Source organism: Eretmochelys imbricata, chromosome 11, assembly GCF_965152235.1.
Source record: "Eretmochelys imbricata isolate rEreImb1 chromosome 11, rEreImb1.hap1, whole genome shotgun sequence".
In the NCBI taxonomy this organism is placed as follows: domain Eukaryota; kingdom Metazoa; phylum Chordata; order Testudines; family Cheloniidae; genus Eretmochelys; species Eretmochelys imbricata.
In genome coordinates, this window is record NC_135582.1 from 81,343,629 (window position 1) to 81,839,483 (window position 495,855).

The following is a 495,855-nucleotide window of genomic DNA, read 5'->3' on the forward strand; positions in this document are numbered from 1 at the left end:
GTTCTAAAATGTTGATATGAAGTATCACCTCCTGAGGGGTCTATTTGGCTTGAGCTGTGAGGTTTTGGAAGGGTGCACCCCAGCCTATCAGGGAGGCATCTATAGTGATAGTCCCTGTGGGAGGAGGCTGCAAGAACAAAACTCCTATGCATACCTTTGTGGATCCGTCCATCAGTTTAGAGAATCGAGGACACTCCAAGATATGGACAACCACTTGGATAGACTGTGCTTGAGTGTATAGATGGTTCTCAGCCAGACTTGAAGATGCTGTCTTGCTGCGTGTCACAAAGTTACCAGCTGCCATATGGCCCAGAAGTTGCAGGCAGGCCCTTGCTGTGGTTTGCAGCCTCTGTTGTATTATTGAGATGAGGCTGGACATAGCAGCAAATCTCTCCTGGGGCAACTGTGCTCTGGCGGTGGAGGAGCCCAGAGTGGCCCTGATGAAATCTGTTAATTGAATGGGTGTGAGGACACTTTTCTGCACTGAGGCAGAGGCCCAGTGAGTGGAACAGAGAGAAGGTCGTGCTAGTTGCTGTCTGTATATTAAGGAATTAGGGACCTTTCAGGAACCATTCATCCAGGGAGGGAAAGGTGATTATTCCCATTTGGTTAACATGAGGTGGTGGGGTTCAAACAGGTTATGAGATGCCAGGTCACTATGTGTATTTGACTTTTCTGGGGTATTAAAGTTTCTTCTAACAAACAGTCTCAGGCAGTCTTCCACTTCCCCAGTGGCTGGCAGGGGAACCAGGGTCCACCCTCTAAGCTGGGTTCCAGCTCAGGGACCCTCTAGTTAGCAGCTGTCTGTTCCCTCACTGCCTTTCCCTAAGCCCCTTCCTTACCTTCTGGCACTCCACTCCCCCACAATCTCTGGATTTGCCAGCTGCACAACTCCTTTCCCCCAGGGAGTAACTGGAAGCTACTTGCCTCTGTAGTCCCAAACACACCTCTCTTCTCCCAGGAGTGACTGCCGCCTATGTCCCAGCAGCCATCTTTGCATTATAAATTCAGCCGAGCTGGTTCCTCTTCAGCTGGGCTCCCTCATTCAGTCAGGGGGTCACTTAAGCCACCTGATTCCTCTCAGCTGTGGCCTGTCTTGTTAATTTGCCCCCTTCTTAGCCTACATTAAACCCTTCAGGTAATGTGGGGTGAACACCCCATCACAGGCTCTTTATTTCAAGTTCTGTTCATCACGCCACTTTATATAAGCAATAACCCATAGTAATAGGAAGAGAGCCTGAGACATAAGCCCTTGTATGAAATCCTGCTCACAGAATCTGGCAAGAGCAGGGCTGATATTGCAGAAATACATATTCCTAAGAAGTGCTAGTCACAGAGTACTCACGCAAACACATCCCAATATCAAGTGGTACCAGAACATCGAGATATCAAGGATGGTACAAAAATATTCCCCAAAGATAACAGGAACACACTGACCCCTCCTAAAAGAGAAGGTCAGCATGACAATACGTAATAGAGATGTTTTGATTGAACCAACATGTACAAGATGATAACTAGCCACATCAGGGAGCAGTAACTATGCTAAAGGGGCAGTACTAACTTGTTTGTAGTGGGGAATAAAGATGTCTCTCAGAGGGAGTATCTTCATCTGGCCAAGGGAGGAATGGAAAGTCCCGCCGTTCAGTGGTCCATTGTTATGGGCATGCATGTATTACTGGTCTGTAGAGTCTGCAGGAGACTAGTACCATGCTTTGCCAACAATAAACCTGGCTGGGTGCCTTCGTCCCTTAATGGATCTTGTGGTCATTGAATGGTTCGCTTGAGGTCTGCCATGCCAGCTCTCTGCGCAGGGTTGGGACGGCACACAGAACGAACACACACACAGAGCCAAACATCTAACCACACTGTATACTTTCCTGGGTGTGCGGGATGGAGGTGACCCAATAAATTCTGGTTCTTGCCACAGAGTTGAGCGTATCCAATCTCCATCTTCACACTGACATCAGGCCACAGGAGTCCATGCTATCTCCATTGCTAAATAAAGAGGGAATTTTTTTCAAGACGATTTCCCATACACTGGATCCGTCTGCAGTACTTTTATATGAAGACAGACTTGGTTTGGAATGCGAAAGACATTTTTCTGTCACCATGAGCAGCCAAAAATTCTCAAATCCAAGAGGTTTGAGGATCTGTCATACAGACTCAGTATGAACAGATCTTTAATATTTTCCTTAGCCGTACCGCTCAAAATTGTCATCTACTGGAATTCTCTCTCATTTCCCTTTTCCTCGTTGGTGACTTAGGAAATGAATGAATCTCTGATGTCTGTCATAGTTCAGAGTTCTGTAGTAAAAAGTTTGGGACAGGACTATGGAACCTTTAATAATATATATATTGCTACAGTCATATGTAGTATGCAACTGTACGCCTCTAGTGTGTGATCTCACCACAACTCATCCACTACAAGGTTGGGTCAGGACACTGCTTGCATGGAAGGCCTGTAAGGAAAGCACCAAAAGAAGTGGTGGTACTGATTAAGTAGGTGACACACTTCCCTTGAAACAAAATACTTCAGACCCCGCAAGACGATGAATTCTTTCCCACAAGACTCTCACCACAGGTTTCAGTGCATTTTGGTCTTAAAAGATTCTGGCCTCTACCCATCCTCCTCCCATTTCCCAGCTTACGCACCATAGGGAGAGGCTTTGTAGCTCATCCAGTGTTCCTAGCCTCCCTCCAAATCCAGTTTTCCTCTCAGAATGGAAACCTTTCTTCCCTCCTACTGACAGCAGCAGCCAGACTTCTCGCTCAAGCTCTGGCCTAACGAGTTGGGGGAGTGTCTCAGGAACTTGCTCCTTTGCCTGCTCAAGAGCAGGGAGTGCCAGCCTGGGACCCGACTGGCAGTGACTGGTTTTCTTCCTCCTCCTGCAGCACTCAAGTAGACAGGGAGAGCTACTCTGATGGCTGCTGCCCACTGCAGTGATTGTGTCTTGAACATGGTGGTGGTGGACACACAATTAAAATCTAAGCAAGTCCTGTTTTAAGTAGTTTTAAAGAAATTCACAACGGAAGTTTTAAAAACCTCACTACTGAGAGAAGTATTTAGCAAACCCTAAATGTGGACACAAAACTGCTTTATAGTGACTTTCTATATAGACAATAGAAAACTTTTTTTTTGGGTGTTAAGACATGACAACTTTTAACATCTGGCAAATCAAATTTCCAATAGTCATTTTCAAATGTTTAATGTGCTTTTTTAAATCTTACTTTACAAGGCAACTTATCTCACTGTCACCAATATATCAATACAAAAATCTTACAATGTTTTATTTGCTAAAAAACTACAACATTAAAATTGGGGTTAAGTAGTTCTTTCCTCTTGCCTGCTGTTTTACTACAAGGATGTCCATTAGTCCATTGCTAAGACTGCTGCATTTAATTCAAACAATAAGTTACACAATTCTGTACATAATTACAACAGAGTCAAATTAAAGTTCCAAGGTATGTATCTGTATAGTATACCACAGTCAAACACCATGAAGGAAAAGAGAACTACTGTATGTGACAGCCTTTTTTGGGAAGATTTTCTAGTTTACTAACCAAGAAGAGTCATTTAGTGTCCTTATGTTGGGGAACTGACATCCAGATTTCTTAGGCACTGATCCAGGCATCTTGCCTTTTAGAAAAACCTGTCTGTTTCACCAAACTCATGCATTATTTAAAAAAATCACATAGCCATTATTAGCGATACAAAAATAATTATTTGCTAAAGTCATGCCTCTCTTCAGACATTGGAAGCAGCTGAATGATTTTACATTCTCTTTCAGAATTAGGTTCACTATAATATTAGATCTGGCAGAAATGTCAAGAGTTTTATTTACTGGACTCAACCACAACTGGATATTTTAGTTTGAACAAAAAAAGTTTGTCAATGCACAACTAAAAGATGAAATTTTACACCATGGCAGACCCAGTTATCTTTATCAGATGTGTTCCATGGTGAGAAATCATTATCTCATAACTTTTAGTTCAGTTCAGTATTTTAGTTCAGATACTTGGTGAATAATGTATCGGAAGATCATGCTTTCAGGCATTTACACTAATGATTCTGATTCTTTTGGCATTGGAATGAAAATAATTGTTCAAAAGCTGGCATTATGCAGGGCAATAATTAATAGCTTAGCACTACGAAAACAAGCACATTTACTGTTTAACTAATATGAAATTATGAAAACAAGAAAGCAAGCAAGCCTCCTGTATATAAAGTAGTTTAAAACCAGATACTAATTTATCTTTCTACAATAGAGTGTTTAATGCTACAGAATCCAGTATGGCACTATGAGTAACCTTGTTAAAGAAGCAGTATTCAGTTTTGCTTGGTACTAGAAGGCTGAACAATAGTATAGTTTTAAACACACAATCCAGGATTGGAGTGAGTTGGTGTGCTCTGAATGTGCTGAGTCATTGGTTAAAAATAAAAAATGGCTCTGCATTTTTAACCTCAAATATGTACAAAAACCATGCAATACAGTAGAGGACAAGATGGAGATAAGAAAAATTGTGAAAGTTATGTGCCAATGTAGTTACCAGACATCAAACCAGAACGGGGAGGAAAACCTGGAGGATGACTAGCCACAACTTTCCTCACTGTTCCCAAGAGTTGTCTTCAGCTGGTGTTTTCTCCCCACCCGTTTTTATGTTGCATTATGCAGTGCATTAAGATACTGACATTCATAAGTATTGTAAAAAAAAAAATAAAAAATATTGTTCCTTGACAGTTTAACAAATTTCCTTCAAGAATTCCAGTAATTCTCTGTCCTAATAGAGGAGTTGTAATGGATTTGTGAAAGCCAGTGCGGTGTGAGAGAAGTTCCATGAAGACTGGCACCTCGTTTTTCACTAAGGTCTTCAAAAACTTAAAAAACTCAGCAAACTGATTTAGATCCTATTCAGAATGCCTCTAGATTTTGGTGCTTCAGCATCAGTGTGGTTTTGTATTTTCACATGTTGTAAGCGACATAAATAGGATCCAGTTGGTCAGCTAAAAATCCATCTCTCAAGTGCATTCGCTGCTTTTCACCACGAGAATTGATGGGAATAACTCCCGGGTCCACAATGACTACAACACCAACTATGAGATAATGTTCTTCCAGAACCACATTTGTTACCAGTGCCACCAAATCCAGTGCTTCCTGCTCTGAGCCTTCTAATTCCACAACCACCACCAGCAAGTTGGTCCATGTAAACACAGCACTGTTGGTATAAAACAAGCATTAATTGTGTGTGTGTGGGGAAATAAACTAGTATGAATAAGCACCAAAGAAAAAAGTTCTCCTAGACAGAGGCTAACTGGGAAAAAAAACCAACACCCAACCCTGCGAAAATACTTGAGATAAACAATACAATCAATGTAAACAAACTCTGTTGATATGAAACTAAGTACATAAGAGACAGATGTGGAAGTTATAGTTGAACAAAATCTGACTCTGCCACTTCTTGATTATGTTTTATTATTGTCCAAACAACAACATGTTAAATATCAAAGTATCTTTTTTCTCCTATAAACATTAACGTGTATCTAAGATAACACATGACCATGAATTTAAAGACTGCACCGTAATGCGTAAGTACATGGGGACAGAGTTAAGACTGAATGTTCAGCTTTAACTTTCTTGTTTCTTGATTTCAAAGTATTTACAGTCATTTATTTACTTTGCATTTAATATATACAGGTTGTCCAAGGAACAAAAAGGAAACTCTCTTTTATAACGACTAGCAACACTAACATCCGATGAAGTGAGCTGTAGCTCACGAAAGCTTATGCTCAAATAAATTTGTTAGTCTCTAAGGTGCCACAAGTCCTCCTTTTCTTTTTGCGAATACAGACTAACACGGCTGCTACTCTGAAACCGCCTTTTCTTTTTGCGAATACAGACTAACACAGCTGCTACTCTGAAACACTAACAGGGTAACTGGCCCCTTAAATGAAACCAGGCCCAGCCTTCTGTTGCAGCCCAGGTGTGCCCTCACGTGGTATAATGAGTGGGGTGGAGATGCCCCCTCAACATGGGAGATGGCCCAAAGGCAAAGAAGGGAGGGTGGGGGGGTCAGAGTCCTGAGAGGGAGAATCCAGAATCAGAGAGAGAAGAGCTGAAGGTGTCTAGAACAGTAGCGAGAGAGCTCAGAGGCAGAGCACAGCTCGGCGAGCGCTTCAGCGGGAGGTGCTGTCCCTGAAGGCGGGAGCGGTGAGAGTTCCCCAGTGAATGGAGCCAGAGCAGGCTGGTGAAAGCTGAAGGCAGCGAGTCACCTATAAACTTCCCCAGGCCAGAGAACCACAGCTAGAGAGGGCTGAAGGCTGAGAGCAGCAGCAGGAGATGCCTGCTGGCTCCCTGAGTCAGATGGCCACAGAAGGCTGGGGAGTGATGGAGTCGTGACCCCACTGACGTCTTTAGGCAAGAGCTGGAGCCCTGCCTGGCAAGAAACAGGACAGAGACGCACCCCAGCTGGAGGAACTGGGGTGTGGTGAGAGAGATCAGAGCAGTACTTGGTGATGGACTGTTGGGATGAATGTATTGTTTGGACTGTGCTAGAGGGATTCTGGTTTATGGTAGTGGGACTTTTGCAATAAATTAACCCCATGGAAGGTCAATTTATATACTACAGAAGCTGTACTAAGTTTTTCTGAGGAATCAAGAAGGGAAACAGACAAGGGACTGCTTGCAGGGCTGCCCTGAGGCCACTGGGGGTGCCTGGGAGATAGCCACCAATCCACAAACACCATCAGTCAATTCTACACTTTTAGAGTGAAAGGGATCTATCAGCAATTGGCAAATACACCTATTAGCATTGTACGCTCAGTCGTGCAAGAAATCTCTAGGGTATTCTATGTACCTCTAATCCAGCCCTCCAGCTCCATATTTTCTTCCTTCAAACTGAGTTTTTAAAGTACATATTGTGTGATATGTATCTAATGACTTAGATTGTTTCTAAATGGCTTAAATCCACTGTAAGGCTATGTCTACACTATGTGCTTGGGGTATGATTCCCAACTTGTGTAGACATACCCGCGCTTGCTCTCACTGAGCTAGCAAGTTGAAAATAATTGTGTAGCTGCGGAAACCTGAGCTAGCCACTCTGAGGTCCCCAGGGGTTCAGACGGGCTACCTGTGCCAGCCCTCTCACTGCTGCCCCACCTGCTACCCCACCTCACTGACTGCTACTTTTAGCATGCTAGCTCAGCATTAGCTCGCATGCATGTGAGCTGGGAATCACACCCCTAGCTCCAAGGGTAGACATAGCCTAAGGGCGTAAAGAATGATTTATGTTGCTTATGGCTGGGCTTTTCAAAGGAGCCTTAAGGGAATAAAGCCCACAAATCTCACCAAATTCAATGGGCGTTGGGTGCCAAAGTCTCTTCGGTTCCTTTGAAAATCCCAGCCTTTAGCCTAAAGTTTTAAAACTGCCAAACATATTTCACACCACACAACTGGGGGAAACAAGAAGAGAGCTGGTGGCTCCAGAGTTGGAACATACAGATCGAGAGGCTGCAGTTGGGCAAAGCTTGACTGTTTCCTTTTTAACCAGTTTTGAGTGGTATTCACAATCGAAGCTCCTGATCCATGCACACCGCATCAATCTACGCATGCTCTTCGGATTTAACATGGGAAGTCCATTGCACACGTTCATAATGCCAGCTACAAATGCCCTAACTCACTCAAGTGGTTCTTTCCAAATCATGAGGAGGACTCTCTCAATGATGGCTTTGGTTTTCCAAGCTCCAGCCATTTTTGCTGGAGTCATGATCAAGAAAGCAGGTAGAATATTTTAAGTGGCAGAACTGTAGTTCCTACCTTCACCTCCATTTTCCTGCAAATCAAATATATGAAGGCATTTTCCTCAAACTTTCAATCACAAATATCACCTTTGAACAGAAATCAAACATGGGAAATATCAGTTTCCAAAGACAACTATTTGGGAAAGCTAAGAGAACGGGGGTTTTCATAACAGGGTTCTTGCAGCTAATTATAGAGTTCCCCACCATCCTGACCTCTGTGACGTGTGCCATTTTATTTTATGGCATACTATGGAGTAAGAGTACATTAAAAGAGGTTGAATTAAAAAAATGTGTAAAATCAAATAATTTTGCAGGCTTAATACATTGGTAAAAATACAGAAGTATCTGATAAGCCCACAAAGTATACACCAAAACTAAGTGAGCTGTAGCTCACGAAAGCTCATGCTCAAATAAATTGGTTAGTCTCTAAGGTGCCGCAAGTACTCCTTTTCTTTTTGATAATTTTCAAATCAAGTTGTGATACAAGCAATTCTCAAAGTTTCTACTTGGATGCAACTTTAAAAAAAGTTCTTTTCTTAACTAAGCATATGAAATTTATGCTCGTTATGCAGAAGGCGCAAAACATATAGCGTAGCTCAAAGATAAATGTAGCACAAATTGCTTAGACTGCCTTTCCACTAGCTACAATATATGTTAGTTATGGAGGACCAGCCCACAGAGAAGGCCAGTTAAAGTTTGCTATTCCACTAATTAGAAAAACAGGCAACGTTAACTGAGGGTTGGATGTTGGGGCCATGGAGAATTACTGTAGGGTTAGAGGAACAACAAAAGGGAAATCAGTGAGGGAACCTGCTCACCATTTTAGATGTTTATACACAAATGCAAGGAGAATGGGGAATAAATAGGAAGAACTGAAAGTATTAGTACATAAACTAAATTATGACTTAACTGGTATGACAGAGACTTGGTTGGAGAAGTCTCAAGATACAAAATATATTGGAAGTACAGAATAGGTTATACTGGTGGGGGAGTGGCACTATATATGAAAAAGCATAGAGTCAAATGAAGTAAAAATGTTAAATGAACCAAACTGAACCACAGAATCGCTATGGCTAGTAATTCCATGCTTGAATAAGAAGAATATAGCAGTAGAGGTATACTACTGACCATCTGACAGGATGGTGACAGGGACTGTAAAATGCTCAGGGAGATTAGAGAGGCGATAAAAATAAAAAACTCAATAATGGGGGATTTCAGCTATCCCTCAATTGACTGGGTACATGTCATTTCAGGATGGGATGCAGAGATAAAGTTTCTTGACACCTTAAACGACTGCTTCTTGGAGCAGCTAGTCCTGGAACCCACAAGGGGAGAGGCAATTCTTGATTTAGTCCTAAGTGGAGCACAGGATCTGGTCCAAGAGGTGAATATAGCTGACCCGCTTGGTAATAGTGACCATAACATAATGAAATTTAACATCCCTACGCGGGGGAAAACACCAAAGCAGCCCAACATGGTAGCATTTAATTTCAGAAAAGGGAACTATACAAAAATGGGGAAGTTGGTTAAAGTAAAAGGTACAGCACCAAGCTGTAGGGCAGGGGTGCCCACATGGTGCCCGTGGGTGCAATGGCACCCGCTGGGGCAGTTGTGTGTGCCTGCAGGACACCGCGCTGCCGAAATGCTGCCGCTGAGCGTGGCTACCTGAGAACCACCCGCCAAAATGCCGCCGAGAAGCATTGCCATTTCTCAGCAGCGAGGCTTCTTTCCGCTGCCACTTCTCGGCGGTATTTCGGCGGTGGGGTGCTTGGCACATGCCATAGTCTGTTGGCAATAGGAATGTGCTATTCCCACAGAAAGGTTGGGGACCACTGCTGTAGGGAAATCCCTGCAAACTGTAGGGAAACTTTTCAAAGACACAACAATAGAGGCTCAATTTAAATGTATGCCCCAAATTAAAACATAGTAAGAGGACCAAAAAAGTGCCACCATGGCTAAACAACAAAGTAAAAGAAACAGTGAGAGGCAAAAAGGCATCCTTTAAACAGCGGAGTTAAATCTTAGTGAGGAAAATAGAAAGGAGCATAAACTCTGGCAAATGAAGTGTAAAAATAACGAGGAAGGCCAAAAAAGAATTTGAAGAACAACTAGCCAAAGATTCAAAAAGTAATAAAAAGAAATTGCTAAGTACATCAGAAGCAGGAAGCCTGCTAAACAACCAGGGGGGCCACTGGACAACCAAGATGCTAAAGGAGCACTCAAGGATGATAATAAGGCCATTGTGGAGAAACTAAATGAATTCTTTGCATCAGTCTTCATGGCTGAGGATATGAGGGAGATTCCCAAACCTGAGCCATTCTTTTTAGGTAACAAATCTGAGGAACTGCCCAGACTGAGGTGTCATTAGAAGAAGTTTTGGACCAAATTGATAAACTAAACAGTAATAAGTCACCAGGACCAGATGGGATTCACCCAAGAGTTCTGAAGGAACTTAAATGTGAAATTGCAGGACTAACAACTGTGGTATGTAACCTATCATTTAAATCTGCTTCTGTACCAAATGACTGGAGGATAGCTAATGTGACACCAATTTTTAAAAAAGGCGCCAGAGGCGATCCCGCCAAATACAGGAGCCTAACTTCAGTACCAGGCAAACTGGTTGAAACTATAGTAAAGAACAGAATTATCAGACACCTAGATGAGAATGATTTGTTGGGAAAGAGTCAACATGATTTCCTGTAAAGGGAACTCGTGCCTCACCAGTCTACTAGAATTCTTTGAGGTGGGTCAGCAAGCATGTGGACAAGGGTGATCCAGGGGATGTAGTGTACTTAGATTTTCAGAAAGCCTTTGACAAGGTCCCTCACCAAAGGCTCTTAAGTAATGTAAGCTGTCATGGGATAAGAGGGAAGATCCTCTCCTGGATCAGTAACTGGTTAAAAGATAAGAAACAGAGGGTAGGAATAAATGGTCAGTTTTCTGACTGAAGAGAGGCAAATAGTGGGGTCCCCAGGGGTCTGTACTGGGACCAGTGGTGTTCAACATATTCATAAATGATCTGGAAAAAGGGGTAAACAGTGAGGTGGCAAAATTTGCAAATGATACAAAACTGCTCAAGATAGTTAAGTCCCAAGCAGACTGCAAAGAGCTACAAAGGGATCTCACAAAACTGGTTGACTGGGCAACAAAATGGCAGATGAAATTCAATGTTGATAAAGGCAAAGTGATGCACATTGGAAAACATAATCCTAACTATACATATAAAATGATGGAGTCTAAATTAGCTGTTACCACTCAAGAAAGATCTTGGAGTCATTGTGGATAGTTCTCTGAAAACAGCAGCAGCAGTCAAAAAAGCTAACAATGCTGGAATCAATAGGAAAGAGACAGTAAGACAGAAAATATCATATTGCCTGTATATAAATCCATGGCAAACCCACATTTTGAATACTGCGTGCAGTTCTGCTCGCCCCCATCTCAAAAAAATATACTGGAATTGGAAAAGGTACAGAAAAGGTCAACAAAAATGATCAGGGGTATGGAACAGCTTCGGTATGAGGAGAGATTAATAAGACGGGGACTTTTCAGCTTGAAAAAGAGACGAAGGGGGGAATATGATTGAGGTCTATAAAATCATGACCGGTGTGGAGAAAGTAAATAAGGAAGTGTTATTTACTCCTTCTCATAACACAGGAACTAGGGGTCACCAAATGAAATTAATAGGCAGCAGGTTTCAAACAAACAAAAGGAAGTATTTCTTCACACAATGCACAGTTAACCTGTGGAACTCTTTGCCAGAGAATGTTGTGAAGGCCAAGATTATAATAGGGTTCAAAAATGAACTGGATAAGTTAATGGAGGATAGGTCCATCAATGGTTGTTAGCCCCAAGATAGACAGGAATGCAAAACCATGCTCTGAAGTGTCCCTAGGGAATGGATCACTTGATGATTGCCTGTTCTGTTCATTCCTTCTGAACCAGCTGGCATTGGCCACTATTGGAAGACAGGATACTGGGCTAATGGACCATTGGTCTGACCGAGTATGGCCATTCTTATGACTAAAATATTGGTATAGAGGGGAATAGGTTATTCAGGAGGGACAGGCACAGTAAAATGGGTGGAGATACCATATTATACATCAAGAATATATACACTTGTTCTGAGGACCAGAAAGATGTGAGAGTCAGACCAGTTGAAAGTCCCTGGTGAAGATAAAAGGGGAGAAAAAGAGGCGATGTCATGGCAGGGATCTATTAAAGACCACCAAATCAGGAGCTGGATGAGGCATTTCTAGATCAAACAACAGAAATACCCAAAACATAAGACGTGGTAGTAATGGGGGAATTTGCTACACAGAGATCTGTTGGAAAAGTAATGTGGCAAAACACAAAATGTCCAGTAAGTTCTTGGAAGGTATTGGGGACAACTTCTTGCTCCAGAAAGTGGAGGAAAAAACCAGGATGACAGCCATTTTAGGCAAGATTCTGATAAACAGGGAGCAATTGGTAGCGAATCTGAAGGTGGAAAGCAATATGGGTGAAAGTGATCATGAAAGGATAGAGTTCGTGATTCTAAGGAAGAAGTGAGAGCAGCAGAATAAGGACAAGGGGCTTGAAAAAAGCAGGCGTTAACAAACAAGAGAACTGGGAGGTGAGGTCCCATGGGAAGAAAATCTAAGTTAAAAAAGGAGTTCAGGAGAGCTGGCAGTTTCACAAGGAGACCATATTAAAAGGTACAACTGTAAACTATCCCGATGCGAAGGAAAAACAGGAAGAATAGTAACAGCCAATATGGGTATGTCGACACAGCAATCTAGATTCCCACGGCTGGCCCATGCCAGTCAACTTGGGCTTGTAGAGTTTGGGTTGCAGGGCTGTTTTATTGCTGTGTAGACGTCTGAGTTCAGACTGGAGCCAGGTTCTAGGACCCTGTGAGGTGGGAGGGGCCCAGAACTCGGGTCTCCAGCCCAAGCCTGGAAGTCTACACAACAATGATACAGCCCCACAACCAGAGTTGGCTGGCACGAGCCAGCCGTGGGTTTTTCTTTGCTGCGTAGACGTATCCTGTGGCTCCACCAGGAGCTCTTTAGTGACCTGAAAGTCAAAATGGAATCCTACAAAAAGTGGAAACTTGGACAAATTGCTAAAGACAAGTACAAAAGAATAGCATAAACGCGTAGGGACAAAATCGAAAAGGGTAAGGCATGAAATGAGTTACACCCAGCAAGGGACAGACAAGGCAATAAGAAGAGGTTCTTTAAATACATTAGGAGCAAAGAAAAGATAAAGGAAAGTATAGATCCTCTACTTAGCAGGGAAGGCGAGCTAATAACTGACGACATTAAGAAAGCTGAGGTGTTTAATGCCTATTTTGCTTCAGTTTTCACTGAAAATGTTAATGGTGACCAGATACTTAACACAATTAATATTAACAAGGGGAAAGGAACACAAGCCAAAATAGGGAAAGAACAGATTAAAGAATTGTCATAAATATAAAGAGAAGGGTAACCACCTTTCTGTATACAGTGCTGTAAAATCCCTCCTGGCCAGAGGCACAACATCCTCTTACCTGTGAAGGGTTAAGAAGCTCAGCTAACCTGGCTGGCACCTGACCCAAAGGACCAATACGGGGACAAGATACTTTCAAATCTTGGGGGAAGGAAGCTCTTGTTTTGTGCTCTTTGTTCACATTCGTTCATTCTCTCTTGGGACTGAGAGACGCCAGACAGAAATCCATCTTCTCCAACCCATCCTAATCCAAGTCTCCAATATTGCAACCAGTAGAGGTAAGCCAGACAAGGCGGATTAGTTTCTCTTTTGTTTTATGTGAATTTTCTCTGGGTTAAGAGGGAGGTTTATTCCTGTTTTCTGTAACTTTAAGGTTTTGCCCAGAGGGGGATCCTCTGTGTTTTGAATCTGAATACCCTGTAAAGTATTTTCCATCGTGATTTTACAGAGGTGATTTTTATCTTTCTTTTTTTTAAATAAAATCTTTCTTTTAAGAACCTGGCTGATTTTTCCATTGTTCCAAGATCCAGGGGTTTGGGTCTTTGATGACTTTGTAACAAATTGGTTAGGATATTATTCTCAAGCCTCCCCAGGAAAGGGGGTGTGTAGGGCTTGGGGGAAGACGTCTCCAAGTGGTCTCTTTCCCTGTTCTTTGTTTAAAACGCTTGCTGGTGGCAGCATACTGGTCAAGGACAAGGCAAAGTTTGTACCTTGGTGAAGTTTTTAACCTAAGCTGGTAAGAATAAGGCTTATGGAGTCTTTCATGCAGGTCCCCACATCTGTACCCTAGAGTTCAGAGTGGGGAAGGAACCCTGACAAGAATATTAGATAAGTGAGATGTATTCAAGGCTGAAGCAATCTCAGAACCGTTAATAATTATCTTTGAGACCTCCTAGAGGTCCTAGAACACTGGAGAAGGGCTAACACCGTACTTGTCTTTAAAAGGGGGAACAGAGAGAACAGAGAGAACCCAAGGAATTACAGATCAGTCAGCCTAACTTCAAAATCTGGAAAGTTACTGGAACACATTAGTAAGCAATCAATTTGTATGTCCTGGAGGATAATGGGATTATCAGGGATAGCCAGCATGGATTTGTCAAAAACAAATCATGTCAAACCAATCTAATTTCCCCGGATTATGGACCTAGTGGACGGGGGAAGCAGTAGATGTGATACGTCTTGATTTTAGTAAGGCTTTTTGACACAATCCCACATGACATTCTCACCAGCAAACTAGGGAAATGTGGTCTAGATGAAATTATCATTGAGTGGATACACAACTGGTTGAAAGACTGTACTCAGTCAGTAGTTATCAAGGGTTCGCTGTCAAACTGGGAGGGTGTCTTTATTGGGGTCCCACAGGGATCAGTTCTAGGTCTGGTACTATTCAATATTTTCATGAATGACTTGGACAACAGGAGTGGAGAGTATGCTTATAAAATCTGCAGATTACACCAAGATGAGAGGCATTGCACGCACTTTGGAGGACAGGACTAGAATTCTAAATGACCATGACAAATCGGAGAATTGGCCAGAAATCAACAAAATGAAATCCAGGAAAAACAGGTGGAAAACACTTCACTTAAGAAGGAAAAATCAAATGCACATCTACAAAATGGGAAGTACCTGGCTAGGTGGTAGTACTACTGAAAAGGATCTGGTAGTTATAGTGGATCACAAATTGAACAGGACTCAGAAATGTGATACAGATACGAAAAAGGCTAATACTATTCTGGGGAGTGTTAACAGGAGTGTTATATGACATATGTCATATGACAAGAGGTATTTATCCTGCTCTACTCAGCAGTGGTGAGACCTCAGGTGGAGTAGTGTGTCCAATTCTGGGTGCCACATTAAGGAATGATGTGGAGAGTCCAGAAGAGAGCAACAAAAATGATAAAAGCCTTAGAGGAAAGGTTAAAAAAGGCATGGTTAGTCTTGAGAAAAGATGGGGGGAGGGCACAGACCTGATAACAGTCTTCAAATATGTTAAGGCCTGTTATAAAGAGGACAGTGATCCACTGTTTCATCCATGTCCACTGAAGGTAGTACAAGAAATAATGGGCTTAATCTGCAGCAAGGGAGATTTAGGTTAGATATTATGGAAAACTTTCTAACCATAAGGGTAATTAAAGCATTGGAGGGTTTTAAAAACAGGTTGGAGTAACACCTGTCAGGGATGGTTGAGGTTTACTTGGTCCTGCCCCAGTGCAGGGGGCTGGACTTGATGACTTCTCGGGGTCCCTTCCAGCCCTGGGGTTCTACGATTCTAACTGCTCTGCGCAGGCCTACATTTTTTGTTTTCACTCCCAGCTAATTGATCTAACAAGCAATTTATTCTCTTTTTATTTCTGTCAGACAAAAGTATAAGCAAATAAGGTGGGTGAGAGGGCTCCTGGCAAGTTGCCTGCAGAGCATTCTCAGTTGCAAAACCTGGGCTTTGATGCTTTAAAAAAAGAAAAGGACACAGAAAAATTTCTTAACTGAAAATGCATATAGCTCTGAACCTCTTACCATTCGGCAATACTTTTGTGCGCTCTGATCACAGAGGTCTCAATATCAATGGGATGATACCTCATTCCTCTCAGCTCCAGTGTTTCATCCAAGGAGCCTACCACATACAGGGCATCATGCCTCTCTGGAAACAGTGAAGACATTCAGGATATCAGTGAATGTGAAGAACAGATAGTCTCAAATTCACATGCACGTACATTAATCAGCTGGCCTAACATTTTCATGGCCCATTTCCTATGAGGAGAAGCAGCATGTAATAGATAGTCCTCCCAAATGGCAGAGCATCCTGAGTTTAGGAGCCAGCTCAGTGCTCCTCTTAGTGACTCAAGGTGAGATCTGCTGAACTGTATAGAGTTACCCACTGATAAAAGGTGTGACCTGGCAGACCAGGTCAGATCAGTGTATTCAGGTCAATTCACTTGGGTATAGATCAAAGTGTTAAATGTATAAGTGTGTATTCAGATGTTTAACCTTCATAAAAACTAGTGGAATGTTACTTGTAATCTTTTTACTTAGCTGTTCTTGTCAGAATGTAATAGCAAACAGTTACATGGCAAATACCCTTGTAACTAAATTACCCATCAAAGAAATATTGTGAAATGCTAATGAAAGACTTTAAGGACTTTAACACAAAATGCTAATTTCAAAGCAAGTGACATTTCTTACCCATCCTCAACAAAGGGAAAACCCAGATGGGTAGAGACACGGTCAGCTTGCTTTCTGTGTGACGATACTATAAATATAGATTCAAAGAAAGATCCTTAATCTCCGAACTATCTTGGACAGGGAAGTGTACCAGATGCAAAGTGGAGATCTCTAGAGTTATTCTGGGTACCTCGAAATAAGTTTTGGTAGACTAGCAATTTATTACATCTCTACCACCATTTTGAGTTACAAACTATGACTCACCTGTTAATATATTTTACCTGCTTTAATCTTTCAGTAACTCATTTCCTTTTCTTAGCTAATAAACCTTCAGTTAGTTTACTATAGAATTGGCTGCCAGCATTGTCTTTGGTGTAAGGTCTGGAATACCAATTGATCAAGGGTGAATGACTGGTCTCTTAGGACTGGGAAAAACCTAATGTGTTGTGATTTTTGTCTGGGTGGCAAGATAGACTGGAGAGGCTAAGGGGACTGTCTGTGACTCCATAGTAAGACTGGTACAGTGATCCAGGAGTTCACATTTGTTATTGGCTTGGTGAAATCTAATTCTAGAACATACCCCTAGTTTAGGATGTCTGCCCTTGTTTACTGACAGTCTGCCCCGAGACAGGCCCTCATGGTTGTGAGCTACTCCAGACAACTGACAACAGGTACCAGATGTTGAATGAGACTTATCAGATTAACACTATTTTCTAAATTGGACCAGCTACAGTGGGGTTAGTGTAGTAGGCTTTCACCTCTGGAGAACGGGGAAAATGTTCCCACTTGTGCACGTTCCAGAAGCACCAGATAATTTGGTATAAGTAGAAATCTCAGGATGAGGACTGGAATGTGAGTTATCCGCAGGTGAAGAATGCGGTGCCTGGCAGAGCTGACTGGAGTAGCACATGTGATACCCTTCGGATATGCCAGTGCTATTAGTCTCCCAATTTCAATCCAAGATAAAAAGGAAGATGGTCACATTGTTAAAATAGTACAGTGGGCAGATGCATTACCTATTTTGCCTCATTATTCAGAATCATTACATTCAATGAACATGTGCCCATTAAGGGCCCGAATTCCTGGGAAACTGAGTATTTATTATTTCTCACTGAAGCATCTTGCAGGATAGGGGCCTTAATTTTCCACAGACTATTGCAATTTCTCTGACTTTCTCTGCCCTGTGCTGACTGGCTGTTGCTTCACTCTCCTCCTCCCCCTCGGCTTCACTCCCATGGGTGGTGGGTGAATCACGGGCCTGGGGAGGCTAGCCCCCGCCCTGGCCTGCCCCTTCTGCCTGAGGCCCTGCCCCCTCGCCCTCCTTCCCCTGCCGAAGACCAGAGGGCCCCCCCCCAGCCCCGGGCTGCCCAAGCACCTCCAGCCCTGGACAACATGCGACCCCCCACCAATTCTGGAGCGCTGGGTGGCGCATGGCCCCCCCTCCATCCCCAGAGTGCCAGGCTGGCGGCCCCACCACCGGGGGCCCCCCAGCGCTGGGCGGCCCCAGACACCCCAAATCCTGGCTGCTGGTCAGCCACCCTAGCTTCAGCAGGCTTCCCAGAAGAGGAGCCACCTGCTTGTGCTGCCGAGTAGTGGACAGCGAGCAGGAGGGGCCTTCTGGCAGCACATGAGTGGAGCTACGCGGGGCTCTTGGGGGAGGCAGAGCCATCACCTGCCTATGCTATGGGCCGCCCATATTCACTCCACATTGTCCCTGTCTCCCCTGCGCTGTCCCAAGTCATCCAGTCTGTTCCCTTTTCTTTCTACTTAGCCGATCCCCTCCTCAGTAAACCCACCGGGGCGGGGGAGGGGGGGACCCTGTGGAACTAACATGACCCTTGCTGTCATCGCATCGTTCTCTCTACTGGTGTGTTCTACCCCTTCCCTCACCCTATGTCTGTCTTGTCGAGGTTAGCCAACACACTCATCATTTTCTTCTACTTGCCCATCTGTCTGTACCCATCTTATACTGTGTCTCGGTCTTATACTTCGATTGTAAGCTTCATGGGGCAGTGTTTGTACAGCGCCTAGCACAATGGGGCCTGGTCCATGCTCCTAGGTGCTACAGTAATACAAATAAATAATACAGACTTACTCTTTGCTTGCTCAGCTACATAAGGAGTTACAAACAAATGCCCATGTATGTTAGGTGACACTACCAAGACCTGGTTTCCTATCTCACCTCCACTGGCATCAGTAAGTTCTGTCCTGCGCAGGAAGCCCAGGTACCCAGTCCGTGCCCATACTGTCTGTGTGTCTCCAAAACTCAGCCGAGCGCTGAAGTGGTCAGCGTGCAGTGCCTCTTCTCCATAGACTGTGTAATAACCAGTAGCATTGTGTGGACTGCTCACCCAAATCTAGGACATAAAACGTAACAGGAGGGACCCATGGCATTATATACAGACACTTATTTTCCATATTTAGACAGAAGAATTTCCTGATGCAATAGAAATCTGTCACACTGATAATCTTGGTGCCCAAGAACTGCCAAGAATGATCTTTTAAAGAGAACAAACTTCCAGTGCACATAAAATTAAAAGTAGTAGAAATACAGCATCTTCATTGCATGCAACTAAAAATGCATTTCAGAGGCCAGCAGAGCTCACTTAAATGGATCTCTTTCAGTTTGGTGCATGGAAAAGGATGTCTTTTAACAGGCCTCTTCCATCAAAAAGGGCTTCCGGTTTAAGTAGGCCCCACTGTATGTAATAGCACAAAATGCTTTGTTTGTTTGTAAAATAGGGATCTGTATAAAATCAGGAAATTAACCACTAATAAGCCAATACTCTGCACTGATGGGGGCAGGCAATGCTAAAGAAATGGTGGGACATTTATTTTACCACCCATGGCTGCTAATTAGATACGGGTCAGTAAGCAAGCAAGGATTACCTCAGAGTTCAGAATGGAGGAAAAGACAGGGCATGCAGAAAGTTGCTTAGGCATGTTGACATTTTCCTTGGTTTTGTTACAAAGTTTCAGCTATCCTGGTTTACTAATCTCTGTCTGACAAAGTGATGTTATCAACATTTACCTCTCCCAAATGTGAATCTCCGAGAGGTCCCTTAGTTTCAGTGTGTGCTATAATAACCTTTACGCCAGGCAGAATCTGCAACAGGAAACAAATATCGTAACGTTAAAGTCATGTTCATTTTTTAAACTCACCTCTCTCGGTGAACTCAGTCGTTCGATACTTTGACTAGAGATTAATTCTAGGCTCTCTCACTCCTCTTGTTCTCTATAAAGCGTGACTGCAAAAGTGTATGAGGTTTCTTTAACCCTAGATAAGTGAACTAGAGTCTGTGCTATGCCTCTGACATTACTGGGGCAGAGGCTAAGGTGGCTATAAGCCAGCACTGTACTATCCTGATTCTGGGCTGCTCCAGGAGCAGATGCAGCCCCGGGACAGGGAGGCTAAGTAAAGGCAGGATCTCCAGAGGGGTATGGAGGGTAAAGGGGCTGGGGTGAGAATCTCACATGGTGGCTTCAAATTAAAAATCCATTCAATCCCCATCCCATGCTTTTAAACTTTAAATCCATCGAACTGATTTATTTAAACTTGGTTTGTTTCTTAGATCTCATGAAATGTACAAATCAAGCAAAGTTTGAACAAAAGCAATTCAGTGATTTGGGCTATTTGGTCATATTACCGATCAGAACATACGCAAACATTTCTAATATGCAGTTAATCCATTACACTGAAAAGGACGTCTGGGTAGATCATACCCACCCACATGGTCAAACCAAGAGTCCTTTCCAGATTGGTAGAAACCAATTATTATTTTGTCACATGCAGAAAACAACAGATGAGCCAATTATACTCCAACTTCCAGAAAAAAATTACCTCAGGACTGAGATTAAGCGCTGAATATTTTAGCCAAAAATAACGTTTGCTGGAACATGTAAGGGGGAAAAGAAGAGAGGAAGGGTTTACAACAGAAGCTGGAACACAAGTGTAGCTATACTGTGCCCAAGTTAAACTCCTGAAGCTTGCCTTTTAACTTGGCTAAAACAATTTATTTTTAATTTCTGGGGGCTCTATTTCTATGGCATGAAGTTCACCTCTCAACTTAGAAAAACATATTTAACTCCCTAAGCAATTTTCGAGATAGCTATATCCAAGCAAAGAAGCTGAACACTGAGAAAACAGTTCATGAGTCAGCTTTACAACAAAAGCCATCCACTTACCTTTCCAGACTCCATCAACGGCAAACTGTGTGGAGAACCCCGCTCCACCAAACGTACCCTGGAAAGGTAAATGGAAAATGCTTTTGCTCAGTAAAGATTTATTTGTGGTCTCACAGCGACATTTTAAAAATGGGCAAGTGGATTTACATTTATTCTCTACTAAATAATTTTGTTTTCCTTTCCTTGACCTATATTTTCTGTCAATGCCTATGCTCGGTTGCCCATGACGGTGCTCACTGGCTGTGGTAGCTGGCAGTTAATGAACCTCAGCCATCTTTGGGAACTCAGTGGTGACCACAATGCCTCCATATTGTCCTGGCCTTCTAGGAGTGCCCCAAAATACCAAAAACTCATTTCAAAAGCAATGCTAGAAATGCAACTGCATTCGCAACTGTTTCAACTAGATTCCAAAGTGCCAAGGGCACCAAATGCCAAGCCACAATGTGTCTCTTTCAGTCAGATCCCATTGATGTCATTTTGCTCAAATGAGGACACTGGCACCTACTGACTACAACCATTCCAGCCTCACCTAACTCAACAAAGAAGCAGCTCTCAGCTTCTTGTATGAGTGGTGGGCTCCACAGATCTGGCCAGCTGAAAATTTCATCTACAGTTGAAACATCACCTTTGTTGAAACTCTCATGACCAAATTCAGGGATGATGTAAAATGATAGTGCAAGTTAAATGTCAAGAAGAATTTAGCAACCAAACGGGCAAACCAGGATGGAAGTAAATGCCATTGTAGCATAACCTGCACTGAGCTGGTGTGCAAGTACATGCCAAGAGGCCAACAGCTGGGTGTAGCAGGAAAAACAACAAACAGAAGGGCATAAAGAAAACAGCCCCCCGCCTGCCCCCAACTCCAGGGGCCAAATTCAATCCTGAGGCAAACAGACACCACTCCCATTGCCTAATATCAGACTCATCTCTCTATTCCAGGGGCTGAATTTGGTCTCAGACTGATCTCTCTTTGCGAGTCTACATCTGGCTCTATGATAGTATGACAGTGTGTGCCCTAGAAATGAACTAGACAAGGGGAGATTAAGTTATTGCAATTTAAGATCCTTTGCTCAAATGCTGAGCTGGTTGAAGTTAGGACCACAAATACTGTTACATAATATTTTGACTGGTTTCAGAGTAACAGCCGTGTTAGTCTGTATTCGCAAAAAGAAAAGGAGTACTTGTGGCACCTTAGAGACTAACCAATTTATCTGAGCATGAGCTTTCGTGTAGCTCACGAAAGCTCATGCTCAAATAAATTGGTTAGTCTCTAAGGTGCCACAAGTACTCCTTTTCTTTTTGCGAATATTTTGACTGTGATCCAAACACTAAGATTTGTTTTAGTATGCAGAAATTAGAGATGATGCAAGAGGGCATAAGAAGTGGTGGGAGGGGCAGGCTGGGACACTTCCTGGGTGGAGGGGCTGTGACAGGTGGAGGGATCAGGAGCTGACAAGCACCTTTCAGTATAAAGCACAATGTGGTGAGGATGAACAGACTTGCCTGCAGTGTTTCAGGGGTTACTGCTATGTATTATCACGTGTACCTGTCGTGTCGAAGTGCTCTCATGTCTACGTAGACTGTTGTTGGATCTGGTCCTGCAGTTCCCTAAGAAGAAAGGGGGGGAGGAGGGGACGGACAATTTTAACATAAACCAAAAAATCTTGTTTCTGTTTTTCAAATCACCCTCTGTCTTTCACTGACACACAGTGTTGTCTCTGTTATACTGTGAGTACAGTAAAGAGCTCTTCCTACCGCCAAGTCCCACCATGCAGCTTTGGTTTTTCGTACAACTGACAAGTAAACACAGAAGCAGCTCACGTATGCATGGAAACTTTTCAAGGCACCAAATTTTATTGTGGTACTAATGCACTCCTCTAAAACAAGATCACATACTATGCAGGCATAACCCTGTTCCCGATACTCCACTTCTATATCCAATGATATGATCCTACAAAGAACAAAACTCTTTGGTAATCAATATGTACAACCCGTCAGGCTATAACATCTTTTCTTTGTAAACTTTCAGGAGCTGAGTGCTCGGGGAGAGAGGTTATTCTTTGCTGGAGTTAGAAAGTGCCACCTTGTGAGCAATTCTGATAAGTGGTTTCTAGACCTAACAGTGAACCTGAGTCTCAGTGGATGACCCACACAAGGCACCATTTAATTCCAATAGTGCTTAAACTTGGAGCAGTTTATAAGTTTATGCTCCAACAAACTGAAAATTAGACAACTCCCCAGCTGTATCCCTCCCCTTCACCCCACACAGGGAAACACAGCGTGGCATTAGGGGTCTGTTTACACTGCAGCTGGGAGGTGAGATTTCCAACCTGGGTAGACACACTTACGCTAGCTCTGCTGTGGACATGGTCGTACAGCTGGTGGGCATGGACTCAGGCAGCCAGCCCAAGCCACGGCCCATGTCACAATGTCCACGCTGCTATTTTTGGCATGCTTGCTCAAGCAGAGCTGGCATGAGTCTGTCTACCCTGGCTGGGAATCAGACCTCCCAGCTGCAGTGTAGACCCACCCTAGTACGGACCAGGATCCATAAGAAGACAACAGTTTGTAATCCGCTCAAGATTCCAGGGCTGGAACGCTAACCAGCAGTTTCCTTAGAATAATGTGCCTTAGTGCTCTGTAACAACGTTGATAAAAAATCTTGTGTGTTGTTTTCTGTAAGTACAATGCTGCTCTGTAGCCGGGTTAAGAATGTGAGCTCCATCTCTGGGAATGAACCATTAAACACTTCCTCTAAACACCTGTGCTCTATACAGTGACCTCTGCTTGCTTAACAAACAGGAATTCTTGTACTTCAGCTAGAAGTGACCTCTGTGAGCAAAATACAATTTCTTTAAAATGAAAAACTCATTTGACTAGTTTCAAGTGAACTCCCTTAACCGGGCACATGTACAGCGTGTGCAGTGAGAAAGGAGGACTTTAGGGCGTGACAAGCACACACATGCATCACTGTACCTGTTCAGCCAGCTTGCGCAGCCTGTTTGGCTGACAGAGGGACCACAAACAGAAGTGACAGAGGCCAGCGAAGTGTGAGAAACAGAGAAAAGAAAAAACACAAACAAAGAGGCACAGGAGACATGAGATACACACAATAGAACGGGAACAAAATGTCATTGTATCTTAGAACAAAAAAAAAGGAATTTCCATTTCAGATTTTTTGAAAGGACTGACATGGATTTTCTTTAAATCATTAACTGGGAAACATGCACAAATCTCACAAAGCACTGAACCTGCATGCTTACTGCTATACCTTATTTAAAAGTACTTAATGTTATTTATGGCTTCAAAAGGAACCTTTAAATCAGTCTGTTAAGATAGGAAGATGTTATGTATTATTTCCATACTAAACTGTACCAAATATACTTGGCTTGGATAGCATTGATATGCACTTAAATAGAACACTGCAGAATGAAAATGTTTTGGGTTGTGGGGTTTTGGGGGGTGGGGGGAGGAACAACTTAAAAAAATCTTTTCAATACAGGTGGGCAGTGGTCAGGAAGCGCATGTTGGGTGAACTTTTCACTGTCCATACTGCACTTCTAGAAAGGTTTCTTAGAAGAGTTTAGAAATAGGAATTGTTTACATTTGTGGAGTCCTACAGGTGCTTAGGGGTTAGTCCATGTCCATAAAATAGACACTTCCATTGAAAAAAACATGGATCAGACAATCTTTTGTCTCCCACTACTTATGAATTCAGCAAGCAGATCTCTTCGTACAGGCTCTCTAAAGGATGGCTCTGTGAGGGGTACGGATTTCCAGAGGCTCTTCCCTCCCCTATTTTGCTTGCGAATATCTGCTGTGCCTTCACTTTCAGTTGTAGGGGAAAATCTCAATGGGCCCAGATTAACCTTTCCCATTCTTACTTTGTCATTACAGATGTTGCCCAAGACTTTAAAAAAAAAGGTGTCTAAAGTTGGGCTCCTAAATCCTTATTTAGGCACTTAAAACCCTTTTACGCAATCACATTTCTACGCACTCCACTCTTGATTTTATGTATCTCTCGAGTCTTACTCTGGCATTTTCAAACAGACACAACACACGTTTGTGTCTATATGTGTGGATAACTTATCTATTTGCTCTCCCATGTAATAAGTTCATTAAATTACTTTATTTACACCTATTTTACCTTTGTATTTAGGTCTTTTAATTAATCTCCCTTCATATGTGCAAAAAAAGACACTGTAGCTCTTTTAAAGTGCAATTATACCGGGCACAGCATATTGAAAAGGTTTGAGGTTCTCAGTCGTAGAATAAGTGATATCATGCATGGCCCATTCTGAAGCTGAAGTCTGCTAAGAGGAAATGCTACTGGCACACAATCCAAGATCTGGAGTCTTGTCAGTTAACTTGGAGGGATTTAACACAAGAACTTCAAATGCTGCAATATTACTAGGTGCTCTCCTTATGTGGTACTGCTGTTACTATATTGATAAATCATTTCTTCTGCGGGTTGTCACCTGTCTAGCTCCTATCCGAGAAAACGTATTTATACAGGATGCAAAGTGTAGAACACCAACTTGCACTTCTGAATTCATTGGGGTTATAACATCTATTTGCAAGGATGAATTACAAGAGACTCTGCACATAAGGTTAGAGATGCAATATGGAGAGAAGGAGAAAAGAGGAGTTTGAAAAGCTGTCAGCTATAAAAATCAACAGACTACAAATATGCGTCAAACCATTTTTTAAAAAACCTTTCCCTTCTGAACGAGTTAAAGAAAGGTATTCTTTTAGGGTTAAGATTCATACAATTTTTGCTAAGGATTATTTCTCTCTTCTTGTGGGAGCATCTAGAGTAATAACATGCAAAGATGCCCAAAAGGATACAACACAGCCTGTAGCTGACATTTTAGGAAGGTGTAGTAAGAACCTGTACCGAAACTCTTCCAATGCACATTCACTGGCTGATTGCAAAGAATTTACAACTTCAGGCCTCAAACCTGAAAACAGTTATACACGTGCTTAACATTATGCATGTGATTAGTCCCACTGACTTCAGTGGGAATTCCCACGTACGTAAAGTTAAGCATGGGCATACATCTTTGGAGGAAGGGGGCTTAACACCTGACAGATTCATTGAAACTTTCCTTTATCGAAACAGAATTAATGTAGTCAGTCTTCATATAGGGGTATCTGCCACTTTACTAGACTATAACACTTCATAGCCACATGATGCTCTGTAAGAACATGTACTGCCCTTTTTGGGAAGAGGGAGCACCATATCTCTGTGGTTGAACAGAACTAGATTTAAGTTCAGTTCAGTTAGCCAAAAAAAAGGGTAGCTGTGACTGAAGTACCAAACCACCAAAACAAGACACACTCAATGCAATCCTCCCGACTCTAGGAATGCTGGGCTGTGCATTTTAAAGGCCTATCCACTGTGTCTCTGATTATCCTTTTTCCTGGGAAAAGTCTGTTGTCTTTGAATGTGCCACACTAATACTTTGCCCTGAAAAACATACCGTAAGCCAGATGGCATGCAAAGAAAATTGTAGAGCTTGTCAACATGACAGTCTCTTTAACATGGAATTTCTTATCTGAAGAACTCTCCAATTTGCTCCTTATATACATAAGCCAGTATCAAAATGCAAAGTTTAAATCATACTCCCACAGAGCTAGAATGATATTGCTTGGAATATTTATGATGCACAGCCATAGCAACATACATATTTATCTTAGTACCGTTCGTTCATAGCGGACAATGTCATAATACACCTTTTTGCACTGATTAAAAGCTAACTCAGTTGGCCATCCACCACTGCAGAAGGGCAAGACTGACATATACTCAAAATCCCCCATTCCAGCCATGCAAAAAAAAAAAAAAAAAGAAAAAACCTTCAGAATTTATTTCAGTGATTTAGTAGGAGGAAGGCACACAGGGAGTGTGTGGTTTAGAACAAACCACTGATAAAATTCAATAGAAAAAATATATTCTAAATATATATATAGAAAAAATATATATTTATATATATATATAAATATATATAAAAAAATACAACACAGTTGTATTTAATTTTTCTAATCAAGTTCTCTGATATGCATCAGCTGAAGGGAAGGAATATAATCCAATCTCACCTGCAAGCAAATCGCTACGTTGACCCTGCAGCCAAATGTGGTGCTCACTGAACGTGCAGAGAGGCCCAGGTCTTTGAATAATTTAGAGAAGGACTGTGTTAGTGCAATCCTTGGTCTCTCTTCTGCCACCACCATACATGTTCGTACACAGGACAGGTTAACTCCCTTCATCTGTTGGAGAGGGTGTTTGAAAGAAGACAGGGAGAAAACACAATACCTCATGACACAGAAATTAGCAATTTCAGGAGACTCCTACTTCTGCAGTTGGATTAAGGGATAGACTGACTTTAGAAATGTCAGGAAAGACTGTGTATACTGGAGGAGGGACCTCGGAAATGTAGTACATACTATTAATATATACTTATGCTTAAAAGTATAATATCTAATCAATAACCTTTCCCCTTTCGTTGTGATCCCTTTAAAAACTAAGACTACCAGGCAAAGGGAAGTCTACTACTTGTCAGCCAGGTTAATAGTAATGATTTTTTTGGCATTAGCAGTAAGAATGAACGAAGATAGTAACTTCTGAAGATAGCAACTATAATAGGTACCCACTTCTGGGTCTTTGCTTCTGCATGTTTCCAGCTTAGGAAAAGTCCCCAACTACAATTCTGAGTAGTAAAATCACTGCTTCAGTGTGAGCTCTTCTGCCACTGAAATAGACCCGAGTTCCTTTTCAATCAAATTATGGGTCTCAGAACAGAAATCTTCCCCTCAAACACAGAAGGGAAAAAGGATGCTGTAGATGAACATAGAACTACAGTATAATTACCACCTTTAGAGAAAAAGATTGAGAGATAGCTTATTTATTCTTCCCTTAAAAGTACAAAATAATGGATTTTTTATTGTATACTAAAAACCTCCAGAAAGATCTTGCCAAGCAAAAAATATGCAACGATAAATGGTTACCCAGTGCATTAAGATGAGTTCTGCTAACAAGTAACCATCAGAAATGCAGTGGGTGATTTATTTGGGATACTGCTCAAATTGATGTGTTGGTGTAAACTGCAACAAAAATTTGGATTGATTTTCAGGGGCTTGTGTGTCCACCCAAACGGATGCTTTTGTACATTTAGCTTAAGGAAAAGAACTTTTAGGAGTGTGATGATTGACTAAGGTGAAATTCTGACAGCACCTTGGAATTTGGGAGGTATAACATGCCTGTAGGGCTCTGCTGCCTGATTTGTCATATGCTAGCTCACTGTTACCCACTTCCATATTTGAAAATTGAGATCCCTGAGCTCAGGTTGCTCAAAAAGAGGCTTTGTCAGCTGAGGGTGAGTACAGTGTTACTCCATGGCACAGGTGCCTCAGAAGTGGGAACAGGATGGGAGTTTTTAAAAAACAATAAGCCCTTAATGAACCAGCTCACTCCAAGCTGCACAAGCTGCCATCCTTTCTATATGCTCACTGGATGCTGAAACTGCTGCCCAATGAATCTAAAGGGAAGAGATCTGCAAACCAGACAAAATATAAAATGTTATCAGTCTGTGTGGGATATACACAGACCTTCACAAAAGTGGTATCGCACCAAAAACCCATGTTATTTGTAACTGATGGGAAGTTGCAGGTTTCAACTGGTAAGCTTTTGTTCTTGCCAATTGACAAAATTTAGAGCTATGTTCTGGGTCAGAGTACAATTTATTATGTCCATTCTGGTCTTTGTGTCTGTGTGGCAACAGCTAATGGACAACTTAATGGCTCAGAACTTTTGGTGTGGAGAATTCTGACATAGGAAAAGAAGGGACTGACAAATGGGTGGCAGGATTCTGTTTTATTTTTGGCTTTCATTTTTCAGAAAGAATGAGTTCACTGAACCTGCGGAGTATTTTCCTCAAAATTTCAAAAATACAAATACCTTGTTACTTGAGATCAAGCATGGAAACACCAAATCCAAAATGTGATTTTTTTTTTCTGAAATTTGTGAGCAAGTGACAACTTCCTGCAATTTCAACTATAGCATTTGCCAAGAAGCAAAGCATAATCAAGGGCTTTCAGAGATTCCGTGAAGGAGCTCATTTTTCAGCTGATGACCTACAACAAACTAAAAGCATTAGCGAGAGATACTTGTATATTAGTATACGCAGAAACGATGTCCACTTACCCGAAGAACATCTGTCTGTGTTCCCAGGCCTTTGGTGCACATCTCCATGACCGAGTAAGAACAGAAGGTGACCCGCACTTTGTACTGACTGACAGCAGACAACCACAAAGACACATTGCTCTCCAGTTCAAGAGGAGGGACCAAAATAGACTGATGTCCTGAGTATACACTATCCGCCACCCAAAAGAGAGAGAAACACACCGATAAAGTACACTTCAACTATGCTGAACAGGCATCATGCCAAAAGTGAGGAGGCATGGAAAGACCGAGATAAAGCAGACCAATAGCAGAGCTAAGTACCCAGAGCGCCTGCTTAAAACTCAGTCAGCCCTCCATACAAAGCAAGCATCCAGGCATCCCACTGGGGTTTGCAGAGTGACAGCTTGGGTCAGAGCTAAGGGAAGTCCGCCCTCCAATATAATGAAGTTTGATTTTAATTTATAAAAGCCAAATAAAGTGATTCAAAGTGTAAAGAGGGATTAAATTTCAGGGAGCGTATACGCACCCTCAGTAAATCATACCAAAGGGCTGAGGACAAGTAGACTCTCACCTTGTGCACTTCGTCTGCTCCTAGACCCCTCAAACTCATGATCCCATATTGTCCCTCACCCATTTTCAAATGGAGCCCTCCACTACCTTCCCAGGCCTCCCATAGAACCTCCAAGTTAAAGCCATCCAAAGAGTCACCCCACAGCTGGGTGGTCAGCCTCAGCCACAATGCTCTGCTGTGGTCCACATCCCACCTCCTCCTCAGCCAGAGATCTGCTGTGGGCTCCACCTCACTAGTCTCTGTTGCAGGCATAAACCACCTCCCACACTGCTTTCTGAGCAGAGGAAGAGGAGAGATGTAGCAGTTGGCGGAGGCCGTTCTCCCAGAGGAGCCAGTGGGCAGTGCATGAAGCAGGAATACGGGGCAGGAGGGGACTCAACCCAGCCTCTCCACCTGTGAGAATAAGCCACCCACCCCTTAGAGGTCTCAAAGTCTCGGAAATGAGTCTATTCCCAGGTTACATCCATCGGGGAACTGGCCACTTTCCTCACTGTTAATACCAGTGTAAGACAAAAACAGAATCCAGCATGCTAAATTTGCCTTCAGTGGAAGGTTTTATATATACACACAAGCTACATGAGAAAAATTAAAGTGTTATACACAAGATAATTTTTCTGATTGTAGGACAAAAGGTAGGCGATAAAGAAATACTCCAAACTTCACTGAAAAAAGAAAGGTAGCCAGTAAACACTGCCTGCTAAATGTATTTCAGAATGAGACAACAATAAGGAGGAGTCCTTTTGAGGAGAACTTGAACTTATTTTCATGATGCTGAAAAACTAATGAGGGAAGCAATGCCAGTTTAAACATTTCACTAGACAGCATATGTTAAAAAAATAAAACTTGCAATTAACAAAAAAATTCTCTATTGATGATTTAACAAATAATTACAGCACATGATGGATCCAGAATGTGAGACAACAGAGAGGTTGAAGAACTCATCAAGATTTTACGACCAGCCTTATTTCTACCCATCATGCATGTACATTTAACCCCACTCTTACTAGATACCCTCTGATTTTCCCTTGACAGAAAAGTCAAATATCTCTATCTTTCTATCTCTTATCTTCTATCTTATTTGTTATAAAATACGAATGCTGGCCTATTACAAAAAGGGTTTTGTCACTAGCTACCCACAGAAGATTTTAGTACTACTGTTCCCACAGTAGTTACTATTCCTCATAAATTCAACTGCCTTTCACATATTTGTTAGATAAATGTATAATGTTGTTAGAGAATCAGTCTTCCAGAAAATGCACTAAGTGGTTCCTAATAGGTCAACTGGATCTTTGGTTGACTGTAGATCCATTCACCTTTCAATGTCAATGAAAGTTTTATTGTGTTCTCCCCAGCAGGTGCCCTGGATCTCTCAGCTTCTAATGAACAGAGTCTATGTTCATATCAAAGATTTTAATTTAGAATCTGGTTAACAGTTACCAGATAGGAATGGAAAGCAAGAGAGAGTTTGAATTAGTTCCAACTTTATTTTTTTAATATAGTTTGTTAATTTTGAAATGACAGATGTATGTCTGTGTGATGCTACATTGGTAAATACGGTCTTAAATCAATTAGTGTCAAGGGAATAAAGGAACAACCCTTTCAGTGGCACACTGAAAAACAGGCTCAGAAGAGTATTGTTCAGAGTGTTCCAGCTTCCCAAGTGTGCATTCAGTGGGTGACCATGTTCCCTGCCAGGCTCGCCCCTTCAAAAACTTTTGGCTTGTCAATGGCCAGTACTACAAAGAGGTCTGGGTTTTTTAAATAGCCCTTCTGTATTCTGTTTCTGGATCAATTCTGTACTCCAAATAGATTAAAAAAACAATAATGCTGCATTCAGAGAGAGCAATCTAGCTTTGCATGCAGTCCGGCAGGGCTTATGTAACGTGAGAAAGCACCTCCGATATGCAAGTCCCCTTTCTTTAAAAAACGCACACCAGTAAAGAACACAGACTGTCTGATTTTATTTAACTGTATTTTGAAACAATGCTTTTTTCCCGCCCTTGCTGAAACCATAAGATGTTCTCAAGATTTAAATTAAATTTATTCTCCTTCCCCCACTATTTCCGCACCATCTAAAATGCAGGGTACCTGACTTATTGCAATGGTCTCGATTTTCGATCTTTGTTTAATTAAACCTCTTGTATTCCATTTATGTATTGATTCATTAACCATCTAAAAAGTGAAAGCATTCCACAGCAGAGGGCGGATCACACCCAACCAAAAACAAAGTAATTAGCTTAACTCAATTTAAAATGAATTAGGTAATGAGACATGAACAATTGTACAACAGTACTGGATGTGTTGAATTTTAGTGATTTTACTATCTGAGCCAAACACTTCCCCTTGCATTTTAGGAAATGTTAAATTGCTTGCTTCTAATTACATTGTTATTTATTACTGTATAATGCCAATCTGGTGTTGGGTGCTTTATGTACATGTATCAAGTTAGGGCCCCTGCCTCCAAGAGACTTTTGGAAAGGTTTATTTGATCTAGATCAGCTGTTTTCAACCCAAAGGCCCCATGCAGCACAATTAGCACACAGCTGCAGCCCAGCTGTGTGCTAAAGGCCGCTGGGCCACAAGGGGTCTGGGTTCCCGGCTGCCTGGCACAGCGGGGTCAGGGCGGCCAGCCAGCCCTGCAGAGGATCCAGGGGCTTCCCCATGAGGGCCGGGCTGCCCTGCTGCATGGCCAGGTCCAGGGTCCCTGCCACCCGGCCGCCTGCCCAGGGCCCCACTCCTGGTCCCACTCTGTGGAGGGGTCTCTGAACGGGAGGTGCTGGGCATAGGGGTCTGTGGGGAGGGGCAATGTGGGTCTCAACCTGAGGCCCAGGTAACACATTGTGGGTTGCATACGATAAACAGGTTGAGGACCACTGATCTAGATGAAACCAATACTGAAATCCTCTCTCTCTTGTACTTGAAATCCAAGTAACCCGTATTTACAAACAACAACATTTCTTCTCTCCTACAAAACAAATGATTTTGGGTCTCAGAAAGTTGCCAGATAACCAGACGTAAAAAGTACCATAATAGTGACTGCAAACAGAGCAGGCAGACAGAAAACAGAAAAGCAAGGAAGCCCCAGGTAAGTATAAGGTTTAAATACGGTACCTGCAGAGGCACCATAGTGCAAACCCGAGGCCACAATAAGGGTCAAGGCAGATGGCAATCTGTCGTGAAGGGTAGAATTCACACTGTAGCTTTACAGAGCGACATAAGGCACTTGTAGCTGCATGTGACATCTGGGGAAGGAAAACAGGCTCATGAAAGGCTCATGGACTTTAGGAAATTTTTACATGTTTCAACACACTTGGGAATACTGGGGGCAGAGGCCATGATGCTGGCCAGGATTTTGCAGTCACTGTGAAAAAGGGAAGCCATGTTCAGCATCATGTAACCCCTTCAGGAAAGGTGCGCGTGTCAGTAATGTACATCTTCAGATATCCAGGGCGTCCTGCAGCAAGCCCAGGGAAGACCAGAGTTGACATTCCTGAAAAGTCTAAAGTACAAAACAGAGAACATTTTTTAACCCCCCGGCCCCATAAGCCCTCTGTATGGGAACAGGAACAGAAAGGTACAAGCCCTGTGTTTCCTAAGATATTTTGAAGGTCATCTTTAAGTGATTTGCCTGTAGTTGAACAGCATTTCTGTGGTGGTTGAGAACAGGATTCTTTACTCCCAGTCATGCCCCTTAACTTCAGGACCATCCCTTCTCTGACCATGTCGATGCAAGTTACGTCGGCATAGAGCCATTGCAGTCAGTACATCACTTGTTCGCGTGCGCACCTGGCTCCTTGTGTTGGCGGTGTACGTGCTCAGCAGGACTGCTTGTTTCGATGTGCAGTGCAGAGCACCATGGGTAGATTAGCACCCTATCACAGGGTACCATCTCTGCAATGGAAAATTTATCTATACACTTACCTGAGGTTCCCTCTCTTGTGTTGGGCTCGTCTGTGCTCAACTGGCTGGACTAAAAAAAACAGGTCCTGGCTCACTATGCAGCTGGAGCCCCAATTGCCTGTCCCCCCATCTTCTTCCTCCTTGTCCACCTCTTCCTCCTTGCTGTTCATGGCAGGGACCTGTGACTTGGGCTTTTGGAGGTATCCACTGTGGTGTGTATGGGTGGGAGGTCTCCACTGAGTATGGCATGCGCCTCTTTGTAGAAATGTCAGGTCTGCGGCTCAGCACCGATTCTTGGCCTCCTTGGACTTTTGGTGTGCTTGCTGCAGCTCCTTAGCTTTCATGCACAGTCTCTTCTCCCCACTGGTCCAGGAGATCCAGTATCTCCTGTCTCCAGACAGGAGTGTGGTGCCAGCAAGGTCAGCTGGGCAGTTGCACTTAAAAGAGAGCTGCTCAGTGTGCTCACCAAGTCAGGCAATCAGGAAAAGGAATTTCAAAAATTCACAAGAATTTGGGGCTTTAAATGGTGGGTGGTGGCAATGGGGGGCTTCTGGTCTATGTGACCCCAGGCAGTGGAGTTCATAATGGTGACCAGAGTGGGGCACTGTGGGACAGCTGCTAGAGGATTATTAGGGTTGACTTGGTAACAAGTGTCCATGCTTGTGCTGTGTTGACCTCAGTACATCAACCATGGCTCAATATTGCTCAGGGAAGTGGTGTCTCTATGTTGGTGTAAAAGAGCTCTTACATGAGTGCGAGACAAAGTTAAGTGTGGACACATGCACGACTAGACTGACGCAAGACAGTTGACAACAACATAACTTTGCAATGTAGACCAGGCCTTCTCCTCTTCTCTTAAGTCTCACCAATTCCCCAGCTATAACCATCATTAACTGAATATTTCTAAAAAGAGTCATAGATATTAAGGTCAGAAGGGACCATTATGGATCATCTAGTCTGACCTCCTGCACCACGCAGGCCACAGAATCTCACCCACCCACTCCTGCAATAAACCTCTCACCTATGTCTGAGCTATTGAAGTCCTCAAATTGTGGTTTAAAAACTTCAAGGAGCAGAGAATCCTCCAGCAAGTGACCTGTGCCCCATGCTACAGGCGAAAAAGGCGAAAAACCTCTAGGGCCTCTTCCAATCTGCCCTGGAAGAAAATTCCTTCCCAAGCCCAAATATGGCGATCAGCTGAACCCTGAGCATATTGGCAAGATTCACCAGCCAGATAACCAGGAAAGAATTCTCTGTAGTAACTCAGATCCCACCCCATCTAACATCCCATCACAGGCCATTGGGCCTATTTACCATGAATAACGATCAATTAATTGCCAAAATCATGTTAACCCATCATACTATCTCCTCCATAAACTTATCGAGTTTATCTTAAAGCCAGATAGGTCTTTTGCTCCCACTGCTTCCCTTGGAAGGCTATTCCAAAATTCACTCCTCTGATGGTTAGAAACCTTCATCTAATTTCAAGTCTAAACTTCCCGATGACCAGTTTATATCCATTTGTTCTTGTGTCCACATTGGTTCTGACCTTAAATAATTCCTCTCCCTCTCCAGTATTTATCCCTCTGATATATTATCTCCCCTCAACCTTCTTTTGGTTAGGCTAAAGAAGCCAAGCTCTTTGAGTCTCCTTTCATAAGACAGGTTTTCCATTCCTCAGATCATCCGAGTAGCCCTTCTCTGTACCTGTTCCAGTTTGAATTCATCCTTCTTAAACATGGGAGACCAGAACTGCACGCAGTATTCCAGGTGAGGTCTCACCAGTGCCTTGCATAACGGTACTAAAACCTCCTTATCTCTACTGGAAATACCTCGCCTGATGCATCCCAAGACCGCATTAGCTTTCTTCACGGCCATATCACATTGGCGGCTCATAATCATCCTATGATCAACCAATACTCCAAGGTCCTTCTCCTCCGCCGTTACTTCTAATTGATGCGTCCCCAGCTTAAAACTAAAATTCTTGTTATTACTCCCTAAATGCATGACCTTACACTTCTCACTATTAAATTTCATCCTATTACTATTACTCCAGTTTACAAGGTCATCCAAATCTTCCTGTATGATATCCCGGTCTCTCGCTAAATTGGCAATACCTCCCAGCTTTGTATCATCCGCAAACTTTATTAGCACAATCCCACTTTTTGTGCCGAGGTCAGTAATAAAAAGATTAAATAAGATTGGTCCCAAAACTGATCCCTGAAGAACTCCACTGGTAACCTCCCTCCAGCCTGACAGTTCACCTTTCAGTAGGACCCACTGTAGTCTCCCTGTTGACCCGTATCCACCTTTCAATTTTCATATTGATCCCCATCTTCTCCAATTTAGCTAATAATTCCCCATGTGGCACAGTATCAAACGCCTTACTGAAATCTAGGTAAATTAGATCCACTGTGTTTCTTTTGTCTAAAAAATCTGTTACTTTCTCAAAGAAGGAGATCAGGTTGGTTTGGCATGATCTACCTTTTGTAAAACCATGTTGTATTTTGTCCCATTTACCATTGACCTCAATGTCCTTAACTACTTTCTCCTTCAAAATTTTTTCCAAGACCTTGCATACTACAGATGTCAAACTGACAGGCCTGTAGTTACCCGGATCACTTTTTTTCCCTTTTGTAAAAATAGGAACTATGTTAGCAATTCTCCAATCATATGGTACAACCCCTGAGTTTACAGATTCATTAAAAATTCTTGCTCATGGGCTTGCAATTTCATGTGCCAATTCCTTTAATATTCTTGGATGAAGATTATCTGGGCCCCCTGATTTAGTCCCATTAAGCTGTTTGAGTTTCGCTTTTACCTCAGATATGGTAATATCTACCTCCATATCCTCATTCCCATTTGTCATGCTACCATTATCCCATAGATACTCATTAGCCTTATTAAAGACTGAGGCAAAGTATTTGCTTAGATATTAGGCCATGCTTAGATTATCCTTAGCCTCCACTCCATCCTCAGTGTTTAGCGGTCCTTTGTTTTCTTCTTATTTATATGGCTATAGAACCTTTTACTATTGGTTTTAATTCCCTTTGCAAGGTCCAACTCTACTTGACTTTTAACCTGTCTCACTTTATCCCTACATGGTCTGACCTCCATAAGGTAGCTTTCCTTGCTGATTCCTCCCTTCTTCCACTCCCTGTATGCTTTCTGCTTTTTCTTAATCACCTCTCTGAGATGCTTGCTCATCCTGCTTGGTCTACAACTCCTGCCTATGATTTTTTTCCCCTTTCTTGGGATGCAGGCTTCCGATAGCTTCTGCAGCTTTGACTTGAAGTAATCCCAGGCCTCCTCTGCCTTTAGATCCACAAGTTCTTCAGTCCAATCCACTTCCCTAACTAATTTCCTTAATTTTTGAAAGTCAGCTCTTTTTCAAAAACCCTAGTTGCAGATTTACTTTTGTTTATCCTTCTGTTCAGTTTGAACTGAATTAGCTCATGATCACTTGAACCAAGATTGTCCCCGACAACCATTTCTTCTATGAGTTCCTCGCTACTCACCAAATCCAAATCTAAAATGGCATCCCCTCTTGTCAGTTCAGCAACTACTTGATGAAGGAATCCATCAGCTATCACATCTAGGAACATCTGAGCCCTATTATTATTACTAGCACTCGTCCTCCAGTCTATATCTGGGAAGTTAAAGTCTCCCATGATCATGCAGTGTCCATTAGTATTTACTTCATTAAAAACAGTAAAGAGGTCTCGATCCATATCCAGATTGGATCCTGGTGGTCTATAGCACACCCCAAGCACTATCCCAGGGGAGAATCTAGTAGTTTTCTTCCCCAATGTAATTTCTGCCCAGACGGACTCTATCTTATCCATTCCATCGCTTCTTATTTCTTTACATTCTACCTCATCCTTGATATACAGTGCTACTCCACCACCTTTACCTTTATTTCGGTCTTTCCTAAACAGCACATACCCTTCAATACCCGTAGTCCAGTTATAACGACTATTCCACCTTGTTTCTGTTATCCCTAGAATATCTGGTTTCACTTCCTGCACCAGTAGCTCAAGTTCCTCCATTTTGTTACCTAGGCTCCTCGCATTGGCGTACAAACATCTTAATTTTTGTTGTTTGGCCTCGCTCGCGTTCTGTACCCAATTGGGCACGGTCATTCTACAGCCAGTATGACCTATCAGATTAGTATCCACACTGCCCTTCCTCCTACCCACGGCTGTATCCTTTCTTACTTTGTTTTCTTCCCTCTCAATGCTAAAATCCGGTGTGGAGATTACCTGGACATCTCCCAACCATCTCCCCCAAATTCCTAGTTTAAAGCTCTCAATCAGTTGTGCCAGCCTCCATCCTAGAAGTCTATTTCCTTTCCTACTCAAATGAAGTCCATCCCAAGAGAACTGTCCTCTGTCCAGGAATGCCTCCCAGTGGCCATACATCCCAAAGCCCTCCTTATAGCACCACTGCCTAAGCCATCTGTTGACAGTCATAATCTTGTCACACCTTTGTTGCCCTTCTCTAGGAACAGGCAGAATCCCACTAAAGATCACCTGAGCCTCAATTTCCTTAAGTGTCTTCCCCAGCCTAGCATAATCTCCCTTGATACGTTCCAGCGAGAATCTACCGGTATCATCTGTTCCCACATGAAGGATAATTCGGGGATTCTTTCCTGCTCTCTTTAGGATCCTTTTCAACCTCAGGTCTACATCCCGTATCCTAGTACCTGGAAGACAGCACACCCTTCTATTCTCTGGTTCAGCTCTGGTCACAGGCCTGTCTATTCCTCTCAGTAAAGAGTCCCCGATCACGTAGACCTGCCTTTTCCTGGTGACGGTGCTATTCTCCAGTCTATCCCCTGTTCCCTCTGCCTGCAAGTTCTTTCCATTCCTGTTCTCCCTTGTAATCCTCTTCAACCCATCCTGTATCTTCCTGGGGCTCATATTTGCTGTAGAACAGGAGTACTTGTGGCACCTTAGAGACTAAAATTTATTTCTAGACAGCTGTGTCTGACATTTCTACATCAGAAATCTTGATTGCAATGTGAGATTTGAAATATGCTTACATTAAAACATCTCTCTCACCATTTTTAGGCTTCTTCCCAGGTTGAGTTGAATGGAATAAAGAATATGAAAAGATTTCAGGGAAGAAACCAGTTAAGACAATCATCTCAATTCAATTAATATACCTTTACTCCTGCTAATATGCCAGTTGTAGACACACTGAAGTCCAAATAGGCCAACATATCCGGGGATGGAGGTCTAAAAATATTAGCCACCTTCTTTTTAGGTATATCATCTATTTAAAATACACAAAAGCAATACAATTACACATTATTATTTTGGAAAAGGTAGAGCAGGATAATAAAACCTTTAAAACACTGGAATATTAGGTTATTCATGGTTTATGGATTGACATGAAGCCACAATACAAGAGACTCAACACCAATCCAGCTAGCCAGCTGTGCTAACAAGATAAGTAATTTACGGGTCTCGAGGCTAACTGACATCCTTGCAAAGACAGCCAGTTATGCTAACAGCCTTAAATTATATTGGAAAAGCCATGATGTATCTTTTTAGTTATCCACGCTTCCTTGCATATCCAAATTAAAATCTTATTATATTAGCAGCAAGTAGTTAGACATCTGGTACCTGTATCCAAAATGGTGGGCCATGTTTTAATATCTACAGCTGTGGCAGCTTCCTTGGACTTCAGCAGTTTCATTATTCCTTGTGTTGTAAGGATACATGCAGACTTACTGACCTGTACAAAGTACAACATTCAAAAAGTTAAAACTGATGAATGGATGCTCTTGTGCTTTAATAGCCACTCAAGTCAGTCCAACCTGAAGGAGTTGATTATAAAAAAAAGTTATAAATGAAGAAAAAGAAAATGGTGATAATGGAAAACAAGTTTTAAACCAGTTTAATGAAACATGTATTGACTCTGGGTCAGAGGGTCACAGCACAAAATTTTTCAGAAATTCAGCTTATTTTATATTTACTGTACCATGATGCATGGGCAATTTTTTACTTATTAGATCAACAGTTTTAAACAAAACAAAAACAATACACAAAGGAATCTCTCATACCTCTACAATCATCTTGACAGTGGGCAGAGTAGTAGCAAGATTTTGTGGATGAGGGGGTCGAACTGTTATAGGTGTGCAGCCGGCATATAAACAGCCATAGAAAGTTGCTATTAGGTCTACTCCTGTTAAGGACAAGAACTAGTTTTAATTTCACAAATCATCATAATCTCTCATACCAATTCCAAAAAATATCCTCACTACATTTTAAGAATTAAAAGACTATACAAGATATTTGTCATAAAAGGTTCATCTAAACCAGTGCCCTGCCTCTGGAAGTAGCCCGTCCTCAGGGTTTTGAGTTTTTTGCATTTAAATATAGTACATTTGTAGTAATTATTTAAGCTCTTCAGATGAGAAGATCTGTTGAAATACATTTCGACAAATGTCCAGTTTTGCGTGCCACCTTTTAAGAAAAATTTGGACAAACTGGAGAGAATCCAGCAGAGAACAAAAATAATCAAAGGTTTAGAAAACCTGATCTGTGAGGAAAGGTTAAAGAACTGGACATGTTTAGTCTTGAGAAAAGAAGATTGAGGGGGGACCTAATAACAATCTTCAAACATGTTAAGGGCTGTTCCAAAGAGCATCATGATAATTGGTCTCCATATCCACTGGAGATAGTACAAGAAGAAATCAGCTCGATCTGCAGAAAGGAAGATTTAGGTTCATTATTAGGAAAAACTTTCTACCCATGAGGGCAGATAAGTACCGGGACAGGCGACCAAGGGAGGATGTGGAACCCCTGTCACTGGAGGTTTTTAAGAACAGGTTGGACAAACACCTGTCAGGGATGGTCTAGGTACATTTGGTGGACTAGCTGACCTGTTGAGATCCCTTCAAGTCGTACATTTCTCCAATTCTCTAATTAATACATTCCATGAAGTTTGAGACAGCGTGGTAGGTTATAAAGTGAACAATCCGATCTTTCAGAATAATATATATTTGTCTTTCATAAGTTAACATTATGCAGTCTCTAAACTACCCTATTTGCAGATATACACACTCCTGTTCTACATTTACAAACATGCATGAGTGACACAGAGACCAAACATGGACTCATCCTAGAGATGGTCACTTCCTGCTAGGACACAGGTGCATTTGTGGCTCAGCACTGCCCTCTACTGTATCTATTCTGTGAATGCACACACCGTTTCACTCTTTGGACCGAGAATCCGGTACCTTTCATGTGATCTAAATTCATTCCCTACTCACTTCCCAATGGCCTGGTATTGCACAACTGTCCAGATACATTCCATCTGACCTTCATAGATTTGATAAATTTATCCTGCCAACTGGAGAATCGGCTTAGCAGAAAAAGCAGTGAAGCGAAGAAGCCTTCCTCTTAACAATTACATGCTGGTCACTCTGAGATGAATTACCAAATTAAATGGCTGTGGGATGGTTCAAGCATAGAAATGCTTACATTCCTTTCCCCACAATTGATTACTTTACAGTATCTGCCATCTCTATTCCCTTACCTGGAGGATAAACTAAAGCGACATGGTCTCCGACATTCAGTCGTCCCTTCTCCATCAATGCAGCTGCCACCCTCTCTGCTTTCTTGTGCAGCTGTACACATGATGCCGTGCTAGCTACTGTGCCCTATAGAATACAAATGTGACTTAGGAAAACTTGGCAGGAAATATATTTTGACACTGAGTAAAATAAATAGCCTTAGATCTAACATTTCATTACAATTATGGTTTGAGCACTGTACTGGATAGAATTAAAGACTTATTGAAACAACATTAGGATGGCAGAATTCAGTTAGTTTTTACAATTTTGACAGCTAATACAGGTATTTTAAAGTTTTTTATTTTTATCAATTTTAATTTTCACAGTTGTGCAAAATTATGGGTTAAAAGCATTTTCCCCCCAATTTATATAGATTTAATTTTATCGGGGAGTCAGCTAAGGGTGGGGCGGCAATTATTTATTGACAATAGACATCGATTTGAAAAGCTTTATAACCATTGAAACACAAATTGTCAACCACATCTCAAAATATTAAGCCTTAAATCAAACTTTAATAAGTTCTCAAGCAACATTTTTCTGACTTTGCCAACATGTAAATGTCACTGATGATCAATGGAAATGTGTTTTAATCAGTTTACATGTGCACAGTGAAATCTGCGTTTATGGACGTTTACCAGTAAAAATTGAACCCTGCCAAGCCTAACTATATTCAAACACTTTAGCAGCTCGGAAACTGGGCCAATTGCACCAAAAACTCTTAAAACGCACACAGAACTAGTTGTGCTGTAGTCCACGTATTTACAAGTCACCAGTGTTATACATATCAGATAATGAAGATACTCTGGTACATGTTCTAAATTTGCCTTTCCACACAAATTTTATAGCTTAAACCCATCTTTGTTATTTGAAACCAAGATGATGAAAATGGAGCATACTTTTCTGATTCTGCCAGTAAAATGATTCATTATAGCAGAAAACAAAAGAACTTAAGGCATTATTTCACCTTCAGTGTCTTGTTCAAACAAGTCTGTACAGCGGGCAATACAGAAAATCCTCTATAGTCCTTACAATGTTAATTTACTCTCCTTTCCCTCCACCTACTTCTTGTTCCATTCCCTGCCTCACAACCAATTACCTTATCTAGACACTATTTAAAGGCTTGTCACCTTTACAGTTAGACTTTCCCCCACTACTTTAACTGTCTTAGTCAAAATTTATTTTATTCTTAATTCAGTGCTTACCTCTTACATTTCCGATACCTATATTTGCACTTCCTAATTTAATGCCCTTTGCTTTAAATTTCTCTTCATTAATGATATTGTTCTGTACTGCACAGTAGACAGTAATACCAGGCCCGCACAGGGAGCACCAGTAAACATTCCTAGCTAGCAAAGCAAGTAACCAGGAGTCCGGAGGAGCTCTGCTACTGAACACGGCAGTTGACTTTCAGGTCAGTGAAGAAAAAAAAAATTCATTTCTGGGGGTAACAATTCAGTGTGGAGGTTTCCTGGACTGCAGTAGGATAGTCTGCAGCCTTGGGGAACATTTTAGAGAAGTGGTTGTCGAAGCCCTGCAGTCCCAACAGTGAGGAAATTTGATTTTGGATTAGGACACAGGACAGAATATGCTGATACAGCATTCATCAGCTCGCCCACAAGGCCCCCCTACCCCACCAACATTTAAGCCTCTCAAAGACTGACTTTTGCCCTGCTGCCTAGGTTAACCTAGATAACTTGTACAAACATGCTTCTTTGCCGCTCCTCTTCTGCGAGGTTTCTTTGTCTGCTCCTAGGCAGTGAGCTCTTCAGGCCCAAGCACTCCCACAATCACATCGAACACCAGATCGGAAATGTCTGGTGAGAGGTATGGTGTGGGGCTGCCAGGACAGATTAACATTGCTTGGCCCAAGCTGAAGCGACCACAATGACTCAGGTCTTGTCCTCTTTCACGTTCCTGACCGGTGGGTAGTGAGAGAGTCACTGGAAAAGCACACAGCAGAACTCTGAACGGTAACTGAATTTCCGTCCCTCCCTGCTCTGGAGGTGAAGGTCATTTCAGAGAGCTTGCTGCTACAAACACTACCACAAAGACAGCGTCCCTCCCCACCAACCGGCTCTTCAGAAACCATTTGTGCTGGTCATGTGTCCTGCACCTTAGCTTGCCTGCACACACGTTTTATTTGCCAGCAAGGTGGAGGGTCACAAGGTAGTTGGTGAGTCAGACACCTCAGACCTACTGCTTCCCAAGAGTGTGTTTGCAAGCAGGCAACCCTGCTGACGGAGGCAGAGCACAGCTAGCTTGCTGTCTGTCACAGCAGCAACAGGCAGTCCTTAACCAAAGGGGACTTTTAGGATATGTCTACACTGCAATTAAAAACCCGTGACTGGCCTGTGCCAGCTGAGGTGGGCTCAGGGACTTGGGCTAAGGGCCTGTTTAATTGTGGTGTAGACATTCGGGCTTGTGCTGGAGCCCAGAGCCCTGTGAGGTGGGAGGGTCCCAGAGCTCAGGCCTGAATGTCTACGCTGCAATTAAACAGTCCCTTAGCCCGAGCCAGCTGGCACAGGCCAGCCATGGGTTTCTAACCACAGTGTAGACATATCCTGAGGGCCCATCTGATGACCCAGAGCTCTAGAACATTGTACATGGACACGTTCCATTGACTGTCAGCACCATCCCCAAAAGAGGTAGAACCCACTGGCACAAGTGGAAGGATCAGAGGTGCCCCTGAACCCAAGAAAGCAGGAACAGAGACCTCCAATGTGTGCCCTGGATCCATGACAATCTTTCTTTTTTCCTCCTCTGTCACAGCTCTGGCAAGATCTGCCTTCTCTTACCCTTCTACTCGAAGGGCGATGAGAGTGAAACCACAAATGCCAGGCATGGTGTAGACTTCAAATCTGAGGGAAGCTGGACACGCAGCGGCTGCAGCTCTCTGAAACTAGCCAGGATGTAGACTAGGGTTCTAGGGAGGGATCGGAGAGCGAGCACAGCGTGAAGAAGCTAAAATGCGGACTGTACGCATTCATTAGTGCGTGCTGGGAACCAGAGGAGTCCGCCCACCATCAGTAACACGTGGAGCATTTTAGGCTGTAACATGCACCTGCCACGTCCCATTTTCCTTCTTCAAACCCAGATAATTTTATTCATTACTTGATATGAAAACAAGCCTCAGGGCATCTCACCTTGGAATTCAGCAACAGAAAGAGAGGGTGATCTGGGGTTGTCTGGGCTCGCCACTGAAGAACATCTGCTAAGTACAGGAACTGAAACAGAAAGACGACAGGACAGAAAACATTCAGACTCCCTTGACACATACCATGATCAGCTTCAGTAGGGTACTAAAACAACTGCTACCCTGGGATACATGCAGAAAGACTCGGTGCTACCTTTCTTGCCTGGTCATTATCCTCCAGCTGGGTAACGTCTCTCCCTGAGGCTTGTGCAATTCTCTTTCCAGCAACAAGATTGCCCACTATCATAGAAGCAGGACCAACATCTGGGTTAACAAATTGAGCAAAATGAGAAGATAACTCCATTTAACAAAGCCAATCATAATTAAATAACTAATAATTAAGCATGCATATTACCATAAATAACAAATGCAATGTAATGTTAAAAAATAAAAAAGGAAACTGAAAGGATGAAACCAAACATCAGATCTGACAGAACAAACGTAACCTGGTAACACAGACTTTAACATGTTCAGTTACTGAGACAGCAACAGTTAGAGACAAACACGAAGGCTGACCTACATACTCCGCTTTAGTTACCTGGCTGTTTTTGTCGAGGTTTAGGCAAGTTGGTAACACAGGTATGAGGACACATCAAGACATTGCAAGGGTGCAGAGCACCCTCTAGAAAGCGCTGTTTTGTTTCTGAAATATGAATTCCTCCGAGTGGAGCCTTTGGCAAGGTGTTGGCAGGAACCAAAGCAAGACAATACACACCCACTTGGTGAATGCTGTCAATTGCCTTGAGGGGGGAAAAAAGAATTAATTATGTACAGTGACATGGCACTTAGCTGGAACAAGAATTCTAAAGTAATTTATAACATCACAAATTTTACTTGCACCATCCTTTGCAAATAAAGTGTCCAATTCTGCACTCACTGAATTCACAGAAGTTGTCCCATGACTTCAATGGGAGCAGGAGCAGATCCATATTTCTGCTCGCGCAGTCAAGCCCAAGGTGATGCCACTTGCACACCACTGATTAGGGAAGTTACTGAAACGTGGGTGATAAGTGCAGAAAGGTTGTGAAGGCCAAAACTGTATCACAGTGTACTTAGCATGTATGGTGCAACCACAGAAACACAGTAGAACGTAAACCACAAAAAGATATAGAGGGGAAATATTTAGCTGCTTAACCCTCGCTATCTGCTCCAGCCTGAGAACCACGCAGAACAGAAATGGGTCACACTTGTGTTTCTATGAATGACATCCTTACCATTACCAAGCAATTGGTAATAGAAGACTTAAAATCCTATGAATTTATGTAAAGACCATTATCTCTTTATTCCTACACAGCTCTCCCCTCGGCTTAAGAGTCATCCCCCTTTATATTGTTCTTCTCAGCCCTCCCCTCCTTCACACTTCATTTTCTGATTCCTTGGCCATTCCTGCTCTTTCAGTTATTGCACCTTGCCACCTCCTTAGAAGTGACTGGCTACTTCAGAAATACCTGAATACTAGTGGACAAAGTGACCTAAAGTAGCTGTTCAATTTAGGGGCATACAGGAGACATGGAGCACTCCCAAATCACACAAGCTACTAACAAACATTCTAAAATAGACATTTGCTTTTGATATTTTGTAGATGTTCAACATTAAGTTCTTTCAGAATCAAACAGACCAAAGGACACTGGCAAAAATAAAGATTAATGAATTACAAATTGAAGTATCTTCTGAAGGATTTGAAAATTCCAATCAAAATGAACTGCAGAAATAATTTCTCAAGAATAAACTGATTTTGGTCTTGAAAAAAATTCCATTAGCTAACACCCCAGAAACACATTCAGAAGTGAGCTTATCAGAGGTTTTTTAGGCCAGTTTGAAGGTAAGGTTGTTTATACAGAAAATAGAAGCTCTGATATTCTCATTTGATACATTAGCCTTATTCACCTGAAAAGAGAGAAAGGACAGATCTGACTACCTGTAGAACCCTGCTCATCCACTGAAAACTATCCTCCTCTGATGCATCAGGGCGCTGCTCTGCCACAAGCACTATTCGATCATCATGCAAAACGGTCACAGAAAACACTGCTATCCTAGAACACAAAGGACAGAAGAATGATAGGACTAGAAAAGATGCTACGTATAATGAACCCAGCAGGGTTTATTACAATATGGATGGCTGTAACTCCTGTGGAACAGTTTTCACAGACACAAACATTATTTATGCCAGACCACCACAAAATCATTCACAACTTGAGGACAAGAAGCAGTTTATTTTAATGTTCTTTTCTCAGACTTGAGAGAATTTTCACTTCACCACTATGGTACATGTGCTATTACAAGCAGGGTTCAACACATACAGGAGCTGTGCAAACTTTCACTATCTAACTTTGTCGTGCACATTGAAGATCTAACCTACATCTAACTACTGAATCTCTCTCTGAAAGAGGTGGACAACTATACCAGATCAAAGGGTGGCATGTCTAGCTGTATATCTAGACTGATAACTAGACACCTGCTTCCTTTGTGGGCCAAACTGGCTTTGAACCCAGGTCTCCAAGGGGGAAAAGGCTAGCAATACCTCAACAAGCTGGGAGCCAATTTTTGAAAATGATGCCTTAATTGATGGAAGTGACACACTGATGAGGAAACGATACACTTTTGCTGTAGGTTCAACAAGTAACTCAACAGCAGTTCCTCATGCCACAGCTGTAATCAGTGTGGACACCTGAGCTGAATGCCCCTCTACGTAAGAACGGTAAGTTGGGCACTATAGTATTACTTTTGAGGGTCCTTCAGAGGCCCCAAACAGCCAGCTTGTTCTTCTCAGAGCATGTTGCCAGGTGCATCTATTAGCATGAGCAGCTGTGGGACGGAGATGTCTGGAGGGGTTAGCTCTGTTACGGGGAAGGGAACTTGTGTTCTAGGTTTGGTAGGGGTCTCAGTTCTGCTGGCTCTTGGGGGGAAGCTGCTACTTAATTTTATTTGTCTTGTGTTAGGGTGCCTAGAGCTCTGGATAGGCATCCACATTTATTTTTTTAGAAATCAAAATTAAATACATACACAGATGATGCAAAACTGAACAAAGAGGTATTGTAAAGTTTTAATTAGAAACTTAAACACAGAGAGAAGAGGTCAGTAAGACTAATGATTTCACCAGGTCAAGGCAATTTTAAACAATTTAGAATCTAGTTTACATAAATTAGGTTTCATGCTGTATGCTGCACGGGAAGCCACACTTTCATATTCATACTCACATGGTGGCGTCTTGCCCCCAAAGCACATGTCTAGAAGTTCAATTCAGAAATCTCCCACACCTTGAAAGCATTGTGAAATGCTGGATGAGCAGAGGATAAATACACAAGAATACAATGTTAGGGAATAAGTTCCTCTCAAAATATTCACCTTCCTCTGTAGACAAACTTCATTGGTTCCACTGCCAGTGCGGTGGCTACTACATCATCAGCATTGTGTTTGCGAATGTTCACCACCATCAGGCCATCCAGCTTTCCCACCACAAAAACCAAACTGTCCTGAAAAGACGACAGGCTTAGAAATAGAAAAGCCACACAAAACGCAAACCCAAGACTCCCGGCAATACAAGAGCATCAACCCTATGGATGAGAGAGTGAATTATATAGACTTATATGAGGAAAACAGACTCTGTGGATAGAGAATCCTGTTGAATGCAGCTGTGCTCACACAGAAGGAGGCGGCTAGCTGCCAAAGCCGGCTACTTGACCCAAGATGTGCTCTTGCTCCATCAAATGAGTTCAGGGACATGATCCTGTCATTTGGCGTTGAAATCAGGAGCACTAGGAACCCATGATCCAACAGCTGGAGAAGATATCTGGAGGATACTTCCCCTTGGGAGAGCAATACTAACTTGACATTCCAGCCTTAGTTTCATCTGATCTGCAGATTGTCACACAAGATTATATTTCAGTATTCCTGTTCTGTTTTCCTAGATCCTCCTATCTACTTCCTATTGGGTATTCTATTAATTCAATAGTGGATTCACTTGGGCATTTGGAACAGTTTTGTCCATTCATACTTACAGGTCCAATAAAGCCAAGCAATCCTGTTCTCGTGAAGGGTTGATCTGAAACAGGCACCCCTGCTGCTGTCACTGGAATGGTCTGATAGAATACAGAAGATAAAGTATTCAGATACACACCACAGGCAATTCACTTTTTAGCGAGTACTGTGAAGCTAAAACGCATTCACCTTCTGTTTCAGTGAAAATCTTTTATGATTAAACACAGAATGCACTAGAGAGAGCGAGAGAGAATTTACTGTCCTCCTGGCTGACGTGGCTGTAACTCGCGCTGTGAGGTAGGCAAGTACAATCCTATTACAGGGGGAGAACAGGCACAACAGGAGCTGAGTGACTTACCCAAGGTCACATAGCAAGTCCATGACAGAGCTGGAACATAACCCAAAATTGAAAACCAGAGCTTGTGTTTTAACCAGGTAAGGTCCACGAACAACTCCTCTTGTGTTGCCTCTGCTGGTTTCCTTACCGTTTCTGAGGACTACCCCACCTGGCCTGCCTGCCTCCTCACTGCTACATGACTGGACAGCCTGACATTGGAAACCCTCAGCAAGAACTCCCTCCAGAAACATAACCTGGTTCAGGTACGAGGAAGATGGCCAGGACTCCTTGTATAGAAGAGTCCCGACGCATCATTTTTGAAACAGAAAACCCTCCCTGATCCCATGATAGCACTGGTGTCTGCAACAGCAGCGTCTGAGTGCCTCCCAAAAGTAAAACAGGACAACAATGGTCACTTCCTTCCTTCCTTGCTGGCAAGCATGCGTAAGGTACTACTTTTTGGTTGTGCTTTCTGGGGAATGGGCCTGTATGTGTGAAAACATGAGATTCAGACACTGCTGCAGTAAAGCTTGGGCAAAACTACGGGTTTTGCATCTGCCACCAAATGCAGCGAGGCTGCCTGTTCTTATTTCATCCTCTCTTCAAACTGCCTCCAAGCCTGAAGGAACATCGTCTCACGTGTTATACAACTGCAGATTATTCAGAGTTCTAAGGATTACAGCAAGTAATCAAAATCTACTTTTAGATCAAAAACATGCGTATGGTTTTCAATACACTAGGAAAATTGTTACTTAAGCAATGTGGCAATAGCTGAATAATATTAGTATGCATGTAGGGGATTATGACGTGGTATCAGATCTATGCGAATCATCACCTGACTTTATGCAATATCATTTTTGAAATGTCTTAATGTAACTTTCCAAGCTAACACTGTGCTGGCCCAGAGGGGAGATGATCCTACACGGATTACGTACAGGATGTGAATATTAGCATGATACTAGCATCCTGAATATAAAAAAAGATGATTGACTGCTAACGCTATTTCATAATTTGGTTAAAGCAAAAACAAGTTGCAGGTGTGATGTGTTATTCGAGTGGATGAAGAGAGGTGTATTTTGCCCTGGTTTTTATTGAATTAATTAAAACAGATGCTGTTGCAATCAACATGAGCATATCTGCTGTGACACAGGTCCAGAAAGGGTTACACAGCTAGCCCACTAACTGACTCAGATTCAACCTTTAGAGACATATTAGTAGACAATGTTTGTGTTTTTTGTGTGTTTACATATATATTGTTAGAGGTTGACAATGTAACCAAACGGTTCCTGTCTATCGCTGTATTCTGTTAATTCAGAGATCAAAAGGGTTTGTTAATATTTAAATGAACTGTGAATGCAGTGATATCACTGTCTTCATTTCTCTCTGAAGTACATAGTAAACTCCTTATAAATGGTGGGAGATAAGCGATTGCCTTATGTTAATCCGTGAAGCTAATTACCAGTGTTGCTTCGGAAATAGGAGGTTACTTCAAAGACACTATTCTTCACTGAAGGAACACCTGCTATCAAGAGGCTGACAATAGCCTGCCAGGGATCTATAAAAACTCTTGGGCCCTGATCTTTCATCTCAGATCTGCTTAAGCTTCATCGGGGAAGTCTGAGTTGCAAGACTGAGGTTTCCAGTTCCATTCTGGATTGCCCCGATATTGGACACTGGACTATAACCCAATGAACTGATTCTGGAAAAGATTCTTTGTAACTCTAAAGCTCACCATCTCTACTATCAGACTGACCTAAGAACTCTCTTTGTATCTGTATGTATAATGATCCTTTAACCAATATGCTTGCTCTCCTCTTTTTAAATAAATTTTAGTTTAGTTAATAAGAATGGACTGTAAGTGTAATTAATTAATTAAGCACTCTCAGCATTTCCCCCTCTCCCAGGACCCCAGTCACACCTGCAAAAAGAAACTGATAGACAGAATTATGTATCTCCTCACTAACTGAAATAATAAAAGAATCTTTTTAATCAAAGGTTATCAAGGGCATAAAAATTATAGAAAGACACAAACCTCAAACACATTCTTGGTGATTCCAAGCAGACCATAGTATGCTGTCCCAGTTGCACCAGAATTCACACATATTTCACCAACCTCATCAGTTTTACATAGATAAGGAGTTCCATCCACCTTCACAACACACACATTAGCTAAAGAGATAGAGCAAGAATGCAATGGTATTATCATCTATGTATATTTTGGTAAACTGGTAGACACAGAAATTGTCTAAACCACAAACATTACATATAAAAAAAATGTCAAAAAGGAGGGTTTTGTTATAGAAATTTAAAAAGCATTTCGATAATCTGAGTAACGCTATCTCTGATTTATGTATTCTCTAGATATGAAAACTACAAACTTTCAAATTTCTGATCCCCCCTCCCCATTATGTTCTAGGCCTTACTACATAATACCACAACCTCTTAGCATTTGCTTTTGAATATGAAGGCCAAAATATAACCCAGGGCAGCTGGTTAGGTAAATGAGGATTTATGTAGTATTAAAGATGACAAATTTCGATAATACCAATTACAAATTAATAATTGCTTTTGATTTACTGTTGCACATAGCATATTCGGAGACATTAAATCCTTAAATTAAATATGCGACACACGCAAGTTAGAAATGGAAACAAAAGCTATTAGGCCACTTTTATTCCTGCTGCCAGTTTAGGATTGGTTCAAATGAATTTTTCTAGTACTTTGTCCAGTCTTCTTTTCAAACATGCCAAGTTTCCAACAGCCGTTGAGATGCTCTTTCATAATCTAACAGAACTCCTTTGCTATGTTGCCTAAAATTTCCTTTTCTTCACCAACTCATTACTTCAGATTACATCACCTGGTACCACCATAAATAAGCTTTCCTTCAGAGTTTGTTGATATTTTCCATTCCTTAGATAAACTATCTATGTTTAGCTGTTTTAATACTTCCTCATAAATCATTCCCTCTACTGCCTTATTCTTGTTGCTCTTCTATGAAGTCTCTTCAATTTTCTACACCATTCTCGTACTGAGGGCCACAGAACGCAAGGCGAATTTCCAGTCTGGTCTCACTAAAGTTGTCTACAGAGATTATCTTCTCCCTGCTCTGGAGCACTCGTGTTCGCAAATCAGAGATCATACTGGCCTTTTTCACAGCAATCAGTGGCTCTCTTGCTCTGAGGCCACCCATGGGTCTCTCAAGATACAGCACTCCATACAGGCGTCTATGCCTGTGCCAGCTTGCTGGGAGTATTCTGCATTTCCCAATCCCTGGGAGAGCCAGTATTTGACCGCGTCTGAGATGGGGCAGTACAAGATAACTTGCCAACTGCATGGGGGTGGTGATGATGATGATGGAGCTAGCCAGCTCAGATGCAGGAGAACGAAGACCAGGATGGGATGGCCTAGGTGGGTCAGTAGAGCAGCTGGAACCCTACCCTTACCCCACCCTGTGTTATCCAAACTAGGGCCAGCATGTAGGCAGGGTTGCCATCTCTTCAAGTGGGCTAACGAGCTCTCTGTTGAAAAAGGGAGCAAAACCACAGAGTATTTCATAGAATCATAGAATATCAGGGTTAGAAGGGACCTCAGGAGGTCATCTAGTCCAACCCCCTGCTCAAAGCAGGACCAATCCCCAATTAAATCATCCCAACCAGGGCTTTGTTAAGCCTGACCTTAAAAACTTCTAAGGAAGGAGATTCTACCACCTCCCTAGGTAACGCATTCCAGTGTTTCACCACCCTCCTAGTGAAAAAGTTTTTCCTAATATCCAACCTAAACCTCCCCCACTGCAACTTGAGACCATTACTCCTTGTCCTGTCCTCTTCTACCGCTGAGAATAGTCTAGAACCATCCTTTCTATATCCTTCTGCCGGCTTGTTGGTTTCCAAAGCTGGATGTCCGTAACCAGAAGTGATATTGGGGTAAGTAAATTGAAATTGCTTTTTTTTTTTTTTTTTTTTTTTTAACTCCATGTGCTTGCACCTGTTACTGCTACAGAGCCTCCTTTTCCCTGTCCCCACATGCCCTCTGCGGTTCACCCGCCCCCTGCAGCGGGAATTAGTGACTGAGGACCCTTCCTCCACAGGACTAGCACCCCTGCAAGGGACTTCTGTTCTTCCCTCCCTCCCGCCTCCCAAGTTCCTGGCAGGAAGCACTGTTAGTGTTGGCTGCTGCAGGCTCCAGGAGGAAGTGTCATTCCTTGCAGGGCCCTTTCTCCCTTGGGCATCCCTCCAGTCCCCAGGCTGAGCTGAGCTCAGCCCCCTCAACAGCACAGGCTTGCTGTGCTCTTTTCTCCACTTGCACAGGCTCCAGTTCTCCATTGCTCTGGGATCTCTGTAATCAGTGTGTGAAAGGTGCTTCAAGCTGCATCTGTCTGAGCCAGTGTGTGGCCCTGACGGGAGTGTTAACCAGGCTCAGGCCAGGAGCTGACCAGCAGCACCCATCTGGGTGTGTGGATTCTTTTCTGGGCTTCTGAAAATTTGAAATGAGAAGCCAATCCCTTAATCCAAGTCCCCATCCTGCCCCATTACATCTCGCTCAGAGCGCCCTGTGAAATCCTTGGAGCTTCTGACAGTGTTTCTTAGGGACACACGGGTTCTGGACCCTCTTGGCCCCAGCGCAGGCTGCTGTGTAGATGGGAAGCGACGTGGAAAGAGCCAGGACAAACGATGGGTATGTCCATGCAGCAAGAGCTGTGAATGGTCTAGCACAGGTAACAGCAGCAGTGAAGACAGCACAGCATGGGCTAGCGAGCCAGGTACGGACCCACGGTCTGCACTGTGCTCGCCCTCCCTGTGCTGACACCCACACAGCGCTGCCTTCATTAATCACACTAGCTGCATTCAAGCTAGCTCGGGCAGGCAAGCCTGTGCACAGCTTCTCTTACCATCTGCCACAATTTTCCAAGTCAGTCTTTGAACTGAAGCCTTGAGGGGCTTATAGGCAGCACTTGCTTCTACCACTGTCCAGTAAGTGCTGAGAGAGGTCACTGAATAGAAACAGGAATATTCCCTCCCTCACTGAATTTGTATAACTCAGCCCCCAAGCCTGGCCTGGTGCAGACAGAGACTAAAATCTTTGGTGGCAGCTAAGGAAATGTCAGCCTTCAGAGGACATTTCTGTCCTTGCCAGCCTGTGTCTGAACTAGGAGACCCTTAATTCACCCTAATGAAACTGAGCGTGTGAAAGACGAATGTGTCAGTTACCCACTGGTCTCCATCCTAATTTTAAATTGTCCACCAGAATGATCATCATTATCAATAAAGTGGAACTTTGGATCTGTTTACATGATAGCATCTGGCAACCCCAATAAGGTAACACTGCAACCAAAGCTTTGACACAGGACAAAAAGTTTAAACTGCTCTAGTGAGAGCTCACCAGTTGCTAGGCAGGATGTACACCTCTCTTCCTAGCCCTGCGGGCGTGGACTAGAAATTGGAACTTAAGTTACACAGACGTACGAACCATTAGCTTCAGGCTCAGCTACGCATAAACCCATTTTCAGATTCATAATCCTGATGAGTTCCAAATATAAGGCTGTTAAGCAGGCATGCCAACGGAGAATTAGTCCTTTCCTGTGGCCGCAAAAAAGGTTCTTCAATTAATTCAAAAGCTATCTACAGTGCTTTCCTTAACGGCGATGCAGGTGAGAATTAGATACACAGTGCAATGACCTACGGTCACACACAGGTGCCACAGTCATCAGCTAACCTGCATGCGTGACGTGAGTAGTAGCCTTGATTACCTTCCAATAACCTTGTCTCTCTCTGTGGAGCGAGACAACAATGCTACTGGCAGTAACATTAAGGCTCACATACAGTCACCACAACCTCTACCAAAAAGCAAGACCAAACACAAATGAGCAGGTCTGATTCTAACCAGCAGAAGACAGTGATACTCACAAATTAGTACAATACAGTAGCCAGCATAGGTCATTTGAGGACAAAATGACACTGACAGATGGCAAGATGGGACAATTAAATATGTGGATATCAAATTCAATTAACTTCAAAAAGCTCATAAAACCAACCTCCCCTAAAGCTCTAATATAGGATAATCACTATCAGAGAACAATCCAATAACCTTTTGCATTTGTTTGTTCAATACACTAAGCACCTGAAAAGTAAACTCTTTGCACAGACAAATAAGATACATTATTTTCTGATGCAGCTATTCAAATGCTATTAAATAGCTGTATGCTGAAATAGGTCTCGTCCTTCTATGACATTGTCTATACTTGAGTCAATGGGAATGGAATATAGGAGTTGCTCAAATAAATTAATGTCCAATACCACAGTCTGACAAGACAGAATAATGCATCAATAATAGGCCCAGATCCCTTCTAAATTAGGACATTTTACCATTAAGACTGAACAGAGTAATTTCTCATGTTGGAGTGATAAGACAAAATTAGTTTTTGACTGGAACTTGGCTGAGACTTCATATATATCCATTCAACCCAGCCCAATGATTCTTAAACATCCAGACTTGCTATCAATGATCTGGATGATGGGATGGATTGCACCTTCAGCAAGTTCGTGGATGACACTAAGCTGGGGGGAGAGGTAGATATGCTGGAGGGTAGGGATAGGGTCCAGAGTGATCTAGACAAATTGGAGGATTGGGCCAAAAGAAATCTGATGAGGTTCAACAAGGACAAGTGCAGAGTCCTGCATTTAGGATGGAAGAATCCCATGCACTGCTACAGGCTGGGGACCAACTGGCTAAGCAGCAGTTCTGCAGAAAAGGACCTGGGGATTACAGTGGATGGGAAGCTGGATCAGAGTCAACAGTGTGCCCTTGTTGCCAAGAATGCTAATGGCATATTGGGCTGCATTAGTAGGAGCATTGCCAGCAGACTGAGGGAAGTGATTATTCCCCTCTATTTGGCACTGGTGAGGCCACATCTGGAGTACTGTGTTCAGTTTTGGGGCCCCCACTCCAGAAAAGATGTGGGCAAATTGGAGAGAGTGCAGTGGAGGGCAAGGAAAATGATTAGGGGGCTGGGGCACATGACTTACGAGGAGAGGCTGAGGGAACTGGGCTTATTTGGTCTGCAGAAGAGAAGAGTGAGGGGGGATTTGACAGCAGCTTTCAACTACCTGAAGAGTGAGGGGGGTTCCAAAGAGGATGGAGCTCAGCTGTTCTCAGTGGTGGCAGATGACAGAACAAGGAGCAATGGTCTCAAGTTGCAGTGGGGGAGGTCTAGGCTGGATATTAGAAAAAACTATTTCACTAGGAGGGTGGTGAAACACTGGAATGGGTTCCCTAGGGAGGCGGTGGAATCTCCATCCTTAAAGGTTTTTAAGGCCTGGCTTGACAAAGCCCTGGCTGGGATGATTTAGTTGGGGTTGGTCCTGCTTTGAGCAGGGTGTTGGACTAGATGACCTCCTGAGGTCTCTTCCAACCCTAATTTTCTAAGATTCTGCTATGATTCTATTTGACATATGGAATAAATGGGACAGTCAGTTTAGCTCTTGTCTGATGTGAAATTTGTTATGGATATTGGATGCCACACAGAACTCTGAAGGAAAGGACAGAGTTCCCCTTCTCTTCATACAATTCGGTATTTTCATTAATGACTTGGGTAACGGGAGTGGAGAGTATGCTTATAAAATCTGCAGATAACACCAAGCTAGAAGGGGTTGCTAGCCCTCTGGAGGACAGGATTAGAATTCAGAACACCCTTGACAAACTGGACAATTGGTCTGAAATCCAACAAGATGAAATCCAATAAGGATAAGTGCAAAGGAAAGGAAAAAGCAAATGGACAAGTACAAAATGGGGAGTAACTGGCCAGGTGCTCGTACTGCTGAACAGGATCTGGGGGGTACAGTGGATCATAAATTGAATGAGTCAATATGATGCAGTTGCAAAAAAGGCCAATATAATTCTGGGGTGTGTTAAACGGAGTGTCGTACGTAAGATAAAAGGTAATTGTCCTGCTTTCTTTGGCACTAGTGAGGCCTCAGGTGGAATACTGTGCCCCGTTCGGGCTGCCAAACTTTAACAGAGATGTGGACCAATGGGAGAGAGTCCAGAGGAGAACAACAAAAACAATCAAAGGGTTAGAAATCCCGACCTACGAGAAGAAGTTAAAAGCGAGGCATGTTCAGTCTTGAGAAGAGACGACTGAGGAGGGGATGATGAGCCTCTTCCAGTACATTGAGGCCTGTTATACAGAGGACGGGGATCAGTTTTCCATACCCACTGACAGCAGGACAAGAAGTCACCAGCTTAATCTGCACCAAGGGAGATCTAGGTTAGATACTAGGAAAAAACTTTCTAACGATAAGGTTAGTTAATATCTGGAAGAGGCTTCCAAGGAAGGTTCTGGAATCCCCATCACTGGAAATGTATAAGATTACACAAACACCTGCCAGCGATGGTCTAGGTTCACTTGGTCCTGTTGCAGTGTAGAGGGTGGACTCGGTGACTCTGGAGGTCCCTTCCAGCCTCATGTTTTCATGATGCTAGAGCCTGGATCTATTTTCTTCCTCTTCTGAAGCAGATTTTTCCTTTGGATTCTGCAGATAGTCACACCTGCATGCTATATTTAACTAGATCAGGCAAGGCAGAACTCAGTACTGTGAGGAACTCAAAGACCATATCGCTCAAATACCCTCTTATTTTCCCTTTTATGCAGGAATATTGTCGAAGACAGAAAGTATCAGTGACTTGCTCAAAGAGCTCATTTTTAAAGAAAATTGAAAAAAAACTATACTACTTTCTGAGAATCAAACGTCTCAGTTCTCAAAAGGACTGAGAGCTTAGGAGAAGTTTAAAACAACCTGTTCAATGGTTTACCTGCCAACAAGATAAGAGAGATTTACCCATTCAGGAAACTGGACTGCAGAGCTTGAATTGTCTCAGCAAATTCCACTCTTAGACTACATGTTCCTGTCATGACAAGCAGTCAGGGCACTCTAGTCTTCCAAATGATTTGAAGCAAAGTACAGAGCTATTTTCCCCAGACACTGAAGGTTTGTTGGACATGATGAATGTCCATGACTGAGGTTTTTAAACAGTCCATTCATTAATCTAGTCAAACTTTTGCTTAAGCCACAAATAATTTTAGCTACTTGCAAATATGCTTTAAAACAACTGCCAAAAGAAGGACCATACGAGAGGAACAGTAATATCATCATCAATTGGCAGAAGAAAGAACTGGTGGGATAAGACAAAACAGCAGCTAGAATACACAGCATATCTTAATTTTCCCCTTTATTATATTTTTGTTATGCCATTCAACAATTAAGTAGCTCCACTTAAGAAATACACAGTAGTTTGTTACACCTTAATTCTACCAATAATGTGGTCCAGTGGAAGAATGAATCAAAAGCAACACCTCCTCTCATTCCAAACTAAAAATCAGATTAAAATAGTTCCCTCATATACTCAGATTTTTAATATTTGATACTTTCAGACTGCTCTTAAAAAATACTTTCAAGAATTAAAGCACACACGCTAAGGCAGCAGGCCGTACAGCTGTAAGGCCACTTTCATCCAGGACAGAGTGCTACTTATTTGATCAAACCAAAATACACCACAACATCATCAGAAATTCAGTGGACTTCTATTAAATATACATGAAGTATACTCATCCTACCTCCAGGCATAACCTGACCAACATCCTGTACAGTGAGTACTGACAATTTTTCTTCTGTATCCACTCTAATCACGCTGTAACTCAAACAATTCATAGACAACACTGCTTTCCCAGGGGGTGGCCCACCCAAATCTGGAGGTCTGAAAAACAAAGTAAAATATCAAAACAGCAATGACACTGGGAATACCCCAATGGCAACACATTCAACAAAGAAGCTCTGTGCAGTTCTGTCAGGGATGAAAGTGCATGGCAAGTTTAACCATGGAAGCCATATCAGTAAGGAGACCAACTAAAGCTGGGCTCTAACTGATATTATTTACAGTACTTCATCTACCACAGACCAAAAACCTTTTAGTAGCATGGTCTAGTGGATACAGCACTTGACCGGGACTCAGGAGACCTGGGCTCGGTTCCTGATTCTGCTGGGTGACCTTGGGCAAGTTGCTTCATCCCCGTGCCTCAGTTTCCCCATCTGTAAAACGGGGATAATTATATTGTTCTCTCTTTGTAAAGTGCAATGAGATCTACAGATGAAACGAGCTATGTAGGATCCATGTGGTGGTGGTGGTAGTAACATTTTAATATGGAAGGAAGCCCTCTGATCTTCTCTCTCTACTTATCTAAGTGTTTGCACCCTGTAATGTGTGTTCCTATTTAAATGCTGGTGTAATTCTTTAGCATGGGTCCTGTCATCGTGGAGAGATGAGGATGTAGAACCATTAGTTCTCTAACCAAATGGGCAATCTCCCACCACTGTAAAGATAAACTAAAACCAGTCTTGACTTTTGGAGGAATGCATTCAGTTGTGTGTATACTCTGAGCACAGCTCACTGGAGACTGCCAATTGCATTTTGAGACAAATTGTGAGGTTCTGAAATCTGTTCTTATTCCATATTGGAACAAACCCAAAACCTTTTGAACGTATTTGCAAAATGGAACAGTATTGAAACATCTGTTTTCCAGATCAAGAAAGTTAAGTTTTCAATTCAGGGGTTTCCCTCACTCACTGGAGACTGAACCCTTAACCTCAGAAACCTTCCCAATTAAAACTTAATTGAAATAGATACTTTTCAAGAAAACAGTGTATTTTGACAACAAATTACTCAAAAACGTTCCTATCTGTGACCCTGCTGAATAATCACATCAATTTTCACTTACTACAAAATAGTTATTTTCCCTTCCCTAAGAGTGCTCCTCAGAGCCCTTTGGATTCCCAGTGGTATTTTTTAGATGGTTAAAACTTTTTTTTTAAAATTACTCACTTATGTTAAACAAATGTTAACATTTTAGAGAGAGGAAGCCGTTTAGCTAAAGACTCAATACCCTCATTCCTTCAGTTAATGTTATTACAGAGCTCACACTCAACATCCTTGAGATCTCCTACAAAACCAGGGAAGATCAGACTGGATACGACTGACATTTCTGAAGCAGATGCAAAAACAAAAAAAACCTCAGTCAGATCATCTGTATTCATCGTAAAGTAGGGGAAAAGGGCACAAGGCCAGTTTCAAAGGTGATCTTTAAAATGAGACACTGAGCAAGCCTCAGATGAGCCTCTAATTTTTGTCTTTTGGGTAACCGGAAGTTGTACTCTGATTGTCCGTTTGGCCTGCGCATGTACCCTATGGTTCCTTGTGCTGTGTTACCTGCCTGTTCACACGTGGGCGGAATAGTGGCAGGTGTCTGCCACTCTGGCGTAGCTTGATCTAGTCGTGTCTCGTTAATGGGCAACAGCACCCTGGCGGGTGTTGCTGACTGCAGGATATCCAACAGTTTGTGTTGTGAGTCCTGGACTCCTTCATGTGGAATCCGAAGAGCGTCAGCTACCCTCTTTATGAGGTCTCTAAATTGCTGAAAATCACCAGCCATGGAAGATGGAAGAGAGCTTCAGCCAGAAATGAGGATGAAATAGGTGCTTGAGAGCTGGCCTCCTTATCCTCCCTGGCCTCCTGCTCCTCAAACACCTCTGCCTGTGGGGGCGCTGCGGGAACGAGAGGGCCGGACAACTCTAGCCTCCAGATAATATGGTATCGGTGGTCTGGCAAATTGTTGTCGATAGGCAGCCCAGGGGTCCCAGTATGGCCATGGGGGGGAATACTGGAGAGAGGGTGGCATGTAGGGTTGATTCCACCACTCTTGATAATGATTCTGATTTTCCCTGATTTCAGAGAGTGGGTTCCTGAAAGGATATGTTGGAGAAACCAAAATAGAAATAAAGGAGACCAACTGGAAGTCTCTTTCATCCACCTCCATCTCATCCAAAGGATACTCCTGGGGGAACTGTGTGCCACTGCGCATGCGCAGAATTTATGTCCCCTGCAGATTTCTTTGCTTCACTGCAGAAAAATGACTTTCTGACAGGGAAGCAAAGAGAAGCTGCAAGAGCAGTTACGCATCACTCAACTAGCTGCATCCAGACCCCCACAGCACCAAGCCCCACTCCCCCAGTCCCCTTGCTGAGACCCCCACACCCAGACCCCTCCGCTGAGCCCCAACCACTTTCACCTGGAATCTCCTGAAGAGTCCCATTGCCCTGCACCTGGAAACGCACCCCCAAATGAGCCTCTGTGCATCCAGATCCCCCCACACCTAGACTCTCCACTGAGTTGCCTGCACTCAGATTGTCCCACACAGAATCCTCTCACCCCACACCTGGATCACCCCACACTGATCCCCTCCCCTTTCTGCCTGGTTGAGCCTGCCTGCCATACACCTGGTGCAGAGGGGCAGGGCCCCAGGGTGTTTCTGGGGTAGGCCCAGGCCTTGTGCTGTGTCAGGGTCTGGTGCAGCTTCACCGCTGAGTCCGTGTCCCCAGGGTAGGGGGTGGGAACACTGGGGAGGCTGCAGGGTGATCTCCCACCTTCATGTAGCAAGTGGTATGTGCTCCCCACTGCCATGCTGGAGCCTCTGCATTTATTTATTGACCAATAAAACTTTCAGAATTTTGCAGAATTTAAAAATATTGTGCACAGAATTTTTAATTTTTTGGAGCAGAATGCCCTCAGAAATAAAAGGAGGAGCACCTGGAGAAAATGGTAAAGTACTGTGGTACCGGATAGTGGTAGTCCAGAGATTGGGGCCTCAATAGAGAGAGACGCTCTGTACCCATGAGGAGCAGGGACCCTCAGTCATCCGTTATAGAGAAATCCTTAGCATATCTGAACTCCTGTGGTACTGAATAGGGGACTGGTACTGATGCAGTAGGCAATGCCACAGTCACCAAAGCCAACAGCCACTGCTGGTCGGTGTACTGAAATAGACACTGATGGTGTCTGGAGCCATTGCTTGCTTGGTGCCAAGGACACCGCATGCATGGGTACCGACGGGTGCGCTGAACTCGACGGTGCCAGTCCCAAGTGTCTATACTTGACCTCTTTGCTGCTAGAAGGTACTGAGATCCTACCAGACCCACGTCTCTCGTTCATGCTCCGGGATTTTATGGCCCTGCTGGTACCAGAGGAGGAGTCCTTTGATTCAATGGTACCGAAACGAGAGGTCAAGGCTTTGGAGACTGTAGATCTTGCCACATCCTTGTCTTTTTTGAAGATGGCATCTTAAGGTGAGAGTCCATGTTCCTCTTTTGGGAATCCTTCCCTGAGGTGTCCAAAGTTTTCCCTTTCTTAGGGGAAGCCTGCGCTGATGGAACCATGGATCTGCCCCGAGACAGACGTACTGGGGGGAGTCTCCTGACCGGACTCAGAAGTTGGTCTATGATTAGCAGTCTGAGTTTAATCTCTGTTTACCTTTCCCCGGGACTTGAGGGCTAGGCAAAAGTTGCACTTCTGGGAGATGTGGAACTCCCCCAAGCAATGGACACAGTCAGAGCAGCCATCGTTTACAGGGATAGCCTCTTGGCAGGAGAGGCAACATCTGAAACCTGACAAGCCAAGCATGCCCTGCCAGGAAAAAATAAGTCTCCCCAAGGGGAAAAGAGAGGAATCAAACAATCCCCTCACTACTTATCTAACTATAACTAACTACAGAAACTATTTAAACCACTGTCAAAATACCCAAGAAGCTGAGGCATGCTCAGGCGGACACGCCAGCGTTCCATCTCAAACTGAGGCAGTTGAGAAGGAACTGAGAGCTGTTTGCACCACAGCCCCATAAGGCCTCGGTATCTGGCACTAGGAGGCACAGGACACATATGGGGGTCGAACAGACACTGCTAACTGAAAAATCTCTGAGCAAGGGCATGAGCACTTGAAGTGGAGCTCCCATGGGGACACTACTTGAAGAGCATACATTTTGCCTAGGTTAGAAATGTATTTAGTTAAATTCTCACTAAATATAATACCTGCGAATAGCAACAGTTAATGCCTCTGAAGAACTGGCACAGGGACAGATAACTTCTGGTCTCAAACCTCTGGACTGAAATACGTTGAGGAATGCATCACAGGAAGATATTGACCCTAAATACAATAAATCACAAAAAGGGAAAAGCATGCATGATTTTTGCAAGGAGAGATAATGCTGAAAAAAATCCATTTTACCCTAAAGAATTTCCATATTTATTTTTACCTGTGATTTAGCTGTAGAATATGCAAATGTCCTCACACCACGTCATCAAGTCATACTTTTGACAGATTATTCTTTAAAGAACAGCATACCCCATTAGTGTTTAAGCAACAGAGCTGCACAAAATTCTAACATAGTCAGGCCCACATATTCACAGGTAGTCAGTCATTGCTGCACTCAGCAGTGCAACGCCTAACTGATTTAAGAGTCTACTTCCCATTTTCAAAAGGGCTTTAGGCACTTAGGACCCTAAAACCTATCGACTGTTGATGGAATTTTGGCCCCTAAGTGCCTAAAGCCCTTTTGAAAATGAGATTTAGACTCCTAAATCAGTTAGGTGTTGCATTGCTCAATTCCTTTAAAATATGGTCCTTAACGATTACTAATTCACAAAGCGAAATCAGTGGAGAAACTCTCCCTGCAAAGGCAAAGTTAAAAATCATGGAATTCTGCAAAGGATCTTGTAAAGGTATAAATGATCAGTCATTAAAATCCTGAAAATTGTCTCATATAAAGTTTCCTGCAAGTATCATGGGACCAGGATGCATACACATCTTCTAAAAATCATTACATGATTTTGAAAAGCTCCATTTGTGTTCAGAACTCTATGTCAGACCCATGTGAAAAAATGACACGTGGGCCCCAAGCTTTATTATTTTAAATTCCATTTTATTGTAGCAGGGAAAATTTTCCAGCCAGCACACTTCAGAGTTAATTTCTAAGACGGTTCAAGTCATTCTGTATTGCTCCTGGGCCTTATACTACCATCATGCTTCAATCACTGAGAAATGCACTACCAAGTCGTGTGTGATTGTTTGAGTATTAATGGATGGTGGTAACAGTATTGTAGGTAGTTCTGTGGGTACAATGGTCAACATTTTATTACAGAGTAAATGGCCTAATGCCCTAAGCATCAGGTCTCAAATATCTAAACTCTTTGGAACTACTCATTTAATCCTCACAAGATCAGTTCAGCCTTTCCTCCTTCCACAGTAAATAAATGGACTTCCATACAGCATGTCATTTCTGTGAGTTCTTTCAGCGATTGCATTCCTGGAGGCTCTTTGTAGCTGTTCGAGATCTCTTGGAACTCTTTATGAGAGCAGACTTTTGCCCTAATATCCTTGGTCAAGAACTGTCCCACCCTACTCTGTTTTGCTGTCGATCAGCTGTTCTCCTGGCTGCTGAGCTCCGTCACTAAGGTTTGCTCACTGTCAGTGTGACAGGCACTATAAATAACTTGCAATATGCTTCCATACACCCAGGGTTGAAAGACACTGTAGAAATGTAAAATATTATCCCCACGCTTACATGGATTAGCTCCATCTGCCACTATTAGCATTCGTAAAGAGCTGAGGTTGACATCTCTTTGATCCCGCTGAGCCAAAAGCGACCAGTGCATATCACGTGATTTTACTACTGCTACACGGGCTGAAAGTAAAAAAAAAAAATTAAAACCAAAGTAATGATTTTACATAGGCCACGTATGTGGCGAACACACTGGGCATATCACATGTCCTGTCAGGAGGGAGCTAAGCCTTGCCCATCATGCATCCAGAAATACTTCTATTAAAAAGTATTTGCTGTGTAACTAAACTGTGAAAAAGTGAAGTTGGTTGAACTGCCAACAGCACTTCCTGATCAGACCATCTTTTGAGGAGCCAGTTATTGAGGTAGGGAAAACCTGTTATTCCTAGACAATGGAGGTAGGCAGCTGCAAACACCAGGATGTTTGAGAAAAACCCATGGGACAGAAGAAAGCCAAAGCCTACTGTACTGGGAGAGATCGTGCTCAAGTGGAAAAATGAAGAATTTTTTTGAAAGAGGGATGAATTGTTACGTGGAAGTATGCATCTTTGAGGTTGAGAGTCACCAACCAGTCCCCAGACTCCACGGAGGAAATTATAGCTGCTAGGGACTCTGTTCTGAATTTCAGATGTCTGACTTACTTGTTCAATTGTCTGAGATCTAGTTTTGGCCTCCAACCTTTGTTTTTCTTGGGTAGCAGAAAACTCCTTGAATAGTGTTGAAGTGGAACTGGTTCTATGGCCCCTAGACTTAGGAGCAAGGTGATCTCCTGTCTCAGCAACTGATTGTGAGAGGGGTCTCTAAAGAGGGATGGGAAAGGGGAGACCAACTGGAGGTAAACTGGATTGTATAACCAGAAGTAATGGCCTCCATTGTCTGATGTTATAGGCTGCCACACATGTTGGTATAGAGGGAGAGTGTCCAAACTGAGAAAAGGGATGGAATGGTGCAGTCAAGAAATCCTGACTATTCAGTGGTTCAGACTCTTGACCAAACGTCAAAAGTGGCATTTGGAAGATGTTGATGGTAGGAATGAAGCAGCTGAGGTAATGATTTCCTTTTTAGAAAAGCTCAGCCTCTCAGCTGGTGGTTCAGATGGTCTATGAAAGGTAAAAAATTGAGCAGGACGGTATCTTTGTACTGACTGAGACCTCTGAGTTTCGTTTTATTTGCAGGTATGTATATCCCCAAGGATCTAAGTGTAGCCCTAGAGTCCTTTAGAGTATTGACAGGTTTCAGAGTAGCAGCTGTGTTAGTCTGTATTTGCAAAAAGAAAAGGAGTACTTGTGGCACCTTAGAGGCTAACAAATTTATTTGAGCATAAGCTTCTGTGAGCTACAGCTCACTTTAAAATCTCCCCACTGTATGCATCCGATATATACACAGAGAACATGAAACAATGGGTATATGAAAAATTCAGATGGTAACACCCATTGTTTCATGTTCTCTGTGTATATAAATCTCCCCACTGTATTTTCCATTGAATGCATCCAATGGAGTGAGCTGTAGCTCACGAAAGCTTATGCTCAAATACATTTGTTAGTCTCCAAGATGCCACAAGTCCTCCTTTTCTTTTTAGGGTATTGAGTAAATCATCTGTGGAGTCCACAAAGAGCTCGTGGCCATTCAATTGTACCTCCCACGGGAAACTAGACAACTGACACCAAGAAGCTCATCTTGTCACTACTGTGGTGTCGGCCACATCAAGTGAAGCCTGCAAAGACATCTTTGCCAAGAGCTGAACCCCCTTTCTTCTGGCACTAAACTAATCTTGGTGTTCCAGTGGTAAATGGTCAATACAAGCACTGAACTTCTCATAATTCAGGTGATCATATTTTGACATCAGCACCTGGTGATTTGCAATCCTGAACTGTAATGTTGCCGAAGAGCTTTTATGACTAAAATGCTACAGGACCTGGCCTACGCTGCTGTTTATGTCCATGTAACTTATGTTGCTCAGGGTTGTGAAAAAAATCACTCCGCTGAGTGACAGCTTTCATCGACCTAACGCGATACCTACACTGTGCTATGTGCTTCTCTTCATGTGTCAGTATAATAATGCCTGCATCTGTAATTTTCACTCCATGCATCTGAAGAAGTGTGTTTTTTACCCACGAAAGCTTATGCCCAAATAAATCTGTTAGTCTTTAAGGTGCCACCGGAATCCTTGTTGTTTCAGTACCTCCAGGCTGTCTTAATTGTAGAAGTTGAATAGTCACTATCATTCCGAGTACTACTGAGCTGAAGAAATATGCTCTTTCTCATGGCATGGATACCTTCTCTCCCTCCCACACACAGCATCCCGAGAGGGAAGAGGCAAAAGGGTGGGCTTGTTCTTCATTCCTCAGTGCATCTGCATCAGCAGAAATACATCAGCACTGAAGAAAAACGTAATAGCAGTATCAGTGAAGTCTGAGGCTCGGAAGGCTCAAACATCAGTTGGACGCAGTGACAAAAAAATCAGCTGTGATAAGATAGCAGTGGCATCTAATCGTACACTAACAGGTTTTTCTCGCCTCTTTGAAGTTTTAGGTTTTTCTCTAATTTTGCTTAGCTGGCCCATTTCAGCAGTAACACACTTCACAATGTCTTTGTTTTGGCTCATTAGGGGATGGATGGATCAAGTCAAAGTACTTTCAGATTACCTTTGTATGAGCAGACTTTCTGTATCCAGGAAAGCGGATTAACCTTCATTAATGCATAGGGGATACTGACAACGTGCATTCTGTTCATTACGCTCTGTAAGTTAAACGTTCAAATGTCTCAAAGGGTAAATGAACTACACGGATACATTTAAAATATCACAGCTGCAGCACATGTTCAGTGCCATCTAACACCACGCAAGCAGGATAAATGCATATATCCAAACAAACAACATTTCCTATGTGCCTAAATCTATTTATCACTATATATCAGCAAGTGTCATTTGAAGCCTTGATGTAGTTTGTTCATTCATTCGGATATCAAAATACCAGAGAAACCCTATCCTCCAACATACTCTTCTTAAAATCTTGTCCTCCCTTGCTTTCTATGACTGTCCTCTTCTTGTTCTCCTCCTACCTCTCTAATCGATCCTTCAGTGTGTCCTTTGAAGGATCTTCCTCAATGCCCCCACTCCAGATTTCACAGGGCTCTGTCCTAGGTCCTCTTCTCTAAAACTTTTTTCCTCTGGCAATCCCATCTGCAAACAGAAATTCAACTACCATCTCTATATGGACAGTTCACACATCTACCTCTCTACTCCAGATCTGTCTCCTGTCCAAACAAAAATTCAGCCGGTCTGACATCTCTTTGTGAATTTCTAGCCATCAGCTCAACCACAACATGGCTAAAACGCAGCTCTTTAATCTTCCTCCCCAAGGCCCTCCCCACTATTTCCTTTCTCGATCGATGTGGACAATACCATTATTCTACCTGTCACTCAGGCCCGTAACCTGTGAGCCATCTGTGACCCACACGTCTCTCTAGGTCCTCACATCCAAGCTGGGACTGTCATGCAGATTATTTCTGCATAACATCTTTAAGATCCATCCACACAGCTAAACCTTGTGTCCAAGATCTCATCATCTTGCATCTTGGTTACTACAACCATCCTTCTCTGTCCTTGACAAATGCAATCTCGCCTCACTCACATCCATTCAGAATGCTGCTGAGACGATTGTTTCCCTAGCTTATCGCTTTGACCACGTCTTCTCTTTCTTTGCATCTCTTCACTGGCTGCCGCTTCTCTATCATGCCAAACAAACTTCTTGTCTTCACTTTCAAGGCCCTTCACAACCAATCTCCACCCTATCATCTCACTCCGTATCAACAAGTCAGCTCCCATTTCTGAATGGCCCAGAATGCCAGCCTCCACTGCTTGTTTGTTACATGTTCAAACAGGCACCATCATGCTTTCTCCCATGCTGCCCCTCACACTTAAGGAAGCTCCTTGTAACCATCCACAAAACTAGTCCTACTCTCCACCTTCAAAATACTTCTCAAAACCCTCCTTTGCTGTGAGGCCTGCAAAAAAATTGACAGCAGCTAAGCTGTTGGTGTACAGAGACCATGGACTGTCCCGCTCCCCAGTGCTGTCTCCTTGCACTCGTCTGTCTGTGTCTATCCACCTGCTGTCTCTTGCCTGACATTTAGATTGTAAGTGCTTTGGGACAGGAAAGGTCTTTTTCTCCTGTTTTTTGTACAGCACCTAGCACAACGGGGCCCTGGTCCATGACTGGGCGCCGAGACACTATGATAATACAAATAATACAATTCTTCATTATTGAATGTATTCAAACACTCACTGTTAAAACTCCGTGCCACAGACCAGCTTCCCTTTTGAAATCCAGCACATTTGTTAACGTTTCAGCTGAAAGTGGATGAACACTTTGGTTACATTTGCTGACCACCACAGTGGCCAAACCTTTAGAACATTTGAGAAGCATGGTGTATCTCCCAAAGGAGCTGTGAAATTTGTAAGACTTTCAGAAAAGGAATAAGCCAAAGTCACATTACCATGCTCCTATTATGTGTACACAGTCTGCTAAAGTCTACAGCATCTTAAGTTACTTGTTACAATTGTCCTTGTATCATCATTTGTTACAGATGACACAAGCAGTGATGCCTATAGTTAAGGTTGCCTGGCCCCTGACACTTTCAATTATAACACCCTATTTTCGATTGCTTACAACTTTGCTAATCTTTAATAGTTTGAGCTGAAATTTTTCCATGCTGGGTTTTTATCTCAGGCTGAATACAGGTGTGTCTCTTAAGTTTCAGCTAAAAAAGTTTGTGTGTTTCAAAGAATGTGATTAGAGAAAAATGTTGTTTTGTCCATGTTAGTTTTCTTTCTTTCTTTCTTTCTTTCTTTCTTTCTTCATTTTGACATTTGTCTCACTGAGAAACTCTAGCACCCTTCATGTTTCGGAGCAGGGACTTGGAATTAGGATTGCCGTGCTGTCAGAGATGGATGGCTTAGTGTCCTGAGAAAGTTCACCCAAATTTGGCTAAGTTACAAGTGAAAATCAGTTTGCACGTGCTCAACGGAGGTTTAAGAGAAGCTGGCAGAATTATTTTTGGAAAACACCATCCACAATGATCATGCTCCAACCCCACATAGCTCCAGTGTATTGACTGGACTGAGCATGCTGAACCATGGAATCTTCCTCCTGGGTGCCAGGCCTAGAACAGAAAGCAAGGAGACTGTCTCTCTTATCCTCTCACTGCCCCCACTGCTGGGTTGGTCCCTGGACAGTGTGGAGAAGGAGAAAGCAGCCTGACTTGCTTGACTGCAGAGGAGTGAGGAGAGGATGACAGGGGCAAGCCGGGGCAGGCTTGGGGGTATACAATTTTGCTGCAATTGGGCCAGAATGCTCAGCACCTTGGAAGATTGAGCCAAAATGACATTGAAACTGAAGGGAATCCAAATAAAGGTGACAAAGATGATAGAAGGATTAGGAGGTAAAATTTATGAACAGATTAAGTGGTTTTAACAAGTTTAGTCTAGAGAAAAGAGAGCATGAAGTCAAAAGTGCAGGTTGGGGATTGGGACTCTGCTGTTAATAGTCTCCAACTGGTAACAGATATGTACTGGTAATTAAGAGTCATTCTTGGTATTTTTTTTAAAAAGGCTGTTATTGAAGATTCTGTGAATTCCTTTTTAACAGGAAAAAAAGTGACAGGAGATTGAACATGCATTGTTTTAAACCTTAATTTAATTCATTCAAGGCAAACATTCTTCTGAAAATTAAAAAGCATTATGTTGACACTAGATTGCTATTTGGATAAACATATAATTAAAAATATTGAATACTAAACTTGTGAGAACAGCTTCAATACAGTTGCCTACCCCTTACTAAAGGGCATAGTTTACTGGTGTATTTTAAAATGTGGATTTTTTTTTTTTTTTTTTTTTTGCAATTCTGAGCAGTGACTGCTATATATTTACTTTCAAATTGATAAAGCTATCAGCTGCTATTTACGTACACTTCACATATTTTGTCTTAAAAGTACAAAAGGGTAAAGCAAGCACACTTTCAGGGGGAGGGAAGCTGATTGCCAATAATACTGGCTACATTTAATAAATTTATACAAGTCTTACACGAAAACAAACTTTTTTTTTTTTTTTTTTTACAAGTTGATGCGGAAGCACATGTATTCATAATTTTGCTTAAAGACTGATCAAAAATTGGAAACTGCTGGCAAAACTCTACCCTGTGAATATGACCAGTTAGCCCCCCCTGTATTGGCTGTTCTCCTGGGGTGTGATTTTCTGCACATGCAGTTACTCCAACAGCACATGCCCATTGGGAGCGTACTGCTGTCGGCTGCACGGGAACAAACAGGCCACATATTAATAATACAATAAAGATATTGATCCTTCCACTGTTGTGAAGCCTTCAGCCTGATCAGCAAAAGTTGTTGCTGATTAACCCTTTCAGAGTTGCAAGATTTACTTGGATTGTCCAAGAAATCAAATATTAGTTCTATTTATTTCAACTTGTGTTTTAACTAGTATGTTGCTAACACGTACACGTATGGTCACAGAAGACTTTTTTTCTCAACAGTGTGGAATTAGGTGGTATGAGATGGACACATACAATCAACTGAGCAGGTTAACAAGGGTCTCAGATTAGAACTACTTAATACATGCTGTGGATGAAGTTACAAGTGGCTCCTTATTTTTCTTCATATTTCATGTCAATTACAAGCAAGTAAACAGCACTTTCCTTCAACAATGAAAAATGTCACTAAGACTGGAGATAGGGCACTAAAAATGCTTTCCCAACATAAGATACAGTATGTTTTGCTTAATGTAAATATCAATATGTATTATTTTTGAAGAACCTCTACGGAACTTACCTTCTGAGTAACCGCATGACTGGGTCAATGCGTGACAGTGGGCCAGCATGGACGCATGAGATATAGTGATGCCCATTGCGCTGCCCTCTTTACTTGTCTTATACTGAAAAGAGAAAATTTACGTTTAATAATTGAAGTTAGCCAACTAACGACGATTAATTTGAGGGGCATCTTTGTGTGTGTACGGTATGTTAAACTGTACATACTTAGAGGAGCAGCCGTGTTAGTCTGTATTCGCAAAAAGAAAAGGAGGACTTGTGGCACCTTAGAGACTAACCAATTTATTTGAGCATAAGCTTTCGTGAGCTACAGCTCACTTCATCGGATGCAGTAGCTCACGAAAGCTCATGCTCAAATAAATTGGTTAGTCTCTAAGGTGCCACAAGCCTCCTTTTCTTTTTGTACATATTTTGATTGTTTCCCTGTCCCTTACCATTTGTAAATTACTTGTCCCAGTGACCCCCAAAATGGAACACCATCAATACATGATTATCACCACCCTGCCACTTTGCTGACATTGTATCCCTTTCCCCTCCCTTTGTTCATTACTTGTCTATGTACATTGTAAAATCTTTGGGGCAGTCAACTCTTTGCCTCTGACTACGTATTTGTACAGTGCCCAGCACAACAGGTGCTACTGTAACACAAATAAATACCGAGAGTGCATCTGACACTATCCTTGAGTACGTCACAGGATTCTTGGAAGGAAGATGGTTAAGTTTTCTATAATGCAAAGTTTACACTTCCAACCTGGTATGGGAATTTAAAAGTGAAAATGTGGTAACTCAGAATGAAAGGCTGGGTGAAAGCCTCAAAAGCAAAGATGAGCGTAACTGGGTGGGGAGGGCTGCTGCTATAAAAACAAAAGCAAAAAGATTCTAAGCTAGGTGACTGAGTAAGAGGAGAGCACAACATTACAGTGACAGTCTGATGCTCCTAATTATATGGAAACAAGGTGTGGGGGAAAGGTACTGCACTTAGTTTTAGGGGAGAAATAATATTTATGTATAATCTATAGCACCATAACTTTTCATGACACCTTACAGAGATTGAGAGACATGGTCCATGCACTGAAAACTTACCATGTAAATGTGAGACACACAACGAGGATATAGATACAGGGTAAAAATTTCAAATGGTCTAGGTGACTTAGGAGCCTACATCTCATTGCAAGAATAAAAGTCACTTAGGCACTTCTGAAAATTTTACCCAAAGGAACAAGCCACAGGATTACAAATAAAATGATACATCCGATCACATGGCGAGATAATCATTTACACACTGACTGTTTTCAGTAAGGACAGAGGGAGAGCAAGAGAATGGATACATTCAGTACAGGAGTGGAAATCAATGATGGAACCCATGTGTCAGATACAGAGTGATACTTTCTAGCATCACTTAAGGTCAGATATAAAGGAAAGGAAAAAGACATTGACGGTCAGATGTTGGGATCATAACTAGCTGGTGAAAGATTCAGAGACTGGGACAATTTCTTGCTGTACACTGAAAAATTAAGTAATTTACAATCTCTCAGGACTACAAAGAGAACAATAAAGTGCTCTGTGGAACAGGTGACCGTAGCGTAAGTACTTGCTAAGCATGCTGCATTTGTTTACCTCAATATAAGCGATATCAGCACTGGCATCCCGTACTTGTGGATGCCAGTCCTTGGCTGGTTTTGCGAGATGCTTTCCATCAATCACAAACCAAACAAGACGAGGCCAACCTTAAATTAAAAACAAGACGAAAATTATTAAAACACTTCCAAAGAAATATTTTGTTTTTCAATATTCTGGGACAGCAACAACTAGCTAAGCAAAAGCACCAGAATCATGCTGCTGGGGGAAATGTGGAATGAAAATCATTAACAGCTTGATCAAAGCACTCTTTTGACAAGAGGCAGACAGTTTTCAGATTTCTCTTCCTTCTTCCTTCAGATGTACAGTTAGAAATGTGTAACCACAATCAAACTAGTAATTGTACAGTAGCATTCAATATCTATGTTCTTTGCTCTGCAGAAAAACAATGGATAACAAAAAATGTACCTTTGAATGTAACTACCTCCCCAGTTTGAGCTTTCGGAAGGCCTTTTTGACAAACGTCCGTTGTCAAAGCTAACGTTACTCCACAACTGCCCAAGAGAAATCCAATCTGTTGGCTGCCAGCATCCTGTAGAAAAACCATGATGTTATTGTAAATATGCAAATAGTAAAGCTTAGAGTTTTCTGCAATTCTGCCATGCTTAGAAGACGTTAAGAAGTTACATGTGAATAATCATGTGTTTCCAGACACCGCATTTCTTAGCCTTCACACATGTACAGTTGCTTTAAATGTCTCCCTGTTTTCTGGTGCCCATTACTGCAGTATGAGAGTGCCTATCCAAATCCTTGATCTCCTGTGACTCCTATTCATTTGTGAGTAACTCAGAGATGTGTAATTCAACACAACAGAGATGTTCCTTTCTTATTTTTAAATAAACGTAAGTTCCTAAATCCAGGAAAAAAGACAGTTACCTTTTCTGTAACTGGTGTTCTTCGAGATGTGTTGCTCATGTCTATTCCACAACAGATGTGCGTGCTCGCCATATGCACGGGTGCCGGAAGTCTTCCCCCTAGCAGTACCCGAAATGGGGGAGCGCCCCCTGTGACCCCTGGAGCGGTGCCTCCATGGTGCGGTATCAGGGGAGCTGCGTGCTCCCCCCACCCTCAGTTCCTTCTTGCCAGACAACTCCGACAGAGGGGAAGGAGGGTGGGGTGTGCAAATGGACATGAGCAACACATCTTGAAGAACACCAGTTACGGAAAAAGGTAACTGTCTTTTCTTCTTAGAGTGGTTGCTCATGTGTATTCCACAATAGGTGATTCCAAGCTATATCTGTTGGAGGTGGGAGGAGTTCACAGATCCCTGGGACAGAGTACAGCCCTGCCGAACCCGGCGTCATCCCTGGTTTGGGAGACAATCGCGTAGTGCGAGGTAAATGTGTGAACCAACGACCAAGTGGCGGCCCTACAAATAACCTGGATAGGGACCTGGGCTACAAAGGCAGCCGATGAGGCCCGGGCCTGAGTCGAGTGTGCCTTTACAATGGGTGGCGGGGAATGCCCGCCAGATCATAACAGGTGCGAATGCACGAGGTGATCCAATGGGAGAGGCGCTGGGTGGAAATCGACTGATCCTGCATGTGTTCAGCTGAGGCAATGAACAGTTGAGAGGACTTCCTGAACAGCTTAGTCCATTCCAGGTAGAATGCCAGCACCCTACGCATGTCGAGCGAGTGGAGGCGGCGTTCCTCACTGGACGCATGCGGCTTGGGGCAGAGGACAGGCAGGAAAATGTCCTGGCCCAAGTGACAGGCAGAGACCACCTTAGGTAGGAATGCGGGGTGTGGGCGGAGCTGAACCTTATCCTTATGAAAAACCGTGTATGAGAGTTCGGAGGTCAGGGCCCTGAACTCTGAGACCTGCTTCGCCGACGTGATAGCAACCAGGAAGGCAACCTTCCATGAGAGGTGAGATTAGGAGCATGTGGCCAGAGGTTCAAACGGGGGCCCCGAGAGACGGGATAACACCAAGTTCAGGTCCCACGGCGGGACAGGGGGCCTAGCACGTGGAAAAAAGACAGTCCAATCCCTTAAGGAATTGTCTAGTCATAGCATGTGAGAACACCGTGTGTCCCTGCACCGGCGGATGGAAGGCCGATATGGCCGCCAGGTGCACCCTGACCAACAAGGGCGCCAGGCCCTGGGCTCTAACGTGAAGGAGGTAGTTCAGGATAAGCTGGATCGGGGCGGCCACCGGGGAAACACCCTGCTCTGCTCGGCGGCCCATCTGGAGAACCAGGACCACTTCACCACGTAGGCGCAGCCTGTGGAGGGCCGCCTACTTTCCAGAAGAGCTAGACCCCCTCCAAACACATCTGCTCCTCCCCGCCTAGCCATTGAGCAGCCACACCGTGAGGTGGCGAGCCGCTAGGTTGGGATGGAGGCGGCGGCCCCGGTCCTGGGAGAGCAGGTCCGGGTGGAGCGGCAATGGCTGCGGCAGAGCCACTGCCAGGCCATGAGGGTCCCGTACCAATGCTGCGGGGCCATGCCGGGGCAATCAGGAGAACCCGGGCCTTGTCCATTGTTACTTTCTCCAGGACCCTGCTGATGAGAGGGAACGCACAGAGAAACTGGTCCGACCAGGACAGAAGGAAGGCATCGGAGATACCGCCCTTTCCCAGACCCCCCCGGAGCAGAACCTGTCCCAGGCCTGGGAGAACTCCGCGGCCAGCTAAAGCTGGAGGGGCCTCATTCGGAGCCTGGCGGACCACATACGTGCATGCCGATATGTGACCCAGGAGCTGGAGGCTCGCTCTGGCTGTTGTCACAGGGAACTTTGTGACCGTGTCGATGAGGCCTTTTAGGGTCTCGAATCTGTCTGGCGGGAGGAAAGCCGTGGCCGATGAGGCGTTTAGGAGTGCCCCGATAAACTATGTGCTGGACCAGGACTAACGTGGGCTTGGTGTCGTTTACTAACAGGCCCAAGGCAGCACATGTGGACAATAGAAGCGTCACATGATCCTGCACCTGCGACCAGGAGCTGCCCTTGACCAGCCAATCATCCAGGTAGGGAAAGATCTGGACCCCCCAGCACCTGAGGTAGGCTACCACCACCAACATACATTTTGTGAACACCCTTGGGGCAGTGGATAGGCCAAAAGGGAGGACCATAAATTGGTAGTGATTCTGTCCCCCAGGAAATGGAGGAAGCGTCTGTACCCCTCAAATATGTGGATGTGGAAATATGCATCCTGCAGATCCAGGGCAGCGTACCAATCCCCTGGATCCAGGGAGGGGATGATGGAGGCCAGGGAGACCATGCGAAACTTGAGTTTGACCATAAACTGGTTCAGATCCCGCAAGTCCAGGATGGGCCTGAGTCCCCCTTCGGCGTTCAGAATAAGGAAATAGCGGGAGTAGAACCCCTTGCCTCTGAACTCCCCGGGGACCATTTCCACTGCTCCCAGGTCTAGGAGCCGCCCCACCTCCTACTCTAGGAGGGCTTCGTGCAAAGGATCCCCCAGAAGGAATGGGGGTGGAGGATGGTTGGGTGGGGGCGAAACAAATTGCAGCGTCTAGCCCCGGGAGACTGTGTTGAGGATCCAGCAGTCTGAGGTTAGTTGCAACCACTCCGGGAGGAAAGCACACAACCAATTGCAGAAGGAAGCTTTATTGAGGGGGGATTCCCTTCGTGAACTGTCAGGGTGCACCCAGGCGTCCCATCAAAGCTGCCTTTTCCCTGCCTGCTTGCCCTTGGAGGACCCAGGCTGCGGGGCAGGCCGTGACTGCCGCTGAGCGCGCCTCTTATAGTCTCCCGACTTTTTATTGGCAGCCTCGTACTTAGGCTGGGCATCCGGAGCAGGGACCTGCTGCGGCTTAAACTTAGTTTTGGCTGGAGCTGGAACATAAAGACTCAGGGTCTGCAGGGTCGTGCGGGAGTCCTTCATGCCATGCAGCTGTGTATCCGTTTGTTCCGTAAACAGAGCCTTGCCATCAAACGGGAGATCCTGCATGGCCGATTGCACCTCGCCGGACAGCAGGAGCCACGACGCCCTTCTCATGGACACCGCTGAGGCCATGGATCGAGCTGCCATGTCCGCCGCATCTGACGCCGTCTGCTGGGACAGCCTGGCAGCAGCTGCACCCTTCTCCACCAGCGCCTTGAACTCTTTCTTATCACGCTCCTGGTGGGAGTCCTCGAATTTGAGCAGCGAACCCCACAAGTTGAATTCGTATCTGCCCAGGAGAGCCTGGTGGTTTGCCACCCACAACTGGAAACTCAAGGATGAACAAATCTTTCTGCTAAAAGAGTCCAGCCTCCTTCATAAAATAACAGAATCATAGAATATCAGGGTTGGAAGGGACCTCAGGAGGTCATCTAGGCCAACCCCCTGCTCAAAGCAGGACCAATCCCCAATTAAACCATCCCAGCCAGGGCTTTGTCAAGCCTGACCTTAAAAACTTCTAAGGAAGGAGATTCCACCACTTCCCTAGGTAACGCATTCCAGTGTTTCACCACCCTCCTAGTGAAAAAGTTTTTCCTAATATCCAACCTAAACCACCCCCACTGCAACTTGAGACCATTACTCCTTGTTCTGTCATATGCTACCACTGAGAACAGTCTAGAGCCATCCTCTTTAGAACCCCCTTTCAGGTAGTTGAAAGCAGCTATCAAATCCCCCCTCATTCTTCTCTTCCGCAGACTAAACATCCCCAGTTCCCTCAGCCTCTCCTCATAACTCATGTGTTCCAGTCCCCTAATCATTTTTCTTGCCCTCCGCTGGACTCTTTCCAATTTTTCCACATCCTTCTTGCAGTGTGGGGCCCAAAACTGGACACAGTACTCCAGATGAGGTCTCACCAATGTCGAATAGAGGGGAACGATCATGTCCCTCGGTCTCCTGGCAATGCCCCTACTTATACATCCCAAAATGCCATTGGCCTTCTTGGCTACAAGGGCACACTGTTGACTCATATCCAGCTTCTCGTCCACTGCCACCCCTAGGTCCTTTTCTGCAGAACTGCTGCCTAGCCATTCGGTCCCTAGTCTGTAGCGGTGCATTGGATTTTTCCGTCCTAAGTGCAGGACTCTGCACTTGTCCTTGTTGAACCTCGTCAGATTTCTTTTGGCCCAATCCTCCAATTTGTTTAGTCCTTGAGTCTTTATTTTTCGGAGTGAGGACTGGTTGGCCCTGCCGCTCCCTGTGATTGACCGACTCAACCACCATGGAGTTGTGCGTCGGGTGGGTGTATAAGTACTCGTGCCCCTTGGTGGGTACAAAGTACTTGTGTTCCGCCTTCTTTGAGATGGGGGCCAGGGAAGCCGGCGTTTGCCACAGGGTATTTGAAATCCTTGCTACCCCCTCATGGAGGGGCAAAGCCACCCTGCCCAGTGCCGAAGATGACAGTACATTGAACAGGGAGTCCGAGGGCTCCTCCAGCTCCTCTGCCTGGAGCTGAAGGCTCAATGCCACCCGTTTTAAAAAAGTTCTTGATGGGCCCTAAAGTCCTCCTGCGGGATGGAGGGGGTTGGGGCTGCTATCGCCTCATCCGGCGAGGAAGCTGGTACAGTACTCTGGGTATCTGCTGGCACCGGAGGGTCCACCACCTAGTCGGTCTCCAGGCACGGTGCCAAGGACGTATGTTCCACCGACCCTCTCGTTGGGGGCCTGGAGAGAGAGGCCGACGGCGCCTCTGAGGCTCTGGCTACCGATCGGGCCCCCACCGGGGGCTGCGTCAGAGGCCACGGTGCCCACTGGTACCGTGCTGCCACTGGGCCTGATGCCACTGCACCTGCTGTGGCAGCAACGGCCCCGGCTGTTTGGCCTGGCCCATGGAAGGCTGACTATGAGCGGAGACCAGGCTGATGAACGACCTGCCGCTGCCATGGGACCGGGAGGACCAGTACCGCCTGTAGCTGCTGCTCCGACGGGTGGACCCATGGCGGCATGGTGCTGGTGATCTACGCGCTGGGCTGCAGAGACAGTGCCTCGGCGGGAACCGGGAGTGGGATTCCGAGCGGGAATGGCGACGACGTCCATGCTGCGACTGGCTGCGGTAACCCCTGCGAGACGAGGACCTCTGGTGACGTCTGCTTCGGTCCCATTGGTAATTGCTCCGTGGCATGGAGCGGTTCTGGGAGTCCCGGTCGGACAGTACCCAACCAGACAGTCTGGTGGGAGTCGAGGACAAGCCACGTGGACTGAGTCCTGAATGGTCGCTGGGTGGAGAACGGCGTCAGGAACGTTCTTGCGACCGAGACCAATACTGAGCCAGGGGCAACTGTGGAGAACCCAGCAGTGGCTTGCCTCTGGAGTGGGGGCCGATACCGGCGGCGCTCCTGCTTACGGCATGGTCATAACATCTCTGGCCACCTGCAGGGCCTCTGGGATGGACGGCATCCGGACAGGCCTGGTCCTACGTGGTGGGCTACTCCGCTCAACGTGAGTTGGAGGCCTAGAGGGGATCGAGGACTGCCCGACATCGGTCTAGTCTCTGCCCTTGGTTTACCTCGGTGCTGCTGCGAAGGTGGTACTTTCTTAGCCTTCTTATGCCCCACAGATGGGGAGCGGTGCCGACTAGTCGAAGGCACCGGGAGGTCTCTGTGCACCGATGCTGTGGTGCCTGGTGCCGACTCAGAGCGGCGCGCCGGAGCTGGGGTCAGCGCCGACTCCATGAGAATGGCCCACTCTCTTAGTCCGAGGTTTAAACAACTTGCAAATTTTGTAACGATCACTGATATGGGTCTCACCCAAACAGCATAGACAGTCTGCGTGTGGACCACTTAGATCTCCTACAAGTGTTGCACGCCTTAAAAGCCGGGTCGCGGGGCATGCCCTGGCCCGGGTACTCTAATTAAATGAACTAACTGTAACAGCGAACTAACGATAGGTACTAGCACTGAACGAACGAAAAGTTCTGGGGACGAGCTACAGCAGAGCTGGAGCAGCACAGCTCCGATGCACCTTCACTGGTGGTAAGAAGGAACTGAGGGTGGGGGAAGCACGCAGCTCCCCTTATACCGCTCCATGGAGGCGCCACTCCAGGGGTCGCTGGGGTGCTCCCCCTACGGGTACTGCTAGGGGAAAAACTTCCGGCACCAGTGCACGTGGCGAGCACGCACACCTATTGTGGAATACACATGAGCAATCACTCGAAGACCCACCTTAGTCTGCCTATATGTATCAACTGCTGTTCTATATTGCTACCAAGCTGAAAACGTAGCCTCTATAAACGCTAGAAATGCCTTTCTCCAAACAGCCTGTTTTCATCCACAGTACTTAGAGTTATGACAAGTAACATTTTAACATGTTATAGTTACAAAGTACAGAGCTTTTAACATATTGCTGATGACATTCAACAATGGCTCAAAACAACCTCTAGTCACAAAGGAGAGGGCATTTCTGTAGGACAAGCGAAGCACAGAAATGCATACTTATGGAATGGATAGACAGGCAGTATCATGGAGCTATGAAGAAGACTAAATACATTTACAGAACTAGGCCAATGCTACGCTACAGTGTTAAACATGACATACAAGTTTTTCCAGGATCATGTCAACATTTATAGGAAAGGGTCTATTTTTCATAGTCCTGAGCTGACATTCATCTATGCAAGTAATATTTTTGATATTAACTGACCCCGTCTACCTTACAGCTCAGGTTAGGAAATCTGCTTCATGAAACCCTCAGGGTAAAACTGAGTCACAGACCAAAAATCTAAAACGTTAAAGTTGATCTAATACAAAAAATGTTAATACGACAGAAACGTGCTGCAAACTTTTATACTGAAAGTTAAAAAAGTTAAAAAAAGGAATAAGGTGTCAACACAGATAGTTTAGACCTAGATTTATTTTAATTGAGGGAATTATTAGCAGGAATGGGAACTAAATTGAAAATCCAAGAGTTTCTACTGTATGATAAAGCATTTAATCAAAATAGTAAAATCTTCCACAACAGGTAAAAATTTTAAAAATAACTTAATTTTTTAAAAACTCATAGACTTTAAGGCCAGAGTGGACCATCGTGACCATCTAGTCTGACCTGCACATCGCAGGTGACAGAGCCTCACCTACCCACTCCTGTAACAGACCCCGAACCTCTGGCTGAGTTACTAAAGTCCTCAAATCATGGTTTAAAGACTTCAAGTTTCAGAGAATCCATCATTTACACTAGTATAAACCTGCAAATGACCCCATGCTGCAGAGGACGGTGAAACCCCCCCCCCCCCCAGGGTCTCTGCCAATCTGACCCAGGGGAAAATTCCTTCCTGACCCCAACTGTGGCCATCAGGTAGACCCTGAGCATGTGGGCCAGACTCCTGGGAAAGAATTCTGTCGTAACTCAGAACCCTCCCCATCCAATGTCCCATCACTGGCCGCTGGAGACATTTGCTGCCAGCAGTCACAGATCGGCCACATGGCATTGCAGGCCGTCCCATCAGACCTTCCCGCCCAACAACTTATCAAGCTCAGTCTTGAATCTAGTTAGGTTTAAATACATATATTTAGAGATTTAGTTAACAGTGTTGACTAACACTGCCATAATAACATTCAACATTAAAAGAACTTTGAAAAATTCATGAACATCTCTACAAGCATATATATACTAAAGGGGCAGTTCAATTATTTATATCGCAGGTTTTCCCAGTTTAGGTATTAAACTCCGCTCCACAAACATACTAGCATTCATTAAAATCTAACATTTAGAGAGAAGTACAACCATCAGTTCAGCTCATGCACTGTGCTGCTTTCTTCTGCAGACAGACACTTCAGTTCTACTGCTGTTTGGATTTATAACATCCCTCTACTCTTGAAGCCATAAAAAACTATCCATCCACATCCCCTTAACCACAAAAAAACTCACTTATTATTCTGCCTAGTTGTGGCACATTGTACCTCAAAGCAACACTGTGGAACCGCCATATTCTCTTGTAAAACTGATTATTTTCACTACCTAATGTGGCTGACACACTCAGTTACCTTTCTTGTTAGTGGTACTTCTATTGGCACAGGAACCAGGTCTGCTAGGAGGCACCCATAAAATGCCACCATAAACATCACAGGATCACTGTTAGGAAATACGAGAGCCACCTATAACAAGATTGAGCAAAGCCGGTAAAAGTCTTTTAGAGAGTCTTTTTGAAAATACATTTCCCACATATTGTTCAGGATCATAACAAGAACTGGAGACATTTAAACAATGGTAATCACCATAGCGCACACACGCACATTCATCATTGTTTAGGAAGGTATACAAGCTTCATATTCACTGGATGAAGCAAACTGATCTCCCTGCTTGTGAATACATTATATAATCAATACAATCTTCTTGAATCAAAGGATTCCACAGAGCAGTTCACTTTTATGTAGTTCATTTCCACAAACCCCTTATAAAGAAGGTCCCTTCAATCAGATTTTTTTCCAGAAATGCTAAATATAATATTGCATTTAGCAATAATTACACTGACGTTACAAAGCTTTTTTGAGACAAAGCCATTTCTGACTGTCCAACTCATCCATAATTTTGTTCAGTCTTTACTGTCTTACCAATGATACAGCAATTTGTACACAGCACATGCAAGAGACTGTACTGACATTGGCCTTTTGCTTACTGTGATTCATTATGAATTTTATGCTTGCTGAAGGAAAAAAAATATACAAAAAAGGAATGAAGAAAGCTGCTTATTTTAGGGAAAAAAATGCACTACCTTACATTTATTAGCCAATTAAACGTGATAGTGATGTTTCAAATAATGAAAATGACCTCATCAGGTACATTGATTTTGCATTGCTAGTATCAAGGCCAGTAGCTTCAGGACTTGACATTTTGTCTGCGCTAAGAATTCACACTCCAGGTACAATAGGGTCAAGTATAAAGTCTACTGTTAAAAGGCTTGAGCAACTGAGAATAATTGTACGTTACGGGCCTGAACATCAGCACATACTGTCCCTGATTAGTCCTTCCGAAGAGCTGTCTAATAGAAATCACCACACCAGCTCCATGTCTGAATTACCAAGCTACCTCAAAAAGAACAGGAGGACATGTGGCACCTTAGAGACTAACCAATTTATTTGAGCATAAGCTTTCGTGAGCTACAGCTCACTTCATCGGATGCATGTAGTGGAAAATACAGTGGGGAGATTTTATATACACAGAGACCATGAAACAATGGATATTACCATACACACTGTAACAAGAGTGATCAGGTAAGGTGAGCTATTACCAGCAGGAGAGCGGGGTGGGGGGGGAAGGGAACCTTTTGTAGTGATAATTAAGGTGGGCCATTTCCAGCAGTTGACAAGAACGTGTGAGGATCGGGGGTGTGTGGGGGGGGGTGGGGATTAAACATGGGGAAATAGTTTTACTTTGTGTAATGACCCATCCACTCCCAGTCTTTATTCAAGCCTAATTTAATGGTGTCCAGTTTGCAAATTAATTCCAATTCAGCAGTATCTCGTTGGAGTCTGTTTTTGAAGTTTTTTTGCTGAAGCACTGCCACTTTTAGGTCCAAAGGCCTCAGTACAAACGAAGCATAAATTCTGAAATAAGCATTTTAATACGATCTAATCACTTCATTTAACATCATACCTACCACAAGGATTCCAAAGGTAGGACTCAAAAACCCTGTTGCAATAAACACCATTTCAATAGTGTTGTTCAGTGTACAGCTGTGTGTATGTGGTGTCCAAGAATTCTGGGGCAAGGAACAGAATGGCAAACAAACCTCCTCTCACTCTCATTCAGGATTCTCCAGAAGACCTGCTTTTGTTCCATGAGGCTCAGACAGGAGGCAAAGCCAGTGAGAAATACCAGCACGGTGGGAATGTGGAGAGTTGGCCTGACCAAGCAGCTCCCCATCCCCGTCGTCCATGACACAAAGGGGAGCTGACCTGGAGCACTAAGCTCCCTGTGTGGTTCCCCAGCCGCTCAAATGGAAGCAACAGCTCCATCATCTATGGGAAGCACAGACCAGTGGGTAGCAAGCTGTAGGTGGGAGGGCAGAGGGAAAGAGCGGGACTAGCAAGGTCCTTCAACTTCTAAGCCTTGTGTGACCACCCCACCTGCCCACCTCCAGCCATGCCACCCTACCATGTGGTAACACCAGCTCCGTGCTATCTGTTTAGATTGCAAGCTCTTTGTTACAGGGACCTGTCTTATTATTTGAAAGTACAGCACCCAGCAAACTTTTGGACATCATATAAATAAAATAATACAGGCAAAATTCCCAATAGAACTTTAGTTCCAAAACGCACAGCTCCTTTCAAATCTAGTTTTAAACATTATTCCAGTCTTACTCCAACGCAACGCCAGTAGTTACCTACCCTGTGTCCAGGTTTGAGCAGTGGTTCATTCTTACTGGTTAGTTTGTTAAGAAGTGTATATGCTAACTTCAAGCTCCGGCTCCAGAGTTTGCCTAGAATTAGAGCACAGATATAAGAATAAAAAAGCAACAGGCTACACTTTAAACACTGACTAGTGATCTTGGGTCCCCAACTGGGAACACCATGAAGGGGGCTGATTTTTAGAAAGCAAATGCCAAGCACCTTCTGAAAATTAGGTGCTTTTAAGGTGTCTCAAAGCTCTTAAATTATCCACAATAGAGTTACTGCCTGTCTTATTGTGCGAACACCATTATGTATGAAAAACTACTGAGTAACTAATTCACTGGGTCTATGGCTTCCATCACTTCTACTTAAGAGAACTGCCTTTCAGCAAATTGTAATTTAACAACTAAATTAGCCCAAGAACTTTTGCCTGGAGTATTAAAATATCTGGCAGCATCTTGTCAACTTTCCTCTCCGCTGACGATGCATACAAAGGGCAATTTCTCAAAATGACCCTTTGATGGTAACCTATTAAATGAATCATAGAAACATAGGACTGGAAGAGACCTTGAGAGGTCATCTAGTCCAGTCTTCTGTACTGAGGTAGGACTAAGTATTATCTAACCATCCCTGACAGGTGTTTGTCTAACCTGCTCTTCAAAACCACCACCAACAGCGATTCCACAACTTCCCCAGGTAAACTGTTCTAGTGCTGACCTACCCTGACAGTTAGAAAGTTTTTTCTAATGTCTAACTAAATCTCCCTTGCTGCAATTTAAGCCCATTGCTTCTTGTCCTGTCCTCCTGGGTTAAGGAGAACAACATCTCACCCTCCTCTTTGTAACAGCCTTTTATGTACTTGAAGACTTGTGTCCCCCCTCAGTCTTCTCTTCTCCAGACTAAACAAACTCAGTTTTTTTCAATCTTCCCTCATAGGTCATGTTTTCTAGACCTTTAATCATTTTTGTTGTTCTCCTCTGGACTTTCTCCAATTTGTCCACATCCTTCCTGAAGTACGGTGCCCAGAACTGGACATAATACGCCAGCTGAGGCTTCATCAGCGCAGAGCAGAGCGGGAGAATCACTTCTCGTGTCTTGCTTACAAGACTCCTGCTAATACAGCTCAAAAGGACGTTTGCTTTTTTTGCTATGGTGTTACATTGTTTACCCATATTTAGTCTGTGATCCACTATAAGCCCAGATCCTTTTCTGAAATACTCCATCCTAGGCAGTCATTTCTCATTTTGTATTTGTGCAGTTGATTATTTCTGCCTAAGTGGGGTACTTTGCATTTGTCCTCACTGAATTTCATCCTATTTAATTCAGACCACCTTTCCAGTCTGTCAAGATCATTTTGAATTCTAATCCTGTCCTCCAAAGCACTTACAAACCTCCCAGCTTGGTATCGTCTGCAAACTTTATAAGTTATAACTCTCTCTGCCATTATCCAAATCATTTATGAAGACCCCACTCAATATACCCTTCCAGCTTCATTGTGAATCATTGATAACTACTCTCTGGATATTGTTTTCCAGCCAGTTGTGCACCTGTTTCATTTAGGCTAAATTTTTCTCTAAGTTAGCACGGTCTTCTCTACATAGTTTATTGGTTTTACCAAGTTCTGCTTTTACTCTCTTCAAGCTTAAAACCAGGTAAAATAAAGTCAGCATTAGGTCAGTTAAAATGCATCTTTTTAAAGTACTTTATTACAGTGGCTCCCGAGCTGTGTTCTCTGGAACAATTGCTGGTCATTTGCAAAGAGGTGGCTGGTGGCAAGGTGCTGGCTCTTCTCATTTCCAGCTGATAATCCGCATTTAAAGAAGCTTTGTTGGTCACCTTCTCCCACATTTACTACCACAAATTTGTAGGGGCAAATGTTGCAATGGCTTATGTGCAAAAGGAACATTAGGAAAGTTTTTAAAATGTACGACTGGTACTCTAAAAAGGAATAATTAAATATTCCTGATTTTAGAGTAATTAGAACATTCCCATCATACACAGTATTTGAATTCAGCTACCAGAATTAAAAGTCTGTTTTTAAAATGACATTTCACTGAATATTTTGACAGATATAGATAGATTTGCATTATTAATAAAAGCATATTCAGGACTACAATACTTTTATACTAGTATATAACAGAAACATACATCAAATGATAAATTATCTTACGAACAACACTTTCATTTAGCCCACTCTCTAATTAAGAATGGTACTAGGTCTTTGCTCCACTATTATTTCAACATTAAACATACAAAAGTACATAAAGAAACTGGCTGTCCTGAATGCCATGATATCATACTTCATACTTAGCTAAAAAACAAGATCATCAAGAAAAAGAGCTGAAAAATAATCTCAGTTAGACAAACTCAAAATACGACTGGTTACCTTTTTAGGATTGCCTATTTTTAAAAAGGACTCCTAATTTATTACTATGACTTCAACTACTCTGCTTAAACTAGAACTAATTTCTAAGATAGTTAATTATCAGACATTATTTATATCAGTTCTAATTTTTTATTTATGGCTATCAAAAGAAAGCATCTGAATACAGTTCAGACCAATTGGCCATCTTGCTAAAGCCCCACCACTCCATCTACTCATATTAATTTATTCAATTACCTATCAAATAATGTTGCATAATTGCCTAGTCAAGTTTCTTGGATGTTTCATAGGAAATTTTAATAGAATGCATAAAGGCAAAGATAATTGCAAGTAACATGCTGCTGAGCTGCCACTGAGGAGTAACCAAATTATCTCCTAAAAAGCACCTGACTGCTGGAATACGTCCTGTTCACTGATGCAGCAAAGTTTCCTATCTGACGATTATCCTTCCATTAGCATATTCTGAATTCTAGAACTTCTGTTCTAAGTAATCATGTGAACAAGCTCCAGAAGTATCTACTTTTCAAATTTGATGAGTGCACTTTGTTCTAGTCATCTGTCCCTTTCTGCTCTGCATACAAGAAAACCTCACGAAGGAGGGTTGCCTTTAGTCTCCTCTTCTAGTGAGAAGAAAAGGAGGACTTGTGGCACCTTAAAGACTAACCAATTTATTTGAGCATAAGCTTTCGTGAGCTACAGCTCACTTCATCGGATGCATACTGTGGAAAGTGTAGAAGATCTTTTTATACACACAAAGCATGAAAAAATACCTCCCTCTACCCCACTCTAGATAAGCTATTACCAGCAGGAGAGTGGGGTGGGGGGAGGTATTTTTTCATGCTTTGTGTGTATAAAAAGATCTTCTACACTTTCCACAGTATGCATCCAATGAAGTGAGCTGTAGCTCACAAAAGCTTACGCTCAAATAAATTGGTTAGCCTCTAAGGTGCCACAAGTACTCCCTTTCTTTTTGCGAATACAGACTAACACGGCTGTTACTCTGAAACCTGTCTTCTAGTGAGCAAGTCCAATGAATTACTATGCTTATTGCTGATGAAAAAGCCATTTCTTGGAGAATCAGTGCAGATCCCTACTGTACATTCCCCCTCCAAACTACATTTTTCATCTTCTCTAAGATAAAGTCAACATTCAGTGGTCCAGGATACCACAATCCACACCTACATAGGAGTCTCAAAAGTGACAGAAAAATGTACTATATTCAGCAAGTCTCTTTTATACCGAGTGAAGCAAATGGCTCATTCCCAAATAACCAGCTCTTCCTCTTTCAATTTTTTCCCCATTTTTATTAAAGGTACCAAAGTCAATACTTGCCATAGGTAAGAGTATAGATGGCTTTCCCGGTTGTATCCAATGCAGTTAGACATGGGGTTTTTGGCTGGGTGGTCCCCCAGCGCTGCAGAGCAGCCAGGAGTGATGGGGGCCAGTTGGTAACCACACCTAAGGGTTCGCCTTTAAGTACAGTCATCTGACCTCCCTCTGGCTTTGGCTGATTTGGGTCAGGCTGTTGTACTAAACGAAGAACAACATTAAAATTACAAAATTTTATGCTTGAAATGCATGTGTCATACTTAACATCTCTGGAGTCCATTAACCAGTTCCAACTCTCCGTTCCTCACAGCTGTAGTGGCTTATTTCATTTTTAAGATGATGCTGTTTAAGGATCTGTGGGCTTTCTCCTTGTCAGAAAGTGTTTACCTTGGCTGGCATTTTTTAAATTCCAAATCTTCTATTTCACAAAAGACTTGGACAGATGACTAGTGAATTTGAATCCCAAGATCACTCTACAGCTCTGCTGTGGGAAAAAGACACTTCTGCTAACATGTCTTCTGCTTGTTTACATAGAGGCAAGATAGGCAGCAACTGGGGACAGGTTAGTAGAAAGGTAGCATTCCCAATTATTAGAGCAGTGGTTCTCAACTCTGGTCTACTGCTTGTTCAGCGAAAGCCCCTGGCGCACCAGGCCGGTTTGTTTATCTGATGCGTCCACAGGTTTGGCCAATCGTGGCTCCCACTGGCTGCGGTTCGCAGCTCCAGGCCAGTGGGGGCTGCGGGAAGGGCGCCCAGCACATCCCTCGGCCCGTGCTGCTTTCTGCAGCCCTCATTGGCCTGGAGCAGCGAACCGTGGCCAGTGGGAGACGCGATCGGCCGAACCTGCGGAAACGGCAGGTAAACAAACCGGCCTGGCCCGCCAGGGGCTTTCCCTGAACAAGCGGTGGACCAAAGCTGAGAACACTGGATTAGAGGGATGTTCATTTTTGGGCACTAAGTTCCCACATGATTGATGCTAAAGGTTTGAGAGAACCGGGGGACAGGTAGGATTGTAGAATATATTTAGACAGAGCACGTATCAGCGTATCAAAAGCCAAACCAGTACATTGATTCTGTGTGTTAGGACAAGTCTACACTACCATGCTACATCGGCACAGCTGCACCGATGCAACTGTGCTGCTGTAGCGCATCTGGGGAACACGCGCTATGCCAACGGGAGAGCACTGTGCCGTCGGCATAATTAGTCCACCTCTGTGAAAGGTGGAAGCTATGTCAGTGGGAGAGCGTCTCTCGCCTTTCATAGCGTGGTATGGACAGTGCTTTAAGTCGATGTAACTTATGTCACACAGGGGGGTGTCATTTTCACACCCCTGAGCGATGCAAGTTACACTGACTTAAGCAGTCGTGTAGACCAGCCCTTAGATATGAACTACAATACAAAAAGAGATCACGATTAGGCTTAGGATTAGAGAACATCTGACATTCCTAATATTTTAAGGTAAAAAAACCTCCCATCATCATACTATACTACTCATAGTATATTACTCATTATTAATAGTATTATATTATTTACTCATCATATTATATTACTATAATTTTGCTCTTATTGAAGATTTAAATAAAATCATCTTTTGAAAAGGTCAGCCTCAAAGATGAATGTTTCATAAATTTTTGAACACGTGCAAAAAAAAGTTAGAAAAAACTATTTTGCAAATATAATTATAGTGGTTGCAACTGGTGGGACTGCTATTAACATAAGAATATTAAACATGCAATATTAAATATGAAATCTGCAAAAAAGAAAACAATGTTTATTTAGTGACATCTAGCAGTATTAATAGCAAAAGTTAAAATAATTAAAAGAGCTGTGATATTCTACACTAGTGTTGGCACAAGGTCTGACAATCTGAAATACTGGACATACCGTAACTTGTTTTGTACTTGGAAAAGACAAGATAAACAATACGCTGCCAAAGAACACCAACTCTGCCACGATGTAAGCCAAGAGCATGGGGAAAAATGTTTTATAGTACTATTTAAAGAAGCAGAAATCCCTCCTCTCACATAGCTTGTGGGGACAATCAGAAAACTGTGGAGATATTAGTTAACAGCTCTTACACAGCTGTTACCTTCGAGTAGTTCTTCAAAATCATCAACAAAGAACTCTTTCAGTGGTGGGCGCTTTGGTCTTTTCAAGGTGTTTAGAAGTTGTTGGATTTTTGAGGAAACTCTGCTATTCACTGGAACACCTGTCAAATTCATATAAAGAATGAGCAGAACAGAGACTTACATATACTGTCCTCCCTAAACAAAATCTGTCATCTTTCTGATAAGATCGGCCCATATACTGAGGAGCACATTTACACTGTGAAAGTGAAAAAGTGGGTGAAAAAGGCAGTTGTCTGGAAAACAACCCCATCAATAGCTTTAAACAAATATTAAGGTTGCTTTAAAGCAATGCTATTTACTAGCTGTTTGCCCGCTCTATGTGCCTTCTCACCATCTAATCTAGCTGCAAACAATGCTGACTTTACAAAGTTAGATAATAAACCTGAGTAATGGTGTAGGATTAACCAACAGGATGCTCAGTTTGTTTTATATAGGATGAAGGGTTTTTGCTACATCAATATTTATTCAACGTCAAAATGTGTAAAAAAAATAAGATACTGTAAAGGAGATAGTATTTTTTTTTTAATTGAGTGAGGTTTAGAGGGTTTCACAGAGCCAGAAAAACACTACTACAATACACAACTGGACAGAAGAGAGCTGACTTATTTTTAGCTTTTGCTTATCTCAGTTTGGGGATTTCCAAGTTTGAGATTCAATATACAATTATGTTTTTGAAACTAAAAATGCTATATGATTTTTTTTTTTTTTAAAACACACAAAACATATAGGTTTACTATAAAGATGGACACAGGCCAGTCTGGTTGCCCAGTGGTAACATTCCCCACTGCAAAATGGGAAACCTGGGATAGATTTCCAGGCTCTCATTCACTAGGCTATTACAGTGACTTAGAGCACTTCAGTGGCAGCATACTTGGCCACTAAGGGAGAACGAATGATGCACATCGCTAAGAGTAGCCACCCTCTGACTGATTAGTACATAGCATTAACTTCTTCAAAACCCTCTGCTGGAAGGATGATGGCAAAGAAATGAAACAGTACGCTAAAGGATTAAACTGGTTCAGTAAACAATGTGCCATGCTTGCCACTATCTGCCCTGAAAAAAACACAACATATAACTTGACGACTAATACACCTTGTACTGAGAAAGCAAAGGATCAGGTGTCAAGAAAAACCATATGGAGAGGGAATGTGCATCTCTGAACCACTTCCTGGCCACAAGGCACACAGCAGCTTTGAACCAAGTTACTGACTTTCTCTGTCACAGTGCTGTTGAAGCTCATGAATGGGAAAAGAAAGGGGACTGAGCTTCCAGAGGCAGAGCTTCCAAAATACAAGACGGGGTAGAACAGTGTGTCAAAAGGCATGATTTACAAAACATCATTCCAGTCAACTTCACTTCATGTTTGAATCTTTTACTCTATAAGAACAGTTGCAATCCTCTCTCTGATCCCTAAGCTTCAGTCCCTGCCATATACACACTGAACTACTCAAGTCTGAATCTGAATGACAACATACTTCTAGAAAAGAGATTATCCAAATATTACTGATGAGAGTCTAACTGGAAAGCTATAACCATGGCTAGTACTGAACAAACAGCAATATAATAGCCTATGGTACACTGCATAGGCAAGTCAGGTACCATGGCAAATGTTATATACACTGTCTATTCAGTGATGCAGAAAAATGGCCAGGTGTTGGAGAGTGGAATCATTTTGACATATTCACCATCTGCAGTTTCTAGTATGCTGCTGTTGTAGCCCCTAGGAATTCCTCGTACTGACGCTACTTGTGGTCGCTCATGATGCAAGTGTTCCACAAGACCCGTTGTTACGTCAGGAGGAGCGGAGTGGTTATCTGTGAGGATATAAGAAACAGACACAGAAGGCACATCAGACATCTTAGTTATTAAGATACAAAGTTGCCTCTCACTGTCCACTTATACTTTTCCAGCTTTTTCTCTGCAGAACCCCCATCCCAAGCCAGATAGTAAGAAAGAAAACGGCTAAAATATTGCAACAGACATCTTTGGGATTGGTCAGAGCAAGTTTTGGTGGGCAGCCAAGTCCCTTTCCCGAAGCCAATCTGATCACTTTGGAGTGAAACTAGAGGGGACCCATTGTGGGTGAATAGAAGGAAGGAGTGAAAGGCAGGCAGCCTCTGGTCCAGCTGGCAGAAGGGGGATGCTCCCAGAATCCAAACTAGGAAAGGAAGAGACTGAATTAGGCACTTCAGGGAGCCTCCCAGCAGGAAGAGTAGGGAGTCAGTAAGAAAAGGTCCCTGATGGGAGCCTCAGCCCATGGATTGCAGCAAGTGCTGATTTTAGATCTCCAAGAGAAAGACGTTTGTGGGAAGACCCAGAACGCTGAGGACCAAACAGGAGACAAATGCAGCACAGTTAAGCCCAAAAGATGTTGAGGTCCTCATTTAAGGATGGCCTTTCATAACCAGGTGTGTGGTTCCTTTGCAGGAGTGCGTGGCCCCTCTGTGGTAAGCTCCAGGCTGGATCAGAAAGGGGTAACCGTGCCTTGTTCATTGTGTTATGCCCTCATTATTTACTCGTAAGGGTTACTGCCTGTCTTTTACACTCTCTCTGTTAGACTGAGTGAAATTCCTTGTTTACTGTGAGAGTTTCATTCTTCACAGGACACTCTGAATGTTAAGAGGCCCATGTGGCTCTAATAGATGGACAGTCTTCAGCACTCGACTCCAGAGATTACAGCATGGTTGTCACAGCTACAAACACTTAGGTCTGGGCTACACTGGGGGGTGGGGAGGGAGGGGGCGGTTTCGAACTAAGATACGCAACTTCTCAGCTACGCTATTTGCGTAGCTGAAGTCCAAGCATCTTAGTTCGACTTACCTGGGTGTCCTCACAGCAGCGAGTAGACCACGGTGGCTCCCCCGTCGATTCCGCTTACTCCTCTTGCCGAGGTGGAGTACCGGCGTCGATTTGGGGATCGATTTATTGCATCTAGACGAGATGCGATCAATCGATCCCCGATAGATTGATCACTACCTGCCGATCCGGCAGGTAGTGAAGACGTACCCTTAATATTTCTGGGTACCAATGCTCACAGAGAAGCAGGCTCGAGTCTGTGAGAGACAAGAGCGAGTTGCAATCTGGTGGGATAAATTCAGTTTAAGATGCGGCTGGCATGAGATGACGGAAGACACGTTGTGCACCATTTACACACATTTTATATTTTAATTTTACATGGAGGAAGCAGCAGTGCCCCGGGCTGAAGCCACTGAAACAGCTTCTAAGGTTAATGGCTGGGATGCATCTGCAAAGCTGAAGTTTAGAGATGGGTTCCTACGTGGAGAGACTCCTCATGTGTATGGAGGGCTAAGTTGAGAAGTGAAGCAACAGTAATCGCCTGAAAACTGCTCTCCAACAACCAGCATGTGATGACTGAGATCACACCATCTTCTTCAACCTAGGTAGAGTCCACCCACCTAGGCCTGTGGCAATGACCGTCAGTTACAGTTTTCCCTTAAGAGGGTCCAACCACCCAGGATCAATATGTGACCCATATTAGGGAAAGAGTTCAGAACGCAGCTACAACTGAAAAACCCACCGTCTTGAAGAAGCAATCAGGCAGGCATCAGAGCTTGAACTGGAGACCCTAGATATCCAGAGTCCCAAGGAGGAGCTGCGTGAACAGAGCAGAGAGATTGAACTACCTTTGTGAGGCAGGAATACCCTGCCCTAGTACTGAAGGAGGTGATCTATGTCAATGAGAGCTGTGTAGTGACCTAGTGCAGCTCAAGGAGACTGAAATCCAAAGGAGGATTTCAACACATTACAGAATTCTGCACTGGCAAGGCATGGCTGCATCAGAGAAGTTGTCAAGGATGGAAACTGGAGCTTTAGGCGGCTGGATAGAGGACAGTTGGGACTTTTGGGAGCTGGGGAGATGTGGGAGGCACTGGGGGATAAGCAAGTTAGTGAGCTATTTCTGCAAAAGTGACCAGCAATGAAACAGTTGATATCGACAATTACATTAATCGTTAGGTTCCAGAGGAAACGATCCATTGAAACGAATGGGATAGCTTAAATTTTGTAGAGCTATTATTTCCGTTTGCCTGAAGACTCAGGACAACAATACTGCATTCGGTTCACTGATCTTCACGCCACAAGAGCCAGATACCCTTTTCTTCCATTAAAGTTTAGACTCCAGAGCACAATTCTGGGGCACACTCAGGATCACAGAACACTTTGGGCTTTGATCATAACTTGGCAGTTTGCATCCATCAGACGTGCCCACTAAAATGGCCAAGACAGAGACCACCATCACTGTTTAAAAATTAACAACGTATTGTAATCTAGTTCTCACAAATGGAAGTAAACAAACAACAGTGAAAAGTGGAGTCACAGAGCAAATGAAGCATAAACATCTGAAGTGCAAACTTTTCTACACCATCGCACCAATAGGACTCAATTCAGTTCTGGAGGAATCACCCAGGGGACAAAGGTAGTTCTGTTCTCATGCCTATTCAAATCCTTGATATATGTTGAGAATACCTCCAAGGGGGCCACTTGTGAGCACTTGTGAGTTTCTTGTAAGCAGACGCTTGTTCGCAGCAACAGCTTGTAAGAGCAATCGCCGCTTACGGGAACATTTCCCTTGGGAACACTTTCTCTGCTGTGAATTGTCAACACTCCTCATAATAGCAACAGCTGCTTAGGAGCAACAGAGCGAAAGAGCACCAATATGTTGCTACTAATGAGCGTCTACTGTATTATGTAAGTTGTCTACCAGGTACTTACAGGGGTTGGTCCTGCTTTGAGCAGAGGGTTGGACTAGGTACCTCCTGAGGTCCCTTCCAGCCCTGATATTCTATGATTGTACTGAACTGAGATCACAAACTCCTTTCACAGGGACAAAACCCCAAAATGTCAAAAAGTAATATTTAGTTAGTCACTCTCTCAGAACAGCCTAAATTGGAAGGGATAACAACATGTGGTAACTGAATATGAAATCTGACTTTTCAAACCATTTAAAAGGGTTTTATGATAACATATTGAGTATTTGGCATACACCCAAAATGTCATTGGTATGTCCTATTGAGCCCAGTTTTGATTACTTTATTAAAAACGGAAACATTCTTCGCTTTAATAAAGCACGAAAACAAACACTGACTTAATGTAGCACACAAGGGAATGCAGCACAGACGAGAAAACTGAAGTCAAATGTACATATGAGCCGCTGACTGCAACATTAATCCACAAAACTCATATTCTGCTAAATTTACAGGGTCCAGCCTCAAGTGACAATATCTTGCACAGCTCACGATCCCTGAATGTTCCTCCCAAAATGATCACTCAAAATCACATCTGCTATGTGGCTTTGTCAATAAAAGGTCAGAAGAATACCACCACCTTTATTTATACAGGTCATGAGCTGGGAAAGGGAATTGGGAGCCAGTAACAAGATAATCTGAGGGAAAGAATCTTGGGGTATATGAGGACTCTAAAATTGGGAACTAAAGTGGGAAGCTAGTTTAGACCTACAGATTTGTATTAGATTTTCATTGTTTTGTCTTCAGGTACCCAGTCAGTCGAACAGGCCTTTTAAATAACTAAAAAGCTACTGAAATTGAACCAGAACCACCAGAAAAATAAAATAGTTAAAAACAAAAAACAAAACAAGAATTCAGTTGGAATGGCAAGTGGGTCCTCATATAAAATCTGGATCCAGATCTACTTCTTTCTTGGGTTCACTCTTCAACCCAACTCTTCTCAACTCAGCATTGCAAGGCTTGTCTACACAGAGTAGCAACACACACAACAGGGGTGCAATTGCTGAAGTACACTGAGATGCTGAGTATTAAGTGGTCCTTTAATTATTTCAACTGTGCTGATCACATATCCTGACCTCACAGCTCACGCTTTTCAGTCCTCCTTTCAAATCCAGTGCCCTCCCTTGTACCTTTCACTATGTTGTTAGTCTGAATTTAGTGTACAATTGAGAACATTAAATATTCTGAGCGGTCTTCTCTGGAAAATTACTATTCAAGCTGACTTGAATGTCTCACTATTGTTGTACCTACCTTCAGAATACTTTATAAAAGCACCTTGGAATATAAAATGTGTGAGTATTGTTGAAGTCACCCATATAGTTTTGTTCTACTCTACTTATCCTTGTGAACATACTCGTATTTACTTTAACAATCGCTCCACAAAATATACAAACAATTATTCCAATCCTTCCAAGTTTAGATTGCTAGTATCCTTCTCAGAGTGATTAAGTACTGAGAGCCCCATAACTCCATTGTGTGAAACAGAGAATACACTCAAAGATCCAATTGGACTTTTCTATTCTACTTACACTCACTGGAGTCCAAAGACCACACGTCTTTCTAAAGACAGTCTGAGGTTGAGCAGCACTAACGGCTGACACAAACCACAGTTCCAGTTCCTTTTGCAAGCCTTCAAACAGGCAACCAGGATCTGGCAATGTGCAATGCCACCCCCAGTTCCCCATATTTATAGAGCTGTAGGGAGTAGGGGATGCTCCGGGGACATGAAATAAAACATCCCTGGTGGGAAGAGAAAGATGGGCCCAAACTTATGGCTGATGGTTGGTTTATGTATAAGGAATTGTTCAGACCGATTACTAATGGACATACATTCATATAATTAAAAACACCCTCAGAAGACAGCACTAGCAAAGGAGAGCGTACTATACTCAGCCACAGAGCTGAACCCTCCTCGTCAGCTAGTCAGGGTTAAAGAACAGTGAGTAGAGAGAGAGAGAGAGAGAATATGAACACTTCAGCCTCTCGGAGCTTTCTAAAACACTAGCATTTCAACACGGAAACAAATCCTCTTGTAAAAAGTTAAGACCAGATTTCTTTCCTATTAATTCCCAAAGTGGAGAACAGATCCCTATATAAACAGAGGAGGAAGCTGGAGATATGAAGAAGGGACACACTCCCCTCCCCAAGAGAAGCTTCCTGAGAGGGAGAGAAACTTCCATCTCTCTATCTGGGCTTCCATTCATTCCCTGCTGCATGAATGAGCTGGAGAAAATGGCCCATCTGGGGGGAAAGGGACTTGAAGAGTAGCAGGACAACTCCAGTTCCTACCAGCAACTGCCTGTGGAGAGTCCAAGGGAGCCTGCTGCTGCAGAGAACTGGGGCACTCGTGGTCATAAGAGAAGGTGAAGGTGCCCCGTTGGAGTCTGGGTATGAATTCATGGACTGGCAGCTTCTTTTATCATTCTTAATTCTGACGACAGGCTGTAGAAAAACAAAAGCGGGTGCTTCAAGCTCAGCCTGAGGCAGAAAGCAACTGGAAAGCAGGCCCGCAAGGAGCTCGGATGGGGAGGAGCTGGGGACGAATCCTTTCCGGCTGAATGGCTGCTTCCTTCCTGATGGAAAGAAGACAGGAACACTCCCCCCGATGTATCAGAACCAGTGGAAATCATACCATAGGAAACCAGATTTAGCAGGCTGGCTGGGTTTGAAGTGTCGTAAATGAACTACTACATTGCTGTAATTTTCCACACAGATACTGAAGCGATTCAGTCTAGAGGATACACCGAGCAGACAGCAGAAAGCATAGATCATTGTGCAAAGTCTGAGGATGGTAGCTGGAATGGTGGAATTAATGAATATATTCATCAAATATTCAGTTAACAGTCTTTTCAGTTAAGTGTGTTTCAATTAGTGTTGGAGAAAGGTCTGTATGTTCATTTTGTAAGTCTACTGAAGTGCTTCAATATATTTCAGCAGGACCTCTGAAATATTTGCAAAGCAAATGTCTGTATATAATACATGCAGGCAACAGACCCATATAAACAAAGAAGTGAGATAAGTAAAGTGACCAAGTCCCAAAGTCTTAAGACAGAACTCTCATTGTCTTCAATGACCACGTCACCTGTGTACACATGAGGTAATAACTTCAAGATATAGAGCAGAGGTTAATTAAAAATAACTCCTCATTTTACGCTGTATTTTTAAAACTTCTTCAAACAATTTGGTAAATGTATCGAAAATGTACTGTTCCCCACTCCCCAAAGGATCTTTTAGTATTATATAACCACTAGATCATTATTAAACACACACACATGCACAGACACAGCATCAACCTTCCACCAGTCTAGATGAAATAATCCCTTACACTTTAATTCTAGAAAGAAAAGGAGTGGGCTTTTCTCTGTACCACTGAGCTGCAGAAGACCACTATTCTGTAAGAACTCTCTAGGATGCGTCCAGCACCCTGGTAACCCTGAGTTCTAGCCCTGCAGTGTTAGAGAGAATGAGGCAGGACTATTTTTTGAACGTGGGTTACAAAAACATTTTGTTCAACAAATATTTCTGTGCTTTTCACGTCCGTTCCAATATTAAGTGTCATTCAGGACAAGTTGCATAACTTTCCTCTAGACAATAACTCTATACCCAGATGCATCATGTACACGCTGTTAATCCAAACGTTTAAAAACATGTGGGTCAGCACCTAATATAAATGTAAATCTTGTATAGCATTCCAACAGACCTCTTGTTCATGGAGGTTTTCCAACTAAATTACCTTTGAATCCCAGATCCTGAAGTTACTTGGGCTAGACAAGTGGATGTCAGAAGACATGTCCTGAACATTTGATACCTCCTTTTGAAATGGTGTTTCTTATGAACTAGAAAAGGTAACTTTGATTCGATTTACCAGGACACTAACGTTTTAGCAAGGGAATGCTTGTTTGCAATTTGTAAGTATCTATTTCTGTTTATAGTGGAAAACAATACACAACACGTACCTGGCCCGTGGATCATACTTTAGTTAGGAATACTGCTTAGAAAAGTATGGCACTCATGAGAATACCTGACTTTCGTGTTTAACCACACTTATATTTTTCAGGTTTGCTTGACCAGCTCTTTACTCTTTTTAGCGACAAACAGGCGGCTCTTTTACTGACCTAGCTGAGCGTGCGCCATAAGGTCTGCAAGCACAGTGGCAGCAGCGGCGGCAGCACTGGAAGCAGCAGCAGGTTTCCCTCCGGGATGGGATGAGGTGGAGGATGCAGAGGATGAGGTGGAGGAACCCTGGATAACCCGGTTAAGCCAGGGCTCTACGCTGGAATGGCTCTGGAACGGAGTGGAGGTGATCCGCCCTTGCCGACGTAACGAGCCCTCATCTTCTGAGGCAGACGATGTGTCTGTGATTAAAATAATGATGACAGGCATGTAATGTAGGAATGACCCAATAAAGGGGAACATGAAGTCTTTCCATGTTCTCCATTTGTCGTTTCTCATGCACTAAACATGAGACACATGTACTAAGCATATGGCACATTCACATGCACAAATTCTGTTCCACTGCCACCCTTTCACAGGGTGCTTAACTTCTATGCAGGATCAATGGAAAACAATGTCTGACAGCAAAACATTGCATTTTAACTGCTTTATTTGGAATGACAAAAATATAATCTGCTAAATAAACCACTTTTGCCTAAACTATTGAATATATACAGTAACAATGTGGAATAAGGACATATACCCTTCGCGCACACTTAGTGCTCTCTATTTTTGTGTAGTCTGAGTAGAACTACCCCCACAGTTAAGAATTAAAAATTCAGCATTGTTTTCCATTTGAACCCCTGCATAGCTTGATTCCTTTTTCTAGATTCATAAAACAATTACAGCAAAAAGCACACCCAGAGGCCAGCTCATTTACTGCTAGTAAATCTGTGCTGCTCAATGAAATATTTATTTTACATTTGTTTAGTTTCATCACAACTATAAAAAATTAGGAACCCAATCAAAAAAAGTATGTGTATTACATCTAATCGAGTGCACTACATGGATGAAACTTATTAAGGCCTTTTGTTATAGTGGAGCCAGCCACGCATTGCTACAGCTAAGGTTTGATAACTCCTATTTTAACTGCCTGCTTAAAGTTATTTAGAACTTTCTGAAACTTTCATCTTCTGGACTAATATTCCATGTTAGAAATCACCACCTTTGGGCAGAAGACAAACAGCTCAAGGAAGTAAGGTTTGCTTGGTTTTGAGTGACAAAGCAGAGGGAAATTAATTTTGTTGCATTATGGAAAAATTCTTTTTTTTTTTTTTTAAACAATAGTTCTCCAGCCAGAATAGCTGAGGTCTGAATCTGAAATTGGGCATGGAAGTAGCCATTGCTGAAGAGGGTTGCATGGCCTTTTCCTGAGAAAAACTGGTTCTTGCCCGGACAGAGGTAAGAACATCTGAATCTCAGTGTTCACAGCATTTATTTTATTTTTGCTACGCTCATTAAATGAAAAACTAAGGGAATGACACAGCGCACATGTTATCAACTAACGAGTGTCACAGCAAACTGGTTAGTAATCAATAATCTAAATACATTCACACTGAAAGAGATAACTGAGTCTGAGGGAAAAGCTTCTAAAGACTGTAAGGTGAACAGAAGGGCCCTTGCCAGGTTTTTTAAGGTGTGAAATTGTGGAGGAAAGGTTCCAACCAGCCTTGGAAGGCGTGAAGGGGCTGAGACAAGGATTGAGGACTCTGAATGACTCTCAGGACCATTCACATTCCCTCAGTCTCCATCAAACCCCACTGGGCTGACAGGTTTCTCCTGGCCATAACCTGACAGACATTTTAGAGCTCAGCAGCTGGGGAAGGTGTCTTGCTGGGGAGTTCTTAAACTACACAAGAACAGCCATTGTCCTTTGGTGAAGCCTAGGATCTCTGCCAGGCCAGACATTTCCCAGCAGCAGAGATCCTGAGAGTCACAAGAGAAGGGTCCTTTCGGAGAAACAGCAACAGTGCAGGGGAGAAGTGGTGTTCAGATGGTCTAGGAGCCAAATAGCTTCAGATTATGGCATTTACACTGCTCTGTACAATTTGCATTACCAGCAAAATTTTGGAGGCTGAAGCTCCTCCTCTGGATATTTTTCTTCCAGACTTTCTCAAATGATGCTACATGGGCAGGAGACAGAGTTAACGTGGAATACATGCAATCTTAACTTTAGTATTTCCTAACCTTTGTATGCTTAACGGTTCAAATGTAATGTACTATGAACAGTTTTGATATGGAATTGCATGAAGAATCCCAGATTACATATAGCAACAAACATGAATATTGCCAGATAACTCCAGGGAATAATGTATGAAGTATCAAGAATTTAACACTCAGTAATTTGAGAATGACTGGTTTTAAACAGTGCAAAGATATGAGAATTGGAGATCACCCTTGTAAAGAGAGAATCATCCAGTGGCTTCAACTGGGCTGAGTGAAGCTAAACTTGCAGATCTAATATCATCTGACCATTTCACCTCAAATTATGGATTTATGCCAAACAGGACATATTTTGAGTAAAAATACATTTATCTGTAACAATAGTTCTTTGAAGAGATACAGCTGTCAGAGATCAGCAGGCTTGGGTTTGTACCCTGTGGTTAAACCTCCTGGGAACTCCCATAGTTTAAAAGTTCTTGGCTGCTGTCTCTAGCAGGGGCCATTGCAGCTGCCTTTCTAATGAAGCCAAAGCATAAACCCTTAATGCCTGAACTTGCACTTCCTCTGAGGCTAAAGGTGAAAACTGAATATGCAAAAAAAGTAACCAAAGAGGGTTACCAACCCCTCAAGTATGAAGGACATTGGGTGGTGATCAATCTCCAGAGAACCATAGTGACAGATGAGTAGGTTTCTTGTCACCAAATACATATGCTCTGATAACTTTCCTTACTTGGTTCTTGAAGAGCTGTGCAGAGAATGCTATGTCTGCCCTACAAATCTCCCTAATGAAATCTGATCACAGGTTAGCTGCAAGAGCCAACATCCTTTGGACCAAATGTATGTCAGCATGATATCTGAAGTCACAATTCAATAATATTTATGCAGGAAAAAAAAACATTCAGATGGACACAAGAACATGTTAACAGGATGAGACTAATTGATTAAAAGGGAATTTAAAAATCTCTGAAAGGATTTTATCCTTGAACTTCAGTTTAAATCACTAAGATATGCAGCTTCCTCACCCTGTAAACTGAAGTTACGGCCACCAGGAAGTGACATCTTGTATGAGAAACTTCAGTTCCCAAGTATTAAGAAAACTTCTCCAACGTAGTCAAAACCACACAGACAGATTAAAATGTTTACACACATTAAGTCCCACACAGGTCATGATACCAGGAAATTGAAAATGATGTACCTTGAACATTATTGCAAAAAGCAAAAGTAGCTGGTAAAGGTGCTATTTGGAAAGAAGTCTGTTATCCTGATTTATGAACAGCGGTGTTCATGAGGAGTATGAAAAATGGTCCACGTGGGACTTTTTTCGATAGGCCACAAATATTTTCCACTTGCACTGTACACCCATCTGCTAGACTATTTCCAGGCAGTTAGGTGAACCTCAGAGACCAACATCCTTCAACTTTAACCCATTAGCAATCATGCGGATTGGGAAATGTATCCAGGCTTAGATGCAGGAAAGTGCCATGATTCCATATACTTGGATGTGGCAAGCTTCTCAGTGCAATGGGACTGGCTATCAGCATTTTTACAAGGTCAAAAACGCTATTTCCTTGGCCAACAGAGGATCAATACCTTTTTTCTGACCTTAGTCAAGTATTTACTGCCAGAGGATATTCAGACATGAAATTTCCCTTCCTAACTGATTGGGAAGACATTGTTCAAAGGAAGCTTTTTGGTGATGCACACAGAACACCAGTAATTTTGCATTCATAGAAGGGGCGATAAAATTATTTTCTACTTGACCAGCCCCTGATCCAGGATACAGTAATGATCAACTTAGCCTGTTTGTAATCATGTTATCCTTTCCTGACTTGGAAGGGACAACTAGTAATGTCTTTAAGGGAAATGTTCATACAGAAGAAATAAGTGAATCAACTCTTCCATATTTGTTTATATAAAATGTGGTAGCATAACTGCCTGTTTGGATCAAAGACACCATTTGGGTTACCACATATGTCACGCTCTGGACAGCATTTAAGACCACCCTTGCCTGCAGAGTTTGATGTAGATTTTGTTCTCGGAGATATCACATACCCTAGAAAGTGCGAAGCTATGCCATGTGAGCTCCCCATCCCAGGCAGGAAGCATTCATAGTTACTTGGACTGGAGTAATTTGGGAGACTTTCCCAGTTACAGGTTGTCCCTGAACTGCCACTCAAACATGTACTGTAGTCATTCAGATGCTATGCAGGAAATGTGTGGCTTGCAAACCTTGAGACTTCAGGGCCCATAGTGGTTGCCTCATATGCAGGAGTGCTAGGAGTAACACAAACACCCCTGTGGCCATGCTGCTCAATGTTTTCAGCAGGTCTGTGTTGAAACCTTCTGACTGGCAAACCTTAAATTCCATGTCTCATCCTAGGGTACAGTCTTTTTACATGAGCCCCATCTAGCATGGGTCGTATAACCTTCAATTGTCTGAGGAACAAGCTTAGACTTTGGGTCTAAATCCTAGTGACTCCAGCACTGGTAGAGACTGATTCTTGTCCTACCAAAATGACATCCTTCTTGATGGGCCAGTCCTCCAAATAAGGGGAAACATTTGCTCTTATTCTGTGTAGAAACATTACTAAGTATTTTATGAATTCATGCAGCACCATTGCAAAAAAGGACTTAAAATGGTTCGGGAGCTCTCTCCTTAATTACATGGAACTCAGCTAGGTGATGTACCCTCTTGTGTTTGTAGACCACAGCAAGTCCCAAATTTCATAAGCAGTCACTCTCACCTAGGAAAAACATGATTGTTCCTAGAGATACCAGCTGACCATTTCTTTCACTAGATATAAGTTGGGGCCTTCTACTTCCTTATAAGGACCCTGCTGGGTGCACTTGGCACCAGCTATAGCAGTGACAGGCATGTCAGAATATACATACCTCCCTTCTTTAGCAGGCGGCAGATACTTTAAGAGAATGTATATCCTGCAGTTTCTTTCTGATACTGATGTCAAGAGCATTCTCGAGCAGGGAACTTTGGAGAAGCTTATCTAATCTGAATTCTGTAGCCACGTTTCATAAACAGAACTCAATGTGCCTGAGGTAATCAGGGTCACAAGGGGGAAAAGGGCTAGTTTCCCCTCCCTCAGGGTAGTCCTCTTGAGTAGATACAAGATGACTGGCCGCTTGTTTTAAATTCTATCAAAACACCAGATTTTTTGCTTCCTAGAAGCAGGGTTCAGAACACAGATTGCTGTTGGAAGAGAGCCAGAGAACTAGGAGCATCCCAAATCTAGTAGAAGTAATAACTAGCTTCTTTGCGGGTGCTTTCCCTTGTCAACTCTATGAGGGAGGAGGACTGGATGGTTGCCTAAGTAAATAAACTGTGTTTGAGAAACACACTTCCCATTTTTCTCCAAAAGGTTTCCACCATCATACAAGCCGCAGCTGTATCTCTACATAAAAGCTCAATGTTCACAACAACGCGTGTCTATATGCTTCGATTCTGGAACGAGCTACTTGTGCTGCCAATCAAAGGTAGTTCAGATCTGATATCACGATGTTTCCAAACACCTCTAGGAACCACTTAAAATGTATTTCAGGGAAGAAAATTCACAAAGATGTGGACCTTTCCCATTCCAAATCGGTACGCACACTGAAACAGACATTACAGGCTGGCAAACCCTCCTTCTGAAAAAGGTGGAACTGTGTACTGTCAGGCTTCCTAATGGTGACAACAGCCTGTGACACAAGACTTGTGTTAGGAAGGAGAACCAGCACCTCTTGTAACCAAGTATTTCCTTTTCATGCATCTATCAAACATCAGCTCAGGACTGAGTGGGTGAAAAACATTCCTTTATTTGCAGGGGGAACGATCAGCAGATACTTCAAATGAGGTGTCCTGGAATGCTTCCAGAGAAAACAATGACCAACTTCATTTTCTCAAATAGAGGGAAATTCCATTTTGGTTTTGGCTTTTATAAGAAAGGAGGCGGCTGTGGAATCTAACCATTTTTAACTCCTCTGCCTCAGAAACTGGAGCACTTATGATGGCAAGTAGTTTTCCACCAAGCCTGAGGCCAACACTCCTGTACGCTCTCCTATTCACAGTACGCTTCATCCCAGACAGACCCAAACTGCTGCACTGTCACAGGAAGTTGTAAGACTGATGTTGCTGAAAGAGGCATTGACCATGATTACTCCAAGACACCACAGCTGATGCTTCAAATCACCTTTCCTGGACACCGGATTCCCTAAGCACGGTGGATGTTTCAAGGGCTCTGAATAGAAGCTTCAGGCTGTCTACTTGGATGTGAGCTTCCCCATGAGGAAGCTCTGCAGTCTTCACCTGTAGCTGGGTGCTGAACTCTGGTTCACTTGAGGCTTTTAACAGTGAGGCAATCCAGGCCAACTTGAAATCTAACTTGTGAAAGTCATTGCGGATGTCCAAGACAGACTTCAGACAGAAACCACATCCCAGCAACCACAGTCCATGTCCCAAAGTAAACTTGTCATTGGTTATATTTTTCTGAAATTAATAGATTATAACATAACAGTGTCATCAAACAAAAATACTTGCAAAGTTTTTAAAGGTGATGAGCTTCTCTATATCTGAAAGTCAAAAAGGGTAAGGGGGAAGAGAAACAGAAGCTACAGACCATGAACTCAGACTGCCACAAATATCCCTTCAAAGTACATTTTTATTAAAAAAGGTAGGCAAAGAATCCATAAAAATGCATTACACAAAGGACATGTAAATAGCAAAGTTTTCTTCAAAGGCCGAGGGATTGAGAGAAAAAGGTGTGGCCCAGCAAACAGCTGAGGCACGACAGCCCAGGCCGTACTTCCGCAGCTGGTGTTAAGAAATGGAACTGAGCTGAAGGCATCAGAGCTCACTGTGGCTCTAATCTAGGGCAGCACACAAAAGGACTGTGACAGAATCAGTTGTTCAAAACGTAAGAGTCGGTGAGAAATTCACTTATATTTGCATACAAGACACTGACCCCAAAGTAGTTACATGCTGTCCTACCAAGCTATCTGGAGAATGAGGTTTTTCTTATCCTTAAGATGATCTGCGAGGAGAAGGCAAAAGGCACCTAATATTTTTGTCTTTCCTCTCTTTAGAATCATAGAATCATAGAATATCAGGGTTGGAAGGGACCCCTGAAGGTCATCTAGTCCAACCCCCTGCTCGAAGCAGGACCAATTCCCAGTTAAATCATCCAAATACTTTAAAAGTAATAGAAGTAACAGGGTGGGGTTTTTGTGGCTTTTTTTTTTTTTATAAATATACTCTGGGCTAAACAGTCTCAAATTCACAACAAGAGATGAGCTCCACGCATGAACCATAAGTGATTTAAACAAACTAGGAGGGTATTTTACAAACAAGGAGCTTTTTCAATAATTTAACTTTTTAAAGCATTTCCCAGCAGCCATTTTAAAGAAAGGCATCTCACGCAACATTTAATAAAGAATCTATAAAGCTCTGACATATTTTTGCCACAATGTTATCTTTCAGAATGAGACTTTACAAATGAAGATAAACAATTTTTTTGTGCTTAAGGGCTACTATCCACCCTAAAGCTCTTCCAAAATTTTAAGAAAAGAGACAGAAAATCTTGTGGAAGAAAAATTCTGACAGTGACCAAATCCAACCTAAATTTTAGCATCAGGACTAACGTTCACATAGCATGCAAGAAGCTTACTACAACAATGGGAGACTTCAAAGTCAGTAGAACAAAACACAGCATTCACTTATTACATTTGCAATGTTAAGTTTACCTGACAATGTTTATGTATGCTGACTTATTAGATACCTGGAGGTGTATATGTTTCTACTGAAGAGTGTACAAGAACAGAGCGTCTTTTTGAAGGCATGGGCATTTTCCTCTCTTTGTATTTAGCCAAAGCTGCTTGTACTGCTTCAGTGTGGACATCTAGATAGTGACAAACAACAACAAAAATAGTTATGAAATGAAGTACAGCTACCTTTTCCTTCCAAAACATTACACACACCACAGATTTAACCTTCTTTACAAATGACTGGTGCTGCACCATGGTTCAGAACACTAATTACTTAGTCTGACAACGCATGCTCAGGCCCCTTGTTCTAGAATCCATTTATCTCACCGGCACTTAGTTACGAAATAGAAGCAACCTATTTCCGGTCTCACCAGCAGCAGTTTAGCAGCCGTGATATTTGCATTTCCTCATCTACCCGAGCAAACTCAGTGACACATCCATACTGCAAAGTCTCCCCAAGTATGCTCTGATCCCCCTCAAATACACACTTACCAGTGTTCTCTCTAATTTTTCCCACCCATGTGCGGAATGAATTTTGTTATGCGCACCAATATGGAGGTGAGGTGTGACACATCACCTTCATATTGGTGCACATAACAAAATTAATGTGGTGGGAGGTGGGGCTGAGGGGGTCAGAGTGTGGGAGGGGGCTCAGAGGTGGGGCAGAGAGTTGGGGTGCGGGGGGGGATGAGGGCTCTGGGGTGGGGTCCAGGGTGCGAGAGGGGGCTCAGGGCTGAAGCAGAGGGTTGGGGTGTAGGGGGGGATGAGTGCTCTGGCTTGGGTGTGGACTGGGGATGAGAAGTTTGGGGTGCGGGAGAGGGCTTAGGGCTAGGGCTGAGGGTTGGGTGCAGTGGGTGAGGGCTCCGTCTAGGGGTGAAGGCTCTGGGGTGGGGCCGGGGATGAGGGGTTCAGAGTACGAGAGGAGGCTTAGGGATGGGGCAGATGGTTGTGGGGGGGGGGGGATGAGGGCTCTTACTTGGGGTGTGGGCTTTGGGGTGGGGCTGAGGTACGGGGGGTGGGCTCTGGGGCGGGGCCAGGGATGAGAGGCTGCCCTAGGGCTGTGATGGGAGAGAGCACCAGCCCCCAGCCCTCTCTCACCACAGCAGCTTGGGACGGAGGAGAGGTGCCTTTCCCCAGCTACGGCAGCTCCAGCTGGGCCGGAACGAGGGAGGGGCTTCTCTCCCTCAGCCGTGGAAAGTCCGCAGCAGGTCTGCACTGGGGGAAGAGGCATCCCTCCCTGCCGTAGCCCTGAGCCCCTGTGCAGGGCTTAATAGGCAGCTGCGTGGCCACGCGGCTGCACAGCTTGAAGGTAACTTAGATTCTTACAGCCAATTCTTATTAACTAAACTAAAATTTATTTAAAAAGTAAAGAGTATTGATTAAAACAATCAGTATACATACAGATATGAGTACAATTATTAAGATTAAGATTCATAGTGGAGATAGTGAGCTTTGTAGTTGCAAAGAGTTCTTTCAGAATTAGCTCATAGGTTATAGGCCAATGTTTGTATTCAGGGAGATCCAGTCAAGACTGGAGAGCTCTATCTTGGGCTTGAGCCTCCCCTGCATGAAGCATCAAGCAGATCTGAGAGAAAAAGGATCAGGACACAAGCCCTTCTTTATACAGTTTCACACCTTCTTGTGACAGGTTGGAGTCCCTCGGTAAACAATAGGCAATTATGGAGACTTATTTCCTAAGCATCACCAGTAATTAGTTACCCAAATTAACACAAGGCAATTTATCCATTAGGCAGTTTTATCTCAAACTTCAGAGACATATAGACAATGACATTATTGTACCCAAGATTCATCTAAATGTTAATATTTCCTTTTGATCTCCGAATCAAAAGTGATAGTGACAGACAGGAACTGCCTGTTTACATGGCTAACATCTTAACAAGATATGAGTGCTCACATACAATTAGTATCACCTCTGATTCCCAACAATATAGGTTTGCATTTCAAAGTTCTAGCCTATCTACCATGGAATGGTCCTAATTATCATTTACATACCTTTCTAACATCTCTCTAATGGTTGACTCTAGGTTATTTAGCCTACAAGCTGCTTAACCCTTTCTGGCCCTGCTTCACATTTTGTATAAAATTTGTTGGAATTATGTAATAGTGGTAGCAACAATGGTTTGCATGGTAATATTTTAATTAGGTAACGTCACACCAGCACTTCCCATATTGGCTGGGGAAGGGGAGAGTGAAGCAGGCTGCCTCAGAAAATGTATAACTTAAGATTTTATACCTTTAATACCACATGGCAAGACTGTAGGGTGACAGTGCAATTGCTTCCATTTCCCTGAATGGGACTCAGCCCCCGAAGTCTGGGAAACCTGCCATCCTGTAATAGTTGTGTCATCTGTGACTTCTTCACCTTCTCCCCCTTACTGTTATTTTTAAATTTTAGGTAAACTGGACCTGATGAAAATAAGGACGTGACAGGACTGCCAAAGCCAGGGTCACACTGCAGATTGAGTTTATACAAGCTTTCTTCATAAGACTTTGCCTGTGCACTTCAATCCTGGCGTGCAACCCGCCAGGTATCCCAAGCCTGGAGAGAAAGAAAATCATGCCAGACTGTGTGATTGTTTGGGGAAGTGGGTAGATGTCCAGAGAGTAGGTAGGTCAAATGCATGTTTTCATTTATGACCTAAGTAGGATTCAAACTCATGTGAAAGACTAGTATGCTACATATAAACAGAATATTTTGGTGAATATTTAGCATGCTGAATCTCATTTCCTGTCCATCAGCTCCTGAATACTGAAATCTTAGCTTAAAATAATGTTCTATTTAAAGAAAAACAAAGCTGCATGCTGTCATTACAGCATTCTCTTCTGGGTTTAAGAGTGATTTGCAAATATCTAATGAAACAGTTAACAGTAGGGTTATGTGTTGCAAATATAAAATGCAAGAGGTAGAAGGGCCACCAAGCTCATAAGTGATTAACTTTTAATAAATGTGGCTTCCCCAAAGCATATTCAAAACTGTTCAAGAAATCAAGTTCAGTTGTGTTTGGAAATTAAAAGCCCAAAGTCTTCTTTAAAACAAAATCATTTAATGGGGGTTGAGGAGGAGAGAAGGAATAAAAGCACACCACCTTATTTTCGTTTAATAAGAGCCAAATATGGTTTTGCATCCAACTTTTACTAAGCACTAAAATTCATTTAAAGCATAATTAATGCAGACAGATTTATTAGGCTTGGTCTACACTACAAACTGGTGTAGAGAGTGCTCTGGCGATGGGAGGGCTTCTCCCATCAACACAGCTACTGGCTCTGGGGGAGGTGGAGTACCTACGCTGACGGAAGAAGCGATAACAAGATATTGATGTGCATCCTAGACTCTCAAAATGTCCAGGTATCTTGTGCCGCGAGGCTGTTCATGTGGGCTTACCAATCTAAAAGGGATGCGGCCTTAATAAAGGGAGAAAGGTGGTGCCCACACACATCTCATGAGGATTTGTCCACCATAGCAGAGAAGATACTACATTGGCCAGAACAGTCACCACGAGGTTCACAGAATGGCAGTTTGGAGAGTATACCAATTGCAGTCATGTTTGAAGGCAATGAAGGTCGAGTCCTGTGAATGAGGTGACCTAGGTGCATGAGGCCATATGACCTAAGAGACAAACATGACTTCAAAGTTGCCCGGATGAAGTCCATAGATTATGTGGGGGTGAGAACACATTTTTTGGTGTTTACTCTGATTCCCAGTCAGGAGAGGAGGAGCATAGCATCATAGAAGTTGACATGTAGGCTTTCTGGTGGGACTTGGTGGCAAGGAATCAGTTTTCGAGGTAGGGGAAGACAATGAGACCACAACATCTGACGTAATGTGCTACTGCTGAGAATGTCTTGGTAAAGTCTCTGGGGGCAGTTGTTATTTCAAAGGGGAGTATTCTGTCCTGAAAATGGTTGGAGCCCACCCTGAATCTGAGGAAGTGTCTGTGAGCGGGTTGAATAAAGTAGGTGTCCTTCATATCAAGAGCTGTAAACCACATGCCCTTTTCTAAAGATGGAATTATAGCTGCCAACGTGACTACAAAATCTGAGTTTGCGAATGAAGCGGTTGAGATCGAGGATTGGTCTCCATGTTCTGTTGCTCCTCATTGCAATAAGGAATTCATCTCTTGATTAAGAATACTCGGAATGACCCCCGAAGAGGGGGTGGTGTGCGGAATTGGAGGAGATAAGGATGTAAACTATCGTATAGCCAGAGTGGATGACACTTAGCATGTATTTGTCTGTTGTTATTGCACTCCAAGTGCTGAAAAAGTGCTAGGTGACCCCCAAACGGCACATGGGGGTTGGGAAGTGTTGGGCTTAGTATTCCAGGGCTCTCGAGCTCCCATCAAAAATGCTGAGCGTGGAGCTGATATTGAGGTGCTGAGTCAGCTGCAGAGAGACTTGTAGCGAAGAGGGACTTTTGAACCCTGTCTCTTACGTGGTGGTTCTTAGGGTCTCTGATGGAAAAAGTGCTGAGCCACAAGTCTAGATCTGAACAATGGGAAGTGAAATTTCCTTTAAGGGGCAGATGTATGTCTCCCCAGTAAGTGGAGGGTAGCCCTGGAGTCCTTCAGGGTATGGAGGTACTCGACCGTCTTTTGGTTGGAAGAGGTGTGATTCATCAAAGGGAAGGTCCATAATTTTCTGGACCTCCCTAGGGAACCCTGACTCACAGAGCCATGACTTCTTGCACATCACTACTGCAGTAGCCATAGCTCTAGAGGAGGTGGTAGCAGCATTGACTTCAGATTGGAGAATAATAATCTTGGCCTTCATCTATCAGAACTTGGAAATGAGCTCTGGACTGCTGCGGAAGGCTGTCCGTAAACTCTGCAAACTTGGCGTAGTTCAGGAAATCGTATTTAGCCACTGGCAACTGGTAAATGGCTATCCTGAACTGGAGGCTGGATGACGAGAAGACCTTTGTCCTCAGAAGATCCAGGATTTACCTTCCTTATCAGCAGTAGAAGACTTGGGATGTTGCTGTCTATCCCCTTCAGAAATAGTGTGGACCACCAGTGAGTTGGCAGCGAGCTGAGAAGACAAAAATCTCGCTCCTTTGGCCAGCACTTAACACTTCTCTGTCCTTTCAGGGATAGGAGTGCGGATGGCAGAGATGTGATAGCTGGCTCCAGTATGGCTTCACTAATGGGGAGAGCTATTTTGTTGCGTCCGGGTGCGTGGAGGATGTCAAAGAGTTTGTGCTGGGAGTCCTGGATCTCCTTGAGAGGAATCTGAAGCTCTCCAGTAATTGAGCAAAGGTGGTTCTGGAACTGCCTGAAATCACTGGGGATAGAGGGGGAAAGGAGTAAGAGTCACCACCTCATCCGGAGAAGAAGATAGCAGTCTTACCGGTTCCGGTAGAACTGACTCCAAGTTAGATGAGCTGGAGGTTTGTCCCAAACCAGTGTGGTCTTTTGTGGGGGTGGAGAACACGTAGGGAAGAAAGTGTGCATCAGGTGGTTCAAAATCTCCCAGTGAAGAGAAGGATGATCCTGGTTCCAGTGGCGGTTCTGTCGGTGCCGTGGGAGGGGGAGATGTATTCTGTGCAGTTGATTCCCCCAGAGATATTATCATCTTCCTGGCGACAGAGGGGCTCAATGGAGAAGGAGATTCTGGATCTGGGAGAGTGAAAATGTCTGTGGGGCAGCAACAGATTCAGATTTCTCTGGTCTGAGAGGAGCTCTACTTGTTCGAGCCACTGCAGCAGACAAGGAGAGCGGTGTCCAAAATTGAGGGTGATCAGACTTCATGGGTGCTGCTGGATCCCAGGGTGTGGGAGGTGCCAAGGCTAATGGTACCGACAGAACATGGACCAGTATCAATGCAGCCCAATGCTTATGAGCTTTCTTGTCATGTCTCTGGGGCTTTGTATGTCCTAAGGCAGAGGTGGGCAAATTGAGCTCCCAGCCAGGGAGGCTAGCCCCGGCCCCTCCTCCGCTGTTTCCCTGGCAGTGCAGCTTGCGCCTGCCCACCTCCCAGGCTTTCCAACAAGCCTGCCCGGCTGCTCTGAGCGGCCTGGTAAGGGGGCGGGGGTGGATAAGGGGCAGGACATCCTGGTGGGCAGGCAGCGGGCGGTTGGATGGGGCGGAGGTTCGGGGGGCGGTTAGGAGACGGGGGGGGGTCCCGGGGGGCAGTTGGGGACAAGGAGCAGGGGGGGTTGAAGGTTCTGAGGGGGGCAGGAAGTGGGAGGGGGAGATGGGGGGCAGGGGCCAGGCTGTTTGTGGAGGCACAGGCTTCCCTACCTGGCCCTCCATACCGTTTCGCAACCCCAATGTGGCCCTCAGGCCAAAAAAGTTTGCCCACCCCTGTCCTAAGGCCTCATGGGGCGAGCTGATTGGCTTGCTTACAGCCAAATCTGACTTCTTTGAAGTCGATTTAGACGAAGACTTAGTTTCATGCTTAAAAGAGTGCTTCCTGACAGGACCCCACAGAGAGGTAAGTGGGGGCAGATTCTCCCGCACCAGAGCTGGATTTAGCAGCAAGGATCCTTGCTGAATCAGGCCAAGGTACGGGGGAGGGGGTCCCCTGGCCTGGGACTGACTGAGACCTATGGCCTGCTCCATGAGGTATTTGTGGAGATGAAGTTCCCACCTTTTCTGGTTACGGCTAGGGAACGATCGGCACATACCGCACGTCGCTGTGATGTGGGCGGCTCCAAGGCAGTACAGGCAGCACTGGAGGTCATCACTGACTGAGAAGAATCACGGGCAGGAAGCAGAGTTGGAAGCCCGGAGTTCTGGGCACAGTCCAGTACCTGAATGGGGTACGAGGCAGGGCCCCACCATGAGACTAATCTAAACACTAATAGCTCTATAAAACACTGAACTATTAAAACTATTTACAAACTAGATAATTATTTTGAGGGATGAAGCCAAAGTGTGGACATGGAAGATTGTGACCTCGACAATGCAGCAGTGAGAAGGAACTGGAAAAGCAGTTGGTCTGCCTTGCCCTTTATTCCCTTGGACAGAGGCATAAAATAAGCTGGGGCACATACGCAGATCAACAGACACTTTTCAAAATTTTCCAGTTTCAGATGCCTGGTGCGCATGCGTAATCCCCAGTGGACTATAATAGGCCTATCACTCAAAGAAGAGTGTGTGTTAACTACTTATGCTAAACAATCTGTTCCACCTTGTATTTAGCTGTGACTCTGAGTACTTTTCCCATGCCTGAAGAGCTCTGTATGTCTCGACAGCTTGTCTTTCTCCAACACAGTTGGTTCAATACAAGATATTACTTCACACACCTTCTCTCTCTAAATTAAAATGTTATATTGTTGTGATACTAAAGCAGCATTCAATAGGAATTAGCAAAACAAATAAATAAAGGTTTCACTTTCCAGACAAGTCCTCCCAGAATAAGATGGTAAATGGATAATATTTATTGTTCACGTTAAACTAAACAGCACAGTGAATAACTGCACAGATTAAGACAGCTTTTCCCAATTGGTAGAGTGTGCCCCATATAGGGATATGGAAGTCTAGCTGGTAAGTAAGGGCATGTAAGTATGCATATGTGGAAGATATAAATTAAGATGGGTAGGACTTTAAACACCACCTGAAAAGATTTGGGTTCGGAGCTGGGGGGCACATTTAATTTCATTTTCCTGAGAGAGACTCAGCTTTCAAATGTTTGGGAAATACTAGATTAAGAGGTGAAAAGTAAAAGGAGGACAGTCAGTATTAACTCATTCTATTCATAAATGCCACAATCACAACCACAATCTTCTACTGCCTTCTCAACTCCTTAACGCAGTGATACTCAGGGCCTGTCTACACTGCGAAGTTGTCGACAAAACTTTTTTCTTTCATGGGGACTTAAAAAAGCTCCCCCGCGAAAGACAAAAGTTTTGCTGCCACAAGTGGCAGCGTGAACGGGGCTTTATCAGCAGCACCGCTCTCCTGCCGACAAACCTAACGCCGCTCGCGGGTCTGGAAGTATTTTGTCGGCAAAAGTGCAGACAAAGTACCAAAAAAGAGCCTTTACACATGCTGACTTTTAGCGATAAGGCTGTGTCAACGCAGCCTTCTCACTAAAAGCTGCGTGGTGTAGACAAGCCCTCAGACCTCAGTGGTTCAGAAGCTAAATTAGCGATCAACATTACCCAAAAGAGCCACAGGAGCGTGACCTCATTGTTTCATTAGTATATCTTTCTCCCAGAAAAATGACTGACCAAGTATTCTACAGTAGGTTAATAACAGAAAAAGCATCCTGATTGCTTAATAACTGAGTTTGGTTAATAATCAAATCACACAGGGTTCTAGTGTCGTCATGTACTGCAAAGCACCACAGGAGACACATTAAAGAGCCACTTGCAGCTCCCGAGCCTCAGCCTGAATATCACTCCCTGAGCCTCCCTCCTATATCCACATAAGATTTATTTCTTACGTGAAATATCTTTATTTTCAAAATTAAGAGGTCTCGCCCCCACAAAACAACTGGGCAGGGCCATAATTTACTTGGCTGATAGAAAGAGTAAGTAATTGGTTTCTCTTCCCTTGACACACCTTATTTCTTTCCCACATGTTGCCACAAGAAAAATTTTCCCATATTATCTAATGAAAATGAAATCAAGTTCACTTCTGATCACCAAAAAAATAAAAGGTCTAGAATGATGATGATTCTATGAATAATGTTGGAGAAACAGTGTTCTAGGATAGCAAATTTGGCTCCTGCCCTTAAAGATGCAAGCGTCCAGGAAACCATTCCCACTCAAAGTTTTCAAGTCTGACTACCCAGATAAAATGAAAATGTCTATTCATCAAACCATTGCCAAACACTTTAAACAAAATGAAAATAATTTAACCTACAATGGTGGTTAAGGAACATCTAGTTAGTCTGCTTTGTAAACTTCAGTTGATTGATATTTTTCATTTGGTTTATCTGACAGAGCCAGAAGAGTACCCAGAAATCACCTACTACAGGACAGGCCCAACAAAGATAATAACAGAACGCCACTAGCCATCACCTTCAGCCCCCAACTAAAACCTCTCCAACGCATCATCAAGGATCTACAACCTATCCTGAAGGACGACTCATCACTCTCACAGATCTTGGGAGACAGGCCAGTCCTTGCTTACAGACAGCCCCCCATCAACCTGAAGCAAATACTCACCAGCAACCACACAACAGAACCACTAACCCAGGAACCTATCCTTGCAACAAAGCCCGTTGCCAACTGTGTCCACATATCTATTCAGGGGACACCATCATAGGGCCTAATCACTTCAGCCACACGATCAGAGGTTCGTTCACCTGCACATCTACCAATGTGATATATGCCATCCTGTGCCAGCAATGCCCCTCTGCCATGTACATTGGCCAAACTGGACAGTCTCTACGTAAAAGAATAAATGGACACAAATCAGATGTCAAGAATTATAACATTCCAAAACCAGTCAGAGAACACTTCAATCTCTCTGGTCACTTGATTACAGACCTAAAAGTGGTAATTCTTCAACAAAAAAAACTTCAGAAACAGACTCCAATGAGAGACTGCTGAATTGGAATTAATTTGCAAACTGGATACAATTAACTTAGGCTTGAATAGAGACTGGGAGTGGATGGGTCATTACACAAAGTAAAACTATTTCCCCATGTTTATTCCCCCCCTCACCCCCCACTGTTCCTCAGACGTTCTTGTCAACTGCTGGAAATGGCCCACCTTGATTATCACTACAAAAGGTTAGCGCCCCCCCGCTCTCCTGCTGGTAATAGCTCACCTTAAGTGATCACTCTCCTTACAGTGTGTATGGTAACACCCATTGTTTCATGTTCTCTATGTATATAAATCTCCCCATTGTATTTTCCACTGAATGCATCCGATGAAGCGAGTTGTAGCTCACGAAAGCTTATGCTCAAATAAATTGGTTAGTCTCTAAGGTGCCACAAGTCCTCCTGTTCTTTTTGCGAAGACAGACTAACCCGGCTGCTGCTCTGAGACTTGGTTTCAACAGGTACTGTCCCGAGAAGTAGGAATAGTCCGTGTCCAACAGATAAAGAGGACAGTAATGGCAATGCTTACTAAGCTGAGGGCCAAGCCTACTAACCAAAGAGGGAAAAAACCTGTGCAAAGCCTTTTCCATTTTAAAGAAAACTGTTGTTGTATACGGTATTTAACTGAAACATACTGTCAATCAATTTTCTATTTACTGCTTTAAAAGTAATTTAAAACTAAGATGTGTGATATTTTCTTTCCTTTTATGCCCTCAGCCCATTTCCCCCCTTATTTCCTATAAATATATTGTGTATCTTTTTATACATTTTCAGTGCATTCTCTTTTCCTTCTACTTCTGCACCTAATACTAAGGACCCATATTAGGATCAGTGCTATTTAATATATTCATTAATTTTCTGGAGAAGGGGAAGAAACAGTGAAGTGGCAAAATCTGTGGAGGACAAAATTATTTAGGTTAGTCAGAATGAGAGAAGGCTCAGGAACTATAGGAAGACTTGCCTAAGGCTAGCAATTGGCAGATGGATTCAATTGTATATAAGTGCAAGGTAACGACCATAAGGAGGAACAATTTTAACTCATGACTCCAGAAAGAGATCCCTGACCTGCAATACTGTGCTCCATTCAATCATCTCATCCTAAAAAAGATACCGCATATATAGAAAGGGTACAAAGAAGGGCAAGAAAAAACATGTAGAGGCATATAAAGACTTTGGTACCAGGAGAGATTAGAAAGATCAGGACTATAAATTAGAAAGGAAACAAAGGAGAGGGGATATGACAGAAGTATGGAGAGCAGACCAGTACCCAGAAGGTCAGTTTGAAACTCCTATTTACCCTTCTTATTATACTAGCACAGGGGGACATCCAGAGTAATATAAAATGCAACAACATTTTAAAGTGATAAAAATACCTTTTAATTTTTAAACACAACTTAAACTATGTGGAACTAATTGGCTTAGACACTACTGAAGCTAAGAACTTAGCAGCAATTAAACAAGGATAATATGTATGTATGAACATCAACAGTTACAGTTGTTAGATTGAAATGGAAGAGAGACTGTCACATTTCAGGACACAGGCCAACTACTAAGTGGCTGTGGTCAGAAACAAACTTCCCTTTTGCACAGGTTATTTCACAATTATCTATCATGTGGTTCCTTATTCTTTCCTCTGAAGCACCTGGTGCTGGAGTCAGAATATTGGATTGCTGGTCAGATCCAATATGGAAAGTCCAATGTTCAATTAACATGCCATTTGGTTCAATGCAGGAATCTATGGCTGCTCTGGTACTATGCAAGCACAATGGAAACAATTTTCTCTAAGTCTTTCCTACAGGAGAGAAATTTTCCAAAACTTTTCTCCCACTGCTAATACCAGTTTAGTTCTACTACTGTTAGGGGCATCAGGAGCCCAAATGTTGTAGAATCTGTCGCTGGCATTTAACACTACTTTGATTAGACATGCTCCCCACAAGGTTCTGTGATGCAGCATCACAAAGGTCTCTCATATAAGTTACATCTTTTAGCTAACGTAAAGAGTGCACTTTGAAAAAAAAACCTCATCTTATTATGTTGGTTGTTATTCAGGCTGAAACATTTTGGGGAAGGATAATTAAATCAACAACCACTAAACTAAAATTCTTTACTGTATTTCAAACAAAACTAAAAGCAAGCCCATAGACCAGCACTTCTTGTCTGAGTGGGAAATAGAACAAGCCTGGATAACATTTTCTCAGTTAATATTAAAACTCAGGGGAAATGAAGACAAAATACACTCACATTTGTCCTTTTATCTCTTTTGGTCATAAAAATAAACTAAAGATGGAGGGAGCTGCTTGCTTCACAGGTCTGAGCTTGCAAGCTCTCTGGATTTATTCTAAAAAATCATGGCCTCTGAAAGATGTCATGTCTATATGATCTTGGCTGGGCACATGGCTAAACAGTACCATAAGCTGAATATAAATCAAGACATGCCCTTTAACAATGAATCTGGTATCATCTTAGCATACTAGGGTCTTCTGAAACACCACACAGGGACAAAAGAATCCAGTTACATAAATTCCAACTGAGAATTTTTCCTCTCTAACACCACATTTTAAGCTTTGAAACACAGGAATTACTCCCTGCTGGTATTTTAAGGATAAGTTTTAGTTGGTATAGCAGAAAGTGAAAACAACCTAATCATGGTAATCGCCATACTAGATGAGACCAGTGGATTCATCTAGTACATTATCGTGTCTCTGACAGCGATCGGTAACTGTCACAAAAGATAAAAACCAAGTTACAAGCACCATTCATTCAGCAGTCACATCAAAACAGGACTGACTTTTTCTTGACTGTTCAAAATCTGGTCACTCCGAAAACTTGAAATTCAAAAAGAAAGGATTTGCTAGGTTTAGAAATTGTGATAAACATCAGCAGAATGTTTAACGGAATTAAATTAAAAGTCAATTTTGAACACTGCTCTAGAAATACTAACTGAAGTTTTTGGAACAAAGAAGAGGAACAGCAGTGGCAGCTAGTATGACTGTTCTCTGAAAGAGTGTTCACTTACTGATATATATGTATAAAGAAAAGGAGTACTTGTGGCACCTTAGAGACTAACCAATTTATTTGAGCATAAGCTTTCGTGAGCTACAGCTCACTTCACTGCATCCGATGAAGTGAGCTGTAGCTCACGAAAGCTTATGCTCAAATAAATTGGTTAGTCTCTAAGGTGCCACAAGTACACCTTTTCTTTTCACGAATACTGACTAACACGGCTGTTACTCTGAAATCTGATATATATGTATGCAAGCTGAAATTCTTCTCAAGACTACCCCAATAACCATTAACAGTGGGAATACAGTAGAACCTCAGAGTTATGCACACCAGAGTTATGAACTGACCAGTCAACCACACATCTCATTCGGAACCGAAAGTACACAATCGGGGGGGGGGAAGGGGTAAATACAGTACAGTACTGTGTTAAACGTAAACTACTAAAAAAAATAAAGGGAAAGATTTAAAACAAGATTTGACAAGGTAAGGAAACTCTGTGCTTGTTTCATTTAAATTAAGATGGTTAAAACCTGCATTTGTCTTCTGCATAGTAAAGTTTCAAAAGTGCATTAAGTCAACGTTGAATTATAAACTTTTGAAAGAACAACTTTAACGTTTTGTTCAGTTACAAACCACCTCCATTCCCGAGGGGTTTGGAACTCTGAGGTTCTACTGTCAATGTTTCTATGCTAAACCCTTCCACACAATACAGAATCTTTTTATTGTACTACCAACACCTTTAGACACAAAAGGCCCTCTCATAGTTGCTGCCCTAGTTTGTCCTTTTCTCCACATTAACCAATGACAGGCTTCCTCTACAGTGTATTTTTAGACACACATAAAACACTTGGTTTGCGGATAGTAAAATTATATTGCAAATAAGTCTGATACACAAAAGAGATGGAATTTAAAGCAAATGACTAAATTATATATTAAAGTTAAGGTTAAGTATCCCATTTAATTAATTCTCATTGATATTTATTATTATGCTCATCCCCAAACTTCAGAAAATCTATTCTTTGGATAGCACATATCTTTCCTAAAAGCCCTTGCACATGCTACCCAAAACACACAAAAGATCCCACCAACCCTTGGATTATTCAAAAAACAAACCATGGAGATGTAATGCCTTGATTTTAAGAGCAGGGTTTTCTCAATGGGAATGCCAGCAGTAAAAATGTGAATCCATAAGTAGGGGTGCCAAGCAGTTAAAAGCAAGGCGACCCAAGGATTAGTAGGATATTACTTCAAAAATTTAGATTATGCAGCCATTTGCTCCTTCCTCCCCAGTCCTGGGACATGTAGTTACCCTCAACAGCACACCGAAATAGCATTCTAGTTAGAACCTCGTGGACAGACTTACCAGATGACTGCTTCCAAAAAGCACCTACCTTTCTCAGTATTGTGAGAAGGAATTTCACATCAAAACACAATGTATTTTAGCCACCTGAGCAGTAACAATGGAAGCAGGATATGAGGAGGATATGGATATTTTCATAGAAATTTCCAAAAACAGGTTTCTTTGTTGCACTGAAGCATGTTTAAAAGTTCATGTAGAATATCCATTGTGATGCTTCCCTTTCTTGTGTGTATTTGCTTCAAGTCAGGAAACGTTTGAAAGAGAACTTTGGTAAATATGGTAATTCTATAACCCTTATGTGAAAAAAAAAAATCACAGCCCTGGAAAAATTAGCACCAATGATAGGAAGCAGGACCGGCTGACGAGAGGAAATTGTTAAGCATGGTTTAAGTCCATAACAAGGAAAACATCAGAATGTGTTTATGATTTTCTTTCTTCCCCAATCATTTTCTCCACTTTGGAGTTGGCCAAGCATTGCCTGTGTGTACATACAGCACAGCTGCTTGGACACATTTCCTCATATCTTGCCTTCTTCCAATATGGAATGCACTTCACTTGGCCCCTTAAGCATAATATCTGTACCTCTTTATGGGTGTAACGATACTGTTGGGGCACCCATTTTGTTTTAGCTGCATAGATTTTCCTTACCAGATCGGAAGCGCTCATCTCTGGAGTTGGTAGACCGTGATTTTTGCTGTTTAGATACAGCAGCTGTAGCCTGTGAAGAGCCTGGGATTCTGTTCTCTGCTTGCAGGGATGGATCTACACCTGAAATACAATTCCACCTCATGTAAACAATTCACATCTACTAACAGACAGTATCTGGCCAGTGACGTATGAATGCTTGTATCTCCCACTACAAAGAGACCTACTTTTTTTTTTTTTTTTTTTTTTTTTTAGAAAAAGTAAACTATACCATCCAAGAGCCAGGTTTAAAAACTATTACCACAGGTTACAATGAAAAAGGATATTTAATTAAATTCCAATAGCTGAAGTATTTTTACAAAGTCTGATGCTGACTCACAAACGTTAATTCATGCAACCTATCTGTAAAGCAGAACTGAAATATAACTCAGTCAATATTAAAAAAAAATCTAATTTTCTTACCTGCAGCTTCAGTTTCTATGACTCAAATCCATCAATCTGAACTGATTATTATTTTACCCAAAACTATCCAACATTTCTAAACAACTGAAAATACAACTACTTCGATCAACAGCATAGTGTAAAGAGTGCTTATCAAAAGTAGTGCCTTCATGCTAGTCCAAAGACAAGTTCATGGAAAGATGGGACAGGCAGATCTAAATCCCAGAAATGATTTCTCCTAATAAATTATTCTGCGTCACAGATCGTCCAAATGGGCTGAAAGAACTTATTGTAAAATGTCAAGAAAAAAGCTGAGACACGTGTGTGTGTGTGAGAGGGAATATCTTTTATTGGATCAACTTGTGTTGGTGAGAAAGACAAGCTTTTGAGTTACACAGAGCTCTTCTTCAGATCCGGTAAAGGTACTCCCAGCATCACAGCAAAATTCAAGGTGGAGCAGATTGTTCAGCATAAGTACTTAGTACATATTGTAAGGGACCATTCAAGGTAGCGTGGCCCATTAACACCTCTGCAGTTATAGGACAAAAAGGAGGATTAATGGGTTACAGACTGTTATAATAAGCTGTAAATCCAGTTCAGGCTATGATTTTCAGTATCTAGCAGAGTCATGAATTTAAGCTCACAGGGTCATCTTATGAAAAAGTGGTGTGCAGATTTCCTCTGAGGATAAAGGACTGAGAGGTCAGATATAGAGTGATTGCTTTGTGAGATGCATTCAACCACAGGTGACAGGATGGTTTTGTCTGAACATTTTCCTGTGTGAATTCATTTGAGCACACGATTGTCTGATTTCACCCACAAAGCTGTTGCTGGAGCATTTAGTGCACTGGATGAGGTACACCACATGTTATAGGCATGTATAGGATACACGGATCTTGAAAGGTGAGGTGGTGGGGGGGGGGAGGGGAGAGTGGATGTTGATCATTGTAGCATTGGAGATATGTCTGCAGGATTTGCATCTGTTGGTCTGGCAGGGTCTGGTGCTACTTTGAGTTGGTGTGTTCTGGTCTGTGGGGATCCTGCTTCTGATGATGAGCTGGAGATGCTGGGGGACTGTTTCAAGACCAGAGGAGGGGGGTCAGGAAAGATTTTTTTCAGGATGGGCTATGGGTTGTATTTGTTTGACAATACCCCATATGGGTTCCAGTGTGGGGTGACAGGTGACAAGTAGGGGTGCGTGGTCAGAAGGGTTTTTATTTCTGTATTGAAGCAGGTTCTCTTAGGGTATTTGGATGGTACATTCCATGTACGATCTACTTCTCTGGTGTAGTGTCCTTGTTTGGTGAAGGCGGTTTTAAGTGTGTTAAGATGTATATCATGGACTTTCTTCTCAGAGCATATTCTGTGGTATTTGAGTGCCTGGCTGTAGATAAACAGACTGCTTGGTATGTTTGGACTGGTTACTGGATCTAAGAAGGTAGATGTGGGGATCCATGAGTTTCTTGTATATGGTGATCTATAGGGTTCCACTGTTGAAGCTCATTGTGGTGTCCAAGAAGTTGATGGTACTGTTGGAGCGTTCCAGAGAGTGTTTGATGGATGGCTGGTGGTTGTTTGAAGTTGTGGTGGAAATCTATGAAGGCGCTTAAGGCGTCTGTCCTGAGGATGAAAATATCCTTGATATATAATCTCAGGGATATCACTGGTTTCCTGGTGCATTTGTCGAGAAATTCTTCTTCAAGGTGGCCCATGAAGAGGTTGGCATATTGGGAAGCCATCCTAGTACACAAAGTGTTTGCTGGTGAATGTAAAATAGCTACGAGTGAGGAAGAAATGGATGAGTTTGGCGACATGTTTGGGTTGGATATTCGAGAGTTGTCCATTGACTTGTAAATATTTGAGGCAGACAGCTATGCTGTCATTGTGAGGGATGTTGGTGTATAGGGAAGAGACATCCATAGTGGCAAAGATGGTGTTCTGAGGCAGCTTGTTAATGTTGCGGAGTTTGTACAGGAAGTCAGTTGTGTCCTGGAGGAAGCTGGCCCTTTGTGTGGTAAGCAGTTTAGGATGGATTTTATGAATCCCAATATTCCTTCAGTAAGGGTGCCATGGCCAGATATGATGCGTCTGTTTGGATTCCCTTGTTTGTATATCTTAGGAAGTATACAGAAGGTCCCTGGGATGAGTTCATGGGGGATGAGTTTGTAGAGTTTCTCTTCATTTGTTTGGGGAAGGATTTGATGATATCATTAAATTCCTGGGTAAACTATGGCGTGGGGTCTTCTGTGAGTTCTATATTTTAGCTGGTGTCAGAGAGTTGTTCGTTGGCCTCGTTAACTTAATCATCACAGTTGAGGACTACAATGGGGCCCCTTTGCTGGTTTGATCACTATCTGGTGGTTAGATTTCAGGGACTATAGGGCTGTCCTCTCAGCAGTGGGGAGATTATGGTGAATGTGATGTTTGTTAAGGATTTTACGATCAACTTTTTTCCCTGAAGCAATCAGTGTAATGATCAAGAGTGTTTCATCCGCTCTGTGGCATCCAGTCAGATGATTCTTTTTTGTTATGATGGTCAGTGGGGATGTGGTGTCTACCTTGAACGGTCCCTTACAATATGCACTAACTACTTATGCTGAACAATATGTTTCACCTTGCATTTTGCGGTGTCGCTGTGAGTACCTTTCCCAGTCTGAAGACGAGCTCTGTGTGGCTTGAAAGCTTATCTCTCTCAACAGAAGTTGGGACAATAAAAGATATTACCTCACCCACATTGTATCTCCAATATCCTGGGACACACACAGCTGCAACTAACACTGCGAACAAGAGAAAAGGTGTGAATTGCCCAGCACTAAGATACATACTTCATCCTAAAATCAACTAGGTAGGGATCAAATCTATCCTATTATCTGAAAATCATTTACTTAACAGGAAATAGATCTCTGCCACAAAAGTAATTTAAGACTTAGTCAGTCTTAATTCTACAGTAAGTCAACCCTGCACCACAGTAAACTGAAAGAACAATCTGATATTTCCTTATTTTCAAAATAAAAACAGAAAAGTGTTCCTTCCTCTCCCAAGCAATTCCACAAATAAGGCAGCCAGATTATGCAAGGATGACAGCAGGCAGGGATGAAGAATGTAAGTGTGTGTAATCAGAGTCAATGTAAAAGAGCAGTACCGAGAAGATTCATATTTTATAAGATCCCTGTAACATCTCCAAGGGAAACTCAGTGGAGACCAACAATCCCTACTTGCTGACAAATAAAAGGACAAAATGGTCAACCAAATCAGAGACCCAAACTTCAACAACAACTAGTAAACCCCTCTCCCAGAAGACGAGTTCTTGCACTTTTAACTACTACTAAAATCTACAGGGAAACTCCCAACTTTGAACTGAATGCTTTCACTTAATGCTTTTATCCTCTCATCTACTACAGAAGCTTTGTCAAAAGCTATAAAACCAAAATCTAAAAAAAATATCATTAATTCAAGTCCTCAGTTTCTTCACGGAAAGCAACGGGATGCCAGAACAAAATATAAATGAACAAAACAACGATCCATTTAGTTTGCTCTGTCTCTGATAATGAAGAACAGTAAATTCTTCAAAAGAAAGCATAACCACCATAACCTGTGCAATGCTACATCATGAGAGCAATTTTCTCCCTACCACCACCAGGTGACCAGTTTATACTTTGAAGTAGTATTTTATCCTTACTTGTATAACTGCGGATACATTTTTAATGTTTACTAGGCTATTTGCCTTAATATCACATGGTGTGATATTTCCTCTGACCCACGTAAAAATGTGCTGCCAGAACAAATTCTTGTTCTTGTATCAAAGCAACTCTGAGCACTCATTTGTCCTACCCTGTATGTCATTATTTTACATAGAGTATCTCTTATCTATGTCTCCCGTACTCTTTTCTTTTCCAACCTAGTCCTAGTCTCTTTAGAACTAAAGATAAACTCTCTCAAAATCCAGATGTTGGAGGAAAGAAGCTTTTGATACACTCATGCTTGGACTCATAAGAAAGCAGGTAACAACTCCTACTGAGGAAATATTAATATACTTACAGAAAAGCACAAAAGGAGAGAAAAATATTTGTGATATTTTTATCTTACACAAGGACACAAGAGATCTTCCAGCATTTATGCAAGTGGTCTTCTCCAGGAAGGTTTTTTGAAGACTTTTGAATATCTGGCCTTCACATCTACACTGACAGTGAGTTTTCAGAGTTTTATGTAAGTATGCCAGCTGTTCTGCCTCAGCTTACCAAAGTGAATTTAAGTTCATTTTCTTGAAACGTAATATTCTTAGTGTCTTACTATCCAAAACTGACATACTTCTCATCCTCTTGACCAAACCACCTGCTCTACATCAACTTCTTTCCTTATGTATGCCTCTGTTAAGAGCATAGCATAAATCATATCTTGTACCCTACAATTTCTGGTTTTGTATTTGCTGTCTAATAGCTAATAATTTGTTTTGCTCAGAAAGGATGACGTGCTTGAGTTAGGAAAAAAACAAAAATATGAAAGGCAAGACCTACTATAATACTAGTCATCTTGGTTAGAAAATAAGAGATGAACTGCAAATCCAAAAGAAATGGTTTTGTCCTTTACTGATTTTCTACCTTATATGTGGAACTGGTAGGCCTACCACTGGTCATTCTAACTCCCTGTTTTCAGTTACTTACAATTTTGCCAAATGTTAACCATTTGGTCTGAAATTCTTAATGGGTGTCTCAGCCTCAGGCTGATACTTTATTTTTTTGGAAAGTTTCAGCAAAATAAGTCAGGCATTTCTGTGAATGAAATTAGCAAAACAACTTATTTTCCCTTAAGGTTAATAAACCTTCCAAATGTTTCTTTGAAAAGTCCTTGAGCCTCCATGCTTTGGAGCAGGAACTTGAAGGTTAGTGGGGAGACAGTGGTAGGGTCAGAGAGATGCTTTCTGTTATGGTCATGAAAAATCCACCAAAATCTGGCAAAGTTACAAGTCTCTGAAAACTGCCGTTTGCAGGTGCTCAGTAAAACTTCTCAGAGGCTTGCTGCTAAAATTTTAGAACATTCCATCTGCACTGACCATGATCCAGTCCCACTGACCTCAGAATCATAGAATATCAGGGTTGGAAGGGACCTCAGGAGGTCATCTAGTCCAACCCCCTGCTCAAAGCAGGACCAATCTCCAGCGAAATCATCCCAGCCAGGGCTTTGTCAAGCCTGACCTTAAAAACCTCAAAGGAAGGCGATTCCACCACCTCCCTAGGGGTAACACATTCCAGTGTTTCATCACCCTCCTAGTGAAAAAGTTTTTCCTAATATCCAACCTAAACCTCCCCCACTGCAACTTGAGACCATTACTCCTTGTTCTGTCATCTGCTACCACTGAGAACAGTCTAGATCTATCCTCTTTGGAACCCCCCTTTCAGGTAGTTGAAGGCAGCTATCAAATCCCCCCTCATTCTTCTCTTCTGCAGACTAAATCCCAGTTCCCTCAGCCTCTCCTCATAACTCATGTGTTCCAGTCCCCTAATAATTTTTGTTGCCCTCTGCTGGACGTTTTCCAGTTTTTCCACATCCTTCTTGTAGTGTAGGGCCCAGAACTGGACACAGTACTCCAGATGAGGCCTCACCAATGTCGAATAGAGGGGAACGATCACGTCCCTCGATCTGCTGGCAATGCCCCTACATATACATCCCAAAATGCCATTGGCCTTCTTGGCAACAAGGGCACACTGTTGACTCATATCCAGCTTCTCGTCCACTGTAACCCCTAGGTCCTTTTCTGCAGAACTGCTTCCGAGCCATTCGGTCCCTAATCTGCAGCGATGCATGGGATTCTTCCGTCCTAAGTGCAGGACTCTGCACTTGTCCTTGTTGAACCTCATCAGATTTCTTTTGGCCCAATCCTCCAATTTGAATGGCTACAGACTCCAATGGACCTTACCGGGCAACTTAATAGTACAACTGAGCAAATAATTGATTTTTCAGTTCAATAGACAAACTGAAAAATCCATTTAAAAAATTTGTTTGTAACCAAAATTACATTTGTTTGATTTTTCCTCACCAAAATGAAGAATCAAACATGTCAATTCAATATGTCATTTCTTTTTTGCTGAATTTGCTAGTCGTTTGTCTCCCAAAAAATCACTTCAGCAAATTTTCTATTCACCAAAAAAAATTTCACCCAGCTCTACTTGATAGAACATTAAATATCAAATTAGACTATTTATTATTATTGCTATGTAATATTTCTAATATGGTAACTCAGAGGCACTGATCAAGATCATTTCTCCATTCTCCTTAGTGCTGTTCCAGCATAAAGGTAGACGTGGTCTTTATTCTGAAAAGATTACAAACTGAGAACTATATAACCCAAATTAAAACAATCTACATAATTAGAGGATGAATTGTTTTTCACTTTCAGAATTTGAAACCCAGTACATCTCATTGCAGGTAGGCTAAACCAGGCATTTTCTCTCTACTTTCATTAGAAGAAATGTGACCACCAATCCTCCCTGAGTAGGAGATTAATTCATGACCAGTGAAATCTGATCATTACATTGACCTATATAAAATAAAATCACAGGAAATAAGATAGGTAGTTAGGGGGCTTATTCCTTCACCCACTTACTTCCCTGGTCCTTCTCGCATGAACAGAGCAACAATACCCAAAGTCCAAAGGTGCAAACAATTCGATGTTTATTGGGGTGAACTTCCAGCAAGCATGTTTCCAGTTTCCTTCCTTAGTGTCCCCCTTCCCAGCTCTGACACCACAGAGCCTTACACCTGTGTCCCTGTTCACATTCCTGCCCTCAGCAAAACATGATTCCAATTTCCTTACTCCCATTCCCTGTTCCCATCTCCCCCATGCACACACTCACCCCCTCACTTCCTGATTGACTGCACACTATATAGTAAAACTTGAGTTCTGCTTAGCTATACCTTAACCAATCATTTTCCTGAAATGTAACTAACCAATCCTAACATATTGTAACATGATTATGTAACCAGTTATATCCCACCACCTCAATTAGTTTACACCCAGCAAAATTAATTATGCAGCAGACAGGAACAATCACAGAACCAGACAGAGATTATACAGACAAACAATAACAAAGTGGGAACTATAATGACAAAACAATACAGAAGTGAGGATTTCACATCCCAGCTATTGATAAGTGAGTTCTTGCCAGACAGGATGCTATCAAACTAAGTTTCCTTTTACATTTTCTAGGCACTTCCCTTTCTCTGGAGATGATAGGCACCATCAGGACAGGATTGTATTCCTAACAGCCCAGCCCTTATTTCAGTGTGACTAGTTTGGAATGTAAGGATGTGACCGGTGGCTTCCCAGTTTATGGCTGCCTCTGCTGCTTAGCCAAAGATCGTAGCCTAAGCACAGGGCCTCAGACTGTCACAATAAGAGAAGGACCTTACACCGGCAGACAGTGATTTTGATTCTTTCTTTTATATCTCTATAACTAGCCAAGTGATAAGAATACACCTAAATTCTTCGAGTACAGGCCTTTATCAACAGGCCTGAATATCTATATCCTAACATAGCTCAATTAAATTCATAAATTTATTCCTAACCATTGGAGGAAGAAAATATTTAAATCTTGGTCCCATTCAATTGTAATCCTATCCTTTGTAGGATGAGACTTCTCAACTAATTAGATTTATTCACCTATTGGGCTTGGAAGGTGACTTTCCACTCTCTTTAGCTTTGGGATATATCTAAAAGGCTAGAGAGGTAGTGATGATAGATCAAGAGTGTTGAAGATGTATCTCAGATACTAATACTTTGATTGTTTTATTTAAAGTTGATTTAGCTTCTATCTGTGAACAGCTCTGTACAGCATCTGGTTTTCAGTGTGGTTCCCCAGTGTGTTTTTAAACCAAAATGTCCAGCTAGCTTAACTGAGGGACAAGCAAGTAAAGTGATTTGCTCAGCACAACAGTAAATTAACCGTTCAGCCAGGTTTACAGAGCAGGGTTCTTCTGGCACACGGTCTTTTGAAGTAGCTGGTAGACATTATTGTCATCTATTGTGTTCTGAGACATTTTCAGCAGAAGAAAAGATCTCATTGGCAAATTAAATAAATGTTAGTGCCATAACTCAAAAGCAATACCGATTATATTTAATTCTAAACCAAAGCAAAAATGCAATGCAGCATAATAAACGGCCTTGTTTTTTGTAGATTTAATGTTGGCATCTTTAACTCACAGTTCAATACCTTACTCTTTGTGTACACTTTTCTTGAAGGGTGGTAGTAATGATCTTGTGGTTAAGGCATTGACTTTTGATTCAGGAAACCTGGGTTCAATTCTCACCTGTGCCACAGACTTCCTGTGTGATCTTGGGAAAATCTTTACCTTACAGGGATCTTATGATGTTAAATGCATTAATGTATATTTAATTACACTGCAACAACCTTAGCTCTGACCCACAAATTAACTTTTGAGTCATCTGTCTTCATAGTATCATTAGAATAGCATGGCGCATGTTGTCTGGTAAATTTCCATGCAGATTTGCAAGGTTGAGGAAAGCATGTTTCTGATATAAGGTATCTTAATGTTGGTATCCATGCTCATCTGAATTAATGAGTTAGCTTTTCTGGAGAAATTGGTTTTACTTTCATGAACCTAGCCTTACATTTTCTTCAGCTCACAAAGAGTTCACCTTTCTGTCAGTCTTTCGTCAAAAATCTGTTGCACGCATTGTGGTGAGGATTTGAGCTCTTTATCCTTCATGCTTGTACCATGATAGGCTTCCTGAATCCTTCACTCTGTTTTTTTTGTCTGGATTTCTTGTGCTCTGCAATTCTGTTTCCTTTCTGCTCTGCCCAATGGTAGAATGGCTTGAGGTGTTAGGGTGCACTGGCCCTTTGGCTACATTGTAAAGTTCCCCTTCCGAAGACAAACAAGAGTCCAAACAAAAGACAAAAATGATTTCTGTCACAGCCTCAAAGGTCTTTCGGGCCCAGAATCATCTTTTCTCTCATGGCCTTGGGCTGGACCACTGTCCACGGTTTGGGGCTCAGGAGCCTTCGTGGTTTACACAAATATTCGCTACACAGAAGTGGAATGTTGGGAATCAAGATCCCTGGGTTCTGTTCCTAGCAGGGAGTGGAGTCTAGTGATTATAGACAGCATAGCCAAGCACACAGATTTGGTGCATTCATTCTTAAAGGCAGCACGATTGTGGGTGAGGTGTGAGTCTGCCACATCAGAGATGGCATCTTACTGCATACTCTGTCTGAAGTGACATTGTGCAACATCTGTTACTCAGTCTGTAAAATGGAGAGAATACTTGCCTCCCTCCCAAGTTCAGAGTTATAAAGCCTTGCTTGATATTAAGAACTGTGAAGTACACAGAATCATTAATACCAGTAAGTGGACATGCTGAGATTTAAACTTATGGTGCCCTCCTGCTCAGTACTTCTTTTCACAGGCCAAAGAGATAGCTGTGGGTAGTGGCTTCCACTGATGTATTCTGTCTGGAGCCCAAGATCTTTGAGGTATAGATGGAACACCTCAAGCAACCTAGTGACAGAGGATGTGGAAAAAGCTAATGTACTCAATGCTTTTTTTGCTTCTGTCTTCACGAACAAGGTCAGCTCCCAGACTACTGCACTGGGCAGCACAGCATGGGGAGGAGGTGACCAGCTCTCTGTGGAGAAAGAAGTGGTTCGGGACTATTTAGAAAAGCTGGACGAGCACAAGTCCATGGGGCCGGATGTGTTGCATCCGAGAGTGCTAAAGGAGTTGGCAAATGTGATTGCAGAGCCATTTGCCACTATCTTTGAAAACTCATGGCGATCCGGGGAAGTCCCGGACGACTGGAAAAAGGCTAATGTAGTGCCCATCTTTAAAAAAGGGAAGAAGGAGGATCCTGGGAACTACAGGCCAGTCAGCCTCACCTCAGTCCCTGGAAAAATCATGGAGCAGGTCCTCAAGGAATCAGTTCTGAAGCACTTAGACGAGAGGAAAGTGATCAGGAACAGTCAGCATGGATTCACCAAGGGAAAGTCATGCCTGACTAATCTAATTGTCTTCTATGACGAGATAACTGGCTCTGTGGATGAGGGGAAAGCAGTGGACATGTTGTTCCTTGACTTTAGCAAAGCTTTTGACACTGTCTCCCACAGTATTCTTGCCAGCAAGTTAAAGAAATATGTGCTGGATGAATGGACTATAAGGTGGATAGAAAGTTGGCTAGATTGTCGGGATCAACGGGCAGTGATCGATGGCTCCATGTCTAGCTTGCAGCCGGTATCAAGTGGAGTGCCCCAAGGGTTGGTCCACGGGCCGGTTTTGTTCAATATCTTCATAAATGATCTGGAGGATGGTGTGGATTGCACCCTCAGCAAGTTTGCAGATGACACTAAACTGGGAGAAGTGGTAGATACGCTGGAGGGTAGGGATAGGATATAGAGGGCCCTAGACATAAAATATAAAATAAAATTGCCTGTTTGGGTTTTTTCAGGGGGAGGAGACATTTTAAGATTTCTTTAAACACAAGGAAGCAAAGTAAGAGGCAAAAAGCCATTTCCCCCTTCACATGTCACCTTTAAGTCTTCCTGCAGCTGTCAACCTAGCTCTAAATTAAAATAGGAGCAAAACAGAAAAAATAAAGGAGAGGGGTTCAATGTACTGCAGAGGGAAGGAGAAAGAAAGCCGATGATAAAACAATGATAGCCCAGTTTTGTAATTTACTGTGGCACCCCACAACTTTTGTTATGAAAATTGTGGGGGCAACCTAAATTTAGAGAACTACCAATATTTACCTTTGAGTGACCTATTTTACTATATTAAAGCCATTTTATTCACACCAATTTTCTATATAATTGCCATTTATTTATTCCAAAACCTGTACACACCCACAGAACACACACACCCCCCTTAGGCAAACTGTCTCATGCTCTCTACTCCTTTAAAGTGATTTTTAGATATGAACAGTCACAACAGAACTGTAAGCAAGAAACGTGCACTTTTGTTTGTTGCAAAATGAGACAGTAATGTTAAGTTTTTACATTAGAAATATCCGGTCTTGATGTCCCTGACTTGTTGCAGGAACTTTGTGAGAGCTGGAGAACTAATGGATACAGGACCTATTCTCAAAGGACTGAAACCTGGGTGTGTCAGTTCCAGGACTAGCTGCACGTCTGCCCACCTTTTGGTCTCTCCTGCACACACCTAGCAAAGATGATAGGCCTCTGGGCCTTACCTGTCTCAGGATTGAACGTCATGATTATTCCACTCAGACTGGGACCCAGGTACACTACCACATGCTTATCACCGGTTCTCTCTCTCAGGGAAGCTAGATTTAAAAATAACGCCCCCTTCAATGTGGGTGTCTGGGCCCAATATAATTGCTATACTATTGCTCATTCATTTATTTGTCTCAGGCACCACGCGTGAAATCTTCTTTCTGGGAAAGTTTCAACACTCCCTTGCCTTCAACTGAGGGGCACAAGACTGATCTACCACAGCAGCATCAAGAGATAGAGAACTGTGGGAAAATGAATGAGTAAAACACAGCCTCTAAAATTCATTAAGAATTTGTTATCCATGCTTGAATTTACCAGACACTAGCCAGAGACCTAACCCTATTACCTTGTCTCTGGGTAAACCTGGGTACCTTATTTTATCTGTACACACAAATTCAACTACCCTTACCAGGTTGACAGCTCACAAATTTACCTCCCTATTCCAGACCTGTCTCCTGTGAAAACAAAAATCTCAGGCCCAGTCTCTGCCATCTCCTCATGAATGTTGACCCGTCAGCTCAAACTCACCATGGCTAACACAGAGCTCCTAATCCCATCCACCCAAACGCTTGCTGCTACCTTCTTTTCTTGATCGCTGTCAGCAACGCCATAATTGTGTCTGTCACTCAGGCCCGTAACCTAGGTATCATCTTCAACTTGGACCCCTCACTAGGTCCTCATATCCAGGCTGTGTAAATCTTGTCAATTTTTTTTTGCATAGCATCCCTAAATTCCAGCATTTCTTACTCATCCACAGCTAAAACGCCCATCCGCAGCATCCTTCTCTCTGGCCTTGACAAATGCAATCATGTCCTGCTCATATCTGTTCAGAATGCTGCTACAAAAATCATTTTCCTGGCCCACTGCTTTGACCATACCGCCCACCCATTTTCAAAGCCCTTCCTGGTCAAACACCCAATCATCTTTCATTCACTAATGAACGCTCACCTGGTTCAGCCCCTGATTCCAGTCTCCATTGCCCACTTGTTATGTTTTAAACAAGCACCTTTGTGCTTTCTCCCATGCTGTCCCTCACATTATGGAGGCATTCATTCCCTGTGAAAATCTACAAAGCTAACTTCATTATCCGCCTTCAAGTTCTGCCTCAGAACTCTCATTTGCCATGATCCCGACAAAACCATACAACAGTTAGGCTGCTGGTGTGCAGATGCTACTGCCTAACATGCTGATCAGTGCAGCCTCTATTTCCTCGTGCTCCCTATCTGTCTGTATCCCTCTTTTGTCTCTTATCTTACATTTAGACTGTAATCTCCTTGGAGCATAGGCCTTCTTTTTGCACTGTTTGTGTACAGCCCCCGGAACAACGAGGTCCTGGTCCATGGCTAGCGCTGCTAGATGCTGCAGTAATACAAATAAATAATAACAAACAACAGATGCAGTTACAGAAGGTGAGAAGGGCCCCAATTAGCAAGATTTAAGGGCAACACACTGGTGAACAGCCCAACTCCCCACCTTCTCCAGCTGTTAGAATTCCTGAATGCCATTCCTGGATCCTGGCTTCGACCCTACATGTTTGTATCAGCCTCTAGTTTGTAGTTATCTGATACGTGCCAAATCTTCCATCCCCCCTCTGACTGCTAAGAGGGAGAACTCTCACTTCCCCACGGCAACATGGCTGGTGCAAGTGTGTGTGGCAGGAGGAGAGAACAGCGGCTAGAAGGGCAGGAGGGGTCTCCATTGCATTGTCCCAGCCTGCAGCTGCACGGCGTGCGTCTGGTTTCAGCGAACTACCCCTCCCTGACTACTGCTCTGAGGAAGGTGGCAACCAAATACTCTAACCCTTCCCTCACCTCCTGCCTGTTAACAGGTGGGTAGATTAAGGTCTATGCTACTCTACCACCCCGCCCCTTGTTTTTTAGTCAGTCTCTTGGGATTGCCATGAGTATGGGTTTCCCGGCTGCCCACAGTGTTCTGAAAGGAAGCAGGGGAGCGCTGGAGCTGCCTGCCTGGCACAGACTCTGGAAGACAGCAGGGCACATTTGGAGCATTATTTTCACAACCATAAGACCCAGGATTTCCAAGATCAAGGTTAAGTTATCAGAAGATTTTGACCTCACTCATCAATAAAGCGTTCACAGTCACCACCAGTGAGCGCATTTTTCAGTTCTTGTAGAGTCAAATACCACTACAGAAACGGTTTTCCTTAAACCTTTCAACTATGAAAAGGTCATTGGGTTTGGAAAAGGCCTCACCAAAGCCATATAGCCATGTACACAAACCACCTGACCAATTCTACCACCAAGTAATTCAGGTTTAGAACTGTCTCTACTCAACGAACACAATCTGACAAAAAAGGTGTGCTATACTCTTTCATTGTTAGGGTTCTTTTCCCTCAAATTTTAGTGGGATATGTATCTCTGGAAAGAAATCAACATATTTATATTTCCTCCCCTCCACCCGAGTCCCAGCAAAAAAGACTTGCATTGAATTGGATGGGAATTGGCCTGGGCCCTCAGCAAATCTTTACTGATAACTGGCCGCCTGGATACCAATAAGGAACAAATTTAAAATATCTGATGACTTTTTTTCTGAAGATAATGAGTTATCAGAATGCACTTTGAGAGATTTCAGAGTAACAGCCGTGTTAGTCTGTATTCGCAAAAAGAAAAGGAGTACTTGTGGCACCTTAGAGACTAACCAATTTATTTGAGCATGAGCTTTCGTGAGCTACAGCTCACGAAAGCTCATGCTCAAATAAATTGGTTAGTCTCTAAGGTGCCACAAGTACTCCTTTTCTTTTCACTTTGAGAGAGATATTCTCTGTAACCTACAACGAACAAAAATGCAAGACTATATTATTCTGTCAAATAAATACCACTGTAGCCTATGCTGCTAACAAGATATTACAATTTAATTTCCTTTTAAAAGGGAACAGAAATTAAAAACACTAAATACCGGCACTTAGAACTACAACATCTTTTGAACAAGTTGTTAAGTTCTATCCTGTGCACAAGACAAGTTGCAATGTGCTATAGGTCTATTCTATCTTCAACTTTTCCCATTACTTTCCTCTACTTATATTATTTCCACATTATCTGTATAACTCTTCAAAGCACTAGAAGAGTTATTTTAAACCTCAGTCCCACACAAGTCAAGTCTTATAAACCTAGTAAATTAAAACTGTTGTGTGAACTACTGTTTTCTTAAGTCAGTTAATTCTGATTAATGCAAGGTACTTCTTCAGAGGACATTGAAAAGGTAGATAAAACCAATTCTATTTAACCCTGGACAGCAGTAGCATCACAGAACCTGCAATTACATGTCAACTAGAATGAAGAAGTCTTCTGGGGGAAAATCTGTTGAGTCAGAACATAATACACATTACTGACATTAAAGAAAGGCTGAGAATGAAATTGTTTGTTTCTAAACACAGGATTATACATATTCAGCAATCAGATTTTGAGTCCTTCTAAGAATGGAGAGACTCAGTCTCAGCACTAAATAGACTCTGTCCATCAAACGGTAAAATCTTCAATGGCTGGCTGCCATTCTCTCAGGAAACTGAAGCCAACGTCCACGATGAATGTCTTTACAATACATGAAGCCATAGAATGGATCCCAGAATCCACTGCATCCAATACAGCCTAAAGGGAGGTTTTAGCAATCAACTGTCCTTCATCAGAGACCAATTTAAGCCCCAACTCTAAATTCAGTAGGTAATCTATCTATTCTATTGGAGATAATGATATTTGGATACATGGCTTGGTAATTAGCTATTCTGACTTTAATTGGATTTGATTTTTCATTGGCAGCAGAAACAACCAGTGAAGATGGAGCTGGATGAGAACAGAAATATTCAAAGCCTCTGGGCAGTACATGATATGTATGATCAGGACCTCCTGCTGAAGTAGCTGAAAGTAAGGCAGGAATATTCCAAAAATTTTATGCTGAATCCAGTATTCCCTCATTTATAGGCAAATTCAACTCTGCCTTGACACGTGGATTGTAAAATATCAGACAGCTTATATGCTTTTTCCTGAATCATCTCCAGCTGAACTTCCAATGTTTTTGCCACATGCTTCAAGAATTTACCGTTTTACTAAAGCCTGAAGCAAAATATGCATTAAACAGCTCAACCTTCTTGGTGTCGTCCATTATTAGTAGGGCTACGATACTGTCACAGAGGTCATGGAAATTGTGAATTTGAATAAAGCCTGTGAAACTAAGTGCCATTTTAGCCTGATGTATGTGGTCACAGCCCCACTCAGGTTTGATCCTTCCACCCTTCCATCTCCATCTGAGTGGCACTGTGACCACATGCACCAGGTAGCAATGCCCAGAATGGGAAGCAAAGCCCAGCTCAGTGGGACAGAAAGTACTGCTGCGGGATGTTCTTGCCCTCTGATATCTCCCCCAATCTTGGACCTCATCTTACAGCACTCCCTGGCCTTTCCATGATTTATCGACCCCTCCCTCCTCCCAATGAAATTTATGATAAATTTCCATACCAAAATAGCAGCCTTGATAATTAGCGCTCCTTCCTCACTAAATAGAGAGCCTACACTTTCCTTCATCTTTTTCTTGTGTCTAATGGATTTATAGAACCTCTTCTTGTTGCCTTTCATGTCCCTTGCTAGGTGCAACTCATTTTGTACCTTAGCCTTTCTGATCTTGTCCCTACATGCTTCTGCTTTTCTTTTGTACTCCTTTACAATTCAGCCATGTTTTCTCTTTTTGTAGGACCACTGTTTGATTTTCAGGTCATTGAAGAGCTCCTGGTGGAGCCACAGGATATGTCTACACAGCCATGTTGGCCTCTTACTACTTTTCCTATCTTTTCTTCACATTGGGAGTTTGTTGTTGTGCCTTTAATACTGTTTCTTTGAGAAACTGCCAGCTTAGATTTTCCCTTAGATTTTCTTTTTATGGGACCTTACACCTATCAGCAATCTGAATTTCTTAAAGTAAGCTTTTTACAAGTCCATCACCCTTATTCTGCTGCTCTCACTTCTTCATTTTCCTTCGAATCATGAACTCTAGCCTTTCATGATCACTTTCACCCAAAACAGCCTTCAACTTTCAGATGCGCAACCAATTCCTCCCTCTAAGTCAGAACCAAGTCTAAAATGGCGCCCCCTTAGTTACTTCCTGTTGGGACTCCCTCAGAGACCTTTTCCATTCAGCTCATCCAGAACATCTTGTCCAGTTTTGGGAGAACACTTCATCCAGTTTTCTGGGATCCCAAACAGTCACTGTTGACTCCAGATTTCATTATTCAGCTTCCTTTATTTAGCCTGCAGCAAAGCTGGGCTGAGTTGATGAGACTCAACCCGGGTGGTGAGAGGGGTGGTGGTGGTGGTGGTGGTGGTGGGGGAATAGGGTATCCAAAGTTACACAATAAACCTCTTCCTTTACATACATTTACACACTACATTGCATCACACTTTTGGATTGCCTTGGTTACTTTGCAGGAACCAATCCCGGAGCAGCATGCTCTATCCCTGCACTGTCCATGCTCCTTTATCTCATCTCTACTTTCCTAAATTATCTTGTCCATTGCTAGTGAATCTTCCTCTCTTATTTTAGCTGGCTCACACATTCTGTCCTAGTAGCCTACAGACCTATTTACTTATTTTATTTGGCACAAATGTTCTGTTTTCAACCTAATGATCTGTTTACCTGCCTAATTATATCCCCCAAGAAGTGAGGCCTCCCTCCATGTGTTAATTACTCATATCAGGCCAGGCCTCAGCTACATTCCAGTTAAGATAAGAGGAAGAACATTATATATGAAGGGAGAAAAGAATGCCTGGTCTGATAAAACCTGGTTACAGCAGGGGAGGTCAGGTGGTAACAATGCCACCACTATGCTTGGGTCCCCAGAAACCTTTACAGTCATTCTGAAGGAAAACGGGCCCTTTTCCCAAAGGAAAGGATTGTAAATCAATTGTAAATGATTGCTATAGGCAACGAATCTAATTAGAATCATTTAACTATGAACAGTTTTGTCAAAATCACTAAAAGGAAATAAGTGGTTTCCAATTGAACTTGGCTGCCTCTGAACGTACAAGTAGGGAATGTAATCTGGGTACAGTATAATTAGAGCAACACAAGGTGTGTTGAGCAAAATATTTCAGAGAAATGCAAGTATATTTGTGTAATTATGCAAGGTTTTAAGTACCTAAACAAACACTCTTGGCTTATAAAACCCTATTTTGCATGTCTAAAATGAACTGGCTTTTAAAAGACTCCATTAAAAATCCATCTGACTCTTTCATTCAAAGTTGCAAAAACTGAGAAATATTTTTTGAGCAGCTCCAATGTTTCCTGGAAGTCTTTTCTAAATTCCTCCCCACCCGCCCAAGCCAAACACAAGTAGCTGGTATTATCTGGCTTTGATACCTCAATGGTTTAATGAAGTTCAACATCTTTTAAAATAAGAACAGGAGGACATTGTTGAGGTTGTGGCAGGGATAGCCAGAATCAAGACAATAGGAGGAGACTGGATCCTTTTACAAATGAAACGACAGAGGAAAATGCAGCAGGAGGAGAATGAAAAATTAAAGATACAGTGCACCTATGGACAGGTTTCAGAGTAGCAGCCGTGTTAGTCTGTAGCCGCAAAAAGAAAATGAGTACTTGTGGCATGTTCGAGACTAACAAATTTATTTGAGCATAAGCTTTCGTGAGCTACAGCTCACTTCATCGGATGTATGCAGTGGAAAATACAGTGGGGAAATTTTATATACACAGAGAACATGAAACAATGGGTGTTACCATACACACCGTAACAAGAGTGATCAGGTAAGGTGAACTATTACCAGCAGGAGAGAAAAAAACTTTTTGTAGTGATAATCAAGGCGGGCCATTTCCAGCAGTTGACAAGAACGTGTGAGGAACAGTGGGGGGGGGGGGTGATAACGTAATGACACATCCACTCCCAGTCTTTATTCAATCCTAATTTAATGGTGTCCAGTTTGGAAATTAATTCCAATTCACCAGTCTCTCATTGAGTCTGGTTTTGAAGTTTTTTTTGTTGAAAAATTGCCACTTTTAGGTCTGTAATCGAGTGACCAAAGAGATTGAAGTGTTCTCCAACTGGTTTTTGAATGTTATAATTCTTGACGTCTGATTTGTGTCCCTTCATACTTTTATGTAGAGACTGTCCGGTTTGGCCAATGTACATGGCACAGGGGCATTGCTGGCGCATATCACATTGGTAGATGTGCAAGTGAAGGAGTCTCTGATAGTGTGGCTGATGTTATTAGGCCCTATGATGGTGTCCCCTAAAAAGATATGTGGGCACAGTTGGCAACAGGCTTTGTTGCAAGGATAGGTTCCTGGGTTAGTGGTTCTGTTGTGTGGTTGCTGGTGAGTATTTGCTTCAGGTTGAGGGGGGCTGTCTGTAAGCAAGGACTGGCCTGTCTCCCAAGATCTGTGAGAGTGATGGGTCATCCTTCAGGATAGGTTGTAGATCCTTGATGATTCGTTGGAAAGGTTTTAGTTGGGGGGTGAAGGTGATGGTTAGTGGCGTTCTGTTATTATCTTTGTTGGGCCTGTCCTGTAGTAGGTGACTTTGGGTACTCTTCTGGCTCTATCAATCTGTTTCTTCACTTCAGCAGGTGGGTATTGTAGTTGTAAGAACGCTTGATAGAGATCTTGTAGGTGTTTGTCTCTGTCTGAGGGGTTGGAGCAAATACGGTTGTATCGTAGAGCTTGGCTGTAGACAATGGATCATGTGGTGTGGTCTGGATGAAAGCTGGAGGCATGTAGGTAAGTATAGGGGTCAGCAGGTTTCCGGTATAGGGTGGTGTTTATGTGACCATCGCTTATTAGCACTGTAGTGTCCAGGAAGTGGATCTCTTGTGTGGACTGGTCCATGCTGAAGTTGATGGTGGGATGGAAATTGTTGAAATCATGGTGGAATTCCTCAAGGGCTTTTTTTCCATGGGTCCAGATAATGAAGGTGTCATCAATGTAGCTCAAGTAGAGTAGGGGCGTTAGGGGACGAGAGCTGAGGAAGCGTTGTTCTAAGTCATCCATAAAAACGTTGGCATACTGTGGGGCCATGAGGGTACCCATAGCAGCGCCGCTGATTTGAAGGTATATATTGTCCCCAAATGTGAAGTAGGTATGGGTGAGGACAAAGTCACAAAGTTCAGCCACCAGGTTTGCCGTGACATTATTGGAGATACTGTTCCTGACGGCTTGTAGTCCATCTTTGTGTGGAATGTTGGTGTAGAGAGCTTCTACATCCAGAGTGGCTAAGATGGTGTTCTCTGGAATATCACCAATAGATTGTAGTTTCCTCAGGAAGTCAGTGGTGTCTCGAAGATAGCTGGGAGTGCTGGTAGCGTAGGGCCTGAGAAGGGAGTCTACATAGCCAGACAATCCTGCTGTCAGGGTGCCAATGCCTGAGACGATGGGGCGTCCAGGATTTCCAGGTTTATGGATCTTGGGTAGCAGATAGAATACCCCTGGTCAGGGTTCCAGGGGTGTGTCTGTGCGGATTTGTTCTTGTGCTTTTTTCAGGGAGTTTCTTGAGCAAATGCTGTAGTTTCTTTTGGTAACCCTCAGTGGGATCAGAGGGTAATGGCTTGTAGAAAGTGGTGTTGGAGAGCTGCCAAGCAGCCTCTTGTTCATATTCCGACCTATTCATGATGATGACAGCACCTCCTTTGTCAGCCTTTTTGATTATGATGTCAGAGTTGTTTCTGAGGCTGTGGATGGCATTGTGTTCAGCACGGCTGAGGTTATGGGGCAAGCAGCATCAATGTATACCTTCAAATCAGCGGCACTGCTATCAGTACCCACATGGCCCCACAGTATGCCAACATTTTTATGGCTGACTTAGAACAACGCTTCCTCAGCTCTCGCCCCCTAATGCTCCTATTCTACTTGCCTCTCCTTCTGCCCCTCCACCCCCACGAACATGATACAGTTCTGTGGTGACCTAGAATCCTATTTTCGATGTCTCCGACTCAGGAAATATTTCCAACACATCTCTGAACAGCAGACTAACCCACAGAGACCTTCCTACCAACACTACAAAAAGAAGGATTCTGGGTGGACTCCTCCTGAAGGTCAAAACAACAACTGGACTCCTACATAGAGTGCTTCTGCCAATGTGCAAGGGCTGAAATTGTGGAAAAGCAGCATCACTTGCCCCATAACCTCAGCCATGCAGAACACTAAGCAATTTTATAAAAGGTTGAAATGCCCTAGTTTGGAAAGAAATCCAGCTAATGGTTTAGGATTAAATCTCTTAACAAATATTGTTTAAGAATGTTTAGTTTATTAAGGTGCCTAGTGTTATTGAATTTGACCCATCTGCAGTCACTAGGGTTTGGTCAAAAATGGCTAAAAACTACTGAAAGCACTTTATAGACAAAACATGTAAACTTTTAAAATGCATACGCCTGCCAAGGGGGAGAACAGCAATGGAATTAGAGGGAGCTTGACATGGGAGCTGAGCTGTTAGGAACTGGTAGGTTGCTCTGAAACCAAGTTGACAGGGCCACCGAGGGGACACGACCACACATTTCAACAGAAGCTAACAGCAGAAGTACTGCATCCATTACATGAGCACGCGCTTCAACCAGAATTAGCAGGTGGAGTATATTTTGAAAGTCAACAAAGCATTTATCAATAAAGAATATTTAACTATTTTACATGTATAATAGTTAATTTCCTATCATGAAAGATACAAATCAAAACCAAGGACACGTGTAGTATATGGGAAATACTTGCTATATAAAATCAGTTATTGTGACGCAGGTGGGCTGTGGACTTTTTATAGCATGCTGGGAGAGAGAGGGGGGAGAGACCCAAAGAAAATGGTTGAGGCCCCAGGCAGTTGCCCTGCTTGCTACCCCCTAACACCAGCCAACGTTGAGAGCCAAGAGGGATGGGCTTGCTGTTATGAGCAGACGAACTGCCAGAGATGAAACAAAGGACATGAGAGAGAGCCCACATCAAACTCTAGAGATGCCGCCAGAGTGACTGGGACAAGGGCACGAAGCGACCCCGGGAACCCACTTCGGGTACTGGGATCTGAACTGTGTGTCAGGGTACCTTGTTTCAAAAGACCCTGGGTCGGAACCCCGTGGAGTAGGGCGGGCCCAGGTTCCCCTCCCCACTCTCGCAGTAGGCGACACAACTGATAGCACTGCGTGGTGAAATGGCCCCTTTGCACTCTCACGAGCAGGCATTACACCCCCAGCCTGGGGCATGCAGGCAACCCTCAACAGAGAGAGACTTACTCAGGAGCAACAGCAGCAACTAACAAGAAGACATAAAAGTGTGCAAATTGAAGTAGGCTAACACCTACCTAGTGTATACTATGCTTTTTCAGTCTTTTCAGCATATAAATTAAGTCCCAGCCTGGTCCTTCTTCGGTACCAGTGAGGGGGAACGGTGCCGGACGGATCCTGGTGCCAGCAGTGTGCTGCATGTTGATGCCCAAGTACTGGGCGTGGAGTCCGGGTGCGAGGGCTCTGATGCCGGGTGCTGAGCAGCCTCCATATGGAGGGCCCTTAATCGAACGTCCTGCTCTTTCTGAGTTCGGGGACGAGCGTTTTGCAGATCCACCATGTGTCTTTTCTGTGGGACTCCCCCAGGCACTTCAAACAACTCCGGTGCGGGTCACTGATGGGCACTGGCCGGCTGCACTCAGAGCATGGCTGGAAGCCTGGGGAGCAGGGCATGCCCGACTCCAGGGCAAAGTCCCAACTGGGACTAACTAGTAAAGTACTACAACAACACTTAACAGCTAACTAGTTACTCGACTGAATAACAAAGGAAAATGATCTAAACAGTGAAGAACCGTTAATGCTCTTGCTAAGCAAGACCAGGCACTCCAACCAACCGTCATGGGCGGTAAGAAGGAACTCAGAGGGTGTAGGGCTGGCAGCGCCTGATATACTGCCACATGAGCGCGGCACTCCAGAGGGCACCAGAGCCGGCCCTACGGATACCGCTAAGGCAAAAATCTCCAACAACTGTGCACATGGGCGCGCACACACTGAGAACTGAACTGACATGAGCAAGTACTCGAAGGAGGAGGAAGCTCACTGACGGCACGTCGACACGGATGGTGGGATGTAGAGTACAGACATGGCATGCCTAGATAGCATGGGTATAAGCGGTAGTGCAGGCAGAAAGGTCCGGTTTAGGCAAGAAGAGCAGAATGCCCTACACCCCTGACTGAATACCCCTAGGGCACACACCCTGCCTGGGCTTGATACATGCACGCAGTGCCTCCCACATCTGCACGAATAGGTTTACCGTGTAGCATCCCACTGCCTCCCTATGGAGTAACGCAACTTAGACAAGATCACCTAGAATTCCTGACTCCAACCTACAATTTCTGGAGGAGCTAGAACACATCTTTCTGGGACAAACAGACACAAAGACACACACACACACTGCTGTCCATGCCAGGCTGCAGCCTTATTCTTTCTGCTCATCCTGGGACCCAGTAGTGCTGCTTCTTTATTCAACCATTCCAGGCAGAGGCCTCTACTTCAGTACCTCCTCCTCCATAACCTATTCTGTAGCCTGTCTGTATCAACCCCTGGTCAAGGACAACAGTAACAACCAGTTGGGAGACATACTAACCTACAACTAGGAAGTGGAGGGAGATGCACGTAAACCTCTGAAGAAAGATTGAGACTTGTCCTTTAACAGCCTTGCAGATTTAAACATAACCACTTTTAAAAGCACCAAAATGAGGACATTCAAAAATAAGCTCTCCACAGCAATTTTAATGTGCTTTCAGTTATGTAACATTTTGCATCCCTATATATTCTGTTAATTTGCCTTATGATGCAGATACAGTACATGGCCACTGACAGCTGCTGCGGAAACTTAAAATGCCCTCACTTTGGTATATTTCAGTTCTTAATCATAAAGTTTAACATTTAACAGTTTTCTGGACTGAATTTTTTCCCTATGAATCTGATTTATTACACAAGTTAGTATCCTTTCAAATACACACAGAGAACATGAAAATACGTCAGTATGCAGTGTTCCAGATATAAGTGTAGAATGGGACATTAGGAGCTCTTTAGCATGGTAAAGAATAAAAAAATCACAAGGCACACACAAAATACATGATTTTCAAGGACGTAACTGTTTCTAAAACAAAATTTTGTTTTATTTCATTGAAGACCGTACTTTTTGAGTACTCGTATGGCTAGTATGAAGTTTTTAAAACAAATGTGAATTAGAGCAAAAAAGTTTTCAAAATATTATATTGTGCATTTTAAATAAACATAACAAATGGCCAAACTGAACTTTTCAAGTAGTTATAAAGGCTTTTGAAAACAGAAGCTTCAACTAAAAGCATCTCATCAGACATAAATATAATGTAGCTTTAATAGTACTAGGAGTCAGATTAAATCTAAAATATATGGGGCTTAAACACAAGTACTCATGCAATTGCTTTTAACTCAAAGACTATACCATCAATTTTTATGTTAGAACAACAACTTCAAAACAATTTTTGATAACAGATTTCTGCATCAAAGCAGTCCCCAATATTATTTGTAGAAGTGGTAGTATGTGTCAGTTATCAGCAGACACTGTAGTTTGTCTGAGTGGCAAATGTAATGTTAGTTACAAGTAGCTTTATTACGAAGTCTGTATATATAAAAAAGCCCTGTAGCTTGATAATGACAAAACATGGTATCCATTAATTTAATAATTAATTAAATTATTTGTCAGAAAAGACTCTAAAGAAAATGCAAAATACAATAGGAAAGGTATACAACTACAAGGAAACTGGAAAATTTTGTATTACATTTTTGAATGGTAGCTTCGTAGCTTTTTTTTTTTGTTAATTGAAATTATCCCGTTATCTTACTCTTTTAAAGCAGTCATGAGGATACCTAGATTAAGTTATTTATCAAGGCAAAAACAATATAACTAAAAGCTAAATGCTCCTGAACAAAATTCTCAAGAACAAACATTAAACACCTTGATATAAAAATCTCTCAGGTACACGTCTCACTCTGGATGCGAACTGCTGATGTACAGTGTTAAGACGTACATAAGAACGGCAATAGTGGGTCAGACCACAGGTCCATCTAGCTACATATCCTGTCTTCTGACAGCGGCCAATCCCAGGTGCCCCAGAGGGAATGAACAGAATAGGTAATCATCAAGAGATCCATCCCATCGCCCACTACCAGCTTCTGGCAATCAGAGGCTAGGAGCACCATCCCTGCCTATCCTGGCTAATAGCCATTGATGAACCTATCCTCCATCAATTTATTAGTTATTTTTTGAACACTGTTATAGTCTTGGCCTTCACAACATCCTCTGGCAAGAAGTTCCACAGGCTGACTGCGTTGTGTGAAGAAATACTTCCTTGTGTTTGTTTTAAACCTGCTGCCTATTAATTTCATTTGGTGGCCCTTAGTTCTTCTGTTATGACAAGGAGTAAACAACACTTCCTTATTTACTTTCTCCACATCAGTCATGATTTTATAGACCTCTATCATATCCCCCCTTAGTCATCTCTTTTCATGTCGCAGTTTTATTAATCTCTCCTCATACAGAAGCCGTTCCATACCCCTAATAATTTTTGTTGCCATTTTATGAACCTTTTCCAAGTCCAATACATCTTTCTTGAGATGGGGTGACCACATCTGCACGCAGTATTCAAGATGTGGAAGTAGCATGGATTTATATAGAGGCAATATGATATTTTCTGTCTTATTATCTATCCTTTTCTTAATGATTCCCAACATCTGTTGCTTTTTTGACTGCCACTGCACACTGAGTGGATGTTTTCAGGGAACTATCCACAATGATTCCAAGATCTCTCTCTTGAGTGGTAACAGCTAATTTAGACCCCATCATTTTATATGTATAGTTGGGATGTTTTCCAATGTGCATCACTTTGCATTTATCAACATTGAATTCCATCTTCCAGTTTGTTGCCCAGACACCCAGTTCTGAGAGACCCTTTTGTAGCTCTTTGCAGTCTGCTTGGGACTTAACTATCTTGAGCAGTTTTGTATCATCTGCAAACTTTGCCACCTCGCTGTTCACCCCTTTTTCCAGATCATTTATGAATATGTTGAATAGTTCTTGGCCCAGTACACACCTCTGGGTGACACCACTATTTACCTCTCTCCATTCTGAAAACTGACTGTTTATTCCTACCCTCTGTTTCCTATCTTTTAACCAGTTACCAATCCATGAGAGCACCTTCCCTCTTATCCCATGACTGCTTACTTTACTTATAGCCTTTGGTGAGGGACCTTGTCAAAGGCTTTCTGAAACTCTAAATACACTATATCCAGCGGATCCCCCTTGTGCACATGCTAGTTAACCTTCTCAAAGAATTCTAGTAGATTGGCGAGGTATGATTTCCCTTTACAAAAACCACGTTGACTATTCCCCAACAAATTATGTTCATTTATGTGTCTTACAATTTTGTTCTTTACTATAGTTTCAACCAGTTTGCCTGGTACTGAAGTCAGGCTTACCAGCCTTTAATTGCCAGGGTCACCTCTGGAGCCCCTCTAAAAAAATGGTGTCACGTTAGCTATCCTCCAGTCATTTGGTACAGAAGCAGATTTAAATGATAGGTTACAGAAGACAGTTAGTAGTCCTGCAATTTCACACTTGAGTTCCTTCAGAACTCTTGGGTGAATACCATCTGCTCCTGGTGACTTATTACTGTTTAGTTTATCAATTTGTACCAAAACCTCATCTAATGACACCTCAATCTGGGACAATTCTTCAGATCTGTCACCTAAAAAGAATGGCTCAGATTTGGGCATCTCCTTCACATCCTCAACCGTAAAGACCGATGCAAAGAGTTAATTTAGTTTCTCCGCAATGGCCTTATCATCCTTACGTGCTCCTTCAGCATCTCGATCATCCAGTGGCCCACTGGCTGTTTAGCAGGCTTCCAGCTTCTGATGTACTTAATTTTTTTGCTGATACTTTGAGTCTTTGGCTAACTGTACTTCAAATTCTTTTTTGGCCTTCCTAATTATATTTTTATACTTCACATGCCAGAGTTTATGCTCCTTTCTATTCGACTCATTAGGATTTAACTTCCATGTTTTAAAGGATGCCTTTTTGCATCTCACTGCTTCTTTTACTTAGTTGTTTAGCCCGGGTGGCTCTTTTTTGGTTCTCTATGTTTTTTAATTTGGGGGTATACATTTAAGTTGAGCCTCTATTATGGTGTCTTTAAAAAGTTTCCATGTGGCTTGCAGGGATTTCACTTTTGGCGCTGTACCCTTTAATTTCTATTTAACTAACCTCCTCATTTTTGTGTAGTTCCCCTTTCTGAAATTAAATGCTACAGTGTTGAGCCACCACAGGGATGTTTAAATTTAATTATATTATGGTCACTATTACCAAGCTGTCCAGCTATATTCACCTCTTGGACCTGATCCCGTGCTCCACTTAGGACTAAATCAAGAATTGCCTCTCCTCTTGTGGGCTTCAGGACTAGCTGCTCCAAGAAGCAGTCGTTTAAGGTGACAAGAAATTTTATCTCTGCATTCCATCCTGAGATGACATGTACCCAGTCAATAGGGGGATAGTTGAAATCCCCCATTATTATTGAGTGTTTTATTTTAATAGGTTCTCTAATGTCCCTGAGAATTTCCCAGTCACTATCACCATCCTGGTCAGGTGGTCTGTAATATATCCCTACTGCTATATTCTAATTATTCAAGCATGGAATTATTATCCAGAGAGACTATGATACAGTTTTGTTCATTTAAGATTTTTACTTCATTTGATTCTATGCCTTCTTTCACATATAGTGCCATTCCCCCACCAGCACGACCTGTTCTGTTCTTCCGATATATTTTGTATTACTGTGACCCATTGATTATCCTCATTCCATCAAGTTCCTGTGATGCCTATACCACCAATATCCTCATTTAATACGGGGCACTCTACTTCACCATCTTATTATTTAGACTTCTAGCACTGGTATTTATGCACTTTAAAAACTTGTCACTTTATAGCTATTTGCCATTACATGATGTAATTGAAGGGGATTTATTTTTCTTTTGACGATTTCTCATCAGATTCTACCCGTATTTTATCATCTTCCATCCTCTCCTCCTTATTAGGACATAGGGAATCTCCATTTATAGATCCTCCCTAAGGAACCACATGCTCCTCCGTACCTGTCAGCTTTCCACCAGCTCTTAGTTTAAAAACTGCTCAACAACTTTTTAATTTTACGCACCAGCAATCTGGTTCCATTTTGGGTTAGGTGGAGCCCGTCCTTCCTGTATAGGCTCCCCCTTTCCCCAAAGTATCCCCAGTTCCTAATACATCTAAACCCCTCCTCCCTACACCATCGTCTCATCCATGCTTTGAGACCCTGCAGTTCCACCTGTCTAACTGGCCCTGTGTGTGGAACTGGGAGCATTTCAGAAAATGCGACCATGGAGGTCCTGGACTTCAATCTCTTACCTAGCAGCCTAAATTTGGCCTCTAGGACCTCTGTCCTATCCTTCCCTGTGTCACTGGTACCTACATGTACCACGACCACCGGCTCCTCCCCAGCACTACACATAAGTCTATCTAGATGTCTTGAGATATCCGCAACCTTCACACCAGGCAGGCAAGTCACCATGCAGTTCTCCTGGTCCAGGCAGGCAAGGCACCATGCAGTTCTCCCAGTCACAACTGATAATATTTCATTGTAGAACTCTGCATAGTTATACTTTGTCTGCTGTAGATAGCTAGCTAGAATATAGAGGTTTAATTTTTGAACCTTCTTGCTAACATTCAGGTCTGATGCCTACCACAATGTGTCCATTCAGATATTCCAATGGGGGCTGAAATTCTATTTACTACAAAGAAACCCTGAGTTTTCTGTAAAGTTAGTAATGTCACTAACTCAGGGCAATGGTCCTTCTGCTCATTAAGGATTTAGTGGATATACAGATCACTTTTTACAATCATTTAGTACAAAAGGCTTCCCTGATACTTTCAGATAGTTTAAATCTCTTACCTTGAATTAGTGGTATATAACGTGCAAGTAGCTTTGCCCTTTTCTTTTCATATCCTTTTTGAGTGATGTCTCCTAAAGCAACAAAGAAAAGAGTAAGTCTTCTCAGTGTGTTTTAATACACCTATCCTTTATCAGAATGTCATCTTCTTAGGATTTTTTTTTAAATAAAGGAATTACACTTGTGTCTAGCCATTGGGCAGGATATAGGAACAATGCATGGCCTTATATACCATATGTGCTGTAATACCTGGACACAACAGCATGAAACCAAAAAAGAATAAAAAGCTGTTACAAGACTTGGAAGCTTCTATAGATTAAAGTTAGACCCATAATGAGTGCGTGTGTGTTTGATTAGTACCTGTGCTAGGGTTAACTTTGCAGAGGGTATTTGTTGTCTACCAGAGCACGACAGTTCTACAGCAGCACAAAAGATCTGTAGCGTTAAAGGAAACCAGAAGAGACAATGTGCTTTGAATCAGACCATTCTGTGATGCCAGAAATGTTTATTGCATCAAGGCTTAACAGAAGAAGCTTCAGCAAAATGGATGTGCAGTACTTCTTCCTAAGTGTTTAAGATCTTACTACCTTCTCTGTTTTTTTCTAATGTTTACTCTTTCAATACTGCATCAAATTACATCAGTTTTCAGCACTAATCTTGATTCTGCTATAAACTAGATAGTTGACACACAAATCATTGCGTTTTCAGCCATATTTCCATACATTGTCTCTCTGCGAACCATGACATTTCCTTTTGCATAATGCATCCCAGCCTACAAGAGAAATGTAGAACAATTCTATTTCTCTAGAAATATTTATGGACTGTTAAGAGAACTTTGGGGGGCTAAGATTTGCACAACTTCTGAAAAACAGAAGGAAAAAGCTTCATATAAAGCTTTCAGCAAAGTTATCATAAATTACTTCTATCAGATAGCTTAAATCTGCTCTTAGTGCCTGTCCTGAGCATGAGCCAATGTGGAACAATAATTTTTAAACCAAAATTTCTCTTCAGAACAGTCCCTGCTTCTTGAAGGTGGACTATCTCCCCTTTCATATTTTTCCACTACATGTTGGGGATGAGGGGGAGAACTCTGCAGTTCCACACATAGTACTAACAAAGCAAACCGCATGGTACTATACTAGAGAAATATGCAGCTACAACAAAAAGTATGAACTGAAGCTGGGACAGAATGTCAAAAGCATTTTCTCATAACTTTTGCCATGAAATACATTTCAGACACATTATTATTTGTTTCTACTAGTAACCACAGTATGAGAGATACTATGTAAACACAAAGAAAGCCTAGGTCCTACCAAAAAGCTTACACTCTTCCAAAAAAAGAAAAAGGTACATGAACTTGGATATGGCCCTATCAAATTCATGGGCATGAAAAATGTATCATGGAGCATGAAATTTGGTCTGCCTTGTGAAATCTGGCTATCATTGGGGGATGGGGGAGAGGGTTTTGCGGTATTACCATCCTTACTTCTGTGCTGCCTTCAGAGCTGGGCTCCTGCTTTCCAGTCACCCAGCTCTGAAGGCAGTGTCACCACCAGCAGCACCCCAGAAGCAAGGGTGGCAAGACTGTGATCACCCTATAACCACATCGAGCCCCTTTTGGGTTGGGACCCCCACAGTTACAACATCATCAAATTTCACATTTAAATATCTGAAAACATGAAATTTAAGATTTTCAAAATCCTATGTCCATGAAATTTACCAAAATGGACCATGAATTTGGTAGAGTCCTAGACATGGATTAGGTTACACCAAACAGAACCAACTGCTTTCTAAAAGTTGAGGTATTTTCTGTCTCCATCCCGTCGTCAGAGGGAACCAAAAAATTAAAGCCTGGAAAACAGAGAGAGAATTTAAAAAGTTTCAGCAATAACCAACTTTGCTGATAACTGATGTGTAGCATTCACCCAGAAAAGTGGCACCTATAATGCCCATTGGATGGGCACTAAGCATGCAGTCACTCCACTGATGTATACAACACGGCTCTGAATGTGTATGGATATAAACACATGCCTGTCAGATATTAAAAAGAATAAAACCTGGTCCTTAAAACTTGTCCATTTCTCTCAGAATACTGGAGGATAACCTTTTCAGTGTTCTCAACTGTACCAACATAACATGTTTTAAACACAGGCATTCCTCAACTCCCCAGGTCCTACCTGCATCAATATTCACTGATGATATACAAGTGAAATTACTCCAACACCATTATCAGTTACAAGGAAAACAGACCTATAAAGATGCGTACATGACACACTAGCACACAAACCGGTTACAGTAGCCGGCAGGTACTGTTCTAAATAAATCCTAAAAATATGAAAATTACTGAGAACTGTTGAAACTAAATATTGAACATACATGGACATAACTTCAAATTTTTAGTAAAGAACTATAAATATTGTTTAAAGTACACTTTCTACACAGGAAAAACAATATTTTGGATTGTATTTTCCCTGAAATATAAACTGAGAAGTACGGTAGGAAAATCAAAATTATAAATATTCACAAAACAAGAATTTCAAAAATACATCTGGTGAACCATGTACCAGGGAAACCTGAGCAAAACGACAAAGGCACCTTTATTACAGAAATCATTTATACAAAAGGAAAGGGAGCTTACCAAACCAACAGGATACAATGCTTTCAGTTTTTTACAAGGCTACCATCAAGGAAAACATATTTTGTCTTAAAAATAAAAACTATTGAACAGGACAGAAGCAATCTCCTCCTCCCAGCAAACACCATAAAAATCACTGAGTGCTACATGTAATTCAAGATAAATCTACCATACCTTAAATTGGGGGAGATCAACATTTTCATAGCTCTGTACCACAGACCACATAATCCTTATGTCAACTTTCTTTGCAAGACAATTACCTTATCAAATATCAGCCAACAGACAAGGTCTTCACAGCAGAAGCCGACCCGAGCATATTGTTAAGGGGAAAAGCCTTATTTAGAGTCAGAATATTGTATAAACTCTCTTTTGACATAAAATACAAACTCAATAATCCTACTGAATAAAAAGAAATTATGAATTAGAGCGCTTTCTTCAATCAGGTTAGGAAAAGTCTAAAGTCAAAAGCTTCTCTATAGATCTTCAGGGCCCCAAGTGAAAGTCAGACACTGCACAGCAGAGATTTCTTTGTTCCTTTCTCAAAAGCTCAGGGGTGGATTCCCTACTCTACAATTGCACCCCACCCCCACCACATACAGAGTGCCACAGTGGGATTAACCCAGTTCACGTTGGTTCCTTTGTAATTCCCATCCCCTTCCTAAAGAAAAGGGCCCTGAGTTCAGTCCCAGAGGCACATCTGGTGTTGCAGGGTCACAGCTGCTGTCATTTAGCCTCACTTTCTCCCCAGTTATTAGACAAGACAAAAGCCGCCTGATGTTCCTCAGTCCCAGGGAACCAGCTGGGAACATCTCTGTGTAAAGTTAGAAATTGGCTTGGATGGTTTGAGCTGTCAATCTGCCACTCAGAATATATACATATTTTAAAATGTGCCAAAATGGTTAGAGCGAGATGAATTAATCTAGTCTGAAAAAGAAAAGGACTGGAGTTTTCTTGATCTAAACTTATCAGAAAAATTTAACACACAAGTACACAAAGGTAAATTCTAAAATGCTGTATTACCCTCTAAACTACCTGTGGAACGCGTTATGATTTATCACAAGGTAATTTAGTCACTGTCAGTTTAACTGATTTTAAATGGTTTATGTCTCTGAAAAATGTAGCAATGGGAGCTGCACAAGAAACAGATGGGCCCTTAGCTCTGAGTAACTCTGAATAGTGGTGAGCAGACTCCCTCAACGCATGTGAAAGTTTGTGAAACCTTATTGAAATCGCTTTCAAATACCATCCCACTGCCTGAAGTCACAACTATTTGCTAACTAAAAATAAATTTTGATTTGAATATTGACTCTTAAAACTTGAAAAATAAACTTTGTATCCATTTTAAAATGACAATAAAAATAAAATAACTACACGAAGGAGACAAGAAACCTCAACTTCAATCCTCCATCCCTACTTGTGTCACACTTAAGAAGATAACAAGGGATTTGTGTAGCACAGGGTACATGTTGATGTCACCTGGAAAAGGATCATTAAGCACACCAACTGGTTTGACTTCCAACAGGCATTTTTGGGCACATAATATTATTTCTAGAATTCTGTTAATTAAGTATACTGAGAGCATCAATTACCTTTCAAAATTGTATAAGAACAGGGGTAAAAGTAAGTTAGAGGACTTACCGGTATGCCGGAGTCCTGAGCAGGGGGCGTGGCCTTAACCAGGAGAGGCGGGGCCTTAAATCCCCAGGCCCTTTAAATCTTGATTTCAAGGGCCAGGGCTCCAGCTACAGTAGTGGCAGCTGGGAGCCCGGGGCCCTTTAAATCACCCCGAGCTACCAGCTGCAGAAGCAGCTGGGAACCCCGGGGCTCGGGGGTGATTTAAAGGGCCCAGGGCTCCAGCTGCCGCTACCGCAGCGGAGCCCCGGGCCCTTTAAATCACTGAGGAGCCCTGGGGGCTCCCGGCTGCCACCACTACCCCAGGGCTCTGGCAGAGCTTTAAAGGGCCTGGGGCTCCGCTGTGGTAGCGGCTGCCCGAGCCCCGAACCCTTTAAATCCCTGCCTGAGCCCCGCTGCCCGAGCCCTGGGGTAGCGGCGGCTGGGCTCAGTCATCGATTTAAAGGGCCCTGGGCTCCAGCCGCCACTATCTCCCCGGTCCTTTAAATCCACTCTGGAGCCCCACCACCGCTACCCCAAGGCTTCGGGAGCAGGGCTCCAGCGGGGATTTAAAGGCCAGGGGCAGCAGAGGCGGCTGGAGCTCCGGGGCCCTTTAAATCCCTGCCACAGCCCCCCCACCCTACCCCAAGGCTCGGGCAACAGGGCTCAGGCGGGGATTTAAAGGGCCAGAGCGGTAGCGCTGGCTGGAGCTCTGGGACCCTTTAAATCCCCACCGCCACTATCCTAGGGCTTCATCAGCAGGGCTCAGGCGGGGATTTAAAGGGCCCCAGGGCAGTAGCGGGGGCTGGAGCTCCAGGGCCCTTTAAATCCCCGCTGCAGCCCCGCCGCCACCACCCCAGGGCTTTAAATTGCGGTCTGGGAAAGCCGGTCTCAGTACGGTGCACCGGCTCATACCGGTACGCCGTACCGGGGCGCACCGGTTTACTTTCACCTCTGTATGAGAACAAATTTAGCATAGCACTATCAAGAAAATATTATGGGGAAATAGTGACAAATTCTGAGAGTGGTCTGCATATTAAGAAAGCACACACATATCCACATTTTTATGCACAAGTTCATCAAGTGCATGTGAAAGGCTCAGCCCAAACAAGCAGCTACTGGATAGTAACAGGACTGGTCTACACAGTGTGGCAAAGCACACTAAAAGGGTGTGATTTCTAAAGCACACTAATAAGTTCCGAACTAACTCGTCCACATAGAACCTGCCGGTGTGCACTAGAAGTACATGAAAGCACACTAGAGAACGGTTAGTGCTCACTAGCAGGGTCTACATAGACCAACTAGTGCACTATGCATTACTCTGCTTTAGAAACTACATGCTGTTCTGCTGTGTACACAAGCCCCTACATCTCTTAAAGAACAGGTACTAGACGCGAGACTAAATTTGACTACAGCATGACAATTTAGAAGTACAACTGACAGTCCTACAGATAAGCAACTTCATATCACTTAATACCCAGAAAATTAAAATGGAAAAAAATTACTGTGTTCAGTTACACAACAGTATTAGTTATCTAGTAATTGCAGTGCCTCTTCATAGCAATGATCGTGTCCTTTACAAAGCAAGGATGGGATTTTCAAATACACTTGAAGTTGGCCTAACTCTGCTCTGACTTGAATCAATGAGAGTTTCACCATTAGCTTGAGAGAAAATCTAAACCAACACAGAGCACTTTGGAAGATCCCATCCTGAACAGAGATTTAAATACCACAGATCCGCAAAGCACTCTATTAATGTGGGTATCACCACCATTTTACAGATCAGGAAGCTGAGGAACATACAGGCCCACTGTGACCTAAAGTGTGTGACACAGCAAGGAACAGAAAACAGGGCTCCTGACCCTCAGTCCCATTCTCTATCTATTGTAGTACAGTGCTGTGTACATGCACTACTCCTCACCCAAAAACTGGGTATTTCTATTAAGAGTCCAGAGATTTTCTGCACTTCAATAAATTCTTAGATTCTGAAATATCTTAATCGTTTGCCTCTACAGCAAGAGTCTGCACCCCGAAAGCGCAAGCCAGGTTAAGTATCTAGATCACAAAAGCAACATGGCAAGCATCCAGGCTCAGTTAGGCCAATTAATGAATTGTTGTTCTAGTGATTCAGTAAATCCCTAGCTTATTCCACAGAGAAAAGGAAAAGCTCGTCCTACAGATCCTGGTCAATCCTATTAGCACTCTCTATGGAGAGTGTGCAAGCTGATTGACTGACAACCACTCTAAATAAATACGCAGGTGCACCAGTCTAATTCTAGCTACTGCTGCTACAATTTAATTATTTGAAAAATTGGTCATATTTGAGATGCAAGTTTTCTGTCTGTGACTTAAACCCAAACAAACTCATCTAGTGCTACATTAGAGTGAGAGAGAGTAACTAAGAACTGTTTTCATCGGCTATTACAAGACTCTGGCTTTTTCATTTACTGCAGATATGAGCTACAGAATAAAACCAAGTCCTTGCAATATATTTGAACTATTTAAAACAAATTTAAAAAGATGGATAAATAAAGATGCATTTTTAAGCCATTTCAGCTATTGCGAGTTTACAATAAACATTAGGCATGTTTAAAAAATATGTTTCATACAAAACCTTCATAGAGTCTTCACAGAGAGGCTTTAATTTGGTAATAAACACAGTGTAATTAAAGCAGATAATGCTTTCATATGATGCCATTGTGGTCAATCATGAATGTTAGCTTTTTCTCTGCTAGTTAATAAAGGAAAAGATGTGCATGTAGGGAAAAAATCACCTGGTCGGGGATGCACTGTACTTCCCACAAAAAGAAACAGGAGAAGTAGAATGAGCACATTAGCAAGGATTGAGCAGATCAATAATGGCATGCTTTAAGACTGTGTCTGACCTAAATGTATATTTTGTGTCTTATGTAGTACTGATAAAAATACCTAGATGCAGTACCACAATGAAGACCCCTGAAAAGCTTATTTTATATACCTTGAAATACCATATTCATAATTGTGTCTTACTCAAGGACTAAGTACTACCAAAATATGCAATATTTAATCCTTATGACTCTAACTTGATTACTGTGTCAGAAAGGCAATATGAAGAGTGAAATAATTATCCATTAACCCAGTATTGTGTCAAACTAGTATTCAAATGTATGTCTAATTATTTACTACTTTTGCTGTAGTGCCTAGGAGCCGCAGTCATGAACCAGGACCCCATTATGCTAGACACTGTACAAACTCTTAACAAAATGGAAGTCTATGCCCAAAAGAGCCTGCAGTCTAAGTACAACACAAAAGACAACATGTGGCTATACCCAGATGGGAGAAAACTAAGAAGCTTACTCTATGGCACTCAGCTGTAGTAACGTTAATGAACTTAGGCTCCCACTGTCCTGGGAGGAAAGGTACTATTCCTATTTTCCATGTGGGGAAACAGAAGAGAAAGTAAGTGACTTGCTCATTGCCACACAGTATAGCAGAACTCGGAATAAAATTCAGATCTGAGTTTATGTTCAAAGCCTTAATCATGAGACCATCCTTGCTCTGACTGGATCAATGTGCATTTAAAAACTGATAAGAGGTGCATGAAAAAATCTTTTTATTTAGGGCAATTTAAGGAGCTGATCCATAAGACCACTTACCCCCCTCTTTAAATTTGCTCTCAAGACTCAAGGTATTAGCCAGCTAATAACAGAGAAAGGGATATTTGGGGATAAAAATTAAAAATGATCATTAAATTACAATCACATTGTAATTCCTCTCCTGCACCTTTTGAATGCTGCTTGTTTTAGATTATAATCTCTTTGGAGCAGGGATCAAATCTTTCTTGTGGATTGCATCAAGCTATCTGGGTGCTATTTGAATACAAATCAAAACGATTACTGGGCTATAAAAATAACGGTAACATTTGAAGGAATTAAAGGCTAAATTCACAGTGGCCTCCAGCTGTGTGGGATCCCGATGAGGAAGCCCCAAAAGTTAATTGCCAGTTATTCAAATGGATTAAAATGAAGAAAAAATACTGAACTTTTGAAAACTAGGGTTTTTTGCTATTTTTATTCCCCTCCCCCTCCAAGCTAGAGGCATCTTAAAGAGGTCAATCTATTGTCTCTCAAATTAAGTACAGTCAACTAGTTTAATAAGATATAACTTCAAGAATTTTACAGATTCTACTGTTTGATACACAGGTTTCAGGAGACTTCAAATTGTGGGGAGACGTTATTTATATTGTGGTAGCACCTACAGGCTCCAATCAAAGAACAGGTCCCCACTGGTGCTCTAGCTCCTGCCACACACAGCTCCTAGTCCAGGATTATCGGAAGATCCCTGGCCAAATATTATTTGCAATAGCAGGCAAGCTACACGTACACACTGAGCTGGCACAATACTGCATTTTCACAGATCTATCATTACATATAATGTTCTGCAAATTGCTAGTCTGCTTCCTTGTTACAAATAACAAATCTTTGTTCTAGGTTTGACTAGTTACATGACATTGCTTTGCCAAGGCCTCACATAACACATCATGAGAAGCGTTAGCACAAGCGTTTGGGGTTCTTTTGAACCAGAAGGAGTTCAAGTTGATCTTGAATACAAATTCCCTTAATTGTAGATGTATAAAACATTGCCTAAAGCAGTGACACACAAACTTTTCCAGTCCCACCCCCCTTATCATTAACAGAATCTGTCCTAGGGTTGCCAACTGTCTAATTACACAAACCCAAACACCCTTGCCCTGCCCCTGCCCCTGCCCCTTCTCCAAGGCCCCAATCACTCCATTCCCCCTCCCTCTATCACTCATCCCCCCTCCCCCCCGTCCCGTCCCCCCCCAGCTCTCACTTTCACCAGGCTGGGGCCGAGGGATTCAGAGTTTGGGAGGAGGCTCCGGGATGAACCTGGGGCTGGGGTTTGGGGTGCAGACTCTGGGAGGGACTCTGGGGGCAGGAGGGGGCTGTAGGCTGGGATGTGAGAGGTGGTGCGGGGTGCAAGCTCTGGGAGAGAGTTTGGGTGCAGGAGGCGGCTCTGGGAGGGAGTCTGGGGTACGGGCTCTGGGAGGGAGTTTGGGTGCAGGAGTGGGCGCAGGGCTGGGGCAGGGGATTGGGGTGCAGGAGGGGGTGAGGGCTTTGGGCTCTAGCTGGGCAGCACCTACCTCAGGTGGCTTTTGGTCAGCAATGCAGAGGGACTAAGTCAGGCTCCCAGCCTGCCCTGGCTCTGCACTGCTCCCAGAAACATCTGGCGCATCCCTGTGGCCCTTGGTGAGTGGGGTGTCTCTGTGCACTACCTCTGCCTGCAGGCACCACCCTCTGCCTGCAGTTCCCGGCCAATGGGAGCTGCGGAGTCTGCGCTCGGGGCAGGGACAGCTCAGAGACCCCCTGACCTCCCCCAAGGGCCGCAGGGATGTGCCAGGCGCTTCCGGGAGCAGCACAGGGCCAGGGCAGGCAGGGAGCCTTACTTAGCCCCACTGCGCGGCCAGATTTTTAGAGGCCTAAAATCTCCCAGTTTGGCTTCCAGAGCCTCTGGGAAATAAGGCCCGATTCTGGGAGACTCTCGGCAAAACTGGGAGGGTTGGCACCCCATGCCTCCCCGCCATTACTGCACAACCAAGGCTTCCTCAGCAGTTGAGCTTGAGCGGAAGGCAGAGCTGGGGATGGGGGCAGAGTGGAGCTGGGGGTGGAGCTAGGCCTGGAGGTGGAATGGGACTGTGGGCAGAGCTGGGCCTGGGGGCTAAAAGGGTCTGGAAGCATGATACTTCCTTCCTCCCTCCCTCCTAGGGGGGCTGGGCCGGGCTCCACTGCAAGCCCCCCAAACGTTCCTCTGTGCTCCCTGTGGGGGCATTCCTCAGAGTTTGGGGACCTCTGGCCTATAGTGAATTTGTTTAATCTTCTTTAACAATAAAACCTTACTCTAGAAGTAGTCATGAGTATATGGTACACCTTGGGCTAACCAGTCTTGGTATTAACTGACAATCTCCTGCTTGGATCTATGGTAAATACTTTTGTTTTGTTTTCATTTGTGTGTCATTTCTCTAGGAATAGGAGCTTGCTACACACTATTTTATAATCCATCCAAAATATTTGGTAGGTTTTCTCTACATCTCAGATTAACAGGGACTACTGTGAGCTGCACTATAAATTTCATTTTTATGATATCTATAGTACATTTAACATATTTGACCAAATTAAATTACAATTGACAAAATACATAAGTTGATTTTTATGCATTACCCATGTTATGTCTTTGTTCATTGCTCATCTACACGAGAGACTACCTGATTTTGCTCCTATCTACATCTTTGGTTTCACTTACACCTACTCCTCGTCCATCCTCCAGAATTCTCTCAAACCTTTCTACTTTATTTCCTTGCCATTCCATTCACCATATGCTTCTTACCCCTCGAACAAGTGCTGGGCTTCCTCCCGCTAACTCCAACTCTCTCAAAACTCACTTCTTCCTAATTAATCCTTGCCAGCATTTCCTCTAAGAAGCTCATAGATCAGTGACTGTCATGAAGGGAAGCTGCCTCTTGTGTGCAGCTGACTGGGGAGAGAAGACATGGTCCAGGGATCTTGCTTCCTATGGCTACACCTGCTGCTGCCAGTTTGTACAGAGGGTTTCCTCATTCCCTCTCCCTTCTATTTCTCTCTCTCTCACTCACAGGGAAAGACAGTGGTGCCAAGGAGGAAATAATGAATCAGTGGCTTGCAATTAATGAGCGAGAATGATCAGGTGAATGAGGGGACATACAGCAAGAGAAGAAGGGGAGAGGAGCTGGAGGCAAGTTTTAAGAATGAGCTTGGGGCAGTGATTCATTGCACACAAAGAAAACTCAGGCTGTAAGCATGTCTCTTGTTATGTACATAAACTACTCCTGGGGGAATTCTAGACCACTACGCACGCGCAGAATTTATGTCCCCCACAGATTTCTTTGCTTCCCCACAGAAAAATGACTTTTTCTGACAGGGAAGCTGCCAGAGCAGTCACACCACTCCCTAGCAGTGCAGGTACATCGTTTCAGGCACCTGGAGCAGCCAGCAGAGAGGTAAATCACCGCAGGGCTGGGGGAACCCCAGCCAGTGGCTCCTACCCCGAGCTGGGATTAGCCACTAGTCCTGGCTGGGCTGGAGGCAGGAGAGGACAGGACTTCCTCTTCCCCTGTAGGGAGTGTCTGGGGCTGTCTCAGACCCATCATCAGAAACCTTCCCCAGCTGCAGGAAGCTCAGCATCCTCCCCTGCTTCCTGCCCTCATCACTCCTTAGCTGTGGGGAGAGGGGTAGCTATAGAGGGAGCTGCACTCCCATCCACCCAGCCCCCAGGCATCCAGACCTCCCATACCCGGACACCCCTCACCTGGTAAATCCAGAACCCCCCTAGCCCTCCATACCCGAACCCCACCCCACTGAACCTCAACCCCTGCCTCTGGACCCCCATCCCTGCATCCAGACCACCACTCACTGAGCTCCCTATAGTCAAACCCCCGCTCTGATGCCCCACCCTCTGCACCACCCTGAGCCCCCATGCCACAGACCTCCAACTAGCTGCTCCCAGACTCATACCACCATGCCCCACTTCCCCAGCATCCAGACTCCCCAGCTGACACCCCCAAATCTAGACCCCTCAGTTCAGCCCCAACCACCTTCATCTGGAAGCCCCAGCAGAGCCCCATTGTCCCTGCACCTGGAACCCCATCAATGAGCCTCTGTGCATCCAGATCCCCCCTACACCTAGAGCCCCTACTGAGCTGCCTGCACCTAGATTGTCCCACATAAAATCCTCACCACATACCTGGATCCCTCCACACATGGTTCCTGCCTGGATGAGCCTTTCTGCCTCACACCTGGTGTGCCTGGCGCAGAGGGGCAGCGGCTCCAGCGTGTTTCTGGGGCAGGTCCAGGCCTTGTGCTGTGTCAGGGCTGGGTGCAGTCTTATCGCTGAGTCTGTCCTGGAGGTGAGGGGGCTGAAGGGTGATCTCCCAACTTCATTCAGCCAGTGGCCTTTGCTCCCAAGTGCCATGCTGAAGCCTCTGCATTTATATATTGACAAATACAACCTGCAGAATTTTAAAATATTGTGCACAGAATTTTTAAATTTTTTGGCACAGAAAGCCCTTAGGAGTAGCAAGCACCACAGACTCACAGCATGATAGAAATTATTGTGAAAGGGCTGGGAAAGAATGAAGAAAACAGAACGAGGAAGACATAAAGCCTGTCACACAGCTGGACCCACAGGGCTTGGAGTCCTATTATATCAACTGATGCAGCCTGAGAAACCCACCAACAGAGCTGGTTCACAGGTAGCCACATAAATCTCCAGGAACCCAGGTGACTTCCTCACTAACTGCTCAGAGAAAAATCTGCTGGATGCACAAGCAGATACTTATGTTTCACTGCAGAAAGGGAACTAACAAATTGCTCCGAAACAAACTTCTGCACTTCGAGATTGTGGCCCCTATTCAAGAAAACTCTTAAGCACATGCTTAAATACATCCCTATTCAGAATAGCTTTTAAGTCCCACGATTCATCAGCATTTAGGCACTTGATTAAATGCTGTCCTGAATAAAGATACCCTCCTGAATCAGGGCCTTGGTGATGTGCAGGAACTTGGGTCCAGGAGGAGTGAATGGTTATGCTAGAGAGCCAAGTAGTTCCTTACCACATATTCAGATGTTTTTCACTACAAGACATGAGCATATGCCATATACATTTGTACCAGGTACATACTACAAAATAATTAAATTGATCTGCTCATGCATGCTTCACATTCTGAAAGGTGCTAGCCAAATAATCCCCTACAGACACACATCTTACCAACCTGTCACCTCTGCTCATGGATTGTTTTTTCACAGCACCCTCCCTCATAAATTGTGCATTTTCTCTTTCGTTCTCAGCATGTCTGCCTCACAACAGAAGGAGCGGTTCCTCACTGTAGCTGTGGTTCTTTGAGGTGTGATGCAGACATGTATTCCACTTAGGTGTGCGCGTGCCCAGCACAGCAGAGTCAGGGAAATTTGCCTACCAGTACCCACAGAGGGGTGGCACTCGTGCCTCATGGCTGTAGCTCCTCTTCTGGATATGTGAGGTGGCACTGCCCCGACCCTCCCTCGGAGTCTCTGCACCATACACAAGACACGAGACTCCGATGCAGTGGGGACGGAGGCTGGTTCATGGAATACACATCTGCATCACATCACGTCTGCATCACATTCCAGCCTGTGGGAGGAGGACACTGGGGCATGGTGCTGCACTATCCTGTGTACCAGCATCAACTCCTTGTCGCTCCACACTTTCCTTGGGGGAGGCAGAAGAGTCACCCCAAGATGTGGAAGGGTTTCAATTTGTCTAATGCAACCTTTTCCTCGGTACAGCTGACAGGGAATGGCTCCTCCGTTTCTTTGGAGAGATGCCTGCTCTGGAATATGAAGCAGCAGTACTCAGAGTCTGGGGGCCATCTCTGACCCGATGAGGATCTCGGTACCAAAGCAGGCCACTGATCTGTTTGAGCAGGTGCTGCTTCAGGTGAAGGTATTTGAGTCCATTTCTTAAATGATCTGCAGATCACTCAATGCTCTTTGACATGGGTCTCGCTGAGACTGAGCAAGCACGGTGTGTGGGGATCACTATTGTGGATTGCTCCCCCATACGAAGGGCAATGTTTAAACAACGTACTACAACTAATAAGAACTAACACTAAGGGTACTACTAGCTATATACAACAAGAGAAGAAAAACTGGTTGAGACCTCAAAGAGCTCCAAATCCAGCCACAGGCAGTAAGAACAAACTGAGGAGGAGCTGGGGATGTGGAGCCTCATGTAGCCAAGGGAGGGGCTAAGGCCAGGAGGAGCGAGCACCGCCCCCTTTGCAGATACTGCTAGGCAAATTTCTCTGGCGCCAGCGTGCTGGGCCGCGCACACACTTAAGTAGACTACAAGGTTGCATCTACTTGAAGAATCAGGCAACTCCAGCATGCCCCAGGCAAGCCTTTTTCAGGCCTTACATTTTGTTTTGTTTTTTATATAAATTCAGGCACTATTTAGCCTTATTCTAATCCCTGCATAGAATGGTGGCTTTCCAGCTAACTTCAAAATCATGTCAGTTTAACATTCATTTTTAGTTACCAAGCAATTTGCTATTTTGCCAGTCACTGATATTAAGTTTGTTTCTTCAGAAGGATAGTTTCCTTTTTAAACTTCACAGGTATGTCATATATAAAAACAAAGCTCCTCCCCATTATGTATTCTTAGGAAGAATATTAATAGTTAAAATGTCTCATGATTACAGGTACAGGAACAAAGCTTTCTGTTACTCAAATATGCTGCTATGCTTTTTCCTCATTGACCTTGAAAAGGTGTCCATTGTTTGTGAGGCGTCACACGAAAGTTTAGTTTACTATGTTTATTGTTTTAAATTTTAAATATTAAAAATGTTACTATAAGCCTGTTTCATGCTGAGTGTTATGCTACTAAATTTTCCATGCTAAGGCAGTGATTGACAGTGGAGTCCTTCTATAATATGAGATTTAGTAAACTTGAGATACTGGACTGCATCTTTATGACTACACTAAATCTTTATTTAAACCCAAGGATGATAACATGTTAGAGAGACTACGTCATATGAGCTCACACTAAAAGGCTTAAGGAATAAAGCAAACAGATGCATCTACAATTTCTCGTTCACAATCAAAGGCTGCAGTACGACTGCAAACCACCCTCTGCAGAAGAGCACTTAGCTAGCAACACAGCAGCAGTGCCAGCAGGCAGAGCAAGGCTGCAGCTGCTTCATAGCACCTAGGCTTATAGCTCTTCACTGTTTGCACAGAAATCCAACAGCGGTATCAGAGAAAGTCACTGCATAGAAGTAAGCTTCCTAACTAGAACACCACAAATTAAGAAGAAGCAGTTTTAATATTGCTGCATTCACTAAACCTACTTGTTCATGTTGCTAACCTTAGCGCTCTGACTGTCAAATTTATAATGTATACTACAAAACTCAGATTACCTAACAAACTAAGAATGCTCTAATTGAGGAAGAAACATGCAATCATATACATTTACCTATCATTTATGTTTACTAGTAAAGACCTTAAATATCCACAGAAATTACTATTTTGAATCTAGTGTTCCTTTTTTCCAGTTCTACAACAAACAATTTTAAAAACTGTGTCAGTTTAGAATTTCAACCCTGAGAAATTCTACAGACTAGATGGGACTATATTGCAACTCAGAGTTATCCAAAGGATATTTTAATTTCACCCCCATCTGTTGAAACATACTCTGCCTTTAGATAATGTGGAACATCCTTTCATCTTTTAATTACAATTCACATATATTATATTGATTCTGGTATCTCAATGGAGAATAGTTTGCAATGCCAGAAAACAGATGGTCATAGTAGATTTTTTATTAAATTATTAGGTCAAGAAGCAACTGTTTGTGAATGACTAATATTCTTAAAAATATATTCAGTCTTACAAAAAAGAGCAAAAATTAGTTAATCTAGAAGACTGTTCTAGAGCCCATTTTTTCCAGCGTGTGGCCTTTGTCAACATTAAATTTCAAAATTCACAGAGGATTCTTGCATTTAAATTTCAAAGATAACTCTACAGATATATACAACTAAATCTTTATATTTGTTAAAATAGAGTAGATTCCGACAGAGCAGATATTACAGCCAAATATTCAGATTAATATAAAGCAAACTTAATCTTGGAGGTTTTTTCCCCACTTACATGAGGAGCAGCAAGAAGACTGAAAATTCTAGTAAAAAGAACAGGAGTACTTGTGGCACCTTAGAGACTAACAAATTTATTAAAGCATATACAAACTAGATACCATTAACTTGGGTTTGAACAGAGACTGGGAGTGGCTGGGTCATTACACATATTGAATCTATTTCCCTAAATTAAGTACCCTCACACCTTCTTGTCAACTGTCTAAATGGGCCAGCTTGATTATCACTATAAAAGTTTTTTTCTCCTGCTGATAATAGCTCATCTTAACTAATTAGACTCTTACAGTTTGTATGGAAATTTCCAACGTGTGTGCGTGTGCGTGTTTCTTCTTACTATATGTTCCATTCTATGCATCCCATGAAGGGGGCTGCAGCCCACGAAAGCTTATGCTAATAAATTTGTCTAAGGTGCCACAAGTGCTCCTATTCTTTTTTGCAGACACAGACTAACATGGCTGCTACTCTGAAAATTCTAATGTAAATCAGACTATGGATTAGATCAAATATGCTTGAGAGAAGGTAGCTATCTGAGCATGCATAATTCACTCGGCTTTTTTTGTTTTGGGAACTCAAGATTAAAGGAATCAATTTTCACATGAATGGCTACCAAACATGTCTGCTCTAGATTCAATGCCCATCCGAAGACCCAAGAAACGAGGTGGAGAGAGTGTGGATGGGGCTGTCTTCTGATCTTGCCCCTGTCCTGTGTCAAGAGACCTGGGAAGAAAATGGATACTGATGGGTGGCAGGGCTGAAAGCTGGAGAAAACTGGGAGAACAAAAACTGTCCTTAAAGAAAGAGACTTTGGGGGGAAAATTGGACACTGTACTACCTCCCCCACTGTCTCCTGGGACCATAAGGACCTTTTTCATCTTAATCTTGAAAGATGTACTGACCAGACCGGGCCAGAGAGAGAACCAGAGGATATCACCACCTCTAGTGGTATCAGCTGAATCCCAAACACTACCTCAGATGTAAGACTGACTCCTCCCTTCAACCTCTGTGTTCTTTTTCTTCCCCATCTTATATTTCTTCTTTCCTTTCTCATTTCTTTTTCCTTCTGTACAAAGACAGTCTGGCTTAGCTGGCCAAGACTATTTTTCAACACTGCCGTAAGCCTGTGATAAAAAAAGGCAACGAAAACCAAAGTCCTAAATTGCCCAATGGTGGTAGAAGTTTGCCAGGTCTCAGAGTGGCTGATAAGATCATGTGCTGTGCCTTGTTTCTCCAGCAGTGAGGTTGCAACTGAGTCAGTACAAGAGACAAAAGCTGCATTTTCTATCTTTGTTGTTCTTTTTGCCCCTGTGTGTGAGTTTGCCTTGTTGTCTTGTCTTCTAGGAAATGGGATTGAACTTTAGCAGCAGCAGCAAAAATGACAGCTCCAGCCCATCTCAGCTAACTTCTTCCCCCCCCACCCCCAAAAAGAACAGTTATTACCTATCTTTAATACCATCTAAAAGACGGTCAAACTAGGGGTTTATTCCTTCTAAAAAACCTCTCTCCAGCTAAAGAGAAAGGGAACAAAGGAGGTTATTAAAATGAAAGCCTTACTTAATACTTTATATTTCAAATGCTTTAACTGTTTTACCTTCTTCTCTGAACCTTTAATAAAAGGTTAAAATGATGTTTAATGGTGCGTTTGCCATGGTATTAAGCAGGCCGAGGTCTCTATGTAACAAACCCTGAGCCTTATTTAAAGTTGGACAGTGACAGGGTCTCATTAAACCCCTTTGATTCTTTGGGCCCATATATTCATTCTTTATTGCTACAACAGTGCTATCAGTACCATCGATACAGAAATGCAGTGATTTGCAGACGGAATAGGGGATGAACTACTTCTCACAATGCCAGAAGCTCCCTTGTAAGAGCCAAGTCCCATAGGAGAGGAGATTCTTGATCCAGAAAGATGATATCCTCCTTGGTAGAGTAGCAGTCTTCTCCCTATGTATCTTTGGAGCTGGAATTGAAAGGCCCTTAAGAACCTGGTGTCTCCCTACGCGAGCGCATTGGTACTGATGGCACATGGGATTATATATCGTCTTTTGCTGCTACTGGTGGTGGTTCCAGTCTTGGTTCATGTTTCTCCTTGCTTGGTACTGATGGCCCTGCTCCTGTTGCCAATGTCGAGACACTCATTTTTTCAGAGCCCGCAGGTCAGTCCATGACTCTGGATTCTAGCGCCTCCAGAAACCAGGGGAAAGGAGTCATCCAACTGAGAAGATGTGGGGGAAGCAGCTCTCCTCTTAGAATTGGATCTGGAGAGGGATTTCTAACCTTGTAACGAGTCACGGAAGAGGAGTCTTTGGCTCTACCTCTGGTCACTCCTGTATCAGAAATGGTAGGGCTAGCCTCTACCCAATGTACTGGTCTACCTGGCTTGCATCAGACTGAGGCATCATAGCATTCTCCTATGAGATGTTTCCTCAGTCTCAATGCCCACGCTTGCCAGGTTCTGCTGGGAAACAAGTGGCAGATACGGCACTTGATAGGGATACATGCTTCTCCAAGGCAGTATAGGCAGCTCTGATGTTTATTGCTGACCGGGAAAGACCATGGGCAGGAGACAGTTCCTGAATCAATGCTCTGTTTCCTGACCATGAGGTGGGGTGGTTGGGGGTGGATATCACTGAATTTTAACTAAACTAACAATACTCTATTGGTATAATATTGACAGATTTGAAGTTAGAGGATCAGCTACAAGGACAGTGGTCCATCTAAGAAAATGTGGCAGCAGAAAGGAACTTAGAGGTAGCTGATCTTCACTGTCCCTTATACCCTTGGTCTGGAGCATGAGAAGAGGAAGACCACAGATATGGACCAATGGATACTGCTAACAAAAATCTTCCGGTCTCAAGTATCTGGAGCACATGCATACCAGAGTGGAATACACATAGGACCAGCACTCAAAGAACTGGCCAGGATGACAATCACCTTAAGTCTGTAACATTTAATTTAATCAGCTGACACTGCTGTTCATTCAGCGAAGCTGTCATGTATGAACAGTACCACAAGTCTATATTTGCTGTGAGGCACTCTGGATTAACAAAGGATTTACATTCTAACAAAGCAACGCTAATTTAAATATCAATGAAATCACATGGTCTTTTGGTAAAGCAGGGTAGCTAATAGACAGCATTTTAACTATTTCTCCTGCATCAGGACAGACTAACAAAATCCACACAGGTGGCAAAGGCAAGTTTGCCTAGCACATGTAAAGGAAGAGCCTATATGAGCATACAGACTTGCCACAAAAACTCTGATTTTATATTAAATGGAATTTATGTTGAGAAGCTGAAAAGCAGCTTTTCCTTTTAGAAAGAAAATTAAGAATAAGCCACAACCTTTGACACAGTTAAGCAACAATGGCTGATTCCCTAATTTTTTTGATCTGATGAAAGGATAAGACAAGCTGTAGTGAGCTGGTGAAATTTATTTTCAGAATGTTAAGAGGATGTGCAAGAGGTAGAAAAGACAGCTCGAAAGCTCGTCTCTCACCAACAGAGGTTGGTCCAATAAAAGATATTACCTCACCCAGCTTGCTTCCTAATTAGGCCATTAGCTATTTTTATGAACCAGTTTAGGACTGTCCTGGATGATGTCGCTATATTGTACTCCACAATTACTTCAGAGGGGAAGACTGGGTAACCTCAGAGGTGGGCCCAATGTTTTTCCTATTTTAATATTTTGGGAAACTATTGCATACAGTTGTAACAGTGGATAGTTTCAGAAAATGGTCCTCTGGAGTGGGACTTTCCAGAGTGACCTCAGGCTGAAGCCTTCCCTCTTTAATAGGACTGGACCATGCTGACTGTATCAAGGATGCACAGACCATCTGATTGGCCCCAAAGTTATTAAGGTACTGCCATAAGGTGGAAGACCTGGAGTTCTGTCAGACTACCAAGACATCTAAAGAAATCACTCCTCCTATTTAAGCCACCTAAGGAAAGACATGGTAAAGACCACAACCACTGGCGACGTCAGCCTGACCAGTCTCCTCCTGCCCAAAGACTCCAGCAGCAACAAGCACGACACTGCATCACCCGATTCCTGTAACCACACTTACAGATCTGCAAACCACCACTGCAAACACTATGGAAGCAGAAGTGTCGGAACCTTTCTATGCTAATTAACTTATTGTTCTGCTTTCTTTATCTTCATTTTTATCCCTAGGGAGATGTCCCTTTTATTTTACCATAAAGTGTGAATGTGTATGCCTATGTGCAAGCAACTGTAAAGTCCACATTGGGAAGGTGTCACAGAATAAATCCCATAATATTCTGTTTTAGTGTCATTAAAGTGTGTAAAAGGGTCAGACTGAAGCTGCTATTGCTTAGGGAGAGAGATGCTAAATTTGCTAAATTTTCTTTGCTAAAACTTCTTCTTATTGGAATATCTTGTGTCCTGAGGAGAAGGGAGGGTGAAAAGGAAATATTAGGAACCACAACAGTGAGCTTTAAGGAGAACTCTGAATAGGCATTAAGTTTGTAACCTAAAAATAAACCATAATTTAGTTTCCATATTGATATTTTTATGCCGCTAAATGTTGAAGGACTGCCATGGGCTTTACTTAATAATAAAGCTAAATGTAGAAGCTAACAGCTATCTCCTTTAATCACCTGGTTTAAGATTTAATCAATCATCTTTTTGTATTACCTGCTATAGGAATCATTAAAAAAGGGATAGAGAATAAGACGGAGAATATCTTATTGCCCTTACATAAATCCATGGTATGTCCACATCTTGAATACTGCATACAAATGTGGTTCCCCCAGCTCAAAAAAGATATACTGGCATTAGAAAAGGTTCAGAAAAGGGAAACCAAAATGATTAGGGGTTTGGAACAGGTCCCATATGAGGACAGATTAAAGAGGCTAGGACTTTTCAGCTTGGAAAAGAGGAGACTAAAGGGGGATATGATAGAGGTATCTAAAATCTTGAGTGGTGTGGAGAAAGTGAATAAGGAAAAGTTATTTACTTGTTCCCATAATAAGGACTAGGGGCCACCAAATGAAATTAATGGGTAGCAGGTTTAAAACAAATAAAAGGAAGTTCTTCTTCACTCATCGCACAGTCAACCTGTGGAACTCCTTGCCTGAGCAGGTTGTGAAGGCTAGGACTATAACAGGGTTTAAAAGAGAACTGGATAAATTCATGGAGGTTAATTAGTTAAGTCATGGAGGTTAATTCATGGAGTTAATGGCTATTAGCCAGGATGGGTAAGGAATGGTGTCGCTAGCCTCTGTTTGTCAGAGAGTGGAGATGGATGATCAGGAACAGCCAGCATGGATTCACCAAGGGAAGGTCATGCCTGACTAATCTAATCGCCTTTTATGATGAGATTACTGGTTCTGTGGATGAAGGGAAAGCAGTGGATGTATTGTTTCTTGACTTTAGCAAAGCTTTTGACACGGTCTCCCACAGTATTCTTGTCAGCAAGTTAAGGAAGTATGGGCTGGATGAATGCACTACAAGGTGGGTAGAAAGCTGGCTAGGTTGTTGGGCTCAACGGGTAGTGATCAATGGCTCCATATCTAGTTGGCAGCCGGTATCAAGTGGAGTGCCCCAAGGGTCGGTCCTGGGGCCGGTTTTTTTCAATATCTTCATAAATGATCTGGAGGATGGTGTGGATTGCACTCTCAGCAAATTTGCGGACGATACTAAACTGGGAGGAGTGGTAGATACGCTGGAGGGGAGGGATAGGATACAGAAGGACCTAGACAAATTGGAGGATTGGGCCAAAAGAAATCTGATGAGGTTCAATAAGGATAAGTGCAGAGTCCTGCACTTAGGATGGAAGAATCCAATGCACCGCTACAGACTAGGGACCGAATGGCTCGGCAGCAGTTCTGCGGAAAAGGACCTAGGGGTGACAGTGGACGAGAAGCTGGATATGAGTCAGCAGTGTGCCCTTGTTGCCAAGAAGGCCAATGGCATTTTGGGATGTATAAGTAGGGGCATAGCGAGCAGATCGAGGAACATGATCGTTCCCCTCTATTTGACATTGGTGAGGCCTCATCTGGAGTACTGTGTCCAGTTTTGGGCCCCACACTACAAGAAGGATGTGGATAAATTGGAGAGAGTCCAGCGAAGGGCAACAAAAATGATTAGGGGTCTAGAACACATGACTTATGAGGAGAGGCTGAGGGAGCTGGGATTGTTTAGCCTGCAGAAGAGAAGAATGAGGGGGGATTTGATAGCTGCTTTCAACTACCTGAAAGGGGGTTCCAAAGAGGATGGCTCTAGACTGTTCTCAATGGTAGCAGATGACAGAACGAGGAGTAATGGTCTCAAGTTGCAGTGGGGGAGGTTTAGATTGGATATTAGGAAAAACTTTTTCACTAAGAGGGTGGTGAAACACTGGAATGCGTTACCTAGGGAGGTGGTAGAATCTCCTTCCTTAGAGGTTTTTAAGGTCAGGCTTGACAAAGCCCTGGCTGGGATGATTTAACTGGGAATTGGTCCTGCTTCGAGCAGGGGGTTGGACTAGATGACCTTCAGGGGTCCCTTCCAACCCTGATATTCTATGATTCTATGATGGCAGGAGAGAGATCACTTGATCGTTACCTGTTAGGTTCACTCCCTCTGGGGCACCTGGCATTGGCCACTGTCGGTAGACAGGATACTGGGCTGGACGGACCTTTGGTCTGACCCAGTATGGCCATTCTTAAGTTCTTATTAATTTGGTGATTTGATCAGTCGATTTAATGCAATATCAGTGTTAATCCATTGATTTGATTCTGTTTTAATTTTGACCATGATTTGATAACTGTACTGTTTAATTTCTTGTTAGTTCCATACACACGTATGGTAGTTTAGCCATAGCAACTATGTTTCTTGGATATGATAAATAATAAAACCCACACAAAGTATACAGAGCCAGTTATTCTTGCCACTTAGTGACATGGCCTAGAACTTTGAGAACTTAGGTAAAATGCCTGAGTCTACGTACACACATGCTTTATACTGCAGTATTTGAGTTTGTTTTGCCCAAAGAAAGGGTGGAACGCAGTGGAGAGAGGACATGGATTTTAGATGGAATATATGTACAGAGTACAGGGCTGGGCAACTCAACTAGAAGGGCCCAGAAACATACAGAATAGGGTGTGGCAGTTGCTAGACATGCTTAGTAGCTGTTTCAGAAGCTGTATAGGAATTTTTCTTTATAGGCAATCCACCTGGCAGGCTACCGCCTTAGCCAGCCTCTGACAGCTGAACCAATCAGAACACAAGGTGTTCTGAAGACATGTCAGCTACTAACCCAAGGCTGGAGAGACTCCCAGAATTTTTTGCTTGCTGATAGGGTTCTGAATCATTTGAAAGGACTGGGATAATGCCATTTCCCAAGCTGTAAAAAGAGTCGAAGGTGACACTATATATTAGAACCACATTATAATGACTCAAAAATAATCTCAGAGAATCAGGGAAGAATGCGTTTTGATGAGTGTACTAAAGTATAGACAATATTATGCTGAAACCTTACATTTAAATATATATATAAAAGAAAAAGCTGTGAAGTCTGTATGAGGAACACCAATAGATTTACTAAATTTTTTGTATAAAAAAAGTTAACCTTTCCATAACTGTTGTTCAAAATGACCATTGCATGGTTCGGGTGTGCACTCTCCGGGCACAGATGTCAGGTTTTTTTTCCCTTAGCAGTAACTATCAGGGTGGCAGGACCTCCCCACGTTGTCACTGCATGCTGGTATAAGAAAGCAGAGCCATCCCTGACCCTCCTCAGTTCCTTCATACCTGTCAGATGTCGACAGAGGAGAAGCCAGGTGGGACATGGATTGGACATCTGGAAGAACAGCAGTTACAGAAAGCTAGGTTATCCGTTTTCATGTCAATTCCACTGCAGGTGACTCACAAACACCCATGGAGGTGGGTTCGGAGTCAATCGTAACAGTGAACGTAAGACAACTCATCCGAAACTGGCACAGTCTTAGTTGGGGATCGGATCCCCTTTGAGCAGGGGGTTGGACTAGCTGACCTCCTGAGGTCCCTTCCAGCCCTGATATTCTATGATTCTGGACTGATGTGAAATGGTGTAATAAGTGGAGTGCACAGATGACCAAGTCACTGCTTTACAAATGTCTACAGCTGACACTTGTGCCAGGAAAGCTGCAGAAGCTGCCTGCACGCTAGTAGAATGTGCCAACACTCTAGCTGGTGGGACTGTATTAGCCAGCTAGTAGCATAAGACAAAGCACAGAGAGATCCAGGAAGAGAGTCTCTGAGTGGGTCCTTAATTCTGCCTCTGCAGCTGCTACAAACAGATGTGTAGAGGATCTGAAAGATTATGTATGCTACAGACAGAAAGCTAATGACCTTTTCACATCCCATGAGTGAAGCTCTTCCTCATCTCTCTGTGTATGTAGGATTTGTGGAAAAACTTGGGCAAATAGATTCCTGGTTAACATGAAAATTAGTGTTTTTCCACTGTATTTTCCGCTGAATGCATCGAATGAAGTGAGCTGTAGCTCACGAAAGCTTATGCTCAAATAAATTGGTTAGTCTCTAAGGTGTCACAAGTCCTCCTTTTCTTTTTTCCGAATACAGACTAACACGGCTGCTACTCTGAAACATGAAAATTAGAGTTCCTATGTGTTGTAAGAAGTTTGGCATGAGGACACAGATAAAGTTAAAGGTTATGTAACTGCCATTAGAAATGCCACCTTCATGCAGAGGTGAAGGAGGAAGCAAGTCACAAGGGGTTCAAAGGGGAGTCCCATCAATTTTGCTAGGACTAAGTTCAGATAGGGTCTTGTACTTAAGGATACAATCTGGCCAAACCCTGTAGGAACTGGGTGATGATGGGGTTAGAGAAAAGGGATCTATTATCCAACCAGACACAAAAGGCCAAAATGGCTGCCAGATGCATGCTTATAGAGCTAATAGCCAACTCTGTTTCAGAGCTAGAAGATAGTCCAGTACTACGTCCGAGGTAGCCACTCCAGAGATACACCCTTCCTAAGAGACCAAATGGAGATGCGCTTCCACTTAGGCAAGTAAGTGTTCCTCATTGAGGGTTTTCTGCTATTCAGAAGCATGTTTTGGAAATGCTTTGAGCAGGATTTTTCAAAGGGTGTCACCCACAAAACATCCACATGCTGTTAGATGGAGAGCTGGGAGGCTGGGATGGAGTAAGCGCTCGTAGTCCCGGGAGATGATGTCTGGATCCAACAGGAGGGACAGAGGAGGCTCAACCAACAAGGTCAGTAGGGTCAAGTACCAGTGTTGCTGAAGCAATGGCGGTGCTATAAACATGAGGTGAGTATAGTCTTGTTTTATTTTGAATTGGACTCTGGGCAGTAAAGGAATTGGAGGGAAAGCATACAGGAGGGAATTTTTCCAGGATAGGAGAAAAATCTATCAGTGAGCCTGGGCTGAGCCCTCCCCAGGAAGAGAACTGATGCGATTTTCTGTTGGTTCTTATTGCAAACAGATCCACTTGTTGTGTTCAGCATCATGCCAGCTAAGTCATGGTTAACCCGATACTGAACACAACTTGTCCTCGTAACTTCCTCGGAGCTTCTTCCATTCTCTCCATGAATCAGCTTTGCACGGCAGTATCTTCAGGAACCATATACAATAAGTGGTAATCTACCACTGGATTAAAAACTGCAAATATCACTCATCGACCTATGATATGGAAGTTAATTGCTAGTGTCTGCCCAGGATAGGGCTTCACATTGTGATTTACTGCATTTAACTTCGTAATCCCGAGCATTCCTTGCCATGGCAACCAAGTATGTTGAATTGTGGAAGCACTGACAACTGTGCCTGCTGCCTAAAACTTTCTCCCTGCCTCAGTCTAGCTTTGCACACACCCTACTAGTGACAGGTTCTTGCCCAGTCACCAGCAGGCAGAGTCTGAGATCCTGAAAATCCTATCTGCCCATGTGTCCGAAGCAAGTCTAAATAATGAATGGGATAAATGGCACCCCAACTGTCTGAATCTTAATTTCCCATTTGCAACACTAAATTGTACTCAGCATTGCATCCTCTTCTCCCTTTTCCCAGAGTGTTACCCTTTGAGCAAAAAGAGGAGCTGAAGGTTGCAGAAAGCTGAGGAGCAGTCCAAGCAGCAGAACTCAGCAAACCAGTCAATAGAGGTAAGTGCAAAAAGAAAAGGAGTACTTGTGGCACCTTAGAGACTAACCAATTTATTTGAGCATAAGCTTTCGTGAGCTACAGCTCACTTCATCGGATGCATACTGTGGAAAGTGTAGAAGATCTTTTTATATACACACAAAGCATGAAAAAATACCTCCTCCCACCCCACTCTCCTGCTGGTAATATCTTATCTAAAGTGATCACTCTCCTTACAATGTGTATGATAATCAAGTTGGGCCATTTCCAGCACAAATCCAGGGTTTAACACGAACGTCGGGGGGGGGGGGGGGGGGAATAGGAAAAAATAAGGGGAAATAGGTTACCTTGCATAATGACTTAGCCACTCCCAGTCTCTATTCAAGCCTAAGTTAATTGTATCCAATTTGCAAATGAATTTCAATTCAACAGTTTCTCGCTGGAGTCTGGATTTGAAGTTTTTTTGTTTTAATATTGCGACCTTTAGGTCTGAGATCGAGTGACCAGAGAGATTGAAGTGTTCTCCGACTGGTTTATGAATGTTATAATTCTTGACATCTGATTTGTGTCCATTTATTCTTTTACGTAGAGACTGTCCAGTTTGACCAATGTACATGGCAGAGGGGCATTGCTGGCACATGATGGCATATATCACACACACTCACAAATCTTGGGAGACAGGCCAGTCCTTGCCTACAGACAGCCCCGCAACCTGAAGCAAATACTCACCAGCAACCACACACCACACAACAGAACCACTAACCCAGGAACCTATCCTTGCAACACAGCCCGTTGCCAACTGTGCCCACATATCTATTCAGGGGACACCATCACAGGGCCTAATCACATTCAACACCCTATGCCCAAATAAATTTGTTAGTCTCTAAGGAGCCACAAGGACTCCTCGTTGTTTTCACCTTGAATGGTCCCTTGAAATGTGTGTTAACTACTTTAGGTTAAACAATGTGTTCCACATTGTATTTAACTGTGACTCTGAGTACATTTCCCAGACCTGAATAAGAGCTCTGTGTAAACTGGGAAGCTTATCTTTTTCACCAGCAGGTGATAGAAGATAATAAAAGATATCTCTCCCAACTTGTCTCTCTAGTGCATAAAACTAATTATTCTTTTATTTTTGAGAACTTCATTTAATTGTGTTTTGCATTTTTCTGAGTTAAAGTATCTCAGTTAACTTGATTTTGTAATTGGGCATATATATCTAAGGCCAAGCCTACTCGAGACCATAACATTTTATTTTTTTGTTATTGTTACCGTTCTAACAAATTAATGCTCTAGGATATTTGACCATTTTTGACATTATTTAGTAACATTTGACCAATCAAGTGACCAATTATTTTTGGACCAGTCAAATGCATAAAAAACTATTCCAGTCCCATGGTATAGGACTCCTGTGTATCTGGAGCAGGTGACTTTATGCTTTTCAGTCAACTTTCTGCAGCACCTCTTTCTGAAACCTCAGTCTCAGAGTGTTTCATTTTTCTTACCAGAAAAGAGTAGGTCCAGAGTAAATCCCACTCTCACATCCTCTGTAGTGAAGACTTATTCATAGAAATAATTTAGTGTCTCAGTAACTCCTTATCCTCATTTATTCCCTTTGCTCCTTGGTAATCCAGCAGATCCCACCAATTCTATTGCAGAATTCTTGCTCTGATATACTTAAATTTGTCTTTAACACCCTTAGTTAAATGCTCATCAAATCCCATCTTATCCCCTGTAAATTCTCTTCTTGCATACTGCCTGCTGCTTTTTATGTTTTCACTAGGCTTGGATTCTCAATTCCTGTCAGATCTGTTTGGCCTGAATAACCTTGAACTTGCCATTCAACCACACTGGTTAACTTCTTGCCTTCCTGCTTCCTATTTTGTTTAGGGATAGGCATTCCTTCGGAGACTATTACTGCATCCTTAAGCAGCATTCACACCAAATCTAAAAACTTTAATTCAAGGATATAATTTGCCTATTGCTCCCATTTCTTTTCTCCCTAAATTTATCTACTTATTTGTTCTTGGATTGTGAGTTCTTCAGTGCAGGAATCAAGCTGGTTTGAGTGACTGAAAGATTCCTACCACACAATGGACACAACTGTCAAATAATAAATTGCTATGATTATCATCTCCTCTAGGAGTTTGGGAGTAGCAGCCGTGTTAGTCTGTATTCACAAAAACAAAAGGAGTACTTGTGGCACCTCAGAAACTAACAAATTTATTTGAGCATAAGCTTTCGTGAGCTGAGCTGAGCTGTAGCTCACGAAAGCTTATGCTCAAATAAATTTGTTAGTCTCTAAGGTGCCACAAATACTCCTTTTCTTTTTTCTAGGAGTTTGATAGACTTTTGCCCTATGCCTATGACGACAGTCAGCCAGGTTACGTACCTTTTACTTTTGTCTGTCCCCAGAAAGCAGTTCATTTTCCTTGGCTCTGAGAATGGGCTATGATATCCCAAATATCATCCAATACCAAAGTACCTTAAATATACTGTTGATTAAATGAGAAAAACTAAAAAGTAAACTACTCCAGAGCGTTTGTATGTTATCTAGCTAACTGGATACTTATAGATTTAAGTCAATATATTAATTTACATCTATGAGCTTAAGTATTTGTGTTTCTGATTCTTTCCTTCTGATTTGTTAGCATTGCAGAATCTCTCAGGACCAAATGAGTTATAGCATGCTCACTTACATGTCAGTTCCCCCTTCTGACTGCAGCTTTATACACCTGAGAATTTTCCAACTGTTTGGTATGATCTTTATATTGCCATAGAAATGCAATCATGTGCTGTATGCACCAAACACTTGTGTTGGTCCAGTATCTTGGGAAGAGAGAATCTCCTCTTTTACTGAAAGCCCCCATTCTACTCTAGATCTGTTATTTTACCTTTTTCCATTTCCTCAATTTCAAGAGCTCTTTTCATTGTGTGTGTGTCAAACTTTTCTTTGCATATACCTTGGGCTGGATAAAAATATTGCGGATGTTAATAACCACATATTCCTTTGGATTGTTGGCTGCATTGGCCTTCTGTATTAGAAAGGACGCCAAGTTCCTTCTCAGCTTCCCTCAAGTGTAAAGGGAGTACAGTTTTTCATAATTCCCCTTTTCAATTGTTAGAGTGCATATCAAATATTTCTTTGACTATATCCAATCTGTCATAACTGTCAAAGATCTGAATTAAAAAAATATTTCTCTAAGAACTGACGTGAATGACAATTTCATTATCTCACGTATTTCTATTTAAAATTGCTGAAATTATTGGATTCGTGGTTAAAACTATAACTTACTGAATGATCTAGACAGTAATTTAAAAGTTGCATATCAGACAGAATAGGAAACTGCCACAAGTTTTGAATCTTTAAAACAGTTTCAGAAATCTTTAAAAGATTTTTCAGTTGCCAAGAACATTCTTGTGTATGCTCTCCAAGTGACCACTTTCAATTATTTTAATCTTCCTATTGTAAACTTTATGAATAGGAACTTTATGAAGAATTCATCTCTTAACCATCAACATGATTAGTAGAGGATTGGATGAGCCAACGCAACTGGGGAAAATACAAATTTATTGCAATTCCCCTCATTGGCTGTGATAGGTCTAACTCTTTATAAATCAGAGCACTAGCTTACAGATTTTACTTAAGGTCCCAGTATTACCACCTTTGCCTGCTGTAACCAGGAATAAAATTCACCATACAGGTAAGCATACGTTTAAATTCTCTTACAGGAGCTTAAGAGATAGTTTATCAGACTTAGATGTTGATGAGAAGACAAAGAAATTCACCAGAAACATTTTTAAATACAATGGTGTACATCAGTTTTCTCTAATATTCTCACTCTTGTAATACATGTTCACTAGAACGAGATTCATTCTATGCACAGATTTCATAGGTGAAGTGCTCAAAATATGCTCCTGATCTCTTAACAGGATGTAAGTGCGGAAGACAGATTTCAATATTTAGTACAATGCACAACTATTCAACTTCTATTCATGGAACAGGTTAGATATCTCAAAGTGAGTAGTGTTTAAAATTCAAAAGCAAAAACTGCCAAATACTTAAGATTCTGTTGTGAAATAGCTGAGCGAATAGCAAAAACCATACCTTCATCTTGTTCAGTCTTACTGCTGAAGCATACTTTTTCTCCTCATGATTTACAGAGTGTCATCATCTGTTCAACTCGACAAAGCAAAAGAGGAAAAGGAGGCGAAAAGGGATTGCTTTATGTACTCATAACTATAGACAAGTTTAATGTAAATTTAGTGTCTAATATACAGCAAAGTAGCATTTTTTCCCCTAATGTAATTCTTTGAGACAGGATTTCCATGCATTTCACTTCCTAGGCCCCCAATTAATACACTAACTGCTACAGCAGAATCTCTTTCCTAGTGGAAAAACAGATACGTACAGGAAATGAAACGAGGACATATCACTAAGGAAGCACACATGGAAACAGTTTGAGCCTGTAGGGACAAAATCAAGAAAGCCAAGACAAAGAATGAGTTACGGTTGGCAACAAATGGTAGACACAACAAGAAGGGATTCTACAAATATGTCAGACAAAAAAAGAAGGATTGGGGATGGTGTGGGTCTGCTGCTCAATGGAAAAGGTGAGTGGTAATGGAAGATAAGAAGGCAGAGAGGCTCAATGCCTAGTTTGCTTCAGTCTTCTCACAAAAAACAACATGTGACCCGACAACTAGCAAAGTTACCATACACAATAAAGGGGAAGGGATACATATCAGCATAAGTAAAGAACACGTCAGAGATCTAACTAATTTTAACAAATTCAAGTCAGTGGGGCTGGATGCTATTCACCCCAGGGAAATGAAGGAATTAGCTGAAGAAATCTTGGAGCCATGGACAAAAATATTTGCCAGCTCATACATGACAGAAGAGGTCCCAGAAGACCGGAGAAGGGCTAATGTGGGGCCCATCTTTAAAACGCGGGAAAAGGAGGAGCCGGGGAACTATAGATCATTCAGCTTAACCTCGATACCTGGGAAGCTACTAGAGCAATGGATAAAATACACAATTTGCAAATAATTGGAGGATGGAGGGGTGATCACAAGCAGCCAGCATGGATTTACTAAGAACAAATCATGCCAAACCAGCTCAATTTCCTTCTTTGACAGGATTACTGGTTAGGTGGACAGGGGCAATGAGGTGGACATAATATACCTGGACTCCAGCAAAGCTTTTGACAGAGTCCCACATGACTGATATGTAAGCTGGATTCAGAGTAACAGCCGTGTTAGTCTGTATTTGCAAAAAGAAAAGGAGTACTTGTTGCACCTTAGAGACTAACCAATTTATTTGAGCATAAGCTTTTGTGAGCTACAGCTCACTTCATCGGATGCATACTGTGGAAAGTGTAGAAGATCTTTTTATACACACAAAGCATGAAAAAAAGTGAGCTGTAGCTCACGAAAGCTTATGCTCAAATAAATTGGTTAGTCTCTAAGGTGCCACAAGTTCTCCTTTTCTTTTTGCGAATACAGACTAACACGGCTGTTACTCTGAAACCTGTCATTATGCAAGGCACTGCATTTAGCCGTATGGAGTGGAAATCTATCAATTGCATGAAAAAACTTGTACAGATACAGACAGACATCATCTTCCTTTCCAAATGCAAACATATGGACATCGTACCAAAAGGACTGAATGTAAAAAATCCATTACAATCTACATATCACACAGACTATGCTGACAGCTTGTGCCACACGCTCTCAAAGAAACTGTGGAACCACCTGATCAACATCCTCTACAGCAAACAGGGAAAGCTCTCAAAAATGGATACTCTCATAAAAAAAACAACCTTTCACACAAACTTCCTCGTGGCTGGACTTTACTAAAACTAGACAAGCCATTTACAACACACACTTTGCTTCCCTACAAAAGAAAAAGGACACTAAACTTTCTAAACTACTACATGCCACAAGGGGCCACAGCAATGGTTCCCTCAACCCACCCAGCAATATTGTTAACCTATCCAACTATACCCTTAGCTCAGCAGAAGCAGCTGTCCTATCTCGGGGCCTCTCCTTCTGCCCTTCCACCCCCACGAACATGATACAGTTCTGTGGTGACCTAGAATCCTATTTTCGACACCTCCGACTCAAGGAATATTTCCAACATACTTCTGAACAACATACTAATCCACAGAGACCTCCCTACCAACATTACAAAAAGAAGGATTCTAGGTGGACTCCTCCTGAAGGTCGAGACAACAGACTGGACTTCTACATAGAGTGCTTCCGCCGACTTGCCCCATAACCTCAGCCCCATAACCTCAGCCGTGCGGAACACAATGCCATCCACAGCCTCAGAAACAACTCTGACATCATAATCAAAAAGGCTGACAAAGGAGGTGCTGTCATCATCATTAATAGGTTGGAATATGAACAAGAGGCTGCTCGGCAGCTCTCCAACACCACTTTCTACAAGCCATTACCCTCTGATCCCACTGAGAGTTACCAAAAGAAACTACAGCATTTGCTCAAGAAACTCCCTGAAAAAGCACAAGATCAAATCCGCACAGACACACCCCTGGAACCCTGACCTGGGATATTCTGTCTACTACCCAAGATCAATAAACCTGGAAATCCTGGGCACCCTTTCATCTCAGGCATTGGCACCCTGACAGCAGGATGGTCTGGCTATGTAGACTCCCTCCTCAGGCCCTACGCTACCAGCACTCCCAGCTACCTTCGAGACACCACTGACTTCCTGAGGAAACTACAATCCATCGGTGATCTTCCTGATAACACCATCCTGGCCACTATGGATGTAGAAGCCCTCTACACCAACATTCCACACAAAGATGGACTACAAGCCGTCAAGAACACTATCCCCGATAATGTCACGGCTAACCTGGTGGCTGAACTTTGTGACTTTGTCCCCAAATGTAAAATAGTTATGGGTAAGGACAATGTATACCTTCAAATCAGCAGCACTACCCGCATGGCCCCACAGTATGCCAACATTTTTATGGCTGACTTAGAACAACGCTTTGTCAGCTCTTGTCCCCTAACGCCCCTACTCTACTTGCGCTATATTGATGACATCTTCATCATCTGGACCCATGGAAAAGAAGCCCTGGAGGAATTCCACCATCATTTCAACAATTTCCATCCCACCATCAACCTCAGCCTGGTCCAGTCCACACAAGAGATCCACTTCCTGGACACTACAGTGCTAATAAACGATGGTCACATAAACACCACCCTATACCGGAAACCTACTGACCGCTATTCCTACCTACATGCCTCCAGCTTTCACCCTGACTACACCACACGATCCATTGTCTACAGCCAAGCTCTGCGATACAACCGCATTGGCTCCAACCCCTCAGACAGAGACAAACACCCACAAGATCTCTATCAAGCATTCTTACAACTACAGTACCCACCTGCGGAAGTGAAGAAACAGATTGATAGAGCCAGAAGAGTTCCCAGAAGTCACCTACTACAGGACACGCCTAACAAAGAAAATAACAGAACGCCACTAGCCGTCACCTTCAGCCCCCAACTAAAACCCCTCCAATGAATTATTAAGGATCTACAACATATCCTGAAGGATGACCCAACACTCTCACAAATCTTGGGAGACAGGCCAGTCCTTGCCTACAGACAGCCCCGCAACCTGAAGCAAATACTCACCAACAACCACATACCACACAACAGAACCACTAACCCAGGAACCTATCCTTGCAACAAAGCCCGTTGCCAACTGTGCCCACATATCTATTCAGGGGACACCATCACAGGGCCTAATCACATCAGCCACACTATCAGAGGCTCGTTCACCTGCACATCTACCAATGTGATATATGCCATCATGTGCCAGCAATGCCCCTCTGCCATGTACATTGGTCAAACTGGACAGTCTCTATGTAAAAGAATAAATGGACACAAATCAGATGTCAAGAATTATAACATTCATAAACCAGTCGGAGAACACTTCAATCTCTCTGGTCACGCGATTACAGACATGAAAGTTGCGATATTACAACAAAAAAACTTCAAATCCAGACTCCAGCGAGAGACTGTTGAATTGGAATTCATTTGCAAATTGGATACAATTAACTTAGGCTTGAATAGAGACTGGGAGCGGCTAAGTCATTATGCAAGGTAACCTATTTCCCTTTGTTTCCCCCCCACACACCCCCCCTCGACGTTCTTGTTAAACCCTGGATTTGTGCTGGAAATGGCCCAACTTGATTATCATACACATTGTAAGGAGAGTGATCACTTTAGAAAAGCTATTACCAGCAGGAGAGTGGGATGGGGGGAGGTATTTTTTCATGCTTTGTGTGTATAAAAAGATCTTCTACACTTTCCACAGTATGCATCCGATGAAGTGAGCTATAGCTCATGAAAGCTTATGCTCAAATAAATTGGTTAGTCTCTAAGGTGCCACAAGTCCTCCTTTTCTTTTTAAGTAAGCTGGAGAAATGTGGGCTCAGCTGAACTACCATTAAGTGGATACATAATTGATTAAACAACCACAAACAATGAGTAACTATCAATGGAATGATGTCAGATTGGAAGTCAGTCTCAACTGGGGTTTCACTGGAATCTGTTCTTGGTCCAATGTTATTTAACATGTTTACTTATTACCTAGATGTATGTAGAGAAAGCATACTGATCAAATTTGCAAAGCTGGGTGGTGGTTTGCCGATACTTTGGAGGACAGATCTAAAATTCAAAGGGATCTTGATAAACTGGAGAACTAAGACAAATATGAGGTGCTACACTTAGGGAAGAAAAATGAAATGTACAAACACAGAATGGGGGAGAACTGGCTTGGCAGCAGCACTGCTGACAAGGATATGGGAGTTGTGGTGGATCACACCAGTGTGATGCTGTTACAAAAAAAAAAAGCAAATGCAATTTTAGGCTGCATTTTAGGCATAGCATGCAAGTCACAGGAGGTGATAGTACAACTTTATTCAATGCTGGTTAGGCCTCAGCTAGAGTACTGTGTCCAGTTTTGATCATCAATGCATAGGAAGGATGTAGAGAAGCTGGAAAGAATCCAGAGACAAGCAACAAGTTGATCAAAGGGATGGAATGCAAGCCATCTGAGCAAAGGCTGAAGGAACTGTGTATGTTTAGTTTGGGAAAGAGGAGATTTAGCAGGGATATGATAGTGGTTTTCAAATACTTGAAAGGCTGCCATAAAAAAGATGGAGAAAAGCTCTTCTCTCTTGCCACGGAGGGCAGGACAAGAGGCAATGGGTTCAAATTAAACAAAGCAGATTTAGATTAAATCTCAGGAAAAGCTTCTTAACTGTAAGAACAGAAGGACAATGGAACAGACTGCATAGGTAGGTTATGGAAGCTCCTTCAATGGAGGTATGCAAAAGGAGGCTGGATCGCCATCTGTCTTGACAGGGAGTTAGTCTAGATTACCCTTGCAGTCCCTTCTAATCCTACAGTTCTATGATTCTGCAATCTCCTTTCTACAGCTAATCGTGCAACAAGCAAAGACCAGTCAAGATTAAGGATGACAAATAATGAGAAGTGTTGTTTCATGTGAATTCCTCAGAATAAGATACTGCTGGTTAAGGCTAACTACCTGTTTTAGTGTGATGACAGGCTATGTCTACACTACACAGCTTTTAGCAACATGGCTCTGTCATTACAGCTATGCTAAAAGCCATGCAGTGTAGCCGCTGTTTGTCAGCTCTCCTGCCAACGAAAAACTTCTACCCCCAATGAGCGGCGTTTGTGTTGTCGGCAGGAGAGCACTCCTGCCAACAACATGCTGTTCACATTGGCACTTGTCGCGGCAAAACTTGTGTCTTTCAGGGGGCTGGGAGTTATCACCTCAGAAAGACAAAAGTTTTGTCTTTCAATTGCCAGTGTAGACATAGAATCATAGAATATCAGGGTTGGAAGGGACCTCAGGAGGTCATCTAGTCCAACCCCCTGCTCAAAAGCAGGACCCATCCCCAATTAAATCCTTAGTTTCTCAATGTGTATTACCAAAAATCCAGATTTAGGAATGTTTCAGTGACTAAATCACAAGATGTGGTAGCCATACTCTGAACCAGCCCAGTTTTAGGATGCTTATCAAAATAATGTTTTAGTTTCAAAAATGAATATAATTAAGGTGCTTGCAACAAGAGATCCATTCTTGAGTACCTGTTTCTTCTGGCTTTTTCGTAAGTATCCATACTTCTGAGCCATTCAACTACCTGCTCACTGGAAGTCATACCTACTTGCTGTTGCAGTATTAATGACCAAACACTACCTATACCTCAGGGATTTTTGGTTTGGGTTTTATTTTCCCATTTTTCCTCAGAAAATGGGTAAAAAACTTAACAGAAATCAGCACAGAAACTGAGTGTATTACTTTAAAGTACCTACAGTAATTTACTTCCCTACAGTAGCTATCCTCTAAAGATAATTTTATTTTCCATGAAGAGGTAAAACCGCATACATTCTTGGCAATCAAAACCTTTAAAAATTAAACTAATGACAGCAGATTTAAAAGTAGCACTATTTCTACTGTTAGTAACAGAAACATTAAGTGTTCTGAAAACATTATCTGAGGTTGTCAGAGTTGGGCTACGTTTAACATGGAAATTCATTCTGCAACACCAAATGACCAAACAGATTCAGGACAATGTAGGGTCTGTGCATGTCTGAAGGAAAAAATCTATGTGGCTACTCTGGGTGGCTCCTAGATTTGAACCAATGTGATGGGAACTGTATTGTCACTGACATGCCCCTGAAACAATAACCAGTAGTCACAGCACTATTTAGACACAATTCTTCTGGACACAGCCTGTCTTATAATATTCACTTCAAGTGAAACAAGCTAGATGAATGCTGAAGGTGTTAGACTAATAATGATATAAACCAAAAGACGTTTATTTTTAAAGATATGAACAAAGACCTAGCAGGGATAGATGTACTAGAGTGGGAAATACATTAATCAAATGGGATTTCACACATCCAAACAGAATTTCCAGTGAGTTCTTAACAGATCCTCAATAAAATGGAGTAAGATCTATCAATTACTATTCTGATAGAAGTGACTTCTACCAGAAATAAAAAACTTTCCACTGACAACTTGTGCCATGGTTATTCAGTTGTTCAAAAAAGGAGGTATCAAATGAGAAAAGAGAGAATATGACTTACAAATAGAAGGGATTTTCTCCCCATTTAGATGTCTTAACTATAACAAGCTCATTGTATGAATAAACTGTTAATTTAAATATTCCCCTGAAGTGTTTGAAGACCAAAACCAAAGCATCATACTACTGCATTAGAATCAGAAAATAAACCTGACTTATGATCTGTTTTTCTTGCTGAACAGTGAAAATGAGTGCTATCTGTCCCTCCTGAATAATCCTATGGGATTTTGTAGGGAAAGATGATTTAACTTTAGAGGGAGGAGCAGAGATAATTTTTCTTGCTGGTTGAATGACCCAAGGAGTCTCCCCTATGCCTATAGTACCAAGTCCCAGACTCTTTAACCAGTAAAAACAAAAGGAGTACTTGTGGCACAAGTGGTCAACAATTTCCATCCCACCATCAACCTCAGCCTGGACCAGTCCACACAAGAGATCCACTTCCTGGACATTACGGTGCCAATAAGTGATGGTCACATAAACACCACCCTATACCAGAAACCTACTGACCACTATTCCTACCTACATGCCTCCAGCTTTCACCCAGATCACGCCACACGATCCATGGTCTATAGCCAACTCTACGATACAACCGCATTTGCTCCAACCCCTCAGACAGAAACAAACACCTACAAGAACTCTATCAAGCGTTCTTACAGCTACAATACTCACCTGCTGAAGTGACAAAACAGATTGACAGAGCCAGAAGAGTACCCAGAAGTCACCTACTACAGGACAAGCCCAACAAAGAAAATAACAGAACGCCACTAGCCATCACCTTCAGCCCCCAATTAAAACCCCTCCAACGCATCATCAAGGATCCACAACCTATCCTAAAGGACGACCCATCACGCTCACAGATCTTGGGAGACAGGCCAGTCCTTGCTTACAGACAGCCCCCCAACCTGAAGCAAATACTCACCAGCAACCACACACCACACAACAGAACCACTAACCCAGGAACCTATCCTTGCAACAAAGCCCGTTGCCAACTGTGTCCAGATATCTATTCAGGGGACACCATCATTGGGCCTAATCACATCAGCCATGCTATCAGAGGCTTGTTCACCTGCACATCTACCAATGTGATATATGCCATCATGTGCCAGCAATGTCCCTCTGCCATGTACATTGGTCAAACTGGACAGTCTCTATGCAAAAGAATAAATGGACACAAATCAGATAAAGAATTATAACATTCAAAAACCAGTCAGAGAACACTTCTATCTCTTTGGTCACTTCATTACAGACCTAAAAGTTGCAATTCTTCAACAAAAAAACTTCAAAAACAGACTTCAACGAGAGACTGCTGAATTGGAATTAATTTGCAAACTGGATACAATTAACTTAGGCTTAAATAGAGACTGGGAGTGGATGGGTCATTGCACAAAGTAAAACTATTTCCCCATGTTTATTCCTCCTCCCCACCCCCCACTGTTCCTCAGACGTTCTTGTCAACTGCTGGAAATGGCCCACCTTGATTATCACTACAAAAGGTTCCCCCACGCCCCCTGCTCTCCTGCTGGTAATAGCTCACCTTAAGTGATCACTCTCCTTACAGTGTGTATGGTAACACCCATTGTTTCATGTTCTCTATGTATATAAATCTCCCCACTGTATTTTCCACTGAATGCATCCAATGAAGTGAGCTGTAGCTCACAAAAGCTTATGCTCAAATAAATTGGTTAGTCTCTAAGGTGCCAAAAGTACTCCTTTTCTTTTTGCGAATACAGACTAACATGGCTGCTACTCTGAAATCTAACCAGTAAGTGTCCCTAAACCACCAACAGCTAGAGGCTGGGACTGGATGACCGAGCATGGATCACTTGATAAATTACCCTATTCTGTTCACTCCATCTGAAGCATCTGGCACTGGCCACCTTTGGGCTAGATGGACCATTGGGCTCAGCCAGTATGGCTGTTCTTATGAACCAGACTGAGGTGAGTCGGGTAGGGAATACCTCTCTTCTCTGCTCTGAAGGGGAGGAAGAAAATGAGCTCTTCTCTAATGGCAGGGCCAACCCAGCACGAGTCACTGTTTGAAGTAGAAATTCTCCTGTTGTCGGCACTGAAGATGTGCTCAGTAGCATACGGTGTTGGTAGTCAGTACCATACAAGATACTCACAATGGTAGACAGTGGTGATTCAGGCTGTACAGTCACTGTAATATCCTTTATCCTGTGAGATAAAGGCAAGGGTGGATGGGCACTTAGGACACAGATATGGCCCCAATGGATACTCCTGGTCAAAAGAATCCAATCTCATGAGTGCTCCAGAAATGGAAGACATGTGGACGATCACTCGAAGAATTGTGCTTGATAAGATGGCTATCTTTAAAAATGGAAAGGTACCCATATTTGTAATAGAAATAGAAAGGGAAAAAGAACAAATCTTAGTGTGGTTAAGTTGGTATCCACTATTAGGTGATTCAGATGATCCACATAAAACCTTAAAGATGACTTCTAGTTACTCTGATAAAGCTTTCAGTAAAGTCATCCCAGTCAGGTAGGCTGTGGGGAGGGCGGGGGGAGGGGAGAAATTAGCCATTCCAAGTATGACTATTTAACTTCCAACAAACCTTTGTAGTTTCATTTGATTACAGAAATAATCAGGGATTGAAAATATCTCAGTCACCAACTGCAAGAAGAAAAGTTTCCTTTATGAATAAATTAGTGTGGTGATTAAATTCTAAAGAGGTCAAAGGCTAAGTATTATGGCTACAAAAATAAACTTCCAAATGTGAATTACTCGAATACTGTCTTTAAGAGTCAGTATTCGCAGACAATCTCAGTATCTCTTTTCTTCTTTTCCAAGCAGCAGCAGAGTGAAATTAAGAGACTTCAATGATTGTCTCCTGATGTTCAGAACACTGTAGCGATTGTGATTAAAGGTCAATTTCATAGATTCACAGATTCCAAGGCCAGAAGGGACCATTGTGATCATCTAGTTCTGACCTCCTGCATAACACAGGCCAGAGAACTTCCCCAAAATAGTTCCTAGAGCAGAGCTTTTAGAAAAACATCCAGTCTTGATTTTAAAATTTTCAGTTATGGAGAATCCACCATCAACCTTGGTAAACTGTTACAATGGTTAATTACTCTCAGTGTTAAAAATGTATGACTTATTTCCAGCATAAATTTGTCTAACTTCAACTCCAGCCATTGGATTGAGTTGTACTTTTCTCTACTAGACTGAATAGCCCATTGTTAAATATTTGTTCCCCATGTAGGTACTTACAGACTGTGATCAAGTCCCTCCCCCCTTAACCTCCTCTCTGCATTAAACTAAACAGACTGAGCTGCTTGAGTCTATTATTATGCAGGTTTTCTAGTCCTTTAAATCATTCTCTTCTCTGAACACTCCCCAATTTATCAACATCCTCCTTGAATTGTGGACATCAAACAGGACACAGTAATCCAGCAGTGGTCACACCAGTCCAAGGACAGAGGTAAAACTTTCCTCTGTACTCCTCCTAGAGATTCCTGTTTATACATACAGGGATTGCATTATTCCTCTTGGCCTCAGGAGCTCATATTCAGCTGATTATCCACCACCCCCAAAATCTTTTTCCGAGTCCCTGCTTCCCAGAATAGAGTCCCCCCATCCTTTAAATCTGGCCTACATTCTTTGTTCCTCGATGCATATATTTACATTTAGCCATATTAAAACACAGTGTTTGCTTGGGCTCAGTTTACCAAGTGATCCAGATCACTCAATCTGTGACCTGTTCTCTTCATTATTTACCACTTACCCAATTTGTGTGTCATCTGCAAACTTTATCAATGATGATTTTATGTTTTCTTCCAGGTCACTGATAAAAAATTTAAATAGAGTAAAGCCACGTACAGATCCCTACAGGACTCTACTAGAAGCACATGTACTCAATGACGATTCTCTATTTACAATTACATTGAGGCCTGTCCACCAGCCACCTTCATTAATGTGTGCAATATTACATTTTATATTATTCTAGTTCTTTTGTTTTTAATTCAAGTGTTGTGTGGTACCAAGTCAAACACCTTCCAGAAAGTCTATTAAATTACCACCACTACCTTATCAATCGAGCCTGTAATCTAAAATAAATTTTTATATACACACACACACCCACGCAGAGGATCTATTTTCCATAAACCTATGCTGATTGACATTTACTATATTGCCTTCCTTTAAATCTTTATTAATTGAGTCCTCTATCAACTGCTTCATTATCTTGCCTGGGATTGAAATCATGCTGCTGCTACCCATCGGGAAAGCTGACAGCAGCAGCAGCAGAGGCAGCTAACAGTTATTCGCAGGTGAAGACCTACAGTCTTAAGGGTGAAGTATAGGCAGAATATAGTCTAGTCCAGGGGTGGGCAAACTATGGCTCAGGGACCGCATCCGGCCCTTCAGACGTTTTAATCCGGCCCTCGAGCTTCCAGCAGGGAGCAGGGTCCAAGGCTTGCCCTGCTCCGGTGCTCCAGCCAGGAGCAGGGTTGGGGGCTTGCCCTGCTCTATACATGCCGTAGCTCCACACAGCTCCTGGAAGCAGCGGCATGTTCCTGCTCCAGTTCCTACATGTAGGGGCAGCCAGGGGACTCCGCATGCTCCCACTGGCCTGAAACCATGTAGAAGATGGAGAGGGGACATGCCGCTGCTTCTGGGAGCTGCTTGAGGTAAGCGCCACCTGAAGCCTGCACTCCTGAGCCCCCTCCCACTCCCAACGGCCTGCCCCAGCCCATATCCCCCTACTGCCCTCCAAACCCCTCGGTCCCAGCCTGGAGCACCTTCCTGCACCCCCAACTCCTCATCCCCACCCCAGAGCCCGCACACCCAGTCAGAGCCCCCCCCCAATCCCCTGCCCCAGCCCCTTCCAGCACCCTGAACTCCTCATTTCTGGCCCCACCCCAACCCCCAGTTTCGTGAGCATTCATGGCCCCCCATACAATTTCCATATTCAGATGTGGCCCTTAGGCCAAAAAGTTTGCCCACCCCTGGCCTAGTCAGAGGCTGATATTAAAAAGATCGAGATCTTAACTTGGTCCAGAGATAGCACTCACAGGAACTCTCCTCCTTTCCAGTGATGTCTCAATGATAGTTCATCCCTACAACAGCTTTATCAGCTACTAGATTTAGTCCTCTGGTCAAAAGTCTTTCCGGTAATTTTTTTCAAACCCTTAACAGTATTTATTTTAAAGGTAAATTAATTTCAATATGTTACATAACGTGCAGTTCTCTGAACAGTGTTTCAAGTTAAAATAATCTTCTCCAAGGATAAGGTTCTACCCATTTGAAAATGTGACTCTAGATAGCAAGGTGTGTGTCAAAGTTTATAGGAAAAGACTCCCATTATCCAAAAAGGATGTATGTTTAATTAAAGTACAAATACAAATCTCAAAGCTAAATGCTCTAATTTGAAACATTTAGTATGTAAAATTGATGCTATGTAAAACCGTACACTATTTTACTTTTTTGCTCAGAGAAGCAGAAATGCAGTTGCCAACTCAGCTTTGGAGACCTTGAAAAACAAAATTATATCCTGTTTTTATTGTATGGTAACCATATTAAATATTTTAACTATGGATTTGTGCCAAACATTGCAATTTTGTTTGCATCAAGGTCACATCAAAGTATATGAAGCTTAGAAGAGTTCTTAAAGTCCTCCCACAGACTCTATAGTAAAACCACAGAAATAATCATTAACTGGGCTAATAAGTGAGGCAAGATGCAGTGAAGAAGGATGATTAGTGAGTTTGCAGCCCAACTGCACTGGTGGGTATTGGGCCATTACACCAAAAGCATGTCTAAACAGCAGCTGGGAGGGTGCTTCCCAGTGCAAGTAGACAGATACATGTTAGTCCTGCTTGAGATAATGTACTAAAATAGCAGCATGGCCACAGTAGCAAAGGCAGCAGCTCAGCCTAGCCGCCCAAGTACAATCCCGCCTGACCCTCTGGGTACACACTGTGGCACCTAGCATGAACCACTGCCCAGTCTCATGGCCACATTGCTATTTTGAGTGCACTAGCTCAGAGCTACCATGTTTGTCTACCTGCGCTGGGAAGCGCCCTTCTAGCTGATGTGTAGACATACCCAAATAGACTTGCACTTTGCTTTCACTGGGAGGAAGTATAATGGTTTAGTCAATAGATAATGTACTAAAATAGGTTTCAGCAGCTACAAACTCTTTTCCAGTGGTTTTTAAATGGACCACATCTCACCAGAGTGTCTTATTCACAATATCTCTTTATCTCCTCTCCCATTCTCAACCACGTCAATTGCTTAGATGGAAAGTAAGCTGTCTTAATTAAATTTAGCAACTCAAAATGAGAACAGTGATATTTAGCTCTCCATAGATCAACAACGAAAGCTCTGCAGACCACAGTTTGAGAACAGGTTTCAGAGTAACAGCCGTGTTAGTCTGTATTCGCAAAAAGAAAAGGAGTACTTGTGGCACCTTAGAGACTAACCAATTTATTTGAGCATCTGATGAAGTGAGCTGTGGCTCACGAAAGCTCATGCTCAAATAAACTGGTTAGTCTCTAAGGTGCCACAAGTACTCCTTTTCAGTTTGAGAACAGTTCTTGTATTTTGATCTCAGTCAAAACCCTTCTACTGAAACCTCAACAGAAATGCTCATTACCCCAGGGGAAGGGGAGGATTCAGTAGCATGTAAAGTCTGGAAAGTAGAAAGTCCATTAATGTATCTGCTGTTTTTAATTTTTGCATGTTTGTCTCTTAAACATGCACCTATACAAAAACCATCAAACCTGAAGTCCCTCAATTAGTGCAGTTAAACTTTCATGCAAAAGTTTTTTTTTTTTATTAAAAACAGATTCAAGAAGGTCAGTTAGCATATTAGTAAGCTACACGTGCCTACAAAAATATATTTAGACACCATGGAGCTAGATGCCTTAGAAAAAGAAGACGACATATAGACCTTGCAGTGTGAAAGCCCAGCATACACTTCACTGACACACACAGACCACTGCAGACTACCCAACAGGATGAGACAAGAGTTGTGGTTTTTTAAACTTACATAAAATTTGCATAAAGTGCATTATGATAATCATATACACAAGAAAAATAAAATTCAAAAACCAGTGCAGATTTTAAAATAGCCTTCTCTTACCACCATGGCATCTCACCTCTCAGCACAGGTTCACTGAACTAAAACAGGAAAATTCATCCATGCCTTTCCTGAAAATTTCTTGGAGTAATGAGAGCCACAGCTCCAGGACACCAGGTATTTTACTCTATGCAGCCTTGGAGGCCTACCAAACATGTCAGAGGCTGGGGAGGTGGGGCACTCCCTCTCAGAAACTGCCAACTGAGACACTTCCATAGCACAGGGAATTTTGCGGCTGAGGTGCTGCCACTGGTTCCTGGGAGCTCTCCTGCTCACGAAAACAGGCTGCAGGAAACCCTGTCCTTGCCTAAGCATTTGGGTGGCCTGGGTCTCCACAGAACAGGCACAGATCTACATCAAGGTACTTCATCAGTAGGGGAGGTGCAGGAGACAGTGTCTGGCTATCCCTCTCTTAGCTTTCCCTGCCATGCTGCGTTCCGCATGGGTGACCAGGGAGCACGGAGAATCCCAGTAACAATGGGGAGAATGGATCCTGACAGCCTGAAGACTTTAAGGCTGTCAAGGTTCCTTCCCCACTCTGAACTCTAGCGTACAGATGTGGGGACCTGCATGAAAACCTCCTAAGCTTACTTTTACCAACTTAGGTTAAAACTTCCCCAAGGTACAAACTATTTTACCTTTTGCCCTTGGACTTTATCACTGCCACCACCAAACGTCTAACAGATATATAACTGGGGAAGAGCCCATCTGGAAAAGTGTTTCCCCCCAAACTCCTCCCAAACCCTACACCCCCTTTCCTAGGGAAGGTTTGATAAAAATCCTCACCAATTTGCATAGGTGACCACAGACCCAAACCCTTGGATCTTGAAAGGAAAGGAAAGAAAAGAAAAAAGAAAAGAAAAGAAAAGAAAAAAAGAAAAGAAAAAAAAAGGATCACCTCTGTAAAATCAGGATGGTAAATACCTTACAGGGTAATTAGATTCAAAACATAGAGAATCCCTCTGGGCAAAACCTTAAGTTACAAAAAGACACAAAAACAGGAATCTACGTTCCATTCAGCACAGCTTATTTTCTCAGCCATTTAAAGAAAACAGAATCTAACGCATATCTAGCTAGATTACTTACTAAGTTCTAAGACTCCATTCCTGTTCTGTTCCCGGCAAAAGCATCACACAGACAGAGAGGCTTTGCTTCTCCTTCCCCCCAGCTTTTGAAAGTATCTCGTCTTCTCATTGGTCAGTTCGGACAGGTGCCAGCGAGGTTATCCTAGCTTCTTAACCCTTTACAGATGAAAGGCTTTTTCCTCTGGCCAGGAGGGATTTTAAAGGTGGGCCCACCTTGATTATCATACACATTGCAAGGAGAGTGATCACTTTACATAAGCTGTTACTAGCAGGAGAGCGGGGTGGGGGGAGAGAAAACCTTTTGTAGTGATAATCACCCATTTTTTCATGATTTGTGTGTGTAAAAACAAACATCTTCTGTACTTTCCACAGTATGCATCCAATGAAGTGAGCTGGAGCTCACGAAAGCTTATGCTCAAATAAATTGGTTCGTCTCTAAGGTGCCACAAGTACTCCTTTTCTTTTTGCGAATACAGACTAACACGGCTGTTACTCTGAAATATAACTAACAGAATGTATGGGACAAAGTTAATGTTCCAGTGAGGTACTGGGGATATGAAGTATGAAACTGCCTTAAGGAATCTAATAAATGAGGGATGAACCCCTACTGGGTACCTGTCTAAGACTGTCCCTGAGGGCACTAGAATCATAGAACATCAGGGTTGGAAGGGACCTCAGGAGGTCATCTAATCCAACCCCGGCTCAAAGCACAACCGATCCCTGACTACATCATCCCAGCCAGGGCTTTGTCAAGCCTGACCTTAAAAACTTCTAAGGAAGGAGATTCCACCACCTCCCTAGGTAACCCATTCCAGTGTTTCTCCACCCTCCTAGTGAAAAAGTTTTTCCTAATATCCAACCCAAATCTCCCCCACTGCAACTTGAGACCATTATTCCTTTGCTACCACTGAGAACAGTCTAGAGCCATCCTCTTTGGAACCCCCTTTCAGGTAGTTGAACGCAGCTATCAAATCCCCCCTCATTCTTCTCTTCTGCAGACTAAACATCCCCAGTTCCCTCAGCCTCTCCTCATAAGTCATGTGTTCCAGTCCCCTAATCATTTTTGTTGCCCTCCGTTGGATGTTTTCCAATTTTTCCACATCCTTCTTGTAGTGTGGGACCCAAAACTGGACACAGTACTCCAGATGAGGCCTCACCAATGTCGAATAGAGGGGAATGATCACGTCCCTCGATCTGCTGGCAATGCACCTACATATACATCCCAAAATGCTACTGGCCTTCTTGGCAACAAGGGCACACTGTTGACTCATATCCAACTTCTCGTCCACTGTAACCCCTAGGTCCTTTTCTGCAGAACTGCTGCCGAGCCATTCGGTCCCTAGTCTGTAGCGGTGCATTGGAGTCTCTCGTCCTAAGTGCAGGACTCTGCACTTGTCCTTGTTGAACCTCATCAGATTTCTTTTGGCCCAATCCTCCAATTTGTCTAGGGACCTCTGTATCCTATCCCTACCCTCCAGTGTATCTACCTCTCCTCCCAGTTTAGTGTCATCTGCAAACTTGCTGAGGGTGCAATCCACACCATCCTCCAGATCATTTATGAAGATATTGAACAAAACCGGCCCCAGGACCGACCCTTGGGGCACTCCACTTGATTCCGGCTGCCAACTAGACATGGAGCCATTGATCACTACCCGTTGAGCCCTACAATCCAGCCAACTTTCTATACACCTTATAGTCCATTCATCCAGCCCATACTTGTTTAATTTGCTGGCAAGAATACTGTGGGAGACCGTGTCAAAAGCTTTGCTAAAGTCAAGGAACAACATGTCCACTGCTTTCCCTTCATCCACAGAGCCAGTTATCTCGTCATAGAAGACAATTAGATTAGTCAGGCATGACTTTCCCTTGGTGAATCCATGCTGACTGTTCCTGATCACTTTCCTCTCGTCTAAGTGCTCCAGAATTGATTCCTTGAGGACCTGCTCCATGATTTTTCCAGGGACTGAGGTGAGGCTGACTGGCCTGTAGTTCCCAGGATCCTCCTTCTTCCCTTTTTTTAAAGATGGGCACTACATTAGCCTTTTTCCGGTCATCTGGGATCTCCCCCGATCTCTATGAGTTTTCAAAGATAATGGACAATGGCTCTGCAATCACATCTGCCAACTCCTTTAGCACTCTCAGATGCAACGCATCCGGCCCCATGGACTTGTGCTCATCCAGCTTTTCTAAATAGTCCCGAACCACTTCTTTGTCCACAGAGGGTTGGTCACCTCCTCCCCGTGCTGTGCTGCCCAGTGCAGTAGTCTGGGAGCTGACCTTGTTCGTGAAGACAGAGGCAAAAAAAGCACTGAGTACATCAGCTTTTTCCACATCCTCTGTCACTAGGTTGCCTCCCTCATTCAGTAAGGGGCCCACACTTTCCTTGGCTTTCTTCTTGTTGCTAACATACTTGAAGAAACCCTTCTTGCTACTCTTAACATCACTTGCTAGCTGCAACTCCAGGTGTGATTTGGCCTTCCTGATTTCACTCCTGCAAGCCCGAGCAATATTTTTATACTCATCCCTGGTCATTTGTCCAATCTTCCACTTCTTGTAAGCTTCTTTTTCGTATTTAAGAGCAGCAAGGATTTCACTGTTAAGCCAAGCAGGTCGCCTGCTATGTTTACTATTCTTTCTACACATTGGGATGCTTTGTCCCTGTAACCTCAGTAAGGATTCTTTAAAATATAGCCAGCTCTCCTGGACTCCTTTACCCCTCATGTTATTCTCCCATGGGATCTTGCCCATCAGTTCCCTGAGGGAGTCAAAGTCTGCTTTTCTGAAGTCCAGGGTCTGTATTCTGCTGCTCTCCTTTCTTCCTTGTGTTAGGATCCTGAACTTGACCATCTCATGGTCACTGCCTCCCAGGTTTCCATCCACTTTTGCTTCCCCTACTAATTCTTCCCGGTTTGTGAGCAGCAGGTCAAGAAGAGCTCGGCCCCTAGTTGGTTCCTCCGGCACTTGCACCAGAAAATTGTCCTCTACATTTTCCAAAAACTTCCTGGATTGCCTGTGCACCGTTGTATTGCTCTCCCAGCAGATATGAGGGTGATTGAAGTCTCCCATGAGAACCAGGGTGTGCGATCTAGTAACTTCTGCGAGTTGCCGGAAGAAAGCCTACACCTGAAGGATGCTGGCTCGCAGAACTTGTTTTTTTCTAGTGGAAACTTGTTTGGCTCTGCATAAGTACGAGAATATTGAATATTGACTCCCAGCCTTCATTGCATGTTGTCCTCTTATCTGTGTTTTAAAGTAGTACCCACTGGTGGTGGTAAGGTGTCTTAAGTGTGGTGAGATCACATGGTCTGGCCCCACTCCTGCAGGCTGCAGAAGGGCTGCACTAGGCAAGAGCTGTGATGGTCTGGGGCACCGTGTACCAAAAGAGCTCATACCAGAGGGCTGCAACAGATAAACTGCCATGAGTGCTCATGCACCCGTTTCTTCTAGCAATCACCTTCATGCAGCCAACATAGGCCAACATACACAGGAAAAGTGGCCCAGAAGGCAGGAACCAATCCTTGGGAGGAGGAAAGAGGGGGGGAGGGGAGGGGCATAAAAATCTCCTCTCTTTTTTGAGTCACAGCCAGCAAAAGACATACCCAGAGCCTGCACTGCCTACAGTCATTACTTTTAAGCTTAAACCATAACTACTCTCAGCTTAAGTTAGAATGGAACAGTAACTAAGCCGATATTAAAAAATATATGCTTCCTCTATGCATATGTTGCCTACAGTATCTGTTTCCAGGAAAGGGGATAGCTGCCAGAACCAGGGCAGGGAGTATATACACTGAGCAAGTACTCCAGCTGTTTCTCTCTACAGGAAAAAACAGAACTGGTTACCATCTGGAAAATAATTCCACTACCTTTAAATAGAACAGAATACAGATTCTGTCCACAGTGTTACTCTGTAAATGGTGCGTGTGAACTGAAGACTCTATGGCAGATTTTAGATTAGCAAGAAAAACTTGCTCGGAGAATATAGTGTTCTTTTTATTTAAAGTGCTATTACTATTGAAAATTTCAAAAACCAGCAAATTAGTAATTTAATTGCCATTATAAATTTTCTTTATAGCACAAAAACATCTGGGGTTTGGGTTGGTTTTCTGTGGGGGGAGCAGCTTAGAGATGAATGAATAAAAATCTCTTTATAATTTATTGTACTAGCAGAGCCTAGAATTATTAATTAGAATATTGAGAACTCATTTTATGTCATGAATGAACACAATTTTCACAGCAGCTCAATATTGCCGGATGAGTCATCAATCCATATAGCAGTACAGTTCAATCACCACAAACAGGGAAACATCAGATACCAAAACACAATCTCTCTTTATTCTGTACTTACAAAGCATTACTTGTTTCAACACAGCAAGAGTTAATCTTGCTATGACATAGCCAGAGCCGCCACTGTTGTATTAATCATTATTTATGGCTCAGTGAATAGCCAAGAAAGGAGATCTCATGGATATGGGCAAGTAAAGAATGGGTAGGCTTCACAGAATACTTCAATTATGTTTTTTTAAGACATGTGTCACATGCAGTGACTCTGGTAATTAGAACATAGCTATTCATTTTCCTACTTCAATGAGAAGTGTTCAACCCACTAGCGTAACTTTTCTTTGTAGTAAACGAAATAGTACAATCAAGGATGACATACGGTTAAAAAGCTGTATATACAGCAGTGTATACCATACACTGAACTATATAACTACTATGAAAGTTTGCCTCCTTTGAAATCCAGGTAACTTTACAAAGTTATAATTGGTATACATTTTAATTCAAAAGAATACTAAACAGTAAATACCCAAAAAAGCACAGAGCAAGGCCAAGTCAGCCTGATTTCTTGAAGAACTTCTCAAACCACAGCAACACAAGAACATGGATGCACTAGATGGCTGACACACCAGGGAAGGTAGCTCAATATGTGAGCAAAAGTCAAATAAATACAGTGTGTGTATGTATACTCCTCATAGGAAGTGACAGAAAAAGGGGTGAAGCAACAAAAAAAGTCAGTCATCACTAGAGCTGGTAGACATCAGAAAGACTGGCTGAGAGAGATGCTGTAATAATCTGGCCTACAGCTTTACCCTAATTGTTGGCCTAACTACGAAAAGTCAGTGAAAGTTCATAAAATGTCATAATAACCTATAACAAATGTTGATAGGAAAAGGTGCAAAAGGGAGACAGACTGAACTAATTCCAACAAAAAGGCTAACTGATACAACTCAATGACTGCATTAAAATTATGCCTGGTAAACAAGAGAAGTGTGGGACAAGAAATCAATGAACCAGAATTGGTGTGTCTGAAATTATGTCTAATAGGGGAACAAAATGAGACAATGAGCAATTCTACCCATTAGTCCCTTCACCTGAGGTCCTTAAAAGAAAAGGCTTTGGGGGGGGAAACTGGACATAGATGCTGGCTGGCTGAAAGAGAGGGAAGTAGCCAACTTTGCCATTCTAGCCGCCACCTGCTCTGTTTTCTGAGACCCTGGGATCTATTGTAATACCTTCTTCATCCTAATCTTGAGAGATTCCATGACCAGACAGCAGGTCAGAGAGAGGGACCCAGATGACATTGTCACCTCGCTGCCTCTGGCTAAATCCCAAACGCTATTTGGGACATGAGACTATATCATACACAACCCTCCCCTCCACGTGTATTCTCCCTCACCCCCCTTCTTTTTATTCTCTTTTTGCTTTCTGTTTATGAAGTCTGGCTTAGCCAGACAAGCCCCTATTATTTTGCAGCACTGCTCTAAGCCTGTGATCGGAAACACATATAAAAGCAATGCACAAAGTGGCCCAATACTGGTACAAGTTGGCCAGGTCTTGAAATGGCTAATAAGACCATGTGCCGTGACCATGTTTCTCCAGCAGTAAGGCTGCACGTGTAACTTAACAGGGAAAGCAGCTACGTTTTCTAACTTGGCTATCTTTCCCCCCTTGTGCGCGCGCATTTTTGTTTGCAGGAAATGGGATTGGGCATTAGCAACAGCAGCAGCTTTAGCCCATCTGAACTAACTTCTGCTTTTTTGCAAAAAGGACCTATGTTATAATTTGCAATACCATCTAACAGACTGTCAAATAGGAGATTTTCCTTCTAAAAACTTTATGCAGCTATTGGAAATGGGAACAAGGGATATTGTTAAAATGAAAGCCTTACTTAATACTTTATATTTTAAATGTTTTTATTGTTTTTGTATTTTTAATATAAAGGTTAAAAGGACTTTTTATGGTGTTTGGCATAGTACTAAGCAGGCTGAGGTCTCTGCATACCAAATCCCACACGTCGTTTAAAACTGTTTAATGTTGGACAGGGTCATGTTAACACCTTTGACTCTTTCAGTCTACCTGTTCCACCTAAATTAGGAGAACAGGGACTCAAAAAGAGATGTTTCTCAGCTGATTAGCAACAGTCAGTATGGAAAGGGATAATTATTTGTATTGTAATAGTGCCTGGAGGGCCAACTAACCAGAGAAACCCATTGTGCTTGGCTCTGAACAAATACACAGTTTGAGTATCCTTGCCCCAAAGAGCTTATAGTTCAAACTGACACGTTACAACAAGTGGGTATAACAGCGAGGGAGTGCAGGTAGGAGGGCAATGACAGGAACAAATAGCCACGCAGAATAACTATGCACTCAATTTGCATACTTCAAATTGCTTATATTTTAAATAAAAGAAAGATATATGGGGTTAGTAACCCCTTCTGGCCACTCACTTGTCAGGAAGAGTTCTCAAAATCCAATTCCCCTTCGGGACACCTGAGAGTGCAGAATGATCTGCATTATAGCATGACTTTTACCATTCTCTACGGTCGTGTTTCAGATTCTCATCTCCTTATTCCCCACAAGAAACACTCATTTTTATTAGCATAGCTATTTGCTGCATTTTAAAATACATAGAGTCAGCTCCAAATAAATGTAAATGGCATAAGTGGCCGGAACCAATAGAAATCTAGACCTTGACTGGCACTTGGTTATTTTAATATCAACAACATGTAGATGGAAAATTTTACTAGACACTTACAAGCCAGAGGACTACGTGTCCTAGCCACAGGCCAATACAAAACATGAGGGATGCCTAATGACCATGTGCAATACTCTGGGGAGAGAAAACTCAGCCCCAGTGAGTGGGAAGGTGCTGGGATTCCTACCAGGATTCTGACCTCATAGTTAAGGGTTCAATTTTTTCCAGTCATACTCTGGCTAGTAGATGTGATAAATGTGCCATCTACTAATTTTTTTTCTCTTTGCTGAGAGGGAGAGAGCTTCAGTTTTTTTTAGGAGCATTCTCCGCTTCTCACTGCTCGGCTTGTGGCAGGACGACAGAATTTGACTCCTTTTAATATATTTATTCAGGTTCTTTTACTGCTTGTATGATCATAGCATCTGAGTACGTTCAAGAAGTTCATTAAGCAACGTGTCTAGAATTTGACATGTACGGGTCTCCCCTCCTTTTTCTTTCCTGGGAAAAATAATGTGAATTTTTTAAATTTCATGTCTGCTTTGCTACGTATTTCTATCATTGAAGGCAAGGTCAGAGAAGCGTGCCCTGCACTTGGAACAGGAAGTGGTGAGGTTTGAGGCAGTTCTTAGATCCTGTGGATGTTCATTTTACTGCCTTGGACAGGCCCTGAGAAAGCTGTCTCCTGCACAAACTAGCTTCAGCCTTGCACTGAACAGCTCTTTTTATGAAAGTTACTTTCACAACCATAAGCATTAGATTATTATTATTATTATTATTAACAAAAGCTTAGGCTCTAATGAAATTCATGATACTTAATCCCTTCATTTAGGAGGGAAAGATTCCTATTTGCTACTGGTGAGCGGACTTTCAAGACCCTGATAATACAATTCAGAATTAATAGCCTATGCAAAGAACACATAATTAAGTTAGAGAAGTACCCTCCTCTATTAAAATATATGAATAGAAAGTTACAGCTTTTGACTCTCAGCTTAAACAATGATTACTGAAGTTTCTAAGGTTGGTGCCACATTGCAACATATACAAATATTTTAAAAATGCTACTGAAAAGCTATTATATTTAGCCAGTCACCTAAGATTTTGTTTTTATAGATTTGAAAGGTACATTAACATATATAAGTTTATAAAATATTTTTACTGTTTAAAAAACTTCTGGAAGCCTGAAACCAACATCTGTTTCCTTAACAGTTCCCTCCTTCCATCATGTGATCATACTAGTTAATTGTAGTTTTACTTGTGACAGATCATAGACCACTATTAAGGAATATCATTTTATATTTGCTCTAAGAGGAAGAGAGTACAGTAAACGGATTTAGCAAACTCCAGACTTCAAGAGAATATCCATGTAAATATCAGATATTATCTAAAATGGTCTGCTGCTAATTACATTTCACTAATAAAGCCCTCCCCAGCCTCCTCTTGCTTTTCCTTCAAGGACTAGAACAGCATTTCTCAAACTGGGGTCCCCGACCAAAAGGGGGTCACAAGGCAATTATTGGGGGGGGTCCCCCGCAAGATTAGGGATACCATACATCTGGATTTTCCCAAACATGACCTTCTTTTGTCCCTGTGATCTCCATCCAGGCTGATTTTTCAAATACGAACAAACATCCGTGATTTGGTATTGCCACTTTTCCTTCTGCGCTGCCTTCAGAACTGGGCGGCCAGAGAGGAGCGGCTGCGGGCCGGGCGCCCGCCTCTGGAGGCGGCATCGCCACCAGCAGCAGGACAGAAGTCAGGGTGGCCTGGCATGGTACTGCCATTTAGTGCTCCCATGAGTATGTACAGTAACTTACTATCATTTTGAAGGGGGTGTGTGGGGGGGTGTTTATCGGAGCCTGAAATATTTTCAAAGGGGGGGAGGGGGCAGCAAAAAACATTTGAGAACCCCTCGTCTAGAAAGTCTAAATATTACTCTCTCCCACCTCAGACCTTAACACATGCTTAAACAAACACCTCTTTAAAATGGGAAGTAGAATAAAGATATGAGCATGTGCTGTGATCTGTCTTAAGGCACAGAGAGGTTACTCACCCTGTGTAGTAACTGCAGTTCGAAATGTGTCTCTATGGATGCTCCACTTCAGGTGTGCTTACACCCCATGCGTCTTTGATCAGAGATTTTTGGTAGTAGTGCCCATTCGGCCCTCACATGTACCCTACAGCTCCTCAAACCGCACAACAAGTTTATACATGGCTTCATGGGCAAACCCCCTCCGTTCCTTCTCCACTGCAAAGTCCCAGAGAGGAATCCCAAAGCCGCAAGGAAGGAGGGTGGGTAGTGGAGCACGCATAGGGACACAACTCAAACAATTCCAACTACTGCACAATGGGAGTTACCTCTCCCCAACAGCATTCGGCCCATTTGCTGATATAAAATTTCCACTTGGAATATGCAAGCAGCTTTTTCAAGCCCTTGTCTATAGCAAAGCCCAGTGACCCTTTTTTGTGTGTGCGTATATCCAGCTAATTAGTGCTCAGCTGCACCCTAATTTCCTTATGTCTTGCTAATGATCCAAGGTATCTTTTTGATAACCCAGAGCATTTTTGAGAGAACTTTACCACCTCACTCACTTCTATAAGCAGCCGTGAAATTGACAAAGGTCACATCTGTTTCACACTGCCACAGTTCAGCAGGGAAAGCTCTGAAGAACAGCAGCAGCAGAGGCAGGCCATGGAGATATTCACTCAGGACTTAAAAACGGAGATGGGGGAGTGATCCCCCATCTTCACCCCTTCTAGAACGCTGAGAAGGGCAAGGTCAACAGCCTGCTCTTAAGAGCCAAGAGGCTCTTGGGCGGAAAGAGAAAAGTGAAAAGAATTATTCTTCTCTAAGAGCAAGAGGGAGCTTAAAATTCATCAGAAACCTACTAACCAAAGGCTCATAAGACACAAAAAAGATCTCTGAATAGGATCCAGGAACAGAATCCTGGCAGGAATCCCAGCACCCCCCTCTCCCAGCAGCTGCGAGGAAAGAGCTGGCTTCTCAACTGCCATCACCCCCACATCCATCCTCAACCTTTTGTAATTAGTCTTTTATTAGCTTTAGCCCTGTAGCTAGCAGGCGTTTCAGTGGGTGACTGGGTGGTTGTGGGGGACGAATTAAAAAAGACTAGCGAGTAAGTCAGAAATCAGAAGTGCAGTAGCAATTCTGGAGAGAAAGTGGTAGGGTGTGAAGGGGAGGGACAACAAAACAAAACAGACATTGAAAACAACATCCAGAAAATACAGCACCAGAATGTATCATAGGAAAAAAAGGAAAGGCCAGGGGCAAGGCCAGAAAACAAGAGAAGTAGCAAGACAGACCTCCCACACAGTATCTGGCTGGTCAATGATGTTTGGCTATGGTTGATTCAATAAATATTAGTGGTATGTGACTAACTATACCAGGTAAAATCATATTTTGCAAATATATTTGACAAATAACCTACGTCATTTTAAGAAAATATATTGAAATTTTTTTTCAGCTATTTGGTTGGCCCTACCAGTGAGCTACCTTAAAAAAATATTAAATAGAAAATGGACTGACCTTACAATTAAATCCAGTAAATTTACAGTGTACAACTACCTTATTCCGTTAAACTACAGTTGACTTGACTTTGAGCAGGTATAGCATTCAGGTACTTTTAGCTATGGCTATTAGGTTTAGATTAAATCTGACAAGTCCTCTCTCAGACTTTAAGATCAGAAGGAACCATTGTGATCATCTCATTTGACCTCCTGCACACCGCAGGCCACAGAACCTCACCCACCCACTCCTATAACAGACCCATAGTTACAGAGAATCCACCATTTATACTAGTTTAAGTCTGGCAAGTGACCCGTGCCCCATGCTGCAGAGGAAAGCGAAAATACCCTGGGTCTCTGCCAATCTGACCTGGGTGGAAATTCCTTCCTGACCCCAAATATGGCCATCAGTTAGACCCTGAGCATGTGGGCAAGATCCACCAGGAAGATACCTGGAAAATAATCCTTTGAACCTAACTCAGCGCACTCCCCATCTAGTGTTGGGGGACTTTTGGTTGGGGACTTTTGGTATTGGCAGTCACCAATGGACCACATGCCATTGCAGGCAGTCCCATCAGACCATCCCCTCCATAACCTTATCAAGCTCAGTCTTGAAGGCAGTTAGGTTTTTTTGCCCCCTACTGCTCCCCTTGGAAGGCACACATTCAGAAGTGATTCTTGTCACAAAGGCCTCATTTCAAAGCAAAGCACCTAAGCATGTGCTTACATCCCTCTAAAGTCAATGGAACTCAAGCATGTGCTTAAGTGCTTTACTAAATTGGGCCCAAACTAGAATAAATTGTTTGTGTGCAATTCCTTGCTTTCAAAAGAACAGGACCAAAACAGCACACAGACCCTTGCAAACTGTCTTTTTAAAAAAGGAATGGCCACTTTTCAGTAAATTCTCTACGCAAATAGATTCCCAGTTTTAGAGACAAAAAAAGTGTGTTAAAACAGCATTGCACTTGTACTTTCTATTTCTGCTTTAATTTTTCAGTAGTAAAATCCACTCCATGGAGGAAACATAAGTTACATACTTGTCTGAAGGGACTTAGATATAATGTTATATTTCAAGTCAAAGCAGTTAGAAATAAAGCAATGCATTGATAGGGGGAAAACAAGGGTATTCTTCTTACAATATGAAGCTGTGAATATTAGTTTTGGATTTCTGTTCTAACTTCCAACATCACGTTAAGGTTTTTTTATAGATGTATGAAATGTAGGAAAAATCCTAGCTTGTTTAGAAAGAGACAAGGTAGGTGAGGTAATATTTTTTATTGGACCAACTTCTGACAGTGGAAGGTACAAGCTTTTGAGCTACACAGAACTCTTCAACTTTGGGGAAGGAAGCAGAGTATGAGCTAAAGACAAGTTGCAAAGAGTTTAGTTTAGGAAATAATTCATTTATTTCAGACTACCAATTCAGGAAATTTAAATGTGGATTTTGGCATGAACTATGGAAACTTCTCAACTCTGTAACTAGAACAATTCCATTTTTTGAATAATTTTTCCTTTTTCCATTCATTGAACAATATGAGCTCCCATCTTGTGACCAAACACTTGAATTCCCAAATCTGTTCAGTATAGTGAATAAAGCATCTGCATATACCTTAATAGTGGACCCTCTGAAGGTTATTTCTTCATGTTTTCACAGCATTTTCAATCTCTAAATTATCTATCATACCCTCTGCACAGCAGATCTTAAATGGTCCAACAGATAACTTTAACAGGACTGCCTGGAAATAGTGACCATAATATAACATTTAACATTCCTGTGGTGGGAAGAACACCTCAACAGCCCAACACTGTGGCATTTAATTTCAGAAAGGGGAACTATGCCAAAATGAGGTTAGTTAAACCGAAATTGAAAGGTACAGCGACTCGAGTGAAATCCCTGCCAGCTGCATGCACATTTTTCAAAGACACAATAACAGAGGCTCAACTTAAACGTATACCCCAAATTAAAAAAAACACTAAAAGAACTAAAAAAGAGCCACCATGGCTTAACAACCATGTAAAAGAAGCAGTGAGGTAAATAGAAAGGAGCATAAACATTGCCAAATTAAATGTAAAAATGTAATAAGCGAAAAAGGAGTTTGAAGAACAGCTAGCCAAAAACTCAAAAAGGTAATAAAATATTTTTTAAGTATATCAGAAGCAGGAAGCCTGCTAAACAACCAGTGGGGCCCCTGGACAATCGAGATACAAAAGGAGCACTTAAAGATGATAAAGACATTGCAAAGAAACTAAATGAATTCTTTGCTTCAGTCTTCAGGGCTGAGGATGTTAGGGAGATTCCCAAACCTGAGCAGTCTTTTGTAGGTGACAAATCTAAGGAATAGTCACAGACTGAAGTGACATTACAGGTGGTTTTGGAATTAAGAAACTTAACAGTAACAAGTCAGCGGGACCAAATGGCATTCACCCAAGAGTTCTCAAAGAACTCAAATGTGAAACTGCGGAACTATTAACTATGGTTTGTAACCTGTCCTTTAAATCAGCTACTGTACCCAATGACTGGAAGACAGTTAATGTAAAGCCAATATTTAAGAAGGGCTCTAGCGGTGATCCTGGCAATTACAGACTGGTAAGTCTAATGTCAGTACTGGGCATAGTAGTTGAAACAATAGTAAAAGAATAAAATTGTCAGACACATAGAACATAAACCGTTGCGCAAAAGTCAACATGGTTTCTGTAAAGGGAGATCATGTCTTACTAATCTATTAGAGTTCTTTGAGGGGGTCAAACAAACATGTGGACAAGGGGAATCCAGTGGACATAGTGTACTCAGATTTTCAGAAAGCCTTTCACAAGGTCCCTCACCAAAGACTCTCACGTAAATTAAGTTGTCATGGGATAAGAGGGAAGATCCTTTCATGGATTGAGAACTGGTTAAAAGACAGGGAACAAAGGGTAGGAATAAATGGTAAATTTTCAGAATGGAGAGGGGTAAACTAGTGGTGTTCCCCAAGGGTCAGTCCTAGGACCAATCCTATTCAACCTATTCATAAATGATCTGGAGAAAGGGGTAAACAGCAAGGTGGCAAAGTTTGCAGAGGATACTAAACTGCTCAAGATAGTTAAGACCAAAGCAGACTGAAGAACTTCAAAAAGATCTCACAAAACTAAGTGATTGGGCAACAAAATGGCAAATGAAATTTAATGTGGATAAACGTAAAGTACTGCACAGTGGAAGAAATAACCCCAAGTATACATACAATATGATGGGGGCTAATTTAGCTACAACTAATCAGGAGAAAGATCTTGGAGTCATCGTGGATCGTTCTCTGAAGACGTCCACGCAGTGTGCAGTGGCAGTCAAAAAAGCAAACGGGACGTTAGGAATCATTAAAAAAGGGATAGAGAATAAGACGGAGAATATCTTATTGCCCTTATATAAATCCATGGTACGCCCACATCTTGAATACTATGTACAGATGTGGTTCCCCCAGCTCAAAAAAGATATACTGGCATTAGAAAAGGCTCAGAAAAGGAAAACTAAAATGATGAGGGGTTTGGTACAGGTCCCATATGAGGAGAGATTAAAGAGGCTAGGACTTTTCAGCTTGGAAAAGGGGAGACTAAGGGGGAATATGATAGAGGTATATAAAATCTTGAGTGGTGTGGAGAAAGTGAATAAGGAAAAGTTATTTATTTGTTCCCATAATATAAGAACTAGGGGCCACCAAATGAAATTAATGGGTAGCAGGTTTAAAACAAATAAAAGGAAGTTCTTCTTCACACAGCACACAGTCAACCTGTGCAACTCCTTGCCTGAGGAGGTTGTGAAGGCTAGGACTATAACAGGGTTTAAAAGAGAACTGGATAAATTCATGGAGGTTAGGTCCATTAATGGCTATTAGCCAGGATGGGCAAGGAATGGTGTCGCTAGCCTCGGTTTGTCAGAGAGTGGAGATGGATGGCAGGAGAGAGATCACTTGATCATTACCTGTTAGGTTCACTCCCTCTGGGGCACCTGGCATTGGCCACTGTCGGTAGACAGGATACTGGGCTGGATGGACCTTTGGTCTGAGCCAGTATGGCCATTCTTATGTTCTTAAATCACTGATATCTGATTAATTTAAACCACTGTTTAAAGAGATTTCTAGTTCATGAGGCTGTGAAGATCTCATTTGGGAGGTAAATCCAGCATAACCAATGCACCCCATCGACCACACACAGTTTGCCAAGCAGCAGTAGTAGTGAACCTGACAAGATTCTACTCAGATTCAGAAGTCTATGAAAAGGAGTGAAACTGTCAAGAATCATGTTAATTACATTTGGCACCTGCTTAGGGAATAAGAGAGGCAGATATTTATGTTATTCATAAAGGATCCCCCTAAGTAGTGGAGACTGGGCAGAGTACTGATCACATCTTGTTTCACCATCCTTAACCCCCCTGTGGCAGCCAGGAGGAAGGGAGAAGGGTGGGGAAAGTGTATATTTATCTACCTTTGGCCATTAAGATTTCAGGCAATTTTTCAAGTCGTGTATAGGAGCTCAGTGTATTCTAATATAATCAACCTGTCACATGGGAACGTGCAGTATCCACATTTACTTCTCGTAATAATGTTCCTCAATTTGTACAATAGTCCCTGCAGATAAAACAAAACTTCAAACTCGGCAGTATTCAAAATCCCAGCATTAAAATGTTTTATCATTTGAAACCTTTGATGAAATGGATACAACCCTCAAACATTTACCACAGTTCTGTAAAAGCATTAAGAAAGACGAAATCACATCTATTAAGTGACCCGTCTTCCTACATTATGAGAGTTATGGAATACAAACTGCATAATTATATAACCAAGCATATGTGCAAGCTTATAAGTACTTGGCCCTCAAATATTTTGCTGGCAATTTAAAAGCTATTGAAGTTAGCTGAAAACACCAATTTATACTTGCCAGTAAATTTATTTACATCTACTGGCTGAAGCTGTGTTCCATTATATGAGAGCCAGTTTTTGCTGTGATCCAACAGGGCCTTATTCAGTCATCACTTGAGATTGTGCTTTAACTTCTACCCTAATTATTGAACTGGAATCATAAGGGAACAGGTAGGGCTTAGCTTACTTGTGGATTTTGCCCTCCCACTATATGTTTCAATTACCATGTTATCTACTTATGCTTAAAGTGGAGGGGAGAGAAAGAGGGATGTCAGGAATGCACTTCATTGTAAGGGAATTAACAGAAAAATGCATAGCTATCATTTCTGAAGGCCAAATATGCAAGAAAAAATGAACCAGCAGAAAGATCAGTTTCAGAGGGTAGACCCAACCTGTCACAGTGATGAAAGGATCAAACTTCTCAGCAGTTCCAGGGTCTGTGCTCAAGAAAGGATCTTTAGTTCCAACCAACCATCCAGGAACTACACAACTAGATGTGAAGTCCACATCGTTAGTTAATTTGATTCATATTTAGCCTTTAAATTTGTCCCTGACCACAGAGGTTCCTGCTTCCTCACAAGATGAATCTGTCATCTGAATTTCCCATAAATCAGTTATGTCAGTACTGGACTTTTGTCCCATTTCAACGTAATTGGCTGACCATCAGCTCACCTCTCAACCTTAAAGTATCATTGTACCCTGAAAAATGACTCTGAGACTGGGCTGAATTCCATGTTTACGAAGTCTCAACAATTTCCAGATAACACTTTTAAAAGTTCCAGAGGGGAAGCTGTGTTAGTCTGTATCAGCCAAAACAACGAGCAGTCCTTGTGGCACCTTAGAGACTAACAAATTTATTTGGGCATAAGTTTTCATGGGCTATAACCCACTTCATCAGATGCATGGCATGGAAAATACAGTAGGCAGGTATAAATACACAGCACATGAAAAGGTGGGAGTTGCCTTACCGAGTGGGGGGTCAGTGCTAACGAGGCCAATTCAATTAGGGTGGATGTGGCCCATTTCCAATAGTTGACAAGAAGGTGAGTATCAGAAGGAAAATTATTTTTTGTAGTAAGTCAGCCACTCCCAGTCTTTATTCAGGCTTAATTTGATGGTGTCAAGTTTGCAAATTAATTTCAGTTCTGCAGTTTCTTGCTGAAGTCTGTTTCTGAAATTTTTTTGTTGAAGAATGGCCACTTTTAAGTCTGTTATTGAGTGTCCAGGAAGATTGAAGTGCTTGCCTACTGGTTTTTGAATGTTACAATTCTTGACGTCTGATTCGTGTCCATTTATTCTTTTGCGTAGAGACTGTCCAGTTTGGCCAATGTGCATGGCAGAGGGGCATTGCTGGCACATGGCATATATCACATTGGTGGATGTGCAGGTGAATAAGCCCCCGATGGTCTGGCTGATGTGGTTAGGTCCTATGATGGTGTCCCTTGAATAGATATGCAGACAGAGTTGGCAACGTGGTTTGTTGCAAGGATTAGTTCCTGGGTAGTGTTTCTGTTGTGTGATGTGTAGTTGCTGGTGAGTATTTGCTTCAGATTGGTGGGCCGTCTGTAAGCAAGGACTGGCCTGTCTCCCAAGATCTGTGAGAGTGATGGGTCATCCTTCAGGATAGGTTGTAGATCCTTGATGATGTGCTGGAGTGGTTTTAGTTGTGGGCTGTAGGTGACGGCTAGTGGAGTTCTGTTACGATCTTTGTTGGGTCTGCCCCGTAGTAGGTGACTTCTGGGTACCCTTCTGGCTCTGTCAATCTGTTTCTTCACTTCACCAGGTGGGTATTGTAGTTTTAAGAACACTTGATAGGGATCCTGTAAGTCTTTGTCTCTGTCTGAGGGACTGGAGCAAATGCTGTTGTATCTTAGAGCTTGGCTGTAGACAATGGATCATGTGATGCGGTCTGGATAAAAGCTGGACGCATGTAGGTAAGTATTGTGGTCAGTAGGTTTCCGGTATAGGGTGGTGTTTGTGTGACCCCTCAGTGGTTAAAAGGTGACCTATAAACATTTTAAAAAATAGGTTTGTACTCTTTTTTGCTTCTTGATGATTTCTCATTTCTTTGGAAAAATTCAGGGTATTTTTTTACTCTTAGAAATATCAGGAACATCAACTCTTATCTTCCCTCATATTGCTGGAGGACCTCCAGGAAGTCCTTGAGCAAATGAGAGATCTAACACTTCTTAATTAAAGAGGTGGACGATGATAGTATGTGGAGAAGTTAATTACTTAACAGATGTAAAATCCCCAAATTTCACCACCATGCAGTCCCTAGAGTCTTCCAGGCTAGACAGGACCTGAATTTCTAAATGAAATACATTTTCATATATGTTTCAGACTCCTATGTGGAAGCAAAAAAGGACACAATCCTAGTTTTCTCCTTTGCAAGTCACTATTGAAGTTCAAACATGGTTACTTACCATGGCAAGACTGAAAAGTACTGGAGGTGGGGGGAGGTTCATGGGGAGTGAGAGCCAAAAACAGGTTCCTGATGGTTGCAAAGATGCTAGGAAAATTAATAAGTTAAATTTTCCTATTTCCTTTTTTTTGAATGGGAAGTCCACAGACCTATTAGAGTGGGCCTTATGCCCTGCTTGTACTTCTGTGGAGGCACAAACCAAACCAGGCAATCAAGACAGGTGGGGAGGAGCTACGCCCACAAAGACACAGCCAGTTTAAGATGCTTTCAAAACTGCTTATTAGAGCTAATTTTTTAAAAATCTTAAATGCTCAGGTGATTGTTTCGTACTGCAGAGCAACTTTAAATTTCACCCCAACTACTGGAAGAAACAGACGAAAATCGAGAACTGACAGTTTACGCAGCCTTCATAATTATATCTTTGGGAAAGCAGGTTGGATGCACACTTTCCCGCTAGAAGAAAGAAAATTTTCAGTTAAGAATTTTTACTATTCTTTGCAGGGAAAGTCTACAGATTCATTACAATAGGCTGTCCATTACCAGTATATCACCAGGGAGGGAAACAAAGGATGAATGAGAGACAGATGTGTGGTGTTTTTTTTTTTTTTTTTTTTTAAAGAGACAAGATCTAAGAAATAGAATGTCTGAATGAGAAGACAACCTTGAATCTGCTTGCTGTCATTTGTGAGCAGAAAATGTTTACCACTTGAATCTGAGAGTCTAAGGTTCTAGGCCTGTATTAAAATTTCACTGTTAAGAACGCGACAAAAAGTATGTTTTGTCTTAGTTGGATCTGTCCATGTTAATGTCTTAGCACCGTGTTTACCTATAGACTGTGAAGTCAAAGATGCCCTGTTTGTAAAATACTTTCTCAAGGCAAGGTATCAGCACATCTGAATAATTTATTTTAACAGATACCTCTTAAGTATCCTGTAGCTAGATTGATTACTCTGGGTTTGGATATGAAATTTGGTCTTTGAGAAGCAGACCTTTCTTGTAGGCCGAAGTGAATTCTTTTTGTCACCTGAACTGGATACAAGAACCAGTACCTCCTTGGCCAATTTGGGCTACCCACCTAACTTCTGCCATCCTCATCCCACCCCACCCCCAGTTCCCTCTAAGCTGCGTGGCCGTGCACCTGCCTATTAAGCCCCGTGCAGGGGCTCAGGACTGCAGTGGGAGAGGTGCCCCTTGCCGCCGGCCCCAGCGTGGAGTTGGTGCACATAACAAAATTCATTCCACACATGGACATAAACTTAGAGGGAACACTTCCCTCCTCCTTTTTTTTGTAATTGTCTTGGCAGAGTATGAGCAGAAAAAGACAATCCTGATTTTGGTCACAAGAGAAAGGATCCACTTTGGGTTGTTTTGTTTTCTTGTTGCTCTGAGCAGCTCTCAGCCTGCCTTGATTAATAGGTCTGGTTTCTGCCTCCAAGGAACTGCAAAAGCAGAGGAAAGATCCATTGTAACAGATTTGTAGATTTTCCCTGCAAAGAACTGCTGTTTGAAAAAAAGAAAGTGTGTTTAGCTCTCAGCCCTGGAATAAATCCTCTCTCTCCTTATAGTTACATCCACTTTCTTTATTCTATGCCAGTTTTTTAAAAAGAAAAAATGTCCTTCCAAAACTGGCTTCAATTTAAAGTTACCTTCCTTTGAGCTACATGAAGCAGAGAAGTATCATAGCCCAATTCACTACACAAATCCATAATCCCAGTGATTTATTAAAATTATTAAATATTTGTTCAAACTGAACTAAATCTAGGTAACTAAACAGATCCAAATCCCTGTACAGTAACTCCTCACTTAAAGTCGTCCCGGTTAACTTTGTTACGTAGCTGATCAGTTAGGGAACATGCTCATTTAAAGTTGCGCAATGCTCCCTTATAACGTTGTTTGGCAGCCACCTGCTTTGTCCACTGCTTGCAGGAGGAGCAGCCTGTTGGAGCTGGTGGGGGCTTGGAACCAGGGTGGGCCGGCAGCCCCCGCATCAGCTCTCCTAAGTTCCCTGTGCGGCAGCTGCCCAGCAGGCTACCAATTGCTGGGCAGTTCAGCTGTCCCTCCCCGCACTGCCATGTGCTGCTCCTGCCCTCGAGCTGCTCCAGGGAGCCTCCTGCTTGCTGGGCGGGGGAGGAGTAAGAGAGGTGCTAATGTCAGGGTGTCCCCTTTTCCCCCCGCTCCTGTACCTCACCTCCACAGACACGACAGGCTCAGGGAGCCTGCGGGTAGCAGCTGCTGACTCAACTTGCTGATCTACTTAAAAAGACAGTGTACTTAGCGTGGGGTCAGCATACTTAAAGGGGCAGTGCGCGTCTCCCTCACGCATGGTGTGTGTCTCTCTCTCTCTGCCATGCTGTCTCCCCTCCATCCATTCATGCTGCCTTGTAGAGTGTGAGGCTAGATTAACGTGTTAACCCTTGAGGGCTCAGCCGAGTGCTAGTTCATCATTTAGCAGCAAGGTATCTTTTGTATGGTGAAAAAAATTTCCCTGGAACCTAACCCCCCCATTTACATTAATTCTTATGAGGAAACTGGATTCACTTAACGCCGTTTCCCTTAAAGTAGCATTTTTCAGGAACGTAACTACTGCGTTAAGCGAGGAATTACTGTACATAATTTTCTACTTTTCTTCTTGCAGCTTTTTCCTTTACTCCAGTTAGCATGCCCCACACCTACTTTTAAATAAGATTTTTGATATTTTCCAATTCTCTAAGAAAAATATTTCCTAAAACAACAGTCTGAAATCCAGTTTTTCATCTTTGTCTTTGGACCATTATAAGGTTTCTTTCCCCAGAGTGTCAATTTTAACTTGGTAAAAAAGTAATGGCTTCTGCCCCTTCTCTCCAATTCTTAATCAACTGTATTTTAATCTCCAGTGGCAGCAAGTATGGTTAATATTGCATCTATAAGCTGATGGTATCTGTGATGGAACTGCTTAAAAAAGTAAAAATAAAAAAGTCATATACTGCAATTTATTTCCGTATCTATTTTAATGCAAGCATCTCAAAGCCGTTTAAACATAAAGCCTCAACATCACCGAGACTATCATCTATATTACAGATGGATAAATTGACACAGAGATTAAGTGTCTTGCCCATGATCTCACAGCACCACAACTTAGTGCAGAATCAAGCAGTCCTTGACAAAAGCACCTGTTCTCACCATATAACACTGTTTTTTGTATTTCCTTAGCACCTTAGATTATTAAAAAGGCAAGTTTTTAAAATCTAGTTTACCTTTCACCACTTAGGGTCTCTTTTTACATTTTGAATACCTTAGTCAAACTGACCTAGTTCTTTAAGTTAGATTCACCTCGTTTTTACACACTATTGCAGCAATGTGGTTGTGGCATTTGAGTTACAGTCACTGCAGGGGAAGCTTAAAAACAAAAACTATAAAAAACTAAGTGTTTTCATGAAAACAGTATTACATTTCATAACACTTTCTAAGCTAACCTACTCTTGCAGATTTAAACTGCTCTGCCATTCTATTAAAAAAAGAAAAGGAGTACTTGTGGCACCTTAGAGACTAAGCAATTTATTTGAGCATAAGCTTTCGTGAGCTACATAAATAAATCTAAGGTGTCACAAGTACTCCTTTTCTTTTTGCGAATACAGACTAACACGGCTGTTACTCTGAAATCTGTCTCCTATTAAAGGAACACACCCAGATGCAGGATCCTGAGATTACAAGCTTCTGTTTTACCTCTCTGTCTGCAAGTATACTGCCCTCAACACCGTAGTATCTGCAAACCTAAACATGTAGTCTAGTTTCCTCCCTCCTTCCCCTGAGATAGCTGGTGGGTTTTTTGTTTTGTTTTGTTTTTAAGGCATCTCAACACAGAGGATCTCAAAACATAGCATAGCAAGATCCGCTAACTGTAAACTGAAGGTAGATAAATTCAAGCTAGAAATAATTTGCAAATTTTTAACTATGGCACTGAACTTACCTAGCAATGTGATAGATTCTCAGTCATTTGAAGTCTTCAAATCATGATTGCTGTGTTTCTAAAAGATATGGTCTTGCTCAATCAGAAGCTATGGGCTTGATGCAAGAATCACTGTGTGAAAATCTATTATTTCTGGGGGGAATTGTGCACCACTGTGTGTGCACGGAATTCATGTTCCCTGCAGATTTATTTGCTTCCCCGCAGAAAAATAACTTTCTAACAGGGAAGAAAAGAGAAGTCACACACTACTCCCTAGCAGCGCAGGTACATTGTTTCAGGGACCCAGAGCAGCCGTCAGAGAGGTAAATCACTGAGGACACCCCAGCCAGTGGCTCCTACCCTGAGCTGGGATCAGCTGCTAGTCCCAGCTGAGCTGGAGGCAAGTAAGGACAGGACTTCCTCTTCCCCTGCAAGGAGTGGCTGGGGCTGTGTCAGACCCACTCCCAGAAACCTCCCCCAGCTGCAGGAAGCTCAGCATCCTTCCCTGCTTCCTGCCCCCATTGCTCCTCAGCTGTGAGGGGAAGGGGTATTTGTATGGGGAGCTGCTCCCCCATCCACTCAACCCCCGTGCATCCAGACCTCCCATACTCAGACACCTTTGCCAATCCTCACCCGGTAAATCCAAAACCCCCCTAGCCCTCCAGATCCTAACCTCACCCCACTGAACCTCAACCCCTAAATCTGGAGCTGCCCTGCACCCAGACCCCCTATCTCTGGACCCCCACCCCTGCACCCCCACTGAGGTCCCTGTACTCAAACCCCCAACCTGATGCCTCACCCTCTACACCATTGAGTTCCCACATCCAGACCATGACACTGACCCCCAACTAGCTGCACCCAGACCTTCACCCCACCATGCCCCACTCCCCCAGCATCCAGACCCTGCTGCTGAGATCCTCCCCCACCCAGATCCCTCTGCTGAGCCCCAACCACCTTCACCTGGAAGCCCCTGCAGAGTCCCATTGCCCCTGCACATGGAACCCTCCCCCCCCCCCCCCGCAGCGAGCCTGTGTGCATCCAGATCCCCCCACACCTAGACCCCTCACTGAGCTGCCTGCCCCCAGACTGTCCCACACAGAATGCTGTCACCCCACACCTGGATCCCCTCACACTGAGACTCTCCACATTTGGATCCTGCCTGGTTGAGCCAGCCTGCCCCACACCTGGTGCAGAAGGGCAGGGCCCCAGGGTGTTTCTGGGACAGGCCCAGGCCTTGTACTGTGTCACAGCTGGGTGCAGCCTCACCGCTGAGTCCTTGTCCTGGGGGTGGAGGATGGGGAGACTGCAGGATGATCTCCAATCTTTGTGTAGCCAGTGGCCTGTGCTCCCCACTGCCAGGCTGGAGCCTCTAGATTTACTTATTGACAAATAAAACTTGCAGAATTTTAATTTTTTTGTGCACGATTTTTAATTTTTTGGCGCAGAATGCCCTCGGGAGTAGTCTATGCAGGTCAGACTAAACAATCATAATGGTCCCTTCTGATCTTAAAATCTATGAACAGGCATTGCAATTATTTACCTACTGGGCAGAACGCTTCTACTGACATGGTCTCAATAGTATATCAGACCTTACCCTTGCTAGGCAAGAACTATAGTTAATTATAACCATAATTCACTACCAGCAGCTCCAGCAACCCTTTTTACACTAGTATTTCCTTAGGGGCTATTACTGGTATATAGTTCCAGGCCAGTGGTGATTTATGGCTTCGATTCTTGCTAGTATAGATAAACTCAAAAATCACAAACTGGTGTAGACTGCAATCTTGCATTGAGCAGCGAGGAGGTTGCTTATGCTAAGTTGCCAATTCTTAGGAGTCTGCATTCGGTGTTTTCTTAAACTGCTCATTATGCCAAGAGATGATAGTTTTTCCACAGCTTTGCCCTTTCTAAAAATGGCCATTTCCCATTTTTACTAAATGAGACTGAAGCCAAAGACTTCACAATGAATATGGCCATTTCCTTACATCCTTTGAAGTAACAAGTGAGACTGCCCCTAACAAAGATGGCTTGTACTTCCAATTGCTTACAATACAAGTGAAATCACACTGCCCTCAACTAAAACAGACACCCCCTTCTTTATCACACGCTGCAGAGAAAAAAAGAGAATTAAGGGGAGAACTGAACACGGAGATGCAGGGAAAAAGATTGGTAGATTGGAAATGTGGGGAAATGAAGAGAGGGAGCCAGGGGTCGGGGATAGGAAGAAGTGCAGCAATGGAGATTAAGACCTTGCCACACAAGTTCGTTCCTGAGGCACAAGAGAATTCTCCTCAATAGGAATACAGCTCGTCTGGTGTAGGAGACAGAACATTCTTGGGGGCCGTCAAACAGTGCAGAATGAAATCCCTGAGGAACTAAGGCACATCACAAACCTCATCAGCTTCCACTCCAACTGCAAGGTACATTTCTCTGCCTTCGCCTTCTCTAATAGAAATACATAGCAACATGTACATTTCAGAAAAACCTCTGCCAAAACACAACTTTTCTGCACACACTTCTCCCCTGAGGAGAGGATGAGAGAACAAACAAATCATCACTAAACAACTGGAAGGCACTCAGATACTACAGTGAGGAGCACAGTAAAAACCCATATAGAAAATATAATAGATGGACAGCACATTGTGAGGTGAGAGCTAGGAGAAAGACAGAACAGTGGCAAGAGAGGGAGTTAGAATGGCAGTTTCCCCATCCTAGAGATTAGGAGAGGCTAAATGAAATCCCAGTCTGATCAGCCAGCAGGCAGGGCGATGACTTCATTCTGTGTGCATGTTAAGACTGAATTTTCAAATGATCACAACTAAGGTTGGGGATTCCTCCTAAAAACTCAGGAAATAAACCAAGTTTATATTTTTCATTTCTAGGGCTGGCAATACCAATTGCACCCCTCCATAGTCTCTTCCAGACCCTTTATGAACCTGTTGTACTCAGAACACAATTTTGCATAAGATGAGAGGTTTTTTTAATTGAAACAAAGTTCATTGCAGTAAGGCTTCCAAGTCCAATACTTGATATAAAGTAGAGAACGACTTGCCTTCATTTAAAAAAAATTCAATGTCGTTGAGAGGAAGGCTGGCATTCCAGGCTGAAAGGTTAACCACATGACTGGTAATTAGGAGATCTGGATTCAGTTCCCAGGTCTGCCTGAAACAAGTCACTTAGCAACTGGAGATAAGGCACAGAGAAAGGCTATCATCTACTTCTCAAGTGTAGTAACTGATCAAAGAACTACATCATGTATCCTCTCAGGGTCTCCTACGTGACAAAAGTGGTATTTCTGTACATGGAGTTAGCCAGCACGACTTGATATACCCCATTAAAAGCGGTGTAGATGTAATTTAAAACGAATCATGTTAGTTGGTTGTGTGGTAACCTATGGAGACACCACGGCTATAAGATGATCAGTTAACTGTACAGTAGCTAAATTGTAAGGATGTTATGAAATGTTAGGGCCAGAGGCCCAAACCCTGGTTCAAGTACCCAGGCCGAGCAGCTGGGGGAGAAAGCACACCCGTGCATTACGCCACTCCAGTCTCATGCCCGGAGTAGCCTTCATGCCCACTTATGCCCTCATTAAGTGGAGGGGATTGGCAAGAGGATTAATGTAGAGACAGATCCATTGTTCATAAAATCTTGCTGCACAGTAGTGACTAGGAGCATCCCTGGAGCTCAGAGATGCAGCAATCTCAGCATGCAAGAAATGCACAAATCTCTGTCCCATGCCATTCACATGAACCACATAGGTTGTGTTACAAGGATCTTCCACAGCTGTGGAAGAGGAGACAAGGTTTTCCTGAAGAACATGTTAACTGCCTACAAATAAATGTAAGGTGTAATATGACGATTTTTAGTTTTACACCTCAAAACTGCAGTATGTTTTGAATTTCCTGTAGAAATTACTATCTCTCTTCTGCTCACCCTCCACCCACTGAGCACTGGGGATTACTAAATTAAACCTTCCAGCTAGCAGCCTACTCAATTTTTCAAGGGTTTCCTTTTTTTCCTGCATCTCTATAATTATTATACAGCGGAATATTTCATTGAATAGTTTTACTCAATAGCTCACATGGCTAGAATGACAGGAGAATTGTATTGCGCTCAACGACTGCCAGTGAAACCAATTTCCACAATGCAGAACTATTACAATACCAATATAACCCAATTCTTTGAAGATTTCAAAGATGCAAAATACATTATGAAAACAGTACTGCAAATTAATATGCCTGTCAAAGCAAAAAACTTTGTGCAAATATTAAATCGGAGTGTAATTTTTATTATTCTCATAGTGCAAAGCATCATAAACTCACATCACAACAAACAGTAAACACAACAGGGCCAGCAATCTTCCTCCACATTTTACGATCTTCATGCTGCTTTGAGAAGCATGCCATGACACATCCTGTCCAGCCAGCACATTTGCTGCCGGTGCCACCCACTCCTGGCACTTGCTTTGGCAATCTTTCTCCACTCATCTGACCCACATGTCCCACAAATTCAAGCTCTCTCATCTGATCATCTTAATGATATCATGCATCACTCTGGTTATGCTGTAAATTCAGCTGATTACCTCTTCATTGGGCGTGTGAGGTATCACTAACTCAGCAATCACCTGAAATCACCTATTTCAATTCAAAAGGAAGAAAGCCTCTTTCCTTAACTTGCATGTCTCTCACATGCACATAGCAAGATGCTGAAGATAAGAGACTGCAGCAATTTCGTTTTACACTTCACAGTAATATGAATAATAAAACGGCCACACTGGGTTAAACCAAGGGTCCATCTAGCCCAGTGCCCTGTCTTCCCACAGTGTCCAATGCCAGGTCTTCAGAAGAAATGAACAGAACAGGCAATCACTGAGTGATCCATCTCACCATCCACTCCCAACTTCTGGCAATCAGAAGCTAGGGACGCTCAGAGCATCCCTGACCATCCTGGCTAACAGCCATTGATGGACCTATCCTCCATGAACTTATCTAGCTCTTTTTTGAACCCTGTTATAATCTTGGCCTTCACAACATCCCCTGGTAACAAGTTCCACTGATTGACTGGGCATTGTGGGAAGAAGTATTTCCTTGTTTGTTTTAAACCTGCTGTGCTGCCTATTAATTTCATTGGGTGACCCCTGGTTCTTCTGATTTAACTGGGAATTGGTCCTGCTTCGAGCAGGGGGTTGGACTAGATGACCTTCAGGGGTCCCTTCCAACCCTGATATTCTATGATTCTGTTATGTGAAGGGGTAAATTATACTTCCTTATTCGCTTGCTCCACATCAGTCACTATTTATAAACCTCTATATCAGATCCCCTCTTAGTTGTCTCTTTTCCAAGCTCAACAATCCCACTCTTTTTAATCTCTCCTCATACTGTAAATCAATGCAATGTTTCTGTATCGCATTTATTGTATATCAATGCAGTCTTCATCCGTCATTTTAATAAGTGCATCTTTCTCCCGTCATATGGGAATATTGCTCTCGCAGTTTCATCCATCTTCCTTTGTAACTGGTGTGCATAATATAGCTGTAGTACATGTCAGTATGTAGCTATGTCAGTCAGGGGCAGGACAAGGTATAGTCTGGACCAGTATGGCTGGGGCTTTTGCTGGAACTAGTATGGTTGCCTTTACACCAGCAAAATTGTGCTTTTGCTGAGATAGCTTACTTCAGATAGTAGTGCTGGAACAGAGTTTTACCAGCATGTGTGCTGTGTGCACACTAGGAGTGTTTTGCAGGCGTAGCAGACTGGGAAAGCCTGCCAAGTGCAGACCTATTCCTTAGGGCAACTGGCATACTCTATACCAGTGGCTCTCAACCTTTCCAGACTACTGTACCCCTGTGACGGGTTGGACCCCCAGTACGGGATACCACCTGATGTGCTGGGGTTTCACGGAGCCTGCCTGCTCCACTAGCCTGGGCTCCCTCTCTCTGTTTTGCTGAATTAGGTTCTCCGGCTTCTGGTTGCGCGCACACACACACACACAGATGCCCCAGCTGTAAAATCACACAGTCTGCAAACAGCTCTCTCTGAGAAGACTCAGCCCAGCACTCAAGTGCAGCTCCCCCCTGGAAAGTACACCCAAAATAATATTGTCCTGTACTGTAGAGAAATTTATACAATGTAAGCTCATAAATTCACCCCCTCCCCCTCAATGTGGAGGAAGAATGCGCAACTTCATGCACCCCCCAGTTATACACTGCACAAACTGGGTTCTATAACCAACAAAAACAAATGTATTCACTACAAAAGGCAGATTAAGTGATTATAAGGGATAGCAAACAGAACAAAACAGATTACCGAGCAAATAAAACAAAACATGCATACTAAGCTTAAGATCTTAAAGAAACTGGTTACAAGCAGTAATTTCTCACCCTGTTGTTTTTCGGCAAGTTGCAGAAATTCTTGAAGGTTAGCTACCCCCACTTGTGGCTTAAATCTTCAGGTATCTTATTCACAGACCAGATCCCTTTCCAGCCTGTGTTCAAATCAGTACTCCTACACCTTTCCCTTTGTCCCATAGGTGTTTCCAGCAGTCATCCTGGGTGTGGAATTCAGTGAAGAGTGAACCAAGATCAACTTACTCCCCAGCCTTAAATAAGATTTACATAAGGTGGGAATCTTTTGTTCCCAGGACACTTCCAGTGGAAAAATACCAGCTCAACATGGGAACCAAGGTTAGATAGTCAAGTTAGGTGACATGACTACTTAACCTTGTAGTATCAATGCAGCAACCCAGGAAGCTTCTCAGGAAGAAGAGAATTAGTATCTTCCAAGTCTTCTTATTCTTCCTAAAGGCCCATGGGCTGGTGGGCGTTTCCCAAGTGTACACACAGTTGTAATTGTTACACAGTCCATATTTCTAACTTGAGATAAAAAAATGATACATGCATACAAATAGGATAATTATATTCAGCAAATCATACCCTTTCCAGTGATCTGTTACAAGGCCCATCTTGCATAAAACATATCTTAGTTATGCCATATTCATATCTTAAGCATTTTCTATAAAAAATATGGAGCGTCATGTTACAACCCTTTTCAGGAGTCTTGTGTACCCCCAAGTGAAACCTCACTTTAAAAATCTACTTGCTCAAACAATCAGACAAAAATACAAAAGTGTCTCAGCACACTATTACTGAAAAATAGCTTACATTCTCATTTTTACCATATAATACAATAAATGGATTGGAATACAAATATTGTACTTACATTTCTGAGTAGTATATAAAGCAGTATAAACAAGTCATTGTCTGTATAAAATTTGAGTTTGTACTGACTTCACTAGTGCTTTTTATGTAGCCTGTTGTAAAACCAGGCAAATATCTAGATGAGTTAATGTACCCCAGTCGTGGGCAACTTGCGGGCCTTCAGGGTAATCCACTGGTGGGCCGCGAGACAGTTTGTTTACATTGACCTTCCGCAGGCACGGCCACCTGCAGCTGCCGGTGGCCGTGATTCGCCACAGGTTGCCCACCACTGATGTACCCCCTAGACGACCTCAGGTTGCCCACCATATGTACCCCTGGTTGAGAACCACTGCTCTGTACTAGTATAAGCACTTTTGTATCAACATAACTACACACACACTAATTTAACTACACCAGCAAAACCCTTCAAGTGTAAACAAGACCAAACAGCACTTTCCTACAAAAGATGCCTCTGCAGAGGAATGGAAACCTACTTTGCAGAGTTTGATAAATGCATATTGGCATCACGATGTTTTTCTTCAAATTTTTTCCAGTGAGGCCAAGACACTTTCTGCCATGATACACGTAGGAACCTGATGTAGGTAGGACACCTCAATTCCTTCATGGAATGGTTTCCCAGAAGCCTAGTATGCCAGGCAATATAGGATTTTAACATCACATCTGCAAAAGCTTTGAAGCCCGTAAAGCCCTGACATTTTGGATAGAACAAGGTACAAGAAGTGTGCATACATTCCACATGCATGAAGTATTTATTTCTCTCTACAGAAGTCCAGTTTGCCACAATCTTTTCAAAAAATGCTCAGAATCTTGGCAAAATGATAGAACTCTCTCCTGAGAAGCGTGAAAAGATGGGTTTACTGTGAACAGAAAGATTTCCAGAGTTCTAAGGGCAATCTTGCCCTCATATGAAGTGTAGTGATAGTCCTTGTATGGAAAGAGGTGATAACCCCAAAACCTATTTTTCAGAGATAATGTCTAGTAGAAAAGCAGGACTTGATGGACAAATGGAAATGGAGAGGTAGATATCCGGGATGCCACTAGATTTGTTACTGCTCTTTACAGGTCACTTGGTTGTAGAACCCTGTCCAAAAGTTGATGGAAACACTCTAATATTGCCAAGATCACCAGAACTTTTGTATTCTTCCAACTGTTGCTCGCACATGAGAAGTGAAAACTTGAACAGGTAAATGAACAGAACTGTCTGTCAGAAATCTATCTGGATACCAAAAGTGTATTGAAGAGTCTAATAGGAACTCTTCTTTCCTCTCTTCAGTGCTAGGCAATCACTTGTCAATGGCCCACATCAGGAAGAAAAGGGCCTTGTTTCAGGAGATCTAGTGTTGTCTACAGGTGCACCGTATCTACTACATCCCACAAAATGTGTCTTCTGGGTCACTGGGCATTCAGCACAAGAAAAAATGGTTACTTACCATAGAGTAACTGTGGTTTGAGGTGTGTTGGTTTCCACTCCTGCTGAGTAAAAGTGGATGTGGATTTATCTGTACTGACTTCAAGACCTCATGAGGTGAAAAGTTTTAGGATTGTTTGTTCTGAGTTGGTCATCTATCATGGTGATCGCCCTCCAATTAGCCAGTCATCTAGACAGTGATGTACCTGGATTCTTTGTCTCCTCAGAAGAACTGCCACTACTACTGGACATTCAGTGAAAACCCCTGAAGCTGTGGAGAGGCCAAAGGGCAGGACTCTGTACTGGTAGCATGATATTCCTACCAGAATTCTCAGGTATTTTCTGCGAGCTAGATTTATGGAAATGTGAAAATAGGCTTCTTGCAGAGAGCTATGAACCAGTTCATAGGATCTAATTAAGGGTTTAACAGAAGCTAGGCTCACCATTCTGAACTGTCGATGAGGGTGTTGAGATGACGAAGACAGAGGATGGGTCTCAACAACCTTTCTTCTTTGGGATTAAGCAGTGGGAATAAAAAGCCCCTGCGCCCCTGAAGTTCAAGGGCACCTTGTTCCCCAGTTGTAAAAGGGAGTCAATCTCCTGCTTTCACTGTCTCTTAGGAGAATGGACGAGGGAGGGGTTTGGAAGGGACTGAAACTGGATGAGATACCCTTTACTTACAATCTCAAGGAACTGCTCTCTACTACAAGCCACAGATTGTGGGGGCAGCCAAGGACATTGCCGTGCATTGCCTCCAGTGAATCTTTCCTTCTCTCTCAATCAACGACCATAAGTGAGGCAAGGGGCCTGAAATATGCCTGTTGTCTCGACTGCTTTTCTTTCTGGAGTTGGAACAAAGCCCCAAAGAGGAACAAAGTTGCCCTGGAATCTTTCAGGGCAAAGAATGCCTCGACACTGCTAGCTCATGAAAGCTTGTGCTCAAATAAACTGGTTAGTCTCTAAGCCCTGGTCTACACTAAGACTTTAGGTCGAATTTAGCAGCGTTAAATCGATGTAAACCTGCATCCGTCCACATGATGAAGCCTTTTATTTCGACTTAAAGGGCTCTTAAAATCAATTTCCTTACTCCACCCCTGACAAGTGGATTAGCGCTTAAATCGGCCTTGCCGGGTCGGATTTGGGGTACTGTGGACACAATTCGACGGTATTGGCCTCCGGGAGCTATCTCAGAGTGCTCCATTGTGACCGCTCTGGACAGCACTCTCAACTCAGATGCACTGGCCAGGTAGACAGGAAAAGAACTGCGAACTTTTGAATCTCATTTCCTGTTTGGCCAGCGTGGCAAGCTGCAGGTGACCATGCAGAGCTCATCAGCAGAGGTGACCACGATGGAGTCCCAGAATCGCAAAAGAGCTCCAGCACGGACTGAACGGGAGGTACGGGATCTGATCGCTGTATGGGGAGAGGAATCCGTGCTATCAGAACTCCGTTCCAGTTTTCGAAACGCCAAAACCTTTGTCAAAATCTCCCAGGGCATGAAGGACAGAGGCTATAACAGGGACCCGAAGCAATGCCGCGTGAAACTTAAGGAGCTGAGGCAAGCCTACCAGAAAACCAGAGAGGCGAACGGCCGCTCTGGGTCAGAGCCCAAACATGCCGCTTCTATGATGAGCTGCATGCCATTTTAGGGGGTTCAGCCACCACAACCTCAGCCGTGTTGTTTGACTCCTTCAATGGAGATGGAGGCAACACGGAAGCAGGTTTTGGGGATGAAGAAGATGATGATGAGGTTGTAGATAGCTCACAGCAAGCAAGCGGAGAAACCGCTTTTCCCGACAGCCAGGAACTGTTTCTCACCCTGGACCTGGAGCCAGTACCCCCCCAAACCCACCCAAGGCTGCCTCCTGGACCCGGCAGGCGGAGGAGGGACCTCCGGTGAGTGTACCTTTTAAAATACTATACATGGTTTAAAATCAAGCATGTGGAAGGATTAATTTGCCCTGGCATTCGCGGCTCTCCTGGATGTACTCCCAAAGCCTTTGAAAAAGGGTTCTGGGGAGGGCAGCCTTATTGCGTCCTTCATGGTAGGACACTTTACCACTCCAGGCCAGTAACACGTACTCGGGAATCATTGTACAACAAAGCATTGCAGTGTATGTTTGCTGGCGTTCAAACAACATCCGTTCTTTATCTCTCTGTGTTATCCTCAGGAGAGTGATATCATTCATGGTCACCTGGTTGAAATAGGGTGCTTTTCTTCAGCGGACACTCAGAGGAGCCCGTTCCTGCTGGGCTGTTTGCCTGCGGCTGAACAGAAATGTTCCCCGCTGTTAGCCACCTGGAGGAGGGAGGGTTGAGGGGGTAGCCACGCGGTGGGAGGAGGCAAAATGCGACCTTGTAACGAAAGCACATGTGCTGTGTATGTAATGTTAACAGCAAGGTTTACCCTGAAAGAGTGTAGCCACTGTTTTATAAAATGTGTCTTTTTAAATACCGCTGTCCCTTTTTTTTCTCCACCAGCTGAATGTGTTTCAATGATCACAGGATCTTCTCCTTCCCAGAGGCTAGTGAAGATTAGAAAGAAAAAAAACACACTCGTGATGAAATGTTCTCTGAGCTCATGCTGTCCTCCCACACTGACAGAGCACAGACGAATGCGTGGAGGCAAATAATGTCAGAGCGCAGGAAAGCACAAAATGACTGGGAGGAGAGGTGGCGGGCTGAAGACAGAGCTGAAGCTCAAATGTGGCAGCAGTGTGATGAGAGGAGGCAGGATTCAATGCTGAGGCTGCTGGAGGACCAAACCAATATGGCTCCAGTGTATGGTTGAGCTGCAGCAAAGGCAGCTGGAGCACAGACTGCCGCTACAGCCCCTGTGTAACCAACCGCCCTCCTCCCCAAGTTCCATAGCCTCCACACCCAGACGCCCAAGAACGCGGTGGGGGGGCCACCGGCCAACCAGCCACTCCACCACAGAGGATTGCCCCAAAAAAAGAAGGCTGGCATTCAAGAAATTTTAAAGTTGTAAACTTTTAAAGTGCTGTGTGGCATTTTCCTTCCCTCCTCCACCACCCCTCCTGGGCTACTTCAGTAGTCATCCCCCTATTTGTGTAATGAATAGAATCATAGAATATCAGGGTTGGAAGGGACCCCAGAAGGTCATCTAGTCCAACCCCCTGCTCGAAGCAGGACCAATTCCCAGTTAAATCATCCCAGCCAGGGCTTTGTCAAGCCTGACCTTAAAAACCTCTAAGGAAGGAGATTCTACCACCTCCCTAGGTAACGCATTCCAGTGTTTCACCACCCTCATAGTGAAAAAGTTTTTCCTAATATCCAATCTAAACCTCCCCCACTGCAACTTGAGACCATTACTCCTCGTTCTGTCATCTGCTACCATTGAGAACAGTCTAGAGCCATCCTCTTTGGAACCCCCTTTCAGGTAGTTGAAAGCAGCTATCAAAACCCCCCTCATTCTTCTCTTCTGCAGACTAAACAATCCCAGCTCCCTCAGCCTCTCCTCATAGTCATGTGTTCTAGACCCCTAACCATTTTTGTTGCCCTTCGCTGGACTCTCTCCAATTTATCCACATCCTTCTTGTAGTGTGGGGCCCAAAACTGGACACAGTACTCCAGATGAGGCCTCATCAATGTCGAATAGAGGGGAACGATCACGTCCCTCGATCTGCTCGCTATGCCCCTACTTATACATCCCAAAATGCCATTGGCCTTCTTGGCAACAAGGGCACACTGCTGACTCATATGCAGCTTCTCGTCCACTGTCACCCCTAGGTCCTTTTCCGCAGAACTGCTGCCTAGCCATTCGGCCCCTAGTCTGTAGCGGTGCATTGGATTCTTCCGTCCTAAGTGCAGGAACCTGCACTTATCCTTATTGAACCTCATCAGATTTCTTTTGGCCCAATCCTCCAATTTGTCTAGGTCCTTCTGTATCCTATCCCTCCCCTCCAGCGTATCTACCACTCCTCCCAGTTTAGTATCCTCCGCAAATTTGCTGAGATTGCAATCTACACCATCCTCCAGATCATTTATGAAGATATTGAAAAAAACCGGCCCCAGGACCGACCCTTGGGGTACTCCACTTGATACCGGCTGCCAACTAGACGTGAAGCCATTGATCACTACCCGTTGAGCCCGACAATCTAGCCAGCTTTCTACCCACCTTATAGTGCATTCATCCAGCCCATACTTCCTTAACTTGCTGACAAGAATGCATGAATGTCAACCAACAATGACTTTATTGCCTCTGCAAGCGGTGATCGAAGGGAGGAGGGGAGGGTGGTTAGCTTACAGGGAAGTAGAGTGAACCAAGGGGCAGGGGGTTTCATCAAGGAGAAACAAACAGAACTTTCACACCGTAGCCTGGCCAGTCATGAAACTGGTTTTCAAAGCTTCACTGATGCGTACCGCGCCCTCCTGTGCTCTTCTAACCGCCCTGGTGTCTGGCTGTGCGTAACCAGCAGCCAGGCAATTTGCCTCAACCTCCCACCCCGCCATAAATGTCTCCCCCTTACTCTCACAGATATTGTGGAGCACACAGCAAGCAGTAATAACAGCGGGAATATTGGTTTCGCTGAGGTCTAAGCCAGTCAGTAAACTGCGCCAGCGCGCCTTTAAACATCCAAATGCATATTCTACCACCATTCTGCACTTGCTCAGCCTGTAGTTGAACAGCTCCTGACTACTGTCCAGGCTGCCTGTGTACGGCTTCATGAGCCATGGCATTAAGGGGTAGGCTGGGTCCCCAAGGATACATATAGGCATTTCAACATCCCCAACAGTTATTTTCTGGTCTGGGAATAAAGTCCCTTCCTGCAGCTTTTGAAACAGACCAGAGTTCCTGAAGATGTGAGCGTCATGTACCTTTCCCGGCCATCCCACGTTGATGTTGGTGAAACGTCCCTTGTGATCCACCAGAGCTTGCAGCACTATTGCAGTTTATGTACTCGTCAGCTTGATGCTTCGGTGCCAAGATAGGGATATGGGTTAAGTCTATGGCCCCACCACAGTTAGGGAATCCCATTACAGCAAAGCCATCCGCTATGACCTGCACATTTCCCAGGGTCACTACCCTTGATATCAGCAGATCTTTGATTGCGTGGGCTACTTGCATCACAGCAGCCCCCATAGTAGATTTGCCCACTCCAAATTGATTCCCAACTGACCGGTAGCTGTCTGGCGTTGCAAGCTTCCACAGGGCTATCGCCACTCGCTTCTCAACTGTGAGGGCTGCTCTCATCTTGGTATTCATGCGCTTCAGGGCAGGGGAAAGCAAGTCACAAAGTTCCATGAAAGTGCCCTTACGCATGCGAAAGTTTCACAGCCACTGGGAATCGTCCCAGACCTGCAACACTATGCGGTCCCACCAGTCTGTGCTTGTTTCCTGAGCCAAGAATCGGCATTCCACAGCATGAACCTGCCCCATTAGCACCATGATGCATGCATTGGCAGGGCCCATGCTTTCAGAGAAATCTGTGTCCATGTCCTGATCACTCACGTGACCGCGCTGACGTCACCTCCTCACCCGGTATCGCTCTGCCAGGTTCTGGTGCTGCATATACTGCTGGATAATGTGTGTGGTGTTTGATGTGCTCCTAATTGCCAAAGTGAGCTGAGCGACCTCCATGCTTGCCTTGGTATGGCGTCCGCACAGAAAAAAGGCGCGGAATGATTGTCTGCTGTTGCTCTGACGCAGGGAGGGGCGACTGACGACATGGCTTACAGGGTTGGCTTCAGGGAGCTAAAATCAACGAAGGGGGTGTCTTTACATCAAGGAGTATTTCAGGCAGGACTTCACGGAGGGTTCCAATAAGAAATGGTGCACCTAAGCTATTGTTCTTATTGGAACAAGGAAGTTAGTCTGGCCTCTGATTGATACATGGCTAGATTTACCTCGCTGCACCTTCTCTGTGAGTGACTGCAGTGTGACCTAGAGGAATGAGTCCCCTAGACGGGGGAGGGGCGGGGAAGCAAATGAGTACAAAACGAATCTGGTCTATTTCTTGTTTTGATACACTCCATCTATCTTTTACATCTTTGGCTGGCAGCAGACGGTGCAGAAGGACTGCATGCCATCCACATCTCAGGGCTGCTACTGCTACAATACAACTGCTAGCCATCCTCATCTCTCTTGCCTGCCTGGCAGAAGACGGTACAATACGACTGCTAGCAATCCATATTGCCTGCCTGCTCACCATAAGATGGTTCAATAGGACTGACTGCAGGACTAAAGAGAATGACTTGATCAAGTGACTCCAAATTTAGTCCCTGCGCCCATGTCTGGCCAGGAGCACCTCGGACATGACGATGACGGCTACCAGTCCTATTGCACCGTCTGCTGCCACAAGGCAATGGGTTGCTGCTACTGTGTAGCAATGCAGTACCACGTCTGCCAGCACCCAGGAGACATAGGGTGACGGTTACCTGAGCGGGCTCCACGCTTGCCGTGGTATGGCGTCTGCACAGGTAACTCAGGAAAAAAGGCGCGTAACAATTGTCTGCCCTTGCTTGCACGGAGGGAGGGAGGGAACGGGGGCCTGACGATATGTACCCGGAACCACCCGCGACAATGTTTTAGCCCCATCAGGCATTGGGATCTCAACCCAGAATTCCAATGGGCAGCAGAGACTGCGGAAACTGTGGGGTAGCTACCCACAGTGCAACGCTCCGGAAGTCGACTCTAGCCTCGGTCCTGTGGAAGCGCTCCGCCGAGTGAATGCACTTAATGCACTCAGAGCATTTTCTGTGGGGGGACACACGCTCGAATATATAAAACCAATTTCTAAAAACCCAACTTCTATAAATTCGACCTAATTTCGTAGTGTAGACATACCCTGAGGTGCCACAAGTGATCCTTTTCTTTGTACAGCTAAAGAGGCCACTGCCCTCAAATGGAAGGTCCTTAATTGTTACCTGTCTGGACATCCTTCGGGAAAGCTGAGGACTGGAGCCATGATGACCGCCGCACTGTCACTGCAAAGGCCACTCTGTGGCATGGAGTCAGACGCTTCCAGCACAGCCTGCAGAGATGTTCTAAGCTGTCAGTTGACCCTCAGCCATGATTAGCCACAAAATTAGACAGTTTGTACCAGTTCAAGAAATCAAATTTAGAGAATGGCAGTTGGTACTTTGCTACCCTTATTTTCAGATTCATGCATGAATAGATCTTTCAGCCAAAAAAATGCAATTTTCTGGGATGCTTTTCCCTGGTTGTGATTTCAGGGGACCTTGCTTCTTTGTCCTCTGCTGTTCTGCTTGCACAACCGGAGAGGCAGGTGCAGGATGTCAATAAAAATATCCAACCCGCTCTGAAGGGACTTCCTCACTTCTGTCCATTCTCCTGGAGGTGGCAGAGACAGAAGCAGGTGGATTTGGAAGGTTCAGCAGACTGTCACTTATCAGCATGGCTAATCTCCCTGGAGTTGCAGAATGAAGTATACCCCGAAGTATCTGTTTCTCTTGTATTCAAGGGGAATATACAAGGTTTCTGCTATGCATTTTTATTAAGTCTTGGAAAACCTTGAATTCATCTGCAGAAGATACTACAGCCACACCCAGATGTTCCTGCTCTGGAAAATACTGCTCCTCTCCAATCTCCTTCTCTTGCCTCTGCAGCAGCTGTGGATGGAGTTGAGTTGTCTGGGAAGGCTGAATGTCTCCTATGCCCTGACACAGTGCAACATGCTGGCTTCCTGGAGGAGGGCTGAACAGCCCAAGGGGTCTAGTATGGCCTGGGCTGATATGGATACTGCAGCAAAGGACACATGGAGGGACACCAGGTGCGGTGATCTCTATGAACGTCTTTGCCTCTTCCTCGCTTCCCTCACCAATTCTTCTCTGAAGTCTCTCCCTGACTGTCAATGACCTACCTACCCAGAGTAGAGATGGAGGACAAGTAGGAGATTTTTCCCTGCTGTTTTCAGGGGAAGAGAAGGAAAAGAATCATACCTCCTTTGAGAGAGGGGCAGTGCTACCAGGAGTACTATGCCTGTGAACTGGTGAGGTTCGTATGCAGGACACTCTTCTGGCCAGGCAAGTAGGTCAGCACGGACGACTCAGATATCAAGGAGACAGTCAGTACCATGGTGATGGATACCGCCACCATAAAAGGATGTAGTCAGTGCAGAAGTGCTGGGCATCAAGGTACTCTGTGTCACGGTCAGTACAGCGGTTCCTAGGCTTAGGCAGTACAGCCTGAGCTGCCTCAGACATCAGCACAGAGACACTGGAATGAATCCTCTCTGTCTTATCCTTCGCTCACCAAGCCCAAGTGTTATGGTGACTCATGCCTCGTGCTAGATGCCAGGAAAGATTACTTGGAACGGGGATCGTCTCTGGAGCAGCTCTCCTTCCTGCCTCTGAGACACACCAACACTGACCCAGTAGCAGATGAATGAGGCCTCAGAGGAAGCAGCTCAAGTGCTTAGAGTGGAGTTGTAGCTCACTGGGGCACTGATGGAGATGGACTGACCCAAAGATTGAGGCTTTGCCAAAGATCTGCCAGAGTCTGAGGAGACGTGCATCAACTTCTCTGGCAGGAAAACTTTCAGCCTCACCTCCCTTGCTCACTGGGTGCACTTAGAGAAAGAATGGCACATGGAACTACATTCCAGAAGGCAGCCCCCCAAGACATATGAGGCACCTAAAGTGTCCATGGTTGATTGGCACAGCTGGGTCACATGGTGACTTAGTTTAATTTTCAATTAGCCTAGAGACATACATACACACCCACACCGGGAGTATTAGTATCATGGTAGAAGTTAACTATGAAACACATTTCATTTTATTTAGATGTCAACAGGCAAAAGAAAAACTAAAACCAAAACTACACACTACTATACCAATCTAATAAATTAAACTGCACACTGCACAAGAGCAACAGACACTGCCAGGGGTCTGGTCTTGTAGTCGTGAGTGGTAAAAAGGAAATGAGTAGCGCTTGGGCCCTCTCTACCTTTATGCCCTTGGGGGTGAGAAAAAGGGTACCTAGAGCATAAGCACGGCCCCAACAGAAGACAGCGAGACAAGGCTCTTCGGGTTATCGTCCACACATATTCCCCTCTTGGTGAACATGTATCCCATGCACTCGAGACTGTTCTTTCCTGGCTAGCCATGCGCCAAGATGGGAATCTGTGTGGATGATCACTCAGAAGACCCATGGCTCGCTCTTCCTCTTCTTCAGTGAATCCTTTACTTTGAATTACTTGAATTAGGAGTCTTTCTTTCTCTACCCAGGATATAATTTCTATAGCTTTTATGGGGAGCTTTGAACTTCTCATTACTCCCTGGATTTTGTTCAGACATACGACTGGTGGTGCTGTCAGAGTCAGTCAAAAATGGTGGATTCTGAAATTCTGGAAAATGGTAAAGTGTTAGTGGCACATTTCAGAGGTTGAAGTTTTCCTTTTCCTCAATAAGCAACCATAACCACTATGGAGAGGTAAGCAAAGGTGAAAGGGTGTCTGAAGCCTTACACCTACTCAAAGATTCAGTCAAAGGATTTGAACAAAGGTGTCCACTCCCAAAAGACCTGACACAAAAGCCTGCTGTCAGGTAAACACAAAACAGAAACCTAACCATAAAGGGAGAACTACTTGAATTGATAGGGCTGTAGGTGACAATACTTAACTACTGTCTTATTTGTATTTTAAAAAGTTGTGTAAATTTTGCTTAATTTCTGAAAATGTTAAATTAAAAAACTACTGTATTAATTCCTCTCCAACAGAAGCACATATTTTTGTAAAACAAAAAGCCAAACATGATTAACTAGCATGCAATCTTGAAAATACTTACCGTAAATCTTGTCTGTGTCTGACAGTACTATGATTTCCCCCTACTCTTTCCTTAATGCGCACTCCTTATTTCAACATTTAGTTGCAAATTTTTACTCTTTCAGAAAAGCCATGTTTCTCTGTGTGTCTCATTGACCCACATGTGGGTGCATTTTATTTTAAACTAACAGGAATTGAGGGGACTACATGGTGAAGTGCCTAGCCACTCATCTGTGGAAAGCTGAATGAGGTATAACATGTAGAGACGTGTTTAACAGTCTCATCCGGTCCCGGTGGGTATTTGGCAACCCCGCAATCACCACCGCACAATTGGCAGTTTCTGTTTGAGGTGCCCAGGACTTGAACAACAGGGATGTGGCTGTTCTAGTTTCAGGCTCTTTGGCAGCTTGCACAACACACTCGCCTCTCAAGTTTTAATAGTCTTTCACATTCACTAGTATTACAATTTACTAACAAACGTGTTTTAAAACTATACTTGAGGAATTGGTAAGCAATAACTTTATTTACACGGTTTAGGTGACGTCACAGCCAGGATAATCTAGTGGAAAAATCAGAAGTAAACTTCATAACCCAGAGAGTCTTGGAGGATTATTAAATTAATCTTACATCTTGCAAGAGGAACCTCTTACAGCCCAAAAGTTTTGTAGTGAGTGTTTTGTATTTTAAAGCAGACTAATATACACAAGGCAACAGTTAACAAGAGATACTACTGCTTTGCTAGTAGTCTCACTACAATAAATTCTTGCTAGATTACCAATAAAATACAAACCAAATTAAACTATGCATTCAAGAGTTAAATTTCACTGTGAACTCTTGTTATAGTAGAAGTTTATTCACTTGGTTTTTTATCTATATTTATAAATTTATACTGGTTTCAATATATCAAATGCCAATTATAAACAGATAAAAATGAATACGAAGACTTCAGAAATAATTGCTACATTACAGAAATAAACACTACTTGCAAACATATTAATATGCATTGAGATGGCTGTTACTCAAATTTATCTTGTCTAAGTAATAAAAACCTATTAATAAGTGGGCACTGTCCATAAGAACTCTCAGTATTTGATTGAAATTGGAATTATGGAGAAATAGGAACCATCTGATCAAAGGTGGATGGAAAGAGCCTCCATCATAAAGTGAAGGTAAAGACCGGGAACATCCGAAGGTGGAACAGGGCTACCGGCCTACCAATACACTGTTCTCTAACACAGCTGTGTGTAAAAAGATTCTGTATCTTTCACTTAACATGTACCCAGGTTCCAAGGGACCTTCTGAGTGATGTGCTACACGGCAGAATATGCAAAACAAACCATGTAAGGAGGGAAACTGAGTAGCATTTAATAAAGCAAACATATAAAGGTATTATTTATCTCAAGGCTCATTCTATAACCTGTTTGATAGAAGTCACTGGGTAATAAAGGATTTCATCTCTTATAATTAAGGCTACGATTAAGTCACGGAGATCATGGAATCCGTGACTTCCACTGACCTTTGAGACATTTTTGCCCCGCAGCTCTCAGCCCCCACTCGGGGGGGGGGGGGGGGAAGAGACACGGACGACGACGGACAGGGGACCCTACAGCTGCCCAGCTGTGGCAGGCAGTAGGGGCTGGCAGACCCCCCTGCAGCTGCCCAGCCACAGCCGATGGCTGGGGGACTCTGCAGCTACCAGCAGCCTGGGGGTGAAAGGATGCACTGCAGCAGTGGGGGACCAGGGAGTGCCAACAGCAGTGGGTGCTGAACCCAGTTGCCCCTTTTGTCAGGGATATTTTTAGTGAAAATCAGGGACAGGTCACAGGCTTCCGTGAATTTTTGTTTATTGCCTGTGACCTGTCCATGACTTTTACTAATAATATCCGTGACAGAAACGTAGCCTTACTTATAATCTATGGAAATTCACTTGTTCTGAGGAGAACTTTCACATCTCAGGTAAACTCTTTGCCAGGAAGAAAGGGAGGCTGAAGTAGACAAACTGACCAATAATATAATACACAAAAGTCTAATTAGAATCTTCTCTGAGAAGATAACTACCAACTACATCTTTGATTATCATACACATTGTAAGGAGAGTGATCACTTTACATAAGCTATTACCAGCAGGAGAGTGGGGTGGGGGGGAGAGAAAACCTTTTGTAGTGATAAACACCCATTTTTTCATGATTTGTGTGTATAAAAACAAACATCTTCTGTATTTTCCACAGTATGCATCCGATGAAGTGAGCTGTAGCTCACGAAAGCTTATGCTCAAATAAATTGGTTAGTCTCTAAGGTGCCACAAGTACTCCTTTTCTTTTTCCGAATACAGACTAACATGGCTGTTACTCTGAAATACATCTTTACGGATAATCATGTAAGAACACATGGGAAAAGAGGGAAATATATTTGCCTACTTTAATGAAATTGTGACTCAAGTTATCACCTAATTTCAAACTATGAATTGCTACAAAATTGAACTGATGGAAAAAAAATAATTTCCATGTACCAAATCTGTCATTTCCAAGAAAATCATGCAGTCAGAAAGAACAGAACAAATGTCATCTGTCTACTCATTTCAACATCCACATCAGGAATGCCATAATTCTGCTAGAGAAGTCCCCAAACCCAGACCTTTTTCTGCAAAATGCAGAGATATAACTCTTACTTGCATGCTGATAACATGGCCATATCCCCCACACACAGTGGTCGCCCAAGGAACTAACATCTACTAGGAACAAACTACAGTATCCTAATGTAACACATCACAGAAAAAATAAAAATTCAAACAACCACAGATTTTTAGAAAGAGAAATTGAGCTCACCTGAAATCACACATTGACTGTAAGAAGTTTGTCAGCTCTAACAACTGTCAAAGACAACAACCCACAACCTGTTCCAACAGGGTGCATCCATATAGAAACCAAAGGTGTTTCTCTCTGCCACTGAATGTTGTCACCCCAACAATCAATTGAAACATCTGGTTGCCCAGGAAGATTAATTTTTTTGATTGAGGAAACAATGTTTTTCTCTATGTATTTCTCCAGTGTAGGCAATGCCTGAGAGCAGCAAAAAATAACCCACTTCCAGACCTCTCGTATCAAGAAAGGAGTGAAGCTGCTCCAAGTAGTGGAAAAGGGCTGCCTGCCACTTCCCAGAAGACATCTCTAGATGATGGTCTGGGAATTCCAACACTGCTTTTGTTGGGGTAAGGTTTTGAGGGCCTCAAAGCTTTTCTTTCCCATCCAAGTAGGAGGGTTGTTGCTAGAAGACAATTATCAGTGTGGCCAGAGGGTTTCTATGGGGAAGTATCTGTAATGAAAAGTTATAGCAGAGAATGATCCCAGGGAAACCAGGAAAATAGAAAAGGCCCTGGGAAGGGTGGAACCCAGAGTCCTCTAGTCGTTTTTACGTTTTTGTTTTTTGTATGTGTGAAAGAAAATAAGAGATTACTGTATAGAGCTGGAGCTTTTAAATATACAGTAGCAGTAATTAAAAAAAATCATTAAATACATATCTTCAGATGTATAATGTACTATTCCTTTAGTGTATGCACAGAGTTTCAGAGCATACACTGTGTTAGCATATTGGTACACTTGGTCATAAAACCACTGTTTGTATTAAAAACCCAACAAGAAACAAAGTTTCATCAACCTCCATTAGTTTTTTAAAATATTTTTTAAACATTCTACATAATCCCAACAGATTCAGCACCTCCGGCAGAGGGCTTTAAAAGTGAATTTCAGAGCAAAAACAAAAAATTGTTTAGTAATCTTTAGTGCTGTTTTACAGTACATAAAAATAGCCTTGAACTTTAAAAAAATGTAACTATCAAGATTATCAAGGCCTCCTTTCCCCCTTTTTGCTGAATGACTGACAAAATCTTTGGAGGACGTGAATAATGACATCCAAGGCCCAAACCCTAGCTGCATCTCCTTTTCCCTGGTCATAACTGAGGCTGAAAGATGTCCAGTTTTACAGTCTAAAATCCACACTCCCACTCCCCTCAGTTGGTGAAAAAGGGAACTGCAGAACAACTTACACTATTCCTGTCCTCAGAATGGCTTGACAAGGTTCTCCAGAATAGAGAGGAAGTGTAGATCTGATAATCCTGATATTTGTAACACAAGTGGAGACAAGGGTTTAAATACAAAAATCTTGACACATCACAAAGAAACAACTTAGTGAAATTTTTGCTTTGCAGTTCACCTACCATTATTCCACAGAAAGGGGAAGTTAAGTGTCAGTCTTAAAATGTTATTAGAATCTTATAAGTAGGACCCTACCAAATTCACAGTCCACTATACTCAATTTCATGGGCATAGGATTTGAAAATTGGTAAATTTCACATTTTCAGATGTTTAAATCTGAAATTCCAGGGTGCTGTAACCGTGGGGGTCCTGACCCAAAAGGGGATTGTAGGACAGGGGGGTGTTGCAAACCTGTTGTAGGGAGGTCGTGGAATTGTCACCCTCACTTCTGGACTCTGAAGGAAGCAACCGCAGAGCTTCCTACAGACGCAGGAGGTTCCTGGAGGTGAGTTTTATTTAACTTTTGCATATAAGATGTAATTTGTCTATTTAGAGTGGCCTTTTAATGGACAAACATTTAATAGTGATGTTATTAGTCTCCTTTCGTTTCTCTCCACACCTTTAAAGTTATCAGCATTTCCACAGCACCCACTGTAGTAATATCTTGTTGAAAAACAGGGGAAAATCTGATTTGTTAAGCCATCTTCATATGAAATTGATTAAATAAATGTTATAGCCAATCAAGAGGAAATACATAAATATATGAACTTTTTTGGGAAAAAAATGTGTAATTTCATACCACCATAAATTAGTGAAAAATAGCATTATGTATAATTCCTATTTGTGACTTTTTAAATGTTAAGTGGTAAGTAATATAAGAGGACTCAATTTCAACAGTCACTGTCCTATTTTTGTTAGGTATTTCAGAACAGAAGCCAACACAGCTCCACTTTGTAATACTAATTTAGTAAGTGCAGCTACAAAATCAAGCATTCCAGCTTAGTAGGTTATGTAAGCAAAATTAAATAATTTGATTACAAATGTGTTACCTCATTTTGTATAACCGTGCCCTGTACTTCCATCTCTAATCACTGTTCTCATGCTGTCAGTACAATGATCACAATTCAAATAATACTGAAACATCTACAAAGTGCAGGCTTTTCTATTTTAAAAAATAAACCAAATATTCCATATTCAACCAACCACTGAGTGTCTTTTTCTTATGAAATCAATTTTAGAATTAATTTTTACAAGTGTCAATTATGATGTACGTAAACCAGACGAGGCTGTAGGAGTTAACTGCATATGCATTCAAGAAACTACTGACAACTATTATGAAGGTTTAAAGGATTCGGTTTTTATCAGTAAATGTTGATTTCACCATAAACACACACAAATAAAGAAACTGTTCCATTGATGATAATTGAAATGACCAGATAAGGAAAAAGAAAAATGCTGCTTGAGAACTTAAGAGTTTGATTTAAGGATACTTTCTTTGTATGTTGTGATATGTGAAGTTGACAATTTGTGGTTTAAACGTTATGGAGCTTTAACTTTTTGAATCTCCACGTCTACTGTCATTAAATTATCGTCTGACGCCCTCTCTAATTTCCCACAACTGTGAAAATTTAAATTGATAAAAATTAAAACAATGCTTAAAACTCATAACTTTGGGCAACTTAATATTTAAAATCAATAAACATTTTAAAATGCTTAGAAAGAAACACCACATTGTCCATCGAAATGATAAAATAAAAATTGAATTTTGCCAAGCCTAGCTATTCTTAATAAATGAAAAGCAGATGTTAACTTAGTGTTACATTAAACTGCTTAGGTTCAGCATCTTTCCAACGATGAAAGTACTGCAAAAAGAGTAAAAGAGTATTTTCAGACCATATTCATACAGTAGAACCTCAAAGATACGAACACCAGAGTTACAGACTGACCAGTCAACCGGGCACCACGGGGACCTGGAAGTAACCAACCAGGCAGCAGCAGAGATTTTTTTTTAAAAGCAACTACTGTAATGTGCCTGTCTTGCATCTTAAAGGTAGGTACATCTGGGCTGCCCGTCCCCACCCCATCCCCAGGGCAACCACTTACAGCAAGATGCTGGGACTACCAGCCCCAGGCAGCCAGAGCCAGCAGAGCAGGGGTCTGCGCAGCTTTCACCCCCCATTCCCCCTCCCCGCACCGGGAGGGAGACAAGCTGTTTACACACACACACCCCTACCTTCCAGGAGAGGAACAAGCTTACAAACCGGGGCTGAGTAGGGAGCCCAGCAGCTGCTGAATCCAGGCCTGGAGTATCAGCTGCTGGATCTGATTTACTTGGGGATTAACCTGCTTTGAGCAGGGGATTGGACTAGATGACCTCCCGAGGTACCTTCCAACCCTAATATTCTATGATTTGGAGCCTGAATTATGCTTTGCTCAGAGTTACGAACATTTCAGAGTTACGAACAACCTCCATTCCCGAGGTGTCTAACTCTGAGGTTCTACTGTACCTGCTATACTGGAATACGTTGTACAAAAAATTGTGGCTAACTGACAATTCTCAGTTAAATGCACTTACACAACATGTAATGTTTATGACTGTACTGCTGTCATATTGCCCCACAGCATACAACAGATCTCCAAATCATCAACATTCAACAGGATAGTGAAGGTGACATCTACGCTCAGTAAAAGCAGGAGTTGATAACCAGACATTTTCCACAAACACCAATCACAATGAAAGTCTTCACAACTACAGAGGTGTAAAACAAGAAAATTGTATCAATTTTAGACAAGTTAAAATCAATGTTTCGCCATAGCTGAGTTTGAAGGAGAAATAAGTTAAGAGATTGCTGATAGCAATTATTTGTACTACAGTAGCACAGAGGTTCTCAAACTGTGCTCTGCGGACCACTCCATTGAGGTGGGTCATGGATAATTCCCTCTAAGGTGTGCACCTTGGCAGCCACACAAAAGAATGAAGGGCCACCCATCTCGTGCAGGGCTGCAGCAGACAGAGAAAGAGGCAACTTTCCCCAGCTCCAGGGTGCGGCTGCCAGGGAGAGACAGCCATCCTCCCCAGCCCCAGCTCAGGGGCTGCCGCAGCAGGGGAGAGAGGGCACATCCATCACATTAGAAAGGTAAGACTACTGATATTAAAATATGAGTTGTGTGCTTTTATTTGTAGAACAAAAATACATTTATTATTATTAAGGTTTTTTTATATAGCGCTTTTTATCCAAAGCGCTTTACAATAGTTAGCTAATGGTACAAACAACATTTGGAAAGATCATTAAGCGGTCCACTGAGATCGTCAGCAATTTTCAAGTGGTCCGCAAAAAAAAGGTTTGAGAACCACTGCAGTAGCACATAGATACCCCAATTGGTATCAGAGCCCAATTGTACTAGATGCTATAGAAATACATAATACAGACCCTTCCTGCCCTTACGAGCTTTCAATCTAAACAGACAAAATAAAGGCTGTAAGAAAGGAAGTATTATACCCATTTTACAGATGGTGAAACGAGGCACAGAAAGATCAAATGACTTGCCTAAGGTCACACAGGAAATCTGTGGCAGAGCCAAAAACTGAACCCAGGGCTCCGAAGTCCTAGGCTGACTCCAGATTGAAGTTCTGCCACCAACGTAGCTACTCCAATACCCAGTGTAGCTTATCCATCACCTTGCAATCATGCTTACCCCAGTGCACCATGTCTATACTATAGGTTGGCCCCTGTGCAACTATACCAATTCTATACTATTCCACCAGTGGATCAAAAACCCTACTGTAGACATGGCTTCGAGCAGAGGGGTGACTCATATCACAAAGAAGATAACAAAAACACATACAAAATTAAAAGAATTACAATTTTACCAAACGTTCTAATGGCAATTTAAAAGAATGCACAATGCATTCAGTTCAAGTTGAGAGGTTACACTACTTCCTCTTGTAAAAACAGCAAGGCTCTCTGCTTCACTTTGAAACCTATACTTTTAACACTTCTTAGCTGAACAGGTGTGGAGACAAAAAACCTTTTAAAGCTATAAACACTCCAGAAAAACTGGAACGCCTTCTTGGCCCAAGACACCAGGATCCCTACTTCTACTCAGTCTTCCAACTTATTATAGTTATAAAAAAAACCTTCCAAAGATAAACTGATGCAGTGTTCTCTTCCCAAGTCTCCAGCAAGCAGATCACCCCAGAACCTCTGCTGTTGCTCATAACTACATCAAGGCTTAGCAGAAGGAAAATGATCATTTCAGCTGATACTGCTCGGAAACCCAGCTGTGCAACTCACAGGGGCTGGTGCTGCTCTGGAAAACTGCAGCTAGAACCAGAGGCAGCACCTGAGGCAATTCATGGTGAAGGACCCGAGAGAGGGGGTAGGGCAGAACAGAACCCCTCCTTCTCATATACTCACACCCTGCTAACTGCCGGGCAACTAAGAGCCACCACCGCCCCCCACACACACTGCACAGCAGTCAGGAGGTGGAGCATTTTTCAGCAAGCAGCTTTGATAGGAAGAGCAGGGCAGACACATCACTCCCTCCCTGGAGGCTCTCGGGTACAGTGGGAGAGAGAAGAGGGTCTTTCCCCCTTCCCGCACCAAGAGCCGAGTGAGGGGGGGAAGCGGCTTCAAATCTATGAGACGCCTATTAGCTAAAGCCTGGTCCAGAAGCCGACGCTGGAGCCCCTGAGCAGAATCCCAGCACCTTCCCACTGCCCAGGATCCCAGGCGGTATTCTAGCCAAGAAACTAGGGAAAAACACAAACGCTAGCGCCCGCTGAGAGGGCCGCTGGGGAGGCAGAGGGGCGTGGGGGGCTCGCCGGGGGCGAAGCGGGAGCGGCGTTTCCGCGCGATGCGCACCGCCTGGGACCCGGCTCTCCCACTGCACGGCGCGGCTGAGCGAGAGTCACTAGCCTCAGGCCACCCAGAGCTGACGGAGAGTCACTTTCCCGTTTCAAGTCAAAAGAACCGGACGTAAGAAAACGGGGTAAAATGTCCGACAACGGGCCGGCGCTGCTAAGCGCGAGGCAGAACCGGACCCAGCGCCGGGCGGGCGCGAGGCGAGCACCCGCCTGCGGAGCCCTTCGCGAAGCGTCGCCGTGTAGACGGCAGAAACCGCCCAAAAGCGGGGTCGGGAAGGGACCGAGGCGGATCTCCTCCTACGCGGGCGGGGAAAGGGGGCCGGGCCGGGCGGGGGGGCGCACAGGAGTCACGAAGGCAGGAACGGGTCCGGCGAGCGCTGCGGGCTCTCCCGGGCTCTCCTCAGCACCCGGGCCCCGCGCGAGGCCTGGGGCGGCGGCGGCCCCCGCACCGCGGGGAGCGGGAGGCGCCGCGCTGCTGCGGGCCGGGGCGGGGATCGCGCGGCAGCTCTGCGGGCCCGAGCGCAGCCGCCCAAAGGAGCCGGGGCCCCCCCCGGGCCGCCGCCGCCTCACCCCCCGGGAGCCGCAGCGGGCGCCGCTCAGACCAGGACCCCCCCCCCCCCGCCCGGGCCGCAGGAGCGGGGCTCGCACTACCCCCCCCCCCCCAGACCTCCGCCGCCGCCGCCTCTCACCTTCCGACAGCTCCAGCTCCAGCTCGGCCAGGCTCTCGCGCACCTCGGGCGGCAGCGGCACCGCCTCCAGGGAGCAGCCCCCGCGCTCCGCGGCCATGTCCGGCTGGCGCGAGCCCCCGCCCGCCGCCGCCTCAGGGCAGCCCCCGGCCCAGACAGGCGCCGCGCCGGCCACTCCCCGCCCCGCGCCGCGCGGCCGCTGCCGCAGCCACCGACGCGTGCACTGCGCAGGGGGCGGGGCCGCGAGCCGGGGGCGGGGCTCCCGGAAGGAAAGGGGCGGGGCTCGGGCACTGATCCGGGCGGGGCGGGCGGACTACATCTCCCAGGCTGCCCCGCGCCTGGACCGCGGCTACGCCAGCGGCAGGGAGCGGAGAGGGTGCCGGGAAGTGTAGTCTCCCGGCGCGGGGCCGGAAGCGGTCGACCCGCAGTGAGCCCCGCCCCGGGGTGGCGCTGGGGGCGCGGCCTCCCCGCCGGAGCAGCCCGCGCACGCCCGGGGTAGGAGGGCTGAGGGCCGGGCCGCCCGACGGGCAGGCCCGGGCCGCCCCGCTTGCAGCGCAGCCCCACGCTTCGGGGGCCGCATGCAGACGGTGACCGGGCTACTGTAACCCATCGTGAGGAGGGAGCCTAAGGGTCAGCTAGTTTAACCCCCTGCGCCTCAACCAGGGGTCTCACCCAGGGGTGCCTGGAGCCCGCGGGGTGCGCGGAGATCTTCCAGGGGACGCGTCAGCTCATCTAGAGATGTGCCCAGGGTTACAAGAGGCTACGTGAAAACCAGGAGCAAAAGCAGTTCAGACTCAAAATTTCATACACTGACTTGTTTACGCCGCTCTATATACCACCCACTGAAATGCAAGGGCAATATATATATGGTAAAATGAGACAGTAAGCAGTTTTTCAGTAACAGTATGCTGTGACACTTTTGTATTTTTGTGTCTGATTTTGTAAGCAAGTAGTTTGTAAGTGAAGTGAAACTTGGGGGTATGCAAGGCAAATCGGACTCCTGAAAGCGGTATAGTAGTCTGGAACGATTGAGAACCAGTGGTCTAAACCTTCCAAGGCAGATGGCAATCCAGCCTCCTTTTGAAAGCCTCCAGTGAAGGAGCTTCCCTGATGATCTCCCTAGGCAGTCTGTTCCATAGTCCTACTGTTCAGTTAGGAAGTTCTTCCTGAGATTTAATCTAAATCTGTTTTGCTTAATTTGAACCCATTGCCTCTTGTCCTGCCCTCTGTGGCAAGAGAACTTTTCTCTATCTTCTTTTTGGCAGACTTTCAAGTATTTGAAGACTGCTATCATGTCCCGTCCCCCCCCCTTAATCTTCTCTTTTCTAAACTAAACATACCCAGTTCCTTCAGCCTTTGCTCATATGGCTTGTATTGCATCCCTTTGATCATCTTTGTTGCTTGCCTCTTCTGGATCCTTTCCAGTTTCTCTACATCCTTCCTATGCATTGGTGACCAAAACTGGAAACAGTACTCCAGTGGAAGCCTAACCACCACCGCGTAGAGGGGTTACTATCACCTCCAGTGACTTGCATGCTATGCCTCTGTTAACACAACCTAAAACTGCATTTGCTTTTTTTGTGGACACTGCTGACACCACAACTCCCAGATCCTTCTCAGCAGTACTACTGCCAAGCCAGTTATCCCCCATTCTGTATTTGTGCATGTGGTTTTTCTTCATTTTATCATCTACAGCCCACTTCTCCAATTTATCAAGATCCTTCTGACTCTTAGCTCTATGCTCCAAAGTGTTTGTAAACACCCATCCGCCCTGCTCCTGCAGCTTTGTGTCATCTGCGAATTTCATCTCTATATAACATTAATAAAGATGTTAAACGCCAGACCCAGAACAGATCCCTGTGGAGCCCCACTTGAGCTCTCCCTCCAATCTGACATAATTCCATTAATAATTATTCATTTTTTGCAGTTTAACCAATTATGTATCCACTTAATAATGGTAGTTCCGGCAAGCCAGCATTTCTCCAGTTTAATCATCAGAATGTCATGTAGGACTGTCTCAAAAGCCTTGCTAAAGCCCAGGTATATTATGTCCACCGCATTCCCCTGCATTTGATATCATACCTCCATCCTTTCCCACAGCAAGGATAGGCGGGAAAGAAGCTTCTAAACTAACTCACTCAAACAGCCAATCTCTATTCCATGTGGAACTCAGAAGATGATGGCTTCACATAGTGTTGGTGGTTGGTGAGAGGATCAGGACAGGAGTTACTTTCAATGTTTGAAAACCCAACATGTCAATCCAAAATTTTCAGAATATAATCACAAGATTTATACATGAGTGCTTCTTACTGATGCATATGTAACTGTTTAGTCGATATTAATGACCTTACTTGCACATGAAAATCTTGAGCAGCTTTACAGTAAGAGCAGCAATTAGATACACAGTGTAGGAACCAAAACCAATACATAGTAAGAATTCGCTAATAAAATGTCATTTTAATAACTTTTTACAAGGAATCCGGCTATACACTTTAGAAAAATAAACATAAAAAAGACACTTTGTGGCTTCCAATACAATGCTGCAGGCACACTTAAGCTGTTAAGGTTAACAGTTATTCCACATAAGTATGTAAAACATTGTAAGTGAATAGAGACTTCCTCTAAAAGTGTAAATGTACTAAAATTTAATAAACCGATTACATAAAAATCTGATGCAAAAACGTTGCATAGACTCAAACCCCTTTATTCAACTGCACATAAGTGTTGGATTTCCTAGTACTCGGATACACGAGAATACAAAAGCATCCACTTCAGAAGCAAGTAGCAACCTGGGGTTTTCGGTCACAGGTCTGAGAAATGCTCTGATCACTTTATGTTTCTCTGGTGAGGTGGTCCTGGAGTGTTTCCTAAATTTAAATAAAACAACCAATGAATACTGGCAACATACTAGTATTTACATTACCAATTGTCACAGTACAGTTGTGCATTACTTTCTGTGGTGATGTTTGCTTACCACTATGAATTTCATGTTGGCTTTGTTGAAAGAGGTGATTCTCTTCCACAATCCACTTAGGAACAATACATACAAGGGACTAAATGGCCTACTAACCTGGAGACCTGGATTCAAGACTAGGTTCCTTTCACAAGCAGCAATGAGCTTGACTGTCTGGTCCTAATCTGATACCTTTTATCAGCAACGAAGTGTGATCTCTCTGGGCTGAAGTGTACATGTTAAAGTTTACTGGAAACTAGAAACCATTTTATTCACAACACTGAGAGATTTTGCTGTGACCTTTTCAAACTATTTCCCACATAAAACTAAAAGTGTGATTAATAATTAAAGCAGCATTTCTGAGCCTTCTTCCAATGATAGCCACTTTTCTGAAAAATGTCACTGATTTTGCCAAGGTTCGGTAGTAAACTGTTAAACAAAATATTTGATTCTGTGAGGTGCTATCAAGTTTCTATCACAACATATGGGGTAGGGATAGCTCAGTGGTTTGAGCATTGGCCTGCTAAACCCAGGGTTGTGAGTTCAATCCTTGAGGGGGCCATTTAGGGATCTGGGGCAAAAACTGGGGATTGGTCCTGCTTTGAGCAGGGGGTTGGACTAGATGACCTCCTCAGGTCCCTTCCAACCCTGATATTCTATGATTCTATGATATCTGGATTACCTATTCTGCTACCAGGAGTTTCAATAATTATGAAAACCACAGTTTTTCAAATTCATGGCAACAAGCTCTGGTTGAAATCCTGGCCCGACTGAAGTCAATGTCAAACTCCCATTGACTTCAATGAGGCCAGGATTTCACCCTCAATATATAAAATACATCACCTTCAAGTATAATAGTTTTTTTCATCTTAATCAGCCTCCTGAAAGTGCTTTGCAAAACTCGGAATTAGAAGCTGATATTAAAATGACCACGTCACTAAAGATAGGAACCATTATATACAGTTAATATCAAACACAGAGTGACATTATTTAGCTTCTAATAACTGGTGAATTACATGATAGCAAGTCCTGGGTTTTCCAATTCAAAATAACTTTTTGTTTAGAAATTTAAGCTATTTAGACTGGGGTTAAAAAGAAAAATGGTTGAAATAGAAAACTGAACCAAAAAGAAGTTTCCGTTCATGAATATTTTCAGGATTGACTTTTTGTCCTGAATCTAGATGGAAAAAATTTTAGAATTCTTAAGCACATTCGACTATTCCATTCCCTACCCAACTATCTGTATAGCTTTTTAGAGAGCTAGTGGGAATGAAGCAACTTCAATTTAAACCCTCCTCTTACATGCTTAATGTCTGACAGTATAAGATGACAGAAAAGAAGAAATTTTATCTTTGAACAGCTCCAGTTAAGAAATCATTTGTCGAAGTGTCATGCTTTGAATCTTTTAAGATACAATCCGTGAAAGCAGCAAAACTTCACTTCAAAGATGCACATTTTAATCTCCCCTCCCACCATGACAAATGCAAAGTTGTTTCTTTTTAAAATGTTCTTCACATTTTGTGACTATTAAGGACAATATGTAGCAGGCTTTTGAAAAAAGAAGACGAGACTTTAGAAAAGTCTGAGGGATGATGATGTTCATTTTACCTATTTGTGCACCTCCTAATCTCTGCTGGATAACCTCTAAGCGATGGATGTATTCAGTTAATGACCGTTCGGGGTCTTGAGTAGACACTAGTGACTTCTCCGAAGCTGAACTTGTGGATGGATGTAATCTTAAAAAGAAAAAAAAAGAAAAATTAAGCTTCTTCCTTTGTAAAGCTCACAATATACACGCAGAGAAGATGAGTGAAGCGGTATCTTTTACTGATCAACTTCTGTTGGAGAAAGTGACAAGTTTTCAAACTACACAGAGCTCTTCTTCAGGTGCTAAAGAAGAACTCTGTGTAGCTTGAAAGCTTGTCTGTTTCATCAACAGAAGTTGGTCCAATGAGATATTACCTCACCCACTCTCTCTCTCTAATAGCCTGGCACCAACATGGCTACACCGCACTGCAATATACACACAGCTAAGGCCAGCCTAAATGTCCTCATGTAGTTAATAATTCAGTGCAAGGGAAACTGAAATTTAAAAAACTGTTGCTGTACCTCTCAGCCCCATTCTGTGTAACAATGTGATCAATGAGGATGCGTGGTGTAATATTTGGAATGGAGTGTGAAAGAAAGTAATATCCTTGTTAAGGGCTGGAAACCTAGGAGTCTCAACCCTGCTGATATCTAAGGCCTTGTCTACACTACCAGGGTAAGCTGACCTAAGTTACACTACTCCAGCTACGTGAATAACTTAGATCGACCTACCGCAGAGTCTTCACTGCGCTGCGTTAACGGGAAACACTCTCCCGTGGACTTACCTTACTCTTCTGGGGGAGCTGAAGTACCAGAGTCCACTGGAGAGCGCTCTGCCGTTGATTTAGCGGGTCTTCACTAGACCCACTAAATTGACACCCACTGCATCAATTGACACCCAACTGCATCCATCCAGCAGCATGGATCTCCCTGGTAGTGAAAAGCCCTAAGAGGTAGCCGCCTAGTGGAAGCAGTTGGCAGGAAATGGCTGTAGAAGGCAGCTCAGGTGCTAAATCTTTTTCTCTGAGAAGTGGTGGGGAGAGCAGAGTTGGAGTGCTGCAAATTCTGTGATGTGCCTCTTAGGGGTACAGCGCAGAATCTCTCCCTTGGTATCTAAGATCCCCTTTGGGACACTGGGATTTGGCCACTGCTCCCTAATATTGAAAAAAACTGCTAAGTTGGAGGTGAGCACGCCCTCCCCCCCTTGCACTTCCCCATATACACACACCTGAAACCTGCAGGTGTTTGTTACTAATGAAGCATCATAACATTGTGGCATAGCCATCTCAACTAACACATGCCTTTCACACAAGATTATTGAACTTGCTTCTGTGACGACATGCTAATAAACTTCAATTTGTGAGACACAAATAATGAAAAATTGCCTCTGTAGGGAGGGATCATGAACACAAACATTAGAAGTACTTTGTTTTGTCAAAATAACATCATTAGATTTCATTAAGCAAAATATCTCATACCAAGAAATCAAGCACATACTGTGTTTAAAACCATTCAAAACAAATTGGAAATACAACTATGTTCAGCATCATGAGACAAATGTAATACATTTAATAAATGTAAAGAATCAAATTTCCATTCTTGTTCACCTAATCTCCCAACAATAGGTTATATTCTTATGAAAGATTACTATCTGGCAGAACAAATACAATACATTATGTTATACACTAGGTACCTGTTATGTAACCAGTAAGAGGATTTCGGTGAGTGGCTCACAAATCTAGCAGAACTGGTTCTGTGGCACGATCCAATATCTCGGGTAGGAGGGGAGTTTACATTAACACTTGGGAACTGCTGCTGTCTTAAAACTTCTGTTCTAGCACCAGAAACTGTATTAAACAAGTAATAGTCAACCATGAAATTATGCACAAAGAGCCACAATATGTAACAAAACTAGTGAATGATAGCAAAACAACTTTTATTTTGGTTTTAAAGTCAAAGGCTGAGTCCGTATTTTGAACAATTGTTTTTGACAGTATTTGAAAAGGCCAACATTTTAACGTTTGTAGTAATATAACCACTCCACACATACAACTCTCTGACAAATCATGCACACGCACAGTGTTGAAAGCTACCTTGTGTCTTCTACAGTCATTTTTCATGACTATTTTATTATAACACCAGAGGCACTTTCATTCCCTGTTCCTATTTTCAAGCCTTTAATCCCAAATATTTCTTTCAATCAATTCTAAAATCTCATGCTTGTTCTCCTCTGTATCTATCGTATGGATATAATGCTATAGATAGCGAGCAACACAGACATCCACACTTTTTTTTTTTTTTTTGATGAGGGAGAGGAGACAGGAGTCCAAGAAATTTCAGTCAGTCAGTCGGATCCATTTGACCATGAAAAACAAATCACAAAAATTGGCTTTTAAGGAAACTGCCGAGATGTTGTTTTGCATTGAGGTAACAAAATTAGTCATGTTTATTTTTTTTAAAAGATTAAAATTTGGGAGGTACCTAGACCTTAATGAGAAATACAAAGCTTGAAAGATATTTGTTGAGGTATAAAAGTGATATAAGTTAAAAATAGTATAAAGAATGAAAAGTAATGTCCCACGTACATCGGGAACTGGAAAATGCACTATATATTTTTTGTTGGTTAAATCTGTATTTAGTTCAATATGCAGTCTAATTTTTTATTAAAAACAATGAATTAATGAAAAATGGCATCTGAGATATTATATACACAAGTCCATGTATTAAAATCTGTGGTTCTCATAACACATCTATAAGATTAGGCATGGGAACATAATTGCCAGAATGGATCTGATCTCTAATAGTGGTCAGTAACAGCTGTTTTAGAGGAAAGTTCAAGAAATCCCACAGAAAGCAGTTATGGAATCACCTACCAGCAGGGAAAGACCTTTCCCAATCTCTATTAACTAGCTCATGTCATTCAAAAACTTTTGTTTTTTATTTTTAATATTTACAGTAACAACTGTTATCTGTGTGCACGTCCAGTCTCTGCCTTACTGATATCTTGCGGCAATGAGTTCCACCCACAGGGTGACTGTGCATGGTATGAAAGATAATTTCCTTTGTTCAGCTTTAAATGCCTTTCATTCTCACTGCCTGTGCCCTTACACAAGGAGAAACAATTAGCTGCTGGAATGATAAATCCTGAATTCCCCAACTATGGTGAGTGGGATCTCAACCGTTAAGTTGGGGGAACTGATGTTGTAATGGCTTTTTGTGATAAAATATCAAACCATTTCACTACTAAAGTCTGTTAGTTACTACTTAAGAAAGACACGTACTATTGCAAAGAAATGTTAATAAACCACAATTATTTGTTCAAAAGAAATCCTCACCTGGGTTATGTCCGATACTGTGAGAAATGTTTTCTCCCTGTGCCCCTTTTCTGTTTACTTTATGCCATTTTTTCACCAAAAACTTTAACCTTGCAAACAATGTAAAGTTTGTATACGGATTAAAAACAGCAGAAAAACAAAAATTCACTTAGTTGAAATATTAAACAAACATATTAAACAATATAAATAACAACCCCAGAAAGGAACTGGGAGCACAAAGATATCCAATTTAAGTCTCCTGGGCATAGGTTTATCAAATAGTTTACTGTGCTAACTGCCCTTCGGATATTTATTAAACGGCTGATGGAGTCAGACAAGAAAATTCAGAATTTATAAACTGGTTTTAAAGCAGAGCTTCTCCCTACATTGCACCAAGTTGAGAGAAACATGTCATCCCTTGACTTTAGCAAAGCTTTTGATAGTCTCCCACAGTGTTCTTGCCACCAAGTTAAAGACGTGCGGGCTGGATGAATGGACTATAAAGTAGATAGAAAGCTGGCTAGATCATCGGGCTCAACAGATAGTGATCAATGGCTCCATGTCTAGCTGGCAGCCAGTATCAAGCAGAGTGCCCCAAGGGTCGGTCCTCGGGCCGGTTTTGTTCAATATCTTCATTAATGATCTGGAGGATGGCGTGGGCTGCACCCTCAGCAAGTTTGCAGATGACACTAAACTGGGAGGAGTGGTAGATATGCTGGAGGGTAGGGATAGGATACAGAGGGACCTAGACAAATTGGAGGATTGGGCCAAAAGAAATCTGATGAGGTTCAACAAGGACAAGTGCAGAGTCCTGCAGTTAGGACGGAAGAATCCCATGCCCTGCTACAGACTAGGGACCGAGTGGCTAGGCAGCAGTTCTGCAGAAAAGGACCTAGGGGTTACAGGGGACGAGAAGCTGGATATGAGTCAACAGCGTGCCTTGTTGCCAAAAAGGCTAACAACATTTTGGGCTGTATAAGTAGGAGCATTGCCAGCAGACTGAGGGACATGATCATTCCCTTCTATTTCCCCTCTTTGAGGCCTCATCCAGAGTACTGTGTCCAGTTTTGGGCCCCACACTACAAGAAAAATGTGGAAAAATTGGAAAGAGTCCAGCGGAGGGCAACAAAAATGATTAGGGGGCTGGAGCACATGATTTATGAGAAAAGGCTGAGGGAACTGAGATTATTTAGTCTGCAGAAGAGAAGAACGAGGGGGGATTTCATGTTGCAGTGGGGGAGGTTTAGGTTGGATATTAGGAAAAACTTTTCCACTAGGAAGGTGGTGAAGCACTGGAATGGGTTACCGAGGGAGGTGGTGGAATCTCCTTCCTTAGAGGTTTTTAAGGTCAGACTTGACAAAGCCCTGGTTGGGATGATTTAGTTGGGGATTGGTCCTGCTTTGAGCAGGTGGTTGGACTAGATGACCTCCTGAGGTCTCTTCCAACCCTGATATTCTACGATTCTATGAAACGACAGTTATCCCAATTAAAAAAAACTCTATTAAGTTTCACCCCCTCTGCCAGCTGTAACAGAATGCAGTGAACACAAACAAGAAAGGTGTAATACTAAGGAACAGGATGAGAACCTATCTTAACATATTCCCTATGAAGACATAAGATGCCATTAGGAGACTTTCACGCAAAGGTTTTCAAGATTCTATACCGGGGCAGGAGGAGACAAAAGGAACAAAAGCATAAACAAGCTTCTTATAGTGAAATCTTAATTTACTTTTTCATTTTAATGTATTTGACATTTTCTCCCTTCCTCCTTTGTGTGTGTGTGTCTGTCTAAAATGTTTAAAAAAGTCACGTTTGGTGACATACAATATGCAAAGGCAAGTCCCTGGTAACAGAAACCCAGTCCCAAAAGACTGTTCATGTGGCAGTAAGAAAAGGAACAAATAGGGTAATGCAATTATAACACCCTAAAAACACCATCCAATCCCCTCAACAGTTCCTGCTTTCCCTTTGTTTTGTCTCTGAGCAAAGCAGATCCTTCCCTTTCTCCCTCCCTGCTCAGCGTGGGCAGAAGGTTTGTGGCACCTTTCCTCCGTACCCCTTATGAATGCATGATGTTGGAGGATGCCCTCCACTATACTGCAGCCTTTGGGGGCTGTAGGGAGCCCTGGGGCAGCTCCTCATGCTCCACAGGATTGGTCACTGGCTTCCTGCTCCTGCATGTCATCCTGCTGCTGTTGCCATGAAAGCTTCCCTCTCAGGTATAACAAAGTACATCAGCAATTATTAACCTCAACCAATCACACTTTTACCAAGTGAGGGAAAAAGACTCAGGAGGAACCACCTGTTACATTTAGAACAAAATTATTGTTAAATTTAAAAAGTTATATTTCAATGACCTCCAACCAATAGGGAGCTGGGTTTTTCATTTTGAAATTATCTGCTTATTACAGATTGATCCTTTGTGGATAAATCAATGTGACAAGCTTCGTGACGGATGAAAAGAAGACTTGTTGGCAGAACTCAGACGAATGTACTCATCGCTGATGAAGCACGAATGAGGTCAGATGGAAGGATTAATACTTCAGGCCAATGACTGGTGATACAATAGTCTCCTATGGGTTAGGATACACCCAGTAAGCCCAGACAGAGGGGACATTGCCTGAATGGGTCATTCCTTCACAGGTGCTACATGTGAATACAGATACCAGATACTATGGGGTTGGGTGCAGTATAAAAATAGACAGATGCAGCTTTCAGGAAACAATATTTTAAGGTATTCTAATAAGGCACATATGAAACACATTGGCCTTGAACATGCCATATTGGTTAAACACACAATTATTGTCTAAGTAACACTTTGAAATAACTGTTGAACAAATCTTTCACTCCAGAGTAAGGGAATTACAGCTAAGCAGTTCTACAAATGAAAAATCTGGGGAATGTATTGTGGATGCTGTAACATTTACAAGGAAAACATAGGAAAATTATTTTATGAGTTTGTTTTTACCTTGATACTGCAATGACCACTCTCACTGCAGATCTGAACTTGGTAAAAGGACGGGAACGTGATTCAGAGACCTGCAGGTCTGCAGGCGAAGGATAGACTCCCATACGAGCTATCAGCGACAGCGTTGCTTGTTCACAATCCTGGAATCCACCCAGAAGCAGAAGAAGGTATTTCTTCTGATAAACGAGAGCCTTTCTAAAACTCTCTGCTCGCAGATACTTCCTGTATAATTTCTGCAACTGAAAAAAACCCAAGTCATTGAAATTTAATTAAGGACACCTGTACACTCATCGTATAGCCAGATCTGTTTACTCCCACAAGTTCTCCCACAACTTGTTTTCCGTGGCTTGACAAAAGCTAGCTAAAGCGATTTTACTTTGGAAAATTGTGCAGAAGGCCATATAATAAGAACTGCTTCTAAAACTTTTAAGAAATTGTATAATGTTTTTGAAAATGAAACTTCCAATTAAAATTTGCATTACTGAAGCTCCTGCTAATATGGACCATTTACTGAAAATTAACAGTGTTTGTGATACTGGCAGCATGGAAGTCTTACATGAAGGTCTGTAAGGCTGCTATACCTCTATCTGTCTATGAGGCCTTGTCTACACCAAGGAATTTTTGCAGGGTTACTTGACCTGTCAAGTAAGGTTCTAAGAACAGCTGCCAGAAGACATCTGCATTAGTGCTTCCAACATTGCTGATATGAGGGCAGCTACAACAGCAGCTATTTGCTAGCATGGACAAGGCCTCATGTAACTAACTTTACAGGCATTTGATTTTGGACAATCCAATTGTCTTAATATTTGTGAGCTTCTGAACACTGTATTCACACCCGACACTGGGAAAATGGTTTCACTGTTTATCTTCTAGAACGGGATTTGTGTTAACTAGTTAATGTGAATGAGCATGCATGTTGGATTCAATGTTAATCTAACTTGATCACAATAAAATTGTCACAAAGGGGTTAATAGATGCTTCTGAAGTTCAAAGGAAAGTATGCACTGAATACATAATATTCACGGATGGTTGGTAAGTTCTTGTGACAGACAAGAGGCTTGTGTCTCCCTCAGACAGCTTTTAGACCACAGAGAAGCCTGAGAGTTACAGAGGAATTTGTATCTTAAATGACTTGGCAAAAAGAGTAACTTTTCTTATTGAAGACATATGCGGAAGAGTATTTTTGAACGGCCTTGTGAACAACATGTTATCTAACTATCACTAACCATCTTTTGAAAGGTGACTGCAAAGCTTTTCCTAAAAATTGAAAACTTGTAAGATTCCAAAAGTGTAAACTATAAATGCAGTTTATATAGCAGCAAAATAATTCTATATTTAATGAAAATTACCTAATATCCTGACAAACATGAGATGCAGAGATCTTGGCTTTTGTTACAGCAAGTACGATCATATTTATCATGAACAAAGAGAATTCAAATCGAATTCGGAATAGGATGATTTTTCTTTTTTAACCTTCTTTATGGGTATCCACTTAAAACTGCAGCCTGGGTTTCCCCAGAAGTCAAGGGTCTCGATGCGGTAACTGTCTCAAATTGCGTTAAAATAAATGGAGTCCATTGCTAACAATGGGTATATACTTCATCTACTCTCTGACTCCTACTCAAGAGGTTCTGTCTTTTTTAATTAAATATATGCTTCGATTCAAATTTAAGATTAGATCTATGCAGAGGATAACTATGTTCATGAAGTAAAGTAAAACCTACCTGTTTAATTTTTCTAGAATACGATTTAAACGGATACCACCAATTTGAAATCTAGTGAATTTCAAAAAACATATTAAGTAGTTTAAATATTACCCCAGCCAATTTCTATTGTTTAACAATGTTTTTAAAGATTTTTCTTCCCATGTTACATGTGAAAGAGCCAAACAACAGGGGAAACTGACTGGCTCTAAAGAGAAAACAGTGGACTAACTTTAAACACTGTGCTATGGAAGGCACAAAATACAAAAATGGGAAAAAACTAGGGTTTTTTTCCCCTCTCTAATCTTTGGTTACAGTTACTTTAGACAGAGCAAACAAGCATAACAGCCTCTTCCCTGAAAATCCACCTGGAATGCATGAAGTAACAAATTTAGTTAAAACTAGGGCTGTCAAGCGATTAAAAAATTAATCACAATCACTCACGCTATTAAACAATAACAGAATACCATTTATTTAAATATTTTTGGATGTTTTCTACATTTTCAAATATATTGATTTCAATTACAACACAGAATATGAAGTGTAAAGTGCTCACTTTATATTTATCTTTGATTACAAATACTTGCACTGTAAAAAACAAAATAAATAGTATTTTTCAATTTACCTAATACAAGTACTGTAGTGCAATCTCTTTATCATGCAAGTTGAAAAACTGGTTACCTACCTCTCGTAACTGTTGTTCTTCGAGATGTTTTGCTCATGTCCATTCCAAATCCCACCCGCCTCCCCTCTGTCGGAGTCTTCTGGCAAGAAGGGACTGAGCAGGCGGCGGGTCGGCAGTGTCCTATATACACCGCCACTATATGCGGGCGCCATTCCAGGGTGCTTCACAGTCTACCCAACGTGAACCGCTAGGGGAAAATCCTTTCGACAATCATGCGTACACACTTATTGGAATGGACATGAGCAACGCATCTCGAAGAACAACAGTTACGAGAGGTAGGTAACAGTTTTTCTTCTTCGAGTGCTTGCTCATGTCCATTCCAATATGTGACTCCCAAGCAGTTTCTTTGGAGGAGGGGTCGGAGTTCAGCTGATTGTAGGACTGCCCTGCCGAATGCTGTGTCATCGCTTGTTTGGTGGGTGATGCCATACTGTGACATGAAGGTGTGGATGGAAGACCATGTTGCCGTCTTGCATATGTCTCGAACAGGGACGTGTGCAAGGAAAGCTGCTGATGAAGCCTAAGCTTTCGTGGAGTGCGCTGTCAATGGCAGGGGCGGAACGTTGGCCAGGTCATAGCATGTTCTAATGCAGGATGTGATCCACGACAAAATGCGCTGGGATGAGATGGGAAGCCTTCTCATCCTTTCGGCGACTGCAATAAGGAGCTGTGGAGACTTACAAAATGGTTTTGTGCATTCAGTGTAGAAGGCTAGGGCACAACTGATGTCCAGGGAATGGAGCATCCACTCTCTGTCAGTGGCATGAGGCTTAGGGAAGAAGACCGGTAAAAATATGTGCTGATTCACATGAAACTGGGAGATCATCTTGGGTAGAAACGCAGGGTGAGGACGCAGCTGAACCTTGTCTTTGTAAAAGACAGAATGGGAGGCTTGGAGGTAAGCTCTTTGAGCTAAGACACCTTTCTGGCTGATGTTATAGGCACCAGAAAGGCAATCTTCCAAGAGAGGCAGGAGAGAGGGCAGGTGGCCTTGGGCTCAAATGGAGGGCCCATGAGCCTGGACAAGACTAGTTGAAGTCCCACTAGGGAACGGGCTGCCGCACATGGGGGTAAAGCCTGTCCAAGCCCTTGAGGAATCGGCCCACCATGGGGTTTCCAAAGACTGATCTACTGTTGCCCCTGGTGCGAGACTGAGGTGGCAGACAGGTGCACTTTTATAGATGATATTGCCAGCCTTTGTTGTTTCAGGTCCAGTAAGTAGTCCAAAACAAGGGGAATTGGTGCTTGCTGCGGTGGGATATCCTTCTGCAGGGACCAAATAGAAAACCGCTTCCACTTTGCCAGATATGTGGCTCGGGTGGAAGGTTTCCTACCTCCCAGGAGAACTTCTCTCACTGAGTCCGAACACTGGAGGTCCAACGGGTTCAACCATGGAGTTTCCACGCCGTGAGGTGGAGGGACTCCAGGTTGGGGTGCTGGAACTTGCAGTAGTCCTGAGTGATAAGGTCTGGGCATAAGGGAAGGGTTACTGGTCTGTCGACCAATACGCTTAACAACGTATTGAACCTGCGCTGGCGGGGCCACGCCGGCACTATGAGGATCAACGAAGCTCTGCCCTGGCGGACCTTGAGAAGGACTCTGTGTATGAGAGGGCAGGGCAGGAATGCATAGAGCACGTGACTCATACATGTGAGGTGAAAAGCGTCCGCGATGGAGACCGCTTGCTGATTAGCAACGCGAAGCTGGAGCCCCCTGGTCGAGCTGACTTTACGGCCAAAAAGGTCCAGCTTCTTAGCGTCCCGTGACTTTGGAACGGGACCTGGTTGACTCTGCCACTCTTTGTGGTTCGCCGCATCCACCACTAATGTTCCAGGCTGAGAGTGGGTAAAAAGGTGGTCTGCCATAGCACCTTTGTGGTGTTTTGTATGGTCTTGTAAGGGGCAAGGCTAACCTAGAGGTACCCTCCTGGGCAAGAATGTCCACCATTGGGTTTGAGTCTTCTGACACCTCCTCAGCCTGGAGGGGTTAGTTTTGCGCCACCCTCCTAAGAAGGTCCTGGTGCGCCCTATTGTCCATCACAGGGAGTGTGGTGGCGGAGGTGCCAGCCACTGCCTCATCCGGTGAAGAGGATGATGAGGCCCGTGGGACCGGGTCCTCCTGATCCTCAGGCTCTCTGGAGGCTGGCTCTGGTAGGTCTGCCCTATTTGGGGCAGACTGTGACACTGGTACCACATGGGGTGCTGGTTCAAGAGTTGCACCCGTTTGCGAAGACCCACTCAGTCTTACTGCCTTTGGAATGATGGCCAAAGCATGAAGGGACATACGAATGTTTAGCACATCTGGCATGTAAATACCTCACAACGCCAGCTACAAAAGTGCCATGTGAACACCTGTTCTCACTTTCAGATGACATTGTAAATAAGAAGCAGGCAGCATTATCTCCCATAAATGTAAACAAATTTGTTTGTCTTAGCGATTGGCTGAACAAGAAGTAGGACTGAGTGGACTTGTAGGCTCTGAAGTTTGCCACTGTTTTGATTTTGAGTGCAGTTATGTAATAAAAAAAATTCTTCATTTGTAAGTTACACTTTCACGATAAAGAGATTGCACTATAGTACTTGTATGAGGTGAACTGAAAAATACTATTTGTTTATCATTTTAACAGTGCAAATATTTGTAATAAAAAACAACATAAAGTGAGCACTGTACACTTTGTATTCTGTGTTGTAATAGAAATCAATATATTTGAAAATATAGAAAATCATATAAAATATTTAATACACTTCAATTGATATTCTATTGTTTAACAGTGCGATTAATCATGATTAATTTTTTGAGTTAACCGTGTGAATTAAGTGTGATTAATTGACAGCCCTAGTTAAAACTATACACATACTTCAATTAAACCTTTGATATTAGCTATCTGAACAGGGCTCAGACAACATAAATCTCAATTCCACACATCAAGTATTAAAATGATGCCAAAGTATCACAGTCTTTCACCAAACAATTTTATTCAACATTAATCTCCTGCATATCTCAGTTTACAGAAAGGACTAAAACAGTTACAAAAATGATCATCCTTGTACACGAGACTACCTCAAGAGGAGCTAGCTGCATCCCTACCTGAGGGAAGGATCACTAGCCTGCAGCCAAGGCAGTCACCAAGGAACAAGCACCATCTCCCTGGCCAGAAGAGACTGAGGAAGAGGCCTAGGAGCAGCTGGCTTAAGACAGAACCGGATGAAAAAAGGTTCCGACCCTGCCATACCTTACAGCTGCCCTGGTACCGCAACAGGATGCCACCCAGAGTCCATGAGGGGTCACTACTAGAGACAAGCCACCACTGCAACTTGGATTATAGGGGTCACTCCCCAAACTGACGGGACAACAGTAGGAAGTAGCCCAGGACAGTGGATGTAGACTCCCCACTGGTACGTCCCTTACTCAGGGGTTGACTTCCAAAGAATCCTGAGCTGAGACCTGATGGAGTGGGAGGGCCTGGCTCCTCCTAGCTCCCCTGCAGCCTTAAAGACTGAGGCACCTTGACCAAGCTGGGGGCTGGAAAGCAAGCGTTCCAGCCACTAGGCCACCCAGCCCTCCAAGCCCTCTGTCACAATTATTTAAAGAAACATTTCTGTAAAGTACTCCAGAACAAAATATAGGAAATGATGATGCACTGGCTGGGGGAATGGAACACTCGCTAAAAAATTTAACAAGTCTAATCCTGAAAAATCTGTGTGTTCAATGGAATACACACATTTAAGCATGGCAGATTTATGCACAAAAATGCCACAGTTGCATGAACTAAACCAGGATGTGCAAACATATTTGGCCAGTTATGACCCTATATAGCCACATTTGCCCCAAAATACCTAATTTAAACAAGAAGTCATGGGATTTGTATAAATAAATTAGATACTTGCAAACATGCTTGTATATTCAAGGTATGTCCACACCTTAAATACAGTGAGCAGTTCTGGTCTCCCCCATCTCAAAAAAGATATATCAGAATTGGAAAAAAATACAGAGAAGAGCAACAAAAATGATTAGGGGTATGGAATAAATTCCACATGCAGACAGATCAAAAAGACTGGGACCGTTCAGCTTAGAAAAGAGACGACTAACGGCAGTTATGAGAGAGGTCTATAAAATCATGAATAGTGTGGAGACTGTGAATAAGGAAGTGTTATTTACCCCTTCCCATAACACAAGAATCAGGGGTCACCCTATGAAATTAACAGGCAGCAGGTTTACCCCAAACAAAAGGGAATACTTCTTCACGCAGTGCACAGTCTACTTGTGGAAATCATTGTCAGTGTGAAGGATTTAGCTGTGAAGCCTAAAAGTACAACTGGGTTAAAAAAGAATTAGATAAGTTCATGGAGGATAGGTCTATCAATGGCTATTAGCCAAGATGGTCAGGGACGCAACCCCATGCTCTGTGTCTCCCTAAACCTCTGACTATCAGAAGCTGGGACTGAAGATAATTGCCCTGTTCTGTTCATTCCCTCTGAAGCACTTGGCACTGGCCACTGTCGGAAGACAGATACTGGCCTAGATGGACCTCTGGCCTGACCCTGCATAGCCGTTTTTATGTTGTTATCTTACAAAGTCAGGCTCAAGATGTTTTTTCCTGAAAAAATTACACTGTGCATCCAATTCAACCATACGTAAGAAATATCATTCCATCTTGTAAAAGTGTCACATGTTAATTCTGAGACATGCATAATAGTAAAAATAAGTGTCTCATCACATTTTGAGGAGAATCTTAAAGCAGTTTCCAAACATTATTTCACAACAAATCTGTACCATAGGTATATGAAAATATGGGTAAACTACAGTACAAATTCTCTGTGGTCGTGGGTGTAGCAACCTGACTGCTCTCCAGAGTGCATTTCTGATCATATTTTGCAACATCCATCTCACCTTTGGGTTGGAAGTTTCCATAATTGGCTTGTTTTCAATTTCAACAGTAGCTTTAGCCAGCTCAGATTCTGCCTGTTTCAAAGCATTCTGCAAAATAGTTTTTTCTCGCTGCCAGGAAGCCCTTTCTGATCCCTGGACAGAGTAAGCATCATCTGTAGAGCGAATCTAAAAAGTGAAATTCAAAGAAAGAATATAAAATAACCATCAAGGTTCACTACTTCCAAAGGAATGTAAAAGTTATATCTTTTAAGTCAAATTCAATAGTAAATTGACTTTAAGGAAAAACTAGAATGCCAGAATAATTATACTGGAAATTTCCAGCAGCAACAAGATGTTATCCAGATAGGATGGGAATTTCAAGTAGAACTTCAGTCCATGTTAACAAGTAAAGAAAATTAGACAGTCCTTGCCTAAAAATCTTAGTCTTATTAGTTGATATGGCTCCCATTCACCTTAATACCAGAGAGACTCCAAAATGTTTAAAAATAGAAATACTAATCTCAGTCTTCCTTCCCACCCTATATGTAGCAGAAAGAGCTTGATTTGCTTATATTTTTTGTATGCTATGTACATGCATAGAAATTACTCATGAATTTGAAAAAGTGGGTTCTGCACTTAATTCTGAGAGCAGTTATTCTCATCTCATATGGTCACTCTCATCTCTTGTGGGAATGAGTTCCCTGCTCCAGGTCCAGCTCCAGTGAAAGATCAGTCCCTTGTGCTCACAAGCGTCATTCTATTGGTTAACCCTTCCAGGGTTGGAATGGAAGTGTAACTATCACAATAGGGTATGGCAACAAAGGGTGGGGAAATCTCTCAGGTAACTAGGTCAAATCCTTTGGAGTCTATGTTCAACAAGAAAGCATGGCATAGAATAGGGTATCAAGGTGACATGCTGACAGTGATCTATGTTACTTGGCAGATGAGCTGCTGTTTGTGCAGATTTAAGCTTTATCAGTATGCATAGCATTATTTCTCAATAATCAATTAATATACCATCACACTTCGAACAATGAAGGGCACCGCATATCTGATGAACAGAAAACCCCAATACGTACTGGACCATGCAGGTCTAGTATATTGGTATTTTATTAGCATCAGGCCAGCAAGTAGTTGCCTTCAGTCTCCTGCCATGTATACAGCTATGCGACAGCAAAGAGAAAAATATAAATCAAATAAAAATGAATATATACCTGTCTGTTACCAATTCCCCTATGATGCTGCTGCTGAAGATTCTTCTCAAGTTGACAAATTGCTGCTCTTAATTCTAATTTCTCCTCTGTCAGTGTTGTTACAGACTTTGTAAGTTCTCCATTTTCTTTCAGCAACAAGTCTACCAGAGAAACTGAACCTTGCAGTGGTTTCTTTTTAAAAAAATTGGGGAAAAACAAATTTGAGTTCTACTAACATTTATAGCTTCACCAAGCAATAAAACAGACTGCAGTAATTTTCATTTTTAAACTTTACAGTAGAAGGAGGCAAAGCATAAATTGCTGCTCTCCTCTATAAAAAACACAGTTGAGAAACCACTAAACCAGCCATTTTATAGAGCTGGTAGAAACCATCCAAAGATCAACTTTTTGACAATTTGACAGGAGAAAACTGGAAAAAAGATCAACAAAATTTGTGTGAATTTTTGAAAGGTTCCGACCAGTTACAGAGATTGTCAGATGTATTTATTGTGAAAAGTGTCAATGAAATTTAAAAAAAAATAGTAAAAATGTTTTAAAAAATTCACATTTTTCCACTAGCTCTACTATTCAAGCACTTAAAATAAAAATATGACTATAAAACAAAACGCAGCAAAACTGAAGTATTAAAATTAATTAGAAAAAGCTTATAAATGATACCTTTGTTCTCTTACAATGTTATTTTTTAAAAACAGTACTACATTGTTGTCTAGCAATCATTGAGTCAGAGTTTCAGGCCAGAAGGGCCCACCAGATCTAGTCTTACCTCTTACATAGCATAGGCCATCACCCGCACACTATACCCAACAATCAAAATGGGCCAAAGCTGCCATATACACAATAAACAATTTTATACTGACTTTTAAAATTATATACTGCATTGTGGTGTACCTGGAATTTTGCATATTCAAATAACTATGTAGATCCGTTTATTTAAAATGTACACTATTGCAACTTCCTTATTTCTTTGAAAAACAAGCCACAAGAAAATTAGAGGCAAAGAACTTCATTATAACACTACTATGGTCATTCGTGTACATGAGGTACACAAAAAAAACTTTTTTGGGGGATGCAGTGAGGGGGGAGATCAATGCAACATGGATCTCTAAGGGAGAATTGTGCCCCTAGGCAAACTAAACTCTTTGGGCCAGATCATCAACTGGTGTAAGTCATTGTAGATCATTTTGGAGCCAGTTATTATTTACTCTAAGGTCACTTTAGCATGACCTGGCGGAATAAAGGAGGCTTAAAACGGGAATAAATTATATTTATACCTATTGTAAGGCTGCTTTAAACAGAGAGAGGCATAAAGATGTCTTCATATGAGAATCAAGCCTACTGACTACAATGGAGTTTTGCTGATATACAGCAGCTGAAGATATGGCTTGGTTTACACAACAAAGATATATTGGTATAGCTATGGCATTATGAAGTGTAGTAACAGGATTACTATAGAAGACACAGGAGGTAACTGTTCTGCTTGACTTCACACTGGTTAAGTCTCACCTCGAGTAGCGTGTCCAGTTTTGAGCACCACACCAAGAAAGATGCGGACAAACTGGAGAGAGTCCCAAGAAGAGCAACATGAATGATAAAAGGCTTAGAAAACATGACTTAGGACAAGGGTTCTCAACCTTTTCCTTTCTGAGGCCCCCCTGACAATGCTACAAAAACTCCAAGGCCTAACTGTGCCACAACGACGGTTTTTCTGCATATCCCAGAGATTAAAAGCTGTATTAAATGGATTGTTATACAGTTACACACACACACACAAAATATATAAAAAAGACAATTTAGGCACAAAAATAAACTGAATATTATTTTTATTTACTCAGTGTGAAACTTCTTGTCGCTGATCAACAATTCTGTCAAGATGTGGGCATATCTTTGACAAGCACACGCACATCTCATGGTCAATGTTCATCTTGGTTCGGTGCTTTGTTTTCATTGATGTCATGGCTGAAAATCCAACTTCGCATATGTAGGTGGTACTAAAGAGGATCAAAATTTTCAGTGCTGCAGAAGCAGCAGTGATATACTCATCGGAACACTCACACCAAAATTTCTCCAGCGGCATTTCTTTGAACTTGGTTCTGAGGGAGCTGTCTGATGAAATGTCAATGAACTCGTCTAACAATTTTGATGGAACATCGGATGGAAGCTTAGCTTCAATGTTCTCACTGAAAGGGTTTGTAGTCCACGTCTGTAGCACCTTGTTGCTGTTGTGAGTTTGGGAAAATAAGCATTACATTTGTTAAGCAGACCAGACAGATGTGCTGCTAGCTGAGGTTTAATTACGTCAAAGTCCATGTTTTGTTCCTGAATGAAAGAATGTAAGAGCTCAAACAGATCACTAGTGCCCCCACAGACACGAACTTTCCAGAGTTGTAGTTTTCTTTTGAATGCCTCAATTCTTTCATGCTGGGCAATAAAATTAGTGTTCCCACATTGCATAGCTTTATTCAGCTTATTCATTTCACTGAACATGTCTGCGAGATAACCCAGTTTTGCCAGCCACACATCATCTTTCAGCACTTTGGCAAATTCAGTTTTCTTATCAACTAAGAAAGTACATAACTCTTCCTTGAGATTAAATATACAGGCAAGCATTCTGCCTCGAGATAGCTATCTCACCTCTGTATGCATGAGCAAGGAAAGGTACTCTGCACCCACTTCCTCACAAAGTGCAGGAAAACACCTGGAGTTTGTTGCTCTGGATTTAATAAAATTAACAAGCATTCTTCTGAAGACCTGGTTCAATATCTTTTCCAGCAAGCGCTTCTCGGTGTAAAAAGCAGTGTGTCCAAATAGCACGAGGTGCAACGACTTTTACTTTGCACAACACCAGAATGCTTTGCAGTCATTGCTGTGGCTCCATCAGTGCAGACCCTAGTGCAATTAGTCCAGCTGATTTCTGCTGAAATCATAAAATCATCTAACAGTTTGAAAATGTCGTCTTTGTTGTTGTCTTGAGCTCTTTGAGGAACAAAAAGTCTTCCTTTATTTCTTTATTCCACACATACCAAACACAGGCAAGTAAATGGGACATTTTTGAAATGTCTGTGGATTCATTTAGTTGTATAGCAAAATCATTTTGTCACACAGCCAATCAATACATTGAGAAATTAAGTCTTTTGACATAAAAATGATCTGTCGTCTGACAGAGTCATTAGACGTTGGTATTTTTGTCAGTATCTTGGCCTTCTCCTCTCCAAACACTTCCTTTGTTACTTCAATAACACTTGGCATCAAAATCTCAGCAATCATAAGTGATTTTTTTGGTTTTGCAATTTTCTGCACCACTATGTAGGATGACCTTAAAAGCTTTTTATCTGCAGTAGTTGTGGATTTCATTACTGCTTTAGTACCAAGCAGTTCCTTGGCCTTTCACTCAAAAAATGAACAGTGCTTATCCTTATAGAGTTCATGTTTTGTAATTAAATATCTCTGTAATTTGGAGGGTTTCAAACATTCAATGGACAATACTTGTGCACAAATTACACACTGCGGTTGAGGTATACCTCCATTTCTGGAACAAATAAAACCAAAATTCAAATAGCTGTCTTCAGACTTCCTAAATTTTGTGAGGTTAATAGCGGCTTTATGTTTCTTATTCACATCACCTCCTTGATGTTCTTCAGGCACTATGGTGGTTGAACTTGTTGAAGGAAGTTCCGCACCACTGTCCTGTGGATTTAGTTGTTTTGAAGCTGATGGTCGAATTAAAAATTTATCCATTTATCTGATATTATTTACACTTACAATTTTTTTTTCCTGTGCTGTGGAACTTGTCCTGCTCCTGTTGAACTAGTTCCTTTACAACCAGTAAAGGGAGCTAGTTAACTTGCAATGCTCGCGTCAAACTCACTGGGCCAAGGGCAGAAACCAAGGAGTAAGCCCTTGCATGCAAAGTCTCTGTGGGCAGAGCCAGAGCTGGGCCAGAAGGCCTTAAGGCTCACCGGGCAGGCTGGGTGATCCCCACCTCAGGGGCTGACCCAGAAGTCTGAGCCCCGACCTTCCATGCAGGAAGCTGGGGCTTGAGCTTCAGCCCACTGGGGAGCAGGGCTTCAGCCCTGGCTAGCTTCAGCATGGTCACTGGGTCTCAGATTCAGCCCTGGCTCCCAGCTTTTGCCCTGTGGGGGCATGCAGGCTCTGGGTTTCAGCCACAGCTCCCAGCTTCAGCCCACGGCACCGTGGCTTCAGCCCCACGGCAGCACTGGGGCTCAGAGCTTCAGCCCGCAGCTCCCGGCCGCTGCCCCTCCCCTTCCCCCTCTCCCTCCACAGCTCCAGGGCTTGAGGCTTCAGCCCCATGCCGGCACCGGGACTGAGGGATTTAGTACGGGGCTTAGGGTTGCAATCCCGCAGCTCCCAGCTGCTGCAAGCCCCGCCGCAGGCTTCAGGGATCCAGGCTTCAGCCGTGGGACCCCACGGACCACTGACCTATGAGGAACTGTTAAAAAACATGACATATTTAGTCTTGAGAAAAGAACAATGAGGGGAGACCTGATGATAGTCTTCAAATGTGTTGAGGGCTTTTATAAAGAGAATGGTGATCAACTGTTCTTCATGTCCACTGAAGATAAGACAAGTAGTAATGTGCTTAATCTCCTGCTGATATAAGGAAACTATCCTTATAGTTAGAAAGATTTAAGTATTAGAATAGCTTCCAAAGAAGGTTGTGGAATCCACATCACTGGATGTTTTTAAGAAGAGGTTGGACCTACATCTGTCAGGGATGGCCTAGGCACACTTGGTCCTGCCACAGTGCAGGGGGCTGGACAAGCTGGCCTCTAGAAGTCCCTTCCAGTCCTCCATTTTTATGATTCTATGACTGTCTCATGGACCACTCTCCTTCCATTCACAATCACACATTCCACCTATCTTCCAATTATCATCAACAACATCCCTTTGACAACTACAGCAATTACTCACTTGAAAAGTAGAAAAAGGAAAGTACTTTGGATTTTTTGTTTCTTTTAATGCGATTAAGCAGTTGGAAACAATGAGAATTGGCATTAGGTGACCAGCTCTTCATGGAGAAACAGCAAGTTTTCTTCTCAGACTGTGCTCTGTAGCACCAGTCTAATTATAAAAACCGCACTCAGAGATTTTGAGTCAGAGGGATAGGTTCTCAAAAGTCATCTTCAAATATTTCTCACGAGGTTTTTCTAGGAGCATGTTATTGAAAGACTGGTAAAGGCAGGCTACAGCCACAAAGCCAAGATTAGGCTTTTTAGTTTAAAGCAGTTAAGAAAGGCTGGGCAGGTTGGGTTTAGGGGATCTCTTTTTCCATTTACATGGAACTGGATTGAAATACGACTTAGGGAAAGGACCTTAATGACAGGACAATGTTTTTGGAAGATTTTAAAGCTATATTTAGTTTGAGACATATTTTTGTACCCAGTAAATTCTTCTGCACTAGGTAATTTGGGTCTTGGACTATTCCTAGACTGCCTACAATATCCAAAATATGATGGATGCTTCAATTAAAATCTCCCTCCTGTGACTTCAAGCCACACCTGTGCTTTTCGAAAACTACTGAAAAGTTTGCTAAAAGGTAAATCTGTTTCTGGATGCCTACACAACAGGAAGCAACATGTGCCACAGGGGAAAAAAACCTGCCTGACTAGAGAAGCAGCCTTTGCAATAGCAATGACAGTAAGAATCTAAGATGAACACACATCAACACAACAAAGGTAAGATAAGAAGTCAGGAGTGGGCACGGGGGCCAAATCCAGCCCTTCAGCTGTTTTAATCTGGCCCTCAAGCTCCCGATAGGGATCAGGGTCCAAGGTTTGCCCCGCTCCTGTGCTCCAGCCGGGGAGTGGGGTTGAGGGCTTGCCCCACTCCATACATGCCGTGGCTCCGCATGGCTCCTGGAAACAGCAGCATGTCCCCCCTCCAGCTCCTATGCGTATGGGCAACCAAGGGGGTTTTGCACGCTGCCCCCGCCCCAAGTGCTGCCCCCACAGTTCCCATTGGCCAGGAATTGTGGCCAATGGGAGCTGAAGGGGCGGCACCTGCGGACAGGGTAGCATGCAGAGGTGCCTGGCCACGCCTCCACATAGGAGCTGGAAGGGGGACATGCCACTGCTTCCAGGAACTGCTTGAGGTAAGAACCAGCCGGAGACTGAACCCCTGACCCCCTCCCGCATCCCGACCCCCTGCCCCAGCCCTGATCCCCCTCCTGCCCTCCAAACCCATCATCCTCAGCCCCACCCCAGAGCTCGCACTCCCAGCCAGAGCCCTCCCCCACCCCGCACCCCAACCCTCTGTCCCAGCCCAGAGCCCCCTCCTGATCCCTGAACTCCCCATTTCTGACCCCAGCCAGAGCCCTCACCCTAACCCCCAATTTCGTGAGCATTCATGGCCCGCCATACAATTTCCATACCCAGATGTGGCCCTTAGGCCAAAAAGTTTGCCCACCCCTGTAATAAGTACTAAACTGTTTCCCCTCCCTGCTCCAATCCCCAAGGGAAGGGAGGAGCTAGTTTCCTTTGGAAGTTGTACAAAGTTGCAGTTTACATGTAAAATTGCAACCAAAAGCAGAAATAGAAGTATATTAGAATAAAACATATATATGTTGTCTCCCTTACCAGAGGGTTAGAAGAAGTCAATAACTCCGATTTCAGCTCCTTTAAAGTATGCAGTAAAGATGCTATAGCTTCATCATTTGATGCAGACCAATCATTAACTGTTCTGTTAAATACAAATTATAATGTTTTCAGTAAGTGGCTTTGTTTGCTGTTATTTTAGATAAGACTATAACATTAATTATAACTTTTTTACTAGAGTGAGCTTTTTACTTCTGGAACTTTAGAGGCATAATTTAATTGTGGTGGGCTGAGAGCAGCAAGGTTTCTTAACTTCTAGGGTGGAAATTCAAAATAGTGCCAGATATGGTTTTAGCCCACAGGCCTATAGTTTGAAACTCAAGTCTCTATTGTGCAAACTCAGAGAAGTGAGAAATCCTATTAAGAAATATAAGAATTGACATACTGGATCAGACCAGTGATGCAGATAGTCCAGCAGCCTGTCTCCAACTGTGGCCAGTGCAAGCTACTTCAAAGAACAATAGCTTAAAATAATTTAAATATTCTTACTACTCACTTGTCTACAGTTTTATATATGAACTCATTTAGGTGGACAGCAGCAAAAAGCAATTGTTGCCTTATCTTCTCTAGTTGCTGCTGCTGCAGGTGCAATGCTTCAGTCTCGGTTGCTAAGGACAAGTTAGCATTATAATCATTTTTTACAGGACATGAAGAAAGCTCTTGCTGACTTTTATGAGAGGCAAGATTTCGTTCTTGTTCCTCTAATTCTGCTAGTGTCTGCTGGAGCTCCTTGATTCTGTGTTCATCCCTCTGATGTTGCAACTCCAATTCATGCTATTGGAATAAGAATAAGTCGTCATCGATAATTTACATGTACAGACTGCCAGTAAACACCACACTCAGAGATATTACTAAGTAACAACCACAGCTCTCCCTAAGATGTGTACCCTTGCTGATAGAACTATGTAGAACAAGCCTTTGAGACCAAAGAACCAGAGAATACCGCAAGGAGGAGGGTACTTGTCTAATTGTTTTCACTTAAAAAAAAAAAGTTAAAATTAAAATATTAATTTCTGCTTCAGCCCCCTGAGCATACAAATTAGAGTGAGAATTCTTCTGCCACAGACAGAAGAGAGAGAGACTTGTCCACAGACAATTCTGGCATCAGAACAGTCCCCTCAACACTGCCTGGCCCTCAAAGCTCCTGCTCATCTACCTCTGAACCAGCAGCTTCCATTCTCTGCCTCTGATGGTCGCTGTCCTTCCCAAAGACAGGGAGGTTCTGCATAAAATGTGCAACAGGGCTCTCTCAGGCAGAAGCTGGGATATTTTGCCCCTCCTGCCCTCGGCTCACTTCTCCATACACAAGGGCTGAACCTCAGAGCCCTTTCCCATTCAAAAACTGCTCAGGAGCAAGATCAGGCCCTTGTTCATTGCAACTGCATTCCAGGCAATGCACATGACCTACTATGAGAACCAGTGCACTGTGCTACATTCAGGTATGCTCCCTCCGCACTCTATCATAGCAAACAAAGCCTCAGGAGCAGCTGCTGCACAAGGATCCTGCTCAAGGGGTCATTTTTCCCGTAACCCCCTTATAGCCACTCCATGTCCCTTCATCTCCTTTCTCTGACAAGGACAAAGAAGAAAAATCTTACTGTGGTAAACACTCCTGAAAACAGCCCTGTCAAGAGCAGGCACAGCCTGTACTTACACTCCTCTACCCCTAAGAGATTTTCCAGAAGGAGGCAGGGTCACAAAGACAAGTCCCACAACAGCGTTTCACTTCAACAGAGGAACTCCCCAGCCACAAAAACAAAACAAAACAAAAAAATCAGTACACACACACACACACTCCCTTGCTTTCCTAGTCCTGCTGGAGACAGCAATCACAGCCTAGAAACCAAGGAGAGAAATGTCTATCTGAAGAGAGAAGAGGACTCTGAGGATGGAACGGATAATGATGAACCTGAGCAAGTCACTCTTGCACTTCAGCACAGAGGACTTCTACTTTTTAAATTGACACTCTCCAAGACTCTGGATTGATCAGCAGAGGAGAAATGTGGCCAACATTAGATGCCTTTTCCACTCCAAGGATGAAGGTCCCATCCCCACGCTCCCCCATGTGACCAGGTTTGCTCAACATCATCAAGGAACCCTGTGGCCAAATGGATAACATACTACCCAAACACAAGGCAATTCACAAACAGCATAGGTTGCCCAAATATGTCTTGAGAAATGGGGAACTGTCCCTAAGGTGGGCTTTTAAGTGACTTCCAAAGTAAGAGACTTCTATGTACCATACACAGGGCTGCGTGGAGAATGGAATTTCCATTTCACTGGGAATTCTGAGGTTTCGAAATTTGTTTTCATTCCAATTTGAAACAAAACCCAAACATTTCAAAATTCTTCACAAAAGAAAATTCATCCCAGAAATTCATTTCAGATCAAAATATTTCATTTCAACAAAATCAAAACATTTCACTGTGATTTCAACTCTTATTTTATACTACAATATATATGAATATACAAAACAAAAATTCAAAACAAATTTGCTTCAAAAGGAAAAATCAGAATGAAATGTTTGACAAGGTCCAAATAGGATACTGTTGGAACTTTTCTCCTTTTTTGTGAAACAAACTGTTGATCTTTAACACAATTTCACAAAGCATTTTGATTTCAACAGAACTGCATTTTCTGATGGAAAATGGCTCCCTCAAAGGTTTTCCAACCAGTTCCACAAATGAAATACTTGACAAGCTCTAGTAAATAATATAGTCTACATACTGTGATCTACTATATGGTATAGCAAAATTATCTGGCTATTTCAATATAATGGCAGATTTGAAATTGAAAATCTCACCAGTCTCTCTCTGTCTTTCTGCCATTCCTTCCGTTTCTCAAATTCTTCCTTTTCTTCTTGTCGTCTCTCTTTTTCCCTTTCTTCCTTCTTGCTTTTCTCCTGTTCTTTCATTGACCTGAAAAGTGTCTGCAATTGTTCCCAATCAACTTTCAGTTTTTCCTCTCTTTCCCTCTGTATCTCCAAGGAGCGGATTACCTCCTGTTTTTGACTCTGAAGAGACTCCAATGTAGCTCGTAACTTGGTACTGACTTCTCTTTCCTTTTGTGTTTCTTCACAACACATTTGTACCTCAGCTTCTAGCTGTCTCTTAGATTGAATGGCTTGCTGGTGTGTCTTCTCAATTATAGCAGCTAGCTCCATAGCACGGGATCGCTCTTCATCCAACTGAGCCTGCAGTTCTTGCACAAAGGTTTGTTCCAGCAATGATTCTTTATGCTTACAAGAAGAATCTTCTTTATGCTTACAAGAAGAATCTTCATTTACTCTCATACTCAGTTGTTCTGTCAAAACACGTTCATGGTTCAAGGCATTCAAAAGTTCCAAGGAGTGATTCTTCTCCACCTCCAAATTTCTCTGTAGCTCTGTCAGTTTGTTTCGTTCTTGGGACAGTAAAGCCTCACATCGAGAGTGTTCAATTTGAAGTTCCTTACGGAGATTATTATTTGCTGATTTTTCATGCTCTAAAGCCACTGACATTTGATTATTCTGAATACATTGCAATTCCAAGGCAGCCTGCAATTCCTATTCAAGAGAGGTACACATATTAACATTATAACACAAATGCTTATTTGCAGGCTACGCCGACTCTCTAATGTAATATTTATACATTGCATTTAAAACAAATTAAGAAGCAATTAGAATAATTTACTATTAAACAATTAAAATCTAGACAAAGGACATTTTCCAATGCTTAATGACGTGCTAGGAATTCAGGCTAGATTGAGGAGCATCACACCTGGTGATTAATTCCAGAAACACACTTTTTCCTCTTCAGACTAAAGAGTTATAAAATGAGAGCACAGACATTTACAAATATTTTAATGGGTGACAGTTCCTACAGTAGCCAATCAGATTGCCTAAATGACATTGGCAGTGGATATAGGCTGGGTTGCTCTTCATTGTGGAAGATTTAAAAAAAACAAGAACACCCCAGATGAGGTTCTGCTCCTAGGGCAGGAGAGTCCTTGGACTTTACAGCTTCTGTTGGTTAAGAAAGCTAGCACTCCGAAAATAGTAAATATACGTGAATCCTTTCTTGTAAGTCAACCTCTTAGTCAGTGCATCTCTCATAGCCATTCCTGCAGAAGAGTGAGGAAGTTTAGGTCAGGGTAGTTTTGTTCTTCTTTTGTCTTGGCCAATATGGCCTCTTCTTTTCTCTGCTTCAACATGTTTTTTATAAGATCCTTGTGGAGGCTTTGGGGTGACAACCCCACATCTATCCCCATGGCAGAAAAAGAAACCCACCCCCCCACCCCCCGAAAACAATGTAAATAAAGAGACAGATCCAAAAGGAAACTCAGACAAGACGGAATTAAAAACATATGAGCTATCTATATAAGGTGACTTACTGAGAAAAACGGGTGAGTATTGTTTTTGAGAGGTGATTCCTGTGTTTTTCTAATTTGGCTCAGGCCTACCAGAAGCAAACACTTATTTACACAAATATAGATGACAATTATTTCTAAGAGAAAAGGAAGAATATTCTGCAGCAGCAATTAACAAGCAACAACTCCTGTTAACTTGGGGGGAAGTAGGAGGAACTAATTACAGACAAGTGCTGACTTTTATAGCTCAACAAGTTGTGTCTAGCTATACCAAGACAGTACCATTATAGACTAGATGCTCTAATGTCAACCTGAAACAAATGGGAGCAGAATGCCTCTGTTCTAGCTTTGACAATTCTTTCAGTCACTTACTGGGGGCAAAGAAGGAGAAGTGGTGAACTGTTATTTACATGTGAATACTTTGTTTTTAAGACATGAAGGTTCTTATAACCAGAGTTCTTTGAGCGGCTCTACATATTCCCATCTATAAGGATCGCGCTGCCTAGTGACATCTAACAGTAGACCCTTTTCCAAGCAGTGCCTGTTGGAGCACATGTATGCCCCCTCCTATCTCTCTTCTCAGTATTTTTGACTGTTCCATGGGTGAGGTTATATAAGGGGACACTTTTCCCTCTACTTCCTCAGTTCCTTCCACCGCTAACCCAGACAGACCATAATAGCACTCTGAGAAAGAGGGGAAGGTGGGTAGGAAGTATAAATATGCAGTGTCATCTTGAAGAATCCTGGTTACAAGACAATAACGTCCATTTCTTCTTTGGGTGGCTCTACATATTTCCACTTGTAGGTAGTTTGACAAGCAGTGCTGAAAACCCGGGAGGAGGAACAGAGTCCTAATTAAATCACCACCACTCTGCCAAATTTTGTATTCAGTCTAGAAGCTACATTCAGAGCATAATGTTTAGTGAATGTGTACACTGTCTTCCAGGTAGCAGCCTTGAAAATTTCCCTAATAGGAACATGTTTAAGATAAGCAAAAGATGCTGCTACTGCTCTAGAAGAATGAGACTGGACCACAGAAGGCACAGGAATTTCTGCTAATTTGTAACACTGACCTATGCACTGTTTAACCCATCTGGAAATAGTCTGAGCAGGAACACTATGACCCATACGATTCTTAGTATAAGAAAACAAACAAACTAAATGATTTCCTAAAACTATTAGTTCTATCTCAGTAATATGCAAGAATCCTTCTAGCATCTGCAGTATTTAACATAGGCTCGGCCTACACTGCAATTAGACACTGGCGGCTGGCCCTGCCAGCTGACTCAGGCACACAGGGCTCAGGCTGCAGGGTTCTTTAATTACAGTGTAGACTTCGGGGCTTAGGCTCTGCAGCCTGAGCTCTTAGACCCTGGACCTGCCCACCTCGCAGGGTCCTAGAGCCCAGAAGTCTACATTGCTATTAAACAGCCCTGCAGCCCAAGCTCTGTTAGCCTGAGTGAGCTGGCATGGACCCACCATGGGTTTTTAATTGCAGTGTAAAAATACCTGCTGACTCCCACTTATTAGCATGAGGTTTCTGGGGAAAACCTGGTAAATTAGTAGTCTGATTGATAGGAAACTCAGACACTATTTTTGGTAAAAAAAAAAAAACAGGGATTAGGTCTAAGAGCCACCTTACCTTTATGTAAATTCAAGTTAGCCCACAGGGTGTGCAATTCTCTCACCCTTCTGTCTGACGTTATATCAATAATGAATACCACTTTAGTAGATACATAAAATAAACATTTTGCCAGGGGCTGAAAGGGTGACCTCAGGCACACACAAAACCAGATTTAGATCCCAAGGTGGGACTGGATTCCTTAAAGGATATTAGATGTAAACCTTTATAAACCTTTTAACAGAATCATGTACAAACAGCAATGTACTGTACCATTTACTAAAACACAGTAAGCTGAAATAGCTGCTAAGGGAACTTTTAAAGAAGAATTAGATGGCCCTTCATATTTTAAGTATATTAAATATTCCAAAATACAGAATGTGGAAGCTGAAATTGTTCCAAGCAACAATTCCAGTCCTTTTAAAATAGTAACACTTTTAAAAGGAGACAGTTTTGTAATATTAAGCAATACATTCTGTATCAACAAGGAACGAGACTAATCCAAGTCTGATAGCTCAGTCTGTCAAGGTGAATGCACTGTGGTTCTGGATGAAGGATGTTGCCTTGTTGCTGTGACAAGAGACCTGCAGACAGAGGAAGACTCATGTAAAGCCTGTATGACAGCTGAAGCAGGTTTGTTTGCCACCATTCTCTTGGCCAAGCTGGGGAAATCAATATAATTTTTGCCATGTCCTGACAAATCATCTTCACTGCTTCTTCAATTAATGCAAAGGGGGATGGGGGAAGCATATACAGAAGGCCCTATCCCCAGTGTAGAAAGAAGGCATCCAAGATGGACTGACTGCTCTTGACTGACCCAACACAAGAGGATATCTTGTGCTACTTGATCCTTCATGAAAAAAGAAAAGGAGTACTTGTGGCACCTTAGAGACTAACCAATTTATTTGAGCATGAGCTTTCGTGAGCTACAGCTCACTTCATCGGATGCATACCGTGGATCTACATGCTACTACATACTACAAGGGGCCACAGCAATGGTTCCCTCAACCCACCTAGCAATATTGTTAACCTATCCAACTATACTCTCAGCCCAGCAGAAGCAGCTGTTCTATCTCGGGGCCTCTCCTTCTGCCCCTCCACCCCCACGAACATGATACAGTTCTGTGGTGACCTAGAATCCTATTTTCGACGTCTCCGACCAGTTTCCACGGTATGCAGTTTCCACGGTATGCATCCGATGAAGTGAGCTGTAGCTCACGAAAGCTCATGCTCAAATAAATTGGTTAGTCTCTAAGGTGCCACAAGTACTCCTTTTCTTTTTGCGAATACAGACTAACACGGCTGTTACTCTGAAACCTGTCTTGATCCTTCATGGATCCTTCATCGGATGAAGTGAGCTGTAGCTCACGAAAGCTTATGCTCAAATAAATTTGTCAGTCTCTAAGATGCCACAAGTCCTCCTTTTCCTTTTGCGGATACCGACTAACACGGCTGCTACTCTGAAACCTATGGTTTTAGTGTTGATACTCTCCTAGATTGCAATGTCTTAATGACTATGCAAGGCAGACTGAGACCTTCTAGTACCTCCCTTTCAATAACCAGACTGTTAGTTGAAACTGACGCCATCTGGGGTTTGGATGAAGAAAAGGACCTTGCAGGAGGATGTCCAGTCTCCATGGAAGCTGGAGTGGGGGGCTCCAATGTCAGCTCTATCAGGTCAGAGACCTTGGTTCTTGTCAGCCAATGAGGACTTATCAGTATTACCGTTGCCCGTTCTTGTTTTATTTTCAGGACCACCTTCCCCAGTAGTGGAAATGGTGGAAATTCATAAAGTATGTCCTGCAGCCAACTGTACGATTAGGCATCTATCCCCATGGATGTGGGCTTTGCCTCACTTATGAAGTATTTCAGTCTCTTTTTGTTCATATGATTTACAAACAGGTCGGCTGAAGGGTGGCTGAATGTGTGAACAATAAGGTCAAAAACCTCCTGATTCAGGCACCGCTTGAAGTTGCTGACCTTGCATCTGTTGAGTCATTTTGCCTTTTGGTTCAGGTCACCTTTGATGTGAATTGCTCTGAATGAAAGGAGGAACTGTTCCACTGACTTCTGCAATACACGTGGAAGCAACGGAAATGAAGGATTCCTTGCACCCCCTTAGACTGTAGTTGTATTGTCTGATTGAACCATGATGTGTTTCTCCCTCAGGGTGGGCCGGAACCTCTGCAGAGCTAGTTTGACTTCTCTCAGCTCTAGGATGTTTATGCTATGACCCTTTCCTCCTTGCTCCTGACACTCTGGGCTGTTTGGGTGAAGTGAGCTCCTGAACCCTCCGCGCTGGCATTGGTTGGGAGGACTAAAGGTTCTGGAAGGCAGATGGGCATGCCTTTGCGGACATTATTGTGGGCTGACCACCACTGTAAGAAGTTGAACACCTGTGTTCCAGGGAATGGCCCCACACCTTTAGTATGAAGGCTTCAAGACTTCTGATGTGTGATTGTGCCCATGCAGTGATCCCTATGCAAGACACCAGGAGTCCTACCAGTTGGAGACATACAGCTATGGTAGGCCTTCTGCGGCCCAGGAGCAAGAAAATAAATTCCTGGATGGAACCAGAGAACTCTTCTTGACACTGATGATGAAGCTGCTTGCCTGGAGGAGATTCAACAACTGAGATGCCACCCAGAGCACTGCTGACTGCAATGGACCTCTGATCAGAATGTAGCCCAGGAACTGGTACAGATGAGTTCTCTGCAACCTGAGTCTTGCTATTACCACCAGCAGCATCTTTGTGAAAACCCTGGAGGCCAAAGACAGGCCAAACAGGAGTGTTTGGTACTCATAATGTTTCCTGCTGTGGGCGAACCTCTGTCTGTGGTAACATGGTCTCATGGGGATATAGAGATATGCATCTGCTAGATCAACTGAAGTGAAGAAGCCCACCCAGGACAGAAATGACACCTTAGAGGCCAGAGTCTCCATATGAAACTTTTGTTTTCTTCATCCACTTGTTGAGCCTTTTGAATCAAGAATGGCTCTGATAATTCTCATGTGCTTCTGTACCATGAAGAAAATGGAGCAGAACCTGGAGAACCTTTCTTCTGATGGAACACTGACATTCTGTACCTCAAAGCAGCACCCTGGAACCCCCATATTCATCACTATGATATCAATATGATATGTTCTGTACGAAGTATACCTTGTGAGGTATCATTTTAGAAGTCTTGATCTGTTGAACAATAATATCCTGTTGGATTGTATGTGCTGTCATTGTATGTGAAGTTATAAGTATTGCTAGATGTGTTACTGAAATATATTGTGAGGTTGGGAATGCCCACGGGCAGCCTTTCAGTTGCAACAAAGGAGAGCCCAGACAGCATTAATGGCCCATCAAGACAACAATCCACTACTCTAGAGGCTCCTTTGAGAAGGCACATACATAATGGAGACTGCTTGACCAATGAGGATAGACTGCCCCCCATATCACAGCAAGGATGTTTCTAGCAGCTGAAAGAAAAGATAAAAAGAGAACCAGTGACATCATCACTTGGCCTCTCCCCCCCCGGCCCCCAACCCCATCTCAACATCTGGAAGAAAGAGACTTTGAACTGGGGAAGAGTGGTCCCAGGCTGGAAGGTGGTCCAGTCTGTGTACTGAGAAACTGTAACCTGCTTGTACCATCTTTTAGGATGAGATACTGCTTGATTCAAATCTTGCTTAGTCTGTTTAAGTTAGAATTAGACTGCAAAAATGTGTTTGCTTTTTAGGTAATCAACTTTGATCTCTATGCCTCCTACGTATGAATCACTTAAAATCTATCTTTCTGCAGTTAATAAATTTTGTTTTATATTTTACCTAAAAACATTGTGGTTTTGAGTTGAAGTGCTTGTGAAATCTCAGCTCAGGTTACAAAGGATAGTGTATATCCATTCCACACTGAGGAAGTGGCCAACTTATTAATGAGTTTATACTGTCCAAGGGAATCTTGAGCAGTGTAAGACAGTACATCTCTGGGTGCAAGGCTGGGGTGCTGGGGGAAATGGCTGGAGCCTCTATTGTTGGTTCCTGAGTGGCTGGGAAATCATTCATGTAACTCAGCTGCCTGTGGATGGCTGTGTAAGTGCAGTGCCTGCCAGAGGTTTTTATCTTGACACGAGCAATACAGTGCGAGGGACAACCCAGGCTGCTGGGTTTGGAGGGCTCAGCAGTCCCACAGTCCAGGTTGCACCCCGGGGACCTCGTCACAAACACACACTCTAACTGCCATATCCAGGAGTTTCATTGTGAATCAGATTGTGTTTTATGGGGCCACTGGAACTGGGTGACTAGATGAAGAACAGATGAGGTGGAGCCTGCAGCTCAAAGGAGTATCCGTGGCTGACTATTTCCCTGACTCACTTGTGTGTGGTCGATGAAAATCATTTATCTAGGAAATGGGAATTCCTGCCCCATAGCTTCAGGTTTGGGCAGAGGCCTATGCAGTCTTAGTCAAAGTGCATTTTGGGTGGGCCTGAGGTCACTGAACTTTCACCACAAACCACAATTCCACTGTTGTCCATTGGGAAATCTGTTATCCCTTGGCTGGTACCTCTAGGAGGATGAGGAGCGTCTCTGTCAAAGAACAGTCTATTATTCTCTCCTCAGGGACCTTACTAGGGAGGAGAGAGACTGTCTGGATTTTGCTGCATTGTCAGCCAGCACCTTATTCAACTTTTCTCCAAAAAGGAGGGAGCCTGTAAACTTAACATAGACCGGCTTAGAGTAGGGGAGGAGTCAGAAGATATCTCCTAGATTTTGTGTGCTTTTTCCTCTTCTGTTTAGCCCTTTAGATTAAGCTTTTTAGTGTGCTCTGGGAGCACAGAAGTTCTGCTGCAGCTTTGGTGTAGTATCTTGCAGCTAGCTTTCCTTAGCTTTCCTTTCCTTGCAGCTAGCTTTCCTTGAATGGAACCCATTCAAGAGGTCTATGTCAGAATCCTCGCTCGCTGGGTCCCATTCCCACTGGGAGAAGGAAAAGAGGAACTCATTATCAGAACCCTCCTGATTAGCTTAGGGAGGGAAGGGGGCTGATTTGAAGCCCTACTACTTTCCTCAGGGCACTGAGGACCCACTTTAAGACTTGGGGAGCCCAAGGGGACCTTTGTTCTGCCACGGTCCCCTGGCACTTTACCCTGAGTCAAGTAGTCAGGGTTTTCTTCAGTCTGCACTGGAGTTCCTGGTCCATTTTCCCCCCATTGGAGTCCTGGCTGTTTTGGTGTGTATGGGATCCCATCTGCCTGTCCAATTCATAGCCCCGGGACCAAATGGAGTTAGGGCTGGAAGGCTGGGCACAGGCTGGATACAATGTATCATCTGTCAAGTCTGGGAAGGCTGCAAAAAAGATGTGTGGCACACAGGTAATTACAAAGGCTGATCAGGCTAAGGGCATGACAACAACAGAGAGTTTATAGCGGTGCTTTAAGTTCTCGAATGTTGCTGCTCTAAGCAGACAGGAGAGAGGTCTCCCGTTGGCTTAACTACTTCAGCCTCCACGAGTGGAAGTAGTTATGACGGTGAAGGAGCTCTCACACCAGCACTTATATCGTGTGTAGTGGGCCTAATTCACACCCCCGAGCAACAGAAGTTATGCTGACACAGGCTTGTAGTGTAGCCATAACCCTAAGATGGGGGAGTTACCAAAAGTTGCATTCTGCTGCCATTTGTTCCAGACTGACAGAGTTTCTAGCTTATAGAGTAACTCTTGTTCAACCCAGAACATAGTCAACATCTGTAACAAGGCTAAGAAAATAGTGTTGGTTGGTTGGTTTCGTTCAACAAGCTCTTCAACAAGTTTCCAGGCAGAGGTAGCAAGTGACAGCCTGGCTGAATTTTCCTCCATCTATTCATACAAATAATCATTGTACATGGACTGATTCATAACCCACTTGATATAATAAAAATCACAGATTATTTTAAATTTAACTTAGAAGAAAGAGAACAAAAACAAAAAGCAGTTCAGCTGACCTGTGAAATATGTATTCTATTAGAAACTTTCCAATTACCTGATTCTCAGCCAACATCTGACAATGCTTTCTACTCACAATCCTAAATGATCATGCAGCATGTGTCTACAGTACACAGCATGCTTGTTAAAGAACTTGGGGAGCAGTTACAAATTGTGAAATGAAACTTTATGGCAGGATCAAGTGGAAGTAGAAAACTGTCTTAAATACAAGTCTCCCTTAAAACAGCAAAAAAGGCACAGGAAGTTGCTTGTTTTTTGTAAAAGAGGGAACATGGACATGGGTGCAATTAAAAATGACATTTTAAAACTTTCAGTTTTGAGCAAGTCCTCCACAATCACTGGGATTGAACAAACAAGATACGAAAAGGGTTATCAGAGATTAAAAAACAGGAAAAAACTCTGTTTGGGGAAAGAAGTGCAACAGATATTTTGTTATACAAGTCAGTCTACTTATGAGATTAGCTCTGAGAATCTCATTAACATACAGCATGTTACCTCTAATGCTTTTGTCTTTTCATCCTCTCTTAGCTTATGCTGAAGGTGTTGTTCTTCAAACATATTTCGTAACTCTTTTTCTTTCGAATGTTCATTCTGTATGTCTTGGAGTGCAACTGTCAGATCTTTTTCTTTACTTTCCAGTTCAGAACTGCAACATTCAGCAAAGTTACAAATGACACTTATCTCAGTTTAGAATGGATCATCCTTTTTGTTTTTAAATATTATTGTTTTGGAAAGAAATCTTTTCTTCAGTATTTTTAACCTTTCTTTCCATTGAAGCAGGAGCAATTAAGTCACTTTGCAACTCCTCTCACAAAACAAGTGGGATAAATTTTATAATTTTGTTAGTTGGCCTACTGTCTCTTCTACCTTTTTAATTTTTGCTCTTTAGCTGTGCCTTTAAAGTTGACCCCCTTCCTACTTTAACTTCTGAAAAGGGAGCAGTCAGCTATCCTCAGCAGAACTAGAAATCATAGCAGCTGTTGATGAATAGGATAAGCTATCTTTCCTTGTGGCAGAGCAACCCCGGTGCTATATGGGAGGAAAAACTCCACCAGTGTACACCAGAACTACAGGGGAGAGAGAAAACAGGCCCAAGCCTGATGACCAGGCCAGTAACTTAGCCAAGGAAAGTTACCTAGCTCTACCAGACAAACTAGAGCCAGTGGGGAAGGAACGAGTAAGACCTAAAGTAGTATCAGAGGCAAAATAGAAGGTCAGGGCTTCGAAGAAATTCTAGTCTCACCAAGATACAATGCCTCTGCCCATTATGTATCAGCAGCTGCAACTCCCACCCTTGTCCGTCAAATTTTCAAATTTGTATCACTGAGCAAAAAACAACAACAAATTAGGAGCCAGTAAATATTCAAAGTAAATTATTTCATTAAACTCTACTTCAGTATAGATTGGCAGAGGTTACCATTTCTTCATTTCCCTTGCACATCAGAGGGTTCCAATCCATTTCTGGATTTAACCAACACAAGTTCACTACAGATTGTTAATGTAGCTCTCAAAAAGTACTCCTTACCGAAGCTGGTTCATTTCCCTCTGAAGCTTTTGCAGGGATTTTTGTAGACTTTCATTCTCTTCTTTGCTTTCATAAAGCTCTGATTTCAAGTCCGATACTGCAGATCGCTCCTGCTTCAGGAGTTCAAGCATCTCAGAGGCCCTCTCCTGTTCCTCACTTAGAGAGTTCTGCAAGTCACTAGCTATGATTTTTTCCTGCTGAAGATTATATTCTAATAATTCAACTGGGAAAACAAACAAAGTCCATTTGTATTATAATATATTTAACAACTCTGTTCCCAATTATATGGGTTTAAAAGTATAGACAAATATGTGGACCATGGCTACTACTGCTCTTCCCGATCCTCTGCTTATAAATAACTCAACTTTTCAAACATAGTTTAAATAAAAAACATTTTAAAGGATTATACAACTCCTGTTTTACTGTTAGTCTCTCATTCAGTTTTCCCATTCTCTTTGGCTTTGAGTGGTTCATCAGAGAACTGGCTCCTCTTTGGCTTTTAACTATTTTGATAAAACAATAATTGCAACCAGCCACTTAGTAACATCTTTCATTTACCAATTTTCATAGATACACACACCAATATGGATACTTTTCTGAAAACCCTAGTTGTTGCTTGCTATTCTTAAGTTTTCTACCTTCATACATTCCTTGACATTCAAGTCGCCCCCAACTTCATCTTTGCATAAGATAAACCAAAGACAATTCACCTCTATTTTTATTTTAAACTTTTCAAATATAGCCTTTTCTGAACCACAGGTATTTTGACAATCTGCCCTCCCATCCCCACAAGAAACCCTAATGAATTCAAAAAATGATATCTGACGTCAGAATTCATTTCTCAGAATGTTTACTGCACTTTCCCCCTCTCCCCTCCCTAATTTTTTTTGTCTGTTTGTGTGTGAATGAGAGTGGAAGAGCAGATGAAAAGTGTTTCCTAGGTGCTACCCTTCCTCCGAAGTTGGTGTTCTTGTTTACTCCCATGATCCTCTGCATTAGTAAGAGTTTCCTGTAGCTGCTGCAGCTTCTCCTGGTTTTGAAGATGTGTCATTCGTAGCTGAGCTCGAAGGTCCTGTATTTCCGAAAGTAAGCTGTTCCTATCAGAAGACAGAAGGTGCTCTAAAACTATCCGCTGCTGTTCTTCCTGAAAACAGACCAAGCCCATTGCAGACATCAGGTGGGTGGGAGGGAAATAAAAAGACTGCAACTTGTAAGTAATATTAAATTCCCAAGCATAGTCCAATTCTTCCCACAATATAAATCCTTGCGATCCCACAGGTCATGCTCTCCTATATAATAGGTTAAACTTTATGGAAAAAATGAAGAAAAGTAATTTAAGATGATCAAACTCATACCCCATTTTATTAACTCTCAAATACTGAATTAAGTAAAAGAATGCACTTTTTTGGTTTCCCTAATAGGGTGTTAGTTATTGCAAACTCTCTGGCCTGATGCTAACCTATTAGCGTGAAGTTAACCAAAATCACATCAGGACTAATTCAGCTATGAATTTTGCCAAAGAAACATTTGTGTAGCTAGGAGTAGATGTTGTCTGCTTTCATGTGAAGCACCTCCTTCCCTGATCACAATCTCCTGAAGACCAACTGATTGGCTGATAAACACTACAATCAGTAGATCTCATAATGAAAAGTAGAGAAAAATGGCAGCCAAAACAAAGCCTGTATAAAAACCCATTGCTCGTAACTTGTTTAGATTGCAGTACTAGATTTAAGAGCATAAGAGATGAGACTGGAAAGCGAGGGAAGCATTCGTGCACTGTGCCCACAACCATGGCCTCCAAATCCAGGGAAAGAAAGTGTCTGATCTGTAAGTGTTAATACTCCAAGGCAGTCTTACTTGTCGTTTCACAATATGCTCCAGTTTTTCCACTAATGAACCTTCATCCCCAGAACCGGGATTGCAAAGGTGTGACTGCAAGTTAATTTGAAACATGTTCCGCTCCTTCTCTAGCACACCCTGAACTGCCTGGAGAAGTTCTCCTCTCCAGTCCAAACAAGTATCTGAAGATTCCTACAGGAACAGAGTACATTTATTAGCATCCATACAAAAAAACAGGCAACTTATTTTAAAGGAGGTACAACACACTTTATCCTGGATACCTTGTCTCCTCTATCTTCCACTTTGCTAAGGTAATCCTTCAATGATTGTATTGCATCCAGCAAGGTTAGTCCTTCTTTTTGCCATCCCTCAGCTGCTGCAGACTGCTGAATGCTTTTTTGATCACTAAGAGGAAAGGGATGTTCTGACAAAGCCAGTATTCTGTGGCTGTCCTCGTACACCATCTTCAGCACAGACTGAAAAGGGACAAAACATTTTGTATAAACTGATGTTATAGTACCAACAGAACCTAAAATGCTAAAAGATCCAGAAAACATTTTGGAATTCATGTTTCTGCAAATTAAGTTTAAACGTGATCTTATATTCAGAGTAAAAAGAAAAGGAGTACTTGTGGCACCTTAGAGACTAACCAATTTATTTGAGCATGAGCTTTCGTGAGCCACAGCTCACTTCATCAGATCAGTCTCTAAGGTGCCACAAGTACTCCTTTTCTTTTTGCGAATACAGACTAACACGGCTGTTACTCTGAAACCTATATTCAGAGTGTTTTCTAGCAGAAGGAGCTGTCTGCACTATAAACTTTAAACAAAAACACACAGATGAAACAGAAAAAATAAATATAAATAAAAATATAATATAGATTGTAAGTTAAGAAGAGGAGGTTACTCACCTGTAACTGGAGGTTCTTTGAGATGTGTGGTCCCTGTGTATATTCCACACTTGGGGGCGTATGAACACCATACACCAATGCCCATTAAGCAACATGTGCATTGTGTCCCCTTGTGCTCCCAGCCAAGAGTATTATACATTGTGTGGGTCAACGCCTCTCCAATCTCTCTCTTACTGTCCTAGAATGTAGTCCGAAGCAGAGGGTAGTGAAATACGGATAGGGGCCACACATCTTGAAGACTCTGCACTTACACAAGTAAGGAACCTTCTTGTCGTCTTCTTTGAGCGATGGTCCCAATGTGTATTCTACATGTGGGTGACTCGCGAGCAGTGATCAGAGCAGAGGTGGGTGCAAGGATGCCAACAGAAGGGCAGTCTTCAGAACAGCCTGGCCAACTGCTGTGCCTGTAGCTGCCACTTGTGCAATGACATTGTGCATTGTGAAGATGCGGATGGAGTGCCAGGTGGCTGCACGACAGATGTCTTGCCGAGACACATCAGCTAGTGAGGCTGATATGGCGGCTTGTGCTCACATAAAGTGAGTGGTAACTCTATCAAGTGGGGGTATGGCAGATTGGTTGTAGCATTCTCGGATGCACACAAACTCATTTGGAGAATGAACTTCTGCCAATCTGTACAGAAGTAGAGTTTAATGAAATAATTTACTTTGAATGTTTACTGGCTGCTAATTTGTTGTTGTTGTCAGTTCAGACTTGGTCCCTAGGGCAGCTAACACAAGCAACAGCCAACTTTCCAACAATTTTCAGGCAGCATAGTGTCTACACCTAACATGAATGTCCCTCCTACCCACTAGCAACTGTACTCTTAGTTATTAGTACAGCTTCCACCGATATCGTAGAATACAATTAATGGCCTAGACTAGTGCATTTTGCTGCAAGGCATGCCATGTGCCTACGTGACTTAGATGAAAAATATTCACAAACTTGGTGAATATTTCAAAAACAACAAAGGAAATTTCTGGCAATAAACCAAAATTTATTAAATCTGTTCTCATATAATTAACCCCTATTGTTACTAGATGACATCTGGGGTCCAGTGAAATGAGTCATGAAACTAGATGTGATGGTCTCAACTTAATTTAACACATTACACAAAAACAGCATCCCCAAAACATTTACAGCCTTAACAAGCCAAACATTGGTAATTGTTTCCGGTGTAATTATCAGGCTGAAACATCTTTCTCAACACGAATTCCGTGCCTCCAAACTATTATATGATGTACAGATGTTTCCTTGTCTCATTCCAGGGAAGGTCATTTAAAATTTAAAATAAATACTTTTATAGATTATTTTAATTAGAAATATCCTACCCTGGATATAGAGATATGGGTAGTTGCAACTCACTTTTGGAACATTAATATAAGCAATTTAGAAGTATAAATATTTAAAACAATTAATACATGCATCTAAATCTCTAGCTCCTCCAGTGGGTCCCATACCACTACCACTGAAGAACCAACAGAAGCTCCTGCAGCTGAGAGTCTCTCTTCTGAATAAAAGAACAGGTCCAAGGAGGTACATACCCATAACCATAAATGGCAAGCTATCCTTGCCTATTCCCTTCAGAGTCCCCAGCTGAGGTTGATCAATCTTTGATCTGCTAGGAGAGGGGAGGATGGAATAGACTGATAGATCCCGCACTACCTATATGAGAGTATTTAGGCACCAAAACTTAAATCCAGTGAGTTAACTTCATGAGAGCCTGAGCGCAATAGTGTGCTCCATATAATGGACTCCCTCTGTTTGAGAAAGGGAAATGTTTCTTAACTGGTGATTTTCTTTCTTCACATTCTTCTACGTCAGTTCACATTTTGTTTATAGTTCCTCACATCCAACAGATGGAGGCAGAAAGAATGGTTATTTCCTTTGTACAGTAACTGAAGTTTGAAATGTGTAGTCCCTATGTGCATTCCACTTGAGGTGCAATGTACTCCATGGGCCTGAGACTGAAAGATTTTTCATTAGCAGTGTTAGATGTGCCCTTTTCCTCCTTGGCCTCCCAGCCAAAGGTGTAAGGAGCAGGGCAGAATGGACCAAGTGCCCCTCCAATTCTTCATCTATCACGAATAATCTTAGGATAAGGATCTGAAGCAGAGGGAAAGGAGGGTAGCTAGCGGAATACAGATAGGGATCACAATCTTAAGGAACTCCATTTACTGTAAAAGGTAAGTAACCATTCTTCCTTTGGGTGATGGTCCCCATGCGTTTTCCACTTGAGGTGACTCACAAGAAGTATTCATCAAGGAGGAGGGTGCAAGAAACTGACTGAAGGACTGATCTGCCAAAGGAGGCATCTGCTGTTGAAGCCTGCACCAGGGCGTAACACCTCACAAAGGAACACATGTAGCCTCCTTTTGTTGCTCTACAGACCACTAGTAGAGGGATGTCTCGCAGTATCCACAAAAAGAACAGGAGGACTTGTGGCACCTTAGAGACTAACACATTTATTTGAGCATAAGCTTTCGTGAGCTACAGCTCACTTCATCGGATGCATTCAGTGGAAAATATAAAATCTCCCCACTGTATTTTCCACTGAATGCATCCGATGAAGTGAGCTGTAGCTCACGAAAGCTCATGCTCAAATAAATGTGTTAGTCTCTAAGGTGCCACAAGTCCTCCTGTTCTTTTTGCGAATACAGACTAACACAGCTGTTACTCTGAAACTAGTTCAGATGGAATTCTGACATCTCCTTCAGAATGAACTTAGGATATAGCCACGTATGGAGGGGGGTCTACCATGAGAGCTCCTAGCTCTCCTACACTCTTCGCCGAGGAACTGCTTAACCCCCATCTCTCAACCAATGGGATGCTTCCCCTCTCTCTGCAGGCACTGGAGACTGTTGAGTACTATTGCTAGTGCCCTGGCACCAGACCCTGTCCTCAAGTTCCATCCATCATTTTTAATGCCTCCAACAGTGAAAATGGTCTTCAATTAGCACATCTCCTGCTGCAGATTTCTGCCTGTATTTCCGCCATTTTTTAGAGTAACAGGCAGACTTTGCTACCGCAAGCCTGCCTCTGGCCTTGGGAGTAACTGGATCTGTGAGGTGTTTTCACTCCCTGGGCCCCCAGTACAACACTTTGCTATGGGGCTTCCCCATCAGGATAGCAAAGCAGCCAAGAAAACATCACACTAAATCTAAGGAGACGTTTATTCTGTGAACCAGCTTTTTCTGGAGTCTGAGAACAAATGATGCCCCACTGCTACCAGCTGGCACATGTACCACCAGGATGTGAGACTCAAAATCAGACTAGCATGTTGGGGCATCACCCCACTTCAATGAATGCAGCTGTGACTCCACCATGGAAAGGCAAGACAAAGAGCAGTAAACCTCGTCCTAGAGAGAGCCAGGGGAAGGAGAGAGATGGGAAGGGAAAGGAGGATGACCTTACTGCAGCCAGTCAAGAGGTAAATGATTAGTGAACATATACGGGGTAATGAATTAAGCAGTTGACTTATAGCTAACAGCTTTATAGAATTTATATTTCCTAGTGTTTTGGTTTAAGGTGAAAGACCACAACCAGTTCCTAGTATACTGGCTTTCCTACTACATATTACCTTCAATTGTGGTGAAATAGTTTCTTTTTCTTTCACTGGGTCCATTGCATCTTGAAATATTCCACAGTACTGCAGATAAGCCATGAAACTAGCATCCAGGTGTTCAGTTGGTTCTAGCTCCTGATTAAGTTTAGCTGCCAAATCTGAACTGGTATCTGAAAACAAACACGAAATAGTATTACAGATTGAACAAATCTGTTGTAGTGCAACCATAAAAGCAGTGGACACAAAATAATAGATTCCATAGTCAAAAGTCAGAGATGCTGTTGTAGCGTTCAATAGACAAGATATGCCTTGAATGATTAATAACTACAGATTCCTTCTGGCTCTCAATAATTAGAAAAGTTGTCCACATCTGTTTATCCCAAAACAGAATCCGCCTATGATGATGATAAGAAAATGGTTCGCATCACAAGAGATACTTTATCTAAGGAACCTACAGATCAGCCAAAGTCAGGAGTTCCTCTCTCCAAAAACAGAAATAAAAATGGCTAAATAAGAGTATGGTTAATCCTCTAGGCAAGAATCTCTCAGAACTTGCGTATGGATAAAACCCTCTAAACAGAACTCCAAGTAACCATCCTGCTTTACTATTCAAAGTGGCCCACTGCACATTTGTGAGTGGGATAGCAGAAAATTAAGCAAACTAGATATGACTGGCTGTAAAACTGAAGATCAAATTGGGCAAACTGCCTGTTACTCCAAGAAATCCAAACCACGTCTTTACCCCAAATTACAAACCATACATGGTTTTCCTTGTAAATCAAATATACCATCGATAATCTGTCCTTCTCCCCAAATTAGAAGTGCACATTCGCTTGCCTTGTGAGTCAAATCTACGTACTTCAATATGTGGATAATGTCTCTTGTTCTATTTTAAGTAATAAATAATGTGAAATGCTTATGTACAACCAAATATATGGAGTATATCCTCCAAATTTAGAAGATAAGGGATTTTACTGGTTTTCACTCTAAACAATTGTTGTATTCTAAAAGTATTAATTGTTTGACACAAGGCAGAAGGAATGATGGAAGATATAAGAACCAGGGTATAACTTTGGAATATTAAGAGAAATTGCTTAAAAGGGGGGATCCCAATTAATAGTAGAGTCTAACAATGAAATACAATCCTTGAAATGGACCAAATGTAAAAAGCCTCCGATAAGAAAAAGGACTGGATTAAAGAAATTTGTTATACACCAAAATCATCTACTGGATACCAATGGAAGCAGGAGAGAAACTAAGAGTACGTCTACACTGCAACATAAGCTCCGGGTTCACACTCCGGCTTTAGCCTAACCCCCCTTCCATCCAGAGAGAGAGTCCAAGCCTTAGTCAAGTCATGACCCAGGGTTTAAGCCCTATTGATTTGCAGTGTGGACACAGCCCCATTTGACTCATGCTCTGGGAGTCCACCAAAAGTATCCTACAGACCAACTTTCTTTGTCCTCTGGAGAGTCATGTTTTCCCAACTGCACCATGAACATAGGGTTAAAGTGGCCACATTTTGGGAGAGTGCTAGGAAGTCTGGAATATGGATGGTTGGACTTCTGCCTGCATAATGGAGTGTAGACGCTGGACCTCCAGGTTGGGACCCGAGTTCAACAATTCCTAAGTTGGAGTTAAAAAAAAAAAAGCGTATACGCTCAAGCCCTAGGTTAACAAACCCCAGGGTCTGCTAACTTGAGTTCTAGTAACCCTGGGCTTATGTTGCAGTGTAGATATACCCTCTGTAAGCTGAAATCTGAGTACGCACATGACACATGTCCAACAGGATTCAGAAGGTGGTCCTCTCCAACAAGATAGGACACTAGGGTACATAAACTGAAGTCATCATGCACTCAAGAGAGTTGATTGGCCCCAACAAGAAGCTGCAGAATCCTAAGTACAACCGACACCTGGACCAGCCATGTGGAAAGAACTCTTTCCCCCATCCCAAGGTTAACAGGATAAGAAGTGGTGAGATTTCATTTTAAAGATTGTGTTTCCCCTTCTATAATAAAAGTAACTGAAGGTTATCTTTCTGAGCCTAGATTCTCTAATGAGACCTCCAGCAACCATAGTTTAGATTTTAACTCCTTTATAAGACCAAGCAAATTAGCCTAGAAGACATTGAAAACAATACCTTTAAGCAATTGCTTTTAATATTCTAAACTTGTCCCTTTTGGGCCAATCTAGTCAAAGAGTAGCAACTTCCCTCTTAAAAGCACCTAAAAAGACAAGGGCATCCTCAGAAGTGCAATACGTGTTAGGAAGGGCGAATTTATGATCATAAGTAAATGTAATAAGAAATCTTGACAATTTGCATTGTTCCTTGATATAACAACTGCTGAGACTCAACTCTGGTCTGTGATAACTGTTTGCAAAACTATCGTGGTTGTCATGCACGCCTAGAACATTACTTGTTGTCTGCACTTCCGTGGTGAACTGTTGACTGTACACTAATGTGGTTCTGAGTGAATTAATAAATTGTTGTTTTGTTAAGAATAAGCTAGTGTCTTGATTGGAAAAAATACTGTGCAAGTTAAAAGCTGATCTGAAAAGCACCCACCAGTAAAACTAGTGTGCTAACACTCCCTGGATTCAATAAAAAGGGGTTATTCTATTAACACTTATCCAACTGGCAAACCTAAGTTGTTAGGTTTCCGCTTTAAAATGTAATTGGCACCTTGGCAAATTCATAAAAATGTATCCCCTTTCACACTTATATAGGTAAGCCCCTAAGCTTTACTGGAGGGGTTCCCAAACTTGGTTCGCAGCTTGTTCAGGGTAAGCCCCTGGCGGGCCGCAAGACGCTTTGTTTACCTGAGCATCCACAGTTACAGCTGCTTGCAGCTCCCAGTGGCCGCAGTTGCGCGAACCAAGTTTGGGAACCCCTGCTTTACTCGTATAAATAAGTCATTGAGAACCCAAAACTACTACTACTGATTTTAAATATTTCAGTCTGGGAGAACCAACAGCCAAATGTAAGTTTCATTCAGGGTGTTTCTAGATTAGAAGAGTGTGTGAAGATTGGGTCGGGATGTATTAACCAGTTCCACCCTAATCATGATCTTTTCCCTACCATAAATGCAGTTTCACATTCTTTTCCTCAATTTAGCTAGTTGAGATCAACCCGGGATATGTCTCAACCAACTGAATCAAGGTGAAAAGTGTTAACTTGGATTTATGCTAGGGAAAAGGTCATGATTAGATTGTGACTAGCTAAAACACCCTGACCTCTTTCTAGCATAGACAAGGTAAGACGACATGGGAAGGAACCAAGACACTGTTCATTAATTCAGTATTCAACTACTTTTCTAAACAGTCACAATATCTGAAATAGGTTATTTTCTTCACCTCAAAGAGATACAAAAGTGAAAGCAAATACTTCTATTGATATATTTTGGGTCTCACTTACTGAAGTTATCATACAAGCAAAATGAGTTATACATGAACTAATAGAAATTAAGACTCACTGCTGACATATCCATCACTTGCCCCCTCTAGACCAGACATTGTTGATCGTAGGTCATCTTGTGAATCAGATGGAGTTAAAGTGAAGTCATCAACATCTCTCACCTGTTAAAAACAGTATATACACAACATGAATCAGAATCAGGAGACATTTCTGGCCCTAATGGATCCGGCTGCACACTCCTTACTATTTAAAATCACCACTAAATAACTAAGTTATTACAAAACGTCAAATCAGTTATTGCATTTATGGTTGTAAACACCGTAGTTAAGGCTACGTACAGAGTTCCTTTGGAAGCTTCTTCCGCCCATTTTCACTTATTTCTAATGGTCGTAAAAATGTCCCTTTAGGGTTGAAGTTCTCTATGCTTGGTCACAGCCAATGTGAATTTTTTGGGAAAATTTTGGGGGAAACCCTTCAGCTACTTTTCAGTTATGGGAGAATTGGGGAAACTAGAATATTAAAAGGATATTTTTACTCTTCTGTTACACAAAATGTTGAACAAATGCCTTCTTTTTGTGAGGGCAGAGAGGATATGAAAGATAAGTTATAAGTGACTGAAAAAATACCTCTGATGACACTCAGTAGGGGCATTAGCGGAGATGTGATCAGTCTCTTGTGAAATCCTGCTCACTGTGCAAGCATAATTAGAGCAAGGCAAGTTCTACATTCTTCCTGCCAGGGGCCAGATAATGGCAGGGGCTACTCTACTCCTAGGACAATCTCATGAGTGAAATTGTAAAATGTTTAACCGAAATTTCACATTTAAAGTCTTTGGAACTGTCGCAGGATTAACCAAACTTTAAACTTTCATTTAAAGAAAAACAGTTATTTTTCTGCTGGCAAAAAGTACGTTCTGCTGTGTAATTACCATTCAATTACTATACATTCAGTTAAGTATTAAATATTCATTAAAAACTCAAAAAGCATTCAAATGCTTATTAAGAGATTGTTGATGAACATTTTCAAGGAAGAATGGTCTTAGGGGTATGGTACTGGACTGGGATTCAAGAGGTCTCAGTTCAAACCCCAGTGTTGCCACTGGCATCCTGGGTGACCTGGGAGTCTTTCCACTGATTTGAATAGACATCGGATCAGGCTTTCTGTATCTCAGCTCCCCATCTGCAAAATGGGGATAATATTTCTTTTCAGCCACCCTTTGCCTGACCTGCCTTGTCTATTTAGATTGTAAGCACTTCAGGACAGGGACTCTCTCTTACTAGTGCATGTAGAGCATGCCAACCATAATCAATACTGAAGCCTTTAGGCATTATTGTAATACTATCAATAATGAATTATAAACTCTACCAAAAGCAACTTCCTGCAGTATTCACAGCTGAGGCTGTGGTAGGTTGTCTAATGCTGAGGGCTGGGTCTGTGGTGAGATTTCACTGCACCGAGTGGTGGGAGGGAGGTATATGTTTATCAGTATCACACTACAGTTTCCAATAGACTCTGTACATTACAACTCAGTAGACACATAATTGTAACCACTCCTCCAAGAGGAAAGCATGAATACATATAGAAGGTAATATATAAGCTATTTAGAGCAGAGTCTTTAACTTTTAATGCAATTGCACAGAGCCTAGAACACTACTGGCACCACTGTAATATAAATAACACTGCCTTTAAAAAAATCAATTACCATGATAATTTGGGAAGAGACACCTTAAACAAAACCGATCTTTTAAAAACTGAGGAAAAATATTCACATGCAGACAATTGTTGCAGTAAGTTGAAGACTCCCATGACAACATGTAAACTCTTCACTGAGTGCCATTAATTACAAGCGGAATTTCATCCCAACAGTCACATTACTTTACCGTGGCCTTCAATTTTGAATTGCCATGCCTAACACACCGAGTCCCTTCTCCCTGAACTTTCTGAAGCTGCCAGGATACCATGAATGCTCCAAAATTTCCAAAATAAAACCCACACTCCATTGCCATTATTTATATTGCAGCACCAATCTACAGTGATGTCGAAAGAAAGCCTCTACCTTGAGGGGCTTACAGTTCAATCTAGTTTTCAGAAAACGAATGTCACTTACAGAGAGCAGTGATAAAATGATGTTTCAATACAGCCTAAAGCATGCTTCACTGTCTCCAACCAGGAGATGAACACATAAAAGATACCTGCTATGACACAGTATCTATTCTTCTTGATGTATACTTACCAATATTAGTTTCCACGGGAACACACAGAGCACATGACCCAGCAATAAAAACTTATTGGTGGAGGGATGGGAAGGAAGGATCTCACATTTAATATTTTTAAAAAACCCTGATAATTACCAGAATCCTTTTTTCCATATTTTGGTACTCAGCAATAGAGTAGGTACTTTCAGAGAAAGCTGGAGACTTTAAATCTAGTCTGGCCACTGCTTCCTCATTGGTATTAGCATACAGACTTTGATATCCCAACAGTCCAGGGGTGTCTCCTTGTACGACAGAGGATTTGTTGTGCTTCATTTCAAAGTCTGTGCTGTGTACACTATCAACTTCTGAGAAGGGTGTTAAGTGAAGACTTGGTTGAAGTTCTATGCTTGTCTCCTGCTTTCTCACAATCTCAGGTGAGTCCCATGAAGTCATATCCATGACTAAACATTTAAAGTCCTTGGGTGTCTCTTTAGCATGCTCTGTGTTTTGTGAAAGGTTGTTCAACTTGCATTTCATTGAGTCTGGATTTTGATGAAATTCCAAGATTTGCTGACAGTGCTTTTTCAGATCTTGCAGCTCTCTGGCCTTGTCTGTCATCTCTGCTTCCTGAGTCAGGAGTGTCTCTTGCAGTTGCTTAATCTGAGTTTTTAGATTTCTGCTGTGAGTCTTCAAGTCAGCTATAGCTGCATCTTTCTCCTAGAGTGAAACAACACACATACCCATCAATTTTCTGTTTCCTGAATTCAAATAAAAGTTCCCACAAGTGCAAATAATATTCAGCTTCTGAGAAGATTCTTTTAAAACAAAATATCCAATTTGTTATTAATCCTTGCTATGATTATAAGAACTCAGAAATAATTCAACATACTTCCTCATGACAGTTTGGCCTTTCTTTTACCTCCAAGCCAAGATAAATGAATGCATCTAACTCTTCAGAATAGCTACTGTAGTAAAACAAAAGCATTTAATACAGATTATATTAGTACACTACACAACAGCAATGTGTAAAGTAAACTATTAATGTAAATTTTTTAAATTACTTCCCTTTTGGGTTTCACTGGTATAGTTAAATGTAGCTGGCCAAGTTGTTTTTCGGTTTTTTTTAAACAGAGACATCAAAACACATTACCATTGGTATATGGGACATCTCCACTGAAGCAGGGCTTTTGCTGGAAAAGAGGGATTTTCCCATCCACTTCTACAGAACTGAACTATTCATTTAAAAAATTAAATTTATCCCTCGTAGTTGTGAAGATTATATTCATTTGACATTAGGAAGGTTAACGAATGCAGTGTTCTTTTTCTGAACACAAGTTGCTAAGAAGGTGTACAAAAGAATAGAACAAGCTTGTAGGGACAAAACCAGAAAAGATAAGGCACAAAATAAGTTACACCTAGCAAGGGACATAAAAAGCAATGTGAAGCGGTTCTTTAAATACATTACAAGCAAGAGAATGACAAAGGAAAGTGAAGGTCCTCCACTTAGCGGGGAAGGAAAGCTAATAACTGATGACATCAAAAAAGCTGAGGTGTTTAATTACTATTTTGCTTCAGCCTTCAATAAAAAGATTAATGGTGATCAGATACTCAACACAAATAATATTAACAATGGAGATGGAATACAAGCCAAAAATAGGGAAAGGACAGGTTAAGGAATATTTAAATATGATAAGATGTATTCAAGCCTAAAGAAGTTCATCCTAGGGTACTTAAGGAACTAGCTGAAGCACTCTTGGCACCATTAGAATTATCCTGAAAAATTCATGATGGACAGGTGAGATCCCAGAGGACCGGACAAAGGCAAACATCAGACCTATCTTTAAAAAGGGAAACAAAGAGGACTCCAGAAATTACAGACCTGTCAGCCTAACTTTGATACCTGGAACGATACTGGAACAAATTATAAAACAATCAATTTGTAAGCCACCGGAGGGTAACAGGGTCATAAGGAATAGCCGGCATGGATCTGTCAAGAACAAATCATGCCAAATCAAATTTCCTTCTTTGACATGGTTCCTGGCCTAGTGGATGGAAAGAAGCAGTAAACATGATAGATCTTGATTTTAGTAAGGCTTTTGACACAATCTTACATGACATTCGGACAGTGATTAATTGTTCCCGATGTCCACAGAAGGTAGAACAAGAAGTAATCAGCTTAATCTGCAGCAAGGGAGATTTAGGTTAGATATTAGGGAAAACTTTTTAACTATAAGAGTAATTACATTCTAGAACAGGCTTCCAAGGGAGGTTTTGGAATAGTCAACACTGGAGGTTTTTAAGAATAGGTTGGACAAAAACCTACCATGGATTGTCTAAGTGTACTTGGTCCTGCCTCACCACACCAGGCTGCACTTGATGACTTTTTGATGTCCCTTCTAGTCCTAGTTTCTATGATTCGATGCTCCTGTCATGAAACTGCCCTGAGGCTCAAATCCTCAGCCAAGTGCACAGCCAGTCTGTGCACAGTGCAGTTGCTCTGAGGTTTGGAAGCAGTGCTACCCCCACAGGCTTCTCTAACCGCCAATCTAGCCTCTTGGCTACAGTAGTATCTATGCCACTTCCATCCACACTGTGGCAGAAACTGATGAATCCACGTAGTGGTGGACCCACCAACCTTGCCCCCAAATTTTAGTTCTGCAGTAGTCCACAGAGAACACGTGCACAGCAGCATACAGCATGTCAGCCATCCCCAGACCCTTACACACCTCTTACCAGCCACATGAACACACAGTACATGTACTTCAAGCAATGGCAAGGAAGTATTCTGGCTCGTAACCTACTGGATGATTTCTCAACAGCTTCCTGAGCCAGTAGAACTGAACCTTCTAGTGTCATACTGAATCTGACCCATCATCTTTCTAGCCTTCTATATGTATAATAGTAGCTTCTAAAAATACTACAATTATGAATAAGTAAGTACTAAAGGATATATACAATATACAAAAAGCGTTAACATGAAGAATACAGACAACTTGTAGACATATGAACAGTACTTCAGTCTTTATGATCTGAGATTCTACAGATCTCATTTCCAACATTGACATTTGGATCTCATTTCTATCTGAAGCCTTTGCTTTAATGACCAGGACTCAAAGCTTCTCTTTGAAACCACTTTAATATTAACAATTGGAGAAAATTGGCAATGATGAAAAATGTGCCAAATTAGCTCTCAGTCCCTTTCACCCCATTACTACCATTACTATTCCAACATACCTTTATGTTCTCCAGTATTTTACCAGTCTGTTCTTCACTTAATTCTAATTCCTTTTTCACACAGGCTAATTCAGACTTAAGTTCTTCCTGATGCAATGTCATCTTTGTGATTAGATCTTTGTGGTTTTCTGAAGTGTTTGTTGCCTCTAACTGTACTAGAATCTGTAAAAGAAAAAACAATTGTAGGTTGCTCTTTTAGAAAGTGAGCCATTTCCACGTTGGTGGACTTCATTCTGTCAGTTTTGGAATTCCTATCCAAGCATCAACTACAATAATTGTCATTTTAAAAGAATGAGCTCCCGTAAGCAACGTTTCTACAGAAGTGCTGATAACTTATGGGGTTTAAATAAAAACGTGTTTCAAGTTATTATTGTATATGTTTATTTTACAGAAGGCAGAGAATGAGGACAGATGCACTTCACACACTAGGGGAGGATTTCACCACACAATCTTCAGCACAACCTGTGTGGTTCTACTTATAAATCCAGGTGTGTATTTAGTATTAGCACTGTACCATCAGCAATTTGAGCTTCTAGTAACATTAACCAATGACAATTTGAGATCAAATAATTCTATTCCTATTACAGGACAGCAGTATCAACACTGCCTTCCTTAATGTTGGTGCCAACAGAATACATATTTGCTATTTATTATATGACTCATTACAAGAAAGGTCTGAGGAGAAGTATAAAGCATATGTTCTAAGCATGGCTGTATATAACAATCACCCTCTTTAATGTTTTAAGAAGCTGAGTAAATGCAACATTTGGACAGGCCGTGTAGTCTAGGGATTAGGGCAACAGACTGAGCTCAGGCACATGGGTTTTCATCCTGGGTCTGTCACTAATCTGCTGTGTGACCCCTCTGTAAGGTCACCTCACCTCACTGTGCCTCTGTTTTCTCTCCCACCCTCTGTCTCTCTCATCTATTTGCACAGTAAGTCCTTTGCAACAATCATACATGTGCCTGTACAGTGCCTAGCACAATGGGGTACTGATCTCCATTAGGGCCTCTATCTACTGTAATACAAATAATTATAAAAACATTTGCTTTGCTTAAGGATTAATACTTTCTATAACCACTTAAGAAGGTGCAGACCCATTGTACAGAAGCACACATCTACAGATGAACAACATATATGTAAGTGATTTTAGGCAGTATTAGTATTTGTCTTGTCCAATGTGTACCTGAAGAAAACACGAACGCAACATCAGTGAAGTCTAACTAAATTCACTATTGCTACCTCAGTGATAAGCTACAAAAGCCTAACTAGTGAAATCACTCCAAATGTTAACAGAGTAATTTCTCAACTAATGAGCTGCACACAGTTGTGATGTTTGCACTGTGAAGCAGCATGTGAAAGTAATATGATGTAACTATAATGTTCTATGACATCATGACAGGTGTGCACGCATGTTTTATATCAGTAATACTGTAATTAATGGTCATTTATTTTGCTTAAGTCTCAGCTGTTTTGCCCTGAATTGGACATTGCAGAGACTGTAATAATGCCAGAGAAGCGTTTTGCCTAATCCATGTAGCATAATTGGTATCTGGTCTAAAAAAGCCACTTTCCTGCCGTCCTGGCTAGGGACAAGTAATATGGTGTGAATGAGCAACTCTGGACTTTTATACGAGTATAGTTCTTTTGAAGTGGGCATCCTAAATCACAGAAAGGTTTCCTCCCCATGTGTGCATTCATACACCCAATCTCTCTCCCTCCGAGAGTGCTTAACCAGAGCAGGTTTGCTATGCATACTCTTGATACCACAAAGCACTCTTTGCTCTATTCCACCACCTTAGAGAAGCCTTAACCAGGCAGCAAATGTGTGCATAATTGGCACCTGCAGAGCAAAGCAGAATATGCTCCAGAGAAATGCTCTCCAGGTTAGGGCAGCTAATGAAATTAACGGAGATCAAATGATCTTTTCTGATTAACTGATTCTACACAGAGGGAGGAAAAGGGAACCTTGGTGATGTGTCCTCAGAATCTTTCAACTGTGTCAAATTTTAGAGGTGAGCTACCAAAAATATGTTTCTAAGTAGTTCTCAAAGACTACCAGAAAACAAGCGTTCATTTATCAATGCTGATTTCCTTAGCTTATCTAGGTTGACACTATTGGTGCTCATAACATTTACCTTCACGCTTTCTCAAAAGCCTGAATGGTGGAGGAAATCTATCACCATTGTAAATTTTATCCTTAGTGAAAGCACCAAATAGTTCAATCTACACATTTTAGGCAGTGACAGCCAACGGTCGCACTAGCATCACCACACCAGTGAATTTCATACTAGTTAGTGCCCAGTGTCAGAATAAAGTTTCTAATTTTACAAGTTAATAAGATCAGACAATAAATCTCTTAGACTTACCCAGAGAGATAAATATAAAATGTACAACATCAGAGCTGACTTGACTCTTCAACATTTAAAAAAAGTTGTTACAAAAATAATGCATACCAATTTATCACTTTGGGAAACTGAAGCTTCAAATGACTGATCAGCATTTGGTCCTCTCTCTTCTCCCAATTTCTCCATTCCATTTGTATGAACTTGAACCTCTCCTTCTTGTTTTAAGACCAGTTTATGAAGTTTAGCTTCTTGATCATTACTTTGTTCCTTTTCCTTGTAGGATTCCAGCTGTGAATAAAGGTCATCTCTTTCAGAACACAGGGCTTGGAGTTCTTTCAGAAATTCCTGGATCTGATCTTTCAATTTTGTAGCATTTGCTTGAAGTTCATCTATTTCTCTCTGGTAAACTACTTCTTTCTGATTCAGTGTTTGAACCTTGAAATCAAGCCTGGAGACTTCTGATTGAAGGGTTTGAACTTCTTCAGCCTCAGTTTTCTGATGCAGATCCTTCTGTAACAGTTCACCTTCAAGCCTCACAATCTTTTCTGCTAGGTGCTGTAATTCAGCTGCCTCCACTACTCTCTGCTCTGCTACTGTCTTAATCTGCACGTCGCTCTCTAAAAGAGTTGCTTCTCTCGCTCTCAGTGTATCTTCAAGCTCTTGAATGCGCGTGGACATGATCCCCATTTCACCATCTCTCTGAGAGAGGTGTGTTCTTAGAAGGTTATACTCCTCCTGAAATGTATCATACTGTATTCTTAGGGACGTTAACTCTGCCAAGTGCTGCCTTGAAGACTCCTGTACATTTTGAAGATTTTGTTCTAAAATTTCCACCTCCATTTTAAACTGAGATTCCTTCTCTTCAAGCAGCTGCTGCAGGGCTTCTCGAGCAGTTGAGACAAGTTCTAATTCTTCCTGAAGCTCCTTCAGGTTGGAATGTAGCAACACAGTTTTCTTATTTTTATCTGAATGCTCCTGAAAATCTAGTGATCCTTTCTTCAATTCATTCTGAAGGTTCTCTACCTGCTCCTCCAACCGAAGCAGGTTAAGGTTATCTTGGCTGTCACTAACTTCATGACACACGGGTCCAAGTTGTACCAGCTCCTTTTGAAGCTTCTCAATTACTCCATGAAGCTGCTCTACCTCTTCTGCTTTATCCCTATGCAGTCTTTCCTGGTCACCACGAAGGTGCTCAACGAGTAACCTGAGTTCATCAATTTCAGATTTTCCGTGTTCCATGACCTGAGAGAAAAAACAAGACTGAAATGCCAATTGGTACACAGAGTTATTTCTGTTGAAGTATCAGAATTCCCACTACTTAAAAGTTCATTTACCAAAACAACATATGTGCAATTTCAGTTACTAGAACGACCTCATCTTCAAAGCAGCCAGTCAATAAAACAGATTTAATAAGGGCTAGGTTTGAAAACCTTACCAGGCATCTTGTAGCTAAAACACTAACCTCCTTAACAGACATGAAAAAAGCCCCCACTCCCAAGAACAGTCCAGAGATAGTTCCCTGGTGAGAAGGCCAGTACATCCACTTCCCTCCCTCTCACAGCTGGAAAGGATGGGACCTCTCAGTTTCCCCAAAGAATGCTGTCCCTCAACCTGACTTGCAAGGACACCACCGTCCTGTCCCCGCAAAATGAAATCTTTCACAATAGCTTAATTAGTGTGAGAAGTTCGATTTTCCTTCCCCTTCTCGCAGCTGAAAAAGATGGACTTTGAATAGCAAAATATTTATTTTAAGTATTAGCATACCCACATAATGTATACTATATAATTACATACTACTCACTAGTGTTTTGAAAGGGGTTTTTGTTACATTTGATTTTTAAAAATTTAATGAAAATACATGTATTTTCAACAAATGCTTAATTCTAAGACTAAGAATTAAGCAGCTTCTCCCCTGAGCAGCATGTGCCATAAGAGAGTATACAGACAATAGCAAAGCTGAGAAACCCACATTTGGGAGGGGAAGCTACTCCCTAAACACATCCATGTAGCCACCCCAAACTCTACTACAGTTTAAAATTGACAGCTGAACTCTGTACTACCAGGATACTTTTGTCAGGGGGGCATTAAGGGGGAAGGGAACAACTATTTAATGAACAATTCTCTCAGAGCAGCACATGTCATAATGCAACCTTCTGTGCAACAATTATTCTCTATTGCAGGTTTTTCCAGATTATGGAGAAGACGTGGCAAGCTGTATTAACATTAGCATAGGGACCTGTGGTGGAGGAAGAAGGGGAGTGATCCCTTTGTTAAGGTTGACATCCGGGGGTCTGAGTTTTCCTATGGGTCTAGTCCCATTACACGTTTTGGTGGCCATGTTCACCTAGCCGTGCTACAATTCTGCCAGTCCACACCTCTGTGAGAAGAGGATGGGTTGGAGCTATGCGACATCCTGAGCTGCAGAGATTTTCAAATATTTTCCTTTGAAATAAAAGGAAGAAATACATGGATCTATGTCAGCAACCTGATAAAATGGCAGCTAACTATTCGTAATTCCTTAGCTGAAGTGATTACAGTTCAGTTCATCTTTAAATACCCCAATATTATCTCAAAAAAGTGGTACACTAGGACACATTTTAAAAAGCAATGTCCTGACAAAATGATTTTTTTTGTGTGTGCGCCCCACATTTTGAGCCTCCAAAAGAGAAAATCACTCACAACTTTGGTCCTATGATAATATTGGGAACATAGTTAGCACGATGAGTGAATGAGCTTCATTGGGTATGCTCTCATTTATCCAAATGGCCTGGGGGACATCCAAAAGTTTTGTATAACTGAGTGATTGGCTAAACAGAAGTGCTATTTTGAGATGCAGTTTCACAACAGTTTATCAATGATCTGGATGATGGGATTAATCGCACCCTCAGCAAGTTCACAGGTGACACTAAGCTGGGGGGAGAGGTAGATAAGCTGGAGGGGAGGGATAGGGTCCAGAGTGATCTAGACAAATTGGAGGATTGGGCCAAAAGAAATCTGATGAGGTTTCTCAAGGACAAGTGCAGAGTCCTGCACTTAGGAAGGAAGAATCCCATGCACCACTACAGGCTGGGGACCGACTGGCTAAGCAGCAGTTCTTCAGAAAAGGACCTGCGGATTGCAGTGGATGAAAAGCTGGATATGAGTCACCAGAGTGCCCTTGTTGTCAAGAAGGCCAGCCGCATATTGGGCTGTATTAGTAGGAGCACTGCCAGCAGATTAAGGGAAGTGATTATTCCCCTCTATTCGGCACTGGTGAGGACACACCTGGAGTATTTCGTCCAGCTTTGGGCCCCCCACTACAGAAGGGATGTGGACAAATTGGAGAGTCCAGCAGAGGGCAATGAAAATGATTAGAGGGCTGGGGCATATGACTTACGAGGAGAGGCTGAGGAAACTGGGGTTATTTAGTCTGCAGAAGAGAAGAGTGAGGGGGGATTTGATAGCAGCCTTCAACTACCTGAAGGGGGGATCCAAAGAGGATGGAGCTCAGCTATTCTCAGTGGTGGCAGGTGACAGAACAAGGAGCAATGGTCTCAAGTTGCAGCAGGGGGAGGTCTAGGTTGGATATTAGGAAACACTATTTCACTCGGAGGGTGGTGAAGCACTGGAATGGGTTACCTAGGGAGGTGGTGGCATCTCCATCCTTAGAAGTTTTTAAGGCCCGGCTTGACAAAGCCCTGGCTGGGATGATTTATTTGGTGTTGGTCCTGCTCTGAACAAGGGATTGGACTAGATGACCTCCTGAAGTCTCTTCCAACCCTAATATTCTATGATTCTATTATTCTAACACAGCTTCCCCGCAACCACAACGTTGCCCTTCAAAGCTGCTGTTGTAGCTGAATCAGGATTAGGTCTCACTATCTGCTCAGAACCCATCATATGAATACATAGCACTAACAGGTGCTAAGAATTGAGACGTTATTAGCATGTGATTAACATAGGGAGACATCGGGGGGAGGGTGGACACTGGATTTGGATACCTAGGATTTTTGGATAAAGGGAATTTAGATAACTGGAACTATACTGTAATTAGTACTGCACGATTAAGTTTGTTATCCTTCAAGAAATTATTATTCTATAAACTATTATTTATCATTTCTATTATCGTAGTACTTAGAGACGCTGGCTGGAGATCAGGACCCCACTGTGTTAGGCAATGCCACCATCTTCCCTTACAGAGGGCAGATTAGGCTGAAAGGGGGCAAATTTTGGACTACACGGAAAATGGTTAGGTTGTATGGCAGAGTAAATATTATTTCTTTACTTTATTAATTTTGATTTAATATTTTAAGAGACACCAATCCCAGACTAAAAGAACAGGAGGACTTGTGGCACCTTAGAGACTAACAAATTTATTTAAGCATAAGCTTTCGTGAGCTACAGCACTGACACCCATTAAATACAACCCATGATGATAAATAAAAGCAGCAGTAGGTCCCCCTCAAAAGCAGCCTGTCAATCATATAACAAAACAAAATATCCACAATAGCAAATTCCCACTTCCACCGAGTCTCAAAAGGGATCCTTAAAAATGACCCTTCCTAAATGTGGTCTTGCCTATTTTGTAGTTGTGTTACTGCATATGGCATGAAAAACCTTCACCAAAGACAGGAAACGACCAGAGAAGGACCGCATAACACAGGTGGTTAGAATTACAGTGGGATGTACGGAATTGATTGAGACAATCAGGAATTCCTGCCCTGGAAATTGAAGGCACATCTGTTTTTTTTTACCCCACTTGACACTACATAACAAGAGAACACAAAATTAAAAAGTCAGTAAGTTAGAAATCAACAAAAGGAAATGTTTGTTTACTCCATTTATAATCACACAGTGGGACTGATGAGTACTGGAGCTCATGAAACTGAATATTGTGCCTTCGTATTTTTCATAAGTTTGATAATTGTGTGATTACTAACATCTGAAGTTACACAAATTACGGTAATAAAAGTTATCAAATCTCATGTTTCAGATTCCAGGCTAATGCCTGGTAGGGACAAGAAAGGAGTGCTCCCACTCCTGTGCACAGCACTGTGCAACAGCTTATAGGCTCTTCGCTTATTTTAACCCTCCGTCTGTAGCACTAGACACTCCCTAAGGAAGTAACTCAATATGGGAAACTGTTTCTCCTGAAGACAGTAACAATACTAACATACTAATTATTTTTTTGAGGCAAAACATCAGATCTATTCCACCTGTAATACCACATACTCTCACTCCGTAACACCACTGTTTCTCACCTTATCATCTGTGGCACCATCCAGTTCATGCTGGAGTCTCTCAATCTGCTCATTCAAATGATCAATTTCTTGATTCTTTTCCTCAAGCAAAGCCTGTGGGAACTGCAAAACTGCTGATTCACTATTACCCACCTTCTGACTTTGCATCATGTGGAGTTTTGCTATGTCCTCCTGATTGAAAAAAGAAACAAATCTGGATCATAAAAGAACTATCCATCCCCCGTATAATATGAAGGCAAAACTGTGCTGATTTTAGTCAGTATTTGATTTTTAAGTCCTACAAACTCAAAACAGTTAACACTATAAGGCAGCCTCTTTCTGCTAAACTATTTTGATTACACCCTTACTACTGATAAATTGATTTTCACCAATTCCCCTCCCTCTTTCTCCCCCCAGGAGTTTTTTTTTTTTAAACTATGATTTCCATGGGATTTTTAAGTCCTTACTTCAAAGGACTAAGTTGCCAGGCTGAATTTTCCAGTTTTGAGGGAAAGAGTTGGACTATAAAATTGCCCAACTGACTGCTGATCAATTCTATAATGTGGAATATTTATTTAACATGGCTGTACAGGTCGGGAAATGAAAGCTCACATTAAATGCATTTTCTTAAAAAAGAACAGAATAGAATTTCATCAGTTTAATAAATACTATAGCAGTTTCACAAGAAATCAGCATTATAGTTATCAATGGTTCGCTGTCAAACTGGTAAGGTATATTAGTGTGGTCCTGTAAAGGTCTGCCCCGGCTCCAGAACTATTAAATATTTTAATTAATGACTTGGATAATGGAGCAGAGAGCACACTTATAAAATCTGAGGATGACACCAAACTGTGTTGGGGTGGGTTGCAAGCACTTGGTAGGACAAGATTAGAATTCAAATAACCTTGACAAATTAGAGAATAGTTCTGAAATCAACAAGATGAAATTCAATAAAGATAAGTGCAAAGTACTTCACTTAGGAAGGAAAAATCAAATGCACAGCTACAAAAGAGGGAATTACTGGCTAGGCACTAATACTGAAGAAAAGGACCTAAGGGCTATCATGGATCACAAATTGAATATGACTCAACAGGGTGATGCAATTGTGAAAAAAGCAAACATCGTCCTTGGGCATATTAACAGGAGTGTCAGATTTAAGACACAGGAGGCACTGGTGAGGCCCGAGCTGGAGTTCTGTGTCCAATTTTGGGGCCACACTTTAGGAAGGAGGTGGATAAAGTTCAGAGGAGAGCAAAAAAAATTATCAGAGGTTTAGAAAACCTGACATGCGAGGAAAGGTTGAAAAAATTGGGCATGTTCAGTCTTATGAAAAGAGGACTGAAGGGGACATGATAAGTCTTCAATTTCGGGCTGATATAAACAAATTGATCATCAATTGTTCTCCATGTCCATTGAGAGTAGGACAAGTAGTAATGGACTTAATCTGCAGCAAAGGAGATTAAGGTAAAATATTAGGAAAAGGTTCCAACTCCAAAGATAGTCAAATACTAGAATAGGCTACCAAGGGAGGTTGTGGAATCCCCATCATTGCAGGTTTTTAAGAGCAGGTTAGACAAACACCTATCTGAGATGGTCTAGGTATACTCGGTCCTACCTCAAGGTGACAAGATGGACTAGATGGCCTCTTGAGGATCCTTCCAGCACTACATTTCTAAAATTCTATGATGATAGTTTGTGTCAAAAGTAATTGAAATTACTACCAGAAATTGAGTTCTAAAAATGGTGGCAAACTATATAAACTCTGTATTTAAAAGATAAGGTTACTCAGCTTGTGCAGTAAATGAAGTTCTCTGAGACGTGTGTCCCTGTGGGTGCTCCACTTTGGGTGTTGGTGCATCCCGGCGCTGTCGATCGGCAATTTTAGGTAGCAGTGTCTGGTCGGGGCACATGTGCGCAGTAGCAGTCTCGCGGTGCCACTGATGCCTCATGTAGCATGCACACACCCCAATCCCTTCAGTTCCGTCTCTACCATGGAGCGTTTAGCTCATACTCCGAAGTAGAGGGGAGGAGGGTGGGAAGTGGAGCATCCACAGGGACACACATCTCGAAGAACTTCAGTCATCGCACAAGGTGAGTAACTTTCTCTTCTTTGAGTGCTGTCCCTGTGGGTGCTCCATTTTAGGTGAATGTAGAGCAGTGCCCTGACAAGGATGGAAGGCACTTTGGAGTTGCGTTCATTGCTGAGGCTAGTACAGCGAGGCCTAGTCTTGTGTCTCAACTTGAATTGAGTGTGATAGCATGATTTGTGAATGTGTGTTCAGATGCCCAGGTAGCTGCTCTGAATATGTCAAGAATGGGCACATTGTGTAGAAATGCTATGGAAGTCAATAAGGCTCTTGTTGAGTGTGTTCTGATGCCCGGAGGAGCTTTCGTGTTGTGTAGTGAAGAGCACAGATGGATACAGCTAGATATCCATTTAGACAATCTTTGCATAGATATAGCAGATCCCTTTGATCATTCTGTTATTGACACAATGAGTCTGGAGGATTTTCGGAAGGGTTTTATTCTGTCCAGATAAAAGGCCAAGGCACGGTGGACATCTAGCGTGTGCAGGACCACCTCTTGGGTGTTATGTGGTTTAGGATGAAATGTAGGTAAGTGAATCGGCTGGTTGAACTGGAACGAGGACGGTATTTTGGGCATAAATTTTGGATGTGTTCAAAGTGTCACTTTATCTCTGAAGAATATTGTGTATGGGGGGAAGGGAGAGGGGAGAACATGAGAGCCCCGATCTTGCTCACCTTTTGCACCTATGTATTGGTGACCAGGAATGCCACTTTCACAGATAAGTGAAGTAACGAGCTTTTGGCTAAAGGCTCAAATGGTGTTCTGTTTACACTTTTGAGCACGAGATGTAAATCCCATACTGGTGTTGGTTCATGGATGTTCGATACATATTGTGTATGCCCATTAAAAATCACTTAGTAATCAGATGAGCGAACATTGAGGTCCCTATTGATGGAAAGCTGTTATGTGCATGAGATGAACCTTCAGGAAAGTAGATATTCTAGAATTAGTGGGAGTGGTGCCTGGCTTGCAGATATTTGTTTGTTCTGGCACCATAGGAGGTAAGTAGTATGCATGCTATGTTTCTTGCTGTTTATTAACACTTGAACTTATTCCAAGCAGGTTAGTTTGTCGCATTGGAGCCATGCCTACAGGTGAAGTTTCGCCGGGTCCTGATGAAGGACTTGACCGTTGTCCTGCGAGAAAAGATTCGGTAAGCGAGGGAGAGTGAATGGTATGCAGATCGCCATGCATGTCACGTAAGGAAACCAAGTCTGTCTGGGCCATGTTGGTACTATGAGTATTATGTTAGCCCTGTCAGTTCATATTTTGTGTATTACTCTTGAGATTAGAGGTACTGGTGGGAATGCATATAGGAAAGGAGGGTTACATTTGATGAGGAAAGCATCCCCTATGGATTGTGTTTCTCATCCTGCTCATGAGCAGAACTTTAGGCATTTCTTGTTTGCTGGCATCACAAACAGGTCTATGCGTGGGGATCCCCACTTGTGAAAAATATGATGTGTTATTCCGTCGTTCAGTTCCCGTTTGTGCTTTTGGAAAAAATGTCTGCTTAATGTGTCTGTCATTATATTCAGTCGACCCGGGAGGTAAGATGCTATAATAGTGATGTTGTGCTTTATGCACCAGTTCCATTGTTTTAAGGCCTCTGTGCATAAAGAGAGGGAACGTGCTCCACCCTGGCAGGTGATATAGAACATACACTCAATGTTGTCTGTCAGGATCCTTAACTGTTTTGTCTCGTATAAGGAGGAGGAAATGGAGGCATGCATTTCGGACTGTGCGTAATTAGAGTAGGTTTATGTGTAGATGTGTTCCTGTGGAGGACCATTTGCCCTGGGTGGTATGTTGGTTTAGGTGAGAACCCCATCCCATCAGTGAGGCATCTATTGTGATTTGGTATGGATGGCACATCCTGTTGAAATGGGAGCCATAGCAAACATTTGTTGGGTTTGTCCACCATTGTAGTGAATGTAAACCTTTGGGATTTGTGTGATTCTTTTGTTTAGGTTATTTTCCTGGAACATATACCAAGCTCAGCCATCTTTGAAGGCATTGCATGTGTAGCCTGGTGTGTTTGACAATGAAAGTGGTGGCTGCCTTGCGTCCCAAGAGTTGTAGGCAGGTTCGTGCAGACACCCACGGGCAGTCTGAGACCACTGATATGATGGAAGTAATTGCTATGAATCGGGTCAGCGGTAGTGATGCTTTGGCCGCAACTGAGTCCAGGTGCACTCCTGTGAAATCTAATTGTTGTACTGGGATAAGGGTAGATTTCTTTTAGTTGATTTGAAGCCCCAGGGAGTGAAAGAGAGATGGTTTGCCGGGTGCTTCATGCAGTCTCTGTCAAAGTGGTGCCTCTAAGTAGGCAATCATCCAAGTATGGGAATATCAAGATTCCCTGTCTGCATAAATGAGCTGCTACTACCGTTAGCATTTTGGTGAAGACTTATGGAGCTATCAACAGTCCCAATGGTAGTACTCTATATTGGAAGTGGTCTTGTCCCACTGTGAATCGTAGGAAAGGTCTGTGAGCAGGATGAATGGTAATACGGAAATATGCATCTTATAGGTTGAGGGCTGAAAACCAGTCTCCCTCTTCCAGCACAGGGATTATCGACTTCAGGGTGACCCTTTTGAATCTGAGAGTGCAGACAAATTTGTTGAGTTTTCTGAGATCTAGTATGGGTCTCCACCCCCCGTTTTTCTTTTGACTCAGGAAATAACGTGAATAAAATCCCTTCCCTTTGTGTTGCGGTTGAACTTGTTCCACTGCCCCTATTTGCAGAAGATAATGTACTTCTTGTCTCAGTAGGTGCCTGTCCATCATACGGTCTCTGCTGGTGCTGCAACGTCTCGTCTCTGTTTCAATTGTATGGTTGGTATCTATGTCTCCTGTTGCAGGGCGTGTATATCCCGAGCTCTAGAGTCCTTCATGGAGTGGAAGACCTCATCTGCCTTAGCGGAGAAGAGCTTGTCCCTATCAAAGGGAAGGTCTTCAGCCTTGTATTACAGTTCTTTTGGGATGACAGATGAATGAAGCCATGATACTCTGCGCATGACTATGGCTGTTGCTGTTGTGCATGCCGCTGTGTCTGCCATGTTGAGGGATGCCTGGAGTGCTGTCCTAGCAATAAGTTGTCCCTCATTGACAATGGCCTGAAACTATTCACTTTTTTCCTCAGGGACCTCCTGTACGAAATCTGTCAATTTGGTGTAACTGTCATGGTCATAGTTTGAGAGTAATGCTGTATCATTTGCTGTGTGTAACTGGAGAGTTGAAGTGTAAACTTTGCACCCCTGGAGGTCCAATCTCTTCCAATCCTTGTCCGGGGGTGTGGACTTGAATTGAGGTTGTTTGTCCTGTTGGTTAACCACCTCCACTACTAAGGAGTTGGGTTGTGGGTATGAGAACAAGAAATCCATTCCTTTGTTTGGTACATGGTATTTCCTGTCCATACATTTATTGGTTGGGGGAATGGTGGCAGGAGTTTGCCACACCACGTCTGCGAGTTCCAGCAAGTCGTCATTGATGGGCAATGCAATCTTTGACGTAGAGGAAGTGTGTAGGATCTTAAGGTGTTGGTATGTGTCTCTGGTATCTCTTCAAGAGGAATGTTCTGATTCTCAGCCACTCATTGGAATAGCTCCTGAAATTGTTTAAAGTCATCTGTAGTAGCAGGAGGTGGGGGCATAACTGCTTTGTCAAGAGAAGAAGAGAAGTTGTGCTCTGGGGTCGCCTCATGTTCCGTAGTGTCATCCCTCTCTTCCTCCCCTTCCTCTCTTACCTCAGAGGATTTGGGTACTGACGTTGGTGCAGAGCATACGGGCTTCCTGTGGGAAGAGGGAGGTCCGTGGAATTGAGACCTATAGGCTGTCCATGGATCCCATTGTGGCCATTGAATGGGAAATGGCATGCGAGGGCACATCCAGGAGTTAGCAAGCCACAGTGGCAGGTCCCTGGTGCTCTGTTCCTTGGGTCTATAATGAGATTCAGTGCCTGTTGGGGAGGAGTGTCCTGAAGAGAAGACTGCTTCCTCTGCATCGTCATCCTCATCACTCGAGAAAGGTGAAGCAATGGGAGAATCAGGTTGGCCTGGTGCCATTGGTACCAGGGAGCAAGTGGTGCCGAGTAGTGGAGATTAGGATGCAGATGACGCTTGCATGTAGATGTCTGTATTAGTGGGATCGGTGCCGACATATGCAGTGCCATATCTTTCTGTGCTGCCTCCTTACGTAGAAGTGAGGTTGATGTGGATCTTTTGTGCGTAGCCTTCCTAGGTGCCGCAGTCACCAGTTTTGGCGGTTCCGCTTTCGGTGCCGACGAACTTGGTGCTGGAGGGGGGGCCATCACATGTGGCAGAGGTTGTGGCACCTAGCCCTTTGCACAGGTAGTCGGTGCCATGGAGGAGGCAGCCGTTTTGTGCCTGCCACTCGACTCCTTCATCCTGCCAGCAGAGGTCCCGGAGCAGACGGCGCCGGAAGTGCCCAGTGCATCAAAGGTGCTTACTCTGAATAAGGTCGGCACCATTGGCAGAGATCTCTCTAGAGACAGTTTCTTTTTTTATCGGTTCTCAGCTCGGTGAAGATGTGGCCCGTTTCCTCGATTTTACAGAGGAGGTGCCACTTAGTCTGTCAACAGAGGTTGTGCCCAGAGAGTCCCTTGTCATGGTCGGTCTGGAGTCCGATGTAGGAGTTAGGGATTTCTCCATTAACATGAGTTTGAGTTAAAGATCCCTCTCTCTCCTTGCCCTAGCCTTCAGATTGTTGCATTGAGCACACTTCTGTGGTATGTGCAATTCACCTAAGCACTGGACACAAAGGAAGTGTCCATCAGAGATTGGTATTGCATCTTTGCAAGAAGTGCACCTTTTAAAACCTGGGGAGCCAGGCATAGCTGAGATGTCTGTTTAAAACTGTGGGACACAAGCAGTTCCCCCCTGTCCCCCAACTAAATTTAGCTAACTAACTACACTAAAAAAAGTAATAAATTGTGACTAAACAAGGGTAAACTAAGCTAACAATTCTAATCCTATTTTAAAGTTCGTAGTGACACCACTAACGGACTCCGTCTCAAGCCAAGGATGGTTGAGAAGAAACTGAAGGGATCGGGTGTGCACATCCTACATGAGGCACCAGCAGCGCCCTGACCAGACACTGCTACCAAAAATCTCCGATCGACAGCACCAAGATGCACTGACACCTAAAGTGGAGACCCACAGGGACAGTACTCGAAGAAGAACTGGTATACCAAGAAAGAACATAATTCTGCAGTGAAAACCTGTGCCCATACGGAGCTCATTGCGCGATCAGAGCCAGAGTGTCAGTTCCACCCCCCAAGAACTGTGGACAGTCATTGTGCCTTTCTGAATTTGCAGTCACTAACAATGCATCCAGAAGAACAATGGCAGCAGATCATCCAGGTAATTCTTGGAGTCCAAAACTAATGACAGGATAAGGAACAGAGATGTGATGTTGCACCCCGTAAGACTTTATGGAAATATGCTTATGAATGTATATATGACGTAACTGGAATATGTTTTATGCTACATATGCCATGTAACATATCTATGTAAAGGTTACAATCTATTGAATATATTCATCCTATTTGTATGTGTGTGTCGTGGTATTCGAAGTTATGAATACTGGCTGTATACTTGTTTGATTTTAAATAGCCTTAGTAAGGCATTTGGTCAGCTTCTTTAGAAAGGAATTTGTAAGTTAAGTGCCCAGTCAAGAAGTACTTAACGGACAATGGATCTTGAAAGGCTCAAATCCACATAAGAAGTCTACATGAGGACATTCAAGGTAGCATGTGAACCATGTCTGCTACCTGTAAGTTCTGAGTCATGCATGGACATGTGACTTGGACATGTGACTCCAAAACTCCATCTTGTAGCTGGAATTCTACACAGGGGGAGGGAGGGGTATCCACCCACAAGAGAAAGTCTATTTAAATCCCTGGGAGACCCCTCCATTTTATCTTCAGCTGGTTCAAGAGATAGCCTCTCCACCCCCAAGGATATCTGAGAGAAACTGGAACAAAAGACAGTAACTACAGGGGGTGAGAGTGATTGCTGGACCCAGACTAGGAGGAGACAGGTCTGTAAAAGGAAGCTTACTGGAACACCTCTGAGGGTGAGGCTATATCTGTATTCAGTTTTCTTACTGTATTAGGCATAGACTTGCGTGTTTTATTTTATTTTGCTTGGTAATTCACTTTGTTCTATCTGTTACTACTTGGAACCACTTAAATTCTACTTTCTGTATTTAATAAAATCACTTTTTACTTATTATTTAACCCAGAGGGTGGGGAGGGGTGGCAAATAGCTGTGCATATCTCTCTATCAGTGTTATAGAGGGCAAACAATTTATGAGTTTACCCCGTATAAGCTTTATACAGGGTAAAACGGATTTATTTGGGGTTTGGACCTCATTGAGAGTTGGGCATCTGAATGTTAAAGACAAGACCGCTTCTTACGTTGCTTTCAGTTAAGCTTGCAGTTTGTGGGATGTGGTTCAGACCTGGGTCTGTGTTTGTGGCCAGTAAGCGTGTCTGGCACATCCAGGCTAGGGGTTCTGGAGTCCCAAGCTGGCAGGGAAAGCAGGGGCAGAAGTAGCCTTGGCACATCAGTTGGCAGCCCCAAGGTGGTTTCTGTGATCCAACCCTTCACAGCAGACACTTGCATTCTTTCATTTCCATCCCAGGTATTCTAGATCTGGCAATCATAATGCTATGGATGTGTCTCTGAATCATGAATTAATACAGAATTCTAAGTGAAACTTCATAGATACTAAGGTCAGAAGGGACCATTATGATCATCTAGTCTGACCTCCTGCACAATGCAGGAATCTCACCCACCCACTCCTGCGAAAAACTTCACCTATGTCTGAGCTACTGAATTCCTCAAATTGTGGTTTAAAGACTTCAAGATGCAGAGAATCCTCCAGCAAGTGACCCGTGCCCCATGCTACAGAGGAAGGCGAAAAACCTCCAGGGCCTCTTCCAATCTGCCCTGGAGGAAAAATCCTTCCTGACCCCAAATATGGAGATCAGCTAAACCCTGAGCATATGGGCAAGATTCATCAGCCAGATACTACAGAAAACTCTTTCCTGGGTAACTCAGATCCCACCCCATCTAACATCCCATCACAGGCCATTATGCCTATTTACCATGAATATTTAAAGATCAATTAATTACCAAAATCATGTTATCCCATCATACCATCTCCTCCATAAACTTATTGAGTTCAATCTTAAAGCCAGACAGATCTTTTGCCCCCACTGCTTCCCTTGCAAGGCTATTCCAAAACTTCACTGATAGTTAGAAATATAACTTTTGGTAGTAAACTGTATTTCTACCCTCTGAAAACAGTTTCACACATTGGCACGTCACTTGGAGTCAGATGTTGTTCTGTGCAACTTGCTCAAAAAGTATTGCTTTTATAGACTCAGCTGTTAATTCACGCTTCTCCACTGAAGAAGAAAAACCAAACAGCTTCTGAAAGACTTGTCTTGCCAGCTTCCTGAAGCTACCATGAATACCATGAAGCTATATAATAAATGATTTACCCTGTGAAACCACGAAACTAAGGATTTCTTCAGAATATTGGGAGATAGTGTGGATTGTACTGTGGATTGTACTGTGCCACATACTAGTATTTTCATGTTCCCTCCATTTCCCACACTCTGTAGCTTATATTATGCTAACCAAGAAAACCAGGAGACACTGAAATCTATCACTTGCTGACACAATGTGGTTATTGATGCATAAACCATCAGTGTAATGTAACCTACTCTAGACCCTTGTATCGGTGGCTGCACCACAGACAGAGGTTGATGAGCCTCCACTGTTTGAGTTAAAAGACCCAGATCTGTCAGTCAAGGCTGTATGCATTCCTATTTAAAAGCACAAATTTAACTAAAAGCTCTATTATATCAAATGATTTAGGCCTTGTCTGACTTCCATACAATGTCTCTCAACTGCCAGAACTGAGATACCTTCTACATTGACTGTACCACTCAGCCTTTTAATATCCGTTAGTGGCACCCTAAAATTAAATCTATCACGCACCTGCATTATTTTCTGTAGGTTGACTTCATAACCTACTTGATATGAAGAGCCACTACTTAATATCTGACTCTTGTCATTACATTGGTTACATTCAAGTCACATTTGCAAGCTTTTCTTTGTAACCATGAGTACTGGAAACTTGCATTCTTTAAAAAAAAAGTGAGATTCAGATATAATTGCATGACTCCAAGAGCTGAGGGGCTCTATGCACGGTCCTAGATTACCTATGCCTTCATCCAGCTTTGAGAATACCCCCTAGTGCCTGCAACAGGAGATACCTTTTAAAACTAGAGGCAAACTAGATACAAAAGTTACTAAAATTATTAAACCAAAAAAAGGTTATAAAACACTGAATCCTGCAAAGACAAGCATCTCTAAAGAACGATAGTAAAACCTGCTGAGAGCGACCACTCATGGAAGTTAGCAAAAGTGGTCTTTTGTAAGAGGTGGTCTCTCTTCAAAGGTTTGTACACTGGAGAGCGGTGACGTTCCGTGGCCTTTCCAAGAAGTTGCTCATGACAGGTGGTCTCTAAGGCAGGTTTTACTGTAGTTAAGGTAAAGTTAAATGGTTCAACATACCTTCAGATGAGCATTCTCTATTTGAAGCTGGCCAATGCCAGTGGTAAGGTTTTTTTGCATCTCTAACTGCAAGTTCAGCCGCAAGATTTCCTCATTTTTATTGATTAAGTTCTCTTTAAACTGTTCTAGTTGCTCTAACAAACTCAGGATCTAAAACACAGAAAAACATTGTTTTGATAGGCGCCTTTATTTAAACAAAAATTGGTTACATTGGTTCTTCACATTACTTTATGGAGAATAAATAACTACAGCCAATTCCATTGCTACAAAATTGTCTAAATAGAACACACGTAAATATAGTATTAGAGACAAAAGGGAGAGGAAGAATCCAGTGTCCTAACATCCAGACTAGGATTAAACTTCCAAATTCTAATATCAGTTTGGAAACTAGCACAGTCATTGTGTGTAAGTCACTTAACCCTTGACTTCACCTTTCCATCTGTAAAATGAGGATTCTTCTACTACATACTTATCCATCATTCAAGAGCCTACAAACTTGGCAAGGATCAACACTGAGCTCAGAAGCACTCTATGACCTGTGCCTGTTGAGCTTCTAAACTTTGTAACTGTCTTTAAAGATGTCTATATGCTCTAGGAATGACTTTGGGGACATTCTATGGCCTGTGTTATACAGAAGGTCAGACTAGACGATGACAATGGTCCATTCTGGTCTCGGAATCTATGAGGATGTCAAAAGCAACACACTAGTTGGGCCTGTTGGGGGGCATGGAGTGAACACGAACCAAGACTTGGTTTGGTCTACGGGGAGGAGTGGCACTGTGAAATTGGGAGATAGTGGGCCATCAGCATATAACATGAAGCAGAACTCTCATTCATTTTCAAAGTATTACCATTCCAAACTGTCCATATAGACCAAGTTTTCCTGTATGAAGTGTGCTTACATATGAATTTTTCCTATCGAAATCCTCACGTAAGAATTTAAACAACCAAAGAGTGCTTTGGTAGCTACACATTTTAAAGACAATGCCATGATAAAACATTTTAGATATGAAACCAAGAAGGAATGACACATCCTAATAGGTTTGTTTGTGAAAAATTAGCTTATGCATGGGATTTTAAGCATATTGAAACATGAAAAATTTGAAGAAGTGAGCCATTTTCAAGTTAGAGACCCAAAACCCTTAGAAACCTTTTAAGATGGTTATTTTAAAAGTGCTATAATTGGTGTCTGGCACATTGGACAGGCAATTTTTTTGTACTGTAAAGCAAAATGCATTCATTTTGTGATAAGAATAGCTTATATAATAATAATAAAGCCTGTTTCTTATGTAGTGGTTTTCCTCAGCAGATTTCAAAGCACTCCACAATTTTTTAATTTATTTATCCTCAGCACCTATGCCCAGTAGGGAAACATTATCAGCCCATTTTTAAAGATGGGGAACTGAGGCACAGAGAGGCTCAGTGACTTATCACCAGAGTTATGCTACTCTGGCTTCCAAGCATAGTATTGGGCATTTTCTGCAATGAATTGTGGAACTGAGAAACTGCAGGGAGAGACCTAAATAGAGGTTCAATGCCTGAGTAGCCCTGTCCAAAAGCGCTTGCCTTCCAAATTAGGCAATATACAGCCAAACGAAAGTTGGGAGGAGGAAGGAGAGAGTAAAATGTGATCACCAAAAAGGAGGCATAATTTAGATTGTTGAGGTTAGGCCTAATTCTTGGTCCAGTGATCATTAATGATAATCAAGGTCAGGAACATACAGAAACAGTAAAAGAACAAAAATGGAGATACGCCCAGTGAGGTACAGTTGATGTAAGAATTATGAATTTCCTGATTTTTAATGGATTAAATTCTCAGACATAAATTTTACATAAAAAGTTTTTTTTATTCTCAGATTCTAGATAGATCAACTGAAATGTTAGTTTCAGATTTACCTCTCTCTCTTTCATTAGGAGTGCCTCCTGCTCTGCCTGTAACTGCTCCTTTAGCCCATGATCAGAACTGCCTTCAGTAGGTACTCTGTGCCTGGCTTCATCCAATTTAGACTGCAAGGCAGAGATCTGGATCAAATTATTGTACTGCTGCTGTTGCAATGCCTCTTTATCCTGCAAAACATGGATTTTAGTGTTAAGAACAATTATTACACATACATATTTAGAGAGAACAATCCTGTCAAAAATACTTTATCTTCTAAAAACGCTACAGTGAACAAGCACATAACCAAACAGATCTTTAAAAACATATAAATTAAAAAGTGGTGTCTAGATATACATCCAAAAATGTAACTAAGTAAATTTAAAAGCCAACCTGAGTCTGTTTTGAAAATTTTGCCCTCAGTGGTTTATAGATTCCAAGGCCAGAAGCAACCATTGTGCATATCTAGTCTCACTTCCTGTGCAACACAGGCCATAGAAATTCCCCAAATTAATTCCTAGGATATCTTTAAGGGAACCATCCAATCTTGTTTTAAAAATGGTTAGTGATAGAAAATCCACCACGACCCTGGGTAAATTGTTCTAACTGTTAATTATTCTTACCGTTAAAAAATTATACCTTATTTCCAGTCTGAATTTGTCTAGTTTCCAGCCACTGGATCATGGACCTTTCTCTGCTAGACTGAAAAGTCCATTATTAAATATTTGTTCCTCATGTAGATACTTATCAGTGATAATTACATCATTGCTTAATCTTTTCTTTGTTGAGTTAAATAGATTGAACTCTAAGTCAATCATAATCTTTTCTCATCTTTTAATCATTCTTGTGCCTCTTCTCTAAACACTCTCCAACTTGTCAACATCCTTCTTGAATTGTTGACACTAGAACTGGACACAGTATTCCAGCAGCAGTCAACCAGTGCCACAGTGCTAAATACTCAAGTAAAATAAACTCCCTGCTCCTTCTCAAGATTCCCCTCTTAATGGATCCCAGGATTGTATTAGCTCTTTTGGTCACAGTCTCATATCAGGAGCTCACGTTCTGTTGATTATCCACCACAATCCCCCAATCTTTTTCAGTCACTGCTTCCCAGGTTAGAGTCCCCAATATTCTAAGTATGGCCTACATTCTTTGTTCCTAGATGTACATATTTACATTTAGTTGTATTAAAACACAGTGTGTGCTGCCACCCAGTTTACCTAGCTATACAGATGGTTCTGAAACAGTCACCTGTCCTCTTCATCACTCCCCCAATGTGTGTGTCATTTGCAAACTTTATCAATGCTGATTTTATGCTTTATTACAGGTCACTGATAAAAATATTAAATAGAGTAGGGCCAAGAAGTGATCCATGTGAGACCCCACTGGAAACACACCCGCTTCAGGATGATTCCCTGTTTAAAATTACATTTTGAGACCTATTATTTATCCAGTTTTTAATCCATTTAATGGGTGCCAGGTTAATTTTAATATCATTCTAGTTTTTTCATCAAAATGTTGTGTGGTACCAGGTCAAATGTCTTATAGAAGTCTAAGTATATAACATCATCACTATTGCCTTTATCTACCAAACTTGTAATCTCAAAAAAATATCAAATTAGTTTGACAGGATCTATTTCCCATAACCCCATGTTGATTTACATTAATTACATTAACCGCCTTTATTTAGTTATTGAGTTCCTTATCCATTATCTTGCCCAGGATGGATGTCAGGTTGACAGGTCTATAATTACCCATTTATCCTTTTTTAAAATTGGTAAAACATTAGCTTTCTTCCAGTCTTAGGCAACTTCCCCAATGTGCCAAGACTGATTGAAAATCAACATTACAGTGAGCTCCTCAGCCAGCTCATTTAAAACTCTTATAAGTTATCTGGACCTGCTGATTTAAATATGTTTCAATACCTTCTACAGTACTAGACAACTCAATTTTTGACTACCCTAAAAGATGTTATTCTTTTAGCCACAGTTGCGTCTGTGCTCCACTACTCCATTTATTGTTGGTAGCACTTTTATTTTCAGAGATGAAGTGGCTTTAAGAAACGGAGGTTATTTTTCCAGGTATAGCTGACTTTGAAAGTTTAAATGAGCCTATGGGAGAACAACGTAAATTGTAATGTCAATAAATCTTAAGTTAGTAGCTGAAATGACAACACAACAAACCCCTTTTAACAAAGTATTAGATTGTTTTTGCTATATCAGTCAGGTTTACAAGCTACAGTAGACTTTTTCTGGACTTGTTTTTTTTCTTGGAGTTTTCCTTTCAGCCTTTATCCGGTTCTCTCTCTCAACTATTCTTCTCAGGCAAAGGTATTTTCATTAGGGATTACAGGTTCCAGAACTACCATCAGATACCATTTATATTCAATATATGTTACAAGGGAAACTAAAAAGGAGACTTCAGATGGAGGCACTGTGTCTTCGGCTGAGCAAGCCCATCCCTCTCTTACAGATCTAGTGCACCAGTGCCTCGATACATGTAGTTCTAACAAAGGAGCGACATTAACGTCTTTATATAATTGGATAAAAACTATAATAATAAAAGTAACATTATGAGGCTGTCTTTCCTCATTCTGAAAAGCTTCAAGAACCAGAAGAAACTGAAGAAAATTATTCAGATCCTACCAAGGAACAAGTCCACACAAAATCATAGAATCATAGAATATCAGGGTTGGAAGGGACCTCAGGAGGTCATCTAGTCCAACCCCCTGCTCAAAGCAGGACCGATCCCCAACTAAATCATCCCAGCCAGGGCTTTGTCAAGCCTGACCTTAAAAACTTCTAGGGAAGGAGATTCTACCACCTCCCTAGGCAACGCATTCCAGTGTTTCACCACCCTCCTAGTGAAAAAGTTTTTCCAAATATCCAACCTAAACCTCCCCCACTGCAACTTGAGACCATTACTCCTTGTTCTGTCCTCTTCTACCACTGAGAATAGTTTAGAACCATCCTCTCTGGAACCACCTCTCAGGTAGTTGAAAGCAGCTATCAAATCCCCCCTCATTCTTCTCTTCCGCAGACTAAACAATCCCAGTTCCCTCAGCCTCTCCTCATAACTCATGTGTTCCAGACCCCTAATCATTTTTGTTGCCCTTCGCTGGACTCTCTCCAATTTATCCACATCCTTCTTGTAGTGTGGGGCCCAAAACTGGACACAGTACTCCAGATGAGGCCTCACCAATGTCAAATAGAGGGGGACGATCACGTCCCTCGATCTGCTCGCTATGCCCCTACTTATACATCCCAAAATGCCATTGGCCTTCTTGGCAACAGAGTGGTCAGCCTCACCTCAGTCCCTGGAAAAATCATGAAGCAGGTCCTCAAGGAAACCATTTTGAAACACTTGGAGGAGAGGAAGGTGATCAGGAACAGTCAACATGGATTTACTAAGGGCAAGTCATGCCTGACCAACCTTATTGCCTTCTATGATGAGATAATTGGCTCTGTGGATATGAGGAAAGCAGTGGACGGGATATAGCTTGACTTTAGCAAAGCTTTTGATATGGTCTCCCACAGTATTCTTGCCAGCAAGTTAAAAAATTATGGATTGGACAAATGGACTATAAGGTGGATAGAAAGCTGGCCAGATTGTCAGACTCAATGGGTAGTGGTCAATGGCTTGATGTCTAGTTGGCAGCCAGTACTAAGCGGAGTGCCCCAGAGGTCGGTACTGGGGCCCATTTTGTTCAACATTTTTATTAATGACCTGGGGGATGGGATGGATTCCACCGTCAGCAAGTTTGCAGATGACACAAAGCTGGGGGAAGAGCTAGATACGCTGGAGGGTTGGGATAGGGTCCAGAGTGACCTAGACAAATTGGAGGATTGGGCCAAAAGAAAGCTCATGAGGTTCAACACAGACAAGTGCAGAGTCCTGCACTTACGACGGAAGAATCCCATGCACTGCTACAGGCTGGGGACCGACTGGTTAAGCAGCAGTTCTGCAGAAAAAGACCTGGGGATTACAGTGGATGAAAAGCTGGATATGAGTCAGCAGTGTTCCCTTGTTGCCAAGAAGGCTAATGGCATATTGGGCTGCATTAGCAGGAGCGTTGCCAGCAGATCGAGGGAAGTGATTATTCCCCTTTATTTGGCACTGGTGAAGCCGCACCTGGAGCATTCTGTTGAGTTTGGGGCCCCCCACTACAGAAAGGATGTAGACAAATTGGAGAGAATCCAGCAGAGGGCAACAAAAACGATCAGGGGGCTGGGGCACAAGACTTATGAGGAGAGGCTGAGGGAACTGGGGTTATTTAGTCTGCAGAAGAGTGAGGGGGGATTTGATAGCAGCCTTCAACTACCTGAAGGGGGGTTCTAAAGAGGATGGAGCTCGGCTGTTCTCAGTGGTGGCAGATGACAGAACAAGGCACAGTGGTCTCAAGTTGCAGTGTGGGAGGTCTAGGTTGGATATGAGGAAACACTATTTCACTAGGAGGGTGGTGAAGCACTGGAATGGATCACCTAGGAAGGTGGTAAGGTAGGAAGGTGGTCTCCATCCTTAGAGGTTTTTAAGGCCTGGCTTGACAAACCCTGGCTGGGATGATTTAGTTGGGGTTGGTCCTGCTTTGAGCAGAGGGTTGGACTGGATGACCTCCTGAGCTCTTTTCCAACCCTAATCGTCTATGACTCTATGAAAGATATCAAGTGTGGAAGGTGTTTAGCTTTCTTTCCTGCCAGCTGCAGGTGGTCCAGGTGTCACCACCATACAACAGCATGCTTGAAATGCATGTCTGGTAGACCCATTTAATGTCCTGTTATGTGCTAGGTCAGTTGGCTGGAGGTGGTGGCTTCTATTGATGATCTACAAAATGGAACATGATGGTCAGCTCACAATCTCTCCGAGCTGTGGCTGGCTCTGAAGAGCTAACAGTAGCAAAAGCAGTAAAATCTCTGGGTCTAAAGTAAGTAGATATGGCTCTGAATACACATTGCAAAAAGAGCTGTTGACTTTAGTAATACTAATTTTACATAGCATTTTTCAAAGTAAAACCACATGAGATCTGCTGAGGAACAGGCTGTATACGAATTAGGCATTATGATGTAGTATTTAGTAGCACCTTCTCTAGCACCTGTAGGAACAAAAGGAGAACATACTACCCAATACATTTCTCGTGACTGCCAAAAATGTTCATTGCAAATAGTGGTTTTTTTCAGTTCTCAAAGCAAAAATTTGTTTCAAATTACCACTGTAATACTTGCCATTGGTACAAGACAGTAAGTGACATCTGATGGAAGAGACAAGGTGGGTGAGGTAAAATCTTTTATTGGACCTATTTCTGTTGGTGAAACAGACAAGCATTCAAGCTACACAGAGCTGTTCTTCAGGTCTGATGGAAGAACAGACACCGGAAATCTATATACATTTCTCCCTGGCAAAGTAAGGCCAGGGCCTGGCATAACTTGACTAGTTAAAAATCCCATATGGAATTGTCAGCTATAATCCCTAAATTACCCTCCACTAGTACATCCCACTTAAAAAAAATCTTTAAAAGTATTACTTGTGTTAGTTCAGTTTCCCTTTTCTTCATTTTTTGCAGTTCTTGTTCCAAACGGCTGACAGTCTTTGAGGCCTCAGTATTGGTGTGCTCCAGCTCTCTAATCTGTGCTGTTTGCTCCTCTATTTCTTTATCTCGAACTGTAACTTCCCGGTATTTCTGCTCCTTTTCTAACAACAGTTTATTGAAATCATCTGTTTTGTCTTTTATTTCTGCTTGCAAAGACTCTATCTACACAACAAGACAAATATATTACATAGATGCAACAAACAAACAAAGACATATTAAATATTTCTACAGAAAGGAAATATTCACTCTGTGGCTAATCCTAAAAATACATTATTATTGGCAGCCCCAGAATTTCATATGAGTCAGCATTAGTTATCAGATACCAACCGAAAGCAAAACTAAAATAAAAAAGGTAAAATGAGCCACCTGTAAATCTTGCTCTCTGAAGATCGTACCTTTTAAAAAGCCATAAATATATTAGCTTACTATTTACAGCAATCTAGAAAAACAGCAGCGCATTAGTATAACAAAAGGCCCTGAAAATGGAAGTACTATGGATCTGTTAAGAATAAAAAACAAATTATTAGGTTTCACTCTGAATTGTATATGGGCCCAACTAGGATTATTTAGTTTTTGCATATCTCCTTTGTGTTCCATAAGCTATTACTCAAGGATCAATCATAACATAAACCTGTTTTAATCTTACAGAAAAGCTTTTGAATAACATTTGCAAAAAATAGCAACACTTTCTCTAAGGCTGATTATGTTACAAAAATTTGGTCAAAATGATTTGGTTAATTCATCAATGCACAAGAGTTTAGGACAGAGGTCCCTAAGCTGTGGGGTGCGCCCCTGTATGGGGGCGCAGAAGAACATTCAGAGGGCGCGGTTTGGGCGCAGCACAGCCCCCACGGGGTTTGGAGAGGGAGCACCACCCAGCTCTGCTCCTAGCCCTGGCCCCGCCCCCAGCTGTGGCCCCGGCCTCGGCCCTCTTACCCCAGTCTGTGTCGTCCCGTCCCCACCCTGAAGCCACAGCCCCAGCGGGGACGTGGATGGGGAAAAAGGGGAACGAGAGGTAAAAAGTTTGGGGACCCCTAGGTTAGGAGACCTCTTTTTCTGAGGCACATCGTTCTTAAACTATAAATTTCTTTTTAAATGCTATATTCCAATAGCTCCATTGTTATGATGCTGGCAATAAGGGAACAAACACTTCCACAACCTTCACTCTAATCCCAAACCCTGAGATGGTGGTTCTGATCACCACCCGGCATTTCTTTTTTTCACAAAATAGCCCTATTAGATATTCCCCTATTTTAGAGGGTGAGAAAGTGGGCAAGTGTGGATCTGTTACAGTGATTATGTTCACAGAACAAGAACTTCAGGCCATTGTACTGTAGCGGAATTGTCTCAGCCAATCACAGTGCATACGTGCTATATATTCACTAACCTGCAGCCACACGTTTACTTCCAAGTAATTGCATAGCAACTATCTAGTTCCTTGCACTTTGATATGGTACTAACCACAAAACTCATTTCAGATTAACCACATATATTGCCAGCTTAATTTCTCACCCTCTCTCATACCTTTTGCATTCAATCCTGATGCTCTTCCTTAGGAAGTCAGAAGTAATCCACTACACAATGAACATTTTTTTAATTAGGTTGCAAATGTTCAGAACAGCAAATATAAGCTAATTTTTAAACGTATCATTCTTTCCTCATCTCTACATGTGCTGTTTTATTAGTGAGTAAAAGGCTGTTCAAAAACTTAATCTAACGTCTTTGACAGTAAACAAGGACATTTTCAAGCTGCTACTAGAATGCTTGTCATTTTGAACACATCCCAGATTCATTTCTTTTTATGATTTCCTTTTATGATCTTATGATTACTCAAGACTTATGTTTCTGGTCTGGCTTCTACTTGTTTTTGAAGGGGGGATACCCAACCCACACAAAATCAGCTTCAACTAAACAAGTTATTTGACCTACAAACTTTAAACAAATATATGATTTAAGCTTCCTTGGACTGGTCACCTTAGACTTTCCTCTACCCTTTGCTGAAATATGTTTATAAAACAGTCTATATACCTGTTGACAAGATTTTCTAAATATATCAACATATCAGCATTCTGTCTTGAACACTATTCACAGGTAAAGGGAGAATTAAACAGCTAGAACTCCTAAGGGTATGTCTATACTACCCGACGGATCAGTGGGCAGCAATCAGTCCAGCGGGGGTTGATTTATCGCATCTAAATCAACCCCCGAGCGCTCTCCCATTGACTCCTGTACTCCACTGGAGCGAGAGGCACAGGCGGAGTTGACAGGGGAGCGTCAGCAGTAGATCTATGTCGATTTCAGCTACGTTATTCACGTGGCTGAAGCTACATAACTTAGGTTGCACCACAACCCCCCGCCAGTGTAGACCAGGCCTAAGATGATAAACAGGAAATAGAGCTACATTAAACTTTGGGACCTTATACAACGACACTGACATATGATTTGTCTGGAAAACTCCACTGTCCTGAGAGTTTAATTGTTTATAATGGGTTTATTCTTCTACCATATGACATTTAAAGGTTTAGAATTCTACAGACTTGATACAGATGAAGAGTTAGAAATAAAGTTAGTAACATGTAACAACCATATAAACACAAAATATGTGAAAAGTGATGTCACAAATAGAACTGGATAGCTGAAGCATAGGGAAAATGATTCCATGCTACTTATTTCCCAAAAGTTTACATTTTCTTTTAACAGTATGCATTAGAACAAAAAATTGTTTTACAAGAGCAATTACATGAGGATGCATTTGATCAATAAAGCCAGAAAAGTGAAGTAGTTAGAAATAGAAAGTTAAATACAAAGCATTTTTTCCAAAGTAAGAGTTCTACAAAACTAAACATGAACCCCTACATGTAAATCAGTCTGAAGCAGATTTTACATTTGAGGAAGGCAAACAAGCAAAGCAGATCTGGATAAGGAGAAGAAATTGAGGTGGAAGGGAGAACAGGCATGGGGATGCTCATGCTATTTTTCCATACCTGGAGAGTCAATTCAAAGATCTGTAATGTTCATTTATGTGAGAGAAAAAAAACAAAACAAAAATTAAACTTTTAAATTGAATATTAAACTAACAAGCATCTGAAAAAAAAAAAAAAAAAAAAAAGGCCAGATGCCATAATTTTTAGTGTCAGTATTTTGCTCTCTCTAAATCAAATCAACCTGATATGTTGGCAACACTTTACTGTAATACACACATTCAAACATACCATTTCCTGCAATCTCGCTAACAAAACCAAAATTAAGACATGCGCCACCACTCATGCCACCAAAATTGTACTTCAGCCAGTTTTAAGAAAAAGTTGATTAATTCAGTACTCTGAATTTCCTAAAATACTTGAGTAAATGATTAATACAAAGTGAGATATTCAGCAAACAAAGCAACAACAGATTGCCAAAAGTGGATTTACATTTGGATATTTAGTAAATAAATATAATAAACTAAAACATACACAGTCACTACCTGTGGTTTTACCTACCCCATATTGTCTGGGCTCTCCAGAAGTCTGGGATTTTCCTGACAATTTTAACTGATCTTCTAGTTTCTGAATTTCTTGCTGAAACTCATCACGTTCATGTTCTCGCTCTATAGCTTGTTCCTGTAAGATGAAAAGAATTGTTTTTCATTTTTGCATGAGGAAGCTGATGTTTGCATTTTCCTTTTTTCCTGCATGTGCTTGGCAGTTCTAGAAGCCAGGTAAGAATTTACAGAGACAATAGGAGATTATTATTTCAATTTACAAAACAAATGAACAGCAGAAACATGGAAAGAAAAAGCTACTCTCCAGACTCTTATTGATCAGGAAATTTTTAAAAACAAACATCCATCCTTGGTTTTTACAAAGAGAAACACAAAGGTCTTATTTTTGATAAAACCAAAACTATCCTGGAAGAGACTGATCACAAAATAGGAGGAAGTGTTTTTCCTCTCCAAAGCTGCAGAAATTGGGTGTTGAGCTTGCTTACATCCATGAACTGTCGTTGACTTCTAAGCTGTTTTTCAAGGACTTGAATTTGCTGCCTTAAATCAGTAACCTCCAATGACTTCTTTGCCAACTTCTGATTTTGATCCATCTGTTCTTCAAGTTCCACTTCCAAAACCTTCATCTGAGAACGCAAGCTGGAATGGTCTTTCTCTGCCTGGCACTGCAGTTCTAACTTCTCTTTTGCTAAAAATTCTACTTCCTTTAGTAAACCTAAACACACACAATAGTAAGAAAGTCAGTCAGTCAGTCCAGAAATATGCATATCAAATGTTGTTTAAAATTATATTTTATGCATATAATACACACACACACACACACACACACAGAGAGCTACAACACATGTCAGTACCAAAGGGGAAATTTTCAAATACATAAAAAGAGGCACCCAACTCCCCTACTGTGTCTTTGAAAATCTTCCCCACAGACAACAAAATAATTACATATGCAATATCAGCAATGTCCAGTGGAAATAAGTCACAGTTCATGATTACTTGATTAACCAAGACCAATCTATGGCTACAAATTGAGCTTTCAACGAACAGGATATACTGTTTGGAGGATCCAAACATAAAGGCTTTTTGGAAAACATCAAATTAAATTCTAACACTTATCAGTTGTAAGTAACCTGAACACAAAGATGAGAATCAAGAGGTCTAACTTCTAAATGTATTATACTTAAAAGGAGGGTGGTGAAAGAACTATTATTCTGCCTTTCAAATGTGCAATTTGTATCTTCATTATTTGCCAAGAAAGCTTTTCCTTACTGACAGGTTTCAGAGAAGCAGCCATGTTAGTCTGTATTCGCAAAAAGAAAAGGAGTACTAGTGGCACCTTAGAGACGAACCAATTTATTTGAGCACAAGCTTTCGTGAGCTACAGCTCACTTCATCGGATGCATTTTCCACTGAATGGAAGCTTATGCTCAAATAAATTGGTTAGTCTCTTAAGGTGCCACTAGTACTCCTTTTCTTTTCCTTACTGTAGCAAAGAGGTGTGGCCTCCCTCCGAGATTGGCAGTGATACCAGGTGGGTGGAACCAGGAAGTCAACGCCACCATGCCAGAAACAGAGGGGCAGGTCAGGAACAGGAAGCATAAAAGGTGGGCCCTGTAGCTCAGTTGAAGAGGAGCCGCCGAGGGAGGCACATGCTTCCAGCTCAGCTCACTGCTGGAACTGGAGCCTGCAGAAGACTTCTGCTGCCCTGAGGACACTTCCCAGGGGCCAGGTTTGCCAGACATGCCCGATGCTAAGGAGCTGCTGGGATTGTCACTGGCAGTATACCCTGAGGAGACTGAGGACAACTCTGGGGTTCAGGTACATGTGAGGGGGAGTATAGGAAGCAGCCAGGGGAACCAGACGACCATCTGGCTGTGGCGCCACCAGAGAGACAGTCAGAGTGTTGCAGGTGGATTCCCCGCTGACCCAGTGGCAGACCATTCTGCCGCTGTTAGGGCCTGGGACACCGTGGAGTTGGGAGGGCCCGCATCCCCCGCTACCACCCCACCCTTGGGGTGGCAGTACTCCCCCTCCTTAGACCAAGAGGCCTGCGTTTGTTTGTCGCCCACCAGACCCAGGACGACAGACTGAGGGGCGTTCACCCCTGACAGAGCCCCTAGACTGTTTGCTTAACCCATGCTGGTGCCCCGGACGGTCTGCTGGGTGCTTAATCCCTGGCCTGGGCCCCATAGACTGTAGGTGGTGCTCGCCCTTGCCCGAGGGGGCCAGAGCACTAGATTGCAAGGCGCCCCGACCTGCCCAAAGGCCTGGGCCCCTGAACTGTCCCTAACTACAGTACCCCGCTTGAGGGCTGGCTGCTTGGGGGCCTGCCTTGTCTACGGGCTTGGGACCCCAGAATCATTCGCTCTCTCCCAACTGAGGGTTGAGCCCGTGAGACTGCTGACTTTCCTGCTTTGATAGACTACTACTCCAGGGGGGTGACAGCAAAGAGGTGTGCCTCCCTCAGAGATTGACAGTGATGGAGGGCCACACACCCCTACAATTACCAACATCTAGAAATTCACTGAGGCAAGAGGATTCAGTAGATAGTGTTGTGTCAACCTTTTAACTGTTTTCGGGTTTGTAAGTGCCCACAATAGAGTTTTGAAATAGATTTAAATGAAAAACAGACAAATTTCAGTCCCCAAATATCAGATTCATACTTCTCAAGGCAGAGTTTGAAAAAACTGGTGGACACAGCAATTTTATCCCCACCAAATTGTGAGTAACAATGGAGAATGAACTATATATTTTAACTGATGATTAGCGGAGTCTTTTTAGCTTCAAAATGAGTTTTACTGCCATCTGTGAAACAAAAAAAAAACTGCTTAAATGAGAATTTGAAATTTAAAAAAATTCTTACCACCTACCTCCTATTCAAAAAAGCCAGTGTCTGTATGGAATCTAATTAGGCCCATAAACTCTATGTAGAATTGGAAATTTCTTGCCAAAACTTAATATCTGATTGTGTATTAATGCAATATCAGTAACTGTACTCTGCTTTGTCGGTCTTATTTTTCTCTCCTTTTGGTGTTACAGAAGAGTCTGATTCTCAAAACATATAGATATATAATTAAGGGTAACACTAAGATTGTCAGGTCACTGATTTGACTCTGAGTAGAGAATCAAATTGATATTGTTTTATCAATACTAGCTCAAGTCATGCAATCCTTCTCAGGTGACTCAAAAATCACATTAGAAAATGCTATGGTAGATTCCATTAGGAAGCTTATTTTTCATATCAACATAATGCAGCTTTGTTGGCTCGTCCAAAATAATAATAAAAAAAAATTACATTAAATCCAGTATGATTTTTATACAAATACCCGGCACTACAAACAATAATTCCACACAAGAGGAAGAGTACTATTTTAAATGTTAAAAAATTTGATTTGTTCAATTAGAAAAAATAAAAAAGGAAATGTTCTAGCTTCGCACCTGTAGTAATAAGTAATTTTTTAGGCCTTTAACAGTTAACTTCTACAATAGCTGGAGTTTAACTATATGGTAAATTTCAAAACCCAGTCCTGTTACATATCACAGCCAGATTCTCAATCATGCGACAGGATAAGATTTAAGGGCAAGTGCCTAGTAGCCATGTGAGGGTAAGTCTACACTGCGCAAAAAAAAAAAAAAAAAAAAAAGGTCCTGCAGGAGAGAGTCTGAGCTCAGCCTCACATGGCTTATGTTATAAATAGCCATGTAAAGGTTCCTGTTCCAGCTGGAGCTCAGGCTCTGAAACCTGGTGAGGGTGGGTGTCAGAGCCCAAGTGGGAACCTCCACATGGCTACTTTTAGCACTGTAGTGCAAGCCCACGCCTGTAGACCCGGCCTCTGAGACACACTGCTGCAGGGTTTTTTCCTGCAGTGTATACAATCCCATAGTAGCATTTGAGAGAGAGCTAGAAGACATATTTGGGAGCTGGACAAACAAAAGGAATGGAGCTGCAGCAGTTGGAGACAGCTCAGCACTGCTCTCTCCCTATATCCTAGACTGTGATCTGGCCAGATAATCCCACCTCAGTTACCTGAAAAATGCAGTCCCCCAGCTCATGTCCTTCCCGCATAAGCCTAGAGCCGTCCTAGCATGCAAGAGTATCCAAGGACATACATTTTGGGGCTTCTCAGAAGAAAAGCATTGCTCCTGCTAATCTATCAGAGCTATATGTGTATTACGCACACAACCATGTATAGAGAAAGCGTTATGGCTGCATTTTCAAGCTAGCTCAAAATTTCTCATTTGCATATAAAAGCAAAACTTTTGTTTGCTTTTATTTTAGCATTAGACTTCAATAGTCATTTAAAACCATTTGTCTCCCTTATTTTTCTGTTCATTCCTTCCTCTGAGAAGCCTGATCTCTTTTCCCCTATTTCCCTTCAGATTCATTTTTCCTTCTCTACCAATTTCCCTTATATTTTCTTTCAAGAGAACTCATCCTTCCCTTTAGTCCATTCTTATCTTTCTCCTCTTCTCCTCCTCCCCATTCCTACTCTCTCTCCATTCTGCTCCCACAATCCTTTTTCCAGTTCCTTCAGTTCTCTTTCATTCACCATCTCTAGATCTCCTGCACTTGGTGTTGCTACATTTTAAAAATACATTTACCCTCTAAGAAACCCAGCGCCACACCATTAGAACCTCATAGCATATTTATAAAACATTTTTGTCTGCACAAAACAACGATTTTTGTTGCTTATAATTGCACTATGGAATTTAAGACGGACATCAGCAGACTGATTTCATTTAATAAATATTGATTAAGTTTTTTACATAATTCAAGTTTAGTGATTTTTGTTAAATTGTGAAAGTAATGTCTTAAACATGTCCACATTATTAATAATGTGGAAGATATATTACTAATAATTTACTGGGCATAGTTCTGAAGTACTATTCCTCTTTGTTAGATTAAATTCAAAGTCATTAATTAATTCACATAATTTCTCATGAAGTCACACTCTGTTACAAACCTGAATCTTCCTTTTGTGCTACATTAGCAACAGGAACTCCTATGAATAGAAACACGTACAAGACAAAAATAGGACATTTTGATTCATTCCATCTTCCATCTCACTAATGAGTTTAACACAAGATAGGGATAATGCCAGACTTTGTAGCATTCCTAAAGGTAACCTGTCTCAATGTGGAGAAGTAGTTGCTAATCATATATGCTGACCATGCACTACTGTTCTTATATAGCTCATTTTGGGTACAATTTTGCCAGGCACCTGGCCATCTCTTTACTGAGGTCCTGCATCTATTGAATTCTTTCATTTGGCAATTCTTCCCCCAAGCTTCATGTGTTTCTTACTTTTTTTTTGCTAAGTGCTCAGGGCTCCTTTAACCTCTAAATCAGTCGTACCAAAAATTGTGTAGAGCTAGAGTACTAATTCCATCACTGAAAAGCACTTCAGAGACCCTAAAATAACTGTACAGTGATATCCTGACATTGCATTATTTCCAGTGGGACACATGACCCACAGCCATAACCACCTGGCAACATAAAGATCCCAAAACAACATCCATGTGTCTGATATGATTACTGTGTCCCCCTTTGTGGACGTTTGAAACTCAGTCATCGTATACATGGCAGAAAATACTGTTTCTCTTTTCTCTCTCTCTCCCCCCCCCCACTAGAAGCACTGGTCGGGGCAAATATTCTGGTGGACCTTATGTTGTAATCAGTCCATTGCTTGCTCAACCTAAGACCAAGACGAACAGTGAGAGCTCAGCAGAGGCCTGCGGAGTCTACAAGTGGAACAAGTTAGTGTCACAGCCACCACAGGTTATTTTCACTACTCAAGACTTAAGATTTTCTTCTGAAGGATATAATTTTCTTTCCTCAGATACCATTTCTGAGATTTTGATACAGTGCCTCCATATCAGCAAATAGAGACAAAACAGCAAGACTTTTGATGGCATCATCCTGTGAGAGGAATGTGGGGTTGCAGGAGCCAGAGAGAAAGGAAGAACCATGGGGACAGGGCAGAGGGAGACAGGAGATGGAGGGGATGGACAGGAGCAGAAGGGGTAGGTGTCAAGAGACAGAGGTTGGAGTGGTGGATAGGAGTAGCATAGGAGGAGAAAGGCAGGAGCCAGAAGAAGGGATTGGATAGGAGCAGAGGGGAGAGGGGGCTGGTGGTAAATAGAAGTAGAAGAGGAGAGGTGCAGAGCCTGAAGGTTCAGGAGGCAGACAGGAGCAGAGAGGAACAGGGCTTTTGAGGGGAGGGTGGATAATTGGGACAGAAGGGTCTAAAGCATTCCTGAAATTGAACCCTGTAGTCCTGAGACTCTGCATTCCCCTGCTGTCAGCAAACAGCTGTCTAGAGTCCAGATCATTAAAGCCTCCTCCTAGTTGTCCCTCCTAGATTGCTTGCCCCAGGGTTTTGACTCTCTGAATTCTAGTCTGTAGGGAGTTTACAGCAGATGCCCATTACAATTTATCCTGCATCTTTAATTATTTTAGCCTTATCCAAGATATTTAACTACTTCCTTCATTTTCAGTCCATTTCCTTGGTATTGTAGTGGTGTTCCAGAGCTTGTCTACACTACCGCACGGGGTCGATCTAAGATACGCAACTTCAGCTATGTGAATACTTTATCTGAAGTCGACATACTTAGATCTACTCACCGCGGTGTCTTCATTGCGATAAGTGGACAGCTGATGCTCTCCCATAGACTCCGCTTGCGCTCCTCGTTCTATATGAGACGTGATAAATCAACCCACGCTGGATCGATCGCTGCCCGCCGATCCGGTAGGTAGTGTAGACAAGCCCCTAGTGACGCAGATCTACTTCTTTCCCTTTCTCTCTTGCCTATGCTCTATCAGTTAACTAACATTTTAGTTAACAGATCTTAATTATCAGTTACATCCCCTTCCATTCAGTATCACATTTAGTTCATCATACTTATTTTTCTATACTCCTTCCATTTGTCACTAGACATTGGAGCACTCCTCATTAACAGCAACATCATCTTATTTCTAAAAACAGAAGTGTCACGTCTGGGTTTATTTCTTTTTCAAGTTAACTGGAAGTCTCTGCTCTACCCTTTCCTGTCCTGAGTTATTCAATCAACCATTATACAAAAGAAATGTCAATAAATGTTATTAAAGCATTTCTTACCAACTTCTATTTCTCCTACGTTGGCAGCCAGAGCTTTCTTTTGACTTATTAGCATATCCCGCTCCTCACAGAGTATTGCCTGTTCCTGGGTTAGCTTCTGAAACTGTTCCTGCAGGCTCTCCAGTTCCAAAACAAGGCGTCGTTCAGACTCTTCTTTCAGGCTCATTGCCTCTTCTAAGGCTGCTTTCTCTACTACATAGCCTTCAATGATACCTAAAATCCAAAGGCAAAAGTGAACTAAAGGAGTAGACACTGAATTTCTTACATAAAGTACTATCAACTAACTATTGAAACTATCACCAATAGGAAGGGAAGGTTACTCACTTTGTGCAGTAACAGATTCTTTGAGATGTGTGTCCCTGTGGGTGCTCCACTTTGGGTGTTGGTGCATCCCAGCACAGCTGATCGGAGATTTACAGTAGCAGTGTCCGGGCGGGTCATGCATGCACAGTAGGTGGGTCACAGTGCACACAACCTGAGCCCTCCAGTTCCTTCTCTACTGCAGAGTCCCTACTGCGAACTCCGAAGTAGAGGGCGGGTAATGGAGCACCCACAGGAGACACACATCTCGAAGAACCTCAGTTCCTTCACAAGGTGAATAACCTTCCCTTCTTCGAGTGCTGTCCCTGTGGGTGCTCCACTTCAGGTGACTGTACAGTAGTGCCCCTCAGATGGCTGTGGGGACTTCAGGTTCATTTGAGTCATTGAGGTAAGTATTGTGAGGCCCACTATGGCATCAGCCCTGGAGTCATGAGTGATTGCATAGTGTTCAGCAAATGTGTGGATGGAGGCCCAAGTGGCCGCCTTACAAATCTCTAATATTGGAACACTATGTAGAAATGCTATTGAGGTTGAAACAGATCTAGTAGAATGTGCTCTAATGTGTTCCGGTGGTTCTGTATTCCAGACACGATAGCACATTTGAATGCATGTGGAGATCCAGTTAGACAAATCTCTGAGTAGATACTGTGTCTCCTTTAGAGAGCTCAATAGTAGAGACAAAGTCTAGGAGAATTCCGGAAGAGTTTGGTCCTTTCAAGGTAAAACGCTAGCACATGTCTAACAGCTAGTGGGTGCAGGGTGGCCTCTCTTGGATTCCCGTGAGGCTTAGGGTAGAATGCAGGGAGATGGATTGGTTGGTTCAGGTGAAATGTAGATGTAACCTTTGGTAGGAATTTTGGGTGCAGACGCAGCATGACCTTCTCTTTGAAGAATATTGTGTATGGAGGATCAGCCATGAGCTCACTCACCCTTCTGGCAGAAGTAATAGCGACCAGAAAGGCCACTTTCATGGATAAATGTAGCATGGAACAGATGGCTAATGGTTTGAATGGTGGTCTGGTGAGGCATTTCTGCACCAGACTAAGGTCCCACGTCGGGGTAGGCCGACAAAATTCTGGTTAAACGTTCAGGAGACCCGTGAGGAAGCGTTTAGTAGTTGGGTCCACGAATGTCAAAGTTCCATCCACGAATGTCAAGGTTCCATCCATCTCCTGATGGAACTCTGTAATGGCCGCCAGATGAACTTTGATTGAGCTCATAGTTAAACCTGAACTTTTCAGCTCCAGTAGGTATTCCAGCACTAGTGGTACTGTAGAAGCCGTTAATTGTCTTTCTTGATATCAGGCGGAGAACCTCTTACATTTTTGAAAGTAAGTATTACTTGTGGTCATCTTCCTGCTGTTTAATAACACGTGTTTAACTTATTCTGAGTAGGTTAGTTCACCATGATGGAACCATGTAGGAGCCATGCTTGTAAGTGGAGTAGCTCCAGGTTCAGGTGAAGAGTACGACCGTAGTGCTGAGACAGCAGCTCTGGACGAGGACGGAGGCCTTGTGGGGCACATATCGCCATTCGCATCAGATAAGGGTATCATGCTTGTCTGGGCCATGTCGTGACTCTGAGGATAACCTTGGCCCTGTCTGTTCGTATCTCATGTATCATGTTTGATATCAGTGAAATCGGTGGAAATGAATACGAGTCATGCCTCCCATTTGATAAGGAAAGCGTTCCCCAGTAATCAGAGTCCTGCTCATAAACAGAACATTGCGCATTTGCGGTTCGTTGCGGATGCAAACAGGTCGATGATGGGAATTCCCCATCGGTTGAAAATGGATCTCAGAACTTTGCCATTCATCTCCCATGCGTGGTCTTGAGAGAAGAACCCACTGAGTGTGTCCGCTGTCACGTTCTGAGAGCCAGGCAGGTAGCATGCCGAGATGTTTATGTAGTGTTATATGCACCACTTCCATATTTTATGGCTTCAGTGCATAGCGAGTGTGAATGCAGGACAGTACAATCCCATATTTGAAGGATGACTCGTACATCTGAGATAAGATTTGTGAGAGTTATGAATCTGGCCTGAGGTAGGGAAGTCTTGGCTTCAGCCGGAAGGCATGGGATGCATTGTCCTAGGGATGGGGGTTCCATGACCACCACTCCCAAGAGAAGGAGATGGGTGGTGGTGGTCGGGGACTCCCTCCTAAGGGGGAGGGAGTCATCCATCTGCCGACCAGACATGGAGACTTGAGAAGCGTGCTGCTTGCCTGGAGCTAGAATCCAGGACGTGACTGAGTGTTTGCCGAGACTGTTGAAGACCTCAGACCACTACCTCTTCCTACTTCTCCACGTGGGCACCAATGAAGCTGCCAAGAATGATCTTGAGTGGATCACTGCAGACTACGTGGCTCTAAGAAGAAGGATAAAGGAGTTTGAGGCCCAAGTCGTGTTCTCGTCCATCCTCCCTGTTGAAGGAAAAGGCCCAGGTAGGGACCGTCAAATTGTGGAGGTGAATGCGTGGTTATGCAGGTGGTGTCGGAGAGGGGGCTTTGGATTTTTCGACCATGGGATTTTGTTCTGGGAAGAAGGATTGCTAGGAACAGATGGGATCTACCTAATGAAGAGAGGGAAGAGCATCTTCGCAGGCAGGCTTGCTAGCCTAGTGAAGAGGGCTTTAAATTAGGTTCACCAGGGGATGGTGACCTAAGCCCAGAGGTAAGTGGGAGAGTGCGATACTGGGAGGAAACACAAGGAGTAGGGTACAAGACGGGAAGCTTCCTTATTCATACTGAGAAAGTAGGGCAATCGGCTAATTTTCTCATGTGCATGTGCACAAATGCAAGAAGTCTGGGAAACAAGCAGGAAGAATTGGAAGTCCTGGCACAATCAAGGAACTATGACGGGATTGGAAAAACAGAAACTTGGGTTGCAGTTCAAATGACTGGAGTGCTGTCATGGATGGGTATAAACTCTTCAGGAAGGACAGGTACAGGAGAAAAGGTGGAGGAGTTGCATTGTATGTAAGAGAACGGTATGATTGCTCAGAGCTCCAGTTTGAAACTGGAGAAAAGCCTGTTGAGAGTCTTTGGGTTAAGTTTAGAAGCGAGAGCCACAAGGGTGATGGCATGGTGGGCGTGTGCTACAGACCACCACACCAGGAGGATGAGGTAGACGAGGCTTTCTTCGGACAACTAACTGAAGTCTCCAGATAACAGGCCCTGGGGGACTTCATGGGGGACTTCAATCACCCTGACATCTGCTGGGAGAGCAATACAGCAGTGCACAGACAATCCAGGAAGTTTTTGGAGAACGTTGGGGACAATTTCCTGATACAAGTGCTAGAGGAACCAACTAGGGGCCATGCTCCTCTTGACCTGCTGCTTACCAACAGGGAAGAATTGGTAGGGGAGGTAGAAATGGATTGCAACCTAGGCAGGAGTGACCATGAGATGGTTGAGTTCTGGATCCTGAAAAAAGGAAGGGGAATAGCAAAATACGGACCCTGGACTTCAGAAAAGCAGGCTTAAAGTCCCTTCGGGAACTCATGGGCAGGATCCCCTGGGAGGCTAATATGAGGGGGCAAAGAGTCCGGGAGAGCTGGCTGTCTTTTAAAAAAGCCTTACTGAAGGCGCAAGAACAAACGATCCCGAAGTGCAAAAAGAAGCAAATATGGCATGCAACCAGCTTGGCTTAACAGTGAAATCTTCTGTGAAATTAAACACAAAAAGGAAGCTTACAAAAAGTGGAAATTTGGACAGATGACTAGGGAGGAGTTCAAAAATATTGCTTGAGCATGCCGGGGTGTAATTAGGAAGGCCAAGGCACAACTGGAGTTGCAGCTAGCAAGGGATATGAAGAGTAACAAGAAGGGTTTCTACAGGTACGTTAGCAACAAGAAAAAGGTCAGGGAAAGTGTGGGACCCTTAATGAATGGGGGAGGCAACCTAGTGTCCGATGATGTGGAAAATGCTGAAGTACTCAATGCTTTTTTTGCCTTGGTCTTCACAGAAAAGGGCAGCTCCCAGACTGCTGCACTGGGCAACACAGCATGGGGAGTAGGTGAGCAGCCCTCAGTGGTGAAAGAACAGGTTAAGGACTATTTAGAAAAACTGGACATACACAAGTCCATGGGTCCAGATCTAATGCATCCAAGGATACTGAGGGAGTTGGCTGATGTGATTGCAGAACCATTATCTCTGAAAACTCGTGGTGATCGGAGGAAGTCCCAGATGATTGGAAAAAGACAAATATAGTGCCCGTCATTAAAAAAAGGGAAAAAAGAGAATCCAGGGAACTACAGACCAAGTCAGCCTCACTTCAGTCCCTGGCAAAATCATGGAGCAGGTCCTCAAGGAATCCATTTTGAAACACTTGGAGGAGAGGAAGGTGATCAGGAACAGTCAACATGGATTCACCAAGGGCAAGTCATGCCTGACCAACCTGATTGCCTTCTATGACGAGATAACTGGCTCTGTGGATATAAGGAAAGCAGTGGACGGGATATAGCTTGACTTTAGCAAAGCTTTTGATACGGTCTCCCACAGTATTCTTGCCAGCAAGTTAAAAAATTATGGATTGGATGAATGGACTATAAGGTGGATGGAAAGCTGGCTAGATTGTCGGGCTCAGCTGGTAGTGATCAATGGCTCGATGTCTAGTTCACAGCCGGTATCAAGCAGAGTGCCCCAGGGGTCAATCCTGCGGCAGGTTTTGTTCAAATTCTTTATTAATGATCTGGATGATGGGATTAATTGCACCCTCAGCAAGTTCACAGATGACACTAAGCTGGGGAGAGAGGCAGATATGCTGGAGGATAGGGATAGGATACAGAGGGACCTAGACAAATTGGAGGATTGGGCCAAAAGAAATCTGATGAGGTTCAACAAGGACAAGTGCAGAGTCCGGCACTTACGATGGAAGAATCCTATGCACCGCTACAGGTACGGACCGACTGGCTAAGCGGCAGTTCTGCAGAAAAGGACCTGGAGATTACAGTGGATGAGAAGCTGGATATGAGTCAGCAGTGTGCCCTTGTTGCCAAGAAGGCCAATGGCATATTGGGCTGTATTAGTAGGAGCAGATCGAGGGAAGTAATTATTCCCCTATATTCGGCACTGCTGAGGCCATACCTGGAGTATTGCGTCCAGTTTTGATCTCCCCAAACACAGAAGGGATGTAGAAAAACTGAAGAGAGTCCAGCAGAGGACAACAAAAATGATTAGCGGGCTGGGGAACATGACATATGAGGAGAGGCTGAGGGAACTGGGATTGTTTAGTCTGCGGAAGAGAAGAATGAGGGGGGATTTGATAGCTGCTTTCAACTACCTGAGAGGTGGTTCTAGACTATTCTCAGTGGTGGAAGAGGACAGGACAAGGAGTAATGGTCTCAAGTTGCAGTGGGGGAGGTCTAGGTTGGATATTAGGAAACACTGTTTCACTAGGAGGGTGGTGAAGCACTGGGTGACCTAGGGAGATGGTGGAATCTCCATCCTTAGAGGTTTTTAACAAAGGCTTGACAAAGCCTTGGCTGGGATGATTTAGTTGGTGTTGGTCCTGATTTGAGCAGGGGATTGGACTAGATGACCTCCTGAGGTCTCTTCCAACCCTGATATTCTATTATTCTATGGTACCTTCTTCTCTTCGCAGGTGGGGTATAAATCACCAAAGTGCGGATGGTGGCCCAAGAGTCCTTCATCGTATGAAGCACCTCATCAGTTTTCTTTGAGAAAAGCTTTTCTCAATCAAAAAGTAGGTCTTCTACCTTTGTTTGCAGTTCCTCGGGTATATGCAAGGCCTGTAGCCAGTATCCCCGGCACATCACTATGGCTGTGGCCGTGGTTCTGGCTGTGGTGTCTAGCGACGCTTTTAGGGCTGTTCTGGCTATCTGTTGACCCTCGTTGATGATGGCTTGAAATTGTGACCTTTTCTCCTTGGGAAACTCTGCTATGAACAAGCTAAGTTTCACATAGTTATCATAGTAATATTTAGCTAACAATGCAGAGTGATTGGCCACTCTGATTTGTAGGGTGCCTGAAGAATAAACTTTACACCCAAATAGGTAGAGTCTCTTGTGCTCTTTCTCCTGTGGTGTAGATTTAAACTGTGGTTGCTTGCCGTGTTGATTCGCAACATTGACCACTAAGCTGTTGGGGGGGGCAGATGTGCAAAGAGAAAGTCTGCCCCTTTTGCATGTTGGCAGAATTGAGGCCGGTGTCTGCCAGACAGTCTCCGCCGGTTCCAAGATGGCATCGTTGATAGGACGAACGATCTTGGAAGTAAATTATGGTTGTAGTATTTGTACCAGCTTGTGCTGGTTTGTCTGCACCTCCTCTAGTGGTATTTTCTGGCTGTGAGTGACCCACTTAAACAGTTCTTGAAACTGCTTGAAATCTTCTCCTGAAGTTGGCAGTGGGGGCCTAGCAGCCTCATCTAGGGAGGAGGAAGTGTTGTGAGCAGGAGAGGTAGTTTCTTGGTCTGTGCCAGTTTCTGTGTCCTCGCCTATGTCCTGAGCCTCCGTGGCCTGCAGTGTGGGAGAGGCAGGATTAGAGCGCAGTTCATATCTGTGCGCCGTGTGTGACCTGGAATGTGGACCTCTGTAAGAAGCCCAGGGTTCCCAATGTGCCCACTGCATTGGGAAGGCCTCAGGGGAGTACATCCATGGTGGTCTGCACCATGGTTGAATTGTCTAGTGGTATCTTGGTCCCATATGGCTCCAAGGTGGTCGGTGTTCTTTTGGTGGGGAATAGTGTAGTGAGAAGGTGTTTTGCTCCTGCATCTCCTCGTCTTCGCTGGAAAATTGTGAAATGTCATGAGAGCTGCTGGGATCTCCTCCATAGCCTGTTGGGGAGCCCTCGGTACAGAGTACTGGGGAGTGCGGTGCCAACAGTATCACCAACTCTTTCTGGTGCAACAGAGACCGTGTGGTGCCAATGTCTGGATCATCAGTGCCATGAGGTCCGCTCTCACCAGTGCACGCGTCAGTGCCGACAAATGCTGTGGCTGTTTAGTCAGTGCGGTCGGTGCCGACTTGTTTTTCTCCACCAGTGCCGACTGTGTTGTTGGTGCTAAGGGCGTAGGCATGGTGCCTGAGGAGATGCTCGGTGCCAAGTCCCTTGCAGGTGAACTTGGTGCCGTGGAGGAGGCATGTCTTTGTGCCTCGACTCTGTCTCCTTTGCTCGGACTTTGGCGTTGCTGGAGGTGCCTGGAGCACCATAGGTGCTCCCACACGCATATGTCGGCATCCGGGGTAGCGACCTGGCAGGAGACCGCCTGTCTTTTCACAGTACTTTCTGCGGAGAATTTTGAGCCCTCTTTTTTGGTCTTTCATAGGGTACGTCTCCTTTTCCAGTTTGAGGAGCATCTGGAGAGGCAGTCTGCTTGTCCAAATAGGATTTGAGGGATTTCTCCATTAAAATCATTTTTAGCCGGAGATCCCTGTCACATTGGGCTCTGGCTCTCAAATTGCTGCAGTGGGGGCATTTTGGGGGTTATATCCCTCACCGAGACAGCACACACACAATGAATGCCCATCGGAAATGGGCATAGCTTCACGGCAGGAGCCACAGTGTTTGAAGCCTGAGGAGCCAGGCATCTTAACGGATAACCGTCCCCTGAGAGGAGGTAGCTAACGAAAAAAAATTTTTTCCCCTCAATAAAACTAAACACTTACGCTTTCTAACTAACTATCTAATTAAACGATTTTTTAATGGTTTGAGGGAAGAGTGCTGATACCCCCCCAGAACTCAGTCTTCAACCCAGGACAGTTGAGAAGGAACTAGAGGGCTCAGGTTGCGCACGCACTAAATGCAGCACCAGTGGCATCGCAAGATGCCTACCCGCGCAGACACGGCTACCATAAATCTCCGATCAACGGTGCCGGGACGCACCAACACCCGAAGTGGAGTACCCAAAGGGGCAGCACACAAAGAACAAACCGTTTATTTTAAATTCAAGTACTGTATCTTAGTTCAGTCGTAGAAAAAATACCCATAACATACTAAGGGCATTTTAAGCTGCTCCAAAGACTGTCTGCAGGAAAAAAAATAAACTAAAATAAGGGCATATGACAGAAGAGCCTGGCTAGTTCTCAGCATATGTATTGATAGTGCATATAACATGTTTACATTTTCTTTGAGCTATTAGACAGGTCCAAGTTGTACCAGAGGTGTGCCTTGCACAAACAGCAGCACAGACTTATGAAAGAAATCCCTTAATGAACATTTATTTGTAACTTATACAAGCCAAAATTTAGATATATACTAGCTCTGTGGTTTTAAACCTGTGATCCGCAGACCCCTGGTAGTCCACAGACTATGTCTAAGGGGTCCACAGAAGGTTGTCATTACCACGGAACTGTGGTTTTCAACCTGGGCTCTGCAGACTATGTCTAAGATTTCCAAAGGAGTCTGCACCAGCATTCAAAGTTTTTTTAGGGGTCTGCAAATGAAAAAAAGGTTGAAAACCACTGTAAAAGCAAATCTGTTACATGTTAACTTTAAATCCACTATATAAATCCATGGTAAACCCACACCTTGAATAATGTGTGCAGTTCTGGTCAATTGGAAAAAGCACAGAGAAGGCTAGAAAAACAAGTAGAGGTATGGAACAGCTTCCATATGAAGAGAGTAAGAAGACTGGGACCGTTGACCTTGGAAAAGAGAACTCAGAGAGGATATGACAGAGATCTATAAAATCATGAATGGTGTGGAGAAAGCGAATCGGGAAATGTTAGTTATCCATTCACGTAACACAAGAACCAGGGGCCATCCAATGAAATTAATAGGCAGAAGGTTTAAAACAAACATAAGGAAATATTTCTTCACACAACACACAGTCGGCCTGTGGAGCTCATTGCCAGGGGATCTTGTGAAGGCCAAAACCATAACTGGGTTCAAAAAATAAATTAGATAAGTTCATGGAGGATAGGTCCATCCAAGGCAATTTGCCAAGAAGGCTGGGAAGCAACCCACTGGTCTGGGTGTCCCTAAACCTCTGACTGCTACAAGCTGGGACAGGAGAACAGGGCATGGATCACTCAATAAATTGCCCTGTTCGGTTCACTCCATCTGAAACATCTAGCACCAGCCCCTATTGAAAGACAAAATTCTGGTCTGGGTGGGCTATTGGTCTGACCTAGTATAGCCATTTTTATGTTCTTAACAGTAAAGTTTATCATGTACAAGACACAACAAAAGAATTTTCAAAAGGAGTATCACACCCATTCATATAATCATAAAGGCTAGGGGAAAAGTCTCTTTTTGGTCATTAGTCTTATTTCTCTTTGGCAGGACTTTCAGCATGAAAAATGCTCATCAAGTTGTGACCAAAATCTCAAGTACTGATGAATTCCACCACTGCCTTTAGGTGCATGCCATAATGCCAGAACACACTTTTCCCTGTTTTAAATATATTTGTAAGAGAGGGTAACGCTCAAATATCGGCACTTCTTAAAATAGATATTTAAAGTTGAAATTCTCTCCCATTTAAATCCATGATTTCATGTCTTATTGGTAACATTTCTCTTCCCCTTCCTGTTTATAGCATCCTTGTAGGCAACTGTGACAACCATTACCCTTTCTCTAAACAGCCTCTCCCCCACACTCCCCAAAGAAATGGACAGCACAGCCTTTTGTTGATCAATTTCCTCATGTGTAAAATGGGTGTAATATCTGCCTACAAAGGTTGATATCAGGCTTAATTAGGTAATGTTTCTGAGTGCTTTGAGGGCATAAAGCACACTACAAAAATTCAATAATACTATTAAACTAGTCATTTGATAAGGAATGACATAACATGCATTTTGGTGCGATCATCAGTCTTTTAAACCTATGCTGGCTTTTATCTCCCATGTAGTCAGAGAACAACTGGTTTGTATTTCACTGGGTCTCACATTTCCCAAAACTGACAGTATGTTTTCCCTATGCACCTCTTAGGACTTCTGTCCACCAGAAGTTTCCAAAGCAACTGCTAATGACAGAGTTCCTTGATTACTTCCTGCAATACTCTGAGTAATTTTCATCACATCCTGCTAGTTTTAAAATTACAAACATCAAGTACTATGGTCACTTGTTACTTTCAGTGCTAGACAAAGTAAAATAATTATTTAGCAATTCCGATTTTGCCTGACAGTTGGTATTCACTGCTCTCCGGTTAATAGCCTTTTCTTTCTTTTGTCTCCCATGTCTTATCATTTCCTTTGCATACATCCTCATCAAATATTTCCTTCTACTGTCAGTGGGTCCTTCCTGGACTAGCTGTGAGTGCTGGGACCCACTGGGAAACTAGGCATCTCCCCTTCCCGAATAAAGCTCCCGTTTCTAGCCATGCAAGAATGTGAGATACTGGTTTTTAAAGTCCTGACATTTTTAGCATAAAAAACATGCCACTAGTACAATCCTGAACACTGGGCCCATTCCGGGGCTCAGGTAAGTGTAACTCTGATGGTGGGGAGGCAAGTGCCACATCTGCGGGGAGAAAGAGGACGTATCTGTTTCAAGTGACACAGGGATTTAGAATGCCAAAGTGGGCAGGTAAAACAATTAAATGTGCATTATAAATTCATTTATCCACCTCCAAATATGTTTTGTTATATTATATAAATAACATCTGAAATCTGTTTCGGTTTCATTTCCTTACCTTCTGCTTTATGAAGCTCCAGTGCCAGTTGATTCTTTGCCTCACTTTCCTCATTTAGACACTCCATTAGATCATGGTGCTGACTCACCACTTGGGCAGTTTCCTGATTTCTGCGGCTGAATTCCTCCTCAAAGTGAGCGTGAATTTCATGTGTTTTCTCCAACTTTAAAAAAAAAAAAAAAGGCACATCACAACATACGACACTAAACATGTGAACTGCAATGATCATTTGAACCCTTATAAAGACAGAACTTATTTTCATTTTTGTAATATTTATCTATCAAGTGCTTCTGCCAATTACAAAGCAGCTTGTAGCTTAATTGCTGCATATTCCTAACATGTTTTATTACAGGACTTTGTTTTAATGTATTAATAGCCAACTAACTGTTTTGAAGCAGTAATAATAAAAATAGGTCTTTATTATATTTTTATTAAAAGAACCACCTCACTGCATAGTGCATGACTTTAAAAATGTGTTTTATGGCTCACTGAAGTCAAAGGTAATTTTGCTACTGGCTCCCAGTGAAGTCAAAAGTTTCTCTTTAGAGTTACAGAGATTCACAATATTGTGAAACACGCGATGGATCTTTCTCCTTGCAGTGCTTAACTCAATTCCAAGTTCTCAGTTTGCCATCACTGAAACATCTACAGGTTTAGTCTTTCAGCTATGCACTAGTTTTCATTGTAAAAGTCTTCCACTCCTTTATACAGTATGTAAGCCATTCAAAGTATATTTGCAGGTATGTGGGGTTAAGATTCTTCATTATTTGCCCTTTACCCCTTTCCTACGAAGCCTCTGTCATGACAGTTTTCCCCAGTAAAAGTGGCCCCCTCTAGGGTCAGTCATCACTGTTTTATGCAGGAAGGTCACTTCAGAGGGGTCTGAAAGCGCTCCTCTGCCCTTTGCTTCACTACAGGCAACCTGAAAATCCTAATTCTGATCTCCAACAAGGAAGCTGAATATATATCTATAAAACTGGTGGGTAAAGTTCCAGTTTAAACCTTGCCATAACAACAAACATCTTGTTTCATTATTACAAGCACCCCATAAAATACAGATGGCATGTAATCTAATCCAGGTCCAAAATTTAGTAGAACCTCAGCGTAACAAACACCTTGGGAATGGAGGTTGTTCATAACTCTAAACAAAACATAATGGTTGATTTTTCAAAAGTTTACAACTGAACACGGACTTAATACAGCTTTGAAACTTTACTACGCAGAAGAAAAACGCATCTTAATTTAAATGAAGCAAGCACAGAAACTCTTTCTTTACCCTGTCATATCTTTTTTTTAAAGCTTTCCCCTTATTTTTTTTTTAGTTTACATTTAACACAGTATTGTTCTGTACAGTGCTTTTTTTGGTCTCTGCTGCCTGATTGCATACTTCCAGTTCCAAATCGGGTATGTTGTTGAACAGTCAGTTCATAACTCTAGTGTCCGTAACCTCTGAGGTTCTACTGCACATATTAACAGACATTACAAGAACAGTTCTTATAGTTAATGAGGGCAGAACATCAATGCAGCAAGTAGGAAGAGGTGTACAGATTTCTTATTGGAAATGTGAGCTGTGTACATAGCTTTTCATGCACTTTCCCAAGAACCCAATCCTACAAAGTGCTGAATTCCTTAATGCCCAAGGGTGTCAGCATGTCACAGGATCAGACCCCAATTGCCTATGACAATATGTAGCTAAAGGCTGAGATCTAGTTTTACTTGTTTAGTTGATTCTGTAACCAGCTCTAGAAGTTTCTCCACAGCAGTACGCAAACGGCAACAAATTTTCAGGATCATCTCTTCATTCTCCAATGCCAGGTCTGGGCTTGCAAAAACACTCTCACATAAGTGTTGGCTCAACTCAGACCCTTCATCTGTCACTGCAGACACCTGGTTGTGTTCTGTAAGAGTTTCATCCAGGTCACCTACCAAAAAATTAAATGAATTAGAAAAAACACTATTACAAAAAATTAGTCCAGAAACAGCTACTCGTTACACAGCTGACTGACATGATCATATACAAATGTAACAGTGACACTACTTGGGACTGAGTGATGTTTAATTAGTGGAAAACATCTCAACATAAAGAAGTTCTTTAATACTTAAAAACTGACATGCCCCTTCATCAGATTTGGACGTATTTTTGTAAGTTATGAAACTACTTTGAGATGTTTGAAGAGAATAGTTACACCTAGATGAATGTTGCCCAGTTAGATATGACAAATCTTTTAAGATATAACAGGAGGCACTGTGGCCTGCACATAGTTGCTACAAAGTCCAAGACCAGACCAGCCATTCATTGTTCCAGTTCAGGCTCACAATACTATGATAGAAAAATGCTTGTCTCCTATTAGGAAGTTGAGAAGGGCACATTATGTGCTCATCAAAACCATTTTAATGGAACTATCTTTGCCACAGTACAGCATCTTCATGGTCAAGAGGATTAAAGCAGGATATTGACAGAGTCCATCACAACTCTGGAGAACCCCACTGGGTGGATCTGGAGAACACTGCAATATAAAATATCCATGTGGAGAGCCTTAGCTGTATGATATGAAATTAACAGTATCTTAAAAAAATAACTATGCCCAGACTGACACTCACTTTTTTCTAGGTCACGCTTCTCTCTGGCTTTGAAATGCTGTATGAATCCCACTTCTTCCATCATACTGCGGCTTTCTCTAGAATCTCCAGATGCCAGACTGTCATCAAGACAGAGACCAACTTTCTTACAGATAAGGTCTTCTGTGGCGATAGTGGCCTTTACCATTTCCACAAATAATTTCAAAACTTGCTGATAAGATTCCTGCAGTTTTTTCCTAGAACAGAAATACCATACAATGCAAAGTACAGTATATTTCAACTAGAAGAGGTACTTAAATATTGATAACACTTTAAAAATTCAAAACCTCTCTGCAGGTTTGAAAGATTCTGTGACACAGCATATTATCAATATTTAAATGCCTCTTCTAGTAAGGATGTCACTTTGCAGCTATTTTCACTACTAAATTCCCAAACGAATGAAGGATTAATTGTTAAATTAGACCTTGTTGATTAGACCTTGAGACCTTGCCTCTTCATTGCTCTATCAGAATCCCGAACAATTGCTGCCTCCCAATAACAAAAACATCTGTACAATATTGATTTGTTATTACAAGCTTCTATACCATTCACACATATTAGGTAAGTATTGCAAATTAATTGAAGGTTTCATGCCATCATTTTTTACTGAATAGTTACATATTAATGAAGGGAGGAGATATCTGGATGTTTGCTAAGCTTCTCCATACAAAAGAACATTACAAATATGATAAAAATGCTTTCCATAAAGTAATGGCAATAATTTGAGTTCTCACCGGTGTGTAGTATTAAAGCCTATCCTGCGTAATAATTATTTAGCTCTGGAAAATACATGCCAACCAAATCCAGTTCCTCTTCTGCTCTCCGCCCTGTCCCCAGAATTCTGCCCCTGGTTCCTTTTAACTCTCACTCTGAAGAGCTCATCTGCTCCCACAATTTCAGCTACCGTGTCTATGCAGATGACTCACATCTACCTCTTCCCTCCTGATCTCCCATCCACATTGAAATATTATATTTCCAAACATCGTCTCCTGGATGGACCACTGCCCTCTCCCACACAGTGAAAAATTAACAGGCCTTCTTTCTCCTCTCTCCATCGCTGTCCCCAGCTTATAGCACAGAGCCTGTAGTACTCAGCCCTCTCCTGCACCACATTCAGTTTTAAGCAAATTCTTGCTTTTTATTCTACGCCCTTAAAAATCATGCTTTCCTTCTCCATCCTTGGTCACCATTGACTAATGCACCCTTCTCATGACTGGCCTTCATGATGCCTAACTTAATTCTAACCTATGAAGAAACGAGATTGGAAATATTAACTTCACTCCTACAACCCTGGCCACTTTCTCCAGCCTTCAAACTGCTCCAATGGCTTCCCCTTGTTTTCCATACTACATTCAAGCTTCTCATCTTTATGGCATGGCACAATTCCACTTTTGCCTCTCCCATTTCCTCCTACTCCCAATCCTGCTTTCTATGCTTCAACATGCCCACTTCTTGAAAATCTTTTTGTATCTTTATCCCACGCTCCTCTTTGCACCTTCCATTCCATGCACCTGGGTCTTCTTTCCTTTGTTTTTGCACTAACTGATCTCCCTCTCCTCTCTCAGGTGTCTCTTAAAAAAAAAAACCAAAAAAAAAAAAACACCCCCACTCGCATCACACTACTAATATTCCTGGGGGAATTCCGCGCCACTGTGTGCGCGCAGAATTCATGTCCCCCACAGATTTCTTTGCTTCTCTGCAGAAAAATTACTTTCTAACCAGGAAGCAAAGGGAACCTGCAAGAGTAGTCACACACCACTCCCTACCTGCATAGATACATCATTTCAAGCACCCAGAGCAGCCGGCAGACAGGTAAATCACCACAGGGCAGGGGACACCCCAGACAGTGACTCCTACCCTGAGCCGGGATATCAGCTGCTAGTCCCACCTGGGCTCGAGGCAAGAGAGGACGGGATTTCCTCTTCCCCTGCAAGAAGTGGCTGGGGCTGTTTCAGACCCACCCCCAGAAACCTCCCCCTGCTGCAGGAAACTCAGCATCCTCCCACTTCCTGCCCCCATCACTCCTCAGCTGCAGGGGGAGGGGTCACTGTGTGGGGAGCTGATCCCACATCCGCCCAGCGCCCATGCATTTGGACCTCCCATTACCAGACACCCCCACAAAGCCTCACCCCACACAACCAGAACCTCCCTAGCCCTCCATACCCAAACCCCACCCCACTGATGCTCAACCCCTGCATGGACCCCGCCCCTGCACCCACACACCCCCACTGACCTCCCTGTACTCAAACCCCACCCTGATGAGCCCCACCCCCTTGTACCCCCAAATCCCCACATCCATACCCCCATGCCACTGACCCCCAACTAGCTGCACCCAGACCCCCATCCCACCAAGCTCCACTCCCCAGCACCCAGACCTCCTTGCTAAGACCCCCACACCTAGACCCCTCCACTGAGCCCCAACCACCTTCACCTGGAAGTTCCTGCAGAGTCCCATTGCCCCTGTATCTGGAACCCCACCATGAGCCTCTGTGCATCCAGATTCCCCCACACCTAGACCGCCCCACTGAGCTGCCTGCACCTAGATTGTCCCACACAAAATCCTCTCACCCCACACCTGGATCCCCTCGCACTGAGCCCCTCCACACTTGGATCCTGCCTGGTTGAGCCTGCCTGCCCCACACTTGGTGTGCCTGGCGCACAGGGGCAGGGCCCCAAGGTATTTCTGGGGCAGGCCCAGGCCTTGTGCTTTGTTAGGGTCGGGTACAGCCTCACCACTGAGTCTGTGTTCCGGGGGTACTGGGTGAGGAGGCTGCAGGATCTCGAACCTTCGTTCAGCCAGTGGCCTATGCTCCCCACTGCCATGCTGGAGCCTCTGCATTTATTTATTGACAAATAAAACGTGCAGAATTTTAAAATATTGTGCACATAATTTTAAAATTTTTGGCACAGACTGCCCTCTGGAGTAATTACAGAAAGTTTTCAACCACAACCCATCAGGTATAGAATACATATTTATATATCTTAAAAACTAAAACCTACACAGCTTCTGTTTTGGTATACCAGCCTCTGCATCATCATGTTTTAACTATACTGTCTGCCCCTGTTTTCACTGTAAGCCATTTGGGACAATGCTACATCCTTCTCTGTTGTATAGCCCTGGAGCACATTCTTGGCAATCAAACAGATAATAGTCACCACCATGTGTGATATTTAAAGTATCAACTCTGACCCCTTATGAGGCAATAAACTACAGTAAAAAACCGCTCAGACTCTGACAAATTAACAGATTATGAAGAGCATAGGAAAATGAATTGCAGCAATTCTAATTTTGATCTTTCAAAAGATATGAATACTAAATTCAGGACACCGTTGTTAAAACAGACCATGCTTACAAACACACCTGTAACTGGCATCTAGTGTAAACATGGTCATTCCCAGCACTGGCATATTTGCATTTGTAAAGGTCAAAAGAAGACAATAGTGTTTGAAACAGTCTGGCGAAACTTAATAACTTTATGCTGTACAGAGTTTTTCCGAAGTTTGCCTACCATGAGATAGACTATACATTACTCTTATTCCAATCATCAATATGATTCTCCACTACAGTGTCTACTTTCAATAACTACTCAGTTCCAATTGTTTCCTAAAGAGATTCTAATGTACCCAGAGGTAAATTTCAGAGTAACAGCCGTGTTAGTCTGTATTCGCAAAAAGAAAAGGAGTACTTGCGGCACCTTAGAGACTAACCAATTTATTTGAGCATGAGCTTTCGTGAGCTACAGCTCACTTCATCGGATGCATACTGTGGAAACTGCAGAAGACATTATATACACACAGAGACCATGAAACAATACCTCCTCACACCCCACTGTCTTGATGGTAATAGCTTATCTAAAGTGATCATCAAGTTGGGCCATTTCCAGCACAAATCCAGGTTTTCTCACCCTCCGCCCCGCCCCACACAAACTCACTCTCCTGCTGGTAATAGCCCATCCAAAGTGATAACTCTCTTCACAGCGTGTATGATAAATCAAGGTGGGCCATTTCCTGCACAAATCCAGGTTCTCTCACTCCCTCACCCCCCTCCAAAAACCACACACACAAACTCACTCTCCTGCTGGTAATAGCTCATCCAAAGTGACCACCCTCCCTACAATGTGCATGATAATCACATTTTGGGGGGGGGGGGGGGCCGGCGGCGGAGGGTGAGAAAACCTGGATTTGTGCTGGAAATGGCCCAACTTGATGATCACTTTAGATAAGCTATTACCATCAGGACAGTGGGGTGTGAGGAGGTATTGTTTCATGGTCTCTGTGTGTATATAATGTCTTCTGCAGTTTCCACGGTATGCATCCGATGAAGTGAGCTGTAGCTCACGAAAGCTCATGCTCAAATAAATTGGTTAGTCTCTAAGGTGCCACAAGTACTCCTTTTCTTTTTTCCAGAGGTAAATTAAAAACAAAGAATCTACCCTGCTCTTCCATCTGACCCCCAAAAAAGTTTTCACCTTTCTTTTCAAACTCTGAGCTAATTTGTATACCTATTTCAGATAATAAACAGATACCAGAGTTAGTGAAGTGGGTATCAGAATGGTAATGTTCATTTTCAAGGTGTCCTAGATTTTTAGCATGTCAAGTAAAGACTAACAGTAACTTGGATATGCTTCAAAAATAGCGAAAACATTGTCACCTTCCTATACATGTAATTTGGCTTAGTTACTTTTTCGTTTAAGGAAGCAAAAAAAGGATATATAAGACATGGCACACTATATAACCCAAAATGAACTAACCTTTCATTCTGGGACAGTTCAATATCAGATCTCAACATAGCTACTAAGTACTCTCCTTCTTGGTTTTCTCTGTCTCGTCGCTGTAGGAGGGTATCTAGCTCAGAGCTAGTCTCCTCCAACTCATGATTTAAAGACTCCACTTTCTTTTCCAGCTGTGGGAAATGGAACAACAAGGCAAGGGATAAAAAGCCAGTCATTTTTACCAAACCAGCAGAGCTTTATTCAGTTATCTCATTATGAAATCTCATCTACAATACAGAGAAATCACAAACCGTTTTGGAGACCACATTTCATTTATAATGGATTCTAATACCACAAGAGTTGGAGGACAGCAGAAAGACCAAAACAGAATGGCGGTTAAAATTGTTTTTCTCTCTTTCTAGTATAGTTTTGTTTAAAGTCGCTGTTCAATCTTCATCCATAGATAGTCTCAGCACATTGAAGTAATACTGGCAAGTTATATAGCCTCTTCATGACACTTCAGTTTGTTTTGCATTACCTCCATCCACGTCTCAAGGACAGAAGGCAGTGCTCTGGCAGAATTTTCTACACTGCACCACACACTCTTCAACAGATCCCATCCCAACCAACTTTTCTCCATTTTTTATGGCAGTAAACCTTTTTTGTCCAGAAAACATCCTTTATTCTCTGCTCTCATTTTTGTGTTAAGTTGACTTCAATATGCTGTTCTTTTAAAAGCAAGTAGTGCTTTAACTGCCTGCAGCTATCCAGTACATTTACATAGATAACATGACACCTGATCACCTGAACATACCATTACTATGGCAACAACTTTGCCACAACACAAAGCAAGTATTTAACTATACTTTTTCTTTGAAGAGGTAGGAGGAGAGACCAGGGTAAAAAGCGTTCCATTTCCCTGCCAATTTTCTGCCGTTGTTCATTAAACACCGTATGCTCTTCTTGAAGTTACTATTACCAATTTCCAGTTTTTCTACTAAACAGAAAATGAAGTTTCATTGCAGAATAGTTTTTATGTAACAATTCTACATTTTGAGCATTTGCATTAAATATTGACCAACAACATTTTAAAATAAACTCTGGGATTCTCCTGAACTGTTAGAAGGGAGCACCACAACTAAACTGGTACTTTACCCCCTTTCATTTCCAACCTTGACAACTCACCTTCACTTTTAATTATTCTGAGTACAAAAACCAGCTAATTTTAATTCATTTGCTGTTTCTAAATTTCCTGTTTAAGGGCTAGTCTACACTCGCAGAGCTTTAATGTGGCTTGTATAGTCACAGCAGAGGTGGGAGACAGCTCTCCCAGCGCTCTAAAAAAACCACTTCCACGAGAGGCGCTGCTCCCAGCGCTGGTGTTTTTTCACCCCCGAGAGAGACAGCTGCAGCGCTGTAAACTGCCAGCGTTGACAAGCCCTAAGACACACAGCCTTTACAGTCTGTCACTGCCCATCCTAAAGCCGGGAGGGAATCCTGATTCTACCAAGATTTCTGCTCTGCAAGAGCTTTCCAAACAAGCTAAATTAGGCCTTGTCTACACTAGCAAGTTACTGCGCAGTAAAGCAGCCTTCTGTGGTGTAACTCCTGAGGTGTACACACTGCCAAGCCACTTAGTCTACACTGCAAAAAAAGCACCTTGCCCGAGAGTCCTAAGCCTTAAAGCGAAGAGGCTCCAGTGCTGTATTGGCAGTGTAAACACATTACAGCACAGAAAGCAATCATTTGGCCTCTGGAAGTGTCCCATAATCCCTCAAGTGGCCACTCTGCTCATTGTTTTGAACTCTGCTGCCCTGGAGACATGCACTCCTCCCCTTTCAAAGCTCCATTTCTGACAGCCCTTGCATGCTGTGCAGATCTGCTCTGGGACACAAAGCAAACCATTAATGTGGAATTTTCCTGCTGTTGAACACAGAGGCAGGCATGCCTGTCAGAGAGAGAGAGAGCGAGACACACACACACACACACACAGAGATAGCTGGGGAGGGAGACAGGGGCTGACGTCAGTGTTTCCCCCTCCCCAGGACTGGCTGCTTCCTGATGCTGTCTCAACTTTCAAGACAGCATGCTGAAACACTCTCTGTCCCCCAAAACACACTGTCTCTCCCACCCTCCACACACACACTCTCCCTGTCACACACTCTGCCCCCGCATCCCTGCAGCTGGCAATGTAGTAGGATGCCCATGGAACAATGGGATTGGGAAACCTGCATCATGTGACGCTGTGTCTGCCCATGAGGCACTGCAAACCCTTCCCAAAGCACCCTGCAGCCAGATGCACAATGGGATAGCTACCACAATGCACTGCTCTCTTTGCAGTTGTAAGCGCTGCTAATGTGGACGAGCTCCACCATCACAAGGAGCACAGTGTGGACACGCCACAGCGGTTTAATTCCAGGGCTTTAATAAAAGTGGTGTAACTTGTTGCGCAGAAACTTGCCAGTATAGACATACTCTTAGATTAATCACTCTCATTCTTGGATCCATCTTTCCGTGCAATTAGCAAAACTTTTGATGGTTAGAAACCTTCTAATTTCCAAACTAAATTTACTCATGGACAGTTTTGATAGTTTTCCAATCGATGGAGAATGAATTTTTCTTAAACTTTAACAAAAGATTTAAACCAATTACTACAATATGGGGATGGAGGGGCCTAATATGATTTACAGTATTAAGATTAGTTAAACTGTTTTGATGTAAAACAAGGCACCTTGTAATTGCATAAAATTTTAAAGAAATAATTTTCAATTTTGTTTCAAGAAAGTCACAAAGGTAGCTTATTTTTTATCTAATACTACTAACATTAATACTTATGCATTACAAAAAAGTATGAGTTACTATGTAGGAGAATCGAAGTTCAGTTTCTGTAACCAAGAGAGGACTATAGAGTTTATAGAAGAGGCAATGTTGTTAGATATCTATACATCAGCCTTGATACCCCCCTTCATCGTCCCTCACAGGTGTCTGCACCTTCTTTCATGCTGCCCCTGATGCCTCAAATGTCTTTGCCAAGCCATCTCCCTCCTAAACCTTACCCATCTCACCTACAAGAAACAAGGGCAGGACAGGTAAGCAATCGAACACACAGAATCATCAATATATGCACATGCCTTAAGAGTAATTATTGTCATCCTTGTCCATCCCTTCCTCGCCCTTGTCTGATACCCTCACTTCAACGCAGGGATCATGTCATTGTTTGTTTTTGTGACATACCTCGTACATTTTTCTCAATACCAGAAAATCATTAAAATATTATATCTCAGGAAAATAGAATAATCACTGAAATAACTGGATAGGTTCCCTCCTGTAGCAGCCACAACCATGCTGCATCATACAACTTTTTCTCCACCCACTGAGGTACAATGATACCCCCATAACACACTAGCTAACAGAAGCAGCCAACAGTGCCTCAAAAACTAGTTAATATAAACCAATGACTGCACCAAAGTGGTAGCCCCTATACATATACATCTTAATGGGGAAAGGGGAAGGAGAGGAAAGCTATGTTTAAACAAGACACAAGGAAAGTGCAATTAAAATCTATGCCTCAGTATTTTCACATACCTGGATGATTATATTTGTCTTTTCCTGGATCTGTGCTGATAACTCCTCTCTCTCCTTTTGGTAACGGGCTTGTGCCTTTTCTGTCTCTTGTATCAACACCTGCTCCTTGCTGCGCCAGGCAGTCTTCCTTTCAGCATTAAATTCCTCCTGCGTTAAAAAAAAAAGTTTTAAAAAAAGATTCCCAGACCAACCAACCAAAAACAATTTGCAGAAATCAAACTAAAAATTACCAAGAAGTGTGGCACTTTAGAGAATATTTACGTAGATGAAGGGACTATCTGGAAATGTCAAAAAAAATTCCTACACGGTTTTCAATAAACTCACATAACATATTCTCACCAGTACCGATACTTTATCGAGTTCTCTGTTAAGATCTGAGATACGGTGACAGCATAAAGACTAGTGCATCTCTGAACATGGGGGCACTGAAGCACCCACATGTAGAGCAGTACTGTTCCTTGGCGTAGCATTTGAACAAACAACTCTGTTCCTCACTATTGTTCATTAGAGATTATTGTCCCCAAAATATAGTATTTCCCAGGAAGACTATAAAAATATCAGAAATGCTTATCTGGTATAGCTATCAATATCAGACAGTGCTTTCTAGAGAGAATACTGGGAATGACAACACAACATTATAGTTACACTGGGAGATTTACCGATATGCTTCTAAGAGTAGCATTTGGGAGAACTCATTAATTCAAAGGATCCAACAGAGCAAGTGCAGAGAAGTATCTTTTGAAACAGCTAAAAATTGTACAGAGATAATGTATTTTAAAAAATCCACTAACTCTCTTCAACCCAGCAGTCTCAACATTCAAACCCAAGGAATAATATTGGTAAGTGATGCTTAAATTGAAAATATTTGAAAGTGCTTAATCACATCTTGAATTTCTAAAGACATTTCTGGAGGCAGCCACCTTGGTACAAAATATCCTACCAATGACACTGTATTAAAGGAGGAGATACTTACCCTGTACGGTAACTGAAGTTCTTTGAGACGTTTGTCCCTACAGGTGCTCCACTTCAATTGTGCACGTGCCCCATACACCTTTGATCAGAGACTTCTGGTAGCAATGCCAGTTCAGTCCACACAAACACCCTAGTTATCTTCATGCCTCGTGATAAGTGTATATAAGGTCAGCATCAGACAACCCAATTCAGTTCCTTCTCTAACTCAGAGTCCCACAAAGGAAGACTCCAAAGCAGAAGGAAAGGATGGCACCTACTGGGCATCCAGAGGGACAAATATCTCAAAGAATTCCACTTACTGCAAGGGTAAGGAACTCCTCCTCCTCCTTCAAGTAATGTCCTTATATCGGTGCTCCACTTCAGGTGACTCCTCAGCATTACACTGTAAAGGAGGTGTATGTTTTGGAGCTAGATCTAAGACTGACTGGAGACTAACAATGCCAAGGTGGAATCTTGCTCTAGAGGCATGTATAGAATGTAATGTTTAGAAAAAGGTATGAATCAAAGCCCAAGTGGCAGCTTTGCATATTTATCCAACGGGAACATTCTTTAATGGGGTTATGGAAGTAGACTTTGATCAAGTGGAGTGAGATATAACCAGAGGAGGAGATTGGCCTTGTAGCAACAGAGAATACAACCAAAAACCCACTTGGAGAGTCTTTGGGTGGAGACAAAGGCTCCTCTAACTCTGCCACAAACAGTTTGGCAGAGACACTAAAGGATTTAGCACTTTCCAAATAAAAGACAAATGCCCTTCTGACATCTAAGGTGTGAAGAGAGGCTTCCTCTCTAGTCTGAGGAGGTTTGGGGTAGAAAACCAGAAGTGGAATGTCCTAGTTGATGTGGAAGTCTGAGGTTACCTTGGGCAAAAGTGGAAGCGTGACCAGAGAGAGACCTTTTCTTTATAAAATGTGGTGTAGGAAGAATCAGCTATCAAAGCCCACTAACTCACCAGTTGTCCTAGTGGAGGTAATAGCCAAAGACTGCAGTCTTCAGAAACAATCGTGGAAGGGAACATTTAGCCAGTGGTTCAAAGGGAGGCCTCATTAGAGAATTGAGAACAATGTATAAGTCTCACTCCGGGTTACACTGTTTGACATGAGGAAAAAGATCTGATAATTCTTTGATGAATCATGAAGTGGTGAGGTGAGTAAAGACTAAAAAACCCTTGACTGAGGAATGGAAAAATTGCAATAGCCACTAAATGAACTTTAATGGAACTCCAACAGAGGGTCCCAGTTCTTCATACCCAAAAGGTAATCCAATATATCAGACAGATTGTATTTCAACAGGAGACGTACCTTTGGAACCTCTTCCTCTTCTGCAGGTATGTTTTTCTAGTTGACTCATTTCTACTATTGAGCAAAACTTCTTGCAATTCTTTTGAACACAAGATCTCTACCCATAAGATCCATCTATATGCCAAGCCTTGAGATGCAGAGCTGTCAAATTGGGGTGAAGACCTTCCACCGAGTCCTGGGTTAGCAGGTCAGGTATTATTGGTAATCAAAGTGAAGGACAATAGGAGGTGCAAATCAGGTATGGGAACCATATTTGACTCGGCTAAATTACTGCAATTAGGATGACTGTGGTTCTGTCCTGCTTGATCTTGTTTATGATTCTGAGTAGCAATGGCATCAGAGAATAGGCCTATAAGAGGTTTCTGGACCACAAAATGAGAAAGACACCTCCCAGAGAATGACAACTAACACACCCTCCTGAGCAGAGTATTCAGCATTTTCTGTTGGGGGCAGTGGCGAAGAGATCTAATTCTGGAGAACTCCAGGTAAGAAACATCAAGGGGTTGAGGGCCCATTTGCTATCATGGCAGAAGTGTCTGCTCAAGTTGTTGACAGTGGTGTTCTGGAAGCCTGGTAAGTATGTGACAGAGTTGAAGATTTAATGGGCTATGCACTAGTTCCACAGCTTTACTGGTTCTATACAAAAGGAGGAGGATCTTCCTCCTCCCTGGTGATTTATACTATACATGCCGGCCATGCTGTCTCATTATCCTCATGGACTGACCCTCAATCATAAGTAGAAAATGTCCGCAGTCAGATCTGACCATTCTGAGCTCTAATAGGTTAATGTGGAGAATGGATTCTTGAGTTGCACATTTGCCTTGAATAATATGACTTTGAAGACAAGCTCTCCACCCTATATGAGTTGTGCCAGTCACGATATTTATAGTTGGGGATGGAGAAGCAAATGGGATTCCAGTGCATACTGTGACAGGTTGGACCCCTTGGGAAACCACCTGATATGCTGAGATACCAGAGTATACCTATTCTGCCAGCATGGGTCCTCTTTAACCTGTCTTGCTGAGCCAGGCTCTTAAAACCTCCTCTAACACACACACACACACACAGGGCCACACCCAGCTGCAGATCAGCTCTGGGAAGACTTATTTAAAGGGACTAGCTCCAGCACTCAGGATATCCATCTTTCTTGGAGCGCAGACCCAAAGATATATTTTGAAATTCACCCCCTTCCTCAATGTGGAGAGAGGTGTGCACACTTCTTACCCACCCAGTTACAAATTACAGAAACTGGGTTTAACAATAAACAAAACATTGGCATTTTGGGATGTATAAGTAGGGGCATAGCGAGCAGATCGAGGGATGTGATCGTCCCCCTCTATTCGACATTGGTGAGGCCTCATCTGGAGTACTGTGTCCAGTTTTGGGCCCCACACTACAAGAAGGATGTGGATAAATTGGAGAAAGTCCAGCGAAGGGCAACAAAAATGATTAGGGGTCTGGAACACATGAGTTATGAGGAGAGGCTGAGGGAACTGGGATTGTTTAGTCTGCAGAAGAGAAGAATGAGGGGGGATTTGATAGCTGCTTTCAACTACCTGAGAGGTGGTTCCAGAGAGGATGGTTCTAGACTATTCTCAGTGGTGGAAGAGGACAGGACAAGGAGTAATGGTCTCAAGTTGCAGTGGGGGAGGTTCAGGTTGGATATTAGGAAAAACTTTTTCACTAGGAGGGTGGTGAAACACTGGAATGCATTGCCTAGGGAGGTGGTGGAATCTCCTTCCTTAGAAGTTTTTAAGGTCAGGCTTGACAAAGCCCTGGCTGGGATGATTTAATTGGGGATGGATCCTGCTTTTGAGCAGGGGGTTGGACTAGATGACCTCCTGAGGTCCCTTCCAACCCTGATATTCTATGATTCTATGAAAACAAATTTTATTGACTATAAAAAGGCAGATTTTAAGTGATAAAAGGGGTAACAAACACAACAAAGCAGATTACTAAGCAAATGAAAACAGACATGAAAACTAAGCTAGTTTCACTAAAGAAATTAGTTACAAATAGTATTTCTCACCCTAAATATTGTTGCAGGCAGTTTGAGAAGTTTCTGTGGTTCACAGTTCCAGTTATATTCGTTTTCAGATTGGACTCCTGTCTCAGTCTGGACTCCCCCCTTGCCTTCAGTATTTCTTCTTGGGCAGACAGGCCATGGTGAGGAGTCCTGTTTGACTTCCTCTCCACCCTTAAATAGGATTTACATAAGGCGGGAATCCTTTGTTTCCCAAACTTGACCCCCCCCCCCTTTCCCTTAAAAGAAAGGGAAAGCGACAAGAAGCCCCAGGTATCAGAGGGGTAGCCGTGTTAGTCTGTAACCACAAAAACAATGAGGAGTCCAGTGGCACCTTAAAGACTAAACTGGCCAATGGGAGCTGCGGGAGCACTGCTTGCGTGTGCCAGCAGCACACGGAGACTCGCTGCCCCCCTCCCTCCAAGGGGCATGCAGAGACATGGCAGCAGCAGCCGGCCACTTCCGGGAGCGGCATTGGGCCACGGCATGCAAGCAGCCTGCCTGACGGCCCTGCTGCACAACCAACCAGGAGCCACCTGTGGTAAGCACCTCCCGGCCAGAGGTGCACCCCCTCCTACACCCAATTCCCTGCCCCACATCAGAACCCCCTCTTGCACCAAACTCCCTCCCAATCCCAACACCCCCTCCATTAATATAGTAGAAATGTGTGACCCGTGATGACTTACCAAAATTCCTGGAGTGGCCCTCCAGCAAACATTATTGCCCACGCCTGATCTAGGCCATCCCTGACAGGTATTTATCTAATCTGCTCTTAAAAACCTCCAATGACAGAGATTCCAAAACCTCCCTAAGCAATTTATTCAAGTGCTTAACTGCCCTGACAGTTAGGAAGTTTTTACAAATGTCCAACCTACACTGCCCTTGCTGCAATTTAAGCCCATTGCTTCTTGTCCTATCCTCAGAGGTTCACAAGAACAATTTTTCTTCCTCCTCCTTGTAACAACCTTTTATGTACTTGAAAACTTCTGTTCCCCCTCAGTCTTCTCTTCTCCAGACTAAACAAACCCAATTTTTTCAATCTTCCCTCATAGGTCATGTTTTCTATACCTTTCATCATTTTTGTTGCTGTTCTCAGGATTTTCTCCAATTTGAACACATCTTTCCTGAAATGTAGAGCCCAGAACTGGACACAATACTCCAGGTGAGGCCTAATCAGCATGGAGTAGAGCGGAAGAGTTACTTCTCGTGTCTTCCTTACAACACTCCTGCTAATGCATCCTAGAATGATGTTTGCTTTTCTTACAACAATGTTACACAGTTGACTCATATTTAGCTTGTGATCCATTATGGCCCCCAGATCCATTTCTGCAGTACTCCTTCCTAGGAATCATTTCCCATTTTATATGTGTACAACTGATTGATCCTTCCTAAGTGGAGTACTTTGCATTTGTCCTTACTGAATTTCATCCTATTTACATCAGACCATTTCTCTGGTTTGTCCAGATCATTTTGAAATATGATCCTATCCTCCAAAGCACTGCAACCCTCCCTTCTTGGTATCGTCCACAAACTTTATAAGTGTATTCTCTATGCCATTATCTAAATGATTGATGAAGCTATTGAACAGAATCAGACCCAGGACCAATCCCTGTGGGAGCCCACTCAATAGACCCTTCAAAGCCTGACAGTGAACCATGGATAACTTTTCCAACCAGTTATGCACCCAACTTATAATAGCTCCATTTAGGTTGTACTTCTCTAGTTTGTTTATGAGAAGGTCATACAAGACAGTGTGGAAGAAACGCAGCCTTCGCTCTTAGGTTGGATACAAGTCAGAGACAGCTTTATTCAAGCAATTGCAAGGGAAGAAATACAATGGCCTCAGCAGTTCTTCAAAGGACAAGCAAAATCACACAAGCATTTATACCTCTTTGTGACGTGCATTAATTAAAAACATCTGTATTTTATTTAGGCTATTTACTATCTATTCCAGTATTTTCTCACTTTCTCTTCTCAAAACATTGTCATCTCAAGGCTAGGTCACACTGAATCTGTTCTGCTGTTTTCCCACTCACTTCAGACGTGAGCCCTGCTTCTACAGGTCTCATAAAATCATAGAATATCAGGGTTGGAAGGGACCTCAGGAGGTCATCTAGTCCAACCCCCTGCTCAAAGCAGGACCAATCCCCAATTAAATCATCCCAGCCAGGGCTTTGTCAAGCCTGACCTTAAAAACTTCTAAGGAAGGAGATTCTACCACCTCCCTAGGTAACGCATTCCAGTGTTTCACCACCCTCCTTGTGAAGAAGTTTTTCCTAATATCCAACCTAAACCTCCTCCACTGCAACTTGAGACCATTACTTCTTGTCCTGTCCTCTTCTACCACTGAGAATAGTCTAGAACCATCTTCTCTGGAACCACCTCTCAGGTAGTTGAAAGCAGCTATCAAATCCCCCCTCATTCTTCTCTTCCTCAGACTAAACAATCCCAGTTCCCTCAGCCTCTCCTCATAACTCATGTGTTCCAGACCCCTAATCATTTTTGTTGCCCTTCGCTGGACTTTCTCCAATTTATCCACATCCTTCTTGTAGTGTGGGGCCCAAAACTGGACACAGTACTCCAGATGAGGCCTCACCAATGTCAAATAGAGGGGAACGATCACGTCCCTCGATCTGCTCGCTATGCCCCTACTTATACATCCCATAATGCCATTGGCCTTCTTGGCAACAAGGGCACACTGCTGACTCATATCCAGCTTCTCGTCCACTGTCTCCCCTAGGTCCTTTTCCGCAGAACTGCTGCCTAGCCATTCCGTCCCTAGTCTGTAGCTGTGTATTGGGTTCTTCCATCCTAAGTGCAGGACCCTGCACTTATCCTTATTGAACCTCATCAGATTTCTTTTGGCCCAATCCTCCAATTTGTCTAGGTCCCTCTGTAATATTGTCTCGCGATATTAAGCTAAGACTTAGCTCAACAGTTGCTCTGTCTCTGACAACTTAAAATGGCTTCACTTGAACCCTCTCTTTCTTTTCCTACCTCCACAACAGTATCAAAAAGTCTTACTAATGTAGAGATATACCACATCTATTGCTTCCCTACCATCCACTAGGCTTGTTACTCTGTCAAAGAAAGCTATTTGGATGTTTTGACATTATTTGTTCTAGACAAATCCAGGCTGATTGTTAATCATCACCTTATTATCTTCTAGGTACTTGCAAACTGATTGCTTGATTATTTTCACTATTATCTTTCTGGGTACTGAAGTTAAGCTGAGTGGTCTGTAATTCCCCAGGTTGTCCTTATTCCCTTTTTTACAGATTGGCACTATATTTGCCTTTTTCCAGTCCTCTGGAATCTCTCCTATCTTCCATGACTTTTCGAAGATAATTGCTGATGGCACACATCTCCTCAGTCAGCTCCTTGTGTATTCTAGGATGTATTTCATTAGGCCCTGGAGATTTGAAGACATCTAACTTGTCTAAGTAATTTTTAACTTGTTCTTTCCCTATTTTAGCCTCTGATCCTACTTCATGTTCACTGGCATCCCCTATGTTAGACGTCCAATCACTACTAAACTTCTTGATGAAAACGAAGTCATTTAGCATTTCTGACGTTTCCACATTTCCCACCCCCTCAATTGAGTAACGGGCCTACCTTGTCCTTGGTCTTCCTCTTGCTGCTAATATATTTGTAGAATGTTTTCTTGTTACCTTTTATGTCTCTAGCTAGCTTAATCTATTTTGTGCCTTGGCCTTTCTAATATTGTCCCTACATGCTTGTGTTGTTTATATTCATCCTTTGTAATTTGACCTAGTTTCCACTTTCTGTAGGACTCTTTTTTGAGTTTCAGATCATTAAAGATCTTCAGGGTGGTCTCTTGCCACACTTCCCATCTTTCCTAAGAAATGAGATAATTTGCTCTTGTGCCCTTAATAATGTCTCATGGCAATTTTTCTAGCTCCCTTAAACTGCTTTTTCCCTTAGATTTGCTTCCCATGGGATCTTACCTACCAACTCCCTGAGTTTGCGCAAGTCTGCCTTCTTGATATCCATTATCTTTACTGTTTATCTTGTGCAGTTTTCCCTCCCACCATTCCTTAAAATCATGAATTCTATCATTTCATGATCAGTTTCACCAAAGCTGCCTTCCACTTTCAAATTCTCAACCAGTTCCTCCCTATTTCTCAAAATCAAACCTACAACAGTCTCTTCCCTACCAGCTTTCTCCACCTTCCGAAATAAAAAGGTGCCCTGCTGTGTTTTTCCCAACAGATGTCTGGTTAGTTAAGTCCCCCATCACCACGAATGCTTTGAATGACTGTGCTAGTTGTTTAAAAAAAGCCTCACCCGACTCCTCTTCCTGGTTAGGTGATCTGTAGTAGACCCCTACTATGACATCACCCTTGTTTTTTAACCCCTTTATCCTTTCAACAAGTCTCTCTCCCATTTCCATCTTAATCTCAGTCCAAGTGTATATATCTTTGATACATAAAGCAACACCTCCTCCCTGTTTTCCCTGCTTATCCTTCCTGAGACACCTGTACCCTTCTATACCAATAATCCAGTCATGTGTATTATCCCACCAAGTCTGTGATGCCGGCTATGTCACAGTTGTGTTTATTCACTAACATTTCCAGTTCTTCATGCTTATTTTCCATACTTCTCGCATTAGTATATATTTAAAATACTGATTTGATTTCCCCTGTGTTCTCGTCTCTCCCTTTTCCCTGCTACAATGGCCCATGCTCCTCTCAGATTCTGACTCTTCTCCCAGGTCTCCATGTTTTTGACTTACCTGGAGGCTTTTGTCTCCTGCCCCCATTGAACCTAGTTCAAAGCCCTCCTCACTAGATTAGGCAGTCTGTATCCAAAGATACTCTTCCCCTTATTCGATAGGTGGAATAATTCTTGCTCAAAAACTTCTAATTGCTTCTGACCCTTAGCAGAAGTGGGGGGTTGGAAATCTACAGAGATGTTCTCGGTTGCATTTGTTAACAGTATAAGGCACCAAAGAGATTGGGGCTGGGTCCATTCGGAGTTCCTGTTTACCTTTAATGGGAATGTAGTGCTTCTTATCTGCTCTCTTACAGGTTGGGGGCTTGGCAGTTGGGTTTGCCAAACTATTTTGGCAGCTTAAAGTACAGTCGCATTTATAGATAAAGCTACCTTACAAGAGGAGGCAATATGATGAAGGATGTCAGTCAATTTGTGTTGACTCTCATGGATCTCCAGAGGGATTTGGAGGGAATCTAATATTTTCAGGAGTTCCTGGAATTGTCTGAACTCACCTGCATATAGGACTGGGAGGATGCATCAGGTGAGGAAGAAGAGATGTTAGTCTGTGGTGTAGCTTCTTCATCAGTACTTTTCTCCTGAACCTCAAAAGATTCCTCCTGGGGAGTAAAGTGATGTAGGAGAGCTGGAGGAGAAGGGTTTGCCTTTGACATTTGACATGGCTGTAACTTGGACTTCTAGAGAATTGCTCTCTATTAGCAGCCCACAGACTCCAGAATGACCATGGGAGAGGGCAATATAGAAGAGGGGGTACACCCCAGATTTATTCATACCAAGAAGAGAGTGCGGTGATCCATGCAAGTGCATGCCTTGTGTTTCTCTTATGGAAAAAGTGTCAGAAAAAGCAAGCCTTGAACAAAGATGCATAAGTCAGAGAAGCTCCCCTCATGATAGTCCAGAGGAGAGGCAGATGGTGGAGGAGTTGAGACAGGGAGGCTGTCCATTTGAGCAGGTACCGGAGAGCATGTCGGTACCAGGGAATGGTACAGTACCAGAGATAAAGGAGGTCATGGTACCTAGACTCTTTGTGCACCCATCAACAAGGGTGACACAAGTTTATTTAGGTGGGGATTGGTCCTGCTTTGAGCAGGGGATTGGACTAGATGACCTCCTAAGGTCCCTTCCAACCCTGATATTCTATGATTCTATGACTAGCAGGTCTTTGGAGTATCTAAACTCCTCCAGTAGAGGATGAACCTGTGCAGGATCCTGATGAGTTTGGAGCCAGAAGGTGGCAGTACCATGGATGATCTCTACTTCAATGGTACCAGTTGGTCAGGTTGTGGTTTGGTTTTGGGTACTGCAGGAGCTACCAACACAGTAATCTGTACCAGTCTAGTCACGGTAGAGTACTTAGAGTTTCTACAACTATCGTCATGCTTGGACAGTACCAGAACTGACTTTGATACTAAGTAATCCTGGGTACTGTGACATCTTAAAGGGCACCTGGGGTCCTCCTGGGACCCTCAGTACCAGGAGATCTTTTTAGGATGTAAGGTCTCCAAAGTGGCAGGTCTCTGAGGTGATCTGGGCTTCTTGGCACTGATTTATTTTTGAGGAGATCTACGTCTCCTCTTTTAGAAGCCTTAGATTGTCCCCCACAGTTTTTTTCCCCAGGTGTGCCTATTCAGTGTGAAGGCTACAGACAAAATTGATGGGACACTCTGGTTTCAGAGGTCTGTTGTACAGGGCTGGTGTGGAGAGTACCTGGCCCAGGTCCGAAGAAGTATTTGCTTCAGGTTGGGGGGCTGTCTGTAAGCAAGGACTGGCCTGTCTCCCAAGATCTGTGAGGGTGATGGGCCCCCACAACCTGAAGCAAATACTCACCAGCAACCACACAACAGAACCACTAACCCAGGAGCCTATCCTTGCAACAAAGCCCGTTGCCAACTGTGTCCACATATCTATTCAGGGGACACCATCATAGGGCCTAATCACATCAGCCACACTATCAGAGGCTCCTTCACCTGCACATCTACCAATGTGATCTATGCCATCCTGTGCCAGCAATGCCCCTCTGCCATGTGCATTGGCCAAACCGGACAGTCTCTACGTAAAAGAATAAATGGACACAAATCAGACATCAAGAATTATAACATTCCAAAACCAGTCGGAGAACACCTCAGTCTCTTTGGTCACACGATTACAGACCTAAAAGTTGCAATTCCTCAACAAAAAAACTTCAAAAACAGACTCCAACGAGAGACTGCTGAATTGGAATTAATTTGCAAACTGGATACAATTAACTTAGGCTTGAATAAAGACTGGGATTGGATGGGTCATTACACAAAGTAAAATTATTTCCCCATGTTTATTCCCCACCCCCAGCTGTTCCTCAGACGTTTTTGTCAACTGCTGGAAATGACCCACCTTGATTATCACTACAAAAGGTTCTCCTCCCCCTCCCCCCCTCCTGCTGCTAATAGCTCACCTTACCTGATCACTCTCGATACAGTGTGTATGGTAACACCCATTGTTTCATGTTCTCTGTATATATAAATCTCCCCACTGTATTTTCCACTGAATGCATCCGATGAAGTGAGCTGTAGCTCATGAAAGCTTATGCTCAAATAAATTTGTTCGTCTAAGGTGCCACAAGTCCTCCTTTTCTTTTTGCAGATACAGACTAACATGGCTGCTACTCTGAAACCTTCCTTATTCACTTTCTCCACACCAGTCATGGTTTCATGGACCTCTCTCATATCCCTGCTCCAACCCCATCATCTTTTTTCCAAGCTTAATAGTCCCAGTCTTTTTAATCTCTCTTCATATGGAAGCTGTTACATACTCCTAATAATTTTTGTTGCCCTTTTCTGTACCTTTTCCATTTCTAATTATCTTTCTTAAAATGGGGTGACCAGGACTTCATGCAGTATTCAAGGTGTGTGTGTGTATCACGAATGTATATAGCAACATTATAATGTTTACTCTTTTATTATCTATCCCTAGTCTAATGGTTCCTAACATTGTTAGCTTGTTTGACTGCCGCTGCACTTTGAGCAGATGTTTTCAGAGAACTATCCACAATGATTCCAAAATCTCTTTCTTGAGTGGTAACAGCTAATTTAGACCCCCATTATTCTGCTGGGATTATATTTTCCAGTAAGCATTATTTCATCTGCCACTTTGCTGCCCAGCACCCCGCTTTGTGAGATCCCTTTTGTCACTCTTCACAATCTGCTTTGGACTTAACTATCTTGAGTAATTTTGTATCATCTGCAAACTTTGCCACCTCACTGTTTACCTCTTTTTCCAGATCATTTATGAATATGTTGAACCACTTTTGTCTCAGTACAGACCCCCGGGGGACAACTATTTACCTCTCTCTATTCTGAAAAATGACCATTTATTCTTATCCTTTGTTTCCTATCTATTAACCAGTTACTGATCTATGAGAAGACATGCCCTTTTATTCCATGACTGATTAGTTTAAGAGCCTTTGGTAAGGACTGTTGTCAAAGGCTTTCTAAAAGTCCAAGTACACTATATTCACTGGATCACCTTTGTCCACACATTTGCTGATACCCTCAAAGAACTCTAGTAGATTGGTGAGGCATGATTTCCCTTTACAAAAACCATGTTGACTCTTCCTGAAAATATGATGTTCATCCATCTGTCTGCTAATTCTATTCTTTACTATAGTTTCAATCAATCTGCCTCATACTGAAGATAGGTTTACTGGCCTGTAATTGCCAGGATCACCTCTGGAGCCTTTTTTAAAAATTGGCATCACATTAGCTACCCTCCAGTCATCTGGTACAGAAGCTGATTCAAGCAATAGGTTACATACCACAGTTAATAGTTCTTCAATTTCATATATGAGTTCCTTCAAAACTTTCGGGTGAATACCATCTGGTCCTGGTGACTTATTACTGTTTAGTTTATTAATTTGTTCAGAAACCTCCTCTCATGACACCTTAATCTGGGATGGTTCCTCAGATTTGTCACCTAAAAAGAATGGCTCAGGCGTGGGAACCTCCCTCATATTCGACACTGCCCTAGATACCACTTGTATGGAGCACAAAGGTAGCTTGGACATATGTGCAGACTGAACACACACGGCTATCAAAAGACTAATCAAAGCAGCATGGGGTGCATCACACCTGAAGTGGAATATCCATACAGAAACTACACAAAGAAGAATCTGTATTTAAGCAAGTTGAAAACTGGTTTACATCTTCTAAAATGAAGATCTCACACTGCCAGTATTACAAAGTATGCCTTTGTCAAGTGATCCTCAGATCTCAGTGGTTCAGGAGCCAACATTACCTAAAGAAGCCACAGTAGCATGAATTCATTCTTTCATTTACTATAATACTGTAACAGTACCACAGGGGAAATATTTTGTTTTTATATATATAAATTATTCTCTCAGCAAAATAACTGACCAAGTATTATTTTATCAGCTACAGTAGGTTAACAACACAGTAAATGTATCCTGACTGGTTAATACTTAAATCACACAGTGTTTTAACGTCATGCGCTGCAAAGAGACACATTAAAAAGCCACTTGCAGCTTGCAAGCCTCATAAAGCAGTGATGCTCAGACTATCTAGCTAGTCGTCATGAAATAGATGGAGAAGTAGTCAGAGAAGTAGAATGTACTTTCAGATCTATTTCACAGACTCTTTCTGCTGATAAATCAGTTTTCTTCCATCCTTCCAAATGCTAAACAAGACATAATGTGTACAAATCTCTTTAAAAAACTGAAATTTTCATATTAACATACACAAGTATATCGCAAATCAGAACTGAAGGTAAAATATAGTCCTTAAATGCATGATCGTGTTTATGACACATTATGCATTTATCTCTGAATAGATATTTTACAAAGGCCATTTCTTCTAATACCTAACTGCAAATGGAAGCGTTAAGGACAAAGTGCCAGGTTTACATTATTTTAATATACATTAACTCCTCACTTAACGTTGTAGTTAAAACAATGTTAAACGAATCCAATTTCCCCATAAGAATTAATGTAAATGGGGGGGTTAGGTTCCAGGGAAATTTTTTTCGCCAAACAAAAGAATATATTGTATACATATACATACCCAGCCAGTATAAGTTTTAAACAAACAATTTAATACTGTACACAGCAATGATGATTGTGAAACCTAGTTGAGGTGGTGAAGTCAGAGGGTGGGATATTTCCCAGGGAATGCCTTACTGATAAATGATTAACTAGCACTCAGCTGAGCCCTCAAGGGTTAACACATTGCTGTTAATGTCGCCTCTCACTCTACAAGGCAGCACGAATGGAGGAAGGGGAGACAGCATGGCAGAGAGAGACAGAGACACATACCGTGTGTGTGAGAGAGAGAGAGAGAGAGAGAGACGCATTGCCCTTTTAAGTATGCTGACCCCACTAAGTACACTGCCTTTTTAAGCGGCAAAGAGTCCTGTGGCACCTTATAGACTAACAGACGTACTGGAGCATAAGCTTTCGTGGGTGAATACCCACTTCGCTGGATGCATGCCTTTTTAAGTAGATCAGCAAGTTGAGATAGCAGCTGCTGCCAGCAAGCTCCCTCCATTCCGAGCCCTGTTGTGTCCCGTCCCGCCCCCCCGACTCTGTGGAGATGGGGTAAAGAAGCGGGGGGCAGGAGGGGGACACCCTGACATTAGCCCCCCTCTTCCCCACATAGCAACCAGGAGGCTCCCGGGAGCAGCGCCAAGGCAGAGGGCAGGAGCATCACATGGCAGTGGGAGGAGGGACAGCTGAACTGCCCAGCAATTGATAGCCTGCTGGTTGACTGCTGGACAGGGAACTTAGGAGAGCTTATAGGGGGGCTGCTGGCCCACCTTGGTTCCAAGCCCCCACCAGCTAGCTCCAACAGGCTGCTCTTTCTGCAAGCAGTGGACAAAGCAGGTGGCTGCCAAACAACGTTATAAGGGAGCATTGCACAACTTTAAACAAGCATGTTCTCGAATTGATCAGCTATGTAACAACGAAACAATATTAACCGGGGCGACTAAGTGAGGAGTTACTGTAGTATTTTTTTCAGCATTGTATGGGTTGTTCTCCAATTCAGAATACACATTTACAAAGTTTATGTACAACGTATTAAAAAAAAATGTAAACACTTTTACCCAAAAGCAAAAAGGAGAAAAGTAAAAGCAGAAGACATCTTAAAAGAGAGACACCTTCATGAACCACATCTATTCCCATTCATGATTGCATAGCATGTCTGTGGCAAATAGATTAACTGCTTACATGAAAAAGTGAAGTTAGGAACATAATGTATTTTTAGTCCCTTTTAATGTGATTTAATTGACAGAAACAATCTGAAGAGTTAGACTCATGTGACTAGCAAGCAATCTGGCCCACAGACCATTTTTCTATCTTCAACTCCTATGTCTCTAGGACGTTAAAAAGACAATCTGGGGAAAAGGTTTTGTAATAACTGTTAAACCTCAGAAAATTCCACTAATTTTGGGACATAAATTTTGGAATTTGTTAAAAAACATTTTAGTTAGAGCTCACCTTTAGTTGTGTAATCTGCTGTTCCAGTAATACCTCTGACTGACATTTGAGCAGTTCAATCTCATCCTGGAACTGAAGCTGCTGCTTCAATTTCGCCTCCTCAAACTGAGCTAGGAGAGCTGTTCGCACAGTTTCCACTTCAGAGGCAGAAGCAGAGGCATACATCTGTAAGATTTTTTAATCAATTTTATTATTGAGAAAAATCAGTAACTCCCATATCCCACAGTGATTTTCCCTCCAACCCTAAGGGCCAGATTCTCAGCTGGTGTGAACTGCCATACTTCCACTTCCATCTTGACTGAAGGAAACCAGATCTGATCTCTGTGCAAGTTTGCAAAGATACAGGCAGGTGGAAGTGGAGGTGGAGGATTCTGGGAGAGGAGATTGGCACCAAAGTCCTCCTAAACTAATTGCCTAGTTAATCGAATGAGCAACTCAGATTGCAGAGCACACCACCTGCTTGCATCTTCTGATGCCCATAAGGTTCATGGAAATACACCAGAAAAAGGGGAGTCAAACAAGTGGCAGCTGTGCCTCATTAAAACAATATAACAGTTACCCAGTGACCAGTGATATTGGGCTTCTAGGAAAATTTCAGCTGCATTCTCCTTTGTAAACTCAATCACTGCGGCCATTAGACTGATGGAAAATCCTGTTTCCAGGCTCAAGACACTTAAAGGATGAGAATTTTCACTTGATCAACAAAGCTAACTTCCCAGGCGTATACTTCTTCTGCAGAAAACCCAAAGGGACAAACAGTACATATTTTCAGGTCACCCTAAAGTACAGCAACCTGTCTGATACTAGCAGCTCAAAGACACCTCCCCCTTCCCCTCCCTCCCCCCAAACCAAAGGAAATTAATGTTTTCCCCAAAGGTAAACCACTTTTGCAAGGGGGACACTGCCATTCAAACTCACAGAAATTGCACTTATGATTAACAGTCCCATCGCTCATTACTGAATTTTGCAGAGCAATGAGTGAAAAAGCAAAATAATGTATCATAAAAAAGGGAAGTTACTAATCTTATAGTAATTGGAGTTACTCGAGATGCATGGTCCCTATGGGCACTCTGCCTGTGAATACGCATGCACTACATGAGCCTGAGACCAGAAGATTCTTCTTAGCAGCATCCAACTGGTCAGTGCCTGCATCCTTGCTCTCCTCATGCTCCATGCCGAGGGCATAAGGGGCGGTACTGTGCAATTATCTCTCCTGTTCCTTCTCTAACCTCACTTAATGGATAGGATCTGAAGCAGAGGTGAAGGAGGGTGAATAGTGGAATACAGACAGGGATCACATCTTGACGAACTCGTTACTATAAAGGTAAATAACTTACCTTTCTTCCTCAAGCGCTAATCCCTAAGTGTATTCCACTGTGGGTGACTGAAAACCAGTACTCAGAAGAGTCAGGTGCGAGGCTGCAGGCAGTAAAGATGTTTGTAGGACCTCCACACCAAAGAATGCATAAGCTGTGGAGGCTTGAACTAAGGCATAATGTTTTTTGAAGGTACAAACAGAACTCCATATTGCTGCTTTGCAAATTCCAAGCAGGAGCACCTCCTGACGCAATGCTAGTGAAGCTGCTTGTGCTCTAGCAGAATGAGCCCACACACAGTGTGGGAGAGGAAGATTCACCAAATAAAAGTAGAATACAGCCCAAAATCCACTTAGAGAGTCTGAGAGGCTATAGCTTGTCCTCTCATTCATTCCACAATGGCAATAAACAATGGAGGCAGCTTTGTGATAGATTTCATTCTTTGCCAGTAAAAAGCTAATTATGCTTCACATCAAGGGATCTTCACTGGTGGCAAGAGGCTTAGGGAAAAGAAAACAGGTATGTGTTTATGTGGAAATCCAAAACTACTTCAGGGGTGAATTTCAGGTGCAGCCATAGTGAGACTTTGTCCTGTACTATATATGGTAAATTGGTTATAAGCCATAATTGGTAAAACGGCTTTACTCTTGGGGGAATTCTGCATCACTGCACATGCGCAGAATTTATGTCCCCCACAGGTTTCTTTTGCTTCCCTGCACAAAATTTACTTCTGACGGGGAAGCAAAGGGAAGGTGCAAGAGCGATGACGTGCCCCTCCCCAGCAGCGCAAGCAGGTTGGTTTGGGCGCCCAGAGCAGCCAGTAGAAACATAAACCACCACCTGGAAGGGGGTGGGCAGTCATGCATGTGTGTGCGAGACAGAGACACTGTTCCTCTCACTCACTTTTGCAGTACACTTAGCGTGGAGGGGCTTCAGGGTGTTTCTGAGGAGGTAGGCATGGAGCAGGCTCTGCCCCCTCAGTCAGAGCAGAATGTAGCAGCTTGCTTGGTCAATTGTTCCAATTGTCTTTGTGAATTCCCCCAGGAGTATAAAAAGGTGTAAAAGTTTTAAGACTCCTTTACATTGCCAGAGTGGTGTAAAAGACAGTATGGCTTTATAAATGCTTATGGTGCTTTAGTGATTAGAACTGGTCTAAATTTTTGGACTGAAAAATTTCCTGTCGAAGTATGCTCCATGAACTGTTACACGCTACTGACCTTTCTGGAGACGTTCAGTAGCCAATATAAATTTTGAGTTTGATTCCCCAGCCCTCACTTGCTCTTCAGTTGCCTATGATGCAACACTGAGCATACGGCTGCCTATATTTGTTGACTAATAACTAGAAAGAAAGGGTCAAACCTAGCTACTTTACTTTAGGCAAGGGCATTTGCGGATTTCCTCCAGTGCTCCCCACTCCCATTCTTCATCCATTCTATTGCAGTTTAAATACATTACAGAAATAATTGAAACCACAGTGATTGTACTGTGTTATTTCGACAACTAAAATATGCAGAATTTTAAAATATTGTGCGCCGAATTTTTAATTCGTTGGTGCAGAATTCCCCCAGGAGGAATAATGGCTTTAAGCTCCCTTACCTTTCTGGCCAAAGTGATGGCAACAAGGAAGGCAACCTTATCAACAACTGGAACATTGAACACATAGCTAATGGTTTAAACAGCAACCTAGACGATACCAAGAGTACTAAATGAGATCCCACTGTGGAACTGGTTGCATTATTGGTGGAAAGGTTCTAATCAAACCCTTCAGAAACATGACTGTCACCGAGTGAAGATGAAGTAGTCATCAATTAGTAGGTGGACATGTGCTGATTGCCTCTAGGTTAACACTTAGTCAGCTAAAGGAAAGATACACAGTCTTCAGAGCAAGAAGATAAATCCAGAATAGCAGGATGTCTTCTGTCTCAGGGGACATATGGTGTTGCTGGGCTCACATACAGAAATGTTTCCGCTTAACTATGTAACATTTTCTGGTGGAATCCTTTCTGGTATTTCTTAGAATGGCTTGTACTGCTTTCATACGTGATTGTTCTAGGTGTGATACCCATCCAAATACTAAGCCATGAGATGACAAGAGATCAGGCTGGGATGTTTGACCTTGCTGTTGTCGTGGGTCAAGAGATCCAGGACAGACTGGATGCTGATGGGTGGACAGGTTGACATCTGCATAAGGCCAGGAACCAGAACTGTCCAGGCCACATGGAAGTCAATGAGGATGATTAGCACTGTGTCCTTGTGGAACTTGAAGTTCTGCGGAAGAACGAGTGGATTGGGAGGCAAGGTGTACCTCAGATGACCCATCCAAGAAAGTAGGAGAGCATCACTCTTGCAGCCATGACCCTGAGCTCCTCTGGAACAGAACGTGCTGCAATTCCTCTTCATCTGGGATGCGAAAAGGTCCCAAAGTAGGTGCTCCCTACTGAGCAACGGTGCTGCTCATTACAGAATCGTGTAGTTCCCACTCGTGGCTGGTGGCATAATCCCTACTGAGGCTTTCCACCAGTGAATTGTGAGCACCCAGAAGGTGCACTGCTGACAGGGTAAAGTGGTGCCCCATAAGTTCACCATGTCTATGCACAGTGGGATGGATTGCACCCCTCCCTGCTAGTTGACATAGAACACAGTCATTATGATTTCTGACATTACCAGAACATATCAAGGTCATATGAGCAGTAAGAATGTCTTGCAGGCTTCCCAGACTGCTCTTAACACACCAGATATTTATACGCATTCTGGTCTCCCGAGGTGTCCAAGTGCCTTGCACTGTGCAGTCATCCATGTGGGCTCTCCAGTCTAATAGGGAGCTGTCATAAATATAAAGGGAAGGGTAAACCCCTTTGAAATCCCTCCTGGCCAGAGGAAAAACTCCTCTCACCTGTAAAGGGTTAAGAAGCTAAAGGTAACCTCGCTGGCACCTGACCAAAATGACCAATGAGGAGACAAGATACTTTCAAAAGCTGGGAGGAGGGAGAGAAACAAAGGGTCTCAGTCTGTCTATATGCTGTTTCTGCCGGGGATAGACCAGGAATGGAGTCTTAGAACTTTTAGTAAGTAATCTAGCTAGGTACGTGTTAGATTAGGATTTCTTTAAATGGCTGAGAAAAGAATTGTGCTGAATAGAATAACTATTTCTGTCTGTGTATCTTTTTTGTAACTTAAGTTTTTGGCCTAGAGGGATTTTCTATGTTTTGAATCTAATTACCCTGTAAGGTATCTACCACCCTGATTTTACAGAGGTGATTTCTTTACTTCTATTCCTATTAAAAGTCTTCTTGTAAGAAAACTGAATGCTTTTTCATTGTTCTCAGATCCAAGGGTTTGGGTCTGTGGTCACCTATGCAAATTGGTGAGGCTTTTTATCCAACATTTCCCAGGAAAGGGGGGGTGCAAGTGTTGGGAGAATTGTTCATTGTTCTTAAGATCCAAGGGTCTTGGTCTGTAGTCACCTAGGCAAATTGGTGAGGCTTTTTACCAAACCTTGTCCAGGAAGTGGGGTGCAAGGTTTTGGGAAGTATTTTTGGGGGGAAAGACGTTTCCAAACAGCTCTTCCCCAGTAACCAGTATTTGTTTGGTGGTGGTAGCGGCCAATCCAAGGACAAAGGGTGGAATATTTTGTACCTTGGGGAAGTTTTGACCTAAGCTGGTAAAGATAAGCTTAGCAGGTTTTTCATGCAGGTCCCCACATCTGTACCCTAGCGTTCAGAGTGGGGAAGGAACCTTGACAGGAGCCATCCATAAATATAATTTTGTCTGGTGTGGGAGTGAGGAAAGAAACTCTCTCTCACACACACACACACACACACCCCCACCCACACACCCACCCCTGGCATCTTCTCTCACTTCAGCAAGGCCTTCAACCTTGGAGGGAATTGTCATGGCGTGATTGCTTAGCACATACATTATTTAGAGTCAGGCCTACAGGCAAGAGAGGTGCATACTTACAAACGGTCATGTAAGTACATAACACCAGATGCCACAATAGCATGAGGCATACCCAAACTAATGTTCAAGGACTGTGCATAGCCTGGTAGATTAACACGCTCATGACGTGGCGATAAGCTCCCATCCTCACTGACTCCAGAGTCGCCCATATGAAGTCTGTATTTTGTATCAGATTCAGGGATGACTTGTGTGTTTACACAGATTCCAAGATATGTTAGGAGATGGTGCAGCAATGATGTGGATGCCAGAACTTCTAGACAGGATCTGCCTGTCAGGAGCCAGTCATCTAGGTATCGGAAGATGGTGGAGCCATTGTGATGGCCTTGTGCTGTTGCTACTGCAAACACTTTCTTAAATACTCAGGGTGCTGTTAGGTCAATATCCTGTATTGGTAGCGGTTGGGAGCTACTACAAAGAGAGGGTTACTCACCCTTTGCAGTAACGGAGGTTCTTTGAGATGTGTGTCCCTATGGGTGGCTCCACTTCCGGTGTTGGTGCATCCCGGCGCCATTGACTGGAGATTTTCGGTAGCAGTGTCCATCTGAGTCACGCATCATCTAGTCCATAGCAGTGTCCGTTGACAACTCATCTAGTGCACGCGCAACCCAACACAGTTCCTTCTCTACCATACAGTATTTATTTAGTGCGTGCAGTCGTCTAGCTAAGCGATGGCATCTTCAGTGGCGTGATGCAGTTCTTCTAGGCCACCGCTGAACGTAGTCAGCAGGCATTCATCAACAATGTGCGCCATCGTTTGTGTTGTGCCACAGCTGCACAAAGGGCTGTCGCGAAGGCCCCAGCAATACTAGTTGGCTGCACAGAGGCCTTGCCCAGTCTGGAACCTGTTCAACACAGACCATTAGCGATGGGGCAGGTCAAAACCAGATGAGCAAATTATAGGGTTGCCAAGGAAGGACTGGTTGGGGATTATAACAGATATCTATTCCTCTCGCTAGAGTGTTTTTGCCCTAACATCCTGGCGTGGCGGATGAGAGCATAATGGGCGACGTGATGGCAAACATGCAGCTGGTGGTTTAAAAAGGTTATTGTGCAGTGGCAGGCTTGAGTTGGTGCGTACTTTCTCCAGTAACTTGCCAGTGGCAACCTCTCGTCTGATATGAGGAGGAGCAATATTGCTCAGAACTGGGAGCCAGGGTAGTGGAGTTGGACGCAGGGTATTGGAGAGGATACACCTGGCGGCACATAACTGCGTATCCACCAGTTTGGTGTGGGACGATCGGCTCCATATGGGTGCGCAGTACTTGGCCTTTGAATACGAGGTGGCAAGAGTGGACATCCGCAGGGTTGGAGTATGAGCACCCCATGACGAACCTGCCAGTTTGCTAAGAAGATTGTTGTACGTCTTAATTTTAGCTAATGTCTTCTTCTGGTGGGCCTGGTAACTCAATGTCCAGTCTAAGGTCACACCTAGACAGACCGGTTCTACTTCATGCTTCACCTTCTGACCATTCAGATAAACATTCAGTTCTCAGGTTGCGCTGGCGTGATGAAGATGGAACAAAGTGGTGACATTTTTATGACGCTTGACTGGAGGCACCAAGTTTTACAGTAGTCAGCTAACTTTGTCATGTCCCGGTTTAAGGGGGTATCAAACACATGGAATGTCCAGGCCTGGGTACCGCAACAGATGTCGTCTGTGTAAATGAACTTTCGTGACTCCGTTGTTGACAGGTCATTGATGTAAAGGTTGAACAGGGTTGGCGAAAGCACAGAGCCCTGGGGTAACCCATTGCTCTGTTGTCTCCAAGCACTCGTCTTCTCCCCCATATGGACTCTAAACTGCCTATAGCAGAGGAACAGTTCAATGACACCTGTGACCCAAGGTAGCAGGACCCGTGATACCTTCACAAGTAGGCCAGTGTGCCATACCGTATCATACGCCGCTGTTAGGTCAATGAAAACAGCGCCTGTTTTCAAGTTTCTCTGGAAGTCATTTTCAACATGTGCTATGGCCTCGCGAAAGCTGGCTTGGTCAGGGCTCAAACTTCTCTCCACGTTGGGTAATATGTGGTGTAGGACCAAGCGCTCCAGTGCCTGGAAGCACACCAACAATAATGATATGGGACGATAGCTTGATGCTTGACTCGGGTCCTTTCCAGGCTTTAGGAGGCCAATGACTTTTGCGGTGCATCATATCTTGGAATGCTCGGTCATGGAAATGAGGGATTTTTGGAAAAGCTTCATTCTGTCCAGGTAGAACGCTAATGTGCGTTGGATGTGTAATGTAAGACAGCCTCTTGTATATTCACATGGAGTTTGGGTTAAAACGTAGGCCGGTAAATCGGCTGACTAAAGTGGAAAGAGGATGTTATTTTGCATATACATTTTGGATGTGGTCTCAGGGTGACTTTGTCCATGAAAAATGCGGTGTACCAAGGATGAGCCATGAAAGCCCCTATTTCACTTGTCACACGGATGTAATTGAGACCAAGAATGCTAACTCACTGATAAATGAAGTAGAGACCAGGTGGCTAACTGTTTGAATGGGGTTCTGGTAAGGCTTCTGAGTACCAGATTTAAGTCCCATGCTGGCAGAGGGTTGCCTATTTCCGGGTACATATTCTGTATGCTCATGAGAAAGCATTTCATCATCTGGTGTGCGAATATTGAGATGCCATCAATCTTATGGTGAAAAGTGGTAATGACTGCGAGGTGTACCCTAGCCAAGCGTGTGGAAAGCCCTGAGTTCTTTAGGTCTAATATTGTAGTCCAAGACTAACAGGAGTGGTGCTGAGAGCACAGATACATGTTTGTTCTGGTACCATAAGAACCTTTTTCATTTTTGTATGTAAGTGGTATGCATAGCTGGTTTTTTGCTGTTTACTAACACCAGTTTTACTTGTTCCGAACAGGTTAACTCGTCATGGTGGAGCGATGCCTTCAGATGAAGTTGACTTTGCGCACATACAAAATGGGAAATGACTGCCTAGGAAGGAGTACTACAGAAAGGGATCTGGGACCACAAGCTAAGTATGATTCAATAGTGTAACACTGTTACAAAAAAAAGCAAACATCATTCTGGGATGTATTAGCAGGAGTGTTGTAAGGAAGACATGAGAAGTAATTCTCCCGCTCTACTCCACGCTGATTAGGCCCTAACTGGAGTATTGTGTCCAGTTCTGGATGCCACATTTCAGGAAAGATGTGGACAAATTGGAGAAAATCCTGAGAACAGCAACAAAAATTATTAAAGGCCTAGAAAACATGACCTATGAGGGAAGATTGAAAAAACTGAGTTTGTTTAGTCTGGAAAAGAGAAGACTGAGTGGAGACATGATAATAGTTGTCAAGTACATAAAAGATTGTTACAGGGAGGAGGGAGAAGAATTGTTGTTCTTAACCTCTGAGGATAGGACAAGAAGCAATGGGCTTAAATTGCAGCAAGGGAGGTTTAGGTTGGACATCAGGAAAAACTTCCTAACTGCCTGGGTGATTAAGCACTGGAATAAGTTGCCTAGGGAGGTTGTAGAATCTCCCTCATTGGAGATTTTTAAGAGCAGATTAGACAAAAACCTGTCAGGGATGGTCTAGATAATACTTAGTCCTGCCATGAGTGCAGGGGACTGGATTAGATGACTTCTCAAGGTCCCTTCCAGTCCTATGATTTTATGTCCATACCAAGACTGCATGTCTCAGGCGTACTGGTCTCTGTATCTCGTAGTTCCCAGAGATTGTCCTATGCTGGTTGGTGAGGAATGGTGTTATGAAAAGATGCCATCCTCCTGGTCATCATCCTCATCGCCTGACAAAGGAGGGGCGATGGGGGAATCTGGCTGCTCCAGTGCCATCTGCACTGGGGAGCCATTGGTGCCGAACAATGGAGACCACCATATCAATGCGTTGTGTGAAGCAGTGAAATTCCGCTGGTTTCAGTACCGTGTCTGTCAGTGCTGACGATTTTTGCAGTACAGTGTTCGGTGCCAGTTGAGCATGTGTCAGCTTGACTGGTGCCGTTGGTGCCGACTTGGATCTCTCAGACTGTGACGACACTGATAACGGCACTGGTGCTGCCAGGCATCGCTATTGTAGATGGTTGCAGTGCCACCCCTTGCAATGGCGTTGTCAGTGCCGTGGAGGAGGAGGTTGGCTTGTATTTGCCCCTCGACTCCTCAACCTTGCTGGCAGAGGTCAAGGTGCAGGCAGTGCCGGAGGTTCCTCGTGCCTCAAAGGTGCTCACATTCGATACGGTCAGCACCAAGGACAGTGATCATGCAGGAGATAGTTTTCTCTTTAACATTCTCCCAGCAGGGAGGATGTGGATCATTTCTTCGGGTTTTTTGAGGAAGAATGTTTTTGTCACATCAGATTACAAGGTTCCCAGAGTCTCTCCTGTCGAGGGGCCCTGTTGTCCGGAGTCAAAGGCTAGTTGTCGGGACTTCTCAGGACAATAAGTTTTAGGCAGAGATCTCTATCACACCTAGCCCTGGCCTTGAGGTTGCTGCAGTGAATCCACTTTTGCAGTATGTGCAACTTCCCTAAGCAGCGGACGCAGAGTGAGTGGCCATCAGAAATTGGCATCGTGTCCTTACACAAAATGCATCTTTTAAAGCCTGGTGAACCAGGCATGTTTTTAATGTCCCTCGCTGAGGTAATTTTTAAACAGAAAGAAAATGAAAGGTAGGGGGGTGGGTTTGAAAGAAGAAAAAGGGAGACTGAAAGCTACCTAAACTCTTAATGAACTGAAACTTAACTGTCACTGAAAAACTATTCCTACTTATTTTCCTAGTTTGTCACTGACACCGCTACAGAGCTCTGCCTCAGGCCGAGAACGGTTGAGAAATAACTGAAGGGCTCAGATTGCACGTGCGTTAGATGAGGCACCAAAGGCACCGCGAGATGACCACTATGCATGCGCGACCAAGATGGACACTGCCACCGAAAATCTCCCATCAACGACGCTGGGCTGCACCGACACCAGAAGTGGTGCACTCACAGGGACAGCACTCGAAGAAGAACCTGATGTGCCATCTGTGACAAGGGTGGATATCTACATGAAAATACGCCTCTTTCATGTTGAGAGCTGTGAAACAAATGTCTCTATCAAAGGACAGAATTACCGATGTCAGTGTGACCATCCAGAATTTCAATTTGCAAATAAAAATTCTGCATTGGATGTCAAAAATGGGTCTCCATCCTCCCTTTTTCTTGGGAATCAGGAAATACTGAATAAAACCCCTTTTCCCTGTACTGAAGTGGGACTCATTCTCTTCCCGCTCTCCTAAAAAGAGATTCTATCTCCTGAAGGAGGATCTCTTTGTGAGAGTGGTCCCTGAAGAGGGATGCATAAATGGTTTTTGGAGGGATGATGAGGTGAACTCAGTGATATAGCTGGAATGGATAATATTCAACACCCACTTGTCTGCAGTTATCACATTCCAGTTCTGGGAAAACTGTGCTAGGTGGCCAGCAAAGCGGACACCATAATCCAGCAAAGATGGCATCAATGAAGGTTCTCAGCACTCAAGATCCCATCAAAGAGATCTTTTGTCTGGGGGATAAGGTTGGGTGGATGTAGAGGAAATGTTAGGAGCAATCAATCTAGATTTTCACACCCTCTGTTGTTTACAAGGCAGCTTAGAATATCGCTGGTGACTGAAGGGTTGTGGCAACAGGCTGGGCTTGTACAGCTGCTTGCAGTATTTCTAACAGCGCTGCTGTACATGCATCCTGAAAGCAGGGTTGTCCTGGAGTCTTTTAGCAAATGCAAAGACTGGCCTGTCTTTTAATTGAAAAGGTTAGTTTAATGAAAGGGCAAGTTCTATCCCATATTTTGGACCGCCCCAGGAAACCCAAAGAGTATATCCACAATACATGGTGATTTGTACAGAGGTTCTGGACACCAACATGCCCTCATCAAAAAGGTCTTGAAATTGAGTCCTATCCTCTTGTGGGAGTTTATTTTTGAACTCCAAGCACTTCAAATAGTTGTTAAAATCATATCTGGACAGCAGCACTTAGCAGTTGAATGTTCACAATTCGAGGTTAGTGGTTGTGAATACTAATCTCCCCTCCCCAGAAGGTCCAAGCAGTTGGCCTCTTTATCTGCAGGAGCACCCCTTGGGAGCTGTGGCCTGGTGCTTTCAGTGGCTGCCTGACCAACCAATGAGTATGGAGCAATGTCAGTAAATAAGAACTCTGTTCTGTTAACTGGACGACATATTGTTTCTCTGCCCTCTTGAGTACATGTTGCCAGGCTGTGCTATATGGCTGTTCCAGGATGGCTTCATTCACTGAGAACACTACCAGACTAAATCCTACAGGCTGCATGATGTTCAGGAGCTTGTGGTGTACCCCTTGAACCTCTTCTTGAGGTCCTGGAGCTTCTCTGATACCATCCACAACAGCTCTTGAAATTGTCTGTGATCATCCAGGAGAGAGAGTAACATTAGAGCAACTGACTCCTCAGAAGATGAGGATGATACCCTGTCAGTACCAGTAGGACCAGCGGTTCCAGTTCCTTTTTCCCCTTTTCCATGGGCTCTGGGGGAACCTCTGGCTGATCTCTTGGAGAAGGTTGATGAGACTCCCAGTAGGACAACATGCAGTCATGATACCCGTATATACAAGTCCCATGGACCCCAAGTAAGGGCAGCTCAAGGAGTCGAAGGTAGGCTGTGGAGGCCCCCTGGATGCCACTGGTCCTGAGGAGAATGTTCCAATTTACGAGGCTGGGATGTGGCCCAGCAGATTCTCAATCCCTCCTCTGGGCTGACCTCTCTCAGTTGAGGTGATGTTGGCTCTTCAGACACATCCAATTCCCCTGAAGTGAAAACATTGGGTGCATTTCCATAGGCAGTGTCAGTGGTCCTAACTGAGTGGGGATGCAACAACTACTAGAGGGGAGGTTTGTCCCTTATCTTGTCCTTCAGTTGAAGGACAAGATAAGGGACAAACCTCCCCTCTAGTAGTCCCTGCCAACTGTTGGGGTCAAAATCTTTCTGCTGGGAGCTGGTTCCATCATTACTGGAGATTATGGATCCAAAAGGACAAAAATATCCTCCGGAGTGATTAAAGTCTGTATCCTTTTAGGGGAGTGCAGTCTTGTCCCTCTGCACCACTGGAGCCAATGTGATTGATGGCTCCTTATGAGATCTTGGCAGTACAGACAATGTGCTGAGGTCTTGCTGACTTTTCTTGGTTGGTTCTGACAGTTCTCCATCCTTCAGGTTCTGCTGCCTAATCCTGGCCAGTATTGGAGTAAATAGCACAGATGTCGAGGCTGGTACTGAAGTACTTCTGCTCTTACACCCCTCTTACAGAGCCGTAAGTCTTAGATGGACCTAAATCCATGGGACCAGGGTGATAAGACTTGCCTGACTTCAAAGTCAGGGAGGGATCCCCTCTTTGAGGTGAATTTAGAGGGGGATGTGCTCCTGTGCTTACGGAAGTTCTTCCTGCTCTTCTGGGGAGCCCGGGGAGAAAGGTCTTTGGCACTGCTCTTTCCTGCTTCTGAATCAGACATTGTGGTGCTAGGAGGCACACTTCTGGCTACCTCTACTAGATATACAAAGGGATCCCCCAGCCCGGGTCTGACTAAGGCTTCAATGCATGCTCCATAAAGTTTTTCCTCAGCCTGAATTCCTGTACTTGCCAGGTTTGGCTGGGAAAAGAATGGCAGATAATCATGTTGCAAAGTGCAGTAAGGTACCACCGATGATCGTTGCTAACCAGAAAGGAGTGCGGGCAAGAGATACAGTTTTTTAAAGCCCGATAATCTGGGCATAATCTAACCCCATACTGGGAAGGGCTCCCAGATTTGGGGAGAGGATTTCTAACTAGCTATACTAAGCAAACTAACTAGATAACTATAAAAAATATGTACAATATTTACAGGTTGAAGACAGAGGAGCAGCTCTGGACACTGAAGGGCTCTGTCTCAGAACATCCAGCAGTACGAAAGAACCGGAAATGCCGCCAGTCCACACTGCCCCTTATACTCTCAGTGGAGAACACAAGGAGAGCAAAGGCACGTATGTGGACCACCAGAGATTGCCAGCAAGAAACTTCCAGTCTCCGGCACATAAAGCGCATAAGTACCTACAGTGGAATACACATAGGGACAGGTGCTCAAAGAATAAAGTGTCCCTTCTTTAAAAGAAATGTTGTTCATTTATTTTGTCAGATGTATTTAAATGAAGTTCAATTTTAATCATTTGTGACTCTTCAGAGCACACTTGTAAATGTGTTTCATTATTTTTTCAGTACATACTGCAATAATGAAATCTTAGTCATTTGAGGACTCACTACAACATCTGTGGTACACAGCTGAAGCCAGAAAAAGCTGGATTCTATTGTACTTCAGCAGTAACTCAAGAAAAAAAACAAAAACTAACACTAGCCAAGAAGCATAATGAAAAATGTTTCTTGGACTTCATTCAAGAAGCTTGCTTCCTTCTGTACATACACTAGCAACAAAAGAAGTGGGAAACGCTCTAAGGAAAGAAGGTAAGAACTGTAATCTCATTTTCAAAAGTGACAGCTATCTAGAAGCCTAAGTACCACTGAAAAAACCAATGCTGCTCAAAACAGTTCACTTATTCTCACATTGAACTTCAAGATAACTATTCCCTTCCCTTAAATAGATAATGCAACATAAAAATAAGTCAGTATTGGGTACACATATTCAATTACAAAGGATGTTTAAAATTTTTCAGTTAAAAAAAACCGGTGAGGAAAATGAAGGTCTGATAAAATCAACAACAAAAGACTACACACATATACAGGCATGATAAGCTAAGCTAAATAAATTTGTTTGTCGATATATTGAAGAGAGTTATAATTTTCATGTACTTTAGATTAGAGGTAGGTTTAAATGTCTCAAGGTTGTTTTGTTTCTTTACTTACACGAGTGCATCAAATCAAGTTGTATCCAACTCCATAACTGGTGATTTTTGTTTTCAAGGTAACAAAATTTTATCTGTTCTATTTTAGAAGATAAGCTATTTGAGCAGTCCTTACCTCCTCTTCATGTTCATGCTGTGCTTTTAGCTTCTCTAGCTCTTCCTGCAACTGCCAGGAGTATTCTTCTTTCTGCTTCTGAACTTCTGCCACATGGAGATCTTGGAGCTCTTTTAGTGCTTTTTTATGATGTTCCTCCATATGCAATACTTCTTCACGCAATACATCCAGAGCCTTATGATTTTCTTCTTCCAACAAACATCTTTGATTTTGAAGAGTTGTATTCAAATCTTCCTATAATATTATTCATTTAAAAATAGCAAACATCCTCATTATATCCAGTTCATGAATGGTATGCTGCAGTATTAAAGTTACCCTCTGCCCAGTGAATTTCCAAACCACATAAGTGAATATTTACTACCAGCATCTCCTGGACCCTGACTGAGCATGCACTTCACTTACCTTTGAATTTATTTTTTAAAACTTACTAGTAATAAGAAATTACATCTCTATAGGTCTTCCTGTTCCTTCCTACATACAACTCTCATCACCACAACCCCCCGACATCAAACACATTACAATCAGGAGCACTTAAGCATGAGACTTCAGTGGAACTTTAGCACCAATTTAAGTGTTGACATGAAAAGGGATGCTTTCTTGAATGAGGGGCAAAGAGTGGCAACTTTTGTGCCTATCTTCAGTATAATCGAGTAGGCTTACAAAAATTTAGTAGGCTCTAAATAAACCAGTACAAAATGATGCCCTTTGTGTCCTTACTCAACAGAAGGAAAATTTTCAATAGCATCTGCTGGGACTTTATATCCTAGCAACAAGCCACTACCCTACTTCTGGGACTCATGATACATAACAAGAAGCTAAAGCACTCTCAAACACCCTTAGAAGATGTTATTTCAATGTACTGGAAGCGTAACATATTTCAAGACTTCCTAAATTCTGTTCAAGTTTCGAAAATTATGCAAAATGTGATTTAGCAGGATCATAGGTTTACTATGATATTGCTGAAACCTGAGAATCTATTAAGAGTATTTTTACCTTTAACAAGTTGCTTAGAACTAATTAATGAGAAGGATGAAGTTAGCCACAAAATGGAAGGTTTTTGGAGTGCCAATTAAGTTGTACTATATATACACACATTAAAATGTATAACTTAGCTAGATAAAAGATGCAGTATTGTCACACACTAGGACTGAAGCAAAAGAGTTATTGTCCTATGACTGTCACCTTTTATGCTTCCCCTCAGCCAGTTTACTCAACAGGGTCCAAAGGAATAAATGATGATCTGAGCTTGCCGTTTAGAATATTTCTGTATGATGTACCATTAAGGAAGAATATCAGTAACAATCAAGAACCAACTTTACTACTATATTGTTCTTAAGAATTACCAGCTCTTCCTTACTGCACTGTGGTTGAAACCATTTTCAAAATATAAAAATTTTGTTACATAAGGAAAAGCAAAAAACTGCAGGCAGCTGCCCATTCTAGAAGGTTCATGCAAAACGTGTTTTGAAATTCTTATTTCAAAATAATTTTAAAAATACTTTATACAAAGTAAGTGATTGCACTTCTCCAAAATGATATCCTATGGGAAGTAATAAAACTGTTGAGGAAAATGTATGAACTATTCTCTCATTTCCAAGCCCTGTAGATTTTAAACATTTTTACACGTAGTGAAAGTAACAAAGAAGAAAAACTTTGTATTTCCATTAAACTCAGTATCTAAGCTTGCATAATGATCATATTTAAATATGTATTTGCCTATAATCTCTCCTTTTGCCTTTGTTCTTAATAATTAAGAAAACGATTACAAAGGAGTTAAGCAGCAGCTGCTCAATCAATAGAGCATTTTGCAAATGGAACGAAACAACTCTAGAAAACCAACAGTCTTTCATCTGAAATCAATCTAAACTCAAAACCAAAGAGGGTCATCTTACTGTCTTGTTTTCCCCTGACTCACCTTATGAGCTTCTTCCAGCTCAGCAGCCATGGCTTTAAGTTTTTCAATATGAATAGTAGCTAGCTCAATTTTCAGATTGTCTTGTGAAAGTTGCAGCTCTTCAGAATGTTTTAATTTCAGCCTTTCCATTTCCTGAGTCAAAATTGCTTGATTCGCCTTATCCTTCTCATGCAGCTGCGCTATGAAATGCATCTGTAGATCCTCAACAGCTTGTTTGTGCTCATCTCGTATAATCTGAATTTCAGACAGGTATGAAGACTCCAAAGAATCCAGATTTGACAAGTGTTTAGCTTCCAATTCATCAATTTGTGTTTGATGCTTTGCCTGCAGCTCAGCTATATGAGCTTCAATATGAGCCTGCTGTTTGCTTTGTAATGTAGATGTAAGTGTCTCAATTTCAGCTTGGTGCTTTGTCTGCAGCTCAGCTGTGAGGGATAAAATATGTTGCTTATGCTTCTCCTGTAGCTGTTGACTCTGGAGTTCTAGCTCATCAGCATGCTTCCCTTTCAACTCTTGGAGGAGAAGCTCTTGCTCTGTTGTGAATTTTTGAGTCATAATTTTGTGTTCCTCCATAAATCTAATTTCCAAGAAAATTAAGAATGTTGTCAAACAAGCATTGATAAGATGCAAAGAAGAAAAACTAGGCAAAAATTGTTAAATTTGATCACCACATTTTTACCCATTTTATCCATAGTAACACAAAGGAATTAACTTAGAACAGTACAATGACTCTGTAAAGTGAGATGGTCATCTCAGGTTACTGCTTAGTAGACAAGTGCCCATATTACAAAAATCATTAATACAGGTGGCAGCATCCACAAAGCTAAGCATTTAATGTGCATGCACAGAGATTATTCCCTTTAACTCACAATGAAGGTATATTAACAGGACAGTGTGGGGAAATCTGTGGTACCTGCTTTGTAAACACATTCGGCGCTTCAGTTTACTGTGAACTGAGCAGAAAGCAACCGAGGGAGGCAGGGCTGGATATTACTCTTATTAGGAGGCTAAAAGTACAAAACTGAAGTTGCCATTTATTTCTATATGTAATACTGTAGTGATTATTTTTTAATAATTGCTGGTGTTAGTGTGTATTTATATGAAGTAAAATCTAGCAGTGAGACTTCATGGATAACACTACCACTCCTTGCTAAAATAATATACATGGTTATATTTAGATAATTTTTTGGTGCCACCAAGTGACAAAATTATGAATTGCCATTTCTTATGAGGTTTTAAAACAAGAACAGTAAAAACCAATTAATTACATACTTGTTCTGTGCTTCCATAAGTTTAGCTGCACATTCCTCTTGGAGCCCAAATGTGGCTTTTTCCAACTTTTTTTCCATGAGTGCCTTGGCAGCTTGCAGTTCGCTGTCATACTGAGCTTTCTGTGTAGTCTGCACACTTGCTAAGCTATCCTCTAGCTGCTGCAGATTGTTCTGCTGCTCCTTTAGGGACTTCTCCAGTTCTACAATTCTGACAGCCTGCTGATCCTGAAGCTGATTCATTTCAGCTTCACGAAGTTCAAACTCCTTTTGCAAAGTTTGTTTCTCATACTCTGCCTTGTCTTCAAGTTCTGTACGTAACCGTGATAACTTCTCTTCAACTTTGATCCTCAGGGCCTCTCTTTCACACTTCCATTCCTCCTCCTTTTCTTTGTGCACTTGTTCCATTTGCTGGACCTCTTCTCGAGTTCTTTTTAATTCATTCTTGTGATCATCAACAAGTCTACATTTTATCTATGAACATTACAAAAATAAAGAGATGAAACCATATCAACTGGAAATGTTCAGAATAAAATATTCTTATCAGCCATTTAAACTCCTACAGATCCTCAACTGTGGACCACTGGGTCTTCAGAAATTCGACTAGTCATAAGGTCCTGGGTTTACCACCACACTTTCAGCTGCTAAATTACATTAAAAGACAGCTAAAATGCATTAAACATTTTACTTTTCTACCTAAGCAATTGCTGTAGTTGACACAGGGATGTTATAGAACTGTAAATAGGAGGAAGTGATCTGTGTGACAGTGACTGGTGAACGAGAAAAAAGGTGGCCCTCAGGACACACTGCATGAAAAGGTGGGCCACACCACGCACAAAAAATTAACATTTTACCATCTTCTAAGAACCATCTAAATATTCAAGTCTTGTGCTTGGGTCAGCTTTCACAACAAAATACAAGATTTAAGTGTCAATTTGTTGATGCCTTATTTAAGTCAAAGCACTATTAAGAATTCCAAAAGAATAGTAAAGGAAGATTTAAATAATGACTAAATTCCAAAAAATATTTTTACATAAATTCAGGCTTCACGGCATTTTGAAGTCTTTCAACTTATGTCTAAGATCCTTGTCCTCCTCTCATTCCCTATACTTGCCATTATGTCATTTCACAAGGGGAAATAAGCATTTAGCACTTCAGATTCTAATCTTTCCGCAGGTTAGGGCGCAAACAAAAAAATCTGAAATGGTATTAAAGTAATTTCAAATGTGTGATTTATTGGCAAAGGTTGAAGAATAGGTGTGATTGAGGTCCTATGAAACTATTCAACCTCATTTTCAACTTCAACCTCCTTCACCCCATTCTTCAACCTCTACATATGTATCACCCATCTGCAGACCCAACTCATCAGAACATTACAAGGTTTTAGCTATGCAACTCCCATTAATACTAAGACCCCACTACAGACAAGAAAGTTCAAATGGTAAGTATCGTTCCAGTCACTATTCCCATTAATTTGCTTTATGCCTGGCAGATGTTGTATTGGACATAGTTATCTCATATTAAATGCAAAAAACAAACTAATGCATACTACCTTTTCCATCTCCTCTTTCAGATGGATTTCATGCTGGACACCAATGTCTTTTAGTTTAGCACTCTCTCTCTCTAAGTGTTGTATTTCTCCCTGCAGTTCTGCAATGTACTGTTTCTCAGACTGAAGGAGGGAGAGTTTAGCTTTGTGCTCATTCTCCAGCACACATACTCGTTCAACAACCTCTGCTTCAACCTGGCGCGCTGCATCTTGAGCACTCTGTAGACGCAGTTTGGTAATTTCTGGATTGACGGTGAAAAAACATTTTGTAGTTTGTTTTAAAGGATCTTGATCATTCATAAAAGTAAAAAAATTAAGTTCAGTAATGACAGTAAAACAGCAAACATCAGTGGCTCTCTCGATTTCAAGGCTACCAAGAAGTACGTAATAAAATCTCTCCACTTACATTTCTTATAATGGTCCCTTCTGGCACTGGAATCTATGCACTACCTTTTAATCTACTGTACATCACCACTGCCTATCACCATTAAGCCTATCAGCATCTAAAATGTAAATGGGAGGAGGAACAGGTGATAACTTTTTGCCCTGAGGGCCACATCGGGCAATAGAAATTGTAGGGCGGGCCATGAATGCTCACGAAATTGAGGTTGGGGTGCGGGCTCTGGGGTGGGGCTGGGGATGAGGAGTTTGGGGTACAGGAGGGTGCTCTGGGCTGGGACCAAGGGGTTCGGAGGGGGATCAGGGCTGGGGCAAGGGTGCGGAAAGGAGTGCTAGTTCCAGCTGGAGGTGCGGGCTCTGTGGTGGGATTGGAGAGGAAAGATTTGGGGTGCAGGAAGGTGCTCCAGGCTGGGATCAAGGGGTTTGGAGAACGGGAGGGGAATCAGGGTTGTGGCGTGGGGAGAAGCTAAGTGGGTACAGGCTCCAAGCAGCGCTTACACAAGCGGCTCCCGGCAGCAGTGGCATGTCCCTTCTCCGCTCCTATGCGGAGGCACAGCCAGGCGGCTCTGCACGCTGCCCCATCCACAGGCAACGCCCCTGCAGCTCCCATTGGAGAGCGAAGGAGCCAGAACAGGGCCATGCCACGGCTTCCGGGAGCCACGTGGTGCAGCCCCCGAGCCAGCGCTGTGGCTGGAGTGGACAGTTCTCTCGGGATGGACTTCATCTGAGTAGGGAAGGAAATAGACTTCTAGGACGGAGGCTGGCACAACTGATTAAGACAGCTTTAAACTAGGAATTAGGGAGAGATGGTTGGGAGATGTCCAGGTAAATCTCCATGCCAGAATTTAGCATTGAGAGGAAAGAAAATGAAGTAAGAGTGGACACAGCCGTGGGTAGGAGGAAGGGCAGTGTAGATACAAGTCTAATACGTTATACTCGTAGTAAAATGACGGTGCCTAATAGGGTACAGAATGTGAGTGAGGCCAAACAGCAAAAATTAAGATGTTTGTACACCAATGCGAGGAGCCTAGGTAACAAAATGGAGGAACTAGAGCTACTGGTGCAGAAAGTGAAACCAGATATTATAGGGATAACAGAAACATGGTGGAATAGTAGTCATGACTGGACTACAGGTATTAAAGGGTATGTGCTGTTTAGGAAAGACCGAAATTAAGGTAAAGGTGGTGGAGTAGCATTGTATATCAATGATGAGATAGAATGTAAAGAAATAAGAAGCGATGAAATGGATATGACTGAGTCTGTCTGGGCAAAAATTAAATTGGGGAAGAAAACTATTAGAGCCTCCCCTGGGATAGTGCTTGGGGTGTGCTATAGACTGCCGGGATCTAATTTGGATATGGATAGAGCCCTTTTTAATGTTTTTAATAAAGTAAATACTAATGGAATCTGTGTGATCATGGGAGACTAACTTCCCAGATATAGACTGGAGAACAAGTGCTAGTAATAATAATAGGGCTCAGATTTTCCTAGATGCGATAGCTGATGGATTCCTTCAGCAAGTAGTTGCTGAACCAACTAGAGGGGATGCCATTTTAGATTTGGTTTTGGTGACTAGTGAGGACCTCATAGAAGAAATGGTTGTAGGGGATAATCTTGGCTCAAGTGATCATGAGCTAATTCAGTTCAAACTGAACGGAAAGATTAATAAAAATAAATCTGCAGCTAGGGTTTTTGATTTCAAAAGGGCTGACTTTCAAAAATTAAGGAAATTAGTTAGGGAAGTGGATTGGACTGAAGAATTTATGGATCTAAAGGTAGAGGAGGCCTGGGATTATTTTAAATCAAAGCTGCAGAAGCTATCGGAAGCCTGCATCCCAAGAAAGGGGAAAAAATTCATAGGCAGGAGTTGTAGACCAAGCTGGATGAGTACGCATTTCAGAAAGGTGATTAAGAAAAAGCAGAAAGCATACAGGGAGTGGAAGATGGGAGGGATCAGCAAAGAAAGCTACCTTATTGAGGTCAGAACATGTAGAGATAAAGTGAGACAGGCTAAAAGTCAAGTAGAGTTGGACCTTGCAAAGGGAATTAAAACCAATAGTAAAAGGTTCTATAGTCATATAAATAAGAAGGAAACTAAGAAAGAAGAAGTGGGACCGCTAAACACTGAGGATGGAGTGGAGGTCAAGGATAATCTAGGCATGGCCCAATATCTAAACAAATACTTTGCCTCAGTCTTTAATAAGACTAAAGAGGATCTTAGGGACAATGGTAGCATGACAAATGGGAATGAGGATATGGAGGTAGACATTACCATATTTGAGGTAGAAGCGAAACTCAAACAGCTTAATGTGACTAAATCGGGGGGCCCAGATAATCTTCATCCAAGAATATTAAAGGAATTGGCACATGAAATTGCAAGCCCATTAGCAAGAATTTTTAATGAATCTGTAAACTCAGGGGTTGTACCGTATGATTGGAGAATTGCTAACATAGTTCCTATTTTTAAGAAAGGGAAAAAAAGTGATCAGGGTAATTATAGGCCTGTCAGTTTGACATCTGTAGTATGCAAGATCTTGGAAAAAATTTTGAAGGAGAAGGTAGTTAAGGACATTGAAGTCAATGGTAAATGGGACAAAATACAACATGGTTTTAAAAGGTAGATCGTGCCACACCAACCTGATCTCCTCCTTTGAGAAAGTAACAGATTTTTTAGACAAAGGAAACGCAGTGGATCTAATTTACCTAGATTTCAGTAAGGCATTTGATACCGTGCCACATGGGGAATTATTAGTTAAATTGGATAAGATGGGGATCAATAGGAAAATTGAAAGGTGGATAAGGAATTGGTTAAAGGGGAGACTACAATGGGTCCTACTGAAAGGTGAACTGTCAGGCTGGAGGGAGGTTACCAGTGGAGTTCCTCAAGGATCGGTTTTGGGACCAATCTTAATCTTTTTATTACTGACCTTGGCACAAAAAGTGGGAGTGTGCTAATAAAGTTTGCGGATGATACAAAGCTGGGAGGTATTGCCAATTTAGAGAAGGACAGGGATACCCTACAGGAGGATCTGGATGGCCTTGTAAACTGGAGTAATAGTAATAGGATGAAATTTAATAGTGAGAAGTGTAAGGTCATGCATTTAGGGAGTAATAACAAGAATTTTAGTTATAAGCTAGGGACGCATCAATTAGAAGTAACAGAGGAGGATAAGGACCTTGGAATATTCGTTGATCATAGGATGACTACGAGCCACCAATGTGATATGGCTGTGAAAAAAGCTAATGCGGTCTTGGGATGCATCAGGAGAGGTATTTCCAGTAGGGATAAGGAGGTTTTAGTACCATTATACAAGGCACTGGTGAGACCTCACCTGGAATACTGTGTGCAGTTCTGGTCTCCCATGTTTAAGAAGGATGAATTCAAACTGGAACAGGTACAGAGAAGGGCTACTCGGATGATCCGAGGAATGGAAAACTTGTCTTATGAAAGGAGACTTAGGGAGCTTGGCTTGTTTAGCCTAACTAAAGGAAGGTTGAGGGGAGATATGATTGCTCTCTATAAATGTATCAGAGGGATAAATACAGAGAAGGAGAGGAATTATTTAAGCTCAGTACCAATGTGGACATAAGAACAAATGGATATAAACTGGCCACTAGGAAATTTAGACTAGAAATTAGATGAAGGTTTTTAACCATCAGAGGAGTGAAGTTTTGGAATAGCCTTGCAAGGGAAGCAGTGGGGGCAAAAGATCTATCTGGCTTTAAGATTAAACTCGATAAGTTTATGGAGGAGATGGTATGATGGGATAACATGGTTTTGGTAATTAAATATTCATGGTAAATAGGCCCAATGGCCTGTGACGGGCTATTAGATGGGGTGGGATCTGAGTTACCCAGGAAAGAGTTTTCTGTAGTATCTGGCTGGTGAATCTTGCCCATATGCTCAGGATTTAGCTGATTGCCATATTTGGGGTCGGGAAGGAATTTTCCTCCAGGGCAGATTGGAAAAGGCCCTGGAGGTTTTTCGTCTTCGTAGCATGGGGCACGGGTCACTTGCTGGAGGATTCTCTGCTCCTTGAAGTCTTTAAACTACGATTTGAGGACTTCAATAGCACAAATATAGGTGTGAGGGGTTTTTTTGTAGGAGTGGTGGGTGAAATTCTGTGGCCTGCGTTGTGCAGGAGGTCAGACTAGATGATCATAATGGTCCCTTCTGACTTAAATATCTATGAATCTACATCTTACCTTTGATGTGCTCTTCCGAAAGCTTGGCACGGAGTTGTTCAAGATCTAGACAATGTTTCTTTTTTAATTCCTCAATTTCTGAAATATATCTGTCTGAGAGATCCATCTTCATCTTCATCAGGTCCTCCTTATATTGGAGTGCAAGGGAAGATCTTAAGGAGTCTAGTTCATGTCTGTGTTTTTCCTCCAATTGTAGTCGCAAACAAGTAAATTCTTCCTGCAGAAAACACACATTCAGAACGGAGACGGATACCTTTATCTTTCAGATAATTAGGCTAAAGAATTAATTTGACAGTAAGTACCCATAGCATACTGTAAACATACAAGTTCACTTACCAGTCTGCCTCCTCAAAATATTCTTGCTTCTACACCCACTTCTACCTCCTCAACTCTGGGAGTAGAGGGATCCCCAGAAGGCCTAACTCTGTTTATACAGCCATGCTACCACAAGGTAAAGTAGAGCTCCAGGAGCTGCCAGAGGATCTAGGAGAGTGGGAAATGCCTGTAGGCACCTGAATAGGGAGCTTGTCAAGGTTTTTGACACTAACATAGGGGAAGGAGACTGCTTATACTATCGTTTGTATTACCATAGCACCTAGAAGCCTTACTCTTGGACCAGGACCCCTTTGTAGCACTCAGCCAGGAGCCACATAGGGGAAAGGACTTCCTAAGCTCCATGGCAACTCTTGAAACACTTATTTCTTAAGCAGCAAGTAAACAAAAAAGCCAAGTTAATGCATCAAAAACATCCTTTGTTCACTTATTTTCTCAAGTTGTATAGTTTTGTTTAAGATAATACCTTCTAGTATACTTGGTAAAAACAACAAAACAATAGTAATACAAGACCTCAGAATAGCACCTGCTATGAAAACCATGCTAAGAGGTGTGAAGCATCGGTCATGTTTTTGTGGACATTTTAAAATGTGCACTATAATTTTTGTTAAAATTGACATTTCACCTTGTGCTGCTCCAGTTGCTGAGTTAGTTGGTCAAGCGTATCCCTTCTCTCTTTTTCACTTGCCTCTTCGAAAAGTGTGACCGAGGAGCTGAGCAGAGAAAAGGAATTTAGAAAATTAACTTGAAGACTCACTATAAAACATAGAATTAGAAGAATGTATTGATTCTTAAGATATTAGAATATAGGTATGTACAGACCAGAATCTAGTCAAACACTCCTGAATAACCATTTCAACAAGAAACTGTCTGCATCCATTACTAACTTCCATCCTGGGGTTTCTGACCTCCCACCACCAATCCAAATACACACACAAAGCCTAAAGTCTTTTCTAGGAAAGGAAAGTTGAGTGTGTTTTGTCACAGATGAGATTAAAGAAAAAAAACAGTCATCACCTGATATCTAAAGGCTGATCTTGACTAATCTCTGACTCCAACAAAGAGTATTCCTTTAATTCTTGCAGCCTCTGATGCAGCAGAGTTAATTCTTCTCTGTAGTTTTCTTCAGCTGCCCCTAGTTTCTCTTCAAAGTAAATTCTCAGTTGTTCCAACTCAGTTTCATGTTCACTTCTTCTCTGCTGCCGCTGCTGTTCAAAGTCTTGCTTTAAACGTTCTATTTCATCCACATGTGATGTGCGAGCCAGAAGCTGTTCTTTTAACTCTGAGTAGAAGATGGAAAAAACAGCAATACCTTTAACCTTGTTTTTAATCCAAAAAAAAAAAAAAAAAAAAACACCCACACACACACTTTGGACTCCATCATAGATCCTATGAAGATGAACCATATTTTGGATGGGGAGAAAAGCACAGAACCCAACAGGCAGCATCAGGAGTCATGCCTTCAAAGACATAATGCCAATGCCTCAACATTTTTTGGGAGGGTTAGCAGAGCAGGTCTTGCTACACCTTACACTGAGTACAAATTAAGGGGTAAAGGAGCAGAGAAAACATAGCCATGTCCCCATTTACCCCACTCTTAGGCCTCGTCTGCACCTAAAAGGTTAGACTGATCGAGTAACATCATTCAGGACTGAGAAAAAAATTGCACCATGGATGATGTAGTTAGGTCAACCTAACCCCAACTGTAGCTGCAGGTAGGTCAACAGAAGCATCTTCCATCGACCTATCTTCCTCCTCTCAAAAGGGAGAATTACCTACATTGACAGGAAAACCCCTTCTGTCCCTTAGTAAGTGTCCACACTACAACGCTACAGCTGTGCACAGCAGCATTTGTGTTGCACACATACCCCCAGTATTCTGCACCAAAAAATTAAAAATTCTGTGCCAAAAAAGTAAAAAATTCTGCACACATTTTAAAATTCTGCAAAGTTCTGCATATTTTGTCAAAACAAACACAATATAATTACACCATTTTCAATTATTGCTGACAAGTATTTTGAAATAAATTACCAAAATAATTAAAAATGGTCTGATTATATTGTTATTATGTTACTATGTTATTTTGACAAATAAATATGCAGAACTTTGCAGAATTTTAAATTTTTAAATTTTTTGGTGCAGAATTCCCTCGAGAGAATCAGGGTTCTGTGTTGAGCAATCTGGGTGCAGGCAGCTTGGTGAGGGGTTCGGTTGCAAGGGGAATCTGGATGCACAGGGGTTCGGTGCGGGGTTCTGGGTGCATGGAGAATTGGACTCTGCAGGGGAGACCAGATGAAGGTGGTTAGGATTCAGTGGGGGTTGGTAGGGTTGGGGGTGGGGTGCAGCAGATTGGGGCTCAGGGGGCTCTCAATGCAGGGGGTGAGGCTCAGCAGAGTGGAGGTTCGCGGGGGGGGATTCTCGGTGTGTGGGTGGAGGGAGGGGTCATTGTAAGGGGAGCTGCTCCCCATCTGCCCAACCCACCCGCATCCAACTCCCACCGCTGAGCCAACTCCCTCCCTGCACCTGGAACCCCCACCCCACCAAGCCTCACCCCCCTTCACCCTGACCACCCCTGCCCTCCCGCGGTGCAGAGCTTCCTGAAGCCAGGAGAAGTTTCTGGGGGTTGATTTGACCCAGTCCCGGCTGCTCTGTGCAGGGAGAATTTAGTCTCTGTTGTCCTCCTCCCCACACCCGGCCCCCCTGGCCCAGCCAGGACTAATGTCCCTGGCCCACCAGAACCTTCCCAGACCCTCCCCCCCAGCTGCAAGAACAGAGGCATCTGACCTGCTGGGGAGGAGCACTGGTGCAGCGTCTCTTTGCTTCCCCACAGACACCATTTTCTATCGAAAGTAAAGAATCTGTGTGGGGGCATTTGTCTGCTGCACCGTAGTGGTGCAGAATTCCCCCAAGAGTACTCCAGAAACTACGCCTCTTGAAGTGAGTAAGCACTGCAGTCAGTCAGCCAGCCCGTCTCCCTTTCTTTGTGCTCTTCAATGCTGGGAATGGTTACGAAGAGGCAGTGTGACCTAGTGGATGGAGCACTGGACTGGGATTCAGGAGACCTGGGTTCTATTCCCAGCTCTGCACTAGCTCAGTGTGTGACCTTTGGTTAAGTCAATTTCCCTCTGTGTGCCGCTGTTTTCCCATCTGTAAAAGGGGGATAATGATTCTGGTGACTTTTGCCAAGCATTTTTTGATCTACTGATGTCAAGCATTATATAAGAGCTAGGGATGATAATGATGCAGAGTCCTGCAATGGGGGTTGAACCCTGCACCTTCTAATGCTCCCATGCAGCAGGAATAAGAAGAATTACTGTAACTGCTTTGAACTAAATTGATTTACCCCAGAAACAGCCTTCCTAGACCAACTACTTTGAAAAATGTAAATCCAACAATTAAGCTTAAATATAATCTTGTCAAAGGACTTGCTTTGCTGATAGATTGGCAAAGTGTGGACAACCTCCCCCTCCCCCCAGATCATGTAAAAATGTTAGAATGCAATGGTTCTGTTGAGTACACAGTGGTCAGGATTCTGGTCACCTAGAAAGATAGGATAAACTGGCTTAACCCTTGTGAAGGATAACAGTCTTCAATCAATTACAGTTCTTGTAGGAAGCCAAGAGAATAGTAGATGAAGGAGACTCATAGGTTTCTGTATACATGAACTTTCAGAAGGGCTTTGTTGAAGTGCCTCACTAGCGGGTGTGATAACTAGGAACTGGTAAAGAGGTAGAAAACAAAAGGACAGATTAGTCCTGGGATGCATCATGGGTCAGTAGGAGGACCAACTAATTAGAAGAGGGAGCGAACATCAATGAGGCAAAGTTGCAGACAATTATTTACATTACTCAAGAACATAATTTCAGAGGGACCTCTGAAAGCTAGATATCGGGAAACAGGGCTTATGGAATTCAGTATGTACTGGAAGGAATAATTAGAACTCTAACCAAATGCTGATGTATTCTAAAATACAGCTGTCTACTCAGGAAGAAAATATGGGTGCCCCTGTGGACAGCTCAATGTGCTGTGAGAGGGGGCCGGAAAAGGACTATCTGAGAAAAGAATACCAAGGGAGGAAAAATAACTTTTGAAGTGGTAATAAGAGTGGCCCATTTCAGGCAGCTGACAAGAAGGTGTGAGTAACAGTAGGTGGAAATTAGTATTGGGGAAATTAGGTTTAGGTTTTGTAATGACCCAACCTCTCCCAGTCTTTATTCAGGCCTAATTTGATGGTGTCCAGTTTGCAAATTAATTCCAATTCTGCAGTTTCACACTGGAGTCTGTTTCTGAAGTTTTTTTGTTGAAGAATTGCCACTTTTAGGTGTGTTATTGAGTGACCAGGAAGACTGAAGTGTTCTCCGACTGGTTTTTGAATGTTATGATTCCTGATGTCAGATTTGTGTCCATTTATTCTTTTGCGTAGAGACTGACTGGTTTGGCCAATGTAGATTGGGAGAACAAGGGGATTGTGGGGGTATTCCTCCTCCCTCCCAGTGGATCTTCTAGGGATGAAAGGACTAAGCATTAAAATGACCACCTGAATACTAGTGAATCCCTTTAATTTTAAGATGTAATTCCAGAATCCTTGTCCACCTCAATTCAAATCTACTAGAAAACCCTATTTCAGCTTCAGAACTAATCTAACCTATGCCTTTGTTCAGATTTTAAAGGGGGCCAAGATCAGGGTAATGATAAATAGCCAAATGACAAGTGTTATAGATGGGCAGTAGGGATTACTGCCATCAATATTTCGTGTTGATTTAGATCTTTAAAAACCCTCCACATATCGTACATAATACTAGTTTGTCATAACCATGTGTTCCTATTGCTGCTATCCTCTTCCTCCCTCACCTTCATTTGTTTGTTACACCACATTGCAGCTCATCTTAAATTTGATTTTAAGATTTAAGGGACATGGGCTGTATTTTACTACCTGTTTGTAAACTGTCAAACACTACGGGTCCTCTGGTTCCTAATGCAACATAGACAGGTAATAGCAGTGGCAGTGACAGTAGCAGTGATGACAGCTCAGCTGCAACTTCAACTTTGGCACAGATACCACCACACCATAATTTGATACAATACAATTGTAGGGCATCTCTGCCTTCATACTTCAGGACAAATTATAAACCAGCAGAACAGGACTGAAACTTTTCCCATAGGCATGGTATTGCCTACTTGAGCGTTTTAAACCTTATTCTGAAGCATCTGGTACTGGCCAGAAACCGAATTAAATGGACCATTTGTCCAATCCTGTGCGACAACTCCTGCTGTATGCTCCTGTGACTGAATGCCTGTTCAATACGTTTTGTTAAAAATTGTTTCACACGCAGTGTTGTTCTATGTGAGCTAAGGCAAGAACCGTAACGTGTTTCTACCATACCACTTAGCTCCTGTCGACTTGCTCGTGTGCTATCAAGCTGAGACCAAAGCTGTTTGATTTCTTCTTGTGATCGAGTTTTTAATTCTTCATATGTGGCCTGAAGTTTCTCCATCTACGAAAGATGCATTAAGAATTTGTTTGTTTTGTTTTGTTTTAATAGCTCCTATTTTCATGTCTTAGAAACAGTTAAGCTGCTAATGGGTGGAAATGCTGTAGTACCATCCAGACCCTGGGCTCACAGCAGAGGTTTGTGGAGACACTGAAACACCTAACTCCTCTACGAATATCCCTCTAATTGAGACAAACGAGGGAGCCATCTGTTTGTCATGCCACTTATGTCATGACTTGTTCTCCACATTCATAGTCTCACCAAACAACTGAGAAAAATATAGGAATCAGTAACTGAAACTATATTAAATAAGAACTAAGGTAAAGATTTGATTAAATTGCAGGAAGTGCCACATTAGTAGATCTAGCGATGTGTTACACAGAGTTAAATCCAGCTTAAAAAAACCTGTGAATACTAATCTAATATTGATTTGGGCTTCATGCCCTTAATTTTGGTATAAAAAAAACAAAACAAAACAAAAAAAACAACTTACATCATGCTACATTTCCCCTTAAAAAAAATCTAAATTTTAAATACAGAAGAATGGCACACATTATTTAACAACACTTGTGGCTCCTAAATACTATGCCACTTACCTAATTCATACCAAACATTCAAAACAAAAAAATCTTATTAACCTCCTGCCGCATCTCCTGTTCTCTTTCCTTGCTTTTCCTTTTCAGGTTTTCTAGACATTGGTCATGTTCCGTCTGCAGCTGTTCACATAGTTTTGGAATTGCCATCTGGTGTTCATTCTCCAGATTTTTACATTTCACTACAAAACAAAGTTAGTGCTGTTATATTATTAGATTAGACTTTTTTTTTTTTTGGTGAACTACCTAATGCAACATCAGTTTTGTGACGAATTAAAGCACAAAACAATGAATCCAGGCCAACAAGCTAATAGGTTAGCTAACTGTAAGTTTAAGGCATTCTCTATCTAGGTTAATAACTGAAAGGGCCGTTACAACCTTGTGAAAGGAACTAACTGGCGAGCTCAGTACAGGCACTTATACCACAGTAATCAGCACGCTAAGAACTTTAACAGTAAAGAAATGCAGCAGGTGGAAACTTGATATTTCCACACAGAGCCTTATGGTCCACTGTGTGCAATGCCATCAACAGGTGGTGAGGTCCTCAGGGAGGACACCAGAGGTGGCTACCTGAAGATGAAACATATGTAAGAGACAATGCCATAATAAACAGCAGCAGCCTTAAATGCACAGGGAACACATTTCTCCAGAGAACCTCCCATTCACAATGTTGCTGGCAGCCAGGACTCGAAAGGCAAGGAGAAATAGTTGGCCATGGGACGGGAAAGCACTTCTGCTACCAACGTAAACAGTTGCAGAAAAAGGAAGGGAGATAAGGACAGATGCACTCACCTCAAACAGAAAGGAGCACTTGAAAGATTCAGGGCAGCTGGAGTACTCCAACCATCTAAGTGAGCTCTCCCTAAGCAAAATGGACCTGCCACCTGCTTCTCCTCAACAGACCTTTGCTCTGCCACAGAGAGGAAACCCTGCCTGCAAGTCACTCCCATCCAGCCACAATGCAGTAACAGAAATGATTCTGTCACATACAGATAGCTGGACTCTGCACTCTGGGGGAACAAGTAAAGGATCAACAGGAGACTGGATAGGAAGAAACTCATAGGTGACTTCCTTCACAGCAGCCAGAGGACTGCTAGCAGGATAGCAAAAGTATCCAATGCTATACATGGGTAACAGGATGGAACTTATATCTCAGGGCTGGTGTTGCTGCATGCCAGCCGGCACAAAGTTCCCCATTGCCAGTTACCCTGAAGCCAGCTTTCCATTTATTTGCAATAGTTGCCATTTCCCCTGCCTCTCACGTATTAGGTACCTCAGAGGACATATGGCTCACAAACCAACTGGCCAGCTCTCCCTGCTTCACCTCATGTAAGCACAGTGCAGGAGGTACTGGGTGCCAAGTTCTCCACAGGATAAATTCTTTGTACTCCTCAGGCTGCTGCTATATAAGGCAGTGGGCCTATTATATTCTCGGAAGGCACCAGCCTCTGATGCTGCTGCCAGCTATGCCTCCTGCTGATAGAATTCTCCAAAGGCAAGGGCTTCAGGAGCCCCTCACACTCACATTTCAGACTCCTAAAAGCAACAAAAATTTTCACACATGTGGTCATTTATTCATCCTGGCCCTCACTTTTCTGAGTAATGAGGCTTTCAGTTACTCTGCTGTTTAAGGAAGGTAACTTTTGAGACAATTATTTTAAAGAATTGCCAAAATCTATCATACATCCATATTGTTAAGATCCAAACAGGAGTCTGGCTGTTCAGAATACTATCTGGAAATCTTTAAATCAGGCAAAACACTCACTGAAATTAGTGGAAGTTTTGCCTAATTAAGAGACTCACAGACTATCATAGACTTTAATGTCAGAAGGAACCATCATGATCATCTAGTCCAGGGGTTCTCAAACTTCACTGCAACCCCCATCTGACAACAAAAATTATGACACGACCCCAAGAGGGTGGACGACAGCCTGAGTTCACCTGAGCTCTGCCACCCTGGACAGGGGGGTCAAAGCCCATGCCCAAGGGCTTCAGCCTCAGGCAGGGGGGTCTGTAACCTGAGCCCTGCCACCCAGGGCTGAAGCTCTCGGGCTTCAGCTTCAGCCCCAGGTAGTGGGGCTTGGGTTTCAGCTTTGGCCCCAAGCCCCAGCAAGTCTAAGCCAACCCTGGCAACCCCATTAAAATGGGATCGCAACCCACTTTGGGGTCCCAACCCACAGTTTGAGAACGGCTACTCTAGTCTGACCTGTTGCACCTCACAGGCCATAGAACCTCAACCACCCACTCCTGTAATAGACCCATAATCTCTGGCTGAATTTCTGAAGTCCTCAAATTTTGATTTAAGGACTTCTAACTACAGAGAATCTGCAATTTACTCTAAATCAAAACCACAAATGACTCGTGCCCCACGCTGAAGGATTCGGCCCTCAGTTGACAGCAAAATTGTAGCTTGCAGTCTTGTTGTAGCTATGTTGGTCCCAGGATGAGAGACAGACAATGTGGGTGAGATATCTTTTATTGGACAAACTTCTACAAATTGTAGGCACTTGCATTTTCTGATATTTGTGGGGAAAATGCATACTGGGTTTTCACCTTAAGTTTGCTACAATTACAACTACACATTAATATAAAGACTGATAAGCTACATTGGCTAAAGTAGTCACTTTGTAATTGCTAATTTCTGAACAATTATGCATCATTGGCATGGTTCTAACTGCAAATGTTAAAATTGAAAAATTATTGCTGTTTTATATGCACTGTACAACTCCTAAAGTTACTCTAGCCAGCTTTGAATCCCTCACAATAAATATCTTGCAACAAAGCTAATACTTTCCAAAACATAACACTTACTTTCCGCCTGCTCTTTTTTAAGAGATAGACTCTTCAGCTCTTCTTTAACTCTTTCTAGTTCCAATTTCAGAGTTTTCTGCAGTTCACCCATTTCAGTCTGATGTTTTTCAGATAGCTCCTCACGGATGTTTTTTAAACATGTTTCGGTCTTCAGTGCACAGTCTCCTTTAAGAGTCTAACAGAACAGGATAGGTGCATTAGTAAAGCAGTTAAGAGTAATATTTTACTGCTTCTTTTTATTTTATATTGCATTTATTTGCCCTTTCAAAAATGTTATAATAGAAAAGGGAAGAGATCATGGTAGCTTTGATTTACAGTACAGTTTTATCTTGTCCAGTATACAGTATGGAACTTATACCTCCAGGGTCTGGATGTGTTTCTTTTCCATTTCCAATTCTATTTTCTTCCTCTCATCTGCAAAATAAAATTCTGTTTACTAAACAAACTAGTAAGAAACAATTGGGTCTAATGACATTTTAAAATATGGAAAGACCTACTTTATTTTAAACATCACATTCAAGGCTTGAATTAGAAGGCACATAGCAGTATGATGTACCACCACCACTCTCACGACTGCTCTCTTATATGCCAGAGTGTCAGCTCTTATTTTACAGGAATAAGTGTCTAGCTTGTTTCAGTTGCAAAAACCATGGAGATGTAAATTTAGTGCAACTGGTCCAGCAATGTTTGCCCAAGTCCGCAGAGAGCATGACACCATTAGAGAGGTGTAAAGTGCCCCATTCATTTACGTAGTGTTAACTTAGATGCCCAATAATAACATTTCAGATGCCAACTTTGTTAACTACTTCACTGTGCAAAGAATGCAAGAAAGAGGCGGAAGAATCATATTGCTAAATTCTGCACAGATTTACTGGAAGTGGCATCTTATTTTAACCAGAGGGGGGTGGGCTTGGGAGTGTAATCCCATTTATATGTTCCTAATCAAAAAGGAGCTCAGCAGAGGACACAGATATATGTAAACTTCACTTGGGGGGAGGGGCAGCCCAAGGAGTTCAAAGAACATTCATGATCATATTTTGAATGTCTACATGATGCAGTGCAAGAGGCAGACTGAGGTCTTAAGTGGACAGAGCTTATTTTGCCAGCAGAACTTGGGAGAGAACACTTATTGTCCCCCCTCAGTTCTACCCCTGATCAAAATAATATTTCAAGCTTCTACTCACATGTCATTAGCCTAAAAAACAAGCATCTTGTGCGTGGAAGGGAAATGGAAACATTCTTCATCTTCCTTTTACTATCTAGCAGCCAGAGCCATTACATAGCTAACAGAAAAGGAGTACTTGTGGCACCTTAGAGACTAACCAATTTATTTGGCCATAAGCTTTCGTGAGCTACAAGTGAGCTGTAGCTCACGAAAGCTTATGCTCAAATAAATTGGTTAGTCTCTAAGGTGCCACAAGTACTCCTTTTCTTTTTGCGAATACAGACTAACACGGCTGTTACTCTGATACATAGCTAACGTTTCCATCACAAATTTGATTTCAACCCTTGCGCCCGCCACCTCCAGCTCTGAAATTGTAGTGTATAAAAATGTGCTGAGAGATTTTTTTCTAGCAAATTCTAAGTAAATCTGGAACACTTTATCTAATTTATCACATAATTGAATTTTTAAAATAGAGTTCAGAGTCTTAAAAATCTAAAAAAGAGAAATAGTTTACTGAACTCATCTAGTAGAGATCTAGCGCATAGGACCAAAGTTTAATTGATAAAACCAATTTAAAGAGCTATATACATTTTAAATATCATTATCAGAATGGGTCAGTGGAAGTTGCAAAGCTAATTTCAGCTCATCAGTAGCTCCAGAGACAGGAGCAGAAGCAGGAGGCAGCAAATAGTGAGAAAAAGTACCTCACTTTCAGAGTCTCCGACACAGAGCATGGGGGACGAACGATGATGCTATTTTTTTGGATCACTACCTGAAGGCCGCTTTTCCCCCAAGCTCTCTCTACCCCCTCCTCCCAACCACATCCCATTCCTCAGCTCTTTGCATAGCATCTCCTACAGTCTAAAGGAAAAGAGGGAGAGAAACTGGAGAAAGCAGAGGGCTTGAAGGGAGGATACTGGATGATTTTCCCTTCCCTCCTTCATGCTGGCCTCCTGAAGTCTCCAGCAAGTGAGACCCAACAGCAAACCTGAAGAGGACTGTCAGCATCCTTTCACCACCACTTTCAGCAGTCTTAGCATCAAAGGCTGAGGAACAAGCTTAGGCTTGTTAAAGATTAAAAAAGAGTCCTAAGGCTCAGCAGCTGACCACCACTAGTCTCGTAAGCTTCACATGGGGATGGGAGTCCTAGCAAGCAGCTACGGCCAAAAGAGGCACTTCTCAGCGAACTACCCTAAGACACACTGGGGGGGGGGGGGGGGCGGCGGGGTGAGGGTGAGAGACATGTTATGCAAACTTTTCCTAAAGAAGAAATCAATATTTCTCTCACTCTGCCCAGTGAAGACACACTTGTCCTCAAACAAGTCTCCTGCATCATCTATACCCAAAAAACAGTTGAGGACAGGGCATAGACTTCAATCCTGACACAGTGAAATTCCACAATGCAGAAGTCTCCCTTCACCATAAGCATAAGGGACCACTTCATTGAACTGAGAGAGAAAGAAATCAGCTTCCTCAATATTCTCTGATGGCACCTGTAGGCCTCAGCTGTTTCCACGAATTGAGACAGCTGCCTATTGGCTCTCAAACAAATTGTCATTGCCGTTCAAAGAAGGCAATGACTTGCTCAAGGAGTTATCACCGGTGTCAAGAAACACCAGAGTGGCATGTAGAAGCACAAAGAGCAAAACCTAATGCAATTTCAGCAATTCCAAGTCTAGCTGATTATCTCGATGGTGTTGAAACAGTCCTGTAGAATCTTTTACCAAACCTATGCCACCAAGGGCGGTACTGATACAGATTCGTAACTCATCTGGGACCCTTGACTCTGGCTCTCCAGCTGAAGCTTTCAGTACCTTCCAGGTAGACTTCTCACTTAATTTCCAGGTATTGGGAGGTGAAGCCAGGAGAATTTTCAGGTACTTGCTCCAAAAAAAACAACAATGAACCTGGTGCTGACTCAATGTAAGGCAAAACCTTATGGGGTACAACTGGTAACAGCAGCTGGCACCAACCAAAGTCTGATCCAGAGCAAAGCATACGAGTTGAAATTCAAAGTCAAAGATGGCCTGCTAAACCTAGGGTTGTGATTTCAATCCTTGACGGGGCCATTTAGGGATCTGGGGGAAAAATTGGGGATTGGTCCTGCTTTGAGCAGGGGGTTGGACTAGATGACCTCCTGAGGTCCCTTCCAACCCTGATATTCTATGATTCTATGATTCTACACAGATAATCCTAATACTAAGCATCAGAACACCAAGAGTTTCAGAAGTAAATATTGAAGATGACAGATGACTGAAGAACCAGTTGTTTAAAAGTATATTTCTGGGAGAATAAAGGTTGACAAGATGACAAAATGTGATGCAGCAATCTAGGAGGTCGTCTTCTCTGAAGATGTTTAGAAAGAAAGAAACTGCTGATTGACTGGAACACCAGTCTATAGGGATGACATAAGATGATCATGCTGGAACCAGTGAGTTTAGAAACCTGAGTTTGGAGAAGGCCTTCAACCTACGAATGGGCAACTATCACAGCTATAAGAAAAGGAGTACTTGTGGCACCTTAGAGACTAACCAATTTATTTGAGCATGAGCTTTCGTGAGCTACAGCTCACTTCATCGGATGCATATCGTGGAAACTGCAGCAGACTTTATATACACACAGAGTATAAGTCTGCTGCAGTTTCCACGATATGCATCCGATGAAGTGAGCTGTAGCTCACGAAAGCTCATGCTCAAATAAATTGGTTAGTCTCTAAGGTGCCACAAGTACTCCTTTTCTTTTTGCGAATACAGACTAACACGGCTTTTACTCTGAAACCTATCACAGCTATATCTTTCAGAGTAGCAGCTGTGTTAGTCTGTATTCGCAAAAAGAAAAGGAGTACTAGTGGCACCTTAGAGACTAAGTAGAGTGGAAATCTATAAATTGGTTAGTCTCTAAGGTGCCACTAGCTATATCTTTGGAGATCAAGTCATTCTCTCTTGCAAAGGGCTTTATAACTGAGGCAGGCCTAAATCCCTTGAACATATAATGCCTAACCCTGTTCCTACTGCAGTCAATGCCAGTTTTCACAGATTTCAACAGGGACAAGGACAGGCCATAGGACAGACAAAAAGAGGCTATGTTTACACTATGGGGAATATAGTGGTCCAGCTACGGGACTGTAGCTCCAGTGTCATAGCCCCATAGTGTAGATGCAGAAATGAGGTTTTTGTGTAGCTGTAAGAACACTACCTTCCTAACTGACAGTAGCTGTGTCGATCATTCTTCAAGTCAACCTGGCTGCATCTACAACAGGGGTAAGGTTGGCATAGCTATGATGCTCAGGTGTGTGGATTTTTCACATCTCTGAGCTTCATAGTAATGCCAACGTAAATTTTAAGTGTAGACCAGGCCTGAGAATCTCCCCATCAGAAATTGTGTGGCAATCAAATGCTCAGCAGTTGCATGATCAGCCCCCTAAGTTCCAAGTTCATAATACCTAGTTCTTGTTGATATTTCAGTGCAATTTCTTCTTTTTCCTTCAGATTTTGTTCTTTAATATGCTCCAACTCAAACTGATGTCGGCTCTGTAGAATTGCTACTTCCTGAGCACGCTTATCATTGAGCATCTCCCGTAACTCCACAAGAGCAGTTTCCTTCTCTTTTCTCAAGTTAGACTGCATCAACTCCAGCTGGGATGTGTGCATATTAGACAGACTTAGTCGTAAACCTTCCAACTCGAGATTGTGCAGTGTCTATAGTGGGAAGGGGAAAAACATGGTTTAAGTGAAATATATTACCATTTTTCTATACCAGTTTCAATTATATACACACCTCTATATTTATTGCTAGTCTGTTATTTTCATATAAAACATATTTATGGCTGGAAGTGGAATAGCAGAAAAACTAGATTCTAGTTCTGATCTAGCTTGCAGAAGCTTTTTATTAATGAGTACAGTCTTTACTATCTCTCCTTCCAGTAGTAAAGTCTGTTTGATATTGTATCCAAACTGTTTGCATTTTCCTCCTCTTAAGTTTATCTACTGATAGAGCATGCCTGCCAGCAACCTGCCTCCCTGCAGCATCTTCAGAAAGTTATGATATGTGAAAAGGAAATTGCAAAAATACACATTATTATTGTCTATAGCATTGCTGCAAATTTCCACTTTTATCCTTTGAGTCCATCACAGTGCATCATAACTCACAAAGCTGTCACTGGCTATCATTTGATATTACAGTAGAGTGAATGACCAATATCTGAAGTGTTGAAATAGAAACAATGATGTAAATATACATTACTCTTGTGCTGCTCACCGATTCAGTTCTGAACTATCAGTTAGCAGTAGGAGCAACTAAGCTTTACAAGGGATTATAAAGTTTCCATTCTACATATATACAAATACATATAGCCAATATTTAGGGATTAGACAAAAAATAATTGTATCCTATGTATTTCTAGAATGAATGGGTGTTTTAAAATGGATTAAATATTTAGAGAGAAGGGAATTTAGGCCCTCAACCTGCCAATCATCATCAATGGGGCTACTCACGTATAATTATATTTGCATGTAACAGCTTGCAAGATCAGGGCCTCCACTTGTAAATTCAAATAATGTTACAATCTTATCTGATACAGCGTCAATAAATATGTAACAATTAAAAGGTCCATGGACTCTTTAGAGGGATATCTGGAGTATTTTTTAATATTTAAATTCAGAGCTTACCTAGTGTGAACTCAATAACAAACTGTAAAACCCATGACAAGGGATGTGACACTCTGACAAAAATACACTCAGTATACACATTGCAGTAAAGTTGTGTGATGGATTACCTTCATGCGATTCATAAGACCACGATGAAGCAAGACTAAGTTTCAGTTTGATTTTCCGCCATACTTTACAATTCCCAATACTGCAGCACATACAACTGCTATTCCATATTTCTAGGGGTCTAGCAACACTAGACGAAGGGTAAAACATTACCTTGCACTAGAACTTTTTTCCTTTGCATGTTAGGTTTGCACAAAAATGCATATCTAGTGATTAGAACACCAAAAAAGCATATTAGGCTCTTATTCTTTGCCTGCCTCTCTCCATTCCGGGAAGTTACTGCAGATCCTTATTTATATTTATGAAGATACGCAAGCTTCTTCCCTTCACAAATTTTGTCAATTTTCTAAAGAATAAGTGGTAAGGTTGAGGACACTGGAGACCCTTCCATAGCAGGTGGTATCTGCAGTCCTTTTTGCGTAACACTCCCTACTGATTCTTCAAATGTAGTCTTTACAATAACACAAGGCATTCCTTCAAAGACTGCTTATTTTGTTAGAAAAGAGGCTCCTCTTTGTGAGCGAATTAACTGTAAATTGTGACAGCTAGGAAATTTGCCTAAATAATTACTGTGTATACATACTGTACCTGTGACTGGAGCTGAGCATGCTGCATCTCTGTTTTATGTGTACCTTCCATTTGTTGCTGAAGTTCATCCAACAGTTGCTGCTGTTTCTTAATTAGTTCCGCACGTAGTTCTTTCATTTCATCTTCATGTTTAATAATTAGTTCAGCAATTTCACGATCATGTTCTCGTTCATGAACCTGGAGAGAAGAACACGGTGATGCTCTGTACCTCGGGGGAACACCCTACACCCCCAGGTTCATCTTTATAAAACGATTGTGTGGTATGCAATGCAAAGTTTGTCATGTTGAGTGTCTTCAGAAGGCTCATGATGCACTACTGAGCATTCTTGTTACAGTAATATTATAGGTTATAATTTCATGTATGTAGTTAGGAGGCTGAAAACGTATCCACATGGCTCAAAACAAGCCCAGGCAAAATCTCTCCAAGAGCAGAGACACAGTTCACACCTCATCAGAGCAGGTATGGGACAAACCCAGCCCAGCCTCACAGGAACAAAGGATGCTAGCCTAGGCAGCAACAGAAGAATCTGTTAGACTCTCGAGGGAGTCACCCCCCTGCCTTTGGTCAGTTTGGAACTGCGATGAGCTAAAGCTCACCTGACTGTGAAGGGCGGGGGGGGGGGCAAAGTCAAGAGGGAAGAAAGACATGATAAAAGGAAGAGACATTTGCCATGCTCTTCCTCTATCTTCCACCTACATCTACAGACACCACACCAAGCGACTGAAGCGCTGATCAAAGGGTAGAGCCTGGCTGAAGAGCAACCAGCCAGCCTGGGTTAGAAGTATCTAAGTTTGTAAGGACATTGAAAGTGTTAAGATCAACTTAGAATGCGTTTTGCTTTTATTTCATTTGATCAAATCTGACTTATGTTTTGACTTATAATCACTTAAAATCTATCTTTATAGTTAATAAATATATTTGTTTATTCTACCTGAAGCAGTGCGTTTGATTTGAAGTGCGTTAGAGGCTCCCCTTGGGATAACAGGCCTGATACATATCAATTTCTTTGTTAAATTGACAAACTCATAGAAGCTTGCAACGTCCAGCGAGCATAACTGGACAATGCAAGACGGAGGTTCCTAGGGTTGTGTCTGGGACTGGAGGTATTGGCTAGTATCATTCAGTTGCACAATCCAAGGAGTAGCTTACATGCCAGAGGCTGTGTGTGAACAGCCCAGGAGTGGGGGTTCTCACAGCAGAGCAGGGTAAGGCTGGCTCCCAGAGTCAAGGATTGGAGTGACCTAGCAGATCACCAGTCTGGATAAAACCAGAGGGGAACGTCACAAACACAGCACAGAATTTTTACTGCATTGTGGACATTTTACACTTTTGTCCTTCCAGCATTAACAAGCCATTAGGACAGTAGTCTCAAAGTCAACAAAACTAACTATACTCTTGCAAAAACCCAACTGATTTTCCGCCTCTGAAGAAATCATTTCATTTTGACTGAATACAACTGGACATGCAGCATCTTTTAAAAAAAAAAAAAAAAGCCTGTTACAAAAAATACCTTTTTAATTAATCCAATCTGTTCTTTTCGTTCCGCCTCCAAGTTCTGCTGTTTTTCCACCTTCTCTTTTATTTCTGCATTTAACTCTTCTATCTGAAAAGAATGATGACATTTTTTGAAACTACCATTTACCAAGCATTCAGAAATACAAATCCTTGTGTCATTATCAGAGCTACCTACCTCTTCCTGGTGTACCAGATTCATTTTTCTTGTTTCAGAAAGATGCTGAGATTCCGTTTTACTAATTTCCTCTTCATAATGTCTCCTCATCTCAGACTGTACCTCCTGTATGGCTTGTGCAGATTTCTGCACAGTTTCCTGAAGGTGATTCTCCAGTTCCACCTGAACCTTCTTCAAATGAGCCACTTCCTCAGTCAGTTTGTTTTCTTTCTCAGTGTATTCCATTTTTTTGGCCTGCATTTCAATGTTAAGTTTCTGGAGTTCCAAGTTACTGGATTTCAATTTCTCCTCAAATTCCACTCTTTCACACTCCAGTGCTTTTTCAAAGTTTTTCGTTTTCATATTCAGATCGTGTATATTTTTTTCAAGATTCTTTTCCAGAGCTTTTTCTGCTTTTATTAGATTCTGCTCTACAGCACACAATCTTTCTTGTAAGGTTATATTCTCCTTAAGTGTGAGTGTTAAACTTTGTTCTTTATTATTGATTTCAGCTTTGAGAGCCTCCTGTTCTTTCAGTAATGTCTCTTCTAATATGGTTTTCTGACCAAGAAGTTCGGCCATAGTCTGGTTTTTGGCCTTCTGGGCATCAAGCTGGGCTTGCATTTGATCCCTTTGGCTTTGCAAAGCAGCTAGTTGACGTCCAAAAAGGGACTGTACCTCACTCGTTACTGAATCAGAGGCAGTTTTCTGCTCTTGAACTTCTTTTACTAATTCCTCCTGAGCCCTCAATTGCATCATCAATGTTTCTCTTTCCTGCTTGAAGTCCTTTATCATCTCCTGCCAAGTATGTGACTTTGAAGCCTTTATTCCAAGCCCTAATTCTTCAATACAAACTGTTAGATCTCTGTCTTCACCCTGCTTTTCCAGAAAGTTTATTTTGTTTTCAAGCTCTTTCTCCTTCTTTTCTTTTTGATCAAGTTCTTCTTCACAACGAACCCGTGCTTCTCGCTCCTTATTCAGTTCTAAATGTGTAATGGAAAGTTCAGCTGTTGCTTTTTCCCATTTTTCAAGAGCTTCTTGGGTCTCCTGATAGGATTTGTTCAGTGCTGACTCTTTTTCACTGAGCTCCTTAAATAGCTTAACACATCTCTCCATCAAGCCAGCTCTCTCTTCATCCTTCACCTCCTTACAGTCACTTACTTCACTTTGCAGCAAGGAGTCACCTGACAAATATGAAGCAAAAGCCTCAGCTTCCAGCTCAGTTTCATCAGAAGTCCCTTGCAGTACACTGCTAACGCACTTTTGTTCATCAGGGCTAAACATTAACTTATCTGCTGTAGAGTCCATGTTGGATTCTAAAATGATGTTACTATCTAGCACAAATCTATCCTCTTCAGTATCAAGAAGTTCAGAATTGTCTGATATGTATGACTGCTCCTGTCTCTCAGTGGAGACAAGATATTTCGTTAATATGTCAGCATCTTCTATGAAAGATCCTAGTTCTACCATATTTTCTTCAGACGTGTTATCGGCTTCATAACTTTTATGGTCCTTCGCTGCTTTGACCTTCTTTAGATTTTTCTTTGTGTCTTCTAATTCAGCTTTAAAAGAGTCCACTCGCAAGCCATGTTGGAACTCTAGTTCTTCACGAACTAACTGTATTTCACCTTCATGCTGGCATAATTTATTCTGCATCTTCTCAAGCTCTGCTTTCTGTGATGCTGACACCTCCTGTAACAATTTTTCCTCCTGCTCTAACTTTTTTAGCTTCAAATTATAGACAGTTATTTCTTCATCGTGCTTATGCTTTAAATCTTTGTTATTTTTTGCCTCAAGGAGCAGCTTTTCACTTAATTCCTGGATGAAGGAGTTGAGCTTTTGGATCTCATCATTCAAATATTCCTTTTCTTGTTTAGATTCCTGTGCTTCCTTAGCCTGTTTTTCTGCATTAGTAAGCTGTAATTTGAGGTCTTCTACTAAATCCTTATACCTCAACTCAATCTCAGACCTCTCTCTCTGAAAATCCTCCATTTGATTTTTAAGTTGCTTGCACAAGTTTTCTCTATGAATTTCAGACTCATGCAGTTTATTATTTAAATCAATAATTATTGCATTTAAATTCTGAAAATCTTCATCAGAATTCAAAGCAGAGAGTTCTCTTTTTATCTGCTCATGTTCATTTTTATATTTTTTATTCATCTCTTCTTCACAATCCTCCTTAACTCTTACTATCTCTTTTCTGTAACACTCTTCCAAACCAGTCCTCAAATCTTGCAACTGTCTACAAATATCCCTTTTGTGATTTGCTTTCAATTCTTCAATATATTCCTGTTCTTTCATCTTGGCTGAAGCAATTTCATTTTTTAACTCCATTATCTCTTTGTCCCGGAGAGAAAGTGTGTGTTGTAGGAGAGATAAATTAGAGCTTTCTAATGTCACTATATCTTGAAGACCTTTAATTGTTTCTTCTTTTTCTCCTATATCGTTGTACATCTGTTGCATTGTATTAGTCAGATTCTCTTCCTTCTGTGCAAGCAGACTCTCTTTATCTTTGGTATTCTTAAAAATAAAATATTACACATGAACTAAACACCCTGCTATTTCCATTTCTTTGAAAATTCCAGTTTAACATTCTCCTCCCTTCCCTTCCACAAGAATTTTTTTTCCCCTTAAGTGGAGGGCTTGCTGATTTGTCTATGCCAAGGAGAAAGCTCGCCCTTGAGAGTGTGAGGACTTACACCATTGATTTATGGTGTGTTTAAAGGAAGTGTGTCCACTTTTAAACTATATTTTAAAATCACAATTCCACAGTATTAGGATGAATGCATATTAGTGACTGTGGTTCCACAGTACACTAACTTTTAAAAACAGATTTTTTTCTCAATGTCACGACAGGCAAGTGTGAACATTGCACAGGTGTTTTAACTGTGCATCATCATATCTCATCATATTTGGGTTTCTTGTATGACCTCAGTTGAATTTCTTGGTTTAGAATGCTTATTTGGGGGGTATTTACAACATTCTTGTAATTCTCTCCTGACCCCCAAATCACTGACGTGTATTCTCAGCCTTCAATGCAATTTAAGGGTTTTTATTCAGGAATTCCCTTGCATTTTAAATTAACATTTTCACTCATGAACACTAAATAAGAAACCCAAAGAGACTGCTACTCGTGATACTTCTAATCACTTGAACGTGGTTAGTATTTTTTAACTTTTAGGGCCAGATTCACCAGTGTATGCTAGCTGCTCTGTACTACTCTGAAAGAGTGCTAAGCAGCCAAAGCATACTGGCCAACTAAACTGGGATACAGGTGTTCTGTATCAGCAGAGGAACGCATCAGAGGGCAGAATGCACTCCTCGGTTTCCCCTTCCCTCCTGCCTTTTCTGTTGAATAGATCTAGTGCAACAGGTAGATTTTTTAGTATGAAAAATAAGCTTTGTAGCATTATTTTTGATAACTGAACATTTCTCCTTCAACACAGGCTGGCACATAAAATCTTCTATTTCAGAGAAACTCATGAAGAGCTGTCCTATTTCAAAACAGCCTCCATTACCCCTCATTCTCAATGGGACTGTGGTCACAGCCTGCCCTTAACAAAGATAGCTACTGCCTCCCATTGTTTCCAATGGAAACAAAGTCAAACTGCCTTCAGGGAAGACTGCTAGGGGTAGAGAGGAGCAGATGAATGCAAGCAGTGGCAACCTTTGCTAATGACAACCTCTGCCACCAGTCTCATTGAGAAGACGACAAAATGACAACCCTTTTGAAAGAGGGTGGTTCTTTGAGTGTGTGTCTGAACAAAAACCAGTTACCTTCCTTTTCGTAACCGTTGTTCTTCAAGATGTGTTGTTCATGTCCATTCCATTGTAGATGTGTGCACCCACATGCACAGTTGTCGGAGATTTCTGCCTTAGTGGTATCTGTAGGGCTGGCTGTGGGGCCCCCCTCTAGTGGCACTCCCATGCGCTGGTATATTAGCCGCCGCCAGCCCTGTGCCCTCTCAGTTCCTTCTTGCCAGCAACTCCAACAGACGGGCAGGAGGGCAGGAAATGGAATGGACGTGAGCAAAACATCTCGAAGAACAACAGTTACGAAAAAGTAGTAACCTTTTTCTTCTTCGAGTGCTTGCTCATGTCGATTCCATTTTAGGTGACTCACCAGCAGTATCCATGGAAGTGGGCTCAGAGTTCACAGCTTAGCGGCTTGCAGTACTGCCCTACCAAAGCCAGCATTGGCCCAGGCCTGCTGAGTCAGGGCACAGTGGGATGTAAAAGTGTGGACAGATGACCAGGTGCCTGCTCTACAGATGTCCTGCATCGGCACATGGGCCAGAAAGGCTGCCAAAGAGGCCTGCGCCCTGGTAGAGTGACAATCGCTGGGGGAGGCATCTACCCTTGGTCATAGCAGAAGCAAATGCAGGCAGTGATCCAAGAAGTAATTCTTCTTTGAAAGGTAGTCCGTTATCCACTCATTCTGTTGGCCACAGCGACGAATATTTGCGTCAACTTACAGAACGGCTTGATCCTGTCCATGTAGAAGGCCAGAGCCTTTCTGACGTCCAGCACATGCAGCCTGCGCGCCTCCTCCGACCTACGCGGCTTCAAAAACAAGACCATTAAGTAAATGTCCTGACTCAAATAAAACAGAGACTACCTTGGGAAGGAACGCTGGGTACGGCCTTAGTGGGACCTTGTCCTTGTAGAAGGCCATGTAAGGCAGCTCCGAGGTAAGCGCCCGAACCTCGGATACCCAGCAGGACGATGTCACTGCGACCAGGAACACAACTTTCCAGGAGAGGAGAAGGAGGGAGCAGGAAGCCAGCGGCTCGAAGAGAGGACCTGTAAAGCTGTGACAGCACCAGATTCAAGTCCCACAGAGGGACGGGGTCCCTGATATGCAGGTAGAAATGCTCTAGGCCCTTAAGGAATCTGGCCATGATATCCTGAGCAAAAACCGACCTGCCCTCGAACGGCAGGTAGAAGGCCGAGATGGACCTTGATCGATGAGAGGGACAAGCCCTGGAGCTTGAAGTGCAGGAGATAGTCCAGAATAAGCTGCAGCGAAGCCCGCTCAGGACAAACACCTTTGTCCGCAATCCAGCAGGGAAATCATTTCCACTTGGCCAGATAGGCCACTCTGGTGGAGGGCTTCCTACTTTCCAACAGAATGCGCTGAACCTCAGCCGAGTACTGCTGCTCCTGCGCGTTTAGCCATACAGCAGCCAAGCCGTCAGATGTAACTCCACCAGGTTGGGATGCAGAAGACTGCAATGGTTCTGGGACAACAGATCTGACCTGAGCGGTAGCTAGAATGGGATAGTCACCGAGAGGTCCAGCAGAATGCTGAACCAGTGTTGGCGCAGCCAAGCCAGAGCTGTGAAGAATACCCTCACCTCGCCTGGTTTGATTTTCAGGAGGACTCTGGGTAGCAATGGCACCAGAGGAAAGGAGTACATCAGGGCTCCCAACCACGGGAGCAGAAAGGCATCTGACAGGGCTCCTCTGTCCATGCCCCCAGTCGAGCAGAAGATGTAGCATTTCCTGTTCTGCCTGAAAGCAGGTCCACCCGGGGAGTTCCCCACCCGAAGAAGATGGAACTGACCACCTCCGGATGAAGGGACCACTCGTGGAGAGACGAGAACGTCCTGCGGAAGCAATCTGCCAAAGCGTTTTTGGACCCTGGAAGGTGAGCGGCCACGAGATGAATGTTGAGCTATAGACAGAAGTCCCAGAGCCAGAGGGCTTCCTGGCAAAGGGCAGATGACCTGGCTCCACCTTGCGTGTTGATATAGAAGACCACAGTCATGTTGTCCGTCAGGACCTGAACCACCCTGTCTTGTATTTGAGATAGAAAGGCTTGGTAGGCTAGTCATACCGCTCTGAGTTCCCTGACATTGAAATGCAGGGAACGATCGAGACTGGACCAATGACTTGAGTGCTGAGAGCGCTCAGGTGGGCTCCTCAGCCCAGGTTCGAGGCGTCACAGACAAGGTTCACCGACAAGGCCAGGGCCACGAAGGGAACTGCTTCTAACACCAGCATAGGATCTTGCCACCAGACGAGGGATGACCATACACTGTCCATGCTGACCACCCGGTCCATGCTGGGCCAGTTAGGGACATAGACCAATGCCAGCAAAGCCTGAAGAGGTCTGAGGTGGAGTCATGCATGCCCGACCACATAAGTACATGCTGCCATGTCGCCGAACAGCCTCAGGCACACGATGAGGTCCACCATGGCCTGGAATGGAGTATCGGGGAAGGCGGCCCTGCTCCAAGTGGAGTCAAGGTCTGCACCGATTAATTGTGTGTGTTGTACTGGCGTTAAAGGTTGATTTTTTTCTCGTTTATTATCAACCCCAGGTCGCGAAAGGTGGAACATTCCAGGTCGAGATGTCTCCACACATGATCCAGAGATGGGCCCTTTATCAACCTGTCACCAAGGTACAGGTATATTTGGACCCCCCGAAGTCTCAGGTAAGCAGCCACTGGCACTATAAGCTTTCTTTGAGGTCGGCAGAATAGATAAGGAGGTTTGCCACACCAATTTGGCTATTTCGAGCACCCCTGGGTGGACGGGCAATGCCATTTTTGCCGGTGTGGTGGCCAAGATGACATTGAAAAGGTTGTCTGCCTCCTCAGCGACCTCCTCAATCTGCAGACCAAGATTTCCAGCAGCCCATTTAAGGAGGACCTGGTGCTCCTTAAAATCGTCCAGGGGACTGCAATGTGGGTGGTTCTGGCCACCACCTTGCCCAGGGACGATTGTGTCGCCAGAGGGATGCTGTCATCCCCTCCTTGTCGGAGGAGGGCTCCCTCGGTGCCAGGGTACAGTGTGCGGGCTCTGCTTCTTTGAAAACTCATGGCAATTGTGGGACTTCCCGGACGACTGGAAAAAGGCTAATGTAGTGCCCATCTTTAAAAAACGGAAGGAGGAGGATCCTGGGAACTACAGGCCAGTCAGCCTCACCTCAGTCCATGGAAAAATCATGGAGCTGGTCCTCAAGGAATCAATTCTGTAGCACTTAGAGGAGAGGAAAGTGATCAGGAACAGTCAGCATGGATTCACCAAGGGCAAGTCATGCCTGACTAATCTAATTGTCTTCTATGATGAGATAACTGGCTCTGTGGATGAAGGGAAAGCAGTGGACGTGTTGTTCCTTGACTTTAGCAAAGCTTTTGACACTGTCTCCCACAGTATTCTTGCCAGCACGTTAAAGTAGTATGGGCTGGGTGAAAGCACTATAAGGTGGATAGAAAGCTGGCTAGATTGTCGGGCTCAACGGGTAGTGATCAATGGCTCCATGTCTAGTTGGCAACCGGTATCAAGTGGAGTGCCCCAAGGGTCGGTCCTCAGGCCGGTTTTGTTCAATATCTTCATAAATGATTTGGAGGATGGTGTGGATTGCACCCCCAGCAAGTTTGCAGACGACACTAAACTAGGAGGAGAAGTAGATATGCTGGAGGGCAGGGATAGGATACAGCAGGACCTAGACAAATTGGAGGATTGGGCCAAAAGAAATCTGATGAGGTTCAATACGGATAAGTGCAGGGTCCTGCACTTAGGACGGAAGAATCCAATGCTACAGACTAGGGACCGAATGGCTAGGCAGCAGTTCTGCAGAAAAGGACCCAGGGGTTACAGTGGACAACAAGCTGGATAGGAGTCAACAGTGAGCCCTTGTTGCCAAGAAGGCCAATGGCATTTTGGGATGTATATGTAGGGGCATTGCCAGCAGATCGAGGGACGTGATCGTTCCCCTCTATTCGACATTGGTGAGGCCTCATCTGGAGTACTGTGTCCAGTTTTGAGCCCCACACTACAGGAAGGATGTGGAAAAATTGGAAAGCGTCCAGCGTAGGGCAACAAAAATGATTAGGGGTCTGGAACACATGACTTATGAGGAGAGGCTGAGGGAACTGGGGATGTTTAATCTACGGAAGAGAAGAATGAGGGGGGATTTGATAGCTGCTTTCAACTACCTGGAAGGGGGTTCCAAAGAGGATGGCTCTAGACTATTCTCAGTGGTGGCGGATGACAGGACAAGGAGTAATGGTCTCAAGTTGCAGTGGGGGGAGATTTAGGTTGGATATTAGGAAAAACTTTTTTACTAGGAGGGTGGTGAAACACTGGTATGTGTTACCGAGGGAGGTGGTGGAATCTCCTTCCTTAGAAGTTTTTAAGGTCAGGCTTGACAAAGCCCTGGCTGGGATGATTTAATTGGGGATCGGTCCTGCTTTGAGCAGGGGGTTGGACTAGATGACCTCCTGAGGTCCCTTCCCACCCTGATATTCTATGATTCTATGATTCTTCCGCCACGGTACCATGTTCCAGTTGCAGGACCAGCTGTGCCTCAGCTGATTTGGCTGATGCGGCCAAGGAGGGCTGGGAGTACTGGACCGGTATTACCGGCACCCCCCTACCCATCCCCCGGATTCCAGTATGGCCCCTGCTGCGTTGGCACCGTTGCCAGAGCCACCTCCATCTCCCATGTTGCAGGAGAGTCACCTCGTCTCTGCGATGGGCTAAAATTGCAGTCCGACCCTGACCACTGTCCCTCCGGTGACCACAATGGGGCCATTGAGGCCTGGGTCTGCCTACAGACCCTGGTAGGTGATAGACGGGGGGGACAGGTACCAGGGTGAGTACGAACAACATCGAGATCCTGAACAAGCCCTCCAGGACGGAGACTGACGACGACGAGACCTTCTGGGAGAGGGTGTTTGGAGTCTAGGCAACCTATGGCTAGACGGTCATTGGTACTGGAAGCAGCAGCATGAGTCTGGAGTCCCATGACTAGTAGAAGGGGATCTTGATGGAGATCTAGGCCTTTTGGCCAGCGAGCCAGACTGTGGTGCCAGGTACCGAGGTCACAGCGAGGGGGACTTGCGCCTGCGACCCAGCAACCTGGGACGTCCTGCCAGTCTACGTGGCAGCACCCCGGTAGTTTTCCCCTTCGGTGATGTGAGCGGAGCTGAATCGGTCACCTGGCAAGGCATCTGCGGAGCCAGTCAGCCTTGTTCCTTAGCCACCGGGAATGCTTTGGGCACTGAAGGCCCCATCACTAGCTGTGAACTCCTGCCGCTGCCTGGAATAGTGGGCGGGTCCCTGGCCGGGCTGGTGGGTCCGACCTCTACAGTACCCCCATGAAGGCACATAGCGGGCACATGGCTTGTCACAGGTCCTTTGCTCAAGGCCCCTCTCCCCTTCCGTGCCAAGGGGCTTCTTTTCTTCAGCCTCTTCTTCAGCGCAGGCAAAATGGAATGGTCCAGGCCAAGTCAGGCACCAGCGGTGTGCTGCACGCCGAGGCCAAAGTGCTGAGCATGGTGCCACGCTGGAGGGTTCTGACACCAGACAAAGAGCCACCTCCATCAATAACGCCCTCAAGCAGAAAGAAAAGGAGTACTTGTGGCACCTTAGAGACTAACCAATTTATTTGAGCATGAGCTTTCGTGAGCTACAGCTCACTTCATCGGATGCATCTCACGAAAGCTCATGCTCAAATAAATTGTATCTGATGAAGTGAGCTGTAGCTCACGAAAGCTCATGCTCAAATAAACTGGTTAGTCTCTAAGGTGCCACAAGTACTCCTTTTCTTTTTTCAAATAAATTGGTTAGTCTCTAAGGTGCCACAAGTACTCCTTTTCTTTTTGCGAATACAGACTAACACGGCTGTTACTCTGAAGCCCTCAAGCAGATATCCCACTCTTTCTGGGTCCGCAGGCGAAAGTTCTTACAGATGCAACACCTGTCTTTCCCATGACCTTCACCCAGACACTTAAGACAGCTATTGTGCGGACTGCTGATTCGCATTCGCATGCCCCATGACACACACGGCTTGAAGCCGGGGAAGCAGGGCATGCCGGCTCGGTGCAAAGTCCCCACTGAGACTCTCTTAACTAACTAACACTATCAACTATCTACGAAACTATATACAAACACCACTAAACCAGTCAATGGATAACCACTGCTGCTCTTGCAAAGCAAGACAGGGTGCTCCAACCAACCGTTACAGGTCGTAAGAAGGAACTGAGAGGGTGCAGGGCCGGCGGTGCCTGATATACCGCCACATGGGATATACCGCCAAAGCCAGCCCTACAGATACCACTAAGGCAGAAATCTCTGACAACTGTGCACTTTAGGTGTGCACACACCTAAAATGGACTCGACATTGAGCAAGCATTCGAAGAATAATGCTCTTCAGCTTCTGCTAAAATGAGAAATTTTCATTTACGAAGAATAACGGGAAAAGTGACCATTAATTGTAAGTATTTCTTTTCAAGAACTACCCAGTGCATTAAATCTACTTAATATTTATCTCCCTACCAATTTGTGTGTAGTTTGTGTAAATGCCTGAGATTAAATCATTCAGGACAAAATATGACCTGACACAGGGTGCTGTACTGGTTAAAGGACTCATTAGTAAATTAATTTTAACTTAAACCAATTAAATGTATTTACTTGTCAATTCTTAGAAAATTTCATTCTATACTCAAAGAGCACATGCTTTAATTCTGGGGAGCAGAGTGTATTCTTCATAACCAACAAAGAAGTTGAATCCCTGCTTTAGACAAAACATTCAACTTAACTTTAATTATGGAGCCACAACCATTACCTCTATAATAAAAATAAATTTGTAGGACGTTCCCCAAAGGGTAATATTTTAAAGTATCAGACTGGGAATCTTAAATCAGTTGTGTTGATATAAAGTATATATTTAATGAACAAATCTATGACTCTGGAGACCAACAGAAGCTTTCACTTATCTTTATGTCTGAAGCTAACATGATTACAGATATACAATTAAGTTTTGTTCTCATTTAGACCTTAAGGGTAACTCCTGAAACATTCTTGTATAACTATAGAATAATCATCCTACACCTATACAGCACCTTCAACTCCAATGAATCAAAGCAACCTCTACACATGGATCACTTCAATAACCATTGAAATGCAGCCACTTTGGGGATGAAGCATCTCAACATTATACACCAGTTTAGGTCTAGTAGCGAAGACCACCATCTACAACTGAAATTGCAGGGTGAATTTAGACAGAAAGAATGTAATGACCCGAATTTAAATGTAGTCAGGACCTAGTCATTATCTCTTAGAAAGATTGCTATCAATCCCTAACTGTTAAGATCTTGATTTTTTTGTCTCATCTAAGTCAACACCTCCAAAAGAACAGTAATCTTCCCCTAACATCATGCTAAAGAATGGGTTCAGTACCACTGATCCACAGCCCTTTACAGAAACATCAGCACTACTTCATGCAGAATCTAAGTGTTCATTAGTGGGCTCTCTTCCAAAAACTTTTAAAAGCAACACAGCATAACCCTGCTTGGATTGCAAGATCACATTACAAGGCTATATTCTAACACAAAGTTAATTGTGACTGGCACATTTAAGAGAGGGTTTTTTTTTACCTTTTGAGAAGACTCCAGTTTTACTGCCAGGTCATATGCTTTTTGATGCATTATCTGCAATTGAGTACTTTGTTCCTTCAGTCTGTTCTGAAACACAGCCATCTGCTCCTGGGCTTGACATAATTCACTTTTTCCAGGAATTCTACTTTTCAGAAGCTCATTAGCCTAAATGCACAAATATTTTTTTATAGTGAGGGTAAACAAAAATTTACTCACATATACAGTAACATGAGTTCTTCAAGAAGTGTTGTCCAAATGCGTATTCCACTCTAGGTGTGCGTGCACCCCACGGCTAGAGATTGGAGTTGAGTTTTTTTTGCTAGTGGTGTCTGTTCAGCTCATGCATGCACACCCCTACTTTCCTCATGCCCTGTTCTGAGGGTATATAGCATTGTGTGGGTCCAACTGCTACTCCAGTTCCTTTTCTACTGCAGAGCCCATAATAGCACAGAAGTACTCGAAAGCAGAGGGGAAGAAAGGCAAGTCATGGAATACACATGGGCAGCATCTCAAAGAACTCCAGTTACTGTACAGGTGACAATGGAGGGTTAAGTAGGTTATAGATTGTTGTAATGAGCCATAAATCCAGTCTCTTTATTAAGTCCATGATTTTTGGTGTCTAGCAGAGTCTTATCCACCACTGATTGAAGAACTGCAGTATCAAAAGAGGTATCTGCTCTAGAAGTCTTTACCAACGAATAATGTCTAGAAGAACTGTGACCGGAACCCCAGGTGGCAGCTTTGCAGATATCCCCAATGGAAACGCTCCTGAGGGCAGCCACTGAGGCCTGGTTAAATGAGCCCTAAGATCAGCTGGTGGGACTATTATCTCATAACATGATTCAATACATCATGAAACCACTTAGACAATGGTGGTTGGGTGGAAACTGGAGTATTCACTCTTCATACTCTCTGTAAACAAAACAGAGTCTCAGGGAAGATCTAAAGGACTGGTTCTTGGGAGATGAAAGGCTAACGCCCTACAAATATTCAGAGTACGTAATCTAGCTTCATCATGATTAGAATGAGGTTTTGGAAAAAAAATATTGATAGTTGAATATTCTGATTTAAATGGAGCTCAGACACCATCTTGGATATAAACATGGGTATAGCCTGACTCTGATTGGTATTGTCTGGAGAGTCTGTACCAGTGACAGTCTAGTATCTCATAGGCAGAGGTAACTGTAACCCCGCTGACAACAGAGGGGATATCTACGTGGTACCAATGCTGGAGATGGAGCAGAGCCCTGGGTCACAAACATTCCGTGTAACAAAGTGCTCAGTACTGGCTCACCTGGTGGTGCTTATGGTCTAGTTGGTTCAAAGCCTTTTTCCAGAGCCAATGGTTTCACAAGTGCCAAAGGTTTAGAGGCAGACAGTACTTTCTCAGTACTGAATAGGTCTGTATTACTGATAGATTCTGCACTTGGGACGGACACAGTGGTCTTTTATTTCAATATTGAGCTGTCAGTATGATGTCCTTTCACAAAACCTCATCAGGGCATCATCAAAACCTCATCAGGACCCATACCAGGACAGGAGATCTCCTTTGGAGCAGAGCAAAGATCTTTTTCCCCAAAGATTTAGATGGATGTTTTAATAGGAAGAGGGCCTGAAACACAAGCCCTTGTTTCAGAGGCCTGATATGAGGCTTTAGGACAGGGCTAAAGTAGTGGTCAAAGCTTTGCTGATATAAAGCAAAGTCAAGTTGTGAGCAAGAAGCAGGCCCTGCACCCAGAATCTGGCAAGAACAGGGCTAATATTGCAAAAACACACATTCCGAAAAGGTGCTAGGCACAGAGCACTCACGCAAACACACTCCAGAAGGGTGGTACCAGAACACCTCAATATCAACACATTCCCCAAAGATAAAGGAACATGCTAACCTTTCTTAAAGATAAGGTCAGGATGACAGTATGATGAATAGAGATGTTTTGATCAAACCAACACGTACAAGGTAATGGGTGGCACCTAGATACATCAGAGGGACAATATGTAACTTGTTGGTATCTGGGTATAAAGAGGCATCTCAGAGGGAGTATCTTTGGCCACCCAAAGAGATAGTGGGAAGTCCTGCCACTAATTAAGCTGTGTCCATTGTCACGGGCATACATGCATTGAGGGCACTTGTAGCAAGTATAAGGCACCAGTACTATGCTTCGTCAACAATAAACCTGGCCAGGTGCCTTTGTACCTTAACAGATCTTGTGGTCATTGGGTGATTCACTCGAGGTCTGCTGTGCCAGCTACCTGCGCAGAGCTAGGACAGCACAAAGAGGGAACACACACAGCCAACATCTGACAAGAGAGGTCTGCTCCTTATCTCTTTGAAAGAGTGTGTCTCACTACCCTCTCGTAATGCCTTCTAAGGCTTCCTACCTAAGTCCTTTGAGGAGTGAGCCCTGAAGCTAACACACATAGTACTACTCATTCCTGCAGTCCATTGTACGGGAGGGAGAATGGGTCAGACAGTCCCAGGTTTGAGATTGCCTGCATAGAGTGGTCTAACAAATGCATTTTCAGCCTTGCTTCCCTGAATGTTTTTGTTTTCAGAATGATATGCATACACCACACTTAGCAAGAACTCCCCTAAACACAACAGAAGTGAATATCATTAAGGGGAAAAGCTTCCCCATAAGACCCACAAAATTTAAATCCAGGGGATTTCGGGGCATTACAGAAAAACTAAATTTCTCCACTAAATATAGAGGTTAGGGTGCAACAGGCACACAAGCAAATCCTTATGATTAACTCATATTTAATTATACTAAAAACTATTTGTAAAACTATGCACAACTCTCAAAAGCTAAGCTAAGATGTGCAGACACTGAACTGGCCTGTCTCAGGACAAGGTGGTGAGAAAGAACAGGAGTGGTGGTTGGTTCCCCATCATACGTTATACCTTCAGTACAGGCCACAAGGATAGTCAGACCACATCCACAGAGCAAAGGGACTCTGTTAGCAAAAAAAAAATTCTCCCATCCCAGGTGCATGCTTTCCTAGAATAGAATACACATATGGACAGGGACTCAAAGAACTCATAAGACAGGGGTGGGCAAACTACGGCCTGCGGGACGGATCTGGCCCCTTAGGGTTTTGGATCCGGCCTGCGGGATTGCCAACCGTAGGGCACCACAGGCCCCACACCACTCCCAGAAGCAGCCAGCACCACGTCCCTGAGGCCCCCGGGGGAGGTGGACAGAGGGCTCTGCATGCTGCACTTGCCTGTGGGTAACTCCCCTGAAGCTCCCATTGGCCGGGAATGGGGAACCGCAGCAAATGGGAGCTTCGGGGGATGTACCCACAGGCAAGTGCAGCATACGGAACTCTCTGCCCCCTCTCCCCCAAGGGCAGCAGGGCCGGCCGCTCCAGGTAAGCGGCACCGGGCGGGAGCCCAAACCCCTCACCCTAACTCCCTGCCCTGAGCCCCCTGCCTCCACCCCAACACCCAGCCTGCACCCTGCACCCCTCCTGCACCCCAACCTCCTGTCCTGAGCCCCTGCCTGCACCCCAACCCCCTACCCCGAGCCCCCTGCCACACTCCGCACTGCACTCCAACCCCCTGCCCTGAACCCCTCCCGCACTCTGCACTCCAACCCCCTGCCCTGAACCCCTCCCGCACTCTGCACCCCTCCCTGCACCACTGCCCTGAGCCCCCTCCTGCACCCCAACCCCCTTACCTGAGCCCCTCATACACCCCACACCCCTCCTCTGCCCCAACCCCTTGCCCTGAGCCCCTTCCTGCACACTGCATCCCCTCCCACACCCCACACTCCCTCCCGCACCCCAACCCCCTGACCCAGCCCTACATTCATGGCCCTGCAAGCAGTTTACCCACCCAGATGTGGCCCTTGAGCCAAAAAGTTTGCCTACCCCGTCTTAAGATGTCCTCAGTGTGTGTATGTGTAATATACATTACATACTTTATATAATATCAGTCATGCACAAAGACTCTGTATCATAGATTTTAGCCTTGTAAAAAACAAACAAAATTATAATCTGATTTTCAAATTGCTGTTTTTTTAAAATGTACTGAGTACTTATGTATCACTAGTATTGCCATAGTGCCCGATGGACCACGACCCACTGAGCTAGATGCTGTACTAACACAGAACAAAAGGACATCCCGTGTCCCAAAGCACTTACAATTTACTTACCTGAAGTTTTCCTGCAAGGACAAAGGAGATAAATGTGGAGATGTGGATAAATTGGAAAGAGTCCAGCGAAGGGCAACAAAAATAATTAGGGGTCTGGAACACATGACTTATGAGGAGAGGCTGAGGGAACTGGGATTTTTAGTCTGCAGAAGAGAAGAATGAGGGGGGATTTGATAGCTGCTTTCAACTACCTGAAAGGGGGTTCCAAAGAGGATGGCTCTAGACTGTTCTCAATGGTAGCAGATGACAGAACGAGGAGTAATGGTCTCAAGTTGCAGTGGGGGAGGTTTAGGTTGGATATTAGGAAAAACTTTTTCACTAGGAGGGTGGTGAAACACTGGAATGCGTTACCTAGGGAGGTGGTAGAATCTCCTTTCTTAGAAGTTTTTAAGGTCAGGCTTGACAAAGCCCTGGCTGGGATGATTTAATTGGGGATTGGTCCTGCTTTTGAGCAGGGGTTGGACTAGATGACCTCCTGAGGTCCCTTCCAACCCTGATATTCTAGGATTCTATAATTCTATGAGATGAGTCACTTTTAAAGACATTTACAAAAAGTTCTGCTGAAAAGTGAGGGGAGGTTTCAGGTTTGCCAATCGTCAAAATTGTCAGTGTACTAACAACCAAAAGACTTGCATCAAATTATCTCCCTTTGCTTTAAGCATATCCTACACTGGCTTACAGAGCAAGCCCTAACACCAACTGTAAAATAATAAACTAAGTACTTTGTCACCAGTAATAGCAGCTCATGCAACACAAACAAAAAATCCTGAATCCTGAAAAATGTCCCATCCAAAACAAAATTCTATTTCTACTGTGCAAGAAATGTAATCCAATATCCCCTCCAGCTGAGGCCAGGAATTCAACCACCATCAACCACTTCTTTCTTTTTTCCTTCTCTCTAGCTACACCTGTTTTCCAGGTAGTCAATCGCTGCCAGTTTGGTTTCCTAAACACCTGGCAAGAAAAATTATAATGTGTACTTTGGCCCATCCAGCAAGCCTTATGGGACCTGCACAGGTAATACATAGGTACTCAAATACTATGGTGACGGAACCATACGAGGCCTGGAATTAATTATTAAAATGTAAGAGGAGGATGTAATATACCCAGTGTGATGAAGTGGCAATTTTGTAATATTTTTAGAGGCCTCTGTGCCTCGGTTTCCCCTACATTTCACATTACTACCTAGAGCAGGGAAAAGGATTAAATTTGATCTCAGGGAAGGCTAAGAGACATAAGTGTGTGCATATGTCTCACCTCCCTGTCTGGATGGAATGAATAGTGTCATTAAGGGATCTGGGCTGAAACTGACCCAGATCAACAAGGGGTCCAGAGAAAGAATACAAGCTCCAATGATTCACGAATCAACACTCTCATCAAGGGCTCTTTGACCTGGAGGTATTGGTTTATCACAGGATAATTACGAGCCATCAATGTGATATAGCTATGAAAAAGGCTAGTGCAGTCCTAGGATGCATCAAACAAGTATTGCCAGTAGAGACAGGCAAGTGTTAGTACCATCATACAAGCGGCAAGGAGAGTCCTGTGGCACCTTATAGACTAAGGGACGTACTGGAGCACAAGCATGCATGCATCCGACCAACAAAAGCTTATGCTCCGATACATCTGTTTGTCTATAAGGTGGCACAGGACTCTTTGCTGCTTTTACTGATCCAGACTAATACGGCTACCCCTCTGATACTAGATACCATTATACAAGACACTGATGAGACAATTTGGAATACTGTGTGCAATTCTGGTCTCCCATCTTTAAAAAAGATTAATTCAAAGTGGAAAGGTGCAGAGAAGGGCTACTAGGATGACCGGATGAATGGAAAACCTGCCTTATGAGAGGAGACTCAAAGAGCGTGGCTTGTTTAGCCTAATCAAAAAAAGGCTGAGGGACGATCTGATTGCTCGCTCTCTCTCCACACACATACACATTACGCATACACACCGGACGGATAAATATCAGGGAGGGAAGAAGAGTTATTTAAGTTAAGCACCAACATGGACAAGAACAAATGCCTATAAACCAGCCATCCACAAGTTTAGGCTCAAAATTAGATGGAGGTTTCTAACCATCAGATGAACGAAGTTCTGGAACAGACTTCCAAGAGGAGCAGAAAACCTAACTGACTTCAAGACTGAACTTGATAAGTTTATGGAAGTGAAGGTATGATGCGACTGCCTTTGATGGCATGTGGCCCACTGGTGACTATAGTAGCAAAAATCCCCAACTGCTGGAGACGGGACACTAGATGGGGAGGGCTCCAAGTTATTACAGAGAATTATTTCCCAAGTGTCTGACTGGCAGGTCTTGCCCACAGGCTCAGAGTCTAACTGATCGCCATATTTGGGGTCAGGAAGAAATTTCCCCCCATGGTCATATTGGCAGAGATCCTGAGGGGTTTCACCTTTCTCTGCAGCATGGGGCACAGGTCACTTGCAGGTATATACTAGTGTAAATGGTGAATTCTCTGTAACTTGAAGTCTTTAAACCATTGTCATAAATATAAAGGGAAGGGTAAACCCCTTTGAAATCCCTCCTGGCCAGGGGAAAGCTCCTCTCACCTGTAAAGGGTTAAGAAGCTAAAGGTAACCTCGCTGGCACCTGACCAAAATGACCAATGAGGAGACAAGATACTTTCAAAAGCTGGGAGGAGGGAGAGAAACAAAGGGTCTGTGTGTCTGTCTATATGCTGGTCTTGGCCGGGGATAGGCCAGGAATGGAGTCTTAGAACTTTTAGTAAGTAATCTAGCTAGGTATGTGTTAGATTATGATTTCTTTAAATGGCTGAGAAAAGAATTGTGCTGAATAGAATAACTATTTCTGTCTGTGTATCTTTTTTGTAACTTAAGGTTTTGCCTAGAGGGGTTCTCTATGTTTTTGAATCTAATTACCCTGTAACATATCTACCATCTTGATTTTACAGGGGGGATTTCTTTATTTCTAGTTACTTCTATTTTTTATTAAAAGTCTTCTTGTAAAAAACTGAATGCTTTTTCATTGTTCTCAGATCCAAGGGTTTGGGTCTGTGGTCACCTATGCAAATTGGTGAGGCTTTTTACCAAACCTTGTCCAGGAAGTGGGGTGCAGGGTTTTGGGAAGTATTTTGGGGGGAAAGACGCGTCCAAACAGCTCTTCCCCAGTAACCAGTATTAGTTTGGTGGTGGTAGCGGCCAGTCCAAGGACAACGGGGGAGAATATTTTGTACCTTGGGGAAGTTTTGACCTAAGCTGGTAAAGATAAGCTTAGGAGGTTTTTTTCATGCAGGTCCCCACATCTGTGCCCTAGAGTTCAGAGTGGGGGAGGAACCTTGACAACCATGATTTGAGGACTTCCGTAATTCAGCCACAGGTACAGGGTCTATTTCAGGAATGGGTGAGGTTCTGTGTCCTGTAATGTGCAGTAGGTCAGACTTGATGGTCCCTTCTGACCTTAAAGTCCGAGGCCTGGTCTACACTACAAAGTCAGGTCGACATAAGCCGCGTTAGGTCGATTTAATAATGTCTGTGTCTACCCTACCAAGTCCCTTCCACCAACCTAAGTGGCCTGCAAAGTCTACTTCTGTACTCCACCTCTGCAAGAGGTGTAGTCCTTGATTCAACATCCACGGGTCGACATGGGGATAGTGTAGACACTGTGTTGTATAATTCGAATGAATTGGCCTCCAGGAGGTGCCCCACAGTACTCTGCTGTGACCACTCTGGCGAGCACTTTCAACTCCACAGCACGTCAGCCAGGTACACAGGAAACAGCTGCTCCCCTGTTAAAGCCCCGGGAACTTTTGAATTTTCATTTCCTGTTTGATCAGCATGGAGAGCTTGTCAATACAGCTTATAATGGAGACTCAAGGCCGCAAACCAGGAGATGCTGGATCTTATTGATGTGTGGGGAGAAGAGTCTGTGTAGGCAGAGCTCCAATCCAGCAGAAGAAACGCTGACATCTATGCCAAAATCGCGTGGGGCATGGGGAAGAAGGGCTACAAAAGAGACACACAGTAGTGCCACGTGAAAATAAAGGAGCTTCATCAAGCATAACAGAAGACAAGGGAGGTGAACAGTCGTCCTGGTTCTGCCCCACAGACATGCCACTTCTATGAGGACCTACATGTGATTCTTGGCAGTGACCCCACCACTACCCCAAAATGCTCCGTGGATATCTCCCAGGAGCCCCGGGCAAGCTCAAGCAACAAGGAGGACATTGTTGATGAAGAAGAGGAGGAGGAGAATGTGAGGCAGGAAAGTGGAGGATCCGTTCTCCCTCACAGCCAAGAACTGATTTTAACCCTGGAGCCCATCCCTTCACAGGACTAATTGTTGGCAAAGTGTGATGCCTGAGAAAGCACCTCTGGTGAGTACACATTTCCAATCAAACTGTAGGGGTTACATGCTATTTTTAATGTTTAATCTGAACAAAAAAGTAGATGTAGTGGGTATCGGTGGCCACGCCAGCTACGCAGCGGGTGCTCTCCGAAAAAGACTGTTTATGTGTACAGGGATGGTCCTGGAATCCCCCACGGAGATCTCTAAGAAGCTTTCATGGAGGTACTCTGCAATCCTTTGCAGAAGGTTTCTGGGAAGGGCTGCCTTATTTCGTCCACCACAGTAAGACACTTTCCCACACTACTCCAGCATTAACTCTTCTGGCATCATTGCAACACACAGCATAAGGACCAGGTCTGTACCCAGATGCTTGTAGCATCTGCTCCCTTTCCGCCTCTGTTACCCTCAGGAAAGTGATATCGCAAATGGTCTCCTAGAGTGAAACGGGGGAACTTTTAAATACTAGCCCTTAAACCACAAGCAATTCAACAAGTAATCTGCCCGTTTGGTGAAATCTGGGTCACACAACCATGCTTTCCCTAGCGTGCCGTAGCTGTCGTTGGAAGGGACCACTATGTATTTCAACTAGCATTTAAAAGGGGGGGGTGCTGGCTTCCTGTTTGTCTCCCTTCCCCCGCAACCCGGTGCCGCTTATGTAAAAATCAGACTATTTGGGTGGCTTTACACTGGTGTCTGTCCTCAGGCACCATCCAGGTTGCTGGGGGAAAAGGGAGCTTTTCTGAAGTTGCAACCAGTGATCCCAAGGATGTCGTCACAAAAGCTGCAGCACAAGACCTCTCATCCATGCCTCATGGCTTTACTCAACATGGCTGGAGCAGAAAACAGACTCTTGCAGTACCCAGCAGTTGTGATTAAGTTGTGGGCACGCAGGTTAATAGGTTAATCTCAGTGAAAGCGGTTCAGGGAAATGCATTGAGGGGTGTTTCTTTTATTTAAAAAATTAACCTTGCACCAGAAAGAATGTATGCATGGTTAGTGCTACCCTCGTGCTTTGTATTCTTTGCGGCTGAAACCTTGTCCATCGGCACATCCTCCACCCCGGGAGGGAGACTCCCAGATTCGAAGGCGGAAAAAAAAGACTCAAGAGGATATGTTCAGTGAATTAATGTGCACCTCTGAGAGTGACAAGAAGGGAGCTCAGTGCATGGAGGATTACACTGTCCAACCTGCACAAGGACAGGGAAGACTGTAGAGCATGAAGGGAACAAGAGCGTGCCACACAGGAAGAGAGGCTATGGATTATGAGGGAGAAATCAGACATGTTGAGGCATCTGGCTGAGGTTCACGAAAGGCAGCTGGATGCTAGAGTCCCTCTGCAGCCTATGCTGAACCTGATGCCATCGTCGCTGGTTTCCACATCCTCCTCTCCCAAATGTCCTTTGAGGCCGGGGGGAAAAGTTCGGTATCCCTTGCACTCAACTCCAGGGAAGGGTACAAGGTCCACCTTTGATTGTTATTGCAGTGCAAATGTAACCAAGCTGTCCTTGTTTCTCCCCTCACCCAGTGTTATCTACCCTATTGCCCCAGGTTATCTTACTTTTCTTTGCTGTCTCTGTGTGTTTGTGAGCATAATAAAACGTAACGGATTGAGGAGAAAAGGCTCTTTATTCATTCAGCACACTATGGTTAGTGGGGATGGAGTTTACAGGAGAGAAAATAGAATGAAGGGGACAGCTTAGTAAGGAACAACACAGATAGTGTCATGTTACTGTGGATCATTGCTGAAATTGGTTTTCAAAGCCTCATGGAGATACAGAGCCCCTAGATGTGCTCTCCTTATTGCCCTGGTGTCCGGCTGTTCAAAATTGGCTGCCAGGAAATCTGCCTCAACCCCCGTCCCTGCTGGAAACTTTTCTCTCTTTGTTTTACAGATATTATGGAGCACACAGCAGGCAGCAATAACAACAGGGATACTGCTTTCACTGAGATCTAACCTATTAAGCAAACAATGCCAGCAGCCCTTTAAACGTGCAAAGGCACATTTCACCACCATTCTGCACTTACTTGGTCCTTACTGCTGTCCAGGTTGCCTGAGTACAGCCTTATGAGCGATGGGAGCAAGGGGTAGGCTGGGTCTCCCAGGATCGATTAGCCAATGGTTATTTTGCAGTCTGGAAAGAAAGTCCCTGCTTGCAGCTTTCTGAACTGACTGGAGTTCCTAAAGATGCACACATCATGCACCTTTCCTGACCATCCCACGTTGATGTCAGTGAAATGGTCCCCGTGATCCACCAGCGCTTGCATCATCATTGAGAAGTACCCCTTTCAGTTTATGTACTCTTTGGCAAGGTGGCCAAGATAGGGACATGTGTTCCGTCTATAGCCTCATCGCAGTTAGGGAACCCCATCGTGGCAAAGCCATCCACTATCTCCTGTGCGTTGCTCAGAGTCACTGCTCTTCTTACCAGAAGTTTATTGATTGCCCTGCAAACTTGGATCACAACAGACCCCATGGTAGAGTTACCCACACCAAACTGATTCCCCACTGACTGGTAGCAGTCTGGAGTTGCAAGTTTCCACAAAGCTATCACCACTCGCTTCTCAACTGTCAGAGCAGCTCTCATTTTAGTATTGCTGCACTTCAGGACTGGGGAAAGCTCTTCACACAGTTCCATGAAAGGTTTCAGAGTAACAGCCGTGTTAGTCTGTATTCGCAAAAAGAAAAGGAGTACTTGTGGCACCTTAGAGACTAACCAATTTATTTGAGCATGAGCTTTCGTGAGCTACAGCTCACTTCATCGGATGCATCAGCTACTGTAGCTCATGAAAGCTCATGCTCAAATAAATTGGTTAGTCTCTAAGGTGCCACAAGTACTCCTTTTCTTCTTAGTTCCATGAAAATATCTCTATGCATTCAAAAGTTCTGCAACCACTGCTCATCATCCCATAGCTGCACAATGATGAGGTCCCACCAGTCAGTGCTTGTTTCCCGGGCCCAGAAGCCGTGCTCCACCGCGTCAAGGTGATGCGTAACTGTCATCAGCAACTGCAAATTGCTCCACTCCATGGCTTCCAACAGGGCTGTTTGCATGGCATCACATTGTTCTGCACGGCGGCTCCTGCTTCAACTGAGTAAATACTGCATGATTAGGCACAAGGTGTTTGTAATGCTCACAACAGCATACAGCTGAGCAGCGTCCATGCTTGCCATGCTATGGAGTCTGCATAGGTAACAGAAGCTTAGGGAAAAAGGCACATAAATGTTTGGCTTCTTTGCCGTTGATTTCAGAGAAGGAGAGAGGTAAGTGCATCATGGGAGGCTAATGCCATGCTCCCATAACCATCTGCACAAATGTTTTGGTCCCATAAGGCACTGAAAGACCAAACCAAAATTCCAGTCGCCTACATGTGCTGTAGGATAGCTACCCACAGTGCAGCACTCCGTGCATCGATGCAAACCCTGCTAGTAAGGATGCACTCCGCCGACACAAGCATAGTGGGGACACGCAAGATCTACTTGCTTAAATCAGAAACTTGATGTCGACTTACATAAAATTGACTTAACTTTGTAGCGTAGACATGCCCTGAGTCTGTTCAATTGCTCTGCGCTGACCAGAATGGACTATGCTTTAACCTTTATTTCTCTGTGCTAATTTATGCACTTCCAATGCTGTGTCCCAGTTGACTAATAAACCCTACTGTTTTGAAAACGCTGCTTGAGGATCACTGTAAATACTGGGTGAAGTGCATTAGTCCCTGATGAGCGTACAAGTCTCTATGAGGAGTCTATCTCAGTTGGACTCACTGAACAGAGTTCATAATGTGAATGAAGCATGAATGCTTAAGTCCAGAGGGTCAGCCTAAGGAGGCAGCAGTGAGGCTGCATGGCCTACCCTGAAGGAAGAGTGAGATCTGTAAGGGATCTGGCACCCAGAAGGGATTTCTCCAAGAGACTATTTACAAACTAGGCATAGCACCAATCCTGTGAACCAGTGACACCGTCATATAGTTTTATAGTATTTTTCATTTACAGAGCTCAAACTGCTTTCTTCAAGAAGCTGGGCAAAAGTTCCCCCTATTTTAACAAGGAAAAAAACTCAGGCATTAAAACGTGAAGTGACTTCCTGAAGGTTTCCCCTCAAGTCAATGGCAGAGCCATGAAAGCACCCAGAGCTTCTGCCTCTCAGTCCAGTTTCCCAGCAAATGGAGCGTGCTTCCTCTGCACTGCAATAAACTCTACTACAAAAAAAATCAAGCTATTAATTCAGGTTTAGTTTAGTAAGCCTGAAAATCACATTTAAACCAAATGTTAAAGAGAAGAAAGGGGAAGAGGGGATTTATATAATTTGCTGAGGTCAAGATTTACTAACATTTTTTCCAGTTAATGTTCTGATCCTCATTTTCTGGTAACAATTTTAAAAAGCCAGCACACACCTCATGTAACTGAAGCTGTAAACCATGGATCTGATCAGCTAGGAGTGAGGCTTCTTCCTGAATGTCATCCCGATTTTGCCTTGCCTGCTGAAGGTTACTTGTCAGCTGAGCTATTATCTCATTCCGTTCCTGGACAGCGGTCTCCAGCTCCTACATGAAACATTAACGCATCTTTAAAACCAGACATTTTTCAGCACTTTAGACACGTAAACCTTCATTAAAAACAAAGGAACTAGCTCTTTGCATTGTACTTAAGGTATCAGTAAAACTTGCTCCAAAGGAGCAGTCATCTTTCTGTGAAAAGTGCAAAGAAAAAAAAGTTTATCTTCCACTGATCTCAAAGGGTAAAGGAAGCCAATTTACAACATTGTCTTTAGCAAGTGCAAACATTTTAACAGGTAAAGGGGGAAACAAAGCGTAGAATTTCTACACTAAAACTGAATCCTCAGTGCCCCCATTATGTAAGACAGGCTGTACTGATCTAGGGTGAATGGAGCAGAGATGTTCGCTTCTTCTCATCCAAGTGAATGGGGCATGTTTGGGGCATGTTAATCCTATTTCATATTAATCTCATTAGCATCTTTAAAGTATTTCTCCATGATAGGAAACTTCTTGGTTTCCTACTCCTAAAAGGAAAAAGTAAATCTGCAGTTATGGAGGAAGCAGGAAGACACTCTTCAAGCATGTGGGGTGCAGCATCTCCATGTGGAAGTCCTAGAAACCAGGAGCCTATAAAGTGAACACAAACAAACTCTCCCCCCACCCCACACAAATTTACCCCATTTATCACCACTACCTGCAGCCCTGCAAAAGAAAAAAAACGAACACAGTACAATACATTTGAAACTCACTTTAAACAAGCACAGAAGAATGATCTCCATAAAAAAAAAAAAAAAAAGGAAGAGATGCTCCATATTATTTCAGAGCAACAGTCGTGTTAGTCTGTATTCGCAAAAAGAAAAGGAGGACTTGTGGCACATTAGAGACTAACCAATTTATTTGAGCATAAGGTTTCGTGAGCTACAGCTCACTTCATCGGATGCATACTGTGGAAAATACAGAAGATGTTTGTTTTTATACACACAAATCATGAAAAAATGGGTGTTTATCACTACAAAAGGTTTTCTCTCCCCCCCACCCCACTCTCCTGCTGGTAATAGCTTATGTAAAGTGATCACTCGCCTTACTTTACATAAGCTATTACCAGCAGGAGAGTGGGGTGGGGGGGAGAGAAAACCTTTTGTAGTGATAAACACCAATTTTTTCATGATTTGTGTGTATAAAAACAAACATCTTCTGTATTTTCCACAGTATGCATCCGATGAAGTGAGCTGTAGCTCACGAAACCTTATGCTCAAATAAATTGGTGAGTCTCTAAGGTGCCACAAGTACTCCTTTTCTTTTTCCATATTATTTGAGCTTTTACCGAGAAACATAGCTGCTTCCATGAAGTTGATTCAGAGCCACCTAATTCCAGAATAACGTTGAAAATTCAATAGATGTTTGAAATTTGTATTTTTAAAAACAATTATCTACACAATATTTGATAGACAATGGAGTTTTCATTAAACCTGGTTTTTAAATTTGTACAACAAAAGGTAATAAAGTACTGTTACATTTGATTCTTGTTTGCAAACACAATGCAGAACATTTAAATGATCACATAAGAAAGTGAGTCCCTTTTCTCCACAATGCAACTCCAATTTTCTAAATTCCAGTTAACTGACTTGGTTAAATTTGGCTTACAGTGACAGTAGCTTCATTCCTTTATAGCTCCCAAAGCTTTGCTTCCACAGAGCACTAGTTTTCAATTTGGAAAAGCTCTTACACTTAGGAGCTCTCCATGATTGAAGCTATGTGAAAAGAAAAGGAGTACTTGTGGCACCTTAGAGACTAACCAATTTATTTGAGCATGAGCTTTCGTGAGCTACAGCTCACTTCATCAGATGCATACCGTGGAAACTGCAGCAGACTTTATATATACACAGAGAATATGAAACAATACCTCCTCCCACCCCACTGTCCTGCTGGTAATAGCTTATCTAAAGTAATCGTCAGGTTAGGCCATTTCCAGCACAAATCCAGGTTTTCTCACCCTCCACCCCCCCACACAAATTCACTCTCCTGCTGGTGATAGCCCATCCAAAGTGACAACTCTTTACACAATGTGCATGATAATGAAGTTAGGCCATTTCCTGCACAAATCCAGGTTCTCTCACTCCCTCACCCCCCTCCAAAAACCCACCCCCATACACACACAGACTCACTCTCCTGCTGGTAATAGCTCATCCAAACTGACCACTCTCCAAGTTTAAATCCAAGTTAAACCAGAACATCTGGGGGGGGGGGGGTAGGAAAAAACAAGAGGAAATAGGCTACCTTGCATAATGACTTAGCCACTCCCAGTCTCTATTTAAGCCTAAATTAATAGTATCCAATTTGCAAATGAATTCCAATTCAGCAGTTTCTCGCTGGAGTCTGGATTTGAAGTTTTTTTGTTTTAAGATAGCGACCTTCATGTCTGTGATTGCGTGACCAGAGAGATTGAAGTGTTCTCCGACTGGTTTATGAACGTTATAATTCTTGACATCTGATTTGTGTCCATTTATTCTTTTACGTAGAGACTGTCCAGTTTGACCAATGTACATGGCAGAGGGGCATTGCTGGCACATGATGGCATAAATCACATTGGTGGATGTGCAGGTGAACGAGCCTCTGATAGTGTGGCTGATGTTATTAGGCCCTGTGATGGTGTCCCCTGAATAGATATGTGGGCACAATTGGCTACGGGTTTTGTTGCAAGGATAAGTTCCTGGGTTAGTGGTTCTGTTGTGTGGTATGTGGTTGTTGGTGAGTATTTGCTTCAGGTTGCGGGGCTGTCTGTAGGCAAGGACTGGCCTGTCTCCCAAGATTTGTGAGAGTGTTGGGTCATCCTTTAGGATAGGTTGTAGATCCTTAATAATGCGTTGGAGGGGTTTTAGTTGGGGGCTGAACGTGACGGCTAGAGGCGTTCTGTTATTTTCTTTGTTAGGCCTGTCCTGTAGTAGGTAACTTCTGGGAACTCTTCTGGCTCTATCAATCTGTTTCTTTACTTCCGCAGGTGGGTATTGTAGTTGTAAGAAAGCTTGACAGAGATCTTGTAGGTGTTTGTCTCTGTCTGAGGGGTTGGAGCAAATGCGGTTGTATCGCAGAGCTTGGCTGTAGACGATGGATCGTGTGGTGTGGTCAGGGTGAAAGCTGGAGGCATGCAGGTAGGAATAGCGGTCAGTAGGTTTCCGGTATAGGGTGGTGTTTATGTGACCATTGTTTATTAGCACTGTAGTGTCCAGGAAGTGGATCTCTTGTGTGGACTGGACCAGGCTGAGGTTGGTGGTGGGATGGAAATTGTTGAAATCATGGTGGAATTCCTCAAGGGCTTCTTTTCCATGGGTCCAGATGATGAAGATGTCATCAATATAGCGCAAGTAGAGTAGGGGCTTTAGGGGACGAGAGCTGAGGAAGCGTTGTTCTAAATCAGCCATAAAAATGTTGGCATACTGTGGGGCCATGCGGGTACCCATAGCAGTGCCGCTGATCTGAAGGTATACATTGTCCCCATATGTGAAATAGTTATGGGTAAGGACAAAGTCACAAAGTTCAGCCACCAGGTTAGCCGTGACATTATCGGGGATAGTGTTCCTGACGGCTTCTAGTCCATCTTTGTGTGGAATGTTGGTGTAGAGGGCTTCTACATCCATAGTGGCCAGGATGGTGTTATCAGGAAGATCACCGATGGATTGAAGTTTCCTCAGGAAGTCAGTGGTGTCTCGAAGGTAGCTGGGAGTGCTGGTAGCGTAGGGCCTGAGGAGGGAGTCTACATAGCCAGACAATCCTGCTGTCAGGGTGCCAATGCCTGAAATGATGGGGCGCCCAGGAGTTCCAGGTTTATGGATCTTGGGTAGTAGATAGAATATCCCAGGTCGGGGTTCCAGGGGTGTGTCTGTGCGGATTTGATCTTGTGCTTTTTCAGGAAGTTTCTTGAGCATATGCTGTAGTTGCTTTTGGTAACTCTCAGTGGGATCATAGGGTAATGGCTTGTAGAAACTCGTGTTGGAGAGCTGCCGAGCAGCCTCTTGTTCATATTCCGACCTATTCATGATGACAACAGCACCTCCTTTGTCAGCCTTTTTGATTATGATGTCAGAGTTGTTTCTGAGGCTGTGGATGGCATTGCGTTCCGCATGGCTGAGGTTATGGGGCAAGTGATGCTGCTTTTCCACAATTTCAGCCCGTGCACGTCGGCGGAAGCACTCTATGTAGAAGTCCAGTCTGCTGTTTCGACCTTCAGGAGGAGTCCACCTAGAATCCTTCTTTCTGTAGTGTTGGTAGGGAGACCTCTGTGGATTAGTATGTTGTTCAGAGGTATTTTGGAAATATTCCTTGAGTCGGAGACGTCGAAAATAGGATTCTAGGTCACCACAGAACTGTATCATGTTCGTGGGGGTGGAGGGGCAGAAGGAGAGGCCCCGAGATAGAACAGCTGCTTCTGCTGGGCTGAGAGAATAGTTGGATAGGTTAACAATATTGCTAGGTGGGTTGAGGGAACCATTGCTGTGGCCCCTTGTAGCATGTAGTAGTTTAGAAAGTTTAGTGTCCTTTTTCTTTTGTAGAGAAGCAAAGTGTGCGTTGTAAATGGCTTGTCTAGTTTTAGTAAAATCCAGCCACGAGGAAGTTTGTGTGGAAGGTTGGTTTTTTATGAGAGTATCCATTTTTGAGAGCTCATTCTTAATCTTTCCCTGTTTGCTGTAGAGGATGTTGATCAGGTGATTCCGCAGTTTCTTTGAGAGCGTGTGGCACAACCTGTCAGCATAGTCTGTGTGGTATGTAGATTGTAATGGATTTTTTACCTTCAGTCCTTTTGGTACGATGTCCATCTGTTTGCATTTGGAAAGGAAGATGATGTCTGTCTGTATCTGTGCAAGTTTTTTCATGCAGTTGATAGATTTCCACTCCATACGGCTAAATGCAGTGCCTTGCATAATGACAGGTTTCAGAGTAACAGCCGTGTTAGTCTGTATTCGCAAACAAAAAAACTTCAAATCCAGACTCCAGCGAGAAACTGCTGAATTGGAATTCATTTGCAAATTGGATACTATTAATTTAGGCTTAAATAGAGACTGGGAGTGGCTAAGTCATTATGCAAGGTAGCCTATTTCCTCTTGTTTTTTCCTACCCCCCCCGCCCCAGATGTTCTGGTTTAACTTGGATTTAAACTTGGAGAGTGGTCAGTTTGGATGAGCTATTACCAGCAGGAGAGTGAGTCTGTATGTGTATGGGGGTGGGTTTTTGGAGGGGGGTGAGGGAGTGAGAGAACCTGGATTTGTGCAGGAAATGGCCTAACTTCATTATCATGCACATTGTGTAAAGAGTTGTCACTTTGGATGGGCTATCACCAGCAGGAGAGTGAATTTGTGTGGGGGGGTGGAGGGTGAGAAAACCTGGATTTGTGCTGGAAATGGCCTAACCTGACGATTACTTTAGATAAGCTATTACCAGCAGGACAGTGGGGTGGGAGGAGGTATTGTTTCATATTCTCTGTGTATATATAAAGTCTGCTGCAGTTTCCACGGTATGCATCTGATGAAGTGAGCTGTAGCTCACGAAAGCTCATGCTCAAATAAATTGGTTAGTCTCTAAGGTGCCACAAGTACTCCTTTTCTTTTTGCGAATACAGACTAACACGGCTGTTACTCTGAAACCTGAAGCTATGTGGTGAGCCTAAATTATTTAAACCCCTAAAAAGGTTTCAGGAAACCAAAATAATAATGTTTTAAACCCGCCCAATCCAAAAGAACAAGGAATTTTTTTCAATATCAGATATGTTAACTATTGATACTTAAAAGAAAGGGGTATACTCTGGAAGTCTGGTTGACTTCCTTTAATTTGATGCAGTTTTAGGTGTGCGTTTTTTCAGAGATGAACCTCAAAATTGTATCCTCTTGCCAATCTGGATAATCAGTAAGCCTCAAATTTTATGAAAGTCTCAGGACACCTGAAACTTTAAAAATGAAGGCTTTGCAAAACTGGTTTGTTTTGATACAAGAGGGGTCTGTCTTTTTCTTATAGTTTGGCAACTCTTTATAGCTTGTCATGCCAATAAAAGCTCAGTGAATTTCTCTATCATCATCATCATCATATTTACTGCAGTAACACCTAGGAGCCCAGGCATGGACCATGACCCCAATTTTGAATAGATATAATTTTCAGATAAATTTACACAGATTATAGTTTTACTAATAGTTGCCTCGATCAATGATATTTCATAGCATAGCACATTTGCTGCCGCTCTGTAATAATTTATGAATATTATATCTTCTATTTGTCTGATTGGTGTAAGGATATTTACTGTACGCCTCTACTAAGTTAATTCAATAGCAGGATTGTCAGCAAAAGCACCCAGGAAGAGTTGATCTTGATGCACACTTCCCTGCAATCACTTCATGACAATCAGGAGTCATTCACTTTGATGCTCTGGCTCCTGACCCCCCGTGAGGAATTCAAAATGGTTTTGTGCAGCTGTTCCAAGCATGTGAGCTGAGACAAAAAGAAATCTGGCTGGATTTGAAGACCATCCCTCAAAAGAAAGACAAGAGAAAATCAGAATGTGAACTCAGATTCCAGAGTCGGGGTCACTGTATTCACCACTAAATCATAAGCTCCCAAAGGGAAGAACCTCATGTATCAAATCCAGACAGACCAGTTGAGCAAGCATGACTGGGTCGCTGGCTGCAGTGTCTTGTGAAAGAATCTCAAGATTCCACCCCAGAATAGGTAGTCATGAGAGCCTACACATGTGATGGTGCACTCAGACACCAGAGAAGGAGTCAGAGGTGCAGCTAGTCCTGTAACTGTGACACATACTACTTTGCTGATCTCTACAAGATCTCTATCAAGCATTCTTACAACTACAATACCCACCTGCGGAAGTAAAGAAACAGATTGATAGAGCCAGAAGAGTTCCCAGAAGTCACCTACTACAGGACAGGCCTAACAAAGAAAATAACAGAACGCCTCTAGCCGTCACCTTCAGCCCCCAACTAAAACCTCTGCAACACATCATCAAGGATCTACAACCTATCCTGAAGGATGACCCAACACTCTCACAAATCTTGGGAGACAGGCCAGTCCTTGCTTACAGACAGCCCCCCAACCTGAAGCAAATACTCACCAGCAACCACACAACAGAACCACTAACCCAGGAACCTATCCTTGCAACAAAGCCCGTTGCCAACTGTGCCCACATATCTATTCAGGGGACACCATCACAGGGCCTAATCACATCAGCCACACTATCAGAGGCTCGTTCACCTGCACATCTACCAATGTGATATATGCCATCATGTGCCAGCAATGCCCCTCTGCCATGTGCATTGGCCAAACTGGACAGTCTCTACGTAAAAGAATAAATGGACACAAATCAGATGTCAAAAATTATAATATTCATAAACCAGTCGGAGAACACTTCAATCTCCCTGGTCACGCGATTACAGACATGAAAGTTGCGATATTACAACAGAAAAACTTCAAAACCAGGCTCCAGCGAGAGACTGTTGAATTGGAATTCATTTGCAAATTGGATACAATTAACTTAGGCTTGAATAGAGACTGGGAGTGGCTAAGTCATTATGCAAGGTAACCTATTTCCCCTTGTTTTTTCCTACCCCTCCCCACCCCCGTTCCTCAGTTGTTCTTGTTAAACCCTGGATTTGTGCTGGAAGTGGCCCACCTTGGTTGTCGTGCACATTGTAAGGAGAGTGATCGCTTTGGATAAGCTATTACCAACAGGAGAGTGGGTTTGTGTGTGTTGGGGGGGGGGGCGCGCATGGGGAGAAAACCTGGATTTGTGCTGGAAATGGCCCACCTTGATTATCATACACATTGTAAGGAGAGTGATCACTTTAGATAAGCTATTACCAGCAGGAGAGTGGGGTGGGGGGAGAGAAAACCTTTTGTAGTGATAAACACCTATTTTTTCATGGTTTGTGTGTATAAAAACATCTTCTGTATTTTCCACAGTATGCATCCGATGAAGTGAGCTGTAGCTCACGAAAGCTTATGCTCAAATAAATTGGTTAGTCTCAAAGGTGCCACAAGTACTCCTTTACTTTGCTGTGGTATTTAATGAAGTTACACTGTTACCCATAACTCTGCTGGTAACATCTTCAGTAAATATCCTTGAAATACAAGTTATCTGATTTTATTAATAGTACCTGAAGATGTGTGGCCCCACTATGCTTGGCAAGTTGTTCCAGTAAATCATCCACCTCTGTAGTGAGTCTTTCAGTTGCTTCCTGTTTGTCCAGAAGTCTTTTTTCCAGCTCCACAATTCTAGTCCGACACATCTGGACATCAAGCTGATCGTATTCCTTAATAGAACATAGAACATCTTTCTTCATAAAAGAAAAGGAATGGTATTTACTTAATAGTGTGACATTGTTACTTTAAATTTATGGCAAAATTATATTCCTATCTGGCATAATCTCTCTACTCATCCATCTTTATAAGTACCTTACACCTCTACCTTTGGACCTCGTGTCATATAATATACTGACTTTTTTAAAAAAAGAGGACTTGTGGCACCTTAGAGACTAACCAATTTATTTGAGCATAAGCTTTCGTGAGCTACAGCTCACTTCATCGAATGCGTTATTTGAGCATAAACTTCCATGAGCTACAGCTCACTTCATTGGATGCATTCAGTGAATTTCCACTGAACGCATCCGATGAACTGAGCTGTAGCTCACGAAAGCTTATGCTCAAATAAATTGGTTAGTCTCTAAGGTGCCACAAGTACTCCTCTTCTTTTTGCGGATACAGACTAACACGGCTGCTACTCTGAAACCTGAAAATTTAAACAGCTTCTTTATTTTGAAAATACGAATGAGAGAAAACACTTTGACATGTCATGTATTAAATTTAATGGACCAAATTAACTCTTAAGAAGAGCAGTGTGATTACATAGCCCCATTTGATGCTACAGTCACACTCTACCACAACCTGAGGTTTAAATCTGATTTCCAGCAGCAAATTTTAAAAATGAACTGCAACTATATAACCAAAAATAAAGTTATTACATTTGATTATACTGAATTTCCCTCACCACCGCCCACAAGAAGAATTCGGGAATATTTTGTTAATTTAAAATTATATTAACAAGCACAGATAGTGTCAATCAGCTGCAAATAAATAATGCATGCTTAATGTACTAAAAAATAATAAATGTCTAATGTTCAATTATTGTTTGCAGTGCACCACAAAACCAAAAATATGTCTGAGATACATTGACCTAAACTCCCTCAAAATTTTCATCACAACTTCAACCACATCTACCCATCCAGTAAGACCTCTCTGAAACACTCCCACACCAGCATCAATTTCCTGGGCACAACAATCATCTTCAACAACGGAACCCTACAGACAAAAAACCCACAGATCATCACACTTAGCGTCACAGATTTAGTAACCACCCAAAATGCAGCAAGAAATCTGTTATCTACAGCTAGATGCTCAGATGCCACAGAATGTGCTCTGAGGAGAAAATCCAGGTTACACACCTTCACACACTTGAAATCACCTTCACCAAACAAGGACACTCCACCAGAGAAGTAGATCACATCATGGAATACCATGAGTAAACCTGCTTCAATACAGGAAAAAAGCCCTCCAACCACGCACCCCTAGTTGTCACCTACCACCCCACACTGCAACCTATATCGGGTATCATTAAACAACCCACACTGGAACCTATATGGGGGTATCATTAAACAATTACAACCCATACTCAATGGGGACCACATCTTGAAAGAAATCCACCCTCTTCTGGACTTCAAATAACTCCCCCATCATCACCAAGTTCATCATAAAACGCAGGCTCCCACAGACTAGGACACATCAACTCAACTGCCAGAACAGATGCAAAACCTGCCGATGTATCTCCACAGCTCTGATCATCAATACCCACCCCTCGCAACACACTTTTCAAGATCCATCGGCCCTACACACACCTATCACAAAATGTGGTGTAACTCATCCAGTGCACTAAATACCCCAACAACTAAACCAGACAATCACTACACTCTTGAATGAGCTCACATAGAACAACGAAAAGACAAACACACCATATCACTCACAGGTGAATACTTTCCACAAAACAATTCCACAGCTGTCCTTTCAGTCCTCATCAAAGAAAACCTGCACAACACCTTCAAAAGATGACCCTGGGGACTTAAATTCATAACTCTGCTACACACCAAAAATCATAGATTTAATAAAGACACTGGATTTATGGCTCATTACAACAATCTGTAACCTGCTAACCCTCCATTGTCCTACTACTGGAGAGGCATTAACTGCCCATTTCACCGAGAATGGTCTCTTACAACATGTTAATTCTTTATTTGTTCTACCCTTGTAGTTAGCTGTGACACTCTAAGTACCTTTCCCAGGCCTGAAGAAGTGCTCTGTACAAGCTTGAAAGCTTGTCTCTTTCACCAACAGAAGTTGGTCCAATAAAAGATATTATCTCACCAATCTTATAGCTTTAATTTTCAATTAAGCATTCAAAAAATAGTTTCCGGTCATCTGCAAGCTGTTTGTTGTAGAGTAGGAGTTCTGCTATATCAAAGCCCTTTGAAAGCCCTTAGAATAATGAAGCTGGTTCATTGGAATTCTCAGGCAAGAGATGAGTTTCTGTATATTGCTTCACTTCAAAGAGGAATATTATTTATATTCTTAAGGTGTTATTTTTTTAAATTAAGAGTTTGATGCCATTATCTAGTAAAAATGTTTATCCAATTTCCTATGAACAAGCGCTGTAAGCTCCAGAGAATTACTGGTTCCAACTGTCAACTTGATTTGTTAACCATACAATGCAACTGCCTACAGAATCTAGACTACAAGAACACTAGCATGATTGAACTATTTTAATCATGTCCTAACAAATGTTTAATGAGTATCTCATTTACAGCACTTTAATAATCTCGTAGCCATAATGCTCCTCTCTCATGAGCACACCAGAGCATACAAAAAACATCTGTTCAACACTTACTTCAGAAGCATGATCATCCACCAAGTCTGGGTTAGAAAGGTCAACATCAGCCTAACAAGAAAAAAAAAAAAATAAATAGATACCACAAAGTAAGTCGTGTATGTTTTTAAAATATATAAAGAAAAAGTTTTTGAAGAACCTTCATGAATCTTCTCACTAAATATGAAAGCCAAAAAGTTAGACAAACTGGCAGGGTCTCAAAGCTATATAACTTAATAAATCCTCCACTGCTGAGCAACCAGTTAGACAATGATTACATTCATATACAGCAGCAAAAGTTAACAGGTTCAGATGCAAACACATATGATGAAACGATGTGGAGGTTTTAAATTCTATTGCGAACTGAAGCTCAAAAAATATGTTAAAACTAATGATTGAGAGACAAGACTTTACTTTCTCCCATCGTGACTTGCAAATTTACCAATAAATCTCCCCTCCCAGCTTGGTATGCTTTAGGTGTCTGTACAGCAGTGCCCTACTGTGGATGGTAGGGACTTTGGAGTTGCATGTGTCATGGCCGAGAGCACAGTAAGGCCTAGTATAGCATCTGACAAAAAGCACTCAGTGATGGCATAGTGTTTTCCAAAAGTGTGCTCTGATGCCCATGTGGCAGCCCTGCATATATCTATTAGAGGAACGTTGTCCAGGAAGGCTGTAGGTGTAGACAGGGCACACGCAGAATGGGATCGGAGCCTGGTGGAGGTTCCTTGTAGAACTGTTAGCAAAGTTGGATACAAGTAGAGATCCATTTAGATAGTCTCTGGGTCGATACTGCACAGCCCTTGGAGTGTTCTGCTGTGGAAATAAACAAAAAGTCTTGGAGATTTCTGGAAGGGTTTGGTTCTGTCTTAATAGAATGCTATGGCTCATCTGACATTGAGTGTATTTAGGATGGGCCCCTGTGAATACCCATGTGGTTCGGGGTAAAATATGGGGAGGTGTATGGCTTGGTTTACGTGGAAAGATGTCGCTACTTTAGGTACAAATTCTGGGTGTGATGGCAACATGGGCTTGTCTTTAGTGAACACAGTATAAGGGAGCTCAGCCATAAGTGCCCCAATTTCACTGACTCATGTAGCTGAGGTGATCGCTACCAAAAATGCGACTTTCATAGACATATGAAGGAGTGAATAAGTCATCAGTAGTTCAAAAGGTGCATTTGAGTACAAGATTCAAGTCCCATGGGGGTGCAGGTTGTCGGACACCCGAGTACATGTTCTGTATACCAATAAGAAAGCATTTAATTGTTGGGTGAGCGAAGACTGACTCTCCCTCCACCTTGTGGTGAAAGGCTGTAATAACCACCAGGTGTACTTTGATTGAGCTTATGGATAAACCCAATTCTTTGAGTACCAGTATGTAGTCTCGTATGATTGGTAGAGGCGCCGTGACTGCAGTTAAATTTTTTTGTTAGCATCATAGTGAGAATCTCTTTCATTTTTGGAGGTAGTTATGGCAAGTGGTGGATCTCCTGCTATTTAATAACAGCAGTTTCACTCTTTCTGAACAGGCTAATTTGCTGTGTTGGAACCGTGTAGTAGCCATGCTTTGAGGTGAAGATTCTCTGGATTGGGTGGAGAGTCCGGCCTTTGTTCTGTGAAAGGACATCCACCCTCAAGGGGAGAATTCATGGAGCGCAAACTGCTAAAACACATCAGGTAAAGGAACCAAGTCGGTCTGGGCCACGTTGGAATGATCAGTATGATATGGGCCCTGTTGGTCCATATCTTGCGAATAACTCATGGGATTAGAGGTATCGGTCTGAATGCATACATGAGTGCTGTGTCCCATGCAATGAGGAAGGCATCCCCTAGGGACTGGGGTACTAGTCCCGCCCTGGAGCAGAAAAGTGGGCACTTGTGGTTTGTTGCTGTTGCAAACGGGTCTACTAAGGGAAAGCCCCACTCCTGAAATATCACTTGGAGAACACACTTGTACATTTCCCATTCATGTTCTAGGGAGAAATATCTGCTTAGTTTGTCCGCTGTCTTATTCTGACACCCTGGGAGGTAAGATGTTGAGATGATTATGTTGTGGTGAATGCACCAGTTCCAAAATTTCATGGCCTCGGTGCAGAGTGAATGGAAGCGAGCTCCTCCTTGGCGATTGATATAAAACTACATACTATGTTGTCGGTCAGTACGTGGATTGATTCGTTTCCTATGATCAGGAGGAAGTGCCTGAACGCATTGTATAGCGCTCGGAGCTCCAGGAGATTGATGTGGAGCAGCGTTTCCGTAACTGACCACTTGCCTTGTGTGGTGTGCTAGTCCAAGTGAGCTCCCCATCTTATCAACAATGCATCAGTTGTGATTATTAGTGATGGGGGATCCTGTTGGAAGGGGATCCCTGTGTAGATGTTTTCTGGTTTCATCTATCACTGTAGTGATGCATGGGGGTACTGTCACCCTTTTGTTTAGGCTGTTTGTGCTGGGAGTGCACTCTGTGCTCAGTCAGCGCTGTAGGCAACGCATATGCAGTCTCGCATGTCTCACAAAGAAGGTCGTAGCCACCATATGACCTAATAATTGTAAGCAGGTCTGGAGGACGTTTGAGGGTTGCCAGTGACTGTCGAGATGAGGTTGATTATTGTTCTGAACCTGTGATCAGGCAACAGGGCTCTGGCCCGGGTGGAATCAAGGTAGGCTCTGATGAATTCCAGGTGTTGCACTGGGGTCAGTGTAGATTTCTACAAGTTTATTCGCAATCCCAGTGACTGAAACAGCATGATGGTGGTCTGCACCATGTTTGTCGCTTCTTCTTGAGTTGTACCTTTTAGTAGACAGTTGTCTAGGTATGGAAAGATCATCACTCTTTTTCTTCATATGACACTACCGCGAGGGTTTGGAAAAAACTCAAGGGGCAGTGGAAAGACTAAAAGATAGGCCTCTGTACTGATAGTGATTGAGGCCCACTGTGAATCTTATAAATCACCTGTGAGCCAGGTGCATGGTAATATGAAAAAAAGCAGCTTGGAGGTCGAGGGCTGAAAACCAGTCCCCCTTGTCTAGCGCTGGGATGATTGTGGCCAGTGTGACCATTTTGAATTTGTGACTCCTCACAAATCTGTTGAGCTTCCAAAGGTCTAAGAAGTGTCTCCACCTGCCACTTTTCTTTTGGGTGAGAAAATAATGGGAGTAAAAGCCCTTCCCCTTGTACTGAGTTGGAACTTGTTCCACGGCACCCAATTGTAGAAGATGGTTCACTTCCTGTTTACAAGGTGCTCATGAGAAAGGTCCCTGAAGACGGATGGAGAAGGGGATAAGATAGGGGGAAGGGAGAGGAAAGGGATGACATAACCCAAGCTTATAATCTCCAGTACCCATTGATCCATTTTTATTGCTTCCCAGGCATGGTAGAATGCGTGCAGAAAGCGGCCAAAAGGGTGGGTAGAAGTACCTAACAGCTCTGTATTGTGGGGGAGGTCATTCATACCCTCGATCAAGACTTCAAAATTGTGGCTTGGTGGTAGATGGTTGCGAAGACAAGGACTGAGTTTGGGAAGCCCTACGTCTTTGTGAGCATTGCTTATTTCTGTTCTGATCAAAGTGCCGCTGTTGTGGGTGACGGAAAGAGGTGTGTCTACCCTTTTGGTCCTAGCAGCTTCCCATGGTGGTCTTTGTCCCATGGGTGAGGAATGTTGGGAAGAGAAGCGGCTCCCATTTACTTTCTCCTCTGCATCACTGGAGATGGGCTGGAGAGCGGGAGAAGTGGATAACTCCTCAGTTATTTGGCCTGAAGATCCCTCAGTACCAAATAAGGGTGACTGAGGCACCAAGGTGATCGCAGCACCAAGGTGATCGTTATATCCTTGTGCTGTAGAAACTTTTGCAAAGCCGCTTGTTTCTGTGGCGGCAGTACTGCTGGTGTAGATGCAGTTGGTGCCTTTGTCGAGATGGTCGGTGCCATTCTCAGCCTGTCAGTTGGTGTCGACGACTGGGTCGGTGCCGGTGGGGGTGACATTGTCTGTTGTAGCGATATCTGGGCCGACTCCTGCACCCGGGTGGTCAGTGCTGTAAATGAGGAGCATCTCGACTCCGCTCCGGAGCACCAGGGCTCAGCAGAGATCAACAGAGGGATGGTGCCAGAGGTGCCTGGAGCCTCAAAGGTGCTCACTCTACTCGAGCTCGGCACAGAGCAGAGCGACCTCATTGGGAAACCTCCTTTTTCTCTGAGTGTCCCTGTCTGGGGAGGTTGCAGGTCACTTCCTGGACAATTTGGAAAACTGAGCACTCCCATTAGTACAGGTTTTGTTCAAGGAACCATCTGCTGATGTTGATTTTCGTCCCTGAGGAGTAGGCTGAAGGGAGTTCTCCATTAAAATCATCTTGAGGTGGAGATCTCTGTCACGCCTTGCCCTGACTTTAACATTACTACAATGGGCACTTTTCTGAGGGACGCCCAAACAGAGAGACACGATGAGTGGCCGTCTGACACAGGCATCGCCTCAAGGCAAGAGTCACATCATTTAAACCTGGGCGAGCCTGGCATTGTGTCCATTAAAGTTTCCCAACGGGGAAAGGGTGGAAAAATCATCTTTAACTCTTTTTTTTTTTTTGGTAAAGAAAACTAACCAGCCAATTAAACAAAATTTCCTGAACTATAATTAATCTAACTCTTTCTATAAAGAGAAAAAACGAAGCAGCAGTACTGCCACTGAGCTCCATCTGCAGCCGAGGATGGCTGAAAAGGAACTGAACGGTCGAGTCGTGCATGCATTACATAAGGCACCAATGGTACCATGAGACGACTACTCCACAAGCCTGCCCTGACCGAGCACTGCTACCAAAAATCTCCGATGTGCATCATTTTTAATTTTTTGGTATAGAATTCCACCGGGAGTAAAAAAAGGTCTATTTGTGGGAAAACCCATTCTTGGGAAACCCAGTGAAAGATCATATTCTTCAGTGACCATTTAAGAACATAAGAACAGCCATACTGGGTCAGACCAATGGCCATCTACTCAGTATCCTGTCTTCCAACAGCAGCCAATGCCAGGTGCCCCAGAGGGAATAAACAGAACAGGTAACTACCACATGATTCATCCCCCTTCGCCCTTTCCCAGCTTCTGGCAACAGAGGCTAGGGACAATTCAGAGCATGGTTTTGCATCCCTGCCCATCCTGGCTATCAGCCATTGATGAACCTATCCTCCAAGAACTTATCCAGTTCTTCTTTGAACCCTGTTATAGTCCTGGCCTTCTCAATATCCTCTGGCAAGGAGTTCCACAGGTTGACTGTGCATTGTGTGAAGAAATACCTCCTTTTGTTAGTTTTAAACCTGCTGCCTCTTAATTTCATTTAGTGACCCCTAGCTCTTGTGTTAAGAGTAAATAACACTTCTTTATTCATTTTCTCCACACCAGTCATCATTTTAGAGACCTCTATCACATCCCCCTTTAGTCATCTCTTTTCCAAGATGAGAAGTCCCAATTTTATCAATCTCTCCTCATACAGAAGCCGTTCCATACCCCTAATCATTTTTGTTGCCCTTTTCTGAACTCTTCCCAATTCCAATATATCTTTTTGAGATGGGATGACCACATCTGCATGCAGCATTCAAGATGTGGGCATACCATGGATTTATATAAGGGCAATATGATATTTTCTGTCTTATTATCTATCCCTTTCTTAATGATTCCCAACATTCTGTTCACTTTTTTGACTGCCGCTGCACATTGAGTGAATGTTTTCAGAGAACTATCCACAATGACTCCAAGATCTCTTTCTTGAGTGGTAACAGCTAAGTTAGACCCCATTATTTTATATGTATACTTGGGATTATGTTTTCCAGTGTGCATTATTTTGCATTTATTAACATTTAATTTCATCTGCTATTTGTTGCCCAGTCACCAGTTTTGTGACATCCCTTTGTAACTAATCACAATCTTCCTGCGACTTCATTATCTTGAGTAGTTTTGCATCATCTGCAAATTTTGCCAGCTCACTGTTTACCCCTTTTTCCAGATCATTTATGAATATATTGAACAGCACTGGTCCCAGTACAGATCCTGTGGGAGACCACTATTTACATCTCTCCATTCTGAAAACTGACCATTTATTCCTACCCTTTGTTTCCTATCTTTTAACCAGTTACTGATCCAGGAGCGGACTCTCTCTTTTATCCCACAACAGCTTACTCTGCTTAAGAGTCTTTGGTGAGGGACCTTGTCAAAGGCTTTCTAAAAATGTAAGTACACTAGATCAACTATCACCTTTGTCCACATGTTGATCCCCCTCAAAGAATCCTAGTAGATCTCTGGGATGACATGTGCTTTCTGCTTAAATAATCCGCCAGAATACTGACCTATCCTGCAAGATGAAGTGCTATGCTGATTATGTGATTCCCACAGGATTAAGGCTTCCTGGCAAAGAGGATCTGATCTTGTCCCCCATCTTGCCTACTTATAGGCTATATCACTCTGGAGTTCACTGCCAACACTTGTACTGACAGAACCCTGAGTAATGGAAGAAAGGACTTGCATGCTAAGTGAAGCACTGTTAACGTCAAGACATTTATATGACTCAAGGTGTCCTTTAACTACCAAATACCATGGTGTCTGAAATTGGTCTCGGTTATCACCCTCACCCCTTTCAGGATCCATGGGTAGTCAGAATCTTGGTAGATTTGGACTTTGAAACAGAATTCCCTGGCGCACATCAGTCAGGTTCCACCACCACTGAAGAGACATTAGAACTTGCTGAAATAACTTTACTCCCCCCCCCGCCCCCACAGAACTGACTAAGAGACCGATTTGCTCCAAGATTGAAGAGGCCTCATTCTAAGCCTGATGAAGGCTGGCACAGAAGCACAAGATACCATGTGGCCTAACCATTTTAGGTAAACTCTTATAGGGTTCTCAGGCTGAGCACTCAGATCGGTAATTAATTGGCAGATATTTAGAAATCTCTCCTGAGGACATAAAGCTCTTGCTGCTTTGGAGTCCAGAACAGCTCCAATGAATCCAACTAATAGGATGGAACCAGATTTACTTTAAGCTGACAATTAGACCCCATTCCAAGAAAGACACAGGACTCACCAAACTGATTCTATAAACTTGATTCACTGAAGTTCCCTAAATTAGCCAATCAAGATAAGGATACACATGTACGCCCTAACAACAAAGATAAGCAGCAATGACGGACAGGTAATTCATGAAAACTTGAGGTGCTGTTCATAGGCCAAATGGGAGAACTCAGAACGGACAATGTTTGCCTGCTGTCAGAAAATTAAGACATTTTCTGTATGCTTTATTACTCTGTATATGAAAGTATTTTGTAAACTGAGAGTACTGATCCAGTCCACATGATCCAGGGAGGGTATAATGGAAGAGTTATCATGCAAAATTTCATGCAATGAATGTAAGCATCGAGTAGCCTGAGGTCCAAAATAAGTCTCCAACCCCCCTTCTTTTTTGGGATCAGAAATTATGGAGAATAAAGCCCTATTCTTACAAATTCAGGAAGAACGATCATATACTGTAGTGTCAGTCTCTCTCTTGCTGAAAGATATCAGTCCCTGAAAAGATATTGGGGGGGGGAGAGAGAATGATCTGGAAATGTATGGTGTAACAATCCCGGATGACCTGAAGGCCCACATTAGTCTGTAGTTATTCTAACCTAAGCCTCCTTCAAAAACCAAACCAGGAGAAGAAAGGGTACAGGTCTATGTAGACTGGATCCATATCCTCCACCACAGCAGCAAAATTGTTTCTTTTGAGCATAACCAGGATATGCTGAGATATTGAATGAATTTGACAATTTCCTCTTCTAGAGTCTTGATCTCTGTCTACCCTGATCAAAAGATCTCTGAAGGAACACAGCTATAAGTGGAACATTGAGATCTCTGTTTGGTAGATGCACGAGATCTATACTGCTTTCTTCTGAAGGGCAGAGCACAGAGGCCCAACAATCTTCATCTGGGTCATAAATCCTTTAAAGAATATGCATCATCCATTTTAGCCCTAAAAAGATCTTGATTGTTAAAAGGGAGGTCTTGTATTGTAGTCTGGACCTCTCTAGCCAGGCCCGATAAGGAGAGCCAAAAATCTTTGCATGACAAATGTAGCAATTTCCTGGATAAATCTTACTGAATTATGTTTATGTATGTACCATTGTGGGCCATGGATTATATGTTACTCCATGGAAAAGGGAGACCACAGCCCTCCAGGACCTAAGAGCAGTGGAGGATGATTAGGCAAATTCACTCAGGTTGTCACACCCCCCAATAGGTGGTACATCTGGAGAGGCTTGCATATACTGGTTCAAACTGGATTCTCTGGAACAAAGAAAGGACTTTTGGATAAACAGCCTAAATTTAAACTGACTCAGGGCTTGCTTTTATCATCTAGAAATAGACAGTACCTTCTGTCCAAGGGAGGCTCCAACCCTTCCTGAGAAGGTTGGAAGAGCATGACCTATTCATGCATGAGCTTGTGCTAAGCTAACAGCTGTTATGAACTTGTGACAACAAAAAATAAACCCTGGTGAGGCTTGAAGAATTGATCACCTGCCACAGCCCTTGTTGGAATTGCGGTGGTCTCTGGTAAGCTTATTAGCATGTGTGTAAGTTTTTCCTTTTTTAATACATATTTTCTGTAGTGCTTTCATCTTAAGAATAAATGTGCTTGCTTTGAAAGAGCTATGTGGTAACTTCTAACTGTGGAAAATTATGCTATTTATAGCATCTGAAGAGAAAAGCAAAGCAGGCCTGTTAGGGCATTTCAACTTGCTAGGAATTCACAGTATGTGCAGGGAATTATGCAGCCCGGAAAAAACCCAGTCCGACAGGAGAGTTGTGGGTCTCTCCCCAAAGAGAGCTTGCGACCAGAGACCCAGGGGAGCCAGTTGAGGTCACTCAATTAGGGTGAACTGCAAAGAATGGGGCAGACAATCCCCAAAGCTGGTGGATATTCCAATACTTAGATTTACCAAGCCAGCACAAACAGCTTCTATTATATCTCACTGGTTACTCAGAACACCACAGTTCCCTTAAAATAACCCAGTCTCAGGCCTCCACCTAGACACCCAAGTCAGATACGATGAGGATTTCTGAAAATCTTAATCATCATATGAAAAAGGTTCTACCAATCCCAAAGGATTGGACACATTACCTCCAGGTTAATGAATATTCCAGATCTTTCCAAAATACACGCTTACAGTCAATTCTTCCTAACTAAACTAAAATTTATTAAAAAAGAAAAGGGAGATAGAATTGGTTAAAAGAACAGTATACATACAGACATGAGTCAATCTCGAGATTCAGATTCATAGCAGAGATGGTGAGCTTTGTAGATGCAAATAGCTCTTTCAGAAATAGTTCAAAGGTTATAGTCCAAAGTTTATATTTCAGGGTGGTCCAGTCAGAACTGGGATCTCAGTCCTTGTGCCTTACGCTTACCCTGCATGAAACCTCAAGCAGGTCTGAGATAAAAAGGATTGGGACCCAAAAGCCTTTTATACAATTCCAGGCCTTCTTCGACAGGTCGGAGTCCTTAGTCGAACAATGGGTCCCCTTCAAAGTCCACACGAGTACCTATTTCCTAAGCATAGCCGGTAATTATTCACACCGATTAACACAAGGCAATTGCCAGTTTTTCCACCATTTGCAGATGATTTGCTCTACATTTGAAAGAGAGATGAATACAGCTGGACTACAGAAGGGGAACACAGGTGCAGTTGCCCTGAACTGACACACACTTCTTATGACAGTTCCACTTGCCACTGATCGTGTCCCTAGCCTGTTTGTCAGAGGGTGGAGATGGATGGCAGGAGAGAAATCACTTGATCGTTACCTGTTAGGTTCACTCCCTCTGGGGGCACCTGGCATTGGCCACTGTCGGTAGACAGGATACTGGGCTGGACGGACCTTTGGTCTGACCCAGTATGTTCTTATCATGTTCCTGAATTACTGGAGTTTAATGCTGCTTGTGGAGATGTTTTTCTAATCAACATTCCTTCAGAGCAAATGGAAGTAAATTCTTCTTCCTGCAGAATCAAAAGTTTATCCTGAAATTCTGCCACTTTATCCCACTGGATGTAGTTATACTTAGCCAGCATGGCTTGATAAATCGAAAATCTGACCTGAAGGGAAGCAGAGGTGTAAATCTTTGTCCCAAAGAGATCCAGGGCTTTTTTGGTGTTCTCTCTTCCTGCCTCAGGTAGATCTCAAAGCCTGCCTGGATTTTTCATTTACCACAGTGACTACCAGTCGCAATGGAGCCAGATAAGTATAAAAATACTCAAATACCTTAAGAGAAACTTGATATTTCTATCAGCCCACTTAGAAGTCGCTGTTCTAAGAACTGGTGTTGCCCTCAGTTTGTTAGCTGGCTCAAGAATGCCCCATTAATAGATAAGGCTACCCTATTTTTGCTGGAAGGCTGCAGGATATCAGAAAGTTTATATGACTTTTCCTGAGTATTTCCAGAGGAATTTCTAATGTTTCTGCCATCCTCTTTAACTGTTCTTCAGAAGTCTTGAAGTCATTTACTGCCGTAGGAACAAGATACCATAGCATCATCAGAAGATGAAAACTGTCAAGCTACAAAAGGTTTGTCCTGAATCTGCTCGTCCTCTTCTTCAGAAAGAGGTCGCGGTGTACAAAATACTGTAGACTTCGGGAGGAGAAAGCAAAGGAAAAATCTCTCTAAGGAAATTTCTCTCCTGAAGTGGAAAGAGAAGGAAAAATTGTTGACTTGGATTGTACCAATGTAGCTAATAGGCCAGGATTGATAGCCATATGGATAAGGCATAGCATTCCAAGGTACTGACATCCACACTGGTAATGGAGTATCATGCGATGAACTCCTAACAGTGTAGCCCAGGAAGAAAAGTTCTTCTGATGTTTAGAGCCCTCAGCAGATATTGGGGAAGGCTCAGGCAAGATTCCGCAGATGAAGATGACAAAAAGTCCTCTAACAGAGGGACTACTCACTAGGTGCAACTATCTGTTTAGGGGAAGAAAGCTCACCAACATCCGTAACAGCAGGCCATAATTAGATTTTCATAATGGTAGCCTGGGCTCCTGTCGTATTGGAGATTTTTGGGAAATGAAGATAGAAAAAGCATGTAAAAAAAGAGAAGATTCTGGCTCTGGTGGAATCATGATCTCCTTAAGGTTTGTAAAAGGTGACCCAGATAGTTCCCTGAGAACTGAGTGAGAATCTGAAGTCTGTGGCGCCGATTTCTTTGGATGCCAAATCCCTGGTACCAAGTATTTTGATGTATGGGGGTGTTTCTGATCTCCAGTACCAGTATGGCACCCAAAGTAAAATAAGTGCAGAAGAAGCTGTCTGGACTGGTATCAATTCAACAGCCAGCATTATTGAATGTGGCCTCCATGCCACCAGAGTACTTTGGTGCTTGCTTCTCAGGCTTCTTATGCAGTACCAGGGACTCAGACATGCTACTGGTACTGAATTTTCTCCCTCAGGCAACAGGGGTCTCCGACTATTCCACTAAAAGAAAAGGAGTACTTGTGGCACCTTAGAGACTAACCAATTTATTTGAGCATGAGCTTTCGTGAGCTACAGCTCATTAGCTCACGAAAGCTCATGCTCAAATAAATTGGTTAGTCTCTAAGGTGCCACAAGTACTCCTTTTCTTTTTGCGAATACAGACTAACACGGCTGTTACTCTGAAGACTATTCCACTGGGACCTTCTTCTGATGTGGCAAGTTCTTGTCAGATTTAGGAGGCCTCTTTGCACCTTGATGGCTATGAGGGATTTCTCTTACCTCCAGAGCACTCAAGGCATGGCTCGAGCAGGAAAGGGCTGTGGTCCCCACTCTCAGAATCTCTAAGTTAGAAGCTGCTCTCATGGATTTCTCCATGAGGAAAATCTTGAGCCCGGACTCTAGATTTGTGTGTGGTTTTTTTAATACCTTACAAATAGCACACTTAGAAGTTACATGGCTCTCCCTGAAACAACATAAGCACTCACGTCCCTCTTCCAACAGAATAATTCTTCCACACAACGGACAAGCTGTGATGCCCGGTGAGGATGGGAGACGCAAACGGCCGAAGTCCAGTATAACTACTTACTTCCTACAAAACTAATTTTTTCGTAAGCCAATGCGTAACAAAACAAGACTAATAAATCTAAGACTAACCATTACAAAATTATGTAAGTAAGAAGTAAGGACATTAAGAGCTTTCAACTCTCTGTCAGGGCAGAGAGCAGGAACTGGCTGGTGGCCAAGATCGGTCCGCATTTTATTTTCTTGGGTGAGGGAAGTGCAAGAGCATATAGGGTGCATGTCCAAGCCCTAGTGGACACTGCTAAAGAAAAGCTTTCCAAACTTCTGTATAGAGGGCACAGACAGACCATGCATGGCATCCACATACATGAGAGCTCAAAGAAGAGTCTGTTAGTTGCAGACAGATTTGGATGAAACATGGTGAGCAATAAGACTTACCTTTCTCTCAGATCTTGTCTCTGCCTCTTCAGTCTTACTCTCTACACTTATATTAAGTTCTGTAAGAACATCAGAATCCTGGGCCACTATCATGCACTCTTCCTTTGGAATGTCTTGCGTGTGGTCAGACGAGCCCTTCCTCTTCGCCGCCTTTTTCTGCGACTGCGTGTTGTCACCTTTTGTTTTTCGCTGTCTGAAGTGAGCAAGCTGTGCAGGAAAGATTGAAAGAGATAAAGGGAGAGGTAAGTGAGGAAAAGATAACAAGACCATAAGATTAACACACTCATGGATAACAAAGAATCTCGTGATCTGACAAAACATGCACGTTCACAGAGAACCTGCTTTATCTTCCTACTTACTGCACATTCAGTTTCTACCTAGGCAGCAGCATAATTCACAAAAACACAACAGTTAGACTCATTTCAAGAAAAGAATCAAATTTTTACTAATACTTTCCTAACTTATATTTGTCATGTTGAAATAATCCAAAGTTACAGCCAGATAAATTAGTAAGAGACTAAGTGTTGTCCATATACTAGAACCAATAAAAATGAGACAGTCTTGAAGTCTCTCTGAGAGTCCTACAGAAAGCAGCATAGCCTCTTAGAAAAATATCTTAAAATATCTTAGCCACAGCAAACATAAAGACTAGAATTGACAAAGGTGAGTCTTCTTGCCCTTCCCCTCCCAACAAGAGAATATATAGCAAAAGTTCCCAGACAGAAAGCAGACTGAGGTACATAAATAGAAATTTAATTAAGCCAAGTCATTTTAATTTCTTCTGTTGAAAAATCAGATGCTCTACTTTATCAAACTAACACGCCCCAATGAAGCCCTAGGGATTTCCAAATAATGTCACCCATCAAAATCTACTACCCATCTTTCCTCAGTAACTTAAACATCTTAAAGAGGATTAGAGTATTTTAAACTCTAGCACTGTATGTAGGCAGCAATTCCAACCAACATCTCACTCACAGCATAAGACCAGACATTCTTCTAATAGGGAAAACCCTTCACCAAGGTTACAGCCATAGGTTATCAACCATATAGGTAAAATACCTTTATTAGTAGCTAAAAGATCTATTCAAAATCATAACAGAATGTAGAAATCTGAGAATGTAGAACTACTACATGCTAACTATACCAAAATCAATATCTGAAATAGTTTGTTTTTGTTGTGGTAAACTCTACTGAAAGAAGCAAGATTGCACTTTTCATTTCACTTGTTTTGGAAAGTGTACTTTCTGAAATGAACTAATTCCTTATTTTTCATATCTACAGCAACTTGTGTAATGATAGATTACCTAACAGCAGCTGTGCAATTGCATACCTGTTCTATACTAGACAATTTGTTTAAAGTGCTTAAGACTATGTCCCTTTGCTAAAGAAGGAATGCCAAACACCTCCCTACTCTTGAAGTGTTTATGCAGGCCACTTGATATGTTAAGAGCACTTATGAGGATCGATGCTGCTGCGATCGATGCAGCAGGAGTCGATTTAGTGGGTTTAGTGAAGACCTGCTAAATCGACCGCAGAGTCCTCTCCGCTTGACTCTGGTACTCCACTAGAACGAGAGGAGTAAGGTAAGTTGATGGGAGAGCGTCTCCCATCGACGCAGCATGGTGTAGACACTGCAGTAAGTCAATCTCAGCTACGTCCACTCCAGCTACAGTATCGTAGCTGGAGTGGTATAACTTAGTTGACTTAGCCCAGTAGTGTAGACAAGGTCTGGGATGCAAACACCATTCTTCACAATGTAGTGTTCACAACAGACCCTAATGATGCTGCATTGCATGCCAGCAATAGCTACTGCATTGCTGATTAATTCATCAGTCAGAATGGGGAAGGGGACAGAGGGAAGCTCACAGAGTAAAACAGTAATGGAACTAGGGGTTGCTGCAAGGAGAGGGAAAGGCAAAGAAAGAGGAGAGAGAAACAGGAGGATCAGAAAAGAGAACCAAAAGGCACAAAGAGCGGTAGTTTTAAAGGTCAGAAAACGATCTCATAAAGTGAGGTTAAATAAGACAATAAATAATAAAAGATTAGCCACCGCACAAAGATAATATTTGACTCCTGATCTTTGTGCAAATCTCACATTTACATCAGTGGGAGAGCCACATGCACTGCTCATTATAAAAACTGTAACGTGGTCCACTGGTTTGAACATATTTTATTAAAAAGATACCACACAAACACCAGTGGCTATACTTGAGCTCCAAGTGACTACATTAGGGACAGGAAAAGAGGTCTACACAATAGAGCCTACGAATGCACAGCTATGTCAGCATGGCCCCATAGTGAAGATGCAGCATAGACCAACCGGAGTTTTTCTACCAGTGTAGGAACATCACCTCCTGAATGACATTAGCTATGCCGATGGAAGCACTCTGTCAGCATAGTCGTGCCTACTCTGGGAGTTTTGTCAGCATAACTATATTGCTCGTGGTGTTTTTTTCATGCTCCTGACTGACATAGCTTTGCTAATGTAAGTTTTAAGTGTAGACCAAGCCTGGTATTTGTTGGGTGCAGGTTTTATGGACTCTGAAAGGCCCTCATAATCTGTTGGGTCTTCGAGCGTCTGAAGCTTTGTTTGGTTTTGACTATAATGGAGGAGAATAGAGAGAAGGCATTCTGAGAGAGAAAGATGGAACTTTAGGTTAGTGATGACAGACTCCTAGTGACTGAGGGGGAATTGTCCTGGATTCCGAATGGTTAAAAGTAGTGAGGGTTGCTGAGGGGAAGCATGGAATGCAGTCTGTGTAGAATTTATTTTTGTGTACCTTGTGGCATAAAATAATTACACGTAAAAAACTTACTTCTGTTAATATTCACAATACTTTAAACACATTACCCAAGACTGACACTGCACCCCGTATTCTTCATAAAACTACTATGATAGGATTATGGCATAACTATGATGTATTTTATGCAAGATAGGTCATGTAAGCTATCATTGGAAAGGTTATGATGTACTGACTATGATTATCCTATTTGTATCCATGTATCATTTTTGTATCTGAAATCAGGAATATTGTCTATGTATCTGTTACAAATGTGTTTACACATGGAGAATGCCCACTAGGCAGAATGCACTCAGTCTAGATGGCTGGCTGGGAAGGGCCTATTCAGGTTAAAGGGCCATTAGGAGAAAACAACAGGCCTTAGAAGAAGCTTCTCTCTCACTTGAGGGGCAGGGCGGACCCTTCCTAAGGACTCTACAAACTGCCTCTGACTCATGCCTGCTATGACACTACAGCCACATGTGACCAGGTCACCTGGCACTGGACACCATGTTGGGATACCAGTGTTTTTCCACTGACTGGCATGGGAACCAAGTTTTGAAACAAAGGGTTCCTACTATATGCAAAAGCTATACAAGGCAGGGGACTGACCTCATCGGGGTTCTTCACTGACTCCCTGCCCAAAGAGACTCCTGGAAACACCTAAGGAACAAAGACTGAACTGGGTGTAAGTGCTGAAGGGATTTTTAGGCATAAAAGGGTGCAAGACCCAGGCTGAAGGGGTTTTTAGCCTGTGAATGAAACACCTAGGGATTCCAAGCTGTAAGTTAGTGCAGCTTGCCCCTTAAGAGCCTCAGTCTGCTTGCATCATCATTTAGGGGGAGAATTTGCTATTTATATCCGATCTGTGTAGTATATTAAGCTTAGTTTGTGTGTTTGTTTATTTGCTAGGTAATCTGTTTTGATCTGTTTGCTATCCCTTATAATCACTTAAAATCTATCTTTTGTAGTTAATAAACTTGATTTTGCTTTGCCTAAAACCAGTGTGTGGGGAAATCAACTCAGGACAGAAAGCTGTTGTATATTTCCTCTCCACATTGAGGGAGGGAGCGAATTTCATGAGCTTACACTGTACAGTTCTCTCTGCAGTGCAAGATGGTATAATTCTGGGTTTACACTCCAGAGAGGAGGTGCATGCCTTAGGAACTGGGAGGTGCCCTTGCTGTGCCTCCCCATGCAGAGCTGATCACAGTATCTGTATGTAACTGCAGCTGGATGTGTCCCTACCTGTATGTGTGCTGGTAAAGAGCAGGCTGGAGCCTGGGAAAGGGCTTGGCAGGCTGGTCACAGCAGTACAGTGTAAAGGGAGCCCAGTCTGGTGTCTCGCGGGGCTCAGTGGTACCCCAGTTCCAGGTGGCACCCAGGGGGAACCCGTCACAAAGACATTCACATCTCTGAAGACACATCGGCAGTTCTAGTGTATTGCACTCTTCACTTTACAGAGGAGATGGAAAACAAGTTCCCAGAATCATCCAAGACCATGTCGTCATCATGTTGGTGCAAATGAAAATTAAAAGCTCCCACTTACACAATTTGAAAAAAAAATATACAGTTACATAAATGGAAAGACATGACATTTGAAAGCTGATCGCAGATTTACATGTCTAAAGTATTATTAGTAACAAAAGAACTAAAAATTATTTCTTCAAAAAGTATTTTCAAGCTTGAAAGCTTGAAGCTGAAGGCTTTTTAAAGTAAGCTAACTCTTTTTATTCGTAGATAGAGAAGATTTGGACTGCCAGTACAAAAAAATATTCAAGGAAGGGCACCAAAGCTCATGCTGTTGTACCACCATTGTTTTTCTAAGTAAAAAAGACACCACATATTGGATGTAGATCCGAAAGTGTAAAGAATTATACTTTGTTACAGGGAAAAAATGGTATGCTAAAAACACTGCTGGTTTAGGACCACACTGCTGGATGATATGGAGTTAATCTCTAATTTTAAAAAGGGATGTTGTTAAAGTATAATGTTTCAAATTTGGATTAAATGAAAAACTGCACATTCACAATACTTTACAGCTAGTTATCCACTGGATCTGTTGAGTTTTTCAAAAAGTAGGGATGCCATGGATTTGAAATTAGTTAACCTTCTGGTTAGAGCTACTAAAACAAACTCAAGGTATTTGCTGTTTTGACAAATGCATGTGTATACATAACACTTTCCCCCTATTTTGTTGTGCATGTTTGAAATTTAGCATTCTTATAGACATAGCTGCAATTTACCAAACTAAAACAAGTATCAGAGGGGCAGCCGTGTTAGTCTGGATCTGCAAAAGCGGCAAAGAGTCCTGTGGCACCTTACAGACTAACAGACAGACATATTGGAACATAAGCTTTCGTGGGCGAATACCCACTTCTTGCTTGCATATTTATACCTGCCTCTGAAAATTTCCACTACATGCATCCGATGAAGTGGGTATTCACCCAGAAAAGCTTATGCTCTCATATGTCTGTTAATCTGCCACAGGACTCTCTGCCGCTCAAATTGAAACAATTTACCAAGATTTGTGGTTGATTCTCCATCACTGGCAATTTTTAAACCAAGATAGGATGTTCTAGTTCAAACAAGACTTATTTTGTGAAAGTTCTATGGCCGATGTTAAACAGGAGGTCAGTCTAAATACTCAACTGTCCTTTCTGGCCTTGGGATACACGAATCATTGATGTGAGTTTTGGGGGTGAGATGAAGGCTGGCAACAGTTGGTTTTACTAATGGTTTAACAGATTGTAGAAACTGAACAAATTAGATTTTGGTTCTAGTTTTGGCAAGTTTTTTGACTCCAGGATGAATAATTTGTGTCAGCAAGGATTAATTCAATGGAAATGCAAGATACGTGTCGACATATAGTTGCACATTTATTTTAGTGGATGGTGAGATCTTATATCAAATCCAACTAGTTAGGAAAACTTAACACTTTTAATAGAATGATTCCATGATTATAAATTATACCACAATTTAAAAAGTGAGTATTTTCTAATTTTCTAATAATATGAAGAATGTATAGATCATAAAATCGTGGTAATAAAGCACTTGTTACATTAACAGCAATTCTCCACTGCATTCTCCTATGTGTTTCCTGTCTGGGAAATGAGTTACACACAAGATCTCAACAACCAATGATGCATTTTCCTTAATTGCTTACTTACCAATTGTAAGCTAGAATATAAACTATTCTATTTATTTTACTTTTCTTTTCTTTAAATGGCCTCTCCAGGTAAATAATGGCTCCTGGAATTGATGAGCTACAAAGCCTTTAATAGAATGCATCCAATGAAGTGAGCTGTAGCTCACGAAAGATTATGCTCAAATAAATTTGTTAGTCTCTAAGTCGCCACAAGTACTCCTTTTCTTTTTGCGAATACAGACTAACACAGCTGCTACTCTGAAACCTTTAACAGCTAGGTTACCACTCACCATACAATACAGGTCAACACGGACAGCCACTTGATGTCTGATTTCTGACCTGTGTGAAATGAACTTTTAGCTTCCCTATTTTCATGGACAGGATTGCAAATGACAAATTATTGTCAGTACTTGCATTGTTGAGAATCTCAAAAGAGAGCCAAGAATTGAATGGTCTGTGGAGTCTCACTTTCGCTGCTAGGGGATGTGGATTTAAGCATATTACCCCACCAACGTGGAATAGAAGTCTTTGCTGTGCAAACCAATAGATTTCACTTTCTGTTGCTGTCAGATATAGCATTACAGTTCATTTAAAGAAGCTGAAAGCACTTTGATAAATTGATTAAAAGGTGGTCTGATTTCATGGTACAGTAATTTTTGCAACGGCCCCTGTATCCTTTGCTGAAATATCACATGTAAACTTCCTACCAGAATACACCTCAAAGTATCACAGTAGATACTGCCAGATGGCCAACAGCACAGGAAGCAGGCCTATGCTTCCCTCTCTAGTCCATGAGTGAAAATACCAGTGTCACAAGACTGAACTGAAACCACTGGCGTTTATGCTCTATAGAGTGCTACCCAAAGATCCTTAACTTAGGGCACATCTACACTTGCAAACTTACAGCGCCAGCAGTTACAGTGCCGCTCAGAGAGCGCCGAAGGAAAACCGCTGTTGTGTGTTCACACTGACAGCTGCCTGCACAATAGGGTGCTCACACTTGCAGCGCTATTCGCAGCCGTGCATTCTGGGCAGCTATCCCACAGAGCACCTCTTTCGCTTTTGCCACTAAGACTTGTGGGAAGGCGGAAGGGGTCACGGGACATCCTGGGTCCTGTCCCAATGCCCCATGATGCATTGCTTCACTTCCCAGCAATCCCTGTGCTTCCGTCCACATTTGGTGCCATCTTTCAACAGTTTGTGTACTGTGCACCCTGCCCTGCCTCTTTCTGGGTGCAGGAATGGATCCCGAGCTGTTACCAGAACGTTGCTCATGCTGATAACACATCACGAGTGGCAATGGAGTTACTCCTTAAACTACAAAGGCAAGAGGAGTGTGACATAGTTCTCGCCACACATACTAGCTACGATACGAGATTGCTTGTGGCATTCACGGAGATGCTGACCACAGTGGAACGCTGCTTTTGGCTTGGGAAACAAGCACTGAGTGAGGGGATAACATCGTGATGCACGTCTGGGAAGACGAACAGTGGCTGCAGAACTTTCGCATGAGAAAAGCCACATTCATGGGACTGTGTGATGAGCTCACCCCAGCCCTACGGAGCAAGGACACGAGAATGAGAGCTGCCCTCTTGCTGGAGAAGCACATGGCGATTGCACTGTGGAAGCTGGCTACTCCAGACTGCTACCAATCTGTTGCTAACCAGTTTGGAGTGGGAAAGTCGACCATTGGAGTCGTGTTGATGGAAGTGTGCAGGGCCATTAATCACATCCTGCTCCAAAAGACAGTGACTCTGGGCAACGTGCGTGACATTGTGGATGGCTTTGCACAAATGGGCTCCCCTAACTGCGGAGGGGCGACAGATGGCACACACATTCCAATTCTGGCACCAGACAACCTAGCCACCGAGTACATTAATCGCAAGAGGTATTTCTCAATGGTTCTCCAGGCACTTGTGGATCACCGTGGGCGTTTCACAGACATTAATGCAGGCTGGTCTGGAAAGGTGCAGGATGCATGCATCTTTCGGAACACTGGCCTGTTCAAGGAGCTGCAAACAGGGACTTTCTTCCTGGACCAGAAGATCACCGTAGGGGAAGTCGAAATGCCCACTGTGATTCTGGGAGACCCCACCTACCCCTTAATGTCATGGCTCATGAAGCCATACATGGGGCAACTTGACAGCAGCAAGGAGCGGTTCAACAACAGACTGAGCCAGTGCAGAATGACTGTGGAGTGTGCATTCGGACATTTAAAAGCCCGCTGGTGATGCCTGTATGGGAAGCTGGACATGGCCAAAGTCACATGGCCAAAGTCAATACTCCTATGCCTATAGCCGCATGCTGTACGCTCCATAGCATTTGTGAAGGGAAGGGTGAAAGCTTCACTCAGGGCTGGACCGCAGAGGCTCAGCGCCTGAAGGCTGAGTTTGAACAGCCAGAGACCACAGCTATTAGAGGGGCACAGCACGGGGCCACAAGGATCAGGGATGCTTTGGGCAGTAATCTGAAGCTGAAAGCCACTAATATTTGTTGCTATGCTCGGGATTGCAGTGCTTGTAATGCTAAGAGGTGGATGGCTCACATGATGCAAGAAGGGGCCTTAACATAATTGTATGTTGCTTTGCAGTGCTCTTTTTGCTTTCACGTAATAGAAAAAAAGATTGCTTTCAAACAAACAATTCTTTTATTGAAAGACAACAACCAGAGAAGAGTCAAATGGGAAAAAAAAAATTCATCAGCAGGGAGGAGGATGGGGGAAGGGAAGGTCTCAAGTGGAGGTGGGGTCCCGGGATGGCTACAGATTTGTGTATGCCCAGGGATCATACCCAACCTTCTCCTTTGGAGTACGATGCAGCAGGTTCTGTACTTCAGCAGGGCCAAACTGCAGAGGGATGGGTGTTGAGTGCAGTTCATAGTGGGAGTCCACACTGCTGGACTGTGAGGAGGGAGGAGTGGAATGCTGCGGGTAGAGAGTGGAGCCAGGAGGTTGATAGGAGTGTGTAGGCAGTGTGGGGGGGCAAAGGGGGGGGGCACGGGACAGAGTTTTGTGACAGCAGCTGCAGGGGAGGGCGGGCACAGAGCTGCTCGGTTTGAAGAGCTAGTATCGGCTGAAGCGTGTCTGCTAGGCGCTCCATAACTGTTCAGAGCCACTCCATGGCTTCTTTCTGGTGTGCCGCATTCTCTTTTCAGTCCTTTTTCTCGCTGTCCCACCACTCCTTCAATTCCTTTTTCTCAGCGGCGGAGTGCATCATAACTTCATGCATAAAGTCCTCCTTAGTTCTTCTTGGACACTTCCTAATACTTCACAACCATTCTACCACCGATAAAGAGGGAAGCTCCCAAGGTCATCTCTGTGAAGTTTAAATGCAGCATTCTGCAGAAACAATATTGTTTGCAATATAGACAACACTGTTTCAGTGCTTTAAAACACAGCCAGTACTCTCACACCTGTCACTAACTGGCTGACCCCAGGTAAGCACACAAGCCACAAGACCTCCAAAATGGCGAGTAGGGGCAGGGTAAATCACTGGACCCTGCTATACACTGGGCACATGCCTCTTGGGAACTTGGGGAGAGTTAGCACTGTAGGGTGGGCCTGATAATCATTCTTGTCCCCACACTTTCCAGAGGAGGTGAACATTATGGAAGATATCTCGCTGCTGAGGGTGAGCAGGGAATCAAGGGAGGGTCTTCTCCAAGCCTGCGGCTTCCACCCTGGCCCCTATGCAGCTAGCCTCTGTGCAGCAATGGTGTTCCCCCATCCCACCCCACCCATAACGGCACAGTGGCGCAGGAAATTTATGGTTAATGGGGCAAGAAACAAAGCAGCTCTGTCAAGGAACCTGTGGCAGTGGATTGCCCAGTATCTCCACAAGAGTTTCCTGGAGATCTCTGAGGGAGATTTCCGTGAAGTGAGGGAGTGTATCAACAGCCTGTTCTGCTGCTCAAACTAGGCATGCGGTGGGAGACAAGCCTGCTTTCTGCAACCCTCCTACCCCCAACATCTCACATCAGCAATTCCCAAACTCAGATCCACTTACCAGAGGCCTCCTCTCCTGTCTGTGCTTCGGCAAGATCCAACCGCTGTGACTGGCTAGGCTCCTCCAGGGTAGAAAAGAGCTCCTGACTGCATGCATCTCTGGCCTCCAAGTCATACTCTGCCTCTGGGTTCCCCTCCCTCCTTCATCCAAGATTGCCTCCTCCCGGCTCAGTGCACTCTCAACTGGCACGCAAGCCAATGAAGTATCCACAGGGGACTTTGCAGTGGAGGTGGGCTCACCACCGAGTATCGCTTCCAGCTCTTTGTAGAACCGGCAGCTGGTGGGTGCAGCACCGGAGTGGCAGTTTGCCTCCCATGCCTTGCGGTAGGCGTTCCGCAGCTCCTTCCCTTTGACCCCGCACGGCCGTGTGTCCCGGTCATGGCCTTTTTCTGTCATGCATCTAGAAATCTGTCTGTAGGTATCATCATTCCAACGGCTGGAGCGCAGCTGGGACTGCACAGCCTCCTCTCCCCAAATCCCGATGAGGTCCAGCAGCTTGGCATTGCTCCAAGCAGGGGACCGCTTGGTGCGTGGAGCAGGCGTGGCCACATGGAAAGATGCGCTGAGACCACTGCACGTACCACTGAGCAAACAGGAAGGGGACTTTCAAATTTGCACAGGAATGTCCGGGGTGGTGCTGACAGTGGGTCACCTGAGAGCAGGGCAGTCGAGTTCAAACCGATGGGCAGAGAGGTAAGAACAGAGATTGTGGGACACCTCCTGGAGGCCAATCGCAGCAGTGTCATCACCCCGGCGACTACACTGGCACCAGAGTGCTGTAAGCCCCAGCACAGAAAGCTCTACGCCCCTCCTCGGGGTGGTTATCTTTAGAGCGCTGCATCTGCACAGTTTCTGCGCACTCGGTTCCTTGGCCGTATGTGCACCTCGGGAGCTACAGCGCTCACAGCTGCTTTACTGCACGCAAACTTGCCAGGGTACACAGGGCCTTAAAGTGCAAATAAAACAAATTAGCTTAGTTCTTGTTTTTTCAGTTACTAACTGGATTAAATTTGCTGGTAGAAACATAAGAACGTAGCCAAGGTGCTGCATGCTCTGCAGCAAGCTGAAAATTCTGTTACAAGGACCCTTGATTCTAGGACACTCTGGTGAAAATTCTCAAAGTTCAGTGGCAGTTTTAGATACATTTTAATAATGAGTTTTCTAAATCCACTATGCAAATGAATAATTCAATCACAACAGTAGTTCCTGTATTTGATATTAAATTTGTTTGTTTTATATTCTCCACGCACTTTCAATGCCAAATGTTGTCATCTTGAATTTTCAAAAGTTAACTAAGGGTATGTCTACACTGGAAACTTCAAAGCACTGCTGCAAGAACGCTCCTGCATCAGCGCTTTGAAGTGCGACTGTGGTTGCGTGCGAGCGCTGGGGATTAGCTCCGAGTGCTGGGAGCATGGCTCCCAGAGCTCAGAGCCTATCTACACTAGTGCTTTAAAGCGTTCAGACTTGCTGTGCTCACACCCCGAGCCAGCAAGTTAGAGCGCTATAAAATGTAACCTAATTAAGACAAATGGGGCAGTTCACACCTCTGAGGTGGTCTGCAAACTATTGGCCAGGTCTACATTCAAAAGTTAAGCCAACCCAGCTATTTCTCTCAGAACTGTGAAAAAGCCAGACCCCTGAGCCCTGTAGTTAGGCCAACCTAACCGCCATTGTAGACAGCCCTACATAGACGGAAGAATTCTTCCATCGACATAGCTACTGCTTCTCAGGCAGGTGGAGTCACCACAGCAATGGGAGAATCCCTTCCGTCGCTGTAGTGAATGGCTATGCTGAAGAACTACAGTGGCACTGCTGTAGCATTGTTAGGGTAGGCTAGCCCACAAGAAAGTCTGGTCCACACAAAACATTAGTCAACACAGCTCCATCAGTCAGCAATGTGAAAAATCTACACCACTGACCAATGTAGCTAAGCTGACCTAACTCCCAATATAGATGCAGCTACATAACGGAAAAAAATGCTTCTGTCGACGTACCTACGGTTGCTCGGGGAGGTAGTAGTCTTACACTAATGGAAAACACCTTCCATTTCTGCAGGCTGGATCTACACTACAAAGTTATGCCAGCATACCTACAGCAATGTACCTATGCATCCGATGAAGTGAGCTGTAGCTCAGGAAAGCTTATGCTCAGATAAATTTGTTAGTCTCTAAGGTGCCACAAGTCCTCCTTTTCTCTATGCCAGTATGGTTTCTGTAGTGTACAAATACACAAAGAAAATGATGCACCAGTTTACATCCATTTCAAGGTTACCTTTGTATCCAGGAGGGCTAGAAATATAATTTTTTAAGAACAATGCAGTTTGCAGAACTCTACAGCAAGTAGTGTATTCCTCAGCAAATGCTGCTACCATGGAACCACTGAATACACAGGACCTTTGTTATAGCAGACTTTCCCTTTTCACTTGTTTAAGCTTCTTATTTGATGCTTCTTTCTAGAGATCTGTGATACTGCTGAATCTTTCCATCACACTAAACAGACAATATTTATCAAAGTATTAACTGTGGGTGTTTTCAAAATTAAAAGTATTCTGCAGTTATATAAAAATAGTATAGCAATACATTTCAAGTAACTGTGGTATTACTCTTGGAATCCAAGGATCTGGTGAGGACTAAAATTACTTGCAATACAAGTACTGTATGTTGGTATATTTTAATGCTGTAAGATTATTTTAATTCTTGAGTCCAGGAGCCTGAATTGCTTGTTTGTTACATTCCCTGCAATGCCTGGGGAAATCCTTGAGTGTTTGGGAGATGCTTTTAGAGAAGTTTAAAACCAGGTTACAGCTGGTTGCTCTTCACTCAGCCACAAGAACAGGATGCTAAAGTTATAAGATATACATGCTGGAATACAAATCTAATCAAATGGCTGCCTTTCTATTAAAAAAGCAGGAAAACCTCTAGACCAGCGGTGGGCAAACTTTTTGGCCTAGGGGCCACATCTAGGTATAGAAATTGTATGGCAGGCCATGAATGCTCACGAAATTGGGGGTTGGGGTGCGGGAGGGGATGAGGGCTCTGGGGTGGGGCCAGAAATGAGGAGTTATAGGTGTGGGAGGGGGCTCCGGACTGGGGCAGGGGCTTAGGATGGGGGGGGTGCTCTGGGCTGAGACCCAGGGGTTCGGAGAGCGGGACAGGGATCAGGGCTGGGGAAGAGGGTTGGGGTGTGGGGGAGGGCTTGGGGGTGCAGGTTCCAGGCAGCACTTACCATAATCAGTGGTATGTCCCCCCCTCCTGCTCCTACATGGAGGTACAGCCAAGCAGCTCTGCCCCATTTGCAGGCACCGCCCCTGCAGCTCCCGGAAGCAGCGGCATGCCCCCCTCCCGCCCCCAGTCTCCAGCTCCAAAGCGGAGGCGCAGCACTAAGCAGCTCTGTGTCAGGTTCCCAACCAATGGGAGTTGCAGGGGGCAACGCTTGGGGTGGGTGCTGCATGCCGAGCCCCCTGGCTGCCCCTACACATAGGAGCCAGAGGGGGCACATGCCGCTACTTCCGGGAGCCACATGGGAAGCCTGCAACCCCGCTCCCTGGCTGGAGTATGAAGCAGGGCAAGCCCCTGACCCCACTCCCCAGCAGGAGGTTGAGGGCCAGATTAAAAGGTCCAACGGGCCGGTCATGGCCCGTTGGCCATAGTGTGCCCACCACCCCTGCTCTAGATCATAGAATCATAGAATATCAGGGTTGGAAGGGACCTCAGGGGGTCATCTAGTCCAACCCCCTGCTCAAAGCAGGACCAATCCCCAATTAAATCATCCCAGCCAGGGCTTTGTCAAGCCTGACCTTAAAAACTTCTAAGGAAGGAGATTCCACCACCTCCCTAGGTAACGCATTCCAGTGTTTCACCACCCTCCTTGTGAAGAAGTTTTTCCTAATATCCAACCTAAACCTCCCCCACTGCAACTTGAGACCATTACTCCTTGTCCTGTCCTCTTCTACCACTGAGAATAGTCTAGAACCATCCTCTCTGGAACCACCTCTCAGGTAGTTGAAAGCAGCTATCAAATCCCCCCTCATTCTTCTCTTCTGCAGACTAAACAATCCCAGTTCCCTCAGCCTCTCCTCATAACTCATGTGTTCCAGTCCCCTAATCATTTTTGTTGCCCTTCGCTGGACTCTCTCCAATTTGTCCACATCCTTCTTGTAGTGTGGGGCCCAAAACTGGACACAGTACTCCAGATGAGGACTCACCAATGTCGAATAGAGGAGAACGATCACGTCCCTCCATCTGCTCGCTATGCCCCTACTTATACATCCCAAAATGCCATTGGCCTTCTTGGCAACAAGGGCACACTGCTGACTCATATCCAGCTTCTCATCTCATCAAGACTTCCTTGAATTGATAACCTTCCATCATTCTGTCAGGACGATGGCATTTCATCTTTACCCAGAGTCCTCTCCCCCCCAACACCAGTAGAACCCCTGTGATCTGCAGGAAACCACAACCCTGCACCCCTCTGGAAGCTCACTCCTTTTCCCCAGTAGCATGGCTCAATCCTACCTAGTACTCTCCTCTTTCTAGAGTGGGATGTAGGTGGAGCAAAAGTGGGGAGTATATGCAGAGAAGCTAATATAGCCTGGCATTGCATGAACTTTTTGCAACCATCTTCTGTGGATATGTAGGAATGACACTGCAACCATCCCTGTCTACTGCAACTTCACCCCCTCCTCCTATGCAGAAAACAAACTTTGCAGAGAGCCTCTCTGTGTCTACTGGGGGCAGATAGACTCCAATGAGGTCATTAGGTATGGGCAGCATACTTCCTTTCCCAGAGCTGGGGATTTAGCTTGAGTGCCACCTGTCCCAAAGTGGAGAGGAAAAAGCCTACCTTTTTCCATCATTTCAGGTCTACATGCAGACTAGGGATTGGAGGTTGCAAGCCTTACCACATTGATGTGCACCTTTGAGTGCTTATCCTCACTGCAAAGCTAACTCAAGTTCCATGCACACACAAAAACCTTGAAATCAAGCATGATGGTGGTTTTAATTCAAGTTGGCTGGCCAACCAGAGGGTAGATACTAAAGATCAAGTTAGCACAACTCACCAGCTGCTAGAACCACCATTCTGTGCAGCTCAAGTATTATTTTGCAGCGTGGCTGCTTTTATGTGAAAGGAGTTAACTCAAGTGCAGGCAACTCTAGTTAACTATGCAGTGAAGAGGAGACCAAGAAGTTTTGCATGCCTCTCTCCCCTCACTTTTCTGGACAGACAGCTTTCCAGACTTACACTTGGAATACAACCAGTTTTGTATGAATTGGGTAAAGGAGCCTGCTCTGCACTCTGAAAAGCCATTCTATCCTGTGAAGACTATGAAAAGAGTTACCTTCAGGAAAGACTCTTTAGATAGCCTACAAATATAATTGTAGTTAAAAAGCAGCAAGCAGTACTGACCTGCATAAAATAGATTTAGAGGTTGAGCAGAGTCTACCAATACAAAATGGAAGCTGACTAGACTTTTCACAAATTCTGTGACTTTTTGCTTCGGAACACTGATTGGTGTCTTCAGTGACGAAAGTACTATACTTGAGACTTTCCGATACACAGTAGAATGGTCCCACCCCCGGACTGACAGCCTCTGTGCTGTTGCAGAGGATGAAAGTCTCAGGGAAGGAGGACATCCAACTGGAGCAGAGGGAAACGATCCAATAGTTGGTACCCTCCTTCCAGATAATGTTGTGGTATCCTCTCGCACTGAGGATACCTCTCCGGAGGAGGGAACTCCACTTATTAGGAAGAGACCGGTATTAGTAATGGACAATTCAATCATTAAAAACATAGATAGCTAGGTTTGCGATGACCAGGAGAACCGCATGATGCCTTGCCTGCCTGGTGCGAAGATTGCGGATCTCTCGAGACATCTAGACAGACTTATGCAAAGTGCTGTGGAAGAGCTGGTGGTCATGGTACATGTAGGTACGAGTGACATAGGGAAGGATAGGAGAGAGGTCCTAGAGGTCAAATTTAGGCTGCTAGATAAGAGATTGAAGTCCATGACCTCCATGGTAGCATTCTCTGAAATGCTTCCAGTTCCACGCGCAGAGACATTTGAACAGGCAGAACCATAGGGTCTCAATGTGTGGATGAGACGATGGTGTAGGGAGGAAGGGTTTAGATTTATTAGGAACTGGGGAAACTTTTGGGAAAGGGGCAGCCTATAAAGGAAGGATGGGCTCCACCTAAACCAAAATGGAACCAGATTGCTGGCACTTTAAATTAAAAAGTTGTTGAGCAGTTTTTAAACTAAGTGCTGGTGGAGAGCTGACAGGTGCAGAGCAGCACATGGTTCGGACAGAGACATCCCTTAGGGGAGGATCTGTTAATGGAGATTCTCTATGTCCTACTAATGGGAAGAGGATGGAAGATGATACAGGTAGGATCTGATGAGAAACAGTCAAATGATAAAAAGTCACATTCAATTACATTATGTAATGCCAGACAGCTAAAAGGTGACAAGGTTTTAAAGTGTATGTACCAATGCTAGGAGTCTAAATAATAAGATGTGTGAACTTGAGTGCTTCGTATTAAACAAGGATATTGATATAATAGGCATCACAGAAACTTGGTGGAATGAGGATAATCAATGGGACACAGTAACATAAGGGTACAAAATATATCAGAGGACAGAACAGGTCATGCTGGTGGGGGAGTGGCACTATATGTGAAAGAAAGCATAGAATCAAATGAAGTAAAAATGTTAAATGAACCAAACTGTACCACAGAATCTCTAATAATAAGAATATAGAAGTAGGGATATAGAATATAATAATAAGAATATAGAATATAGGGATATATTACCGACCACCTGACCAGGATGGTGATATTGACTGGGAAATGCTCAGGGAGATGAGAGAGGCTATTAAAATAAAAAAGGGGGATTTCAACTATCCCCATATTGACTGGGTACATGTCACCTCAGGACGGGATGAAGAGATAAAGTTTCCTGACACCTTAAATGACTGCTTCTTGGAGCAGCTAGTCCTGTAACCCACAAGACGAGAGGCAATTCTTGATTTAGTCCTAAATGGAACACAGCTTCTGGTCCAAGAGGTGAAAATAGCTGGACCCCTTGGCAATAGTAACCATAATAATATTAAAATTAACATCCCTGTGGTGGGGAAAACAACACAGCAGCTCAATGTAGCATTTCATTTCAGAAAGGGGGACTACACAAAAATGAAGAGTTAGTGAAACAGAAATTAAAAGGTTACAGCACCAAAAGTGAACTCCCTACAAGCTGAGTGGAAACTTTTTAAAGACACCATAATAGAGGCTCAACTTAAATGTTTACCCCAAATTAAAAAACATAGTAAGAGAACCAAAACAGTGGAAGCATGGCTAAACAAAGTAAAAGAAGCAGTGAGACACAAAAAGGCATCCTTTAAAAAGTGAAAGTTAAATCCTAGGGAGGAAAATAGAAAGGAGCATAAACTCTGGCAAATGAAGTGTGAAAATATAATTAGGAAGGCCAAAAAAGAATCTGAAGAACAGCTAGCCATAGACTCAAAAGGTAATAGCAAAAAAATGTACATCAGAAGCAGGAAGCCTGCTAAACAACCAGTGGGGCCCCTGGATGAGGGAGATTCCCAATCCTGAGCCATTCTTTTTAGGTGACAAATCTGAGAAACTGTCCCAGATTGAGTTGCCATTTAGAGGAGGTTTTGGACCAAATTGATAAACAAAACAGTCATAAGTCACCAGGACCAGATGGTATTCACCCAAGAGTTCTGAAGAAACTCAAATATGAAACTGCCGAACAATTAACAGTAGTCTGTAACCTATCATTTCAATCAGCTTCTGTACCAAATGACTGGAGGATAGCTAATGTGATGCCAATTTTTTTAAAGGGCTCCAGAGCAGCGTTCTAATTTTTCCCACCCATGTACGGAACCAATTTTGTTACATGCACCAATATGGAGGAGATGCGTGACACATCACCTTCATAGAATATTAGGGTTGGAAGAGACCTCAAGAGGTCAATCCCCTGCTCAAAGCAGGACCAACACCAATTAAATCATTCCAGCCAAGGCTTTGTCAAGCCAGGCCTTAAAAAGCTCTAAGGATGGAGATTCCACCACCTCTCTACAAATTCATGCAGTGGTAGCGCGGTCTCTGGGGAGGGGCCGGGGATGAGGGGCTCAGGGCCAGGGCAGAGGGTTCAGTGAAGGGGGTGAGGGCTCCAGCTGGGGGTGCAGGGATGGGGGACTCAGGGCAGGGGCAGAAGGTTGGGGGGCAGAGGTGTGAGGGCTCCATCTGGGGGTGCGGGCTCTGGAGTGGGGCCAGGGATAAGGAGTTTGCAGTGCAGGAGAGTATTCCGGGGCTACAGCGGGCAGAAAGGACTCCCCCAGCTCTCTCTCTTCACAACAGCACCTGGGCTGTGGGGGAGAGGCGCCACTCCACACCACAGCAGCTCCGTGGCCGTGCCACCCCACCCCAGCCACAGCAGGGCTGGGAACCCCGGCCACCGCAGGTCTGGACCGCGGCAAGGCTGGGTGCCCCAGCAGGGCCAGGCTAGGTTGAGGCTGGGGGAGGGGCACCCCTGGCCTGGCCCCGTGCAAGTTCCCTGAGTGCCTGCACAGTGCTAAATAGGCTCCTGCGCGGCCATGTGGCTTATAGGGAACCTAATTTCAGAGGTAATTCCGGCAACTACAGGCTGGTAAACCTGACTTCAGCACAGGGCAAACTGGTTGAAACTATAATAAAGAACAAAATTGTCAGACACATAGATTAACACAATTTGTTGGAGAAGAGTCAACATGGTTTTTGTAAAGGAAAATCATGCATCACTAATCTACTAGAATTCTTTGAGGGGGGTCAACAAGCATGTGGACAAGAGTGATCCAGTGGATATAATGTACTTAGATCTTCAGAAAGCCTTTGACAAGGTCCTTCACCAGTGGCTCTTAAGCAAAGTAAGCTGTCATGGGATAAGAGGGAAGGTTCTCTCTCATGGATTGGTAACTGGTTAAAAGATAGGAAACAGACAGTATGAATAAATGGTCAGTTTTCAGAATGGAGAGAGGTAAACAGTGCTGTCCCCCAAGGGTCCGTACTGGGACCAGTGCTGTTCAACACATTCATAAATAATCTGGAAAAAGGCATACTCAGAGACATGGCAAAATTTGCAGATGATACAAAAATACTCAAGATAGTTAAGTCCAATGCTGACTCCAAAGAGTGACCAAGGTATCTCACAAAACTGGGTGTCTGGGCAACAAAATGCAGATGAAATTCAACGTTGATATAAATGCAAAGTAATGCACATTGGAAAATATAATCCCAACTATACATATAAAATAATGGGGTCTAACTTAGCTGTTACCACTCAAGAAAGATCTTGGAGTCATTGTGGATAGTTCTCTGAAAATATTCACTCAATGTGCAGCGGCAGTCAAAAAAGTGAACAGAATGTTGGGCATCATTAAGAAAGGGATAGATAATAAGACTGAAAATATCATATTGCCTCCATATAAATCCATGGTACGCCCACACCTTGAATACTGCATGCAAATGTGGTCGCCCCGTCTCAAAAAAAGATATATTGGAATTGGAAAAGGTTCAGAAAAGGGGAACAAAGATTATTAGGGGTATGGAACGGCTTCCGTATGAGGAGAGATTAATAAGACTGGGACTATTCAGCTTGGAAAAGGAATGACTAATGGGGGGAATATGATAAAGGTCTATGAAATCACGACTGGTGTGGAGAAAGTAGATAAGGAAGTGTTATTCACTCCTTCTCATAACACAAGAACTAGGGGTCATCAAATGAAATTAATAGGCAGCAGGTTTAAAGCAAACAAAAGGAAGTTTTTATTTTTTCACACAACGCACAGTCAACCTGTGCAACTCTTTGCCAGGGGATATTGTGAAGGCCATGACTATGACAGGGTTCAAAAAAGAACTAGATACATTCATGGAGGATAGGTCCATCAATGGCTATTAGCCAGGATGGGCAGGGATGGTATTCCTAGCCTTTGCTTGCCAGAAGCTGGGAATGAGCAACAGGAAATGGATCACTTGATGATTACCTGTTCTGTTTATTCCCTCTGGGGCACCTGGCATTGGCCAGTGTCAGCAGACAGGATACTGGGCTAGATGAATCTTTGGTCTGACCCAGTTTGTCTGTTCTTGTTATATTCTTAATTTCTTTGTAAGTTACACTGCCCTAATAATTCAGCTATGAATGAATCCCACCATATTAGTTTCTCAGACTGCTCAACAAGAGATAGATAGATGGATCAAGTGTAACTACTCTTGAACTCAGACAATTCCTTCTTTGGTTCTGATTTCACTTCCATTTAATAATGACAGTACCTTGGATATTTTCTTGAGAATTTTTAGGATCTATTGTGGCGATGGCTAGATACAGATAAGCTGCCCAAGATATGTTTATAAAAACAAGCATAAAGGCCTGATAAAAAGGAGGATATTTCACAAGTACTGTATTGACATTCCTTACTGTTGGTATTTTAAAATCACTTTCTCTGATACTGGCATTAGTTGATGCAAAGTAGATTTTTTCCTCACCTCATTCTATAGTAAATTGGAAATCCACAAGATGACAACCAAAAAACATAATGGAATACTTCTGGTCCTTTTTACATCTACAGGGAGTAGAGTAACTTGTCACATAATTTTATTGCAAATCTCATAATAGTTGGCATTTTCCATGACATGCCAGCTGCTGGTGTAATGTGACTATGTGAGAACCTCATCTCTCTCACTTTTTTTTTTAAGTTTCTACCCCACATGGACGCAGAGAAAAGTTTGAAAATATGAACCCTAAAAGGCACGAACACCAGAAGGCAAATAAATAACACAGAAATTTATTTTTTAAATCTCACAATTTTTAAACCAATCTCATGACTTCAGGAAAGGCAGGTAGGGCTGACTCAACATTTTTGAATGTTCAGGGTTGGCAGTATTGCTCTTCTTCTAACCATGGTTTGAACCATACAAGTTGTTCCACCTTGTCAGACTCCCATGCAGAGTCCCATTGATGTTAATGGGATTCTACAGTGGTCTTTTCACACAGAACTTTCAGGATTAAGCCCCACATTTGATCCACAGAACTGCTTCCAGAAACCTAGTTAATGTTTCTTTTAGATTCAGAACAGGCAACATCAGGATATTAAGCTTCCTCAGAATGAGAGTGCTAAGACAGCGGAAGGGTGACAAATATTAAACAAAATATTTCACCTGAGTAATTAGAGGTGTAACAGTAGCTCTGATTTTTACCTACCTTTGAATTTTTATGTAGTGTAATGTAACTAATTAGCCTACAAAAGCTAAACATTTAATATTGAACTAAAGAACTCTTAGGGCATGGCTACACTTGCAGATGTAGAGCGCTGTGAGTTAACCATCCTTCGGAGAGCGCAGTAGGAAAAGTGCTGCAGTCTGTCCACACTGACAGCTTCAAGCGCACTGGCATGACCACATCACTTACAGCAGCATTCGGAGCGGTGCATTGTGGGCAGCTATCCCAGCATGCAAGTGATTGCAACATGCTTTTCAAATGGGGGGGCAGGCAGCGGAGCGTGACAGGGAGAGTGTTGGGGGGGGAGGGCGGGAGAGATTGGGTTTTGTGGGGCTGAGACCATGTCAGCATGCTGTCTTGTAAGTTCAGAGAGCAGCAGACTCCCCTCTTCCCCCTCCCCCGCCTCTCTCTCTCACACAACATTCCACAGGAATGACTTGCTTTGTCTAGGAGCAGATAAGCAGCCAGCTGTCAGAAACAGAGCTTTCAAAAGGCATATCCGCATTCCTGCAGCAATTCAAAAACAAGAGTGGCCGCTTGACTTAAGGGGATTATGGGACGTTTCCAGAGGCTGATCAGAGCGCAGTAATGCAATACCTCGTTCACACTGGCACCACGGCACTCCAGCAGGGGCGCAGCAAACGTTATTCCACTCGCCGAGGTGGAGTACCAGCAGCGCTGTAGCCACGGAGTCAGAGAGCTCTTAGTGCCTTGCCAGTGTGGACGGGTGGTGAGCTAGTGTGCCTGGGGCTCCTTTACTGCGCTGTAACTCGCAAGTGTAGCCAAGTCCTAAGATGCAACACTGGCACAGCATGCAGCTTTAAATATAACATAAGCCCCCACTGATTTGGAGATGGCAAAGTGACAGCTGTCCAACAGGTGGGAACAGTTTGCTTCTTACACTAGAATACCACATTTTTCTTACTATAGCCATATACTGTACTAATAGGGGACTTAATACAAGGAAAGTTTTAACAAAATCCTGCTCACACATCGTGTACTACTTTGTCCTGTATAATGCAGCCAAGAGAAACATACAAGAGCGTTAGGTCAAGTCATAGGTCAGAACTACATGTAAGTAGTGGTAAAAAGATAAAATTGATATTTAAGTGATTTTTTTTCTACATTTTATCCACAGTGCTTCAAAAGAATCTACTTTTATTTCCCACAATGTATATGATGGAATTGTTCAGGTGTGATGACTATCATTTTTACTCTGAGGTAAAAAAGTCATTAAATATAAACTCCTTTTGTCAAAATGCCTCCTTCGGAAAGAATAACTCTGGGTAGCTTGAAAGCTAGTCCTTTCACCAACAGACATTTGTCCAATAAAATATATTACCTCACCCACCATGTCTCTCCGATTCTGAAATACAAGTAAGAACTCTCAAATTAGCATTTCATATTCTCACTGGCTAAAGAGCTACAGCCGCTGATACTAAATTTGATGTAGTGTGATTTCGTAACTTAAGACCAGTCTGAAGTTACGCAGCAGATGGATAGCCAACCCACAACTAGATTCCCAGTCTACTGTCCTACGTGCTGGATCACAGTGGCTTCCGTTACCATTTCAACCAGTGGTGAGCTGGATCGCACCAGTTCGCTAGGGACAACCCTTTCTAAAAGGGCTTCTAAATTTAACAACCAGCCAAATGTGGCGCTTTAGGTGCCAACTCCATGGGTGCTCCAGGGCTGGAGCACCCACGGTGAAAATTTGGTGGGTGCAGAGCAGCCACCGGCAGCTCCCCGCCCCACACCCAGCCCCAGCTCACCTCCGCTCCGCCTCCACCTCCTCCCCTGAACATGCCGCCCCGCTCTGCTTCTCCGCCCCACCGGCTTCCCGCGAATCAGCTGTTCACGCAGGAAGCCTGGGAGGGCTGAGAACCAAGCGGCGGCTTCGCGCTCAGGCCCAGGGAGCTGGAGCGGAGGTGAGCTGGGGTGAGGGGGCACGAGGAGGGCTGCCCGCGCTGCAGCAGGTAACCCGGGGACCGCAGGGGAACCGCTCCCCACCCCAGCTCATCTCCGCCTCCCTGGGCCTGAGTGAGAAGCCACCGCTTGCTTCTCAGCCCTCCCAGGCTTCCTGCATGAACAGCTGATTCGCGGGAAGCCCAGGGGGCGGAGAAGCAGAGCAAAGCGGCACATTCAGGGGAGGAGGTGGAGCAGAGGTGAGCTGGGGCCAGGCGCGGAGCGGGGAGCTGCCAGTGGGTGCTCTGCACCCATCAAATTTTCCCCGGGGTTCTCCAGCCCCAGAGCACCCACGGAGTCGGTGCCTGAGGCGCCACTTTTGATGTGATCAGTGGGGGGAGTGGCTGCTCCCCTTATTCCCCCACTAGCTACGCTACCCCGCCCCTAGAAGCCAGAGTGGGCACCCACTAAGGTGGCCCACGAGACCCTCCTGCCCAGTTCTGGGGGCAGTCAGGGGACAGGGGAGGGGGATGGATGGGGCAGGGGTCCCGGGGGGCAGGCCATGACCCCCTAGTGGGGTGAGCGGGGAACGGTTAAGATTTTGGCAGCTCATCACTGATTTCAGCATCATATTTCTCTACTTGGAGACCAAAGACAGTCCACAAAAACAAAAGAAACCTTGGACATAAATGATATAGTGACTGGTCATATCAACATTTATGAAAATGATCAGGTTTTATCAATGTAAAGCACATGTGATTTTTTTTTTCCAAATAGTGCTATTTGTTTGTTAGGTATCACCAAAGTGCTCAGCACTGTACAAGACAAAGACAACAGTAACTGCAGTGAGAAGCTTACATTCTCGGGCCCTGATGCTGTACGTTTCTAAACACATGGGAGGTTCCATTGACCATAACAATACTAACCTTGTACATATGAGTAAACGTTTTTTTCATTCCACTCTTAGTACAGAATAAATCTGTTTCCCACTACCTATAATTATAATCTCAAGTATCAATATACTTCCAAGTAAATGAAGTGTGAGTATTAAAAAAGAATCATCCTTACTCTGACCCTGACATGCCTCTAGAGTTTATCAGTTATTTAAGCAGCAGAAAATGTAACTCATATTTTGGGTTCATACCACTATTCTGAACTCTGATCCCCTTGACCCCTGAGAACCCTCCAAAGCCACCAAATTAAGACTCTCACTTCTCTGGTTACACAGCTTCTGAAACCATTATTTTCTTACACTGAAGCCATTTAGAACCTGCATTTAAGATTAAAATGTTAAAACAAAGCAGCAATTTTTAAGTGAGCCAAATGAAAAAACAGATGGCGTTGGTAACAAAATTCCCAACCTTGAGTGTAACTTTTATATTGATTTCCAAGGTAGATTGTTTCCCCAATATCCCTGCATTAGGCAGGACATTCAGCAAGACAAGCATTTCAGCTACTCCCAGCTGGAATTCAGGAGAACTGTCACTGACTATATATAAAATTAACCATTTTGATGTAGTTGCACTTAAGTACATACGCAAGATGTGCACACACGCAACATTAATTGATTTAATTAATCACTGGTGCAACTCACAAAATATCCACTGCATACTCTCTTCAGTTTTCACCCACTTATCCTCAGTTTGCTCTTTATAGGAAACTGAACGGCCATCAGAATCCAGGGCCAATCAATCCATAAACAAACACCACATTTTCACTTACATGGATTTTGGTGTCTTAGATCCCCAAACTTCAGTGGTGCAGGACTTCGCCCCAACAAGGGAGATTTCTGCACAGAGCTCATTGCAGGACTGGCTCTTGACTACAAGTTTCTCGGGGCAACAGCCTTGTTTTTGCGTTTGTGAAGCAGGGTGCACACTAAGGAGACCAGCCACAGGAGACCCTCACCGCGCGCCGCTAAGGGCCCCAGCGGTTGGCCGGGAGCGCGAAGCCTCAGGTCAGGGCTGCGACCCTGCCACAGAACCGACCTTAAACAACACACAGCCCCATCCGGGGGTCTCAGCCCGCCGCGGTGCTGTCATGGGGACTCTCCCCCCCACAGCTCACCGGGGGGGGGGGGCTGAAGCACCGGAAAGGAGCCCAGGTCCCCCGCCCCCCAGGCTGGGGGGGGGGAACAGGAGTCCAGCCGCTCATCGACCCACCTTGACCCACTCTCCCCCCGCGGGAAAAGAGCCCGGCAGCCGGCCCCCAGGGGCGGGGAAGGAGCCCGGCAGTCCCAGCCCCCCAGGAGAGGGGGAAGGGGAGCGCCATCATCACCTTGGCTCTACCGGCCTCCAGCTTCCTCCGCCTCTCCTCCGCGTCCATGGCCGGGGCCGGGCCGGGGGCGCGAGCCCGACGAACGGGGCAGGCTCCCGGCGGGGGGCTGGGGGAGGGGAACGGGCTCCGAGGCGCCTCACGGCCGCCAGCGGACTCACAATGGCGCCCGCCGAGCCCACGCTCAGGGAAGGGCCGCGCTGGGACCGGGGCCCCGCCCCCCGCTCCGCCCCAGGCCAGGCAGGGCGCCCCGCGTGGGGCTCGGCCCGGCGAGGGCCCTGCCGCGGGGAGCCTGGCCGCTCCCGAGGGGCTCCTGCCGCGCGGCCGACTCCGCCCAGCGGCCACCCACCGGCCAGCGGGGGGATGGGTCTGGGCCGGGCCCGGGCGGTTGGGGAGGGTCCGGGGGGGGGGGGGGCAGGGCAGTGGGCGGGGCTGGGCTGTGGGCGGGGAAGCCCCGGGGCAGTGGGAGGGGCTGGGGGCGGGGCAGGGGGCGGGGCACTGTGCCCAGTCGCACGAGCGGACGGTTGGGATTGACCGCGGGGGCTGGCGTTCTCCTCCCTCTGCAGCTCCCGCCCCCGCCAACGGAAGCGCGGAGGAAGAAGCTCCTCCCCACCGCGGAGCTACGGCTGCCTGGATGGTCAGTTCAAAAGGATGCGGGGCTAGGGCCCGCCCCCACAGGGGAGCTAGCCAATCGCCAGTGGGCGGCCTCAGCCCCGGGAAAACCGAGCCGGCCAGTCAGGAGCTGCGATAGTGGAGGTGGGGGGGGGGGGTCTCCGCCCCCAGGCCCAGGGCGTGAGGCGCTTCCCGCTGGTTCCTCCCTGTGGGGGCGGGGCAGGGAGAGCGTCTGGTGCTGCGCTGCCCGTGGGGGCTGCGTGCGTCCCGGGGGGGGGCGCGGACCCCCCCCAGGCCCCACCTTGCCCCCTAGCTCTATGGACCGCCTCCTGAGGGCCTGCCCCCCCGGGGAGGGGCTCCTAGCTCTGTACCCCCTCCCATCCCAGCCCCAAGGGGAGGGGCTCCTAGCTCTAGGGACCCCCCCCTTTGGCCCTACCCCCCAGGGAGGGGCTCCTAGCTCTGTGCCCCCTCCCATCCCAGCCCCAAGGGGAGGGGCTCCTAGCTCTAGGGACCCCCCCTTTGGCCCTACCCCCCCAGGGAGGGGCTCCTAGCTCTGTGCCCCCTCCCATCCCAGCCCCAAGGGGAGGGGCTCCTAGTTCTAGGGACCCCCCCCCTTTGGCCCTACCCCCCAGGGAGGGACTCCTAGCTCTGTGCCCCCTCCCATCCCAGCCCCAAGGGGAGGGGCTCCTAGCTCTAGGGACCCCCCACAGGGAGGGGCTCCTAGCTCTATGGAAACTCCCCTTCCCCCCTCCCCCCCCGACCAATGTTGTTGGAGGGAAATAAGAGGACAACCACATAATAACAGGTTTCAGAGTATGAGCTGTAGCTCACGAAAGCTCATGCTCAAATAAATTGGTTAGTCTCTAAGGTGCCACAAGTACTCCTTTTCTTTTTTCACATAATAACAGGTTTCAGAGTAGCAGCCGTGTTAGTCTGTATTCGCAAAAAAGAAAAGGAGGACTTTTGACACCTTAGAGACTAACCAATTTATTTGAGCATAAGCTTTCGTGAGCTACAGCTCACTTCATCCAATGCATAAAGTGGAAAAGCTTATGCTCAAATAAATTGGTTAGTCTCTAAGGTGCCACAAGTACTCCTTTTCACATAATAATAGGGGCTGGCCCTGTATTTTAAGTGATAATTTAGGGGAACGCCCTTTCCCGGAACATGTCATGGATTTTGCTCTCAAGTGTACAATGCAATTATCATAAACTTCAGTTTAATATTTAAAACGATTTAAGATTTAAAACGGGGACAGGTGGTCACCCAAAATGTGGAGGAGGTTGCTAGTATTATGCTACCCCCCAATCCCCTGTCCTCCCACTCAGGGCTTGGATGTCACAGGGATAGTGCTCCTAGCACTATGAGCTGCCTGTTCTCGTCCCCCTGCTCCCTCAAGGCCCTGGCTCCCCCACCTTGCTCCAGCTGCCCCCCGCTTCTGGCTGGGGCTAGCCAGCCCATCCCCCACTACCAACCACCATCAGCCTTGCCTAGGCTGCGAGGGAGCATTGCTGAGGCATGTGCTGGCCAATGCTACCGCTACCGTAGTGGTGCAGACATATCGTTAATTTTAAAATGCAGCTGTTCTGTCCCTTTCCCAGCACGTGGTGGGGATGAGATCACCTTCCTTTTGATAGTCACTGTTTTAGGCACCTTATAACTAGCAACTGAGAACTGTTCTTTAAACAAAGGTTAGAAACGTAAGAGTCCCCACAGAGCTTAGCTGGAAGGCACCACACTCTGTATAGAATATCAGGGTTGGAAGGGACCTCAGGAGGTCATCTAGTCCATGGATTCTCAAACTGGGGGTGAGGACCCCACAGGGGGTTGCAAGGTTATTACATGGGGGAGGGGAGTCACAAGCTGTCAGTCTCCACCCCAAACCCCGCTTTGCCTCCACCATTTATAATGGTGTTAAATATATTTAAAAGCACTTTTAATTTATAAGGGGGAGTCGCACTCAGAGGCTTGCTATGTGAAAGGGGTCACCAGTACAAAAGTTTGAGAACCACTAATCTAGTCCAACCCCCTGCTCAAAGCAGGACCAATCCCCAACTAAATCATCCCAGCCAGGGCTTTGTCAAGCCTGACCTTAAAAACCTCGAAGGAAGGAGATTCCACTACCTCCCTAGATAACCCATTCCAGTGCTTCACCTCCCTCCTAATAAAAAAGTTTTTCCTAATATCCAACCTAAACCTCCCCTACTGCAACTTGAGATAATTACTTCTTGTTCTGCCATCTGGTACTACTGAGAACAGTCTAGATCCATCCTCTTTGGAACCCCCTTTCAGGTAGTTGAAAGCAGCTATCAAATCCCCCCTCATTCTTGTCTTCTGCAGACTAAATAATCCCAGTGTCTGTCCTCAGGTAGGATGGGACTTGTGGGGGAGGAGAGTCAGAAGGCATTGAAAATATTATTACAATCTAAAGCAAAGAAAATTTTGCTCCCCCAGCTCATTCTAATTTCAGGCACCCACCTCGCTCTCTCAAAACACACATCAATTACACAGGCTTAGCATTTTGCTATCACTGATATATTTTTTACTGTTGCAGGGGTGGGTTTTTTTGTTTTTGTTTTTTCCAGATCAGGTGTTGCTGTAGTACATAGAGTACAGATCTGGTATCTAGAAGACCTCTGTTCTTTTCCCAGCTTTGCCACTCCTCTGCTGTGTGACCTTGGACAAGTCACTTTTCTCTGTCTCTCTTTAACCTCCCACATGTAGTTTAGAATCTTTAGATCCCACTTTTGCCAAGATTTATGCAAGTGTTTAGTTTTTAAAATGTGGGTAATCCCATTGACTTTAATGGGCTATTCACAGCACATAAAAATGAAGCATAGACATAAATATCTGCATGATCAGGGCATTAGGCTGTACTCTTTGTGGCAGCGACTCTCATGGGTTTGTACAGCACCTAGCACAATGGGGTTGCGATTTCTGTTGGGGCCTTTAGGCATTACTCTACTAGGAATAGTAAATAATAAATGTAGACATAACATCCTGTTTTTTAAAAAAAATCAGAATATAAAGATATATACATACAAACTCTAGTCATAACTAATTTTGAGCTCAATTTCATTATGAAATAGCTCAGGGAGAAAATTTACATTTTGATTAAATGAAGCAGGAAGCATATGCATTTGTTTATTTTATTTTAGTCATAGTACTTCTACTATTCGTGCTGCTTCTATTTTATTTTGCTTCCTCATGAAGTGTTATTCCTCTACTGTGTTTTCTGCATGAAACTGAGGGCTGATGGCTAAGGGCACAGAAATGTGGAGGAACAATAACGGTTTCATGATTTGCTTGCATTCATTAATTTAATAAACATTAAAGGAGGTTGAATTCATTGTGTGTACAGAGACAGAGATATCGGTATAGATAGTGCTATGACCTAGATTTGGCAAAGCTCTTAGGTATATGGGTAATCTAACTGAAGTCAATGGGAACCCTCATATGAGGGTAAAAAGAAAAGGAGTACTTGTGGCACCTTAGAGACTAACCAATTTATTTGAGCATAAGCTTTCATGAGCTACTGCATCCGATGAAGTGAGCTGTAGCTCACAAAAGCTTATGCTCAAATAAATTGGTTAGTCTCTAAGGTGCCACAAGTACTCCTTTTCTTTTTGCGAATACAGACTAACACGGCTTTTACTCTGAAACCTGTCATATGAGGGTAGACAGTTGTGAATATTGTGCTAGGTAGAACAGCAGAAGCAGGGATGGGAATAAAGCGGTCCTGCTATTCTCTTCATTGTGTTTAGTGTCACCAAATACCCTAGGGTGGGGAGTACTAGCCTAATAATTCAGTAATCTCCTTTCTTTCCTATGTACTGTTTTGATCTAGGTCAAAACAAACTGCAAATTGCTAGTGTATTGAATATAGGAAAAGACAGGGACACGCACACAGCACCAAATTCTGCTCTGTTGCACCTCTGTGATTGCCTTGCCATAAGGGATCAGCTGGGTGGATCTGGAAGAATTTTAGGCCATTGTTTCCAGTGGCTAGAATTTATTTAATCAGTGATCTGTGAATGAACCAAGAGAAAACATTGCAGTGCCTGTTGTTTACCCCTCAGAGAAGCGTGGTATGAGGTGTGTATTTATTTTTCTATTCTCTCTTTTGTGAGTTGACATATGAACTATTCAACATCACATATTAATGTGCTTGAGAGTCCAAGCAACCACCTAAACAACTGCCCCATATGAAAAGCCACCAGCAAGAAATCCTTAGCTGTAGTAATTAATGCATTTGCTGCAAAGAAAATACAAAATATAATAATAAATTTATAAACAGGTCTCAAGAGGGGTTTTTTGTTTTGTTTTGTTTTGTTTTTTGGGGGGGGGGGGTTGCTAATGTAAAATCAACTTCTTTGGCAGTGCCGAGAATGTTATAAGGGTACTTTTGTAACTTTCCTGTGATAGGATGCTGAAGTTCACAGCAAAATCAGCCTACAGTGGAGGGTGCTGGATAGGGACTCAGGAGTAAGAGAATATTGCAGGGGAGGACAAACTTTTTGGTCCGACAGCCACATTGGGGATTAGAAATTGTATGGCAGGCCATGAATGCTAATAAAATTGATGTGGGGGTGCGAGCTCTGGCGTAGGACTGGAGATGAGAGGTTTGGGGTGCAGGAAGGTGCTCTGGGCTGGGATCGAGGGGTTTAGAGAGCGGGAGGTGGAATCAGGGCTGGGGCTGGGGCATGGGGAGAGGCTCAGAGGTTGCAGGCTCTGAGCGGCACTTACCTCAAGTGGTTCCCGGAAGCGGAAGCAGCAACAGCAGCAGCATGTCCCTTCTCTGGCTCCTATGTGGAGGTGTGGCCAGGAGGCTCTGCACACTGCCCCATCTGCAGGCACCGCCCCTGCAGCTCCCATTGGAGCTTATAGGAGCCGGAGCAGGGCCAACCTGGGTGGTGCGCCCCCCAGCCAGGGCAGAGTCGAGCCATGTGGTGCGGCCCCCGGCCCAGCACCCTGGCTGGGGTGGGGACAAGCCGTGTGGTGTGGCTCGCAGGCCGTAGTTTGCCCACTCCTGGAATACTGATATATCCAGCCAATAGTACGTTGATACACAGTCCCTGTGTGCTACAAATGCCCTAAAGACATTGCAATTTGCAAGCAACTATAGGTTTCCATGGTAGAAGACTTCCACAGCTCTACAGTCCTGTTCGTCTACTTCCGAACTATGATATGGCATTGGTTAGTTGCAGTCCTTGGGACAAGAGGTTTGCCTCAGCTCCAGGCAGTGATGAGATGCCAGAAGCTGAAGAACCGGTTCCTTCAGTCGCTCCGGGTCTTCAGCGGCACTTTGGCAGCACGTCCTTCAGTCGCTACAGGTCTTCAGCAGCAGTGAAGGACCCGCCGCCAAAGGCCCGGAGCAAGTGAAGGACCCGCCACCGAAGTGTCGCCAAAGGTGCTGCCGGGTGAGTAAAAATTCACAGGGGAGCCTCCCCAGCTGAGAGCTCAGGCGGGACGGACAGGACAGTCCCACGAGCCGCATGTGGCCCACGAGCCGGAGTTTGCCCACCCCTTTAACAACCGGCTTCAAAATTCTAAACCGGCTTCAAAATTTAACAATCGTTTCGCACGAACCAGCTCCAGCTCACCACTGGCTCCAGGTAACCCTAGTGCATGGCTGCAAAACTTTTTGCTCCCAGTTTGGATAGAAAAACCACGTGTGGCTTCAGAAAATAGCCTACTCAGATACTGCTTCTAGCATGAGATATGTCAGGGTGTGCAGGCACAATTCTATTAAAAATAATGGTGCTCTTTATCTACAACTGTGCTTGATCCTCCCCTTACCATCCCTGGTTTACATCTGTAATTTAAAAAAAAAATCTAGCACTATACAACATCAATAAAGCACTTGTTAAAATGGATAAATAAGTGACGGAGATCTCAAAAAAGTAGTTGTCAATGGGGAATTAAGTCTGTGAGTTTGTCACAGAGGTCACGGAAGTCATGGCTTTCCAGGACCTCTGTGGCTTCTGCAGCAGCTAGCCCGGGGGCTGCTTGAGCAGCTCGGGCAGCCCCCGGGCCAGCCACACCGGCCGCTACTGGGGCAGTCTCGGATCACAGTGTGCCCCCCACCCCCAACAGCAGCAGGAGTTTGGGTGTGGGAGGGGGCTCAGGGCTGGGGCACAGGAGGGGTGAGGGCTCTGGGTGGCGCTTACCTGCAGTTCCTGGCCAACAGGAGCTGTAGAGCCAGCACTTGGGGTAGAGGCACCATGCAGAGCTGCCTGGCCACGCCTCCGCGTAGGAGCTGAGGAAGGGGGAATATCACTGCTTCTGGGCAGGCGCAGAACCAGGTAGGGAGCCTGCCAGCCCCACCGTACCCCCGTGGTGCCCTCCAGGGCCATGCCCCACCGCACCCCCAAGATTTAGTCAGGGGTGTATAGTACAAGTCATGGACAGGTCACTGGCCATGATTTTTTGTTTATTGCCTGTGACCTGTCCATTACTTTTACTAAAGATACTTGTGACTAAAATGTAGCCTTAATCATTATCAAACATGGGTGTTTGTAATGTGGTTCTGGAAGAATCCGTTCTAGACCCAATGCTATTTAATATTTTTATCAACGATCTAGAATATAAAAATCATTGCTGATTATGTTATCCACTAATTTTAAGATTGTCTGAGTGGTAAATAAGAACCATTATGCAGAGCAGTTGAGACCATTTGGTAAGCTGAGCTCATTTCAACAAAATGTATTAATGAAGTCAAATACAAGGTCATATATCTAGGAAGAAAGAATATTGTTAAGACTGATACTGGTGTTTATTTTGGTGTCCACATTTTAAAAAGGATGTTGAAAAATTAAAGATGGCACAGAAAATAGCCACAAAAATTATTTGAAACCTGGAAATATACTGCCTTACACTGAGAGACTTTTAGCATTTAGCTGTTTAGCTTATCAAAAAGAAGGTGAGCTGATCACAGTGTATAAGTACCTACTCAGGGAGAGAATACAGATACTAAAGGGCTCTTGAACCTAGCGGAGAAAGGCATAGTGGGTGGAACAGTGGTGGGCAATCTGCTAGCGGGCCGTGAGACAGTTTCTTTTCATTGACTGTCTGCAGACCCAGCTGCCCACTGCGTCCCGTGGCCATGGTTTGCCATTACCAGCCAATGGGAGCTGCGGGAAGTGGCATGGGCTGCAGGGATGTCAGGTTGCCCATCACTGGGCTAGAAACTAAAGCCAGACAAATTCAAATTAGATATAAGGTGCAAATTTTTAACAGAGAGTGATTAATCACTTGCCAAAGCTGCCAAGGGAAATAGTGGATTCTCTCTCTTCAAAACTTCAAATCAGAACTGGGTGCCTTTCTGGAAGCTATGCTTTAGTCACCTTATTGGGCTTTATATAGCTGTAAGTGGTTGAAATTCTATGGCCTGTGTTATACAAGAGGTTAGATTAGATGATGTCCCTTCTGGCCTTAAAAAACAAAAAACTATGAATTAAGTTATTCCTGATTTACACTGCTGTAAAAGGAGAATCAAACCCACTGCCACTGAATCATGCAGACAAAATTGAGACAACAGTTTCATACAATGGTACATCATGGTAGAGACTTCCCTGCCTTGTTAATGGTAGGATGGGCCTCTGAACACCTCCTGTGGGTCTTGACATGTCCTGCTGATGACCTGCTGGGAACCCCTGAACCACCGCCAGAATAACTACTGGGGTCTACTGTTGGAGACACTGGGACAGACTCCTGTAAACTGCCTGTAGGTCCAGGGACAGACAAGGAACTGCAGGAGTGACCCTTCAACACCCCTTGAACACTCCTTGAGATGCTGGGATGGACCCTTGGGGCAACCTGAGTGAGCCCCTGAACACCTCCTACAGACACTGGGCCAGGCCCTGAATAATCTCGGGTCACCAAAATGAGCCCCTGAACACTCCTTGGGGACCCATGGATTGGGCCCCTGAATGCCATCTGTGGGCCCTGGAATGGGCCCTCAAACATCCCCTGGAGCAGCAGATTTGGTATACACAGCATACATCATCATCCCAACCTCACTTAGACCCTGATCCTGCAACAACTTACGCACATGCTTAACTTTACTTACATGAGTAGGCCCACCCCTGGGCTGCTGTAACGTATGCCAACAACTATAGGGAGGATCAGTATTAGGGAGATGGGAAGGTGGCTTTAAGCCACATTCTCCTCCCAAGCTCTGTGTAAACTTGTCTCTCTCATCACCAGAAGTTGGCCCAATAGAAGATATTGCTTCACCCACCTCATCTTTCTCATATCATGGGACTGATACAGCTACAACACCACTGCCACCTTTACTCATGTATGCAATCTGGTCCCCCGACACTGGCCTCATGTTATGGACAAAACTGGCTGTGGTTTCAGTTTGGCTTTTGTCTCTACTTGATGTGCTGGTAGTTCAGTTTACTGTATGCAAGTCATGTAAGCCTGGAGATAAGTTGTTTAGATTGTAGACAGGTACTACAAACTTAGCAACCAGGCTACATGGCCTGTACTCAGAGCTAGTCATAAGAGCATGCTAGCAACGCATAGGGCTGGGCTTAGTGACGCTTTGAAGCAAAGGCTAGCAACGATT

General features: G+C 43.1%; 2 protein-coding genes across 12 annotated transcripts; both read right to left on the reverse strand.

Moving 5' to 3' along the window:
- Positions 1–3,189: 3,189 nt before the first annotated feature.
- DIP2A (disco interacting protein 2 homolog A) lies at positions 3,190–244,408 on the reverse strand. 8 transcript variants are annotated; one of them, XM_077829452.1, is made up of 38 exons: positions 244,279–244,387; positions 149,187–149,258; positions 120,540–120,659; positions 106,027–106,146; positions 98,218–98,457; positions 91,025–91,153; positions 89,299–89,418; positions 87,212–87,409; positions 83,494–83,585; positions 81,151–81,261; positions 72,676–72,799; positions 72,247–72,356; positions 70,631–70,733; positions 68,074–68,138; positions 66,433–66,526; positions 63,791–63,910; positions 62,259–62,373; positions 57,962–58,101; positions 50,384–50,520; positions 48,035–48,115; positions 47,382–47,509; positions 45,955–46,069; positions 44,575–44,776; positions 44,191–44,300; positions 43,987–44,067; positions 40,807–40,930; positions 39,329–39,450; positions 38,889–39,000; positions 38,426–38,535; positions 32,470–32,600; positions 28,809–28,977; positions 26,705–26,875; positions 22,155–22,216; positions 20,609–20,666; positions 19,455–19,529; positions 18,606–18,780; positions 15,779–15,902; positions 3,190–5,214 (listed from the first exon to the last, which is right to left on the reverse strand). In XM_077829452.1, exons 1-38 carry the CDS (start codon positions 244,373–244,375, stop codon positions 4,962–4,964), a joined length of 4,710 nt encoding a protein of 1,569 aa, XP_077685578.1. In that variant the 5' UTR covers positions 244,376–244,387; the 3' UTR covers positions 3,190–4,961. The 8 variants fall into 8 exon arrangements, 7 of the variants coding, with proteins under 7 accessions (XP_077685578.1, XP_077685579.1, XP_077685582.1 ...); XM_077829453.1 differs by lacking the exon at positions 120,540–120,659; XM_077829456.1 differs by lacking the exon at positions 98,218–98,457.
- A 2,304-nt stretch (positions 244,409–246,712) lies between these two features.
- On the reverse strand, positions 246,713–486,817 carry PCNT (pericentrin). 4 transcript variants are annotated; one of them, XM_077830537.1, is made up of 56 exons: positions 486,672–486,817; positions 461,283–461,489; positions 448,865–448,915; positions 446,028–446,183; positions 437,779–437,928; positions 424,897–425,061; positions 413,528–416,026; positions 413,348–413,440; positions 411,837–412,013; positions 409,919–410,174; positions 405,670–405,725; positions 405,312–405,486; positions 402,546–402,682; positions 401,799–401,910; positions 397,433–397,697; positions 397,041–397,128; positions 396,083–396,299; positions 391,481–391,719; positions 389,933–390,402; positions 388,661–389,237; positions 386,746–386,979; positions 372,491–372,655; positions 356,956–357,102; positions 353,410–353,561; positions 348,641–348,855; positions 347,756–347,961; positions 346,040–346,202; positions 335,125–335,337; positions 332,971–333,009; positions 328,492–328,721; positions 328,005–328,124; positions 327,507–327,527; positions 324,457–324,684; positions 318,959–319,129; positions 317,063–317,212; positions 306,381–306,551; positions 301,249–302,382; positions 298,792–298,953; positions 295,714–296,274; positions 293,421–293,523; positions 289,963–290,117; positions 285,756–285,950; positions 285,493–285,666; positions 284,584–284,779; positions 283,636–283,858; positions 282,606–282,756; positions 272,984–273,724; positions 270,677–270,954; positions 270,163–270,265; positions 263,570–263,740; positions 262,377–262,541; positions 255,099–255,337; positions 252,151–252,239; positions 250,509–250,662; positions 248,837–248,964; positions 246,713–247,142 (listed from the first exon to the last, which is right to left on the reverse strand). In XM_077830537.1, exons 1-56 carry the CDS (start codon positions 486,717–486,719, stop codon positions 247,102–247,104), a joined length of 13,926 nt encoding a protein of 4,641 aa, XP_077686663.1. In that variant the 5' UTR covers positions 486,720–486,817; the 3' UTR covers positions 246,713–247,101. The 4 variants fall into 4 exon arrangements, with proteins under 4 accessions (XP_077686663.1, XP_077686662.1, XP_077686664.1 ...); XM_077830536.1 differs by having other exon boundaries at positions 446,028–446,207; XM_077830538.1 differs by lacking the exons at positions 270,163–270,265; positions 270,677–270,954; positions 272,984–273,724 and having other exon boundaries at positions 446,028–446,207.
- Positions 486,818–495,855: the final 9,038 nt, after the last annotated feature.

Excerpts from the sequence above, each read along its gene's own strand:
- PCNT (XM_077830536.1), bottom strand. The coding sequence starts at position 486,719 with ATGGACGCGGAGGAGAGGCGGAGGAAGCTGGAGGCCGGTAGAGCCAAG. Across the intron at positions 298,954-301,248 it reads TTTCCCAAAGTGATAAATTG|ATTCTAGTACAGTTAGAGGC; the intron begins GTATGCATTATT and ends TTTCTTTTACAG. Across the intron at positions 248,965-250,508 it reads TCTTACTGGTTACATAACAG|ATTACATCCATCCACAAGTT; the intron begins GTACCTAGTGTA and ends TTTCTTTTTAAG.
- DIP2A (XM_077829452.1), bottom strand. The coding sequence starts at position 244,375 with ATGGCCGCGGAGCGCGGGGGCTGCTCCCTGGAGGCGGTGCCGCTGCCG. Across the intron at positions 70,734-72,246 it reads CTGATATCGCTTATATTGAG|TATAAGACAAGTAAAGAGGG; the intron begins GTAAACAAATGC and ends TTCTCTTTTCAG. Across the intron at positions 50,521-57,961 it reads TGGTCAGGTTATGCCTGGAG|CTAATGTGTGTGTTGTGAAG; the intron begins GTAGGATGAGTA and ends CTATCTCTTTAG.